We start from the raw sequence: 576,716 nt of genomic DNA, 5'->3' as shown, positions 1-576,716 counted from the left end.
TGTCGACGTTCCCTCTTGCCATCTCCTGTTTGACCACTTCCAGTTTGCCTTGATTCATGGACCTAACATTCCAGGTTCCTATGCAATGTTGCTCTTTACAGCATCGGACTTTGCGTCTATCACCAGTCACATCCACAGCTAGGTATCGTTTTTGCTTTGGCTCCATCCCATCATTCTTTCTGGAGTTATTTCTCCACTGATCTCCATTAGCATATTGGGCACTTAGTGACCTGGGGAGTTCATCTTTCAGTGTCCTATCCTTTTGCCTTTTCATTCTGTTCATGGGGTTCTCAAAGCAAGAATACTGAAGTGGTTTGCCATGCCCTTCTCCAGTGGACCACAATCTGTCAGACCTCTCCACCATGACCCATCCGTCTTGGGTGGCCCCACACGGCATGGCTTAGTTTCGTTGAGATAGACAAGGCTGTGGTCCCTGTGATCAGATTAGCTAGTTTTCTGTAATTTTAGTTTCAGTGTGTCTGCCCTCTGATGCCCTCTCGCAACACTTACCGTCTTACTTGGGTTTCTCTTACCTTGGGCCTTGGGTAATTCTCTCGCCGCCGCCGCCGCCGCCAGCCCCCGGCCCGGCCTAGCCCCTGTTGGCCGCCGCCCCCGGCCCCCGGCCCGGCCTAGCCCAGCCCCTCTCGTCCGCCGCCCCCGGCTCCCGGCGCGGCCTAGCCCAGCCCCTCTCGTCCGCCGCCCCCGGCCTCCAGCCCCCGGCCCCCAGCCCCCGGCCCCCGGCCCGGCCTAGCTCCTCTCGGCCGCCGCCCCGGCCCCCGGCCCCCGGCCCGGCCTAGCCCCTGTCAGCCACCGCCCCCGGCCCCCGGCCCGGCCTAGCCCCTCTCGGCCGCCGCCCCCGGCCCCCGGCCCGGCCTAGCCCCTCTCGGCCGCCGCCCCGGCCCCCGGCCCCCGGCCCGGCCTAGCCCCTCTCGTCCGCAACCCCCGGCCCCCGGCCCCCGGCCCGGCCTAGCCCCTCTCGGCCGCCGCCCCCGGCCCCCGGCCCGGCCTAGCCCCTCTCGGCCGCCGCCCCGGCCCCCGGCCCCCGGCCCGGCCTAGCCCCTCTCGTCCGCAACCCCCGGCCCCCGGCCCCCGGCCCGGCCTAGCCCCTCTCGGCCGCCGCCCCCGGCCCCCGGCCCGGCCTAGCCCCTCTCGTCCGCAACCCCCGGCCCCCGGCCCCCGACCCCGCCTAGCCCCTCTCGGCCACCGCCCCCGGCCCGGCCTAGCTCCTCTCGGCCTCGCTTCTGCGCGGAGCTGTCGCTGCCGCCTCGCTTCTGTGTAATCATTCCACAGGGTGCCTGAGAAAATGGCTGTCTGAGGAGCCCTTGCAGATAGCTGGGAAGAGAAGAGAAGCGAAGCGAAAAGCAAAGGAGAAAAGGAAAGATATTCCCATCTGAATGCAGAGTTCCAAAGAATAGCAAGGAGAGATAAGAAAGCCTTCCTCAGTGATCAGTGCAAAGAAATAGAGGAAAACAACAGACTGGGAAAGACTAGAGATCTCTTCAAGAAAATTAGAGATACCAAAGGAACATTTCATGCAAAGATGGGCTCGATAAAGGACAGAAATGGTATGGACCTAACAGAAGCAGAAGATATTAAGAAGAGGTGGCAAGAATACACAGAAGAACTGTACAAAAAAGATCTTCACGACCCAGATAATCACGATGGTGTGATCACTCACCTAGAGCCAGACATCCTGGAATGTGAAGTCAAGTGGGCCTTAGAAAGCATCACTACGAACAAAGCTAGTGGAGGTGATGGAATTCCAGTTGAGCTATTTCAAATCCTCAAAGGTGATGCTGTGAAAGTGCTGCACTCGATATGCCAGCAAATTTGGAAAACTCAGCAGTGGCCACAGGACTGGAAAAGGTCAGTTTTCGTTCCAGTCCCAAAGAAAGGCAATGCCAAAGAATGCTCAAACTACCGCACAATTGCACTCATCTCACATGCTAGTAAAGTAATGCTCAAAATTCTCCAAGCCAGGCTTCAGCAATACGTGAACCGTGAACTTCCAGATGTTCAAGCTGGTTTTAGAAAAGGCAGAGGAACCAGAGATCAAATTGCCAATATCCGCTGGATCATCGAAAAAGCAAGAGAGTTCCAGAAAAACATCTATTTCTGCTTTATTGACTATGCCAAAGCCTTTGACTGTGTGGATCACAATAAACTGTGGAAAATTCTGAAAGAGATGGGAATACCAGACCATCTGACCTGTCTCTTGAGAAACCTGTATGCAGGTCAGGAAGCAACAGTTAGAACTGGACATGGAACAACAGACTGGTTCCAAATAGGAAAAGGAGTACGTCAAGGCTGTATATTGTCACCCTGCTTATTTAACTTATATGCAGAGTACATCATGAGAAACGCTGGGCTGGAAGAAACACAAGCTGGAATCAAGATTGCCGGGAGAAATATCAATAACCTCAGATATGCGGATGACACCACCCTTATGGCAGAGAGTGAAGAAGAACTAAAGAGCCTCTTGGTGAAGGTGAAGGTAAGATCATGGTATCTGGTCCCATCACTTCATGGGAAATAGATGGGGAAACAGTGGAAACAGTGTCAGACTTTATTTTTTTGGGCTCCAGAATCACTGCTGATGGTGACTGCAGCCATGAAATTAAAAGACGCTTACTCCTTGGAAGGAAGGTTATGGCCAACCTAGATAGCATATTTAAAAGCGGAGACATTACTTTGCCAACAAAAGTCCGTCTAGTCAAGGCTATGGTTTTTCCAGTGGTCATGTATGGATGTGAGAGTTGGACGGTGAAGAAAGCTGAGCGCCGCAGAATTGATGCTTTTGAACTGTGGTGTTGGAAAAGACTCTTGAGAGTCCCTTGGACTGCAAGGAGATCCAATCAATCCATCCTAAAAGAGATCAATCCTGGGTGTTCATTGGAAGGTCTGATGTTGAAGCTGAAACTCCAATACTTTGGCCACCTCATGCGAAGGGTTGACTCATTGGAAAAGACCCTAATGCTGGGTAGGATTGGGGGCGGGAGGAGAAGGGGACGACAGAGGATGAGATGGTTGGATGGCATCACCGCCTTGATGGACATGGGTTTGGGTAGACTCCGGGAGTTGTTGATGGACAGAGAGGCCTGGCGTGCTGCAATTCATGGGGTCGCAGAGAGTCAGACACGACTGAGCGACTGAACTGAACAGATTAGGCCAGGCCCACCCAGCCTCATCTCCCTTTTGATGGACACCACGGATTAGGCCATGCCCACCCAGGCTAGCCTGCCTTTTGATGGAGACCATGTCAACTGTGTGCTAGTGGTACATCACTTCAGTTTGTCTAGCTCTCTGCCACCCCATGAACTGTAGCCCGCCAGGCTCCTCTGTCTGTGGGATTCTCGAGGCAAGAATACTGGAGTGGGTTACCATGCCCTCCTCCAGGGGAATCTTCCTGACTCAGGGATCGAACCCACGTTTCATGCATCTCCTGCATTAGGAGGTGGACTCTTTACTGCTGCGTCACCGTGGCTTTCCAGAAGGAGAGGGACAGGTGGGTTAAGCACGGCGACTCATGAGCCCTCAGTCAGTTTCGGGGCGTAGCTCTTGGGTTCCCAGTGAGTCCTGCGGGCTCTGAACTTCCGCCCTGCAGGGCTGGCTCCCAGTGTATGCCGACTAGCTGGTTCTGACATCTCCGTGTATCCCTCTTCCTGATGTCCCACATCCCCTTCCACGGCCCCTGCTCAGACGTCCCCTGAGGGATCTGTATTGGGTGGTCTGTGTCCTTGTCCCTCAAGGGAAAGCTTGGCTCTGGTCTCTGGGACTGGAACGCAGCCCAGGAACGGGTCCTGCTTCCTGCCGATGAAAGTCTCTCTACCCTACTTGGACTTCTGGCCAGAGCGACTTGCCGTTGCTAGGCTATATATAGTCTAGGGATACCCTCCCACTGTGCCACGATGAATTCTGCCCGACCTGACCCAGCACGGCAAACCTCCTGGAATTAGCATCTTGTATTCACCTGCAGACCTGCCCTGGTTCCCCAGTCGCAGTGACTACAGCTCAGTTTTTCTCCTCCTTTAGGGCTTCCCTGATAGCTCAGTTGGTAAAGAACCCACCTGCAATGCAGGAGACCACAGCTCGATTCCTGGGTCGGAAAGATCCCCTGGAGAAGGGAGAGGCTACCCACTCCAGTGTTCTTGGGCTTCCCTGGTGGCTCAGCTGGTAAAAAATCCGCCTGCAATGTGGGAGACCTGGATTCGATCCCTGGGTTGGGAAGATCCCCTGGAGAAGGGAACAGCTATCCACTCCAGTATTCTGGCCTGGAGAATTCCAAGGATTGTATACTCCATGGGGTCACAAAGAGTCGGACACGACTGAGCGACTTTCGCTTCACTTAGTGGTCCTCAAAGTGTGCTCCCGGGATCAGCAACATCAGCATCCAAGGATCCTCCGTTGTTCAGTCGTGCCCGACTCTTTGCGACCCTATGGACTGTATAGACCGCCAGGCTCCTCTGTCCATGGGATTTCCCAAGCAAGAATACTGGAGTGGGTAGCTATTTCCTTTTCCAGGAGATCCCCCTTATCCAGGGATCGAACCCTCATCTCCTGCATCTCCTGCATCGGCAGGCAGGTTCTTTACCGCTGAGCTATGCGGAAGCCCCAGCAATATCAGCATCATCTGGCAGATTATGAGACGTACAAATGACCCAACCCCATTCACACCTCCTGACTTGAGAATTCCAGGGATGGGGCCAAGAAATCTGTGTTTGGGGCACTTCCTTAGTGGCCCAGTGGTTAAGACTCCATGCTGCCAGCAAGGCAGCGTGGGTTTGATCCCTGGTCGGGGAACTAAGATCCCACATACTGTGTGGTTCAGCCAAAAGAGTTAAAAAAAAAAAAAGAAAGAAAGAAATCAGTGTTTTAACAAATCTCTGGTGCATGCTGAAGTTGGGGAATCACTGCTTTAAATCAGCAAGTCTCAATCTGGGCTGCAAATTGAAAATACTAGAAAAGCTTTTAAAAGTCCCATAACCCAGGTCACGCCACACGACAGTGAATTAAATTGACTTCACTGGGGGCAGGATCCAGGCCATACTCATTTTCACAGCTACAATGTGCCACTAGCTCAGGATAATTTTTGGATAGTTCTCAGATTCTAAGCACAGCGCTTACTTTCCCCATTGCCTGTTGGTGCAATGTAGGTATCGCGTGACAATGTGGCCTCATGGGTCCTCTCTCCCCTGGGGCAGGGGACCTTTTTCCACCTCCTCTCAGGAACTGTTCACACCCATTTCCCCCTCCTTAGAATGCCCTCTGTCCACTCTACTTGGCTCACCCAGTAGATCTCACCCCTAGTCTTGCTTCCTTAGCAAAGCCTCTGCTACCTTGACTGCTGACCTAGGTCCTCCTGTTTAAGACCCTGTACCTCTCATATGGAGAAGTCTCTTTTTAAAAAGATTTTTATTTTAAAAATTAAAAAATAAGTAAAAAAAATTGTCACTGCACCATACAGCATGCAGGATCTTAGTTCCCAAATCAGGAAGTGAACGCTTGGCCCCTGCAGTGGGAGTCTTACCCACTAGACCGCCAAGAAATTGCCCTGTGTATGGTTCTAATTTACAATATTAGAAAGTCTAATTCCTCAGCAAGATTCTATCTTACAGAGTGAGTAAAGATTGAGGTCAGACTGCCATCAAGAAAAATGAGAAAATCCATTGTTTTTTTTTTGTTTCGATCCAGCATAAACTTTGTAGAGAATCCAGCAAGGTGACAGGTACCTGATCTTGACAGGTAAAGGCCTGGATTATCCCTGCCTCTGTATTTCCTGTCTTCCTTACATCTCTTGGTGATGGGAGTGGGGCACACACCAGCTGGACACCAGTGCACGTACTTAGCACAGTGCCCCTTACGGGAATCTCCAGAGTGTTGTGAGGCTGGATTCCTGACATTAAGGAACGTACAGGGGGTTGAGAAAAGTCAGCCTCGTAAAGGATAAGCTTCCTGGGGTCACCCCAGGGCCCTTCAGGGCACCAGGGTCCTATTCTTTCCCTCGGGCTTTGCCCTCAGGGTACTGCAAACCCTCACAAGTCAAAGCAGGGGCGTCCGTGTATGTCCGAGTCTCTGCTGAAAAGGGACCACATGTCAGCGCAGTGCTGTCCTGGGCAGAGTCCTCTCCACACTCCATTCCCCTCCTCGTTCAGCCTGCATTGCTGCGTTGAAGTCCCTGGTCCATAGCTCCTCGTGAAAATAAATTGTCTAGGTTCCTTGCACCACACTCGGGCTTGGTGGTGCTTCCTCACTGGCCCTGACATCCATTCCCAGACCTTCCCTGTATTGCAGTGTGCAGTGGAGGCTGGTCCTTGCAGACTGCACCCCGTGATGTACCCTACGAGCTTGATCTGCTACGGCAGTCGTTTCTTTTTAGCTCACGAAGCACGCGGGCTGTGTTTTGACTCTGCCCCGGCTCAGCTCTGCTGACCAGGCTTGGCTCAGCTCCACGCGTCTTCCCACACCTGGAGCCAGATCCTGTCTGGAGGCAACACTGTATCTCTTTCAGCATTCTTTCAGACTCAGACCTTCTCTGGCTGGAATTGTTCTGCCTCCCTCTTCTGCGTTTAAGCACCCTCATCATTACACTGGGCGCACCCAGATAATCCGGCATTTCTAGAGCCTTGCAGGAGACCAGTCTTATTTCACACACACTTACGGATGGGGGAATGATTGCACATCTGACCCAAGGAGCCTCTCAGAAGTCGTGCTAAGTATAGATGTGAACATTAAGAGCCACCTGGATGAACAAAGAATCGCTGGCGGCAGAGCTGACGTTCCTCCCACTTGGCATCGAATCACCCGCTCTTTGCATTTCCCCTGTTGGCCCGAGGTTGTTCCCTCCTGTCCGGCAGTAAGAGCTCTCAGATCCCATCTTCCCCTTCAACTTCCTGTCTCCCACTGCAAAATCCCAAGGCAACTTCAGAGAGTGGACTCGACTGAGCGACAAGCGCTCTTCTGGAATTTGCTTCCCAAAGAGGAGACGGTGGAGACGGACAAGTTCTATATCACATCCAACCCCAAGAGGTGAAAGCTACAAGCGGGCAGGTTTCCAGGGCTGGCCTGAGGAAGCAGTGAGCCCCCTGCCTCCTGGGACTCCATGCCCACCCGAGTGCCCTGGCTCAGTCCAGTGGCCCCCGGGGGAGAGAGGTGGTGCGTAGAAGGCCGGAATCACCTCCGCTCCTCATTCGGCATTCTTTCCTTCCCACGTTGTCCGTCACTGGTTCTTAATCCTCCCTGCATTGGTTGCCCGTGGCTGCTATAATTATCATAAGCTGAAAGAGCTTTAAATAAACCGACACACACTGAAGCTCTCACTGGGCTAGAGGTCAGTACTCTGAAACAGGTTGTTGGCAGGGCCGGGTCCTTCTCCATGCTCTGGAGGAGCAGTGGGGGTAGATCTCTTGTTTTTCTGTCTGTTCCAGGTTCTAGAGGGCGCCTGCTTTCCTTGGCTCCGGGCCTCTCTCTCCATCTTCAAAGCCAGCAGCGAACCAGCTTCACCATCCTGACTTGGACCTCTGCTTCCAGGCTCACATCTGCTTTTTTGCTCCTGACTTCCCTGCCTTCCTCTTACAAGGATCCTTGGGACTCCGGGGGCCCGCTCAGACCACCCAAGACAAGGGCTCCATCTCCAGATTTGTAATTTATGACATCTAAAGCGGAGAGTTAAAAAGTTGGCTTACAGCTCAACATTCAGAAAACTAAGATCATGGCATCGGGTCCCATCACTTCATGGCAAATAGATGGGGAAACAGTGGAAACAGTGAGAGACTTTATTTTGGGGGACTCCAAAATCATTGCAGATGGTGATTGCAGCCATGAAATTAAAAGACACTTGCTCCTTGGAAGAAAAGCTATGACCAATCTAGACAGCATACTAAAAAGCAGAGACATTACTTTGCCAACAAAGGTCTCTCTAGTCAAACTTTGGTTTTTCCAGTAGTCATTTATGGATGTGAGAGTTGGGCTATAAAGAAAGCTGAGCAGTGAAGAATGGATGCTTTTGAACTGTGGTGTTGGAGAAGACTCTTGAGAGTCCCTTGGACTGCAAGGAGATCAGTCCTGAGTATTCATTAGAAGGACTGATGTTGAAACTGAAGCTCCAATCCTTTGTCCACCTGATGTGAAGAACTGACTCATTGGAAAAGACTCTGATGCTGGGAAGGATTGAAGGCGGGAGGAGAAGGGGACGACAGAGGATGAGATGGTTGGATGGCACCACCTACTCAATGGACATGAGTTTGAGCAAGCTCCGGGAGTTGGTGATGGACAGGGAGGCCTGGCGTGCTGCAGTCCATGGGGTTGCAAAGAGTCGGACACGACTGAGCGACGGAGCTGAGCTAAGCTGAGCAGAGTCCCTCCTGCTATGTGAGGTCACAGAATCACAGGCCCTGAGGACTAGTTTTTTAATTCTTAAAAAAAATTTTTTTTAAATATATTTTTTGGGTTGCCTGGGACTCTGTTGCTATGCTTTGGCTTTTTCTAGTTGCAGCAAGTGGGTGCTACTCTCTGGTTGCAGTGCATGGGCTTTATATATTTATTTTTTCTATTACACATATAAGTGGCATCAAACAGTCTTTGTCTGACTTATTTCACTTGGCGTAATATCATCCAAGTCCATCCATCTCGTTGCAAATGGCAAAGTTTCATTCTTTTTAATGGCTGAGTGGTATTTTACTGTGTGTGTATGCACATGCATGTACCACCAGTGATCTATTTCTGAAAACCTATCAAACAGGAGGAACCTTCATTTTCACATTGCTGGGACCAAGGGAAGGGTGGGAGAGGCAGCCGTGTGGATCCTCCAGGGAAGGCAGTGGAGACAGATGGACCCTACCCTAAGGGGCTTATGCTCTGCATTTTGGGGGGGGTCATCCAGCCAAGGAGACGCTCCCTACCTTTGTCCACGCCTTGTCGTTTGTTGCGTGTCAAGGTGGGCTACGTCTCAGCCATCTGGGGACGGGGAGCGGTGGGTAACCAAAAAGGACAGCTGTCATCTCCTGCTGGGAGGTGTTCATTTCACGAGCGTGGAGGTTACAGACGGGACTGTCTGTGCTCATTCGGAAAGGATGGGTCAGGACAAAGGGTAAAATGACCGGGAGTCAGCTAATGTACAAGGTTGCTGTAAATTCATAGGAACGTTCTGCATGTAAAATATTTTGAAAGCCTTTATGATTTTAAGAACATAGAAGAACCTGTTTCAGGTTAATAAACTGTCGTCTCAACGAAGCCCTTCGAGGGCTTGCTTTAATGAACAAGTGAGGATAATTCATAATTAGTGTGCACTTTTGGGGGAGCCTGGGGAAAATAATCCTAGTGAAATTAAGGACTAATTACCAGGCTAGAACCCAGGAAATATATCTGCAAGAGCCAATGTCACATTTTTTTGGATGCGTGCTAAAAATACCAGCCCCACAATAAGGGAAAACCCAATTTCAAGTTATCTAATATTTATGACACGCATGAAAAATATTTTTATTCGTTTTGTTAAAGAGAGAAGCACGAGGAAACGGTGCCAATTAATCTACCAGAGCTATAGTTTAATAGACTTTGGAAGACACTTGTCCCGAATTAGTTAATCATTCCTACAGAGTTAGTATTGAAAAATCGTATTAAAAGTCAAAAGCCACACTCTTGTATTCTTTCATCTTCCTGACGATTAACTCAAAGGTAATTTACGTTGCCACCAGCACGCGGACTCCTCACAGCTTACATACAAATCTGCGATTTCCACTTCTCTTTCTCAGACTAGAATATGTGTCCCTGACCATTCACCGTCCCCCCAAACTGGAGGCTTTATCTCACGTGTGTCTGTTTCCAAATGTGGAATATTTGTTTATCCTGTCAGTGTTATCTTTAGGGAATTTACAGCCCAGTTTTGCTTGTTGATTCAGAAAAGCTTTTTTCTCTTTTAGGAAGCTCTCCACCTAGGGTTGGCTTGTTTTGTAAGAGCTCCAACATCTCAGAACTGTTGAAGTGCAAGACGCGTAGGATTTTGAAGAGATGCGATCATAATTATACATTCCCAGGTCTGGGTGGCTGCAACAGGCTCAGGGGAAACCATGGCTGGGCAAACAGAGATCCAACAACAAAGCCAAAAAAAAAAAAGGCAAGACACTTGTACTACCTAAGGACATCATAGCTGAACTAACACTCCTGAAAAAAAAATCAGCAATTATTGCTACATGTATGAAATAGCATGGGCTTCCCTGGTGGTGCTAGGGGTAAAGAACCCTCCTTCCAATGCACAAGATGTAAGAGACATGGGTTCAATCCCTGGGTGGGGAAGATCCCCTGGAGGAGGGCATGGCAACCCACTCTAGTATTCTTGCCTGGAGGATCCCATGGGCAGAGAAGCCTGGTAGGCTACAGTGTACGGGCTGGCAGAATCAGACATGACTGAAACGACTTAGCAGGCATGCACTCACACGTGAAACAGCATGTGCTGTCACATATGTGTAGACCATCATCACGTCTCCATGATGTGAAAACCAGATTAATCCAGTCCCTGCAATGTTTGCTCCATTAAAGTGATTAGCCAGCCTTTTCTTCAAGGAGTGAAGGTTCACTCAGGTCCAGTTCCTGTCAAAAGCATCACGGAATGCAAATGAGTGGGGCCCAAATTTTTTAGATCTTTTTAATTGTGAGCCTGCTGGTTCCTAGGAAGACACATCCAAGGGATTTGAGAGGCACAAACACGCTGGAAACTCCAGCAGCAGAAACGTTGAATAACGCAGAAAGGAGAGAAGAGACTAAACATTCACAGTTGGCAACAGAGTGGAGCCTAATTTGGTTGGAATGTGCGTAAGCAGGAGTTTCTTGTTCTAAGCTGCTACAGGCTGGGCTGGTGAGCCATGCCCTCTGTCTCTAGCTGTGAGGGTGGGTGAGGGAACCAGAATCAGGGGGAAATGGGGAAGGGTCAGCGAGGAAGCCCCAGGGAGTATTTAAAGGTCAGAAGTTGCTGTGACCGCAGCCTCAGCTCTGGATTTAAACCCACTTTGCAACAATTTAGTTCGAAGCCCGCGGGCTCCGATTTCACAGCAGATCACTTTATGGTGAAACACCCAAACACGTCCACTGCTCCGTCTGACCATGCAGGACCCCCCCCCCCCCGGCGGGGGAAGGGGAGACAGGAGACCACCAGGAGCGGCCAAGAGCTCAGAGTGTGGAACCACGGCCCGGGGACACGCGTGGGGCTGTCCGCTGACCCTCTCAGGGTTCTCATCTGTGGAATGGGGACATGGCTGTTAAGAGAATGAACGGGCTTCCCTGCGGGCTCAGACGGTGAAGAGTCCACTTGTCAAGGCCGGAGACCCGGGTTCGACCCCCGTGTGGGGAAGATTCCCCCAGGGAAGCGAATGGCCATGCACTCTGGTATTCTTTCGTGGGAAATCCCAGGGACAGAGGAGACTGGTGGGCTACTATAGTCCACGGGGTCGCAAAGAGTCGGGCGCGACTGAGCGACTAACACTTTTACTTACAGCGGTGGCAAGCGCCACGTACATGATGTTTTTGCCACCCGAGACCCACCCTGCCTGGGACCCGCACTGGGCAGGGGTGGCCCTCCGCCCACCACACACCCAGTTTGTTTTGCGCCCATCACCCAGTAAAGACCGATGGAGAAATAAACGGCAACCCACTCCGGTATTCTCGCCTGCAGAAGTCCATGGACGGAAGAGAGCCTTGGCTAGGCTGCGGTCCACGGGGTCAAAAAGAGTCAGACACGACTGAGCAACGTTCCCAGGAAGGACCAAAGAGTCACTTGTTCCAGAAGCTTCTGCATCTTTCGCAGAAAATGTTGCAAACCTGAAGAATACTGCAGGATTCCAAGAATGAATCTTGAACGGTGGGCCATGTGGCAGAGGCTGGGGGAAACCCCCGTGGCAGGTATGTGACTTGCTGTGTGATGGCCACCCATCAGGAAAGCGGGCCAGCTCTTCATCCGCAAAAGACCCTCTTCTTCTCCCAAACACGTGAGCGCTGGGGCTCGTGACATATCAGGTCCGAACCCAGTGGGCTGAGAGTGTGATACACACGCCCGACCTCAAAGACTTCCCCAAGGTGAACCCTCTCATTGATCATTTTTATATGGATCACAGGTTAAAACCGTGACAGTTTTTGGGGGGTTGCATGCCATGTGGGATCTTAATTCCCCAGGCAGGGATCAAACCTGCAGTCAATGTATTTGGAGCACAGAGTCTTAACCACTGGACCACCAGGGAAGTCGCAGAAACCATTGCACATTTCATATACTGGATAAATAAAATATATTCTTAAAATTAATTTCACATCTTTCTTTTTACCTTTTAAATCACAGCTTCACACACTGACTTTGGGGCACATATCAATAACCTCAGATACGAAGATGACACCACCCTTATGGCAGAAAGTGAAGAAGAACTAAAGAGCCTCTTGATGAAAGTGAAAGAGGAGAGTGAAAAAGTTGGCTTAAAACTCAACATTCAGAAAACTAAGATCATGGCATCCGGTTCCATCACTTCATGGCAAATAGGTGGGGAAACAGTGGCTGACTTTATTTTTTTGCGCTCCAAAATCACTGCAGATGGTGACTGCAGCCATGAAATTAAAAGACGCTTTCTCCTTGGAAGAAAAGCTATGACCAAACTAGACAGCATATTAAAACGCAGAGACATTACTTTGCCAACAAAGGTCCATCTAGTCAAAGCTATGCTTTTTCCAATAGTCACATATGGATGTGAGAGTTGGACCATAAAGAAAGCTGAGTGCAGAAGAATTGATGGTTTTGAACTGTGGTGTTGGAGAAGACTCTTGAGAGTCCCTTGGACTGCAAGGCGATCCAACCAGTCCGTCCTAAAGGAAATCAGTCCTGAATATTTATTGGAAGGACTGATGCTGAAGCTGAAACTCCAATCCTTTGGCCACTTGATTCGAAGAACTGACTCATTTGAAAAGACCCTGATATTGGGAAAGCTCGAAGGCAGGAGGGGAAGGGGAAAACAGAGGGTGAGACAGTTGGATGACATCACCAACTCGATGGACATGAGTTTGAGAAAGCTTCGGGAGTCAGTGAAGGACGGGAGGCCTGGAGTGCTGCAGTCCATGGGGTCGCTAAGAGTTGGACACGACCGAGCGACTGAACTGAAGTTAGTTTCATAGTGTTTTTTCAAGTACACAGAGATTCCTCACCAGCTGAGCTTCCCTGTAGGAAATGAAATGTCACCAGGATTTGAGGCTTTATGGTATGATTTTCTTCATGCGGCAGAAAAGAAGCAGGTTTCAAAAACATGCTCTCCTTGCACGTGAGTTTCCCAAGCCGGTGGGTTTAAGGGCATCGTCTGAGAGTCCCACCCCACCACCCCACCTCCTCTGCTTGGTCCGGTCATCTCCTCTCAAAGGCTGCTGGAGGAGTCTGGCCTCCGGGGCCAGCAAGCCAGTTTCCCCTCTGCCTCCTGGGGGAAGCTCCCAGCTCAGCTCCTCCTGTCTCCGCATCCTTCTCAAAATCTTTCTTCCTCCCGTCATCGCCCAGTGATTCAGGACACCGTCCACGATTTCAGAGACGGAGGAGACCACGCGAATGCATCCTCGGGCCGGCATCCGTTAAAAATGACAGCATATTTTAACGGCGTGCATATTTTAACAGGAATCAGTTTGGATCCCAAAATAGACGGAGCGATGGGAAGGACACACAAAGGGGCCTCCTTTCTCTCCTGCTTTCAGCTCCAGAGAACGTGTTCAAGGCATCTCTTGTTCTCTAAGTGCATCACCATCCCGCCGCCACCGCCAGCTACATCTGCATAGAAAGTGTTTGCATCTATCTCAGATTGCGGGCCGTGCATACAGCATCCTTGCACTCTGCATCCTTGAAAAGGAAGGAGATTTTGCCTGTTGGGCTCTGGAAACAGGGATCTCTCTGTGCATCTGTGAGTTCGTCTGGGCGAGTGGAGAATAAATACGGTGTGCGGCTCGTGCCTCGCGTTGCCCAGGCTGCCCCTTTGGTAGACCTGGGCGGGAGACGCTGGTCTCTTTCCTCCTCTTCCAGGGTCATGGGGCACGCTGTCTCCTCCTGGAGAGTCATTGAAACTCGACTTCTTACTCAGCATTGTGTTTCCCCTGGAGCACGAAAATCACTGCTCAAGTTTCTACTGCAGGCAACGGAAACCAACAAGGCAAACAAAACGGGGTGAAAAATTAACCTTGTGGGGAGTGCTTGCTTTTTTCTTTACCAGTCATGGACGGATGTGACAGCTGGACCGTAAAGAAAGCTGAGTGCTGAAGAATTTGATGCTTTTGAACTGTGGTGCTGGAGAAGGCTCTTGAGAGTCCCTTGGACTGCAAGGAGATCCAACCAGTCCATCCTAAAGGAGATCAGTCCTGAGTATTCATCGGAAGGACTGATGATGAAGCTGAAACTCCAATACTCCGGCCACCTGATGCCAAGAGTGGACTCATTGGAAAAGACCCTGACACTGGGAAAGATTGAGGGCAGGAGGAGAAGGGGACGACAGAGGATGAGATGTTGGATGGCATCATCGACTTACTGGACCTGAGTTTGAGCAAACTCCGGGAGATGGTGATGGACAGGGAGGCCTGGCGTGCTGCAGTCCATGGGGTCGCAAGAGTCAGACACGACTGAGCGACTGAACAGCAACAGCTCTTCATAAATGAGGGGCTCATTTCAAAATAACCCAAGCCAATATGACATCGTTAGAGGGGGGTTGGGGCCCAGCCGTTTGGCCAACCTTGACAGACGTCCCGTCACCAAGCCTCAGATTCAAGACCAAGGTGGAGAGACTGCAAAGGCAATGCCGCTTGCCGTACGAATGTGGCTTCTCTTGAGCAGCGCTAAGTTCTAGCAGGTGCTGCCGACGACCCCACGGGACCGGGCCCTACACGATCCACGTCTCCAAGGAGATCGTGTTCCACGTGAGCCTGCCAGATGAAAGCCCACATTGTTTCCTAGACTTCTTGGGCCTCTGACAGACATTTCTTAGAAACTCTTTTTTTTTTTTTGCTTTCTCAAAGCACCAGCTCTTACTGAACCAAATCTAAGTCCTCTCGCCTTCGGGCAGTGAAGGCGGTCTACTGACCTGGGGCTGTAGTGGAGGAATGTGTAGCATTTACTGCGGAGCGCCGCGTAAGGAGGCCAGCGGGTGCTCAAAAATCCGAACCCCCTGATGGGTTTCAGGAAAGCATTCTTCTTCGATTATTGATTGATTTTACTTTGTATTGGGGTGTAGGCGCTCTGATAGTCTCAGATGAACTGCAGAGGGACTCAGCCACGTATATACACATACGTGTATCCATTCTCCCCCAAACTCCCCTCCCATCCAGGCCGCCACATGACATTGAGCAGAGTTCCCTGTGCTGGACAGCAGGGCCTTGCTGGTTCTCCATGTTAAACGCAGCAGTGTGTCCATGTCCATCCCAGACTCCCTGACTGTCCCTTCCCCCAGCCTTCCCCCTGGAAACCATAAGGTTATTATAGAGTATTGAGCAGAGTTCCCTGTGCTGTCCAGCAGGTCCTTGTTGGTTCTCCATGTTAAATATAGCAGTGTGTCTGTGTCCATCCCAAACTCCCTAACTATCCCTTCCCCCATCCTTCCCCCTGGGAACCATCAGGTTATTACAGAGTATTGAGCAGAGTTCCCTGTGCTGTCCAGCAGGTCCTTGTTGGTTCTCCATGTTGAACACAGCAGTGTGTCCATGTCCATCCCAAACTCCCTGACTATCCCTTCCCCCATCCTTCCCCCTGGGAACCATCAGGTTATTACAGAGTATTGAGCAGAGTTCCCTGTGCTGTCCAGCAGGTCCTTGCTGGGTCTCCGTGTTAAATACAGCAGTGTGTCGTGTCCATCCCAAACTCCCTAACTATCCCTTCCCCCATCCTTCCCTCTGGGAACCATAAGGTTATTACAGAGTATTGAGCAGAGTTCCCTGCTGTACAGCAGGTCCTTGTTGGTTATTCCTTTTAATTATAGCAGGGTGTACACACCCATCCCAAACTTCCTAACTATCTTTTCCCCCTCATCCTACCCCCTGGCAACCATAAGTTTGTTCTCTAAGTCTGTGAGTCTCAGAAAAGCACCTTTAAAGGCCAGGTGAGGGAGGCAGGTTGTCTGGTGTGTGGTCAGCTCATGCACCGTGCTCTGACTGGCTGATGGTGAGGTAACAGGTCGGGGTCACAGGACCGACCTTATCAATCCTTACGCTGCAGTAGTCCTAGGGGCTATGGGCTCAGGGTCAGCAATTAGCTAGCTCTTTCATCTGGTGGGGGTGGGGGGGCTTAGCATCTGTAGAATAGCTCAGGAATGTGTGTCAGGTACTTCAGAAAGAAGCTATATCGGAGGACATGGGAGGGTGTGTCTGTCCACAAAAGGCCCATATGGTCTTACTGGGTTACACGACCACTTGTTTGCAGACAAATTCTGTTTTCCTAGCTCCTCATCCCTGGTAGTTGTTGCTGTTTAGTTGCTAAGGTATGTCTGACTCTTTGCGGCCCCATGGACTGTAGCCTGTAAGGCTCCTCCGTCCATGGGATTCTCCAGGCAAGAATACTGGAGTGGGTTGCCATTCCCTCCTCCAGGGGATCTTCCCGACCCAGGGATCAAACCGAAATCTCCTGCACTGGCAGGTGGGTTCTTTACTGCTGAGCCACCAGGGAAGTACCCTTTGCCCCATAGGAAGAGCTTATTTCTAACCCATGTTTCTTGCATCAACTAAAGAGAATGAATCAACTAACCCTAGCTACTGACGGCAGGGCGTTCCCTGACTCTGGGGCCTTAATGGTACCTCTTGTCAGGAGACTGAACAGGTGGTGCGTACCAGTGGTCTGCTTTGGAACTGGAACAGGGGGGACAAATGTAAGATCATTCAACGTTTGCTGGACCCCGCTCTGGAGACCAGCCGTCTCTCCTGGGCATTTATCACAGAGAATGTCTGTGGCCCATGGCAGCCAGATTTGTAAGTTCCCCAAACCGGTATTGAACCCTCAGGGGGATCTGTTAGGTTAGTTCATTCACACACTTGGTGACAAGTTCACCAGGAGTGGAAGGCGTGTCCTTCCAGCTTCTTATCAGGCAAGCACACAGCTGGCGATATTAATAGAAGCAAATGTCTAAAGTACGTTTGTCTAAAAAAAAAAATCCCATTTTTTTCCTGTAAGAATCCACTGCTACAGAGTAAAACACAAGCCAGACACAGGTGAAGGTGCACTTATTTAGTCTTGGTTGGCTAGCCGGTAGGGACATCCTCCTGAAGAGTGTGTCCAAGTGTGAGGTCTACACCCTTCCTCTTTTCAAGTGTGTGGTCCACTGTGGGGCCCACGGGTGCCTGATCACTCTCAGGCCTGTGGCAGCCTCTGTGGCTCCCTCCATCTGAGACCCAGTTCAGAGGCTGGTTCTATTGCATCTGTATTCTGAACTGGCAACGTGGTGGGCCTTTCTTTTCTCCGACTGCGAGGCCAGCGAGGCATCCTGGGAAACCTCATTGAATAATTAATCTTTCCTTTTAAATAATTCACAAGTCCTGGTCTGCATAATTGCCGGGGACCCAAGAATGAATGAGTTGCATGGCTTTCCTTTCTCCCCTTTTGCCTGGAGGAAGGGCTAGGCATGGCTGAGTGGAACAGGACCCTGAGCGGCCTCTAACTAGATCATTATCTCAATGACATCTGAGCACGTAATGGTGAAATGATAGTCACCATCACATTCCTGCTGGGGCGGGGGGCAGAAAGCAGAGATTTTTACTTTCAACCCAAGCCCACAGTTCCTTTCCTGGCAGCCCACTCATCCATCAGGCCAACTATCAGTTCAGTTCAGTTGCTCAGTCGTGTCTGACTCTTTGCGACCCCATGGACTGCAGCACGCCAGGCCTCCTTATCCATCACCAACTCCCGGAGTTGACCCAAACTCATGTCCATTGAGTCGGTAATGCCAGGCCAACTATAGGCAAGTAAAATCAAAACATGACCGAAAACCCTCGGTTTACCACAAGGGCTGCCAAACTACAGCCCCCGGGTCAATCCGGCCCACCGTCCATTTTTGCAAATAAAGTTTTGTTGGCACACACCCACTCCCATCCGTGAACATGGAGTCTCTGGCTTCTTTCGGCTTCAGTGGCAGAGTGGAGTGGTCATGACAGAGATCGAAGGGAGAGCAAATTCTACAGAACTTGATTCTCTGGCGCCTTGCAGAAAAAGGCTGCTGATCTCTGGTTTACAACGCCACTGAAGCCATCTGTCTCTCCTGATTTGAACACAACTTTGCTAGGGCTGTCGACACTATGGAACTTCAGGGTTGAATAGGATTTCTTTTCACCTTATCAAAGGGAGGCCGGGAGGAGAAATAGAGACAAGAAGCAAGAGCCCTGAAAATCCCTCACTGGGCTCTGGGCCTTGAATATTTGAGATGAGGACCTGGGCTCTTGGGCAGGAAGGTGGTGATGGGGGGTGGGAGACAGGGGGTGTGGGGAGGGGTGGGCTTCACACACTCGTAGATTTAAAGCATGAATCATGGTGCCTGGCACGTAGTAAATAGCAGGGCTCTTTGGTTGATTTGATCATTATAATGACTGTTTCCCCAAGATCGACTTTATCTTTCAGGGATGAGTTGATCACAGAAACTACGATTTTCCCTGTACTTGTTGTTTGAAACCAGAAATTACGATCTTCCCCACTTGTGGAGCTGGGAAAGCTCCACCTCTGTCCGCATGGCCCTAGAAACGGTCAAAATGCCGGAGGAGCAGGCTAGCTTTGTGAGCTGGTCACTGCTTGTCTCTCCATAGACACTTGGTTCCTTTCTCCATCGGCAGAAAGCCAGCGTGCTTTGGAGCCAACAGAGCTATGTATATAAAAAGGAAATATTTCCAGTGCAGAATCCATACTATCCAGTAGGATCCCATAGTAAGCCCCCCCAAAGAGGGCGACGGAGGATGAGATGGTTGGATGGCCTCACCGACTCGATGGACACGAGTTTGAGCAAACTCTGGGAGATCGTGACGGACAGGGAAGCCTGGCGTGCTGCAGTCCATGGGGTCCCAAAGAGTCGGACACAACTTAGCGACTGAACAGCAAGCACAGCAACAACAAAAGCGGAGATGAGCAATAGGAAAGGAGAAAAATCACTTGAGATGTTTTTGCCCCAGTGACCTCATGCTTCGTCCTCGTCCTCCCCACCTTCCTCACCCCCAGACCCTGACTCTTTCCCAATATAATTTCCATCCGCTGTCTTCCTCCCGTCACTCACTAACCGCTCCCCCCCCGCCAAATCCTCCTCCGGAATTAATGGTCTTTACCTGGTGTCCCTGACTGCAGTCCTGTCCCCTCCAACTCACAGTCATACCGATCTTCCAAAACCAAACCCCATGGTACCACCTACCCTCCGAGAAAAGTCGTGATAACACGTGCGTTACATATAAATTGGCCCCTGGCGACACTCACTTACGAGGTTGTGCACCTTTCAGAACGTTTCCATGACCCTCGAAGGCAGCGCTGAGCCCACTCAGCAGTGCCTCTTACCTGCTTTCTGTCTCCATGGATTTGCCAAACCTGGATCATTCAGGTAAGCAAATCATACAATATGGTTTCGTGGCTGGCTTCTTTGGCTTAGCATCCTATTTTCAAGGTCTCATCCATGCTGCAGCATGCATCAGTACTTCATTCCTTTTTTTAAAATTAATTTTTTTAATATTTTGGCTGCAGCGTGTGGCATGTGTTAGTTCCTTGATGAGGGATCACCCCGGGGCCCCGTGCATGGAGTCTTAGCCACTAGACTACCAGCAAAGTCCCTTCACTTCTTTTTACCCTGGAATAATATTTCATTGGGCTTCCCTGGTAGCTCAGATGGTAAAGGATCTGCCTGCAATGGAGGAGACCAAGGTTCGATCCCTGGGTCGGGAAGATCCCCTGGAGGAGGGCATGGCAACCCACTCCAGTATTCTTGCCTGGAGAATCCCATGGACAGAGGAGCCTGGCGGGCTATAGTCTACGAGGTCTCAAAAGAGTTGAACGTGACTGAAGCGACTTAGCACTCACGATATTTCATTATAACACCACATTCTATTTATCCACTCACCTGTTGGGACTGTTGGGTCGTTTCCAATTTGAGACTATTGTACAAAGTGCACGTATCCGTGTTTCGTATTTTTCCAGTGGTCATGTATGGATGTGAGAGTTGGACTATAAAGAAAGCTGAGTGCTGAAGAATGGATGCTTTTGAACTGTGGTGTTGGAGAAGACTCTTGAGAGTCCCTTGGACTGCAAGGAGATCCAACCAGTCCGTCCTAAAGGAGATCAGTCCTGAATATGCATTGGAAGGACTGATGTTGAAGCTGAAACTCCAATACTTTGGCCACCTGATGCGAAGAGCTGACTCATTGGAAAAGACCCTGATGCTGGGAAAGATTGAGGGAAGGAGGAGAAGGGGACGACAGAGGATGAGAAAATTGGATGGCATCACCGACTCAATGGACATGGGTTTGGGTAAACTCCAGGAGTTGGTGATGAATAGGGAGACCTGGCGTGCTGCGGTTCATGGGGTTGCAAAGAGTCAGACAGGACTGAGCGACTGAACTGAACTGAACTGCATGTATTCGAGCACCTATGTTCAGTTTTTTGGGTACATACCCAGGAGGAGAATTGCTGGGTCACATGAGAAATTTAAAAACATGTATTTTTTGGCCAAGCACCCCCCCCCCCCGGGAACCGAACCCACATACCCTGCATCAGAAACGCAGAGTGTTAACCACTGGGAAGTCTGGAGAATCTTATATTTAAGTTATTGAATCGTATATTTAAGTGACTGAGGCACCGTGAATGAACATGTTTCCCACCGTGGCTTACCATTTTACATCCCCACTCGTGTTCCTTCATCAACCGCAAAAAACATCTTCCCACCGCCCCCTCTTCTGTTTCACACGTGCTGTCTTCTGCTCACCGTCGTCTTCCCCACCACATGCCCTCACTTTGCTATGTGCTCACGTCTCTGACTAGCACCCTCCTGTCTTCTCACTTGTTTAACCAGTTCACCCTCCCAGACTTTCCCTACAAAGCCCTCAAGTCCCAGATGGATGCCTCTGATGGACTTTGCAATCACAGCCCTCCCTGCACTGTCCTGAAAGTCACGTCGCTCACTCGTGTCCGACTCTTTGCGACCCCGTGGACTGTACAGTCCGTGGAATTCTCCAGGCCAGAATACTGGAGTGGGTAGCTCTTCCCTTCTCCAGGGGACCTTCCCAACCCAGGGATCAAACCCAGGTCTCCCGCATTGCAGGCGGATTCTTTACCAGCTGAGCCACCAGGGAAGCCCAAGAATACTGGAGTGGGGTAGCCTCTCCCTTCTCCAAGGGGATCTTCCTGACCCAGGAATCCAACTGGGGTCTCTTGCGTTGCAGGCAGATTCTTAACCAACTGAGCTATCAGGGAAGCTCCTTTCTATTTGGCGAGTGTCACCCACTAAATAGTAACAGTATCCTCCAGGCAGGCAGGGGGAACATCTGTCCTGCTCGTGACCTTACACTCAGTTCTCAGCACAAAGTTAGGTATTTGAACACATTAAATTCCAAGCATCACCCATGACAGGCTCAAGACTGACAATGGTGATTACGGGACCTGACACATGCTTCATCCTGGTTAGCAATGAGCTGGTTTCTAGCCTTCACTCCCCTCTCCTGCATCCTTATTTCTGTGTACCCATTATCTTCACGTGTCTCAGTGGCTCTGTCTTACGATGGGGTCCTTAGAAGCCATTTGTACTGAGGTAAGGGGCCCTGGTTCGACACATAACCATTTAAAACGGCTGGTAAAGAATCCGCCTGCAATGGGGGGTACCTGGTTCGATCCCTGGCTTGGGAAGATCCCCTGGAGAAGGGAACGGCTACCCACTCCAGTATTCTGCCCTGGAGAATTCCATGGACTGTATAGTCTATGGGGTCGCAAAGAGTCGGACACGCCTGAGCAACTTTCACTTTCACTTTTCACTTAAAACTGCAACGTTGTTAGATGGGTGCTTGTTAAGAATTAGATTCCTATTGCTTCTGATTTACTCTTTTTCCACAGTGTTGAACAAGCTGCCTCTATGATGCCGGTTAGTTATGCAAAACCAGTTATTGTTCAGTGAAACAAGGGTTGTTCAACCTTTGCATGCAAAAGTGAAGTCCCTCACTCGTGTCCGACTCTTTGCGACCCCATGGACTATAGTCTGCTAGGATCCTCTGTCCATGGGATTCTCCAGGCAAGAATAATGGAGTGGGTTGCCATTTCCTTCTCCAGGAGATCTTCCCAACCCAGGGATTGAACCCAGGTCTCTCACATTGTAGGCAGATGCTTTACCATCTGAGCTACCAGGGAAGTCTTTGCATGCAAAGGAAACTTTTAAAAAGAAGTCATTTGGCCTGCAATGAAACACCACATCCTAGGGGCTTCTCCAATGGTCCGGGGAGTTAAGACTCTGGGCTTCCAAAGCAAGGGGTGTAGATTTGATCCCTGGTGGCTCAGATGGCAAAGAATCTGCCTACAATGCAGGGGACCGGGGTTCGATTCCTGGGTCAGGAAGATCCCCTCAGGCAGGGAATGGCAACCCACTCCATTCTATGCTCAGCACTTTCACACACAGGTAGTTACACATGAGAAATCAGACTATGTCTACGTCAGCCTTGTGCAAGAATGTTCAAAGCTGATTTATTTACAGTCACCAAAAACTGGAAACAGTCCAGGCATCTTTCAATAGGAGAACGGCTAAATGGGCAATGACCTCGCTTTAGAATGCCTCCCGAGTGGTGCAATGGTAAAGAAGCTGCCTGCCAGTGCAGGAGATGCTGGAGACACAGGTTCAATCCCTGGGCCGGGAAAATCCCCTGGGGGAGGAACTGGCAACCCACTCCAGGATTCTTGCCTGGGAAATCCCATGGACAGAGGAGCCTGGCAGGCTACAGTTCATGGGGTTGCAAAAGAGTCGGACACAACTGAGCAGGCATACACATCCATAGAATGGAATACTACTCAGCCCTAAAAAGGAAAGAACGATCGATATATGCAACAACATATAAGGATAAACTTCCAAAACATTTTGCTGAGTAAAAGAAGCCAATCACAGAAGAGTATGTACTAAATGATTTGGGACATTCTATGAAGGACAAGTCTAATTTCTAGTGACAGAAAGTAGATCAGTGCTTGTTTCTGGGTAGAGAGAGGATTAACCAGGAAAAGTGACAGGGAATTACCTGATGATGGAAATTTTTGTATTTTGATAGTAGCTTGAGTTACACAGGCATATGTTATCACCAAAACTGATCAAACAGAACATTTAGACTTATGCATATCAGTCTGTGAAAACTAGATTTCAACCTTAAAAATGTAAAATAAAAGTCACCTTGCTGCTTGTAAATAAAAAGATGCTGTATGTGGTGGGGCTTCTCTGGTGGCCTAGTGGTTAAGAATTCGCCTTTCAATGCAAGGGATGCCGGGTCGATTCCAGGTCCCAGGAGCCCACGTGCTGGAACTACTGAAGCTTGTGAGCCCTAGAGCCCATGCTCTGCAACAAGAGAAGTCATTGCTATGAGAAGTCCACACACTGCAAAGAAGAGTATCCCCCATTCAACACAACTAGAGAAAGCCTCATACAGCAAGGAAGACCCACTATAGCAAAAAAAAAAAAAATCTTAAGAAAAGATGATGTATGTAAATACCTCTTGTTTTTTCGTTTGTTTGTTTAATGGTTGGGTCTATGGAACAAGTCTGGGGCTTCCCTGGTGGCTCAGATGGTAAAGAAATCTGCCTGCACTGTGGGAGACTCGGGTTTGATCCCTGGGTCGGGAAGATCCCCTGGAGAAGGGCATGGCATTCCACTCTAGTATTTTTGCCCGGAGAATTTCATGGACAGAGGAGCCTGGCGGGCTACAGTCCATGGAGTCACAGAGTCAGGCAGGACTGAGTGACCGACATGTTCACTATGGAACAATTTAATTGCACAGGATCTGTGACCATATTTTAGGTGGTGATATTTGGTGGCATTCTTTGCTTTCTACTCTACAGTCATTTAATTTAAAAAAATGATGCTTAAAGATGAGATTTTTTTCACCATTGAAAATATTGCTGTATTTGAATAATTTTCAGACCCTTACTCTTGAATGCTCTTTAGAGTTAAAAAAAAAAAAACCTTTGTAGTATTTGTATGTTAGCTTTTGCTGTTTTGATCAATGGCTGTGAAATTTAATGGGCTTAAAAAAGACACTATTAATCTTGCTCACGATTCTTGGGCCAGCAATCTGGATTGGGCTCAGGCAGGTGCTTCTTCTGGCCTTGCTGGGCTCAGTGGTGCGGAGCAGTTACCTTCCTGCTTGTCAAGACTGAGTTAGCCACGCGTGCCATCAGCAGCTGTAATGTCTGAAGAAGGGCTAAGATTGTAGGGATCCAAAACAAGCATGATCAATAGGCAGAAATGAGTTCATTCCACTGTCTTCCGCAACCCCACACTTCCCATCTTAAAAAGGGCTCCCTTCTCAGGCTGCGTCTTCTGTGGAGTAGGCCTGGAGATCCTCCTGACAGTAAAAGCTAGCTGGTTTGTCCTCCCTGGCACTAAAGTAGCAGAAAAGCAAGCTTGATGTATTTTTGAAAATATGCAGGATTTTCAAAGAAGATGCAAGCCAAAAGCTAACAGGGAGGCTGTTTGGTTGCCGAGTCGTCTCCGACTCTTTGCGACCCCATGGACGGCAGCACGCCAGGCTTCCCTGTCCTTCACCATCGCCCAGAGTTTGCCCAGGTTCATATCCATTGAGTTGCTGATGCCATCCAACCATCTCATCCTCTGTCGTCCCCTTCTCCTCCTGCCTTCAATCTTTCCCAGCGTCAGGGTCTTTTCCAAACAGGGCTGCAGGAAACTTAAGACGATGCTACAACAGAAAAAGAGCAATCCACTGTGCATTTTTCTTGTGGATTCTGGTTTGATCATCACAGAACCAAGAACAGACAGATTAACATGGTTGAGATGAACCATCGTTGCCGATTTCAGGTTTTAAGAAGTCACAGTAAGAAGGAAACTGTGATGCTTCCTTGTTAAAAACAGAAATTATCTACCTGAATGCTTAGAAGAAAAGGACAATTAGAAGCAGATGTAAGCATCTTTTAACATCTAGTTGGTTTCTTTTTATCATTTACCTATGATATGTAATACTGACTTTCCCATCTATTAAGTTGAAGCAAATTACGTTAAAATAGAAATCTACCCAAGACTAGGAGAGATAGTAAAAGAGTCATTTCAACCTTGCACATGTGCATTAAGTTTTAATGTCAACAGCTAAGAATCTTGTTCTTTGGAAGAAAAGCTACGACCAAACTAGACAGCATATTAAAAAGCAGAGACATTACTTTGCCAACAAAGGTCCATCTAGTCAAAGCTATGGTTTTTCCAGTAGTCGTGTATGGATATGAGAGTTGGACCATAAAGAAAGCTGAGTGCGGAAGAATTGATGCTTTTGAGCTGTAGTGTTGGAAAAGACTCTTGAGAGTCCCTTGGACTGCAAGGCGATCCAACCAGTCCATCCTAAAGGAAATCAGTCCTGAATATTCATTGGAAGGACTAATGTTGAAGCTGAAACTCCAATCCTTTGGCCACTTGATGCAAAGAGCTGATTCGTTGGGAAAGACCCTGATGCTGGGAAAGATTGAAGGTGGGAGGAGAAGGGGACGACAGAGGATGAGATGGTTGGATGGCATCATCGACTCAGTGGACATGGGTTTGAGCAAGCTCTGGGAGATGGTGAAGGACGGAGAAGCCTGGAGTGCTGTAGTCCATGGGGTCGCAAAGAGTCGGACACGACTGAGTGACTGAACAACAGTAATCTGACATTCAAATTTCACTTTTACTTACAGAAAGATATTTCCTCTTCGCGGGCAGGGCAACGTTTTTTTTCTCCAGTGACGATTAACAGGTAATAATCTCAGTAAAATGGTTCTTCCGAAAGTCATTTATCCTAATAAAGCTGTAACGGACACTCATGCAGCAGGGTGTGAATATTCCTTCTCCACAGGGGCAGTGATGCAGATCCAGGAACAGAGAAGGAGAAATAAAGATGGTGCCGTCCCTGCCCCCACTGCGAATAAATATTTAATCTTTTCTGCTTGAGAAGTCTGATCCAGTTCGTCAGGTAATTGAGACTGTGATGTGGTGTCCTACGAGTTCCCCATTTTCGTTGCTCTTTTTTTCCACAAAGATATTATTTTCTGAAGGGTCGGATTTCTGAGTTGTAGAGCAATTGATTTAGCTTTCACATGTTACATTTATGAGTCAAATAGAAAAAAAAAAACCCAAAACCTTAGTTACATCTTTTTTTTGCTTTTTCACAGGGGGCGACAGAGGATGAGGTGGTTGGATGGCATCACTGACTCGATGCACATGAGTTTGAGCAAGCTCCTGGAGTTGGTGATGGACAGGGAAACCTGGTGTCCTGCAGTGCATGGGGTCGCAAAGAGTCGGACACGACTGAGCGACTGAACTGAACTGAATTATATCTACTTTGGGGCCTGAATTTCACCATCGAGAGTCCCTGGGTGCTTGTCAGACCTGTGCCCTCTCTTTAGACCATGCCCAACAACAGTCTGTGAACTCCCGTGACCACCAGCTAAAAAGTCCAGGCTCTATCTGGCTGTCTTGTTGTTATTTAAAAATTTTAGTCGATCCAAGTCTTCGTCTATAGGTTTTCCAGTAGTTACATACAGATGTAACTGATGCCAACTCCAACAGAATTGGACCAGAAAGAAGGTCGAGTGCTGAAGAACTGATGCTTTCAAACTGTGGTGCTGGAGAAGACTCTTGAGAGTCTCTTGGACTGCAAGATCAAACCAGTCAATCCTAAAGGAAATCAACATTGACTCTTCATTGGAAAGACGGATGCTAAAGATGAAGTTCCAATACTTTGGCCACCTGATGCAAAGAGCCTACTCATTGTAAAAGACCCTGATGCTGGGAAAGATTGAGGGCAGGAGGAGATGGGGATGACAGAGGATGAGATGATTGGATGTTATCAGTGAAACAATGGACATGAGTTTGAGCAAGCTGCAGGAGATGGTGAAGGACAGGGAAGCCTGGCGTGCTGCAGTCCATGAGGTCTCAAAGACTGGAACAAAACTTTGCAACTGAACAACAACAAAAAGTCCTCCTCATGCCTACACTTGGGCTCCAAGTCGAATAACTATCTAGATCTGGGTTTCTGCAAAGCAGACCCCGAGACAGCGTCTGAGTGCAGGCAACAGGCTGACGTGTGAGCAAACCTGGGAGGCAGCTTGGCAGACTGAGGAAATGAGAAAGGGAAGTGAAGGCAGACAATGAAGGAAGCTTCGCCAAGCCCATGAGTGTGAGCACCACGGGCAGAGGAAGCTCCATTTCCCTGGGGCCCCCAGGGAGCTGGTATAGCTCTGTACCTCAGAAGCTCTCCTTGTTCAGGAGGAGGGAGCTGGGGTATTTATACTCTGGCTCTCAGAGCTGTGTGCCGAGCACTGCTTTCGGGAGCCAGGTACCAATGACATCTGCCTCCCCCTTTCATGACATCTAAGAACGTCTCCAGACAGGGCCCGATGTCCCTGGTAGGTAAAATCACCCAGGCTGAGAACTCCACTGCAGAAGGAAGTGAGGATGGACTTTGACACGCAGCTCAAAGGCACCATCCCTTGCCTGAAAAATAGGTTCCTTCCCTGTCTCCAGGCAAACTCTCCTTTTAAATAATTATTTATTATATTTTTGGCTGAGATGGGTCTTCGTTGCTGTGCGTGACAAAGTTGCTGGGAGAGGGGGCTGCTCCCTAGCTGTGGTGCTCAAGCTTGTCATCGAGGTGGCTTCTCTTGTTCTGGAGTATGTGCTCCAGGGCATGTAGGCTCAATAGTTGTGGTTCACAGGCTTAGTTGGCCTGCAGCATGTGGGATCTTCCCAGACCAGGGATCAAACCCATGTCCGCTGCACTGGTAGGCGGGTTCTGCAACACTGTGGACCTCCAGGGAGGTCCAGTTCTTCCTTTCTTATTCATGGTCCAGCCGTGGTGCTATTTCCAGGTCTGACACCACTCTAGTCTTGATGCGCGGAGAAGGCAATGGCACCCCACTCCAGTACTCTTGCCTGGAAAATCCCATGGACGGAGGAGCCTGGTAGGCTGCAGTCCAAGGGGTCACTAAGAGTCGGACACGACTAAACGACTTCACTTTCACTTTTCACTTTCAGGCATTAGAGAAGGAAACGGCAACCCACTCCAGTGTTCTTGCCTGGAGAATCTCACGGACGGTGGAGCCTGGTGGGCTGCCGTCTATGGGGTCGCACAGAGTCGGACACGACTGAAGCGACGTAGCAGCAACAGCAGCAGCAGTCTTGACGGGAGCCGTTGTGCGATGTTTTGCCGCTACTTCTGACCTTGTCAGCTCCACGTCTGGGGCACCCTCTTGGAGAGTCTGTGAACTACTTACTCTTCCCTGATAAATTCATTTTCTGTTTAAACTAGCCAGAGCGAAGGCCTATTGTGCAAAACTAAGAACCCAGACTGATACAATTGGCCTCATTAAGATTCACCCACGATCCCCTTCTAAAACCTAGGTCTTTTGTTCTTCAGGTTCAGAAGTCAGGCGGATATTCCAGGAAGAACTCACCAAGGCCAGTTCCCATGCCTGAGACCCATGGGAACATGTCAATTTCCAAGTGAATGTTTAGGTTCAATTCTGTCTCCATTATCTTTTTTTTTCCTCCCCCTTTCAGGACTCGTTGAGAAAGTTTGTAGGAGTCAAAATTCCATCTGATCTCGACACATTTATGCTTTTTGTCCTCTGGATTCCAAACACAGTCCACCCTAACCCTCTCCACTTCCCTTGTGGTCCTTTCTCCCCACTGGAGTGATTCCTTTATTTTTAACTCTCCCGAGCATCTTCTGTCTCCTTTTGCTTCTGACCCAATCTCTTTTCCACCTAATCATTTTTTTTTTAATGAACTTATATAATTATTTGGCTGTTCCAGGTCTTAGTTGTGGCATTCCAGATTTTCATTGCAGCATGCAGGCTCTTTTAGCTGCGGCAGGTGGGATTTAGTTCCCTGACCAGGGGTCCAACTCAAGCCCCCTGCTTTGGGATTGCGGCGTCTTAGCCATGGGACCACCAGGGAAGTCCCTCTTCTGCACTGAAGTCTTATCCTCTTTTCCTCTTGCCGTATCTTTCTGTCTTCCCTCTCTGTCCAAGTCTCCCCTAAAGCGTCCCATCTCTGCTGCCCATCCTGAAGGTGAGATCAGAGGCTCCCCGTGTTTCCAGGCTTTGCACCTTGGCCCCCCTGGGCTGTTCTGATGGGGTCTGCAGCATCACTGGTGACCACCCGCACGCTGAGGTGGAAATGTCTGACCCTGTACCTAGGTGGAGAGCCTGGCAGTCATATGAATGGGACCTCTGTGTTGGTAGAGCCCAGATTGCCTCAGGGCTCCGCCAGCTTCAAAGAAACTGTCCTGCATTTTCAGCAGCCCTCCCCCGCCTCCCAGCCTGTGACAACCTGCCGCCTCCCCTCGTCCCTCTTTGGAACTGTTCCCCGTGACTCATTCCTCCTGTGGGAGACAAAAGGGAGCCCTTGACTCCAGTAAAGGTTCAAAACAAACAAACAGAAATAACACATCACAGATTCCCAGGCAGGTGGGAGGAGGTGAAACGGAGGCGGCATTTTCCCACTATTGTGTGTGCGTGCGTGCCCAGTCGTGTCCGACTCTCTGTGACCCCCTGGACTGTAGCCCGCCAGGCTGCTCTCTGTCCATGGGATTCTCCAGGCAGAAATACTGGAGCGGGTGGCCATTTCCTTCTCCAGGGGGGATCTTCCTGATTCAGGGATTGAACTCACGTCTCCTGTGACTCGTGCCTTGGCAGGTGGATTCTTTACCATCTGAGCCACCAGGGAAGCCCCCCCCAAAATGAAACTGTTATTTGCTCAGTCACGTCCGACCCTTTGCAAGCCCATGGACTGTAGCTGCCAAGCCCCTCTGTGCTTGGGAATCACAAAGGGATTAAGAAATTTGCTTTAGACCAGAGAGTAAGTGGAAGGCTGGGACATGAACCCCAGCAGTGTGGCCCAAGAGCCTATGTCACAGCACTATCCTGGGCCCACCACACCCTGCAGTGCACCCCACCGTCTGCATGCAGTCTTGTGCTGCCTGCGGTAGCAAGACTCAAGATAGTCACTGATGATCCCCGCCTCCTGGGGTTCACACCCTTGCCTCACCTCCTCCCTCGTTGATACAGCTGCCCTCCGTGGCCAGCAGAATACTGAGAAAGCAACGGTGTGTGGCTTTGGAGGGCTGGGTCACGACAAACATCCCTGGGTCCCCTTTGGAGTCTTGGGTCGCTCACTCTAGGGGAGCCAGCCGCCAGTGTTGGAAGGAAGCTCAAGCTGGTCCTGTGCAGAGGGACTGTGAGGATGTCAAGTGCAGAGGAACTGAGACATCGTGTGGAGGGGCCCCTCCAGCCTCCAGTCTTTAGACGCTGTGGTCTCCAGCCTCTAAGTTTTCCCACAGAAGGCCAAACACCGTGAATTCAGGACCAGCTGTCCCTTCTGGGTGCCCTGTCTGGATTCCTGACCCGAAGGAACTCTGACGTGGAATAGATGTTTATGACCGTTTTACACCACTAGATTAGGGAAGGACTTATTATGCAGCAATACACGATTAATGTACAGCCGTTCCTGAGGACTGGAGACATCACCCTGCACTCAACTTGCTGTTCAGTTCAGTCACTCTGTCATGTCCGACTCTTTGTGACCCCATGGACTGCAGCATGCCAGGCTTCCCTGTCCTTCCCTATCTCCCAGAGTTTGCTCACACGCATGTCCATTGAGTCAGTGATGCCATCCAACCATCTGTCGCCCCCTTCTCCTCCTGCCTTCAATCTTTCCCAGCATCAGGGTCTTTTCCAATGAATCGACTCTTCTTATCAGGCAGCCAAGGTATTGGAGTTTCAGCTTCAGCATCAGCCCTTCCAATAAATATTCAGGGTTGAGTTCCTTCAGGGTGGACTGGTTTGTCCTCCTGCTGAAGCGTGAACTCGGATAATCCTGACCTCTTGACCAAGTCTGACAGCACACTGCTGCAGGAGAACAGATGAGGGCTCGGGAGCCGATGAAAGGACGCGCATGCTGGGTGCCAAGTGGCTGGCGGCTAATGTGAAATAGACAGGGAGCCTCGAAAGGTTATCTATGGCTGAAGACACACAAGGTTTCAAAGCCCAGTTAGTCACAGAGTTGCAACACTTTGGAGAGTGTCTCCAGCGGAACACGTGATGATTTCCTCCTAGAATACCTTCCTTTTCAGATTGTCTCCCAATCTATGGGATGAACGGCCAACAGCTACCTTCCTACATATGTTAGTACATCTGCGGGACATAGTTCCCACACTCAGAAACAGTTCTGATTCACTCGTTTGTGTTGCCTGCAAATAAGCTTTTCAGGTTCCCTATTCCATTTTCATCTGTCTTTCACTTCACTGAAGTAAACCTGTTCCCGAGTGGCTTCTGGACATATTCATAACTTGAAAGACAGTTCTTGTCATGGCAATAAACTAAAGGCAACAAGGAAGTGAGAAGACACTCACTCTCCCCCAGGTTCCCTCCCCAACAGTCAAAAGGAAGATAGGAAAATCCCACTGGCTTTTTATAATATCTTAGATAATAAACCAGTGCAAGCATGCGAGCTCAGTCCTGTCTGACTCTTTGAGACCCCACGGATTGCAGCCTGTGCCAGGCTCCTCTGTCCATGAGATTCTCCAGGCAAGAGTACTGGGGTGGGTTGCCATGCCCTCCTCCAGGGGATCTTCCTGACCCAGGGATCGAACCCATGTCTCTCGAGTCACCTGCATTGGCAGGCAGGTCCTTTACCAGCTGAAACACCAGGGAAGCCAAGTAAACCAATGCCAGCCCAGAAATGTGGAAGCCTGACTGCCTTGGCAAGGATTCTGGCAGCTGGGGAGGCAGACGATTCTAAATATAATGGCTAAAAGAATTCAGCACTCGAATCACTCTCTCCACTTACCTCTGTCTCCTAGAGATCATTCCAATACATCGTGTCAGGAACAATTTGAGACAAGTGCTAGGTACACTCAGCAAGAAAGGTCCCCTCGGAAGCATCATTTGGAAGCTGGGATTGCTAAGTGGCCCAGGGATATGCTGAAAGGTGATTTCCTTGATTCAAGTGATTGGGGTGGGGAAAGGTCAATCATGGCCACATCAACAGCGAGACGAGTCAGGGGCTGGACAGCTTCTGGAAGAAACATTTTAAAGCAAAATACCCTTCCGTCTGTGACTTCCTTGGCCTCGAAGACTCAGAAAGTGTGTGCTGTTGTGCAGTCGCTAATACAGGTCCGACTCTTTGCGACCCCATGGACTGCAGCACGCCAGGCTTCCCTGGTCCATCACCATCTCCTGGACCTTGCTCAAACTCACGTGCATTGAGTCGGTGATGCCATCCAACCATCTCACCCTCTGTCGCCCCCTTCTCCTCCTGCCCTCAATCTTTCCCAGCATCAGGGGCTTTTCCAATGAGTTGGCTCTTTGCATTCAGGTGGCCAAAGGATTGGAATTTCAGCTTCAGCATCAGTCCTTCCAATGAATATTCAGGACTGATTTCCTTTAGGATGGACTGGTTGGATCGCCTTGCAGTCCAAGGGACTCTCAGGAGTCTTCTCTGACATCACAGCAAGGGTGTGGGACTGCTCTAGAACATGCGGCGTCATTCTCCACCTTGCACACCATCACTGAGGACACGGAACCTCCACGTGTGTTCTTTAAACTGCAGAGGAAAAGCCAATCGTAACACACATGACAAACACACACTCTGCACACATCTGGTTAGAATGCTCGCTGTTTCAGATACACATCACTGGTGACAAATGTTCGACACATTTGGATATAACAGAAGACACGGCAGAGAGTCCTAAATTACATTCAGGAGGTCCCCAGGGTTTGCAGGTGGGAAAACCAAACTGAAAACATTCAGATCGGAGTTGAAATATTTGAAAAGAAGTACACAGCTGTACGGCTTCCCTCATAGCTCAGTCGGTGAAGAATCTGCCTACAATGCAGGAGACCCAGGTTCAATTCCTGGGTTGGGAAGATCCCCTGGAGTAGGAAATGGCAATCCACTCCAGTATTCTTGCCTGGACAGAGGAGCCTGGCAGGCTACAGTCCACGAGATCGCAAGAGTCAGACACAACTTAGGGACTAAATCACCACCACACAGCCAGGGGGTATCTTTGCGCATGTTATTTTAGCAACCGCTTGAATACTGAGCCCTTGCTCCGTAATCACATCATGAGTTAATGCTCAGGGACACTCACTGTGGACTAAGCTTTTCACATTCCCTGCCTCACCTAATTCTCACTGCTACCGGATGGCAGAGAAAGGCACAGATGTGCTCCCAGGAAAATGACAGAACCTGTCCAGTGCTACACGGGCACTAAAAGGTGGAGATGGGGTCACCATGAGGACAGTCCACCTCCAGACCCAACTTCTTCCCCTGTCTGATGCTGCCTCTTGTACAGACAAAGACTTCTGCATATTTGCATAACGCCTTCAAATGCATCACGGTAAATGCATCTGAACGTGATCACGCAATGTGTCACCCGTAAACTAGAATTTCTACCTTTTTCTGACAGTTTTATTCCCAATACAGTTTATTCCGAGTATTCTTCAAGAGGGTCAGTCACTCAGTCGTGTCCGACTCTTGGCGACCCCATGGACTGCAGCCCGCCAGGCTCCTCTGTCCATGGGATTCTCCAGGCAAGATTACTGGAGTGGGTTGCCACGCCCTCCTCCAGGGGGTCTTACCTGACCCAAGGACCGAACCCGGGTCTCCTGCATTGCAGGCGGGTTCTTTAACCGTCTGAGCCACCAAGAAAGAGTTTCCCGTGATTAATTCTTCATCTTGGCCTTGCTGCCCTAGAGCTGTTTTAGGAGTGGTTTCCCAGGCTTACACCCAAGTGGGAAACCACTTGGGTATGACAGTGGGCAGTCCACTTTGGTAGCTGCATAGTATGAGCTGATAAGTATTGGGATCTCAAAGGTAATGTTTCCAATAGGGGAAAAAAAAATATAAAAGCGCTGCAGGTAATCAATCTCTTTTAAGTCATGCTTTTACCCTTGGTCTCTTTGGCAGTTACCCAAATTATAAGACTTGCCACTCATTTCTGCTTAGTAATCTTGCTTTGAAACTCAGGAAGTACCCCTCACGCAGCCTTGTCAACGGGGAATCATTAACGCTGAGCAGACAAAATGTATATGCTTAATGTTTGTAATGAAATAAATGCCCGGGGTGCCCCCTGCGATTTAATGAGCGCACACAAGTTTCACAAGGAGGCGAGTCACAACTGCCATCTTCCATTATTCACTTTTGCACCTACAAGTAGAGACGAGGCCTGTTTTTACGAGACACGGAATGTCACCTTTTTGATTTTAAGCTCCAGCCCACCCCAGCCTAGTTCCCAAAGTAAAATGAGGTGGATTAACAGAGGAGGAAGGAGGACACCTAAGACCTTCTTTGCTGACAACTATTTACTCCCCATTGGAGAACTGGTGCTTCAAGGAAAACTAAGATGCTGACAAAGCTTTTTAGAGTTCTACTAGAATGTTAGTCGGGCTGTGCTACACTCCTGTTTTACAGGAAAAACTGGAAGCCAGGTCTTTACAGGACTCAGAAATGTGTACCCCAGCACCTGCCCTTTAGCTGTGAGAAAACGGCAACGTCAGCCTAATCGTCAATGAAATCACTGCAGATGGTGACTGCAGCCATGAAATTAAAAGACACTTACTCCTTGGGAGAAAAGTTAAGACCAGTGTATTAAAAAGCAGAGACATTACTTTGCCAACAAAGGTCCATCTAGCCAGGGCTATGGTTTTTCCAGTGGTCATGTATGGATGTGAGTGTTGGACTATAAACAAAGCTGCTACTGCTACTGCTAAGTCACCTCAGTCGTGTCCGACTCTGTGCGACCCCAGAGCTGAGCACCGAAGAACTGATGCTTTTGAACTGTGGTGTTGGAGAAGACTCTTGAGAGTCCCTTGGACTGCAAGGAGATCCAATCAGTCCATCCTAAGGAAATCAGTCCTGAGTGTTCATTGGAAGGACTGATGCTGAAGCTGAAACTCCAATCCTTTGGCCACCTGATTCGAAGAGCTGACTCATTTGAAAAGACCCTGATGCTGGGAAAGATTGAAGGCGAAGGAGAAGAGGTCGACAGAGGAGCAGATGGTTGGATGGCATCAGAGACTCAATGGACGTGAGTTTGGGTCAACTCTGGGAGTTGATGATGGACAGGGAGGCCTGGCGTGCTGCAGTCCACGGGGTCGCAAAGAGTCGGACACGACTGAGCGACTGAACTGAACTGAACTGAACCCTACACGTCACTACCTAAGGCCAGGCTTCCCCCGTTTCCTACCCTTCCTTCATCCCTTTCTCCTTCCCTTCTTTCCTTCCTCACTCCCTCCCCCTCCCTTTTCATGTGCTTCACTTAAGAATCCAAAGAACTCTAGCCCTGCTTCAAGGTTCTTTATGCTGGGACTTCCCTGGTGGTCCAGCGGTTAAGAATCCGCCTGCCAATGCAAGGGACCCAGGTCAGGGAAGATCCCACAGGCGGCGGAGCAGCTAAGCCTGTGAGCTTCAAATACTGAAGCACAAGCACCCGAAAGCCCGCGCTTGGTGACAAAGAGGAGCGACTGGAATGAGAAGCCCACGTTCTGCAACTAGAGAGTAGCCTCCACTTGCTGCAAATAGAGAATGCCTGTGTGCAGCAACAAAGACTGAGTGCAGGGAAAAAAAAACAACTTTTTAAAAAAATCAATGAAATAACTAAAACCTCAGTTCAGTCCAGTCTCTCAGTCGTGTCCGACTCTTTGCAACCCCGGGGACTGCAGCACGCCAGGCCTCGCTATCCATCACCAACTCCTGGAGTTTACTCAAACTCATGTCCATCAAGTAGGTGATGCCATCCAACCATCTCATCCTCTGTCGTCCCCTTCTCCTCTCGCCTTCAATCTTTCCCAGCTGGGAAAGATTGCTGGAAAATAAAACCCAGATTTATATATATAAAAAAAGAGTCTTGACTCTGGGATGGAAAGTTTCAGATGGTGCCCTTTGGTACCATGGGGATATCGGTTTCCCATCAAAATCACCCCTTCTTTGGAAGTGTCTCAGACTTCCCAGACACCAAACTGAATTGCATCTTCCCCACCCAGTTCTGCTCCTTTTTCATCTCGTTTACTAAAATGGATCCATCCTCCAACTTGCCATCCCGCCTGACATCTTTAAATCACTTTTCAGCTCCATCTCAGCCAATATTCATACAGAAAAGAGCACACACGATATTTTAAGCTCCCTGAAGTTTTCACAATGTAAATGCTCTCATGAAGCTGGCACCAGATGAGGAAGTGAGACATTGCTGGCGCCCTATAAATAATGTTTTCCTCTTTTGAGCTGTTTTTTTCCCCCCCAGATCTCATGAACTCTGAACTCTCTCTGTTTCCTCCTAGAACCCTCTCTCCCCTCGGGTTCATCTTCTCCTTGGTCTCTCAGTCCCCATCCACGTCCCTTCCCATCTTTTATCCTGCTCACTGGCAGCCTCAGGCTACAGAACAACCTGAATGTCATCTGTTCCCGGTTCAGAAACCCACTCTTGTTCCCTCGGTGCTAAGGGGTGAAAAGTCTACTTCCTCATCAAGAATGCAAGGTTCTCGGGGACCTGAGTGCAATCTGCATTTCCAGCTCTGCTCCCCACAGCTTTGCCTCATACAACTCATGACTGAGCCGAGTGAAAAATCCGCTGACCTCATGACACCACTCCCACGGACAGAGGAGCTACGGTCCATAGGGTCCCAGAGAGTCAGACACAACCGAAGCAACTCAGCATGATCGCGTGATAGAAATAGTAACAGCAAAGACAGCTAACTAGTCATAGATATTCAACACATGCGGGGCCCCTGATGAAGGTGTCACAGATATTCACCCTCGCAGCAATCTTAGGAGAGACATGCCACCGTCAACCCCCTTTAACGGAGACTGAGTAACTTAGCCAAGGTCACAGAACTGCATGTAGCCTCAGAGGGTCTGACCCTGGGACTTGTGCTTGTAAGCAGGACGTATACCAGGGTTTTCCAGGTCTATGATTTTACCTCCACTCTTTCACCCTGTGGGGCTTGCATCAGCAACTTTTTTTTTCAACCCACAACTGACTCAGTCTGCAAAGCTCAGCGAGTATAATTCCTCCTCCAGTCAACTCTGCTGGTTTCCTTCAACTAGAAGTGGGCTCTGACCATACCAGCCATTATAGCTTCCCTGTGTGACACACATCCTTCGTTTAACTCATTCATTTAACGGACATGGTTGATTCTTATTATTCACAGTAGCAATGGAAGCTCTAAAGTCGCCAGGAACCCTGATGAGTGAACACAGAACCACTGCTCCTAGGGGACAGACAAGGTTGGGTTCCTGTGAGCCTCTGCTACAATATTTCATTAATGGATCAGCACCTGTGCTTCTTTTATGCATGGGCCCTGTTCACAGACACCGTATCTAATAAATGCTACTGATTTCATTCGCACAGAGCTCATGGCCAGCACCATAACTCAGGCCTGGAGGAAGATCATCCAACACACATATTTTCTCCATAAGGCACTCAACAGCCTTCTTAGGCTTAGGAAACTAGACAGCACTTCTGCATTTGTGGCTCATTTTAAACAGTGATACCATCAGTAAAAAGCACCAACAGGCAAAAACAAAAAAAACATTGGCACTAAACGGCCTGTGAAAAACCTCAGCTGGCAACACGCTTGTCAAGCAACCAAACATTTTTCACCCTTGAGTATGTGTCTTTGAACGACTGTGAAAGCACCAGGGCTATTGATTTCAATAAATAACTCTTACTGAGAATCCACGAGTAATGAGGATGGACTCTATTCATTTCAACCTTGGGTTACCGTTATTGAGTAAGTGCCCCTCTTTCCTGCTAAGTTACAATCTCCTCAAGAAGAAGAGCCATGTTTGATTCATCTCTACGCTTCCCCCACCACAAGCCGAATGCCCTTCTCAGTTTACGGGCTCAGTAAATGATTTATTAAATTAATTAAAAGGAAAAGGAGGAGCTAGGTGGTGGTTCAGAGGTTCTTCACTGTATCTGGCCTTCCTTCAGATATTTTTGGTCGACCAGATGGCCCAGCTTCCCTGGTGGCTCAGATGATAAGGAGTTCTGCCTGCAGTGTAGGAGACCCGGGTTCGATTCCTGGGTGGGGAAGATCCCCTGGAGAAGGAAATGGCAACCTACTCCAGTATTCTTGCCTGAAAAATCCCATGGATGGAGGAGTCTGGCAGTCTACAGCCCATGGGATTCCCAGAGGGTCGGACACGACTGAGTGACTTCACTTTCAGATGGCCTATGCCATCAAGATGCGTTCTGCAGTCTGTAACTGCCCACCCCCACCCCCCAAAGCATTTCTTCTTATTTTAGCACCAAAGGTATCGGGGAGTGAGAGGGAATGGGTATTTTTATCCTTGGAAATGTGCCATCAATGTAAACAAATGCAGCGAAATACTTTGGTGATACTCCCCAGCCCCGCGGTGATGTTTCAGGAAATCATACCACCACGCGCCGACAGTGGACCCATGACCCTGTGAAGTGGTGGGTTGGGGCGGTGGGGTGGAATGGAGGGAAAATGGAAACAGGCTCTGGGCCACTGGTCAGCTTTAGTCGTGACAGCAGCAGGGTTTTCACCAGGCACAATCCTGTCCATCCCCTCCTTCATTTTTCTTGGTTAATGCCTCCAACTCGTGGAAAAGACGTTAATGATTTCCTCCTACTGCTCCCCCCCCCCCACTTATTAAAGTTAGCTTGCCTCTCCTCCCCCACCACCCTTTACATTTTGAATGGAATGCAAAAATAATGAAGTTGTTGTGTTCAACATCCATGATCTTTAGCTATGTACACTTTATATATCAAATCAACGTGTTTTTTTTTTCCCCATTGCCATAACAGCTCTATCTCTACAATGATCATATGTGATTTTCCACTGCTACAGGAGACATGTGATTATTTTACCAAGCAAGAAAACAGGCAGCTTTGGGAGCAATTTAAGAATATGATGATGTTCAAGATAATATTTTGAGGACAGATATGTAACCAGACTTCTCAAAGTTTAAAAACAATGTCCATTCAAGATACTCTATTCAGGGCTTGTGTCAAAGGAGAATCTGATGGAGATGTCTGATTTTCAACTCTTTGCCGTATTCTTTCAGAATTTTCAAAAAATTCCACGTAAGAGAATGTGATTCGGAAAACAGAAACAAATACTACTGCAGATTGTTAGAATGGCCACGATCCTTCACTGGTTACCTGCATGCACTCCCGTTTGCAATATGACTCTGTGATGACCCCCATCAATAGGTCACATCTGTTTTCCCTTCCTTTGAATCTGGCCTGCCTGGTAACTTGTTTTGGTCAACAGAATGTGATAGCAGGGACAATGTGTGAGTTCTGGGCATAGACATCAAAAGCCTTATACCCCCCTTCCCTCTGTGAAGTCTGTGTAGTCTGTTGAGGGGGGCGGTGGTGGCAGACCAGGTATGGCAGAGAAAAGTCATCTCCTGAGCAGTCAGTCTCCAGTGCCCCTGGAAGCCAACTACAGATTCATGAATGAGCTCAGATAAGACTGAGTCCAGCCGCTGAGTTCCCTCCAGCTTACGGAATCATGAGCCAAGTAAATGGTGGCTATTTTCAGTCATTAAGTTTTTGGGAATGCTTGTTACGCAGAAAAAGCTGACTGATATAAACATTCAAACTGAAATTTAATCTAAAATTTTGAAATTTTAATCTAGTCTAAAATTTTAAAATTTTAATCTAGTCTAAAATGTTACTCTAGTGAGCAGACAAGAGTAGTCACCTGAAAATTATTTTCTAGCTACTCCAAAGCAGCAGTTTTTAGAGGAATTTTAAAAATTCTTCTTTAAAAAAATTTTGCCTTTAGCAATTACAGTAGTCTTTTGGGGGGAGTAATCAGGATTGTTAACCTTTGCCCTGTGAATATGAGTCTATGGATTTCTCCTTAGTAGGGAGCAACTGAATTGGGAATAGTGAGGAGAAAGAGAAGTGGCCTCTGACAAGGACTTTGATTACTAGGAGATAAGACAAAAAAAGCAACAAGATATCACAACCCCAAACAATGCTACTGTCTCCTAGGATTTGCATTCTGTAAGCCAACAGAGAAGAAAGAGTGTGGAGAAGGTCTAGTGGAGGATTTCAGTATGGATTTCTTATTCTTTCTCTCCACTAAGAACCTTTCTACATTTATCAAGCCTTCCTATATCTATCTTTCTAAGTAGGTAAGAGATATTTCTATACCTTATCTATTTACAAACATTAAGTGAAACATGCATAGCAATGCTAATCAGAATGGCTGTGAGAGCAAAACCTTTCATGCTGGAACACAGAAAGCTCATCTGCGATTGTTTCTATTTCATGAATTACATTAAAATCGCTCTGAGCTGTTTCAACAGTGTGTCTTCACAGAGACACATTTTGTGACCAGTTACGCTGAGCCTGATCAAGAACTGTTTCCTACGGAAGTGACAGGAGACTGAAAGAGGCAGATACAATCGATTTCGAGAAAGCTCGTTCACATCTACTGGATCTGCAGCGTTCCTTCTGCCTTTAATCCCCTCAGAAGACAGCAGTCTGGTCTTCGAGAACACAAGCAATCTTACATTCGTCTGTGAAAGCATTTACGTCCATTCTTGGGGGGTTGGGTGCGCTGAGGTCTCATGATTTTCCCAGTGAGGACTGGAAAATGTGTTCTGCTTTAATCGACATGCACGGGAAATTCAAAATGTCTAAGGACAATACATGTGCTCATCAAAGCCCACTACTGTTTCTGTTTTCTTCAGGGTGTGAAGGGAGATGGCATTCCTGTGTCTCCCTTGCAGTTGGACGATGCCAGCTGGCAGTCCTGGGGGATACCAGGGAATGGGTGAGCTCTAAAGCTGCTAGGGCTTCCCTGGCGTCTCAGATGGTAAAGAATCTGCCTGCCATGCGGGAGACCTGGGGTTCTTTCCCTGAGTCGGGAAGATCCCCTGGAGAAGGAAATAGCAACCCACTCCAGCATTCCTGCCTGGGGAGTCCCATGGACAGAGAGGAGCCTGGTGGGCTCTGGTCCACGGGGTCGCAAAGAGTCGGACACGACTCAACGACTAATACCATGGTTGTTGTACTCCCGGCTCTGGGAACCCCCATCTGACAGCCCCACGCACGCTCTCCCCTCCTGTTAGGCTATAAAATGCAGATGCTGGCAGACGGCCCAGCCCTGAGATGCGAGAGGGTGGCATTTGGAAACGATGACCCTGCATGCAAAAGAGGCACAGGTGTAAAGAACAGACTTTTGGACTCTGGGAGAAGGCGAGGGTGGGGTGATCTGAGAGAATAACATTGAAACGTGTATATTACCCTATGTGAACCAGATGACCAGAGCAAGTTTGATGCATGAAGCAGGGCACCCAAAGCCGGTGCACTGGGAGGACCCAGGGGGATGAGGTAGGGAAGGAGGTGGGAGGGGGGTTCAGGATAGGGGGAGACATGTCCACCCGTGGCTGATTCATGTCGATGTACGGCAAAAACCACCACAATATTGTAAAGTAATTAGCCTCCAGTGAAAATAAATGAAAGTGCAAGTCGTTCAGTCGCGTCCAATTCTTTGCGACCCTACAGACTATACAGTCCATGGAATTCTCCAGGCCAGAATACTGGAGTGGGCAGCCTTTCTCTTCTCCAGGGGATCTTCCCAACTCAGGTATTGAACCCGGGTCTCCTGCATTGCAGGGAGATTCTTTACCAGCTGAGCCACAGGGGAAGCCCAAAAATACTGGAGTGGGTAACCTATCCCTTCCCCAGCGGATCTTCCTGGCCCAGGAATCGAACAAGGGTCTCCTGCATTGCCGGCGGATTCTCTACCAACTGAACTATCAGCAAAGCCCAAAATTAATTATTAAAAAAAAAAAGAGAGAGAGAAACACCAGCATCCTTACATGCCTGTGTGAAGCACAACCTCCCCTTCCGGACTCCAGAGACTCAGTAACTGGCCTGTCTGGTGATGCCCACTGGGCTGGATTAGTGGTCTTGCCCTGGTGGTTCTCTATTGGTGATGCACATTGCTGAGTTTCTGCGATGCACCTGCCTTGGAGCTAGCTGAACTGCAGCTCCTTTCACGGTCCAGTTGATTAACTCGTCCCTTAGAAATCTTACCGCTGGTTGTTTTTTCACCTAGCCTCCTGCTTGGCATCCATGGGTTAATGGGAGTGACTCGGGTCCTTTTACGCAGGTCTTGCAATTTCTCTGCAGCCCTGGAAGTCAGCTATTTTTGGCAGCTGTCCTTGGTTGACACTCTCCCTGCACCTTCAGATCCTTATGAAAAGTGACTCTACGTGCAGAGACACCCAGCTGGTGCACCCCTGGGCGTAGTGGGGAGCCTGGGGCGAAACCAAGCCAAACAAAACCCCATTTGCCTGACCTTGAATTGGTTGACTCTGCGTGTCTTTCTTATCCCAAGGATCTCCAAAGAGTCCTTTGCTCTCAGCAGCACACCCTTAAATCAAACAAAGATTTCTGAGTAGAAAGAATAGCAGAGATGTTGCTGTTTTTGCTCATGTACCCTGAGGTGAGGTGAGGTGTTAGTTGCTCGGTCGTGTCTGACTCTTTGCGACCCTACGGACTGTAGCCCACCAGGCTCCTCTGTCCATGGGACTCTCCAGGCAAGAATACTGGAGTGGGTTGCCATTCCCTTCTCCAGGGGATCTGCCCAACCCAGGGGTCGAACCTGGGTCTCTTGCATGACAGGCCGATTCTTTACCACTGAGCCACCAGGGAAGCTATGTAGCTTATCCAATGAATATTCAGGGTTGATGCTGAAGCTCCATTACTTTGGCCACCTCATGCAAAGAGCTGACTCCCTGGAAAAGACTCTGATGCTGGGAGAGATTGAGGGCAGGAGGAGAAGGGGACGTCAGAGGACGAGATGGTCGGATGGCATCACGGACTCAATGGACACGAGTTTGAGCAAGCTCCAGGAGATGGTGAAGGGCAGGGAAGCCTGGCGTGCTGCAGTCCACGGGGTCACAAAGAGTCAGATATGACTTGGCAACTGAACAACAGCCTATTGGGAGTGTTCCTGCAGAATCCCCTGACATTTTCCTCTTTGGTGACTCAAAGTAACGCTGGGGAAACAAGAAACTGGCAGGGATAAGAAAGAAGAAAGCCCAGCCACTCTGCAACTCTGGGAAAGAGTCAAGTTTGTTCCCGTCCATCTTTGTTTGCTTGGTTCAAAGCTTTGCCCCATTAGACCCTCCAGGCCAAGAGATCTTCAGCAGGTGGGAGAGAGAGGTAAGGGGGATCACCTCCAGGAAGTGTGTGGGTTGCAAAATGTCTCTGAGGACCCCGACGGCTGGAGGGACTTCACACGCTGAAACGCTGGCTCCCGTGATGCATGTAGTGGGTTTCGCTTCCTGCAGGCTTCCCCGAAGCACTTGCCAACTTGTCGACCGTTATCACCATCCTGAACGATTTATGAAAGCTTCTCAGAAGCTATCTGAGTAATCTTTTTATTTGCTTCCTATTTTACCCTAATTTTTTTTTTTCCTTTTGCATCTAGGACTCCTGGGGTATTTTTTCAATGTTTCTGTAGTTTAAATGGAACAACTCATCTACCAAGGCAAAAAAAAAAAAAAGAAAAAAAAATTCAGGGAAAGAAGACAAAATTTTGCCAGATGGGATCCTTCCAGAAACAAATGGGCTGCTACAAGGAAGACCAACTCCTCCTTCTAAGTGTCGTGGAGGTAACGGATGGAAGTCTGGGGGAACAGGTATGACAGGAAGACCTTGTTCTAGACGCTCAGAGATGGAGGCAGATGTCCACTCTGTCCAGCGCAAACTAATCAACCCTATGCCCCTAAATCAGGCCATCCTAAAGGAGATCAGTCCCGAGTGCTCATTGGAAGGACTGAGGCTGAAGCTGAAGCTCCAATACTTTAGCCACCTGATGCGAAGAGCTGACTCATTGGAAAAGACCCTGATGCTGGGAAAGATTGAAGGCAGGAGGAGAAGGGGACGGCAGAGGATGAGATGGCTGGATGGCATCACCGACTTGATGGACATGGGTTTGGGTAGACTCCGGGAGTTGGTGATGGACAAGGAGGCCTGGCGTGCTGCGGTTCATGGGGTTGCAAAGAGTTGGACACAACTGAGTGCCTGAACTGAACTGAATTGATCCCCCCAAAAGGAAGATGTTTACAACTACAGAGAGCGCATCGTGTTTAAGAAAGACTCCACCGGGCTTCCTTGGTGGTCCAGTGGTTCAGAATCCACCCGGTCATGCCAGGGGACATCGGTTTGATCCCTGCTTCAGGAAGCTTCCAAGGACAAACTACTGAGCCCATGTGCTGCAAGCAGAGAGTAGCTCGAGCAATGAAGACCCAGCACAGTCAATAAGAAATACAAATAATTCACCAATCTGGTGGATTTCTGTCTCAAGAATATAACAAAAGCATCTTACAGGTGGAGGATTTTTTCAAGTTAAGAAAAGGGTTAAGTCACTCAGTCGTGTCCGACGCTTTGCGACCCCATGGACTGCAGCCCACCGGGCTCCTCTGTCCGTGGGATTCTCCAGGCAAGGGTACTGGAGTGGGTTGCCATGCCCTTCTCCAGGGGAATCTTCCCGACCCAGGGATCGGACCCAGGTCTGGCCCATTGCAGGCAGACTCTTTACCAACTGAGCCACCAGGGAAGCTCAAGTTAAGAAAGTCACCTGCTGAGAAGACAGGGGTGTGTTTCCTGAGCATCAGATGCCTGCCCTTCGAGTCTTCCCTCCTATCGGACGTCGGGATTGTCACCAGGGGACACACAGAGAGTGTCTGTAGGTTTCAGCGCTTGGCTCGGGAGACTGAGAAGCGAGACAAAGCAGCACGAGGAGCTCTTAAATGTGTAGCTTGAATCCAGCGTGGCCGCAGGAGACACTCTCGGGCTAGGAGCCCGGCACCCACGTCCTCAGAATTTTGCTGCTTGACTCGTTGCTTCTGTGGCCTCTCGAGATGCCGTTAGACGCCACGCGTCGGTGGCCTGGCATTTCCACCAAGGATGTCTAAGAACCAAGCACGGCAGAGAGAACGTGAGAGGGCTCACGCCGCTTCTGGGGGGAGCTAGACTCTTGAGAGTCCCTTGGACTGCAAGGAGATCCAACCAGTCCATCCTGAAGGCGATCAGTCCTGGGTGTTCATTGGAAGGGCTGATGCTGAAGCTGAAGCTCTAATCCTTTGGCCACCTGATGCGAAGAGTTGACTCATTTGAAGAAACCCTGATGCTGGGAGAGATTGAAGGCAGGAGGAGAAGGGGGCGACAGAGGATGAGATGGTTGGACGGCATCACTGACTCGATGGACATGAGTTTGAATAAACTCCGGGAGTTGGCGATGGACAGGGAGGCCTGGCATGCTGCCGTCCACGGGGTCGCAAAGAGTCAGACACGACTGAGCGACTGAACTGAACTGAACTGAGTGTGGTTCAGGATTGCCTGGGGCCTGACACAGACATGTTGTTTCACTGGGCCAAGAGTGGGTGTGTCAGGCCACCTGGGGTGTTTGTCACAAAGGCAGCCACCCGGGATGTCAGCCTTGGAGCTCTGGTCCTCGGGGCTGGGCAGATTTCCGTGCAAGGTCTCTCTGCCAAGGAACCCTGGCTGACAAGTGACAGACTCCGGTGACAATCCTCTACGACCGCGCTTTCCAAGTTAACCCACACCGTGGAGGCCAGTGCCGGGCAAATGACTTCATGATCTTTTGAGCAAGGGACGACCTGAGTTTCGTGAAACGTACACATTTTGCCCACAACAGATCCTGACTTCTCTTTTTGGATGTTTTGCAAATTAGTCGAGAAATATACAACAGACTACAAAAATAAGGAAACTGATTTTTTTTTTTTAAATGTACACTGCATGTTTTCCCCGTACAGACACTAACGTTCTGAAAAAGGAATTCAGCAACTGAGAAAAGTGAAAGGGCTTGAAATGCTAATTCTGGTAGAATTATTTGGGCACCCGGTTATTGCATTATCTTGTGATTGGGAAAATGTCTTCATTATTCCTTTCCTTAGCTAGGTAAAATACTGACTGATGTTGGGCTTCCTCGGTAGCTCAGATGGTAAATAATCTGCGTGCAATGCAGGAGACCTGGGTTCGATCCCTGGGGAGGGAAGATGCCCTAGAGGAGGGCATGGCAACTCACTCCAGTATTCTTGCCTGGAGAGTCCCACGGACAGAGGATCCTGGCGGGCTACAGTCCATGATGGGGTCACAAAGAGTCGGACACAACTGAGCGACTATCACTTTCACTTCCACTTAGGGGTGAGCGGGCCCAGACTCATGGTCGTGTGACACTTCAGTGGCACAAGGTCCCCATGGTCTGATTTGGCCCTGGCTTGGGGTATAACATTCGGGACTGTCATGTCGAAAGCTGTAACAGTTGTATCTCTTGAGCGTGCATCTTGAAGGTCAAGTCTGAGGATAACGCTGCACACAGCTGGGGCTGGGAGTCTCGCCAGAACCACCTCTCTGTAGGACCCTTCTCTGCCCCTGGTCCAGGACTGCTGCCCAGCTCTGCCCTGGGACACAGGGCAGTGCTTGAGGCCAGCAGACACGTGTCCTACTTGGCACCCCAGCACCCGTGACGGTCTGCCTGTGGCTGTGTCCAAGGAAGTGTGACCCTGAAAAAGACCAAGGCAGGTCAAGAGAGACTGCAGAACTGAGCAAACGTCCTCTCTTGGGCGTTGGAACACAGGCCCCTGCGTTCCCATTCCACACAAAGCCCCACTCCATCATGCCGCAGGTCTCTGTGTGAGTCACACGTGGATCTCCTGTGCTGCATCAGTGCCAACACTGCCACAGTTGATATAAATGAAAAAACACTTATCAAGGAGTGCTCCTGAATGCCACCCCCCCTCCCCCGCCCCCCCCCCCAGCAATAATCGAGCATTATTGCTTCCCTGGGAGAAGGCTCCATGGCTCAGCATTCAGAATATTAACTGACAGGAAAATGCCTCCCCAAAGAACAACTCTGGAGTACTCCAAGTGCTTCCAAGGGGAGCAAAGTGAAGAAACGCAGGGGTGCATTGGGAAGCAACAAAGGTGAGAAAAGAGGGGTGGGTGGGATTGGAGCTCCAACCTGCGCTGCCCACGGCGATCTCTAGGCATTTAAAAATATTTTTTTGACTGCACTGCATGGCTTCCCAGATTTCTGTTCCCCAGTGAGGAACTGAACCTGGCCCCTTGAGTGTGACAGCCAGAAATTCAAACCACTAGGGCACCTGGGAACTTTCCTTTTAAAAACAGTTCCCCCCACCCCCTTCCTGTGGATCTCCAAAGAAGGTAAAAGTCGCTCAGTCGTATCCGACTCTTTGCAACTCCATGGACTACACAGCCCAGGGAACTTTATCCAGGGCCAGAATACTGGAGTGGGTAGCCTTTCCCTTCTCCGGGGGATCTTCCCAAGCCAAGGATCGAACCCAGGTCTCCTGCATTGCAGGCGCCTTCTTCACCCGCTGAGCCACCGGGGAAGCCCTCCAAGTAACTTTAAAAAAATTCTGACGGGTGGACCACATCCCAAACCTAGGGAACCCAAATCCCTGGTGGTGGCTTTCTGGCCGTAGTGTTTCTGAAGCTCGGGAAATGTGTGATTTTGGAGCGGGGGTGAGTGGAGGCCCACGAGGTGCCACACGAATGGTTCTTGGGTTGTCAAGTGAGAAGAAAGGAGAGCTAGGGCAGGGCTGGTGAGGAGGAGCTTTGCAAAGGAGTAGAAGGCTGGGGCTTCCCTAATAGCTCAGACGCTAAAGCATCTGTCTGCAATGCAGGAGACCGGGGTTCGATCCCTGGGTCGGGAAGATCCCCTGGAGGAGGACATGGCAACCCACTCCAGTATTCTTGCCTGGAGAATCCCACGGACAGAGGAGCCCGGTGGGCTGCAGTCTGTGGGGTCGCAAAGAGTCGGACACGACTGAGCGACTAACACGCACATAGAAAGCTGGGGCAGGAAGGGGGAGCCCCCTGGGGGGGACGCCCGAGGTGGATGCGAGCCAAGAAGCCACCCGGTGGGAGGAGGAACCAGGGTGGGATGCTCATTCATGCCCGCCAAGGTGCACGGAGGTGGGGTAGTCAGGCCCGGGTCCCTCCTCTGGCTGAGACCCAGTGTGGGCAGAGTGGGCCTCCCTTTCTAGAACACTGCGACCCTCAGCTAACAGAAGTGACTTTTTTTTCAAGCCCACATAACAAAGACCCACACTCCCCTGGGGGCCAGCCACTGGGGGAGGAAGCTGGTTCAGCCGAGTGGGTTGAATGGGGTTCCCCGGGCTACAAGGCTCTTTTTACACAAGTGAAGATGAGCCAAAGCGAAAGTGTCAGTCACTCAAGTCAAGTCCGACTGGTTGAGACCCCCGTGGACTGTAGACCTTCCCAGGCTCCTCTGTCCATGGGATTTCTCCAGGCAAGAACAGCGGAATGGGCTGCCTTTTCCTCCTCCAGGGGGTCTGCCCAAGTCAGAGATCAAATCCATGTCTTTTACGTTTCCTGGACCGGCCAGCGACTTCTTTACCAGTAGGACCACCGGGGAAGCCCCAGGTCTGTGTTAGGGCTACCTTTTCATTTACAGTGTCTGAGAAAATTGCAGTATACTAGTGCATTAAAAAAAAAACAAACAGTTTTATTGAGATACAATTTACATGCCATGGGGCTTTCCAGATAGCTCACCTGGTAAAGAATCTGCCTGCAACGCAGGAGACCCTGGGTCGGGAAGACCCCTGGAGAAGAGATAGGCTACCCACTCCAGGATTCCTGTGCTTCCCGGGTGGCTCAACTGGTAAAGAATCTGCCTGCAATGCGGGAGACCTGGGTTCGATTCCTGGGTCGGGAAGATCCCCTGGAGAAGGGAAAGGCTACCCACACCAGTACTCTGGCCTGGAGAATTCCACGGACTGTATAGTCCACAGGGTAGCAAAGAATCAGACATGACTGAGTGTCTTTCACTTCACTTCACTTTACATACCATAAAATTCACCCGCTGTAAAGTGTACAATTCAGTGCTAATTCTCAGTACATTTTGCTATCTCTTTAATTTTAAATTTCTTTCTTTGTTTTTATTTTTGGCTGTTCTGGGGTCTTCGTTGCTATGGACAGGCTTTCTCTAGCTGCAGCGATTTCTCCAGTTGGGCTATTCTGTAGTTGTAGTGCTCAGGATTCTCTTGGGACTGGCTTCTCTTGCGGCAGAACAGAGGCTCCAAAGCGCACGGGCTTCAGTAGTTGTGGTATATGGGCTTTGCTGCCCCTTGGCACATGAGAGCTTCCCGGACCAGGGATCAAACCTGTGTCCCCTGCACTGGCGTTTGCATTCTTCACCACTCGGGCACCAGGGAAGTGTTTCAGTGTATTTCTTTTCTTTAAATATTTATTTTACGTATTTATTTGGCTCTGCGCTGAGCCTTAATCGCAGCACACGGAATCAATCTTTGCTCCAATGTACCATCTTTTAGTTGCAGCATATGGAAACTAGTTCGACAGTGAGGGATGAAACCCAGTCCCCTGTGTTGACAGCAAGGAGGCACTTAGCCACTGGACCACCCGGGAAGTCCCAATTTCAGCACATTTTGAGTTGCGCAACCATCACTCCACATCTAGTTTCAGACATTTTTCATCACCCCCAACAGAGCTGACAGCCACCTAGAGCTGTCCCCTCCTGGAGCTGACAACCACCATTTGGCTACCTCCTGTCTCTGTAGGTTAATCCATCCTGGACATTTCACAGAAACGGCATCAAATGACAGTCAGCCTTTGGTGTCCCAGCACGACATGGTTGGATGGCATCACCGACTCAATAGACATGAATTTGAGCAAACTCCAGGAGTTGGTGATGGACAGAGAGGCCTGGTGTGCTGCAGTCCATGGGGTCGCACAGAGTCGGTCACGACTGACCGACTGAACCGAACTGAACTGAACTGAACTGATAACGTATCTGAGTTGCTACCGCTTTGCAGACCCACCGGTACCTCTTTTTCCCGCTGACTCAGATTCTGCTGTGCAGACAGATCACATTCTGTTTATCCTACATCTGTTGATGGACATCCGGGGTGTTTCCACTTTTTGACTTCTGTGAACAATGCTGCTGTGAAAACTCATGGAGGAGTTTGTGCGTCTTTTTTGCTCCGGGTATTCAGATACGATCGGTCCCACTGTAACATTGATGCTGTTGATACAAAGAACAGAAAACTCACTACGCGAGGGTTCTGAGGAGATACAAGGACGGCTCTGGCATGAGTGCTCTACTGCAGAGCAGAAGCTGAGGGCTGCTGCTTTGTGAGATGAAAAGCTCCGTTTCTTTCTCTCATCTCTACTTTTTACAGTCCACGTCGAAGTGTGCCAAAACACAACTCAGGGAAACGATTTGCTCACGAAGTCTGTGTGATAGGCACCAAAGAGGGACTCATTCCAGTTCATCACCCTGGTGTTAGGAGAAGGAAATGGCAACTTACTGCAGTATTCTTGCCATGGAGAATCCCATGGAGAGAGGGGCCTGGTGGGCTACAGTCCATGGGGTCACAAAGGGTTGGACTCGACTGAGCAACTAAGCACACTCTGATATTTGTCATTAACCGGGGACACACACACACACACAGATGTCTTTTTGCTGTGGTGCCTCCCTCTCCTACCACAAAATTTGGGGCAAAGCCATTCAGTTTACAGGGAAGCAGTCATTTGCACCATGCCCCTAAAATGTGCACCTGTCTATGAATGCCAAAAGGGTGTATCTAACAGAATACAACAGAGGGAAAATTTTCACTCTTCGCCGTGAAGATTTCAGGTTTGCCGGATGTCCCAGGGAATACAGCAGGCAGTGCTTTGGGACTTTGGCATCCTGGATCCTGCCAAGATCTGGGTATTCGGGTATCTCTGGTTTTCTCCACTCCTCTGGACTCTCCTTTCTACCCCCTTTCAGGCCAGCCTCTTCTCTCATCGGAGGTCTCCAAGGACAGGAAGTTGCTCTAGGCTTGGAACGATGGGCTGACTATTCTTCTACCTTTAACACTGACTGGGTTGGGCGGTTAAGTTGCTGAGTCGTGTCCGACTCTTGAGACCCGGTGACTGTAGCCCGCCAAGCTCCTCTGTCCGTGGGAGTTCCCAGAGGAGAATGCTGGAGTGGGTTGCCAGGTCCCCCTTCAGGGGATCTTCCTTGTTTGTTAGGGGAAGCCCACTGACTGAAACTGCCCACCCTCGCCAGGCAACATAGTAACCATTTGTGCCAGCTTTGACAACACAAGAGGGCTTCCCTCGTGGCTCAGCTGGTAAAGAAGTCACCTGCAATGCGGGAGACCTGGGTTAGACCCCTGGGTTTGGAAGATCCCCTGGAGAAGGGAATGGCTACGCACTCCAGTATTCTGGCCTGGAGAAATCCATGGACTGTATAGTCCATGGAGTTGCAAAGAGTCAGACACAACTGAGAGACTTTCACTTTCTTACGACAGAAGGGCTTCCCTGGTGGCTCAGACGATAAAGAATCTTCCTGCAGTGTGGAAGACCTGGGTTCGATCCCTGGGGCTGGGAAGAGCCCCTGGAGAAGGGAACGGCTCCCCACTCCAGTATTCTGGCCTGGAGAATTCCATGGACTAAATAGTCCATGGGGTTGCAAACAGTCAGACGTGACTGAGCGACTTTCACTTTACGACAGGAGGTCCCAGTAAGGAACGCAGTGCTAATAAGCCACCACCAAGCAGAAGAGTTCGGGAGAGTTCAGAAGGAGACACCACGTCAGACCACCTCCCCGGATCGTTCTTGCTGGCGTCCACCTTGGCTGAACACCTCGTGGACCACCAGGAAGGACCCTGAGTTACAGCGATTGCCCAGAGACAATCCGGACACAAATCCCATCACCATAAAACCTAAGACTGTGAGCCACATGGCAAAGCAGTCCTCCTGGGTTCCCCTCCCTGGGTGCTCTCTGCCCGGGTGCCCCTTTAAAATCTCTTGTCAGCTCATGTGTCTCCTCGGACAATTCATTTCCGAGGGTTAGAGCCCATTTTTGGGCCCTGGAAGGGGTCCCCCTTTCTGCAACAGATCCAGGGACTGAACCCAGGTCTCCTGCACTGCAAGTTGATTCTTTACACTGGAGAGCTTCAAACAGGAAACCCACAAACCCACTGTAAGCAATAACACACTTGTCCACAGCAGGGGGAAGCTGTATCCATTTTTTTGCAAGTAAAAAAGTTACTTGTGTAACTACACAAGGGGGTAATTTAGGATACTATATTTCTTTAGGGTTAAACGAAAAGAATGTTCTGCCCTGAGGGAATGGTTAGTACACTTCTGGCATGTGAAACTTGGGGAGGTGGAATGTTAAGAAGTATGCCTTTGAAAACTATTTAGTGGCCTAGAAAAAATATTTTTAAGGCTAGGTAACAGAATCAGGATGCCAAGCTCTTTAGACAGCGCGTGAGCCCCATTTTATTATTCATCTCCCCTTTACCTTCAAGTCCCATGTTTGGATGGAAATATTTTTTTCCCTGCAGAGAAAAATGACAGGCATGTCATGCATGCAAACGTTAATGCCAGCTTCCTCCGGGAATCTATTTTCTTGGATGGAAAGTTGGCTTTGCTTCGACTTATATTAGGAAGAGTAAAGATTATTTAACAGCTACACTGTAAGGTCACAGTAAAGGGACACAGTCTTCAACAGGGGGCTTGAGAATGCACCCAAGCGTCTGTGATAACTTTGGGAAATCTGGGGGTTTAATGGCAGGGCAGGGTGACAACATACAGCCTTGACGTACTCCTTTTCCTATTTGGAACCAGTCTGTTGTTCCATGTCCAGTTCTAACTGTTGCTTCCTGACTTGCATACAGGTTTCTCAAGAGACAGGTCAGATGGTCTGGTATTCCCATCTCTTTCAGAATTTTCCACAATTTATTGTGATCCACGCAGTCAAAGGCTTTGGCGTAGTCAATAAAGCAGACATAGATGTTTTTCTGGAGCTCTCTAACTCGATGGACATGGGTTTGGGTGGACTCCGGGAGTTGGTGATGGACAGGGAGGCCTGGTGTGCTGCGATTCATGGGGTCGCAAAGAGTCGGACACGACTGAGCGGCTGAAGTGAACTGAACGGCAGGGCTGGGTAGCGGGGAGCGGTTCTCAAACTGTGCAGCCGGGAACCCCCACCACTTTGACGTTCAGCGGAAATTCACAGACACTCTCCTATGTCCACAACAGGACGGGCAGCCCTAGACGCTGAGCCTCACCTTTCCTTCACTAGATCCTCCACCTCCGTCTCCCAGGGCTCGCCCTTTACCTCTGGCCCCCAAATCCATCTATCTCCCCATCCCCCCGACGGCTCAACCCCCACCCCCTGCGGTCCCTTTTCTGTTTCTCTGCAGCCCCCACAGGCCCGCCCCGCCCCGAGAGAGCCCTAGGATTCCCCCAAAAGGAAACTGAGAGCCGGAGCAGTGTGTTGGGAGCCCAGGATTTAGAGAGAACAGGGCCAGGCGGAGATGCAACCAGTCCATCCTAAAGGAAATCAGTCCTGAGTGTTCATTGGAAGGACTGATGCTGAAACTCCAATACTTTGGCTACCTGATGCGAAGAGCTGACTCATTGGAAAAGACCCTGATGCTGGGAGAGATTGAAGGCGGGAGGAGAAGGGGACGACAGAGGATGAGATGGTTGGATGACATCACCGACTCAATGGACATGAGTTTGAGTAAACTCCGGGAGTTGGTGATGGACAGGGAGGTCTGGCGTGCTGCAGTCCATGGGGTCGCAAAGAGTCGGACACGACTGCGAGAGTGAACTGAACCGAGCTGGACTGACCCGGGCCCGCAGGCGTGGGGGCAGGGGCCGTGAGTGCGCGGCTCTTCGAAGGTCGGCGGTAACTCCTTCCCGGCGGCGCGGGGCGCCGACCTCCCGACAAAGAACAGGTCGGGCCGCCGCCCCTCCCCCGCACCCCGGAGGCCGCGGAGGCCGCGCCACCGGTCCAGACTCGGGCCTCCCCCGCCCCGCTGCGAGGGGCTGGGGCTGCGGACCGGGGGAGGGGAAGGGATCGGAGATGGGAGGGGAGGAGGGAGGAGCGGGAGGGGGAGGGGATGGGAGGTGGGAGGTGAGAAGGGAGGAGGGGAAGGGGGAGGGGATCGGAGGTGGGAGGGGAGGAGGGAGGAGGGGAAGGGGGAGGGGAGGGGAGGTGGGAGGGGAGGAGGGGAAGGGGGAGGGGATCAGAGGTGGGAGGGGAAGAGGGAGGAGGGGGAGGGGATCAGAGGTGGGAGGGGAAGAGGGAGGAGGGGGAGGGGAAGAGGGAGGAGGGGGAGGGGATCAGAGGTGGGAGGGGAAGAGGGAGGAGGGGGAGGGGATCAGAGGTGGAAGGGAAGGAGGGAGGAGGGGGAGGAGAGGGAGGAGGGGGAGGAGAGGGAGGAAGGGGAAGAGGATCGGAGGTGGGAGGGGAAGAGGGAGGAGTGGGAGGGGATCAGAGGTGGAAAGGAAAGAGGGAGGAGGAGGAGGAGGGGGAAGGGGATCGGAGGTGGGAGGGGAGGGAGGAGGAGGGAAGAGCGGAAGGTGGAGGGGATGGGAGGTGGGAGGGGAAGAGGAGGAGGGGAAAGGGATCGGAGGTGAGGGGGGGAGGGAGGAGCGGGAGGGGGAGGGGATGGGAGGTGGGGGAGGGGATCAGAGGTGGGAGGGTAGGAGGGAGGAAGGGGAGGAGGGAGGAGGGGGAGGGAATCAGAGGTGGGAAGGGAGGAGGGAGGGGGAGGGGATCAGAGGTGGGAGGGGAGGAGGAAGTGAGGGGAAAAGGGAGGGAGGGGAGGAGGGGAGGAAGGGAGGGGAGGGGAGGGGAGGGGGAGGGGAGGAGGAGGGTGGGGAGGAAGTTCAGGAGAGACGGTGTATGGAAGGCTAAGGACCAGAGCATAAGAAACCCAGTTGCAAGACTCATTAGGATGCAATTGACAATTAAAAAAAAACCCCAAAACCAAAACCCAGACCGTATAAATTTACAGTTTCCTTTTCAGCTGAAGCAGACAATGTTAAAACACATTAGCTTTTCTGTTTCGGAATGCAAATTAAAACATAGCTGAGCTCTTGGAAGGCTTAATTAAGGGCTTAAGAAAATAAGGGATTTTAAAACATGGCAGATTTTAGTCTGGGAGAAATGTGGCTTCCTTTTTTTTTTTTTAACTTAAAAAGAAAATTGCTTAATAATAAAACTGCCCAAGCCTTCCTTGAACATAACAGGAAGTCTGCTTTTTTTTTTTCAAACAACCACTTGTTCACAGACTGAGAGGGGGTGGGTTTGTGGTGGAGGCTGGGCACTCTGAGCCCCGGGAGCCGAACCACCTGCAGTGTCAGTACATAGGGACCCTCCAAGCTTGCTCAACCCTCAGCCAAAGCACTCCTGAGCCTTTCTCCCTCTGGTTCAGAAAGGACTTTCCTAAATAGCTGCCTGGATCAGCCTTCCCTTCTCTTCCCTACTTCCTTCCTTCAGCGGCAAAGCAAAAGGGACAAAACCAACCAAAGCAGAAAAGCAGCCCCCCCCACCCCAAACCCAACTCAACCCACCCCCAACTTTGCATCAGCTGTTGCTCACATTATGTGAATTTCGTGAGCTATTTTCTGCATTCTCCTTTCCCTTGAGAGATATTTAAGGCCTTTAAATGCCATTCTGTGCACACATAACTTCAAAAGGTTTGGCACAGGAGCAACACTGGTAGATGTATAGTTCACAATCTGTTACCATCACAGTGAAGCCAGATTCAGTTAAAACAAAACAAAACAAAAAGCCTGGCTGCCTCCTCCAAGCCAGGTTATGCAACTGTCTTAAAATCCTTAACACAGTCTAGGGACTTGTCTGGGAGACGAAGGTGCCCGAGCCAACGGGGAGAAGACAGGATTTGGTTGCCTTGTGTAACTTTTTTCTTTTGGGGGGGTGGGCGGGGGAGAGGGCTTGCACATGTTTGGGTTTAGTAAGCTATACTATTTCAGTCGAACGACTGAGAAATCTCTGGCGTTGTAACTGCCTGGGCTTTGCAAATTGGGAACAAGAAGAAGAAGAAGAAGAAGAAGAAGAAGAAGAAGAAGAAGAAAAAAAAAAAGGCATCCTTAGGAACCTGACAGTTTCTGTAGGGTCTCTCTGCCTTCTGGCAGCAGAGTGGTGGTCTTAGCTTCTTCCCAGGTGGCGCTAGTGGTAAAGAATCTGCCTGCCAGCACAGGAGATGCAAGAGACGTGGGTTCGATCCCTGGGTGGGGAAGATCCCCCAGAGAAGGGAACGGCAACCCGCTCCAGAATTCTTGCCTGGAGAATCCCATGGACAGAGGAGCCCGGGGGGCTACAGTCCACGGGGTCGCCAAGAGTTGGACAGTACTGAAGCAACTTAGCATGCACTCAGCTGTTGGGTTAGGGCTCACCCCAGTGACCTCTGATGGTAGTGACCCTGATGCTGGGAAAGATTGAAGGTGGGAGGAGAAGGGGACGACAGGGGGTGAGATGGTTGGATGGCATCACTGACGTGATGGACGTGCGTTTGACCAAGCTCCGGGAGTTGGTGATGGACAGGGAGGCCTGGCATGCTGCAGTCCATGGGATCGCAAAGAGTCAGACCTGACTGAGCGAATGAACTGAACTGATTGACTAGTGACCTCGTTTTAACTTAAAGTGAAGTGACTCACTCATGTCAGACTCTTTGCAACCCCATGGACTGTAGCCCGCCAGGCCTCCTCTGTCCGTGGAATTCTCCAGGCAAGGATACTGGAGTGGGGTTGCCATTTCCTTCTCCAGGGGATTTTCCTGACTCAGGGATGGAACCCGGGTCTCCCGCATTGCAGACAGATGCTTTACCTTCTGAGCCACCAACTGGTGACCTCATTTTAACTTCACCTCTTTAAAGACCCCCCCCCTTTCCACGTGTAGTCACGCTCCAGGCTACCGGGCGTGAGGATTTCAAGGTATGAATTTTGAAGGGGACACGACTGAGCAACTGAACTGACTGCCTACAATCCTGGAGACCCAGGTTCGATCCCTGGGTCGGGAAGAGCCCCTGGAGGAGGAAATGGCAACCCCACTCCAGTATTCTTGCCTGGAGAATCCCATGGATGGAGGAGGCCTGGTGGGCTACGGTCCATGGGGTTGCAAAAAGAGCCGGACACGACTGAACGACTTCACTTTCTGGGCAGCCTCGGAGGGAGCCTAAGGTTTATCCATGGAATAGTCATGTGGGTTTCCAAGATGCGATTTTAATTGTCATTGATTGTGTGTGGCAGAAACCGCAGAGCCTTTTGCTGTGCAATGATCAGTGGTAATTATTGAAAGGAGACAGCGTTTTCTCATTCTTGGCCGCTTTCACTGGAAAGCAGTATCCCGGCTGTGAACGCTGTGATGTTGCCTGCTTCCTCGAGCCGTTCTCGGGAAGATGTCCTGAGGCCGCAGTGTGTTGGAGCGTCTGTTTCAGTTGCTGCTGCTGTTGTTCAGTCGCTCAGTCGTGTCCGACTCTTGGCACCCCCATGGACTGCAGCACGCCAGGCTTCCCTGTCCTTCCCATCTCCCAGAGTTTACTCAAACTCATGTCCGTTGAGTTGGTGATGCCATCCAACCATCTCATCCTCGGTCGTCCCCTTCTCCTCCCGCCTTCAATCTTTCCCAGCATCAGGGTCTTCAACGGTGAGTCAGCTTTTCACATCAGGCGGTCAAAGTACTGGAGCTTCAGATTCCGCATCAGTCCTTTCAGTGAATATTCAGGGTTGATTTCCTTTAGCATTGACTGGTTTGGTCTCTTTGCTGTCCGAGGGACTCTCAAGGGTCCTCTCCAGCACCACAGTTCGAAAGCATCCGTTTCAGAGGACCTTATTAACGGTTGATTCCAGCTCAAGTTGATTCCAGCGCAGGGGTGGCTGGAAGGAGTTGGTGACCTCACGGTGGTGGTGGTCATCGAGTCACTCAGTCGTGTCCAACTCTTTGGGACCCCATGGACTGTAGCCCACCAGGCTCCTCTGTCCATGGGATTCTCCAGGCAAGAACACTGGAGTGGGTTGCCATGCCCTCCTCCAGGGGAATCTTCCTGCCTAGGCACTGTCGAACCAGCATCTCCTGCATTGCAGGCAGATTCTCTACCGACTGAGCCACCAGGGAAGCCCTTGTGAAGCTCAAGATGCTTTCAAATACATGCATCAGCCTTGCAGTTCGGCCTTGGCAGGGCAGCCAGAAGGAGAGAGGATTCAGTGAAGCACGGCCATCCTTCTGGGGGGACATTCTCGCTGGCAATTATCTTGGAATGGTCAGCCACCGGCTTGGTCGCTGGTAGACAGCTTGTCTTCTGCTTTGGGGGCTGCGGGTGGTGGATGCGTGTTGTCCTGGACACCCTCAAGGCAAGTGGTGACCCCCCCCCGCCTTTGTGCACTTTTGGGGAGTGTGGGGAGTTCTGTTGTCCCCCGAGGCTCTGGGGCAGAAGTTGCTGGTCACTGGGCGAGGTTGTTGGGGGGTGCTGGGACCATCCGGTGGCCTTCACAGTCCTGCCAAGCAGAACACTTCTAATCACCTGTACCATGTGAACAGTCATCGGCTGTCGGCAAGTGGCCAGCGATTACGTATCTGAGCTGACGCCAAGCTGTGACCCAAAGTTCCATTAGGTAATTAACGGCAGGCCAAAGGTTGGGGGGAAATGACCTTGCTCACTCCTCACTCTTTCAGTCCCACCAGCCTCCTCTGTCCATGGAATCTCCCAGACAAGAATACAGGAGTGGGTTCCCATCTACTGTTCAAGGAGATCTTCCGCACCCAGGGATCAAACCCGCGTCTCCGGCATCTCCTGCGTTAGCGGGCAGATACTTTACCAGGAGCACTGCCTGGGATGCCCCTTTAGGCCCTTTGATTGATGTTTAGTTGCTCTTTAGTGACCGTGGCCCGCCAGTCCGTGGGATTTTCCAGGCAGGAATCCTGGACTGGGTAGCCATTTCCTTTTTCGCTTCCTGCTAAATCCTTGGGTCTTTTCTGGTGTATTTTGTTTTTATTTTGTTTGCCTTTGCTCTTGGCAGGAAAGGAAGTGAGGTGTCTGAAGCACAGGAGTAGGAAATGGGAGGAAAAGCCTGCGTGGCGATAGCAACGGAGAAAGGTGGAAATATTTGCAGAGGACACAGGTGGGTTTTGTCTGCTCCTGTGTCCACTCTGCGTCTCAGGGTTAAAAGGAGTCAAGTTTTCTTTAAGGAACATATATATAGACCTGGTATATAAAAACCAGGTCTAGCCAGACAAGATTTCAAATTCCTCGGCTACAGCGACTGGTCAGGTAAGAGTCTGTGACTCTTGATCTAGAGACAGCCGGAGGTGGTCTTTTGCTCGAATTTCTAACCAAAAAAAAAAAAAAGTGTTTGTTTATAAATCCATCTTTATCACTACTTGAGACTGAAGGCGGCATGGAGGCACTGAAAATCATGGAGTCAAGGAGTGAAGAGAGAAATACATAGTATTTCTGCACCTGGACCTTGCCACGCCTGAAGGCCACACATGAACTATCCACTTCCTTTTTTTATTAAGCACAATTTGATGTGTGTTGCTAAGGCTTGCCACTGGAAAAAAAAATCCTGGATTATTAGAATACTAACTTCTGTTTTTTGTAGAGAATTACAATGATACTGGGCTTCCCTGGTGGCTCAGCTGGTAAAGAATCTGCCTACAATGCAGGAGACCTGGATTCGATCCCTGGGTTGGGAAGATCCCCTGGAGAAGGGAAAGGCTACCCAGTCCAGGATTCTGGCCTGGAGAATCCCACGGACCGTATAGTCCATGGGGTCGCAAGAGTCGGACACGACTGAGCGACTTTTACTTTTCACTTTAAAATGATGCTGAATGCTATTCAGAGTCACAGAGATTCCCTCCTTTTTTCTTTCATTAGAATGTATTATCTACAGACAAAAATGCCTTCGAGGTATGTATATTTTACTGAATAACAAAAGTAGGTACAATTAAGGAATTCCCTGGCTGTCTAGTGGTTAGGACTCTGCGGTTTTGCTGATGAGGACTCAGGTTCAATCCCTGGTCAGGGAATCTGAGATCCCACAAGCCATGTGACCCACTCCCCCCGTCAAAAAAAAAAAAAAACAGCAAAAGTTCATGAAGGAGAATCCTGCCATCACCACCCCTCTTTCCCCACCAGACGTCACCACTGTTTTGACTGGGGGGACCATCATCGCTGCAGTTTTATTCCGCCTGCAACCCTTACACAGGATGCGTTTTGCATTCATGTATCATATTGCCTGTACCTTGTAGATCCTGCATGTATCACTCAAGGTTCAGCTGGAAGTTCCTCTCTGCCTAGCTATATATAGTTCATCCACTCAACTGCTATCAGAGTGTTCAGCAGACGACAGTGCCACAATCTATCCGTTAGGGAGGGTTTTTTTTTTTTGGTACCTGAAGTTTATGGTAGAGAATTTATTGAAGTCGATCAGTCCAACAGAGCCCCTGCTGGAAACACAGTGAAACAGGATGTACCGCTCTTGGCGGAAGCCGTCTGGGGTCCTTGGTCCCCATCCAAGCTGGTGATGGCTGCTGTCAGACGAGCTGCACAATCCGGTGAATTCAGGTTACCCCGGATCACGGTCTTCCACCCCGAGCTGGGCCCTCCCGAGAGCAGGTGATGCTGTGAGCCCCTGTGTGGCTTTCCGGTCCGACCCCAGACCCACCTGCTGGTCCCCAGCCCCTGCTGAACTCACCCTCAAGCCGATGACAGTGGTCAGCAGGCAGAAAGCCACTCATTTCTTACCTCGGCCGTGATGATGCTCACCTGCATCCACACACATCGTCCCCACCATCTCTGGGTCCAGCTGCCCTTGCTTCTCCCAAAACACCTCCCCACTGTGCCCTCTCTCCTACTGGGTCGCTCTATCCTTGGCTCCCACTCCCCACCCTGAGGTTGACGATGTCTGTGAAAGGACCTTTGCCTTGATAACCTCACCTTCAGCATCCGTGCCTCACTCGTGGGTCTTTTCAGTTCTCATCTGGATGATTGTTAAAAAGTGAGAGACGTCACTTTGCCGACAAAGGTCCATACAGTCAAAGCTATGCTTTATCCAGTCGTCACGTATGGATGTGAGAGCTGGACCATAAAGAAGGCTGAGCGCCAAAGAATTGATGCTTTGAAACTGTGGTGTTGGAGAAGACTCGGGAGAGTCCCTTGGACTGCAAAGAGATCCAACCAGTCCATCCTAAAAGAGATCAGTCCTGAATATTCATTGGAAGGACTGATGCTGAAGCTGAAACTCCAATCCTTTGGCCACCTGATGTGAAGAACTGACTCATTTGAAAAGACCCCGATGCTGGGAAAGATTGAAGGTGGGAGGAGAAGGGGACGACAGAGGATGAGATGCTTGGATGGCGTCACTGACTTGATGGACGTGAATTTGAGCAAGCTCTGGGAGTTGGTGATGGACAGGGAGGCCTGGCGTGTTGCAGTCCATGGGGTCGCAAAGAGTCAGACATGACTTAGCGACTGAGCAATAACCAATCTCCATTTTAGTTCAAGCCCTTTTCCTCTCTCGAAGCCAGAATACTGTTTCTGAAATGCACAGCTGATTCTGTGAATCTGTGTGCGTTTCCTAGGGCTGCTGTAACAAACGAGCATTAATGGGGCTGCAAGAACACCCGAAATGTACTCGCTCACAGTTCCGGAGGCCACGAGTATGACATCAAGGTGTTGATGAGCAGCACTGGCTCATCTTTAGCTTGGGGAGGGTCCCCCCCGAGGGGAGAGTCCCCCCCAGGGGAGGGTCCCCCCCATGTCCCTCTCTCAGCCCTGGGGGCTGCCAGCCACCTTGGCCTGTGGACCACCACTCCTATCTCTGCTTCCTTCCTTACAAGAACTTTTGGTCTCTGAGACTTGAACCTTTATCTCCTTTCTCTTGTAGGCACACCAGTCAGCGGATTCAGGGCCCACCATGAACCTGGATGGGCTTCCCATGTGGCACTACTGGTAAAGAACCTGCCCACCAATGCAGGAGACACAAGAGTTGTGGGTTTGATCCCTGGGCTGGGAAGATCCCCTGGAGAAGGGCACAACAACCCACTTCAGTATTCTTGCCTGGAGAATCCCCTGGATGGAGGAGCCTGGTGGGCTATGGTTTATGGGGTCACAAAGAGTTGGAAGGTGGTCTACAAGGTAGTCTAGAACTTCCCTTAATTTCCAAGCACCAAAGTCTTCTTCCCAAGACAGAAACTGGGTAGACGTATGGCCTTTGTCTAAGAACCAAGGTCTGTCTAGTCAAGGCTATGGTTTTTCCAGTGGTCATGTATGAATGTGAGAGTTGGACTATAACGAAAGCCAAGCGCTGAAAAATTGATGCTTTTGAACTGTGGTGTTAGAGAAGACTCTTGAGAGTCCCTTGGACTGCAAGGAGATCCAACCTGTCCATCCTAAAGGAGATCAGTCCTGGGTGTTCATTGGAAGGATTGATGCTGAAGCTGAAACTCCAGTCGTTTGGCCAACCTGATTCGAAGAACTGACTCATTTGAAAAGACCCTGATGCTGGGAAAGATTGAAGGTGGGAGGAGAAGGGGACGACAGAGGATGAGATGGTTGGATGGCATCACCGACTCAATGGACACGAGTTTGGGTAAACTCTGGGAGTTGGTGATGGACAGGGAAGCCTGGGGTGCTGCAGTCCATGAGGTCGCAAAGAGTCGGACATGACTGAGCAACTGAACTGAACTGAAAGAGTTGGATGCGACTGAGCAACTAATGCTTTCACTTTCACGTACCCTGCTACATGCCTCCTTGCTGAAAATCATTCGGTGGTACCCCACGTCCGTTCTGGGGATGACCTACACCCCTTGGCCTGGACCACCTTCCCCAGGCTCTGCAGTCTTACCTGCTCTACTGACGACCCACGTTCCTGCCCCTTTCTGAGTCCTTCCACCCCCTACCCTGGCCCCCACGTCTTACTGAGTCTCTGTTCTGCAACGTCTTACTAAATCTCCTTCCCTGTGGACTCCCTCACATCTCTCTAGGTCCACAGAGTGCCACGTGCAGACCCACAACTAACGGAGCACACAGCTGAAAACCAGCCCCAAAGCCAGCCGTCAGTACAGCTGACGGGAAACATGTGAGATTTTATGTGGAATGTTTAAAGTCAAAATACACCTACACGTAGGCTACTTGTTAGTGACTAAACAACTGCAGTAGGAAAAAACAGACAAAAAAAATCTTCATTAAAGAATTTGATTGCTGCTAAAATGACAACTGCAATTTCCCATTGCACACAGAAACGATTGATGCCTATCAACAGAGAAGGGGAAATTTGAGGGTGGCCGTGGAATTCGAAGATGTAAGTGGTTATTATGGTAATATTGACATGAAATTCTGGTTGCCTGAACTGGACCGTGATGTGAATGGTCTGGCTAATTCTGGATTTTCCCAGCATATTTAAATTACAGCTCCGTTCACATGTAGGACGGAATGGCCAGTTGGACCCCAAAAAAATGTACTTAGTACAGGGAACAATTTCAGGTCATGGAGGAAAAGCACATTTCACATCTGGTAGGTGCCAGGAATGTAGGAACAAGACCTGCCGTCAAGACTGTGATGACATTTTATGGCCACTTGGTTTTATTCCATTTTTGTATCTCTATTTTGAAATTTTTTTGTCGTAGTAAAATGTACAGAACCCCAAATTTACCATTTTCACCATCTTTAACAGTCCAGTTCAGAGGCACTAAGTACTTTAGCAGTGATTTTATTTCACCTTCATGAGGAATTCAAGAATGCATATAGCATAACATAAAACTGCCTTGAAACTGCAGACACTTGGTCGTCTATTTTTGTTTTTAAACCTATGAGAGAAAGAAGTCTTTATGTCCAATAACACATTTGAGAATTTGATGGACTATTTTCTTGATGTCCTCCTGGTACAGAGAGAAGAGAGAGAGAGAGAAAAAAAACTAGTTTGTAAATCTATGGACAATATGCAGGCTTCATTTTTTTCAGGGCATTTTTGTTCTTCCTATTTTGGAGTGAACTTTCTGGCTGGTTGGATAAAATAATCTCAAGATAAAGTGGGCAAGATGTCAGGAAAATAAGACTGAATCATGGTACGCATCCAGACGGAGAGCCTGTGAGGACTTAATGAGTGTCTGGAATTCTGGACACCTTTCAAGTTCTACTGGTGCCTTCCTTCACTTGTAACTACGGCTGAGAAGGCGAAATGGCAAGTGAAACCCTGAGCACCCCAGATGGGGTGGAGTTATTTCAGTCTTCTCCTGGATTCTGATGTTCATTTGGACCCAGTAACGTGCACGCAATAAAAAAAAAAAAAAAAAAAAAGAGTTTGTTCCAACAGAAAAATAGCCCTCGGTCTGCACAGAAACATCTTTTTTGAGCGATCATTAAATAGCAGAGCGCTGAAGTGCTTTGAATCTTGAGCTCTGCAAGTAAATTAATTTGAAAAAGAATAACACAAAGGTTCTCTGTTCCTTCTGTGAGAAAGTTTCTCTCCGACGATTTTTCATGATGAGCAAAAAGAAGAAAAGATTGCAGTAATTGCGGCCGTCCCTAGATCATTTTCTCCTTCATTTTGGGGCTTTTCTCTTCCTCCTGGTTTGAAGTGTTGTAGACAGCTTTGATCATGCTGCCGTTGCCAAGCGATTCATATTTCTGCCGAGTCCCCCTACCACTGAACCGAAAGGTCCTCTTGCTCAGCGCCACACAGTTTGAAGTTCATCCCGGGCTTTGAACTGCCTCACGATGAGAGAACACTTGGGCATTTTCTGACTATAGGAAACAGAACACCGGGCTGGGTTCCCGCAGCTTGGATTTTTATGTGAATTTCCGGACAGCTCTCAAGTTCTAAAAACGACTCGGGTCATCTCACGACGCATTCCCTAACCGTGCTTCCAGAAGGGCTGTCCTCCTTTGCCCGGAAGCCGCAAGGAGACCGTCGCTACGTCTTTCTCCCCGAACAGGAGTAAGCAAAGTTACTTGTAGTCCACCTTTATCATGGCTCTTCATTTGTGCGGACTCTTTCTTCTTTAAAAAGAAAAAATCTTTCTTTATTTGACTGAACCAGGGCTCCGTTGCAGCACCAGATGGGATCTTTAATTGTGGCAGGAGAAGTCTTAGCTGTAGCACGTGCTGTCTGGTTCCGTGACCAGGGATCGAACTCTGGTCCCCTGCATTGAGAGTAGGAAGTCTTAGTCGTTGGGCCACTAGGGCAGTCCCTGTTTCTAGCGCCTTGGTGGGAAAACACACATCTTTTTTTTTTTTTTTAAAAAAAAAAAGCAAAACCTTCTTGAAAGGAAGATTACTTCTGCGTTTCAACGTGACCACTCCCTGGTTGGTGATGTCACGGCTGACCCTTGCTGAAGGGCTGCAGCCTGACCTCTGGTGTGACCCCTGGGAGCTCTTGGGCCTCATGAATGTGGCTTTAACTGATTTCCCAGGCCAGCGAGTGTGCGCATACCAGCGATTTGCAGAATCAATGAAGAATAATGAGTTAAGGCAACCAAGTGGAGTGGAAAGCGTCCTACAGAGCACCCGCCTTTTTGCTGCCTCCCACTTGCATTTTTACTAAATAGAATTCAAGGGCGGATAAAGTCCAGGCCACCCAGTTACTTCTGGATTTTGGACGCACAGTGAATGATGTTTTAATATTACGTCCATCCCAAAGAGGGCTTCCCCTGGCGGCTCAGACGGTAGAGAATCCGCCTGCAATGTAGGAGACCTGGGTTGGATCCCTGGGTTGGGAAGATCCCAGGCCGTGACAATCCACTCCGGTATTCTTGCCTGGAAAATCCCAGCTGAAAACTCACTCTTTATCTCCTTTCTGCCTCTCACTTATGACACCTTTTAGACCTACGGGGCCCAGTGTGGTAGCTGCTCGGCACAAGAGACTAGCAAGCTACTCAGCTGTGGCTCATCCCTGTTGTTAACGTGAGTTTGACTTCTGAGGCTTCATATGAAGAAAAATAAAAAGACACCAGGTTTCTGACTTTAACATGAAGAAGAAAAAAAGTTTCCCATTAATAACTTTGTGCTGTGCTGTGCTTAGTTGTGCAGTCGTGTCCGACTCTTTGCAACCCTATGCAACGTAGCCCGCCAGGCTCCTCCATCCATGGGACTCTCCAGGCAAGAATCCTGCAGTGGGTTGTCATTTCCTTCTGCGGGGGATCTTCCCCACCCAGGGATCGAACCTGGGTCTCCTGCACTGGCAGGCAGATTCTTTACCAGCTGAGCCACCGACCGGGGAAGCCCAAGGAGAACCTGGGATAAGAATTTTGTCCCGGATGCCGCAAAAGTGTCAGGGCATATGCTTCACTCACGGTCCACGTGAGATACAGCAAATCTATCTGGTAGATGGTAAAAGCACAAAACGCCAGAAATGGGGGCTGTCACACTGATAAAGCCAAAGGAATTTTTTTTACAAAGAGCTGCACAAGTAGTCAATCCCATTTTCTCAGCCAATTAAAATGTTTTCTCTGGTGAGAGCATGGCATGAAGTAACTTTCTAAGAACTGACTTCCACGTGATTGGGAAATGCCCTGAAACGTACAAGCTTTCGGGATCACATTAAAAAAAAAAATACCACTGATGGGTGCAGGTACACTCTGGGGAGGTGAGACAGGGAATGATCAGTTGAGATCGGTCCATAAACGAGGTGCTTTATATATTTCTTTTACTGCCAAGGTGGGGGCGCTTAGGAGGAGTTCTGGAATTAAATATTCATCCCTGAAAGTGTAAGCCCAAGACATTTATAAATCAGAGTTTGATTGATTACCTGTTTCATGCTCTCCTTTTCAGCGCCGGGGGAAACCTGGAAATAATTTCTGTCCCTTTGGTTTCGTAGGCCGCAAATGGGGCCAAAGTGTCCGTTCTTAAGTTGAATTTCCATTTCCATGGTTATCATCTCTTTCAGCACTGCCGCACAAATGTGATTTCGCTGCAATGGAAACACTGGCTTAAGTAGCCCAGGGATTGCTGTGGGACGAAGTTAGGGCTGGCGATGGGCTGCACTTCTCAGATTGTAAGAGTTGACAACCTTGGGGGAATCTCAGCAAATGGCTCGCACACGACTGCCTATTTAGGGGCAGCTCTTGGTTATTTGGAGAAGGCAATAGCACCCCACTCCAGTACTCTTGCCTGGAGAATCCCAGGGACGGCGGAGCCTGGTGGGCTGCTGTCTATGGGGTCGCACAGAGTCGGACACGACTGAAGCAACTTAGCAGCAGTAGCAGCAGCAGCTTGGTTATTTATGTACAGTTGGGAAGGTCCCTTGGAGGAGGAAGTGGCAACCCACTCCAGTATGTTTGCCTAGCGAATCCCATGGACAGAGGAGCCTGGCGGGCTACATACAGTCCATGGTGTCGCAAAAAGTCGGACACGACCGAGTGACTAATACTTGGCTTTCATTACTTTGTCAAAAATCTAGTTTTTCTCCTGGAAGAAAAGTAAGTAAAATTCAGTGGATGCTACTGTGTCTTGGGAACTTAATTTAGGACTTTTACATATTTTATTTCGCTGTTGAAACTATACATTGACTAGTAATAAAATGCAAAACCGACAGTAATATAAAGCACAAAATACTTGGTAATGTAAATTAATATAACTTTTAAAATGTTTCATTTTGTGCTCTCACTAAATCATGTATCAGTGAAACTGCTTTCTGGACTTCCATGGTAGCCCAGGGGATAAGATTCCACCTGCCAAGGCAGGGGACGCAAGTTTCGACCCCTGGTCCTTGAAGATCCCCCATGCCTCAGAGAAACTAAGCCCGTGTGCCACAGCTACTGAAGCCCATGAGCTCTAGAGCCCGTGTGTTGCAACTACTGAGCCTGAAAGCCTAGAGCCCATGCTCTGAAACAAGTGAAGCGTCCCCAATGAGAAGCCCTTGTGTTGCAACAAAGAGTTAGCACAGCCAAAAATAAATAAGCTGAAAAAACCCCAAAAAACAAAAACCCCAAACACCCTGCTTTCCAAGTAATATAGATTGAGGCACAAATCATCCATCTGATGATTTCCAAATGATCCGTCTAGTAAGTTCTAAAGTCTTCCCTGATAGCTCAGTTGGTAAAGAACCTGCCTGCAATGCAGGAGACCCTGGTTCGTTCCTGGGTCGGGAAGACCCCCCAGAGAAGGGAGAGGCTACCCATTCCGGTGTTCTTGGGCTTCTAAGTTCTAAATCATCAGTTGCCTTTTAGAAATTGTCGATGGGATCTTTGAGACAGCTGCTACTAACAAAACAGTTCCAGGATTTGATAGAGGGAATTGTGTTAAGCTACCCCAGAAATGCGTGCGTGCTAAGTCGCTTCAGTCATGTCCAACTCTTTGCGACCCCATGGACCGTAGCCCGCCAGGCACCTCTGTCCAGGGGATTCTCCAGGCAAGAATACCGGAGTGGGTTGCCATTTCCTTCTCCAGGGGAATCTTCCTGACTCAGGCCTCGAACCCAAGTCTCCTATGACTCCTGCTTTGGCAGGCAGCTTCTTCAGTGGCTCAGTTGGTAAAAAATCCACCTGCTGATGCGGGAGACCCGGGATCAATCCCTGACTGAGCAACTCAGCACATACAGCATTGGTATTCTTGCCTAGAGAATCTCATGGACAGAGGAGTCTGGCGATCTACAGTCCATGGGGTCCCAAAGAGTTGGATGTGACTGAGAGATAGTACACTTTCTTTCTTTACTGCTGAGCCACCTGGGAAGTCCCACGGCAGGAATGCTACATACTGAATGCAGGTGTTTGGAAGTGGGGCCTTTGACTGCTAATTACACCCTGAGGGTGAGGCCCTCGTGAATGGGATTAGCGCCCCTATAAGAGAGACACCCTGCAGGGAAACCCACTCCAGTATTCCTGCCTGGAGAATCCCATGGAGAGAGGAGCCTGGTGGGCTACAGTCCACAGTGTTGCAAAGAGTTGGACACGACTGAAGCGACTTAGCAAGAGAGACCCTACATGGTTCCCTCTCCTCTCTTGTCGACGTGAGGATACAGGGAGATGGTGCCTTCCATGAATTGGGGAAAAGGTCCTCACCAGACAGACAGGTCTTGGATGTCTCAGCCTCCAGAACACTGAGAAATACATGTCTGTTGTTCACAAGCTGCCCCGTCTATGGTACTTTGCTAGAGGAGCCCAAAGGGACTTAGCCCAAGGGGACTTCCCCTTCAAATGACAGACCCTAATGGGTCCCAGGGTCACGGTGTGTGTTTCAGCTGCACTGGGTGTGTTGCCTGCACGTCAATACCAGTGGACTCACCTGGACAGGTTGCCTCAGCCTTGCCCAAATGCCACCACCACCAAGGCAGCCTGCCCCTAGACCTGCCCCTTGCCCCTCCAATGCAGGGAGTCTCCACGGCAGTGGGAGGCCACCAAACCCGCTAGGCCACTGACCCCTCTGTCCACTCAGTAGCTGCCAGGAGCTTCCAGCGTCAGCCCAGAATGTACTTCTGGAGCCTTTAAAAAGTCTGAGATCCAGCTAAGAATCGTGCCCTGCATTTGGCTACGACTTCGTTCATTTCAGTTCAGTCACTCAGTTGTGTCCGACTCTTTGTGACCCCATGGACAGCATCACACCAGGCCTCCCTGTCCATCACCAACTCCTGGAGTTTACTCAAACTCACGTGCATCAAGTCAGTGATGCCATCCAGCCATCTCATCCTCTGTCATCCCCTTCTCCTCCCACCTTCCATCTTTCCCAGCATCAGGGTCCTTCCCATCGAGTCAGCTCTTCGCATCAGGTGGCCAAAGTATTGGAGTTTCAGCTTCAGCATCAGTCCTTCTGATGAATATTCAGGACCGATTTCCTTTAGGATGGACTGGTTGGATCTCCTTGCAGTCCAAGGGACTCTCAAGAGTCTTGTCCAACACCACAGTTCCAAAGCATGACTTCGTAATCTCTTTTAATCTAGAACAGTCTGTCTGCCTTTAGTTTGACGTTGTCGAACAGTGCTGGCTTGTAATCTTCTGTAAGTGTCTCAGTGGCTGTATCTGTTTCCCCATTTCTGCGTGACTCCACGAAGATTGGACATTTTTTTTGGCAAGAATGCTGCAGAGGTGTTACTGTATCCCTTTCACAGTTATAACAGGAGGATCCGATGCTCAAGATGACCTTGCATTGCTCTGGCTGACCTTGGTTAGTTGGTTAGGGCTATGCCCACTCAGTACCCTTGACAAGCGGGCACTTCCTTTCCTGTGTAAGCAATGAGTTAATGGGGGGGGCAGACGGGCCAGATCTGGGGACTCTGAAGATCTGGTCACACCCACCCCCTAACTACTCCTGTTGGAGGTACTGCCTTGATGGTGACAGAATGGTGAATTACTAATTTAATCTTTTCTAAATTACTTTTCCATTCGCCCCCACCAGTTTTATTAAGATATGAGTGACCATTAACATTGCATGTGCAGTCTTCTACAAATTCTGAGCTGAAATTATTCTAGGAAGAAGAGCTTGACTTCTGTACCCCAACTTTTCTGAATCATTACAGACTCATGGGGTATTTTGTAATTGCTGTTAGTTTTTTTTGGTTGTATGTGTTATAACAATTAGCATTATTGTTATTATTATTCTTTTTGCCATACCTTGAGGGTGGCAGGATCTTAGTTCCCCGACAAGGAATTGAACCCCGGCCCTGAGCACTGAAAGTGTGGAGTCCTAACCACTGGACCGTCAGGGGCTTTTTATTATTCTTTTGGATGCTCAAATTGTCCCCAAATGGGCCAGTGGGAGTCCTTTTGGCATGCGTGCGTGTGCACATGCTAAGTCACTTCAGTGCTATCCGACCCTTAGTCCTATATGGTCCATAGGTGACCCTATGGACTGTATAGCCCACCAGGCTCCTCTGTCCATGAGATTCTCCAGGGAAGAATACTGGAGTGGGTTGCCGTGTCCTCCTCCAGGGATTCTTTCCCACCCAAGGGATCGAACCCACATCTCCTGGGGCTACTGCATTGCAGATGGATTCTTTACCCCTGAGCCACCAGGGAAGCCTCCTTTTGGTGCCCACCCCAAAACCTCCTACATGTGACGTGATTAAAAGAACCACAAAACAGACTTGATGGTTTTTGATGTTACTGTGCTTTGCCTAGTCTCATGCTTCAGCCAGAATACACAGCATTTAACTTGTTGAACACGAATATCTTGGGCAATGATGGCACTGCATGGCATTACTGTGATGCAATTATACAAATATTATTCCAAAGCTCACCTGACCACAGAGAAATTCTGGGTTGATAAAACATGGTGGTTTACCTATTTAAGTCGAGGCTCAGGTCTGCTGAACATTTTATGACAGCAGAAAGTCGCTGAAAGTGAAGCGAAAGTTGCTCAGTTGTGTCCGACTTTCTGCGACCCCATGGACTAACTATACAGTCCATGGGATTCTCCAGGCCTGAATACTGGAGTGGGTGGCCTTTCCCTTCTCCAGGGGGATCTCCCCAACCCCAGGGATGGAACCCAGTTCTCCCCCATTGAGGGCGGATTCTTTACCAGCTGAGCCCCTAGGGAAGCTCAGAAATTCACTGAGCAACCCCTAAATGTTTACCTCAACGTGTAAGACAAAGCACCTGATCTGACTGGTTTGGGCAGAAAGGCATTTTAAAAATTTATTTATTTATGTGTTTTTGGCCGTGCTGGGTCAAAAACACTGCCTTGAGAGCTTTTCGCTGGTTGTGGCGTACAGGCTTCTCCTTGTAGTGGCTTCTCTTCTTTTGGAACCCAGGCTCTAGGGCTGACGGGCTTCAGAAAGGCATTTTTTTCTGGAGAAGTCATAGCAATACACAAATTTCATTTCAATTCGGTGCAGATCCTTCTTGTGGCATTTCTTCTGTGTGTGCATCACTCCACTGTAGGTGGTGTGTGTACAGGTGTGTGTGTGTGCGTGCGCACTGCTCCCGTGAAGATAGTATGCGTACTTGTGTGTGTCCATGTCTCCACAAACGTCCCTCTGTGTCTGTGGCTGAACACATGTACAATGTCCACTTTAGGTAACATGTGTCCAGCGTGTGTGTCTTCGTGTGTGTGGAGGGGAGGGTGGTATGTGCTTCATGGTAAGCCCGCTGTTGTTGTTCCATCGCTCAGTCGTGTCCGACTCTTTGTGACCCCACAGGTTGCAGCACGCCAGGCTTCCCCATCCTTCACCATCTCCAGGAGCTTGCTCAAACTCACATCCATCGAGTCGGTGATGCCATCCAACCCTCTCATCCTCTGCCACCACCTTCTCTGTACTTCAGCTCACGAGAAGCTCCTTGGCTCCAAATGATAATGATCTCAGTTCAGTTTGTAGAAGTAATCTCACTCTTTTTCCTGCATTCCTTTCATGCACAAGGTCACTGAAGATGACTTCCATCCAGTTTTATGAAAAAATGTTCTTACGGTAATTTGAGGGGCTATTTCTTTCTACTTGTAAATCCCTCATGTAACACAGGGGCACTTCTGCCCCCCCATACACACACTTCATGAGCTGAGTGTGAATCTAACAACACAAAGTTAGCTTCCACGAGGCAGCAATCCTTGGTCTACACTCATCTTTTAAGTTCAGTTGCTCAGTCGTGTCCGACTCTTTGCGACCCCATGGGCTGCAGCACGCCAGGCCTCCCTGTCCATCACCAGCTCCCACAGTGTACCCAAAGTCATGTCCATTGGGTCGGTGATGCCATCCAATCATCTCATCCTCTGTCGTCCCCTTCTCCTCCCGCCTTCAATCTTTCCCAGAATCAGGGTCTTTTCCAATGAGTCAGTTCTTTGCATCAGGTGGCCAAAGGATTGGAGCTTCTTACACTGATCTTGGAGCTGGCATAGAGTGAATCTGGGAAAAATTACTTGGAGCTTCTTCTCGCTGCCTTCTCTTCTACTTCTGAGCCTGCGGGTAGGGGCGGGTCGTGGAGGGACGGACGAGCTGGGTAATGTATTACAGAAATGTGGCCTTCTTTGTGCTTGATGATGATGATAGCAGTGTCATTTAGTGCAGAGTGTGAGCTGTGCTAGAAATAGTAAACCTTCTGAGGCAGCCAAGACGTTCCCCTCACTTGCGTGTTAATCAGGCTCAGAAAAGCCTGAGGACCTCTCGCTAAGTTAGTGAAATATCATGAAGAATAATTACAGTGTGTAAAAATAGCCGGAGAACAGAACAGCAGGTCAAAAGAGTTAAAATGTGTTGTGCAATCCAGGAAGTCTGTGCAAATTCCTTCTCTTTCCAAAGATCCTCCGTTGGCGTCTTTCCCTGGGTTTCCGCCGTATCCTTGAGGGGATCTTGCGAGACGGTGCAGTAACCGCCGACCCCAGGGACTCATAACGCAGCATTTGTCTTGCTCTTGCAACATGTCACTGCAAGTTGGCCCGAGGCTCCTGCTGCTGTAGCCACATGGGGACCAAGGTAGGTGGAGATGAGGAGGGTGCGGGCGAAAAGGACATCCTTGCCGTCAAGTCTCCCCTGACCTCTTACGTTTCTCACCTTCGTGGGGGAGACAGGTCACGTGGCCAGACCCGAGTTCAGCTGGGTGGGGATGTTTAATCCTTCCCCATGGCGAAGAGGTGGGGGGACAATGGCAACAGTGACAGACTTTATTTTCCTGGGCTCCAAAATCACTGCAGATGGTGACGGCAGCCATGAAATGAAAAGATGCTTGCTCCTTGGAAGAAAAGCTATGACTAACCTAGGCAGCATGTTAAAAAGCAGAGACATGACTTTGCCGACAAAGGTCTGTCTAGTCAAAGCTATGGTTTTTCCAGTAGTCATGTGTGGATGTGACAGTTGGACTATAAAGAAGGCTGAGTGCCAAAGAATTGATGCTTTTGGACCGTGGTGTTGGAGGAGACTCTTGAGAGTGCCTTGGACTGCAAGGAGATCCAACCAGTCCATCTTAAAGGAAATCAGTCCTGAATATTCATTAGAAGGATGGATGCTGAAGCTGAAACTCCAATCCTTTGGCCACCTGATGCAAAGAGCTGACTCATTGGAAAAGACTCTGATGCTGGGAAAGATTGAAGGCAGGAGGAGAAGGGGATGACAGAGGATGAGATGGTTGGATGGCACCGACTCGATGGACATGAGTTTGAGTAAGCTCCAGGAGATGGTGAAGGACAGGGAAGCCTGGCGTGCTGCCGTCCATGGGGTCCCAAAGAGTCAAGACACGACCGAGCGACAACAGCAAGGAAGGTCCTGGAGTAATGGTGAGCACAACTGCACATACCACACTATTTATCAGGATCTGAGACACTCAAGTGGTCAAAATATATGACGTCATCATGCTAATGGCAGGCCTGTTCAGCCCAGACTCGTGATAAATACCCCGTATTTAAGGCCTGCTAAGAGATCAAACATAATGTGCTCTAAATCATGACGTTGCCCTTGCCATGGGGTCGCAGAGAGTTGGACATGCCTGAGCACGCACGCAGCACAAGGCGCCCACCACTGGTTGGTCCTGAAGATGCCCTTAAGGACCAAGTCAGGTCCCCTGGGTCAGATGCAATCCTCCCTGTCGGCATAGCTAACAAGCTAAGCCTGGGACACGCTGGCCTCCGTGTCCATTGCTGGGCAGGGCCGGGGCCCCGGTGGGAGGGCAGACAGCTGCCTCAGAAGGGAAGCAGAGGTGATGGATGAGCCATGTCCGTGACCACCAGTGGCTTCAAATCCTCGATTCCAGCTGCTGCAGAGACCAGCTGCCCGCCTCTGTCCTGACTTACTTACCTGAACTGATGCTGTGTCCCCAGTGCAATGGGATTTCTGTTGCATTCACACAGGTGAACATCCTGGGTTCACTTCTACACAGCCCCACACGGAAAAGCACAGGAAAACGTAGGAGAATAAATGCATACAATTCTAAACGTCGGATGGAAAAGTGTTCCGTCTTTGTCATAATTGGAGGAGTACTAATTCCTTTAAAAGGGGCTGTTTCGTTTCTTTCAATTCAGCAGCATCTGTGTGTGTGTGTGTCTTTGTGTGTGGTTATGTCTCCCCTACACTGCAATTCTCAACCTCAGGATGGCGGAAGGATAACACAGTTTATTTTCTTTCAGTGTTTAGGTCCTAAACTTTTAGCAGTGAAAAATCTATTACTTCTCTCTTTACAGAGTATTCCCCTTCATTAAAAAAAAAATAATTAAAACTTACAAGAAATTGAGTGTGATATATTTACGACCCAGACACGAAGATGTGTGCATGTCATGCCCGCCAGGCTCCACTGTTCAAAGGATTCTCCAGGCGAGAGAGAGTGGGTTGCCATTCCCTCCTCCGGGGGATCTTCCTGATCCAGGGATTGAACCCGGGTCTTCTGCATGGCAGGCAGATTCTTTAGTCTAAGCCAGCAGGGGTCAAAGAGCCTTGCGTTTACTTTTAACAGATGTTGCCAAGTGCCCTTCAGAACCGATCCCACCCCATTCCCCCTAATTGATCAGGGCTCAACGGCACTGCATTCACGTATCCTCATTAAGTGGATATAACTCACTGTTTCACTCAATTTTTTTTCCCCAAACTGAAACCAGGATTTCATTATATTTTTAATTTTGCTAATCACTAGTTAGGTTGAACATCTCTCTGTCTCAGCTCTGTCTCCCTCTCTGTAAAGTGTCAATTTGTATCGGCTCCTTTTTGAGTCTGTTCTGTTGAACTGTCAGCTGGCTTTCCCACAGATTTGGGACAGTTCTTTAGATATGAAGCACATTAATCCCTTTGCGGTTTTTTTTTTTTTTTTTGGTAATGTTTTCCATTATTGTTCTTGTAATTTTAAAGATATTTTAAACTGTGGAAGGATTGATGGTTTTTCCAGTTGCCATGGATGGAGGTGAGCTGGACCATAAAGAAGGCTGAGCACCAAAGAATTAATGCTTTCAAACGGTGGTGCTGCAGAAGACTCCTGAGAGTCCCTTGGACAGTGAGGAGATCCAACCAGTCCATCCTAAAGGAAATCAACCCTGAATATTCATTGGAAAGACTGATGCTGAAACTCCAATACTTTGGCCACCAGATGTGAAGGGCTGACCCTGATGCTGGGAAAGATTGAGGGCCAGAGGAGAAGGGGATGACAGAGGATGAGATGGTTGGATGGCATCACTGACTCAATGGACATGAGTTGGAGCAAACTCTGGGAGACAGTGAAGGACAGGGAAGCCTGATGTGCTGCAGTTCATGGGGTCACAAAGAGTCAGACACGACTTAGCGACTGAACAACAGCAACAAAATATGCTAAAATCTACAGATCTTTCCCGTGTGATTTCTTCTGTTGCTTTTACACAGAGCAGTTCTTCGCACAGACTTGTATGGCTTCATTATCAGCATCTAGCGTTTTCATCCATCAGGCTGAGTTATAACTCTGGTGGTCTCTGGTGTCAAGATCAGAGTTTGGCAAGCTTTCTCCAAAAAGGGCCTGACTGTAAATATTTTAAGTTTTGGGGGCCATATGGCTCTGTGGCAAAGATTTAAGTCTGCTGTGTTGTAGTCAGGATGCAACCACAGACAACACCTAAATGAATGGGCATGTCTGGGCTCCAATTAAACATTATTATTATTTTACAGAAAGAGGCACCAGAGTGTGTTGGACTAGATGGAGACAATAGGCAAATCTCCTAGTCGTGAACACAGAGTGGAGCTGTCATTAGAAAAGTTAAACAGACCATGCTCCATTAACTGCTTGCTTCAGAATAGCGTTTCGCATAACGGACTCGACAAATAACATGGTCACGTGACTGTATGTGGGCTTCCCGGGGGGTGCTAATGCTGAAGAACCCGCCTGCTACTGCAGGAGACGTAGAGACGTGGGTTCGATCCCCGGGTCTGGAAGATCCCCTGGAGAAGGGAATGGCAACCCATTCCAGTATGCTTGCCTGGAGAATCCCATGGACAGAGGACTCTGGTGGGCTGCAGTCCACAGACCGGGCTGCAAAGAGTCGGACATGACCAAAACAACTTAGCACTCATGCAAGTGACTGTGGATGAGCCCTATTTCCTTCTAGGCATTTGGGTCTGAGATTGTTCCATTTGTCAAAACACAAATCAATGACTGCAGTTGCAAGGGGCCTGCTATATTTCTCAGGCCGGCTGGCTGAGAGTCTATTTTTGGCCAAGAAAGAGAAACACAGATATGGTTTATTCTGCTGACCTGGGAAAACTGGTGACTTCAGATGAAGGGGGGATTAGCGGTCGTTTTAGGAAATGAATATCTCCGTGACAATTAACGGAAAGGCATTCACGGGATTCATGAAATGTAATTGTAAATGCAACCTCTCTGAAAAATTCTGACTGGCTCACTGGGAATGGTTACAAGTAGACTAGACAGCAGGCTGTACGTCTCCTGCCAGCATCATGTCAGACGCAGGTCCCTTCTAAAGTCTTCTTGGTTGGTCAAGGGAGTCCTGAAGAGTCAGTGGTGGTGAGGTTTGGGAACCTCTGGGTGAAGTGTCACCTGGAACATTGCGAACACATACAGCCACAGCTCCTGGTCCCTGTCGTTTATGTGAGGGGTGTATGTGTTCAGTCGCTCAGTCGTGTCTGACTCTTTGCAACCCCATGGACTGTAGCCCGCCAGGTTCCTCAGTCTATGGGATCCTCCAGAATACTAGAGTGGATTGCTATTTTCTCCTCCAGGGGATCTTCCTGACCCAAGGATCAAACCCAGGTCTCCTGCATTGCAGGCGGATTCTTTACCAGCTGAGCCACAAGGGAAGCCCATGAATCCTGGAGTGGGTTGCCATTTCCTCCTCCAGCGGATCTTCCTGACCCAGGGATCGAACTCACATCTTCTGCATCGGCAGGCAGACTCTCTACCTTCTGAGCCACCAGGGAAGCCCCACAGGAGGGTACATGAATGAGTATATTCCTGGTCCCACGTCTGTCCTCTGAATCAAACTGTCCGGGCATGGTTGCTGGCAACCTACAGACACAAGAACCCTTTGTGATCCTTCTGAGGTATCCTTGCCATCTGAGATGCCCTCATACAGGGTCTCATGTCCCACAGCGAGTCTAATCAACTGTAGGAGCTATTCCTTAGACTTACCCATTTTATGTCCAGGGCAAAGATTGTTGGGGATATTTATGCCTCATTCTACAAAATGACTCAATGGAAAAAGTGACCGTATGTTTTCAACTTAACTTCACCTTCCTTGCTTGGTTGCTACAACCATATTGAAATTCTGTGTCTAAAATGTTCTGGTGGTTACTAAGGCCAGGATTGTGACTAAAATTAACTCTGATGATCCATGTTCTCTTCATGTTACTCCTCATCTCTCTTGGTCATATTAACCTCGTTACTTTCGAGGAAAAAAAAAAAAAAAACAACAAAAGAAACACAAACCAATCAAGCAACAATAAACATTTTGTTTTTAATTGGCCTTTTTTTTTTTTAAGAATGAAAATTCTGCGCCACTATCCGGGATAGTACCAGGCTTAGGAGAGGGGGAAAATGAATTAGGCGTGACAATTTTTTTTTTCTCTTGCATGACTCTTTTGATCATATTTTCTTAGTAGTATTTGTTCAAAGGGAAATCATAGTGCTTGCATGTTGAATGGCGCCTCGGGTAAATTAAATTGGCCTGGAGTTGTTAAAAGTATTTAGAGACTCTGTTGTAACACAACACGCTTTCTTAAATATTTGTGTTTTCATCTGTCTTCCTAATGGGGCTCTCAGCTGCTGGAAGGCTGCTTACATCTTATTTGTCCCCCACCTGGGATGCCATCTGCCCCTTCACGTAGCATCCTCTGAAGGCCTGATGCTTGTGGGGAGGAATGAACATCTTCATGGAAAATTCCAGCTCATCTGCACATCAGCTACCTTTGATTTAAAAGCACGTCTCTCCCACTCAGAGAGGAACGCTGTTGTCTATTCTACATCTTAAAAAAAAAAATCCAGAGGCTGAAATCTGACTGTATGACTTTCAGACAACCTGCATTTCCACAGTGCAATAACACCCCCACGTCACCCTGCCTACATCACACTTGGGTGTTTGAATGCCAGCTGATGAGAGCTCATTTTAAACTCTCCTGCTTTAAAAACACTTTTTTTTTTCCTTTTTTCTCGAAAGAGTTCCCTTTCTGGATCCCAACAGTTTGATTTCTGTTTCAATTCCAGTGGGCTGACAGCCTCAGAGATGTTTTGTTTTTGCCTTTACTTAGGGAAGGGGATGAAATGATCGGATCTTATTTACAGTCTCTGTCTGATAAAGATGGCTTTGCCATAAAAGAAGCAAATGATAAAAAACTAGAAGTGCAAGACACTGGGTCTTAAAGTCATCCCACTACATAAAATGAAAAGAGGTCAGTTCTGGACTGCCGACGTGGGGCACGGACAGCTGCAGGTGACTTTGTTGACGACAGAGGTAAGGAGCAGACTTCCTGGTGAATTTTTCAAGTGAGTGTGTAAGATAATCTTCAAAAGTCAAGTTTAAAATTTCCTGCTTAACTTTTTGTAACCCTTCTGGCCGTTGTATAACCCAACTATTCTGTTGTACAAATACCATTAGCAAGTCCTTCTTCCAACAATACAAATACCTCTCTTCTCCTGATAAAAATCTCATTTTAAGTAAGTTGAAAGGGCTACAGGCTTCCCCACCTCCCACCCGCCCAGAGTACATTTTTTTTTTTCTGCTTTACCCTTTTCTTGTTTGCTTATCAAGGCACAATTTGCATGCAGTAAAATTCATTCTTTCTTAAGTGTGCACTTCAGAAATCTTTAAAATAAATACAGGCTGTGGGTCCAAACTGGCCCGCACATTGTTTTGTGAATAAAGCTTTATTGAAACACAGCCACTCCTACTCATTTACGTATTGTCAATGGCTGCTTTCGTGCAGCAGTGGCAGACCTGAGTAGTTGCTACAGTCTTGGTCTGCAAAGGCAAATACATTTGTTCTCTAGACCTTTACATAAAGTCTACAATCTTGGCTGAAAAAGCAAGTGAGTAGCCCACTTGTATGTGACTCTTTGCAATTCCATGGACAATCTTGGCTATAGTTCTACAAATTTTGACCAATTAACAGTCATGTAACTACCACCACGATTAAGATTTTAAAGATTTTCATCGCTCTTAACAATTAAGGAAACCAAGCAATTTCAAGATGATGCTGTGAAAATGCTGCACTCAATATGCCAGCAAATTTGGAAAACTCAGCAGTAGACACAGGACTAGAAAAGGTCAGTTTTCATTCCAATCCCAAAGAAGAGCAATGCCAAAGAATGTTCAAACTATCACACAATTGCACTCATCTCACACGCTAGCAAAGTAATGCTCAAAATTCTCCAAGCCAGGCTTCAATAGTACATGAACTGAGAACTTCCAGATGGTCAAGCTGGATTTAGAAAAGGCGGAGGAACCAGAGATCAAACTACCAACATCCGCTGGATCTTTGGAAAAGCAAGAGAGTTCCAGAAAAATATCTACTTCTGCTTTAGTGACTACACCAAAGCCTTTGACTGTGTGGATCACAACAAACTGGAACATTCTTCAAGAGATGGGAATACCAGACCACCTGACCTGCCTCCTGAAAAATCTGTATGCAGGTCAAGAAGCAACAGTTAGAACAAGACATGGAACAACGGACTGGTTCCAAATCTGGAAAGGAGTACATCAAGGCTGTATATTGTTACCCTGTTTATTTCACTTATATGCAGAGTACAACATGCGAAATGCCAGGCTGGAGGAAGCACAAGACGGAATCAAGATTGCTGGGAGAAATACCAATAACCTCAGATACACAGATGACTCTACCCTTACGGCAGAAAGCGAAGAAGAAAGTGAAAGAGGAGAGTGAAAAAGTTGGCTTAAAACTCAACATTCAGAAAACAAAGATCATGGCATCCGGTCCCATCACTTCATGGGAAATTGATGGGGAAACAACGGAAACAGTGAGAGACTATTTTTTGGGCTCCAAAATCACTGCAGATGGTGACTGCAGCCATGAAATTAAAAGATGCTTGCTCCTTGGAAGGAAAGTTATGACCAACCTAGACAGCATATTAAAAAGCAGAGACATTACTTTGCCAACAAAGGTCCGTCTAGTCAAAGCTATGGTTTTTCCAGTAGTCATGTGTGGATGTGACAGTTGGACTATGAAGAAAGCTGAGTGCCGAAGAATTGATGCTTTTGAACTGTGGTGTTGGAGAAGACTCTTGAGAGTCCCTTGGACTGCAAGGAGACCCAACCAGTCCATCCTAAAGGAAATCAGTCCTGAATATTCATTGGAAGGACTGATGCTGAAGCTGAAACTCCAATTCTTTGGCCACCTGATGTGAAGTGCTGACTCATTGGAAAAGACCCTGATGCTGGGAAAGATGGAGGGCGGAAGAAGAAGGGACGACAGAGGATGAGATGGTAGGATGGCATCACCGACTCAACGGACATGAGTTTGGGTAGAGTCTGGGAGCTGCTAACGGACAGGGAGGCCTGGCGTGCTGCAGTCCATGGGGTCACAAAGAGTCGGACACGGCTGAGCGACTGAACTGAGCTGAACTGAGTGCTGTGGAGAAAGATGGAAGAGGGGAAGGCAAGATTTCACAGAGATGGCAGAGGAGAAAAGGTAAGATGTCATAGAGGTGGCAGAGAAGGTCTTGTTGAGAAGGCAACCCTGGAGTGGAGGTCTGACCGGCAGGGTCCCAGGGCCTGTCTCACTGTAAATGTGGCAAAGCGCGCTGACGATCATGTCTCCAGCTTTGCTAGGCAGAAGTCACTGCACTCAGGCTTTCTCTAGTTTTGGTGAGTTGGGGCTACTCATTGTTGGGTTGTCCAGGCTTCTCATTGTGGTGGCTCCTTTGATTGCAGGCCACGGGCTCTAGAGCACACTGGCTTCAGTAGCTGTAGCTCAAGGACCCAGTTGCTTCACGGCATGTGGGATCGTCCCGGACCAGGGCTCGAACCTGTGTCCCCCGTGTCGGCAGGCGGGTTCCCAACCACTAGGCCACCAGGCAAGTCCACTACCTGATTACGTTTTTACAGCTGAATAATGTTGCATTGGATGGATATGACACATTTTGTTCAGCTGATGGACATTTGGACATTTTAGCCAACGGGAACAGTCACTTGTGAGTTTTTGTGTGGACGTACACATTCAGGTTTTTCGGTTAAATACAAAAAGTGGAACTGCTGAGCTGAAAAGAGGTCTGAAACTGAGTGAGACTGTGCCATTGTGCCTTTGTTTAAAAGGAAGTACCTGGTCCAAATACATTCTCTCTTCATAGCAAGGAAAGTGAAAAGGAAAGTGAAGTCGCTCAGTCGTGTCCGACTCTTTGAGACCCCATGGACTGTAGCCTACCAGGCTCCTCCATCCATGGGATTTTCCAGGCAAGGATACTGGAGTGGGTTGCCATTTCCTTCTCCAGGAGATCTTCCTGACCCAGGGATTGAGTCTGGGTCTCCCGCATTGTAGGCAGACACTTTACCATCTGAGCCACCAGGGAAGTCATAGCTTCACATTATATTGAAGGCTGCAGCTTGCATCATTTTGTAAAGGACAGAGACATAAATGATAAACAATGGTACATAAAATATTACAATCTGCCACCTCAAAAAAATATTGCTTATGGAGCTTGGAGATCCAAGTATTGATGGCAGTTTTGTTTTGAAAAGAATGCTATGACTGATGTGGTTTTTCTTCATCATGTTTATATTAAAAGTGAAAAAACTCTATTTTAATTAAAAAAAAAAAGGTCCAGAGAGAGAGAGATGGAAGAAGGGAGTGTCTGTGTGACTAAGTTTTTGCTTGTGGTTCACTCCTTCGAAGAGAGATGATGAATATGACTCTTTCTGGGAAGTTCTTTCATCCAAGAGTAAAGAATTTTGTAGCCGCTACCAAGGGAAGCGTCACAGGTCAGCCTGACATACAGAGACTTCCACAGAGAGCGGGAGCTGGGCTGGTTCTTGTTTCCCTTGGACTGGACTTTCCTTACAGAGTCCTAACGGCTCTGAGGAGGTCTGAGAAGAGCCGTTTTGGGGAATACACACGCTTCACATCCTGCCCTGTTTTCCCTCTGGACGTGTGTAAAAAATGTCAGACTGCGCCCGGTCCAACGGCACCCAGCTTCCCCACGGAGCTGTCGGCGGCATGCGGAGATTAATCATCGGCAACTGTTTATTGAGACGCAGAGGTCAAGTGCTAAGGAAATCCTCAATCTCCTGACTTTTTTTTCCCCTCGATTCTGCAAGAGACAGATTCTTTGCCCCTCTTTTCTGCAGGACGGATGAAACCAAACCAACAGAAAGAACAGGGTGTGGGCCCAACCCTGGTCTGTGGCAGCTATCTGGCAAGAAGGAAAAGCAGAAGTGAGGAACAGGCCTTGAAGGAAAGAGGTCTTCACGGATGCAACTTAACCGTCAGACTCTGTCAGTGAAAATCCTCTCTACTCTGTTCTCAGGCCACAGTGCTGTGGTTGTTCAGTTGCTGAGCTGTGTCTGACTCTCGGCGACCCCGTGGACTGCAGCACACCAGGCTTCTCTGTCCTCCACTATCTCCTGGAGCTTGCTCAAACGCACGTCCATCGAGTCAGAGATGCCATCGAACCGTCTCATCCTCTGTCGCCACCTTCTTCCTTTTGTCTTCCATCTTTACCAGCATCAAGGTGTTTTCCAAAGAGCTGGCTTTTTGGATTAAGTGGCCAAAGCATTGGAGCTTCAGCTTTACCATCAGTCCTTCCAATGAATATTCAGGGTTGATTTTCTTCAGGATGGACTGGTTTGATCTCCGTGCTGTCCAAGGGACTCTCAGGAGTCTTCTCCAAGCATCAATTTTTTTGGCGCTCACCGTGAGGTCTCACAAACGACTGCTCTAACTTAGGAATCATCCACGAATTCACGTTTTTCTCGTCCTCTGTCCTGGTAACTTATGAAAGAATAAGCACACAGATTAGTCAACTATCATCTGGAAATGGGCAAACAGGCGTTAACCACAGATCTCCAAAATTCTGAGTTTAGCACCTTGTAAGTGTTTTCATGCTTATCACATTGGGGGGGGGTCTTTTTCTCTTCCCTCAATTATTGCTCATGCCTTTGCCCAGGACAGTCATGGGACTGCTGCAGAATGAAGTCATCTCTCTGGTGTGGGGCTGTGGGAGTGACTGCCGTGAAGAGAATGTTACAGCGCAGCCGCTGTGTAGCAACAGCTGCATGGATGGAAAATTCCGGAGTCTTTTCTGTTGCCATGTTTTCCATTTTTATACGTGCAAGGAAATGTGCGCTTAACTGAACTCAGCTGTTTGAAAATTCACAGAAAATATGAGATAATACCTGGTCTTTGCCATTTAAGCGATTTTAAGTAAGATCAGGAGAGATGTGCTCAGTCCAAAGAGTTTATGAAATACGTACGTATTTTGTGACTCTTGTCCTCTCGTGAAAGTCGCTCAGTCATGTCTGACTCTGCGATGCCAGAATCCTGGAGTGGGTAGCCTATCCCTTCTCCAGGGGATCTTCCCAACCTAGGAATCGAACCAGGGTCTCCTGCATTGCAGGCAGATCCTTTACCAACTGAGCTATCAGGGAAGCCCCATTTTGTGGCTAGTACTGTGCCAAAACCGAGGGAGAGTTAAGCAGTGGAATGCTTACATTCTGATTGATACAATGAGACGTGTGTGTCTGAAAAAAATATAGTTTGTTTTAAATGATGAGAAAATGAGAGATCAGTGTAGGACAATTTCATGGTTTATGAAAGTAGTAAGTTTCAAGCTACACTTTGAGGATGGATAAGAGATTTAAAAAAAAAACACTGGAGAATACATACAGAAAAGTGTATATATGTATATATCTTCAGGGTGTATAGCTTGCTGACTTTTTACAACTGAGTATGCCCATCTGCTCAGCACACAGATCAAGAAAAGAACATTCCTGGTGCTCTGGAACTCCCCCCACCTCCTGTCCCCTTCTGTGATTACCCACCTCCACTTTTTTGAACAGCATGGATTAACTGTGCTCACTTCCGTACTTTCTATACATTGAACGATGTAAAAGGCACCTATCAGATAGGAAAGAGAGATGTTGTTTTGTGTCTGAAGGACTCAAGATGTGAGACACAAATGTCGCTGCTGCGTGTGTCGGCAGACCGTTTGTTTTCAGCGCTGCATAGTACTCTGTGGTATAATATAACCCCATTTTCCCACTTCACTGTCAACGAGACTTCTGGTGTTTCCAGTTGTAGGGAACTTTGAAACAGTGTTGCTTAACCTATTAAAGCGCCTGTCTTTTTGGTGAAAATATGTACATGTTTTTGTTGGGTATATGTTTACCCAGAAGTAGGAAAGTAAAAGAAAGAAAGTGAAGTCGCTCAGTCGTGTCCGACTCTTTGCGACCCCATGGACTGTAGCCTACCAGGCTCCTCCATCCAGGACCCAGGAGTAGGAGTGGTCCATTTTAGTAGATATGGAAGGGAAAGTGTTAAGTCGCTCAGTCGTGTTTGACTCTTGGGACCCCATGACGGAGTGCAACCTGCCAGGCTCCTCTGACCATCAATTTCTCAGGCAAGAATACTGGAGTGAGTTGCCATGCCCTCCTCCAGGGGATCTTCCTGACCCAGGGATTGAACCTGGACCTCCTGTATTGCAGGCAAATTCTTGACCAACTGAGCTAGTCGGTAATATTAATTTAATTTTATATTAAATTTAATATAATCTTAAATAAAATACTAATAAAATTAATTAAATTAAAATTAATGTTAAATAATTAAAGAATATTTAATATTAAATCAGTGAATAAAACAAAAGCTGAACTGAAACTTCAATTCTATTACCCTGGCCAGTTTTCCACACTGGGGAGCAGCTGTTATGTTAGCACAGAATGTCTGTGTCCCCGCTGAGAGTCTTAGCGGGCACCAGACAAGAGGGTAAAGTGCTGAAGAGAGGAGTGAGGACTGGATTAAACACATAGATGTGCTGTCTGTCACATCCCGTCTTGGCGGCTGCTATAAAAATGTTTGGTCTTTGATCAAAGCTGCAGCCCTGCTGTAGGGAACATTATTTGTTCCTGGTTTTTAAGCATTTCAGTCATGTCTCATAGATGTTTCCTACATTTTGTTTCTTTCACACATTATTATGATTGCTATTTTTTTCCTGGCTGTGAAATAGAATCTGGGTGGTTAGGCCATTTCCCACAAAGTCGAAAGCCATCGATCATGACTTCGTACTACACGTTGATTTATGGTTCGTGTGTGAACAAATAACTTGCCCAGAAAAATGCTGTCTGTAACCGAGGCCTCCTGGCCCCCTCTGCAGGGTAGGGTGAGGTCAGTGGCTGGCCTGGCCACTCCTGTCTGAGGGCTTGCTGCCCAAAACCTCCAGTCAGTCTGGGACGGGAAGCGAAAGAACTCATGGAGGAACAAACAAGAAAGATCCCTTTTTTTTTTTTCCCATTCATCCTTTAAGGAAAGATCTTTTTGATTAGGAAAATATTCTTAGATTCTTGCATGTTGTTGAAACACAGTAATATATTCTGCTCTTCAGGGCATTTTCTTTATCAGAATAAAATAAGCTTCTTCTGGTGAGCTCAAATAAATACAACCATAACTCCAACAGAATCCTCTCTTCCTTCTTAGAACTTATTCCCTTTTGGTTCAGCATAAAATGAAAACAAAGCCCCTAATGACAGGCTAGCTGTATCACGTGTGTTTTGGTCATTGATTCATCCAAGAATTTTTGAAGTGAAGTGAAAGCTGACTTTGCTACCCCACGGACTATACAGTCCGTGGAATTCTCCAGGTCAGAATACTGGAGTGGGAAGCCTTTCCCTTCTCCAGCGGATCTTCCTGACCCAGGGATCAAACCCAGGTCTCCTGCATTGCAGGCACATTCTTTGCTGAGTGCTTATTACTGACCAAGCACTGAATTTGGTGACTTGATCTACATTTGGGAATGTGATGGCACTGAAACAGGTCTATCCCTCACTCTCGTGGCCCCTATAACACAGAAGGGGAAACCAGTATTTTAAGAACGCAAAAACTAAACGGCCGCAGAAAAATGTGTCACAGTTGGCAAAGACCCAACTGCCAGGGACACGGAGGTCAGGTGGGCAAAAACATTCTGACGTTGCATAAAAAGTGGTAGAAAAAGTAGTGTTGTGAAATAAAGGGGCACCCGCTTTGGGGGTCAAGGAATCCAAATTTCCTTCCTGGTGTATCAGTTCCCTGATACTGCTGCGGAACAAATGACTCCCTAGCAGCTTAAAACGGCAAATGTTTACTGTCTCATCATTTCCAGGGGCCGGAATTTGGGGGCAACTAACCCTGGAGATGGGAAAGGCTACCCACTCCGGTATTGTGGCCTGGAGGATTCCGTGGACTGTCTAGTCCATGGGGTCGCAAAGAGTCGGGCACGACTTTCACTTCAGCTGTGGTTGGGACACAGGCTCGTTTCTGAGACTGCAGTTGGGATGTCAGCCACAGCTGGAGGCATCCACTGCTTTATTGAGGCTGGAGGATCTGCTCTGAGCATGGCTCCTTCACACGGCTTTTGGTAGGAGGCCTCTGTGCTCCGACGTCTGGCTGAAAGCCTGAACCTCACTAAGTGGTCCTGCCTGGTGGACCACTCCGGCATCTTCACAACATGGCAGTTGACTTCCCTGGAGGGAGGTGTCCAAGACTGAAGCCTCACAGGACTGAGGCTTGAAAAGCCACAAACCTTGGCTTCACCCTTAATCTACTGGTTATGTCACACACTCAGGGGAGGGAACTGGGCTCCCCTTCTGAAGGGAGAGATACCACAGAATTTGTGGACACGTTTTAAATCCATGGTGCCTACCCTGCCTTCATTTTTCTCTAGCTGTGGGATTGAGAGTTTTCTCTGGGTGAGAGTTATGTTGAATGAAACCCACGCCCTCAAGGCTGCTGGGAGGATTCAGTGAGATATCCTAAGTGAAGAAAGTTTGGCAAATTCTCACAAGTTATACAAACGTTGGTCATTTAGGAAAAGAGCAGAGATACATGGGGCTTATCCAGCAGCTCAAGTGGCAGAGAATCCGCCTGCCATGCAGGAGACGCAATGTTCGATCCCTGGGTCGGGAAGATGCCCTGGAGAAGGGCATGGTAACCTACCCCAGTATTCTTGCCTGGAGAATCCCATGGACAGAGGAGCGTGGTGGGTTACAGTCCATGGGGTTGAAGAATCGGACACGCCTGAAGCAACTGAGTATGCACGCACAGAGACACGTGGAGCCTCAAGCTTACAAAATTCCCATTTATTTAGTTGAGGTCATTTGCTGAACAATGAAGAGAATCCTTGATGATGCAGCAGTGATCTGGGCGGTGGAATGTTTTCTTCGCTGTTTTCAACCTCATTCTCTTTTATCAGAAGTCCAGTTTGATACAGGTTGGAGCCCTTTGACCTTCCTTTGCTTGAACTAATTTTACACTCTTTGCATCTGTGTTCTGAGTAGATTCCCTGATGCGACTTTTCTAATCATAATGTCCTTTGTTGGCTGTTTTCAGCGTCGAGAAGCTTCTGTCTTCTCCCCTCCCCGTCCCCATGATGCTTAATTTGTTTTTCCCACCCACCTGCTATTTTTCTTCACTCCCGACATTTGCTTCCATTCATAGATGCTGCTGATCTCTGCACATCAGGGGTTTACACACTGAAAGCGTTACACCAACACAGACACGGGATGGTAAAGAAAGGACTGTCGACAATAAAAGGGTGAGTTCTATTGAAGAAGGGCAACTATTAACGCTTCAGCGTTACACAGAGTCAGTGCGACCCTAAACCATCATGAGGGTTATCTATGAGGACTTCATGTCTGCTGATTTCTTCCTGATCGCCTGCAGTACTGATGGGTAGCAATGCTCTGAATCCCGCTTGGAATATGCAGCGTGAACACACTAGTTGTTATCTTTTACTCTCCGCTTTCTGCGTGTCTGTGTGGCTCCAGTTTTTCTATTCCCTAAGCCGCTAATGTGCAGAGATGAGCAACATCATCTGATCAGGCTTTGGTGCGGGTTTTCCCTCCTGTGAGTGCTGGACATCACATCTGTTGACATCCTGACTTCCGCCCATTTTCCCTATGTTTTTAGCAAGAGTGCTTACGTGCCTGTTTTTGGGTAGCTGTATATCTTTCCAAATACTGTCCGTTTTTGACCTTTCCCCTACGACCCTCACTTCCCCCTTTCTTCCCGAAGGGCAGTGTCAAAAAGGATGAGAGAAGTGCCTGAGGAATGACACAGAGCTGCAACAGAAACCTCCTAACGCGACGCCCTCGGCTCATTCAGTCTTTACGGAGATCACACCCTGGTCTTCGCTAGTGGCTCAGCGGTCAAGAATCTGCCTGCCAATGTAGGAGACGTGGGTTCGATCCCTGCCTCGGGGAGATCCCTTGGAGAAGCAAACGGCAACCCACTCCAGTATTCTGGCCTGGGAAATTACCTGGACAGGGAAGCCTGGCGTGCTGCAGTCCGTGGGGTCACAAAGAGTCGGACAGGACTGAGCGGCTAAACCGCAGAAACAACCCTGTTCTTAAGAATTGACTCGTCTACGCCAAGTGCTATCCGTTAGAAGGAAATGAAGCACAGGTTTTATTTTTTTCCAGAACTTGCTGTTAGCATTTCTGATTACTGGACTTCCCCATGCCTGCCAGATTCCTTTAGGCTTCTGTAACGACAGCTGTGGAAGTACGGCTGTGGGTGTACACGTTGCTATCAAGAAGTAAGTAAGACAGGCTCTCTGTTGACAGACTGTTCACCCACTCTTGTGGACCTAAGTATCTTGATGCTTCTTCTGTGCCATCTGCTAGAAGACTGAAGATCTGGACATCTAATATTATTAGGTTTGCCATCAACTAACAGGGATTCGGTGGGGGAGTCCAGGGTCAGCATCACCACTGCAAAGCACGACTGCTTTGCCGGATGACAAAAGGAAAAAAAATTAAAGGTAGGATTGTGGGTAATTTAGTCCATTTGTTTAACCTTCAGATTCATTGTTTGAAAAATGAGATAACGGCATCAATGCTCTTTAGAGACTCTGCAATCACTTTTTAAAAATTTGTTAGTATTATTTTTTTACTTTACAATATTGTATTGGTTTTGCCATACATTGACATGAATCCGCCATGGGTGTACATGTGTTCCCCTTCCAGGACCCCCTCCCACCTCCCTCCCCATCCCATCCCTCTGGGTCATCCTGGTGCACCAGCCCCGAGCACCCTGTATCATGCATTGAACATGGACTGGTGATTCGTTTCACGTATGATAATTTACATGTTTCAATCCTATTCTCCCAAATCATCCCACCCTTGCTCTCTCCCGTAGAGTCCAAAAGACTGTTCTATACATCTGTGTCTCTTTTGCTGTCTCACATACAGAGTTAGCGTTACCATCTTTCTAAATTCCATATATAGGCATTAGTATACCGTATTGGTGTTTTTCTTTCTGGCTTACTTCACTCTGTATAATAGGTTTCAGTTTCATCCACCTCGTTAGAAAGGATTCAAATGTATTCTTTTTAATGGCTGAGTAATATTCCATTGTGTGTATGTACCACAGCTTCCTTATCCATTCGTCTGCTGATGGGCATCTAGGCTGCTTCCATGTCCTGGCTATTGTAAACAGTGCTGCGATGAACATTGGGGTACACGTGTCTCTTTCAATTCTGGTTCCCTTGGTGTATATGCCCAGCAGTGGGATTGCTGGGTCATATGGCAGTTCTATTTCCAGATTTTTTTTTTTTTTTAAACTTTAAATTAAATTTTTGGATGCTGGATGGATATCTCAGAAAAAAAAGAAAGAAACTAACCGAGAGATGTCAATCAACAACTGCAGCGCTACACTGTGGTTAAGTGTTATCCAGGGATGTTTTCTCAGAAAGTAATGTTTTTCAGGAATGTACATAAACCAAAGATGATATTTTTTAAATTAACATTATCACCATTCTTTTTCTCCTCCTAAGGTGCTTTACTGTGGAAAGAAGCTACAGAATTCACCTGTGTTGTGCTTAGGTGTTTTATCCCACTCAGGTACCTATCTTCATGTATGCAACATTTTAATAATTTGACAGTTCCTCTGCAACCATTTCCCTCTTGGTCGTGGTGGTATTTAGTCGCTAAGTCATGTCCGATTCTGTGATCATGTCCGACTCTGTGACCCCATGGACTGTAGCCCGCCAGGCTCCTCTGTCCATGGGATTTCCCAGGCAAGAGTACTGGAGCGGGTTGCCATTCCCTTCTTTGTGTGATCTCTGGGTGGGGAAGTGGTATCATTCCCACCCGGGGATTGAACCCCTGTCTCCTGCATTGGCAAGAGGATTCTTTACCACTGAGCCACCAGGGAAGCCCTAACTCCTTCAGTGCAGTTCAGTTCAGTCGCTCAGTTGTGTCCGACTCTTCGCGACCCTATGGACTACAGCACTCCAGGCTTCCCTGACCATCACCACCTCCCAGAGCTTGCTCAAACTCATGCCCATCGAGTCAGTGATGCCATCCAACCATCTCATCCTCTGTTGTCCCCTTCTCCTCCCACCCTCAATCTTTCCCAGCGTCAGAGTCTTTTCCAATGAGTCAATTCTTTGCATCAGGAGGCCAAAGTATTGGAGTTTCAGCTTCAGCATTGGTCCTTCCAATGAATATTTAAGACTGATCTCCTTTAGGATAGACTGGTTGGATTGGGACTCTCAAGAGTCTTCTCCAGCACCACAGTTCAAAAGCATAAATTCTTCGGTGCTCAGCTTTCTTTATAGTCCAACTCTCACATCCATACATGACCACTGAAAAAACCACAGCCTCGACCAGACAGATCTTTGTTGGCAAAGTAATGTCTCTGCTTTTTAATATGCTGTCTAGGTTGGTCATAACTTTCCTTCCAAGGAGCAAGCGTCTTTTAATTTCATGGCTGCAGTCACCATCTGCAGTGATTTTGGAGCCACCTTTTTGAGGTTTTGTTATACTTTGAAACGAGTGTTAAGAGTATAAGGTATAAACCACCCACACAGGACAGTCCCCAGTATCCTGGGAATTCTATTATGTCATGACCCATGGATAGATGATAAAATGGTTTGTTTTAAAGCCCCTGAGAACAGGCGCCCATGTTGGCTGTATCTAGTGATTCAAGTGACCAGTGATTCGTGATTCAGGCTATGGCTATGGGTGTATGAGGCTGTGGTGTTATATTACACTTCACAGGTTCAAATCCTTGTCCCCTGTTGGACTGACTACTCTTATGAGCTGGGCAGCATTCTTTAGTCTCCCTGAGCCTCGAGGTTCTTTCTGTGAAATGGGAATAACCCACACGGGTTGCTGCTGCTGTTGCTACTTAGTCGCTTCAGACACAGTTGTGTCCGACTGTGACCCCATGGACTGCGGCCCACCGGGCTCCTCTGTCCATGGGATTCTCCAGGCAAGAATACTGGGGTGGATTGCCATGTCCTCCTCCACCCAGGGATCCAAACTGAATCTCCTGCGTTACAGGCAAGATTCTTTACCTCTGAGCCACTGGGGAAACCCAACTCACCCTGGTTACCGGAGATCAAGTGACTAACAGCACCGTAATGCTTAGATCAGCTCTCTGCTCAGAGAAAGCGCTCACTAAACATCAGACAAACAAAGAAAAAAGCCAATTTGTGCCACTTATTTATCCCCTGATATAAAGGATAAAAACAAAAACCCAAACCACAAGATAGCAGGAGAGTCACTGAACTGAGATGTCCTTCCTTAATTTTTACAGGCTATTTCCTTGCGAAATTAGAGAGTGGACTTTGGGATGAGAAGGTGGTATTTGTGGGTAGAAAAAAATGTCTGGATGAATAAAGGACTCTTAAAGTATTCTGCATGCAGGGTCATTACCCAGAGTATAGCAAGTGTTTTTCTGCCACTGGGAAACCCCCTGCTACCGTGGGAGAATCTTCTTAATTTCTGTTTTAAATTTTGTTGTGCATAACAGGCTGTGTTCTCTTTAGAGGCCTTCTAATATTGGATGGGCTCATACAATTTTAAGAACTGAGTTACTACACCTATCTGTGAGCTTTCATATATTTTGTTGCATGAATGTCATTTGATACATTTGGCTACAAGAGAGATTGGTACCCTGATAAGAATTTTGTGGCAAGATTGGAAATATGTCACAAAATGCAGCAAGTGTGGTTCAGAGGACTCTCTTTACATACAGATAATTTGTTTCTTAAAAACCCATCAGGCTTGGCATATCCAGAAGTTTTATTTGTAATATAGCTTTAAAAATATTCAGTCCTTTACATGCACAGAGTAAAGGAAAAACATGACTTTAATCCTTCTTCAGTGCAAATATTTGATAGAGCATTTTAAATTTTATCTCAATATTTTCCCTCAACTTAATTAAGCTCTCTTTCATGGAAAAATTTAAATCACACTCTACATGGATTCAACTTGATTAATATTTTTTTGTCAATTAAATTACATATCACATAATTTCAAAACTCACAAGGATTGCTGGCAACCGTATCTAGCCAGTTATGGGAAATTTCAGAGAGGAATACAGACCAACTCTGCTCCTTTTATCAGAATACAATTAGAAAAAGGAACTGTCGGAAAAGGTACAGTGGTTCTAAGAAGAAAAAAGTTAGCTAATGTGCAAAGTATCTACGTTTCATTTTTGACACTATAAAGACCATCAGTAAAAAAAAAAATTTTTATCTGGTTCACTGAATACTCTGCTGGAAGGGCTAACACTTTGTTAAAAAAAAAAAAACCTTTATCTGTTGGAGTTGAATCCTTTTCTCGGTAATCTGTGTTTGATATGCATATATGTGTGTTTTCCAACTACTATGGCTGTGTAACAGAGCACCCCCAGAATGCAGTGGCTTAAAACAATAGTAATAATTTCTCATCTTCCAGGTGGCTCAGCTGGTAAAGAATGTGCCTGCAATGCAGGAGATGCACGTTTGATCCCTGAGTTGGGAAGATCCCCTGGAAAAGGGCATGGCAACCCACTCCAGTATTCTTGCCTGGAGAATCCCATGGACAGAGGAGCCTGGCGGGCTACAGTCCTTGGGGTCGCAGAGTCGGTCACCACTGGGCAATTAGCACTGTTTATCTATCTCTCATAATTTCTTACCTCCCAAAGTTTCTATGCATCAGGAATTTGAGAGTTATATATTAATAGCTAGGTGATTCTGGCTCTGTTTTCTTCAAGAGGCTGCAGTCAGGTTTTGACCAGGGCTGCAATGATCTGAAAGCTGGGGGTGTGGTTCCCAGGGAGCAGCCTGACTTGATTGGCAATTTAGCTCCTCTGTTGCCTTGCCAGATGCTGCTTGAGTGTCCTCACCGAGTGTGGACTACACAAGGGCATGAATGCAGCTGGTGAACATCCCTGGGGCCATCTTGGGTCTGGCTCCATGGAACACGTGTTTCCATCACATGCATGTATCGGTGTTTTAGAGTGTGCTTGGTAAAATACCAATTTTCCCACAAACGAATGGATGTGATCTACTTGGGGGAAAATAATTTAAAGATTTAAAAAGAACAAACACAGCAAGTTTTGAGAACCATGAACATGATGGGCTTTTGCACACAAGAGTGGCTTTAAAGGCACTTCCTTCTTAAAGGGCTTCCCTTGTGGCTCAGCTGGTAAAGAATCTGCTTGCAATGTGGCAGACCTGGCTTCGATCCCTGGGTTGGGAAAACCCCCTGGAGAGGGGAAAGGCTACCCACTCCAGTATTGTGGCCTGGAGAATTCCATGGACTGTATAGTCCGTGGGGTCGCAAAGAGTTGGACACGACTGAGCGGCTTTCACTTTCCTTCTTAAAGGAATAACAGATTTAAAAGCTGTTATGTATGCAATCGTTCGTGAGCTTGGAATTACGCTTTTCTCCTTTGCTTGGCTAGAAGTTATATACACTTGAGGACTTTAACACCTATTCAAGGAACTGGTCATTAGATACAGAAAACCTCTGTTTGTGTGCTATGATTCGATCATGGCCTCACTGATATGGAAGAGAATCTGGGAAATTTGGGATCTGCAAGCTAAAAAAGTCTGGCGTATGACCGATTCCATAAAACCTCTCCACCCCTGGAGGCTGTGGAAGGAGCATGCTGGCGTCTGTAAATGTGGTAGAAAAACCCCAAATATCTGCGTCAGAGTATCTGAAGCACTTTGAACCCACTTTGTATTTGAACCCACCTCGGGGGTTTGTGGCTCAGATGGTGAAAAATCTGCTTGCAATGCAGGAGACCCAGGTTCGATCCCTGGGTCAGGAAGATCCCCTGGAGGAGGGCAAGGCAACCCACTCCAGTGTTCTGGCCTGGAGAATCCCATGGACAGAGGAGCCTGGTGGGCTACAGTCCACGGGGTCACAAAGAGTCAGACAAGACTGAAGCAACTTAGAACGCATGCAGACACCACGACATGAAGCAAGCCCTAATGCCTCATTAAAGTCAGCCTTGGAACAGAAACTCTATGTCCCCTGTGTAGAAGGACTCTGGCGCAGGCTGGAGAATGAGCTAACTGCAGAAAGGATTAATACGGAGAACGCCATGCCCAGCTTCTCGAGTCCCTAGTCTCTCTGACTGGGGTTTCGTACGACCAGATTTCAACAGTGGGGCGACTCTCCAGCTCATCCAAACCGAACCCAGCGGGACCTTCTATTTCGTTGCTTGATTTTTTCTTCTGTAGTGAAACTGGCTTTCCTGACCAACCAAATTTGGAAAATGGAATGATGGGTTTGCTCTCCACCTCGAAGAATTTGTCAGGAAAAACAACCTTACCAGGAAAACAAAACAAACTCCCAGCCCTGACCCCCAGTTTTACCTCTTCAATAAGAAACCACAAAGAGACAGGGAGCTATGACAAACACTGGACAGTTCTCTGAAAAGATTTAATGGTAATTTGTCTTCAAGGTACCAAAAATAACACGTGCAAGTGAGATAATACATATTTTTAATTAGTTATTTTGGGGGGAGGGGATGGAGTCTTGTCCAGGCTCCATTTGCTAGAAGCTTATTTTCATCTGGGCTCTACCTTTTCTAAAACTGTTGCAGAAAATTATTTTCTCAAGACATCAAATTCTTGGCTCCAGTTATAACCAGACAGGCTGCAGCGTGTTTTTTTTTTTTAAAGTATCTTTTCCCTTCTTGTTTCTCATCTTTTATTTCTCAAAATACATGTGCTTTTTATAGATATGGGAGCCATTTTCAGATCAGGCGCTCTGAAAATAGTCTGAATCAGAATACATTAGGGGAAAAAAATCATCATTTACCCACAGAGGCACATCATGTTTCATTTTATTAAAAGCAGTACACAGAGGGTGCAGACAGGAAAAAAATGAGGTGGAGATTTTTTTTCCCTCCGCTATTCTTTAAGCCAGAGTTTTGTTTATAGGAAATGTTTTTTAATGTTATATGGCTACTTTGATTAAAAATAAATGTAAGCACAACAAGTTTCCTTTCTGCTTTTTTTTTTTAACTTCTCCTCAAATATCCTCTGGGGGGGGGGGTTAAAGTCCACAGGTCATATTTTTAAAACAGTCTCCTTTTCCAATGTGGAATTAACCTTGGATCGGTTTCTCTTCTCCACTCCCATTGACTCTCTTCAGCTTCCTGCCCTTCATACTTCTACTTAACGATTATAGCGGTGGCTCAGACCCGTATCCAATTTAAGTCTCCACGCTGCGTGAGATGATTATTTTTCATAGAACAATACTGTGATCACATCCTATCTGACCAAAAGCATGGAACACTTTCTGTTACTGTTAGGTAAAGTCCAAACACCTCCAGGTCAGCCCTGATGATCCATTAAAAACCTGGCACTGTGATGCATGCAAATACTCTTAAAACCCACCAACTGCTCCCTTGGGCTCTGGTCTCAGAGAAAAGAAAATTATGTTCACACAAAGATCCACGTATGAATGTTCACAGCTGCTTTATCAGTGATTGCCCCAAACTGGAACCAGCTCCCTGTGCCCTTCAGAAGATGGATGGTTAAACCAACTGTGGTATGACTATACTGTGGAATATTACCAGGCAATGAAAAGGGACAGGCTGTGGAACCACACAACAAATTGGATGTATCTCCATGGAAGTATGCTGACTGAAGAAGGCCAATCAGCCATTAGCTGAAGGCTGTTCCGATGGCAGGATTATTCCTTGGCATTTCTGATTTGCTGCTCACAAGAGCAAGAGTGCAGTTGTTGCCACAGAAAGGTCCCAGCCAAGAGTCGTGGGTGTCAGCAACTGAAGGATGGCATGTCAGACGTGAAAATGTCTGCGCCAAGGGGATACAAGTAAGACTGAAGGTGAGAATGAGGAACTCCACCAGAAATGGAATAAAAGGACAAGGAGATGGATAACAGGACAGAAAGGAAGGGACATCAGAGGACCACTCGAGTAGGTCCAATATCTAAATAACAGGAGCTCCAGAAAGAGAGAAGAAAAAAAAAAACCCACAAGGAATAAGTCATAAATAATTTTTTAAGAAAATTCCGAGAAAGTAATTTCCGCTTCTGATAGGCACACTGTGGCAGCTTAGTTCTGAAAGGTCTCCTCCTCACAGAAAACATGCAAAGCTACAAGGAAAACGACGGCAACCTGCCAAAGTCGCGTTTTTAGTGAATCCAGGAGTCAGAGAACATTGGCAGACTTCAAATCACAAGCACAGCTCGCAACGTCATAACCGGCAGGAAGCCCGCGCAGTTTTACATTATCCCAGTGCAAACAGTGTTATAAAGTATCAGGGAAGAGCCATCTGGGAGTCATCTACGTAGAGCTGGTATCTGAAGGCACTGGAATAAGCACTTTACCAAAGAGAGGAAGTGAAGTGAAGCGAAAGTTGCTCAGTTGTGTCTGACTCTTTGCGACCCCATGGACTAGACAGTCCATGGGATTCTCCAGGCCAGAATACTGGAGTGGGTGGGTAGCCTTTCCGTTCTCCAGGGGATCTTCCCAACCCAGGGATCAAACCCAGGTCTCCCGCATGGCAGGTGGATTCTCAACCAGCTGAGCCACAACCAAAGAGAGGAGAAGGGGCTTATCAGTCAGTGGCAACTAAAGGTGTTCACAGATTCACGTAGTAAGTTCTGATATGGGATGGGACCCGTGGATCTGCATTTCCAACAAGCCCCTGTGTGACGCTGACACTCTGAGTAACCACATCCACGGAGCAGACTTTGAGGAACAAGGTTTAGAGCAGCACTTTCAGCCTCGGTTGCACGTTCCAAGCACCCAGGGAGCTGTAAAAAAGTCTTCAGAATTCAGCCCAGAGCAGTCCATGGACTCTCGGGGGGACCCAGGCATCCCTGGTCAACTGCAGCTGGGAAGGCAGAATCTGGTGCTAGCTACTAGAGAAATGCAAATCAAAACCGCAGTGAGGTTATCACCTCACCCTTGCCAAATGGCTATCATCAAAAAGTCTACAAATAATAAATGTCGGAGAGGATGTGGAGAAAAGGGAACCCATGGACACTGCAGGTGGGAACGTCAATTGGCCTGGCGGTCACTATGGAGAACAGCATGCAGGTACCTCAAAAAACCAGAGCTACCGTATGATTCAGCAATCCTACTCCTGACCGTACGTCCAGAAAAGATGAAAAGTCGAAGTCGAAAAGACACATTCTGCCCGGTGTTCACAGCAGCGTTATTTACAGTAGCCAACAGACGGAAGCAATGCAAGTGCTTATCAGCAGATGATTGCATCAAGAAGATACGATTTATACATAGTTGGAATATTAGCTATTAAAAGAACAAAATACTGCCATTTGCAGCAATGTGGATGGACTTAGAGAATATTATGCTTAATGAAATGTCAGATTGAGAAAGACAAACAGTACCGTATGCTATCACTTACATGTGGAGTCTAAAAAATAACACAAATGAATGCATATGCAAAATAGAGACAGACACACGGGTGTGGAAAACAAACTTGCAGTATCCAGTAGGGAGAAGGGAGGAGAGAGGAACAAATAAGGTGTATGGGATTAACAGATGCAAACTAGTATACATACAATGAAAGTCAGTGTTAGTGTCTGATCTTAGCGACCATACGGACTATACCCACCAGGCTCCTCTGTCCATGGGATTTTCCAGGCGAGAATACTGGAGTGGGTTGTCATTTCCTTCTCCAGGGGATCTTCCTGACCCAGGGGTTGAACCCAGGTCTCCCGCGTTGCAGGCAGATTCTGTACCACTGAACCACAGGGGAAGCCCAAAGTCAAGTGATTTCTCCTGGGCCACTGGCAAGAATACTGGGGTGGGTTGCCATGCCCTCCTCCAGGGGGTATTCCCAACCCAGGGACTGAACCCAGGTCTCCCGTGTTGCAGGCAGATTCTTTATCACTGAACCTCCGGGAAGCCCCTTTTGTAAACGAACTATACTCCAATAAGAATAAAATAATACTTTCCAGGAAAGAGGGGGGGAAATAAAGGCAGAATCTCAGAACTAGGCTGTAAACGAGATGCCTTTGGGGTCACATATGTACCTGGAAGAGGGAAGCAAGCTGGCTGTAGTGGAAGATGGCTGGCAGCCCCAGGAGGGGGCCGTGCGGAAATATGGACCCAGCTGCTTTCAGATACGCAGTCTGTCAAGAAGGCCAGGCACTCAGATGTGCGCGTGTTCAGTCCTGTCCGACTCTTTGCGACCCCACGGACTGTAGCCCACCAGGCTCCTCTGTCCATGTCCATGGGGTTCTCCAGGCAAGAACTGTGGAGTGGGTAGCCGTCTCCTTCTCCAGGGCATCTTCCTAACCCAAGGATGGAACCTGGGTCTCTTGCATTGCAGGTGGATTCTTTAACATGTGAGCTACCAGGAAGACCCCAATATATATATATACATACACACACACACACACACACACACACACACACACACCTGGGTCTCTTGCATTGCAGGCGGATTCTTTAACATGTGAGCTACCAGGAAGACCCCAATATATATATACATATACACACACACACACACACACACACACACACAAAGGTGGCACTCAAGAGTACACACACACACACACACACACACACACACACACACACAGGTGGCACTCAAGAGTGTCCAGGGAGGGGTTTTCTCATCCCCAAGACAGAGGTTTGGTAGATCCATTGGATGGAGTCCAGGAATGCCAAACACCTGAAGTGCTGCAGAGCTCTGCACAATGAAGACTTATCCTGAAAAAATGCAATGGTCCCACCAGGGGCACTTCTGAACTTGAGGAGGACAGCTTGAAAAACTGACTTGGAAAAACTCTCCATTTTATTTCCTAGACACAATGATCTATAGCCAGCTACCTATGTACCTTTCCATTCATCTGCTATTTGTCAATGTACACACATAAAACTTTTTTTTTTTTTTCTGGTGAAGACGTATTCGAGGCAATGGCAAAATGTATACTGTCAATGGCCTTGTTTATTTTTTTTAAGTTTGACACCGTATTACACATTTAAATTTATGTATTCAGATCAACCCATGAAAAGCTCCATGAGCACCTCCAACTAGGCAGCTTGTTTCTCTGCCTTCACGACAATATTCTTTTATTCATTCATTAATCTACACGACACACTCCTGAGTACACTCTCACGGATGGTGCCTGCCGAGTGGCCCATAAATCATCCCATCTTTCCACTTTTTTATTCAGATGATTCTCTAATGCTCTGTTAACAATTTTAAAAACGCCCAGTGATATACAATGAAAAGAATTACTTTTTACAAGCTGCCTAGGTAACTTGGCTATATGTTACGTGAGGATTTACAGACTTGTCATGTAAAGATATAAATTTATATTACACAGAAGGAATATAAGAGAAATAATGCTGATTAGGCAGTATCATACTGAACAGTGACAACGCACATTAAGAAAGAAAAACGGAAGATAGAATTTTAAGTCTTTGGACTTACATTGGAAAAGACCCTGATGCTGGAAAAGACTGAAGGCAGGAGGAGAAGGGGACGACAGAGGATGAGATGGTTGGATGGCATCACTGACTCGATGGACATGAGTTTGAGCAAACTCCGGGAGTTGGTGACGGACAGGGAGGCCTGGTGTGCTGCAATCCGTGGGGTTGCAAAGAGTCAAACACGACTGAGTGACTAAATAACACACAACCTGAGGTTCTATAACGGGAGATTCTGAATGTCAACAGAATGCACACTACCATCACAGTTATTCAAGTTTAAGTCTTTACAGGCTCTCAGTTCTGTGATCACTAACATAAAGAAGAATCCACAATGTGATGTGTATAAGGGCTGTTTCTGATCACACTGTCTGAAATCATCTTACGGATTTCTATCTCAGCCCAGTTCAGTTCAGTCGCTCAGTCGTGTCCGACTCTTTGCGACCCCATGAACTGTAGCACACCAGGCCTCCCTGTCCATCACCAACTCCCAGAGTTTGCTCAAACTCATGTCCATCGAGTCGGTGATGCCATCCAACCATCTCATTCTCTGTCATCCCCTTCTCCTGCCCTCAATCTTTCCCAGCATCAGGGTCTTTTCAGATGAGTCAGCTCATTGCATCAGGTGGCCCAAGTATTGGAGTTTCAGCTTCAGCATCAGTCCTTCCAATGAACATGCAGGACTGATCTCCTTTAGGATGGACTGGTTAGATCCCCTTGCAGTCCCAGGGAGTCTCAAGAGTTTTCTCTACCACCACGGTTCAAAAGCATCAATTCTTCGGCACTCAGCTTTCTTTACGGTCCAACTCTCACATCCATACATGACCACTGGAAAAACTATAGCCTTGACTAGATGGACTTTTGTTGGCAAAGTAATGTCTCTGCTTTTAAATATGCTATCTAGGTTGGCCATAACCTTCCTTCCAAGGAGTAAGCATCTTTTAATTTCATGGCTGCAATCACCATCAGCAGTGATTCTGGAGCCCAAAAAAATAAAGTCTGACACTGTTTCCCCATCTATTTCCCATGAAGTGATGGGACCAGATGCCATGATCTCAGTTTTCTGAACGTTGAGCTTTAAGCCAACTTTTTCACTCTCCTCTTTCACCTTCATCAAGAGGCTCTTTAGTTCTTCTTCACTTTCTGCCATAAGGGTGGTGTCATCCGCATATCTGAGGTTATTGATATCTCTCCTGGCAATCTTGATTCCAGCTTGTGTTTCTTCCAGCCCAGCGTTTCTCATGATGTACTCTGCATATAAGTTAAATAAGCAGGGTGACAATATACAGCCTTGACGTACTCCTTTTCCTATTTGGAACCAGTCTGTTGTTCCATGTCCAGTTCTAACTGTTGCTTCCTGACCTGCATACAGGTTTCTCAAGAGACAGGTCAGATGGTCTGGTATTCCCATCTCTTTCAGAATTTTCCACAGTTTATTGTGATCCACACAGTCAAAGGCTTTGGCATAGTCAATAAAGCAGAAATAGATGTTTTTCTGGAACTCTCTTGCTTTTTCGATGATCCAGCGGATATTGGCAATTTGATCTCTGGTTCCTCTGCCTTTTCTAAAACCAGCTTGAACATCTGGAAGTTCACGGTTCACGTATTGCTGAAGCCTGGCTTGGAGAATTTTGAGCATTACTTTACTAGCATGTGAGATGAGTGCAATTGTGCGGTAGTTTGAGCATTCTTTGGCATTGCCTTTCTTTGGGATTGGAACGAAAACTGACCTTTTCCAGTCCTGTGGCCACTGCTGAGTTTTCCAGATTTGCTGGCATATCGAGTGCAGCACTTTCACAGCATCACCTTTGAGGATTTGAGATAGGATTTGAAATTCCATCACCTCCACTAGCTGTATTCTTGCCTTGAGAACCCCATGAACAGTATGAAAAGGCAAAAAGAGAGGACACTGAAAGATGAACTCCCCAGGTCAGTAGGTGCCCAATATGCTAATGGAGATCAGTGGAGAAATAACTCCAGAAAGAATGATGGGATGGAGCCAAAGCAAAAACGATACCAAACTGTGGATGTGACTGGTGATAGACGCAAAGTCCGATGCTGTAAAGAGCAATATTGCATAGGAACCTGGAATGTTAGGTCCATGAATCAAGGCAAACTGGAAGTGGTCAAACAGGAGATGGCAAGAGTGAACGTCGACATTCTAGGAATCAGCGAACTAAGATGGACTGGAATGGGTGAATTTAACTCAGATGACCATTATATCTACTACTGTGGGCAAGAACCCTTAGAAGAAATGGAGTAACCATCATGGTCAACAAAAGAGTCCAAAATGCAGTACTTGGATGCAATCTCAGAAACGATAGAATGATCTCTGTTTGTTTCCAAGGCAAACCATTCAATATCACGGTAATCCAAGTCTATGCCCCGACCAGTAACGCCAAAGAAGCTGAAGTTGAACGGTTTTATGAAGACCTACAAGACCTTCTAGAACTAACACGCAAAAAAGATGTCCTTTTCATTATAGGAGACTGGAATGCAAAAGTAGGAAGTCAAGAAACACCTGGTGTAACAGGCAAGTTTGGCTTTGGAGTACAGAATGAAGCAGGGCAAAGGCTAATAGAGTTTTGCCACGAGAACGCACTGGTAATAGCAAACACCCTATTCCAACAACACAAGAGAAGACTCTACACGTGAACATCACCAGATGGTCAACACCGAAATCAGATTGATTATATTCTTTGCAGCCAAAGATGGAGAAGCTCTATACAGTCAGCAAAAACAAGACCGGGAGCAGACTGTGGCTCGGATCATGAACTGCTTATTGCCAAATTCAGACTTAAATTCAAGAAAGTAGGGAAAACCACTAGTCCATTCAGGTATGACCTAGATCAAATCCCTTATGAGTATACAGTGGAAGTGACAAATAGATTTAAGGGACTAGACCTGATAGACAGAGTGCCTGATGAACTATGGACAGAGGTTCGTGACATTGTACAGGAGACAGGGATCAAGAAAATCCCCATGGAAAAGGAATGCAAAAAAGCAAAATGGCTGTCTGAGAAGGTCTTACAGATAGCTGGGAAGAGAAGAGAAGTGAAAAGCAAAGGAGAAAAGGAAAGATATTCCCATCTGAATGCAGAGTTCCAAAGAATAGCAAGGAGAGATAAGAAAGCCTTCCTCAGTTATCAGTGCAAAGAAATAGAGGAAAACAACAGACTGGGAAAGACTAGAGATCTCTTCAAGAAAATCAGAGATACCAAGGGAACATTTCATGCAAAGATGGGCTCAATAAAGGACAGAAATGGTATGGACCTAACAGAAGCAGAAGATATTAAGAAGAGGTGGCAAGAATACACAGAAGACCTGTACAAAAAAGATCTTCACGACCCAGATAATCACGATGGTGTGATCACTCACCTACAGCCAGACATCCTGGAATGTGAAGCGGCTGCGACGGCCCGGCGCAGAAGCGAGGCGGCTGCGACGGCCCGGCGCAGAAGCGAGGCGGCTGCGACGGCCCGGCGCAGAAGCGAGGCGGCTGCGACGGCCCGGCGCAGAAGCGAGGCGGCTGCGACGGCCCGGCGCAGAAGCGAGGCGGCTGCGACGGCCCGGCGCAGAAGCGAGGCGGCTGCGACGGCCCGGCGCAGAAGCGAGGCGGCTGCGACGGCCCGGCGCAGAAGCGAGGCGGCTGCGACGGCCCGGCGCAGAAGCGAGGCGGCTGCGACGGCCCGGCGCAGAAGCGAGGCCGAGAGGTGCTAGGCCGGGCCGGGGGCCGGGGGCCGGGGGCCGGGGGCCGGGGGCCGAGAGGAGCTAGGCGGGGCCGGGGGCCGGGGGCGGCGGCCGACAGGGGCTAGGCCGGACCGGGCCGGGGGCCGGGGGCCGGGGGCTGGGGGCGGCGGCCGAGAGAGGCTAGGCCGGGCCGCGGGCCGGGGGCCGGGGGCGGTGGCTGACAGGGGCTAGGCCGGGCCGGGGGCCGGGGGCGGTGGCTGACAGGGGCTAGGCCGGGCCGGGGGCCGGGGGCGGCGGCCGACAGGGCCTAGACCGAGCCGGCGGCTGGGGGCCGGCGGCGGTGGCCGGCGGCGGTGGCTGACAGGGGCTAGGCCGGGCCGGGGGCGGCGGCCGACAGGGCCTAGACCGAGCCGGGGGCCGGGGGCGGTGGCCGACAGGGGCTAGGCCGGGCCGGGGGCCGGGGGCGGCGGCCGACAGGGGCTAGGCCGGGCCGGGGGCCGGGGGCGGCGGCCGACAGGGGCTAGGCCGGGCCGGGGGCCGGGGGCGGCGGCCGACAGGGCCTAGACCGAGCCGGCGGCTGGGGGCCGGCGGCGGTGGCTGACAGGGGCTAGGCCGGGCCGGGGGCCGGGGGCGGTGGCTGATAGGGGCTAGGCCGGGCCGGGGGCCGGGGGCGGTGGCTGACAGGGGCTAGGCCGGGCCGGGGGCCGGGGGCGGCGGCCGACAGGGCCTAGACCGAGCCGGCGGCTGGGGGCCGGCGGCGGTGGCTGACAGGGGCTAGGCCGGGCCGGGGGCCGGGGGCGGTGGCTGATAGGGGCTAGGCCGGGCCGGGGGCCGGGGGCCGGGGGCGGTGGCCGACAGGGTCTAGACCGAGCCGGGGGCTGGGGGCCGGCGGCGGTGGCTGATAGGGGCTAGGCCGGGCCGGGGGCCGGGGGCCGGGGGCGGCGGCCGACAGGGCCTAGACCGAGCCGGGGGCTGGGGGTCGGCGGCGGTGGCTGACAGGGGCTAGGCCGGGCCGGGGCCGGGGGCGGTGGCTGACAGGGGTAGGCCGGGGGCCGGGGGCGGCGGCCGACAGGGCCTAGACCGAGCCGGGGGCTGGGGGTCGGCGGCGGTGGCTGACAGGGGCTAGGCCGGGCCGGGGTCGGAGGCGGTGGCTGACAGGGGCTAGGCCGGGCCGGGGGCCGGCGGCGGTGGCTGACAGGGGCTAGGCCGGGCCGGGGCCGGGGGCGGTGGCTGATAGGGGCTAGGCCGGGCCAGGGGCCGGGGGCCGGGGGCGGCGGCCGACAGGGGCTAGGCCGGGCCGGGGGCCGGGGGCGGTGGCTGATAGGGGCTAGGCCGGGCCAGGGGCCGGGGGCCGGGGGCGGTGGCTGACAGGGGCTAGGCCGGGCCGGGGGCCGGGGGCGGTGGCTGACAGGGGCTAGGCCGGGCCAGGGGCCGGGGGCCGGGGGCGGCGGCCGACAGGGTCTAGACCGAGCCGGGGGCTGGGGGCCGGCGGCGGTGGCTGATAGGGGCTAGGCCGGGCCGGGGGCCGGGGGCGGCGGCCGACAGGGCCTAGACCGAGCTGGGGGCTGGGGGTCGGCGGCGGTGGCTGACAGGGCCTAGACCGAGCCGGCGGCTGGGGGCGGCGGCGGTGGCTGACAGGGGCTAGGCCGGGCCGGGGCCGGGGGCGGTGGCTGACAGGGGCTAGGCCGGGCCGGGGGCCGGCGGCGGTGGCTGACAGGGGCTAGGCCGGGCCGGGGGCCGGTGGCGGTGGCTGACAGGGGCTAGGCCGGGCCGGGGGCCGGGGGCGGCGGCCGACAGGGCCTAGACCGAACCGAGGGCTGGGGGCCGGCGGCGGCGAGAGGAATTACCCAAGGCCCAAGGAAAGAGAAACCCAAGTAAGACGGTAAGTGTTGCGAGAGGGCATCAGAGGGCAGACACACTGAAACTAAATTTACAGAAAACTAGCTAATCTGATCACACGAACCACAGCCTTGTCTATCTCAATGAAACTAAGCCATGCCGTGTGGGGCCACCCAAGACGGACGGGTCATGGTGGAGAGGTCTGACAGAATGTGATCCACTGGAGAAGGGCATGGCCAACCACTTCAACTGTGGTAACATTCCATTAAAACTCACCCTGGTTTCCCAGGCTTCTCCACGCTTTCCCATCCCAAGGAGCAGCACATAGGTTCCACGTACAATAATTCACATTCTTCCATGTACGATAATTCAGAATAAGCACCAGCTCTTTACTATGGCATGGTAGAGGAGCCGAACCCCACCCCCCAAACTCCTGCCTTATTTAAATCCTTTTTGATGCCACTGGTCAGCCTTTCCTAAAATATGCTCAGCAGAGCAACAATTCTGTGAGCTACGGTGAATAGATTCTACAAAGAAAAAGAGTTTCTGTGTCCGTATAACTTTGGGCTATACCTGGCTAATCGTGTTAATTATGCTGGGGTTTGACTGCCTGTGACAAAGCTGAAGTCACTCCATGTTGTCACCAACACCCCAGGCTGTCTCCCTCCCCCGCCGCCGTCTTCAGCTCACACCCTCAGTGTTCATGCTCACTGCCTCCTTTTGCAAGACGGTTTCCCCAAATGTGTGTGTCCGAGAGTCAAATTAAAAACAGGAGGGAGGAAGAGGAAAAATGCTTCCAGCAGGAAGCTAGAAATCTCCTAGATTCCAGCAGAAAGCTAGAAATACTCCTGAAACCTCCAGGAGTATGCCCCTTAGGTCTCATCACCTCGAACGACACCCCAAAGCTAGCTGCAGCTTCAAGGGAAGCTGGAAGGTGAATATTTTTTACAAAGCACTGTATGGTGGGAAACTAAATCAGCCTTGTCTCCCTGAGAATGAAGGCAGAAGCAACCTGGGGAGGTCAGAATCGGTCACACGGAGCCAAAGCTTTCTCACAGCCATTTACTTAAGATTTTGCTTTGTGCGGTGGCAAAAGGGAGCAACATCGATGTCTTCTTGTCCAGCGTAAAATTCTCATTTTTCACGGAGGAACTCGAAGAACTATTATTGTCCTGGAAAAAATCTGCTTTGGGCAGAGCTGCAGTAATGCGTGATTTCTGGGACAGCCCTGTGTTCTGAAAAGGAGCCACACAGAGAAGGTTTGAGGAAGACTTGGGGTTCGGTGAATCCTGACCTCACTCCTAAGGAGGGAAGGCTTGGAACCCCACTTGAGGCACCCCACCTTTGAAAGCGTGCATCTAAGAGAGGAGCCCCCCAGTAAATAGCCTTCAAGAGCAAGGAGGCTTGCATCTGTGAGACCCACAAGCATTGGCTCTTGACAGGCTCACCTCTCAGATTGGAGCCCCAAGGCTTGGTGAGGAACCGGCGTGTGTGTGTGTGTGTGTGTGTGTGTGTACGGTGCTTATTTGCTCATCATGGAATGTCTCCTGAGATGCGGGCATCTGGTTTGACACACGTCCCTGGAAACTGCTGGGGTTTTCCCAGCTCAGTGAGATGATGCCAAATGCCATCACCTCCTTCTTTTTTGTTTTTTTCTTTTATTAAAAACAAAAAAAAATTCTAGATCCAGAACTTTCCACAACAGGTGAGAAAGTCAGATCCACCCAGGAATGGGCTCTGGATTTGTATTGGTATCCCTCTGCTTATAGCAGTATTTCAGGGAAAGGTCATGGGCACCTGTGAGGTTACAGAACTCTGCTTTAGCCTCTGACCTGGGTCTTTGCTTCGTGATTAGCCATCATTCACTTGACAGCCTGGAGACCTATCCTGATCTGCAGCCAACTCCTATCTCAGGGAGTTGTGTGGATTCTCTTTCCCCAGCTTCTGCCTGGAGTCTTGCCCCAAGCTGAGTGGACCGTTTGGTAGGACAACACTGCCATCTGTTTGACTCCGGGCAATTCTCTAGCTGCCTCGGCCATTCACAGGATCGGATTGCCTTTGATCTTTGGTATTTTCGTTATCTCAGGAGGACCCTGTGATTTGCCGTACACCTTTGGATGCTGAAATTTGCCCTGGGGGTCTTTCCGGTACAAGGTGAGCCAGTCTCCAGCCCTAGACGAGGTCCTGACCCTTCTTTTCCCAGCAAGGGTCCAGCGGGTCTATGGGGTTGGAAAATTCATTGCTTCCTGGGAAACAGTATGGCTTAGTCAGCATCCAAGATGACACCCAAGGAGTCGCCCCTCCTGATAGGCACTGTCTTTGTGCCGTTGCCTGCTCATCAATGAGGGCTCGTCAGTAGGATAACTACTGATAGGATATTGTGGACCTCTTAGACAGTGACTTTAGCAGATGGATCACAAAAGGCATTGCCACTCACCTGGCTCCTGGGAGAAGCCAGTTCTCATGTCATGAAGACAGTTAAGCAGCCCCATGGAAATGTATTTGTGGTAAGAACTGAGGCTTCCTGACAACCAACGAGCACCAACTTGACAGCTCTGTCTACACCTCTTCTTGAAACTGGATCCTCCTTCCTTCCTAGTCAAGCCTTCAGATGACTGCAGCCCTGGCTGAGGTCTTGACTGCAGCCTCCCAGGAGACCCTGAACCAGAAGCGTACAGATAGGCAGCTCCCCAATTCCTGATCCGTGGAAACTAGGAGGTAATGGTCATGCGTGTTTTAGAGGGCCACGTTTCAGTGCCCTTTGATAGAGAGAAACAAGAAGTATATATAATAGTTCAGGGCCCAGCCGTGGCCACCAGAACTTTTTTTGCAAAGTCCACTGCCTTTTTGCTAGACGATTATAATGTTTATGCTACAAAAGCGCCCGTATAGTATTTTCCATCTGGGACATGGATGAAAAGTGAAAGTTAAGGTCGCTCGGTCACGTCTGACTCTTTGCAACCCCATGGACTATACAGTCCATGGAATTCTCCAGGCTAGAGTACTGGAGTGGGTAGCCTATCCCTCCTCCAGGGGATCTTCCCAACCCAGGGATTGAACCCAGGTCTCCCAGATTGCAGGTGTATTCTTAACCAGCTGAGCCACCAGGGAAGCCCAAGAATACTGGAGTGGATAGCCTATCCCTTCTCCAGGGGATCTTCCCCACCCAGGAATTGAACCGGGGTCTCCTGCATTGCAGGTGGATTCTTTACCAACTGAGCTATGAGGGAAGCCCGGGACATGAATAAGTATTTTTCAAGTACTTAATATGTTAAAAGTACCTTAGTACTTAGAAATTCAGTACTTCTTAGTATTTATTAATTTGGAAACATCAGACATGATGTGAGAATGCAAAGACAAAACGTGGAATGGTATGTAAAATGTAATTGATATCAAAAATGTAATTGAACTGAAATGAGCATGTCGGCTCCGGAGCCAGACATTTCCCCACTGAGTTTATCTGAGACCCTGGATGGATACGATAGGCTGCTGGAATTGGTATGATGTCTCTTTCATCCTGCTCTTTATCTTTTGAGGGTGAGATTTCTTTCCTTCTCACTTGCAAAGATATAACATGAGAGCCCTTCCCAGGAGCCAGAATGGAAGCATGTATTGTAGATGAGAAATTGTATGTTTCGTTGTAGGTGAGAAATTGTATGTTTCCTCTGTAAAGAGTGAAGGATTCACAGTAGTATATCCGAGAGAGGCAGGTTGGACGGGTTAGCATCCAACCTGGCCTCTGGACCCTGGACAGGTCGTTACTTTTGTGCATCTCTGTGCTCCTTTGTGATTGGAGAGAGGGCAGAAGCTTCTTGTGAGGGTTTGATAAGATCCTTCACCGGGCCTGCTTCCATTCTATTCTGTTTTTGTTGTGGTTATGATACACAGTTAAACTGCTGTAAGTAACTGCGTTATTAAAGGCAAACACGGTTATAAGGGACAGCTCAAACAGCGTGCATTACAGTGCACAATAGAACCTGAGCCTGATGCATCTCAGCTGATATTTAACCAAATCAAATTGCAATGTGGTGACCGGCACATTCACTTAGCATGATTAAAACAAAAATATGGTCATGTATACACCAGGATTACCCTGAATTTTTACCTGTACAATTAGCACAAAGGATCTTTTCATCCTGGTTATCAGTTGCTAAAAGCATAATAAATTGTTCCTGGGGCGGACAAAGCTAAAGTGAAACATGATCTTCCCTGTCAGCCCTGGAATGAAAAACTAAGAATCCATGTGTCACTCAGAAGGATTTGACACAACATGTAAATAGTTTTTGAAAATCCAGTGCCTTCATTCAGTGGCTTTGTTGTTGTTTTTTTCCTAGTGAAGACAGCATAACAATTTAACGTTAACTCCTCGTGAACATCTCTGACGTTCAGCTTATTTGCTTTGGAAGGCGTAGGACAAAAACAGCGTTGAAATTAATCGGAAACTCTTGATAGAATGGGGGATGTCAGACATCGGAACTCGCTGACGGTAACTCTCACGGTTGTCCCTTCGGGTGAAATTTATACCAAAAAATAGAAGCTCTTTCCATTTGAGAGTTTGCAGTATGAAAATGAGGTTTCGTTTGCAAGTCGATTCGTCCCGGTTACTTGGGATTATCTGATAAAGATCAGGACCAGAGGCCCATCTGAAGCTCCTGCCTACCTGTATCCCGCTTCCTTCCCCCAGGGACCCCTCCTTCCTGCTAAGCTCCTTCTGTTTGTACTCTGCAGATCCAAGCCACGTTTTAATAGGGATGGTGAAGATGTTTGCCAAGCACCCAGACAGCCAGAAGACCGCTGGCAGGTTTGCGGTGTCATTTTACTGAAAATACTGCAGGCGGGTTTTTTTTTGGGGGGGGGAATATATTTACATAAGAGGGAAGGCTTAAAAGGAGAGATAAAGGCGGCTTTCTTCCGAGGGCTTTTATCCCGGCAAGCATCCGGAAAACCTTTAATGATGGATTATTCTTCGCTCACGCCCAGGGGAGGCTGAGTCAGGTCTGCAGAGAGGGAATACAGCGTATGCCACGCACAGTCTGGCCTCTGGTCCTTTCCCCTCTCATCCATACGTGGGCACCTGCCTACCTACCAGGAGGACCTGGACCTAGTTCCTGGTGCAGAGAGCAGGTCCCTGTCTCCTGCTCTCTGAGCTGATCTAATTTTATTTGACTGGTTTTCTGTGTTGTGCTTGCTTCATGATTTTGTCAGTTTGGCTCAAGGGACCTTATTATTATTATTATTATTTATTTTTCCAGGAGCAAACCTGGGAATACAAGAAGTTTGCGTTTATTATGCTAAATTTAAGGATGTCCCTGGTGGCTCAGATGGTAAAGTGTCTGCCTACAATGCGGGAAACCCGGGTTCAATCCCTAAGTGGGGAAGATCCCCTGGAGAAGGAAATGGGAACCCACTCCAGTGCTCTTGTCTGGAAAATCCCATGGATGGAGGAGCCTGGTGGGCTACAGTCCATGGGGTCGCAGAGAGTTGGACGTGGCTGAAGCAACTTGGCACGCGTGCCTACGAGCTTGAGACTGGACCTTGGCTACTTGGGTGAGAGAACACATATCAACCACCTTGAATTGGTGACGGAAGCGTAGTGTCAGCCCGGGGTTCAAAGTCTCCGTCTTGAGAATGTTGTTGCATCAGCTCTCAATGGAAAAAAGTGACCTCTGTCTTGAAGGAGGCCCTTCACACCAATCTGCACTCTTGCAATTTGTTCATTCTTGGAAACAGAGTTTATGAGCGTGTATGGGTATGTCTGTGTGTCTGTATGGCTGTGCATACTTAAAAGGTAAACTGAGGCATGTTAACAATTTTAAGAGTCTAGTTGAGCAAACATTGATTTGAATCAGGCCTTGCCTAACCAGAAGTGGTTGGGAGTGCTCACTGACAGGCAAGAGGTAGACTTTGGTAGAGAAGAAGCAGAAGCAAAGTAAGGAAATTGTTGATTGTTTGTAGCTTCGAGCCCAGTTGGCTGTTTTGGGTCGGTTGTGCTTAGGTTTCAGTTTGGTAACCTTGAGGCCTTCACAGGCTTAGATTTTGGTTTTTGACTAGGCTGCCACCGAATTAGAACCCCCTAAGTCTTCTTTAGAGCCTTGTTATTTGATTAATTTAACAGTATGCCCATGGGTGCCTCTGTCTGCGGGCACACGTCTGTGTGCATGCATACATCCATGCATCATGTGTGTGCACGTGCAGGCATGCAGATGTGTATATGTGTATACGTGTATGCGTGGTGCATCTGTGTATGTGCGTTTATGCACGTTTATATTTGTCTATATTATGCATGTTTATATTTGTTTATATATTGGGCTTCCCTCATAGCTCAGTCAGTAAAGAATCTGCCTGCAGTGCAGGAGACCTGGATTTGATCTCTGGGTTGGGAAGATCCCGTGGAGAAGGAAATGGCAACCCACTCCAGTATTCTTGCCTGGAGAATCCCATGGACGGAGGAGCCTGGCGGGCTACAGTCCATGGGGTCGCAAGAGTCGGACACAACTTAGCTAAGAGACAGGGAGAGATTTGCTCATTGTACACAACCTGTGATAACCTCTCCTTTAGCCTTTGTTTTCCTGCTTCGGCTGCTTGCTTGATGTTTGTAATCAGAAATAATTTCGAGGCCCCCCCGAATGCTAGACGGCAGCCTCGTGGAGTTAATGGGTCAGGAGGGGCAGGCTGATTATGGAAGAGAGAGGTTATTGAGACACGACTCCCGGCAATCAGGGGCAGCGAGAAGGAACGGTCCTGGGAGCAGGTTGCCTCCCCCCGCTCACTCGAAGTGGGAGGGTGCCCGTTGCCTGGAGACCGGGGGTGAAGCTCTCAGGTAACAAAAGATACTCTGGGGCTCCTGTGAAGGGCAACGGGCTGGCAGGGGTAAGGTGTCTGCGGAGCTTTGAGTGGCCCCATGCCAAGCACTGGGCTTCAGCTTGCTGTGTAGACTGTAGGAGCTGTGTAGTTACTGGTACAGCGGACAAACCAGCACCGCAGCGGACCACCATGGGCCGTCTGCTCAGCCACAAAGAGACTGACTGGTCTTGGAGACGCTCCTTTTCCACTGTGTACCTTTCTATTCATTTCCTTTTTCTATTCACTCTCCTTTCTCTTCACCCCTTTCCACCCTTGCCTGTCCCCCTCCCTTCTTTAAAAACAAATTAAATAGTTATAAAATCATTTTTGTAGGCAACACTCATGTTCAGATGACAAATCTGGCACAGTATTTATCATGATACATCACTGTGTTTTTCCTGGAGATGTAACATTCACTCCTCAAGCTTTCCTTATCTTTATTCCCATGTTTTGCTCAATTTCCTACTAAGTCATCTTCTTCTGTTTTTTTGAGATTAGTGTAATCTTTACTCAAAAGCTAGGTAAGCATAATACAAGAACAGAAAATTATGTATCATTTCACTTACAATACAATATAATAGATAATACAATATAATAATTGTATATAATACAATATAATACAAAAAGTATTTTTGTATACTGTTCATGTAGCTAATTTATGTAGCTAATAGTTTATTTTCAAAATAAAGTATAGATATGAAAGTATGGATACAAAAAGTATAGGTTCAAAAAGTATATCTATACTTTTTACATAGATAAATAATATAAATAAATAGAAATAAATTAATCTAATAAATATTAATAGTAATAAATATTATTAATAAATATGATAAATGCAAATAAATTAAATAATATAGATAATATAAATAAATTCTGCCTGATAATCCTGTACATATATATATATAATGCTGAATTCATGTAGCTAATACTTTACTTTCAAAATAAAATATAAAAGTATGGATACAAAAAGTACGTCTATACTTTGTATCTGTCTAGCTATATATTTATGTACAGAATTATCAGGCAGAATTTATTCTAGGAGTGCAATGATATTTAACATGAGAACATTTTATCAGTGATGAATACTACATCATTACACTGAAGAGCAAAATCAAAAATTTTAAGTACATACAGAAAAAAAAAATGAGACAGTTCAACACCTCATCATAAAACCTTTTTGGGATTTCCAGTAGCTGAGACTCCGAGCTCCCAATGCAGGGCCCAGGTTCAATCCCTGGCCAGGGAAGTAGAACCCACGTGCTATAACTGAGAGTTCACATGCTGCAATGAAGACCTGGTACAGCCAAATAAATAAATAAAATATCTTTTTATTTTGTAAAAAAATATTTATGAAATATTTCTACAAATAAAGGAAACGTTTTATTAAACTTGGAACTCAAAGAAACTTCCTCAACCAAATAAAGATTACGTTCACAAACCTTTCAACTTTCAACACGCTCCCTTTTAGGAGGTCTAGGTACCCATTCTCTCTATTGTTTGTAAATCATCTCCTTAAATGTAAAAGCTTGAAATACCCGCTACTGACAGTATCATCCGGGCCGAGGAGGCTCTAAATTGCATGTCCGGTTGGCACAGTTCAGTTCAGTTCAGTCGCTCAGTTGTGTCTGACTCTTTGCGACCCCATGAATTGCAGCACTCCAGGCCTCCCTGTCCATCACCAACTCCCACAGTCTACTCAAACCCATGCCTATAGAGTCGGTGATGCCATCCAACCATCTCATCCTCTGTCGTCCCCTTCTCCTCCTGTCCCCAATCCTTCCCAGCATCAGGGTCTTTTCCAGTGAGTCAACTCTTTGCATCAGGTGGCCAAAGGATTGGAGCTTCAGCTTCAGCTTCAGTCCTTTCAATGAACATTCAGGACTGATCTCCTTTAGGATGGACTAGTTGGATCTCCTTGCAGTCCAAGGGACTCTCAAGAGTCTTCTCCAACACCACAGGTCAAAAGCATCCACAGAAACACAGGCAGCTGACCAGGGTGCTTTAAAGAATGATGCTGATTTCTGGGCGCTGGCTGTGCTCCGTGAGTCATCTGACAGATAGTCAAGGTGAGGCTAAAATCCCCCACGCTTCCTGGGGGCCTTGCAGGCTGTCTCAGCGCTGTGTTTGCCTTGTTACCCATCACCCTTAGTCCTCGGTGACAGCCTTGCTCAGTTTCTCTCCAGTCACCGAAAGATCACGTGAGCTCTCCTGAAGGCGGCACAGTACCCGGCAGCTGCGATTCTAACCCGAGGAAGCCGGCCTCCCGTCCGAGTCCAACCTGTGCCGGAGCCAGACAGGTGTGAAAGGAAAAGTTGCAGCAACACAGCTCGAGTGAGCCTGGGACTCCAGGGACAGCAATGAAGGATGAGCTTGCAATCGGGATCTCAGATCTTCCCCGCGGCTTATTTCGTTCAACTCGAGGTGGTTTTGCAAGAGCGGGTGAGGGGGAGCCGGTTGGAAGGATGCCCTCTCGGGCACTTGCCTGGTGGTCCAGTGGGCTCCCAATGCCTGGGGGCTGAGTTCCATCCTTGGTCAAGGAAACTAAATCCCACATGCCACGACTTAAGAGTTCACACGCTGAGACTAAAGATCCCCCATGCGGCAACGAAAAATCACGGCGCCGTTGGAGCGCGGGTTGGAAAGAATTTCCAGACACAAGAGTATTTCAGAAATGAGTGAGTGTATTAAGAGCAAGCAACACAGATAATGACAGCACAGCAAGTTCAGCAGGCCGACGCCCTGATGGATCAGGGAGAGCCAACACCCTTGGTGGGGTAGAAGCCAGTTTTTATAGCCTCAGGACAAAGAAAATTCCTGCTGGAGGGTGACATTGGGTGATTGCTTAGGCTGCTATAGAGGGTGAATGAAAGTGTCAGTCATGTCTGACTCTGATCCCATGGACAGAGGAGCCTGGCGGGGGCTACAGGATAGAATACTGGAATACTGGAGTGGGTTGCCATGCCCTTCTCCAGGGGATCTTCCCACCCCGGGGATCAAACCCAGGTGTCCTGCTTTGCAGGCAGATTCTTTTACCCACTGAGCTACCTGGGAGTCCCATAGTGTGGGTATTTCCACCTACAATGAGGTCAGGGAGCTGCCTGGTTACAATCGGGTAGGGGGCGAGGGGACTCATAGCAACGTTTGCTATTGGGGCTCAGTCAGTTCCAAGACGACCTTGATGCAGGACTCCACCTCTGTGGCCTTGGTACAAGACTCTACATCTGTGACCTTGATGTCGGCCTCCACGGATCAAAGGTCCTGTGTGCTGCAACCGAGACCTGGCATAGCCAGATCAATAAAAATTAAAAAAAAAAGAAAGAAGCATGCACCCGTGGGACCTGTTTGGGACACTCTGGAAGCAGGTGGGGGCCACCCTTGGTGTCCAAACCGGCCCTCCTCCAGGGACTTGCGGATTGTCGTGGGCGCTGAAGTTTGGGACTCGTGGCTCTGCAGTGTTTGCAGATTCTGAGGTCGCTTTCTTTCCTCCCACAGTATGATCCCTACGTAGCTGGGCCCAAGAGGGTTGAACAGGAGGAAGAACTCAGATACCCACGGCAGAGGGGAGGGCACGTGACAGACAGCTCACGTGGTCGCTACCCACGTGGTCATCAGTTCTCCACCTCTCTGCCACCTGGGTAAAGGCCGATAGTTGGGTTATAATTATTCCCGAGCAGCACCTTTCTCCTCAAAGGGTCACAGCTTGGGGAATTGCACAGGTAAGAAGCTGGTTTTTAAATTCTGCTACAAACTCCAGATTCTTCCTACCCACTCCAGACCCGGCAGGCTCCTCACCCCTAGGAGGCCGATTTTAATGAGAATTGGTTGCTGAACCAGGAGGCAGGGCTCTGGGGTTCGGTCACTCCAGGGTCTCTCTCTCTGGCTTTCATTTCAGTGACGGCCTCAGGCAGGTTACTGCAGGGCCCTGTGAGTTCACTTCAGAATGACCCAGAGCTTTGCTGGCACGACGAGACTGCTTTTATTAGGCCGTTCCACAGTCTGGTGGATTTCGTGATTAGAAAGTAATTTCATTCCCTCAAGTATGCGAAAGACCAGGCTACACTGGCAGAACATTGTTTCAGTGGCCGCCGCCTCCCAGCTGAGACTTAAGAAAACAAAAGAGACAATTTTGCATGATAATATTAGCAAATACGTCTTCCATAAGCTCCGTCTTCACGCCTTTTGAACTGCATTATCTCCTCCCCGTATTGTTGACTTACTTGCATAAAGGATTTTGCTGTACCAAGTAGGGGAAAATTATTTCACACTTGCTTTGATCGGAAATCTGTGGAGGTAGTTAAACCATTCAGTGTATTCAGATGTGGTTAGCTTTGCTAAGGGAGGGGAAAGACATCACATTATTAGCATAAATCAGGAGGCTTAAGTGCTGTCTTGCATATTTTCAGATGGATTTAGAAAGCAGTTTAAATGTAAGAAGGTCAAAGATGCTGGGAACCTAAAGCATATGAGTTGTTCATTATTTTAGCAATATTCTAATGTGTCATCTGACATCTAGATTATGTAAAGCCAAAATTAGGTCACCATGACAACCATCTGTGCCATTAATTCATTATTATGAGTTAATTTGGATCAGGATCTTGGCTACATTATGAAATGTTTGGTCTTTGTTCTGCCTGAAGGCCATTTGGTGGTGATTCGCATTACTTCCAGTTTTTGGATTTGGGCAGCAGCTAATGTTGCCTTTTCTCCCCCCTCCCATTAAAAGGAATAATCACTTGATTATAGAATTTGTAACTTCACATAATAGGTTTTGGCTTACAATTTTGGGGGGCGGGGGAAGGTTGGTGCCAATAGTATGTCCACGACTTAATGATAATAATAAAATAACTTGTTTTTAAAAACACCTTGAAGCTTTGACAGAGGATGAGATGGTTGGATGGCATCACTGACTCGATGGACATGGGTTTGGGTAAACTCCGGGAGTTGGTGATGGACAGGGAGGCCTGGCGTGCTGCAATTCATGGGGTCGCAAAGAGTCAGACACGACTGAGCGACTGAACTGAACTGAACTGAACTGAAGTTTTGAGGATTTTATTTACTGATTACATCAAGTCGTTGCCCAGGGAAGTATATGGTGTCAGGGAAAGTGAAAGAGTAGTTGGTAGGCCGAAAGTAAATTATGGCTGGAAGAGCAAAAAAAAAAAAAAAGACCTAAAATTAATAAAAAATGTGTGGCTTCATCCAGTGGCAGTCACTTACAAATGACAGCAATAGTTGCCCAAAGTGTAGTCATGAAATTAGTTTGATGTGGGAAGCTAATATATACTGTATCTTGGGACATACTAGCTGGCCTGCAGGGAGCTATGGTGGGCCCCCAGGAATAAGCCTGCAGGAGTCTGCTGGGCAGGTTGTATGTGAAAGCCAGTAAAAAAAGAAAACAAAAAAACTCAAGATAAGAAAAAAAACTCATGACAAATTATAAACCTTTAATGCAGGTGTAAAAAGTTCTTGAAATGTTCTTGAAAAGTTCTTGAAAGTAGTTTTCATCCGTTGTATCATTGCTCTGTCAAATTATGTTAAGTATGTGTGTGCATGCTAAGTCTGACTTCAGCTGTGTCCAACTCTTTGCGACCCCATGGACTGTAGCCCGCCAAGCTCCTCCATCCGTAGGATTCTCCAGGCAAGAACGCTGGAGTGGGTTGCCATGCCCTCCTCCAGGGGATCTTCCCGACCCAGGGATCGAACCTGTCTCTCTTACGTCTCCTGCGGTGGCAGGTGGGTTCTTTACCACTAGCGCCAACTTGGGAAATCCAGTGTTAAGTATACCTAAGAGTATGTGAAGGACAAGGTTGAGTTTAGGAATTCAAGTATGGAGTTGATGAAAACCTTGAAGCACATATTTTGTTTTCAGGCAGAGAAAAAGGATCCATTAATCAGAAAGTGTCAGATGAAACCAGTTGATCTATATATGGTGGGGGATAGATAGGGAGTAGATTCATGACTTTTTATCCTAGTGTGGAGAGAGCGCCAGAAAAGATGGACTAGTGGGAATTGTTTTCGGCTTTGGGCTCAGACAGACTTAGTAAAATGCTGGCTCTGACTTTGTTATGGCAGCCCTGGGAAGCTGGTGTGTAAAACAGTGAAATGATAAATCACCAGCCAAGGAAGTGGTTTTGAATCCCAGCTGCTACAGCTGGGAAGCAGCGGTGTTTATACATGAGATGGAGAAAAGCATAATGGAGGCAAGTGTTTGGCAGAAATGGTGGAAACCTTCCAGATCACACAGAAGCCAGAGGATTCCTTCTTCTGCTTAGTACTTTTGTGGTTGAGCAAAACCTTCCGAGTTCATGAAGAGAAGAACAAGGAGGTCTTCCCACTGCAGTCCACGGGGTTGCAAAGAGTCCAACAGGACCCAAGGACTGAATAACAACAACAGCCTGTGTTCTCAAATCACTGTGCTGCTGCTGCTGCTGAGTCACTTCAGTCGGGTCCGACTCTGTGCGACCCCATAGACGGCAGCCCACGAGGCTCCGCCGTCCCTGAGCTTCTCCAGGCAAGAACACTGGAGTGGGTTGCCATTTCCTTCTCCAATGCATGAAAGTGAAAAGTGAAAGTGAAGTCGCTCAGTCGTGTCCGACTCTTAGCGACCCCATGGACTGCGACCTACCAGGCTCCTCCTTCCATGGGATTTTCCAGGCAAGAGTACTGGAGTGGGGTGCCTTTGCCTTCTCTGTCTCAAATCACTGTAGCTGCTGTATTTACTGAGATCCCTGTGTTGTATGAACTGATGAACAGGAACTGCAGAAGCAAAGAAAGTAGATGAAGAATTGCCAACTTGTTACTTGGTTTAGCCAGAAACACGGAAAAGCCTGACCACTGAACGTATTGCACCTGGAGAAGCAAAATGTGGTGTTTTGACAACAGAAAGGAACCCGTCTGGCTTAGACCAAAGGTTGGTTAACTTGTACCAGGAAGGGCCAGATGGCTAATATTTTCAGCTCTTTGAGGCGCACAGTCTGTTGTAAGGATTCCACTTGGCTGGTGTAGTGTGGAAAGCAGCCACAGAAACATCTAAGCCGGTGAACACGACTGCGTTCCTGTAAAGCGTGGTGCATGGACACTCAGATTTGAATTACATGTGACTTTCACGGGTCACGATGGTGGCTCAGTGCTAAAGAACCCTGCTGCCAATGCAGGAGATATAAGAGACACAGGTTCGATCCCGGGATCGGGAAGATCCCCTGGAGGAGGGCGTGGCAACCCACTCCAGTATTCTTGCTGGAGAATCCTATGGACAGAGGAGCTTGGCAGACTACGGTCCCTAGGGTCACAAAGAGTTGGACACGACTGAGCGGCTTAGCACATCCAGCCTCCCCTGCTCTGAGCCACCATCATCTTTCTTCTGCAGCCCTCTGAACTCTGAATATTACTTTTATACATATCAACTGTAGTTAGAGGTGATTTTTTTGGCGGGAGGCAGTAAAGGAGACATAAAGGGATCTGCAGATGAATAAGAACTGTGAGCAACAGAGGACCTGAAGTAGAACCAGGTGAAGTGAAGTTTGCTCAGTCGTGTCCGACTCTCTGCAACCCCATGGACTGCACGGTCCATGGAATTCTCCAGGCCAGAACCCTGGAGTGGGTAGCCTTTCCCTTCTCCAGGGGAATCTTCCCAACCCAGGGATCGAACCCAGGTGTCCCTCATTGCAGGCGGATTCTTTACCAGCTGAGCCACAAGGGAAATCCTGAAGAAGGACCAGCTGGTCTGTTTATCAGTGACAGAAGACAGGAGGAGGAGATAACTGTTTCTGAGCGAAGAGATCAAGCCTGGCTTGCTCGATAACAATTCGGTGAGAAAATTCTCCCTGGGCTTCCAGGCTGTGTGGCATCGCTTGACAGAGTCTTGCCTCTTGCAGGGGTCCGCTGGGTGAGGATGATGGAGAGGGAGGCAGCACAGAATGTTCTTAAGTGACTTGGAGGGAGGGGGAGAAACCAGGTTTGTGCAGATGCCTTTCGAAGGCCTTGGGGAGACATTTCGCTGAAAAGCAAAATAGCACTCTGCGGTGAGGGCCAGTCAGCCTACCCTGGAGCGATAATGCGAATGCCTGGGGAGGCTTTTAAGGTGCAGGTTCTGATCCTGTAGTTCTGAGTGGGACTGAGATCCTCCACTTCTTTTTTTTTTGGTTTTCTTTCTTTTATTTTAGGCTTCCCTGGTGGCTTCGATGGTAAAGAATCTTGCCTGCAATATGGGAGACCTGGGTTTGATCCCTGGGTTGGGGAGATCCCCTGGAGGAGGGCGTGGGAACCCACTCCAGTATTCTGGCCTTTTTTTCCCTCTTCTTTCTTTGTCTTTTTAAATTGAAGTGTCGTTGACTTACAATAGTGTGCTGCTTCCGGGCATATAACACCGTGATTCAGTTATTTTCGCAGTCTATAATCCATTATAGGTTATTACAAGAAATTCAGTATAATTCCTTGTGCTATACTATGCTTTTTTTTAATTAAAAAGAGTAAAATAAAAAATTGAAGGATAGTGGATTTACAAATGTTGTAGCAGGGACCCAGGGGCTTCCAAAGCGGTGCCTGTGGGTAAGAACCCACCTGAAAATGCAGGAGACGTAAGAGACACGGGTTCCATCCCTGGGTCAGGAAGATCCCCTGGAGTTGGGTTGGCAACCCACTCCAGTATTCTTGCCTGGAGAGTCCCATAGACAGAGGAGCCTGGTGGGCTGCTGTCCAGGGGGTCACATAGAGTCGGCTGTTGGAATCACGTGGAAGGTCGGCCACGCTGAATAAACACGCACCTTGTCACCTTGGGACCAAGAGGGGCGTCGGTGCTTTTCTGGAAGTTCCGTGTGTGCGTCTGTCTTGCAGTCATACTGGCTTTTTCAAGCAACAGGGCTAATCTGCTCTGAGATATCATCAGGCCTCATCAGCTAAAGTCTGACAGGGGAGCTGTGCTGGGTGGTGCTCACTCCAGACTGAAGCCTGTGATTAAGATTTATCCCTGAGCGTCTGCAGAGCCTCAGTTCCCATCTGGCCCGGAATTGGGCCCTTATGGCAGAGCTTGTCGGCGGGGAGCTTGTCGGTGGGGCTGATGGGAGTGTGTGCGCTCCTCCGCTGTGGTTAGGAGCAGCGTTGGGAGCGGGGGTGGTGTGCAGATACTGAAAGCCCGTCCAGGGTGTGAGAGACGGGTCCTAAATGGCTCGTCCAGCAAATGGTACAGAGAGGAATCTTCAAGGGACTTCCCTGGTGGCCCAGTGGTTAAGACTCTGCGCTTTCAATGCTGGGGACGAGGAGCGCATTCAATCTCTGGTTGGGGAACAGATCCCGCATGCCTTGTGGTGCTGCCAGAAAGGAAAATAAAGGGGGGTGGGAGGGTGGGATCTTGGAGATGGAACGTGGAGTGCGGTACAGTCACAACCAGGGAGCTTGAGACTGGCGGGTAACGGAGGCTGAGCTTGGACATGGAGCTCTTGCATCAGGACTGATTGATTCTTGTGTGTTGTCCTCGCAGCTTCCTGGCTGGAAGGCCCTTGGATAGCAAGGCTGGAGTGTGGAAAACCCTGTCTCCTCACAGTATGGACGCCGTCCGGTGAGTAGAGACGGTCGACTGTGCACATGGAGATATTTTGACGCCGTATTTAGCATTTCATGGAAGCAGTCCATGTCTCCCGTGTAGAGAGACCCAGGGAAGTCATTTCAAGCCGGATGGATTTGGGCGTATGCATTCTTGATTTTGGGCTTCCCTGGTGGCTCAGTGATAAAGAATCCGCCTGCAATGGGGGAGACTCGGGTTCGATCCCTGGGTTGGGAAGATCCCCCGGAGAAGAAACTGGGAGCCCACTCCAGTGTTCTTGCCTGGGAAAGCCCATGGACAGAGGAGCCTGGCGGGCTACAGTCTATGGGGTCCCGAAAGAGTCGGACACGACTTAGCTACTAAACCACCACCACCACTGCATTCTTGATTGTACAACTTGGGTTCACCATGCTTCCTTACGGGAGAGCATTTAAGTCAGGAGTAATGAGAACTGTTACAAATAAAATGTGGTCTGAGTTCTCTTTGATGCTGGTAAAGTGGAGGTTTATGTTTGGAAAGTGTATATGGTTGCCTGTCTTAACTGTAGCCCATCAGGCTCCTCTGTCCATGGGATTCTCCCAGCAAGAATATTGGAGTGGGTTGCCATTTCCTTCTCCGGAGAATCTTCCCAACCCAGGGATCGAACTCAGGTCTCCCGCATTGCAGGCGGATTCTTTTCCATCTGAACCACCAGGGAAGGCCAGATCTGGTTGTCTCTCTTAATTGTAAGGTTTCCTGCCTAAAGATAATGTCCTTGTGGTCAGACACAGCTACTCCCCTTCAGAAGACTTCATCTCTTGGACTCTTAGCACATGCATAGCTATCTTCCACATTGCTTCGGGGTGTTCCCTGGTCTTTCTTAACTTTACCTTTTCACACCAGGTAGACACCGTGGGCTTATCGATATGGATCCGAAACTGTCACCATCAGCATGTTTCATTTATCTGGTGGCTCCGACATGAAACATGGGGACGTCCCTTCCGGAGAGCCCTAAGCCCATGCAGCCAGGTTGCATTAACCCTGACTGGTTCCTTGCTCTCTGTAAGGGGGCATTGCATCTAAAGGAGCAAGGCGTTAGAGACAACTCCCAATATTAACAAAACAAGAAGAGAAAACACGTAATAAAACTGCAGTGTGAGAGGTTCAACTCTAGAAAGTCCAACTGCAATTTCTAGCAGGACCACTGGTTCTGAATGTATCGTTTAACTGGGAAGTCAGGCCAGTGCTCAAACGCTAATAAGCCAAACCATAGAACTGATCCAAAATAAACAAGCAGAGGGACTTCCCTGGTGGTCCAGTGGGTAAGACTCTGAGCTTCCGCTGTAGGGGATGTGGGTTTGATCCCTTCTCGAGGAACTAAGATCCTGCATACTGTGTGGTGGGACTGAAAAACAGACAAAACAAAAACAACACATTACATATAAAATAAACAAGCTGAGCAAAAAAGTATATGTGCTTGTAATACACTTTGTTCAGTTCAGTTCAGTTCAGTGGCTCAGTCGTGTCCGACTCTGCGACCCCATGGACTGCAGCACGCCAGGCCTCCCTGTCCATCACCATCTCCTGGACCTTGCTCAAACTCACGTGCATTGAGTCGGTGATGCCATGCAACCATCTCATCCTCTGTCGTCCCCTTCTCCTCCTGCCCTCTATCTCTCCCAGCATCAGGGTCTTTTCCAATGAGTCAGCTCTTCGCATCAGGTGGCCTAAGTATTGGAGTTTCAGCTTCAACATCAGTCCTTCCAATGAACACCCAGGACTGATCTTCCTTAGGATGGACTGGCTGGATCTCCTTTGTACATAATACGTTTATATATGTACTTATGTAATACGTAATCTTCACAGTTGATTGTAATAGATATTACGACTGATTTTTCAATACACTATATTAGAGTAGAATGCTTATTGCACCCACACCATTCTTCCAAATATTTTAATGAAAATATTATGCTTGCAGTTAATTTTTCTTGACTATATTTCAAGAAACATATAAATTCACTCAACCTGGTTTATAAAGTACTAATTACACGTCAGAAGTGAAAACAGTATTTCAAAGTCAGTTTGTCCTTGGAAAGCTTTGCTTTGCTTTAGTGGCAGGTTTCAGCCGGCACCTTTCGTGGTGTTTATCATGTTTTTTAAGTTATGTCTGGACTAGCTCGGTCTGCCAGGCAGTGGAGAAATAGCCCTGCTGTCTCAGATTCAAACTTTAATTTGCCCGCAGGTGTTTAAGCATATGAGGGGGAAATTTTCTTTACCTATTTTGAAAATCTGAGGCTTCTGCTTTTTACTTTCATCTGACATTGTAAACACTTCCAAGTGAGGAAAGATACAAAGCTGCCTGACAAGGAAGACCCATGATACAGTCTCTGTCTCTAAGGAGCTTGCAATCAAGTCAAGGCAAGTAAAAGAGAAATACAGGAAAAAGATACCTAAGAATTACAAGCAGAGAATTAGAGTAGTCAGTTCTTAAGCACTGGAAAATAATTTGGGGCAGGGCTTACGAAAGGTGCTTAGAAAAGGAGCTGCAATTGGAGTAATGTATTTATTTAGTTTTGAGTTGAAATATAGTTGATTTGCATCACTGCAGATGGTGAGTGCAGCCATGAAATTAAAAGATGCTTACTCCTTGGAAGAAAAGGTATGACCAATATGACAGCATATTAAAAAGCAGAGGCATTACTTTGCCAGCAAAGGTCCGTCTAGTCAAGGCTATGTTTTTTCCAGTAGTTATGTATGGATGTGAGTGTTGGACTATAAAGAAGGCTGAGCACAGAACTGATGCTTTTGAACTGTGGTGTTGGAGAAGACCCTTGAGAGTCCCTTGGACTGCAAGGAGATCCAACCAGTCCATCCTAAAGGAGATCAGTCCTAAATATTCATTGGAAGGACTGATGTTGAAGCTGAAACTCCAGTCCTTTGGTCACCTGATGGGAAGAGCTGACTCACTGGAAAAGATCCTGATGCTGGCAAAGATTGAAGGCAGGAGAAGGGGACGACAGAGGATGAGATGGTTGGATGGCATCACCGACTCGATGGACAAGAGTTTGGGTAAACTCCGGGAGTTGGTGATGGACAGGAAAGCCTGGCATGCTGCAGTCCATGGGGTCGCAAAGAGTCGGACACGACTGAGTGACTGAACTGAACTGAACTTGTAGTCGATTGTGGTAATTTCTGCTGTACAGAAAAGAGACTCACCTCTCTGTCTCTCTCTCCACACACACACACACACACACACACACACACACACACACACACAGACACATTATTTTTCTTTCAACATTTTATACTCTTTGACAATCTTTTAAAAGTCATTTTGTTTATTTTTGGCTTTGCTGGGTCTTTGTTACTGCGTGGGCTTCTCTCTAGCTGCAGTGAGCAGGGAGCTACTCTCTATTTGTGATACACAGTGCTTCTTATTGTGGTGGCTTCTCTTGTTGTGGAGCAAACAAGCTTCAGTAGTTGCAGCAGTTTTGTGGCTGCCAGGCCCTAGAGCACAAGCTCAATAGTTGTGGTTTACGGTGTTGGTTGCTTTGTGGCAGGTGGGATCTTCTTGGACCAGGGATCGAACTCACGTCTCCTGCATTGGCAGACAGATTATTCACCACTGAGCCTCCAGGGAAGCACACACATTCTTTTTTTTTTAAATAATCTTTTACATTATGGTTTAACCCAGGACATTAAATATAGTTCCCTGTGCTATCAAGTGGCACCTTATTATTTGTTCCATATATGATGGTTGAGTGAGTGAGTGAGTGAAAGTTGCTCAGTTGTTTCCGATCTTTGCGACCCCACGGACTATACAGTCCATGGATTTCTCCAGGCCAGAATGCTGGAGTGTGTTGCCACTTCCTTCTTCAGAGGATCTTCCTGACCCAGGGATCGAACCCAGGTCCCCCGCATCACAGGCAGACGCTTTGCCGTCTGTATGAGTTCCCTGAGTCACACAGCAAATTCCCTTGGGCTCCCTATTTGACCGATGGTGATGTAAGTTTCCATGTTAGTCCCTCCATACATCCCACCTTCTCCGATCTAGCCAGGACCTCCTGCAGTGCAGGGTTACGGGTCTCCTCTTGGACGGCACAGCTGCACGGTCGTTTTCCTCTAGTCTTCACTGGCTCCCAGTTCACACGTCTCAGGACAGTGCCCTGCGATGTGGTGGGGATGCCTCCACCGCCCCCGGCCCCTATAGCAACCGCCCCAGCTCCTGATGGGGCCTGGGGGTGGGGTGGCGCTGGTGAGGATGAGCTTGGCTCTCTTCCGCCCCAGCTTAGCAGACAGCCCTTTCACTCGCCTCCAGCCTGAACTCATGCAGGGCATCCATCTCTGGCTTGTTTCCCCAGTTACAGGTAATTAGTTCTGGGCTTCTCCACGCTAGCGCTGGAAATTGCATCCCTGCATCTGCCCTGTTATGAAACCGCGCGGCTGCCTCTAGACAAAACATCTTCTAAGTGGGATTTGCTCTCAACTTATCAGGGTGTGTGGGAGGCAGTAAACCCAACCAGTGGGGGTGGGAGGTCTATCTATCGTGGAGAAATATACCGCATGGCTGAAAAATGGCACCCGGCAAAGCCACGAATTCAGCACATCTTGATACAATAACCAGGGTTAGGGAGTAAGCGTTTCTCTTTTGAACTCTCCTTTCAGAGGTGGGGTGAGCCATGTAAATTTTCATAGCAGAGATTTGTATATTTTATGATTTCCCGTCCTGACCCTTCTCGCTTTCCAGCTCTCCAGGAGACAGGCTATTTGCGTTATATTACTGGCTTATTTGAACTTGTGCAATTCAAATATGATTCTTTTTAAAAAAAAAAAAAAAACTGTCACACATCCAGGGTCTCATTCTGGCAAGGGCCTTTGGTGTATGGAACTCTACTAAGATTCCAAACACTAAGATCTGGAAAGGACTAGCTGTCTGAAGGCCATAAAGATTTTGTCTCGCATGTTTCCAGACCTGGAATCCAGACTTTATACGAAGCTGATTTGTACATTGGTGCCAAGATCTGATGCAGGTTCTGATCCCGGCAGAGGTGGAGGGTCAGGGGGAGCCATCCTAGTGTGCTCAGGTCTGTCCCCATCTTCACTTTCCCTTCCAGGAGGGGCTTCCCTGTCCCCTCTCAAGTCCACACCTGTCTCCCAACCACCTCTCCACCTGCCAGATTTAAAAAAAAAATTTATACATTGATAAATGATGGACTAGACCTTTATATACATACATATACCTACATGTGCTTTTAAAAAGACGTTTTATTTCATATTGGAGTATAGCTGATGGACAAGCTTCCCTGGTGGGGCTAGTGGTAAAGAACCTGCCTGCTGTTGTGGTTCGATCCCTGGGTTGGAAAGATCCCCTGGAGGAGGGCACAGCAACTCACACTCTCAATTCTTGCCTGGAGAATCCCCACGGACAGAGGAGCCTGTTGGGCTATGGTCCATAGGGTCACAAAGAGTCAGACAGGGCTGAAGTGACTTAGCACACACACGTGTATGGCTGATTAACAGTGTTGTAACAGTTTCAGGCAGACAGTGAAGGGACTCAGCCATACATACACATGTATCCCTTCTCCCCCAAGCCCCCCTCCCATCCAGGCTGCCACATGACATTGAGCAGAGTTCCCTGTGCTGTCCAGCAGGTCCTTGTTGGTTCTCCACGTTAAACACAGCAGTGTGTCCATGTCCATCCCAAACTCCCTGACTATCCCTTCCCCCATCCTTCCCCCTGGGAACCATAAGGTTATTACAGAGTATTGAGCAGAGTTCCCTGTGCTGGACAGCAGGTCCTTGTGGGTTCTCCATGTTAAGTACAGCAATGTGTCCATGTCCATCCCAAACTCCCTATCTGCACTCCCCCTATTCTTCCTGTATACTTTAGTTTTTAGAACAGTTTTAGGTTCACGGCAGCATTAAACAGAAGGTATAGAGATTTCCCATAGAATCCTTGCTCCCCCCATAGCCTGCCCCTTTGTCAACATCCCCCATCAGAGAGGTACATTTGTTCCAGTTGATGAGCCTACATTAACACGTCATTATCACCTGAAGTCTATACTACCTTAGGGTTCGCTCTTGGCATGATACCTTCTTCATGTTTGCACAAATGTATAATGACAGGCATCCATCATTATTGTATCATACAGACTGTTTTCACTGCCCTAAAAATCCTCTGTGCTCAGCCAATTCTTTCCTCTCCACATGCAACCACTGTTGCTGTTTCCCCTTTTGCAGAATGGCGTACAGTTGGAATGATACCGTATGTAGTGTTCTTAGATTGGCTTCTTTCATGTAGTGATATGCATTTAAGTTTCCTCCAGGTCTTTTCATGGCTTGATAACTCATTTGTTTGGGACTCCGAGTAATATTCCATTGCCTATATGTACCGTGGCTTATTTGTCCATTCACCTACTCAAGAGGGCTTCCTAGGTGGCTCAGTGGTAAAGAATCCACCTGCCAGTGCAGGTGTCCCAGGAAATGAGGGTTCGATCCCTGAGTTGGGAAGGTCCCCGGGAGGAGGACATGGCAATCCACTGCAGTGTTCTTGCCTAGAGAATCCCACGGACAGAGGAGCCTGGTGGGCTACAGTCCATGGGGTCGCAAAGAGTCAGATGCGACTGAAGCAGCGTGCACACACATACCTGTTAACGGACATCCTGGTTGCTTCACAGTCTCGGCAGTTAAGAATAAAGCTACTCCAAGGGGTAAAGGGGGGAGGATGTGATGGACCTGGAGACTGGGACTGACACATAGACACTGCTGATACTGTGAATGAAATAGGTAAGTGATGAGAAACGATTGTGTAGCTCAGGGAACTCGACTCAGTGTTCCTTGGTTACCTGAACGGGAGGGAAGTTCAAAAACAGATGGGATCTATGTATCCGTCAGTTCAGTTCAGTCGCTCAGTCGTGTCCGACTCTGCAACCCCAGGGACCACAGCACGCCAGGCCTCCCTGTCCATCACCAGCTCCCAGAATTTACTCAAACTCATGTCCTTCGAGTCGGTGATGCCATCCAACCATCTCATCCTCTGTCGTCCCCTTCTCCTCCCACCTTCAATCTTTCTTAGCATCAGGGTCTTTTCCAGTGAGTTGGCTCTTTGCACCAGGTGGCCAAAGGATTGGAGTTTCAGCTTCAGCATCAGTCCTTCCAATGAATATTCAGGATCGATTTCCTTTAGGATGGATATATGTATACATATAGCTTATTCACTTTGCTGTTCAGCACAAACTAACATAACACTGTAAAACAACTGTACTCCAATAAAACTTATTTTTAAAAAGCTCCAAAATTTATGCTTAGTAATGGAATAGACTTTTCTATTCTTGAGGAAGATTTAAAGAAATCTCTTTCTCACTATTCTCAGTCACTACTGTTTTCCAAGATTACCTGTCCTTTTTGGATTAGTCATTCAGAAATGATGATTTAATAGATTCTCATTGGCACATCTGAAGTGACCATGATTCCTAATTTTATTGAAAAGGGAAATATAGTGCATAAACTTATGAGAGTTTTAAAAAAAAGAATATAGCTTTTAATATATACTATAAACATCCACGTGCAAGGTTTTGTATAGACATAAATTTTCCACTCATTTGAGCCAACGCAAGGGAGCACAACTGCTGGATCCTTTCCCTTCATATATTTTTGTATCTTACAGAAGACTGAGGGTTTAGGGGTGGACCTACTGCAGTGTAAAGAAAGGACAGTCTAATGTGAAAACTTGTGAACTGGCTTGTGGTGTTGGATGTGCCAGGGATAAGAGACGTCTCGGGTCCCTTTGATGCCATTCCTGGGTCCTGGTAAGACACTGTACGTGTGGATAAACCTGGCTCATGGACAACAATTGGCTTCAGAGGCCGAGCTACTGCATGAGTTAAATGTGATTTCATCACAAGCTTGCTCAAAAAGACAGTATTTTTCTCGTCTCCACCTCTGCAGCCTTGGCCTGCCATTCTTGGGCTTTCTCCACTGCATTTCAGTACTATTGCACCCCAGGCTGTATGTTTACGGAATGGAAATTGCACACTCGGATGTCTTATTCTCTGAGCACAAATGAGCGACTAAGCACAAGGTGCTTGGCCCTGCACTGGACATAAAGTTAATTTTTCCTGCTCTTGGTTGGGTCAGAGGGGAGAGTTTGTCTGGGTGGTGAGGCGTGATACTCCATGGACAACCGCTGAGCCCCTTTTCTCCTCATCCAACTAGTATTGTCAGCTTTTTTTTTTCTCTGTTACTCTAAATGCTTTTAATGAAAACAAATGTTTTTTTAGTACTTGTGATTTTTTTTTTTTATAGCAATGTTTACTTGAGCATAACCGAAACCATACAGTAGGGTGATCACCCACAGTTTGCATAAAGCTAACCTAACCTCAGACCAGTTAGCACGTGAAGAAGCACAAACGGCCAGCCTGGTAGCTAGCAGCAGGCTACCCCCCTGCTCGGGGCCGTGTGGGTACTGAGGCACCCAGAAGCTACCACACACGTGGCTGTGGGAGTCTCAACCCCAGTGTGTGCCCAGGGTCTTCTCTTTGGGACCCTTTTCTCTTCCTAGCTGCTTTTCTCTTTCTCCATACAGGGTCTAGCCTGTATGTTTCCTGTTGGCCAGGGTTCTTCTCAGAGAGGGACGTGGTGGAGATGGGACTCATACTGAAGTTCTTCTCATTTTGCCCTCATCTTCTCACTTTGCCAGCAAAGCTCCATAAGGTCAAAACTATCGTTTGTCCAGTAGTCACGTACAGATGTGAGAGTTGGACCACAAAGAAGGCTGAGTGCTGAAGAATGGATGCTTTTCAACTGTGGTGTTGGAGAAGACTCTTGAGAGTCCCTTGGACTGCAAGGAGATCCAACCAGTCCATCCTAAAGGAGATGAGTCCTGGGTGTTCATTGGAAGGACTGATGTTGAAGCTGAAATTCCAATACTTTGGCCACCTGATGTGAAGAACCGACTCATTGGAAAAGACCCTGATGCTGGGAAAGATGAAGGCAGGAGGAGAAGGGGACGACAGAGGATGGGATGGTTGGATGGCATCACTGACTCCATGGACACGAGTTTGAGTAAACTCCGGGAGTTGGTGATGGACTGGCGTGCTGCAGTCCATGGGGTCGCAAAGAGGCGGACACAACTTAGTGACTGAACAACAGCAATGTTTTTGCCAGAACTGTTACAGAGTCCAAACTAGCTCTGTTCCCTGCACAACAGGGCAATAAAATGGGAGACGAGGTGTGGAATCAACGAATAATGACTTTATCTGGGAAGCGAGGACTCTGAGGAGGTGGCAGACTAACGTCCTAGAACACCATCTTGCCAAGTCAGGATTCAGGCTTCTTTTATACTAAAAGGGGAGGGGTTTTGGCTGCTACCCGCTTCTCGGTGTCAAAATCTTTGATTCCTGCAGCCGTCCGTGTAAGTCGGGTCACGATGGTCCCTTAAGCCTTCAATAAGACAAATGTTGGACTTCCCTGGTGGTACGGTGGTGAAGAATCTGCCTGCCAACGAAGGGAACGTGGGAATATCGGTGGTCTGGGAAGTTTGCACGTGCTGAGGACCAAGTAAGCCTGAAAGTAGTGAAAGTGTTAGTCACTCAGTTGTGTCAGACTCGATGCGACTCTATGGACTATATCCTGCCGGGCTCTTCTGTCCCTGGGAGTCTCCAGAAAAGAATATTGGAGCAGAGTGTCACTTCCTACTCCAGGGGATCTTTCCGACCCAGGGATCGAACCCCCTTCTCTTGCGTCTCCTGCATTGGCAGGCAGGTTCTTTACCAGCTGAGCCACCAGGGAAGCCAAGCTAAGACCTGTGCAAAGTTAAAAAAAAAAAACAAAACAAACTGCTGAACCTGGGCTGTAGAGCCTGAGAGTCACAACTACTGAGCTCACATACTGCGACTAGCGAAGTCCATGGGCCCTGGAACCCATACTCCACAACAAGAGAGGCCGCCTCAACAAGGAGCACATTGCAACTAGGGTACCTCTGCTTGTTGCAACTAGAGGAAAGCTGGCTCACGGCAGTGGAGACCCAGCACAACTGAAAATAAATAAGAAAAAAAAAAAAAAGATGGTCTACTTTGTCATTGGGCTTCCCTAGTGGCTTGCTAGTAAAGAAGCTTCCTGGAGGAGACACAGGTTCAATCCCTGGGTCGGGAAGATGACCTGAAGGAGGCCATGGCAGCCCACTCCAGTCTTCTTGCCTGGAGAATCCATCCAATGGAGAGAGGAGCCTGGCGGGCTACAGTCCACAGGATCACAAAGAGTCGGATATGACTGAACAACTAAACAAGGACCACTTTGTCATGATGGCAATTTCCTGCCACGGTTTTAGCAGGTTTGAGTGTCTAACGCTCCCTTTGCCGCCACAGGGAAAGGCTGAGGTCAGGAGTCAGGCAACACTTTTCTGTAAAGGGCCACAGAGAACATATCTGCCGCTTCTCAGATCTACCTTGTGAGTGCGAAAGCCAGCACGAACCAGTTAATGGCTATGGCTGTGTTTCAATAAAACTTTATTGACAAGGACGGCCCTGGGTTTGTCCTGCACCCCATTGTCTCGCTTCCCCTGGTTTGAAGTGAAAGTGAAAGTTGCTCCATCGTGGCCGACTTTTTGTGACCCCACGGACCATACAGTCCATGGAATTCTCTAAGCCTGAATACTGGAGTGGGTAGCCTTTCCCTTCTCCAGGGAATCTTCCCAACCCAGGTCCTCCCGCATTGCAGGTGGATTCTTTACCAGGTGAGCCACCAGGGAAGCCCAAGAATACTGGAGTGGGTAGCCTTTCCCTTCTCCAGGGTAATCTTTCTGACCCAGCGATCGAATTGGGGTCTCCTGCATTGCAGGCGGATTCTTTACCAGCTGAGCCACCAGGGAAGCCCTCCTCCGGTTCAGTCTGCATATAGATCAGCTAGGGAGCTCGTTAAAATGAAGCTTACATTTCAGTAGACCAGAGGTGGGGGAGAGGTTCTGTGCTCCTAACAAGCTCCCAGGAGATGCTGATGCCGCTGTATCTTAAAACACGGGTCGAAGACCGAGGCTTTCGATAACATCCGCTTTTTGTAAATAAAATTGGCAGTTGCAAGGAACCAGGAGAGGCTGGTGATGCTTCCAGTGAGCCGTACAGTTTCACGGAATTTCAGTGACAGGGCCGGAAAGACTGTATCTAAACTCAGAAGAAGACTGTGGGAATGGTGCTTTATTTAGAAGCGTCTTCTAACCAAACCAGACCCGCAGATATGGGGTATGTCCTATCAGCTTTCCTGGAACCCATTTACTTCTGAAACCATCCTGGAAGAATTGCAGTCATTAAAAGGGAGCCTGGTTTTCCGTGGATCTCTCTGTGACCTTCCAACACCTAGGGACAATGCAGGTGTACTTATCAAATTGTGTTCAAGACAGGGTCTTACTGGGAAACAGATGTCGGGTCAGAATTTTCCCACGTGTGGGAGGGCTGACATCCTGCAGGTAGTTCAGAGTCAACCTATTCATAACAACGACTTTTCCAAATACCGGAGCTCAAAGATGAGGGACTAATTGCTTTCAGATTTGGGAAAGGTTAAAAAAAAAAAATGCTTTCCAGAGCAAGAAAGAGACATCTGAAACTATCTCGAAGAGGATAAGCTTTCTCCAGGGTCTTCCTCTAAGCCCCTCACTGTGTGACTTGCGTTCTGACCGCTCCGCACACTTGAAGGCTCAGTGTGGATCATCTCATTGGAATCACCACTAGCTTTCCCCAGCCCCCTTTCTCTGCCCCCTACTCTGACTTTCATCTCTACCTAGTTCCACTAATTCTTTCCATACGGAAATTAGACGTTGCCAAATTCGAGAGAACCAACCCCCCCCAACCTCCTTTTCTCTGGTGGATTGTTGGAATCAATTCCATGTGTATAACTTATCTGGCATTTTTTTTTTTTTTGACATGTGGTTGAGGAGGTCTGGGATTATTTTAAGTTTCAGGTTTTAAACATCACAGGCAGCTTTGACCCTCTTGGAGGATTTGCTACTATGGGGCGTTCTCCGGGGACATTCACGTAGGGATCAGGTTTCTGCCTGTCATTTCAGAGACCTCTGTCAAGGAAAAAAAAAAAAAGACTTTATGTTGGTGACTGTGCAAGGCGGCTGTTTCGGCTAACCTTTCTTCTGCTGTGTTTTTATGACGTGAAACTGACTTGACATGAAAGGTCCTGACTGTGGCTACTTCTAGCTCTGGGTCCCCTCGGAGGAAGCGTGGCCCCAGGGTTAGACCCAAGAAGTGTCTCAACGGGGTCTCCCTCTCGTTCTGATGTCTCCGTGTAGACGTTTTGTCATTTTGTAGAACACGTGTAAAGGGCTCAACCTTACAAAAGGTTGTTGGAGATAAAAGCGTGGTTGGTGATTGCAACGTGATGACCTCGGCAATGCCTGGAGATTGACACGTTGCCTTCACCTTGTACTTCTGAGAGCGAAGAGCCTTAAAGTGGGCCAGCAGAACTCCCACCAAAGAGAGAGGAGTGCTTTGAGACCTCCCTTCCCCACCCCCTGAAAGAGCAGAGAGGGCTGTTTTGCTGTGACTTTCCGTGCAGAGTTCATTCCATAGACTGGAGTCAAAGTCATTTTCTTCTGGGTACCGCAGAAGGTCAAAGGATCTCTCGTGCTTTGGGCTTTGCCTCAGTATTGTGACTCTGGACACTGACCCGTGTCAGGCTAGGGGTTTGTTGTTGTTTAGTTGCTCAGTCCTGTCTGACTCTTTGCGACCCCCATGGACCTCAGCACGCCAGGCCTCCCTGTCCATCACCAACTCCCTGAGTCCACCCAAACCCATGTCCATCGAGTCAGTGATGCCATCCAGCCATCTCATCCTCCGTCGCCCCCTTCTCCTCCTGCCTTCAATCTTTCCCAGCATCAGGGTTTTTCCAGTGAGTTGGCTCTTTGCATCAGGTGGCCAAAGGAGTGGAGCTTCAGCTTCAGCTTCAGTCCTTCCAGGGAATATTCAGGATTGATTTCCTTTAGAATTGACTGGTTTGATCGTCTTGCTGTCCAAGGGGCTCTTGAGAATCTTCTCCACAGTTCAAAAGCATCAGGTCTTTGAAGCTCAGCCTTTTTTATGGTCCAACTCTCACATCTGTACATGACTACATGTTAGGGGGAATGTTCATAAAAGAGCTTGTGTATGAAAATTTTATGCTCTTGAAATAATCCCCCATTATTGATTTAATCTTGGCTCCACCACCAACATCTGAGTCTTGGTTTCACATTTAAAACTATCTACCTTGAGGGGTTCTTTTGAGAAAGAACATACAGATACAAACATCTGTCATGCAGCTAAGTTCGCTTAAATAGTAACCATTGGTTATAAGCTATTTTGAACTCATCATAGAAGCGACTCAGAAGATTTCTCCTGGTGAAGAGGAGAAAAATTAGCATGAGGGTATCTGCTTCCTTTCAACTTTTGCTGGTCATGGCGATGCCATTTCTAGAATGGATCGTTTCTGTGGTAGACTGTGTGGACACAGGCTAACTCATTGTCCCGGGTACATGTGGGAAATGCATGCAGATGAGCAAATACATTTAATAATGAGTTTTGACACCTTCTGAGAAACCAGGGGAGCTGTACTAGGCGACTGTACACCTGGCTGTCGTCAACACAGGTGAAGGACCAGCTACTAGGAGATCCTGGGATGTCCTATGTGTGTATATATATCCCACAATCAGAAGAGTGGACGATACACAGAATCTCACTGTCTGCCGGCACACAGGCTTCTCCCAGATGGCCCCAGAGGACAGGACCGGCCGCATTCTGTCAATTCCAAAATGTACATTTTGGTAGGATTTCACATTCTGAAATCAGAGTGCTTCCTACAATCGGCCGCATCTCATAATTGCTGGTATCTTTTTCTTTTTGCTTAAATGTTTGTCTTGTGCTTGAAGCCCTGTAATGTTTGGTGAAATATGGCAGATTTGGGCTCCTGAAGTTAGAACGCTGGATCGCTCAGTCGTGTCTGACTCTTTGCGACCCCGTGGACTGTAGCCCACCAGGCTCGCCCGTCCATGGGATTCTCCAGGCAAGAATACTGAAGTGGGTTGCCATTTCCTTCTCCAAAGTTGGAATGAGAATGCAGTAAACTGCGGCTTCTCTGGTGGCCCAGTGATTTAAGACTTTGCCTTCCAGTGTAGGAGTTGCCAGTTCTGGTCTTGATCACAGAGCTGAGATCACACTTGCCTTGCAGCTGAAAAAAAAACCAAAAACAAAAAACCAAGTATAAAATAGAAGCAGTATTGTAACAAATTCAATGAAGAATTGAAAAATGTTCCACAAAGGAAAAAAATCTTAAAAAGATAAGAAGGATGCAATAAACTGAATTACTTCTGTCTTCTGCAATTAGAAGGCCAGAGAGGGAAAAAGAGATGAAACATTTGTGCTTTTGCCAACTGTCATGTCTGTTCATAGGAGAGAGGAAAGGTCAGGTTCCTTTCTCTAGAGCTGTGCTTGTGAAGAGGAGTTCCCAGGCAGTATCAGCATCTCAACATTCAGAAAACTAAGATCGTGGTATCCGGTCCCATCACTTCATGGCAAATAGATGAGGAAATGGTGGAAACAGTGGCAGACTTTATTTTGGGGGGTTCCAAAATCACTGCAGATGGTGACTGCAGCCACGAAGTTAAAAGATGCTTACTCCTTGGAAGGAAAGTTATGACCAACCTAGACAGCTTATTAAAAAGCGGAGACATTATTTTGCCAACAAAGGTCCGTCTAGTCAAGGCTATGGTTTTTCTAGTGGTCATGTATGGATGTGAGAGGTGAACTATAAAGAAAGCTGAGCGCCGAAGAATTGATGCTTTTGCACTGTGGTGTTGAAGAAGACTCTCGAGAGTCCCTTGGACTGCAAGGAGATCCAACCAGTCCATCTTAAAGGAGATCAGTCCTGAATGTTCATTGGAAGGACTGATGTTGAAGCTGAAACTCCAATACTTTAGCCACCTGATGCGGAGAGCTGACTCATTGGAAAAGACCCTGATGCTGGGAAAGATTGAGGGCGGGAGGAGAAGGGGACGACAGAGGATGAGATGGTTGGATGGCATCACTGACTCGATAGACATGAGTTTGAGTAAACTCCGGGAGTTTGTGATGGACAGGGAGGCCTGGCGTGCTGCAGCCCATGGGGTCACAAAGAATCGGACACACACGACTGAGCGACTGAACTGAACTGATCTGATCAGCATCTCTCGCGACCTCGAGGGTCAGAAACTCTGGGGGCAGCCCCCACAGGCTCCAGCTGATCCTGACGCACGCTCAGTATGAGCGCCACGGAACCGGGGCTCCCACAGCTGTCTTCCTGGAGTGTCATCAGAAGCATCTGGTGTGGGATTGCCGACATCCTTCCCTGACTTCACCTTCTGCCAGATCGCAGCTGGTCTCTCCTTTGTCTTTATCTGTCCTTGCTAAGTTACAGGGCAGCACTCTGTCCTTCCGAATCCCACCTCTTCCGTGACTTGTGTTTCGGGCTCCTCCTTCCATAAATGGTGTTCTTCTGCTGGTCTGGTCTGGGTCACCTTCTCTCACTCTGCATGCTTTCTCTGGCCAGTCCTCTTGACGCCAGAGGTGTCAATCCAGTTCTCTGCCAACGGCTTCTGGATTTCTGTCTACAGTCTGGGTCTTTAGTGTCCTCCCCCCAACATAAACCCGTGAAAATTCACACATCCTTCACATGCAACACTCTAACGCGGGACTCCTTGGGACTTCCCTCGTGGCCCACTGGTTAAGAATCCGCCTGCCAACCCAAGGGACACAGGTTCGATCCCTGGTCCGGGAAGATTTCGCATGCCTTAGAGCAACTAAGCCCTTGGTCTGCAACAACACAAACCACCGAGGTGAGAAGTCCACACCCCACAATTAGAGGGTGGGCCCCACTCACCGTAACTACAGAAGACCCTTGTGCAGCAACCAGGAGCCAGCACAGCCAAAAAGAAAGAAATGAATTTAACAATAAAATAAAAATGGTACTTCTTGTCTTCTTCCTCAAACCATTTTTTCTTTCTTTCCTGATTTCTTTATCTTAGTAAGTTCCAGCATCAAACCGATTGCTTCAAGTGAAAGTTTGGGTGTTTTCTTTCTCTATCTCAACCTCACGTTCATTACCTGCCATCACATCATTCTTACCTCTTAACAGTCTTTCCAAGGCTTTCTCTCCTGTTCACGCCCACTGCCTGTGGCCCTAACTGGGTGTGTTATCATCCCTTTTTGAAATATTGTATGAGTCCCCCCCCCGCCCCCAGCCTCTCTGGCTTACTCCGATCCCATTTAATCTGTCCATGTTGGTCAGATTAGAGTAACATTTCTCATGTGCAAAACTGGCAATGAAATTCCTTTTTTTTTTTATTTTAAAAAAGCAGTCTTCACTGTCTCCTCATTTGCTCAGTGATATTTCCATGTCCAGGTCCCTTTTGGAACTCTAGTCTTACCAGATTATCCCCCAAGTTGGGAACCGCTGCTTACAGATTTTCATTTCGGAAACTCACAGCCCCCTTTGGCATTTTTTAGATGTTTCGGAAAGCCCTGCAGTCAAAGAAAGTCATTTAGATTTGACCTGGCATTTCTCACGGTCTTGGGTGACCCCGCACCTCCCACACTTCGGCCTTGTAACACCCCATGGCTTTTGTGTTTTCAGTGCATTGTGGGAAGGGGCTGTACTTTCCGAGCAAGGCGAGTCACAGGCTGACCCCGGCTTCCTCTTCAGTCTCATTTTCCACTACTCCCCCGAACACATGTTGACTGACATTGATTTTAAAGTTTCATTTCTTAAACATGTCACGTTTACCTCACGCCCTTGGGCTTTTAGCCTTTGTTTTTTCATCTCTGAACGAAGTGCCCTCTAACCTTCTTGTCATTCGGGTGTCAGCTCAACTGCCATCTCCTTCAGGAAGTCCTCCCTGACTTCTCTAGATACAGTTCAGTTTAGTTCAGTCGCTCAGTCGACCCCATGGACTGCAGTACGCCAGGCCTTCCTGTCCATCACCAACTCCCAGAGCCTGATGCTCATGTCTATCAAGTCGATGATGCCATCCAATCATCTCATCCTCTGTCGTCCCCTTCTCCTCCCGCCTTCAATCTTTCCCACCATCAGGGTCTTTTCCAGTGAGTCAGCTCTTTGCATCAGGTGGCCAAAGTACTGGTGTTTTAGCTTCAACATCAGTCCTTCCGATGAACACCCAGGACTGATCTCCTTTAGGATGGACTGGTTGACTCTCCTTGCAGTCCAAGGGACTCTCAAGAGTCTTCTCCAACACCACAATTCCAAAGCATCAGTTCTTCGGCACTCAGCTTTCTTTATGGTCCAACTGTCACGTGCATACGTGACTACTGGAAAAACCATGGCTTTGACTAGACAGACCTTTGTCTCAAAGTAACGTCTCTGCTTTTTAATACGCTGTCTACATTTGCCATAGCTTTTCTTGCGAGGAGCGAGCGTCTTTTAATTTCATGGCTGCAGTCACCATCTGCAGTGATTTTGGAGCCCGAGAAAATAAAGCCTGTCACTGTTTCCACTGTTTCTCCATCTATTTGTCACAAAGTGATGGGACCGGATGCAGGTGCCCGCATCTGCAGGCTTTGTATCTTGTTTACGCATTCATCACCATCATCTCCTTACAGGCTGTAACCTTCTTGAGCACAGTGACTTTGCTCCAGCAGAGTGGCTCCTTAGCACAGAGGCTCAGTAAAGACTGGTTGATGGGGGGGAACCCCCTGGGGGTCCAGTTGTTAGCCGTCTGCGCTTCCACCGCAGAGGATGTGGTTTCCACCCCTGGTTGGGAAACTAAGATCCCATGTGCCGCTTGATGTGGACAAGAAATAAATAAAAATTTAAAAGAGACTAGTTGATATGAAATGAGAATTTAAGTGATTGAGTAATGGTGGTTTCTGTCTATAATCAGGGGCTTCCCAGGTGTCACAGGTGGTAGATAACCCGCCTGCCAATGCAGGAGTCGTGGGTTCCATTCCTGGGTCGGGAAGATCCCCTGGAGGAGGGTATGGCAACCCACTCCGGTATTCTGGCCTGCAGATCCCATGGACAGAGGAGCCTGGTGGGCTATAGCGCGTAGGGTCTCAAAGCGTCGGACACGACTGAGTCGACTTAGCACACAGACATGGGTCTATAATCATGTTTGGAGCTACTCCTTATAAAGCAGTGAGAAAGTGCTTTGCTCACTGCAAAGGAGTGCTTTCAGCTGGTGTGTGTTAACTCATGTAAGCCTCCTGCTGCTCCTGTGAGCAGGCGCTAGCCGCGTTATCCCCGTTGTTCAGATGTGCTGAGCGTGAGGCGTGGTGGGTACGGCCGGCCTGTTCTTTGCAGCCAGAGGTGAGGGGAAGCTCTCATCTCTGTGGGGCTGTCGTGGGAGAAAGAACAGATATCCTTAGGTGGCACTTCTCTAGAGAAACAGGATAAATACCTGGAATGATTTTGTTTTTTTTTTTCCTCATTGAAAAGGAAGACTTTCTCAGTTGTCCCCTAAGAAATTGAGTACTTCTGTTTTGCCAGGAAACTGGCTGCTGGATATTGCTTGCAGCTTGCTGGCAAATTTAATAGAATCATTGTTCTCATCGGTTATAGCATCCTGAACTGTTGGTGCTGAGGGTGTTCTTTTTTTTTTCTTCTTCTTTTTTTTACTCTTTTTATTTATTGATTTGGTTGCACTGGGTCTTAGTTACAGCATGACGGGTCCTTAGCTGGAGAGAGTGGGATCCAGTTTCCTGACCAGGGATTGAACCCAGGGCCGCCTGCATTAGGAGCCCAGAGTCCCAGCCACTGAACTGCCAGGCAAGTCCCCGAAGGTCTTCTTTTAAATGAAATGGGTCATTTGATAGCAGTGGTTCTCAACTGGGGATAGTCATGCCCCCAAGGAGACTTCGGGTAATGTCTGGAGACATTTTTTTTCCACATCATTTTCAAAAATAAATTTATTTCATTGGTGAATAATTGCTTCCCAATTTTTTAAATAAATTTATTTCATTGGGGGATAATTGCTTCACAATACTATTTTAAATCATTTTTAGAATAAATTTATTTCATTGGAGGATAGTTACTTCAAAATGTTTTTTTTATCATTTTTTACAAATTATTTCACTGGAGGATAATTCCATCAAAATATTTTTGTCATTTTTTAAAATAAATTTATTTCATTGGAGGATAATTGCTTCACAATTTTTTTTATTATTTTTTTAAAAAAATTTATTTCACTGGGGAATAATTGTTTCACAGTATCTTTTTAATCATTTTTAAAAATAAACTTATTTCATTGGCAAATGATTGCTTCACAGTTTTTTTGTCATTTTTTTAAAATAAATTTATTTCATTGGAGGATAATTGCTTCACAATGTTTTTTTTTATCATTTTTTACAAATTGTTTCATTGGGGAATAATTGCTTCACAACATCTTTTTAATCATTTTTTAAAATAAACTTATTTCATTGGCAAATAATTGCTTCACAATTTTTGTGTCATTTTTTAAAATAAATATATTTCATTGGAGGATAGCTGCTTCACAATGTTTTTTTTAAATCATTTTTTGCAGATTATTTCATTGGAGAATAATTGCTTCACGATTTTTTTATCATTTTTTAAAAATAAATTTATTTCATTGGAGGATAACTGCTTCACAATATTTTATCATTTTTTAAAATAAATTGATTTCACTGGAGGATAACTGCTTCGCAATATTGTGTTGGCCTTTGCCACACATCCAGATGAGTCAGCCATAGGTTTATGTGTGTCCCCATCCTCCTGAACCTCCCTGATCTCCCAGCCCTTTCCTCAGCCTCGACCCCCAGGTTTAATTACAGAACCCCACTTTGATTTCCGGGAGTCATACAGCAAGTTCCCATTGGCTATCTGTTCTACATTTGGGAGCGGCTGTGCTTCCTGGAGACATTTTTGTTGTCACAACCGAGCAGAGGTCTTCCTGGCATCTGGTGGGTTGGGGGTATTGAGGGGTGGCCCGGGATGCGGTTCCAGCACCCTCCTACAATGCACAGGGTACACTCACCCCCCCGATTTCCTCCCCACCCCCACCCATGACCAAAGGAAAGAGTGATTTGCTCCAAATGTCCACAGTGATGAGCTGAGAAAAACCTGTTTCATGGTTTGATGTTGGAGCTTACAGGGAAAGAGAAATATCAAACAGAAAGCCTGAAGGTCTGCACATAGCAGTGGAAAGTGGCAACTGAAGGAGTGTGGTCAAAAGTGGGAAAAGCAGGCTGAGTTCCCCCCCAACCCCCTGTTTTCTGTCAAACCGTATAACTTATGTGTTAATTCTGGCATGGAAACTGGCTTTTATTAGATTTTGTGTTTTTGGTTCTCTTTCCATCTTGACTTTAGGCAGATGGCTCATCTGACCTCAGTTGTACCACCAGTAGTGTCATGGTTCCAATCAGTGTCATGTCTGTAGTAAACAAATGCTAGGGGGAAAAAAAAAGGTAGAAAAAGGAATGTCCAAATGCTTTGCATGTGTGCGTGCGTGCTAAGTCGCTTCCGTCATGTCCGGCTCTTTGTGACCCTATGGATGGTAGCCCGCCAGGCTCCTGTGTCCATGGATTCTCCAGGCAAGGATACTGAAGTGGGTTGCCATTTCCTCCTCCAGGGGATCTTCCCGACCCAGGGATCGAACCTTCATCTCTTATGTCTCCTGCATTGGAAGCCCCTTTCAAGAGCTTTAGCTTTTGTTACAGATGACTACAGGTATGAGAGTAGTACCAACAGAGTCAACCCTGGGTACATCTGCACATGATCTAGAAACTTCTTTATGCCTAGTGTTTTATGCATCCGATCTACGATGTTAAGAGTTTTGGTCTTAACAAAGAGTTTTGATCCGTCTGGTGAAAATGCCCTATTTGTCGTGACCGGTCAGCAGAGCAGGGATAGGAAGGTCAGGGTCTCAGTCTGGTGTGAGTCTGCAGGTGATGGAGCCATAATTTGTGAATACATACTTGTCATGTAAGGTAGTATGGTTTCCTACGTTTGATCAGAGATTGTATTTTAGGCAACAGGCTATAAGTGGCCTTACTTTTTTTGGGTTTTGAATTTGAGATTTTTTAAAAAATTACTTGCCTCAACTTCAACTCTGAATATTTGAAATAAAATTTTAACCCAGCCTTCTTGGGTGAATGGAAAAAAAAAAATTACTAGACTGAAGGAGACCCTAGGTTTTAATGAGCACAACACAATAGAAACTCATCAAACAGGGGCTTCCCTGGTAGTCCGGTGGTTAAGAATCTGCTTTGCAATGTCAGAGACACTGGTCCAATCCCTGGTCCAGGAGGATCCCGTATGCCAAGGAGCGATGAAGCCCGTGCACCACAACTGCTGAGCAAGTGTCTAGAGCCCAAGAAGCACAACTCCTGAAGTCTGTGCACCTTAGAGCCGTGCCCTGCAACAAGAAAGCCACCGCAGTGAGAATCCTGTGCACCTCAACCAGAGAACAGCCTTCACTTGCCGAAACTAGAAGAAACCCACGTGCAGCAAAAAAGACCCACCAGAGCCAATAAATGAATGAATCTTAAAAGTCATCAAACTAAAGGAAAGTGACTACCTTAGCACTCCATTTGGTGTCGGGAAAGGAAAGCAAAGTAATTCCCAACCTTGAAAGGTGGGATTAGGGAAGGAGGGCGGTTCAGTTACCTGCAAGAGACCTTTAGACTATTTATACTTGTTTCTGGAAATCCGCAAGCAAAGTGCGCTGAAGAATTTTCTCTCAATGTCGTTCTTGAGGAAGAGTCCTAGAAATGTCATTCTTGGAGAAATGTCCCAGGATGACACTAGCAAGAAAGAGGATCGTTTTCAGTAAACGGGGAAAGGGGAGTCAGATGCATGCCTAGTGTGTCTCAGGTCTGATGGCTTCAAGATGGATAAGGCTTGGCCAAGAAATCAAATGTGTGAAAAGTCTTTCAGGTATATTAGGGAGAGGGAGCCAGTCAGAGTAGACATCTCCACAGGCAGGCAAACGTCAAAGGAGGTGTTTGTAGGAGTCAGTTGCGTGGGGGAAGAAAACACTAGAACGTTTTGAAAGAATAAATCAATAAAGGTCAATACTGGGAAGTCTCTAGCCCCGTCCCAGGGCTCACACCCAAGCTGCGTGGTAGATGTGCATGTCAGAAGCGGGATGAGGGGCCTCTCCCTGGCTGTTCGGTGGTTAAGAATCCACCTTGCAAGGCAAGGGATGCGCGTTTGATTCCTGGTTGGGGAAGGAAGATCTCATAAGCTGCGGGGCTACTAACCCGGCCCGCCACAACTACTTGAGCCAGCGCTCCGGAGCCTGTGTCCTGGAGCTGAGAGGGTCCGCGTGCCACAACAGAAGATCCACAGACGCAACAGAGATTCCAGGTGCCACTGTGAAGACTCCTGTGTCCACGGGATGCTCCAGGCAAGAACACTGCGGTGGGTTGCCATGCCCTCCCCCAGGGGACCTTGCCGTGTGAGCCATCGGAGAGACCCCTAAGACCCGAAGCACCTATATAAATAAATTTTTTGTTTTTTAAAAAAAAGAAGCAAAATGAGAGAGAATTCAAGGAGAGAGTGCCCAGAGTACCGGCGCGTATCTCGCCTTACCCGAGTGTGGGTAGGCAATCTAGAGATCACGTCGTTGAGTGCATGCAGTGCTAACACCCGGAGCACATTTGACTAACTTAAAAAAGATGTTTGAAAACACACAGCCTGTTGAAGTCAAGAGTAATCCTCCAAGCGCAGGAAACCACGAGAAAATGGCTCATTTGTATTTGATACTGTGATGTCAAAACATTATGCCTGTCGGATCTGGCCAAAAGTTAACATTCTCCCCTGGGAAAAAAGAAATAAAAATTATCAAGAAGGTTATATGGTTTTATTTCCAAGTTTGATAACAATAGATGTTTCCCTATGTACATATTTGTGTGGTGAGATATTCCTGACTGACGTTACTTACTGATAAGTCATTTGTAAATAGGTAAATAAACATATTGCAACTGCAAGCTCCAGCCTGACCATAAAGGAGAACTGTGGTCTATGACACAGTCCTTGTGTTTCTTTCTATTGACTGATCGTTTTTTCTTCTGATCTTCGATAATGCGTAGTTTACATCCGAACACATCCATTTTAACGATTTAGTTTGAGATTTGACAAACGCTTACAACCCTGTAATCAATACAGAATTGTTCTTTCACCCTCGAAATGTCCTCTCTCGTCCCTCTGCGGTCAACGCCTCCCCCATCCTAGCTTGTGGCAACCACCTATCTTATCTCTGTCCACAGTATTGCCTCTTCCAAAATCTCATGTAAAATAAATCATACAGAATGAGGCTTCGGTATCTGGCTTCTTTCCCCTGGCTTAAGATCCCAGAGGGTCGTCCAACTTGTGGAGAGCATCAGCAGTGTTTTCCTTTAATTGCTGAGTAGTCTGCCCTTGTATGGGTATACTTACTGGAATTTGTTTATCCACCCATCAGGAGAGGGACATTGGGCTGTTTCCAGGTTTGAGTGACTGTGAATAAAGTCACTGCACACATTTGCACCCATGTCTTGGTGTGGACACGGGAGTTCATTTCCCTTGTAACCCAGCATTGTGACTGCTGCTTCGTGTATATTCTACAGTTTAAAAAGTCTGCCAAAGTGTTTTTCAAAGTTGCTGTGCTGTTTTATTTTCCGCTATGCATGAGATTCATTGCTCCACATCCTTGAGAGTACTGGGTATGATCAGTTAAAAAATTATTCATTTAATAGTGAATTATTATTTTAATTTGTAGTTTCTTAGTGATTAAAGACCCTGATTCTGGGGAAGATTGAAGGCGGGAGGAGAAGGGGACGACAGAGGATGAGATGGTTGCATGCCATCACCGGCTCAACGGACATGAGTTCGAGCAAACTCAGGGAGATAGTGAAGGACAGTTGGCATGCTGCAGTTCATGGTGTCACAAAGCGTCTGACATGACTTAGTGATTGAACAAAAACAGCAATGAGTAAAGATGGTGAATATTTTCTCTTGTGATTATATGCCATTCTTATCTGTTCTTGGGTGGAGGACACTTATACTTGTTGAGTGACTATATTTATATGTGTAGAATGACATTTGTGTTGATAGGAATTTTTTAGTGTTAAGTGAAATAATCATGTGAATTTTTTTCCTTTTTTTTTTTTAAGCCCCATGCCTGGTAGATAGCTGTTCCTCAACTAGAACTCTGGTTGTTTGTTTTAAAATAAATGGATGATGGGACTTCCCTGGTGGCCCAGTGGCTAAGGCTCCAAACTCCCAGCGCAGGGGGCCCGGGTTTGATCCCTGGTCAGGGAAATAGATCCCACATGCCACAACTAAAGTTTCTGCATGCCGCAGCAAAAAACTCCCCATTCTACAATGAAGGTAGGAGAGCCTGCTTGCCAAAGAAAGAGATAAATGTTAACAAAATAAAATAAATGGATGGTTATTGGACAAAGAGCGAATTAGGGGTTATGAGAATGTGACAGACTGAAGGATGTTTTTGTCTCGGTTTTTCATGAAGGTGGACCTGGAGCCCCAGGTCCAAAGACCTGTGGGAAACGGGAAGGGGGTTGATGAAACCTTGACTATGGAGATGGCTGGCTGGAGAATGTTCCAAAGAGCTGAGAAAATTTGCCACAGTAAGAAATCAGCCCATAGCTCATGGGGAACAAGTAATCCTCAAGGATGTGCAGATGAGAATCTGCACGTTGTAAGATCTGAATTTCAGAAATGTAAATTGGAGAATTCTCTACCATGTCCTTTACCATGGGCTTGCCTGATGGCTCACCAGGTGAAGAATCTGCCTGTAATGCAAGAGTTGCAGGAAACGGGGGTTCAATCCCTGGGTCAGGAAGATTCCCCTGGAGGAGGGCATGGCAACCCACTCCAGTATTCTTTTTTTTTTTTTAATAAATTTATTTATTTCAGTTGGGGGCTAATTACCTTACAATATTGTAGTAGTTTTTGCCATACATTGACACGAATCAGCCGTGGGTTTACATGTGTTCCCCTTCCTGAACCCCCCTTCCATCTCCCTCCCCATCCCTTCCCTCTGGGCCATCCCATTGCCCCGGCCCTGAGCATTTGTCTCATGTATCGAACATGGAATGGTGTTCTGTTTCACACATGATAATATACATGTTTCAATGCTATTCTCTCAGAACGTCCCACCCTCACCTTCTCCCTCAGAGTCCATAAGACTGTTCTATGCATCTGTGTCTCTTATTCTGTCTTGCATATAGGGTTATTGTTGCCATTTTTCAAATTCCATATATATGCATTAGTATACTGTATTGGTGTTTTTCTTTCTGGCTTACTTCACTCTGTATAATGGGCTCCAGTTTCATCCATCTCAATAGAACCGATTCAAATGTATTTTTTTTAAAGGCTGAGTAATATTCCATTGTGTGTATGTACCACAGCTTTCTTATCCATTCGTCTGCTGATGGGCATCTAGGTTGCTTCCATGTCCTGGCTATTGTAAACAGTGCTGCGATGAACATTGGGGTACACGCGTCTCTTTCAATTCTGGTTTCCTCAGTGTGTATGCCCAGCAGTGGGATTGCTGGGTCATATGGCAGTTCTATTCCCAGTTTTTTAAGGAATCTCCACACTGTTCTCCATGGTGGCTGTACTAGTTTGCATTCCCACCAACAGTGTAAGAGGGTTCCCTTTTCTCCACACCCTCTCCAGCATTTATTGCTTGTAGACTTTTGGATAGCAGCCGTTCTGATGGGCATGAAATGGTACCTCATTGTGGTTTTGATTTGCATTTCTCTAATAATGCCACTCCAGTATTCTTGCCTGGAGAATCCCCATGGACAGAGGAGCCTGAGGGGGCCTATGGTCCATGGGGCAGCAAAGAGTTGGACACGATTGAAGCGACTTAGCATGCACTTCCATTTAACTTGTTTTCCCTGAATTCTTTGAGAAGTGTCCATATAAGCAGCCTCCTGTCAAGTCAAGACTGCTGTCATCTCAAAACCTAAAGAGAATGGAGGAGTCCACTCTGTAGACTGCTATAAAAACAATCATCACACTGGGCACAGTCACCTCCATGGGGCTGATGAAACCCCATGGACCCACATATCTTTTGCATGAATGCATCACAGGACCTGGGATCCTCACCATTTGTCCTTGACACCTGACCTTGATCATCTTTGCTCTGTTGCCCATCATTCTGTTAGATGGATGTTACTTGGTCAGTCGTGTCCGACTCTTTGCAACCCCATGGACTGTAGCCCACCAGGCTCCTCTGTCCATGGGATCAATTCTGTTTCTGGGCTCTTTATTTCTCCTATTTCCTTTTTTTTTTTTTTTTTTTTTGCAACTGTAACTCTCATAATTCCCCACGGGGGCATAAATATAGTCTGACAACAAGCCAATACTGCTAAAAAAAAAAATAGGTGCACTAAAAATGGGAAGTTTCAACACATTTAACACATATTGTGGAATTACTCTTTATTCAACACATTGATGGAGCACCTATTGCCAGGAATTCCTAGGCACTGCACTTACATTTGGGATAATGAATGTATCAGTGTATGGAAACACACAGATACCCAAGGATCACAGGTCTGCAGGCCAGTGGAGGGAGGAGGACCGTACACAATCATGACAGATGACAGAATGATATGCTGTGTGAGAAGACTCTAAGCGCTCTGCAGAAGAGCTCTTTAAAACGCTTCTGTGTAGGCTGGGAGGGGTTGTTGTTGTTCAGTCGCCAAGTCGTGTCCAACTCTTTGCGACCCTGTGGCCTGCAGCATGCCAGCCTCCTCTGTCCTCCGCTATTTCCCAGAGTTTGCTCAGACTCATGCCCACTGATGCAATGATTCCATGCAACCATCTCATCCTCTGCCATCCCCTTCTCCTCCTGCCCTCAATCTCTCCCAGCATTGGGGTCTTTTCCGATGAGTTGACTCTTTGCATCAGGTGGCCAAAGTATTGGAGCTTCAGCATCAGTCCTTCCAATGAACACTCAGGACTAATTTCCATTAGGTTTGACTGGTTGGATCTCCTTGCAGTCCAAGGGACTGTCAAGAGTCTTCTCCAACACCACAGTTCAAAAGCATCAATTCTTCGGTGCTCAGCCTACTTTATGGTCCAGCTCTCATGTCCATACATGACTACTGGAAATACCATAGGTTTGACTAGATGGACCTTTGTGAGCAAAGTGATGGAGTTGTTACCCTTGTTAAACCTCTGGCATGCTCTTCCATGGCCAGGCCCATTGATACCACAACTGGGTTTTTGTCCTTATGGGACAGAGTAGAGAGCTGTGAAGCTGTAGTGTTGAGAAAGCATCAAAGGCATGAAGCCAGGGATAGGCATGAAGATAGGGAGCTTGGGAACCGTCTGCTACAGAGACAGACAGCGCCACTGACAATGGGAGAAGGAGCCTTCTGCCTTCCGCTGGGAAAGCTACTTGCGTTCTCCTGATTTCAGGTTAATGTCACACCACAGTTTCTGGGGGGTGGGGGCAGAGCATAGGGAAGACGAAACAGAACTCTCAGACATAAATACTGTCCGTAATGAAGTCTGATTGCTGTGGCTGTAAGCACCGATCAATACCTTCCATGACAGAAGACCTGAAACGGCCCCAGATGAACCTCAGGCATGCGTCGGTCTTTTTGTTGCGTTGTTTTTAATTCCACCTACAGATGAGAGTTTCTTGATGTGTTGCTTTTGGATCTTTCACTGCTCGGTTTGATTATGCAGAATATTGTTCTGCTTTTCCTCTCTTTTTTGGTGATAAAACATGCCTGGCTGTTTTCTCAGGGACAGCAGTACCTCTGCCCTGCTGCTATATAACTTGTGCTCTGAATATTATTGAACAGAGAGGGCTCACTTGGCAGGCATTCATCATGACCTGGGTGGAAAAAGGACTCCTCCCCCACAGGCAGGCTCTGCCGGGTGATTCAGTTTTCATCCGACACATAAAACAGACCAACAAAATTTTTTTTTTCTCTTACAAGCAGGATAGAATCTTGTAATGCCATAAGCCATCAGCAGACACTTGTGCTTGCAAAGTTTGAAATACAATGCCTTTTTCTCTTAAAGCTAACGATTTCATTAGGATGAAGGTTTTCTGCATGAAATGGATTTCTTTGCTTCTCTGCAGAGTTTGAGTGGTGTGTAATTGAGCCTTTAGGTAATTCAGTTCAGTTCAGTCGCTCAGTCATGTCCGACTCTTTGCGACCCCATGGACTGCAATACAGCCAGGCCTCCCTGTCCACCACCAACTCCGGGAGTTTACTCAAACTCATGTCCATCGAGTCGGTGATGCCATCCAACCATCTCATCCTCTGTCGTCCCCTTCTCCTCCTGCCTTCAAGCTTTCCCAGCATCAGGGTCTTTTCTAATGAGTCAGTCCTTTGCATCAGGTGGCCAAAGTACTGGAGTTTCAGCTTCAGCATCAGTCCTTCCAATGAATATTCAGGACTGATGTCCTTTAGGACGGACTGGCTGGATGTCCTTGCAGTCCAAGGGACTCTCAAGAGTCTTCTCCAACACCACAGTTCAAAAGCATCAATTTAGCCGTGACTGATAGGCTAGGTGCTTTGAGGATCAGATGCAGTCCTGCCCCCTCTCATTAATATTGTGTGCACTGGCCCACGGGCAGGCGTTTGCCAGCCTCTGGGGAAGGTGATGAGAAAAGATATCAAATGTCAGTTAGAAGCTGGAACTGCAGTATCAGATACACCTGGGTTTGTGCCCCCAATTTTTCCCCCATGATTTCTTGTGTGATCTTGGGCAGGGAGTTAGCCTTTCTTTCTCTGTTTTCTTTGTGTCTGGTCTTAGTTGTGGTACATGGGCTTCTTGCTGTAGCTGTTGGCACATTGGGCTCAGTACTTTCGACTTGTGAGCTTAGTTGTCCCACGGCATGTGGGATCTTAGTCCCCGGACAAGGGATTGAACCTGCATCCCCTGCATTGAAAGGCAGATACTTAACCAGTGGGCCGCCAGGGAAGTCCTGACATTTCTGCCTGTCGCTTTTTGGGTTCACTCATCTTTTAAGACAGGAAGGGCATGATTTCACCAGGTTCTGTAAAGATTAATCATAATATACGTAAAGCGTTTATCCTGGCATAGTATAAATGACCTTGTTGGTAGAAAATAATTATGTTAAGTTATTTAGAGCTTTACCTTTTAAATGGGCTTGCCGGGTGGCTCAGCGGTAAGGAATCTGACTGCAGTGCAGGAACCACAGGAGACGCAGGTTCGATCCTTGGGTTGGGAAGATCCCCTGGAGGAGGGCATGGCAACTCACTCCAGTACTCTTGCCTGGAGACTCCCGTGGACAGAGGGGTGTGGTGGGCTATAGTCCATAGGTTCACAAAGAGCCAGACATGACCGAAGCAGCTTAGCACACATGCGTGCACACAGACAGTTATTAAAATCCACAGCTGAGTCTATGTCTTGGGCATAAGATCTTTGCTTTCAGAAGCATCACAGGACAGAGCTTTGCGAAGTTTTGTCCTGTCCACTGGAATAATGTATCTCGGCGTTATTCACAGATAGAAATATTTTCTCCCAGATCCTATGTTAGTCCTAATTTTTTCAGAAAAGACGTAGAAACTTGAGTGTTTTCCTCGGACTGTAGTTCTTTCATCGGTATGCATCTGTTCCACTCGTGTTTAAGAAAAGCAGTTCATTTCAAAGATGTAGCTGGCAAAAACAGAGTGTAAACCCTTCTGTCCAATACACCATTGATGTCTCAAAATAAAAAATAGAAAAAAGGCCTCAAGAGCAGCAGAGCAAATAGTTAACTATTTTTATTTGTTTAACTATTTACTTAACTATTTTAACTAATTTTTTATTTAATAATTAAATTAAAATAATAAATATTTTAACTAATATTTATTTAACTTAATATTTATAATATTTATAAATTTTATGTATTTATATAATATATACAAATTTATATATATTATGTGTATATAAATTATATTATATATTGTATAATATATATTATATTATACTATACATCTAAATTTATATTATATAAATTTATATAAAATGTATTTATAATAAGTTTATAAAATTTATTAATATTTATTTAACTATTATTAACTATTAATTAATATTAGCTGTTATTAACTATTATAGTTAACTAATATTAAATATTATTAATAGCACCACATTTCAGATGCTGAGCCCTCATCATGGCCAGAAATTGCTTTCTCTCTCATAGAATATGTCTTTGAAACTTCCGTCAGAACTGTCATTGTATCTGGTGGCAAACCACACGAAAGGGTTCCTTTATCATGATGTAGTAATCTGTGAAATGGCTCATTTAATATTCTAAGGGCTCATGAAGAATTTTGCTTTAAAGGGACTTAAAAGGCTAAACAATTGACCACATGTCAGATGAGGCCCTGGGTAGGCACTATTTTCCCTGAGAACGGCTGTGCTCCAGGGCCTGGGTGGGAATGACAGGCGTGCGTGCTAAGTCACCTGAGTTGTGTCCAACTCTTTGCCAGCCACCCCCATGGACTGTATTCCACCAGGCTCCTCTGTCCTTGGGATTCTTCAGGCAAGAATACTGGAGTAGGTTGCCATGCCCTCCTCCAGGGGATCTTCCTGACCTAGGGACCGAACTCACATCTCCCACATTGCAGGCAGATTCTTTATCAGCTGAGCCACCAGGGAAGCCCAAGAAGACTGGAGTGGGTAGCCTTTCCCTTTTCCAGGGGATCTTCCTGACCCAGGAATCGAACCGGGCCCTCCTGCACTGCAGGTGACTTCTTTACCAGCTGAGCCACAAGCTGAGCCATGGGGGAAATCCCAAATGATGGGCATCTCTCCCCATCTCTATATTGCCCAGGGAGTTCACCTCCCTGCTGTAAGCTTCCTTGTCAGTCATTGCCTCTCTTTTAGGACAGTCCCAACCCAGGAGCTTTTCAGATGAAGAATCTGAGCCCCTGGAAGGTTTGCAGTGGCGGGGATAGGGGTATCTTAGTGGTGGGCATCTCTCGGCGGTCTTGCAGGTCATAGTGGAAGAGTCCTCTTAGCAGCTCCTTGCTGGCCAGCGGACTGTGTCAAGGTCACTTTCCCCATTTGGCTAAGATCAAGTCTATCACGAGCTTTCCAGGTGGCTCAGTGGTAAAGAACCTAGCTGACAGTGCACGAGACACAAGAGATGCGCGGGTTCGATTCCCTGGGTCGGAAAGATCGCCCGGAGGAGGAGGTGGCAACCCACTCCAGTATTCTGGCCTGGAGAATCCCACGGACAGAGGAGCCTGGCGGGTTATAGTCCCTTGGGTTGCAAAGAGTTGGATACGGCTTAGCGACTAAACCGCCATCAGCAATGGGCAGTTAGTTTTCACGTTATGAAGACTGTGTACATACACACGCGCATGTCTCAAAACAACACTGGAAGAAAATGCATCCAATTTTTTTCATATAACTTTAGTTAAAGCAGTCATCAGGAAGAAACTGTTTATGGCGTCAGATGCAGACAACTTATTTTTAGAACAAACACCTTGCACTTTCAATAGGAAAAAATAAATGATTATATGCGTTGGAGGTATGAGATAAAATTAACATGAGGCGGAGAGGAACAATGCAGATTGTGTGGGTAGGAATTTATTTCCCTTTTGGCTTCCAAGAATCAGCGCTATCAGAGTAAAAATTGGCCCTCTTCAAGAGAAGACGAGGTTTCGTGCCAGCTTTGTTTTATCATTATTCTTCATGCTATTATTTTTGGCTTGCACACAAGCTGCCTTTCTGCAACAAGGATTTGAAAACGGTTCTCCATGTTTGACGTAAATGTAGAGTCTGTCCATTCCTGAGCCTGCATGTTTTGCAGAAATATCATGCACCAGCATCTTTGTTCTAGTTTGGAATGGATTCAGGAAAAATGTCTTTGGCTCCAAAATGGCTTTAAATACAGTCTGGACGCTCTGGGAGGCTGGGCTGGGTTTCAGCACGCTTCCCTTCGCCCCTTGCAGTAAGGTTGGAGACCTGGCGGTGTCACTGAGACCTGGGCCTAGAAATAGACACAGCTCCGTTTCTCCATGCTACCTGGCCTCTGGCACCTTTTGCACAGAGACGCGTCATCTGAAAGCAACGTAAGACAGTCACACGTGAAAGGCCGGAAAAATAGAGCGAGGAAGGAAAGTCTATCTCACCGAGAACTCCTCGCTCACCTCGCCAAGATTTACAGCCTGTGTGCGCCTGATTCAGGCTACCCTGGGTTTCAGGAACTGGTGGACGCCAGAGATAAAAACAGGAGGTTGGCTTCCCATGGGGTTTTGCAAGTTCCTCTGCAATCCTGAAGGCTTTTAGTTGAGTCTTCCAGTGGTGATGGGCGTGTGGACGCCAAGGGTGACTTCTCTGGCGTCCGATGGCCTATTTGACCCAGAGCCCCAGGGGTGCTGATTGCCTCTCTTCAACTATTGTCTCCTTGTCTTTTTTTTTTTTTTTAATTTATTTATTTTAGTTGGGGGCTGATTACTTTACAATATTGTGGTGGTTTTTGCCACACATTGACATGAATCAGCCATGGGTCTACATGTATCCTTGTGTTTTGATGTGCGAGTAGCAGCCCGTTCTCTGGGTTCCTCCTGCCTGCCTTGCTTAGTCCCATGCTGGGGCATTTGCACATGCAGCATTCTTGATTTGCAGCCCTTTTCCCCGGAGGGGCGGGGTGCTAGTGGTAAAGAACCCACCTGGCTACGCAGGAGACAAGAGAGGCGGGTTCGATCCCTGAGTCAGGAAGATCCCCTGGAGGAGGGCACTGTATCCTACTCCATTATTCTTGCCTGGACAATCTCCACGGACATGAAGTGAATGAGCGCGTGTGCACACACACACACACACACACACACATACACACACACAGACACACACACACAGACACACACACACAGACACACACACACAGACACACAGACACACACACACACAGACACACACACACAGACACACACACACACACACAGACACACACAGACACACACACACACACACACACACACACCCCTCTTCATTTCCCCAAGAGGACTTTTCTGACCGTTCATGCTCAGGTACCCTCCCGATCCCCACCCTGAAATCTTTCTCCGCTTACTATGCTGTAGTATATAAATGATGATATGTTGAGTAAATAAATTCATCCATGAATGTGTTCCTAACATAGGAGATTTGATTTGGGTGATGTATCATACATTACCTGAGTTCAACCCCTGGGTGGGGAAGATTCCCCTGGAGAAGGGCACGGCAACCCACTCCAGTATTCTTGCCTGGAGAATCCCGTGGACAAAGGAGACTGGCAGGCTGCAGTCCGTAGGGTCACGAGAGTCAGAGACGACTTAGCGACTAAACCTCCACCACCATCACATGTTAGCTGCGTATCAGTCTACTCAAGAATTTTATCTGACTCTTGTAGCAATGACATACACGCATAAATCCTAAAGGTGATCTGTCTGTCATGTATTCATCCATCCATCCAATCATCTACCTATTCACCGATCTATTATCTATCTCTCCGTCTAGTCTCTTATGCATATATGTCTATCTGTGTATCTATCTGAAGAAGGTTCTGAATAGTAAGCACCACCCTGGGAAGGGTGACCCTGGTTTCCATGGATAGTATTAGCTAAGAGGTTAGACTTGAGATGAGCTTAGTTGCCCTGCAGCACGTGGCATCTTCCCGGACCAGGGATTGAACCCATGTCTGCTGCGTTTGCAGGATTCTTAACCAGTGGACCACAGTGGGCATCCCACAGGTTCTTTTATTTGTTCAACATTATGTTTAATTCACATTGGTATGACCTGATATAGGCACAGTAAGGATCTGAAAACTTCATCGTCTTCTGTTATCCCACAGCAAGACTGACGTAGGAGGACAGCTTGCAGGTGTTACAGCTTTGTGCTCCTGGCTTTGCAAGAGATTACATCTTGCAAAAAAGAAATACACTGAAAGAGATTTTTTTTTTAAAAAAACTGGATCAAACTCCAGTCTCAGGGTTTTTACATGGAAACCAACTTGAAAGAGAATTCTGCCAAACAACTTGAAAACAAGTCACGGCCAATTGGTTTAAAATCATATTCGCTCACTTGATCTGTTTCTATACATAACTTGGAGTGGAATCTATGAAGTTCTACTGAAATGTGTGTTCCATGAAACATGGATGCTGGTCACTTTATCACCATATAATCACCTAGAACAAGGGCTTTCCTGGTGGCGCAGACAGTAAAGAATCTGCCTGAAATGTGGGAGACCTGGGTTTGATCCGTTGGTCGGGAAGATCCCTCAGGAAGGGAAAGGCTACCCACTCCAGTATTCTTGCCTGGAGAATCTCCACGGACAGAGGAGCCTGGTAGGTTACAGTCTGTGGTGTCGCAGCGTCGGACACGACTGAGCGACTAAGTACACGTAGAATATAGTTGATGATGTCGTCATAGGTGGTTTTATATTTTTTATTCTCCACCCTGCTGAACAGAAACAAGCCAAAGGTCAAGACTCTGTATTTTATTATTTTTAAAAATTCATTTATTTTAATTGGAGAATAATGACTTTACAATATTGTGAGTTTTTTTTTCTATATATCAACGTGAATAAGCCACAGGTATACATATTTTTAAAAGTCTAGACAGGATTTTATTAAAAAAAATTTAAAAATTTTAAGAAACTTTTTATTTTGTATAGAAATGTAGCCAATTAGCAACGTTGTGATAGTTTCAAATGAACAGCAAAGGGACTCAGCCATATATACACATGTATCCAGTCTCCTCCAAACTCCCCTCCCATATATATACATAAATATATAATATATATTATATATAATAAGGGCTTCCCTGGTGGCTCAGCTGGTAAAGAATCCACCTGCAATGAGGGAGACCTGGGTTCGAGCCCTGGGTTGGGAAGATCCCCTGGAAAAGGGAAAGGCTACCCACTCCAGTATACTGGCCTGGAGAATTCCATGGACTATATAGTAATTAAAAAAAAAAATTATTCACTATATATGTAATAAATATATTAATTTATGTTATATGGCATACACATGGTATTCCTCCTTCTCTGTCTGACGTACTTCACTCAGCACGACAATCTCTAGGTCCAAGACCGTGAGAAAGAAAGCAAGCCAAGATTCTTCTGCATATTTTAAACTCTTCTCTTCGGTAGCCAGCATCACCTGCTGAAGGAAATTCCATAGCTCAGTGGTGATCATCTCCTACAGGCAATTTAAACTAATTAGGGGAGAAATGTCCTAATTTACAAGGGAAAAGACAGTTGTCTTGAGCGTAATTAACTTCTGCCACGAAAAATGCATACATTAGGATGTTACCTTCAAGAATTAATTAGTTTGCCTTTGACTATTTGTCTTTTCCGGAATGCTGCTTACTTCAGAATGTAATTAAAATATTTAACACATAACAAATCAAAAATCATCGCCGTTGCTGTTTCAAAGCCAGCATGCAAGAGCAGAAATGCTGGTTTGTAAACGAACTGTGCGTCTCCTCTTAATTCTTTGGACAAAGACATCGGGCCTATATTTTGCGATAACGTCTGCTTTCACGCTAAATTTTCTGGTGGGTTCGAGATCGAACCGCCTTGTACCTTTGCTGTGGGTAGATAAAGAAGCAGTAAGTGACTTTTCCTTCTCCTCTGGCTGATCTGTGGGTAGTGAGCACTGGATGGCGTGTTTTGACGGCCCCACAATCATCTCCAAGCGCTTGTGTTTCCAAGACACGCAGCAGAATGTCAGGGACGGCCACTCTGTTCAGTTGACAGAGTGGAGACGGCGGATCCTGGCAAACTCTCTGATCCCATATGCTCTAGAAACTTGCTGTCCTTTTTTTTTTTTTTTTAATTAATTATTTGGATTGCACTGGATCTTCTTTGCCGACTTGCTCTAGTCGCAGAGCGCGGGGCTGTTCTTCGTTGCGGAGGCTGCTCGTGTTGCAGAGCACAGGTTCTATGGTGAGTGTCCTTCGATACTTGCAGGTACGCAGGCTCAGTTAGCTACGGCTCTCGTGCCCTAGCGCGCAGGCTCGGCAGTTGTGGGACCCCGGAATTGGTGGCTCCGAAGCGTGTGGATCTTCCCGACTGGGGATCCGATCCACGTCTCCTCCATCGGCAGGTGGATTCTTATCCACTGTGCCACCCGCGAAGTCCAAGTCGCTGTTCTTTATTAGAAAAAAAGTGAAAGCGCTCAGTTGTGTCCGACTCTTTGTGACCCCGTGGAATTCTCCAGACCAGGATACTGGAGTGGGTAGCCGCCTTTTCCCTTCTCCAAGGGGATCTTCCCAACCCAGGGATTGAACCCAGGTCTCCCGCATCTCAGGCGGATTCTTCACCAGCTGAGCCACCAGGGAAGCCCTCTTTATCAGGAGGTAGAATCGATTTCCTTTCTCCTTAAACCTGAATGGGGCTCTATGACCAGCAGAAAAGACAGAACGTGGTGGAAGTATGGTTTCCTAGGCTAGGTCATAGAATTCAGCATGTTCCCACGTCTTTTCCCGAATATTCACACTCTCGGAATCACACCATGGTGTGAGGAATCCCAGGGAGCTTGAAGAGGCCTTGTGTAGGCTGCTCAGCCAGTAGCTCCTGCTGCGATCGGAGCAGACAGCCAGCATCAGCTTCCAAACACATGAGCGTGTAATGCTGGGGCTTTCCTGGCGGCTCAGATGGTAAAGTGTCTGCCTGCAATGTGGGAGACCCAGGTTCGATCCCTGGGTTGGAAAGATCCCCTGGAGAAAGGAATGGCAACCCACTCCAGTATCCTTGCCTGGAAAATTCCATGGATGGAGGATCCTGGTGGGCTACAGTCCACGGAATTGCAAAGAGTCAGACACAATTCAGTAACTTCATTTTCTTTTCTTTCTTCTAAAATCATCTCTTCAGATGATTCCAGCCGCCGCCTTTGAGCTGCCGCTGTGAAGACCACCAGGGGCAGAAACAAGCTGCCTCCGCCAATTCCCTACCCCCAGCAGACTGTGAACAAAATCTGAGATAATATGCTGCACTACAATACTATCTAGAGTGCAAGATAAGACTTAATGAACAGTGCACTTTTTGAGGAAAATTTGTTTATAGCATTCAATTGATGTCTCTGGGTGACAAAAAAAATCTTCTGAAATAAGGATAAATTAGTGTACAGCAGAATAAGTTTAAATGGCTTCCCCCACTCACCACATCACACATGTGCATACATGTGACATGTCCGGCTCTCTGCGACCCCATGGACTGTGGCCCACCAGGCTGCTCTGTACGTGGTATTCTCCAGGCAAGAATACAGGAGTGGGTTGCCATGCCCTCTTCCAAGGCATCTTCCTGACCCAGGGACTGAACTCGTGTTTCCTGCATTGCAGGCAAATTTTCTATCATCTGAGCCATCAGGGAAGCCCCTCATCTGAGTTTACATCAACCTTACAATCTGCCTCCGGCTATAACGCAGTGTCCTTTAACCTTCTTAGATTACTGATGGCTCTGCTCTAGACCCAACGAACACAGGGAAATCTTTATTTTTGCCTTCTTTCTCACAAGCGTTTTTCTTCAAAGGCATAAAGAATGTTTATGATTTCCCCCCCTTGCCTTGCTTTCGAGGTCTGCTGGGGCCAGGTCTTCAGAAGCTGCCAGCCTGCTCGCTCACCCTCCTCCTGGAGACTAGAGAACGCTATCTGTGTGACTTGAATTCTCACGAATCCAAAGAACCGGGAGAGGAGCGTTGAATGGAAATGTTTTCAGTTCTAGCTCCCCTCCTTCCATCACTGGAGAACAGCACTATGGCAACTCTGTGACTTCAAAAATAGAACACACGTCAACCTTTTACACCCTCACAGGCTTTAGAGACCCGTAAAACTGGGAAAATAACAACTTTCCTCCCACCTACCTCACAGTCATGTGGGGTGGAATTATGAGCTCGTGCTTGTAAAGTGCTTTGCCATGTGAAGGGCAAGGCTGTGTAGGGCATCCTGATGACAGCATCAGATAATTTGGAAATGCAACCAGAGTTTCCCACCCAAATTGCTGCTTCAACCTTTGCGTCAATTTGGAAAAGTTCCCATGATGGAAAAGAACTCCTCTCCCTCAAGCAGGAGGAATTGCCTTCGGAATTGTGTGGAAGCAGTGGGCAGTGCAGGGTTCCTTCCTGACAGCTTCCATTGTCAGCGCTACTGGAAACTCATTTGTACCATAGTCAGTGGGTCTCCTCACTGACGGGAACGTAGTTAACTCTGGGGATGGCCCTGCAGCTTTCAGTTCAGTTCAGTCGCTCAGTCGTGTCCGATTCTTTGCGACCCCATGGACTGCAGCACGCCAGGGCTCCCTGTCCATCACCAACTCCTGGAGTTTACTCAAACTCACGGCCATCAGGTTGGTGATGCCATCCAACCATCTCATCCTCTGTCGTCCCCTTCGCCTCCCACCTTCAATCTTTCCCAGCATCAGGGGCTTTTCAAATAAGTCAGCTCTTTGCATCAGGTGGCCAAAGGATTGGAGTTTCAACATCAGTCCTTCCAATGAATACTCAGGACTGATCTCCTTTAGGATGGACTGGTTGGATCTCCTTGCAGTCCAAGGGACTCTCAAGAGTCTTCTCCAACACCACAGTTCAAAAGCATCAATTCTTTGGCGCTCAGCTTTCTTTTTGGTCCAACTCTCACATCCATACATGACCACTGGAAAAACCATAGCCTTGACTAATGGCAACCCACTCCAGTACTCTTGCCTGGAAAATCCTATGGACAGAGGAGCCTGGTAGGCTGTAGTCCATGGGTTCGCTAAGGGTCGGACATGACTGAGCGACTTCACTTTCACTTTTCACTTTCATGCATTGGAGAAGGAAATGGCAACCCACTCCAGTGTTCTTGCCTGGAGAATCCCAGGGACGGGGGAGCCTGGTGGGCTGCCGTCTGTGGGGTCACACAGAGTCAGACACGACTGAAGTGACTTAGCAGGACTAGACAGACCTTTGTTGGCAAAGTAATATCTCTGCTTTTTATTATGCTGTCTAGGTTGGTCATAACTTTCCTTCCTGTGGCTTTAGTAGGAAGACAACTCTGCCAATTTGAATGCAAAGCCACCCACTTTGGCCAGGAGTAGCCAAGGCCCTATTCATGGCCTGGAGAATCACTTGTCATCCCCAGGTGCCTATTGCTCTTTGGAGTTGGCGATGCAGTTTCTTTCTTTTTTTTTAACTCTGTGAGCCCACACCATTTGTCATTGGAGAGGCTGGTGGTTCATCTTGGGTACAAGACTACTTTCAGAAAAGGGAGCCAGAAGCTCAATGGGGTGTGAGGAAGTCATTTGGGCCGCAGGGCATACTTTTAGAAACCAGCGGCATGGATGAAGATTTTCTGGTATAGAAGACGACATTTCCTTCTCGGCATAGCACATCAGGCCTTCCTGGGTAAGGGTCCGCACAGAAGACAAAAAAATTTGGTTGGTCCTCAGAACATTTGGACTCATGCAGGCAAATGATGGGCCAAACTGTTCACATGTCCCAGGAGCTTTGGTGCCCGAGGCTGTGGTTCAGCCCGTTGACTAGAACAAAGAATGAAAGGGAGTGGGCGTAAATTTGGTATCAGCTTCTTCCTTACGTAGGGCTTCCCTGGTAAAGAAGCTCAGCGGTAAAGAACCCAAAGCTGCCAAGGCAGGAAATGCAGGTTCAATCGCTGGGTCAGGAAGATCCCCTGGAGAAGGAAATGGCAACCGACTCCAGGACCCTTGCCTGGGAAATCCCACGGACAGAGGAGCCTGGCAAGTTATAAAGCATGGGTCGCAAAAGAGTTGGACACGACTTCGAGACTAAACAGCAACAATAAAGCAAGTCTTCCTTGTGAACACCCGTGCCTCTGTAGTTTGTTTTTTAGTGATTTCTGAGAGCAGGAGACCAACATGCTTTTGCGAGTTTTCAAAACCTCAGAAAGTTGTCTTCTGGGGTCAGGCTGTCGTGGTCATGTTTGAAGTAACTCTGGGTGTAAAAAAAATGGGAATGCTGAGAATGCATCGGGGGTGAACTCTCCACATTTGCGCTTGTTTTTAAAAACACTCCATTGGCCGAAGTGAGTAGGAGCAGCGACAAAACTTGTGGGGTTCAGTGAACCGGGAACTTGTGGGGCTCTGCTTTGGCAAATAATTAAGTATTTAAAGACAGCAGAGCATGAAACCCAGAGTGGCGTTCTGGCCAAAACCTTTTCTTTTTATTATAATTTATTTCTTTTTGGTGATTCCGGGTTTCTCTTGCTGCCCTGAGGCTTTCTCTAGTTGCAGTGAGCTGGGGGCGGGGGGGTGGGGACTACTCTTTAGATGGCACACAACGGTTCCTCATTGCAGCGGCTTCTCTTGTTGCAAAGCACAGGCTCTAGCTGTCTGGGTTTCAGTAGTTAGGGCTCCCGAGCTCTAGAGCTCAGATTCAGTAGTTGTGGTGCACGGGCTTAGTCACTTATCGGCACATGGGATCTCGACGGACCGAGAATGGAACCCGTATCTTCTGCATCGGCAGGCAGCTTCTTTACCACTGAGCCACCAGGGAAGCCCATTTGGCCATTCCTAAAGTGCCACCCGATGCGAAGAACCGACTCATTGGAAAAGACCCTGATGCTGGGAAAGCTTGAAGGCGGGAGGAGAAGGGGATGAGAGAGGGTGAGATGGTTGGATGGCATCACCGACTCGATGGACATGAGTTCGAGCAAACTCCGGGAGTGGGTGATGGACAGGGAGGCCTGGCGTGCTGCAGTCCATGGGGTCGCAAAGAATCGGACACAACTGCATGACTGAACTGAACTGAACGTGCCATATAAACAAAAGGATATAGAAGAAGTCTCTCGTATCTGCCTTCTTTCACTTTGCATAATGCTTTTGAGGTTCCCCCACACTGTTGCATGCCTCGAGGATCCTTCCCTTTTAATCCCTGAAGAACTTTCAGCTTTCCGGGTGGGTCACCATGTGTTTACCTGCCTGTTGGCTGATGTTTGGCTTGTTTCCAGTGGTTCGCGATTGTGAATAAAGCGACGGGAATGATTCCCATTCGGCTCTTTGTGGGAACGTATGTTTTCACTTCCCTTAAGGAGATGCCGAAGAGGGGAACGGTTGGGTCACACGGTAAGTGAGTGTTTACCTTTGTGGGAACCTCTGTGCAGGTCCACCAGTAATGTACGAGGTCCCCCCAGCTCTGTATTTTTATCAGTACTTGCTATCGTAGGTCTCTTTAACTTTAACAACGCCAGTAGGTGTGCAGGAATTTTTAATTTGGCTTTCCCTGATGACTAATGATTTTGAGCATCTTTTTCATGTGCATAATGACTCTTTACGTCATCTCTTTTGAGGTGTCCATTCCAGACTTTTGCCAATTAAAAAAATCGAGTTATCTCCTCATTATTGACTATTGTTGGTGTGACTTTGTGCTCAGTCTGTCCGGGACTCTTTGCAACCCCATGGACTGTAGCCCTCCAGGCTCCTCGGTCCATGGGATTTCGCAGGCAAGAATACTGGAGTGGGTAGCCATTTCCTTCTTCAGGGGATTTTCCTGACCAAGAGATTGAACTCGGGTCTCCTGCCTTGGCAGGCAGATTCTTTACCTCTGAGCCACCGAGGAAGCCCTTTGACTATAAGAGTTACCTGTATATTTTGGATATGAGCCCTCTGTCAGATGTGTTTTGCAAAAATTTCCCAGATTGTGGATTTCCTTTGGGCTTCCTTTACTGTCTTTTGTAGAGGAAATATTTTGAATCCTGATGATGTTGATTTTTACAAAATTAGAAAAAAATGATTGTGTACCCCAATCCTTGGTGATGGACAGGGAAGCCTGGCGTGCTGCAGTCCACGCGGTCACAAAGAGGTGGACACAACTGATCGACTGGACTGAACTGAACTTCCAGAACCCTAAGATAAGGAACCGGTGTTGCTTTAGGTCACACTATTGGTTGTAATTTGTTACAGAAGCAAGAGGACACTCATACAGTATCATCTGGAATCTGTGTTATTTCAGAGTATTTTACAATTGTTACTTTTCCCCATGGCCTCTATCTGCAGCTGCTGAAACAAGGGAAAGAAACAATAACTCTTAATGTCCAAGGATCAGCCAGCATGGACACCAAGAATGTCCTACAGGTGAACGAAGAAATTGTAGGTCAAGTTATAACCACAGTTTCAAAATCCTCCACCAGTGGGCCGTATAAGGTGTTTACAAGGAATGTTGCTGCAGAATCTTGGCCTTTAATGGAAAATTCCATCTCCTTCTGTGTCCACTAGAAAAAAAAAAGCCCAACCTAAAACTTGAGTGTTGTGTTTTATTTGGCAGATATTCTTAGGACTTCAAGCCTGGGAGACAGCATCTCAGATAACACTGAGAAAACTTTTCTGAAGAGGCACGTCAGAGAGCCAGGATATATAGGAGTTTTTTTTTTTCCCTAGCAAAAGACCAGGTAGTCTAAACATCAAAAGATTGCAGTTAATAAAAGAAAGCAGATATCTTGAGTTAAGGAATTTAGTGCTTTTCTGTGGATTGGAAGAAAGCAGGAGTCTGGGTTCACTGAAGTCATTCCTTGGGTACGCACCTCAGCTATCTGGAGCCAGGATCCTGTGTTTCCTCACATCCAGTTTTCTCTGAGTGCACAGTCAGGGTGGTTTTCGTGGCTGACTGCTAGATGGACTTGGGAGTTCCCTTTGTCTGCATCTTGAGTTCTTTCAGGGCTCACTGGCTGGAGGCTGTAACTTGATGGCTTGATGGCTGTAGTATCCTTTACTTACACGGCAGGTGGTATGGTGGTTCTCATCTCACTGGAAATGGACAGTACGTCATAATAGGAAAACTGTAGTTTTGTTGTGGTTTTGCTGTTGCTGTTGCCATGTTCCTTGAGGTAGTGAAACTCAGTGAGGTATAAAAAATACATTTTAAATTTATTTAATTTTTATTTTATATTGGCGTGTAGTTGATTGACAGTGTTGTGTTAGTTTCAGGGGTAACAGCCAAGTGATTCAGTTAAACATATACATATACCCATTCTTTTTCAGATTCTTTCCCCATATAGTTTACTACAGAATACAGAGCAGAGGTCCCTGTGCTATCCAGTAGTAGGTCCTTGATGATTATCTGTTCTATATATAGTAGTGTATATATGCTAATCTCAGTCTCCCACGTTATCCCTCTCCCCTACCCTTCCCCTTTGGCAACTGTAAGTTTGTTTTCAAAGTCTTTGTTTTATAGATAACTTTATTTGTATCATTTTTTTTTACATTCCACATTTAAGTGATAACAGGATATTTGTCTTTCCCTGTGTGACTTACTTCATGTAATATGATAATCTCTAGGTCCAACCTTGTTGCTGCAAATGGCATTATTTCATTCTTTTTCATGGCTCAGTAATATTCCGTTGTGTACATGTACCATAACTTTTTTATCCATTCCTCTATCAATGGACATTTAGGTTGTTACATGTCTTGGATATTCTAAATAGTGCTGCAATGAACACTGGGGTGCATGCACCTTTTGAATTATGGTTTTATCCAGGTATATATGCCCAAGAGTGGGATTGCAGGATCATATGTAGCTCTAGTTTTCGTTTTTTTTAACGAACTTCCATATTATTTTCCACAGTGGTTGTACCAATTTACATTCCCATCAGCAGTGCAAAGGGTTATCTTTTCTCCACACCCTCTCTAGCATTTATTCTTTGTAACTTTTTGATGATGGCCAGTCTGACTGGTGTCAGGTGATACCTCGTTGTAGTTTTGATTTGCTTTTCTCTAATAATTAGTGATATTGAGCATGTTTTCGTGTGTATTTTGACCATCTGTATGTCTTCTTTGGAGAAATGTCTGTTTAGATTTTCTGCCCCTTTTCTGACTGGGTTGTTTGTTTTTGTGATTTAGCTGCATGAGCTGTTTGAATATTTTGGAGATTAATCCCTTGTTGGTTGCTTTGTTTGCAGATATTTTCTCCTATTCTGTGGGTTATCTTTTCATTTTGTTTACTGCTTCCTTTGCTGTGCAAAAGCTTTTAAGTTTGATTAGTTCCTATTTGTTTATTTTTGTTTTTATTTTCATTACTCTAGGAGGTTGTTCTAAAAAGATATTGCTGTAATTTATGTCAAAGAGTGTTCAGCCTGTGTTTTCTTCTAAGAGTTTTGTAGTGTCCAGTCTTACATTTAGGTCTTTAATCCATTTTGAATTTACTTTTGTGTATGGTGTTAGAGAATGTTCTAATTTCATTCTTTTACATTTCGCTGTCCAGTTTTCCCAGTACTAGTCATTGAAGAGACTTCAATGTCCTCTCTACATTGTATATTATTGCCTCCTTTATTGTAGGTAAATTGACCATAGTTATGTGGGTTTATTTTGGGGCATTCTATCCTGTTCCACTGAACTATATTTCTATTTTTGGCCAGTACCATACTGTTTTGATTACTATAGCTTTGTAGTACAGTCTGAAGTCAGGTAACCTGATTCTTCCAGCTTCATTTTCCTTTCTCAGAATCCTGAAATATTTCTGAGTCTTTTCTATTTGGGAAGAAAACAATTCAGTCACGCAACTGAAACATGTTACATGGGTTCTGGTACAAATTCCCGTGTGTGTGTATGGGGTGACCCATACAAACACCAAGCAATTCTGGGATACCAGCTGGGTATCCAACTTGACTCAATTCTGACACTGTTTGTGGAGATAGCATCAGATTGCACGGGTTATCCGTCTTACTTGACTGAGGTCAGCCCCTGCCCTTTCAGATACTGAATTGCAAGTCCAGGTACCTCTGACCAGCTGGCTATAAATTGAAGGTCCCAATGACCTCCTTGTTGGGTCCAATTCATTTGCTAGAGTGGCTCACAGAAGTCAGAGAAACGTGTCACTTACCAGACTACTGCTTTGGTGTAAAAGGATGTGATTCAGGAAGGAGTCGAATGAAAGAGATGGGCCAGGATGTGGGCAAAGGATGCAGAGTGTCCGTGTCCACCCAAGCCAGTGCCACTATCCCCAGTCATGACGTGCTCACCAAACCGGACATGCTCCCAACCCCATCTTCTTGGTTTTAATGGGACTTCATTACACAAGTGCGATCGATTAAATCATTGACCATGGTGGTGGTTTAGTTGCTAAGTCATGTTCCATTCTTGCAACCTTACGAACTGCAGCCCACCAGGCTCCTCTGTCCATGGGATTTCTAAGGCAAGAATACTGGGAGTGGGTTGCCATTTCCCTTTTCCGGGGGGGTGGGTGGGGGGAGGTCTTCCCAACCCAGAGGATTAAAACCGCTTCTCCTGTGTCTCCTGCATTGGCAGACAGGGTCTTTACTACTGAGCCACCAGAGAGGTCAAATCATTGACCATAGGTAATTTTTTTTCATCTTTGTAAAAAATTGAGATATAGTTGCTTACAACATTGTGTTAGCTTCTGCTGTACAAGAGAGTGAATTTGCTGTATGTTTACATACATCTCCTCCCTCTTGGACCTACCTCTCACCCCCTCCCTTGTCCCACCTCTCTGGGTCATCACAGAGCACTGAGGTGAGCTGCTTGTGCTATACAGCGGCTTCCTACTCAGCTCAGTTCAGTCGCTTAGTCATGTCCCACTCTTTGTGACCCCCTGGACTGCAGCACGCCAGGTCTCCCTGTCCATCGGCAACTCCTGGAGTTTACTCAAACTCATGTCCATCAAGTCGGTGATGCCATCCAACCATCTCATCCTCTGTCGTCCCCTTCTCCTCCTGCCCTCAATCTTTCCCAGCATCAGGGTGTTTTCCAGTGAGTTGGTTCTTCGTATCAGGTGGCCAAAGGATTGGAGTTTCAGCTTCAACATCAGTCCTTCAAATGAACACCCAGGACTGATCTCATTTAGAATGGACTGTTTGGATCTCCTTGCAGCCCAAGGGACCCTCAAGAGTCTTCTCCAACACCACAGTTCAAAAGCATCAATTCTTCGGCGCTCAGCTTTCTTCAACCGTCCAACTCTCACATCCATACATGACCACTGGAAAAACCATAGCCTTGACTAGATGGACCTTTGTTGGCAATGTTGGCAAAGTAATGTCTCTGCTTTTTAATATGCTGAGCTTCCTACTAGCTCTTTGTTTCACACATGGTCGTGTATATACATATACACACATGATAGTGTATATAAGTCTACACACATGGTAATGTATACGTATGAGTAAGTAACTGAAGTTGCTCAGTCGTGTCTGACTCTTTGCGACCCTGTGGACTGTAGCCTACCAGGCTCTTCTATCCATGGGATTCTCCAGGCAAGAATACTGGAGTGGGTTGCCATTTCCTACACGCATGGTAACGTGAAGTGAAGTTGCTGAGTCGTGTCCGACTCTTTGCAACCCCATGGACTATAGCCCACCAGGCTCCTCCATCCATGGAATTTTCCAGGCAAGAGTACTGGAGTGGGTTGCCATTTCCTTCTCCAGGGGATCTTCCTGACTCAGGGATCAAGCAGGCAGACGCTTTACCGTCTGAGCCATGTAAATATGTATATACACATTATAGTCTATACATGTCTGTACATACGGTAGTGTATATATGCATATACATCAACCCCAATCTCCCTTGGCGTCTCCCTTCCCCACCCACCCTGTGTCCAGAAGACCATCCTCTACAGCTGCATCTAAACCTATTCCTGCCCCGCAAGTAGGTTCAACAATGGAATATTACTCAGCCATAAGAAGCAGTGAAATCGGGTCACTTGTAGAGACATGAATGGACCTCGAGTTTGTCATACATAGTGAAGTAAGTCAGAAAGAGACAAACAAATATCATACTAGCGCATATATGTCGAATGTAGAAAAATGACTCTCCTTGCTCCTGTGTTTCCTTACTTTTCTCAGCAGGAAAATGCTTTGGGCACTGTGTTCCCATCAAATGAATATCAGTCACATTTCAGCAAGTGATAAATCCTTTCCAATGAATGTAATCACCCGTTGAGGCTTTTTTTCCCCACACCATTTCACATTTTTTTTGTTGTTGTTGGATTTTGTACTTCACTATAGATAGAAATGGAAGAACAAAATCTTCCACAATTTTTTTCCTGACACCAAAGGTGCAGGTAAGCAGAGTCCTGTGCCCACAGCATCAGCGTCTGTTAACTGAGCAGGGCTGTTTCTAATGGGGAGAATCCAGCTATGCAAGACTTTAGTTCTGCAGAGAAGGATAGACTCCCCCAGGGCTTTCCCTCCACTGGTCCGTAGGTGATGTGTGTACTTGAACTCTCGGAGAAATTCAGTTCAATTCCCTGGATTCGAGGGATTATAATACACCTCCAAGTGAGCCACATAAAACTGCCTGGAAATAAATAACATCAAGGATCATCATGAAACATTTACTGAGTCCCCGTGGGCTGCGCACAAAATCCTGCTGACTTTATGATGTCTCATCTTCTCCAGGGCAGAATATCCATTTATTTCACCTCCTGGAAGACAGTATTATAGGTGCCTTCATAACAGTCAGCACGGAATTCTTGGTGTAGGAGGCCCAGGGCCTCGGGCCTGTGAAAATGGTTTATTTTCTTTTGAAATCAAGAGAAAAAACATGATGTCAATCCAGCATAGATTAGATGCATCTTTACACAAAGAGTCGTGAAAACACGAAAATCTTTACATTTAAATTAAGGTAAACATGCGACTTCCCTGGTGGCTCAGATGGTAAAAGTGTCTGCCCACAGTGCGGGAGATGGGTTCAAACCCTGGGTCGGGAAGACGCCCTGGAGAAGGAAATGGCTACCCACTCCAGGATTCTTGCCTGGAGAGTCCCGTGGATGGTGCAGCCTGGTGGGCTGCAATCCAGGGGGTGGCAAAGAGTCGGACACGAGTGAGCACCTTCACTTTCTTCCTAAACATATAAACTTTTATAGAATTACACATAAATTCCCTCAAGTAATTTATGCAGTGAGTCCCCGACCTATGAGCCTTCAAGTTGCAGACTTTCCACGGTGCAAACGTGGGTTCCGTCCACATCGGGTGTGAGTGAGATTGCAGCTCGCCCCCTGGGCCCTGTTGCTGATGCTTTGGCGCTACCATCGCCCATGTTCTGTGCCTCCTGTAGTCAGTAGTGCCGTCTTTTTGCCCGTTCGGGCGATGCCAGCCCCTGGATGCCGGCTGTATAGTGCTCCTGTAGTTTCTTCCAAGCCCTCTCCGGTAAGATGGAAAACGCTTTCTTTATTTCTTGTGTTTGCTTTTCACGCACTGCATTTGTGTGAGAGGCATTACGAAAGTGTTACAGTGCTGTACTGTACAGCCGTTTGTGTCAGTCGAGTAGCTAGGCCGACTTTGTTGGGGTGCGTGCCAAGGCACTTCGCTCAGGTCCGACTCTCTGTGACCCTATGGACCGTAGCCCGACAGGCTGCACTGTCCACGGGACTTATGAACAAAGTGGACTTGCAAACGCACTCTCAGAATGCAGCTTGTTTGTAGGTGTGGGACTTACTGTATAATAAAATATAAATAAGCACAAATTTTAGATATAAATTTATATATTTGTGATTTGCATGTTTATAATCATTATATGCTGTATCACTTATGAAAGTGAAGTGAAAGTGAAGTCATGTCCGACTCTGTGACCCCATGGACTGTAGCCCGCCAGGCTCCTCCGTCCATGGGATTGTCCAGGCAAGAATACTGGAGTGGGTTGCCATGTCCTCCTCCAGAGGATCTTCCTCACCCAGGGATCGAACCTGGGTCTCCTGCATCGTAGGCAGATACTTTACCGTCTGAGCCACCAGGGAAGTCTCACTTATATTAAAGCATAAATATTATGTATTTATAATTATATACAATATATACTGTATCTTTATTTATATATACATAATATTTGTGATATATGGTATATATAATGTGACTTATATATATTATAATATATTATATTCATTATAATTAATATAATTATCAATCACATTATAATATAATAATATAATTATTATATAATATATGATATATTGATAAATTAAATCACATATTATATTAATGTATTAATTAATATAAGTTGGTATAATTATAATATATATTATATTATTATATACATATACATACATATACATATCATACATATCATACATACATATATATTATACATATTATATATTTTATAATAATATATGTATACATGTAATATATGTATAATGTATGTATAATATGTATGTGTAATATATGTATATACATATAATAATATATATTATAATAACATACATATTATACACATCATTATGCATACATACATATTATACATATTATATATAATATAAAAATATACTATATTATATAATAATATGTAATTATATTTATAATTACAATTATTAATAATGTATATTTATATTTATATGTAATGTTATATTTATTATACAATTAATTTTATAAGTAATCACCTAAAATAAAAAATTATGTAAAGAGTGATCTAAAATAAACATTATTAGTTATTAATCATGTCCGACTCTTTGTGACCCCATGGACCATAGCCCGCCAGGCTCCTCTGTCCATGGGAGTCTCCAGGCAAGAATACTGGAGTGGGTCGCCATGCCCTCCTCCAGGGGATCTTCCCCAGCTAGGGATCGAACCCGGGTCTCTTCCGTCTCCTACATTAGCAGGGTGGGTTCTTTACCACGCACGCCACCTGGGAAGCCCAGAAGAATGTGGTTGACCTGAAAAGCCCTGTAACACCGATTCAACATAATCAGGACCAAAGGCACCTTCTAGTGGATGGTAATCCCCTCCAGAGGCCTCTAGCTGGCAGGAAGCTGGGAGGCCCTGCGTGTTCCAAGCGGGATTTCAGCATCACGGCTTCCTCCCTCCCACACAGAAGCCACGGGCTGGATTCACGGCATGGCCCTCGGCACTGCTGTTTAAGACTGTGTCCCACACTGTTCCCCTGATGTTTCTCTCACTGAAAAATACCCACCAAGTTACCAGATCAGCCTGCCAGAATTGCCCATCACAAGCCCGAGAAGACAGGGCATTCAGCAAGGTTTTCCCCCGACCACAGGACGGGCTGTGAAGATGGCAAAAGGACAGGGTCCTTGTCTCAGTCTTCGATGGAGCACCTCTCCCCTTCTCGCTTTAGAGACCCCTTTTCTCCCCTTCATTCTCCCCCTACACAGCCATCAGCAAGTCTAAAAGGGCCTGCTGCATATCTCAAACACAAGACACACTCATGGCAGACGCTAGTATGGATGCTCTAAAGAGTAATAAATCTACCACAGCAGGCTTTTCTCTCAAGCCCCATGGGCAGCTTCCACGTGCTGCGGAACCCTAGGAGTTGGGGGGGGGTCTCTGCTCCAGAAACATAAAACCTCTACTTTGCTCCCTTTTTAGTGCGAGAATCCCCCAGGGGGGATTTGTTACAGGTGGCTCAGTGGTAAAGAATCTGCCTGCTCGATGCAGGAGCCTCAGGTTCGATCCCCAGGTTGGGAAGATTGTCTTGGAGGAGGAAATGGCAACCCCACTCCAGTATTCTTGCCTGGAAAATCCCAAGGACAGAGGATCCTGGTGGGCTACAGTTCATGGGGTTGCAAAGAGTCGGCCATGACTGAGCAACTGAACTGAACTGAGTACACACACACACACACACACACACACACACACACACACACACAACACCTGCATTCAGCAGACCTAGGATAACACCCAGAAGCCCACCAGTACAACCAGCTCCCCGGGTGATCTTGTGACGGGTGGTCCTCCCACCCTGGGCCACTGAGACACAGAGTCCTAAACAGTCTGGCTGTTCGGCCGGCTTATCCAGGCAACCTGGGGTTGCCATCTTTATCTAATTTAAACTTGTTCTTTTCTATGGCGGCATCGTCAATTAACAATGTTGTGATAACTTCAGGTGGACAGTGAAGGGACTCAGCCACACATGGACATGTATCCATTCTCCCCCAAACTCCCCTCCCATCCAGGCAGCCACATGACATTGAGCAGAGTTCCCTGTGCTGTCCAGCAGGTCTTTGCTGGTTCTCCATGTTAAACACAGCAGTGTGTCCATGTCCATCCCAGACTCCCTGACTATCCCTTCCCCCATCCTTCCCCCTGGTGACCATAAGGTTATTACAGAGTATTGAGCAGAGTCCCTGTGCTGTCCAGCAGGTCCTTGCTGGTTCTCCATGTGAAGTACAGCAGTGTGTCCATGTCCATGGGATTGCCCTCTTCACGTGGAAAGAAGGCAGTCCATTTCCAACCGTAAAAATGAAGAAAACTGATTTGTTAGGCAAAGAGGAGGAAGAGCATGATGTTACAAAGGTCTGTGTCCCACGTTTATTTTGTGCCCAGGTAGACAAAGCCACCTGAGCTGGTGCCATCCCAGATAAGTTAGAGAAGAAGCAGGAATCGAAGAGGAGGAAGTATTCTAAATGTGTTATTTCCTGAGTGTGGCATAGTTTCTCCCTGGGCCATGCAAACCCTGTTTTTTTTCTTAAACACCGAAACTTGGCAGCCACCTCTCTGAGGTCTGCCCAGCACGTCCCGCGCGGTCTTCCTCCAAATAATTAAAGAGACAGACGGCACTCCAGGGGCCGTATCCCATAATGAGGCACTTGTTTATGGCCCTCACGGATTGCTTCGGGGACGTGCCTTTCAGGCTCGGCAACGTGATGAGAGGCAGAGGTAATTTCTTCCCTTGTTTGTTCTCTGAGGTACTGGTGTAGGGTCAGCGGGACGGTCTCCCTGCCAGAGCCGGGACTAGTTTACCGTTTCACTGCCGCTGCTTAAAAAAATTACTTCCCGGGCTTGCTAATGAAAGCACATAGTGTTTCAGAACCGAGTTGCAACATCGTGCTGATAGGTGAGCGTCTGAAGGGATGGATTCACAGAGGACAAAAAGTACCTGGTGGCAGGGAGCGCAAAGGAAATGGAAGGGAAGCATAGAAGGATGCCATTGGGAAAGGCAGGTGGTACGTGGTGAGGAAAGTGCTCGCTTAAGTGGTGGAGATCAGCGATGCTGGAGCAGGGAGGCAGTGGTCCTGCTTTAAGCTGGGTGGGCAGACAGAGCCCCCCTCCCCTCCCCTTTGAGAGTCAGGATGGGCAGCAAATGAACCAGCTAAGGAAGCAGAGCCAGAGGACAGACTAGAGCATCCTGATCCAATTGTCTTAATCCGCCTGCACCTCGCTTCTCCTCTCAGAAGTGAAGTGAAAGTCGCTCAGTCCTGTCTGACTCTTTGCAACCCCATGGACTCGTCCATGGAATTCTCCAGGCCAGAATACTGGAGTGGGTAGCCGTTCCCTTCTCCAGGGGATCTTCCCAAACCCAGGGATCGAATCCAGGTCTCCCACATTGCAGGCGGATTCTTTACCAGCTGAGCCACCAGGGAAGCCCAAGAACACTGGAGTGGGTAGCCTATTCCTCCTCCAGGGGATCTTCCCGACCCAGGAATCAAACCGGGGTCTCCCGCATTGCAGGCAGAATTATTCACCAACTCAGCCATCAGGGAAGAAAACAGAAATCCTCTCCAGGCTTCTTGCCTGCGAAATCCCATGCACAGAGGAGCCTGGAGGGTGACAGTCCATGAAGTCACAAAGACTCAGCCAGGACTGAGCAGATAAACAACAGTGACAACATATACATGTTTGGAAACAAAAGCTCCAGTTGATGGCACCTCCTTATCAAGAAGTGAATTTCAGATTCTCATGGGTCTACCGCAGACACGGCTCCCTCCAGAGACCCGGTTCCTCCAGGTGTGGTCTGAGGGCAGCCTCATCGTCAGGGCAGACACGTTGGCCCTGCCCAGGTCTGCAGAGTCAGAGCCTGCATGATAGCAGTGCGCTGGGTTGGGGAGGGTGGGGGAGGGGGTTGGGGTTGGTTTGCCTGTTAAAATGCATCCCAGTTGCAATGAGCTCTCAGGATGGTAGAACATCTGTATGTGGACTCGGTGTGTACGTTTAGGAAATGCTTGCTGGTCAGGGGTCCGGAACGCATTGGGTTTTGTGTCTTATCAAGAATAGTCCCTCACCTTCCATCTTTTGTATTTTGTTGTTTGCTTTCCATGACATTGACCTTTTGGAAGGTCATCCCAGTTTTCTTGTTTTAGTGGCTCTTAAGCAGGTGGAAGGCATGTGTAAGGGATGCAGATATGTCCCCAGCTTCCTCCTCCCCCTTCTTTCCCACCCCAGGAGACACTTGGAAGTGTCTGGGGACATTTTTGGTTGTCACACCTGAGGGTGCTATTCACCTCTGTTTGGCATAGCTCAGTTGCTAAAGAATCTGCCTGCAATGCGGGAGACCCTGGTTCGATTCCTGGGTTGGGAAGATCCCCTGGAGAAGGGAAAGGCTACCCACTCCAGTCTTCTTGGGCTTCCCCTGTAGCTCAGCTGGTAAAGAATCCGCCTGCAATGTGGGAGACCTAGGTTCGATCCCTGGGTTTGGGAAGATCCCCTGGAGAAGGGAAGGGCTACCCACTCCAGTATTCTGACCGGGAGAATCCCATGGAGTGTATAGTCCACGGGGTTGCCAAGAGTCGGACACGACTGAGCGACTTTGACTTTATCACTTTGGCAGAGGCCAGGGATGGTCAAATCCTACAAGGCACAGACCCGCCCCCTCCCTGCTCCAACAGCAATAATAGGATCGTTTGGCTTTTACAGATATTTGCAATAAATGCCCCCATATAATCTTTTTTATTCTGTTTCTCTGCGCTGTCTCCAGTCAAAAAGTAGATGTTGGCTCCACCACTATCACGATGATCAGATTCATTCAATCGCTCGCTAACCACTCTAAGCCAAGTGCTCTGTCTGCATTTCCCCTCCTAACTTAGTACACTGCCTCCTGTACAATGTCATGAACCTCCATCCATAGTTCTTTAGACATTCTGTCTACCAGATCTAATCCCTTGAATCTGTTTGTCACTTCCACTGTATAATCATATGACCAATCAGGTCATGTCTGAATGGCCTAGTGGTTCCCTACTTTCTTCAACTTAAGTCTGAATTTTGCAATAAGGAGCAGTAGTCATGTACGAATGTGAGAGCTGGACCATAAAGATGACTGAGCACTGAGGAATTGATGCTTTTGAATTGTGGTGCTGGAGAAGACTCTTGAGGGTCCCTTGGACTGCAAGGAGAGCCAACCAGTCCATCCTAAAGGAAATCAACCCTGAATATTCACTGGAAGGAGTGATGCTGAAGCTGAAGCTCCAATACTTTGGCCACCTGATGAGAAGAGCTAACTCATTGGAAAAGACCCTCATGCTAGGAAAGATGGAAGGCGGGAGGAGAAGGGGACGACAGAGGATGAGATGGCTGGATGGCATCACCGACGCGATGGACGTGAGTTTGAGTAAGCTCCAGGAGTTGGTGATGGACAGGGAGGCCTGGCGTGCTGCAGTCCATGGGGTCTCAAACAGTGGGACACGATTTATAGACTGAACAACAATGAAGAACTTAGAACAGAGAGGTGCAGAGCCCTTACACTGCATTCTGTTAGGGCCCATGAGGTGCTCAGGAGTGGACCGCTAGTGAGTGGCTGGTGATGTTGATCTCTGTCGCTTGTTGAGGGCAGTGCTGGCTGGCCAGGCGGTCTCTGCTGTAGTTACTCTCTGCTTTCAGTTTCCATACTCTGTTCTTTGGACTCAAGCCACTCCGTCCAGGGTGACCATTAATTTTATAGGCCTCTTTCGCCTGCAAAGACAGCCTTGAGTGAGCACCTGTAAATTAGAATTCTGGTTCAGTATGCTTGCAGCTCATAGCTACCACTTTAATGATGAAATTGAGTTTATAGAAGAAAAGAGGCACTTAAAATACTGAAAGAAATCTTAAAAATATACAAGCAGTTCGTGCAGCTCAATATAAAAAAAAAACCCAATCAGAAAGTGAGCGGAAGACCTACTAAACAGACGTTTCTCCAGAGATGACATGCAGATGGGCAACAAACACATGAAAAGAAGCTCAACTTCGCTCATTATTGGAGAAATGCAAATGAAAACTACAGTGAGGTATCACCTGCCACCGGTCGGAATGGCAGTCATCAAAAATCCAGAAACAATGAATGCTGGAGAGGGTGTGGAGAAAAGGGAATCCTCCTCCAGTGTTGCTAGGAATGTAAATTATACAACCGTTATGGAAAACAATATGGAATAATGAAAGTGAAAGTCGTTCAGTCGGTCTGACTCTTTGAGACCCCATCGACTATACATTCCACGGAATTCTCCAGGCCAGAATACTGGAGTGGGTGGCCTTTCCCTTCTCCAGGGGATCTTCCCAACCCAGGGATCGAACCCAGGTCTCCCGCATTGCAGGCAGATTCTTTACCAGCTGAGTCACCAGGGAAGCCCAAGAATACTGGAGTGGGTAGCCTATCCCTTCTCCAGGGGATCTTCCCAACCCAGGAATTGAACCCAGGGCTCCCACATTACAGGCGGATTCCTTACCAGCTGAGCCATCAGGGAAACTCAAGAATGCTGGAGTGGGTAGCCTATCCCTTCTCCAGGGGATCTTCCAGACCCAAGAATTGAACTGGCGTCTCCTGCATTGCAGGCGGATTCTTTACCAACTGAGCTCTCAGGGAAGCCCATTTCCTTAAAAAAATACTAAAAATACACTACTATATGACCCAGCAATGCCACTACTGGGCACGTACCCTGAGAAAATCATAAAAGGGCACACTGTTCATTGCAGCACTATATGCGATAGTCAGGACACAGAAGCAGCCTAAATGTCCATTGACAGAAGAATGAAGAAAGGAGATGTGGTCCATACATACAGTGGACAACAGTCACGTGAATATGGTCCATGTAAACAACATACTACAGCATATGGTCCACATATACAACATGGACCAGCAGTATGTGGTGCATGTATACAATATACAGGTCAGAAAAGGAACTAAACTGGGTCATTTGTAGTAACGTGGGATGAACTTAGAGTCCGTCAAACAGTGAAGTAAGTCAGAAAGAGGAAAACAAATACGATGTATTCATGCATATTTATGGAACCTCAAAAAATGGCGCAGATGAAGCCACACAGGGCAAGAACAGAGATGCAGACAGATGTAGAGAACAGACGTGCAGACACAGGGGAAGGAGAGGGTAGGACGGGTTGAGAGAGTGCTGACACGTGTCCACCGCCCTGTGTAAAATAGCTAGCTGGCGGGAGAGCTGCTGTGGAGCACAGGGAGCTCCGCTTGGTGCTCTGTGATGACCTCGAGGAGTAGGATGGATGGTTGGGGGGGAGGCTCAAGAAGGAGGGCGTGTGTGTATAGTTACGGCCGATTCACACTGTTGTACAGCGGAGACTAACACAGCACTGTAAACCAGTTACACTCTAATTAAAAAACAACAACAAAAGAGCATCTTCCTTAGTAGTTACAGATATTGTTGAGGTTTGCTTTGAGCTGGAATTAAGTCCTTACATGTGTTCAGTAAGATGTGACTCAGTAGGGGAAAAAGTGGATCAGATTTTTGTCTTTGTATAGAATGAAGGCAGCTCTCTATAATATACTGTCCAATCCATACTACAAGGCATTGTTCCCATTTTACAGGTAAGAAAACTGAGGCTTGCAGAAGTTAGGTTGTTTGTATCACATAGATGGTGAGCAATAGAAGTGAGTTTTATAAATAGGCCGCTCAGCTCCATACCCTCATTCCGTCCACTATATCTTGCACTCTTCATGAAAGAAGGAAGGGTAAATAGCATAGGATGCTTTGAAATAACCCTTCATTGCTCTCAAACCCATTTACAATCGAGCTAATAGTGGACATTCCAGGAAACCAACTTCCATGCATGCATGCTGAGTCGCTTCAGTCGTGTCTGACTCTGTGCAACCCCGTGAACAGCAACCCACCAGGCTCCTCTGCCCACGGAATTCTCTAGGCAAGAATACTGGAGTGGGTTGCCGTTTCCTTCTCCACCAACTTCCATGCAACTTCTGCGTTCCTGACCTTTCAGCCTTTCCACATGCTGGGTCCCCTGTGTTTGGAATGTACTTTCATTTCTTTGCGAAAGCAGATTCTTGCTCACTATACTGTACACCCATAGCTTATATAATACTGTATACCATCTGTACTTCAGTAATTCTTTTTAAAAAAAGCAACATGAGTTCTTTGTCTCCTGCAAAATAGCGCTCAAGACTCCTCCTCCGTCCAATTTTAGATAAGCCCCACCTTACCTTATTTAAAGGTGGGGCTTTGGTACTAGGTGATCCCAAACCTATTATAATCCATCCCACAGATGCCAAAGCTTGATTGGGCCTATGAGGCTAGGTGCCCGTCTTACACACAAGCACATGCCCACACCTGCAGGTTGTGCGTGAATGTGTTCACGCAACAAGCAGTTACTCTTAGGGGCTTATTTTGTGCAATGCAGTCTGGTAAGCTATGTGGAAATTTGGAGTTGAACGAGACCCAGGCTTCACCCTCAAAGAAGAAAACAGGAAAATAAACAGTAGATCCCAGATACTGAAACAGAGGCAAGAGAACACAAAGTCAGGGAGCTTTGGGGCTGACTTCTTGAAAAAAAAAGAAAAAGTGGAGTCTGAAGTCACCTAAGAAAGCTGAGAGTGCTTTGCCAGTTTGGAGAGGGCCAGAGGTCCAGGAGGTGCTCGCAGTAAAGAACCTGGCTGCCCACGCAGGAGACATAAGAGACACCGGTTCAAGGCCTCGGTTGGGAAGATCCCTTGGAGGAGGAAATGGGAACCCACTCCATTGTCCTTGCCTGGAGAATCCCAGGGACAGAGGAGCCTGGAGGGCTATGGTCCGTAGGGTCACAAAGAGTCATAAACAACTGAAGCGACTCAGCTGGCATGCACTCACACAAAGGCAGTGTCCAGAAGCAACACGGTGGCAAGCAGAGGTGAAACGGATGGTCTGGTAGTTGGGAAACAAATGATGATCAGAGGTCTTGGAGACGAAGGCTCCAGAACAAGTATGGTGGACATGTAGTTGGGGCAGGTGAAAGAAGGCTGAGAATTCCATGTGGACAAATGCAATTTTATTCTGTAGGCAGTAGGGGGTCCATTGCTTATTCCTGAGAAGTATGGCTTCCATTTCAGAAGATCTCCTTGGGTCTTCGCTGGTGGTCCGGGGGTTAAGGCTCTGTCTTCCAGCGCAGGGGGCGCAAATTCAATCCCTGGTCTGGGAGCTAAGGTTTCACATGCCTGTGGCCAAAGAGCCGAAACGTGAAACACAAGCAGTGTTGTAGCAAACTCAACAAAGAATTTAAAAGCGATCCGCATTGAGAAAGACACGTTAAAAAATGAAATTCAATTAGAAGATCTCCTTGGCAAGTGTTATGATGGACGCTGTGGATGGAGAGGAGGTCTGTGTGGTGCGTATTCTTCTGTCATTTATTTGCACTTTTCCTCCATTCACAACGAAGCTGCTGAAAGCCGGCCTGGCGATTCCTGTGTCTTTGCTTGTGGCACCTATGCCCCTGCTGTTCACAGGGCATTCATTACCCATTGCCCTGCAGAGAAAGGATGCTCTGTACCTGTTCTAAGTCTGACAGTTGCCCTAGACTAGAACCACAAGACTTCCCTGCACCATGCGGGTGACTTAAAAGCATCCCAGGAGAGGGATGAACCACTCCAAGTGTTACAGATCAGGTTTGCCAGGTAGCTTCTTGGCTTCTATGCTGAGAACTATTACATCATGGGCTTCCCTGGTGGCTCAGATGGTAAAGAATCCACCTGCCGTGCGGGGGACCTGGGTTTGATCCCTGGGTGGGGAAGATCTCCTGGAGGAGGGCATGGCCACCCACTCCAGTATTCTTGTCTGGGGAACCCCATGGACAGAGCAGCCTGGCGGGCTACAGTCTATGGGGTCGCAGAGAGTCAGACACGACTGAGCTGCTAAGCACATTACATCATGATGATGACCTCGCCCCCTCCCCAAAGTGCTTATCTTCCAGCAAGGGGTCTGGAGGAGGATGCCTTCATGTACTCCCTGCTTCACTCCATCCCCAGTGCACCTGCTTTTGAAACTCCCAGTGACTGTATCCGTGAAAAGGCTTCATCTCAGCCTGACCTTCTAGCACCTATTTGAGTGAGAGTGAGAGAGAAGCCACCCCCCTCTACAGACCTGGCTCATTGCATCTCTGCATCACAGCAACCCATGATATTGAAGAGGCAGAAAGCTCACTCACTCAGAAACAGAGCGAGCGCATTTTTTTGTGTGTAGGGGTTGCCGCAGCAACGTCCTCCCCCTCACTTACCAGCCTCTCCTAAAATCTGCTCCAGCACACTGTCCTAGGAAAAGACGGAGCTGAGAAAATGGTATCTTTCGCTTTGCCAAGAATGTCATGATCTTCGATCAGTGTGAGCGCAGCCCCGAGATGAGATGCAAAGAGGGTTCGCTGCTCTTAAGAAATATTACTGAAGAGAGGAATGAAAAAGTTCAGAATGGAGTTCTCACCCAGCCAAACCCAAGGTAACCCACCCCTGCCCATTCCCACCCCCCCACCTTGGTTCTGTGGAAAGAAATGAAAGTGAGTCCTGGCTGGCCCTGGGAATGCATTTCCCGGAGGCCCTGGTACCGCCGTCAGGTATGGTTGAGTGCCATGCTTGTTTCTTAACTGCCTTCGGCCCTGGTGTGGAAAAATAAGGGGTGAAGACTGATGGTTTGTTGCTGATCTCTTTGTACCAGAGTCTCTGCTACATCTCATTGAGCCCAGACTGTTTGCAGAGAAGGCAAAACAGGTCGTGCCACAGGCTTGGCCAAGCACAAGGCCACACACCCAAGGCATAGTCGCTGAGTCACCCTGTTACACTGGATGCAGTGACGGATGGAAAGTGTCAGAATTCTCGCGTGGAGAAGCTATGGAGGAACCCGAAGATCTGTCTCTCTGTTCCAAGAGAGATGCACTAAACACAGCCGCGGTGAATGCAGTTGAACTTGGGTCCCATTTTAACCTCACCAGTTCCCTGTGGCAGAGATGTCGTCTGTACAGTCGAGAATTTGTGGATTCCTGGGAGCTCAGAACTTGAGAGGGGGCCTTGGCATTTTTCTTGCCCAAAGCTTTCAGGCATGAGGAAAACATGCCCGAGAGAAGCTGAGCGTTAGACAAGGTCAAGGAGTATATTCCCTCAAAAGCCTCCTGATACTATGCTTCGGAAGAATTGATGCTTTCGAACCATGGTGCTGGAGAAGACTCTTGAGAGTCCCTTGGAGTGCAAGGAGATCCAATCAGTCCATCCTAAAGGAGATCAGTCTTGGATGTTCATTGGAAGGACTGATGCTGACGCCGAAGCTCCAGTGTTTGGATACCTGATGCAAAGAACTGACTCATTGGAAAAGATCTTGATGCTGGGAAAGATTGAGGGCAGAAGGAGAAGAGGGTGATGAAGGATGAGACGGTTGGATGGCATCACCAATTCAGTGGACATGAACTCGAGCAAACTCCAGGAGATGGTGCGGGGCAGGAAACCTCTTGTACTGCAGTCCATCGGGTCACAAAGAGTCCAGCATGACTTGGTGTCTGAACAACAACAACATGCTTCGGAGGGAAATTCTGCCTGGAATGTTTCTGGGTTTCAGTTCAGTTTAGTCGCTCAGTTGTGTCCGACTCTTTGCGACCCTATGGACTGCAGGACGCCAGGCCTCCCTGTCCATCACCAACTCCCAGAGCTTGCTCAAACTCATGTCCATTGAATCGTTGATGCCATCCAACCATCTCATCCTCTGTCATCCCCTTCTCCTCCTGCCCTCAATCTTTCCCAGCATCAGGGTCTTTTCCAATAAGTGAGGTCTTCTCACCAGGTGGCCAGAGTATTGGAGTTTCAGCATCTGTCCTTCCAATAAATGTTTCTGGGTTTAGCTGCCTTTATTTTCAGGAAATTCTTGCTCTGAAAATTCTCCAGGTGGTGTCTCAAGCTCACCTGCTTTTGCATCCACTTTGGAGACAAGTGGCACAAGGTATCACAAGCCATCCTTTGGAACCTCCCGAGGAACTGTGGAAGGATCTCAAAGAAACAGTTAGCCATCAGTGTAACCTCTCGTCTCCAAGGAGTCACAGCGCAGCTCAGGGTGTTGCCCCTGGCAGTGACGTTCATGCCTGGCTGCCATTCTAGTCATCCTGAGTCATTTTCTGTTTTCTTGGTTGAGACGTATGGGTGCATCTCCAGGGGAAGCAAAGAAGGCAGGGTGGGATGGCAAAGAAGAGACTACTCACCTTTCTGCTCTGCCCTTGACTCCACGGCCCTGAGTGCATTTGTGCATCTGATTTAGTTTTCACTGCCGCCTGCTGGAGCCCCAGACATGTACCTCCCCCACCTCTGCACTTCCCCCACCTCTGCCTTTGCTCCGTGGATTTCTTTCCTCCTCTGTCATTCTGTCTTTTCGCCCAGCCATCAGAAGGTGTGGAGATGGGAGGCAGCGTACACACCACCCTTCTTCATGAACCACAGCATTGTCCTAGAAAAGGAACTTGCATAATTTCCGTAAAGCCATGAGCCATTGCCATGGGGGACCACCCAAGACAGACGGGTCATAGTGAAGAGTTCTGACAAAATGTGGTGCCCTGGAGGAGGAGACGGCAACCCATGCCAGTCTTCTTGCCTGTGGTGGTGGTGGTTTAGTCACTCAGTCGTGTTCGGCTCTTACAACCCCATGGACTGTAGCCCCACCAGCCTCCTCAGTCCATGGGATTCTCCAGGCAAGAATCCTGGAGTGAGTCGCCATGTCCTTCTCCAATTCTTGCCTGTAGAACCCCATAAAGAGTATGGGAACAGGGAAGCCTGGTGTGCTGCAGTCCACGGGGTCGCAAAGAGTCGGACGTGGCTTAGAGACCAAACAACAACACCAAAAATACATACTACCAGCCCCGGCATCCTCACCAAACCTCCCATTTCTATTGTCTGCAGTGCCACCTATCTGAGTCACATACCCCACTATATTTTGAAAATGCTTGTCATGTCTTAGACCCCTTTTCACTCCTGAGTTCACTTGGGAGTGGAGACTTGTGTCCTTTGTGGCTTTTGATTGAGAAATTAATGTTCTTGGAGATACACAAACCGATACCAGTGTTTACCACCCCATGCCAAAAGAGCATAAGGACCGCTGGAAAGAGATGGCCGTTCTTCCAGTGAAGACGTGTTGTCTTGTTTGAGTTCTTCCATTGGTGCTGTGGGAAGAAGGAGATAGTTTAGATGTGAAAATAGTCTTGATAATTGACCGTATTTTGCAGCCACTTCCTTTGAGCAAAGCTATAATTTGATAGTTTAATATCAAGATGGTTTTTATAGAAAGTCAGTTCGGTTCAGTCGCTAAGTCGTGTCTGACTCTTTGCGACCCCATGGACTGAAGCATGCTAGGTCTCCCTGCCCATCACCAACTCCCAGAGCTTACTCAAATTCATGTCCATTGAGTCGGTGATGCCATCCAACCATCTCATCCTCTGTTGTCTTCTTCTCCTCCTGCCTGCAGTCTTTCCCAGCATCAGGGTCTTTTCCAGTGAGTCAGCTCTTCAAATCAGGTGGCCAAATACTGTAATTTCAGCTTGAGCATCAGTCCTTCCAATGAATATTCAAGACTGATTTCCATTAGGATTGACTGGTTGGATCTCCTTGCATTCCAAGGGACTCTCAAGAGTCTTCTCCAACACCACAGTTTTTTCTTTTTAATTTTAGCTTTTTATTTTGGACAAATATATATGTATAATATAGGGCTTCCCAGGTGGTGCTAGTGGTAAAGAACCCATTGTAGGAGACGTGGGTTCTATTCCTGGGTCAGGAAGATCCCCTGGAGGAGGGCATGGCAACCCACTGCAGTATTCTTGCCTGGAGAATCCCATGGACAGAGAAGCCTGGCAGGCTGCAGTCCATGGGGTCACAAAAAGTTAGACACGACTGAAGTGACTTAGCATGCACGTGCACGCGCACGCACACACACACACACGTGTCATTTAAATTATAAAAGAGTTAACTGTAAAATGAAGAATATTTAGAAATTAAGGACAAGAGCAGGAGAATGAAAACCAACAAAATCTTATCACCCTGAGATATCATATTTCTGATAAAAGTGTATTCACATATTTTGGACATGATATGTGCCTATATATTGCTAGAACTGTTAACACAACTTTGTGAAGCAATCACTGTGTCCTTAGCATTTTCCCATGTCATTATATATTCTTCAAAACTATGGTGATTAATGGCACTCTACCTTTCCAATTCCAGGATGTGCTGTTTTGTTTAACTAGTGCTCCACTGGTTGCCATTTAGGTGACTTCTAAATTTAGTCAAGGCATCTTAAGAACATTAAAAGAACACTTAATTTGCTCAGTGACTATTTCGGCAAAACTTGAGGGTGGTGGTTCTTTTCTTAACTTCTGACTTGACTCCACCTTTCAGAAATCACAGACTGACAGCCTGATGTGTGACTGACATGGGCGTCGGGGCTTGCTGACAAGAGTTCTAACTCCTGCGGTCTGAGGCTGGAGAGACGGGTTGGGTAGTGTAGGCCCAGGCCCCACAAGATGGCTGCTCTTTTGTTCTCTGTATGCCCCCTGCTGGACCAGGGCCTGCTTCACCTGTGCCTACTCACGTGACTGACTTGGCATACTTGCCCCTGCTCCAGCTGCTGAGTGTTCTTTTTCTTTTCTTTTTTTGCAACTCTTAATTCTGTATTGGAGTATAATGGCTACTCCAGCATTCTTGCCTGGGAAATCCCACAGATAGAGGAGCCCGGCTGTAGTCCGTGGGGAGTCGTAAAGAGTTGGACACGACTGAGTGACTAAATCACCACCACCGTGAATTTTGAGGGGACACAGACGTTGAGTCTGTATCAGGAGGGGTCACCTCATGTCTCTGTGCCCCAGGTTGCTCATGTGAACAATGAGAGTGAGAAGAAATGATGGTGGGACCTTCTCAGCTGTCTGTGGCACTCTTGTATTCTGGAAGACGGGATGGGGTCCTGAGAATCCTTCAGGGAATCATGTCATCAGGGTCTTCCTCTAGCTTAGTAGTTCTCAGAGTGTGTTCTCTGCCCAGCAGCATAAGCAGCACCTGGGGACTTGTTAGAAGGCAAGTTCTTAGGCCCCATCCCGGACCTACCGACTGAGAAACTCCCTCTGAAGTTTGTATTGTGATGAGCCCTCCCGATGCTTCTGTTGTTGTTGTTTAGCTGCCAAGTCGTGTCCGACTCTTTGCAACCCCATGGACTGCAGCACCCCAGACTGCCCTGTCCATCACCATCTCCCGGAGTTTACTCAAACTCATGTCCATCAAGTCAGTGATGCCATCCAACCATCTCATCCTCTGTCATTCCCTTCTCCTCCAGCCTTCAATCTTTCCCAGCATCAGCGTCTTTTCCAATAAGTCGGCTCTTCGCATGAGCTGGCCAAAGTATTGGAGCTTCAACTTCAGCATCAGTCCTTCCAATAAATACTCAGGATTGATTTTCTCTAGGATGGACTGGTTGGATCTCTTTGCAGTCCAAGGGACTCTCAAGAGTCTTCTCTGACACCACAGTTCAAAAGCATCAATCCTTTAGTGCTCAGTCCTCTTTACGGTCCAACTCTCATATCCATACGTGACCACTGAAAAGATGTAATACCTTTGACTCTACGGACCTTCGTAGGCAGACTGATGTCTCTGCTCTTTAATACACTGTCATTGGATTCAGGGGTGACCCCCAAATCCAGAATGATATCAAGATACTTAATAACATCTGTAAAGACTATTTTTTTTTCCAAATAAAGTCATACTCACAGGTTCTGGGTGGACATATCTTTTGGCATCCACGATGCCTGTGAGGGAGAAATATAGGGTGAAGGAGAAAGACGCAGGATGGAGCAGAAGGCAGGGAGAGCCTGCAGAGAGTGATGCAGACCTGTGCCTTAGGTAAAGAGAGAAAGAAGGGCTGTGGGGGAAGGGCTTCATCCTACACTGCAGATCTAAAGTCTCCAAAAGCTGTAGCCAGACTGTTGGGGTGCCTCTCAAAATTCCTGTGTCCACACTAATCCACAGTGTGAGGGTAGGAGGAGGTGGGGTCTTTGGGGAGGTGATTAGTTTATGAGGGTGGAACCCTCATCAATCAGATTAGCGCCCACCTAAAAGAGGCCCCAGAGAGCGCCTTTGTTCTTTCCACTTGACCCGGACACAGAGAGAACCAGGAAGGCCCTCATCAGAAACCAGCTCTGCAAATACCTTGATCTTGGACTTCTCAGCCTGAGAACTGTGAGAAATAAACATTTCCTCTGGCACTGTGGTAAAGAATCCACCTGTAATGCAGGAGACACAGGAGACATGGGTTCGATCCCAGGGGTTGGGAAGATCCCCCGGAGAAGGAAATGGCAAGCCACTCCAGTGTTCTTGCCTGGAGAATCCCACGGATGGAGGAGCCTGGAGGGTGTATGGTCCATGGGGTCGTAAAGAGTTAGACACGACGGAGCGACTGAGCAAGCATGCAAGCATGCGGTCTATGGTATTTTCTAGAATAGGTGTAATATCTGGATGGTTGACGCGTCAACTGTGTTCCCCGCAGCAGGTCTGCCGGAGAGGGGGAGAGCAGACCTTATGCATTGCTGCAGCAGCCCCCAGGATGATTATTTTGTTCAGTGAAAACCTACATGTTAGAACCACTGCTTAAGATCTGTGTTTCAAGATTTAGAGCTAAGAGACATTACTTTTGAGAACCCTGAAGAAATACATTCTGCTCTTGAAGCTCCTGAGACACACCCAGGCCTGGTTAACTCTCAGAAAGTCCACCGTAGACAGGGCCACTTCATTTTGTTTGTGTCTGCCCAAATATTTGACCAAGGATCCCTTTATCCTGTGGGTTAACACCCTGCCGAACACACGTGTTTTGGGAATCCCTGCTGTGGATTGAAGGATGAACGGATTGAAACTTGGGCTAATGAACTGTCAGACCAGCATCCCCAGGAGGAAGGTGGCTGCCTCTGCAGCATTTTGGGGACCCGCAGAGGGCCTTGCTGATGCAGGCATGCCTGGATGAAGAAGATGTCTGTCCATTACATTTTCCTTGCCTGGGCCTGAGCCTTTCATCTTTGCTGAAATGCGAGGACTCGCGTGTGGAGAGGAAATTTTGTTCTAATTTCACGAACATTCTCTGAGCAGCTTCCTCATTGCAAAAACCTCTTCTGAGTACTTAACAAATCCCGTTGCTTTAATACAGAAGGTGCATATGCAACACGTTCCTGCAAATACTTAACTGACTGTTTAGAGCCCCCCACGAATGCATTTTTCAAATCCTTTCCTGTGGAGAGATGAGGTTGCAGTTGGGAAAGAAGGAAGCCCATGGGGAGTCCTGAGGGTCCTGGGAGGTAGGTCCCAGGGAAGAGGGAAAAGACGGGAAAAGGGGGCAGAAAGATAAACTCTGCTTACTTCTCCAATGTGCCCAAGGGCAGATCCAGCACACACATTTCCATGCAAAGAAAGCTACTGTGGTCACAAATTGGTACAGGAGAGTTGCCTTGTGATTCTAGATTACATGGGGTCTTCCACCTCCCCGCAAACACCCTGAGTGCGCATGCGGTCCCCATGGACTGTAGCCAGCCGGTCCGTGGGATTCTCCAGGCAAGAATAGTGGAGTGGGTTGCCACGTCCTGCTCCAGGCCAAATACACTGAAGTATGACGTAACGCGGTTGTGGAGGGTTTAGGTGGTGAGGTGCGTGAATTGCCCTATACTGAGGTTCTTTTTAACCTTTCACGTGAAAGTGAAAGTGAAGTCGCTCAGTCGTGTCCGACTCTTTGGGACTCCGTGGACTGTAGCCTGCCAGGCTCCTCCATCCGTGGATTTTCCAGGCAAGAATACTGGAGTGGGTTGCCATTTCCTTCTCCAGGGGATGTTCCCGACCCAGGGATCGAACCCAGGTCTACCGCACTGCACGTAGACTCTTTACCGTCTGAGCCACCAGGGAAGTCCTACTTTTCATAGTCAGCACTTTTTGCAGGATTCCTGAAGGATTTGCAAATAATTTGAATTTCTGCTCAACAATAATATTTTAGGAAGTGTTACACAAAAGGGGACCTTAGAGACAACACAAATATATACCATGCACACACACACATATGCCATTAATGCAGCTTGTGATGTATTACATAGATATATAGTGTATATTCATAATATGAATTGCACTAATGATACGTATTTGGAGAAGGAAATGGCACCCCACTCCAGTATTCTTGCCTAGAGGATCCTGTGGACGGAGGAGCCTGGTGGGCTGCTGTCCATAGGGTCGCACAGAGTCGGACACGACTGAAGCAACTTAGCATGCATGCATGCAATGATACATATTATGCTGTTTTTTTCAGTCACTCAGTTGGACACGGACATGACTGAGAGATTGAACAACAACACAGTGTGTATTGTATAGAGGATTCCCGGGAACACACACACACCATTAGTGCAGCTTGTGATGTAGTACATGTGTATAATGTATCTTCATCATATGAATTGCTCTAATGATACATAGTATGTGTGTGGTTCAGCTGCTCAGGACTGAGCAACTGAACCACACACATACTATGTATCATATAAAGGATTCCTAGGGACACACACACACACACACCATTAGTGCAACTTGTGATTTGTGTTAGTCGCTCAGTCGTGTCTGACTCTTGGCGACCCAATGGACTGTAGCCCTCCAGGCTCCTCTGTCCAAGGGATTCTCTAGGCAAGAATACCGGAGTGGGTTGCCATGCCCTTCTCCAGGGGATCTCCCTGATCCAGGGATCGAACCCGGGTCTCCTGCATCGTAGGCAGATTCGTTACTGTCTGAGCCACCAGGGTAGTAAATGTATATAATGTACATTCATAATACGTGTCATATGGAAGATTCCTGGGGACACACACACACACACACACACACACACACACACACACACACAGCACCGCGTGTTACCATGAGTGTGCCCCAGGCTATGAGAGGAAGTGCAGACAGAGCACCGTGCTGTGCGTTCCTGAAGCTCCTGCACTTTACAGAGAGGAGGTTAGTTGTGCAGTGAAGCCCAGCTGCAGCTTGGATGGGACCCCACAACCCTGCACCCTACACTTCTGGGGATAGGGAGTGGGAGGAAGTGACTCTCATTATTGGGAACAAACAGCTGAGACCACATGCAGCTAGAAAGCATAGCAGCTTCCACAGCCCTTCTGCAAAGGCTCCTGCGAAGTCACTCCAATCCTTTGGCCACCTGATGCGAAGAACTGCCTCACTGGAAAAGACCCTGATGCTGGGGAGGATTGAAGGCGGGAGGAGACAAGGATGACAGAGGATGAGATGGTTGGATGGCATCACCGACTCGATGGACATGAGTCTGAGCAAGCTCTGGGAGTTGGTGATGGACAGGGAAGCCTGGTGTGCTGCAGTCCATGGGGTTGCAGAATCGGACACAACTGAGCGACTGAACTGAAGTCACTAAAAGCAGGGAGGAAATGAGCTTCTTGAGTCCTGTGAGTTTCTTTCTCTTCTCTGCAAGCTTCTGAGAAGATTCCGAGTCTCCTGAAGTTCGAAGACTTCCGTTAGTACCTCTGGGGGGTTTATGTAGGTCAGTGTCCTTTCAGACTCATGCTGGCTTGCCACCCAAGCGATGCATGTCGGTTTGAATCCGTCAGGCACACACATCCATCCTTGCTGATTTCCGTGGAGGTCAGCATTTCTAGCTTGTTCCAGAATAGCTTACCTGACAGAATCAGAGCCTATGACTCAGCAGCATGTGGCAAGTATTCCTTTCTGCCACGTTGAAGGAAAATTTCAGTTTTGCTGATCATAGATATAAATCAGAATTGAATTTTATTAACTGAAGCTCTAGCACCTTGCAGAAATTTCCTTTTGTTGTTGTTCAGTGAAAATTAACCAAGAACTTACCAGAAAAAGGCTTACTTATTTGCTCTGAGTTTCAGAGAGAATAGAATCTTTGTATAGAGGCCAAAAAAAAAAAAAAGCCACCCAGGAAAATGGATTCATCTAGGATTTCAGAATTTAACTCTATTGGGGTGCAGTTCATACATCCTGTAGGGCTTCACTGGAGGCTCCAATGGTAAAGAATCTGCCTGCTATGTGGGAGACCTAGGTTCGATCCTTGGGTTGGGAAGATCCCCTGGAGGAGGAAATGGGTACCCACTCCAGTGGGAGAATTCCATAGACAGAGGAGTCTGGAGGGCTACAGTCCGTGGGGTTGCAAAGAGTTGGACACAACTGAGCGACTTTCACTTCACTCACAGAAGTGAGTGCGATAATAAAGATTCTGCAATAGGCGTTTAAATACTGAGAACAAAATCCAGACTCCAACCAAGCACTGAGGACTTTTCTTTAGGGCTCTAGTACAATGCTGCGGCTTTCCGTGACCATGTTTGTTGCATATAGGAGGCAAGGGGCTGGACTTTGAGTTTTCATTGATGACAGCATGGATATATATCAAAACTCACTTTTTAAATTTTTTTTTCCAGTTTACACCACTTGAGCAGTACTTGGAATAAAAATAGAAAAGGCTGAATGGGAGACCAAGTCATGATGACTTTGTTCCTTGCAGTAAGAGAAAACACAGGGGCTGCCCTGGGGGCTGAGTGGTAAAGAATCAGCCTGCCAATGCAGGACACAAGTTCCTCATATGGGAAGAGAGTAGACCCCCCACTCACCACAACTAGAGAATGCCCGTACAGCCACGAAGACCCAGCACAGCCAAAAATCAAATAAATAAATGCAATTGTTTCTTTTTTTTTAAAAAAAAAAAAAAGAGAATATAGGAATTGTTACCCCACTCCAGTCCTCTTGCCTGGAAAATCTCATGGACGGAGGAGACTGGTAGGCTACAGTCCATGGGGTCGCTAAGAGTCAGACACGACTGAGCGACTTCACTTTCACTTTTCCCTTTCATGCACTGGAGAAGGAAATGGCAACCCACTCCAGTATTCTTGCCTGGAGAATCCTAGGGACGGCGGAGCCTGGTGAGCTGTCGTCTATGGGGTCGCACAGAGTCGGACACGACTGAAGCGACTTAGCAGCAGCAGCAGCATACAGAGGAAACAATGCAGAAACTGACAAAGGACAAAATAAAGTCCTACCCTGAATCCCCACCAACTAGAACCATGCATCATCCACCTTCCCCATCATCGCAAGTAAACATCAGTTAGAAGCAGCCATCACACTGAACATCTTGGAGAGTCCATCTCCAGAAGGAAGAACGGAAGGTGGACATATAATGACACCAAAATGCATCTGCATGTTGGTGTGTCGTATTTATCCAATTTTGCGTAAGTATTATGATTGACTTCATAGCATTTCACAGGAAGAAATGAAACTGATTTGGAACTGAGAGAAAGGCTGAACTTCAAATAGATGATGTTTCTTTTTTTCCTTCAAGAGATACTAGCTCTTAAAGGACTGATCCAAGGTCCAGAAAGTAGATTATGGATAACACTAAGAAGTTGAGGAGGATGTGTATCTTTGAATTACAGCTTTCAATTTTAGATGATACTGACTGATTTCCCTGCTGTGAAATTTGAGGGCGTTAGTAATTTCATATTTCTTTCCATTTTCACTTCTAACTTCCTTCATTATTATATATTATGTTCTTGCTGTGATAATTTATATAATGGTCACATTGCGCTTTGTAACGATACCTCTCACAATTGGTTAATATTAATTCTGTTTAAGGGCCTCCCTCATAGCTCAGTTGGTAAAGAATCCGCCTGCAGTGCAGGAGACCCTGGTTCAATTCCTGGGTTGGGAAGATCCGCTGGAGAAGGGATAGGCTACCCACTCCAGGATTCTTGGGCTTCCCTGGTGGCTCAGCTGGTAAGAACCCGCCTGCAATGCGGGAGGACCTGGGTTCCATCCCTGGGTTGGGAAGATCTCCTGGAGAAGGGAAAGGCTCCCCACTCCAGTATTCTGGCCTGGAGAATTCCATGGACAGTCCATGGGGTTGCCAAGAATCGGACACAATTGAGTGACTTTCACTTCACTTAGTTCTGTTTAAATGGATTCTCTGCCCATTGCCCTCTGTATGGCCCAAAAGTTTCCATTTATGAGGCTTCAGTTTTGTTTTCCCTGGTGGCTCAGATGGTAAAGAATTTTCTTGCAATGCAGGAGACGCAGGTTCTATCCCTGGGTCAGGAAAATCCCCCGGAGAAAAGAATGGCAACCCACTCCAGTATTCTTGCCTGGAGAATCTCCATGAACAAAGGACCCTGGTGGGCTGCAGTCCATGGGGTCGCAAAGAATTGGACACAACTGAGCGACGAATGCTTCACTTTTCATTTGTCTGGATTTCATCTTCAAGCAGCTTTATCAAGAGGGCTCATGGGGCCTGTGTTTTTTGAGCTCTTTCGTGCTGGAGAATATCTGTATGTTGCCTCTTTGCTTGAGCGACATCTTGACTGGGTTCCGTGTGGGTCTCAAGTTCTTTCTTCAAGATGCGAGTCATTGCTCCCTTATTGACTGCTTTCAGTGTTGCTGCAGACAAGTATAATTTTCCCCCCTATTTTATCGGTGGTTTGCCTTTGCCTCCTCAGTGTCAAGTCTTGAGGCACTCTTAATGAAAAATCCAGTGTTATCACTACTGATCCCAGGGAGAGAGATGGAGACATAGAGAGTGATAATCAGTGTATATGAGTTGAGAACTCACTGTTTGTTTCTCCTTGTGAAACTCACAGAATAACCACAGCAGCTCCCATTAATGCCAAACTCAGTATCATCCTAGATATTTTAGGAATATGATCTCAGTTCTCCCATAAACTTTTGGAGCAGGAGTTATCATCCCCATTTTGTTGATGAGAAAACTGAGCTTTTGATAATAAGTAACTTGCCAAGGGTTACATAGCTACTAAGTAAAGTTTAGGTGAAAAGACATAACTTCCTTTTTGCTTTATCTATGTCCTGTTTTTGATATTGTGTTAGTTGTTCAGTTGTGTGACTCTTTGTGACCCCATGGTCTGTAATTCGCCAGACTCCTCTGTCTGTGGAATTCTCCAGGCAAGAATACTGGAGTGGGTTGCCATTCCATTCTCCAGGGTGTCTTCCCGACCCAGGGATTGAACCCAGGTCTTCTGCATTGGCAGGCAGATTCTTTACTGTCTGAGCCACCAGGGAAGCCCTTTGATATTTTACTATAGTTATATATAAGATGTCTCCATCAGGTAGCTGAAATGTACACAAGACTCTATGAACTATTTTGCAACTTCCTGTGATTATATAATTGAGTCAAAATAAAAAAGTTAAAAAGAAAAAGAGAACAGGACCTGAGCTAGCTAGTCGTTGATGCTGGGCGAGTAGGATAGTGAGAGTCACCGCAGAAGCAGAGAGAGAGCGGAGTGGGTGTCTCTTGGGGTTGCTGTCGTCTGAAGGCTTGACTGGGGCTCAGAAATCCACTTCCAGGATGGCTGACTCACTACTTGATGCTGACGAGTTGGCTCCTCTCTCTGTAGGCTGTCCTATGGATGCTTGAGTGTCCTCATGACATGGTGATAGGCTACACCCAGAAAAACGTGATTTAAGAGGTCAAAGGGAAAGCTGACCTGGTCGTGGAGCACTTCTGTAGTACTGAACTGAAAATCAACAAAGGTCCGTCTAGTCAAGGCTGTCGTTTTTCCAGTAGTCATGTACAGATGTGAGAGTTGGGCTATGAAGAAAGCTGAGTACTGAAGAGTGGATGCTTTTGAACTGCGGTGTTGGAGAAGACTCTTGAGAGTCCCTTGGACTGCAGGGAGATCCAACCAGTCCAACCTAAAGGAGATCAGTCCTGAATATTCATTGGGAGGACTGATGCTGAAGCTGAAACTCCAATACTTTGGCTACCTGATGCAAAGAGCTGACTCATTGGAAAAGACCCTGATGCTGGGAAAGATTGAAGGTGGGTGTAGAAGGGGACGACAGAGGATGAGATGGTTGGATGGCATTATCGACTCAATTGAGTTTACTCAATGAGTTTGAGTAAACTCTGGGAGATGGTGATGGACAGGGAGGCCTAGTGTGTTGCAGTCCATGGCATTGCAGAGTCGGACACGACTGAGCAACTGAACTGAACTGATATTTTGTAAGAAAAAAAAATTGTTTATTTTTGGCTGCACTGGGTGTTTGATGCTGCACACAGGCTTTCTCTAGTTGTGGAGCACAGGCTCTAGGGTGCTCAGGCTTCAGTAATTGTGGCCCATGGGCAGGGGCTTAGTGGCATGTGGTATCCTTCGGGAGCAGAGATCAAACCCATGTCCCCTGCCTTGGCAGGTGAATTTCTAACCAGTGGACCTCCTGGGAGGTCTAGTGTTAGTCACTCAGTTGTGTCCAACTCTTTACGAGCCCATGGACCATAACCCACCAGGCTCCTCTGCCCATGGAATTCTCCAGGCAAGAATCCTGGAGCGGGTTGCCATTTCCTCCCCCAGGGGAGGTCTAAGTAGGCCCTAATTTAATGTGGGAAAGGGTTACACTGTGGTATGAATAAAGAAAAGAAAGAAAGTGAAGTTGCTCAGTTGTGTCCAACTCTTTGCGACCCCAAGGACTGTAACCTACCAGGATCCTGTCCATGGGATTTTCCAGGTAAGAGTACTGGAGTAGGTTGCCATTTCCTTCTCCAGGGGATCTTCCCAACTCAGAGATCGAACCAGGGTCTCCCGCATTGCAGGCAGACGCTTTACCATCTGAGCCGCCAGGGAAACCAATATGAATTGAACACTGGGAGGCAAGACCATTGGGGGCCATCTTGGAGGCTTCCATAATCCTGGAAACCTTTCATGGAAAAAGGTCCACAGGACTCTGACTCTTTGTCGATATGGCAAATGAAGAGGAGTGTTTGCTGTTGTTCAGTCGTGTCCAACTCTTCGCGACCCCATGGACTGCAGCACGCCAGACTTACCTGTCCCTCACCATCTCCTGGAGTTTGCCCAAGTTCATGTCATGAATCGGTGATGCCATCCAACCATCTCATCCATAGTCTCCTTCTGCCCTCAATCTTTTCCAGCATCAGGGTCTTTTTCTATGAGTCACCTGTTCACATCAGGTGGCCAAAGTGTCGGAGCTTCAGCTTCAGCATCAGTCCTTCCAAGGAGGAGTGAGTGTACTACGCATAATTGTAGCTTTTGCAGCCTGGTGATCACAAGGATAGAGGTGCAGCATACCGGGAGGCAGCTGGTTTTGAGAAAGTGGGTTTTTTCAAAAACATATTTTTTAATGGCTGCACTGGGTCTTCATTGCTTTGCAAGCTTTTCTCCAGTTGTGTTGAGCGGGGGCTACTCCGTAGTTGCGGTGTGCAGGGAGGTTTCTCATTGCAGTGGCTTCTGTTGTTGCGGTGTGTATGCTCAGTAGTTGGGGCACACGGGCTTGGTTGCTGCATAGTATGTGGGATATCTCCAGACCAGGGGTGGAACCCCCTACATTGGCAGGCGAATTCTTAACCACAGGACCCCCAAGGAAGTCCGGGGTTGTTGTTTTCAACATACTGACTTTGAGATGACAAGTGGGCCAGTCTTTCTAGAGTGATCTCTGACTCATCCAGGGTGTTCAGCCCCATAGCTGCTACCTGATCTCTGGCACCTGTACCTGAGTTTTTCTGGGGTTATGCTATAGGAACAGACTTGACTGCTTCTGTCCTCTGCTCTTCTGGGTCTTGGGCATTCAGTGAACATACTCTGCCTTGCTAATTGTTCACATCTGCTTTCGAGTTTCAACACCTTTTGTTGGCAACTCTTGTCTGCTATTGTCTCCTCTATTTAAAAAAAACCAAAACTTTATGTATTTATTTGGCTGCGTTGGGTCTTAGTTTTGGCACTCGGGATTAGTGTTGTGTCAAGTAGGATCTTCCCTGGTGGGACACAGACTCTCATTGTGGCATACGGGCTCCAGATTGCAGATTCAGTAGTTGTGGTGTGGTTGTTTAGTAGCTCTGAGGCTTGTGGGATCTTAGTCAACCAGCCAGGGATCTGACCCATGTTCCCCTGAGTTGCAAGACAGCTTCTAACCACTGGACCACCAGGGAATTGCCTCCTCTGTTTTTTAAATTCTTTTTTTTATTGCTTTGTTCTCATTTTACTAAGCTCTGGGGCGTATTAGAGATTAATGCATGGGTTACATTTGCAAGATTTAACCGTAAGTCAAGTCATTTTAAAAAGTGGACTGAATTTATATGGTGCAGAAATTTCGTTTAATCAGTCAGATAAACGGTTGAAATGTTGTCTTTCAGTTGCGAAGTAGGGAAAACAATTTCAAAACTCATTTTTCATTGTGTACGTGTTGTCTCCTTAGAGACACATTGAATATTTATTGGTCTTTTCACTCGTTTTGTGGAGCTCATAGAGCAAACACCACAACTTGTATGAGAAATTGTACAATAAACAGCAGGTGTGTATTGTAAGACATTTTTTTTCCCTCTACAAATTTCTCTTGGGGGTATAAGATGAGGTATTAAATCAAACCAAAGAGGTATTGTGTGTCTCATGAAATAAAGCTAAGCATACCAAGCAGAACTCTTATGTAATTATAGTGTCTTTCGGGAATTTAGGAGTTTCCTGAATACTTTTAAGAGATTATGATCATTATTTTGTTCTGCATGTATAGCATTTTCTGAAATTCTTTGATGGAGACTGAAAACCATTAACAGGGCCAACCAGATAAACATTTCTGTGAAGAAAATTCACTATTCATTCCCGGCAAGAAGTGACTACACAAAGACCTAGCATCCTGATAATGTGTAGTTATCTTTCCAAAGACTCCATTAACCCCCAGTTGGATCGCTCTTTCTAGCCTTTCAAAGTGTGGCCTGTGGGATAAGGGTGGCACCTTGTCCGCTGAAAGGCAGCCCCTCTGCGGTGATCGCCTCTGGGTTTAGCCTGATTCGTTCGGCTCCAGAGATACCTGAGACGTCTCTTGGGGGAACGCACAGCTAAGATGGCGGCCGCAGAAAAGCTGGAGTGCGAGTGTTTCAGAGCTCCGGTGTCAGGTGATCTGCTCTCCAGAAAGCAGAGACCATGTAGGAGTCCTGCGGAGCCTCCCTCAGTGGTTTCTCTCTCCTCACCCCCGCCCCTCCCCACCTCATGCCGCCCCTCCCCCACCACATGCCGCCCATCCCCCTCACCCTGCCCCTCCGCCACCCACGCTGCCCCTCCCCCACCACACGCCGCCCCGCCCCCATCTCACCCCCGCCCCGCCCCCACCTCACCCTGCCCCGCCCCCACCTCGCCCCGCACCCCCGCCCCGCCCCCACCTCGCCCCGCCCCGCCCCCACCTCGCCCCTGCCCCGCCCCCCCACCTCACCACAAACCTGGAGGCCCTCTGTGGTTCTCCTGGGAATGCATTTCGGTCCTTGACCCACGGCAGTGATGGGATATGTAACTTCTCATTATTTAAAGAAAAGACAGACATAATGATCATTCTATTAGAGCTTGATTATTGAGTAATTATTGAGTAATTTATTGAAAGACATAGCCTCCATCATGTACGTCATCACTTTACCTCTATTTGTACTTTCATTTTTTAAAAAAAATTGTATTTTTTTTCATTCATTTTTTCATGGGGTATAGTTGATTTACAGTGTCGTGTCAGTTTCAGGTGTACAGCAAGGTGAATCGGTGGTAATACCGCAAAGTGAATTAGTAATACATACAGATACATCCACTTCTTAAAATATTTTTTTCCCATATAGGCCATTACAGAGCATTAAGTAGAGCTCCCTGTGCTGTAGTTCAGTTCAGTTCAGTCGCTCAGTCGTGTCCGACTCTTTGCGACCCCCATGAATCGCAGCAGTAGAGTAGGACCTTATTGAAAGTGAAAGTGAAAGTCACTCAGGCGTGCCCGACTCTTTGCGGCCCCATGGCCTATACAGTCCATGGAATTCTCCAGGCAAGAATACTGGAGTGGGTAGCCGATGCCTTCTCCAGGGGATCTTCCCAACCCAGGGATCGAACCCAGGTCTCCCTCATTGCAGGCGGATTCTTCACCGGCTAAGCCATAAGGGAGGATAGGTCCTTATTACTTATGTATTATATATATGGGCTTCCCAGGTGGCACTAGTGGTAAAGAACCCACCTGCCTATGCAAGAGACCTAAGAGATGCGGGTTTGATCCCTGGGTCGGGAAGATCCCCTGGAGGAGGGCATGGCAACCCACTCCAGTAGTCTTGCCTGGAGAATCTCATGGACAGAGGAGCCTACAGTCCATAGGGTGGCAAAGAGTCTGACATGACTGAAATGACTTAGCACCGATATTTTATATACAGTAGTGTGTACGTGTCAATTCCAATCTCCCAATTTATCCCTCCCTTCTCCTAACCATCCCCGATAATCATAAGTTTATTTCCTACATCTTAACTTTTTAAAAACTGTGATAAAATACACATAGTTTTATAGTTTTGCAGTATGCAAATTTCTCAAAAAGTTGAAAATGTAACTACCGTATGACACATCTATTCTGCTCCTGGGTTCTTATCAGAAAGAAACAAAAACACTAATTTGAAAAGAAACATGCTCCTCAGTATTCATAACACATAGAATTTAAGGAATCTGTCCCTCAACTAAAAAAAAAGTTTACATTTTTGGGCTTTTTTAAAGTTTAAAAATGCTATTTTAATTTTGAGCCATTTTTAAGTGCACAGTTCAGTGGCATTTAAGTGCAGTCACATTGGTGTGGAAATGTCATCTCTTTCCATGTCCAGAATATTTTCATCCTCCCAAGCAGAAACTCTATATTTTTAGGCTCCAGAATCACCGCAGCCATGAAATTAAAAGACGCTTGCTCCTTGGGAGAAAAGTTATGGCCAACCCAGACAGCATATTGAAAAGCAGAAACATTACTTTGCCAACAAAGGTCCGTCTAGTTAAAGCTGTAGTTTTTCCAGTAGTCATGTATGGATGTGAGAGTTGGACTAGAAAGAAAGCTGAGCGCCAAAGAATTGATGCTTTGGAATTGTGGTGTTGGAGAAGACCCTTGAGAGTCCCTTGGACTGCAAGGAGATCCAACCAGTCCATCCTAAAGGAGATCAGTCCTGGGTGTTCACTAGAAGCACTGATGCTGAAGCTGAAGCTCCAATACTTTGGCCATCTGATGAGAAGAACTGAGTCATTGGAAAAGACCCTGATGCTGGGAAAGACTGAGGGCAGGAGGAGAAGGGGACGACAGAGGATGAGACGGTTGGATGGGATCACTGAGTCAATAAACATGAATTTGAGCAAGCTCCGGAAGATGGTGAAGGATAGGGAGGCCTGGTGTGCTGCAATCCATGGGGTCACAAAGAGTCGGACATGACTGAGCAACTGAACTGAACTGAAGTAGAAACTCTGTCCCTTTTAAACGATAACTTCCCATTCCCCCTCCCCCAGCCCCCTGGCACCTGCTATTTTAACTTTCTGTCTCTATGAGTTTGACTATGGAATCATATGCTTATTTGTTTTTGTGTGTCTGCTGATTTCACTTGATATAACGTCCTCAAAGTTCATTCAGGTTGTAGTGTCAGAATATCTTTCCTTTTCAAGGCTGAACCATACTCCATTGTGTGTGTGTATCACATTTTGTTCATCTGTTCATCTATCAAATGACACCTGAGTTGCTTCCACCTTTTAGCTGTTGTGAGTAATGCTGCTGTGAATGTGATTTTACAGATACATAGTTGAGGACACTGAGTTCAGTTCCTTTGGGTATATGCTGTTTTGCCAAAGCTTTTCACTTTCGTCTCAGATTCAAGGATTTGTTAACAAAAAAGGCCGCTCGTTATATACAAATAAATAATACAGCTATTTATCAGAGAGTTATCTAGCTTACTCTCGATATACTAACATTAAAAGAAAAGACATTGCCAACAAAGGTCTGTCTAGTCAAGGCTATGGTTTTTCCAGTGGTCATGAATGGATGTGGGATTTGGACCATGAAGAAAGCTGAGCATAGAATTGATGCTTTTGAACTGTGGTGTTGGACAAGACTCTTGAGAGTCCCTTAGACAGCAAGGAGATCCAATCAGTCCATCCTAAAGGAAATCAGTCCTGAATATTCATTGGAAGGACTGATGTTGAAGCTGGAACTCCAATACTTTGGCCACCTGATGAGAAGAACTGACTCATTGGAAAAGACCCTGATGCTGGGAAAGATTGAAGGCAAGAGGAGAAGGGGACAACAGAGGATGAGATGGTTGGACGGCATCACTGACTCGATGGACACAAGTTTGAGTAAACCCCGGGAGTTGGTGATGGACAGGGAGGCCTGGCGTGCTGCAGTCTGTGGGGCCGCAAAGAGTCGTACACGACTGAGTGACTGAACTGAACTGAAAAGAAAAGAGAAAAGGAAGAGCAGAGACTGTATCACCAAATTGGGTTTAGACCAACATCCAGACTTAATCAGCTCTGGGAAGTCCCGTGTCACGGCGCATCTGGAGACCCAGGCAGCTAGGAAAAGGGTCCCAGGCACCGCATCCACTCTGTGGGTGAGACTTCAAAGATTGCAGTTTGGGTTCCCACTTCTAATCCCAGGATGGTCACCAACTGGTGTCATCATCAATCCATGAGCAGATTGCAGCTCGGGTTTCATGTTAATGCTGTTTGTTTTGTCCTGTAAACCTTGGAATGTGACTAAGCCTGGGGCTTGGTTGGCCCGGCCCTCCTCCAGGGGCTCAACAGTCTCAAGATTTCTCCCGCATCTTATCTCTGGTGCTGCAAGTCTTACACTCACAGCAGGTAGTCACTCCCAGTCGCTCCCAGTCAGGACAGTGTCCAGGCAGGTTAGAAGCAGGGTCAGAAGCCTGGTCTGCTTTGTCTCTGAAGCCTAAATAGTACTATTCATTTAATTTCCCCGACATATGCCCGGAAGTGAAATGGCTGGATCACGTGACAATACAATATTTAATTTTTCTGAAGAGCTACCATACTGTTTTTCATAGCGACTGCCTCATTACTTCACACCGCCGCCCGTCTCATTATTGTGTTGATAGCTTTTATTCATTGTCTGTGTGCTGGGGGACCCTGATAAGGTCTTCTGTGAATTTTTCTAGTTTTTAAAATTGAGGTTCAGTTTACATACCAGAAGCTTTGCTTCTCTTAAGTGTATAATTCAATGGCTTTTTAATATATTCACAAGGTCTTGCAAGAATTCTGCTATCTGCTGCTAAGTCACTTCAGTCGTGTCCGACTCTGTGCAACCCCATAGACGGCAGCCCACCAGGCTTCCTCATCCCTGGGATTCTCCAGGCAAGAACACTGGAGTGGGTTGCCATTTCTTTCTCTAATGCGTGAAAGTGAAGTCGCTCAGTCGTGTCTGACTCTTAGCGACCCCATGGACTGCAGCCTACCAGGCTCCTCCATCCATGGGATTTCCCAGGCAAGAGTCCTGGAGTGGGGTGCCACTGCCTTCTCCATTCTGCTATCTAGTTCCAGAATATTTCCATGAGATTTTATTGATTTTTCTATTCCTCTCTTCTCCTGGCTTCTGGTAATCACTGATCTACTTCCTGTGTATTGGAGAAGGGAATGGCAGCCCACTCCAGTATTCTTGCCTGGAAAACTCCACGGACAGAGGAGCCTGGTGGGCTACACAGTCCATGGGGTCACCAAGAGTCGGACTTGACTGAGTGACTAAGCACACTTTCTGTCTCTATGGGTTTTGCCTGTTCTGGATGTTTCACTGAAAGAGAATCATATAATTTGTGTTCTGCGACTGACTTCGGAGAAGGCAATGGCACCCCACTCCAGTACTCTTGCCTGAAAAATCCCATGGATGGAGGAGCCTGGTAGGCTACAGTCCACGGGGTCGCTAAGAGTCGGACGACTGAGCGGCTTCACTTTCACTTTTCCCATTCATGCACTGGAGAAGGAAACGGCAACCCACTCCAGTATTCTTGCCTGGAGAATCCTAGGGACGGCAGAGCCTGGTGGGCTGCCGTCTATGGGGTCGCACAGAGTCGGACACGACTGAAGTGACTTAGCAGCAGCAGTGACTGACTTTCCTTAGTTTGTTTTCAGGGGTTGCTTATGTTTTAGTAAGGATTAGCACTATATTATTTTTTTTATAGCTGAATTATATTCCACTGTATGAAGGGACCTCATTTTGTTTATCCGCTCATCAGCTAAGAGCCATTTGGGTCGTTTCCATGTTTTGGCTGTTATGAATCATGCTTCTATGAATGTCTCTATATACATTTTTGTGTTGATTTATATTTTCCATTCTCCTGCATTGATATGGGGGTCATGTGGTAATTCTGTTTAATCTTGAGGAGAACTGCCAAACTGCTTGTACACTGTGCACACCCAACCCCTGTGTATGCTGACTCCAGCTTTGGCACATCCTTCCCGACACTTGTTATCACCTGTAGTTTAGTTTAGCCATCCCGCTTGAGTTTAGCCATCCCACTAGACACGAAGCACTGTCTCATTGTGGTTTTGCGTTCTGTTTTCCTGATGGCTAATGATGTTGAGCATCTCTTCACGCACTTGTGGAGCATTTGTATATCTTCTTTGGAGAAATGGCGTGTTTGACTCCTTTGTTCCTTTCCGGTTGGGCTGTCTTCTTCTTATTGCTGAATGGTGTCTGCATTATTCAGTCCTCACTAGAGAAAGATGACCCTAGCACTGGCTCCGTCGTGTAGATGAGACGATCTGGGACACGGAAGGTCGACCAGTGGGAGAGCTGGAGTTCCCCTGCAGGCTTGTGAGACCCCACGCCTCAACTCCTAACCCGCAGCTGCCGTGTTTCTGTCCTGAGCTTCGCCCTGTGATGTATTCACATGCCTGGCATGAGTCACGGGAGTCCTAGCAGCAAGGGTTTCTGCGGTGAACAGAGAGCTTATATGTCTTCAGGCCACACTTCCACACAAGTCATCAGGGGCCTTGCTGAACTTCCCTTTTTAAAGTCATCAAGCTGACCCAAAGTTTCCACCCCCCATTGTCTTTGCTGATGCCAAGACAGCAGAGCTTAAATACGGCTTCCTTGAGAGTGTCTTTTTTTTAATAATGATTTAAAAAATTCTAAATTAATTAATTGGGCTGTGTCTTTCGTGTTGTGTCTGAGTTACGGCACGTGGGATCTTTGTTGCATCACGCGGGATCTTTCAGTGAAGGACACGGACTCTCTAGTTGAGGTGCAGGGTCCAGAGGTGCAGGGTCCAGAGTGCGCGGGCTTGAGCTTCAGGAGTATTTGCAGCACTCCCGCTCAGTAGTTATGGTGCCTGGCGTTAGCTGCTCTGTGGCATGTGGGACCTCGGGTCCCTGACCCAGGGGTCGAATCCACATGCCCTGCGTTGCAAGGTGGATTCTTTACCACTGGACTGCCAAGGAAGTCCTGACTTGACAGCTTCTCGATGATGGTATACCAGATACCCTGTTGATGTGTCTGAGAAGGCTCAGCTGCTGAGAAGGCTAAAGAATAGCCATCTCTGGGGTCTGATCGTATTTCTGGAGACATTCTAGGCCAGTAGGGCTAGGTTGAAGGTCTGAGAATGTATGTCTCTCACAAGCTCCCAGGTGATGTAGGTCTGCTCCCAGGGTCTGTATGTCAGCCTATAGACCCCACTTTGAATAGCACAGAGCTGAGGCTCACTGGATTCATCCAATATCCTGCCTGGCTTCAAGTTTATCCACTCCTTTTATCCAGCCTCTGTCCTCCTTATTCACAATTTCCTCTTAACTGAGAATACGCATTGAACTGTTCTCTGAACAGAAATGGACTCATGCATGTCACTGCTGTTTGCCCTTGCCCGCCATGTGTGGGAGGCAGGATTCTAAGATGTCTCACAGGGTTCTGCACCATGGCGGGCACTCCTGTGTGATTCCCCTCCCTTTGGGTGTGAATCGACCCTGTGACTAGAAGGCAGCATCATTGCTATAACTTAGTTAGTGACCCACTGGTACTGACTTAGTCTAGAGGAAGAGCTATGACCAACCTAGACAGCATATTAAAAAGCAGAGACATGACTTTGTCAACAAAGGTCCATCTGGTCAAAGCTATGGTTTTTCCAATAGTCATGTATGGATGTGAGAGTTGGACCATAAAGAAGGCTGAGTGCCAAAGAATTGATGCTTTTTAACCGTGGTGTTGGAGGAGACTCTTGAGAGTCTCTTGGACTGCAAGGAGATCCAACCAGTCCATCCTAGAGAAAATCAGTCCTGAATATTCATTGGAAGGACTGATGCTAAAGCTGAAACTCCAATACTTTGGCCACCTGATGCAAAGAGCTGACTCTTTGGAAAAGACTCTGATGCTGGGAAAGATTGAGGGCAGAAAGAAAAGGGGGGTGACAGAAGATGAGATGGTTGGATGACGTCACCAACTCAATGGACATGAGTTTGAGTGAACTCTGGGAGACAGAGAAGGACAGGGAAGCCTGACGTGCTGCAGTCCACAGGGTCACCAAGAGTCGGACACAACTTAGCGACTGAATGACAACAACGATTTAAAAATATTTTTGAAATTCAGTGATTTTTGACCCTGGGAAATATCTGCAGTGTGATAACCAGCGGCCAAGAGACTTCAAAGGAAGACAAACAACTCCCAAAGGTGATTTTCTCCTTATGTTCGAGTTGATGAGGACTTGCTTATTCTGCACAGGAAAGGCTTACACCACTTGAAACAGCAGGGTTGATAACACAAGAGAAAGATTTCCATTTAAAACAGGGCTCACTGGGGACTGAAATTTCACCCATTCAGAGCTGAATAGAATGGAGCAGTTCTTCAAAGCTTTTAAACATGGTGTTGGTCCCACTTAGAGGTCTATTTCATTAGATCTTCTCAAAGCAGAAGAAGAAAGTTGCTTACAGTATCCAGACAATTAGCATCTAATGCTAGAGTGCATCTCTTTTGATTAACATCTGCACTGTTTTTGTCCATTGAAATTATTGGTGATTCTGCAGGAGCAAACAGATAACTGAAGGCAATTACTGCCCCACCCCTTGATTAGCTGTTTTATTTAAGATAAATTGCAGTGGCTTGCAGGCAGCACTGTGTGGAAGGTAGAAAATCTGGATTCCACTTACGTCCTGGTTCTTGGGGGACCTTACACCCTGAGCTGGTCCAATACCTCCCGTGGCCTCAGCCTACTTTCTTGGGAAGTTGAGGGTTTCAGTTATTCAAGCGTATCCTCTCTTGAACGTTCTGGGAAACTCCACGTAGACTACATGGAGACCAGTTAGGTCACCCACCCCGATACAGCATCATCTTGGTTATCATTTATTTATTGCAGGACTGCCCAAAGCATTCTTATAAAGGGCGCTACTGAATATTTTCAGCTCTGTCTTGGCTATTCAACTGTGCTATGGTAGCAAAGAAGCAATAAATGAACGGGCAACTTCCAATACAGCTTTATTACCGCTCCCCGCCCCGCCCTTTTTCTTAAGCAAAAGTTGGCAATGGTAGGATTTAGCCTACAGGCTGCAGTGTAATGACCCCTGTTCCATGGGTTTCTTTCTGAGGACCTAAGTTTGGACAAAATTAAAGAACAGTGACCTAGACTGATAGTCTGCGGCTCTTTTAGATCAGACGCTCTAAGGTTGAGCTGTATTTTGATGCTAGACCTCCTACTTAAATATGCGACGAGACCTCTCTGCGGGGCCAGTGGCTGAGAATCCACACGGCAATGCAGGGAACACAGGTTCCATCTCTGGTCAGAGAAGTAAGATCCCACACGTCCAGAGCAGCGAAGCCCCACCGTGCGTTGCAACTGCTGAGCCTGACTAACACAACTGGAGAGTCTGTGTGCTGTGCTAAGCCGCTTCAGTCGTGTCTGACTCTTTGCAGCCCCATGGACTGTAGCCCGAAAGTCTTCTCTGTCCATGGGATTCTCCAGGCAAGAGTACTGGAGTGGGTTGCCATGCCCTCCTCCAGGGGGTCTTTCCGACCCAGGGATCGAACCCAGGTCTCTTGTGTCTCCTGCATTGGCAGGTGGGTCCTTTACCTCTAGCACCACCTGGGAGTCTGTGCACTTCAGGGAAAGATCCCGCATGATGCAGCAAAGATCCCGCGTGTTGCCACTGGGACCAAACGCAGCCAAAAGAAATCAACATTTAAAAAATAAGTGTGAGCTTGGGCCATTCAGTCCTCTCACTTTCAGCATCTTATTCTCCCCCAAACAAGGATAACTAAAGCGCCTTTTCCTGGGCCCTCCACCACTGGAAGTCCTCAGCATCTCACTGCTACGTCACTGTCACTGCAACTCCGCCAGGCAGCCGGTCTCTCCAGCTTTGCTGCCAATCTGCAAGTCAGAATTCTCTGGGAGGGCTTGTGGCTATTCCCATGTCCAGGTCCCACCCCTCACCATTACATCAGAATCCCTGAGAGAGGATGGGTATCTTACTGGTACCCCAGCTGAGTACGAGTGCTGTGGGCAGCTGCGTTTGAGAGCCAGTGTCATCAGGTAACGATTCCTGTTACCTCTGTTGGGCAGACTTCCCAGGGGTAGGCTTACCAAAGGATACACATCAAGAAAAACTATGACAAATGTAGACAGCATATTAAAAAGCTGAGACATTACTTTACCAACAAAGGTCCATCTGGTCAAAGCTATGCTTTTTCCAGTAGTCATATATGGATGTGAGAGTTGGACCATAAAGAAAGGTGAGTGCTGAAGAATTGGTGCTTTTGAACTGTGGTGTTGGAGAAGACTCCTGAGAGTCCCTTGGACAGCAAGGAGACCCAGCCAGTCACTCCTAGAGGAAATCAGTCCTGAATATTCATAGAAGGACTGATGCTGAAGCTGAAACTCCAATACTTTGGCCACCTGATGCAAAGAACTGACTTATTTGAAAAGACCCTGAGGCTGGGAAAGATTGAAGGCGAGAGGAGAAGGGGACGACAGAGGATGAGATGGTTGGATGGCATCACCGACTCAATGGACATGGGTTTGGGTGGACTCTGGGAGTTGGTGATGGACAGGGAGGCCTGGCGTGCTGTGGTCCATGGGGTCGCTAAGAGTTGGACACGACTGAGCGACTGAACTGAACTGAGCCACAGGGCACGTGGGAATATTAGATCCGCGACCAGGGATCGAACCCCCACCCCGTCTTCTGCAGTGGAAGTGCAGAGTCCAAATCTCTGAGCTGCCAGGGAAGTCCCTTCTGTTAGTGTTTTTATGTAGTGATCGTGAATAGCTATTGACTCTGCAGCACCTAAGAGGAGAAATCCGTGGACATGTGACACCCACATCCTGTGGTCCGAGCCCAGCATCCTGTGTCATGGGCTCCTGCAGTGGCTTCCATCCCTGGGCTTGAAGAGAACTTTCCTGTGGTCATATGCACGTCAGGGATGGAGGCTGAGTGAAGGATCTGGAAAGCTCCTTTCCAAGGTTAAGAACCACTGCAAGAACTCCTTTTATCTTAGGCTAGAGGTTGGCAAATGATATCCCTGTCTGGCCCACGGGGGAGTGAATTCGGTATTTTTTAATTTTTTTTTTTAAATCAAAAGATAGAATTGCCTGAAATGTGTACACTTGATAAAAGTCAGACTTTAGCACCTCCAAATACAATTTTATGGAGCTCAGCCACAACCACTTGTTTCCATATTGTGCACGGCTCACCATTGTGCATGGTGTGTCGGAGCCCCAGAACCTCACACAGTGACCGTCTGCCCCTCTTCAGAAGAAGTTTGCCAGGCCCTGCTTGAGGTCACAGGGTAAAAGTAAGTGTAACAAAAATGTACGCAACTTGTAAGTGAGAACAGCGCCTTCTGCCAGTCTGTAAAATCAATGGAACCAAAACATAACACTGTGAGCCTGGCTTTCGAAGGCTGGTCAGTAACTGCTTATAAAAGGACTGGCAGAAGGCTGGGAAATACGAGTCCATCTAAAATAAGATCCATTTCAACGTGTACGTCTACTGATGCCAGTTCAAATATGGAGAAGAAAATGAACAAAACGGTAGTGTTCTTCGTTCTGGCAAGAATTCAGGGTATTTGAGGGCGTCAGCCATGTTCTCTCCTTGCATCCAAGCCGGCTTCTTCTGAAAAGTTCTCATGGCGATGACTAACGAATGGTCCTCACGTTTGGAAGGAATGAGGAGTCTCCCTCTCACCCTGAAAACAAATTGACCTGCGTGCTAAGCCATTGGAACATTGTCAAGAACTCTTTCTCTCCCCCTTTCCTTTTATTGTTCTCCTTGTTCAGTTGCTCAGTCGTGTCTGACTCTTTGTGACCCCATGGACTACATGCCAGGCCTCCCTGTTCTTCACTATCTCTCGGAGTTTGCTCAAGCTCACGTCCATCTCACATCCATTGAGATGCCATCCAACCGTCTCATCCTCTGTCATCCCCTTCTCCTCTTGCCCTCAGTCTTTCCCAGCATCAGCATCTTTTCCAATAAGTCTGCTCTTTGCATCAGGCGGCCAAAGTATCGGAGTTTCAGTTTCAGCATCAGTCCTTCCAGTGAATATTCGGAGTTGATCTCCTTTAGGACAGACTGGTTGGATCTCCTTGCAGTCCAAGGGACTCTCAAGAGTCTTCTCCAGCACCACAGTTCAAAAGCAAAAATTCTTTGGCACTCAGCCTTCTTTAAGGTCCAACACTCACGTCTGTCCAGGAACCTGCCAAATGAGATTGAGATGGATTTAAATAAGCAGGTTCAGTAAATAACTCCAAAACTCTGCAAAACTAAGTTTTCTGAGATACTTTTTGTTAATTTGTTTTGTACTGAGTAGAACACACCATCATCATCTTAAAGTGATAGATCAAATTAAGATTCAATTAGGTTTGTCTGACTCAGATCAACTTTCTGAGTTTACAAGGCTGAAATTCATGCCTAGAATCATTTTGATTATATGAAATGTACGTCAATGTGCACAAGCATCCAAATAAATAAAACGAAATATAAAAAAATACGAAATATAACCTTAATGGGAAAAGAACTTTAAAAAGAACAGATGCATATAGATTTATAAATGAATCGCTTCACTGGACACCTGACACAGTAATACAACACTGTTAATTAACTATAGCCCAATATAAAATAAAAATTTTAAAAATAGACGGGAAGAAAAAATAAAAATTAAAACATACAAAATATAAAAAACAACTTATTATATGTATATTTGAAAAAGCAGTGTAAGTGCTGGTCGCTGAGTCATGTGTGACTCTCTGTGACCCTGTGGACTGTAGCCCTCCAGGCTCCTCTGTCCATGGGATTCTCCAGGCAAGAATACTGACATGGGCTGCCATGCCCTCCTGCAGGGGATCTTCATGACTCAGGGATTGAACCTGGGTCTCCTGCACTGCAGGCGGATTCTTCACTGTCTGTGCCACCAGGGAAGCCCCACACGAATATCTGAACATAATCTCATCTGCGATTACATGTCCATGTTACCCAGTTACGTTCATATAACCGGATAACTTATTTTTGATATGTCTATAATCAACTTCATACATAGAAATAGTGTATATACAATGAATAGGTGTGTCAGCACATATCCTTATTAGATAAAGGGCAGTGGAGGAGATACATAATGAGGATACATTTATTTGCAATATCTCCCTCATTGGTTTTGGAAGGGTTTTGTTTTTAAAAGCTGAGTGGGGAACTGGAGTTTAATTTACTTCTGGAAAACAGTTGATGTAATTTGAATAAAAAATAAACAGACTTTCCCATTGGGTTCCCAACGTAATTAGTAATGTAAATTTTGGGGAAACATGATTATTTGTCTTTTCTGGGAACCTAAACAACATTTAGAGGGATGCTCTGCACTCTTTGGAGAATTAACAGAGATAACATACTCATTTAAGGAGCTTCCCTGATAGTTCAGTTGGTAAAGAATCCACCTGCAATGTAGGAGACCCTGGTTCGATTCCTGTGTCGGGAAGGTCCCCTGGAGAAGGGATAGGCTACCCACTCCAGTATTCTTGGGCTTCCCTGGTGGCTCAGGTGGTAAAGCATCCGCCTGCGATGCATGAGACCTGGGTTTGATCCCTGGGTCGGGAAGAACCCCTGGAGAAGGGAACAGCTACCCACTCCGGTATTCTGGCCTGGAGAATCCCATGGACTTTGCATGGGGTCACAAAGAGTTGGACATGACTGAGTGACTTTCACTTACTGACTCACTCATTTAGGGGAAAATAAAGTTCAGGACAAGTGAGTTCTGCAGATAAAACCACCACTCCCCACACTCCCAAGAGGTGGCAGGTGGGGGCCCCTTTCAACTGAGTGTCCTTTTGGATGCTCCTGGGTGCCTTTGTACAGGTACCAAAGGGCAGAAAGCCCTGGCGGACCCGCCCAGAATCAAAACTTAAAAGAGAGATGAAAGCATCCTAACTGGATGAAACCTCTCCCTTTTCCCCCTTAGTAAGTACTGTTTGTGCATAACACTTTGTCCAAAAATTTAAACGTTTCAGTGCGAGAAGACATAGGGATAATTGATTTTGTTCCCCTGACTTCACTGTAAATGAAAACCATCTGAATACCTGCCAGCTCCTTTCCAGTTAGTTCTGTGTTTGTTTCATTCTCTCCAAGTTTCTGGGTTGCTGACAGCTCAGAGGGGTCCCAGGGAGCCTGGTCCCTGTCCCCAGCCAGAGATGATAGTGTTACAGTTGGGGATGTGATGTAGGCATCGGGGCTTTTTAAAAGCCCTTCCCCTCAAACTCCCTTCCCTTCTCACATAATTACAGGAGACTTTTGTAATCACCCAAGACGTCTCAGTGCCTCAGCAAACTGCATTTAATTTTAGTGATTCTCACCCCTTTGATTAAAAGAAGTGACGCCCTTCCTTCGAACAACAAAGCCATGAGGGCATGAGGGCATTGTTTCTTTTGTGTGCAGAGTCCCGTCTGTGCTAAAGGCCTGGGATGCTCATTTGTGATGCAAAGGCCGAGAGAAATAATCAATTGCACCAGCACCAGCCCCGGGCAGTGAGGTGAGAATTGCATTCACTGTTTCCTTCCCTTTCAATTGCAGGTTTGGGTTCCTAGGGCGGATTAAGGGACCTAAATAGCCAGGCAATCAGGGTGGTTCTGGGGGGGCTTTGGTGTGGCCCAGAATATCACCAGGGAGTTGGGTGGAGTGAGGACCTTCCAGCTCACCTTCTCCTCTTCCAAGATGATGTGGGGCAGAGAAGAAAATGCTCAGGCAGCAGATAACTCAGCCCAGCTGGGCCGTCTTCACAGAGAACTAAGTTCTCATCCTGTAAGCCATCTCAAGGCTTCTCAGTCTGAGCGCTGAAGAATTGATGCTTTCAAACTGTGGTGCTGGAGAAGACTCTTGAGAGTCCCTTGGACTGCAAGGAGATCCAACCAGTCACTCCTAAAGGAAATCAGTCCTGAATATTCATTGGAAGGACTGATGCTGAAGCTGAAACTCCAATACTTTGGCCAATTGATGCGAAGAGCTGACTCATTTGAAAAGACCCTGCTGCTGGGAAAGACTGAGGGCAGGAGAAGGGGACGACAGAGGATGAGATGGTTGGCTGGCATCTTTGACTCAATGGACACGAGTTTGAGCAAACTCCGGGAGACAGTGATGGACAGGGAGGCCTGGCATGCTGCAGTCCATGGGGTTGCAAAGAGTCGGACAGGACTGAGTGAAGAACAAGCCTTCTTCATCTGATACATAGGGAAATGCTGAGAGTCCTAGCTCAGTGTAGCAAGACTTAAATGAGCTCATAAGTAAAAGCACTTAAAGAGTGAGGGGCACCTAGTAACTGCTCAATAAATGCGGAAAGTATTGCTACTTGGCGCCATCTCAATTTTTTTTTTTTTCTCAAGCAGTGACAGCATCTTTCAGCATGTGAAGATTCTTTCCTTTTTTCCCCCTCTTTCAAAGGACGGTGAAAACGTGGAAATAGGCATCTTTAAAAATACATGTAAAGTGATGTGTAGGTGTTAATTGGAGCAAGAAATCTTCAAAGGAGAGAATTACTTCAGATGCAGCTCGGTAGACAGGTGGAAGTCTCCTTCCACCGTGGCAGGAGTTTTCCAGCCTTCAGCCCGGTGACTCTCCAGCCGTGACCTTGGCGCTTAGTGTGTCTGAACTTCACAGACTCCCACCTGTCAGCCTTTCTCTCTGTTGACCTTTCTCTCCGCGGTTTAGACGTTAGTCACAACTCACAACATTTTCCCTTTCTTTTAACATTTTATTTTGTACTGCAGTGTAGCCAGTTAACAAAGTGTTGTCATGGTTCCGGGTGAACAACCAAGGAACTTAGTCATACATATACATATAACAATTTCCCCCCAAGCTCTGCTCCTCCCATCCAGGCTGCCACATGACATTGAGCAGAGTTCCCTGTGCTGTCCAGCAGGTCCTGGTTGGTTCTCCATGTTAAATACAGCAGTGTGTCCATGTCCATCCCAAACTCCCTAACTATCCCTTCCCCCATCCTTCCCCCTGGGAACCATAAGGTTATTACAGAGTATTGAGCAGAGTTCCCTGTGCTGTCCAGCAGGTCGTTGTTTTTTCTCAATTTTAGGTATAGACATACTCACAACTCTTTGTTTTGCTTTAGCTGCTTTTACGTCTATAAATTTGTTACCCTTTATCTCCCCACTCTCTGCACTCTTAACTACTCTTCAACAATTTGAGTCTCCTCTCCGGATTCCACTTCTTTCTGAGTCTAGCCACATCCTTGAGAGGAAATGTTGTGTCCATCTTAAACGGCATTAAAAAAAAATTGGCATGGAATAAAAGACGGCACGGAATCGGAGATGATAATTGTCATGAGTCCACCACGGCTTTCGCTTTGTTTTTCCATTCACGAGATAATACATGGAACATTCGCTGAACAGAAGAATTAGAAAGTTGCTAATCACTTACCCCATTAGTACTCACTTTATTTTTCCTGCCTCCTGGCCCCAGAGGTAACTAGGAGCCTGACGTTTGGGTTTTCCATTCCCTTGTTTTGATTTTCTTGCTCTTTGTATCCCATGCATGTATATACATTAATCATATGTGATTTGCTTTTGCTTGCTTTTTCAATTTCATATGAAGAATATCCTATAGGGACTAGCTTTTTTTTTTTTTTTAACTCAACCTATATTTCAATGATGTAGTTCATTCAATCTGAGGTCTATTAAGTATTTCGCCAGGGAGCTATGCCTTGATGACTTTATCCATTCAGCTGTGTCAGGGCATCTGGTCGTGTTGAGCCTTTTGCTCTTACAAACAGTGCTTGCTGGGAGTGGACTGTCAGTCAGATCTCCTGGAGCACGTGTGCTGAGCTTCTCTTGGGTCTTAGGAGTGGAGTAGGTCTACGGAGGTCGGGCATCCTTTCCCTGGAAGATAACCAGTCTCTCCACTCAACAGCAAGGTATTTTTCTCTTTCGGTCCTTTAGAACGGAGGGACAGACTCCTCTCCTCAGTCAGAATAGGACTCACTACTACGGTTTCCAACCATCCACACCCTAGCGTACCCAGTGCCGTCTGCATCACCGTGTTGCAATAAGCAAGAAGGGCGCAGTGTGTTCTTTGCACCTCTGACGCTCTCAGCGACCTTGTGAAGCAGGCACCATTATGCTCATTTTGCAGAGGAGGAAACTATAGCTGATGCGTGCAGCATAATCCAGAATTGACCGGGAGTCAGTAGACCCCAGACTCCAGCACCTGCTCCGTCCGAGTCTAAAGCCAACACTGTGTTCACTGGCGACTGCTTCTTGCCTCTCGTTCATCATTCGTGATCAAAGTCACTGATGTTATGGGAAAGCAGTTGTCATTTCATGTAGAAAAGCCTTCTAAGGGAGTCTCCTTCAAATCAGCCGAAAGGACACTTTAAATCCACCTTCTCTAGGATTTGGGGGCATCACTTATCCTATGCTTCTGAATGTCTGTGACATCCGCTTGGCTGAGATCAGGAAATATTTGAAGGGTGGAAACAGTTGGGATGGTTTTAAGCTTAAGTGCATCAGTAGCTAGGGAACTAGTCAAGAAGTGACTTGATTTCAGAGTTGGGAGCCTAGGTTTCCCAAATGTCTGTCATTCTCAGGCCATTGAGGAGGCCTGGGGCAGGAGACAGGAAAGGTGAATTAGGTATGGATGTCTTGGGCTTCCCAGGTAGCACTAGTGGTAAAGAACCTGCCTGCTAGTGCAGGAGACAGAGACGCAGGCTTGATCCCTGGGTGGGGACGATCCCCTAGAGAAGGGCATGGCAACCCACTCCAGTATTCTTGCCTGGAGAATCCCATGGACAGAGGAGCCTGGTGGGCTACAGTCCTTGGGGTCGCAGAGAGTCGGACTCAACTGAAGCCACTTAGCATGCACATCTTAACTTGAATGGGTTGTCTCTTTTAGAGAGAAATCCGTGTTGGACACCTGTGTGATTTCCAAGCTACCCCTTGAGCTGTGTATATGTATATATATATATATATACTGCTAAGTTGTTTTTGTCATGTCCAACTCTTTGCAACTCTACAGACTGTAGCCTGACAGGCTGCTCTGTCCATGGGCTTTTCCAGGCAAGAATACTGGAGTGGGTTGCAATGTCCTCCTCCAGGGGATCTTCCCGACCCAGGGATCGAACCCACATCTCCTGCAGCTCTTGCACTGCAGGCAGATTCTTTACTGCTGACTCAATGGGGAAGATGTATGTTTATATAGCTATATATGCAGAGAAGGCAGTGGCAACCCACTCCAGTACTCTTGCCTGGAGAATCCCAGGGACGGGGGAGCCTGGTGGGCTGCTGTCTATGGGGTCGCACAGAGTCGAACACGACTGAAGCGACTTAGCAGCAGCAGCAGCAGCAGCTATATATGTGTATGTGTTAGTTGCTCTGTCAACTAACTCTTTGCAACCCTATAGACTGTAGCCCACCAGGCTCCTCAGTCCATGGAATTTTCCAGGCAAGAAGACTGGAGTGGGTTGCCATTTCCTTCTCCAGGGGATCTTTCCGACCCAGGGATCGAACCCGGGTCTCCTGCATTGCAGGCAGATGCTTCACCATCTGAGCTACTAGGGAAGCCCAGCTATATATAAATATATAAGTATCCTCCCCACGGCCCCCAGCTACTTCCAGGCTGTTAGATCATCTCCTCACGTGTGTGAGGTGCTCCACAGCGTCGTCTGATAACGTAGCATCACTGTATCTGTCTCTTAGCACCAGCCCCAGGAGAGACTCAGTTCTGCCTCACAGTTCTGGCCTGTGTGAGCTGGAGTAGATAACTTGCTGTGAAAAACAGTGCAAGTATGTGTTAAAGGTAAATGCTTGCTTTATCAATGCGTTAGCAGGTTGTAACCCGGTCCTGCCTTAATATGTATTTTCTTGTGTGTTTTCTATTAAAAGAACAATCAGAAACCCTGAGAAACAGACAACAGTAAAAAGAGGTGGGGGGCAGAATGGTTTGTCATCTCTACTACCCGAAGACATTAACTGGTGACGTTCCAGTGAATCTCCTTCCAGTCTTAAAAGAAGTCTAGACTGTAAGATTGGGACTACAAGAAATATATAATTTTGTATTTTTTGTGGGCTTCCCTGGTGGCTCAGAGCTGGTAAAGAGTCCACCTGCAATGTGGGAGACCTGGATTCGATCTCTGGGTTTGGAATATCCCCTGGAGAAGGGAATGGCTACCCACTCCAGTATTCTTGGGCTTTCCTGGTGGCTCAGCTGGTAAAGAATCAGCCTGCAATGCAGGAGACCTGGGTTCGATCCCTGGGTTGGAAAGATCCCCTGGAGAAGGGAAAGGCTACCCAACTCCAGTATTCTGGCCTGGAGAATTCCACGGACTGTATAGTCCATGGGGTTGTAAAGAGTCGGACACAACTGAACGACTTTCATTCTTCAAGTTGAATATTATAATGTATTTCTCCAGATTTTTACATATTACTTGCAAGCATCATATTTAATGGCCACGTAATTTCTTTCTTTTTTAAAAGACTTTTGCTTTTTATGTATTTTTTTTTTTGATGTTGACAGTTTTAAAAAATTTATTTATTTGTTTATGTTTGGCTGCCCTGGGTCTTGGTGGCTGTGTTCATGCTCTCTCTGGACTTCCCTGGTGGCTCAGACGGTAAAGCGTCTGCCCACAACGTGGGAGACCTGGGTTCGATCCCTGTGTTGGGAAGATCCCCTGAGAAGGAAATGGCAACCCACTGCAGTACTCTTGCCTGGAAAATCCCATGGATGGAGGATACTGGTAAGCTACAGTCCATGGGGTCGTGAAGAGTCGGACATGACTGAGCGACTTCACTTCACTCTTCATGCTTTCTCTAGTTGCAGCAGGCGGGGACTACTCTTCGCCTTGGTGCTCAGGCCTCTCATCGTGGCGGCTTCCCTTTTTGTGGAACATGGGTTCCAGGTGCAGAGACTTGGGGAGTTGTGGATTGAAGGCTCAGTAGTGATGGCACTTGGGTTTACTTGCCTTGCAGCATGGGAGATCTTCCTGGACCAGGGATCAAACTCATGTCACCTGCCTTGAGAGGTGTACTCTTAACCTCTGGGCCACCAGGGAAGTCCCAGGCAGCATAATTTCTTAAATAATTTCTTTTCCTTTCCCCCTTTCTATTTCCTGACTTTTTTCATCTCTTCAAGGATTCAGTAAACTATGGTCTATGAAGTGAAGTGAAAGTCACTCAGTTGTGTCTGACTCTGCGATCCCATGAACTATACAGTCCATGGGATTCTCCAGGCCAGAATACTGGCGTGGGTAGCCTTTCCCTTCTCCAGGGGGTCTTCCCAACCCAGGGCTAGAACCTAGGTCTCCTGCACTGCAGGCAGATTCTTTACCAGCTGAGCCACAAGGGAAGCCCATGATCTGTGAAGTTAACGCCTGTTGAATAGGATCTTGGCTAATATGGTCTGTATTTCTGTGACCTGGATTCATTATGCATGATACTAACAGTGATACATATCTCATCTCTGTAATAAGCAAAGAGAGTTTATCAGTGATGGAAAAGAGGCCGTTGGGGGTTTTGGAATATAGCGGTTCTCACACAGGAGAGTCTATCAGGGTCACCTGGAGGACTTGCTAAAACGCAAGTGGGGGAACCCCAACACTTGATTCTGACCTGCTAAGGTCTGGGGTGGGGCCCGAGAGTGTGTAGTTGTTGTTCGCTTGCTCAGTTGCGTCTGACTGTGACCCCATGGACTGCAGCACGCCAGGCCTCCCTGTCCATCACCAACTCCCCGGAGCTTGCTCAAACTCATGTCCATTGAGTCAGTGATGCCATCCAACCATTTCATCCTCCGTCGGCCCATTCATCTCCCACCTTCAATCTTTCCCAGCATCAGGGTCTTTTCCAGTGAGCCAGCTCTTTGCATCAGGTGGCCAAAGCATTGGAGTTTCAGCTTCAGCATCAGCCCTTCCGATGAATATTCACAGTTGATTTCTCTTAGGATGGACTGGTTGGATCTGAGAGTATGAATTTCTAACAAACTCCTAGCTGATGCAGCCGCTGAGCCCAAGACCGCACACTGAGTTACTCTGACATAGAAAAACCAGGTCTCGGTAATAATTTTTACAGGCCCAGCTGAGCCTGCTATTGGCAAGGCAAATGAGTTAGTAAGCCCCATGCCTGGGTCTTGTATTGGTCTCATATATACTGGCCATCGATGGCATTGATCATGGGTCCCATCAAGCCATTCTTGTGCAGTTGAATTAACGTGAAAAATTGCAGTTAAGCTTTCAGGCTCCTTTTGCACTGATTTCCCTGCTTGTTATAAATGGGGGATCGGTAATCCAAGTAGAGTTTTTTTCACAACCATTTGTAAATTGATTCAGATTCAATGGTGACCTAGTTTTGCCATCAGCAGCTGGGATGCTTGAGCATTTCTCTCTTTGATTGGTTTTCTTGGATATCACACTAAAGTGTAAGGCAGAAAGTCTTTTGAGGTTTGTCCTTGTTTAGCAGCTGGGCCCGCTGGCTTAACTGCCATGCACAAGGTCTCTGCTCTGGGGATTATATGTGTGTGAGTGTATTAGTTGCTCAGTCGTGTACGACTCTGTGACCCCATGGACTGTAGCCCACCAGGCTCCTCTGGCCATGGGATTCTTCAGGCAAGAATACTGGAGTGGGTTGCCATTTCCTTCTCCAGGAGATCTTCCCGACCCAGGGTTTGAACCCACATCTCTTGCGTCTCCTGGATTGGCAGACAGATTCTTTACCACTAGCACCAGCTGCTCTGGGGGATAAGGGGGAGAAAATTTGAAGCTGGCTCTTCCCACCCCCAACCCCAACTGCAGTTCTGGCCTCAGGGAATGAAACCCAGCGTCCCATAACCGAATTCTGCACGTCTGACTTGAACTGGGGGTAGGAAGGCATTGTGTCCCAGAGCGGAAGGCAAGGCACTTGGTTGTCCACAGCCCTGGCCCCCTTGTGCACACAGCTGCCTTCCTAAAACATGCTGCTGGGGAATCACACTGTGCAGAAACGAGCCAGCTCACAAATCTACAAATGCCGTATTTCAAGCGTTCTTCTCAGTGCGTTCTCTCCTCTGGTAGGATGTGGGCTGTGTACTTGGAGTAGCCATATTTTTTCCAGAGACCCCCCCCCCCCGAGGACATGAAAAATCTGTGGGCAGTTTCCCCCTCTGCTTGCAGGGTCTCTTTTATGTTTTCAGGCAGAGAGCCTCATGGAACCAAACATAATTATTATTATTATTTTTTTATTTCATCCTCATCACACAAGGGGTTCTTTCAGTAAAACGGCTTCCAGTTTGATGGGGGCAAAATGGATCTTTGCATTTCACCCGGGGTCACAGGGGCACAGATGACAAAATAACCCCTTATACAACATTTCAGGCGGAAACGGTCCTTTCCGTTTTTTGAGGTGAACTGGGTGGACTCCTCCATCCGGCCGAGGCTGACGGTGAAAATGTAAAGTGAAAAATCAGCCCCGCGTGTGTGTTTTCAACCAGCTGGGAAACACACATCATGTCCTTTGGTACCACGTGGCCAGTGTAACTTCGGAGAGAGCTCTGTGGAGGAGACCGTAGGTTTCATTTCAAGAAGGAGCTGAAGGAAGCCTGTGTCCTGGTTCTTTCGAGACGGCGAGGATTATCCCTACCCGGAAAAACAGGTTCCCTAGCAACAAGAGATAAGAGAACATGCTCATAAATTTTCCCCACCTACTCATTTTTTAAAAAATGCCGTGAAGCAGATGGTTTGGATCATGCAGGTATTCCAGGGTCTTAATTTACTCAGTGTTTCTACATGGAGCATAAATATTGAAGTGTTTGCACGCTGCTGTTTGCAAAACTGCAGCCTGACAACTCCTTCAAAGAGGAGAGCTTTCTAAAGACCTAGCTCCCCCCATCAGTAATCCAGACAGGATGCTGGCAGGGAGAAAGCCACGGGGGACCCAGATCCCTGGGCATGTGTGAAGGAGATAGGCGGGGCAGAGAATTCAGCGTGCTCGGCAGCACCGGATGAAAAAGCAAGCAACACTGGCGGAAGGCTAACTGGGAAGAAACAGGTCTTGCCTTCAAAACTGGAAACTGTTGCATATTGGCGAGAAATCTTTACCAAATCTACTTATTTTGTGTAGCCACGAAATGTAGCATTGGACAGTGCCAGCTCCAAATGAGGTTCTGTCTTTGCATTTACCTGACTCCATCGCTATTATTATTTATTTTTTTTGATTGCCTCATCTGGCTACATCTTGGTGGAGGTGGTCACTCGGCTTTATGACTGAAGGTACCTCACGTGTGTATAGAAGTGCGTGAGGAGGCAGGCTTGCCCTGGGTCTCGGGTGGGAAAGATCTAAGAGAGGAGAATTTTCACTCACAGCTCAGAAATCGAAAAGCTCTTTGTCCCTTCCACTGTAAATTATTAAAAATGATTTCCATCTTGTATCTGTGCACAATGAAAACTTCAGTCCCTTGGCTGTTTCTCTGGTGTCCGTAACCTAGATGCTGACTCTACTAAGACCGAAATGTGATGCATGGACAAGCTATTTTTGTAAATTCTGTCTTTATTACAGTTTTTGTGAGGTACAGCTGATGTACAATATTACATGTTTCAGGGGTACAGTATAGTGACTCACAATTTTTTGTGTGTGTGATTCACAATGTTTAAGGGTTATACTCCATTTACGGTTATAAAATATTGGGTATATTCCCTATGCTGTACAATATAAATTTTGAAAATGAAATTTGAAACATTCATATATATAAATATAAATAAATGTATATATATATATATATATATACAGTCCATGGAATTCTCCAGGCCAGAGTACTGGAGTGGGTAGCCTTTCCTTTCTCCTCCAGGGGATCTTCCCAACTCAGGGATTGAACCCAGATCTCTCACATTATAGGCAGATTCTTTACCAGCTGAGCCACAAAGGAAGCCCAAGAAGACTGGAGTGGGTAGCCTTTCCCTTCTCTAGCGGATCTTCCCGACCCAGAAATCAAACCAGGTTCTCCTGCATTGCAGGTAGATTCTTTACCAACTGAGCTATCAGTTCAGTTCAGTCGCTCAGTCGTGTCCGACTCTTTGCGACCCCATGAATTGCAGCACGCCAGGCCTCTCTGTCAGGGAAGTCCAATATATATATGTATATAAATGTAGATACATATAAACGTCTCTCTCTTTCTTTCTCTCCCTCTCACTGGTATATCCACCTGAGTCTTCTGTCTCTGTTTAAGACATGCAGATGTATTTTCCCTTCATATACATTGAAGATAATATACTTCTATCCGCTCTTTAGTTTTTTCCAGGAGAATGGCACGGGAAAGCAGCAGATAAGCCTGCCTCTGTAATGAGAAAAATAAGATAGCTTGGCAGGCAGCGTGGCTGTGTTTCAGCTCTTGTCAGCCCCAAATAACGGTTTGAATTGTTCCTGGCTGAAGTTTCCATTATATTCGGTGAGTATGAGGAAGCTTCTGCTGAGATTGGCTGCATCCCAGACAACTTCAGGCGGTTGTCAAGTGTGACTGATCCACAGAGTTTAATTCCCTCTCTTTAAGGAGCAGCTGGAATGCATTGCTGATACTTAGGTGGAAAGCAGGTCCGTCTTCCAATTTCTCAGGGCTGTGAAGCCTGTGACTGTTTGGCCCCCAGGGAATTCACGCCTTCCAGCTCATCTCAGGCATATCCTGCCCTTCCAATCCCCTATCAGGACGCGCTCTGTCCTTGAGCTCTGATCAGAGTCCTCTTTGTTTAGTAGGCGTGATGATCAAAGCGATGGAGAGCTGGGAAGAAAAATTCTCCAGATGGTGAGCTTTGCAGTCTGCATTCAGGACAGCTTTGGGGAAGACTCCAACTTTTATTTTATTTCAAGGGATCAACTTGTATCATTTCATGAACGAAACGAGACAAACTCTTCTAGGACAACTCGAGGCAGCCGTAATATACAGCTTGAAGACATCTAGATTGCCCTAAATTCTCTCCTGACTACTGACCGATGGACGGGTTGCTTCTGCGGCTGTGAACAAATCAGTGTGCCAAAGATTGGTTTATGTTTCCTGCTGGGATTTTGGGGGACAGTCGTATAATAGTCCTGATGTTAGATAGATGCTCGAGCTGTCATTTCAATTTTAAGGTATGGCGTATACCTTCCTGGGAGAGTGTTGCTTCAGGATGAGAGTGTCAGTGCAAAATGAGTGTGTGACACGGGTTCGGATGTAGAGGACAAAGGTGTGTATTTATATGGAGCCCTATGAAACTCATTTTCCAATATCCGTGTCTTTGTTTCCATTCAGAGATGTGTGCCTTGCTGGGGTTTTAAGAGTGTCTTTCGGCAATTAATTTTTCTTTTTTTTGACTGTGTTGGGTCTTTGTTGCGGCACGGACTTCTTTCTCTACCTGCAGAGAGTGCAGGCGATTCTTTTGTTGCAGTGTACAGGCTTCTCTTATCGTGGAGCATGGGCTGCAGGGTCCCTGGGCTTCAGGAATTGAGGCTCGTGGTTTCTAGAGCACAGGTTTGCTGGTTTTGGCTCGTTGGCTTAGTGTGGCCTGTGGGATCTTCCCGGACCAGGGATCGAACCTGTGTCTCCTGCACTAGCAGGTGGATTCTGAACCACGGAACCACCAGGGAAGCCCCGGCAATGACTTTTGATGTACTTCTGAAACAAGACGATCAAAAAAATTCACCTAAAAGACATGAAAAACTCGTGTCATTCCATGGGGCCAAGTAATAATTAGAGAAATTTGAGTCAGTGGTATTTTTAGTTTGTATCTTTTTTTTTTTATTAGTAATCAACAGTCTGTATTCTCTTTGGTTTCCAAAGAATCACCTTTGCCTACCCTGATGCCCTGATTCTGTTTATTTTTTCCTTCCAGCTGTATTGTAATATTGCTGACATGTAACATTGTATAAATTTAGGGATAAAGCATAATAACACGACATACAACATGAAATGATTATCACATAACTTTAGTAAACAGCTATCTTCTCAGATACAAAATTAAAGAAATAGAAGGCAAATATTTTCCTTGAGATGAAAAGTCTTAGGATTTCTTCTCTTAAGTTTCATACATTATATTTTATATCTAAAAATAATATTTTATAATTAAAATATGTTAATTATGTTTATCATGCTGTGCATTACGTCCCTAGTTGTTGTTCAGTCGCTCAGTCGTGTCTGACTCTTTGCCACCCCATGGAGTGCCACACGCCAGGCCTCGCTGTCCATCACCAACTCCCGGATCTTACTCAAACCCATGTCCATCGAGTCGGTGATGCCATCCAACCATCTCATCCTCTGTCGTCCCCTTCTCCTCCTGCCTTCAGTCTTTCCCAGCACCAGGGTCTTTTCTAATGAGTTGGTTCTTCTCATCAAGTGGTCTAAGTATTAGAGCTTCAGCTTCAGCATCAGTCCTCTCAATGAATATTCAGGACTGATGCCCTTTAGGATGGACTGGTTGGATCTTGTTGCTGCCCAAGGGACTCTCAAGGGTCTTCTCCAACACCACCATTCAAAAGCATCAACTCTTTGGGGCTCAGCCTTCTTTATGGTCCAACTCTCACATCCATACATGACTACTGGAAAAACCATAGCTTTGACAGTATGGACCTTTGTCCCCTTTGTCCCTAGGACTTATCTTAACGCTTGAAGCTTGTTACTTTTGAGTGAGTGTTATTACTTGAAAAGGTCCTTCAGAAACTATTGGGAGGGAATCAAGGTTGTGGTAAGTTGCTCAAGTCGATTTGCCTGTCTCTCTGTTTTGCTTTTATTACATCCTATTCTATTTATTTACTTTCTGGCCACGCTGCCCAACATGTAAGATCTTAGTTCCCAAACTTGGGAGCCCTGCATTGGAAGTGCAGAGTCTTAGCCGCTGGACCACCGGGGAAGCTTTTTTAACATCCTGTTTTAAGTTAGATGACAAGAAGTAGTGATTGCGATGCAGCAGCTGTGGAGTGTTTGATGTCTTCGTATGAATTAAGGTCTGGCGTGGGCTTTTCCTCCTCCCTCGCCTTTTGAGCGCCTGCATCACTTTTCCATTTACTTTTTCATGTGTGTGTTCCTGTTCTTGACATTGTACATCCCCTTCCTGACTGTTCCCTTTATCTCTCCTTTCCCACATTTAATCAGTGAGGTTGCCTCGCTGCACAAAGCAGAAAACGACAGGACCCTTTTCTGCTCGGCTTCGCTTTCCAGGAGCCGCAGTTCCTAGGAAAAACACAGCGCTCTTTCTTAGCTAGGAAATCGGAGGAGTTTTCTGGGTTGAGGAGAGATGACTTTCCCAAGAAACTGGAAAATGTTTGTTGGGGCCTCAGGACGGCAGAAGAGGAGGTGTGGGTGGAAGGACTGTTCAGGAGGAGCCGTGTCTGAACTGCCCACTGGGCAGAGCCCTGGGCAGGGAGGCTGCTGGAAGGAGCCTTCTAAGACTCTGTAGAGATTTGGGGACCTCCCGTCTTCAAGAGCAGCAGCAGCATCAGGGGAAACACCTACTTCGGGTGTGGCCATTGTGAGGCCTCTGGCCAAGGGCCGCTCATCTCTTCTGACAGCAAGGAGTGCTTCCGCTTCTGCAAGAAAATTTGACGGTTGGAGATGCTCAGGCCGGTCCAGGTTACTATGCCTCTCTGTCCCAGTCCCTGAGAAGGGAATGACAACCCACTCCAGTATTCTTGCCTGGAGAATCCCACGGACAGAGGAGCCTGGCGGGCTACAGTCCATGGGATCGCAAAGAGTCGGACACGACTGAGCAACTCTCACTTACTTGCTGTCTCAGAGTCTCACACTTTTCTCATTAAAGCTTTGATTTTAATGACTTTTGATGTTTTAAAAAAATGACTTTTTTTCTGAATGACTTTTGACTTGGATTTCTTAACGACTTTGGCGTTTTTGACTGGCTTTGACTTAGGAGTCGGGCTGTACGTTCAATCCCTCTGGCAACTCTGCTGCTCAGAAAGTAAGAACCTGGGCCTTATTTTCAGGACGGTGTGCCCTGTGGTTGCTGGAGCTGAGCGTCCTAAATTGGTGCCTAGCTTCCATGAGCCTGTAAATGTCTTGCCAAGCTTCTAATACCATCAAGAGAACTCCTCCTGCACTCAGTTCTTGTAAATACATTGACCCCTTTGCAAACCTCCCCTTCCACCTGTGTCTCCTTTCCATTAACCACAATGAAGCCTTACTAGCTATGATGCCACTCCACACCAGGAATGCTCACCATCCTGTTTATGATCAGTGATCAGGTCCCTATTGCTGGAAGACAGCTTTACCCACTTTCAAAATCCTATCCTCAGGGTGGACTTTCTGAGGCACTGTTGGCCCCAACTATCTTGGAAGTCAGATTTTTCTCAAAAGTGTAGCTTGAGCCCATAGCTTATGTAGAAATGTTTTATTGAGGAACGAAATCCCAGGGAAGCAGAGACGAGGGAGAGGGGATTGTGGCTTGCCCAAATATGCCCTGAAGCAGTGGATGTGTTTGATCTTCTGGCAAGGAGATCACACCAGTCCACCCTAAAGGAAATCAGTTTTGAATGTTCATTGGAAGGACTGATGCTGTAGTTGAAGCTCCGATACTTTGGCCAGCTGATGTGAAAGAGCGGACTCATTTGAAAAGACCCTGAGGCTGGGAAAGATTGAAGGCAGGAGGAGAAGGGGACGACAGAGGATGAGATGGCTGGATGGCATCATTGACTCAGTGGACATACGTTGGAGCAAACTCTGGGAGACAGTGATGGACAGGGAAGCCCGGTGTGCTATAGTCATGGGATTACAAAGAGTTGGATACAGCTTGGCAACTGACAACAATGGTGCACCCGTTATCTTTCAAGTCAAAGGTGCCTGATGAGGCAGGAGCCAAGGTATTGTCAACGGGTGCCCTGAGCGGGGGTCAGCGTGAGCCCCTCCTGCTGGTCACTGCGGTGGCGGCCAGCTCGATATGTGGCAGACAGTCTCAGGGACAGACCGGGCCAGGAGGACGTGATGACCAAACCACGCCGTCTGAATCAGGAAGAGGAAAGGGAGGCTGTTCTACCACAGGGGCCTACAGGACATTCATCTTGGGTCCCTCCAGGAAAGTTCTCACACACTTCTTCTTGTTCTTCTTGTTCAAAAAAATGATCACAGTTCTCTTTAAAAACACCTCACCTTCCAGAATGTCTTTTCCTTTCAAAGTGCTTTTGTATTTACAGCCTGTTTGTATCCCGTAAAATACTGGATGTGCCTGGGATGAGGGGTAGCCCTATATTTAAGGCTTTCTGCAATGCTGTCTTTCTCCGCCTTGCCCTCCTTCCGCTAGTGATGTACATGTCTGTCCCTGGGAACCTGAGCCTATGTTTCCCTAACGCTTTCCCTAACGAGGTGCTGACGCTTTGTACTCCTGCCCAGTCCACACAGCTGCCCCCCCCGGGGGGGGGATTCAGGATTCCTGAATTTCTCAGCCAGTCCCCCTGGCTCACCACCACCAGACTCTAGTGCTGGCTTCACCCCGGATTTTCAGATCTTCTGCTAGTACTTCTGACCTCTGTTCCTTTTCCTTAAGAATTTGAGGCAACATTATTATGATGATTATTTTACCTTTGAAACTCAAGTTTTCATTGTAAACTGAGACATAATTACAGAAAAGCACTCCCCTCCCCCCCCAAAAAAGTGCGTAAAGATTACATGGCAAGCACCCTTGTAGAGATGTTGGTAGAACATCAACCAACTATGCCCCTTCCAAGTCACAGCCCATTCGCGTACCTCCACGTACACACTATGCAAAGTTTTCTCTTTAAGACAGCAAAATGCATGGCTTATTGTACACGGGATACACTGAACCGCAGCCGAGAAGCGACCTAGTCCACAGGATCACAGGTCCAGGGTACAGGGCCGAAAGGGACCGCTCTGAGACGGGCAGGGTGGGTCTCTCAAAGGTGGTGGGGGCGATCAGAACCATCACGGGTTCCAGACCCACCGAGACAACGTCTAGAGAGCAGGCATGCAGGCCCTTGTTTCTGCTTCCGCGGCTTCCACGGGTGCACATGTTGACTTGAACATGTCTTGAACTTGTCTTTCTTCTGTTGTGCGTCAGCCCGCATGTTCGCTTCCTCTTCCACTTTGCCCTCAGGGCGTTCGGTTCAGTTCAGCCGCTCAGTCGTGTCCGACTCTTTGCGACCCCATGGACTGCGGCACGCCAGGCCTCCCTGTCCATCACCAACTCCCGGAGTTTACCCAAACTCATGTCCATCGAGTCGGTGATGCCATCCAACCATCTCATCCTCTGTCGTCCCCTTCTCCTCCCACCTTCCATCTTTCCCAGTGTGGAGCTTTCTTAAAAGATGCTGCTAAGGCTGAGAGCACTGTGCTAATTTGTAAAAATGATTTTACTCACTTGTCTTAGGCTGTGCTATGCTGAGTATTCCTTGCATTACTGAAACTCGGCCTCGGTTCACTGCTGCTGAATGGAAACAGAGAGACAAATTTTGGGGCAAAGCAGAGCCCAGTAGCTTTTATTGCTTTGCTAAGCAAAGGGGGACACAGAGGTTTCATGCTCTGAAGACCCTGTGACCCACCCTGGAGGGGGTAGTGAAGAGCTTAACGGTGTTCAAGAGGCAGACCATGATGAAACTCGTGGACAGCTCTTGGATTGGTTGGCATTCAGGTGAAGCTTCAAGCATCATCAGCCTTCCGGTTTCAACTAGTTTAGGGTCTGTGTTCTTGTGGTCAGCAGTTTTCATCTGGAGAGGGGACCGCTTCCTATAAAAACTACTTGGGAATGTGTATCAGACCTTTATCTGTATCTTTCAGGAAGCTGGGAGTTTGGGTGATTCTGTTATGTGGCGGAATGATAGTCTGAATTGTTACCAGCAGCCCAGCAGCTTTATCTTTTGGTTTCTACATCTTCACATTTCCCAGTCATCCCAAATCATTCCTGTTTTGTAGTCCAAATGTTCTTGAGTCAACACGTTACTTCAAAAGACAAGGACACACGGGCTTGTACATGCTTTCAGTTGCTGCGTGAGATTTTCTCTAGCTGCAGCGAACAGGGGCTACTCTATAGCTGCAGGGCTTGGGTTTCTTGTAGTGGTTTCTCTTGCTGTTCACGAGGGCTTCAGTAGCTCTGGCTCCCGGGTTCCAGAGCACAGGCTCAGTAGTTGTGGAGCATGGGCTTAGTTGCTCTGCGGCATGTGGGATGTTCCCGGACCAGGGATCGAACCCTTGTCTCCTGCATTGGCAGGCGGATTCTTTCCCACTGAGCCACCTGGAAAGCCCCTGTGCTAATTTTTATAGTAATTGCTTCCTTGAATTTCTGTGCAGTCCCGTTCCTTGGATACGCATCGCTAGGCGTGATGGGCTTTGTCTGCCATTGTAATCTGAGGCCTTTTAAATCACTTTTAATCTGTGGTTTTCCCCGTTCCTTTTGCGGTTGTTATTGTTGTTAGAGTTTATCTCTTGAGGAACCCGGGTTATTGGACCTGTTGAGCTTCCCAAAGTCTGGACTTTCCTGATGGTGAAGATCAGTGTTTTCCTCTGTCTCTTGCATTTTCTTCAGCTGAATGTACAGGCTTGATCAGACTCATGTTCAGTCTGTTTGGCAAGACTATATATAAGTGGTGTTGAGTTCTTTCCTTAGGAACCATGGTTTCAATCTTTTGTGTGTGTGTGATGTTAGCAGCAAACAACATGCTGCGTCTCCAGTACATTAGAGGTTGGAAAAAAATGGTGATATTCAACTCCATCATTTTGTAACTAAGATCACGGCATCTGGTCCCATCACTTCCAGGCAAATGGATGGGGGAACAGTGGAAACAGTGACAGACTTTATTTTTTGAGGCTCCAAAATCCCTGCAGATGGTGACTGTAACCATGAAATTAAAAGACGCTTGCTCCTTGGAAGAAAAGTTATGACCAACCTAGACAGCATATTAAAAAGCAGAGACATTACTTTGCCAACAAAGGTCCGTCTAGTCAAGGCTATGATTTTTCCAGTAGTCATGTGTGGATGTGAGAGTTGGACTGTGAAGAAAGCTGAGTGCCGAAGAATTGATGCTTTTGAACTGTGGTGTTGGAGAAGACTCTTGAGAGTCCCTTGGACTGCAAGGAGATCCAACCAGTCCATCCTAAAGGAGATCAGTCCTGGATATTCATTGGAAGGACTGATGTTGAAGCTGAAACTCCAATACTTTGGCCACCTGATGCGAAGAGCTGACTCATTGGAAAAGACCCTGATGCTGGGAAAGATTGAGGGCAGGAGGAGAAGGGGACGACAGAGGATGAGATGGTTGGATGGCATCACCTACTCGATGGATATGAGTTTGAGTAAACTCGGGAGTTGGCGATGGACAGGGAGGCCTGGAGTGCTGCAGTCTGAGGGGTCCCAAAGAGTCAGACGTGACTGAGGGACTGAACTGAACTGAATGACATTTTAAGGAGTCACTTCTCATTTGCTCTTGGGTGGCCTTGTGGTATCGTTCAGATAGTAAAGGCACAATAAATGGCTGATTCTTTTTTAAAAATATATATATTTATTTATTTATATTTGGCTGCACCAGGTCTTGGTTGCAGCAGGAGACATCTGGATCTTTATTGCAGCATGCAGACTCTTAGTTACGGCATGTGGGATCTAGTTCCCTGATCAGGGATTGAACTTGGGGCCCCCTTGCATTGGGAGCAAGGAGCCTTGGCCACTGGACCACCAGGGAAATCCCAAATGGCTGATTCTTTACCAGCTTCCAAGATCATGGGTTCGTTTATTCTAAATCTCATAAAATGCCCTGTTAGCTTTAAAAATTTTAATTGTGAACTCCCGGTTTTAAATTGCAATTTTCATCTCCACCTGAAGTTCAAGTTGTCCCATCTGTGGTGGGTGGACACCCTTTTCATGTTGACTCCTGACTCGTTTTGACTCGTCCTTCATGGTCGTGGTTGGGTTTCTTTTTATTGATTATTTTTTAATTGAAATATAGTTCATTTGTAATGTGATCAGTTTCTGGTGAATAGCAAAATGATTCAATTATACATATATGTATCTTCTTTTCCATTATTATTATTTTTTTCCTCCCAGGGTTCCTGTTTTGTAGTCCATGGAATTCTCCAGGCCAGAATACTGAAGTAGTTTGCCATGCCCTCCTCCAGGGGATTTCCCCAACCCAGGGATCGAACTCAGGTCTCCTGCTTTGCAGGCAGATTCTTTACCATCTGAGCCACCAGGGCAGCCCAAGAAGACTGGAGTGGGTAGCCTACCCCTTCTCCAGCAGATCTTCCCAAACTAGGAATTGAACCAGGGTCTTCTGCATTGCAGGTGGATTCTTTACCAGGTGAGCTACCAGGGAAGCCATTCCATTATGGCTTATTATGAGATATTGAATATAGCTCCCTGTGCTATACTGTAGGCCCTTCCTGTTTGTACATTCCATATATAATAGTTTGCATGTGCTAGTCCCATTTCTTTAAATCATCTTCAGTTTACTTTATCAGTGTTTTATAGTTCTCAGGGTATAACTCTTTTTACCTACTTGGGCAGGTTTATTCCTAACTATTTCTTTATTTTTTTGATGTGACTTTCAAAGGGATTTTTTTTTTTTTTTTTTACTTTCCCATCCTGATATTTAATTGTTAGTATAAAGAAACCCCACAGATTCCTGTACATTAATCCTGCCACCTTGCTGAATTTGTTTCTCAGTTCTGGTAGTTTTTGAGTGGAGTCTTTAGGTGTATGAGTTTCTTAATATTGGCAATATATTAGAGGTCATCTTGTGTCCTAGGACACAATTTGTCCTAGGACATTTTGTGTCCTAGGCTAGGGATTGGCTATTTCTGCAAAATTCCATGGGATCATTTCACTGGGAAATGATATTATAAGAACACATTCTTGTGACTTAACTTGGTGGTCCAGTGGTTAAGACTTCCTCTGCAGGGAGTGTAAATTCAATCCCTGGCCAAGATCTCACATGCCTCACAGCCAAAAAACGCAAAACATAAAGCAGAAGCAATGTTGTCACAAGTTCAATAAAGCCTTTTAAAGTGATCGGTTAAAAAAAAAATCTTTAAAAAAAATCCCACAATCTCGGTGCTAGGAACATGCATTGCTATTGGATTAGTTGTAGCTTCCAGGACATTACAGTGGACAGAGCTGGAATTTTTGTTTGTAAAGATAAATTACCGAATGAGTTTATAGTGAGACTTTAACATTTTTCTATGAAACATTTTCCTCCTTTTTTCACACCAGTGATCCACAGTCTCAAGAATAGTGGGAAGGATAGAATTAGAATATACAGATGGTTGTTGTTCAGGCACTCAGTCGTGTCTGACTCTCTGTAACCCCATGGACCGCAGCACGCCAGGCCTCCCTGTCCATCACCAACTCCCGGAGTTACTCACACCCATGTCCATTGAGTCGGTGGTTCCATCCAACCATCTCATCCTCTGTCGTCCCCTTCTCCTCCCACCTTCAATCTTTCCCAGCATCAGGGTCTTTCCCAAGGAGTCAGCTCTTCCCATCAGGTGGGCAATGGATTGGAGTTTCAGCTTCAACATCAGTCCTTCCAATGAACACCCAGGACTCATCTCCTTTAGGATGGACTGGTTGGATCTCCTTGCAGTCCAAGGGACTCTCAAGAGTCTTCTCCAACACCACAGATACAATCTACTATATATAAAATAAATAGCAAAAATATCCTACTGTATAGCATAAGGAACTGTATTTATTATCTTGTAATAATCTATAATGAAAAAGAATATGAAAAGAATATATGTATGTATGGATGACTGAATCACTTTGTTATATACCAGAAACTAACCCACTTTATTTAAAATCAACTATATTTTAATTAAAGAAAATATATACATATAATTACCCATTTGCTTTATCTTACATCACACGCATACAACAGTATCAATATAATACTTTTGCTTACCACCATCACCAATATGTTTACTAAAAAAGTTAAATTTTTCTGCGTGACTGCAAAGCATGTGGGATCTTATGTCCTCAACCAGGTATTGAACTTACGTCCTCTGCATCGATTTTTAACCACTGAACTCACTAGGGAAGTTCCTGCTGACCTCACTCTTCGTTCATTTTTAAAATAGTTGTAGTGTGTTTACATTGTCTGAGGGTATGACCATTACTTGCTATACTCTCTGCCTTTTAACTCTCAGTTGGTTTTTGAGTACCGTTCACGATGTAGCAATATTTAATGCTCACCAGTAGCTTTATGTTCGTTTCAGTTTGCTGCGTATAAAGACCTTGGGTCGTGTTTACCCTCTCCGAGTATTTTAGACGTATTACTCCATTTATATTGAAATAAAGCCTTGATGTCAAAGTCGGATCATGATCTAATTTTATTTCCATTATTTGTCCCTCTCTAGTTTTGCCTGTAAACGCTCCTGATTCTTTTTCTGTAATAATTCAGAAGCTTTACTGGGATATATCTTCATGTTGCTGTTGTTCAGTTGCTGAGTTGTGTTCGACTCTTTGCGACCCCATGGACCGTGGCCCACCTCGTTTCTCTGTCCTTGGGATTCTCCAGGCAAGAATAGTGGAGTGGGTTGCCATTTCCTATGTCACTTCAAACCTTTATTTTGAAATTTTTTCCTTTAATTATCATTTTTAGTAGTTTTGTTTTGTTCTTGTTTTAGTTTCCTTCTCCAGGGATTTCTGTTGTCAGCATGCTGGGTCTTCTCTGCTAATGTAACTACTTGTCACTTTGTCTCAAATCCTTGTATCTCTTCAAATTTTTTTAAATTTGCAAATTTCCTTTTAAATCTCCTAAGCCATTATTTCTTTCTTATTCTCATACTTTTTCTTAGTTTTTTTTTTATTTTTAAAATTTTATTTGTTTTTTCATGGGTTGAAAATTGCTTTTCAATTTTGTGTTGGTTTCTGCCATACCACAACGTGAATCAGTCATAATTATATATATTCCCTCCCCTGGTTTTTTCCTTCCTTCTGAACTTGTTTTTTTTCTTATTTATAGTTGTCTTGTGTTCTGTCGTCTGATTTATGAGACTTTCTGTTTCTGATTTATGTTGTACTTTTAAGTGTCATTTTGATTAGTGCTTTTAGCTCTTTTTGAAATATCAAATTGTCGTTTGCAAGTGATTTATAAGGATGCATTTTCTGGCATGCTTTTTTTTTTGTCTGTCGGGATGTTACTCTGCTTCACAGTCTTTCTTTTCTTACAGTTAATTTGAATCAGATTCAGCTGTGATCCCTGTTCTGTTGTCCAGTTTCACACGAAGTCAGTTTCCCTTAACTTTCAGAAGTAGCTGTTTCACAGCTGCTTTGTAGCTTCCCTCTCTCCCTGTTCCGTTGCTTTCACGTTAAAAACAGCGATGAATTGGTGGGCCGTTCTCTTTGCCTCTCTTTTCGGCGTCCTGCTCAGTTTGGGTTGAACTCCACCATGGGGACCCTCTCCCTGAAGGGAAGCTGGTGGGCTGGTTCCAAGAGTCTGGGGGCCAGACTGCCCAAGCCCCTTTAGACATGCAAGGATGTCTTCAGACTTGCAGGGATGTCTTGTGCCCGTTTGCTGCTGAGCTGAACCAGATCTATCTCAGTTCCAGCTGCTGACCTCAAGTTGGCCCACTAGGCTCACCGGTGCAAACCTGCTGGCTCTGTGAGGGGGTTCTCCTCCTCCCGGGTCTGTGGGGACCCCAGGCTTCCCCCAGCCTCCTCTCCTACAGCCTCTGGTTTGTACATCTTGTGGTTTAGGGAGCATGGCTACTTGGTGTCACCGGAGTTGTCGTCAGTATGGTGTCACCGGAGTTTGTCGTCATATGGTGCACGCACTTTTGGTTTTGCTGGTTGTTGTTTGTTTGTCTGGTTGTTCAGCCCATTTTGTTTTTTTTAATGTGGATATTTATTGAGAGTGCGTTTAGTCATCACACCACTGCTGTAGCCGTTTCTTCCCCAAATATGACTGGAACATTGCTACATGGTGACAATCCCCGTGAATGTCGTGGATGCAACCGGTCATTGGGACTTGACAAAAGGAGTTCAGACCTCATCCCTGGTCTGGCATTGCAATGCATGGTTGTAACCTAGCAAAATGAAGCCCTGAACATAGACGACTGTGTAGCCTAAGTAACAGCATCTAGAATAGGCCAGGCTCTCAATGCTTGTGTAAATGAGTGTGCAAGAGGAGCACAGTGAGGCATGTGGGAGCCCTCAAGGCATCAGCACACAGCAGCTAAAGACAGAAGCGATGGATCTCTGGTGGCCTCCACCTGCAGCATCTTAGAGCCGGCCTTGAGTTCCCAGCCAGAGAGGGAGGACGGGTCGCGGTGGTGAGAGCCCCAGATCCTAGCCACGAGACCAGTGGTCAGTGGCAAAGGCCCTTTGGCTTTGCAGAAAAGAATTCCCACAAAGACAGGCAGTAGTGAAGGACGTATTTATTAAGAGGGAAAAGAGTACAGTACACGTGGCTAGACACACGGGCAGACTCAGAGGGAGCGTCCTTGAGTCGCACCGTGGTGCAATTTAAATCACTTTTATGGGGTGTTTCTTCCAGGTTTCTTTCGTCCAGTCATTATGATTTGCTGGTTCACAGTTCATATTTACTTGGCATATCTCATGCTCCTCCCATGTGTGGGCACGCATCTCTTAGCCAAGATGGATTTTACTGCAAAGGCCTGTGGGTAGAGCATCTCTTGACATTGACCCCACCTCGGAGCTTCAAGGAGCCTTTCTGCTCATGCGTGGTCCGGGAGGTCTCCTGACTTCTTCCAGAATGGGAAATATGTGGTCCAGGATCCTCCCTTAATTGTGCTGCTATTCTCTCGTCTTGGAGTCTCAGTCCATAGGGAATAAATTGCTTTACCCTGGGGGCCCTGTCTACCTCCTGCCCCAGAGTCATGGAGCATTGCCTGTGCTCAGCACTGTCCTAGGAGCCAGGGACACACGGATGAAGAACTCGCCCTTTGTACCTTTCGTGCTGTCTCAGTTTGAAGAAAGACTAGAATTTGAAGCCAAGAAGATTCATCGGTGTTAAACAATGGAACGAGCAAAGTATTTATTCCCGTTCTTCCAAATTGAAACAGAGAAAAAGAACAGGAAAAAAAACCAAAACAACAACTCAGGTTTCTGTGCTAGGAATTTAATGAAGTTATTACTGGAACTATGTTTTTCAGTATTTCTCTTTGTGTGATGGAAAGGTACGGGACTTAAAGGGCTTGTGGGCCAGAAATTGACCCATTTTTAAATTTGCATACAAAGATGTGAAAGAGTGCACTGCGGTGCACAGAAGGACTGCCGATAAGTGATATCTCCTCCTCATCGTTGATTTAGACCCTGTTGTTTCAGAAAACTAACATGCTTGTGTGTGTGTGTGCGTGTGTACATGTATGTGTGTTTTGGGGGATGTGTTTGGTGCCACAGCTCAATAATTATTCACAGGAACGTCTGGGACAATTGGTAGCCCTGGATATACCCCCACATTGATGCAGAGATTGAGGAACTCAGGGACCCTTTGGGATGTTTTTATAAATATTTATTTATTCTGCTGCAACTACATCTTAGTTGCGGCACATGGGATCTTTTGTTGTTCAGTCGCTCAGTCGTGTCCGACTCTTTGCGACCCCATGGAGTGTAGCACGCCAGCCTTCCCTGTCCTCCACTATCTCCTGGAGTTTGCTCAAATTCACGTGCATTGAGTCGGTGATGCCATCCAACCATCTCATCCTCTGTCACCCCCTTCTCCTCCTGCCTTCAGTCTTTCCCAGCATCGAGGTCTTTTCCAATGGGATATTTAGTTGCAGCATGTGGGATCCCCCAACCAGGGATTGAACCCATCCCCCCTGCATTGGGAGCACAGAGTCTTAGCCACTGGACCGCCAGAGAAGTCCCCTGGGGGTGTTTTGCATGCAGAGATGGAGTGAACTAAAGAGTTTTTTTAGGGGGTCTACCTGCTGCCATTTCAGAGCAGACGTGGTGAGAGCTGACTAATACCACTCCAGGTACATATTGCGGATGACTAGGGACTGGAGAGACTGAATCCAAGTGTACAGACAGCCCATAATTTGATGTCGTGGCTCTGTCACTGAGAGCCCGTCCTCTTAGCGATGGAAGTGAAGTGAAAGTCGCTCAGTTGTGTCTGACTCTCTGCAACCCGACAGACTGTAGCCCACCGGGCTCCTCTGTCCATGGGATTCTCCAGGCAAGCATACTGGAGTGGGTAGCCTTTCCCTTCTCCAGGGGATCTTCCCAACCCAGGGACTGAACCCAGGTGTCCCACACTGCAGGTGGATTCTTTACCATCTGAGTCACCAGGGAAGCCCAGCTATGGAAGATTGCAATATTTAAGACAAATAGGCGTTTCCCTGGTGGTCCAGTGGCTAAGACCGTACGCTTCCACTGCGAGAGGTATGGGTTCAGTCCCTGATCGGGGAACTAAGATCCTGAATGCCATGTGGCATGGCCAGTAAATAAATAGATAAAACAAATAGATGCCTGTGGACTTGCTTGGCAGTTAAAAGTGTTCATTGGGAAGAGTTTTTCTAATGTTCAGGTCTTCTTATGGTTAAGAGTTACTGCCATACTTCTGTTATTTTTCTATATATATTTTTTTTGGTCATAAGGTTGGTAAATACAGCGAGAAATGACAAAAGGGCAGAAGGGATGAGGCAGAGAAAGGGAAGCAACATGATTGATGCTATCAGGGGGAGAGAAAACCTTGGCAGACTCATCTTTATGCCTGGTTAACTGATCTGTAGAAGGTGTAATCAAAGGATAGCTTTATTTTCGGAATGAGATTTTCTTTCCGTGTTGCCTAATTAGCCGGGTCATACACCATCTGCTTTTGTAAAGCTGGTCACATTAAAAATCAGCAAGTTTTATTTTTAAACTCTTTAACCTGTTTCAGGGGAACAAACACCAGACGAGAATTATTTGCAGAGAACACAGCTTTTCTGAAAAGTTAACGCTTCCTGTGTGTGTGTGAGTCGCTCACTTGTGTCCGACTCTTTGCGACCCCATGGACTGCAGCCTACCAGGCTCCTCTGTCCATGGAATTCTCCAGGCAAGAATACTGGAGTGGGTTGCCATTCCCTTCTCCAAGGGATCATCCCAACCCAGGGATCAAACCCAGGTCTCCTTCATTGCAGGCAAGTGCTTTACCGTCTGAGCTACTAGGGAAGCCCAATGCTTTAGGGCTTGGCAAACTTGAGTGTGCTTTATAGAAGTAGCCTTCATGTAGCAGCACAAAATAATAAATACAGTATAAAAAAACACTGAGGTATATACAGGTTTACTTGCTTATTTACAAATTTGCAAATTGTCTCTGCAATCTATTCCAACAGGGCGAAAGATATACTTTGGTGGTATTTAGGTGTGGATAACGTACAAGCCTCGATATGATTCAGGGTGATGCAATACATTGATGACAAGCATAGACACTTTATTGGAGAAGGAAATGGCAACCCACTCCAGTATTCTTGCCTGGCAAATCCCATGGACAGAGGAGCCTGGTGGGCTGCAATCTATGGGGTCGCAAAGACTTGGACACGACTGAGTGACCCACACACCCACACACATAGACACTTTGTAAGACTGTTTTGAATCTTCATGTTTATTACATCGGGTGTATGTGTATGTTTGCATGTGTATGTGTATGTCTGTATGTGTCTATTGCTCTAGCATTGTACATTCTACAGGAATGAAGGCATAGGAAAAGTATTTGGGAACTCATTCTTAATAGACCTCATACTTTGGACCTGGGTTTTAATAATCAAGTTTTCTATTTAGATAGAAACTGCCATTCAAGTTGTTGTTCAGCCTCTAAGCCGTATCCGACTCTCTGTGACCCCATGGACTGCAGCACACCAGGCTCCTCTGCCCTTCACCATCTCACGGAGTTTGCTCACATTCGAGTCCATTTGTCAGTGATGCTCTCTAACCATCTCATCCTCTGTCACTCCCTTTAAGTATCCAGGACTATTTTTTAGGAACACATGGTTGTGCAGGGCCTGGGGCAGCAGGAAACGTCTATTTTACACACAAGAAGGATGGAGAGAGGGAGTGGGTGAGATTCAAAGTGTGTGGGTCTTCTCTCCCAAAGAGGTGTCAGTGAGCGTTCTGGGGAACTAGTTTTCAGGCAGCATTTTATTGGACAGCTATTATGGCAGGGATTATGATATATCCTTGACTTCCTTCGCTGTGTTGCCTTACAAGCACTCTGCTTGAGGACCACTAGGGAAAGGATGCTGGGGCAGATGCTGTGTTGGACTTAGATGAAGTCCTAGTCCCTGGAGTGGTGCTCCAGGCTTCATTTGGAAACGATGTTTCGAGAGCAAAAAAGAGAAATGGAGATTGTACTGTAAGAAGTGCTTTGCACAGTCGTTGGATCAGCGCACCATTGTCCTGGAAATTTTTCTTTGTACGAGGACCTGTGAGTTTCATCCATAACCAGGCATAATCGCTCACCTATGTCCAACTAACCATGTGAATCCACTCCACTCAAATACTATAGAATTGCTTCTGTGTAATTGCATAGCATGAGTATTCTGAAAGACATGAGTCGAAGGGAGAAATATTTTATAATGGCAGCAGAATGCGGCAGGGACAGCTTCTGACCAACTATACAGAAATCAGCTATGAGATTCTAAGAATGTAAGAGTCATTTGCCTACCATTCTTTCTTCTTTCCAGCATTTGGGGAGGTTGCTGAAAGTCACATTTTGCAATGCCACCTAGGTGAATTGAGTTCAAAACCCTATATTGAGTTCAAAACCCTTCTACTCTGACTTAAATGGGAAGGCAATCCAAAACAGAGGGGACATATGTGTATGTATAGCTGATTCACTTTGCTATACAGTAGAAGCTAACACAACATTGTAAAGCAAGTTTAATAAAATTAAAAAAAAAAAAAAAAAAAACCTTTCTGCTGTGATCTAACTGAAAATATGTGAAGTCCAGCAGGATAGTCTTTCTAGGCGGGGAGCAAGACAAGATAATGTCCTGAAAGCTGTCTGCCAGTAGAGTTTGATTGCACTATTTTTGCTAAAATGCCTCGTTTTTTGTTTGTGCTGAAGGGTTTTGCCTCCAGCTCCCTAGGAGAAGCCTCAAAGCTGATTTTACAAGCAGCAGTGAACTGACTGGAGTTACTGGTTATTACGGCTTCACGTTTGGCTGCAAGGACCCTCCCCCTGCCGGCTCTTACTTCTCTTTTCTCTCCGCCTTTGATCTTCTTGGAAGCTTTGAAGCTGCCGCCATCTTTGACTTTGATGTGCGCTTCTCCAGTCCTTCGATTCCTTGGACGAAGCAAAAAAAAAAAGAAGCCTTATGTTCTTCTGTGCCTGTTTTCTTTTCTTGGGGAAAGTTTACCTGCAGTTGTCTTAACGCTGATCCCTTCACACAGCGTGGGCCGGGCTCACTGTGAAGGTCGTGGAGCCCTGTGCGTGATGCGGATTAACCGGCGCCTGAAATACTTTGGCCCCAGTGTGATTCTTTCTCCATAGGTTTGATCTCTTTGTCTCCCCTTGTCTTGCTGCTTTCTCTGTCTTGGTTTCTCTCTCTATCCCCTCTCTCCCCTGTCTTCCATCTTTTCATCCCTCTCCCTTGATTTTTAGATTTTTGGGGTTTTTCTGGCATTAAATCAAAAACTTCAAAAAAGTGCAGGCATCCATGACCATGTTATGTTAGTAGGTTGAAGAATTTTGTCCCGTAATAGAACGTACCTGATACATTAAAACCAGCTTAGGTAAGGGCTTGTGACACCACCCAGTAAGTTGGCCTTTGGGGGTGCAGGCAGCCCTGTGGGACATTGGTTTCATTTTTGGAGCAGTAGAAGTTATAACGGAGGAGACCTGGGTTCGACTCCTGGGTGGAGCAGATCCCCTGGAGAAGGAAGTAACAACCCACTCCAGTGTTCTTGCCTGCAGAATCCCATGGACAGAGGAGGAGCCTGGTGTACTACAGTCCACGGGGGTCACAAAGAGTTGGACCCGTCTGGGTGACTATCACTTTAGAAGTTATAATGTTTGCCTGAGAACAGTATTGGGACTTCCCTGATAGCTCAGTTGGTAAAGAATCCGCCTGCAATGCAGGAGACACTGCTTTGATCCCTGGGTCGGGAAGATCCGCTGGAGAACGGATAGGCTACCCACTCCAGTATTCTTGGGCTTTCCTGGTGGCTCAGCTGGTAAAGAATCCACCTGCAATGCAGGAGACCTAGGTACAATCCTTGGGTTGGGAAGATCCCCTGGAGACAGGGATGGCTACCCACTCCAGTATTCTGTCCTGGAGAATTCCATGGACTGTATAATCCATGGGGTCGCAAAGAGTCGGACATGATTGAGTGAGTTTCACTTCACCAAGAACAGTGTTCTGGGGCAAATCACAGTCACTGATTTTGTTAAAAAAAAAAAAAAAAAAAAACTAACAGTCCACATGAGTTAGGGGGATGAACCCTGTTAACAGTGTCCGCGGTCAAGGAGTAGCCTGTGTGTCCAACAGCGGCTCATCATGGCGTTGATTAGTGATGGACCCAGTGTCCTGAAGTCCTGGAGGATCTGGGGTCCCTGAGTGGGAGCCACTGGACTCCTCTCCGCACCGTGTGTACAGCTTCTTGGCAGGGCTGTGAGGCGATGCAGGAGCTGGGCTTCGTGCTCAGCAATGTGTCCATGGAGGCTGTTTAGACTCTTGCTGGTTAAAACGTACCTCTTTGCTCTTCCCCCTTTCAGAAGTCTTGTTCCCATGTGTAAGGCCATTCCCAGTGGCAAACATCTGGGGGAGAAGGCGCTCCTCCGGGAAGTTAAGAAGGGGCCGAGGTCAACTCCAGCATTGGAAACCTTCCTACTCCAGTATGAGGATGCGAGTGACAGGGTGGCCCGGAGCTGGGGTCTTTCTAGAGAGATGGTGAAGACCCCGAGAGGAGGGACCTCTTTAGAAGGAGTCACGTGGTCATGATACCTTTGGGTCCTAGAGGGCATGTACTTGAAAGTGGTGTTTGGAGAAGGGCAGGGAGGAAGGAGAAGAGGAGAAAGGGATGACAGAGGATGAGATGGTTGGATGGCATCACCGACTCGCATCACCGACTCAATGGACATGAGTTTGAGTGAGCTCCGGGAGTTGGTGATGGGCAGGGAAGCCTGGTGTGCTGCAGTCCACGGGGTCACCAAGGGTCGGACATGACTGAGCGACTGACCTGAACCGAACTGGGCTGCCTGAGGACCGCTGGGGGCTGTCAGCACCACTGTGGGCAGGAGGGAGTGGTCAGAAAGCTTCCACCTCGGGCAGGAAGCTGTGGCTGGCTTTGCTTGAGTCTACAGCTCTCTCCATCCATCACCCCTCTGCACTCTCACCTACTGGTGGGAGGACCAGAGCAGGGAAATCTAGAGGTGTAAGGCTGGGTGTGAGGTCTGCCAACTGTCAGATGGAAACTCTCCACCTCTGGGGCACATGCTGGTGGCAAAGGACATTTCCTTTCCTGTTGGAGGCATGGAAATGCCCCCCTGAGATTGAGGGAGATTTTGTTTTTCCCCTTAATTGAGCTCAGGTATGACACTCATGCTGTGATTTAATTACCCTTTGCCTTTCAAATTCCTTAAAATAGTAATGATTTGCAAGGTACACCCACATTCTCTTAAATGCACTAGTGATTTTGTCCCACAAGCCTGATAGCCCAGCACTGTCTGTTTCTAGGTGGCTTTCACATGTCCTGCTCCTTCCCACCCTTTGCTGTCTCTGGGCCTCTTGCAATGCTCTGGAGCAATCTGGGTCTGGCCCAGTACCCACCGTGTGAAGGATTTTGGTTTTGTACAGTGTGGACTCGGATCCGTGGGTCACACTTAAACCGACCTCTTCTTCAACTTCAAATCCTTCTCTTTACCAGTCATAGTGTGCCTGGTGCTCTGGTTTATTTCCCCGCTGCTTTTTATGTCTTTCTGGGCTACCTGATACTACGTACATGGTTTTTATAGGTGAACTTGAAAGATGTCAGTACTTATAGGAAAGAAAACCTTTAGAGCTGTCAATACTCAGATAAAGCACGTGTGTGTGCCTCTGTGTGTGTAGTGTTCTGTTTGTGCCTGCAAGTGGTGTGTGTCATGTGTGGGGTGTATGTGTGGTGTGTGTGGTGTGTGTGGGATGTGTGTGTCATCTGTGTGTGGAGTGTGTGTGGTGTGTGGGTTGTGCGTGGTGTACGTGGGGTGTTCATGGTGTGTGTGTTGTGTATGTGGGGTGTGTATGTCATGTGTGAGTTGTGTGTGTCATATGTGGGGTGTGTGTGTGGTCTGTGTGGGTTGTGTGTGGTGTATGTGGGGTGTGTGTGTGGGGTGTGTGTCTTGTGTGGGGTGTGTGTGTCATGTGTGGGATGTGTGTGGTGTGTGTGTGTCATGTGTGGGGTGTGTTTCATGTGTAGAGTGTGGGGTGTGTGTGTTGTGTGTGGGGTGTGTTTGTCGTGTGTGGGGTGTGTGTGTGGGGTGTGTGTCGTGTGTGGGATGTGTGTGTCGTGTGTGGGGTGTGTGTGTCGTGTGGGGTGTATGTCTCGTGTGGGGTGTATGTGTGGTGTGTGTGTCATGTGTGAGTTGTGTGTGTCATATGTGGGGTGTGTGTGGGTGGTGTGTGTTGTATGTGGGGTGCGTGTGTCGTGTGTGTCGTGTGTGTCATGTGTGGAGTGTGTGTGTGGTGTGTGTGGGTTGTGTGTGGTGTATGTGGGGTGTGTGTGTGGGGTGTGTGTCGTGTGTGGGGTGTGTGTGTCGTGTGTGGGATGTCTGTGGTGTGTGTGGGGTGTGTGTGTCGTAAGTGGGGTGTGTGTCATGTGTAGAGTGTGTGTGGTGTATGTGGGGTGTGTGTCATATGTGGTGTGTGTGTGTCATGTGTGGGGTGTGTTTCATGTGTAGAGTGTGTGTGGGGTGTGTGTGTCGTGTGTGGGGGATGTGTGTCGTGTGGGGTGTGTGTCTCATGTGGGGGGTGTGTGTGTGGGGGGGGTGTGTGTGGGGGTGTGTGTCTCGTGGGGTGTGTGTGTCTTGTGTGGGATGTGTGTGGTGTGTGTGTTTCATGTGTGGGGTGTGTGTCATGTGTAGAGTGTGTGTGGGGTGTGTGTGTCGTGTGTGGGGGATGTGTGTCGTGTGGGGTGTGTGTGTGGGGGGTGTGTGTGTGGGGGGTGTGTGGGGGGGGGTGTGTCGTGTGTGGGATGTGTGTGTCGTGTGTGGGGGGTGTGTGTCGTGTGGGGGGTGTGTCTCATGTGGGGTGTGTGTGTCTTGTGTGGGATGTGTGTGGTGTGTGTGTTTCATGTGTGGGGTGTGTGTCATGTGTAGAGTGTGTGTGGGGTGTGTGTGTCATGTGTGCAGTGTGTGTGCATGTATTTTGCGGAAGCACCTGACTAAGAGAACAAGACATGAAGAAGACCAAGTCCTGGGCGACAGGTCACGACCACTTGTGTTGGGAGGAGCAGAGATGGCCGATCGGTTCTGCAACCAGGGCTTCCCTGGTGGCTCAGATGGTAAAGAATCTGCCTGTGATGCCGCAGACCCAGGTTCAACCCCCTGGAGAAGGGCCTGGCCACCCACTCCAGTATCCCTGTCTGGAGAATCCCAGGGACAGAGGAGGCTGGCGGGCTACAGTCCATGGGGTGGCAGAGAGTCGGACATGACTGCAGTGACCGGGCACACACGGACGTACACTCTTGGAGCCAAAAGCGTCGAACACTTGATAAAGCTTGACAGCTGCGCATTGAAGCAGAAAACTTTCTCAAAGGATGAGGAACAGCGTGGCAAAGACCCACACTTCAAGTCTAGTGTTAAGTCATTATTTTCCATATTTTATAAACACAAATGAAAAGAGAAGTTTAATCACATTCAGCAATAATGCTTCCAGAGGTCTGATTTGTGTTAAATTAAAACACATAAATAAACGTAATTTTCTATTTAAAAATCAACATAGTTGAGGGATTTTTCTGAAGTCAAATGTGTATTGCTGGTATAAATGTAGATACAGATGGGAAATGTGTTTAAGGGCCATTTACAGAAGTTAATGGGATGTCATTGACGTTTTTAGGCCATTTGTTCACATTTATACTTACTGATAATCATTATGTCTTAAGCATGTCTTGTGTGATAAGGCATTTAATGACTTTTATTCAAACATGTCTTGATTAATTGCTGCCCAGTGACCCAAAGTCACAGATTTTCGTCAGCCAGTTTGTCTTCTTTACCAAAAAAAAAAAAAAAAAGAACAATCTTCCAAATTCTTTGGAAAGCTATTTAAAATTTGATTCAAGTCTAAAAGCCAGCCAAGTAATACATGGAGTTTCTCAAGTGGTTCAAGCAGTATTATTAATTTGCATCTTTAGAATTTTCAATTAAATTCTTAAAAATTGGGAATTTAAAGCTGACACATTAACAGATTTAACTTTTTATCAGTAGTTGCATATTTATTACAAACAATATCAAATGACAACTGAAAATAGTGGTTTCCCAAAAGATTGCATCAATTAATCCTTTGTGCGTGTGCTAAGTCGTTTCAGTCGTGTCCGACCCTTTGCGACCCCACGGACTGTAGCCCGCCAGGCTCCTCTGTCCATGGGATTCTCCAGGCAAGAATACTGGAGTGGGTTGCCATGCCCTCCTCCAGGGGATCTTCCCCACCCAGGGAGTCTCGTGTTCTCTTGTGTCTCCTGCATTGGCAGGCAGGTTCTTTACCACTAGTGCCACCCGGGAAGCCCTATTAATCCTTTTCCTATTTTATATAGATTCTCTTCAATTTTTTTGTTCTCAGAATCTTGGCTCTTATTGTCAAGTACATAATAGTTGATTTTATTACGTTAACAGATTTAATTTTAATCCACACAAGCAACTAACAAATTTTGTCATACCTCTACCCCCCTACTGGAGAAGGAAATAGCAACCCACTCCAGTACTCTTGCCTGGAAAATCCCATGGATGGAGGAGCCTGGTAGGCTGCAGTCCATGGGGTCGCTAAGAGTCGGACACGACTGAGCAACTTCACTTTCACTTTTCCCTTTCATGCACTGGAGAAGGAAATGGCAGCCCACTCCAGTGTTCTTGCCTGGAGAATCCCAGGGACGGTGGAGCCTGGTGGGCTGCCGTCTATGGGGTCGTACAGAGTCGGACACGACTGAAGCGACTTAGCAGTAGCAGCAGTAGCAATCATTTTTGGTTAACTGTTGGCATACATGAACTGATTTAAAAATTGCGTGGCACAAACTCATTTTTGAGGATTAAATGATAATTGAAATACAAATAATACACTCATACTTTTGTTTACCCTTGTAATTCTTTCATAAGAATCAAGACTTTGGCTTTGCAATTGTTTGGGAAACGGGAAGTTTTTAATTACTTTAATTTTTTATAAGGGAGTTTAGTTGATTTACAGTGTTTTGTTACTTTCAGGTGTACAGGAAGTGATTCAGTTATACATATAGCCATTTGTTTGCAGAGTCTTTTCCCATATAGAGTGTTGAGTAGAGTTCCCTGTGCTGTATGGTGGGTCCTTGTTGATTATCTATTTTATACACGTTAGTCACACCAATCGGGCTTCCCAGGTGGAGCCAGTGCTAAAGAACCCGCCTGCCAATGCAGGAGACGTGAGAGACTTAAGGTCCTATTCCTGGGTGGGGAAGATCCCCTGGAGGGGGGCATGGCGACCCACTCCAGTATTCTTGCCTGGAGAATCCCATGGACAGAGGAACCCGGCTGGGGCTACAGTCCATGGGGTCACAGAGAGTCGGACATGACAGACTCAGGCAGCAGCAGGCAAACAGTCATGGTAATTGTGTTATTTTTGGACACGACTGAGCAGCTGAGCGCGCACCCTTGGTTGAGGGCCTCAGAGCACGCTTTCTCTGATCAGCTGCTATGCCTGTCTGCGTGCTGTTGATTTGGTTCCTCTCCAGGGTCTAGGGGAGCAGGGCATCCTGGAAGAACAGACCGAGGGGTCACGCTGGCTGTCTCAGAGCTCCGGATGCTTTAAACCTTCCCTGGGATGAATGTGTGGGGAGCCTCTTGTTCCGTGTCTCTGATGGTGGGTAGGTGTAGCAGACAGAACATGGGTTCTGCCTCTAGTTTGAATCTGGGTCAGCGACTCTAGAGTGGACCCGACCCTGGGCCACTTACCAAAGTTCTGAGCTCTGGTGCTGTGAAGACCAAGGCACGCCATGGGAACTGCTCTTGTGGCAGGGGAGGAAGCCAATTCTGACTCCATGTTGGAAATGTTCCTTTGACTTGCTTTTAATATTATCATCATACTCAATGGTTTGCTTGGAAGACCCTTCCATGGTTTTTCCAGTGGTCATGTATGGATGTGAGAGGTGGACTATAAAGAAAGCTGAGAGCCAAAGATTGGATGCTTTTGAACTGTGGTGTTGGAGAAGACTCTTGAGAGTCCCTTGGACTGCAAGGAGATCCAGCCAGTCCATCCTAAAGGGGATCAGTCCTGGATATTCATTGGAAGGACTGATGCTGAAGCTGAAACTCCAATCTTTGGCCTCCTCATGTGAAGAACCGACTCACTGGAAAAGACCCCGATGCTGGGAAAGATTGAAGGTGGGAGGAAAAGCGGACGACAGAGGATGAGATGGTTGGATGGCATCACCGACTCGATGGGCCTGAGTTTGAGTAAACTCCGGGAGTTGGTGATGGACAGGGAGGCCTGGCGTGCTGCAGCCTATGGGGTCGCAAAGAGTCGGACACAACTGAGCGACTGAACTGAACTGAGCTGGAAGACCCTGCCCGTCTGCTTGACTGTGAACTAAAGTGTCTTTGTTTAGCTGAAGGAGAGATAGTCTGTCCCTGCCCACCTGGGCGTAGGAGAGAGGAACACAGCCCTTACGAAGGCGGGACATTCCCTTGGAGATGTTTTGCAAGACTGAAGGCCCTTTCCCTTTACTTCCCCAGTGCCTCTCCTTCTCTATTCTACCTTTTAATTTTAGCTCCTCATTGCTCCTTTCTCTCTGACCGATAAATGAAGCTGGCATCCAGACCCCAACCAGATGGTTATTTTGAGGCACTAGCCTGCCGTCTTCTCAGTCTGCCGGCTCCCCGGTTTAAAGTCTCTTCCTTGCCTCGACACCTCATCTCTCGGATTCATTGGCCTGTCTTGTGGCAAGCAGAGCAAGCTGGGACTCGGTAGTGCCGTGACCAGCTCGGTAGTGCCGTGACCAGCTCGGGAGAGCAAGAGGGCGGCAGAATCCAGGCAGAAAGCCGGCAGTGGTTCCAGGCAATGAGGAGGCTCTTCAGAGCTGCCTAATACAACTCCCAAAGTCCCATGACCACTGCCAGGAGGGACAGTGATTAGATCAGGTGTTCAGTTCAGTTCAGTCACTCAGTCGTGTCTGACTCTTTGCAACCTCATGGATTGCAGCACCCCAGGCTTCCCTGTCCATTACCAGCTCCTGGAGTTTACTCAAACTCATGTCCATCGAGTCGGTGATGCCATCCAACCATCTCATCTTCTGTCGTCCCCTTCTCCTGCCTTCAATCTTCCCCAGCATCAGGGTCTTTTCTAATGAATTAGTTCGTTGCATCAGGTGGCCAAAGTATTGGAGTTTCGGCTTCAGCATCAGTCCTTCCAATGAATATTCAGGGCTGATTTCCTTTAGGATGGGCTGATTTCCTTTAGGTTGGATCTCCTTGCAGCCCAAGGGACTCTCAAGAGTCTTCTCCATCACCACAGCTCAAAAGCATCAATTCTTCTGCGCTCAGCTTTCTTTATAGTCCACCTCTCACATCCATACATGACCACTGGAAAAACCATAGCTTTGACTAGACGGACTTTTGCTGGCAAAGTGGTCTCTACTTTTTAATATGTTGTCTAGGTTAGTCATAATTTTTCTTCCAAGGAGTAAGCGTCTTTTAATTTCATGGCTGCAATCACCATCTGCAGTGATTTTGGAGCCCAGAAAAATAAAGTCAGCCACTGTTTCCACTGTTTCAGATCAAGTGTGCGCTCTGCATTTAAAGCTCAAGCAGTCATGGTGGCTAAGAAAGAAGAAGAGTTAAAGTTTACCTATGTGTTTATGCACGTGAATAAGTGTATAAGTGTATGTGTCTGCGTGTGTACGCCATGTAAGGCAGTTTCAATTTTTTTTTTCCCATTTTACAGGTGGGCGTACTGAGTCTAAGGTCAGAAACTTACATCTCAAGTCACAGTGTGTAGCCGGAGCACGTTTTCTCTGTAGCAGAGACGGTGTTTGACGCAGTCTCGATTCTCAGGACTGAAGTGTGGGTCACGGGACACGTAGAAGCTGCTCATCTGACTGTGAGTATTTTCAAGTTTGATCAGAGGACACTTTAGACAAATAACCCCTTCAGGGGAGTCCTGAGAGATTACAGAGGTTGAATCGTGATCGGGAGAAAGAACTCCTGTGTATTCTCTCTCTCTGCCTTTCTCCCTCTTAATGTTTTCATTTCATTGCCTCATCAGGCCAAAAGAATCAAATCACCTTCCAGAAATTAGCTGACTAAATTGCTTGGAAAATAGCTTTAACGACAGCTGCTGGTTAGGAAGTAGGTGATTCTCCTTCTTTGCAGACTAACCCTCTTCCTCCTACCTCTGTCCCAGGGTGGAGGGAGGTGCATTGATGGCTGTGGGTTCCCTGCACGTTCCCAGGACGCCTGAGTCCTCCGGGGGTCCCCTCTCCAATGAGGTGGGAGGTTGGTAAGTGGATGGACTGGAGATGGTTGCAGTCTTCTTCAGACAGATGGCAAACACACGTTTTATAACCGGTAGATAAAAATGGTAATAGCCGGACAGAAAAGAGGCAAGTGGCCTATTCAGGGGAAGTCATTTTTTAAAAGCTTGCAATAATATAAATAAATGCCTTTCCATGCTTCCCTTAACATTATTTTTTTTAATATCTCCGCAATAAAAAGGTTTGGCTTATTGCCGGGGACATGGTGTAATGGCGTGGAAATGATACCTTCCATTTGTACAGTGGGCCAAGGTTTCCAGGGCCTGCTGAGTGATGGAGAGATTTCTGACAGGCGGGGGAACCAGGGTCTACTCCGGGTGCTTCCGCCCCCCTTCCCGGCCACGCACCCTGTTGGCCTCCGGGGAACTTGCCTTCATCAGTTGTACAATCAGCTGTGTAGTCTTTGCTCTGCCTCCTGTTTGCTGAGAGGATGTCAGGACCTTTCCCCAGCTCCTCCTGGCTCATATCCATGGAGGCTTTCCAGGGGCCAGGCGCAGTGGAATCCTGGAGGCACTGTTGGCTTTCAGATGACAGACGAGCAGACCGAGGCAGAGCGGGGATAAATGTGTCTATGCCATGTAAGGCAATTTCAATTTTTCTTTCCCATTTTACAGATGAGGAGACTGAGTCTGGGGTCAGAAAGTTACGTATCAAGTCACAGTGTGTAGTCCAAGCACATTTGCAAGGAGCAAGTGTCAGGATCTGAACCTAGGGCTCCTCTTGGGAGCCTGTTGTCCACTTCACACCTGGAATCCTGGAGCCCCTGCACCCGCGGGACTCGGGGGGCCCTTCAGACTCTGTCTTTGTAACCGGAATTGTGTCTGTGGGGTTATTGATGGAGTTCATTTATTTATTTGTATTGTTGGCTGGGCTGGGTCTTTGTTGCAGCAGCCAGCATTCTGTAGTTGTAGCTCACGGTTTTAGTTGTCCCTCCACATGCTGGGAAAGATTGAAGGTGGGAGGAGAAGGGGGCGACAGAGGATGAGATGGTTGGGTGGCATCACTGACTCAACAGACATGAGTTTGAGCAAGCTCCAGGAGTTGGTGATGGACAGGGAAACCTGGCGTGCTGCAGTCCATGGGGTCGCAGAGAGTCGGACACGACTGAGTGACAGAACAATAACAACTGCCCCCATGATCTTAGCTCCCTGACCAGGGATTGAACCCACATTCCTTGCGTTGGAAGGCAGATTCTCAACCACTGGACCACCAGAGGAGTCTCTGGACGTGGTTTTTTTTTTAATCCTCATAAATACTGTCATAGCTTACATCAGATTCTCAAAGGGATGCATAACCCTTAAAGGGTAAGAAACACCAGGTAAGGTGTATTTTCCCTTAAGTTTATGGTGCCAAAGAAACCAAAACTAAACAAGCAATGGTTTGAAGGATGGTGTCCCTCTGGACGGTCCAAATGGCGCAAAAGCACGCTTTGAGGGAAACAGAATACCTAGGGGGAGATCCACACTTTATGCAACAAATGACCCCACCTTTAAACAGAAAGGAATTTGAAAACATGATGTGTGTGTGTGTGTGTGTGTGTGTGTGTGTGTTTGTGTGTGTTAGTCACTCAGTCGTGTCCGACTCTGTGACCCCATGGACTGCAGCCCACCAGGCTCCTCTCTCCATGGGATTCTCCAGGCAAGAATACTGTAATGGGTCACCATGCCCTCCTCCAGGGGATCTTCCTGACCCAGGGATCGAACTCAGGTCTCCTGCATTGCAGATGGATTCTTTACCATCTGAACCACCAAGGAAGCCCTTAAAAACACGATAGCCAACTTTAAACAGTAGAATCCGAGACCAGCTCCATCTTGCTGTTTGTTAAGCATTTCCAACTGAGATGAAATTCTGAGCCACTCTTTTCACACCCTTTTCTGGGCCTCCTATTTTTCCATATTGTCATTTCATAATGAATTCCATAGTTCTTCAGGCCTTTTCTTCTCAAAAGAAAAAAAGAAAAGTCTTCTGGCCAATCGCCAGCAGCACAGTGTTCCAGCGCTTCCTGGAGCTTGGCAGGATGGCCTCTGTCTCCTTTGGCCTCATGCTGGGAAGCTGGTCAAGACTGTAGATGGTATTGATCAGAACAGGGCTTTGATGGATGAAAGCCTTGCACTCAAGTGAGAAGACAGGCTGTGCCTTTCCAACGCTTGTTGCTCACTGACTTCAACCTCAAGTTCCCACACGGTGCCTGCCAGAAGTATGTCTGCGAAGCCCGAGAGAAGGCAGTGTGAAAGTGTTAGTCGCTCAGCCGTGTCCGACTCTTTGCGACCCCATGGACTGCAGCCCGCCAGGCTCCTCTGTCTGTGGGATTCTCCAGGCAAGAACACTGGAGTGGGTTGCCATGCCCTTCTCCAGGGGAACTTTCTGACCCAGGGGTTGAACCGACATCTCTCTCATCTCCTGCATTGGCAGACGGGTTCTTTACCACTAGCGCTACCTGCAAAGTCCCCCCCCCCAGAGCTTAGAAGGGTCAGAAAGCTCCAACCCAGAAAATACCTGCTCCACAGGCATCTGGCAAGAAAGCATGAGGGCATCAGAGGCTAGTATAAACAGAGTGGATTTATTTTAGACACGCCGAGCAAAAGATGACGATAAAACTTCCCACATGGAATGCAAATCCCTGCTAGTCTGGTGCAGTGAAATCGTCAGCGTTTTGAAAAGTGAGAAAGCTTTGTCGAGATGGAAAGCATCACAGACATCATTTGATTCCAGACTCCATATGAGAAATCATTTTTTTCCATTCACACACGGTTCACAAAGCTACCCCTTGTGGGGTACAATTCTGTGGTTTTTGACAAACACACAGCACTGTGCCTCCTTGACCACAGTCGTGAGATAGAGGTGTCCTCTTGTGTCCCCCATATTTCTTCACGCCTCCCCTTTTGGTCAGCCTCTTCCGCTCTATGCATTCCTGACGATGTTGGTCTACGCTACCATGCCTCCAGTTTTGCGGCTGCCAGGGGTCATATAAATGGAACTGTTGACTTAAAAAAATTCACAATGTGAGAGTTGCCAATTAAGTTGCACGTGAGACAGAATGAGAACTGTAGTCCAGGAGACAGCACCTCAGATAGCTCTGAGAAACTGCTCCGAAGAGATGTGGAGTGGGTCAGGGGTGGGAGGGAGGTCATTATATAAGTCATTTTGGTGAAGGGGGACTGCCTGTTGTCAAACATATTTTTGCAGGAGGTTTCACTCGTCTCAAGGAATAGTCATCTTCATGGAGGAAGTTAGCGCTTTTGTAGACATGAGGAGCTGCAAAGAATTGAGCTCATAAAATCAGCTCCTGAAAATATCTTAGTCTGAAGACCTGTCCTGCCAGTTTTTCCCAGGGCATAGGTGCCTCATTCTGCTCTCTACCTTGAACTCCTTTCAGGGTGGATCGAAGGTCAGCGGCTGCAGCAGCGCAGAATCGAATCCTTGTAGAGGTAGAGGACCCCTGGAGAAGGAAACGGCACCCCACTCCAGTATTCTTGCCTGCAGAATTCCATGGACAGAGGAGGCTGGCGGGCTACAGTTGGTGGTATCACAAAGAGCTGGGATCAACTGAGCGACTAACACACAGAGATAGATGACAAGAGCCCGTGGCAAGTGGCAAGGAGTAGTTGAAAGAATCATGAAGTCTGTAGCCTGTTCAGATTGGCTGATTTCAACCAACACTATGCCTTTGTGATCCACCCAGGTTGCTGCATGCGTCAATAGTTGGTTACTTTTTGTCGTTGTGTAGTCCTGGTGTGCTACAGACCACGGGGTTGCAAAGAGTCAGACACAAGTCACCAGCTGAACAGCAACAGCAGCCTTCCGTTGTACGGATGTGCAAGAGTTGAAGGACATTTTGCTTGTTTCTGTAGATTCTGGGGGGATGTCACAGATAAAACTGCTATAAACATTTGCGTGCAGGTTTTTGAGACATACAGTAAGCACATTTTCTAAAGTGTTTTTGCACCCTTCTGCATTTTGTATACAAACAGAGTGTGAGAATTCTAGTTGCTTCATGGTCTTCCCATCCTTTGGTAGTGTCACTTAAAAGTCTTAGCCATTCTAAGGCGGCTATTGGTACGTTGGATGCCTGTTGCTATCTTACTGTGGTTTTAATTTGCCTTTTCCTGACAGCTAAGGATGGTGGGCATCTTTTCAGGTGCTGATTTGTTTTCTTTCTTCCCGTTGAGTTGTGAGAGTTCTTTTTACATTCTGGATCCGAGTTCTTTGTGATTTCTGCGGTTTACAGATATTTTCTCCGAGTCTCTGTGTCTTGTCTTTTTAATCTCTTAATGACACTACTCCCATCTTACATCAGAGGGAACTGGCAATCGACAGCTTTTGTTGGCTCTGCTGTAAACTGACTGCCTGTGATGGGGGCTAAGCCATGTAATTTATTCTGTGTTTTGTTTTCTGTTCTATGGAACCAGAGTGAGGGACGAGAATATTCCTGAGATCCTTTGTAGCCAGAGCGGTCAGTGATTCTGAGGCTGGCCCAAGGTCACATAGTTAATTAGTTAACAGAGTTGGGCTAGGACTGGAGCTGCCTCCCAATCTCTGCTGCCTTTGTTTGCAATAGAATTCTTTTCACACTGTTACATCTAATTTTTTTTTCTGTGCTTCTGCTCAGTCATGTCTGACTCTCTGTGACCCCATGGACTGTAGCCTTCCAGGTTCCTCTGTCCATGAGATTGTCCGGGCAAGAATACTGGAGTGGGTTGCCATTTCCATCTCCAGCGGATCTTCCCGGCCCAGGCATTGAACCCGAGTCTCCTGCATTGCAGGCAGATTCTTTTCCGCTGATCCACAAGGGAAGCCCAATTTTTTATTAGCTACTACATTTATAGGATTAAAAACTCAAAAAGTATAGAAGGTTATACTGTGAAAGAAATCTCCATCACTGTGAACAAACAACGTGTGTTATTTTTTCTTTTGTTCCTCTCTGGTGCTTTAAAAAATATGTACAAACACATTTTTATGTGTATTATATATATATGTGTGTGTTTTCTTTCTCTTCTTTTTAAAGTGAATTATTGGCACTACAGCTTTCTCTTTTTTCACGTCTGATGGAAATGCAAATTAAAACCTCGCAGATATGTATATTTTTTTCAATTACATATTTGAGGCTGAGGATATTTTCAAAGGACTTAAAACCGTTTGTCTTTTCTGTGAATTTTCTGTTGATATAGTTCCCGTTTTTTTTCCTATTGAGTTGCTGACGTTATATCTATGAGTTACTTATGCATTAGAGAAGCTAACTTTGTGATATATTACAATTTTGCCCCTGTTTGTCATCTGTCTTTGAGTTTGCTTATTGTAGTTTTGCCCTGAGAAGTTCTGACTTCTACGTGGTTGAATTCATCACTGTTTTTGTTACTTGTGGCGTCTGGTTATAGTGTGAAAAGACTTCTCCCCTCTAGTGCTGAAAGAAGGTTTATCCTGTGGTTTCTTTGGTTTATTAGTTCACTCTACACTTTATGTGATGTTTAAGTATTTGATCTGTCTGGGAGTTATCCTGGCATAAAGTGTGAGGCATAGATCCAATTACATGACTCTAGAAGGCTGTCCATTTGTCTCAACACTATTCGTTAAGTAATCCATCTTTTCCCTTCTGATTGTAGCTGCAACCTGTAATGTACTCACTTCAGTTCAGCTGCTCAGTCGTGTCTGACTCTTTGCGACCCCATGGACTGCAGCACGCCAGGCTTCTCGGTCCATCACCAACTCCCGGAGCTTGCTCAAACTCATATCTATTGAGTCAGTGATGCCATCCAACCATCTCATCCTCTGTCATCCCCTTCTCCTCCTGCCTTCATCCTTTCCCAGCATCACGGTCTTTTCCAATGAGTCAGTACTTAGAATCAGGTGGCCAAAGGATTGGAGCTTCAGCATCTGTTCTTGCAATGAATATTCTGGACTGATTTCCTTTAGGATGGACTCGTTGGATCTCCTTGCTGTCCAAGGGACTCTCAAGAGTCTTCTGCAACGCCACAGTTCAAAAGCGTCAATTCTTCAGTGGTCATCTTTATAGCCCAACTCTCACATCCATACGTGACTACTGGAAAAGCCATAGCTTTGACTAGATGGAGCTTTGTCAGCAAAGTAATGTCTCTTGCTTTTATGGTCATAGCTTTTCTTCCAAGAAGCAAGTGTCTTTTAATTTCATGGCTGCAGTCACCATCTGCATGGATTTTGGAGGCCCAAAAATAAAGTCTGTCACTGGTCCCATTGGTTCCCCATCTATTTGCCATGATATGATGGGATTGGATGCCATGATCTTCGTTTTCAGAATGTTGGGTTTTAAGCCAGCTTTTTCACTCTCTTCTTTCACTTTCATCAAGAGGCTCTTTAGTTCCTCTTCACTTTCTGCCATATGGGTGGTATCAGCTGCATATCTGAGGTTATTGATATTTCTCCTGGCAGTCTTGATTCCAGCTTGTGCTTCTTCCAGCCCAGCGTTTCTCATGATGTACTCTGCATTTAAGTTAAATAAGCAGGGTGACAATATACAGCCTTGACATACTCCGTTTCCTATTTGAAACCAGTCCATTGTTCCATGTCCGGTTCTAACTATTGCTTCTTGACCTGCAAACAGATTTCTCAGGAGGCAGGTCAGGTGGTCTGGTATTCCCATCTCTTTCAGAATTTTCCACAGTTTGTTGTGATCTACACAGTTAAAGGCTTTGGCGTAATCAATAAAGCAGAAGTAGATGTGTTTCTGGAATTCTCTTGCTTTTTCTATGATCCAGCAGATGTTGGCAATTTGATCTCTGGTTCCTCTGCCTTTCCTAATTCCAGCTTGAACATCTGGAAGTTCACAGTTCATGTACTGTTGAAGCCTGGCTTGGAGAATTTTGAGCTAGCGTGTGAGATGAGTACAATTATATGGTAGTTTGAACATTCTTTGGCATTGTCCTTCCTTGGGATTGGAATGAAAACTGACCTTTTCCAGTTCTGTGGCCACTGCTGAATTTTCCAAATTTGCTGGCATATTGAGTGCAGCACTTTAACAGCATCATCTTTTAGGATTTGAAATAGCTCAACTGAAATTCCATCACCTCCACTAGCTTTGTTTGTAGTCATGCTTCCTAAGGCCCACTTGACTTCGTGTTCCATGAGAACCCCATGAACAGTAACATGTACTATATTTCCATAATTTTTTTTATTGTGGTAAGAATGCTTAACATGAGATCCCCCCTCAAAATTTTAAGTGCATACTACAGTATTCACTGTATAATAAATCTCTAGAACTTGTCTCATATAGCTGAAAATTTGTATTCATCGACAGCACTCTATTTCCGTATTTTGGGAGTTCTATTTCTGAAGTTTATACTCTTCCATTGATCTTTTTTTCTATTTGTGTTTAATTTGTTACGTAAGTAAGTTTTAGCATGCTGTAAGACTAGTCTTCATTACTATTTTACTTTCTTCAGGCTTTTTTCAGCATTTTATTTAAAAAAATTTCAAGCATATCAAAATGTTGAAAGAATTTTACAGTGATCACTTGTTTGCCCACCACATAGATTTTACCATTAACATTCTACTAACATTGCTTTACACACATCTATTCTCTATACACTGGATCCGTCTTACTTTTTTTTTTTCCAACTCATATCCAAGTAAATTGAATCGGTGATGCGATCCAACCATCTCATCTTCTGTCGTGCTCTTCTCCTTATGCCTTCAATCTTTCCTGGCATCAGGGTCAGCATCATTGATTCAATGGACATGAACTTGGGTAGACTCTGAGAGATGGTGAGGGACAGGGGGCCTGATTTGCCGCAGTCCATGTGGTCGCACAGAGTCGGACACGACTTGGTGGCTGAAAAACAACCACCACCAACTAAGTTGGAGATAGCGGTACACTTCCGCCTAAATAGCTTAGCATGCATGATCATTACCTAGAGTTTAGTATCTGTTTATGATATTTTCGTGTTTTGAGCTAAAACTTACACACAACATTCTCAAATCATAAATGCATAGTCAGTGGGTTGTGATGAGTGCACGTGCTTGCATGGGCTTCCCTGATAGCTAAGTTGGTAAAGAACCCGCTTGCAATGAAGGAGACGCCGGTTCGATTCCTGGGTCATGAAGATCTGCTGGAGAAGGGACGGGCTATCCACTCCAGTCTTCTTGGGCTTCCCCTATGGCTCAGCTGGTAAACAATCCGCCTGCAATGTGGGAGACACCTGGGCTCGATCCCTGGGTTGGGAAGATCTCCTGGAGAAGGGAAAGGCTACCGACTCCAGTATTCTTGGGCTTCCCTGGTGGTTCAGATGGTAAAGAGTCTGCCTGCAATGTGGGAGACCTGGGTTTGATTCCTGGGTGGGGAAGATCCCCTGGAGAAGGGAAAGGCGATCCACTCCAGTATTCTTGCCTGGGAAATACCATGGACAGAGGAGCCTGGCAGGCTGCAGTTCATGGGGTCTCAAAGAGTCAGACACGACTGAGCAACTTTCACTTTTCACATAAAAGAAAACTATTGAATTTGAGACATACTGAAAAATTATTTGATGTTGACCTGAAATTCAAAACAAGAAAGCTGTTGATTTCTGCACATAGAAATGTTTTATTTCTGGATTTTTTTTTTTTGTGAAAAAGAAGGAGTTCCATGTACCAGGAGAGTTGACCTTTCCTCTTGACCCAGTGTTTGACATATGAATTTATTTCTCCTTTATTTCTTAGCCAATGAGGCTTTCCAGGTGGCTCAATGGTAAAGAATCCACCTGGCAAGGCAGGAGATGTGAGTTTGATTCCTGTGTTGGGAAGATCCCTTGCAGGAGGGCATGGCAACCCACTTCAGGATTCTTGCCTGGAGAATCCCCATGGACAGAGGAGCCTGGTGGGTGATAGTCCATGGAGTCGCAAAGAGTCGGACATGACTGAGCGATTAACACTCAGTTCAGTTCAGTTCAGTTGCTCAGTCGTGTCCAACTCTTTGCAACCCCATGAACCGCAGCACGCTCCCTCCTAGTTAAATTGGCTTCGTTGTTGGCCTCAGAGTCTTTGAAGATTAGATGATAGGATGTTTTAAAACATAATATTTAAAAGCCGTTCTCAGTTACCATCTTGGTGCTTAATAATTGTCAGGCATCATGGTATTTTCATGGCCAACACACTTAACTTTAAAATGCAGAGTTTAAAAAAATAAATAAATAAAATGCAGAGTTTAGCTTTGCTTGGCGTTTTGTTGATGATAAATACCGGATGATTAGTGCCATCCCTTTACATTCCTTGTTATGTCTGTGCAGACTCCCTCTCCCAGATGCTCAGGCTGAAAAATCAGGGTTGTTTTTTCTCTCCATTCATGACACCTTCTACCCCAGACAGGCGGCCATCACCCTGGCTTCCTCTCTGCACGTTCTGGGCTGATGACTCGTCTCCCGCCATTTCTTCCCTCTCTCCTTCATCTCACGTGTGTGTTGCCAACACTGTCCTCCTTACAACCCCCTCTCTGTTTCCGTAGCTTTCTCTGGCTCCTCACTGCCTGTGGAATAAACTTCCAGATTCTCAGCCTGGCCGTTAAGATGAAGAACTCTGTTCTATCATGCAGCTTTTCCCGGGTTGAATGCAGTTGCCTCCTTCAGTCGACTCTTACCATCTCTGTCGCAAACCTCAGACCGACCTCATCTCTGAGCGTCAGCTCACTCGGCTTCCTCTTTCTAGAGTCCTGTCCTGAGTACATCTCTTCGTCGGTCTAAATTCTACCTCGATTTCCAGGCCTGAATCCCACGCCTCGGCGGTTTAGATTTTAACGCTGAACTCTCATTTGGAACATCACCAGTCATTGTTATCACTTGTTAGTAAGTCTTTCTGCTTGTCCCGTCTTGTCAAGTGAATCCTTGAAAAAGGGGTCATGGCCTTTATGTTCCATCACTGGCCCCCTGGTACTGTGAATAGTGGGGGTTTTGAGTCATGAGTAACCAAACAATGTTGTTATTTTTGTTCAGTTTTTCTCAGTCATGTACGTACGACTCTTTGCGATCCCCATGGGCTGCAGCACAACCAGGCTTCCTTGTCCTTCACCATGTTCCAGAGTTCGCTCAAACTCACATCCGTCGAGTCAGTGGTGCCAGCCAACCATCTCATCCTCTGTCGTCCCCTTCTCCTCCTGCCTTCAATCTTTCCCAGCATCAGGGTCTTTTCTAATGGGTCAGCTCTTCACATCAGGTGGCCAAAGGATTGGAGCTTCAGCTTCAGAGTCAGTCCTTCCAATGAATATTCATGCTTAATTTCCTTGAAGACGGACTGATTTATCTCCTTACTGTCTCAAGAGTCTTTACCAGCACAATTAGATAGCATCAATTCTTTGGTGCTCCGCCTTCTTTGTGGTCCAGCTCTCACATCTGTACATGACGACTGGGAAAATCATAGCTTTAACTATACAGACCTTTGCTGGCAAAGTGATGTCTCTGCTTTTTAATATGCTAGGTTTGTCATAACTTTTCTTTCAAGGAGCAAGTGTCTTTTAATTTCATGGCTGCAGTCACTGTCTGCAGTGATTTTGGAGCCCAAGAAAATAAAGGCTGTCACTGTTTCTATTGTTACCCCATCTATTTGCCATGAAGTGATGGGACCAGATGCCATGATCTTTGTTTTTTGAATGTTGAGTTTTAAGCCAGTTTTTTCACTCTCCTCTTTCACTTTCATCAGCAGGCTCTTTCACGGATTTGTCTAATTTCTCTGCTGTTCTCAGGGTCATTCTTCCTAATGACCTAGATACTGTGCTTGCCTCTTGGAAGTATTTGCCTGTTGTTGAAACCCCCCATTTGTTTGTCTTCTAGCTTTTTAATCTGTTTACCTGTGTGACATTTTGCTAATGAATTAATTCCTAACCATTTGAGCATAAAGAAAAACACAATTCCATGCCTCTGCTTTCTTAACCTCAGTCCAGTTTTGTAAATGACTATAAATAGGGAAGCTTCATCTTGCAGCTCAAGTATCTTTCATCTGATTAAATAGCTTGGCACTTATATTCACCTTATATGGACACAGACTGGGGCTTTATGAACTTAAATTTACTTTGAGAGAGTCTCTTATTAAAATGCAGGTTTCATGGGTAGAGACAGGTTGTCATCAAAGGAACAAAAAGAACATTAGCTGAGTGCTGTCCATAAAGATGTACAATCTGAAACATATCATTTTATACTTTCTAGTAGATATATTTTTTAAAAGTATAAACAGATGAAATTAATTTAAATAATATATTTTCCTTAGTGCAATAGCCAAAACATTATCATTTCTATATCTAACCATAAAAGTATTAAGATATTTTACATTCTACTTTCATGCTAAGTCTTTGATATCTAGAGTGTATTTTTCACTTACAGGGCCGCTCAATTTGGACTTGCCACATTTGAGAAGCTCATTAGCTACATGTGCTTACCAGTGACCAGTGAAGTCGCTCAGTCATGTCCGACTCTCTGCGATCCCATGGACTGTAGCCTACCAGGCTCTTCCATCCATGGGATTTTTCCAGGCAAGAGTACTGCAGTGGGTTGCCATTTCCTTCTCCAGGGGATCTTCCTGATTAGTGGCTGCCATATTGGGCAGTGCTAGGAATTAAACATCTGTGAACTTTCTCTAGGGCAGGGCTTCTCATTCTTGGCACTACTGACATTGTGGGCTGGGTAATCCTGTTATTGTGCAGTGAGGAGGAGGACTATCTTCTGCACCGTAGGATGTTTGTGGCAAACCCACTCCAGTATTCTTGCCTGGAAAACCCCATGGACAGTGATCCATGGGGGTCGCAGAGAGTCAGACAAGCCTGAGCGACTAAGCACACACATACTGGCCTTTGCCTACTAGATGTCCATATCACTGCCCTTCTAGGATGCCACCGCCGAAAACATCTTGCAGGCATCATCCAATGATACCAGGACTGCAAGAAATAGTCACAGACACCCCAATGTATTATTTTAGTCATCGACGACTTCTGCCAGCCTCTTGCAGTTTCCTAAAGAGAATGTGTGGAGATGCTGTAATAGACATTCCATTTCGTCGATTCTCTCGTGTGTCTGCGCTCTGAAGAAGCCATTTAGCAGCGATGAATTAGTTATTGATTGGAGGGCTCAGTGGATTGTTGAAATCCTCTTACCAGCCGCTTTCAATGCGTTCTGGATCATCATGTTGTTAGCCTAAGTAAATACTTTAGAGAGTATGCTGCTGAATGCTCGTTCTGAGAATCTCTGTCACCGTGGATTTAGTGTTTGTGGAGCTCATTGCAGGGCATTGGGAAAAGGGCATCATTCTGTTGGAGAGGAGCGGGTTCAGTGGTTTAGTTCTGATGAATGCATGTATGATGAAGTGCTTATGTGATGATGCTTTCAGTGATGATGCTAAATAGACAAGTCCTTCAGATGTCATCAAGAAGCCTGTAAATCCTCCTGAGAAGCCCGTATTTTTTTAAAGGACCCGTGAAAGACAAATGTCAACTGCATTTAGATGAGCAGGCAGCCGTGGATCTTCTCTTGCTGCTAAGTCGCTTCAGTCGTGTCCGACTCTGTGCGACCCCATAGACGGCAGCCCACCAGGCTCCTCTGTCCCTGGGATTCTCCAGGCAAGAATACTGGAGTGAGTAGCCTTTCCCTTCTCCAGGGCATCTTCCCAGCTCAGAGATCAGACCCAGGTCTCCTGCATTGCAGGAAGATTCTTTGCCATGGGAGCCACCAGGGAAGCCGATATGTAGGGTGAACTTCAATTCTATTGGTATGAATTAGTTGGTAAAACTGAAGTTACACATTATTTCTTAACCTAATAAATGACCATTTAACTGTAGCTAATTGTTCAAATGTATCCACACTTAAGTATTTTGTGTAGGGACTTCCCTCCTGGTCCAGTGGTTAAGACTTTAGCCTCCAATGCAGCGAGGAGGTGTGGGGCAAGATCAATCCCTGGTCAGGGGGCTAAGATTCCCACATCCTGTGGGGCCAAAATGCCAAAACATAAAAACAACAGAAACAATATTATAACAAATTCAATAAAGACTTCTAAAAAAAGAGAAATATTTTGGTTCTATTTATCCAATGATAGTACTGATTTTAAATTCAAAAATCAAACAGTTAAATTATTATAGCCTCATACTGATTTTTAAAAAGTCAATTGCATGTTCAAACAAAAGGAAGAAGCTTAGTGGTATGTTGGTTAATGTTTGACTAAAGTAATTGTTTGACTAAAGGTCGTTGTTTGACTGAAGTAATTAACTATTAGCCAATTTAGTAACCTCTAAGCACTAGTGGTAAGGAACCCGCTTGCTAATGAAGGAAATGTAAGAGATGTGGGTTCAGTCCCTGGATCAGGAAGATCCCCTGGAGGAGGGCATGGCAACCCACTCCAGTACTCTGGTCTGGAGAATCCCATGGACAGAGGAGCCTTGGGGGCTACAGTCCATGGCGTCGCAGAGAGTCAGACATGACTGAGCATTGGTGTTCTCTGGCTGTTGAGAAACAATTTTACAGAATTACCAGTGTCGGGCAAGGCCAGTCTAAAACCACAATGGTCAAGGAAAAAAAACAACCAAGACCATTCCATCGTCAAGTCAGAACATGAACAAAAACACAAACATTCTCCAAACCACCAAATGTCCAAACATGCCCCTTTTCCTGGTTAATATGAATGACTGTTGCTTCTTTACTGATTGCAGCTTCAGTCTCCCTTCCTGCCTTCTAGAAGACTTTATGAAAATGCTCAGTAATACAGTTACCTCTGCCTTCTTATAGCATCCAGTTCAAAGCCAAGCCCCACATTCTCTAGTCCTTCCCTCAAATCACCTAAACACAAGCCTGTATCCTGCAGTAACTTCTCAGGGAGACGCCCGCGAGTTCCCAAGATGGGTGGTCCCCCTGGCTGCAGTGAATCAGTAAAGCCAGCCGCAGTTATCTGCAGTGGCTTCCTTGTCTGGTCTTTGACTGGAAGATGTTTATATTATCACGATTCTCTAATGCTCTGCAATACTTTCTTAGAAGACTTGCAGTTCAGTTCAGTCACTCAGTCGTGTCCAACTCTTTGTGGCCCCATGGACCGCAGCACACCGGGCTTCCCTGTCCATCACCAACTCCCGGAGTCCACCCAAACCCATGTCCATTGAGTCGGTGATGCCATCCAACCATCTCATCCTCTGTCTTTCCCTTCTCTTGCCTTCAATCTTTCCCAGCATCAGGGTCTCTGGGGAAAATAAAAAGGTCCTTTTTCAATCACTGCATGCCAGGGTGATTCTTAAGTCAATGCCCTCTGACCACTGAGAATCCGAAAAACAAAGGTCACTGGCCATTGGCCTGTCATTGTGACTTGTGTGGCATAGACAATTTGGGCGTTTCTGACGTATCTATATTTATATTTCAGGTGGTTGTAGGAAAGTAAGAGATTTGTGGATTCTTTATTATTATTTCCATTATTTTACTTTTTTATTATTTTCATTATTTTGGCCAATAAGTCATGGTACAAATTAGATATCTAAGAAACAAGTTTTTTTTCTTTTTAAAAAAATGTGTTTATATTAATTGGAGAATAATTACTTTACAGTATTTTGATGGCCTCTGCCATACATCAGCATGAATTGGTCATAGGCAAACACATGTCTCCTCCCTCCTGAACCTCCCTCCCCACCCCACCCCTCCACGTTTTCACAGAGCACCGGCTCTGCGTCATACATCAGACTCCCACTGGCTATCTATTTTACATATGGTAATGCATAGTTTTGTTCAGTCACTCAGTCATGTCCAACTCTTTGCGACCCCATGGACTGCAGCACGCCAGGCCTCCCTCTCCATCACCATCTCCCGGAGCTTGCTCAAACTCATGTCCATCGAGTCGGTGATGCCAGCCAACCATCTTCATCCTCTGTCATCCCCTTCTCCTTCTGCCTTCAGTCTTTTAGCATCAGTCTTTTCTAATGATATATATATTTCAATGCTATTCTCTCAAATCATCCGACCCTCTCCTTCTCTCACTGTGCTCAAAAGTCATTTCTTTATGTCTATGTCTCCTTTGCTGCCCTGCACGGAGGATCGTCAGTACCATCTTTCTAGATTCCATATATATGGGTTAATATACAGTATTTGTCTTTCTCTTTCTGACTTACTTCACTCTGTATAATAGCCTCTAGATTCATCCACATCATTAGAACTAACTCATATGTGTCCCTGATTATAGCTGAGTAAAATTCCATTGGCTATATGTTCCATAACTTCCTTATCCATTCGTCTGCTGATGGACTTCTAGTTTGCTTCCATATTCTAGCTATTGTAAATAGCACTGCAGTGAACATTTGGGTACATGTGTGTTTTCAATTATGGAGAAACAAGTTTTAATTTGAGTGTTATTCTGAGTGTTATAAAAATAAATGTCAGAGATAATTAAAAAGTCATAATTACTTGCTGACATTCTGCTAGGTGCTCAGTTTGCAAATAAATAAATCACCTTTGTGCTGTTTACGAAAGCAGAGACATACTAGGAGAACGCAGAGCAGAAATAACACTCGAAGTTTATCTGTTAAGGAGAATTAATCAGGCGGTGGTTGACATGAAAACATCGCGATAAAAATGCAAACAAGGAAATGTGAGGAAGTAGGAGAAGGCTTTGAAATGATAATTGTGTAATGCTCTGAACTAATCGTTTATGCTCCGCATCTTAGAGCAACTGCTTATGTTAAAAAATACTCTGCTAGGGACTTGCTGGCAGTCCAGTGGTTTAGACCCTGTGCTTCCATCGCAGGCAGCATGGGTTCGCTCCGTCTTCATGGAACTAAGATTCCCACTTGCCTCAAGGCCAAAAAAAAGATGAATACCCTGCTTATTCTATGTAGCTGAAAAAATAATATAGCTGCAACTGATGACAGTTTATTGCTTTTAAATTTTATTGAAATATTGTTGATTTATAATGTATCAGTTTCTGCAGTACAGTAGAGTGATTCAATTATACACATATACATTCTTTTTCACATTCTTTTCCGTGATGGTTTATCACAGGATATTGAATATATCTGGATAAGGAAATGGCAACCCACTCTGAAGTATTCCTGCCTGGAGAATCCCATGGACAGAGGAGCCTGGTGGGTCTACAGTCCATGGGATCTCAAAGAGCACGACTGAGCAACTAACGCTTTTGCTTTGATTGAATATATCTGTATGTTGAATATATACTGTATAGCTCCCTGAGCTATTCAGTAGGACCTTGTTGCTTATCCGTTCTATATGTAATAGTTTGCATGTGCTAACCCCAAACTCCCAGCCCTTTCCTTCCTCGCCACGTTCCCTTTGGGCAACCACAAGTCCCTTCTCTATAGTTGATGATGTTTTAGAATGGAAAGCAAGCTGCCTAAGCACACTGTCTCATTGCCTGGAGAGTGTAAACCCAGGCGTGGAGAAATCTGCTAGAGATACCTGATTCTGATTTATTGATTGTTCCAACTGCCAGCTTGCAGAAATTTAAGTGAAAGCTATCTGGCACCAATTCACATGGACCTTTTTCCCCTCACGTTGTCCGATATATCATGGCACCCCACTCCAGTACTCTTGCCTGGAAAATCCCATGGACAGAGGAGCCTGGTAGGCTGCAGTCCATGGGGTCGCTAAGAGTCGGACATGACTGAACGACTTCACTTTCACTTTTCACTTTCATGCATTGGAGAAGGAAATGGCAACCCACTCCAGTGTTGTTGCCTGGAGAGTCCCAGGGACGGCGGAGCCTGGTGGGCTGCCGTCTGTGGGGTCGCACCGAGTCGGACACGACTGAAGCGACTTAGCAGCAGCAGCAGCAGGATTTATTATTGCCTTTGACTCCGTGAGTGGACTGTCTAGAGCAGAGTTTCTCAGCCTTGGCCCTGCTGACGTTTTGGGAGGGCCCATCCTTTGCTGGGGAGGGCGTTGTCCCTCATGCTGTGGGATGTCTTGTAGCATGCCTGTTATCTACCCTCAGGATGACAGTAGCACTCCTCCCACACCCCACCCCAGGGTGACAAGCTGCACTGTCTTCAGAAGAACCCTCCCCAAGCTGGTAGAACGTCTGCACCCCAAACAACTCAGTGCAGTGATGCTTCCCAGCATCACTTTCGGGGTCCCCGAAGGCTTGCAGAAGGAGGGGCAATTCTCCCTGCCGGGGTGTCGGGTGGGTCTTCACAGCTTTGCCTTAGATTTGTTCTTGTAAAGGGGTCTTCCCTGGTCTCATCCCTCTCAACATTTCTTTCCACCTTGGAGGCTGGCGTGGAAGAACCTGCTTGTCAGATGGTGATGGACAGGGAGGCCTGGCGTGCTGGGGTCCGTGGGGTCACAGGGAGTCAGACACGACTTGGCGATGGGAAACCAGCAACAACAAAGTTGGGAAAGGATGGCACCTACACGATTCTACATGGCAGAATCAGGACTCAGGACCTGAGCGCCGTCATCAAGACAATATGGTCTTCTCCAAGTAGTATGTATGGGATGGGTGAACGGCAAGATCCCGCCGTTCAGCACAGGGAACTACATTCAGCATCCAGTGATAAGCCATCATGGAAAAGAATAGGAAAACGTGTCTACGTGTAACTGAATCACTTTGCCATACAGCAGAAATTAATACAATGGTGTAAATGAACAGCAAGAAGATTTAAAAAAGAGAGAGAATAGAACGGCCTACAGCAGGCCTGCTGAGGTGGGAATTCAGTCCTGGACGCTAAAGAGATCTCGGCGCGTTCCCCAACTCGTTTGTCAGTCTCTGCATCTGACCACATAATGGTATTAACACCTCCCTCTTGGGATCGTGGGGAAGATCAAGGGATTTAATATTTGTGAAAGGCTCACAGTCTGGCACCTTAGAAATTGCTCTGTGTGACTACTTGTGAAGTTCTGCAAAATCCTCACGTAATTGGCAGAAACCGGACCGAATGTGAGCGGGGGATGCCAAGTCTGCCGTGGTGTTTAAAAGCTAAGAACGTGTTTAGGGAGCGTTCGTTTGATAGGGAAGTTGGTTGGGAGAAGGCCGTGAGGATTTAGCTGAAATTTGGCTGAAACCTGACTAATGCAGGCGGTCAAGTGGGCAGATCCAAGTCGCAGTCCACATTCTCTGTTCATGTCAGGTCAATGCTGCAGGACTGTGGAGTCAGCTTTAAAGTGAGACAGCACCAGTCTAAGAAATGTTGGCATTGGTGGGGGGGGCGCTGGTGGTGGATGTTTCTGGAAGGAAACCAGGCATCATGTCCTCTGGAGAAGAGCTGAATGTACTGGGGCGTTTCGCCCGAAGGATGTCTAGTGGGACCGTGATCTCAAGACACTGCCCGTGATCTCAAGGCTGGCGTTTGGCTGTGAGAAGAGACGCAGGTTCGATCCCCGGGTCGGGAAGATCGCCCGGAGGAGGGCATGGCAACCCTTCTCCTTTTATTGTGGTATATAAGTCACATAATATGAAACATAGTGTTTTAACCGTGTTTAACCGAACAGTTCAGTGAAATTTGGGAAGATCCCCTGGAGAAGGAAATGGCAACCCACCCCAGTATTCTTGCCTGGAGAATCCCATGGACAGGGGAGCCTGGTGGGCTACAGTCCACGGGGTGGCAAAGAGTCGGACACGACTGAGCGACTTTCACGCACTCACTCAGTGGCATGTAACCGTTCAGTACATTCACATTGTTATGCAATTCTCACCGTGATTCATCTCCCGAACTTTTCACCTTCCTAAACTGAAGCTCCCTCCCCTTTAAACGCTAACTACCCATTCCCCCTCCCTACCCCTTCACCCCTTCATCCCTGGCATCTATCAGTGTACTTTCAGACTATGACTGTGACTAATCTAGGTGCCTCGTCTAAGTGGAATCAAACAGTATTTGTCTGCACCTGCTGTATACTGCTTCAACTGATGCTGAAGCTGAAGCTCCAATCCTTTGGCCACCTGATGCGAAGAGCTGGCTCATTGGAAAAGACCCTGATGCTGGGCAAGATTGAAGGCGGGAGGAGAAGGGGACAACAGAGGATGAGATGGTTGGATGGCATCACTGATTCAATGGACATGGGTTTGGGTAGACTCCGGGAGTTGGTGATGGACAGGGAGGCCTGGCGTGCTGTAGTCCATGGGGTCGCAAAGAATCAGACACCACTGAGTGACTGAAATGAATGAATGACTGTATACTGCAGTGCATTTTTAAGGTTAATGATGTATCCTACGAACAGATTGTATCTTCTTTTTTCTCTGTGCTATACGAGGGGTTCTTGTTAGTTCAATATTTTATACATAGTAGTGTATATATGTCAGTCCCAATCCCCCGGTTTATCCCACCTCCCTGACCTTTCTTTTGGTCCGTACGTTTGTTCTCTGTACGTCCGTGTCTACACTTCTGCTTTGCAAAATAGATTAAGCCACATAAAAGTGTGACTATACAGGACTTGTTTTTTCTCTCTCTGACTTGCTTCGTTCTGTATGACAGTCTCTATAGATGCCAGTTTTTTAATTTAAATTTATCTTCAATTGGAGGATAATTGCTTTATAATATCGTGTTGGTTCCTGCCATACATCATCATGAATCAGCCATAGGTGTACACTGTCCCCTCCCTCTTGAACCCCCCTCCCACCTCCCGCCCCATCCCAGCCCTCTAGGTTGTCACAGAGCCTTGATTTGAGTTCCCTGAGTCATACAGCAAATTCCCACCGGCTGTCTGATTTCACACATGGTGGTGTATATGTTTCCATACTACTCTCTCAACTCATCCCATCCTCTCCTTCCCACCGCGTGCCCACACTCTGTTCTCTACGTCTGCCTCTCCATTGCTGCCCTGCAGATGGGTTCAACAGTACCATCTTTCTAGATTCCACACACATGCATTAATATACGATATGTGCTTTTCCCTTTCTGACTTACTTCATAGATTCCTGTTTTGATTGGGATGTTGGACTGAAACCTTTACGATATCTCCCAATACTATGATTCAACTGATCTGTAAATGCTAAATTAACAAGTAGAATTTTTAGGATATGGTCAAAATCTCAAAGAGTAATGAAATGTTTATAATGAAACAGCATAGTCTATAGGGTCCCCCCATCCCTTCTTGTTCATAGACCCACTTTAAAGAAAAACGTTTTATTTTTTATCAGGCTATAGCTGATGAACAATGCTCTGATAGTTTCGTGTGAACAGCAGAGGGACTCAGCCATACACATACATGTATCCCTTCTCCCCCAAACTCCCCTCCCATCCAGGCTGCCACATGACGTTGAGCAGAGTTCCCTGTGCTGTCCAGCAGGTCCTTGTTGGTTCTGCATGTTAAACACAGCAGTGTGTCCATGTCCATCCCAGACTCCCTGACTATCCCTTCCCCCATCCTTCCCCCTGGAACCATCAGGTTATTACAGAGTATTGAGCAGAGTTCCCTGTGCTGTCCAGCAGGTCCTTGCTGGTTCTCCATGTTAAATACAGCAGTGTGTCCATGTCCATCCCAAACTCCCTAACTATCCCATCCCCCCACCCTTCCCCACAACAACCATAAGTTAGTTCTCTAAGTCTGTGAGTCTGTTTCTGTTTGCTAAGTTTACTTGTATCATTTCTTTATAGATTCCACAGTAAGGGCTGTCATACGATATTTCTCCTTCTCCGTCTGACTTACTTCACTCAGCATGACACTCTCCAGGTCCATCCGTGTTGCTGCAAATCATAGATCCACTCTTAACTCTTCCTTTACTACTTAGTGATGACGCCGTCTCTGTAGCAGTAGTTTTAGAATCCTCACTCTGGATGCAGAGACTACAGACACTCTCCGCTGGGTACTTGCTGTGTGACTCAATCACATCCTTTCCTTACAGTCATACTCACTGCTCCGCAGCCCTCTTTCCAACGGATTCACCAGCTCATTGTGTTAGTTCTGTCGTAACTGAAACTGCATAAAGTATCGCCAAAGACCCAACATCTTAGAGAGCTCGAATTTATTGAGGATTCCTTCTGGCAGACAGTATTCCAATTGTCGTATGAGGTCGGAAGATCCCCTGGAGAAGGGTATCTCCAGTATCCTTGCCTGGAGAATCCCATGGATAGAGGAGCCTGGCGGGCTACAGTCCATGGAGCCTCAGAAGAGTCAGACACAACTTAGTCAGCAACTAAACCACCACCACCGACCACCACATGAATATAAATTAAAGACACAGGGTGTGTCTGTGAGAGAGAGGGAGAGATGCTGTATCTCTGTTGTTTATACGTTTCTGAAACATATAATTCCATTATTTTGCACACTCAGATGTCAATACTCAGGAGCTGCCGGCTACTCCTCACTTTGTCCTTTATCATAATTATGTCAAAGAGAAGAATTCACTTTGGAATTTCAATTACCTGGAACCAACCTCAGAGTTTCTTGCCTCTCATCCTCGGAGGAGTCAGTCTGACTTCCATTTGCCTGCACTTGAGTGACCATCCTCTTTCAAGGCACCTAGGCCAATGTGCCGGGTCTTCCCTGGTGGCTCAGTGGTAAACAATTCATCTGCTGGTACAGGGGACGCAGGTTCAATCCCTGGGGTTGGGAAGATTCCCCTGGAGAAGGGAATGGCAACCCACTCCAGTATTCTTGCCTAGAGATTTCTACGGACAGAGGAGCCTGGTGGGCTACTGTCCATGGGGTCCCAAAGAGTCGGACACGACTGAGCCACTGACACTTAACACTTTTTTCAATTTCTTACGTAGTCATTCTGGGCTGGGGTCAGGAAATCTGCATTTATCACAAGTTCCCTGAAGATGCTGGGATTTGAAGAGCAGGGCTTTGTAGTAAAGAGAAGGGCCTGGAAGGGTGTGCAAAGGTGAATGAGGAGAACAGATTTCAGGGTTTTTAAGCGTAGTCACCTTGGTGCATGAGTCGGTCTCAGCAAGGGGGCCGTTAGATTCCAACCTTATTTCCCTGTGTTCCCTGCTTTGAATTTTCCAGCCCCTCTTGGTGACCGCGTATCTCTGATACTGAGCAGGCATCAATTCAGGGGGTGTAATCTAGTAGCAAAAGTGCCATCTCTCACCCAAGTGAAGGCCTTCTTCCCACCCCAGCTTGGCATGGACCAGGCTCAGCCCCTGCCAGGGAGCCGTGGGTCAGGGTCCCCTTCTTACTGTCCTGCTGTCTTTACCCCCCTTGCCCTCCCATGCTGGTCTGTCACTTGCCTTCTCTGGCCACGTCCTATCCCGTGCTGACCACGTCCTATCCTATCCTTGACTGTTCTCTCAAGCGTTCAGGACCCCCCCCCCTTTTGAGCTTCACGTCAGTCAGTCAGTCTCTTGCCTTGCTCTTTGCGACCCCATGGGGCTACAGCCTGCCGGGCTCCTCTGTCCAGGGGAGTCTCCACGCAAGAATCCTGGAGTGGGTTGCCATGCTCTCCTCCAGGGGGATCTTTCCGACCCAGGGATTGGACCTGTATCTCTTTAAGTTTCCTACATTTTCAAGCAGGTTATTTTTTATTTTTTATTTTTTTACCACTAGCATCTCCTGTTTGGCTCTATGCCTGCTTGCCTAGAGTGTATATGTATGTGTGTGTGTGTGCGCGCCTAAGTGTGTGTGGGCATGCATTTGTGAGGGTGTGTGTGAGGGACCGTGTGTGTGCCTATGCACCTGTGTGTGTGTGTTTATTCTACTGCCGTGCCTGCAGACCTTCACTCCGTACCAGGGCTTGCTGCTTTTCCCTCCTTGGAGCTTCTCTGTAGCATCTTTGTCAGGACTCTCTTTGGCGCTGTGACGTCGAGCTGCCCTGTCTCCTGCATTCTCATCACCTCTATAAATCTGTGGGCGTCGCTCTCCTCTGCCCAGCTGTGTCACTAGATACTCCTCCATGCACTGTCTTTAGACCAGTGGTTCTTAATCAGGGCAGCGCCCTGGGGACACTTGGCAATGTCTGCCGAGATACCTGGATTGTTTTAATTGGGGAAGACGCTCCTGGCATCTAGTGGGTGGAGGTCAGGGATGCCCCTAAACCTCCCACGATGGCACAGGGCAGCCCTCACCCCATAGACATCCAGCCCCAGATGTCGACAGTGCCATGGCTGAGAAACGCTGATCTAGAATCTTGCAGAAATTGCGCATCTGTTAGTGACTTCATACTGCAAAATGTTTGTTGTCGTGGATGTATTATTTTAATCACGTATGTACCATCAGTTTAAACAGTTGTGGGCTTCCCTGGTAGCTCAGTGGTAAAGCATCTGCCTGCCAATGCAGGAGACACGGGTTTGATCCCTGGTCTGGGAAGATTCCCACATGCATGCTGGGCTACTAAGCCCAGCTTTTGAGCCTGTGCTCTGGAGCCTGGGAAGCGAAAGTACCAAGCCCATGTGCCCGAGGTCCAGTGCTCACAGCAAGAGAAGCCACCAGAGTGAGAAGCCCGCACACTGCAACTAGACAGCAGCTGTCACTCTCTGCACCTAGAGGAGAGCCCGTGCGGCAGCAAAGACCCAGCCCAGCCAAAAATAAATTAGTAAATACAATGATTTATATTTTTTTAAAAAATTTTTAATTGAAAGATAATTGCTTTACAGAATTTTGTGGGTTTCTGTCAGACATCAACAAGAATCAGCCATAGGTACACCCATGTCCCTTCCCTTCCGAACCTCCCTCCCATCTCCCGCCCCACCCCACCCTTCAGCCTGTCCCAGAGCCCCTGTTTGATTCCCTGAGTCATACAGCAAATTCCCACTGGCTCTCTATTTTACATGTGGTATTGTAAATGTCCACGTTACTCTCTCCATACATCTCCCCCCTCCCTCCTCTCCTCCCCCACGTCCATAGGTCTATTCTCTATGTCTGTTTCTCCATTGCTGCCCTGAAAAATTCACCAGTGCCATCTCTTTAGATTCCACATATATGTATCAGTACATGATATTTGCATTTCTCTTTCTGACTTACTTCACTCTGTATAATAGGCTCTAGGTTCGTCCACCTCATTGGAACGGATTCAAATGCGTTCCTTTTTGATGACTGAGTAATATTCCACTATATATATGTACCACAGCTTCTTTATCCATTTGTCTGTCAGTGGACATCTAGGTTGCTGCCATGTTCTGGCTATTGTAAATAGCACTACAATGAATACTAGGGTACACATATCTTTTTCAGTCTTGGTTTCTTCAGGATATATGCCTAGGAGTGGGATTGCTGGGTCATATGGTGGTTTTATTCCTAGCTTTTTAAGGAATCTCCATACCATCTTCCATAGTGGCTATATCAATTTATATTCCCACCAGCAATGCAAGGATAAAGAAAATTATTTGTAAAAAATTTGAAAGAGAGAGATCATATAAAATATGTGTCAAGTGTCCTTTCTTGAACTGGAAGCCGGAGACCTACATTGTTAATTATTCCTGCTTATATTTCCAATAACAGACACAGAGTTCCCTGAGACTACAGATAACCTGATAGCTGTCTTTAAATATATTTAAATGAACCAACCAGGACTTTAAAAAGTCCTAGCTTCCTGCTCCTCATTTTTCTTCTCATTCTTTTCTCACAAGTTACAAAGTGAGGCTTTTTGTGTACATTGGTATAGAAAATGCATAGTTCAATCTGTTAAATTGAAGACACCACTGAAATACAGCCATGCCATCCAAGAAAAAAAATGTATTTGCAAAAAATGTATCCTTAATTCCAAATAACATTTTTGCAAATCTTTCCCCCCTATTTTTGCAAATCTTTTCCCCCCATTTTTGCAAAGACATCTGGATACTGTTTCAAATCATTTGTCATTAGAGACGTTTGTACCTCTGGTTTCCTGTTTTTATTGAACTGCCAAGGCATTTTTTTTTTTTCTGCATTACTCTACAGAGGCAAACAGAGCCATCCATTTCATTCTCGAGCCTGTCACTGTCCTGTAGGGCTCCAAGCCTTACAAGTGATGGGCAGAGTGGAGCTTCCTTGTTGTTGTGGCTGGAAGGGAAATTCCCTTTCTGGTGTCTCCTCTTTGGAACATCTGTTTCACGTTTCTCCGGCATTTGGCCCGATCACGTAATAAGATGGCAGGAGGTGGGAAAAATATGCCGCAATAAAAACGTCCTAAAAAAAAAAAAAGACACTTGGTTCTATTTATCACTTCGCAGAGCGCGGCCGAAGGCAGGAAGTGACGTTACAATCGGAACCGACTCGGAAGGTCAGAGGGGACAACAAGCGTGGCTTCGTTACCTCTGTTTGAATCTGGTGTCGTTCAGGAGACGTTAAAGACACCAAGGGGAAGCATTCAGGCCAGAGAGTGTGTTCTTCCTACAGGTGTGTTACGTTATTTGTGCTTCAGGGTCACAGGAGCGAAGCTGAAGCCCTGGTCTGTTGGCTCTTGTGACAGTTGTCCGGTAAATCCGGATGCGTCCACACAAGCTCATCTCCAGGAGCAGGGACTCACTCTGATAAAAAAAAAAAAAAAAGCCCCAACTCTAACAGGCATACATTATTATTTGTTTTTCCAGCTGTACTGAGATGACACAGAACATCGTGTAAGTTTAAAGTGTACAAACTTACATGGATTTGACATGTGTATATATGATCGTCGCTATGGGGTTAGCTGACTGCCTCCATCACGTCACATACTTACCATTTCTTTTTGGTGGCTTCTTTTTTAAGATTTACTCTCTTAGCAACTTTCAGGTATATAGTAGAATACCGTGAGAGTGATGGTGAAGGACAGGGAAGCCAGGCATGCTGCAGTCCCTGGGGTCACAAAGAGTTGGACAAGACCGAGCGACTGAATGACAGTTGTTAAGTATAAGAGCTTCCCTCGTGGCTCAAGGGGTGAAGAATCGTCCTGCAGTGCAGGAGACATAGGAGAGGTCGGTTCGACCCCTGGGTTGGAAAGATCCCCTGGAGCAGGGCGTGACAACCCACTCTTGCCGGGGAAAATCCCATGGACAGAGAAGCCTGGTGGGCTACAGGCCACAAAAGAGTCAGACAGGATTTAGCGACCAAATAGCAAATCAACCACATGGAGAATTTTCTCCCATTCCAGTTCTCTCATTGGCACAGTCATAGTCTGTTGCTTTTTTTTCTGTTACAGCGAGTCTCTAATGAACCCTTTTTTGTATGTTTCCTGCATGAGTTTCTCTGCAATGCATCCCCAGGAATGAAAGTTCTGACCTCCGGGTATGCACGCCTTCCCTGTCACTAGACGTGGCCGGCTTTCCTCCAAACCGGGAAGGATGTTGTCTTCCTGCCAGTGGTGTATAAAAAAGTCCATTTACTCACAATTGCCAAAGATTCATGGTGGCCAAGTTAACTCTTCCGGTGGTGGATGGATCAATAAACCGTGGTTCATCCACACAGTGCGGTAATTGTTCAACAATGTAAGCATGTGAGCTGTGAAGCCGGAAAGACGTGGAGGAAGCTGACATGCGTACTTCTGGGTAAAAAAACAGCCTATCTGAAAAGACTGTATGGTTCCAACTTCTATGACATTCTGGAGAAGGCAAGACCATAGAGATGGTGAAAATGTCAGCCAGCGGTGGTGTGCACGCCTGCGCACGTGCACACACTCACACACAACCAGGGGATGGGGGGAGGTATGAATAAGGAGAGCACAGAGGATTTGCAAGGCAGTGAAACTGTTGTGTCTGATACTGGAATCGTGGATACATCACAGTATACATCTGTCAAAACGTTAAGTGTGTGCCACGAAGCGTGAACTCTGATGCAGATTACAGAATTCGCTTCAAAGCAACGTATTAATTTGGATTTGTCAATTGCAACAAAAGTACCTTAGTGACACAAAATGTTATTTGTGGAGGCATACTTGGGACCTCTCTGTGCTTTCTGAAATGTCTCTGTTCACATAAAGCTGCTCTCAAAAAATCTATTAGGAAAGCCCATTTCTCCCATCCTTGCTGGCACTTTGTATGCCAAGCGTATGCTTTTGCATATTTTATGGGCATGTAATGGAATTTTGATTATATAGTGGAAGTGAGAAATAGATTTAAGGGACTAGATCTGATAGACAGAGTGCCTGATGAACTATGGATGGAGGTTCGGGACATTGTACAGGAGACAGGGATCAAGACCATCCCCATGGAAAAGAAATGCAAAAAAGCAAAATGGCTGTCTGAGGAGGCCTTACAAATAGCTGTGAAAAGAAGAGAAGTGAAAAGCAAAGGAGAAAAGGAAAGATATTCCCATCTGAATGCAGATTTCCAAAGAATAGCAAGTGGAGATAAAAAAGCCTTCCTCAGCGATCAATGCAAAGAAATAGAGGAAAACAACAGAATGGGGCAGACTAGAGACCTCTTCAAGAAAATTAGAGATACCAAGGGAACACTTCATGCAAAGATGGGCTCAATAAAGAACAGAAATGGTATGGACCTAACAGAAGCAGAAGATATTAAGAAGAGGTGGCAAGAATACACAGAAGAACTGTACAAAAAAGATCTTCATGACCCAGATAATTACGATGGTGTGATCACTCACCTAGAGCCAGACATCCTGGAATGTGAAGTCAAGTGGGCCTTAGAAAGCATCACTACGAACAAAGCTAGTGGAGGTGATGGAATTCCACTTGAGCTATTTCAAATCCTGAAAGATGATGCTGTGAAAGTGCTGCACTCGATATGCCAGCAAATTTGAAAAACTCAGCAGTGGCCACAGGACTGGAAAAGGTCAGTTTTCATTCCAATCCCAAAGAAAGGCAATGCCAAAGAATGCTCAAACTACTGCACAATTGCACTCATCTCACATGCTAGTAAAGTAATGCTCAAAATTCTCCAAGCCCGGCTTCAGCAATACGTGAACCATGAACTTCCAGATATTCAAACTGGTTTTAGAAAAGGCAGAGGAACCAGAGATCAAATTGCCAACATCCGGTGGATCATCGGAAAAGCAAGAGAGTTCCAGAAAAACATCTATTTCTGTTTTATTGACTATGCCAAAGCCTTTGACTGTGTGGATCACAATAAACTGTGGAATATTCTTCAAGAGATGGGAATACCAGACCACGTGACCTGCTTCTTGAGAAACCTGTATGCAGGTCAGGAAGCAACAGTTAGAACTGAACATGGAACAACAGACTGGTTCCAAATAGGAAAAGGAGTCTGTCAAGGCTGTATATTGTCACCCTGCTTATTTAACTTATATGCAGAGTACATCATGAGAAACGCTGGGCTGGAAGAAGCACAAGCTGGAATCAAGATTGCTGGGAGAAATATCAATAACCTCAGATAAGCAGATGACACCACCCTTATGGCAGAAAGTGAAGAGGAACTAAAAAGCCTCTTGATGAAAGTGAGAGGGGAGAGTGAAAAGTTGGCTTAAAAGTCAACATTCAGAAAACTAAGATCATGGCATCTGGTCCCATCACTTCATGGCAAATAGATGGGGAAACAGTGGAAATAGTGTCAGACTTTATTTTTTTGGGCTCCCAAATCACTGCAGGTGGTGACTGCAGCCATGAAATTAAAAGATGCTTACTCCTTGAAAGGAAAGTTATGACCGACCTAGACAGCATATTAAAAAGCAGAGACATTACTTTGCCAACAAAGGTCTGTCTAGTCAAGGCTAGGGTTTTCCCAGTAGTCATGTATGGATGTGAGATTTGGACTGTGAAGAAAGCTGAGCGCTGAAGAATTGATGCTTTTGAACTGTGGTGTTGGAGAAGACTCTTGAGAGTCCCTTGGACTGCAAGGAGATCCAACCAGTCCATCCTAAAGGAGATCAGTCCTGGGTGTTCATTGGAAGGACTGATGTTGAAGCTGAAGCTGCAATACTTTGGCCATCTGATGAGAAGAACTGACTCATTGGAAAAGACCCTGATGCTGGGAAAGATTGAGGGCAGAAGGAGAAGGGGACGACAGAGGATGAGATGGCTGGATCACTGATGCAAGATGCAACGGACATGAACTTGGGCAGACTTCGGGAGGTGGTAAGGGACAGGGAGGCCTGGTGTGCTACTGTCCACGGGGTATCAGAGAGTCAGACATGACTGAGTGACTAACAACAATAAAATACTTATGGCACCCCTTCAGGATCTGTTTATCCCCGTACCACCTTCTCATTGTTTTAATTCTTAGATATTTATAAGACTTCTTAATATGCAGTAAGGCATGTCCTTCTTCCCTCCTTTCCATTGGTCTCCAAATGGCTCCACCCAGGTCTTTATTCTTCCAAAGGCATTTTAGTATCGGTTTGTCAAATTTCATTAAAACTCTCTTGGCTGTTTGGGAAATCCACTGGATGTATAGATTAATTTGGGGGAGAATGTCATCTTTACTGTATTGAATTATCTTCTCATCTCATCGTATACAGATTTTCTTAGGTCTTCATCTTAAAAAATATTCTTGTAACTATACATTATTTTCTCAATTGTGTGTGTTAGTCACTCAGTTTTGTCCGACTCCTGAGACCCCATGGACTATAGCCTGCCAGGCTCCTCTGTCCGTGGAATTCTCCAGGCACGGCTGCTGGAGTGGGTTTCCATTTCCTTCTCCAGGAGATCTTCCCAACCCAGGGATGGAACCCAGGTCTCCTACATTGCAGGCAGATGCTTTACCATCTGAGCTACTAGGGAAGCCCATTTTCTCAATTAGCACCCAGTAAAATTGACTTTTTAATATACACAGTGCTGGTAATTCTAACACATACATCGATCCCTGCAACCACCACCCAAGGCGGCATATGGAACAGTTTCATCACGCCCCAAAGACCCTCATACTGTCCCTCTGCAGTGATAACCTCCCCTACACCTCACAACGGCAACCCCTGGTCTGTTTTCCACCACGATGGTTTTCTCTTGGCGAATGTCCTGTAAATGAAGTCATACAGCAGGTAACCTTTCATGACAACCTTCTTTTGCTCATAAAGCCTGTGGGATTCATCCACGTTGTGTGTCTCAGTAGTTCATTTCACTGTACTGCCGAGGAGTATTCCATTGTGCCAGTGTGCCGTATTTTGCCTCTTTAGTCACCAGACAGACATTTCTGTTATTTCCAGGTGTTGGTAATTATGCATAGAGCTACCACACGCATATACATACGCTTTTATCACTTGAGGGCTAAATACTTACAAGTGAGATTGCTAGGTCTTCTTATATGTCCGTATCATTTTCTCCTTACAGATTTTAGATTTCTTTTATTTAAGACTACATGGCATATTTTGGGGGGCAGGGGGTGAGGGGCGATTCTTCCTAGGTGGTGGTCGTGGTAAAGAACCCACCTGCCAATGCAGGACACCTAAGAGACGCAGGTTCGATCCCTAGGTTGGGAAGATCCCCTGTAGGAAAGCATAGCAACTCACTGCAGTATTCTTGCTTGGAAAATTCTGTGGACAGAGGAGCCTGGAAGGCTATGGTCCATAGGGTTGCAAACAGTCAGACACAAACACACACACACAACATATTTTTGCTGCTGGCGTGAATGGGATTATTAACATTTTTTTCCAGCTGATTTTTGTTGGCATGTGGGAACCTTTCCACGTCTGTAGTTTGATATTGTGTCCCAAAACTTTGCCAGACTGTTTTCTTCGTTCCAAGAGTTGAATTGTAGATTCAGTTAGTATTTTCATGATTAGACAGGCATATGTCTTCAATTTATGAAAATGTTATCTTCTGCTAAAATATGTTTCTGTCTTTATGTGAGCATATTTCTCTCTATTATATCTATCTAAACATAGATATTTATACGTTATATATGTGTACACACAGATACACACACATATATATATATCTTGGAAAGTGAAGATATATCTTTATGTAATTTTTTTTCTTTAAAGTCTTTATTGAATGTGTTCCAATATTGCTTCTGTTTTCTGTTTTGGTTTTTTGACTTGTGAGGCAGATGGGATGTTAGATTCCTGAGCAGGGCCGGGATCAAATTATCAGCCTCTGCCCTGGAAGGTGAAGTCTCAACCACTGGGCTACCAGAGAAGTCCCTGTATGTTATTTTTTAAAAAACCCTTAGTTCACGCTAAGGTTTCCAGAACAATGAGCGGAAAAGGCGATAGTGGCTATCCTTACCTTCCTCCTTCTTGACTTAGTCAGGGTGAGCAATTGTCCACAGCGTCCAGCTATGCGCTTCCCACTTGCTTCCTTCCCTTCTCTTTGGTCTGCTTGGATCGAGGTCCCCTGGGCAGAGGGAGGTTGTACCCACCCTCTCTGCTCTCTGCCCTCATCTCTCTAGCCCTTCGGAGGACCAGGTTTCCAGGGCAAGGTGTCCCCCAAGCCCCACTGGGGCCCTGTCATCTTGGTGCTGCTTTTCACAACCTGGGATCTAGAGGTTGCTGTGACATCCTGTCTCCCAGAGACTCGAGGGCACAGATGGCTTTGATGTCCGATAACTGCTTTCTTCTCCAGTCCCAGACGGTCCACCTAAAACTCAGCCTGGGGGACTTCTCTGGTTGTCCAGGGGTGGAGAATCTGCCTGCCAACTCAGGGGACGCAGGGTCCATCCTGGGTCTGGGAAGATTCCACATACTGCGGAGCAGCTAAACCTGTGCCCTGCAACTAGAGAATAGTCCCCAGTTGCTGCAGCTGGAGAAAGCCCATGTGTAGCAATGAAGACCCAGCACAACACTCTAACACCACCGCCCCCACTGCCCAAAAAAACCTGGGAGGCCCCCCCTGGCTTCTGGTGTGTATATTCTGAAATTCTGCCTAGTGTTTCTCTATATTGTATAGTCGTTAAGTTGTGATCGACTCTTTGTGACCCCGTGGACTGAAGCACTCCAGGCCCCCCTGTCCATCGCCAACTCCCGGAGCTTACTCAAACCCATGTCCATTGAGTCGGTGATGCCATCCAGCCATCTCATCCTCTGTCGTCCCCTTCTCCTCCTGCCCTCAATCTTTCCCAGCATCAGGGTCTTTTCAAATGAGTCAACTCTTTGCATCAGGTGGCCAAAGTATTGGAGCTTTTGCTTCAGCATCAGTCCTTTCAATGAATATTTGGACTGATTTCCTTTACGATGGACTGGTTGGATCTCCTTGCAGTCCAAGGGACTCTCAAGAGTCTTCTCCAACACCACACTTCAAAAGCATCAATTCTTTGGCACTCAGCCTTCTTTATGGTCCAACTCTCACATCTATACATGGCTACTGGAAAAATCATAACTTTGACTAGATGGAGCTTTGTAAACAAAGTAATGTCACTGATTTTTAATATGCAGTCTAGGTTGGTCATAACTTTTCTTCCAAGGAGCAAGTGTCTTTTAATTTCATGGCTGCAGTCACCATCTGCCATGATTTTGGAGCCATTGTTTTCTTTTTCCATTGTTTCCCCATCTGTTTTGTAATGCTCAAAATTCTCCAAGCCAGGCTTCAGCAATATGTGAACGTGAACTTCCAGATGTTCAAGCTGGTTTTAGGAAAGGCAGAGGAACCAGAGATCAAATTGCCAACATCCGCTGGATCATAGAACAAGCAAGAGAGTTCCAGAAAAACATCTATTTCTGCATTATTGACTATGCCAAAGCTTTTGACTATGTGGATCACAATAAACTGTGGAAAATTCTTAAAGAGATGGGAATACCAGACCACCTGACCTGCCTCTTGAGAAACCTGTAGTGTAGGCCTGGAGTGCTGCAGTCCATGGGGTCGCAAAGAATCAAACACAACTGAGCAACCGAATAAAACAAACAAGCAAAAATAGAGAAACACTTCCATGGTGCTTCCCAGGTGGCTCAGTGGTCAAGTATCTGCCAGCCAATGCAAGACACATGAGTTTGATCCCTGGGTTGGGCAGATCCCCTGGAGGAGGGCATGGCAACCCACTCCAGGTCAGGAAGCAACAGTTAGAACTGGACATGAAACAACAGACTGGCTCCAAATAGGAAAATGAGTCCGTCAAGGCTGTATATTGTCACCCTGCTTATTTAACTTATATGCAGAGTACATCATGAGAAACGCTGGGCTAGAGGAAGCACAAACTGGAATCAAGATTGCCAGGAGAAATATCAATAACCTCGGAGAAATATCAATAACCTCAGATATGCAGATGATACCATCCTTATGGCAGAAAGTGAAGAAGAACTAAAGAGCCTCTTGATGAGAGGGAAAGAGGAGAGTGAAACAGTTGGCTTAAAGCTCAACGTTCAGAAAACTAAGATCATGGCATCCGGTCCCATCACTTCATGGCAAATAGATGGAGAAACAGTGTCAGACTTTATTTTGGAGGGGCTCTAAAATCACTGCAGATGGTGATTGAGGGCAGGAGGAGAAGGGGATGACAGAGGATGAGATGGCTGGATGGCATCACCGACTCGATGGACATGAGTTTGGGTAGACTCTAGGAGTTGGCAATGGACAGGGAGGCCTGGCATGCTGCGGTTCATGGGGTCACAAAGAGTTGGACACGACTGAGCGACCGACCTGAACTGAACCCCATCTATTTGCCATGAGGTGATGGGACTGGAGGCCATGATCTTAGTTTTCTTTGCATGTTGACTGTTAAACCAACATTGAATATTTTGTTTGAATGTTAAGTTTCTCTATTTGTTCCTTTAAAAAACAGTGTCTTACTGCACTGCTGTTCTGCCCTTTTCTTTCATGCTGTTTATGAGCTTCCTGTCTCTTTGGGATGGCGTGGTCATTTTGCGTCCTCGGGATGCTGGCTGTCCTGCTGGAAGCCTTTGTCTCCCCTCTTAGCTCCTCTCTGGTTTTCTTGTTTCGTCTTAGCTCATCTGCAACACATTTTCGAAAAGTGTTTACCGGCAGGCCTGTGTGCCCTCTCTGGGTGCTGAGAAATGTGCTCCAGAGCAATATTATCTTTGCTTCTGTGAGTCCCCCTTTGAGTTCTTCTGTGAGTTTCTTGGTTTCAGGTTCCGTACCAAGAAATGAGAAAAGCAGAAGTCTGAGCACTGAGGACGGCCAAAGCCCAGGCTTCCCACGGCTTCAGATGACGTGTTTCTCCTGCCTGACACAGGCTGAGGGCATGGCAGGCCTGCCTGGTCCCTCGCCACTGGGTATTTGTTTTCCCTTTCCCTTTTGGGGCGGGCAGATTTCTAGGGTGCTGGCTTTCCTTCAAGGGGCCCGTGCAAGCTTCGTCCCCTTTGTGTAGCCTCACGGCCCCGCCTCTGTGATCTGGGGACCATCAGCATTCAGGCCACAGAGCCCACAAAACCAGCGGACCTGGCCCAGTCATCCTGCTCCTGTCTCCTTTTACCCCTGGATGCTTGATTGCTTCTTCATGCCTAACGCGCTTGCATATTCCCACTCTGCCCCCCCCCAAGCTTTTTTCTTTCTAAAGCTTATTTTCTTTTGCCTATTTATTCTTGTTATTTTATTTTTGGCTGCAGTGGGTCTTCATTGCTGGTGAATTCCAGGCTGGTTTTTCCTTAAACTAGTGATTAATCAAGCCTCGATTATAGAGCCATATGTCAAGAGTATACTATATGTATTAATTATCTACCTATCTATGATCTATCTATTCATCATCTCCCTATCTGTATATCTATGTATCTGTCATCTCTCTCTCTGTCTTATCTATCCACCCACCTATGGGTCGTCTTATCTCCTTTCTAGAGCTTTACTCAGTTATGCAATTAACAGATGAGTATTTTTCGATTTGGGTCAGAGGATACAAAATACTTCCCGGGATTTGAGAGCTTTCGATGCTTTAAACGCAGATGATGTCCATGGTTTAAATGCAGACAATGTCCGTGCTTTAAACGCCTGGTGTCTGTGTCTACATACTGACTTACCTTTACAGCTATCTGTGTGTTTCCATGTATCTTTACATGTATATGCTTGCCAAAGTTCAGATCATGTCTCTACAGCTTATCTGTACTGCGTGCAAACTGACTTACAGTAGGGTTTTTTTCATTAGTCCTAAGAGGATCTGAGGACTAAGAGGTTCCTAAAGGATCTGAATCAGAGTTAGGAACAGGCTTGCCTCACTCTCCACTTTTTAAAAAGCCTGCCCAGGCTGGGAGAACCAGGTCACTGCTCAAGCCCTTTATAGCAAGGGGACATCCATGGGTCACGTGGGGGTGGTGGACAGGGAGGCCCTCAGCCCTGGGACTGGTACAGGGTGCAGATTCAGAAACGCCCCTTCTGATTATTATGTTATTATCCATCATTCTTCCCTCCTCCCCCTCCTCCTTCCTGTGTGCTGTTTTCAAGATGAATCCTAGAGTCCTGCCCAGCACGTACTACTAGGGACAGATGAAAGAAGGCCGTCTGAAATCTGTCCCCCTTTTTATAGAGAGCAGACAGGAAGAACAAGCTTCTCAGAGAGTCTTCCCTCCCCCACTTGGTTTTCACAGCTCGCTCCCCTAATGCCTGCGTTAGTGGTACCCACCGGCAGCACGCCAGGCTTCCCTGTCCATCACCAACTCCCTGAACTTACTCAAACTCATGTCCGTAGAGTCGGTGATGCCATCTGACCCACCCCATTATTCACCTAACCCATCTCAGCCCTAGCGAGGGGGTGTGTGACACAGACAGTAAAGGCTACAAGAAGGAACTTCCACCCCCCAACTCTCAGTGTGGTTTGCTCTACTTGACATCACTGTGCCTTTAAAGGGGAGGAGAGGAATAAAACTTGTTCCCCACGGTTGAGAAGGGCTATTTATGAAGGTAGGAGGGGGTCTGGGAGGTGTGGTCTTGGAGTACAGCATGAAAGCCATCGAGAAGGTGGTACTTGGCAGCCTCTGATCAAAATGTGATACAGGTGAGAGACCTGTACCATCCAAACAGACCAACTCCATCCTTCCATTGTAGCCTTCCTGGTGTCAGGCCATGTCAGGGTGGTTCACATGTGTTCTTTTTTTTTTTAATGTATTTATTTTATTTGGAGGCTAATTGCAATATTGTGGTGGTTTTTGCCATACACTGACATGAATCAGCCATGGGTGTACCTGTGTCCCCATCCTGAACCCCCCTCCCACCTCCCTCCCCATCCCATCCCTCAGGGTCATCCCAGTGCACCAGCCCCGAGCACCCTGTCTCATGCATCAAACCTGGACTGGCGATCTGTTTCATATATGATAATATGCATATTTCAATGCTATTCTCTCAAATCATCCCACCCTCACCTTCTCCCACAGAGTCCAAAAGACTGTTCTATACATCTGTGTCTCTTGCTGTCTTGCATATAGGGTTATCGTTACCATCTTTCTAAATTCCATATATATGCATTAGTATACTATATTGGTGTTTTTCTTTCTGACTTACTTCACTCTGTATAATAGGCTCCAGTTTCATCCACCTCATTAGAACTGATTCGAATGTATTCTTTTGAATGGCTGAGTAATATTCCATTGTGTATATGTACCACAGCTTCCTTATCCACTCGTCTGCTGATGGGCATCTAGGCTGCTTCCATGTCCTGGCTATTATAAACAGTGCTGTGATGAACATTGGGGTACACGCGTCTCTTTCAATGCTGGTTTCCTTGGTGTGTATGCCCAGCAGTGGGATCGCTGGGTCGTATGGCAGTTCTATTTCCAGTTTTTTAAGGAATCTCCACAGTGTTCTTCATAGTGGCTGTACTAGTTTGCATTCCCACCAACAGTGTAAGAGGGTTCCCTTTTCTCCACACCCTCTCCAGCATTTATTGCTTGTAGACTTTTGGATAGCAGCCATTCTGACTGGCGTGAGATGGTACCTCACTGTGGTTTTGATTTGCATTTCTCTGATAATGAGTGATGTTAAGCATCTTTTCATGTGTTTGTTAGCCATCTGTATGTCTTCTCTGGAGAAATGTCTGTTTAGTTCTTTGGCCCATTTTTTGATTGGGCCATTTATTTTTCTGGAATTCAGCTGCAGGAGTTGCTTGTATATTTTTGAGATTAATTGTTTGTCAGTTGCTTTGTTTGCTATTATTTTCTCCCCGTCTGAAGGCTGTCTTTTCACCTTGCATATAGTTTCCTTCGTTGTTCACACATGTTCTTAAATTCTCATGGAAAAGGTGACATCCCTGGGACTTCCCTGGTGGGCCAGTGGTTAGGACTCCACCCTCCCAGTTCAGGGGGGTCTGGGTTTGATCCCTGGTCAGGGAAGTAGATCCCACATGCTGCACCTAAGACCCAGCGCAAGGAGATCCAACCAGTCCATCCTAAAGGAGATCAGTCCTGAATATTCATTGGAAGGACTGATGTTGAAGCTGAAGCTCCAATACTTTGGCCACCTGATGAGAAGAACTGACTCGTTGGAAAAGACCCAGATGCTGGGGAAGATTGAGGGCAGGAGGATGAGATGGTTGGGTGGCATCACCGAGTCAATGGACATGAGTTTGAGTAAACTCCAGGAGTTGGTGATGGACAGGGAGGCCTGGCGTGCTGCATTCCATGGGATCGCAAAGAGTCGGACACGACTGAGCGACTGAACTGAAGACCCAGGGCAGCCAAATAAGTAAATGATTTGTTTTTTTAAAGTGACATCCCTATGCCCATATAATGGAGTCGAGGAACAAAGAGGCTGTGTAGCTTGCCCAAGATCACACAGCCGTACGTTGTAGAGCAGAGATTTTTAAGCTGCTTTTCACTATTACATTGCATTGTTGCTCAAATCAGGCAACACAGAGATTCTCAGAAGATGCTATCGTTGTTCACTGAGTGTACTTTTTTTAAATCGGAAGAGATGCTAGGGAACAGTGGGGGCAGAATAGAAGTTTAAGGATGAGAACCAAAAAGGAAGAGTTTGTATGAAAAATAAGTCTTCCAGCTCTGGTGAGTTCCTGAGTCTGTGTTATTAGGCAATGTCTTTACAAGTAGGACGGGGACTTGAACATGTAAAAATAAAAGCTTGCAGAGTTTAACCAAGACAAGGCTTTTCTATTGACCTTCTGGGAGTTTGCTTGGGGTTGGTGGGGGTAGGGGTGCGGGGGTGGTATAGTCCTTCTACTCTGGTTCTCAGAATCTGGGTTTCATGGAGACCTTGTTTGCCCAAGTACCATTTGGCTGGACTTGAGTAGGTGGTGTCTGCATACTAAAACCTAAATATATACATCAGTAGAACTCGAGGTTTAACAAATCCCATATTCTCTTCTGTTCCCGATGGGGGGCCTTCTTGGGGAACGGCTCTGGTGGAAGCTGTGAATGTTACATGAGACTTGCAGGAGCTGAGGTTTTAGATGAACAAGGTGACAAGAAGGTCACAGAGGTGACAAGGCTGGCCTTGTGAATTTCAGCAGGAGCTGTAAAGGGTTCCTAGAGTGCCCATGTTACCAACAGTGACTTTGATTGCTTTGCCCTCGTGAGAGGGAGATGGTCACTGTAAGGAAAACCCTGAATTTGTTTCCATTGCTTTTCAGATGTGAATTGACATGAGCATGAAGGGAAGCAGTGAAGTCGCTCAGTCGTGTCCGACTCTTTGCAACTCCATACGGACTGTAGCCTACCAGGCTCCTCTGTCTGTGAAATTTTCCAGGCAAGAGTACTGGTGTGGGTTGCCATTTTCTTCTCCAGGGGATCTTCCTGGTCCAGGGATCGAACCCGGGTCTCCTACATTGCAGGCAGATGCTTTACCATCTGAGCCACCAGGGAAGCCCCAATAAGCATTAAGGGCAGAAACATATAAAAGAAAATAGCACACAGTTCCTCATGATTTCCTACCATAGTGAAGCACAGGGTGGACTCTCAGAGCCCAGAAGAGTCTGATCTTTGTGAAAGGCTGTTCCTCACCAATATACACTTGGTTTAGGGTCACTGAGAATGGGACACACAAGTTGCTGAGTCAGGAGATGCTTGTTCTCAACCCTGAGAAGATTTTCTGAGAGGAAAGACTGGTGCTTGAGTGTGTGTGTGTCTGTGTGTGTGTACGTGTGCATGTGTGTGTGTCAAAAGAGCCAATTTGTCCTTCTGATTTTCTGTTTTCTAAGCAAACACTAGATATGAACAAGAACAGATATGAGGCAGAGGGAGAAATCCAGATATAATCTGGATTTAAATGGGCGGTGTTGCAGGAATGATTTAATAAGCCTAGGAGCCCTTGAACCCATCAGCTAGGAAAAATAAATGAATGCAACTATCTTTCAAATTATGCTTTCTTAGCTTTGATTAACTGCTTTCCAAAAATGTATTCTATATTACGGCCACATCAGACGAGCTCTATTACGATGTACATGAGCTTATGGAGCATCAGTCAGGTTGTGGACCACTTGAGCAGGTGGGTATATGGGAGTGGAATGCAAACCATGTACCTTGAAGAGCAGACGGAGACATCCAAAACCAGTTTAAACCATGACCTTGGTCAGCCTTCAAATACGTGAGTCTAGGAAAGACCTCTTGATGTTTTTCTCATAATTATCTTCTTAGGGTATTCGGTCACTGTTCATTTTCTATTATATCAGCCTTTATCTATAGATGAGATAGATTCACATAGATTTTATTTCCTCCAAGGGTGATAAAGAAGAACCTTGGATGAAATGAAGTTCAGGAGCGTTAGAGCCTCCAAAACATAGAACCAATTTTCCTTTGCTACCAAAAAAATCTCTGGTAATAAGTTCAGGACTTTAAAAACTGTAATAAGTCTCTCACGTCAAGAAAGGTAGTAAATCTAGTGAAAATGAGATTAAAGGTGCCAGGAACAGGCATATTTCAAGATCCAAATGGTGGATTATGAAGTAGGTACAGCGACTGAGCTTACCTGGTGTTTGGGGAATTAAAAATATGCACATCAGTGGTGAATACCTAAAAGCTGACACAATATTACAGCATAGCGGGCAACTGAAAATGTAAATTAGTATCAACTGGGTAAGGTTCGGTTTGAATATGTGAGAAAATGCAATGTGATGCAATAAAACTTCCAAAATCACAAAAGTGAGAATTCCTCACCTACATAAGAACAGGTGTACTGAAGAAGGGCAAATAAACATTGGGATGTAACAGAAGATGAAGAAAATAAATGCAAATCTGTAAAAATTTATACAGAAATCCGAGTATGAGGAGAGTAAACATTTTTTTTTTCCTGAAAAGTGATTTAAAAGAAATCTCTCTAAAGGTCATGTGTGCATGTGTGCTAAATCACAAAGACTGACTCTTTTCGACCCCATGGGCTGTAGCCTGCCAGGCTCCTCTGTCCATGGAATTCTCCAGGCAAGAATACCGGAGTGGGTTGCCATGCCCTCCTCCAGGGGATCTTCTTGACCCTGGGATCAAACCCACGTCTCTTACATCTCCTGCATCGGCTGGCAAACTCTTGACCACTAGCACCACCTGGGAAGCCCACCTCTACAGGTCACCTACAGATAAATGTTATCATAAGATTCTGAGGCTCGGTGAGTCTGTGTCCAAGAAATTTCCAGCCAGGAAAAATCACTTTGCAGCTGAGACAGGGTGTGGTTGGAAGCGGAGGTTTTGCATTTTACAGAAATGGTAGTCGGGTGGATCAACCTAGAGCCTGTTATATAGGGTGAAGGAAGACAGAAAGAGAAAAATATAATTATTAACGCATATATGTGGAATCTAGAAAAATGGCACCGATGAGCCTCCCTGCAGGGAAGGAATAGAGATGCAGATGTAGATAGCAGACTTGTGAACACAGCAGGGGAGGGAGAGGGTGGGATGAGTTGAGAAACTAGCTTTGATATATATACACTATCCTGTGTGAAATAGATGGCAAGTGGGAAACTGCTGTACACCACAGGGGCTCAGCTTGGTGCTCCGTGATGACCTGGAGGGGTGGGTTGGGGGTGGGAGGGAAGCTCAAGAGGTATATATATATATCTTATATATACATAAAATTACGGCTGCTTCATGCTGTTGTATGGCAGAAACCAACACAACATTGTAAAGCAATCTTCCTCCAATTAAAAAAGTAAATTAGCAGCAGGTAGAGCATCCGCTTGCAATGCAGGGCATGTGGGTTCGATCCCTGGGTCAGGAAGATTTGTCGAAGACGTGAATGGCGACCCTCTCCAGGATTCTGAGAACCGCGTGGACAGAGGAGCCTGGCGGGCTATGTCGTCCATGGGGTTGCAAAGAGCTGGACATGACTAGCACGTCCAAGAGGAATTCCAAGACCTGTAGGGTCTTCACCTGTGAGGTCTAAACGACTGGGATCCCACACGCATACAACCACCTACTGCTGAAGAACATCAGAATTCTGTTCTTAAAAACTCAGAGATCTGTGTGAAAAAAAAGCTAAGACGTGGGGAGCCTAAAATACAACAGAGGTGTAGCCTCCGTAAATGTGAACTTTCTCTGAGCATCAGGTACTGACAGTTGACGTGCCTTCCATAAGAAAATGTCAAGCAGAAAGATGCCTGCTACATGTTCCTGCATTATGTCCACTTCATCATGGCGATGGCTACAAAATTGGATTGCTGGATGTGCGGCGGGCCTCCTTGCTAGAGGAGAGGGAAAGCGGTTCTGGTTTGTAAATAAGAATGCGGTTTCCCTACCCAGGGAGGATACCCGCTTTAAGAGGGAAGAACAGAAAAGAAAAGAAGATGTGGACCAGTCCATGGGTTGTGCGGAGACGGTGATGAGCAGAAGGCCATGGCACGGAAGTGAACCTCAGCGAGAAACTCCCAGTGGGGGAGTAGAGGGGCATCCGTTCAGTTCGGTTCAGTCGCTCAAGTCATGTCCAATGCTTTGCGACCCCATGGATTGCAGCACGCCAGGCTTCCCTGTCCATCACCAACTCCCGGAGCTTGCATAGAGATACGGAAAGCTCCCTCCCACACAGGGACACGTTGATGTATGATGAAAAGTCACCCATCTGTGGCCGGGCCTGTGCCTAGAAACTTGCAGACCTGTGACCAGCTGCTGAAGGCCAAGATGGCTTGTGAGTCAGGGGCTGCCCTTGCAGGGCTAGGGGTTGGCTATCTTCATCTAGGTTTGACATAAAGTGGAGCAGCTTCCCTGATAGCTCGGTTGGTACAGAATCCGTCTGCAATGCAGGAGACCCCGGTTCGACTCCTGGGTTGGGAAGATCTCCTGGAGAAGGGATAGGCTACCCACTCCAGTATTCTTGGGCTTCCTTGGTGGCTCTGCTGGTAAAGAATCCACCTGCAATGCGGGACACCTGGGTTTGATCTCTGGGTTGGGAAGATCCCCTGGAGAAGGGAAAGGCTACCCACTCCAGTATTCTGGCCTGGAGAATTCCGTGCAGTGTACAGTGCATGGGGTCGCAAAGAGTTGGACACAAGTGAGTGACTTTCACTTTCACTTTCAGAGCAGTTTAGTGGGCTTCCCAGGTGGCACTAGTGATAAAGAACCCACCTGCCAATGCAGGAGATGTAAGAGATCTGGGTTTGGTCCCTGGGTTGGGAAGATTCCTTGGAGAAGGTCGTGGCAACCCATCCAGGATTCTTGCCTGGGAAATCCCATGGACGGAGGAGCCTGGCAGGTTACAGTCCATGGGGTCGCAAAGAGTTAGACACGACTGAAGCTATTGAGCATGCCTACAGGCAGAGCAGTTTCTTAAGCCTCATTCTGTAAAACATAAATCCTACAGATAGGACTAAGAGATGATGCCTGTTAACTGAAGTACAGTTGCCTGTCAAAGGAAAATATTAACTTGATTTCTTCTGAAGTTGGGAGATTCTGAACATCATTTCTCTTGTAGAGCAGAACTTGTAACCCTTTTATTTATTGAGTTACTTTTCTCGGAGGCAAGCAGGTTTCTTACCATAATGCAGTCTCTACCAGGGCATGTTGTGGGTCTCACTTGTCCAGCACGGCATCCCGAGCACCTAAACCAGTTCTTGATCCAAGAGCTTTTTCTTAAATATGTGTTTAACATGGAGAGAGAAGACTTGATTGTTTTCTCAACTCCATGGACTGTAGCCTGCCAGGCTCCTCTCTGTCGATGGGATTTTCCCGGCAAGAACACTGGAGTGGGTAGCCATTCCCTTCTCCGGGAGATCTTCCCGACACAGGGATCAAACCTGGGTCTCCCACATTGCAGGCAGGTTGTTCTTTACCATCTGAGCCACCAGGTATTAATATTAATTAATCAATATTTGTCAGCAGTCCTGTGGAGGCTCTATTGAGCCTGCGGAGAATTCTGGGGATCTTGGTATCCCTACCTTTCCGTCTCATGAATGAACTGTGCCCTTTCTCTGCTGTGGGACCCCACCGATCTGTTTTAGGGGCCTTAAACTCACTAAGGAGGGCTCTTAAGACCAGCAAGGAACAAGCCCTTGTGAACAGCCCACTGTTTGCCTATCAGCGTGCCTTCACCTGCGTTCTTTCCAGTGCTGCTCCTGGACTAGAAATGTGATGGGTTCCAGCCCAGCGTGTATTTGTTGTGATGGAGATGGTGTTGACCGTTGGGCAGATTTGCTGGTCTTAAAGCCGGAAGACTTGGATTTGAGTCCCAGCTTTCACCTGACATCCTTAGGAGAATCAAACAACAGTGTACCTTTAGGTGCACCGAGCATGCTCCCCAAAGCGGCCCTGCAGAGCGTTTGTTTTTCTGAGCCTTCTCTTGAGGCTATTTTTTTTTTTTTATGCTTTCCATTGTGCTTTGGTAATTTAGGAAGAGTGGAGACCAAATACTTAATTTCTGTATTTTAAAATAAGAAGTGTTTAGTTTTATCTTTTTTTCATAAAATAACTGAGAGCTCTGATTTGCTGAAGTGTAGCATGCTAAAAAATTTACATTCACAGGACTCTTCTCCTTGGGAGTGTTTATGGAAAACTGATCACCACCGTGAAAACGTTTTTTATGGAAAACTGATTGCCGAAGAATTGATGCTTTTGAACTATGGTGCTGGAGAAGACTCTTGAGAGTCCCTTGGGCTGCAAGGAGATCAACCCAGTCCATCCTAAAGGAAATCAGTCCTGAATGTTCATTGGAAGGACTGATGTGGAAGCTGAAACTCCAATATTTTGGCCACCTGATGTGGAGAGCTGACTCATTGGAAAAGACCCTGATGTTGGGAAAGATTGAGGGCAGGAGGAGAAGGGGACGACAGAGGATGAGATGGTTGGATGGCATCACTGACTCAACGGACAAGAGTTTGAGTAAACTCCGGGAGTTGGTGATGGACGGGGAGGCCTGGCGTGCTGCAGTCCATGGGGTCGCAAAGAGTCGGACGTGACCGAGCGACTTTCACTTTCAGGTAATCTGATGGTAGAAGCTGGTCTGGGCAGCTGAAGACGGTAGTCTCCAAGCTTTGATTCAGTGCCCTCTTAGGAAATGAGATATAAAGATGGATCGGTGTTGTGAAGGGCATTTGTATATGTCTACCTTCCAACATAATTTAACATTCAACTAGGCTGATTGAATGAATGCGTAGTATATATCAAGAACTCTTTTTTTGAGAGCAGCACATGAATTTGTTCTTATTTATGAATCTTTAATCCTTGCACTGTTGTTGTCGTTACAGCTGCAGGATCTTTCCCAGAGATTTATATCCTCTTTCAACATTTATTGATCCAGAATTAGACAGTGCAGATTTAGAGCTTGAAAAGTATATGAGAGAGTCAGAGAAGCTTGGAGTTATGATCGTCCCTTTCAAGGATACTCTTAGGGGAAACAGGTCCGAAAGGGTCAGCTCTGATGACCAGGCAAGGTGATGGCAGGGAGGCCGAGATTAGGTGGGAGCAGCGATCTTTCTGGAAATTTCTCCTCCTACTTAACTGTGCCCATGCATGACTTTGTGGCTCAGGGGAGGCGTGGTGGGCGGGTCACCGGTGACAGTATCGATAGCTCTTGCAGATATTAGCTGTTGTTTCTGTCATTTACTCAAAGCTGACGGGCTGGGACACCTGTGCACATGGACATCTTTGTTAGACCTGGATGAATTCCGCTCAGACTCCAGTAGCTCCCAGACTTACCACAGCTGTGGGGCCTGGCCAGTACCTGCCAGGCCCAGGAAAGCAAGAAGAGGCAGGCCACGGGGCCTGGCGCCGCTGATGGGCTCCTGGAGCTAGTTGCCATAGGTAAGAGACATGGGACTTCATGCCTGGGGATTTTTGAGGCAAGGAGGAAAGTATGGCAGAAATGGGGGTTTAGTTCAGTTCAGTCGCTCAGTCGTGTCCGACTCTTTGCAACCCTATGGACTGCAGCACGCCAGGCCTCTCTGTCCATCACCACCTCCCAGAGTTTACCCAAACTCATGTCCATCCAGTCGGTGATGCCATCCAATCGTCTCATCATCTGTCGTCCCCTTCTCCTCCTGCCTTCAATCTTTCCCAGCATCAGGGTCTTTTCCAATGAGTCAGCTCTTCACATCAGGTGGCCAAAGGATTGGAGTTTCAGCGTCAGCATCAGTCCTTCCAATGAGTATTCAGAACTGGTTTACTCTAGGATGGACTGGCTGGATCTCCTTGCAGTCCACGGGACTCGCAAGAGTCTTCTCCAGCACCACAGTTCAAAAGCCTTAGGGAAGCCCTAGGCAGCCCATTTTGGTCATGACACTTCGTAAGTCAGAATGGGGATGTTAATGAATATATTTGAATCATGCAATGTTTGTCCTATGACTGGTTTGCTCCACTTAGCAACACATCCTTAAAATTCATCCATATTGACACATATGACAGAATTTCCTTGTTTAAGGTGGAATAATATTTCATTGTATGTATATACCGCCTTTTTTTCTAATCCATTCATCTGTCGATGGGCTTTAAGTTATTTATGTTGATGTGTGGCTGTGTGTTAGGTGCTCAGTCATATCTGACTCTGTCCCCCATGGACTGTAGCCCACCGGACTCCTCTGTCCATGGGGTTTTCCAGGCAAGAATACTGGAGTGGGTTGCTGTTTCCTTCTCCAAGGACTCTTCCTGACCCAGGGATCAAACCCGGGTCTCCTACATCGCAGGCAGACTCTTTATCATCTGAGCCACTAGGGAAGCCCATTTACATGGACACATCTTGGCTACTGTGGATAGTACCTCGGTGCACATGAATGTGCTGTTATCTCTTTGAGATGTGACTTCAATGCATTTGCATCAAAACCCGGTAGTGGTTTGGCTGGATTTAATCAACAGACGTAAATCTTCAGTAAGGCAAGACAAAATGACTTCTAGAGGTCTATTCTCCAATGTGGTACCTAGTGTAGTTATACTGTATTGAATACTTTAATAGGGTAGCTCTTTTGTTGGGCTTTCCTGGTGGCTCAGTTTGTAAAGAATCTGCCTGCAATGCGGGCAACCTGGATTCGATCCCTGGGTGGGGGAGATCCCCTGGAGGAGGGCGTGGTGACCCAGTCCAGTATTCTTGCCCGGAAGATTCCCATAGACAGAGGAAGCTGGCGGGGCGACCGTTCACGGGGTCACAAGGTGTCGGCCACGACTGAGTGACTAAGCATAGCACAGCGTAGCTCCCAAGTGTTCTCACTACAGTAAAGAAAAAATGTAAAAGGCTGTATTTGAACCATAGTGTGTGCTGTGCATTTGAATCCTTGGTTTAGTCTGGACCCCTGGGACACAGGGTTTGTGATCTCCATCTAATAGATAGGAGAAGTGGAGTTCCCAGAGGATGGTGATTTGCTGCAAGTCACACAGCTGATCAGTGGCACAGATGCGAGGCAAACCCAGGATTTTTGACTCCCGAGTCCACGTTTGTGGCCAGCTCTGAATAAATGGAGAGGGAGCCCAGAAATACACTGTCGGGGCAAATAAACTCAGATGCTCTGGGGAGAGGCAGTGGGTTAAAGTGTTGGTGTAGGAATGTATTGCCTGCTGAATCTCCAGGAAATTTCTCATTTTCACCCTCATGCTTTGCAAATGGATGCCCTGAGACTTTGCTGAAAAACATTTTCTTGGCCTCCTTTGAATTTGCTCAATGTTTAAAAAATCTTCTGTCGGTATTGGCTGACTTTAGAATGTAGCTGCAGGACTGTGTCATGCAGACAGGGTTTGTGGTAAACAACTTCCTTGTATCCTTACCGTCTCTGTTATATGCTTTTATTGCCTTTCTGGCTTGCTCGTCTATATCTTTGCCAGCCAGCTCAGGGTGGGGCCTGTTTGGCCTCCCAGATGTCACCAGAGAGGCTGCCTTCTGAGACTCCTCTGTGGCATCGAATCCCTGTTTCATCTCCAACTTGGGACTAAGAAGAGGTTCGCGTTTCTACCCCTAAAACTATCCAGAACAAAACAGTGGTGATACTGGTATTCCTAGATCTAGATCTTCAGCATATATATGTGTAAGAAATTAAGTTGAAAAAGTTTAGAATGCCAGAACCAAAAGGATAGACATAAAGATGAATCTTAAAAAAAAAAAAGAAAAAGACAAATCTAGTTGTCTGGGTCATCTGCTTTTAAGACAGACACCAGACTCTAGTGTAATTTCCCCATCTAATTACCCAGAAATAGTGTGCTCACCCCTGCCGAGAGCAACATAACAAGCGCTAGAAGTTACAGAAGTTACATGCGTCCATCCGATGGTGGTAACCGTCAGCTTTATCCAGGTCCTTTGAACGAAGGTGGGTGGTATTTTAGCTGGTCTCAGTGAATTCTCAGAAAGATAGACATATCTGGTTCTGACCCACCAGCCCGAACCCAAGCCATCCTGGCCTGCTACTGGGATGAACAGTACCAGCTCCACTTGGGAGACTGCTGGACCTTCAGACTCATTGAGTGAGTGAGTGGGTGAAGTTGCTCGATTGTGTCTGACTCTTTGCGACCCTATGGACTGTAGCCTACCAGGCTCCTCCGTCCAAAGCATTTTCCAGGCGAGAATGAGTTAAGCCGGATCCCAAAGACACTGAATCTGAAGCTCGGAGACAGAGCCCAGGGATCTGGTGTGGAAAAGCCTGTTGGTTGGTGCTGACCCCCGCCAGAGCCTGAGAACCAGCCCCCTGATGAGACTGATCAGACCCCAGGTTGTTCTGTGGTGTCCATAGTGGCCTCTCATCTAAGAAGATGCCAGTATCTGCGGCCGCCCCGGGGTCCACCTTCACTCACAACACTTAGTGGAGACTCAGGTGTGATTTGTCACTGAGGACCCTCAGGGACATGTGGGCCCTAGTCAGGATCAGAGAACAGGAAAACATATGAATTTCTGGGATACTGTGCCCAGTGTGAGAACTGGAATTAACTCAGTGTTTCCAAACATATCTCGATATTCAGTCATGACTTAGGATGAAAGTTATGACCAGCCTAGACAGCATATTAAAAAGCAGAGACATTCCTTTGCCAACAAAGGTCCGTCTAGTCAAGACTATGGTTTTTCCAGTGGTCATGTATGGATGTGAGAGTTGGACTCTAAAGAAAGCTAAGCACCGAAGAATGGATGCTTTGGAACTGTGGTGTTGGAGAAGACTCTTGAGGGTCCCTTGGACTGCAAGGAGATCCAACCAGTCCATCGTAAAGGAAATCAGTCCTGAATATTCATTGGAAGGACTGATGTTGAAGCTGGAACTCCAATACTTTGGCCACCTGATGTGAAGAGTTGACTCATTTGAAGAGACCCTGATGCTGGGAAAGATTGAAGATGGGAGGAGAAGGGGATGAGATGGTTGGATGGCATCACTTACTTGGTGCACATGAGTTTGGGTAAACTCCGGGAGTTGGTGATGGACAGGGAGGCCTGGCGTGTTGTGATTCATGGGGTCGCAAAGAGTCCCACACGACTGGACTGAGCTGAACTGAGTTGGGGGTGTGAGGTGCTGAAAAATTTCCACATGTGGACGAGGAAGAGGCTTCTGAGGGGAAGGGAGTGTGGCCAGGTTAGGAGGCAACCCTCAGGGGTGGGATGGACAGGGAGGCGGGAGTGGAGGGAGACCCTCCTGTCGGCTTAGCACCCACACAGTTGTTCCCCTTAGAGGCATCTTTGAGCCATTCCTGGACCTGGCCCCCTTTCTGCAAGAACAGCATCAGCAAAGCTCCAAGCAAGGCCAGTCTTGCCTTGGAAACTGGCTCCATTCCAGTGCTTTCTGCAGGTTAGCTCCTGCTCTCTGATTCCGGGACTTGGAGCTGTGGGTCCAGCCTACTCGAACCTGCAGCATCTAGTTATGCTTTCTGACCCCACAAAATCACTGCAGATTGGGATTGCAGCCATGAAATTAAAAGACGCTTATTCTTTGGAAGGAAAGTTATGACCAACCTAGACAGCATATTAAAGAGTGGAGACATTACTTTGTCCACAAAGGTCCGTCTAGTCAAGGCTATGGTTTTTCCAGTGGTCATGTATGGATGTCAGAGTTGGACTATAAAGAAATCTGAGCACAGAAGAATGGATGCTTTTGAACTGTGGTGTTGGAGAAAACCCCTGAGAGTCCCTTGGACTGCGAGGAGATCCAACCAGTCCATCCTAAAGGAGATCAGTCCTGGGTGTTCATTGGAAGGACTGCTGTTGAAGCTGAAACTCCAGTCCTTTGGCCATCTGATGTGAAGAGCTGACTCATTGGAAAAGACCCTGATGCTAGGAAAGATTGAAGGTGGGAGGAGAAGGGGACGACAGAGGATGAGATGGCTGGATGGTATCACCAACTCGATGCACATGAGTTTGGCTGAACTCAGGGAGTTGGTGATGGACAGGGAAGCCTAGTGTGCTGCAGTTTATGGGGTGGCAGAGTCGGACACGACTGAGCCAGTGAACGGAGCTGAAGATGACTGATAAGTTCTACTGTTGAATTCTTCACAATGGCAAGGTAGGTGACTACCAACACCTCAGTGTCACACATGAAGGGATACGGGGCAGGTATTTCCATGGAAGCTTACAAGTCAAAGGTCAGAGAGATCCCCTGTTTCAGCATCATGCAGAAGAGCTTCTGTTGGAAACATAACTGTTTTGAATCTTAGGGCAAAGGCCTTGCCCCTTGCCAAGGGTAAGGACTGTGTAGAGTGGATACACAGTGCCTTTTTAGCTAGGGTCAGAAAGGAAGATGTTTCCTAGAAGCAGCCTGCCTCCTCTGTTATTTCCAGCATGTTAACATTGTTTGCAAGCGACTAGAATTTTTTTTCCCAAACTTAAGTGATAACTTAGGACTGGCAAAGAGCATGCTGTGTACTAATCTGAAATGCACAGCGTGATGTGTGCAACCCTGCGTTCACCTGTTGTCACCAGTTCCAAGGTCAAGTCCAGCCCCTGTCCAGCACCCACGATGTCACTCCTGCTCGCCTCTCTGTCCACACCAGCCTCTGTGTTCCTGATTGCTCTCCCCACCTACTAGTATTGCGTGGCCTTGAACCTTCACGCCAGCAAACCCAGCGAGTTTGTGAGCTAGACTCTGCCTGGAGTCTCCCCCCCGCATCACGTGAGGTCAGTGACAGCCACCCACATGAATGCGTGGATTGCTAGCTCCTTGTTTATTAGTGGGAAGCACCTTACATGGTTTCTCTTGGAGAGGGAAATAGTGAGAAGACAAATTAGTTCTACTGGACTTAGATGGGAAGGCAAGAGTTAACTAAATGAGTCAACCCTAGGTTTTTGGTTATGCAAATAAATACCCCAAGCGGGAAAATATCCTTGGCTCCCAGACTTCCATAATAGTCTGTTTCTGCTGCTTTTAGGTTCATAGGGTCTCTTGACTGAAGGGTGGCTGCTTGATTCCAATGGTTGAATGGGTGGTTGAAGCTGAGGCTCCAATCCTTTGGCCACCTGATGCAAAGAACTGACTCATTGGAAAAGACCCTGATGCTGGGAAAGATTGAGGGCAGGAGGAGAAGGGGATGACAGAGGATGAGATGGTTGGATGGCATCATGGACTGGATGGACATGAGTCTGAGCAAACTCCGAGAGATGGTGATGGACAGGGAGGCCTGGTGTGCTGCAGTCCATGAGGTCACAAAGAGTTGGACATGACTGAGCGACTAAACTGAACTGAATTGAAGCTCCCAGCTTGGGGGTCCTGTTTCATGCTTTGATATCCTGCACCTGAGTTATCCCAGTCTTCCTGAATCTCCTCCCCCAAGCTGCCTGGCACCTAAATGCCATCACCTGCTTTCAACCCCTGGTTTCTTCTCATGTATTGTCGTCTGCAGATGTCCCACCCTTTCTGCTCAAAGGGATGCCTGGCTGACTGTGGCTTTGAAGGAAGAGGGTCAGTGCTCTCCGGGCGTTACTTATACTCTGCTCACGTCCTCATGGCGACCCCAGGCTGGTGTCTGAGGAAGCGCTTTCTTCAACAGCGTGGATGACTGTTCCCCACAAAGTACACTGGAGGGACCCAAGGAACCCTTTCCCCATTGTTATGTGGCAGGGGATTTCAGCGGGGGGGGGGGGGTATGTGTGTGTGTGTGTGATTTCTGTCCCTTCTTCATTTCAGCGTGGTGTGTGTGTGTGTGTGTGTGTGTGTGTGTGTGTGTGTGTGTGTGTGATTTCTGTCCCTTCTCCCCAAGGGAGAGAATATCAGGAGAAACAGCTGGGCTGGTGGCAGGGAATACTCCATCTAGTAGGTTTAGGCCAGGGATGGTTTCCAGCGTTGAATGCACAGGATAGACTCTGACAGCAAAGGATTATCTAGCTGCAATGAAAAAGAATGAAATAATGCCATTTGCAGCAACTTAGATGGACCTAGAAAGTGTCCCACTAGGTGAATTAAGTCAGAGAAGGAGAAATATCTTATGACATCCCTTATACGTAGACTCTGAAAAGAAATGATGCAAATGAATTTACAAAGCAGGGAGACTCACAGACTGAGAGAATGAACTTAAAGTTGCCTGTACACACTGCTGTATTTAACATGGAGAACCAGCAAGGACCTGCTGGACAGCACAGGGAACTCTTCTCAATACTCTATAATAACCTTATGGTTCCCAGGGGGAAGGATGCGGGAAGGGATAGTTAGGGAGTCTGGGATGAACATGGACACACTGCTGTATTTAACATGGAGAACCAACAAGGACCTGCTGTCCAGCACAGGGAACTCTGCTCAATGTCATGTGGCAGCCTGGATGGGAGGGGAGTTTGGGGGAGAATGGATACACGTACGGCTGGGTCCCTACAAGCTGTTCACCTGAAACTGTCACAGTGTTGTTAATTGGCTATACTCCAATATAAAATTAAAAGTTAAAAGAAGAAAAAGAATTACCTAGCTTCAGAAGCCCAGACTGACAGGTTTGAGGGACCCTGTTGTAAACTACTTGGGATATAAGCCTCTTTTGAAAATGAAGGCATAGGTGAGATAGACGGAGAGACAGATCAAGGTGAATTGTCACATCCAGAAGTTACAAGCTTAATCGGCAGGGTAAGGAGCGGTTTCACATACACACTGAAGACAGGCTAAATTGGTAAATGTAGAGCAGGGTGAACATAGACAATTAAAAATTACCTAAGTATCATGGAGGTCTGGAAATCTTAGGAGGACACTCTTAGGACTTTGAATAAATTTGAAAGCTGCCAGTGTAACATTTCTGCAGTAAACCAATCTCTATTAAAAAAAAAAAAAAAAAAAGCAAACAGTGAAGGACAGCCCGGAACTTGGGGAACTTCTATTGATCTGTAGGTACATTACCATATGTATTCATACTTTGTATCAGCCGACAGTGTCCGAGTATGGGAGACACCTTATTTGTGATCCTAAGTCAGCTGTATCACAGCAAAGGCAAAATCAGCAAACACCTACTTGTGCCGGATTTTAACAAGGGACTAGAGTCTTGGAAAAAAGAACCTTTCCCATCATCAGCCATGCATTATTGAAGGAAGCTAACAGAGCACCAGGAGTTAAGCAAGCTGTTTCTCCCCGCCCGCTCACTTTGTCACCTAGCTCTGAGGCTTCCCGTGGGAGATACAATTTGTGACTGTGTTTCAGCCACAGATGACTCCTGCTGAAGAAGCCTAAAGGTCCCTCTCTGCCTTCCATAACTGAGATGGAGTGTAAGGGAGGCTGTCCTTGAAAGGAAAAGTTAAGCCTGAATGCTAGGATTCTGCAGCAAGAGAACAGCTTGACATTAGAAGTCAAATTGTGGAACATTTTTGGACCATGCACATCACTGTTTGCTTTTGTTGGCAAGGTCAGCTTAAAGCAAGCTAAGCACTTTGAAGCATTTTGTTTAGAGAGGAGGAATGAGAAATTCATAGACTTTGAGTCAGAGAGGACTTCAGAGGTGTTAAACTGGTTTATTTAGGAAGGGTCCTGGGCCGGGCTGAGGATTCTCAGTTCGGTTCAGTTCAGTCGCTCAGTCGTGTCCGACTCTTTGCGACCGCATGGACTGCAGCACGCCAGGCCTCCCAGAGCTGACTCAAACTCATGTCCATTGAGTTGGTGATGCCACCCAACGATCTCGTCCTCTGTCCCATCACCTTCTCCTTCCGCTTTCAATCTTTCCCAGCATCAGGGTCTTTTCAAATGAGTCATAAGTAGGAAAGTACTTTTGTTTCCTTTTATTTATTTAAGAGCCATCATGGGGATCTCTGCCCCTCGTTCTTATTCGATGTGAAATCTCTTGGGGATGTCTTTTATGACATCTTACTTCTTTTACCCTCATCAAGAGGCTTTTTAGTTCCTTTTCACTTTCTGCTGTTGGAGTGGTATCATCTGCATATCTGAGGTTGGGCCTCCCTGGTGGCTCAGAGGTAGGGAATCTGCCCCCGAGGAAATGGCAACCCACTCCTGTATCCTGCCTGGAGAATCCCACGGACAGAGGCGTCTGGCAGGCTACAGTCCATGGGGTCACAGAGAGTCGGACACGACTTAGTGACTAAACATTGAGTTTTTATTACTGAAAGACTCTTATTTGGTTGTTAAGCCTTGGTGCTGTCCATCTTGAACTTAAATTTCTTCCTGATGTAAAAACTCTTTCCTCCTGCCAAACCCTGGAGCTGGCTGGACTTGGGGTCCTGGGGGCCTGGAGGGTGTGGTGATGAGGGTAGGAACTGTACCCTGGCCCTGTCTCTTTCTTCCTTGGCATAGGTGTCAAGATAAGGGGGGAAGAGGGGAGCTTGTCTCCCTGGCTGCCCCAGGCTGAATGTTTGCAACCCTCTCTATTGTCTTTGGCACCACTGGCCTGCAGATATTTCAGTACAAATTTTCACCCACTCTTTCCTTCCATTCCTTTATAACAGGACCTCACATACTTCAAATTTCAGTTTCCCTGATGTTGAAGAGTCTGTCTACCAGTAGGAGTGATAATAATAAAATATGAACTATTTATACCTAGAATCAGCTCTGCCCAATGCATATTCCACCTCACAGACACAGAACAAGCTGTAATTGCACACATGGCTGCTCTGGTGAAGTTCTAGGAAAATGCTTCCTTTTTGTATTTTGCTCTTCTATTTCCACTGAGGATTTCCACTGAATATTAGCATATGAGAATCCCCGGTATGCTTGTTTGATGTTGACCCCAACTTGTCGTAAACTCAGTTGACATGGAACTCTCTTTAGCACACAAAATGCTTTACACCCATATTGCATAAGCCCTCGAATACGTATTCATGTACATCTATCAACAGAAATCATGTAACTGGACAACTTGTACAACTTATACTGTTACTAATTTTGACTATTGTAAGTTATAGACAAAATTACAAATTTTGCTCCAAGTCCTGTCTGGCAGACTCATCACCTGTGCGATCAGGGTTCCCACAAAGTTTCCAGGGTTGAGATTCTACCTCTCTGAGTTCTAGACCACTTGTGGGTTTAACCACCGATCTGAGCCATTCCCGGCGCATCATCTCATCTTACTAGTGGAAGGGGACCATTTTTTTCTTTTTTACAAATACCTCCCCTTGTGTGTCATTTTCCTGTTTAGTTTCTCTCCATCATCCAACCTCAAACACACACAAGAACTAGGTAGCGTGTTGCCCCAGGGTGGGAGAAAACCTGATAAGAGGTTTAAAGCTTGATCTTGTGGAAGAGAATTTACTAACTTCTTTCATCTTCCTTTTCATCATGATTTCAGGGGCTCCGCCTGGAATACCTGCCTCCCGGAGGGCAGGGAAGACTGAGGCCTGCCTGCAAGCAGTGGCCAGGAGGTAGGACAGATAAAAGTAAAACTCTTAGCCTCAGAGCCTACCTGTGTTTACTGAAAGGTCCTCACCGTTCCGACCAACCAAGTTGGCTTAGGTCAGTTTGCAGTATTGGGTGCTCCCACCAGACTGATGCAGAGAGCAAGAACCGATCACACATAGGCTGTTAGAAGGTTCAGATGTCTCCAGAGGAAATCAACATGTTAGTAATCTTCTGGGCAACCCAGAAACGCTGAAGGGGACTGAAAAAGTTAGATAGCAGGGATGTTGATAATGTAGCTTATGTGCATGAGTGTATGTTCAGTCCTGTCTGACTCTTTGCGACCCCATGAACTGCAGCCCGCCAGGCTCCTCTGTCCATGGGATTTCCCAGGCAAGAATACTGGAGTGGGTTGCCGTTTCCTTCTCCAGAGGATCTTCCCAAACTAGGGATGGAATCCAGGTCTCCTGCATTGCAGGTATATTCTTTACCATCTGAGCCACCAGGGAAGCCCAGTTTGCAGAATCTTATACTTCCTTGTTCACAAACACATATATCAAACAGCACTCGTGTCTTTAATTAATATGCCTTCTGGTGTGTATTTCAATAACAACGTTAGAAGTGCCTGAAAATTACCTCTGATGTGTCAGTTCCTGGTTATGCCGAGTAAATCACCTCTGGTATATGAGTTTAACTGAGGCCCTGGTGCATATTCACTGCACTGTGATCTACTCAGCAGTTTTAAAAGTAGATTACCTCATGGGCAAGACAGCTCACCACCCTCAGAATAAATACTTCAGTATGCTCCTCAGGTGTTGAGGCTGTGACTGCCACACAGAGTCATCGTGGTTGGAAAGGCATTCAAGTAAGTTACGTGAGGTTCCTTATTATTGGACTGCTTCCCAGGTGGCACTAGTGGTAAAGAATCTGCCTGCAATGCAGGACACTTCAAAGGGATGTGGGTTTGATCCCTGGGTTGGGAAGATCCTCTGAAGGAGGGCGTGACAACCCAGTCCAGTCTTCCTGCCTGGAGAATTCCATGGGCAGAAGAGCCTGGTGGGCTATAATCCATAGAGTTGCAAAGAGTAGGACACCACTGAAGCAACTTAGCATCAGTAAGTCAGTCAGTTCAGTCGCTCAGTCGTGTCCAAGTCTTTGTGACCCCATGGACTGCAGCATGCCATGCTTCGCTGTCCATCACCAACTCCCGGAGCTCACCCAAACTCATGTCCATTGAGCCGGTGATGCCATCCAACCATCTCATCCTCTGTCGTCCCCTTCTCCTCACACCTTCAATCTTTCCCAGCATCGGGGTCTTTTCAAATGAGTCAGGTCTTTGCATCCGGTGGCCAAAGTACTGGAGTTTCAGCTTCAACATCAGTCCTTCCAATGAACACCCAGGACTGGATCTCCTTTAGGATGGACTTTTTGGATTTCCTTGCAGTCCGAGGGACTCTCAAGAATCTTCTCCAACACCACAGTTCAAAAGCATCAATTCTTCAGTGCTCAGCTTTCTTCACAGTCCAACTCTCACATCCATACATGACTACTGGAAAAACCATAGCCTTGACTAGATGGACCTTTGTTGGAAAAAGTTAACATTTCACTTTTTTTTTTATCTTAGTTGAGGAAACTGTTGAGTCTGTTTTCAGCAGATGAGAAGTCACTGGATTGAAATGGTTGGCTTCTCTCAGGCCTCAGGAGCTTGCTGTAAGAATTTTCAATTAACAGAAACCAGCTATCTTGGGTTGGAAGATAGGAAAATGAAAACAGAAATAAGGTGGAGTGAGGCAGTTGTTCTGGAAAGATAACGTATTATCAACTTTTGGAAAAGGTGGTAGAAAGATAAACAAGTCTTGGACAACTATATTCTAGTATGGGATTTATTAGGAAAACTGATTGCTTAGGCAACTCTGGGGAAAGTGTATCCTGTGGTGTTGGTGATATGGGGACGACAGGAGATTTATAGCCAAGGCTTATAACTCTTGGTTATGTAAATGTTACTGACAGTCTCTACTATTTATGCAGGCATGTGGTAAGCAGATAGCCCAGCTTTGAAAAAATAATCCTGCTGCTGCTGCTGCTAAGTCACATCAGTAGTGTCTGACTCTGTGCGACCCCATAGATGGCAGCCCACCAGGCTCCGCTGTCCCTGGGATTTTCCAGGCAAGAGTACTGGAGTGGGGTGCCATTGCCTTCTCCGAAAATAATGCTGAGTACGTCCCAAAGCAGATAACTGAAATGAGGAGGTGGTTTCTTTTATCTTAACAGAAAATGCCTCATTAGAGTGAGATATGTTTCGACACTTTTTTTGTGTCCTTTTCTCACCAAAAATTTTGACCACAAATTCTGTAAGAAATAAAACAAAAATCAAAAACCAAAAAACCCCAACACTTTGGGGCACTTTACTCTCTGAACAAATCTATAGTATTTGGGATTTGTGTGTGTGTGTGTGTGTGTATCTATTTTACCTTCTGGAAATAGACTGTCAACTCCTTGGGTTGTTGTCTTTGTCTCTTATTTTTTTAGAATCACACATGTGCATTTTTATGACCAAAAAATATTTTCAGAGATGATCTGGTAAATGAACAATTTAGAGATGGAAGAAACAAGAGGAAGAATGTCTTGCTGCTTGTCCAGGTCACTAAGACCTTCAGTTGAACCTTATGAAGTTGCTCTTTTGCAAGTCAAAGCAAGTCCAATTGGCAGTTTCACATAGCTCAGTTGGTAAAGAATCCGCCTGAAATGCAAGAGGCCCCGGTTCGATTCCTGGGTCGGGAAGATCCGCTGGAGAAGGGGATAGGCTACCTACTCCAGTCTTCTTGGGCTTCCCTGGTGGCTCAGATGGTAAAGAATCTGCCTGTGATGTGGGAGACTTGGGTTCGATCCCTGGGTTGGGAAGAACCCCTGGAGAAGGCAAAGGCTACCCACTCCAGTACTCTGACCTGGAGAATTCCACGGACTGTATAGTCCATGAGGTCGCAAAGAGTCAGACACAACTGAGGGACTTTCACTTCACTTCACTTCACTTCATATTGATGTATATAAATGGCTAGGGATAGAACCAGGAGGGGAATGCCATGTGGGGTGCATGAAACATTTTGTCACCTCAGATATTTGCATGAACACCATCATAACATAAGTATCTGCTGATGGATTAAGAGAAAACTCAGAAGTCTCCAAATTAAATGCTGTTTTCATGACCTGCTGAGTTTCAGAAATGACTTGTTTGGGGAAAAAAATTAAGTAGGAAATGAACATTTGAGGTTGACCTTTTATGCAGCTGTGTTCTAAATCAGTACGTTGAAACATATTTTGGAAACTTAATGGTTCTCTTGTTCTTCCGCTGAGTATATTGTGACCTGTTAACTTTGTTGCTTCAATTTTTCATGACTAGAAATGGAAATAGTTTAGTTTAGAACTGTATTTAATTTAGATTTTATTTATTTAGCTTTTAGAACCAGCATTACAGAGATCTATAAATATCTCTGGAGCCCAAAGGTGAATATGTTACATAATGACCGATTACTGGAGGGATGGAGAGGTGGGCAAAGATGGTAACAGTATGTTCTTTTTAGGAGAGGTGGAATTCTGAACAAGTCTTACTCTGTAAACCTACAATTATGTTGTAGTGACTTTAAATTTGTTTCCATAGTGGGGATTGAGCTACTGCGGGTCCTTCTAGGGAGTTTTAAGACTGGCTTTTCTCTCGTGGGGGATGTTCATGTAATGCTGATGAAACTGGCTGACCATTTAGTTTTGTACTGATGCATTTGACTCACGTTCAGAGACCAAAATCAAATGAAATGAAATGGCTTTTACTGAGCTTTTGCTAGAGAAGCTTTCCCTTTGTATATCAGTAATGAAAGGTCAAAGAGAATAGAGGATTAGAAAATACAGGTCAAGAATGAGTGATTCAGTGTGAAAGTGAATTTGAATCAATAGCTTAAGTTGCTCTATGGCTAATGTGACCTTCTTGATTAGATAACGTATTCATGAGAAAGGAGTACCTACTGTTGGAGCTTATTTTTTCAGATCTTCAGTCATGTCTGTAATTAATGTCCGTTCTCATAGTTTAACTTCATTTTTAAATGATGAATGGTTATTCTTTGCATTTGATTGACGACTGTTGCTGGAGATCCTTAGAACCTAGACTGGGTCCTTAATTTCCATGCCTGTTTCTATATATTTAAATGTGTAGATTGTAAAGCACTTACAAAGGTTCAGTGTTTTAAATTTATGATATATCAGTTATTTTGCTAGTCTTGATAAATTATTTTTACGATTCAATTTTATCTCTACTATTGCCTTATTATGGAAGTGTTATTATTGTTGATGAATGTTAGTCATTCCATCGTGTCCAACTCTTTGCAACCCCATGTACTGTAGCCGCCAAGCTCCTCTGTCCATGGGATTCTCCAGGGAAGAATACTGGGGTGGGTTGCCATTCCCTTCTCCAGGGGATCGTCCCAACCCAGGCATCAAGCCCAGGTCTCCTACATTTCAGGCGGATTCTTTAGCATTTGAGACATCAAGAAAGCCCCTTACTACAGATACCTCTTAAAAATTTTATTGGTTGTCCTATGGTTTAAAATGTGCTCCTTTTATTAGTTAAAATCTACCTACAGACAATAGTGTAACACTTCAAGTGGCATAAAGACTTTATCGCAATATCCCCACTTCCCCCCTCTCAGCATTTATGCTATTTTTTGGAATATATTTCACTTTTACATATGCTATAGACACACACTATGTTGCTTCTATTTTTTTCCTGAGAAAATGAGTGGTCATTCAGAGTTCTATTTTAAAACGTATCTTCTACACTTCTTTTTTCTCTCTTTTATTGGAGTATAGTTGATTTACAATGTTGTGTTAGTTTCAGGGGTACGGCAAAGTCAATCAGTTATTCATATACATATATCCATTCTCTTTTAGATTCTTTTCTCTTATAGGTCATCACAGAGTGTTGAGCAGAGTTCCCCGTGCTATACTGTAGGTCCTTGTTAGTTATCTATTTTATATATAGTGGTGTGTATACGTCCATCCCAACCTCCCGATTTATCGTCTGTCATTCCCCCCTTATAATCATAAGCTTGTTTTCTACATCTGTGACTCTGCTTCTGTTTTATAAACAAGTTCATTTCTACCATTTTTTATTTAGATTCCACACGTAAGTGATAATCGTGTGATATTTGCCTTTGTCTGACATACTTACCTCAGTATGGCAATCTCTAGATCCATCCATCTTGCTGTACAAGGCATTATTTTGTTCTTTTTTTTATGGCTGAGTAATATTTCATTGTGTATATGTACCACATCTTTTTTCACTTCTCCATTGATGAACATTTAAGTTGCTTGCATGCCTTGGCTGTTGTGTATAGTGCTGCAGCCAACACTGGGGTGCGTGTTATCTTTTCAAATTATAGTTTTCTTTGGATATATGCCCAGGAATGGAATTGCTGGATCACATGGTAGTTCTGTATTTAGTTTTTAAAGAAACCTCCATACACTTCTCCATAACGGTTGTACCAATTTACATTCTCACCAACAGTGTTAGGAGAGGTCCGTTTTCTCCACACCCTCTCCAACATTTATTATTTATAGATTTTTTGGTGATGGGCCTTCTGAATGGTATCAGGTGAGGGCTCATTTTAGTTTTGATGTGTGTTTCTCAATTTAGTGATGTCGAAGATCTTTTCATGTGCTTTCTGGCTATCTGTATGTCTTCTTTGAAGACATGTCTATTTAGGTTTTCTGCCCAGTTTTTGATTGGACTGCTTTTTTTTTTTTTTTTTTTTGATAGTCAACTGCATGAGCTGTCTCTGTATTTTAGATTAACTCCTTGTTGGTTGCTTCATTTGCAAATATTTTCTCCCATTCTGTGGGTTGTCTTTTTGTTTCTTTTGCTGTGCAAAAGACTTTAATTAGATCCCGTTTGTTTAGTTTTGTTTTTACTTTGAATTACTGTAGGAGGTTGGTCAAACAAGGTGTTGCTGTGATTTACATCAGACAGTATTCTGCCTATGTTTTCCTCTAAGAGTTTTATAGTATCTGGTCTTTTAGGGTATTTTTAATTTTTTTCCAATTCTGGAAATCCTCATTTCTTTGTTTAGAATCCGTTATCATACCGTTTTTATCTAAAGCTCTTGTTTTAATATTTCTTGTACCTTACATCTTCTGGTAATGAAGATTTTCTCCGGCTGAAAGTTTTTATTTCTGTCATTTTGGAAGCTGTTTTCTCTGGATATAGAGTTTGGACTGACAGTTTTTCTTTTTCTTTCTTTTAGCATTTTAAAGATGTCACACCATCATCTTTCAGTTTTCATAGTTTTCTCATGAGAAGTCTGCTGTAATGCTTATCTTTATTCCTCTGTGTAATTGTATAACACAAACCAACCCCACCCCAGCCTGCTACCTTTAAGATCATCTCTTTATCTTTAGCTTTTACAGTTTGATTATATTGAGTTTAGTCAGGTTGTCTGTGTGTTTATTTTTATTTTAGTTAAAGTATAGTTGACTTATGTTTTACTTTATTAGTTTGGGGTATATAGCATAGTGATTCAGTATTTTTACATGTTGACCCCATACCCATAATTTGTCACTTCCCCTTCACTCTCCCCTTTGCTAACCACTTGTTTGTTTTCTACATAAGCATGTCTGTTTCTCTTTTGCATATTCATTCATTTGCATTATTTTTGAGACTCCACATGTAAGGGATATCATACAGTATTTGCTTTTCTCTGACTCATTTCACTAAGGACAGTATTCTCTCGGTCCATCCGCATTGCTCTGAAAGGCATTATTTCATTTATTTTTATGGCTAAATAATATTCCATTGTATGTATGTTCAGTTCAGTTCAGTCGCTCAGTCATGTCCGACTCTTTGTGACCCCATAGAATGCAGCACGCCAGGCCTCTCTGTCCATCACCAGCTCCTGGAGTTTACACACACTCACGTCCATTGAGTCGGTGATGCCATCCAACCATCTCATCCTCTGTTGTCCCCTTCTCCTCCTGCCTTCAATCTTTCCCAGCATCAGACTCTTTTCAAATGAGTCAGCTCTTTGCATCTGGTGGCCAAAGGATTGGAGTTTCAGCTTTAGCATCAGTCCTTCTAATGAACAGTCAGGACTGATCTCCTTTAGGGTGGACTGGTTGGATCTCCTTGCGTATCTTATTTACCCATTTGTCTGTTGACAGGTACTTGAATTGCTTCCATGGCTTGGCTATTATAAACAGTGCTCTTGTGAACATTGATGTACATATAACTTTTCAAATTACTGTTTTCATTTTTTCCAAATATACTCAGGAGCTAGGTTGCTGAATTACATCGGATTAAATAGTTTGGTTTTTAGTTTTTTGAGGAACTGCCATACTGTGCTTGATAGTGGCTATGCCAACTGACATTCCCACCAAGGGTCTAAGAGGGTTCCCTTTTCTGCACGCCTTCTCCAGCATTTCCTATTTCCACACTTTTCAACGATGGCCATTATGAGCAGTGTGGGTTGGTACCTCCTTGCGGTTTTGATTTGCATTTCTCTGATAATTAGCGACGATGAGCATCTTTTTGTTGGCCATCTGCATGTCTTCTTTGGAGAAACGTCTATTCAGATGTTGTGCCATGTTTTGTTTGCGTGGTTTGTATTTTTGTTATTGAAAGTCCTCCATTTCTTCATGCATGTTTTCCACATAGTCTGCTATACTTTGAGCATATTATTCATAGTTATTCTCAGATATTCATATGAATATAAATACATATATTCATATAAGTATTCACTGTGTGATAGTTTCTAGCCTATGACTGTCTCTTCATTTGCTTATGGTGATTACTGTTTCTCTTGAGCACATGTGTGTGTATTTCTCCTTTGCTTTGCTGTGTGCCTCACTTTCCTTTTAACTGGGTGCTAGACATATGTAATGTGTAGATAAGTATGGACTGAGATAAATAATATTTATGCCTGGAACGGACACGTGTCTTCTAACACTAAGACATTGGCTTGTGGGTTGAGTCCGTCTGGAGAGCTGGATATTTTTTATTTTTCCTGGATATTGCTGGATTTTGTTGTTGTTATGGTGTAACTTTAGTGCACCAGGAGCTTCAGGTTGCTCTCGCATCAGCTTTTGCTCAGGATCGATACTGTCTTCCTGGAGGATTTTTCTCAGTGTCCACTCTCAGTTTCAGACATTCCTTGTATTCCTGCACCACAGAGAGGGTTTCTGGCTTTTTTTTTTTTTTTTTGCTTTGAACCTCCTACATTCTATTAATACCATATTTCTCAAGTGTTAAAAAATTTATAATTTATTTTTATTTATTTTGGGCTGCTCTCGATCTTTGTTGCTGTGCGTGGGGTTTCTCTAGTTGCAGTGGGTGGTGACGACCCTCGAGTTGCGGGCTTCTTACTGCGGTGGCTTCTCTGGTTGCTGAGCGCCGGCTCTAGGGTGCGTGGGCTTCGGTAGTTGCAGCTCACGGGCTCAGGAGTAGTGGCGCACAGGCTCAGTTGCCGCGTGGCATGTGGGATCCACCTGGACCAGGAATCGAACCCATGTCCCCTGCACTGGCGGGCAGACTCTTAACCGTTGGACCACCAGGGAAGTCCCAGTCACGTATTCTTGATGACTGGTTTTGCAAAAGGTTGTAGGGCATTCAGAAAATTCCAAGGCACAGTCCCTGCCTCTCATGAGCTGACGCATCACAGGTGAAGGATGAAACATAGCTCCGTAGAGCTGTGGCGATACAGACAAGCTGTGATGTCAGCCCAGGGTTTGTGAAGCGCATAACAATCATAGCAGGAAAGTAAGTCTCTGGTTGAGCTTGATCATGCACTCTCTCTCTCTCTCTACCATTTTTAGCAAAAATGGTTGGACTTTGCAAAGTTCTCTACCTGGATAAGTTGTCAAAGGTAAGTTTCAGGGCTGTGAGTTTTCACGGTGGTCCAACAGACTTTAAGACCCGTTAACCTCATGTCCAAAACCTGATGTGTGGGTTATCCTCAGGGGTTTTAGGAATGTGCCAGGGATCTGAAAAGTTATACAATAAACAGCTTATCTATCCATAGACCTCAGGCTATGGTTTAAATGACAGCATGTAACATCCTGACGATATTAAAACTTAAAATTTTCCGTATTAAAACTCGCCTATATGTATGACTTGGAGAAGTTGTCAAAGGCAAAATTTGCATTAATTTCTTGAGATAAATCACATGTTTAAAAAAATACAGTTACTTTGAAAGAAATCCCACACTGGTGGTGTTGCTGTGGCCTTCCGGAGGTATGTCCCTCTATCTCTGGTGCTGCTGGGAACACTTGGAGGAAAGATTTAAGAAGCTCCTAAGTTAGTTAGGGCTTCCCTTGTGGCTCAGCTGGCAAAGAATCCGCCTGCAATGCGGGAGACCTGGGTTCGATCCCTGGGTTGGGAAGATCCCCAGGATGAGGGCATGGCAACCCACTCCAGTATTCTTGCCTGGAGAATTCCATGGACTGTATGGTCCGTGGGGTCACAAAGAGTCGGACATGACTGAGCGAGTTTCACTTTTACTTTCTTTCACTTCAGGTTAGTTAAGGGCTTCCCTGATGGCTCAGGTGGTAAAGAATCTGCCTATGATGCAGGAGACGCAAGTTAAAGTCTGGGGTCAGGAAGATTCCCTGGCGAAGCAAAGGGCAACCCACTCCAGTATTCTTGCCTGGAAAATTCCGCTGGCAGAGGAGCCTGGCGGGCTACAGTCCACGGGGTCGCAGAGAGTTGGACGTGACTGAGCGACTAACACTTTCACTTTTCACTTATACTAAGTTAGTTAAACCTCTCATTGATGTTCTGTGTTCTGTCTCTGACCAGGGATGGGGGTGGGAAGAGACACGGAGAGGAATATTTCCCTAGTGTGAATACTTGTGTCCTTTTAATAAAAAAGCAGGTAGGTAGGTAGAAGGGTGGGACGTTTCTTTTGTCTGCATACCTGGATCATGAGCCCTTTTCCTAAAACGTATACCCGCTAGATATGAAGTGAAAGGTGAGAGGATTTGTGTTTGCTCTCGATCCAGCAGTTTCAGGATGGCAAACTGATCTGAAAGGAACCCTTTAATTTTATTGTTACTTAGCACGTATCATCCACAGTTCATATTAGCTTTACGAGTTTTATGTTTAACTCACAGGTGGGTTAGTTTCTGTGTTTGGAACACAGTGACTTCCCCCCCCACTACTTCTAAACAGAAAAATAAGCGCGGTCACCTCTGCAGGTTTGGTCCGAAGCATCTTCTGCATGAAGGACATTTTCGTTACAAGTGACAGCAGAGTCCTTAGGGGCCTTCACTGCTATTCTTGTCCTGCTTTTGACAGGAAGCACTTGTGGTGAGAACTGGATGATCGATCCCATCAGGAGGTACCTTCTAGCACATATTTACATCCATCCATGTACACAGAGCAGCAGTACCGTCTTCTGAATCACAGGTCATACTCACTGGGACTCCCTAAGCTGACTTGAGATTAAACAGGGGAAGATATAATAGGGGAAACAGACCACTTCTCAACTCCCAGTATCTAGGGTATATTTTCAGAAGGACGAGTTCCATTTCAGCCTTCCATTTCAGAAAGTTGTGTTCCCCACTTTGATCTAGGAGAAAATCATAGCCTAACATTTGGAAGTATTATTTTTAGAATGTAGAAGGTTTAGTTTATCTAGTTAATACTCTTGCTTAGGTAAAATGCTACTCAGTTATTGGTGGCTCACCAAAATACTTATTGCTAGTTAAGTTTGAAATCTCAAGGTATATGTCCTAGTGCTCAAGAAGTATTTTTTAATTTTATTATTGTACCTGCAGCTGTTCAGCTTTACTTTGGTGAGTCATCCAAGCTATATTATTTCTCAGTTTACAAATATCCTTTCTTGTATGGAAGGCACATGCAACAGAAAATTGTACCATTGTGCAATCGTAATTGTAATTTCTGTATTGTAAGAGAAATACAAGTTCTATTTAGAGCAGATAGGAAATTTCTTCACTGCATTTTACCCAACAAGCCTTTATGTATATGTTATCTTAGAACAGAGAGAGTCAGGACTGCTGTCTGTACAAATACCTGGATCCCTGAAAACTTCAGGAGCTCTAGGACTTAGATATTTTCATCTCCTCTCTGATTCTGAAAGACATTTGAAGGAGATGAGCGTGATGTTTCTGTAACTTTGGATACAGTATCCTGTAACATAGAATACAAAGAGGACCTGGAAAGAATTTAGAGAAACTGTGCTTTGGTGACAGCTGACAGAAGAGTCACCTCTGCTTTTTGATTTCCCAGTTATTCAGGTTGATCACCTTGGTACTTGGATGGTGTCACCGACTCAATGGACGTGAGTTTGAGAAAACTCTGGGAGATGGTGAAGGACAGGGAAGACTGCCATGCTGCAGTTCATGGGGTTGCAGAGAGTTGGGCACGACTGAGTGCCTGAACAGCAACGAGTCTTGGTACAGGGGCTCTGCAGAGGGTGAAGTAAGGTATTCCTTTAGGTATATAATCTAACATAATGAAGACGGTCACTAGTACCAAACACAATGTCATTTTTACCTATTTCAGAGAGGTTGTCTGACAACTTTCTTTCCATTAATAGGTTGACTATATTTTCTCCTTTCTAGAAATTGTCTTGTTTGATTTTCATATAACTGTATTCTTTTCACACAGTGTCTTATTTTTGTTGCGGCGGTTTCTATGGCTTTGGAAAGCAGTTTATTGCTTCTTGCTGAAATATCAAGTGTCCCATTAGACTTTATATGTCCAACTCCGAGGAAGGGTTTTGGCCTTTTTACTTCTAGAACTACATAATAACACATTTATGTTGTTTTAAATCACTGTTTGTTGTAATTTGTAACAGTAATCATAGGAAACCAATAACTAACATCTAAAATATATTTCCTTTATTCTGTCTATTATCCCTCTTCCCTTGCTAGACTGTGGATGCTAGGAGGGCATACAAGTTTAACTATTTTATTTCTTACTATGGCCCCAGTGGGCTTCCCTGGTTACTCAATGGTAACGAATCTTCCTGCTAATGCAGGAGACACAGGTTCGATCCTTGGGTCAGGAAGATCCTCTAGAGAAGGAAATGGCAACCTACTCCAGTATTCTTGTCTGTAGAATCCCACGGACAGAGGAGCCTGGCGGGCTATAATCCACAGGGTCGAAAAGAATTGGACACGACTGAGTGACTAAACGTCAATGGCCCCGATAGTTTGAACATGGCTTTGCACAAAGAAGGTCCTCCATAAACATTTGTTCCGTTGGTGTTAAGGTGACAGGCTGGCTCATGTGCCCATACAGAAGGTTTCAGGTGTCTGTAAACAGGTCCATCCCAGACAGGTTCACTTATCAGTCCTTTCACTTGCATTAGGATCACAGTAAACTTGAAGAACTTTTGCTTCCAAGGGCGAGTTATACATCTTTAACTTCTTTGTAAGAATCATCTGCTAATCATGTAGGCTAAGTTAATTTCTGTTGTTTCTCCTGTTTATATTACAGATATGTATCAGTTTGGTTCAGTCGCTCAGTCGTGTCCGACTCTTTGCAACCCCATGAACCACAGCACGCCAGGCCTCCCTGTCCATCACCAACTCCCAGGGTTTACTCAAACTCATGTCCATTGGGTCGGTGATGCCATCCAACCGTCTCATCCTCTGTCGTCCCCTTCTCCTCCTGCCTTCAACTTTTCCCAGCATCAGGGTTTTTCCAATGAATCAGTCCTTTGCATCAGGTGGCCCAAGTATTGGAATTTCAACTTCAGCATCAGTCCTTTCAATGAATATTCAGGACTGATTTCCTTTGGTATTGACAGATACGTATGGGTATTTAAACAAAACAAACAAACTGATTCTCCACCCCAACAAGGGGAGCGTTTTTGAAATTTGTGAACAATGATACAGATTCTAAGGACAGAAGGAAAATTTGCAGTCATCTTATTTAAATATCTTTTTCAGTCACAGCTGTGTCCGTCTTGCTTAGAGAAGTTTCGTGGTGTGCAGTCTTGCTGATGACTTCATGGAGAGGACCCCTCTTTCTTTGAAACCCTGGTGAATCTGAGCATTTACTTTGATGGGGCACAGTTCATAGGCATATTAATTTCTTTTCCAGGAGCCCATACTGGATGTTGTGAAAAACCAGCTCTCTTTGAAAGCCATCATGAGAACTAAGAAAGCACAGCCCCCAGTTAAACAGAACAAAACTCCAGGCGGATCCTTTGAGGAGCAGTGTTCTTTGCCAGCCAAGGCGCCCCTGTCTCTTTCAGGACTCTTTGTGTCATCTTTTATTTCACTGGCCCTACCCTGGAGTTTGGCAGGCATTGGCTAAGAACCTTTGCTTGCAATATCGATTTGATTATTGGGACATATATCCCCCTTTGAACATTCATTGATTTAGTATGTTACCTTGCCTGAAATAACATTATTCTTCTATTGTTTTTTTTGTCCCAGAATATGGATCTTTTCATAGCCTTCAGACAATGTGGCAACTTTTTTTTTTTGGCTATACATCATGACCTGTGGGATCCTAGCACCCCAACCAGGGATTTGAACCACCACCCTCCCCCTACTGGCCTCATGTTGGAAGAGCAGAATCTTAACCACTGGACCACCAGGGATCCCCCAGTGTTGCAATTTGAAGTATCACTCAGTGTACTTAGTGAACTTGGCCGTTTCACAAGTTCAGTTCAGTAGCTCAGTTGTGTCCGACTCTTTGTGACCCCATGAACTGCAGCACGCCAGGCCTCCTGGTCCATCACCAGCTCCCGGAGTTTACCCAAACTCATGTCCATTGAGTCGGTGATGCCATCCAGCCATCCCATGGCTGTCATCCCCTTCTCCTCCTGCCTTCAATCTTTCCCAGCATCAGGGTCTTTTCCAATGAGTCAGCTCTTTGCATCAGGTGGCCAAAGGATTGGAGTTTCAGCTTCAACATGAGTCCTTCCAATGAACACCCAGGACTGATCTCCTTTAGGATGGACTGGTTGGATCTCCTTGCAGTCCAAGGGACTCTCAAGAGTCTTCTCCAACACCACAGTTCAAAAGCATCAATTCTTCGGCACTCAGCTTTCTTCACAGTCCAACTCTCACATCCATACATGACTACTGGAAAAACCATAGCCTTGACTAGATGGACCTTTGTTGGAAAAGTAATGTCTCTGTTTTTTAATATGCTGTCTATCTTGGTCATAACTTTCCTTCCAAGGAGTAAGCATCTTTTAATTTCATGGCTGCGGTCACCATCTGCAGTGATTTGGGAGCCCCCAAAAATAAAGTCTGACACTATTTCCTCATCCATTTCCCATGAAGTGATGGGACCAGATGCCATGATCTTAGTTTTCTGAATGTTGAGCTTTAAGTCAACTTTTTCACTCTTCTCTTTCACTTTCATCAAGAGGCTCTTTAGTTCTTCTTCACTTTCTGCCATAAGGGTGTTGTCATCTGCATATCTGAGGTTACTGATATTTCTCCTGGCAATCTTGATTCCAGCTTGTGTTTTTTCCAGCCCAGCGTTTCTCATGATGTACTCTGCATATAAGTTAAATAAGCAGGGTGACAATATACAGCCTTGACGTACTCCTTTTCCTATTTGGAACCAGTCTGTTGTTCCATGTCCAGTTCTAACTGTTGCTTCCTGACCTGCATACAGGTTTCTCAAGAGGCAGGTCAGGTGGTCTGGTATTCCCATCTCTTTCAGATTTCCACAGTTTATTGTGATCCACACAGTCAAAGGCTTTGGCATAGTCAATAAAGCAGAAATAGATGTTTTTCTGAAACTCTGTTGCTTTTTTGATGATCCAGTGGATGTTGGCAATTTGATCTCTGGTTCCTCTGTCTTTTCTAAAACCAGCTTGAACATCTGGAAGTTCATGGTTCATGTATTGCTGAAGGTCCAGAAAGTCCAGTGTAGCAGAAATTGGACTGCCTTGATGTAATCCTTGCTCTCAGCAGCAAAGACATCCACAGTACTGCCCAGCTCATTCCTGGTTTCCCACATGTCCTCCAGGGCAGCCTTAACCCAAAGTCTTTGGTTTAAAGGCTTTGTTCTTATTAAGGGAACCAGGGCTGCATGAAGAAAAGTTATGACCAACGTAGACAGCATATTAAAAAGCAGAGACATTATTTTGCCAACAAAGGTCTGTCTAGTCAAGGCTATGGTTTTTCCAGTAGTCAGGTATGGATGTGAGAGTTGGACCACAAAGAAAGCTGAGTGCTGAAGAACAGATGCTTTTGAACTGTGGTGTTAGAGAAGACTCTTGAGAGTCCCATGGACTGCAAGGAGATCCAACCAGTCCATCCTAAAAGAAATCAGTCCTGAATACTCATTGGAAGCACTGATGCTGAAGCTGAAACTCCAATACTTTGGCCACCTGATGTAAAGAACTGACTCGTTGGAAAAGACCCTGATGCTGGGAAAGATTGAGGGCAGGAGGAGAAGGGGACGACACAGGATGAGATGGTTGGATGGCATCACCGACTTGATGGACATGAATTTGGGTAAACTCCAGGAGTTGTTGATGGACAGGGAGGCCTGGTGTGCTGCAGCCCATGGGGTTGCAAAGAGTCGGACACGACTGAGAGACTGAGCTGAACTGAACTGAGGGCTCCCTAGAATGAGGTACACCCAGACTCACACCTGAGCAGTCTCAGAGCAAATGTAGTTCCTGTGTTTAAAGAAAATGGAGCTGTTCCTGAAACATGAGCTTGGTTCCTGCATCTGTGGCAATTAGCTGCTCCCCTCCATCCAGGGAGATGAAGCTTTAATTCACAGGGCTGGCTGCTCTCAGGTAGAACATCTTACACAGCCCCTGGCTTCATTGGCTTCATTTCTGCTATCATGTCAGGTGTGGTGGGCGTGCAGGGGATGATTGATAAGTTGTGCAAGTATAGATACGCTGTAGGCTTCCCTGGTGGCTCAGCGGTCAAGAATCCCTTGCCATGCAGGAGACGTGGATTTGATCCCTGGGTTGGGAAGATCCCCTGGAGGAGAAACTGGCAACCCACTCCAGTCTTCTTGCCTGGGAGAATCCCATGGACCGAGGAGGCTGGTGGGCTACAGTCCTCGGGGTCGCAGAGAGTCAGACAACATTGAGTGACCAAGCATGCACGTCGTAGGCTGTGACCCCTAGACTAATTTTGTTATCTTCCTATTTCATTGTGGATAGATTCAGCGGGCAACTGGGCTATAGGACAACTAACATACACTTCCATTTGAGATTTTCATTAGTTTAGATGTGATTTATGTGGATGAGCTGAAAAGTTCATCCGTAAACAATGCCGTGATTGAACTGGGCGGAGTGCCAGGTTATCCTGGCTACATCGCATACCAAGTAGACACGTTTGCAGTGTGTCGGCTTTTATTACAGTTCTTAACTCTGATGACAAAAGAACAAAACCATAAAAAAAAAGCCCCTCCAAACCATATCACACCCCACAGTTGCATAAATGACAAGCAGGATAAATGAATGTTACAGGGCTAACCTCCATCTGAATCAAGTGAAACAATGTGCCGGAAGTATTTGGGGCTAGAATAAACTTGTGATTCCAAACACAGAGTCTCTGACTAATATGCGGTCTGTTTCTAAATGTCCCTCCCTGTGTGTTATGGGGTTACTTGCGCCCCCTCTCAAATTCGTACATTGAAGTCCTAAACCTCACGTCGCTCAGATTGTGACCCTTTAGAGAGATTGGGTCTTTACGAGGGAATCAAGTTCAGGTGAAGTCATTTGATGGGTCCCAAAGGACTGACGTTGAAGCCGAAACTTCAGTACTTTGGCCACCTGATGCGAATAACTGACTCATTTGAAAAGACCCTGATGCTGGGGAAGATTGAGGGCAGAAGGAGAAGGGGACGACAGAGGATGAGATGGTTGGATGGCATCACCGACTCAGTGGATATGGGTTTGGATAGACTCCGGAAGCTGGTGATGGACAAGAAGGCCTGGCTTTCTGTGGTTCATGGGGTCGCAAACAGTCGGACCCGGCTGAGCGACTGAACTGAACTGAACTGAATCCAATATTACTGGTATCCTTGTTCAAAGGAAAAATTTGCGCAAAGAGAGAGACACACGTAGAGGGAAGACCACGTGAAGAGAGATGGAAGACGGTCATCTGCAAGCCACAGAGAGAATAGCTTGGGGCAGTCCTTCCCTCTCAGCTCCTGGGAGGGACCCACTCCAGCCCCCGGAACTGTGAGACAATAGATTCTTGTTGCTTATGCTCCCAGACTCGGGGGCTTCCCTATGGCAGCCTTGGTAAGCTGTTAATAATATTTCACAGCGCATTCGCCGTTCTCCAGGGACATTCGACTACAATGTGGGTTATCCATCCCCCAGCCTGCACTGTATCTTCATTTTTAAATTGCTGAGTGGTGGAAATTGCCGGCAGGTAGGAATTATGATGTGTGTGTGTCTGTGTGTGTGTGCGTGCGTGCGTGCGTGCGTGCGTGCGTGCGTGCGTGCTTAGTCACTCAGTCATGTCCGACTCTTTCTGACCCCATGGACTGTAGCCCAACCAGGCTTTCCTGTCCGTGGGATTTCTCCAGGCAAGAGTACTGGAGTGGGTGACCATTTCCTCCTCCAGGGGGTCTTCCCAATTCACAGCTCTCCTGCATTGCAAGCAAATTCTTTACCACTGAGCCACCTGGGAAGCCCTAGAAATTATGGATGCTAATGGTATTGGTGGGGCTTCCCAGGTGATGCTAATGGTAAAGAACCTGCCTGCCAACACAGGAGACAAAAGAGATGCAGGTTCCATTCCGAGTCAGGAAGATCCCCTGGAGAAGGAAATGGCAACCCACTCCAGTCATCTTGCTGGAGAATCTCATGGACAGAGGAGCCTGGTGGGCTACAGCCCACAGGGTTGCAAAGAGTCGGATGTGACTGAAGCAACTTAGCGCGGCATAACAGTGTGAGTGGTCTATCGCTACAGAACAAATTACCCTCAAGCTTAGCCACTCAAAGCAACACTGTAATCATGTATAATCTCACTCTTATGCATTTATCTCGTCACTGTTTCTGTAGAAATGTAGGTGCATGTCAGCTGGGTCCTCTGGCTCAGAGTCTCTCAGAGGCTATATACAGTCAGAGTGTCGGCCTGCAGAGGGTCCAGGCTCGCCTGGAAGAGGCCTTGCTTCCCGGCTCCTTAGTGTGGCTGAGAGCAGGATTCTGCCCCTTCTCCCCCAGCTTCTGTCTTTCTTGTCGAAAATCAGCTGTCGGTCTGGCACTCCTTGGAGGACAGTCTTTCTTCTTCTCTTTTTATGATTTTCTTTGGTGCGCTTAGGTGTTGCAATGGCTTATGCAGGTGTGTATTTTTATGAATTTTCCTTAGGATTTCTGGGAAATCTTGAGTTTGTAGCTAGACATCTTTCACGCATTCTGGAACAATGTTCCTTGTGTTATTTCCCTTGCTTTCTTCGCTTCTGGGACTCTGAGAAAGCATTGTACATCATCTCCACCCTGTGTGTTTCCAAATTTCTCTTCATCTTTTGTACTGCTTCTTGTTTTGCTGTACTGCGTTCTGGTTTGTTGTTGTCATTCACTCTGTTAGTCATATCCGTCCGACTCTTCGCCAAAGAAAAGAAGAACTTAAGCGCAGCAGAAAGAAAGAAGAACAAAAGAGCCTTTTGATGAAAGTGAAAGAGAAGAGTGAAAAAGCTGGCTTAAAACTCAACGTTTAAAAAACGAAGATTATAGCATCTGGTCCCATCACTTCATGGCAAATAGATGGGGAAACAATGGAAACAGTGACAGACTTTATTTTGGGGGGGCTCCAAAATCACTGTAAGATGGTGATTGCAGCCATGAAATTAAAAGATGCTTATTCCTTGGAAGAAAAGTTATGACTAACCTAGACAGCATATTAAAAAGCAGAGACATTACTTTGCCAACAAAGGTCTGTCTAGTCAGGGCTATGGTTTTTCCTGTAGTCATGTATGGATGTGAGGATTGGCTATAAAGAAAGCTGAGTGTGGAAGAATTGGTGTTTTTGAACTGTGGTGTTGGAGAAGACTCTTGAGAGTCCCTTGGACAACAAGGAGATCCAACCAGTCCATCCTAAAGGAGATCAGTCCTGAATATTCATTGGAGGGACTGATGCTGAAGCTGAAAGTCCTGGCATGCTGCAGTCCATGGAGTCGCAAAGAGCCGGACACGACTGAGCGACTGAACTGAACTGACTCTTTGCAACCCCGTGGACGCCTGCATGCCAGGCTTCCCTGTCCATCACCAACTCCCGGAGTTTGCTCAAACTCATGTCCATTGAGTTGGTGATGCCATCCAACCATCTCATCCTCTGTTGTCCCCTTCTCCTCCTGCCCTCAATCTTTCCCAGTATCAGGGTCTTTTCCAGTGAGTCAGGTCTTCTCACCAGGTGGCCAGTGTACTGGAGCTTCAGCTTCAGCATCAGTCCCTCCAGTGAATATTCAGGGTTGATTTCCTGTGCGATGGACTGGTTGGATCTTGCAATCCAAGGGGCCCTCTGCCCTATCTTTCTGTTACCTAATTTTTGTTACCTGATTGTTTAATCTACTGCTACACTCTCTTATAGAATTTTCTTTTTTTTAGTTAATTTTTTTGGAGTATAATTGATTTACAATCTTGTGTTAGTTTCTGCTGTACAGCGCAGTGAGTTTGTTATGCATGTACATATATCCATTCCTTTTCAAATTCTTTTTCCATTTAGGTTATTACAGAGTCCTGAATAGAGTTCCCTGTGATACCCAGTAGGTCCTTATTAGTTATTAATATACAGTAGTGTGTGTATGTCAGTCTCTGTCTCCTGAATGATCCCTGTCCTTCCCCCAACAGTAAGTTTGTTTTCTACATCCTGTGACTCTATTTCTGTTTTGTAAACAGGTTCACTTGTATATATATATATTTTTAAGATTCCACAAGGAAACAATGTCATGTGATATCTGTCTTTCTGTGTATTGCTTTACTTGCCATTTCTATTTGGTTCTTTTCACGTCTACTAGGTCACTTTTAGGGCTTCCCAGGTGGTGCAGTGGTAAAGAATCTGCCTGCCAATGCGAGAGATGGCAAGAGATATGGGCTCAGTCCTTGGATTGGAAAGATCCTCTGAAGGAGGAAATGACCATCCTCTCCCGTACTCTTGCTGCAAAATTCCAGGGACAGAGGAGCCTGGTGGGCTACAGTCCATGGGGTCTCAAGGAGTCGGACACAACTGAGCGACAGGGCACAGCTCACTGTGATGGCAGTCTCTTATATTCCATTCTTTTTCATATAATCGGCAAGTTTGTTTTAGATTCAGGTTCGGATGCTGTCAGAATCTGAAGGGTTTGAAAGTCTGGTTTTCTGTCTCTCTAATTTAATTTCTCCTCATGGTGCCTAGTGTGTTTGGTGATGTTTCTCTTACCTGTGAAATGTGATTTTTTTCCTTGGAAAATTATTGTGAGAATTCCCTAAGGCTAGGAGGCAAGTGTGTTCTGCAGAGGGGAATTGTGTTTCTTCTGGTCTATTCTTGGGACCAGGTCTTGTTCCACAAAATCTTGTAACTTTTTGCACAGTAAGTAAATGGAAAATGCGAGTGACATTTGGAAATTTTTATAGCAACTTGACGTTGCTATAGATAGCTTCTGTGTTCTGTGTTCATCCTTTTGTTTCCATATCATTTTTTTTTGTATGATTCATTTTTATTGCATTTTACAAAACTTCTCATTGGTTGGAAATGAAGCAAACAGCCCAGTACTTCACCATGGGTAGTTTTAGAGGTTCTGTTTTGAAAAAAATTGATAACACTTTTTGGACTTCCCACGTAATATATATTGATAAGTTAGGTTGCAGATTCACGTGAGTGCTAGTTTTTGTTACAGCTTCTTGATATTTACTCCTTTGCTGCTTTCCTCAGCATTTAAGGGAGTGTCCCTGTAAGCTTTTAAAGTGCAGTTTGTTAAGAGTCCGTTTTGCTTCAAACTTACACTGTGGGTGTAGCGTTTTAGAGATCCAAAATTTGAGGAGAGTCCTCTATTAGATTTCCCACCCTTGGTGAGCCCTGGCCTTTGTCTTCCATCTCCTGTACTCTATGAGAAATTGAAAATGAAAACTAAAAATCACTAGGTTGACCACATGCCCTTAGAGAAAAAAATGGCTTTAATGTTCTGCTATCATTTCTTTCTTTTTTTTTTTTTTCTGTGAATTGATTTTCCTTTAGTTTATTGCATGTTTCACTCATGGCTGACTCTTTGTGACCCACGGACCATAGCCCATCCAGCTCCTCTGTCCATGGAATTCTCCAGGCAAGGATACTGGAGTGGATCGCCATTCCCTTCTCCAGGGGATCTCTCTGACCCAGGCATCAAACACATCTCTTGAGTCACCTGCATTGGCAGGCAGGTTCTTTACCACTAGTGCTACCTGAGATGCCCTCTGCTCTCCTTTCGTGATTCTTGGCTTCAGTTTGATCTCGGCCTGATCAATGCACATAATCTTGTCATCTCTTTAATGTTAAAATGCGTATGTATATGTGTATTCGTGTCCTTTTAACAAATGAAGAAAGAGGCTCAGTAAGGATTAAGGTCTCAGGGTACAGAGTGAAATCAACATTAGATCTGCTGAGCTTCCTCTAGCGTGGTTCTTCCTGCTCTCTCATAGAGTAGGACTTCCTGGTGTCCTGAAAAGGGGTCAGCCTGTGGGTACATATTGCTTGTTGCCCTCACTCTGCCGTGTCCAACTCTTTGCAAGCCCATGGACTGTCCCCTGCCAGGCTCCTCTGTCCATGGGATTCTCCAGGCAAGAATACTGGACTGGGTTGCCATTCCCTTCTCCAGGGGATCTTCCCAATCGAGGGATGGAACCCGGGTCTCCCACCTTGCAGGCAGATTCTTTACCACTGAGCCACCGGTAAAGTTCAAAAGTGTGTCTATGTATAAAAAGATTTTCAAGTCAAATAAATTGAAAGGAAAGGCTTTTGTTAAGGTAGGAAAAAGAAAATGCTGCAGAGTTTGGCCCAGGGCTGGGGTGAGAAAGATGAGGTGGCTCCCTGCTGTCTCATCGCCTTCCAGGTGATGGGTGTGGACGTAGCTGTGTGAGATTCCTCTGAATCTTGGTCCACCTGCCTTTTGCCTCTTCATCCACACCTGGTGATGACAGAGGGTGCCGTGGTTACTGCCCCTCCTCCCACTGGCACTGTGTAAGTCTTGCTTGCCGTGCGTAGTCAGTATGTTTGAGGGCCCGTGGCGAGGACTGACGTGCGGTCTCTTGAACCTGAGAAGCGCCCATTGAGTGCCAGCTGGGTGCTGGGTGCCCTGGCCAACACTGGGCTCACAGAACTGAATACGGAACCCTGGCTTGCAGCTGGCTCACTGGTTTGTTCAACCTCAAACTGGAACGTTAAAAGCAAACAAAAGAGTTTCCTTAAGTGACTGAGCTGTCAGGTACATTTTGCTGATCTTCTGGAAAAAAGAAAGGAAACGTGGACTCTTCTGTGTCATTCTCTAAAGCCCTGCAGTTGACCTTAGTTTAAGGTACTGTTCAGTTTGTCACCTGTGTATTCTTCGGTGCTTAAAGACCTGATTGTTGCTCAGTTAACTTTAAATAGTGTGGAGGCAGGCGCTGGGATTATAGGCTTATTTCTCTACCATCTGACTGCAGTAAACATGCCTGTTCCAGTCAAGTGAATAATGCACAAGCTACTGCTTTATTTTTGCCTCTATTTGTGGATTATAAAAAGAACCAAACCCTAAAAACCATAAAATACAAAGACCGCGAATCAGGAAGCATCCCTACAAGCCCCCACATATAGCAACCAAGTGTTGAGTTGGAGTGAGCTTATTGTTGTTCAGTGGCTAAGTCATGTCCAACTCTTTGCGACCCCATGGACTGCAGCTCGCCAGGCTTCCCTGTCCTTCACTGTCTCCTGGAATTTGCTCCAACTCATGTTTATTGAGTCGGTGATGCCATCCAACCTTCTCATCCTCTGTTGCCCCCTTCTCCTCTTGACTTCAATCTTTCCCAGCATCAGGGTCTTTCCCGATGAGTCGGCTCTTCCCATCAGGTGGCCAAAGTATTGGAGCTTCAGTTTCATCATCAAACGTTGCAGGGAATATTCAGGGTTTGATTTCTTTTAGAATGGACTGGTTTGATCTCTTTAGCAATCTTTTTTTTTTCTTTTCTTTCTTTTAATCTTTTGGCCATGCTGCATGGCCTGTGGGTATCTTAGTTCACTGGCCAGGGATCAAACCTGTGACCTCTGCATTGGAAGCCCAGAGTCTCCGTCACTGGACCACCAGGGTAGTCCTCCCTTAGCAATCTTAAAAGTGTCACGCTTCTCGCTCTTTCAGAATGCAGGAGGCTGCTTTAAGATTGGAACGTGCAGGCTGATAGCTGCGGGAATGTCCCTGTTTGTTCACCCCTGCCCCTGCCCCGCCCTGTGAAGGGCTCGGGCTTTTGACTGCAGCAACGTGTCTGCAGGCTCTGTGCCTTACCACGTGGGGGTCACGGATCTTGTCGAGCTGATTCAGTGTCGGATGAGGCAGGTCGGTACTTGAAAGGTAAACTCACCTGACCAAGTTCACAGGGTGAGTGAGGAAGTAGGTGCGGGTCAAGGAGTCAAAGCAAAATAGTTGGACACGACTTAGTGGCTGAACAACAACAGCCACAAAAGGAATCGACTACACACCCTTGAGGGCTTCCCTGGGGGCTTAGAGGGTAAAGCGTCTGCCTACAATGCGGGAGACCCAGGTTCAATCCCTGGGTCAAGAAGACCCCCCCTGGAGAAGGAAATGGCAACCCCACTCCAGTATTCTTGCCTGGAGAATCCCACGGACAGAGGAGCCTGGTGAGCTACAGTCCACGGGATCACAAAGAGTCCGACATGACTGAGCGACTTCACTTTTCTTTCTTTCTTTACACACCCTTTAAGAGCTTCCCTGGTGGCTCAGTGGTAAAGAATCCGTCTGCCAATGCAAGAGATGTGGGTTCGATCCCTGGGTCGGCAGCATCACCCCCACCTCCCTGGGAGGCTGGTGGAGATGCAGAATCTTCAGGCTCTCTGAAGACCCCAGTCCTCCTGAGAATCTTCATTTTAACAAGATATTTCTTCGGTTGCACACTGGATCTTGAGCAATATCTCCTAGAGCACAGGTGTATGCTTTAGTTATAACACATGTTGGCTTCTCTGGCGGCACGGTGGTTAAAAAAAAACCCGCCTGCCAATGCAGGAGACCTGGTTTCGGCTTCTGGGTTGGGAAGATCCCCTGGAGGAAGGCATGGCAGCCCATTCCAGTATTCTTGCCTGGAGAATCCCGTGGACAGAAGAGACGGGCGGGCTACAGTCTATGGGATTGCAGAGTTGGACACCACTGAAGCAACTGAACAACAACAATAAGACATTTGTTGTGAGTTTTTCCAAACGTATTAGCATTGTCCACTGGGTTTCAGTCCCCGCCCATCTGGTTCATCGAGGCGCTCAGGATACCTCAAAGAAAGGAGTGAAAGTGAAAGTCGCTCAGTCGTGTCCGACTCTTTGCGACCCTATGGACTATACGGTCCATGGAATTCTCCAGGCCAGAATACTGGAGTGGGTAGCCTTTCTCTTTCTCCAGGGGATCTTCCCAACCCCAAGGATTGAACCCAGGTCTCCTGCATCGCAGACAGATTTGTTACCTGCTGAGCCACCAGGGAAGCCCTTGTGGATACCTAGGAAGTTAAGAATTTATTAAGTGTCTCTGAAGAGACAGAAGCACATCGGTTTCCAGTGGAAAGGGTTTGACGTTGGGTCCAGATTATGAAGCCAGTGGTGTGTGTGCACGAAGTAGACTCTCTCAAGGGCTGGGATTGTCCAGGGAGGTCACAGTTAGCAAGTAGACTCTCTCAAGGGCTGGGATTGTCCAGGGAGGTCACAGTTAGCAGGAAGAGAAGATGGTTCTAAGTCTAAACAGTGTCAGCATTTCGGAAGGAGCTGATGGGGTAAGAAAGCATGGAGATGCTGTTGAAGGAAGTGGACAGGGATCAGAACTCCTGGAGGCAAGCCGTCATGACAGTGAGGAGAAAAGCTGGAGAGGGAAGGGGTGTTCAATTACATAAAGAGCCTCAGGTCAATGACATTCAGTGATGCTTACACAGTTCCGGGTTTGCCGTGATTTAGGAGGTCTCCCACGGTTTCACAGGGGTTTCATTCAAGTTCATGTGAAGAAGCGTGCTTGGCACGGGCTGGAGACCCAACAGCAGGGGACGTGTGACATTTGGCAAGGCAAGGCATGAGTAATTGGGACCTCAGCTTGAAGGGCAGAGGACGGTCCCCGTGAGGGTTTTCTGAGAAAGAAGAAATCGTCATCCTGTTGAAATCTCCCCTCTCGGAGCGTAAGCCCTTGACAGCAGTAGCCATGTCTTCCAGGGGCATTGTGATCGCCAGACAGTCACAATCTTAGGAACCCTCTATCTGTGTCAGAGCTGTCATGGACTGAATGAAAGGTCCAAAGGGCAAAAGGAATAAAAGCATAGGAGAGAAGTCCAAAAAACAAGGGAGCGATTGAATGACTCATTCAAGATTAGGTAAGAGGCAAATTCAGGGAGTATGGATCAGGAGTCCAACAGGGGCCAGGACTAGGGAAAGGCAACTGGGACACCCCTTGAAATCTGGCACCCTAAGCACTTGGGTCACCCTAGCCATGGCCCTAATCTGAATGTTTTTTCCTTTGAGATGACTGGGTTGAATACCATTTGGGAGAGTTTGCCATTCTGTAAGATTTTTAGAAATAAGAGTCCTCTCCTCTTTAGTATTCTCCATTCCTTTAGCTCCAAATCGAATATTTATTTCATGCTATCTCATTTCTTATCACAAGAAGATAAATTTTATGACTGAGAGTTTTTCTTTCTTTCCTTTTTTTTTTTCCAGAAGAGATTAGCTGCATAAATAACCAGCAATTTTAATATATCTGCATCAGGGAACAAGGCCATATTATCTCCAATTAAGTAACGACGAGCTTCTTTTGTTAAGCCATATAATGAGTAATTTAGAGCTTTCAGCCTATCTTTGGAGGATAAAATGTTCCATGATGTGCAGAGGAGGCTTGCTCCTGAGAGACAGATTTAGAAAAAATGTTTGTTCAATTTCATGATAAAGGCTATATTTATACCAGGGGGAAAAGTTGAGCATTTGGAAAATCTGTGTAGCATTGCAATGGAATTCCTTCAGTTGCATTGAATGCTTCATTTTTCTCTAAGCCCCAGTTTAGCTTCAATTACTTTGAAAACAAAGCAGCAGGTTACAGAGGTTTTCAAGGGGTTTCAGAACCTGAGGGAAAATATTGTACTTTTTTTCTGGCAAATGTAGACATTGCCATGCTTGTTCTGATCGTAAGGAGAGGAATAAGTATTGGAAAAGTGTTTTTTAGCAATTTCCACCCACCCCCGCCCCCCACCAAATATCAACAGCAAAATGCTTGGTGAAGAAAGTACATCATAACAACTCTTTCTTTCTGCTTCAACAAATCTTGTGTAATGGCCACCAAGGTCAAGTGGCTTGAAAGCATTTCAAGAAACTAAGATGTCACGTCTCATTTGTTAAAGTATTTAAAGATGCTCCTTTACAGCCTAGTCATATTTTAAAATGCGTCTTGTCATGATGCTGTCCTTGATCACTTTCATATGATCGCAGCATATAAACGGAAGACTCCTCTGTGAGTTTTGCAGTTTAGTTTATTTACATGACAGCAAAGAAGAGACTGTCCAGATGTGGAGGTCGGGGGGTAAGGGGGTCCCTGGAAGGGCTTTCGAAAGGCAGACCAGATAGAGAAAGCATTGGTTCATAGAGAAAACTGATGTTAATGGGGAGAATTATTAGCCAGTGGGCTCAGCTTTCTGGGAGATCAGGTGGCAAGTAATAGCGAATGGGAGGCGTGAAGTCAAGTATCAGGGGATGAGGAAAGAGTAGCAAGGTAGAGACTGGGCTCTGTAAAGAACTGGGAAGGCCCGCAGCAACTCAGCAGTTTGAGCAAGTGTACCTGAATACTTAGATAGTGTTCACGGTCACCAGTGTTCAGCTTCAGCTGTTCTTTTTTTTTTTTAATTGAAAGATAATTGCTTTACACTATTGTGCTGGTTTCTGCTATACATCAACATGAACCAGCCACAGGTACACACACGTCCCCTCCAGCTCTTCAGCTATTCTTAGCATGTGCATTGAAAATCAGAGAAAAACCTTGCAGTTGAATTTTGTTGTGGTAACTCTGTGTCCCCCCGCTCTGAATCGGATGCAAGAGTCACTTAGCGAGATGCTGAATAATTTAAGGGGGCTTCCCAGGTGCCTCAGCCTGGGAATCCTTTAGATTCTTTAGGATTCTCAATTCTAAAGGATTCTCAATTCTTTAGAAGGATTCTACAGAATCCTTCTGCAGTGCAGGAGATGTGGGTTCGATCCCTGGGTGGGGAAGATCCCCTGGAGAAGGCAGTGGCCACCCACTCCAGGATTCTTGCCTGGAGAATCCCATGGACAGAGGAGCCTGGTGGGCTACAGTCCGTGGGGTCGCAGAGAGTTGGACACGACTGAGCGACTAAACAGCAACAACAATTAATAGTGTAGTAGTGATTCTGTTGGCAAAAGAGAAGGAGCGGGCCATGATTAATGCAAGAACCTGTTCTCAGCAGTACAGAGGTAGGGGGAGAGAAGAATGGGAGAAAAGGTCTGTGAAGGAGTGATGGCGAGATGACGGCTGGGGGAAAAAGCCCGTGGCCTCAGGACAAGTGTGACACAGGATGCTGGAAAGTGAACACCACTGTGCTTGTCTGCCAGACAGGAAAGGTGTGGTCTCGTGGGAACCACGTGGGCGGGAGCAGAGTCGACGCTGGTTCAGCCCTCCCACCCAGGGGTCGCTGCTGTGTATCTATCTCGTAAATTGTCACATCTGTTTCTGTTGCTGTTTCGCCGCTCAGTCACGTCTGACTCTTTGCGACCCCCATGGACTGTAGCCGGATCATCGGAAAGGACCCCGAAGCTGGGAAAGATTGAAGGCAGGAGGAGAAGGGGACGACAGAGGATGAGATGGTTCACTGTCATCATGGACTCAGTGGACGTGAATTTGAGCAAACGCCGGGAGACGGCGGAAGACAGACGAGCCTGGCGGGCTGCAGCCCGTGGGGACTGCAGAGAGTCAGACATGACTTAACGACTGAACAAAAACAACAAATAATCATGCCTGACATGCAGCATTTGTTGAATGTATTTGCTTAAAAAGTGAAAGTTGAAGGTGTTAGTTGCTCAGTCGTGTCTGACTCTTTGCAACCCCATGGATTGTAGCCTATGTCCCTTTGTACCTAAGGAAACGCTTGCACCACAGGCGTCAGTCAGGAATTTGGTTGGTATTTCCACTCCTCATGGCTCTGTTCCACATGATTATGGCATCAGTTTCCAGAGAGTAGCTTGCCAGTGTCAATGCAATTACTGGACGTAAACCCTTTCCCATGAAAGGCAGGGCCTTCCCAGTACAGACTTGTCCTTCTTGGGATTTTAAATGCTTTCCCATGAGATAGCTCTCTACCACATTTTCCATTTCATTCAGTGTATTCTCCAGCTGTAGAATTTCTGTTTGATTCTTTCTTATGTTTTCTTGCTTGCTTGCTAAGTCCTTTCAGTAGAGTCTGACTTTTTGCAACCCCATGGACTGTAGCTCACCAGGCTCCTCTGTCCATGGGGTTCTCCAGGCAAGGATACTGGAGTGGGTTGCCATTCTCTTCTCAAGGCTTATGATTTCTATCTGTGTGTTAGATTTCGTGTTTTCCTGATTTTATTGACTTCTCTTTCTGTGTTTCCTTGTAGCTCCCTAAACTTTCTCAAGACAACTATTTTGAGTTATTTATTGGGCCAATCTCCTGGCAAATAGATGGGTAAACAGCAGAAACAGTGACACACTTTATTTTTGGAGGGCTCCAAAATCACTGCTGATGGTGATTGCAGCCATGAAATTAAAAGACTCCTTGAAAGGAAAGTTATGATCAACCTATATAGCATATTAAAAAGCAGAGACATTACTTTGCCAACAAAGGTCTGTCTAGTCAAGGCTATGGTTTTACCATTAGTCATGTATGGATGTGAGAGTTGGACTATAAAGAAAGCTGAGCATCGAAGACTTGATGCTTTTGAACTGTGGTGTTGGAGAAGACTCTTGAGAGTCCCTTGGACTGCAAGGAGATCCAACCAGTCCATCCTAAACGAGATCAGTCCTGATTGTTCATTGGAAGAACTGATGTTGAAGCTGAAACTCCAATACTTTGGCCACCTGATGCAAAGAGCTGACTCATTGGAAAAGACCCTGATGCTGGGAAAGATTGAAGGCGGGAGGAGAAGGGGATGACAGAGGATGAGATGGTTGGATGGCATCACTAACTCGATGGACATGAGTTTGTGCAAACTCCAGGAGTTGGTGATGGACAAGGAGGCCTGGCATGCTGCCGTCCATGGGGTCGCAAAGAGTCAGACACGACTGAGTGACTGAACTGAACTGATTGGGCAAACAAATCACAGATCTCCAAATCACAGATGGAGCCCGTGAAGCAATTAGGAGGGTCTGTGCGCCTTTGTCATCCTCCAAGTGAAGTGAAGTTACTCAGTCGTGTCTGACTCTTTGCAACCCCATGGACTGCAGCCTACCACGCTCCTCTGTCCATGGGATTCTCCAGGCAAGAGTACTGGAGTGGGTTGCTATTTCCTTCTCCAGGGGATCTTCCCGTCCCAGGGATCGAGCCCGGGTCTCCCACATTATAGACAGACGCATCCTCCGAGAGCCTGTGGCTATTCTGCTATGCGCCCCTCCGCTACCCTCAGGCACGCAGCCCCTCTCAGCTCTCTGGATGGGGCAGGAAATAGCTGGTCTGTGCTGCCTGGGGGAAGGGAGGACAGGGAAGAATCCAGCTGTTCCTTTTACCCTCTTTTTTGTGTCTAACCTCAGATTTAAAAAAAAAATTTTTTTTTCTCCTCCAGGGATATCTTGGAACCTCTCCACCAGACTCCTGGACCTCCACAAAGGTACTGTCCTCTGGGAGTTAAAATTCGTGTTTAAAATCCCGGTTAAAAATCCACATTTCTTCCGGAGAGGGTGGTAGAAAACTCCTGCCATTTTGCCTGCATGGCTCTCTCCTGGTTTTTCCCCTCTGTATGGATGAGTTTAGATTTCTTTTGATGAGTCACACTTGACTTTCTCTGAACCTCAGTCTTTTCTTTCCATGTCCTAACAAGGAATTGGCACTTTTTTTTTTTTTTTCTGTAAAAGGACAGATAGCACATATTTTCCACTTGTAAGCTGTATGATCTCTGTCATAATGACTCAACTGGGCCATAGTAACATGAAGGCAACCACATCTGCAGTATGTGAATGAATGATTATGGCTGTGTTCCAATAAAACTTTATTTACAAAACCAGGTGGTGGGCCAGATTTGGCCCCTGGGATAGTTGAATGGCTGAGCTCTGCTAAATCTTTGGCATCTTCCCAGCCCAGCCCCACTCAGGGAGAAGGATGTGGACGAAAGAGTGTTACAGCTATTTGTTTTGGGCCATGATGGTTTAAAACACAGACGATGGGAACGTGTCAAATATAGACACATCACACTTCACGTTGTGCCCTGTGAATTCATAGCGCCCTGACCCTGCGTGAGTTCATTAATCTGTCATTGTGCACATGTTCATAACATTGCTCATCAGTGATAGTATTTTTTGATATGCTTTCTGCCAAAGGAATGAGGCAGAACCCAAAGGGGACAGGTTTGAAGCTGATCGTGCAGTCTTTCCAGGAATAAAAAAAATCAGTATTGAACAGAAGATGAACTAAAGAGAACATCTGGTGTGTGAAGGGAGGGACCCTGTTGAATTCATGTCAAAATCTTGCAGCGTCGCTCCAGCTATCTCTTTTGAAAAGTCATTGATCCAGCTGGCTGAGAGAAAGGTCTCAGGGTTTGTCCTGCCTTTGTGTTCTGTTAATTTCATAGTCCTGGGTCTCTCCCTGGAATATACTTAATATTTGCCTCCTGACTGAGGCTTTCGTTTCTTATTCCTCTGTGTGGGCTGATTTGAAATGACTCCAGACCTTCTGTGAAGATTAGTCACCAGTTTTCCTTTTCAGCTGGATAACCTGGAACTATATTCAAACTGTACAGGAGGTCCGCTTCCACTTCTGGCTACCTTAGAAAGCCTTAATTATTCACTGATGTCTGTAGAATTTGCACTTTGATCTTTAGTATCTTTCCTTTCTGATGATATGGGGGATCTTTTAAAAGCAAGGGGATAGTTCATTTTCTGTGATTGTGGGAGAGCTGACAAGTGACGGAAGCTGTGATACATGGCTGACAGTCCTGCTTTGGAGCTTGAGGGCTGTGGGTTTCACTGTGCCTTCACACTGTAATATTAGGTCAACTGCTTAATCCCTCTGAAGACAGCCGTGTGTCCAGAAAACAGGGACCATAATTCTTACCTTTTTGAACACCTGCAAGAAACAACGTAAATAAAGCTACTCACATGATGCATTGCCTAGGGCACTTTCTCGGTAAATGGAAAAATGGTATTATAAGAGGACCATATGAGTGGAATGCAATATGTATTGTCCAATTGATGAAAATTCTTGATTTGGTTCCACCGAAGGGCTGCAGTAAAGCCATTAAGTGAAACATTCTATTGGAAGCAAGTTTTTAGCTCATGCTAATGAGATAGTGTGAACATAAAATAGAAGATCGTAAGTAACTGTTGTTCAGTTGCTCAGTTGTGTCTGACTCTCGGCAACTTCATGGACTGTAGCGCTCCAGGCTTCCCCGTCCTTCACCATCTCCCAGAGCTTGCTCAAACTCATGTCCATTGAGTCAGTGATGCCGTCCAACCATCTCATCTTCTGCTATCCTCTTCTCCTTGTAGTTACTGTAAATCATATTATTTCTGACTCATAGGGACCAGTAGTCTTTTCCATAAGATTTTGCTTACTAATGGGCTTCCCTGATGGCTCAGCTGGTAAAGAATCCTCCTGCAAAGAGTCCACATACAAAGAATCCACCTGCAAAGAGTCAGACACGACTGAGTGACCTGCAGTTTCACTTTCACTTTCACTTACTAATAACAGTAAGAAACTTTGTTACTTATGTTCCCCCTTTGGTCTTCAGCTTCTGCTGAATCCTGAGGACCAAAGCTATTGCCCAAAGCATGGCAGAGGCAGGTTCTTGGTGGAATATTCATCCGTCATGAGTAGACAGTGAGCTTCTGAGCACGTGACAAGCAGGTCTTCCTCCTGCCGTATGAAGGCAGCTGGCGTTGCCGTCTAGGCAACAGCAGTTAGAGAGATAGTTAGTCGCATTTCCTGACTTTGAGTTTTGACATCTCTGCAGCAGTACTGTTTGGTGCTTTTGGCCTCTGAGATCTCCTTTCAGTTCTAATAGTCTGAGATTCCAAGGCATTTCCACTGCTGAAATCAGGGAAGTTGGAAAGTGAAAGTGCAAGTCGCTCAGCTGTGTCTGACTCTTTGAGACCGCATGAACGCTACAGTCCTTGGAATTCTCCAGGCCAGAATACTGGAGTGGGTAGCCTTTCCCTTCTCCAGGGGACCTTCCCAACACAGGGATCGAACCCAGGTCTCCTGCATTGCGGGCAGACTCTTTACCAGCTGAGCCACAAGGGAAGTTAGACTTTCTCCCCACACGCCCATTTGAGCAACCCAAACCCCATTTGATTCTTGGTTTGAGAAAAGGACACTGACTTCCTTTTTTATTCTGTCTTTCCTAATGTCTGCTTTAGTAACTAGAAATTTATGGGTACTTAATAATGACAAACTGTTAAGAGACCAGAGTATGTAACTGAGCTTTAACTAGAGAAGAAGATGCTGGAGTGGGTCCGTATGATTGGGACATCAATGCTTTGCGTGTATAGATGCCTTGTCTAACTTACGGCAGATGAACCATAGGGGCTGTGCTGTCCTGTCCCTTTTTACCCACTAACATGACCCTGGAACAGTGTGTTTCCTGGGAATGACTGAATGCCTTGGCCATTAGCCAGCTAATAACTCAACTCTGACCTCACACTTGGAAGGACATTTGTTTGGCTTTGATTTCTCCAGCTGAAGTGGAAAAAAAAAAAAAAAAGTCTAATGCATATGACAACACGTCTCTCCACCAGTTCATAACTTCTCCAGGCAAAAACAAAAGAAAACCCCAAGATAACCAACAGCAAAGCGAAGGTTTCTGGTACACACCCTGTGCTGTCAGTTCTTAGATGTGCACTGCTAAATACTAACTAGGGAGTGATTTAATAAATCATCTTGTAGTTGATTTTTTAAAAGAAATCTCTCTTACTGTGTGTAGAAAGTCTACCATTGTCATAAGCTCTATTAGAGTCCACTTCTACTCCTGCACCGGTTCTCTGGAATGTTACATAATCGTAAAGAAAAATGTCTGAAAGGTAATTACCTCATCGTGCAGTGAAAAGTAATTGGTCATGGGAAATTATCACTGGCCAGCCCTTGAACTGCAGACGTATAACCCCTGCACACAGGTTTGAAGACAGTTAGAAAAAGGGGACTGCCTGCTTTTTACAAAGGTTGTGCACAAGACATCAGAGGGTACGTCTCCTAGAATAGCTGACCTATTTTTCTCATCTTCCTGCTGTGATTTCAGCTGATAGCTGCAATTACTCAGATTGTGTGAATTCATCCCATAAATGTTCTGTGACTAAAGTCATGCTGGAATTAATTTCCTAACCATTTGAGATGGTTTAAAATAGTGTGGGCAGTGGTAGATTCGTTAAGTACGGTAATAGCATTTAGATCAACCCCTTGCCCATTGCTTGTTTTTCTTTCCCCTTGCTTTCAGCAGGAAGCAGAGTTCTCTGTCTCCAATCTGTCCTCCTCTCTGTACGATCACTGGTCTGCCTGGTTGGGAGGAGGGTTTAGGGGATGAAGGATTCATGCGTATGTGTGGCTGAGTCCCTTTTCTGCTCACCTCAAACCACTGCAACATTGTTAATCAGCTCTACAACAATATGGAACACAAAGTTTAAACATTGGGGGAAAAAAGAAAACAACTTCTGGTCTGGCAGCTGCAGAATCCATGCAGAATCCATCCCTTCTCGCTGGCTCCAGTCAGCAAGGCTCTGACTCCTGTGGCTGCCTCACGTGGGCTCCCGCAAGCTCTGTGGACTTCATCCAAGAGCTTTGCCGTCTCCATGGCAACCGGGACAGCCACAGGTCCTGGAGTCTCCTTTCGAAAAATGAGAACTGTGGGTATGTGCTTGGCATCATAGACACGCATGTTCCTAAAAACATTCACTCTGAAAGTGAAAGTCACTCTGTCGTGTCCGACTCTTTTGCGACCCCATGGACTATACAGTCCATGAGAATTCTCCAGGCCAGAGTGGGTCGCCTTTCCCTTCTCCAGGGGATCTTCCCAACCCAGGGATCGAACCTAGGTCTCCTGCACTGCAGGCGGATTCTTTACCAGCTGAGCCACCAGGGAAGCCCAAGAAGACTGGAGTGGGAAGCCTATCCCTTCTCCAGCGGATCTTCCTGACCCAGAAATCGAACCGGGGTCTCCTCCATTGCAGGCAGGTTCTTTACCAACTGAGCCATCAGGGAAGCCCCCGAAACCCCTGAAAATCCAGTAAAATTTCAGCATGCCAGGAGTCCTTGGATTGGGGAGGCACTCGATGAAGAATCATCTAATGATTTGGCTATTTCTATTCTCCCGAGAGAATTTCTTTGCAGTATAAGCCACATTGAATGTGAGCAAGGTGCATCTCTGAAAATTTTATCCGGTTCTATTTTCCTAACTCCTCAGTGTTTAAGGAAGCAGCTTGCAGTTGTAGAGTTAGAGTTCTCCGTGTCATTTTCCTGTTTGTCGTGAGTGACTCATGCTCCAGAAGCCTTCACGTCTATCAGAGTTTATGCTTCCTCCTGCCTCTCTGACTGTGGCTTGAACTTTCTATACATTCCTACCTTTGGGTTAAAAATGCAGAGTCGGTTACTGAGGTTTTCACACCCGTGTTTCAGATACTTAGGTGTCAGTCTTGAATATTTAGTGTTGTTTCAGTTCAGTGGCTCAGTCGTGTCCGACTCTTTGCAACTCCCATGGGCTGCAGCATGCCAGGCCTCCCTGTCCATCACCAACTCCCGGAGCTTACTCAAACTCATGTCCATCTAGTCGGTAATGCCATCCGACCATCTCATCCTCTGTCATCCCCTTCTCCTCCTGCCCTCAATCTTTCCCAGCATCAGGGTCTTTTCTGATAAGTTGGCTCTTCGCATCAGGTGGCCAAAGGATTGGAGCTTCAGCATCAGTCCTTCCAACGAATATTCAGGGTTGATTTCCTTTAGGATGGACTGGTGTGATCTCCTTGCTGTCCGTACTTAATATTTACAGGAAGCACCCTGTAACTGTGTATACAGTTGCATTGAAGACCTACCGTGGCAGGAGACCTGCTTTGGAGAATGCTGACATTTTCCAAGTAGATCCTACATGTCAGACTCTGCTAAGGACTCTTATTTTCTAATACCCCCACCGGTGATCGAGGCCAGGCTGAGTGATGCCCCTTGGAATGGCTCACGGTGGTCCATGGCCAGTGTGAGTTGTCACTGCCCCTTCTCGCTGGCTGGAGCCCAGATCAATTAGTACTAAAACATTTTTAATATCACATGTCGAAAGAGTTGTTATTATCCCTCTTCTCATAGAATCTAAAGAAATCCCCAAATGTATTGATAAAGACTCAGCTGGAACATTATCTTTTCACAAATGGCTAAGCTATATACATTCACCTTTTAGATTCAGTTAAGAATGGTGATTAACTTAGACATTTTTGAGAGCTGTATTGCCTAAAGAATTTATGTAACTTTAATCTTTCTCCAACCTTTAATGACAAAGGTGTTTTTGTATTTTTACATGACTGCACCTCGCAGACTATTTACTGGGAAATATATATATATTTCTCTTGGCCCTTCTGTTGCATGTGGTTACATTTAGAAACTATTTAACAAGATTTGAGAGGAGACAAGTGAGCAAGACTGTGCTATTGATCAGATGTCCGGGGGAGGAACTGCTATAATAACGATGGGCAAGTAATCCATATATTCAGACTGGTGGAATGTATTCCCTTCTGTAAAGAAATTGGTCAAAGATGCTTGCCACAGCCCCATTTGCTGAAAAGCTGAAATGCAAGCCCATGAGTAACCCTAGAGACTATAAAGTGATCTTCTGGTTTATAGGAAGAGAGTGTACCATGTCTCACTGAGGACATAGGCGCTGTCATTCACATGATAAATTTAGATTTGGGGCTGATCATTTAATTTTAAAAAGCACGGTAGGACTTGAGAGTTCTTGCTCACCACTTTCTCCATGCCTGACAAGTGGATAAAAATACATAATAGATCCAGTTGCTTTGAGATGGAAAGAAAGTGCAAATCATGGGTATTTTTAGAAAATCATTATCCTTTAAACTCCTCACGTGCTCTCCTCAAGTGAGCACAATTCACAGACAGCATTAAGGCAATTTAAATACAGCAAGTTTTGAAGGAACTATGTTTGAGATGGAATGTGTTTTTAAAAAATCAAAATGAGTATTTGCTTGTTCTCAGATTACAGAACTAGGGAACTGAGATTTACCTACTAACCATAAAAGCACCTGGAAACCTGTAATATTCACTTTAAATCCTCAGCGTGGTCTGATAATGGGTGTTAGTTGGTTTCATAGCCAGTCTTTTTCCTATCTGCCATTTCTCACGGCTGGAGGCTGGAAAACACAGCCTAGAGCTGACTCTGGAAATTCACTGTTTAGAAAACTCAGGGGGGAGACTTAACTTAGAAATAAAACGTTCATTTATGGTTTTATTGCTTATTACCTTCAACTATTCCTGTGATGCAAATGTTAACTTTATGATCAGTAATTCTAGTTAGTCTCTTCTGTAAAACAGCAAGAAAAATAGGAAATTGGTGATGGAGTTTAGCAGCGGAGAAACACCTGTTCTTCACCCTTCCACCTTTACTGGAGGAACTGAGGAATCAGAGGATGCGCTTTGGGGAAAAAGGCAATTGCCAGAATGTGTTTGCATAGACTCATTTGCATATGTATTTTATTTTGGAATGGGGCTGTCGGCAATTATGTGCCGCCCTAAGTGACCTACAGGGAGTGTTTCTTTTGCATAGCACTCAGCAGACCTAAAGGGAGTGTGTGCTCATCCTCAGTGCGAGACAAGGAAGCTGTGTTGAAGAATAGAAGTGGATCACAGATGGCCAGCACTGCCATCTGTGGGGAAAACTGTTGGGGAACCTTGGAGGCCCCTCCCGTAGCAATCAGTAGGAAGTTAACTGACAGTCGTAAGGGGCCCAAGGAGACATGGAAGCTGATGCTGAACGTGGTGGTCTCGGTGGAGCCTGCGTGCCGGGAAGAGAGAGTCATGTAGGGGTCTGCTGATACGTGAAGCCCCACACGGACTTCGACCCCCATCAGCTCAGGCCTCGGTAAGACCTGAATCATTTGGGCTGTCCAAGTGTACACAGTTCAAGACCTTGCAACCCTGAAATAGTCCTTCTCAGTGGATTCTCTTTTTAAATTTTATTTTTTATTACATTAATTAATTTTAATTGGAGGCTAATGACTTTACAATATTGGAGTGGCTTTCGCCATACATTGACGCGAATCAGTCACGGGTGTACATGTGTTCCCCATCCTGAACCCCCCTCCCACCTCCCTCCCCATCCCATCCCTCAGGGTCATCCCAGTGCACCAGCCCTGAGCACCCTGTCTCATGCATTGAACCTGGACTGGCGATCTGTTTCACATATGGTCATATACATGTTTCAATGCTATTCTCTCAAATCATCCCACCCTCGCCTTCTCCCACCGAGTCCAAAAGGCTGTTCTTTACTTCTGTGTCTCTTTTTCTGTCTCACATATAGGGTCATCATTACCATCTTTCTAAATTCCATATATATGCGTTAATAACTGTATTGGTGTTTTTCTTTCTGACTTAACTTCACTCTGTGTAATAGGCTCCAGTTTCTGTTTAGGTTTTACAAATACATATTTCATTTCGATTATTGACAGTAGAAAATTCTCTACTTATTATGTCTTAAATTTGTAAGACGTGATATCATAAAACTCCTAGAAGAAAACATCGGCAAAACGTTCTCTGACATAAATCGTAGCGTCCTTTTCGCAGGTCAGTCTCCCAAAGCAATAGAAATAAAAGCAAAAATATAATAATAAAGAATAGAATCTAATTAAACTTACACAGGCTTCCCTCATGGCTCAGTTGGTAAAGAATCTGCCTGCAATGCAGGAGACCTGGGTTCTATTCCTTGGTCGGGAAGATCTCCTGGAGAAGGAAATGGCAACCGGCTCCAGTATTCTTGCCTGGAGAATCCCATGGACAGAGGAGCCTGGTGGGCTACAGTCCATGGGGCTGCAAAGAATCGGACACGACTGAGTGACTAAACCACCACCACCACCACACATTTTTGTACCACAAAGGAAAACATAAACAAAATGAGAAGACAATCGATGGACTGTGACTTAGAGCACCATATAATTTCTCGATAGTTCCATTCCAAAGTAAACTCTGACTCTACCTCTCTGTTTGCTGACTCTAGGTTCCTCATTTTCACGGAATCGTGAAATATTTGGAATTTTGTGACTGGCTCATTCCATTTAGCATAATGTCTTTTAGATTCATCCGTGCTGTTGCAAATGACAGGATTTGTTGCTCTTGAGGCTGAATGTTTCATTGTATGTTTGTGTGTCACATTTTGTTTTTCTATTCATTACTCAGTGGACACTTAAGTTGTTTCCATATCTTAGCTATTGTGAATAATGTGATGAACATGGGAGTGTAACTGTTTGAGATCCTGATTGCAGTTCTTTGGGATATATACCCAGGCATGGGATTGCTGGATCATATGCTAATTCTATTTTTAATTTCTTGAGTAACTTCCACCCCGTTTTCCCTTGTGGCTGTGCCAATTTAATGCTCACCAACAATGTACAGATTCCCTTTCCTCTACATCCTTGCCAATACTTACTTCCTGTGTTTTTGATGATGGCAATTCTAACAGATGTGAGTTGATGTGTCGTTGTGGTTTTGATTTGCATTTCCCTGATGAATGGTGACATTGAGTATATTTTCATGTGTCTTCTTGGCCATTTATATGTCTTTGTGGTAAAATGTCTATTCAGGCATTTTAAAATCAGATTGTTTGCTTTTTGCTATCGCGTTGTAGTGATCTCTTTTCTATTTTAGGTATTAGCCCCTTATCAGATACATGGTTTACAAATATTTTTTCCCATTCATTAAGTTGCCTTTTTACTTGTGGAATTTTTTCCTTTGCTGTGGAGAAACCTTTTAGTTTTATGTAGTTCTGTGTGTTTTTCTTGCGTTGCTTATGTTTTTTTTTTTTTTTTTGCGTCCTATCCAAGAAATCATTACCTGGACCAATGTTATGAAAATTATCCCCCATGTTCTCTTCCAGGAGTTTAACAGTGTCAGGCCTTAATCCATTTAAAGTTAATATTCTTGAATGGTGTAAAATTGGGGTCTGATTTCATTCATTTACATGTGGATATCTGGTTTTCCCAGTACTATTAGTTGAAGAAATTCAAGTTTTTGAAGTGGATATGTAGAGGTAGTTATAACACCACACGCTCAGCTCATCTCTGCCCTGACTGTATTATGCTGTTGCTATCTGAGTGCTTTGTTGAGCAACCCAGGTCACATGTGTGCATGCGCAAACACACAAAGATACATCACATACACACAACACAATACACACTCTCAAGGCAGTCTATCATGTGTGCTTGTAGCTGCGGTGCAGCAAGCCACTGCAGATGGTGACTGCAGCCGTGAAATTAAAAGACGCTTGCTCCTTGGAAGGAAAGTTATGATCAACCTAGACAGCATATTGAAAAGCAGAGACGGTACTTTGCCAACAAAGGTCCGTCTAGTCAAGGCTATGGTTTTTCCAGTAATCATGTATGGATGTGAGAGTTGGACTATAAAGAAGGCTGAGCGCTGAAGAATTGATGTTTTTGAACTGTGGTGTTGGAGAAGACTCTTGAGAGTCCCTTGGAATGCAAGGAGATCCAACCAGTCCATCCTACAGGAAATCAGTCGTGAGTATTCATTGGAAGGACTGATGCTGAAGCTGAAACTCCAATCCTTTGGCCACCTGATGCAAAGAGCTGACTCATTGGAAAAGACCCTGATGCTGGGAAAGATTGAAGGTGGGAGGAGAAGGGGACGACAGAGGATGAGATGGTTGGATGGCATCACCGACTCGATGGACATGAGTTTGAGTAAACTCCGGGAGTTGGTGATGGACAGGGAGGCCTGGCATGCTGCAGTCCATGGGGTTGCAAAGAGTCGGACAAGACTGAGCGACTGAACTGAACTGAGACTTTCTTTCTTCCTTGCAGAAGATCACATGTTCCCTTTCTTCTTATTATTCTTTTTTTTTTTCTTTTTAAAGATTAAAAAAAGGTATGTCAGTGTTTTGATCGCCAGTTCACATCTGTAGACCCCAGGCTAGGCTGTTTCTCTGTTATCAGGTCATGGATATCCTGCTGCTCCTTTTTTTCTGGACACTGGGTAGATTTTAGGCCATGTGACCTCAGAATTGATTGGGCGAAACGTGACATGCTTCTGGGTCTGTTTAAGGCAGTCCGTGATTCCTGATGTTTCTGTCCTTCAACCTAAGTTGTCATGAAAATACCTGCTGCTTGTGACCTTTTGTAAACAAACCTGGGTCCTCAAGTGACACGGATGAGTAGGGCTCACTGTATGTTGGTCAAGGAGCTTGAGTCGGCAGCAACTCGTTTTATGAAGTGGTTAGAATTTCAGGGTTATTTGTTGTACAGCCTGCCAGCCATCTGACATACAGGCTGTGGAAACTGTCCTTGCAGAGGACCCTGTAATGTGCTCCCAGGTCTCCCTTCAGGACAGAGGTGCTCATTTCCATGCCCACTGGGATGTTAACAGCTGCACCCCTCTGTGGGAAATGGCGACCCACTCCAGTACTCTTGCCTGGAGAGTCCCATGGATGGAGGAGCCTGGTGGGCTACAGTCCATGGGGTCACATGCAGCCTCAGTGCAGAGACACGCCACAGATGGAGAAGTCTCCTTTCCGCGTGACAGTAAAACAGGAACAGATCAGAAAATGCAGAGCCCGTGGGAAAAGCTGCAGGCTTCACAGCAATATTGCCCTGAACACTCAGGAGAGTGCATTTCTGCTATAATATTAAGCAAGGCAGGAAGGAGAAAGGCGTCCAAGAAAACTGTCTGGGATTCAAAGTATGATACAAGGCAACAAGGTAGAGAGTGAAGTCGTAAGGGGAAGAGAGCTGGAGATAAAAACGGAAGGATGACGTGAGGAAGCAAGACAGATGAGATGGGAGAGGAATGCAGGGGAATAAAACGTGTGCTGGTAGAATTAAAACGGGCATGAGAGGTGCTTGAGGTGGCTTGGAGGCGAAAAACAGAAAAGACGTAATTGAAAATTGCTTTGGTTTAATAAGAAGTGCTCCTAGGAAAATGCGTTGACAATGTACACCCTAGAAGGAGGAAAAAGGTTTGTCTACAAAGCATGAAAAATTCAGTGGAATTTCCCCTGGGAAATTCCAGAATTTCTTCTTCCTTTTTTGGATGGCATAGCTCTTTCTTTTTTTGGAAGCTCTCTCTATATGGCCTTGGTGCATGGTAAAGAATCCGCCTGCCAATGCAGGAGACTCGGGTTCGATCCCTGAGTCAGGAAGATTCCCTGGAAATGGAGATGGCAACCCATTCCAGTCTTCTTGCCTGGAAAATCCCATGAACAGAGGAGCCTGTTGGACTACAGTGCATGGGGTACCAAGAGTTGCACATACCTCAGCAGGAACGCGCACAGCTCTTCATTTATTTTTAGGTGGCATAGCTCATTTATTTGGAAGCTCTGTGTTACTCAGTGTAAAATTGAGTTTGGGACTCAGGCTCATTGACTAGAATACCCAGCCTCTGAACAGAGCTGAGCTCATGATGCAAGCCAGACCACTGATATTATCCCTTGGACTTCTGTGTCCACAGTCCCCGCTGAGAAGGTCAGAAGTGGTCATCCTGGTTATAACGTGACTGTGGGACCCAGGTCAAAGTTGTTTGGACCAAGGATGGAGGCTTTCCACAAGTGGAATGTTCTGTGCTTGGTTCAATAGAACATCTGCCCACAGTCTGCCCTCTCCGCTGGGTCACGATGGACTTCTCCGTGAGATTTCGTTGAAAAGATTGACTAGGATGCATTCAGGAGGAGTCAGCAGACAGAGAGACATACAGGAAAAATCTGCACTGACTTGGATCATTTTTTCAAGTTTTTTAAAATGAAATTTCTAATAAATATTCTTTATGAAATTGTGCCTGCTGATTTATAAGGTTTATGTCACCTAGTATATTCCATGTCATCATCCTACATAAAAATATCCATAGCAAAGATCAAGTACATGCAAAAACAGTGTCAATGTTTATGACGTCTGTTTTTCTGCTTTTTGAAAATTTTCCGATTTCGATGAACTTGCGCTACTTTAAAAAATAAATATGAGTTGGTTAAAGATGATAAAAGGCCACCGAGGAAATATCAGAGGATAAGTCCCTTGAGGAACAGGCCTGGATTTCTGGCCACATGACCTGTGAGAGGGGCCTGACATTGTCCTTCTGTCTTGCGAGGAGGAAGCTAATACGGCGTCCTTGGCACTGAGCTGTGCTTTGGGGCTTTGCCACGCGTGCGGCCTTCCTTGCCCTGTCTCTGCTGATTAATGAGCCGAAGCTGCGGTCCGCTTCTAATCACTTTGTCACGACAGCACTGGCTGCAGATGGCGTGTAAATTACCTGTCTGTATGAGTCACTAAGCATCTTTTCCTAAACCATCATCTTTCTCTAAACGACGCTTAGGTTCAGTTATCGTTCACGGAAATCCAACAGTTTGGGGAGAGTCGGCAATATTTCTAAATGTAAAAAGAACCACAGTGAACACCTTTTCAGCGTCTTCCCTTCTCTCTTTGCCCCATACTATCTTTTTGTGATCCAGATGGGAGGCCAGAGTCTTATACCTCGAGTCAAGGGACTTAATCTAATTGGGAGGACAGACTAATTTAGATGACGCAGCACAGCATCAATCGCACTCGTGAATCTCATCGCTTATTTCACACCCTGGGTACAATGCAAGTCCAGACGGAAGGAATGCGATCACGTCCAAAGCGAAATTTGAACAGAATGTACATGGAAGAAAGAGCTGTACGTGGGATGTGGGCACTGCTGTGATTCGGGAGACTCCGCATATGGAACCATACAAACTCAGGGCAGGCAAAAGTCCACTCTCATGTGTATACTCTTATTTTATAATAATTTACAGTTTACTGCCTGGAGATCCGCCCTGCCTTTCCTGGGGCTCAGACAAGGGAGGTGCTGTACCGGAGCAGATCCGAATGAATGGGCAAGCCAGCCTCCCAGCCCGGGTTTTCCGGCCTCTTCCATTCTATACAGTGAACACCCAATATCAGGTGTAATGAACCACGAAGTTGAGCAAAAGTCAGTTGTGTGGCTTGTGGGCTTTTCAAATGCTGTAAATTTTTCACGTCAGACTTGGTGATCCTTGCGCAATTACTAACTGCTCAGGTCTGAAGGTTGTTTGGAAGCTGAAATTCTTTCTATTTTCAAGTCGATTTAAAAAAAGTACACAACACCGATCTAAGGCATACGTTTCGAAGCCTTGCATTGTGAGTACAAAGATGCTTGTAAGTTACCAGAAAGACTGCATATGTGAAATGTTTTCAAATGGTAGGTGGTTAGTCATACAAAGAAAGGAAGAAAGTGAAGTCGCTCAGTTGTGTCTGATTCTTTGTGACCCCATAGACTGTAGCCCACCAGGCTCCTCCATCCATGGGATTTTCCAGGCAAGAATACAGGAGTGGGTTACCATTTCCTTCTCCAGGGGATCTTCCCGGCCCAGGGATCGTACCTGGGTCTCCCACACTGCAGGCAGGCTCTTTACTGTCTGAGCCATTAGGGAAGCCCCTAGTCATACAAACCAGATCTCTTCTCGGTTGGTAAGAAACTAGTACATTGCATTTCTATGAAGGGAAAATACGGTTTGATTTTCAGACTACCCTTCAGTATTGCTTTTTCCTAAGCAATATAGACATTCTCTAAGGAACCACACTTTCTTTCTTAGCTTGTTTTCCTCACTTTACCCTTTTAATTTAATGGACTTGGCCACAGTTAAGGTTTCAGATATCCTTGTTGACGTCTCCATTTTTGCCCATGATTTATTAGTTTGACATGTATCTGTAAACATGTCTATAGCATGCCGATATATTTTGTTGAAATGGAGGAAACAGCACTGAACAGTACAGGCGGGAATCTCTGCCATCATGGTAAAGGTCAGAACAGAAATTGTTTCGAGGGAATTGATAAGGGCTGGAGTATGAAGGGGCTTCCGAGGTGCCGGCAATATGCTGTTTCATGGCTCCACGTTAGTTACATGGGAATGTTCACTTAGTAAAAACTCATTAAGCTGTATACACTTAAAAACCTTTTGTTGCAGCTTGATATATGGAAAACGCATACAACCCGTGTGTGCAGTTTGAATTTTCACAAATGGAAGACAACCAGTAATGAGGAACTCATGAATGAAAGAGCCTATTAACACCCTCGAATCATGTCTTTCACTCCTTTCCGGTCACTGAGTGCCATCCTGCTTTCAAAAAGTAGAGATTGACTGTGCTCCTTTCTGTACTTGGCGTGTCATGCAATATGTCCCCTTTTGTACCGACTTCTTTCACTCAGCGCTCGGTTTGAGAGTCATCCACACTTTTACATGTGGTGTGTAGCTCATTCTCGTGGTCAGATAGTATTCCATGGTGTGAATGTAATCCAGCTTACTCATCCATTCACGGACTGATGGACCATTTGGATCATTTCTACTCGTTGTCACATGAATACAGCTGCTCTGAAGATACTGTGCGTGTTCCTCAGCATATCTGTTGGGTGTATTCTTAGAAATGGAATTACTGGGTTCTAGGGTGAAACTAAGATCGTGGCAGCCGATCCCATCACTTCATGGCAAATGGATGGGGAAACAATGGAAACAGTGACAGACTTTATTTTGGGGGGCTCCAAAATCACTGCAGATGGTGACTGCAGCCATGAAATTAAAACACACCTACTTCTTGGAAAAAAAGCTATGACCAACCTAGACAGCATATTAAAAAGCAGAGACATTACCAACAAAGTTCTGTCTAGTCAAGGCTATGGTTTTTCCAGTAGTCATGTATGGATGTGAGTGAGAGTTGGACCATAAAGAAAGCTGAGTGCTGAAGAATTGATGCTTTTGAACTGTGGTGTTGGAGAAGACTCTTGAGAGTCCCTTGGACTGCAAGGAGATCCAACCAGTTCATCCTAAAGGAGATCAGTCCTGGGTGTTCATTGGAAGGACTGATGTTAAAGCTGAAACTCCAATACTTTGGCCACCTGATGTGAAGAACTGACTCATTTGAAAAGACCCTGATGCTGGCAAAGTTTGAAGGTGGGAGGAGAAGGGGACAACAGAGGATGAGGTGGTTGGATGGCATCACCGACTTGATGGACATGAGTTTGGGTAAACTCCGGGTGTTGGTGATGGACAGGGACGCCTGGCATGTTGCAGTCCATGGGGTCGCAAAGAGTTGGACATGACTGAGTGACTGAACTGAACTGAGGGTGAGCATGTGTTAACTTTTCTTTGATACTGGCCAGCAATTTCCCCAAATGGTGCAACAGTTTACGCCCCAGGAGCATGAGTATTGTTGCACATCCTTGCCAACAGTTCGTGTTTTCTGTCTCTTCAGGGTTAGCGGTTCTCATCTGTGTAAGCTATACACTTTCCTTTACATATGTTCTACAGCAATCAAAAGTTTGTTTTAAAAACTACATGGATACTTGTGGCTGATTCATGTTGAGGTATGGCAAAAAACATCACAATATTGTAAGGTAACTGTCCTCCAAATAAAACAGATTAATTCAAAAAATAAATAATATGCTTATAGATCTTCACCCTTCTTGTAGAACCTTATCCTCCTTCTTCTCTGATAGTTGCTAACTGTTTTTCTTGGCTTCCAGACTCAGAACCCTGTCATTGTTTGACTCATCTCCTGTTCAAATAATGAAGTCAACTCTTAGTCAATTTCTAATGCATTTCTCAGGGCCCACAGGAGCACAGATTGACTTTTTTGGGGGGGGGTTCATGAAATACTTCCAAGAGAAGGGATTTTTGAGTTACTCTTCAAAGGGCAAATAGGGCTACCACGTCACAAAGATGTCCTAAAAGCTTGTCTAGAAGGGAGAACAGGGTATGTATGTGTGTGGAGCAGAATGATGGTATGATAGAATATGGTTAAGGGTACTGTAAGATTTTTCAGTATGGCTGAGGCCTGGAAAAGGGTGCGAGATGAGATTGGAAAGATAGATAAGAAGGCCGATCTTGGAGGAGGCTATATGTTGGGCTGATCAACATGATTCCAAAATGAGAACAGCTAGTCATCTGTTAAATAGGAGAAGGGACTCATTCATGCATTAGCAAGATCAGCATCATAACATAATAAAATACAGATTAGAATGTTGAGTCTGTTCTTAGGGAGACCAATTAGGAAACACCTGTAATATTCTCCAGGTGATAGGTTTTGAAGATCTTAGGAAAAATAGTCGCAATGTATATGGCATGGAAAAGATGGATGTGCAGTGTCCAATGATAAAATTGACGGGAGCTGGTGACTGGAACGGGCATCCCTAATAGATCAGTTGGTAAAGAATCCACCTGCAATGCAGGAGACCTGGATTCGATCCCTGGGTTGGGAAGATCCCCTGGAGAAGGAATAGGCTACCTACTCCAGTATTCTTGGGCTTCTCTGGTGGCACAGCTGGTAAAGAATCTGCCTGCAATGTGGGAGACCTGGGTTCGATCCCTGGGTTGAGAAGATACCCTGGAGAAATGAAAGGCTACCCACTCCAGGATTCTGGCCTGGAGAATTCCATGGACTGTAAAGTCCATGGGGTCAAAAGAGTCGGACACGACTGAGTGACTTTCACTTTCAGTGACAGGAACGGTGGTGGACAAGAAAGATGGTATGGATGACTGAAACATTTTGCTGTGGATGGTTAGGGTACAGAGGTACTATAAGTGGGAATTGCATCTTGAGGGTGATGAGAGCAGGGAGGAAGGAAAAATAAAGCATCGAGTTTGGCCTTCAGTGGGGTTGACATGTAACTAAAGTATTTGGGTGGACAAAGTCCAATAGACAGTTAAAAATACGATTCTGCAGGCTGAGAGAGAGAGAGATGAACTAGAGACATGTCGTTGGCAGTGGTAGACATTCTAGAGGTGATGGAAAGGACAGATGTGAATGAGGTCCTGCTCATCTCTGAAGGGATAAGAGAAAAGAGAGTTGAGGATGGAACCTAACCTTTTAAATGTCAGCCTGTGAGAGAGACTAAAGGTCAAATGTGCGTTGCCTTGACAACCAAGGGAGTAAACAGTTTCAGAAAGATGGACGTGGCCAACAGCGTCAAGAATTACGGAACAGTCAAGTAAAGTGAAAGTGAAGTGGCTCAGTCATGTCCGAGTCTCTGAGACCCCGTGGACTGTAGCCTGTAGACGGTAACCAGGCTCCTCCTCCGTCTATGAGATTTTCCCGGCAAGAATACTGGAGTGGGTTGCCATTTCCTTCTCCAACAGTCAAGTAAAACAAGGAACAAAAAGCCATCCACGGTCTTGATAAAAGCACTTCTAAGTGTGTGCTTGAGGTTAAAGCAGATGAAGACACATCAAGAAGAGCCGGGAGGTGAAGAGATGAACTTAACGGCGACTGCTCTTTCAAGAAGCTTGTCTCTGAAGAGGGGTGAAATGGGAATGGAAATAAAGGAGTCGAGGGCACTTTCCTGTCTTTGTGTTCTGAAGCATCTGTATCACACAGACAGGAAGGACTCAACCAGAGAGTGTTGGAGTAAAACATGCATTATTTCGGATCCCTTTGCTGGCTTAAGTTTTTTTTACCGAGTAATGACCATGAGATCGCCTTTTATTTAAAGATGTATTTATTGAATTTTATATTTTGACTCTGGTGGGTCTTTGTTGTTGTGTGTGCGCTTTTCTCTAATGGCAGTTGAGTGGGGGCTACTGTCTAGTTGTAGTATGTGAGCTTGTCTTGTTGGATTCCCTAGTGGCTCAGATGGGAAAGAATCTGCCTGCCATGCAGGAGACCTGGGTTCGATCCCTGGGTCAGGAAGATCCCCTGGAGAAGGCAATGGCAATTGACCCACTCTGGTATTCTTGCCTGGAGAATCCCCATGGACAGAGGAGCCTGGCGGGCTACAGTCCATGGGGTTGCGAAGAGGGGGAGACAGCTGGGCGACTAGCACTTTGAGTTTCACTCTTGCTGTGAAGCATCTTGTTGTGGAGCATCTTGTTGTGCGGCTCTAGGACCGGGGGCTTCCGTGGTTGCAGTAGGTGGGCTCAGTCGCTATGGCTCTTAGGCTCTAGACCACAGTCTCAGTAGTTGAGACGCTTGGGCTTAGTTTTTCTGAGGCATGTTGGATCTTCCCGGACCAGGGTTCAAACCCGTGTCACCTGCATTGGTAGACAGGTTCTTAACCGCTGGACCACCAGGGAAGCCAGAGATCACTGTTTAGACATATTCTTGCCTCAATCACGTAAGTTAGACTTGTGAATTTATATCCTCAAGATTCACATATGCACGAATCCCTAGCTGGTTTTTCCCAGAAATATTGTTAAAGCTTGTATTTCAATATTTTGTGGGACACCTAATTCTCATCTGGAGAAGGGCATGGCAGCCCACTCCGGTAATCTTGCCTGGAGAATCCCATGGACAGAGGAGCCTGGTGGCCTACAGTTCATGGGTTGCAAAGAGTCAGACATGACCAAAGTGACTTAGCATGCATAGTTCTCATCACCTAAAGGGGTGCATTTTATACTATTATCATTGTCTATTGGTGCTATTACAACTGAGAAATGGTTTCAATTAAGTGGAATTTTGAAACGGCAAATGTAGAGAGAATGAAACATTGATTGATTGATTGATTTTTTTTCTGTTGTTTTATTTTATTTAAATTAGTTTATTTTTCTATTTTTTAACTTTACAATATTGTATTTGTTTTGCCATACATTGACGTGAATCAGCCATGGGTGTACATGTGTTCCCTTTCCAGAACCTCCCTCCCCATCCCATCCCTCTGGGTCATCCCAGTGCACCAGCCCCGATCACCCTGTATCATGCATTGAACCTGGACTGGCGATTTGTTTCACATATGATAATTTACAAGCTTTAGTGGCATTCTCCCATGTCATCCCACCCTCACCCTCTCCCACAGAGTCCATAATACTGTTCTGTACATCTGTCTCTCTTTTGCTGTCTCGCATACAGGGTTATCTTTACTGATTTACCAAATTCCATATATATGTGTTAGTATACTGTATTGGTGTTTTTCTTTCTGGCTTACTTCACTGTATAATAGGCTCCAGTTTCATCCACCTCATTAGAACTGATTTGAATGTATTCTTTTGAATGGCTGAGTAATATTCCATTGTGTATATGTACCACAGCTTCCTTATCCATTCGTCTGCTGATGGACGTCGAGGTTGCTTCCATGTCCTGGCTATTGTAAACAGTGCTGCGATGAATATTGGGGTACATGTGTCTCTTTCAATTCTGGTTTCCTCAGTGTGTATGCCCAGCAGTGGGATTGCTGGGTCATATGGCAGTTCTATTCCCAGTTTTTTAAGGAATCTCCACACTGTTCTCCATAGTGGCTGTACTAGTTTGCATCCCCACCAACAGTGTAAGAGGGTTCCCTTTTCTCAGCACCCTCTCCAGCATTTATTGCTTGTAGACTTTTGGATAGCAGCCATTCTGACTGGCATGAAATGGTACCTCATTGTGGTTTTGATTTGCATTTCTTTGATAATGAGTGATGTTGAGCATCTTTTCATGTGTTTGTTAGCCATCTGTATGTCTTCTTTGGAGAAATGTCTATTTAGTTCTTTGGCCCACTTTTTGATTGGGTTGTTTATTTTTCTAGAATTGAGCTACAGGAGTTGCTTGTATATTTTTGAGATTAATTGTTTGTCTGTTGCTTTGTTTGCTATTATTTTCTCCCATTCTGAAGGCTGTCTTTTCACCTTGCTTATAGTGAAACATTGATTTAAAAATTTGACTAGACGCATTCCTGCCCTGTGGAGAGGAAGCAGAATGCATATCAAGATGAATGCCGCTCATTTGCTTAGCAAAGTGCTATGAGTGTTCCTTGAGTTCTAAAAAGTAAGCCCCTGGCCTAGGTTGAAAGGGGGAGATCAAACCAATGGGAGACAGAAAGGCTCAGTATATGAGGGCTACATGAATTTTCCATTGTTTCTTTTTGGTCCCTGGGCTTCAGGAATCCAGGGCTAAGAAAAGAAGGGATGGATTGATTCAGAGAATGCAATTTCACAATGGCGGAGTTTGTTTTCATCATTGCCGAATCTCTGGTGCATAGACGCAGGCCTGGTAAATAAGGAAGCTTCTAACAAGTACTTGCTGGATGAATGAAAGATCTTTTTCTAGAGTAAGAAAGGGCAGGCTCCAGAATATGGGAATTTTTAATAAGGACTCCTCTATAATATGGCTGATGGACTTTTAATGTGGTACCTGACACTCAGTTACTAGTAATTTTTTTATTCTCTGCCACCATTCCCCTCCTTTACCCAAGTCTTTGGCAAAGTGTGTTGATTGGATTAGTGGTGCCTTAGGAAGGGAGGAGAAGGGCTTGAGGGTGGCATAGGGGGAAAGGTTCAAGTGATGAGAGCAGGTCAAGGAAGGACCCCAGACACTGTAAAAGCAGGTTGGTAAGAGCTCAGAGTCAGAGGTGACACGGCCCAGGTTCTCAGCCCCAACCTCAGTTCAGTTCAGTCGTTCAGTCGTGTCCGAGTCTTTGTGACCCCATGGACCACAGCACACCAGGCTTCCCTGTCTATCACCAACTCCCAGAGCTTGCTCAAACTCATGTCCATTGAGTCAGTGATGCCACCCAACCATCTCATCCTCTGTCGTCCCCTTCTCCTCCCGCCTGCAATCTTTCCCAGCATCAGGGTTTTTTCCAATGAGTCAGCTCTTCGCATCAGGTGGCCAGAGTATTGGAGCTTCTGCTTCAGCATCAGTCCTTCCAATGAATATTCAGGACTGATTCCCTTTAGGATGGACTGGTTTGATCTCCTTGGAGTCCAAGGGACTCTCAAGAGTCTTCTCCAGCAGCACAGTTGGAAAGTATCAGTTCTTCAGTGTTCAGCTACGTTTATGGTCCAACTCGCACATCCGTACATGACTACTGGAAAAACCATAGCTTTGACTAGACCGACCTTTGTTGGCAAAGTAATGTCTCTGCTTTTTAATACGCTGTCTAGTTTGGTCATAGCTTTTCTTCCAAGGAGCAAGCATCTTTTAATTTCATGGCTGCAGTCACCATCTGCAGTGATTTTGGAGCCCAGGAAAATGAAGTCTCTCACTGTTTCCGTTGTTCCCCCATCTATTTGCCCTGAAGTGATGGGACCAGATGCCATCCATGATTTTAGTTTTCTGAATATTGAGTGTTAAGCCAGCTTTTTCACTCTTCTGTTTCACTTTTCAACAACAGACTCTTTAGTGCCTCTTTGCTTTCTGCCACGAGGGTGGTGTCACCTGCAGAGTCTGAGGGAGTATTTGATAGCCATGTGACATTCCTGCAGAAACGGGCTGTACCTTTATTTCTCTGGTTATACGAGGAAACAGTGGGAGTGGGGAGTAATGTAGCCCCTGGACTCTTCTGTTCTCTTTTTTGCCACCATGGTGTGATGTGAGAGAAACCTGTCAGAAAGGACATAACAGGTTCCCTGCTTCACAAGGTCTCAGGGCTCTGCCTGGTATTGGGCGACTTGAAGGAGAATTCCCATGGGTGCCTGAGATAAGGGAAGCGTGCCTTTCTGCAAAGCCCTTCCTCATGGGCATCAAGGGCCAGGTTTGCAAACCCCTGAGCTCAGAACCCATTGCTGGTAATACAGCTGCATGTTTTTTAAGTTGATTTATTTATTTTAATTGGAGGCTAATAATGACTTTACAATATTGTAGTGGTTTTGCCATACATTGACATGGATCAGCCACGGGTGTACATGTGTCCCCATCCTGAGCCCTCCTCCCACCTCCCTCCCCATCCCATTATCCCAGTGCACCAGCCCTGAGCACCCTGTCTCATGCATTGAACCTGGACTGGTGATCTATTTCACATATGATAATATACATGTTTCAATGCTGTTCTCTCAAATCATCCCACACTCACCTTCTCCGAAAGAGTCCAAAAGTCTGTTCTTTACATCTGTGTCTCTTTTGCTGTCTTGCATACAGGGTCATCATTACTATCTTTCTAAATTCCATATATATGCGTTAGTATACTGTATTGGTGTTTTTCTTTCTGACTTACTTCACTCTGTGTAACAGGCTCCAGTTTCATCCACCTCGTTAGAACTGATTCAAATACATTCTTTCTAATAGCTGAGTAATATTCCATTGTGTATATGTACCACAGCTTTCTTATCCATTCATCTGCCAACAGACATTGGGTTGCTTCCATGTCCTGGCTATTGTAAACAGTGTACAGCTGCATTTTGACAAGTGCTTTCTCAAGACTGTATTTTAACCCTCCCCACCCCTGCAAATTTCAACCGTTTGTGGGGAAATGAGGGTTGATGGTGAGAGGGTTTCTGGAGAAGGGAGCCTGCAAGTGCTTCTTAAATCCTGTGTTGGTAGAAAAAGCCACCCTGCTGTATTGGACAATGTGGATACTTGGATTGGCCTTCAATCAGCTGGATGGCCTTGGGCCACGTCCGTGAGCTCTCCTTGTCGTGGTATCCGGCAGAGCGTCGAGTACCTACTCAGAAGCTCCGTGCAGAACCCAGGACCAGCTTTACATGAAGCTGCACGATTGGGTACAGCTGGTGGTGGTGGTATTCATTCGCTCATACCCCAGTCTCCTGCGGGACCCCCCGAGAAAGTCCTTGGAAATCCTGGGGCCTTTCAGATCTCGGGGTGAAGCTCAGCGAACTGAGGGACATCCAGGGGGTCCCACCCAGTAGCAACAGTCTTGCTCCGGATGTAGACTTGTTGACCGGCCTGTACAGAAGCCCTCAGTTAGGTGAGGGCTCCCTGGGCCGGGACCTAGTCCGTTTTCTTCATTTAAACTTTTACATCGGAGTACGGCCGATTAACAGCGTTGTGATCGTTTCAGGAAGACAGCAAAGGGACTCAGCCGCACGTATACACGTGCCCATTCTCCCTCGGACTCCTCTGCCATCTAGGATGTTTTCCTCACGTTGAGCAGAGTTCCCCATGCTATACGGCAGGTCCGTGTTGGTTATCCAGTTTTTTAAAAAATAATTTTATTTCTTTACTTTTGGCTGTCCTGAGTCTTCATCGCCGCACAGAAGCCTTTCTCTAGGTGTGGAGAGCAGGGACTACTCTCTAGGTGCCATGAGCAGGCTTCTCATTGTGGTGGCTCCTCTTGTTCCCGAGCACAGGCTCGAAGGTGCAAAGGCTTCAGTCGTTGGGTCACACGGGCTCAGCAGCTGGGACACGTGGCCTTGGTAATTCCCCAGTATGTGGCATCTTCCCGGATCAGGGATTGAACCCAAGTCTCCTGCATTGACAGGTGGATTCTTTACCACTAAGCCACCAGGGAAGCCCTCATTATCCGCCTTAGATATAGCAGGGTGTACCTGTCAATCCCAGCCCCCTCACTGTCCACCTCTGTACTTACCGGGTAGGTGGAAGTTGAGAATGTCAGCTCACCTGAAACATCAGGCAAGTCCTTTAACCAAAAATGTGAGGAATGGGGTGGGCCAACCAAGGCTTTTATTGTCCTGTTTACAATTCTTCAGGACCAGGATCGCACACATTCCATTCATTATCTGAGGCTCTGCTGGGGCAGGAAGTCAACAGTAACCTTTGTGACAGGGGTGCATTTCGTAGGCATGACTCAGACTAAGGTTAGGTCACACTGTAAAGAAGACACTTTTAGTTCCATCTGTCCATCCTTATGCACATATACCTACTGTCCCATCCTTACAGAAAGAGTTCAGTTGAAACTTGTGATGTGTGATGCCCATTTTTTATCTTTGAGCTACACAAAATTGTGCTGGGGTCACGAGAAACCCTGTCGCCTGAAGAAAACAATATATTTTTAGTCCCAAAGGACGAGCAGCAACTTTGAACTCTTGCCTTTGCCATCAGTTGGAATTGACTTTGGTTTCTGAGGAGGATGGCGCTCCCGGGCATTGTCCACCTCTTTGTTTATCTCATGCCAGTGGCATTTCTCAAAGTCAGAAGCTCCTTCAGTCTGGACGGCTTTCTAATTGACTGTGACATGCCGAGCATGTTTATCAGAGCCCAGCGTGTTTAACACTTTGGAAATAAGTAACCACCATGCCCCTGCTCTTTAACCTTTATACATGATCGGGTCATTGAAGAGTTTGTTCCAGCCAGGAGAGGTTTTTACACCGAGTCTTGGTGTTAGTCGCTCAGTCGCGTCCGACTCTTTGCAACCCCATGGACTGTAGCCTACCAGGCTCCTCTTTCCATGGGATTCTCCAGTCAAGAATACTGCAGTGGGTTGCCATGGCCTACTCCAAGGGATCTTCCTGACCCAGGGATCACCCTCCTCCCCAAACCATCTCCTGCATTGCAGTCAGATTCTTTGTGTGTGAGTCCCAGGGAAGCTGCTTTTACACCAAACTGAAATATTTAACACATTACATGGCAGAGAAGTGAACTGTCATTGCGCTTGGGGGTTTGCCCCAGGATACTTCTGGATTTTTATAGAGGAGTCTTTTATAGGCTTATTGATTGGAGAGTTTTACTGCATCTGATGGGGAAGGGAAAAGTGAAAGTTGCTCAGTTGTGTCTGACTCTTGATGACCCCATGGACTAGACAGTCCATGGAATTCTCCAGGGCAGAATACTGAAGTGGGTAGCCTTTCCCTTCTCCAGGGGATCTTCCTGACCCAGGGATCGAACACAGGTCTCCAGCATTGAAGGCGGATTATTTCCTAGCTGAGCCACAAGGGAAGCCCAAGAATACTGGAGTGGGTACCCTATCCCTTCTCCAGGGGATCTTCCCAACCCAGGAATCAAACTAAGGTCTCCTGCATTGCAGGCAGATTCTTTACCAGCTAAGCCCATGTGGGGAAGGGGGGAGCCTGACAAATAGCTTGAACAGTGCAGTCTGTATGGATGTGAGAGTCGGACTACAAAGAAAGCTGAGTGCAGAAGAATGGATGCTTTTGAACTGCGGTGTTGGAGAAGACTCTTGAGAGTCCCTTGGACTGAAAGGAGATCAAACTAGTCAATCCTAAAGGAAATCAACCATGAATCTTCATTGGAAGGACTGATGCCGAACTCCACTACTTTGGCCACCTGATGCGAAGAGCTGACTCATTGGAAAAGACCCTGATGCTGGGAAAGATTGAGGGCGGGAGGAGAAGGGGACGACAGAGGATGAGATGGTTGGATGGTATCACCGACTCGATGGACATGAGTTTGGGTGAACTCCAGGAGCTGGTGATGGACAGGGAGGCCTGGTGTGCTGCAGTCCATGGGGCTGCAAAGAGTCGGACACGACTGAGCAACTGAACTGAACTGAACAGAAGGGATCTATTAGTCTGGGCCATTATTTTCAGAGACCCCCTTCACTCCTCACTAATAGGACTGGTCACCAAATCCCTGTGCCTCTGTTTTTCTGTATCTGGATATAATTACTTTTTAGTTACATTTTAATTTCTCCTTTAATTCCTTAATACATTTCTGATTAGATTGGCTTAAGCAAGCAAGTGCTAGTATGCACACAAAATTAAGTAAATGATAAGGCATTATGCAGCTATTCTTTTTAGGAAAATACTCATTTCAGAATTTACTAGTGAATTAGATAAAACATAGAGATTATAAGCAACATCTTTGTAAATTTTGAACTAGGTTACTGAGATTGCTTCCAACTCCGTATCCAATTTAAGTTTTGGTATATACATTATACTGGGTTGGCCAAAAAGTCCGTTCCAGTTTTCCTGTAACATCTTGTGAAAAAACCTGAACAGACATTTTGGCCAACCCAATATATTTTGTATATAAAATGATTTTGAAACACTCCTGAAGCTTTCAGTCGTTTAAAAGTTGAAGTTTTTTCCTGGTTAAATTAGAATTTTGAAATTTTTTTGTTTTTTGAATGTTTATAATATTGCGTTGGTTTCTGCCATACCATAGCGGGAATCAGCCGTGATTATACACACATTTCCCTCCCTCCCTAGCTTCCCTCCACTTCCCTCCTCACATCCTTTCACGTCTTGGGAATGACAATGAGGTATCACCTCACCAGTTGGAATAGCCATCACCAAAAACTCTGCAGACAGTAAATGCTGCTGAGGATGTGGAGATAACGGAACCCTCTTACACCGCTGGTGGAAATGGAATGTAAACTGATATAACCGTTATGGAAAACAGTATGTAGATTCCTTAAAAAAAACTAGGAATAAGATGATCATATGACCGGCAGTCCCACTACTGGGCATATTCCCTAATAGAAAGCCGCAGCTCAAAAATACTCACGTATGCCAGTGTTCATTGCAGCCCTATTTACAATACCCAGGACATGAAAGCAACCTAGATATCCATCGACAGATGAATGGATTTAAAAAAAAAAAGTCAAATTTTAAGGGCTTCAGTGAAGCAAGAGAGACGTATGATTTTGTAGTCTGCGGGAAAGGTGGCTGGGGGTGCCGTACAGTATCACATCCGGTAAAGATCATTTACTGCTGATTTCCTTGTTGAAACAAAACACGGCCAGCAAATGTGACACCCACGCATTCACGTATGGGCACGTATGTGAACTTATCCCCAACTCTTTAGTTCTTTGGGAAACTGCAGCTGCTGTAGAATACAGTGATGTACACAGAGGATGCTGAGAGGTTGTCGGTCGACACCGAAAGAAAACGCTCACTGTGTTTCTCTTGATGACCCCATGGACTATACAGTCAGATGAGCAACGGAGGATAACCACTGCTGTCCACACGGATCGAAAGAAAAGACACCAGACATGGATTAAAGTCTCATCACTGCTGATTTTCATTGGACATTTTTCTGGTATTTCCTGATGGTTTTAATGTAGGCACGTTGATGCTGTGTGAAGCACGCAGTGCATCATGCCAGATTATTGCTGTGATCATGTTGCTGGCCAAAATCTTGGCTTTCTCTGCCTGGTTCAGTCGTGTCTGACTCTTTGTCACTCCATGGACTGTAGCCTGCCAGGCTCCTCTGTCCATGGGATTCTCCAGGCACGAATACTGGAGTGGGTTGCCATTTCCTCCTCTAGGGAACTTCCCCAACCCAGGGATCGAACCCAGGTCTCCCACATGACAGGCAGCTTCCTTCCCATCTGAGCCACCAGGGAAGCCCTTTTCTCTGCCCGCCGAAGCCAAATGAAAACATACGGAGTTTGGAGGAAATGGAAAGATGGCTTTACTCCTCATACAGGAGAGGGAAGAACACAGCAGACTAGCATCTTAAGAACTGGTCCCGCCTCCAAAACCCGGGGGAACCAAGAGACTTTTTATAGCCTGGGTCTTGTTGTCTTAGGGTAAAGGATAAGGCTCAGAGTAACCAAGGTTGTGCATTCTCCTTCTTCTTGCGTTGTTCCAAAGCAGTCACAGCTGGTGTCAGGTCGCCTGGTAATTCGGTCCCTTGGTCTCTGGTTGATTGTCCTGTGGCCTCGTTTCTGAAATGCAGAAAGCTGGGAGGGGTGGTCTGCAAGGGGAAGGCAGGTAAAGGAAGCAAGCACGAGCTCCAGGATGTAGTCACCATGAAGGGTAATGAGCACAGAAGGTCGCTCCTGCAGAGTCAGGGGGCCCTGGGGGCAGGACGTCATTCACCTAGTGTCAGGTTCGTTTTGAGAAAAGCAAACTAAGTTATGGACTACAGGTTAGGAAGTTAAAGTCAAAGCTGGGAGTGATTCGCTCTCTTACGTCCGTTTATGTTTCTTTCCCAGGCCTGTTGACTCGTCACTTTATTTGCTTTGTTCTCAGGAAAGGGAAAGAAAAAAAAGAAGAAGGAAAAACTAATCTCTCCTCTTTCCTGCTCACTGCACCGTTATGATTTGTTTTTCTATGATTTTTCTTTACGTTCTGTCTTTTGACATACGCTCTGTTTGCTTTGTGTGTGCTCTTTGTGTAGAAATGTAAGGCTGTATATTAGCTGTGAGCTTCCCGGATGTCTCAGCAGGGAAAGGAATCCGCCTGCCAGGGCAGGAGACGTGGGTTCGATCCCTGGGTTGGGAGGATCCCCTGGAGTAGGGCATGGCAACCCGCTCCAGTATTCTTGCCTGCAGAATCCCATGGACAGAGGAGCCTGGTGGGCTACAGTCCATGGGGGTCTCAAAGAGACGGACACGGTGAGCACAAATTATAGTTAAAATAATATAATAAACCTCTGTATCATAATTTATCAACTTCAAACAATATTTATATATTGTCAAGTCTAGGATGACTTTCCACCCTATTAAGGGAGACTGGAGGTGGAAAGAAATTGTGTCAATGGTATATATTAATGGACTTCCCTTGTGGCTCAGTTGGTAAAGAATCTGCCTGCAATGCAGCAGACCTGGGTTTGATCCCTGGGTTGGGAAGATCCCCTGCAGAAGGGAAAGGCTACCCACTCCAGTATTCTGGCCTGGAGAATCCCATGGACTATACAGTCACAAAGAGTTGGATACGACTGAGCCACTTTCACTTTCCACCGGCTGATCTGGTCCCTTTTCCCAGCATGTCCACTTTAGGTCTCATCTGCAGCTACTCCACAGTTACTTCTGCCAAAGCCACATTTTTTCTTGAGTCAGTGGCTTTTGCCTGCTGTGTCTCACCTCCCCCAGGGACCCTCTCCTTCCCTCTGCTAATTAACTGTTCAGTGAACCTCAGTGAACCTTTGTACTCACAGTCGCATGACATTGAGCACTTCATTGTGCTCTGATTATTTCATGAGTCTGTGTTTTATCTCCTCTGCTCCAGCAGAAGTGCCTGAAGGTCAGGCCCTGTGTCTGTACATGGAAAAGGGTGGGTAGAGGCTGGTCGTGAGACACCTGCTGTGTGAGGATGACTTGTTTGCCTTGAGAAATTGTTCACGGTGTCACTAGAAGGAGTAGTGTGTGGTTAGTAGTGTCTGATTACTCTTTGTGACCTCACGGACTGCAGCCCGCCAGGCTCCTCTGTCCCTGGGATTCTCCAGGCAAGAATACTGGAGTGGGTTGCCATTCTCTTCTCCAGGGGATCTTCCCGACTCGAGGCTGAAACTGGAGTCTCCTGCATTGGCAGACAGATTCTTTACTGCTTAAGGGATCCTTAATTAGACACAGGGCATTTTTTTTTTTAACACCTAAGGATCTGATGGTATCTTATTGAACTCCTCTTAAGACTTCTAAAGCGGGTGGTAGTTTAGTCACTAAATCGTGTGCGACTCTTTGCGACCCCGTGGACTGTAGCCCGCCAGGTTCCTCTGTCCATGGGCTTCTGCAAGCAAGAATACTGAAGTGGGTTGCCATTTCCTTCTCCATCTAAAATGGGTAGGTTTTGCCTTTAGGTGCAATGACCCTCAGCAAGGGATCTTAAATAGCTTCTGCAGCAAGTGTGAATGTAAAATTTGTAAAGAAACTGCCACAGGAATTGGAGTTATTCAAGCAAATCAAAGTGATTTGTCTTCATCATAATTTCTTGACAAGTGGTTATAAAAATTAATTTTGATGAAGCTTTTTGGAATAAATATTACAAATAAAATCTAATTTTTCTTTAGCAAAAGGAAAACAATTACAAAATTATAAGAAAACTGTTGTTAGGTTTTTCAATTCCATTCAGTCGCTCAGTTGTGTCCGACTCTGCAACCCCATGGACTGCAGCACATCAGGCTTCCCTGTCTATCAACAACTCTTGGAGCTTGCTGAAACTCATGTCCATTGAGTTGGTGATGCCATCCAACCATCTCATCCTCTGTCATCCCCTTCTCCTCCCACCTTCAATCTGTCCCAGATCAGGGTCTTTTCCAGTGAGTCAGGTCTTCACATCAGGTGGCCAAAGGATTGGAGTTTCAGCTTCAGCCTCAGTCCTTACTGTGAATATTCAGGACTGATTTCCTTTAAGATTGACTGGTTTGATCTCCTTTCAGTCCAAGGGACTCTCAAGAGTCTTGTCCAACACCATAGTTCAAAAACATCAATTCTTCCACACTCAGCTTTCCTTATGGTCCAACTCTCACATCCATACATGACTACTGGGAAAACCATAGCTTTGACTAGATAGACCTTTGTTGGCAAAGTAATGTCTCTGCTTTTTAATATGCTGTCTGGGTTTTTATTGTGTGACAATTAATGTGTTTGTATAATTTTATGAAATTTTGTAACGTTATGTTCCCCAGAAAATTCTTCTTTTTGTTTTTAGACTCTGGTTATATAATAGTGGTCCTAATAACCACTTTCCTTTTTGGAACTTCCAAGTTATTTTACAAATTCCTTTAACTTTTACTACTGTCAGGGGGATAGTTGAGGTCATTAAGCATTTGCAAATGAGAAGGCCTAGAGATGCTCATACAGAGCTATAGAAATTCTATTTCTGCAAAGCTTCAAAGTATTTTGTTGTTTGCTGTTTGGTCTCTAAGTCCTGTCTGACTTTTTTGCCATGCCATGAACTGTAGCCCGCCAGGCTCGTCTGTCCATGGGATTTCCCAGGCAAGAATACTGGAGTGGGTTGCCATTCCCTTCTCCAGGGGATCTTCTTGACCCAGGGATCAAACCCATGTCTCCTGAATTGACAGGTGGAGTCTTTAGCACTGAGCCAACTGGGAAGCCCCTTCAGTGTGTTTAGACCAAGGTATTTAGGGCTAATCTAGCATGGCACCCTTATTTTGTGGATAAGGAGTTGAGGGCTTGGAGGCCTTGGTCCACATAGTGAATTTAGTGTGTGGCCAATTAGGAAATAAAATCAGTTATTCTAAGTACTAGTCAAGAACCATTAAAAAACATTCTTGAAGTTTTTTTTGTGTTCATGTATTACCTGATGGCTAAGGTCAGATTCCTTTTTAAAGGCAGGCTGAACATCTGTCTCATTTTCTAGAACAACTATAAGGAGAAGACAGGAAGTGCTGGCTTCTCTACATGTACGTACGTAGTCTGTGATTCGACAGTTCTAAGGAGTGTGATATTTTTACATCTCTGCATATTCCAGGTAGTGATAATACAGTTCTGGCTAGACTAGATAGGGTGGTGTATGGGTAGGTAGGTGGGTAGGTGGGAACGACAGTTCTGGCTAGAATAGATAGGGTGGTGTATGGGTAGGTAGGTGGGTGGGTGGGAACGACAGTTCTGGCTAGAATAGATAGGGTGGTGTATGGGTAGGTAGGTGGGTGGGTGGATATATGAATATCACATGACTCACTGGAAAAATGAATGAGGGGCTGGAGTTACTAGGGGCCTGGGTTGCATCTCCTCATAGTAGTCCAGACTGGGTTTGTATGCCCTGGAGTAAATCTTTAAGCTCACAGACTCTCGTTACAGGGCTCATGGGAGGTAAAGGCTTTGAGAAATTTGCGTGTGTGTGTGTGTATGTGTGTATGTGAGCACTCAGTCGTCCATTTGTTAATCAAGGGGGAATCTCCTTGTTTGCATATTTCATAAGCATCTTCACTTATTACCATTTGTTTTGCTCTCATTCCATGCAGTGTCCAGGGCTAGATGATATTTCCTGTCACCCCAAGTGAACGTGCTTTCTCTGATCCATACTCTTTGATTTTTTTGTCTTGACCTGGCAAAAGTCAAGGCACGGAATTAGCCTTCTAAGGAGAAGAGAAATGTGAGGAACTTGGCACACTGTTTCCCGCTTGGTGAGGGAGAGTGGGTGGATGAAAGAATGGATTATCCTGCTCCTCCTGAGCTGTCTTCATACTTGCTACCTCCGCCAGCACCCCCATGCGGAGTCCACGGCGCTGTCAACTCCACCACTTTGGCAACAGAGGTCCTCCTAGTCAAAGCTGTGGTTTTTCCTGTGGTCACGTACGGATGTGAGATTTGGACCATAAAGGAAGCTGAGTGCTGAAAAATTGATGCTTTTGAACTGTGGTGTTGGAGAAGACTCTTGAGAGTCCCTTGGACTGCAAGGAGATCCAACCAGTCCATCCTAAAGGAAATCAGACCTGAATATTCATTGGAAGGACTGATGCTGAGGCTGAAGCTCCAATACTATGGCCACCTGATGGGAAGAACTGACTCATTTGAAAAGACCCTGATGCTGGGAGAGATTGAGGGCGGGAGGAGAAGGGGACGACAGAGATGGTTGGATGGCATCACCGGCTCGATGGACATGAGTTTGAGCGAGCTCCGGGAGTTGGAGATGGACAGGGAAGCCTGGCGTGCTGCAGTCCACGGGGTTGCAAAGAGTTGGACATAACAGATCAACTGAACAGACAACCAGCAGCCCGTGGAGAGTGCACACGGCTGAGCAGATCAGCGGTTTGTGGTCCTCAGATGGCGCTTCCGTGCATTCGTTCCCCTGAGGTCTGCAGCCTCTCAAGTTACCAGAGAGGATGCAATCGGGAGTTACACATCCAGGTTTGAGGAACACTCCTCTCCCAAACCAGGGACAAAGTGCCTTTGTCAGCTCCCTTAGAAGCTGGCAGCTCAAGTAATCATTCAGTACATAAAAGGAGTCGGCTGTTTTAGCTTCCTTAAAGAAACCACGGGCCATCACGTCTCTCATTTAGGATGCACAGTGGAAACATAGTAGATTTTTCAATAATAAGCTCATTGAAGTAGGGATAGCTAAAATATTAACTCCTTAAATCCTGTCGTGTGTCACTGTGAACCTCTGTGACTGGGCTGGCCAGATGAGGGCTGTGGCAGCCCATTCCAGAACAGTCTATGCTGAAGTTTTACCTTCTCTTTGCTCTGCAGATATTAAGTCACCCAATTTTCCTATTCTGTCTGTGAGAATGGACTAGTCAACAAGGAGCTGAGAAGCGTGGCATGTTCTCTTACCCAGTAAAAGCCCCAGTCACGCAGTTGTTCTCCTAGGAGGATATGCCCCTTGACAACATAAGTGAGTAGGAATAACAAATCCTGCAAGTTTGGAGCTCAGATGGACCTTGAATGTTCCGCTGAGCTACCACATACAAGCCTGGTCCAAGTGTCATTTTGCTCTGAGCTCGTCTGTCGTGGTGAGCACTCATCTGTTGTGGTGAGCACTCACCTGTTGTGGTGAGCACTCACCTGTCCATCGCTGCTTTAGTCTCCGGCTTAAAAGCAGTATTGCACGTAAAACGGGCCTATGCGGGGCTTCCCTGGTGGCTCAGAAGGTAAAGACTCTGCCTACAATGCGGGAGATCCGGGTTTGATCCCTGGGTCAGGAAGATTCCCCTGGAGGAGGAAATGGCAACCCACTGCAGTATTCTTGCCTGGAGAATCCCAGGGACAGAGGAGCCTGGCGGGCTACAGTCCGTGGGGTTGCAAAGAGTCGTACACGATTGAGCGACTCACATACACACATGTGCTGCTTGCAGGGAAGTCATTACCCCTGCAGTTTCCCCCAGGACACACTGGTGGCTTCCGTCTCCTGCTCTAAATGCGATAGGCACATGGGCTGTTTACTTGGAGGTTGGCAGATATTTTTTGTGCAAATGCAGACTAATGTCAAGTCTCTTCAGCGTAGTGCTTCGGAGACACATAGACAACACCAGGGGCCCAGTTTCGTGAACATGGAGGGCTCAGCACACCTGGAATCAAGTCACCTATGCCTGAGGAGATGCCTCATGGAAGGGGTGAACCAACAGCCATCACGCCCTAGAACTGTGTCTCCACAGACAAGCATGTTCCCCAGGCTCCTTTCTTTGCCTGTCCTGCCCTTGACTTCACCCATCCGCTGAATTTCCCTTTCACTCCAGGTGGCGCACAACAGCAAAAAGACTAGAATCAGGAGGAAGCGATTCAGAGCCTGGAGTGTCTACTTAAAAGTGGGGGAGTTTCCTGGAGGTCCGGTGGTTAAGAATCCTCCTTGCAATGCAGGAGAATAACAAGTTTGACCCCTGGTTGGAGAGCTAAGATCTCGCATGCTGTGGGGCAGCTAAGCTCACAAAAAGTCCCAAATGATGCAGTGAAGACCCACACAGACAAATGAATAAATATTTAAAAAAAAAAAATGAAGGAGGCTGGTTGAGACAACGAGAAGCTTCTGTGGACAACGTGTCCTGACTTAATAAGTGTCTTCAGTTGATGCTTCCCTTGGGACGACTGGGAAAGAATCCACCTGCAGTGCGGGAGATCTGGGTTCGATCCCTGGGTCGGCAAAGTCCCCTGGAGAAGGGAAAGGCCACCCACTCCAGGATTCTGGCCTGAAGAATTCCATGGACTATGCAGTCCATGGGGTCGCAAAGAGTCAGACACGACTGAGCGACTTTCACTTTCACCCAGTTGATGCTGGGTTAGTAGAGATGCTTGGTCTTCTTTGCACATGCACTGCTGGGGCATCTCGGGGTGACCCAGGGATCTGCCTGGTAACAGAGTCCCCAGGTGACCCCGGTGTGCACCACGGTTGACAAGTACTGCTCTGTGAGTCGACTGGATGCTGCCTCCTGGACCCGCGTCCTCCAAGGACTCCGCCTGTGCGTGGAGAGCGAGCTCCTTGCCTAGTTACAAATTTCGCTTCCAATTCTGTTTCATTCAGATGATATCATGGGGACATATGTTCTCCTGATATTGAAGAATGATCCAAATAAAAGTAAAACCCCACTGAGATATTTTATTGCATACATCTAATTCATCTCTAAAGAAAAAAATTTTTTTGACAAACTGCATTGCTGGAACTCTGCCTGGCTAAGCCATCAATTTTCCTGTGGAAAAGAATCCTCCTGGCAACCTCTTGGAGAAAAAAAAAGGGAAGAAATGCTTAGAGAGGCTCTATGGCAACTGGTGGCTCAGTGGTAAAGAACCCATCTGCTCTTGCAGGCTATACAGGTTTGATGCCTGGGTCGGGAAGATCCCTTGGAGGAGGAAATGGCAACCCGTTCTAGTATTGTTGCCCGGAGAATCCAATGGACAGAGGGCTACAGTCTATGGGGTCGCAAAGAGTCAGACATGACTTAGCATCCAAACAACAACAACAGATCTTTGTTAAAACTATAAGCCTAGCCAAGTGTGTCTTGGGTGAAAGACGACAAAAGATGTGCTGTCATTTCAGCTTCCTTTTTAGGGCCTTGCTTTGCTGTTCTTTGTAAGGCAGGGGTTGTGGAATCAACCCTGTGAGCTGAGTAGAGACCAGGGCTCACCAGGCGTTGCCTGATCGGAAGATACGGCCTGGGTAGTGTTCCTGCTATGTTGGTGGCCCTTCAGTAATACTTGACTGTCTTCCTTGTCCTACAAGACATAGCTTGTCTTTGCTCTCTGTAAATGAAGGGCAGTGTCTGACTTGTTGGTCCTTGCCTCAGGTTTTAGATACAGTCTGCAAAATGAACGGGCTTTGTGTGGACTTGCAGAAGGAATAGGCACATTGCCAAGTAGGATGGAACCACCCAGGCTGGGATGGCAGGCCGCTTACCTTCATCACAGAGCCTATTGTTTGCCGGAGGCATTTGCCTGTTTTGCCTCTGAGCAGACCTGGAATGTAGCCCTCTCCACCTGGCAGGAAATGACCCTCCCACAAGCTGGCCTGACTGTCACTGAGTACAATTGGGCTTCGGACCCAATTTGCTGATTGTTACCCTCTGAGATCTCACCGCCTTTTGCTCCCAGAAATGGGAAAAGAGTGGTCTGATTTCCTGACATCAAGACAGCTGTTTTTCTTTCTTGAGCTTTTTAAAAAAATGCGGTAGGATACCAAACACTAAAAATTTTGCCATTTTCATCATCATAAAATGAAGAGATCAGTGGCATTTAGTACATTCATGGGACTGTGCAACCATCACCTGTGATTCCGGAGTGTTTTCATCACTTAAAAATGAAACACTGTCTCCGTTAAGCCTTCACTCCCCATTACCTCCCACCCCAGCCCAGATAAGCACTAATCTGCTTTGTGTCTAGATAAATTACTACCTATTTGTGGATAACACTTCATATGAATGGGATCACACAGTTAGTTATGTGAATTTTTTAGTGACTGGATTCTTTTACTTACTATAATACTGTTATGTGAATTTTTTTGTGACCGTAATGCTTTTGAGGTTCACTCATGCCACAGTGCATATCAGTTCTTCATTCCTCTTCATGACCAACGAATTTTCTTTTGTGTGGCTGGACCACGGTTTGTTTATCTGTTCATCTCTTGGTAAATCTTTCGCTCATTTCCAACCTTGTTTCCAAGTGAATAACACTGCAGCAAGCATTCATGTACACGTATCTGATTTTTTTTCTTTTTAATTTTATTTTAATTGAAGGCTAATTACTTTACAATATTGTGGTGGTTTGGGCCATACGTTGACATGAATCAGCCATGGGTGTACATGTGTTCCTCATCCTGAACCCCCCTCCCACCTCCCTCCCCATCCCATGCCTCAGGGTCATCCCAGTGCACCAGCCCTGAGCACCCTGTCTCATGCATCGAACCTGGACTGGCGATCTGTTTCACATATGGTCATATACATGTTTCAATGCTATTCTCTCAAATCATCCCACCCTCACCTTCTCCCACAGAGTCCAAAAGGCTGTTCTTTACATCTGTGTCTCTGTTGCTGTCTCGCATCTTGGGTCATCATTACCATCTTTCTAAATTCCATATATATGTGTTAATATACTGTATTGCTGTTTTTCTTTATGACTTACTTCACTCTGCATAATAGGCTCCAGTTTCATCCACCTCATTAGAACTGATTCAAATGCATTCTTTTTAATCAGTTCAGTTCAGTTCAGTCGCTCAGTTGTGTCCCACTCTTTGCGACCCCATGAATGGCAGCACTTAATAACTGAGTAATATTCCAAGGTGTATATGTATTTAAAAAAAATTTACTGGGGTATAATTGAGTGACAATGTTGTGTTTGTTTCAGAGATGTAGCCGAGTGAATCAGGCCCCATCCTCCAGCCTCAGAGCCAGCGATGGCCGGCTCAGTGTCTGTGTTTCATTCTGTGACTTTGCATCACTGTGATACTCCTTTCCTGGAATCAGAGCCCCCTTTTTGCCGCCCTCCTGGAAGGATACTTGTGTTGACGTTGGGAATCTTTAGTTGTAGCATCTTCTTCTCCTTCAGTTGCTCAGTTGTATCTGACTGCTTTCAACCCCCTGGACTGTAGCCTGCCAGGCTCCTCTGTCCAGGGGATTCTCCAGGCAAGAATACTGGAGTGGGTTGCCATATCCTTCTCCAAGTTGTAGCATGTGAACCAGGGATTGAACCCGGGCCCCCTACATTGGGAGCGCGGAGTCTTAGCCACTGGACCATGAGCCAAGTCCCATCACCACGTTCTTAACCACACCTGCAAAGTTCCTTTTGTTGTGTCAGGTAACATATCTGGACTTTCCTGGCGGTACAGCAGTAAAGAATCCACCTGCCAGGGCAGGAGATGCAGGTTCGACCCCTGAGTCAGGAAGATCCCCTGGAAAAGGGAACGGTAACCCACTCTTGTCTGGAGAATTCCAAGAAGAGAGGAGCCTGGCATGGGGTCGCAAAAAGGTGGACATGACTGAGCACACACACAAAACGTATTTACGGGGTCTGGAGATCAGGGCGTTTGGGATCCCTTTTTCTGCCAACCACTGGAACCTCTTCTGAGCCCTGAATCGAGTACAGATCCCCACCTTGGAATAACAACGGAAAGCACGCCTCCTGATGTTATTGTCTCGGCCGACTCTAGGTCTGCGTGCTGGGTGACCTGGTGTTCTCTGAGAGTTTTCTTCATCTCCTAAAGGAGCCACTGCTCTCGCTTCCCGCCCTCTGTAACCCCAGAAAGATGCTGTCTCTCCCGCCGAGGTCCATGAAGCTGCTGCTGGTCGTTTGTATGCAAGGAGTTTGGCGAGAATGAATCACAGCCCGCTACTCTTTAGGCAGAATCACGTTACATGTTTTCCGTATCAAGTATGAATTGAAAAGAGCTATTTTATGTTACACAGTATAGGAAAATAGATTCTGTGTCTCGGAGCGCAGAACAATGGCTCTTGATCACAGGTCTTGAGGCGCCTTGCTAAGTATTGCATCTCATATTTTGTGGTACTCAATTTGATAAATGCATTTCTGGGGGGATTTAGTTTAAATATGAATTCATCAAAGCCTAAAGTGGTCAGGGAAAGACTCCAGGGTATACCCAGGAATTCCAGATTTGCATTTACCTTGTAACAGCCCTCCTTACAAAAAGCTATTTAAAAAGTGAAATTGGAGATTTTTTTTTTTTTAAAGGTACGGCGACACAAAGAAAAGAAATGGATGACAAGCAATGGGGGAAAGGCAAGCTTTTGTGTCTGTGGTTAGTTGAAATAAGTGGAGTGTTCAAAATAAAAAGCCAAAACAAAGCAGGCAACAAGGGAGGTGCCAGCTCTTTGCTTTGATTCTCTCAGAAAAGCTTCCCACGGATGAACAGGAAATGTCTCTCACGTGTGTAAAATGCAAGTCCCCCAAGACAGTCCTTGGAAAGAATCTACTTACCAGCCACGTCCGGAAAGCAGCCACTAGCATGTTAATGAATCAGTAGAAGGGAGAGCCAGACTTTGCCGATGCAGAAGAGGGGAGTGTGGATGAGAAAGAACGCCCGGTCTGTGTCAGACCAGTAGAAATGAATCCCGAGGATGTCTGGTTTACCAGTCCCTCCCTTTTTTCTACAGTTACCGGAAAACGGAGAGCATCCTTAGTCACGGACGGGTAGACGGGGCTCTGCGTTCTGAGCGGAATTGCAGTCTGTGGGCTTGGCCGTGACATCCTCTGAGCTGCTTGCTTGGGCACCCCCTTGGAAGAAAGCTAGACTGGGCTGATGAACAGCTGACATTTGCATTTCAGTTGGGGGGGGAAAGCCCGCCTTGCCGCACCCTGCTTGACTTTTGCGTGACTTGAACATTCTCTGTCAATGTCTGACTGCAGGAAGGCTCACTAAAACCTTTTGTCCATCTCAGGTCCAGTGAGGTCTCTCCTGTTTTCAGACCTGTCGGTCTCTCTGTGGTTTTGCGCCCCTGTCCTGGGCCCAGCTGGACCTGTGTGATTTTTCTGTCTGCTTTCTTTACCACATTCATGTTGCATGTCTCCTCACTCCTCTAAGCCTTCCTGCACCCTCCCACATCCACCATTTTCTTTTTCTTTTTTCCCCACTCACAAGCTTGCAGTGTCCTGATCTCACTTTGCTCTGAGCCGGGTTCCCATCCACCCACCCGCCCCCAGCACTCAGCAGAGATATCTCAGTGGGTTTAGGAAAGAGGGGGGGGTCTCTAAAACCCTGTTGCTCAGACAGGCGTGCCACAGGGCCTCTCAGCATGTGTGGGTACCAGTCCTAACAGACCAGTCAGGGACGCCTCCTCAATGCAGGTAACAGAGCTCCTGTTGTCACAGCAATTCCAGCTTTGGGGGTGGAGACGGGCAAACAGCCCGATTTGTGGAGTAACGTACACTGCGTGTTGCTGGAAGGCCACGAGGGCGGTGGGGAAGACAGACTCGGGCAAATGCACGTTTTATCCTGTGATGAGGTCAGGCCCCCTCTGACAAGGCAACTGTTGAGCAAAGAGTTGGAAAAAAAAATCAATTTCACACGGGGCCTCCCGGGCATTACAAGGCCACTTGAAAAAAAAAAAAATTCTTATCATGGGTGTCACCCGACGACACAGGACACCATCATTTGATTTCTCACCCTGTCCAAGGAGAGACCTTCATTTTTCCATACTGGTCCCAGTCCTTCACCCACCAGAGCCTGGCAGGAGCCACAGGCTGTGTTTGCCCACCGGTCCTTCCACGTGGGCCCCAGCTTTCCATGGGGCCTGCATTCTATCTGCCGTCTCGCTGGACGCCAGCATCCGTCTGGACGTGCTCACAGACTCTTGCCCAGGACTTGCTCTTCAGTGATATTGCCGTTTTCTGAGTCCCTGGGAGGATGTCCTCATGGTTTCTGTTTCCCAAGTAAAACTAAACCATCTAACAGAACTGGATCGTAGTTTTGTGCAGCATTTGTACACGATCCCTTGAGACAGCATCTCAAGATTAGCTTCCGTGTTGTCAGACCAGGAAGTTAAGACGTAACCCGGCTCGTTGGAAAAAATCATGGACTGCATCGTAGAAATTTCTAGTCGGTCCTGACACAAACTTGTGAGCCAGGAGCCTAGACTGTCTCCCCTGGGAAATTCAGTCTCCTGAAATGATGCCCATCTATGAGGAGATGGGCTTCCCAGGTGGCCCTAGCAGTAAAGAACCCGCCTGCCAATGCCGGAGACACAAGAGACGCGGGTTCGATCCCTGGGTCGGGAAGATCCCCCGGAGGAGGGCGTGGCCACCCACTTCAGTATTCTTGCCTGGAGAATCTAGTGGACAGAGGAGCCTGGGGGGCTACAGTCCATGGGGCTGCAAAGAGTTGGACAGAACTGAAGCGACCAAGCACATGGGCACATATATGAGCAGATACTCTTAATAATCTCACCTCCTGTGGCCGATTGTCCCTAAATGAACGGGTGAAATTAGTTTATGCTCAAAACTTGCCTTAGAAAATTGTGTATTTTTGGATGAGGCATTTTCCATGCATTTTCTTGCTCAGCTAAGCCAAGCCATCTAAAAGCAGCAGAGTCCAATGATGATACGGTTGAGGTTGCAATCACACTAAGAAAAATAACAGGCTTTTTCATTTTGGTCAGATATTTGTTGAAAAGTTATTCAGTTTTTGCAGATCTCTGCCGAAGGAAAAAATAGCACTTCAGCCCTAAAACCCCAATCATCTACTCACAATATAAAGCTTTTAAAGAATGCTCTGCTCTTTGGAACAGACCGCTAGGATTAAAATTATGTTAAAGCATAAACTCATTTTAGCAAGAGTGTGCCTTTTATCGTTCCACTGAGCTGTGGGTGGAGGTCCGTGGCAGCTGCTCCAGGCTCCCAAATTAACTTGACCTCTACATTTCATGACAGTATGAAAGCATGACCCTCTTTACATTCTGTCTTTAACTTTCTGATACCTTCTTCAGCCTCTGGCTGCTGCTAAGTCGCTTCAGTCGTGGCCGACTCTGTGCGACCCCATAGACGGCAGCCCACCAGGCTCCCCCTGTCCCTGGGATTCTCCAGGCAAGAATACTGGAGTGGGTTGCCATTTCCTTCTCCAATGCATGAAAGTGAAAAATGAAGGTGAAGTCACTCAGTCATGTCCGACTCCTAGCGACCCCATGGACTGCAGCCCACCAGGCCCCTCGGTCCATGGAATTTTCCAGGCAGGAGTACTGGAGTGGGTTGCCATTGCCTTCTCCATCAGCCTCTGGCAAAACCCCCCAAAAAGCAGACTGGTTTTGTTGTTCTTTTCCAAGTAGCATTTATCATATTTCATTGTAATTGGTTGCTTATGTATTTTTCTTTCCATTAGACTGTGAGTACTCAGACAGCAGGGCTGCTGTTTTATTCTCTTATCTGCAGCAGTTAGTGTGGTGGTACCTCATGATGGTCAATAATTGCGTCGAATTGTAGATAATGTGCTTGAGGTTAATGGGGAGTTAACTTGATAAGACATTATTCATCTAAGGAGACTTCATGCCCTGTATTTATAAGGCACGTTGAAATCTAACACTTTCCTTTAAAAACCTTGAAAAAAACCTTTAGATAAAAGCAGTCTGATAGTGTTTTTTCTCTATGATAATACTTCTAACTCTCCCAGCCTCTGTGGGTTTTGCCACGGCAAGTATCACTAATGTAAATAAATGTTGAGTGGCCCCAGCTCTTAAGATCTGCCGCTGGTAGAACCGAGCTGTGAGAATCATGTCACGAATTCTCAAGGAGTCATCTCTTCAGACCACCTCGCCAAGCATCTCCCCTGAATCTTTTTTTGCAAGTGTGCATGAAACCGGCGCAAATGGCATTTGACTTGCTGGATATGGTTTGTGTCTATTTAAAATTTTTGGTTCCTTGTGAACACCTGTTCACCATCTTTTTCCTCTAGGAGCCTTTTATCATTTCTTTTCCAAAAGTAAACTGCCTTTGCCTACCCTCTCTGCCCACTTCACCCCCACAGGACTGTCAAGAGTAGTGGTCGGAACGTGTGTTTGCCACCTCAACTCTGCTAATAGACACAAGGAGATTCTGTGTGTTCACTGAAAAGTTTATGTAAGCTCTCTACTGGCGTTATAACTTAAGTGGGTGGAAATGAACCTTAAACCCCTTGCTTACGGCATTCATTGAATTCGATTCTTGGACACAGAGGCTCAGGCTCCAGAATGCTACTGGCCTTGACTAAGGATTGCTAATCCAAGTGAGGATTGTCAGAAAGCCTTGGGGCATGTCTTCTTTTTCTAGGTGGTTAGAGAGTCCACAGCCCATAACCTCTGGTGTAGTTCAGCTTCCTTTAGAAACTGGATGCTAGGTTTCTCCTTGATTCATATTTAGTAGAGTCATTGCTCGGATGTATAAAGACCTTTCAATAGCAAAGATAATGGGATTGATTTCTCTGTGGTAGATTTAACGTGCAACTAAGTAAGATTAAACATAATCCAAACAGGCAGAATGAATAGCAACGTTATATTGAAAACTGCAATCCTGCTTTTGTATTTTGGTGTGGTGATTTTATGTCTACACTGGCAATGAGCAGCATAAACTATGAATTGTGCTGTTTCCTCCACTCGAGGCATTACTTTTTAATCAATACAAGCCATCCAAATCGTTACTGCTACAGTGACTCACTAACATCCGAATAATTGAAACGGCAGTGTTATTTTTTGTTTGTGAATTTTCTTGCCTAGAAAACATGTGACTGAGTCTTTTCGTAATGGTAGCCTTTTTGTGAAATCAACCCCTGTAATGTGGAAAGAACACATTTAAAGAAACACGGTACCGGACTTGGAGTCCACTGAGATGGGAAACTGTATGGGCCCCCAGCGGAGAAGGAAATGGCAACCCACTCCAGTATTCTTGCCTAGAGAATCCTGTGGACAGAGGAGTCTGGTGGGCTGCCGTCCATATGGCTGAAGAGTCAGACACGACTGAAACAACTTAGCATGCATGCACGCATGCGTCCCAAGAGGGCAGGTTCTGCTGTGTCCAGCAGCCCGTATGGTGATGAAGAACACAGATCCATCCCCAGGCGGGTGTGGAAGGGAAGGCAGGTGAGCTTTGGGAAGAGGGTGGTCCTTACATGAGATGCATCGAGATAAAACCCCTCTGTCCACTCTTCATTAAAGTGAACAAAGGAAATCAAAACAGGGGCTTCTTCTCAGTTTGAGGTCCTTCCCAGAAGCACTGACTTTTAAAATTTGTATTTCGCTCTATTTATTAGAATGGATAATTGCTTTACTATGTTATGTTAGTTTCTGCTGTATGACAATGTAACGCAGCCATGTGTATTCATAAATCCTCTCCTTCTAGGGCCTCCGTCCCAACCCATCACTCTTAACCCACCACTCTTAAGTCATCACAGAGCCCCGAGCTGAACTCCCTGTGCTACACAGCAGCTTCCCACTAGCTGTCTGTTTTACACATGCTAGTGTGTATATATATCAGTACTACTCTCTCAATTCGTCCCACCCTCTCCTTCCCCTTCTGTCCGCAAGTCAGTTTTCTATGTCTGTGTTTCTATTCCCACCCTGCAAATAGATTCATCAGTACCATTTTTCCAGATTCCATGTATCTGTGTTAGTACGTGATATCTGTTTTTCTCTTTCTGACTTATTTCACTCTGTATGACAGGCTCTGGGTTCACTCACATCACTACAAATGGCTCAATTTTCATTCCTTTTTTATGGCTGCGTAATATTCCGCTGTACACACGTACCACATCTTCTTTGTCCATTCATGTGTCGATGAAATGTTTAGGTTTCTTTCACGTCCATTTCCAACATTTCTATCGTCAATAGAAGCACGGACCTTTTAAAGGGGAACTATAAAATATTTTTTTTAATGAAGGGTAAAAGAAACTGACTCTGCAGTGGTGAAAAGGCCAATGGGGAGTTTTCACTGCTTCAGTCCTTCCCTCAAATCTGGTCTTGAGATGATCACAACGCTTATATGGCTCAAATATTTGATATTATTGTACATTTTAGTCTCCAGGAAGCTCTAAATGGCAGGGGAGCTTGGCGTTTTCGTAGTCACCTAGTCAGTGACATTTCCAGTTCATAGGATTTCTCATTTTCTCCTGACATAAGAGAACAGTAGTTATTTGATTTCAAGAAATTGCAAGATGGATTTGTCTTAGTGTGTTTTTCTGGGGGTGACATAAAGAAAGCTTTCCTGGTTGCCCTAGATTCTCAATTTCTCACCTTTAAGTGTCCCACCTTGTCCTTTGATTATATACTTTAGAATTTTCTTTCATTCATACTGACAATGTCATGCTTTAATGAAGCCTTGAGCATGAAAAATTGTGATGGTTAATAAATCTAAATCTGTGTTTAGATTTAGATTTATCTAATTTATTAATTTATTTATTTAATAAAATAAATCTGTGTTCTGGAAGACCACTGACTTCAAGGAATCAACCCCTGTATTGTTCCTATTCAGTCGCTCAGTCGTGTCTGACTCTTTGTGACCCCATGGACTGCAGCACGCCAGGCCTCCCTGTCCATCACCAACTCCCGGAGCTTACTCAAACTCACGTCCATCAAGTCGTGATGCCATCCAACCATCTCATCCTCTGTCATCCCCTTCTTCTCCTGCCCCCAATCTTTCCCAGCATCAACGGTCTTTTCAAATGTGTCAGCTCTTCGCACCAGGTGGCCAAAGGATTGGAGTTTCGGCTTCAGCATGAGTCCTTCCAATGAATATTAAGGACTGATCTCCTTTAGGATGGACTGGTTGGAACTCCTTGAAGTCCAAGGGACTGTCAAGAGTCTCCAACACCACAGTTCAAAAGCATCCATTCTTCAGTACTCAGCCTTCTTTACAGTCCAACTCTCACGTCCACACACGACTGCTGGAAAAACCATAGCTTTGACTATACGGACCTTTGTTGGCAAAGTGGTGTCTCTGCCTAATGTTACATAGGATTTACAGGTGACCCCCTTGTTCATCTCGGACTTGTGGATGTCCTTTCCACCCTCTGTGTCCCGTGTTTGCCTGGGACAAGGCCAGACACAGATCCGTCCAGATTCCCATTCATTGTCCCTAAAATGATGAGCCACATTTTTGTCCTCACTGATCAATTGGGACGGGATACTCATCGATATCATTTGAATGTTGATGTCTCCTAATTCATGTATTGAAATCGAAACCCCCAAAGGCAACGTTAATGCAAGGTAGGGGTCTTTGGGACATGACTAGGTCATGGAGCTGTCATGAATGAGGTTAGTGGCCTTACAAAAGAGACCCCAGAGAGCTTCCTCACCCTTTCAACCACATGAGGATCCTGCAGGAAGTTGCCAGCTGTGAACCAGGAAGAGGGCCCTCCCCTGACCACAGTAACACCTTGATCTCAGACTTCCAATGTCCAGAATTGAGAGAAATTTCTGTTGTTAATAAGGCACTAAGTCTATGGTATTAATACTTTTTTCACCAGCTTTGCTGAGATGTAATTGGCATGTAACATTGTCTAAATTTAAGGTGATGATTTTGATACATGTATATATTGCAAAATGATTAAGGTACCATTTTCTTTTTGACAGTGGCCAGAACAGACTAGAACACTTGATAAGCAGACTTTGGTTCAGTTTCTTGGCTTCCTCCAGGACCCTGAACTTGGACCCACCCTCAGCCCGAGCCAGTAGGCAGCCCCTCCTGAAGACAGGCTGGCCTCAGGGTGCACCATTCTCTGATCTACTGTCTGATCAGGCCACCTTTTCACCCCACTTCCCCATGCCTGGTTCTTTCCAGGCTTGCTTAGTGGTTCTTATAACAGAAACCCAGTTTTTGTCTAACTTTGGAGACGCCGCAGTCTTTACGGTCAGCGTTTTCCTTCTCGAGGTAGTCATTCTCCCTGAATGCAACAGTCTCTTTCCTCTCTCCCTTATCATAATCCTTTCGAAGAAATCTACTTCCTGAGTTCGTATTTGTTTATCTGACAGTGTCCTTTAAAAAACGACAACACCCGAATCACCATTTGCAACTCCTCCTTGAATTCACGCCTCTCTGTCTCAGGGGAAAACGGTTCCCAGCAGGAACGAGAGATGATGTGTCTTCGTGAGGCGGTTCTGATACTCTCACTGGCAGAAAGTTCCCATGAAAAGTAGTTCTGAAAGCCCAGAGAAATAGCTTTGAGATCAGCTGAAGGAAAATAAGCAGATGAAGCAACGGAAGGTATAAGTGGAATACTGCACCCCGTTTCTGTGTGACTTAACGGTTTGAAAAGCACCCGCTTAAAAGAGTAACGTGGATCATGTAGCATCAGATTTCATTGCAGTCAAATCTCCCAGTAAGAAACCCCAAGGGGTCTGGGACTCAGCGCTCTCCAGTCTCCTAAAGGATTACACAGAACTCTCTCTACAGGACTCCGTGAATGCCGTGTGAAGGATAGGGTGCGAGGGGAAAATGTTCTCGTCTGTACTAAATGCTGTGACCTTTGCCTTTCTGGGTAGATTGGTGGACTTGGTTTATCGAGCTTATTCTTTTCTTAAGCCGAAAGAGTTTTTCCTGACTGTCCGAGTCAGGAGAGTCATTACCCCTGTCGGTGGTAATTAGGTCCAGATTAAGCCCTTCAGCACAGAATATTTTCCCTCTGTTACCTGGGTTTTGCTGTGCAAATGGATTGTAAGTGAATGGATGCAGGTGATGATGCAACATATCAGAAATCCTAGAGGATCTTGGAAAGGGACCTATTTTTTCACTGAAGTATAGTCGATACATAGTATTATAAATTACAGGTGTATAATATTCAGTCAGTTTAGTTTAGTCGCTCAGTTGTGTCCAACTCTTTGCCACCCCATGGACTGAGGCACGCCAGGCCTCCCTGTCCATCACCAACTCCCAGAGTTTACTCAAACTCATGTCCATTGTGTCGGTGATGCCATCCAACCATCTCATCCTCTGTCATCCCCTTCTCCTCCCACCTTCAATCTTTCCCAGCATCAGGGTCTTTTCCAATGAGTCAGCTGTTTGCATCAGGTGGCCAAAGGATTGGAACTTCAGCTTCAACATCAGACCTTCCAGTGAATATTTAGGACTGATATTCTTTAGGATGGACTGGTTGGATCTCCTTGCAGTCCAAGGGACTCTCAAGAGTCTTCTCCAGCACCACAGTTCAAAAGCATCAATTCTTCGGCGCTCAGATTTCTTTATAGTCCAGCTGTCACATCCATACATGACCACTGGAAAAACCATAGCCTTGACTAGATGGACCTTTGTTGGCAAAGTAGTGTCTCTGCTTTTTAAGATGCTGCCTAAGTTTGTTATAACTTTCCTTCCAAGGAGTAAGCGTCTTTTAATTTCACGGCTGCATTCACCATCTGCAGTGATTTTGGAGCCCAAAAAAATAAAGTCAGCCACTGTTTCCACTGTTTCCCCATCTATTTACCATGAAGTGATGGGACTGGATACCATGATCTTAGTTTTCTGAATGTTGAGCTTTAAGCCAACTTTTTCACTCTCCACTTTCACCAAAAGCCTCTTTAGTGATTCACAATTTTTAAAGGTGTACAATATTAGTGATTTTTAAAGGTTATAGTTCATTTGTAGTTATTGTAACATACTGGCTATATTCCCTCTGCTGTGCAGTATATCCTTGTAACTTAGTTTATACATAATAGTTTATATCTCTTAATTCATTGCCGCTATATTACCCCTCCCCCTTGCCTCTGCCTGCATTCTGCTTCTTTTTTGTCATGTTCACTAGTTTGTTGTGCTTTATAGATTCTAAATATTAGCGATAGCGTGCAGTACTTATTTTTTTCTGTCTGACTTACTTCACTTTGCATAATATCCTCCAAGTCTATTCATGTTGCTGCACATGCTATCCATGCTTTTTTATGGCTAAGTAGTATTCCACTGTACATATGTACCATGCCTGCTTCATCCATTCATCTGTTGATAGACACTTACTTTGCTTCTGTGTCTTGCCTATTGTAAATAATGGTGCTGTGAATATTGGAGTGCATGTATCTTTTTGAATTCATGTTTTTGTTTTTGTCTGGATATATACCTGGGTGTGGAATTGCTGAGTCATACAGTAGTTATATTTTTAGTTTTTTGAGGAACCTCCATACTCTTTTTCACAGTGGCTGTACCAATTTACATTCCCACCAACAGTGTTGCTGCTGCTGCTGCTGCTGCTGCTAAGTCGCTTCAGTCGTGTCTGACTCTTAGCGACCCCATGGATTACAGCCTACCAGGCTCCTCTGTCCATGGGATTTTCCAGGCAAGAGGACTGGAGTGGGGTGCCATTGCCTTCTCCCACCAACAGTGTAGAAGAGTTAAAAAGGGACCTATATTTAAGGAAAGACAATGTGCAAAGTGAAATATGTACATATGTGTATGTGTATGTGTATTATATAGTGCATATACACACATGCTACAGTAGGAAATGGCAACCCACTCCAGTATTCTTGCCTGGAGAATCCCATGGACAGAGGAGCCTGTTGGGCTACAGTCCACAGGGTTGCAAACAGTCGGACACAACTGAGTGACTGAGCACACACACACGCAAGCTCACACAATTCCGTGACATACTCCCAGCCCAGCTGTCCTGGCTATTCAGCGTTCTGACTGAAAAGCCTCCATCAAAAATCCTTTTTGAGTTGTGAAAGCTGTGAAACTAACCTAACCTTAGTTAGGTTACAGGATTTTTTAAATTAATTACTTTATTTTAGTTGGAGGCTAATTACTTTACAATATTGTAGTGGTTTTTGCCATACATTGACGTGAATAAGCCATGGGTGTACATGTGTTCCCCTTTCTGAACCCCCCTCCCACCTCCCTCCCCATCCCATCCCTCAGGGTCATCCCAGTGCACCAGCCCTGAGCACCCTGTCTCATGCATCGAACCTGGACAGGCGATCTGTTTCACATATGATAATATACATGTTTCAATGCTATTCTCTCAGATCATCCCACCCTCGCCTTCTCCCACAGAGTCCAGAAGTCTGTTCCTTACATCTGTGTCTCTGTTGCTGTCTCACATATAGGGTCATCGTTACCATCTTTCTAAATTCCATGTATATGTGTTAATATACTGTATTGGTGTTTTTTTCTTTCTGACTTACTTCATTCTGTATGATAGGCTCCAGTTTCATCCAACTCATTAGAACTGATTCAAATGTGTTCTTTTTAATGGGTGAGTAATATTCCATTGTGTATATGTACCACAGCTTTCTTTTCCATTTGTCTGCCGATGGACATCTAGGTTGCTTCCATGTCCTGGCTATTTTAAACAGTGCTTCGATGAACATTGGGGTACACGTGTCTCTTTCAGCTCTAGTTTTCTCGGCATGTATGCCCAACAGTGGGATAGGTTGCAGGATTTTTATCTGGAGGTGGACAGGACTCGCTAACTGACCTCCGTCCCTCCCTGCCTGCCCTGCGCGCTTGTTCCCTCTCTCCTTCCCTCTCTCCCTCACCTCCCTCCGGAATGCCCACCCCTCCAGCTCCTGCAGACCGTATCTCACTGCCACGGGGGATCCACATACCTATTGTCGACGATGACCCATCCGTACCTCAAACTCTGATCTCTTCTGAGCTGTAGACTCATTTATTCTGAGGTATTGACCTTGTCTCTCTGCTCAGACTGGTCATAGGCATTTCAGACCTCCCACATCCAGAGGGAACCGTTGATTTCTCTTCGAGTCCTGTTGCCTGCCCCGTCCCACCCAGCTCACTTGCTGACTCATCCATGCTTCCTGTTGCCCAGCCGCCCAAACTGGGAATCATCCCGGAGCCTCTCTCCCTCTCATTACTGACACCTAACTCGCCAGCAAATTCCCTGGGTTCTTCTGCCAAAATGTGTCCCAAACATCCCACTGGCCCTCTGTCCTCACCTCTCCTTCTCCCATTCTCATCTAAATCACTGCTCACATCTAATGAGTCCTCTTAACATCATACTTGTCTCTGTGAAATGGCCAGACTGTTTTTTTTTTGTACAAACCCTTCTTATTTTAGAATGGTTTTCAAGTTTAGAAAAATTGCACATAGCGTGGACAGTTCCCATATATCCTTTGCCCAACTTCCCCCGATGTGGACACCTTTCACAGTAGTACGTCTGTCAAAACAAAGCTGTGAACGTGGTCACAGTGGGATTAGCGATGTTAGAGACTGTATTTGGATGTCCCAAGATTTCCCACGAATGACCTCTCTCTGTCCCAGAGTCCTCTCCAGAATCCCACACTGCATGTAGTCATCACGTCTCCTACTCTTTTGGCTATGACCGTTTCGTGTTCTTTCCTTGTCATTCATGGCCGTTTTGGGGAGGACTGATCAGGTATTTTTCTGTGGAAAGACCCTCCGTTTGGTTTGTCTGTTGATTTCTCACGATCAGGTTGGGTTTTGGGGATTTAGGCAAGCACATGACTAGAGGTGAAGGGCACTCCACATCTTAGCCAGGATATGTGTTGACTGCTCTCTGTGATGTTTTGACCTTGATTGCATGGCAGAGATGCTGTCTTTGGATTTCTTCCCTGTCCACTTCCCTTTTTCCTCTTTCTATGTGGAGCCATTCTTTCAGAGCAGAAGTTAGTCCAAGTCCACCCTTTCATCTTCGTGTTCTAAGAGCACGCATGCTGTTCCTACGCTGACCTGTGAGGCTTTCCATGGGGGCTCCAGCTTCCTATTCCCCTCGAGTGATTCTTCCAGCATCTCTTCCTGCCGCTCACCCGCCCTAGCTTCATGCAGCCGGGTCTCAGGGTCTCCGTCTGGCTCTTCCTACTGCCGCCGTATCTCCAGGATCCGCCGTCTGATCTCCAGGATCCCCTTGTTTCTCCTCACCTGTCCACACTGCCTCCTCCATCCGTATCCAACTGCTCCCCCACACGGCACTGTATGTCTCCCTTTCCTGGAGCCCTAGCACTTTCTCCACCAGCGTCCGTGCCTTGCCATAACAGCATCTCAGATTCTGTTGCCTGCACGGTTTCCAGCCTTTGCTGCTGGCCGGGCCCCCTACGAGGCACTCAGACATTTGCCGTCAGGTGAACGGATAAGTGAAGCAGAGTGGTGCTGCAAGCGACCTCTGTAGTTAGGTCTCCACGAGTGGTGTTGGGGACATGTGGCATTTTCTGCTCTGGTGGCGTTCCTAAAGCACGTGTTCCAGTTGCAAAACTAGGAAACCACCATGGGGCTCCCGTTTAACCAAACTTTCAGTTCTTGGTGCCAAAGTTTAGAATTCTAGTAAGCTCCATGTGGTACGTACCTGGCTTTAAATAGCATCATGGTGAATCAATTAGTTGAAAAGTTGAGAATGTCCCAAGATGCTAAATAAGGCAGTGCTTTAATCAGATGTGTCTGTGCGCAGACACGTCAGAGAGTGAACGTGTTCCGAGGTTCAGGCATTTGGGGCACATTTACAAGTGGCATTTGTGTCCCTCAGGTAAACCCTCTGCATCCCAAGGGGCACTGTGCTTGTTCAGGGGTTAAGCAGTCATGAATCTCTTCCAGTATTCATTCATTCTCTTTCATCCATTCATTACCCGGTAGGATGATGGGGGATTCTCCCTGGGGAGCATCTATCTAAACAAAAGAAAATGGGTGAGGGTACTTTTACGCTGAAGCTCCAGTACTTTGTCTGCCTGATGCCAAGAGCCAACTCACTGGAAAACACCCTGATGCTGGGAAGGACTGAGGGCAGGAGGAGAAGGGGGCGACAGAGGATGAGATGGTTGGATGGCATCACCGACTCAATGGACATGAGTTTGAGAAAGCTCCGGGAGATGGTGAAGGACAGAGGAGCCTGGTGTGCCGCAGTCCAGGGGGTCACAAAGAGTCAGACACAACTTAGTGACTGAACAACTTTTAAGTAAGATATTTTCATATGCTCTTCTAAATTCCTGGATCTTTTCTCTCCAGTTCTGTGGATCTCTGGTCAGCGAGGTTCATGGCCTCCTCTCATTAAGATGAATCTGGCCGATCTGGAGGTTCTTGCTTTATTTTTGCTTTGAAGAACCAGTTTGTTGTCCTCCTTTATTTTCATTTAGGAACAAATACTTGGAGGAGGAGGATGGTAAACCAAGCATGTTCTATAATCGTGCGAGACTGATGGACTGAAGGAATATTCCTGAAGACAGGAAGCAAGAGAAAGGCAGACGCTATCTATAAAATGCTTCTTGACTGACTTTTCCCCATTATTTGTGCTGAGTTAGTTCATGTGATTACAGACCACCCCCCAAATGAGTTCAGTACAGGCACTGCAACATTTCAAATGAAGAATTACAGAAAATAGCAGTGAATGTTTTTATTTATCATGACAGTAGATGTAAATAGAAAGCTTGTTGTTAGAAACGTCACTGCTGCTAATGATATGTTTGGAAAGCATAAGTAATAACTATAGATTCTCATTATTTCCCCTCATTACTGCACACTTCAATTTGATTTTAACAACTTTGAAACTCGGTGTTTGCCTGTTTACAATTTCAGGGTCATTTGGAGAAACGGAAGTGAGAGATTTTCTTACCATCTGGTAAGAGCTTACTCAGGTTCAGCAATGCTATTACATAATATTCTGTAAACAACAGTGGACACATTCCATACTGACTAATCCAGGTCTGTTTTTGCGTTTATTTTTTTTTTCCTAGCATTTTTCTCTCTCTTTTTTTTTTTTTTTGGAAGCTTCAACCCACATTTCTGTTCTGGAGATTTCTGTTTCTTGTCATGAGTAATACAGAGCCAGTGTTGTTAATAATTCTACAGATAAAGCGGAAGGAAATGCATTCTCAGATTACTAGACAATTCATTATTTTTTTTAAAAAAAGACGAACATGAGATTACTTGGGTAGAGCTTGAGGTCACAATTCTTTAGGACAAAAAAAGAAAGCTTTGATACTATGTGAACGCTGCTAATTATGAAGGGTTGTGTTGTCCCTTCGGCAATCCACCTGATGTCGCATTTATTTTTTTAGCAACCCGAGTCCCCTACTAGTAAGGAACAATAACCACTCTAGTTTTCCCCCAAATCCTTCTGCCACTGAGCTGAGTTATTATTGCCGACAGGCCTCTGAATGGTCCAGAATCTCATTTATGAAATGGTATCTTAAGGGTGCCCTCTTAGCAAAAAGATTTAATGCAGTCTTTACATTCTGTCATTTTGCTTCAGAGAGTTTTAAAGGAAACTCAGTGTCACAGATACGGTTCTGTAGCCATCATTCCTCTCCTCTCTTCCTCCCAGAGCCAGTCAGTGCAATTTAAATGGTCTTTCTTAGATTTTTCCAGCAAGTGGATTGTTGGCAATTTTAAAAAATTCATATAAGTTTTGTCAAAGACTTCTCAAAATTCTTTTCTCCCCATTCAACATAGTGTTTCCAGGTATACCCATGTTTACACAACCAGCTCTGGTTTCTTTGTTTTAATTGTCAGGTTGTGTTGTTCAGTCACCGAGGCTCGTCTGACTGTTTTGTAACTCCACGGACTGTAGACCATCAGGCTCCTCCGTCCATGGGCTTTCCCAGGAAATGATGTTGGAGTGAGTTGCCATTTCCTTCTCCAGGGGATCTTTCCAACCTAGGGATCGAGCCCAAATTGTCTCCTGCATGGGCAGGCGGATTCTTTTCCACGGAGCCATCTGGGTAATTGTCACGATAGACTTCATTCTACGAAAGCAGCATGATGCGTTCATTTCCCTATTGCTAGACCTTAGGATTTTTTTTTGTTTTCGGCATTTGTTGTTTGCCGTAACAAACAATGATGCGGCTAAACATCTATGTCCCTCCCTCTTTGTGGGCGCTGGTAAAATTGTTCTGGGGCATATGACTAGAAGCAGAGCTGCTGGATTCTGTCTCCAAAGGCCAGCCCTGTTAGTTCAGCACTTGCTTATAGGAAAGTGAATACCTCTTCTCTGTCAGCATGGAGCCCAGAGGGCAACAGGATTCTCAGTATTGGGTTTGTAAGGAACTTGAGGTTCCTGAAATAAAGAACCTGGCAAATCAGCATGCTTGCTTTTCATTGATGAAATTAATTTGTTTTGTTTTTTAATTGAAGTAGATTTCATTCACAGTATTTGTGTTGTTGTTCAATCGCTCAGTCGTGTCCGACTGTTTGTGACCCCATGGGCTGCAGCCCGCCAGGCTCCTCTGTGCGTGGGATTCTCCAGGCAAGAATCCTGGAGTGGGATGGTTAAACCCTGAGAGGGTGGGGTGCTCTAGGTTGCTCTGCGACTTGTGGAAAAAGTGGAGATGTGGCTGGAAGCATCTCCCCAGGCTCTTTCCGAGGGCCTGGGTAACTGGTGATGGAACCTCCCCAGGGCACATTTGACCTGCTGGGCACCTTGATGGTGCCTTGGGTCTGTTTGCAGATGAAGAGACCACAGGTCCAGGAGGCCCAGAGTCACGCCCCTAAGTCAGGCAGTGTGCTGGTCCAGCTCACTGGAGTTACACAGTGTTGAATTTCCACTTGTTCACATCTACCGAGATAATAAGGATGGGGCAAAGAACCTCAGGGGATCACACATCTGTTGAAGTCACACTCCGTGACAGGACCATTTTTGTCCTTTCCTTTTGTTAGCCCAGCTTCATCTTGGGTTAAATCTGTAGCCATCCTCATACTTGTAAAGAATGTCTGTCTGAACTGAACTGATTTGAATGGGTGATTAGCAACATTTACTGTGTATTTTCTCCAATACTCTGGCCACCTGATGCGAAGAGCTGACTCATTGGAAAAGACCCTGATGCTGGGAAAGATTGAGGGCAGGAGGAGAAGGGGACGACGGAGGATGAGATGGCTGGATGGCATCACTGACTTGATGGACATGGGTTTGGGTGGACTCTGGGAGTTGGTGATGGACAGGGAGGCCTGGCGTGCTGCGGTTCATGGGGTGGCAAAGAGATGGGCACAACTGAGCGACTGAACTGAACTGAACTGAACTGTGTATTTTAAAATTCAAAAGATAGCTTTTTTTGTGGTGAAAAATGTGGAAATATTTTTTAAATTATTTTTAGCATGGATGATAATCATACGAGGATTCTAGACATATGCAGGATTTTAAGGGGAGCTTCATAAAATCTTTGGACTTTAACATTTTCTAAAGAAATCTTAAGTAAAAAAATCAGTGATGATTTATTTTGATTGCATATTCACTTTCTTGATTTTAAGATAATATAGAATTGCTCCTTTTTACTTTAAAGTCGGTATTCTTTTTGAGGAGTTTATTTGCCTAGAATTTTTGAGTGACTTGGGTAATATGCTGAGTTTGAATAAATGTCCTCATTGATGGTGATGATGGATGATGGTAATGATGATGACATAGGTATTTATTGAGTGTTTTCCTGTGTGTAGACCAGGGTTTCTCAACTTTGGAGTCAGTTCTCAAGTTTGGGCCTGGGCCAGCCTTTGCTGAAGAAGCTGTCCTGTGCATTGCAGAGTGTTGAGCGGCACCCGTGGTCTCTACCCATCAGCTGCCTGAGAGGGTCTCCCTCGGTCCATGACAACTGAATATACCTCTAGTTGTTGCCAAGATCCTTCACGATGCAGTTGCCCTAGTCTCGAGCCATCAGTGTGCTCTCTGGCCCAAGTGCTTCAGCACCATCATCTCATGAACTTTCATGACCCGTGTGAAATAAGAGCCAAGGTTATCCTCGTTTTTAAAAGTCGGTGACAGCGTTAGAGGCTGAAGAGCTTGCTCAAGAGGGTGGCTCAGCCAATACCTGTGGGATCTTCATTGGCTGGATGTTACTTCCCAGTATGCAAAAATACTAAGTGCAATGATTAGAAAACCTCTATAGTAGAAAAAGGATTGGAAGTTTTGTAAAATATACCCTTCTTACAGTGTATTAAAAAGCAGGGGTATCACTTGGCTGACAAAGGTCCACAGAGTCAAAGCTGTGGTTTCTCCAATAGTCATGTATGTATGTGAGAGTTGGAACATAAAGAAGGTGAGCGCCGAAGAATTGGGGCTTTTGAACTGTGGTATCGGAGAAGACTCTTGAGAGTCCCTTGGACTGCAAGGAGATCAAACTAGTCGATCCTAAAGGCAATCAGTCATGGATATTCATTGTAAGGACTGATACTGAAGCTGAAACTGCAATACTTTGGCCACCTGATGCAAAGAGATGACTCATTGGAAAAGATCCTGATGCTGGGAAAGATTGAGGGCAGGAGGAGAAGGGGATGACAGAGGATGAGATGGTTGGATGGCATCACTGACTCAATGGACATGAGTTTGAGCAAGCTCCAGGCATTGCTGATGGACAGGGAAGCCTGGCACGCTGCAGTCCACGGGGTTGCAAAGAGTTGGACACGACTTAGCGACTGAACAAGTAGAAAATATACCCTTACTATAAAACACAGCAATACTGGTCCTTGATATCTACCCTAGAGAAACAAAATCTTACATACCGTAAAGGTCTCAAGCTGAATGTTCATAGCAGCTTTATTTGTGATAATCAAAGCCTAGAAACAATCCAGATATCCTTAAATAGGAAAATGGATTACAAAAATAAAAAAGAAAGCTTACTGCTCACCAATAAAATGATGACTGCAACAGTTTGCATGAATTTTAAAGGCATAATCCTGCATGAGGTAGAAAGCTAGTTTCAAAGGATTGCATGCTGTATGATTCTCATTTATTTGAGATTCTCAAAAAGACACACAGTAGTGATGATCAGTGGTTGCCAGGAGTTAGAGGTGGGGGTGACTGTGAAGGGACGGTAGGACAGAGTTATCTGTCTTTGGTAGTGACTAAAACACACAATGAAACTGACACTTATTTTTTGTTTTCCAGTGGCTTATTCTCACCTTCCTCAGGCTATGCACATACATTTTAGTTTACTTTTTTCACTTTAGAGCTGCCTCTATTTTGGGAAGTGTAGATTTACGATGTTCTGTTGCAAGGGGTCAGCAAATAAGCACAAATGGGCCACCTTTGGCCCACTATCTTTTTTTTTTTAATAAAATTGTATTAGAATATAACCACACTCGTTCATTTATGTATCATCTATGGTTCCTTTTATGCCGTAACAGCACAGGAAAATATTTATTATTTAGCCCTTGAGAGAAAAAGTGTGCTGACCCCTTGATCACCTAAACTGACAGTCAGGCATGACTTAGTGACTGAACAATGGCAGTAAACTGAAGAATAGGTCTTCGCATGGTTTCAATATAGTAAAAAAAAAAAAAAAAAAAAAAACACACTGTACACTTAAAGAGATATTTTGAAATAACACTGTTTTTGCCAAACCTATACCTTGTATGGTCTGCTCTTGCAAATCAATGGAGTGTCCCTTCTCTCCTTTTCTTCATATATATAGTTTTTCTTTAAATGGGCTGTACTTTTTTACTGAAAGTGTTAGTCGCTCAGTCATGTCCGACTCTCTGCCACTCCATGGACTGTAGCCCTCCAGGCTCCTCTGTCCACGTGATTCTTTAGGCAAGAATCCTGGAGCAGGTTGCCATGCCCTTCTCCGATATACCCACATTTTATTTGAAGCAGCATAATTTTCAACTATCACTACAAAGAGCTGAGAGAAAGCATAGCTCAATGTAATCTAAATATTACCTCGGAACATATTTCAGCTCTTCTAGCTATCCGCAAATTGGCAAGAGAACCTTATGTGTAAAAAAGGAGCTATTTTTATTTTATAATTCTCTTGTCATCTGGCTCACCTTTGGAATGACTTTTCATTATTTGGTGACTGGATCAAAAGCTTGGTGGTTGGAGGAAATAAAATAGAATATGCTAGTGACACATGTGATTTATAAATCAGGTCATCTCTCTTTAGTATATGAAACTAGAGTTCACTGATATTTGTTTGTGCATTTGAAATCTCTTTTTAAATATTCTTCTGAAAGGACAGTGAGACCAGCATTATTTGCTCGCTTTAGGGCTTGGTATCTTTTCCATTTGTCTCCATGGTGTCTAGTGTTATTATAAGTGTTTATGACTTATTAGCTTCCTTATAAGTACCCCTTCTTTCTCTTTAAACTTTTCTACTCAGTGTAGTTCAGAAAATTAGCGGAGGTCAGACCTGCTTTGTTCTGACGGCCTCGAGGTACTGATGGAGTGTCTCCCAGGGCCAATTGTGACTCCCTTTGAAGCCAGTACGAAACACGTAAATGGAAGCCTTTTCCGCTCACGTGATTTCACGTGGAGTTGGAGCACTGTGTTCCTTATGGTCCTTTCCCAGGTCCTTTCCTTTACCCTTTATTTGAAAATAAAAGACGAAAGTTATCAATTCACTTAGATGCAAAGCATGTCAAATACATTAAGGGTAGACTTTAAGGATTAGGGATATTGCCACTTTATAGCCACAGGCCTTAGAGACTAGGAAGATGTCATGGCTTGAATGAACATCCACCTCATACCGGACTTGGCAGCAAGCTCTTTATATGTATTGGGTTGGCCAGAAAGTTTCTAACAAAGTTTGTTTTCCAAGCATCTTATGGGAAAGCCCAAACAAACTTTTTTTTTTTTTTGGCCAACCAATATGATCTCAGTTAATACAGCTCTCTGGTTTCAGGAACTACATCTTAGAGAAGGGATGCTTGTCTTCCAGGAGAGGAGTGACTTGGGCAGGTCTGATGGCCCGTTTGTCTTTTCACTATCTCCCCATCCACCTGGGTTTAGGGAGGTCAGCTCCTGTGGTAGGAAACTTGCTGGCAAGCGACCCTTCATTATGAAGCAATGAACAAGCAAAAGGCGTGTGAGTTCTAGTACCTTTGGTCTTCTACAATGGCCTTTCCTATGGCATATGGTTTTCACCAAAAAATACTCTTAAGAATGGACCCCCAGTGACCTTCCGAGTGAGGACCAAGGTTGTTATTATGCAACAAAGGTTTACTGATGCTCTGTGAGTCCTATATTGTCTTTGGCACTCAGACAGGTTCAGAAAAGCATGGTGTTTGTCGTATAGTAAGGCGTGTGTGTGTGTGTGTGCTCAGTCCTATCCGACCCTTTGTGACCCCGTGGACTGTAGCCCGCCAGGCTCCTCTTTCCATGGAATTCTCTCCCAGGCAAGAATACTGGAGTCGGTTGTCATTTCCTCCTCCAGGAGATCTTCCCGACACAGGGATCAAACCTCGTCTCTTGCATCTCCTGCACTGGCAGGCAGTTTCTTTACCACTGGTCCCACCCAGGAAAGCCATAGAAAGGGATGAAAAAAGCTCAGTCGTGTCTGACTCTTTGTCACCCCATAGACTGTAGCCAGGCAGGCTCCTCTGTCCATGGAGTCGAAAGGCAAAGTCTTTGTCTGACTTGGGAGGCACAATTATTCCCTAGGGGGTTTTCTAACGTGTACACTTAAAAACTGGCATCTATTCCGCTCCACATCCTGTGTTGGAATCTCGGAAGACACTTGGCGAGCTTGTCTCCATGCGGCTTATATTCTCGCAGAAGGAGAGTCAGCACGCAATTAGACACACAGACGAGAAATCGCAGATTGATAAATACGTTGAAGGCAGTAGACACTGTGACCGAGTCCCTAGTGGGGAGGGGGTACTTTTGGATGGGACGTCTCAGAAAGGAGCTTTTTCTGAGCAAGCGGCATTTCAGATGGAATCTGGAGGTTGGTTGGTGGAACCGAGCCGCGAGCCCCGTGCTCCAATGCCCTGCTTTGCGTGGAGGGTCGTTGCCAATGACTGCCACCTGTTCATCACCGAGACACACCCGTGCCCGGAGTTGCCTGCACTCGTTTCACCCCATCGGAGCTGGAGGCGCCCTTTAAAGATAGCAGAAGGCTTTCAATCTGCACTTAGGTTTGACTTCTCTGCGACATTTGATTGCTCTATGGTGAGCTTGTTAGGCACCGCTGCAGATGGGTTAGCTTCTGCCATGCCTGCAGGCAAGTATATTTTACAGAAATTTGTTCTCTTTTCTCTAACTGTCCCACAGTGAAATCAATCACTGAACTTTGTGAAGCCTCTGCCTCTTGTTCCCAGCTATGAAATCGAAGCCTCCTGTGAATGGACAAACACTCTGTGGAAAAATCTTAAAATGTGCTGCTTGCTTCTGCTCAGCTGGAAAAAGCCACAGTGACTTGGACAACCTGCTTCTTGTTTGTGCAGACGCACTGAATAATTGTGCATCCCACTGGCCCTTTGCACATACCACTGCCCAATTTGTGTCTGCTTCTGCCTTTTCACTGGTTCATCAGCATGTCTGCCTATGATGCAGTGTGTTATAAACAAGCCCCCTGGGCTCTTGCAAATATTTAGCCCAAGGTAGAGTTGGGGTCGTTTTTCCGTTTCCCAATGCCCCAGCCCCACCACCACCACTCCCAGCCCCATCCCTAAAACTTCCGGCCATTTCACATCCTAATTATCTTCATGACCATACGGAGAGTGAACGTGGAATGCCTTCTCAGTCTAGTTATAGTGGTTCTGGAAATGCAATTCGGATGTGAAGAAGAATGAATTTATTAATAGTAACTGAAGTCAAATATACCCCGGGAGGTCTCCCTTTCAAGCCAAAGGGCTGAAGAGTATCTGAATTTTGCAGCGATGACCAACCCTAGTGCAGTGACCACAGCCTGTAGACAGGCGGTATCCTAGTCAGCACCTGACCTTAGCTCACTGTCAGAGACTGGTCAGAAGGAGACATGGACCAGCCTCACGACAGTACCTTCTGAGAATACGCCTGTCCTCTGCAGGGCTAGGCCTGGGAGGGGAGAAAAGATGGAACAGCAGTTACATAACTAGGTGGGTGCTAGTTGAAGGAAGTTGAATGAACTCAATGAAGATGGGTGGTTCCACCTTCATTTCTGACCTGTTTCTTTTCCATTTTTCTCTTTTAAAGATTTATGTATTTAATGTTGGCCGCACTGGATCGTCATTGCTGAGCCAGGGCTTTCCCTAGTTGCAGGGAGGAGGAGCTACTTTCTAGTTAGTTTACTTGGACTTGTGGCGGCTTCTCTTGTTGCAGGGCCCAGGCTCACGGGACACACGGGCTTCAGTCACTATGGTGCACGGTCTTAGCTGCTCCACAGCATATGGGAATCTTCCCGGAGCAGGGATCAAACTCATGTCTCCTGCATCAGCAGTTGGATTCTTTACCCCTGGGCCACCAGGGAAGCCCCCTGAGCTATTTCTTTTTTGATCTCTCTTCCCTTGTAAGAGTCAGTCCTTGCATGGTCTGCTCCATCTCTGTTGGTCCCAAGAAAAGCATCAGAAAAAAACAGAATGGGCAGATAACAGGATGTGATCTCTCCCCTGACAACTGGCCTTTTGTTGAGTCTGGTGCTCAATGGAAAACACCTGCTTTCTCTCTCTGGAATTTCTGGTTTGTAGTGCCGAAGGAAGAGAGTCACCTTCCATGTAGGGGAGACCTCAGATTCTTGAAAGCGGATAGATTGTCCTGCCCAGAGGTGCTCGTGCTTTGGCATGGCAAGTTGGAAATCAGCATGCGATGCTTTGTGGTTGAATGCCTATTACAGCTGAGGCAAGAAAAATGAGCTTAGATTGCAAAAAAGTCTCATTCCCTGCTCTTAAAGAGAACTGGAAGAATAAGATTTGAATACAGGTAGATACATGTCAAGGAGAAGATGATAAATGTCATTCAGAGGACATGTAAAGAGTGCTGGGATTTGGCATATCAGAGAGGCCTACCTGGAGGAGGTGGCATCAGAGATGGGTGAAAGTGAAAAAGTGAAAGTATTAGTTGCTCAGTCATGTCCAACACTTTGAGACCCCATGGACTGTAGCCTGCCAGGCTCCTGTGTCCATGGGATTCTCCAGGCAAGAATACTGGAGTGGGTTGCCGTACCCTCCTCCAGGGGATCCTGCTGACCTGGGGATCACACCCAGGTCTCCTACATTGCAGGCAGATTCTTTTCTATCTGAGCTATCAGGGATGGGTGAGGGTGGGTGGGTAAACTTACCATGTAGAAATTGTGTCCCCCCCACACAGAGAGAAGCACAGACCCCTCTGCACATGGACCCAGAGTGGAAATTAAGGAGTAAAGACAACAATAAACGTTTAAGGGCACCTTAGGGAGGTGGGGGGCGGGTGGGGAAACCAGGGTGCAGGGTAGGGAGACCACAAGTTTACAAGCTTCCATGCAGAGAGAATGTGCATTCGCACATCGACGGGTGTGCACTTTAACAGCCTATAACCACGGCCAGAAACTCAGCGGCCAGTGGCTGAATCCTCGGCCAGAGGTGTGACATGACTATGTTAAAGGATTTTAAAAGGTCGGCACTGTTGACATGGGCATGGAGAATAGCGCAAGGATGATGAATTAATAATGGTGGTGGCCTTGGAAGTGGAAAACACTTAAAAATGTTCAATACTCGTTGCTGTGAAACCCACTCATTTGGGATGTTTCATGCCATCCCCGACTGGCCTGGAATTTACCTTTCCCCTGCTGATGAAGATGTATGTAATGAGCAAATGAATGGGGTTAGCATAGCTTAGCCTTCTCAAGGCTCTTAAAGCAGGGTTCAGTTCAGCTCAGTCTCTCAGTCGTGTCTGACTCTTTGTGACCCCATGGACTGCAGCACACCAGGCCTCCCTGTCCATCACCAACTCCTGGAGCTTGCTCAAACTCATGTCCATCGAGTCGGTGATGCCATCCAACCATCTCATCCTCTGTCGTCCCCTTCTCCTCCCGCCTTCAATCTTGCCCTGCCTCAGGGTCTATTCCAATGAGTCAGCTCTTTGCATCAGATGGCCAAAGGATTGAAGCTTCAGCTTCAACATCAGTCCTTCCAATGAATACTCAGGACTGATCTCCTTTAGGATGGACTGGTTGGATCTCCTTGCAGTCCAAGGGACTCTCAAGAGTCTTGTCCAACAACACAGTTCAAAAGCATCAGTTCTTCAGCACTCAGCTTTCTTTATGGTCCGCCTCTCACATCCATATGTGACTACTGGAAAAACCACAGCTTTGACTAGACGGACCTTTGTTAGCAAAGTAATGCAAAGCAGGGTGTCACACGTAATATGTGCAGACAATCTGGAGGTATCGGTAGGCGCTGAGCAGTTGTGTCTCTTTGTGAGCGTTAGTGCTGTTTGGCAATGGTGTTTCATTGTGTTTGCTGTTTGTTTAAGTATAAATATATGTAATTTTGTTTATTTTTGGCCCCGCTGGGTCTTCATTGCTGCTCGCAGGCTATCTCTGGCTGTGGTGAGCGAGGTCTTCTCTCTGGTTGTGGTGCCCGGTGGTCTCACCGTGGTGTCTTCTCTTGTTGTGGAGCATGGTCTTTAGGGCACGTGGGCTTCAGTAGTTGTGGCACGTACACTCAGTAGTTGCAGCTCCCGGGCACTAGAGCACAGGCTCAGTACTTGTGGCTCACAAGCTTAGTTGCTCTGAGCTATATGGGATCTTCCCAGACTAGGAATTGAACCTATGTCTCCTGCATTGGCAGATGGATTCTGGACCACTGAGCCGCTAGGGAAGCCTCGTTTGCTGTTATCTTTGTTGACAGTGACTAAATAACCAGGATAGAAGAGTAAATAGACGGAGATCTAAATTGCCTGGGCTGCATGGTGTCCAGATGAGCTCAGGGAAGGCCGATCACATATCCTTTGGTCAGGAAGTTCACAGGTGAAGCAGGCTCCAGGGAAAAGCCATGCAAGTCAGTCCTGTTTCCAGATTCCTCCCAGGGATCAGGCTACAGCAGCCTGCTGCTTTGAGGCTGCTGCTGTTTGACCGTGGGGTTGCGTCTGACACCCAGGACCCCTTCTGCGCTCTGGGAGGAGATTCCCAAGCAAGTCACAGCCTTTTGCCTCATGCCCGCTGTCCACTCCTTGTTGCCAAGGTTAGGGGACCTCCTGGGCTTGGCCAGCGGCTTTGTCAGGACCACCTCTTCCCTGTCACCATTTGGGTCTTGTCATGAGCACGGGACAGGGCTTCCTAGGGGGCTTAGTGGGTCAAGAGTCCACCTGCAGTGCAGGAGACACAGGAGATGTGGGTTCGATCCCTGGGTTGGAAAGACCCCCTGGAGAAGGGCATGGCAACCCACTCCAGTATTCCTGCCTGGAGAATCCCATGGGCAGAGGAGCCTGGTGGGCTACAGTCCATATGGTCGCAAGGAGTCGGACACAACTAAAGCAGTGGAGCACACACATGGGCATGGAACACCAGCCTGGATGTTCACATGCCCTCTTCCTGCGGGCAGAACCCCGCTCCCCTCCCTTTGCCTGGAGATTCCAAAGAAAAGGACTTTTTGATGTCATCTCTGTGATGCTCTGGACTCTTTGATGTTTGTGTAAATTAGCCCAAGGCTCTGATCCCAGCAATCATTGGAAGGATTGGGGTTTCTTAAGGCGAATGAGGGAAGACGGAAGTTCTGTATATCCTCGTCCTAGGGCTCTGGGCCCCACTGCCTTAGCTTTGCTTGGTTAATTTTCTTGTTCAGTCATGTCTGACTCTTTGTGACCCCATGGACTGCAGCACACCAGGCTTCCCTGTCTTTCACCAACTCATGGAGCTTACTCAAACTCATGTACATAGAGTCGATGATGCCATCCAACCATCTCATCCTCTGTCGTCCCCTTCTCCTCCCACCTTCGATCTTTCCCAGCATCAGGGTCTTTTCTAATGAGTCAGCTCTTTGCAACAGGTGGCCAAAGGATCAGAGCTTCAGCTTCAGCATCAGTCCTTCCAGTGAATATTCAGGGTTGATTTCCTTTAGGATGGAGTGGTCTATTTATTTGGGAGAATAAAGACCTGCGATCTCCACTTAGAGGAAGTTGATAAGAAGTGCAGTGAGAGCATCCAGTCAGTGTTCGCCTTGAAGTTTTTCCTCGGGGGCTTCTCCAGTGACTCGATGGGAAAGAATCCAGGTGTTAATGCAGGAGACACGGGTTTGATCCCTAGTCCAGGAAGAGCCCACAGGCTCTGGAGCAACTAAGCCCGTGCACCACATGGACTGAGTCTGTGCAGTGGAGCCTTGAGGCCATGACGACTGAGCCTGTGCGCCCTACAACCACTGCACCACAACAGGAGTAGCTACTGCAGCAAGAAGCCCTTTCACCACAACTAGAGTAGCCCTCGTTTTGCATGACTAGAGAAAAGCCCAGGCAGCAACCAAGACTTAGCACAGCCAAAAGTAAATCAATGAAACTGCAAAAGGAAAAAGCTTTTACGGTATTTTTATCCTATCAGCCAACCCCTCATCTCCCTTCTCTGCTGATACCATCACTGTTTCAACTCGTCTTTGCCCCCTTTAGATGGAAACCTCATATTAAAATATTTGCATATTAAAATATTCTATGTCTGAGGGCTCAGAGTGCCTATATGAATGTGGACACAAATCTGTGCTCCTGTGAGTCCTTTGAGAAAGTCATGGCAAATTTAGTGGCGAAAACACTAAAATTTATTATTATTATTATTTTTTGAGAATCTGTTGTTTTCCTTGGGACGTTTGGATGTGTGTGGGGTGATGCGTTTATTTCCCTCTGCCCTACCCTTTTGAAACATTACATGACATCCACATGTTTGAGTCTAAGGGAGAAAGGAGATCTTTGCCTGGAACTGAGTCTCCGTCTCTTCCTTGATGCCACGCGTCTTTTTCAGGTGCTGGTTATGTAAGGCTTCTTTTGTATCGCATTGCCTTCCCGAGTGTGTTTTTTTAGATGACAGTCTGCGTTTTGAAGAGTTCTCCAAAGGTTGGTTGGTGGAGACCTGAGGGGGTGGGGCGGCTTTCCCCCAGAGCTCACTGCAGTTGCAGTGTTCACAGCCTCGTAATGCATTTGAGGCGGGTGCGATGACTCTCTCCACCATGAGGTTCTTTTTTCCTACAAGAGGCATTCCCAGCCCTTCCCGCTGATGAGGGAGGTGGATGCCATCATCAGTGCAAACCTTTCTGCATTCACATCAGACCGCCGCCACCCTCTCCTCTGAGCCTTGTGCTGACTTCCGATTGGAAGACATGAGGAAAACTTCTCAGAGTGCTTCTGTTTTAAATTTGCCTTCCTGTAATCATGGGTTTACACCAGCGTTCCACGAGACGAGACGGCCTTCTTCTTAAGTGCTGGTATAATTTCTGATTTGTTCCAGAGCCACATAAGATTCGAAAAGGCTGAGGCCGTTTTGTAAGCTGGAAGTCTTCTTGGATTTGCGTCACCCTCTGTGGGAAATGGCAACCCATGCCAGTATTCTTGCCTGGAGAATCCCGTGGACAGAGGAGCCTGGCAGGCTACGATTCACAGGGTCGCAAAGAGTCGGACACGACCTAAGCGACTCAGCACAGGACTTTAGGAAAGTATAGGGAAAATTCATAAACAGTCAACCTCCGTAGGCTGGCGTGGAATGGCATGGGAGGCTGAGGGGGCTACTCCCACCTCAGAAAATGCTCAGGGGTCTGCAGACGAACACAGCAGGGTCTACATGCATCGCAAAAAAAGACAGTGCCTCAGTGAATCACATGCTTATTGTAAAATATACAGTCTCATGAGAATCCCTTTGTGTTTAGACCCTAAATGCCCAGGAATAGCCAGAGAAGCCAGTTGACCATCCAAGATGTGTTCTTTGGGGGTTAATCTCATGCCAAACTCAGATCCGGGTACGGCCAACTCAAATGTCCATAAGGTAGAAGAGGTCTCAGCCCTTAAGAGATTCACATTTTATCATGAGTGACACTGATGGTGAGCACGTTCTAACAACACCTGTGGAATATGCCAGTGGGGTGAGCCCTGGGTGCCCTCGGAGCAAGCAGGAGGGAAATTAAATCAGTAATTGATGGTTGTGATGAAGAGGAGGAATAGGGTCTGAGCAAGGCTTCCCTGGTGGCTTAGATGGCAAAGAATCTGCCTGCAATGAGGGAGACCTGGGTTTGATCCCTGGAGAAGGAAATGGTAACCCACTCCAGTATCTTTGCTTGGAGAATCCCATAGACAGAGGAGTCTGGCGGGCTACAGTCCATGGGGTCGCAAAGAATTGGACATGATTAGGCGACTAATGCTCATTTGACACTCAGGGCAAAAGCAAAGAAATGTTTAGTGTGTGACCCGAAAAGGGGACAAGGTAGGAACAGGTAGAGGGGTTTATTATAAGAACACCACGTCCCTGTATCTCATGACATCATCTTCTAACCTCAACCTGTATGACAAGTTGTTTTTGGAGAAACCATGACTTCAGACAATAAAGAGTCCTCCTGCAATGCGGGAGACCTGGATTCGATCCCTGGGTGGGGAAGATCCCCTGGAGGGGAGGGCATGGCAACCCACTCCAGTATTCTTGCCAGGAGAATTCCCACGGACAGAGGAGCCTGGCGGGCTGCAGTCCAGGGAGTTGCAAAGAGTTGGACGCAGCTGAGTGACTAAGCGCATATATACGGTGCCCACGGTTGCTGTCAATCAATCATAAAAGCTTCTTTCTTAGCAAAAGACCTTCTGGCTCTTGCAGGTGAAGTCCTTTTTCTCCAAAACGTGTTTTTTCAAAACATATGCCCGTAGAAGTCATCACTCTTTTCTGTTCCTTGATTCTCATGGAAAGAAGGCAGAGATATGCCTACTTGGTATTTGTCCGTAGGTGTGGTTTGTGAGTTTGCTGCCACAGTGTTCCTGGATCCAGGTTCACTTTGACTTGTTAAGAGCTTAGGTGTGATTCTCCTCCCTACCCCAGTGAAGAGGCTGGGGGGAAAAGCTGCTGGCTACTCACTGCCTAAGGCTCGGTCTTAAAGCCAACTGTGGGCTTAGAGAGGGTAAGGACCACAGAGCCTCAGGACCAACGATTAGACTAAATCATCCAGTCGCTTAGGAAGAAGGTCTGATCTAGCTGAATTTCTCTTTCAGAAACCAGAAGCCTGACACGCCATTATTACATCTCATCTGGACAGAGTTGGAGGTGTATATTAGCTATTACACGCCAGAGAAACTTCACCAGCAGTTAAGGGTCTGTGTGTTTGTGTGTACATGTGGAGCGAGAGAGACAGAGAGATACAGAGAGAGGGGGGGGGAGGGAGAAAGATTTACTATAAGGAGTTGGCTCCCATGATGATGGAGGCTGGCAAGTCCCAAGTCTGCAGGTAATCTTGCAGACTGGAACGTCAGAAAAGAGCTGATGTTGGCTTTAAGTCTGGAGGTCACCTTCTGGCAGAATTCCTCTTTGCTCAAGGGGAAGCCAGGCTTTTTGTTCTATTCATGCCTTCAACTGATTGAATGAGTTCACCTACCTTCTGGAGGGCAGTGTGCTCCATTCCAAGGCCAGCAATGAAAACGTTAATCTCGTCCAAAAACACCCTCACGAAACATACAGAGAATCTTGACTCAATGTCTGGGCCACCGTGGCCGAGTCAAGCTGACACATAAAGTTAACCATCATAGTCATAGCTTACGGTGAACAATGTCAGATTTGTGATCTCTGAAGAAGAAGATTGAGCTTCGGGACCAGGGACCGGGCGTGATCACTCAACAGCTTTTCTGTAGCAGAGTTTTATTCAAGTATAAACTGGGACAGAGAAAGCTTCTGACATAGACATCAGGAGGGGGACAAAGAATGCCCCCTTCACTAGTCTTAGCAAGGCCTTAACTCCTTTTACCAGACCAACTCCCACAACATACATCTTAAAAATGAACAAGATTAGAACTAACCATAGGAAGGTCTTACACTCCCACAAAATACATCTTAAGATAACAAGATCAGTCAGAAGGTTCTTGTTCAATAGGAGAAACATGTCCTGCAGCAAGATTCATTGTTGTTATATAATCATGAGTACAGAGTTTAAGAGGAGTTGTTTTGTTGTGTACTCATTAGCTCTGGGCTTGAAGAAAATAACGTCTTATGTGACTAAGACAAAGCAATGTAGAAAAAAACATTTGTCCTTTGCTCCTCCTTGAGAGCTCCAGACCCCTTTCTTCTTGAGGGCCCCGGACTCCTTATCAACCTACCTAAGAATTAACTTGCTCAGTAGGAGGATTCAAAGTTCAAGCAGCCAAAAATTGGTAGATCAAGATGACAGAGTACTGGAAAGTAGACAGAAGGTTTAAGTAATGACATTCCGAAGTGTGGTATATTATACAGACACAAACTGACACTCCAAATATGAAGAGTGAGCACAAGGCCATGCATGAGAAGTCAATAAAAAAAAAAAAGATCGTAAAACCCCATGTATTTGGGAACTGAAAAATGCAGTCCTAAATAACTCCTGGGTCACAGGAGAAATAACAATGGTAATTAAAAAAATTCTTAGAGCCATTACAACACTAATGACACCATAAATCAATTGTATGCTACCAGTATCTTGGAAAAAAAAAGAAAAGCAAACCCACAAAAAATCAATACCTTCCACTCTGCAGCCACCTCACTCCCTAATAAATCAAGACCGTATCTATTTATAAAACTCTGCAACGAAAGCTTGGTTGGAAGCATTTTTAATGAATGGCAGCTATTTGACATTATTGATTCTAATCAAGATGCTCATCTCACCGACAAAGGTATAAATCACTGCTTCTCCAAGCTTAGTACAAAGGGGATGTTTGTGCAAATACTTTTAGAGCAAGTCAAGAGTGAAAGTGTGAGATGGCTTCGATTCTCTCGGAAGGAGCTAGAGTGGCAGAGAAAAGTGTTCCTGCCAGTCCACAGCCAAAGGGAGTACTCGAGGATAAGATTCATTGCATTGGAGATGCAGGGAGGGACCCAGGTCAGCCCTACTGCGATGGGGAGACCATTCCAACCACCACTACAGGAGGAGCCATGGCAAGTATGGCAGCCGCTTCCACAGGTGTGTGTGTGTGTGTCTGGGGGGGGGGTGTGCATGTGTGTGTGTGAGTTGCCGGTGGCAGCATTCAGCAAGCAAACTCTCTCCATAAGGGTTTTTGGGGGTCAGAGGACCTCAGCCCTGATGCCGGCAATGTGAAAGCAGCTACAGTCTGTTCACCAGCAAGTGGTTGTATGTGTATCCCGGGGAAACTTTACTTACAGAAACAATGGCGGGCCAGATTGGACCGTAGAGTAGCAGTTGGCCAGCCTCCAACACAGAGGGCCAGATGGAAAAACCTGAATTGGAAGACGGTTGTTTTATCTTGGTTCAGTCAGACAGTCAGTTCAGTCACTCAGTCGTGTCTGACTCTTTGCAACCCTGTGGACCGCAGCACGCCAGGCCTCCCTGTCCATCACCAACTCCCGGAGTTTACTCAAACTCACGTCCATTGAGTCGGTGATACCATCCAACCATCCCATCCTCTGTCGTCCCCTTCTCCTCCCGCCCCCAATCCTTCCCAGCATCAGGGTCTTTTCCAGTGAGTCAGCTCTTCGCATGAGGTGGCCAAAGTATTGGAGTTTCAGCTTCAACAGCAGTCCTTCCAATGAACACCCAGGACTGATCTCCTTTAGGATGGACTGGTTGGATCTCCTTGCAGTCCAAGGGACTCTCAAGAGTCTTCTCCAACACCACAGTTCAAAAGCATCAGTTCTTCAGCGCTCAGCTTTCTTTACCTTGGTTAGTGTGTGTGTTACCTGGAGTATGTGCAAGTTTTGTATTCATTTACTTGAATAAAATCGTATCAGCTATCCAGCTTATACTCTTGCATTTATCTGAGACTGTGTGTCCCACTTTCATCAACTTGGGTTTCTCTTCTGTTCAGCAGTGCTTATGACATAGTAGAATCTGAAAAAAAAAAATACTTGCATCTGTACTTATTGCTTCCAGAGTTTGAAAAATATGGGCTGTACTTTGCTAGTTGTTCTTGTGCTTCGTTGCTCAGTCATGTCTGACTCTTTGCGACCCCTTGGACCGTAGCCCACCAGGCTCCTCCGTCCATGGGATTTTCCAGGCAAGAATACTGGAGTGGGTCGCCATTTCCTTCTCCAGGAGATCTTCCCGACCCAGGGATCGAACCAGGGTCTCCTGCGTTGTAGGCAGACGCTTTACCATCTGAGCCACCAGGGAACAGATGTAAAAAAAAAATTTATTTGGCTGTACCACGTCTTAATTGCAGCAAGCAGGACCATTGATCTTTGCTGTGACATGCATGTTCTTTTTAGTTGTAGCATGAGAACTCTGAGCTGTGGCATGTGGAATCTATTTTCCCAACCAGGGATCGAACCTGGGCCTCCTGTATTGGGAGATTGGAGTCTTACCCCTATGTCCCAATAAACAGATCTTTAGCTGGAAAACAAATAAGTTTTCCCTTAGACATTTGAATATATATATACAAACTTAATTTCTAGGAAGACTATTTAAGCTTCTTTTTAATTTTTTTTGAAAAACATACTTTGCATGTGTATCACGCATATATGTGAAAAACTGCTTGCTCATGAAAAAGTATTATTCATATGAAGTCTGAGTTTCAAGCATGATTGTAAGCCACAGAAGTAATTTCTAACAGTAAAGCAGAGAGAGTAAGCCACGAAGGCCATCCTTGCGTTTACCCTGAGCTCTGTCTTCGTTTACGTTAGTGAAAGTGAAATTGAAAGTGAAGTCGCTCAGTCGTGTCCGACTCTTTGCAACCCCGTGGACTGTAGTCTACCGGGCTCCTCCGTCCATGGGATTCTCCAGGCAAGAGTACTGGAGTGGGCTGCCATTTTCTTCGCCATCGCTTATGTTGACATCCTGCTATTTTCGTATTCTAAGCAGTTTGCTTTCCCTGAATCAGTGGCCAAATAATAGCAGTGTGATAACAGGAATATATCCCTGTGATAAACACCTTGTTTTTACAGATCATCTGTATCATCCTTGTGTGTGCAAATGGAAAATTCATTTATTTAAATGTCGTGAAAGACTGCTTTGATTAATGTTATCAGTGACATAGAATGAGATTCTGTTTCCTGAGATAAAAGAAGGACTTGTGATGTTAAACCGCATTCAGCACAAACTGAAAAGGGGGAGAAACACTTAGGTCTTCTTTTATTATTTAGAGATTTGCGTATGTGGTAGCTGTCAGAGTCAAGGGAGAAATAATTTTGTGTCTGAGGCGAAGGAAAATTAACAGCTCGTCAATATACCCCATGTCATTAAAACATAGTTAAAGATATATTGTTTTATCAATATACCCCGTGTCATTAAAACATATTTAAAGATTCTGTTTTATCATTTGATAAAAGTTGAATTTTATCAAACTCTACTATATCATAAGCCCTGCTGAACAGAAGAGAAACCCAAGCAATGAAGACTGTGATTTATAGATGATAAAACAGGTGAAGAATGCAATTTAGAGTGTAATTATAGAAATATTCATTTCAGTATCTTAGTTTTTACAAGACACCAACAATTAATTTTTTTTTTTTGGCCATGCTGGGTCTTTGTAGCTGTGCGTGGGCTTTCGTGGTGAGTAGAGGTTACTGTCTAGTTGAGGTGCTTGTCTTATTATGGGGGCTCCCAGGCTCTCAAGACGTGCAGGCTCAGTAGGTGTGGCTCATGGACTTCGCTGCCCCTTGGTGTGTGGAATCCTCCCAGACCAGGGATCGAACCCATGTCCCCTTGCATAGCCAGGTGGTTTCTTAACCAGTGGACCACTAGGGAAGTCCAGTGATTTTTTTTAAGTAGAAAGTTTCTTATGAAACATCAAGAGCAACCGTAGACAGCTATGTAAGCAGAAGGAGGGCTGGAAGTGAGGGGCTTGCACCCCATATAAAACCCCCAGAACTCCCTGAGGTGACCGAAGGATGCTGGAAAGGGAATCGCATCTCACTCAGAAAGTTGCTTCATTAAGCTGGAACCTTGTGGCCCAGTGGTTAGGACTCTGTGCTATCCCCAATGACACTCGGGGGTTCCCTGGTGGGGGAAGTAAGGTTCCCTAACTTCAAGGGGCAGAGGAGGCAAAAATCTTTGGGACTTCCCTGGTGGCTCAGACAGTAAAGAATCTGCCTGCAGTGCAGGAGACGCAGGTTCGATCCCTGGGTCGGGAAGATCCCCTGGAGAAGGAAGTGGCAACCCACTCCAGTATTCTTGCCTGGAGAATCCTCAAGGACAGAGGAGCCTGGCGGGCTCCAGTCCACGGGGTTGCAAAGAGTCAGACACGACTGAGTGATTGACACTTCACTTCACTTCAGGCTGATGAAAGAGCAGTGGTAGGATTGGTGGGAAGAAGGAATTTCTCCTCTTACTACTGCCTGGTAGTGTGTGTGTGTTTGTGGGGGTCTTTCTTTGCCCCTCTCTGCTGCAAGGAAGCTATTGCAATAGCCAGGTGTGTGTATGTGTGTGTGTGTGTGTGTGTGTGGTCTTTCTCTGCCCACCTTTGCTGCAAGGAAGCCATTTCGGTAGCCAGGCCACTGATATCCTTGGGGTGGGTGGTCACACCAGGGCAGTGCAGCGTCCGCACTGTGGTGACGAATTGATGAAAAGGGTCTCCTTGGGTCTCACCTCCCCCGCCCCGACATCTTTTTTTTCTTCAACTTTTGGATCTTGGTAATGTACTCATCTTTGTGTTATTTATTTATCGACCTTATTATAGTTTATCATTTTCTAGATTGTTTCATAAATAGACTACACACGCCTTGATATGAGTTATGGTACTGGGAAGGATTGGGGGCAGGAGGGGAAGGGGACGACAGAGGACGAGATGGGTGGATGGCATCACCGACTCGATGGACATAAGTGTGAGCAAGCTCTGGGAGTTGGGATGGACAGGGAGGCCTGGTGTGCTGCGGTCCATGGGGTCACAAAGAGTCAGACACGACTTAGCGACTGAACAACAGGGAACAACTGAATATGGACCTTAATAAAGAGTGTCCACGCACAGAATAAAAATAAAATGTGTTACATTTTACATCAGCCAAGGGAAGAAAAAAAAATCATCTATCGTTAGGAAGCACAAAAAGAGTGTAGAAACAAAGAAACATTATAGCAAGGAGAAATGTGTCATAGGTGGTAGAACAAACGAATATATAAAAATTGAGAAATCCTATACTTACCAATTAAAAGTTGGAGGCTACAAAATAACATTCAGTCATTTGTTGCCAAGCAGAGTCATGCTTGTAGGCTAGAGAAAATGTGAAAGTAAGTGGATGTCCATCATGAAACAGTGAACGACGGGGTAACAAACTTAAAATAGGGCAACGCAGATTTTAAGGCTTATCATGAGGCAAGAGGTACATGAGATTGTGTAAGGAACAATGCTATCAGAATTTCACTTCACTCTGACCGTGTATTACGGAGAAATAGACCTACCAACAGCTGTAGTTTGTGATTCTTTTTAGAAATTGTTTGATAAAGCTGCCCCCCCAATACCATTATAAAGATCTGAATGATATGACTAATAAGCTTGAGATATTATAGTTAGTTAAAACCTATGACAGCAAACAGTATGCATTATTTTTGCAAACTCACAGGGCATATACCTAAATAGCCTCATCCTTAAACTTCCCATTTATTTTATTCTCCTTTTGCTATGGAACAAGGCTTCACATACTACAACATTTACAGATGAAACAATTATGTACACACCAAAAACAACAGAATAAATAGACGGTTGTAATTAGACTTCAGCAAGGTTGCTGGAAGCGAGATAAACTTAGAAAAATTGAAAGAAGTTGTCTATCCCAGCAGCTTGAATGTATAATCAAACATGAGATACCATTCACAGTGGCAATAAAAGCAATCCAGTATCTTCTTTATGCACAGCGGCTATAAACAAAAATGTAAAATTCTTCTTAAGAATGTAGAAGGTAATTTGAATATGTGAAGAGACATTGCTTTCTTGAGATGATCACATTTTGGCATGATAGAGATGTCAGTTCTCCTAATTATTCTGTAAATTCAGCGTTTCAGTTGGATTTGTCCAGAAACGTGAAGAACGCAATCTCAAATTTGTATTGAAGAATCTTATCTTGTGGGGTCATTTCCATGAAAATGACAAAAGCATCACAAAAATACTGGAGGGAAGACTTGCCCTAATAGATGCCGCTGTGTCGTTCAGTCTCTCAGTTGTGTCCGACTCTTTGCAACCCCATGGACTGCAGTCTGCCAGGCTCCTCCGTCCACGGAATTTTCCAGGTAGTAATACCGAGTGGGTTGCCATTTCCTACTCCAGTTACAGGCATTAAAGCATACACAAAAGCTATTATAGTCAAAATAGCACAGTTTGATATAAGGACAAACATCTAAGACAACTGGGGTGCCTTAGAAAGACCCATATGGAAACAGTACAAAAATATATCTTATTTAATCACTTTCAGTATCAAAAGACCCAAATTTGTGCTCTGAGTATTAACTCCAGTAACATTTTACAGCAGGTCTGCTGGGAGTCACATATGGTAGTGTTCTTCCTGGTGTTGTGTGTTTGGCCAGCAATCATACACGTCCCTGGAGAGTGGGGAGAGACTGTGCATGGGAATGCAGAGGGTGCTCGCATGGGCCCCTTGTCCTGCGGTCAGAAGCCGTGTACTGTGTGTGTAGACCACCTCACACAGAGATCCAGACGGCAGTGCTGAGTGAGAACAAGTTAGAAGCAGAACGTAATCTATCACACAAAACAGCTGTGCCCAGCATACGGCAACACATGGGAAAAAAAAAAAAAAAAGAAAGAAGATACATCCTGTAGACATACCTTCATGGCAAATAGATGGTGAAACAATGGAAACAGTGACAGACTTTACTTTTTTGGGCTCCAAAATCACTGCAGATGGTGACTGCAGCCATGAAATTAAAAGACGCTTGCTCCTTGGAAGAAAAGCTGTGACCAACCTAGATAGCATATTAAAAAGCAGAGACATTACTCTGCAAACAAAGGTCCGTCTAGTCAAAGCTATGGTTTTTCCAGTGGTCATGTATGGATGTGAGAGTTGGACTATAAAGAAAGCTGAGCGCCAAAGAATTGATGCTTTTGAACTATGGTGTTGGAGAAGACTCTTGAGAGTCCCTGGGACTGTCCAACCAGTCCATCCTAAAGGAGATCAGTCCTGAATATTCATTGGAAGGACTGATGCTGAAGCTGAAACTCCAATCATTTGGCCGCCTGATGTGAAGAGCTGACTCATTGGAAAAGACCCTGATGCTGGGAAAGTTTGAAGGTGGGAGGAGAAGGGGACGACGGAGGATGAGATGGTTGGATGGCATCACTGACTTGATGGACATGAGTTTGAGCAAGCTCCGGGAGTTGGTGATGGACAAGGAGGCCTGGCATGCTGCAGTGCATGGGGTCACAAAGAGTCAGACACGACTGAGCGACTGAACTGAACTCATAGACATACGTCTGCAGCTGAGAACAGCAGTGCGCATTTTAACATGCACATGTATGGCAAATGTTCATTAGGAATACTTGTTTCTGTGGGGACAGGAGAAGGACTGTGGATCAAGGAGAATAAGACGTACATTAGGGGTAAACACGCTTGTGCATTTATACCTAACCCACGTCACCGTGAGGAAGTTCCCTTGTGCAGGCAAATGATGATCATGTACCATGGTGTCCGATTTCCAGAATGAAAGAACACAAAGTTAGGTGATGACCTTGGTCATCTAGCGTCCAGTTCATTTAAAAATCTTGTGACAAGAACTGGGTTCAGATTGCAAAGTGGAGAAACACTTCCCAGGTGGTGGAATTCGACATGGCTGGAGGCCCTGGAAGATTTGACCTGCGTCCTTGGGGGTGGGGGTGGGTTTCCATAGAGGGGCATCCTTAGTGTCACATGATGTTGTTGTTCATTTGCTCAGTCGTGTCTGACTCTTTGCGACCCCATGGACTGCAGCACACCAGGCTTCCCTGTCCATCACCAATTCCCTTCACTATAAACGCATAATGTGTAACCCTAGATTGTGGGAAATCTTACAGGAACATGGACTCAAGTTCTTCACGATACAAATGACACAGGAGAAAAAATGCTGGGGAAGTGAAAGAAGTTTTAGCTGACATATCAGTCATAGGAGTCCTGACTCACATTAGCTACCGACACTTTATCTTTCTGCAGGAAGTAAAACAAACAAAAAAAAATGAACATGGCTGGTATGAAATGATACTTAGGAATATTTGTTAATTTTGTCTGTGGTATTGTGGTAGAGTTTTTAAAAGCTTGAATTAGAGATAGCTGGTGGAGAAATTTTAGGTTAAGGACGATATTTAGGTAAAGCACGATATTACTTGAGGTGGTCAACCATTCTGGTTTGTCTGGGACTGAGTGGATTCCTAAGATACAGGATTTTCGGTGCTAAGATTAGGATGTTGTTATTGTTGTTCAGTCGCTTAGTCATCTCTGACTCTTTGCAACCCCATGGAGTGCAGCACGCCAGGCCTCCCTGTCCATCAGCAACTCCCAGAGCTTTCTCAAACTCATGTCTATCTATAACTCATGTCGGTGATGCCATCCAACCATCTCTTCCTCTGTTGTCTCCTTCTCCGCCTGCCCTCACTCTTTCCCAGCATCAGGGTCTTTTCCAATGAGTCAGTTCTTGGCATCAGGTGGTCAAAGTATTGGAGCTTCAGCTTCACTTCAGTATCAACATCATTTTAGCTTCACGTAATCAGAGGGAAAGGGCCAGGAAGAGTTTTATCTCCTTAAAGAATTCCAATTGCAGAGGCACAGAAAATATTGCCCCCTTCATTTCTTTTCACTCTCTGTGTCCCTCCTCGGCAGACAGAATGACTTGCAAAGATCTGTTTGGGCTCAAAAACGCATTCTGCCTGTTGACTGAGAGCGTCACCTGCCTCTTTCCTGGAAAATGCATTTACAGTTGGAATAGCAGGCTCAGCTGTGCAAAGGAAGCACCTGCTCGCTTAGCTGAGACAGGAGACGGCCGGAGCAGAGAGCTGCAGAAACCGGGAGGTGGACAGAAAAGGCCATTCTCTCCAGGCTATACGAACTGAGGCGGGAGAGATGAAGACAGACCAAGGTTTGGAGCAAGTCCAAGCTGTCTCCAGCTTCTGAGAACTCCTTTCCAACCCTAGGGGAAAACCAAGGATTAATAACATGAGATCTTGCCAGCGTCCTAATGTTAAACTCATATTTTCAAGGGACAGGCATTACAGGATCACACACACATGAGCATTAAACATGGACACGAGAGTTATTTTTCCCTTCCAGCTGCATAGAAAGGTCGAGTCTGACCATAGAAATCAAAGGCGCTGAAATGTGAGCACACTTTATAATTAATCTTGGGGATGCCTTCAAGGGAGTAATCAGCTGAGAGAATCAAGACGGACTCTCTTGGGAAATAGAATTATCTCCCAGCACAGGACTCAACTGACTGAACATTATAAAGCCAGCATTGGGTGTGCTTGCCTGCCGTAGTCAGCCTCTGTGTGGTCGCTGTCTCTCCTGAGCCCCTGCTGGGACTTACTGATGGCCCAGCACCCTAGTGTGTGGTCTCTCAGCATACCTTGGGTGGTCTCTGAGTCTCCCGTCCCCCAGGACCAACCGAGACCCTGTTCTCCAGTCTTCAGGGGGTCCTCGGGGCCACAAAGCAGAAGGGACGTCGGGTTTCATCTGCAAGAACGCTGGATTCTGAATATCATTTTGTGGAAAAGATACATCCTGCTGTTAAAACATTAGCAGCCAGGGACTTTCCTGGTGGTCCAGTAGCTAGGACCTCACCTTCCACTGCGGAGAAGGGGGGTGTGGGGTTCCATCCCTCATCAGGGAGCTTGGATCCTACACACATGCCTTGAGGCCAGAAACACCAAAACAGAAAACGGAAACAAGATTGTAACGAATTCTATAAAGACTGAAAAAAAGGGATGAAAGTCAAAGTCACTCAGTCGTGTCCAACTCTTTGTGACCCCATGCATTACACAGTCCATGAGAATTCTCCAAGCCAGAATACTGGATTCCCTTCTCCAGGGGATCTTCCCAGCCCAGGGATCAAACCCAGGTCTCCTGCACCGCAGGCAGATTCTTTACCAGCTGAGCCACCAGGGAAGCCCAAGAATACTGGAGTGGGTAGCCTATCCTTTCTCCAGCGGATCTTCCCAACTCAGGAATCGAAGCAGAGTGTCCTACATGGCAGGCGGATTCTTTACTAACTGACCTATCAGGGAAGCCAATTTTAAAAATGGGCCATATTTAAAAAAAAAAATCTTTAAAGACATTGGCAATCATAGATTGTCAGATTACTTGTTCAGAATATGGACTATGTCGACTGGTTAACCACGGATGTGGGTTTAAAATGCATGCTCTCCATTCAGTGTGATTTCATTAGCTAGTTAGTTCCTTAAGTCATTTAGCAGCTCTGAGGCTTAGTATCCTCACCTTAAAATACCAGCAGTGACATGCACTGCATCTCGGAGATGTAGTATCCTTGGAGGCGGTGTCTCCAGCACTCAACACCAAAGCAATGTCTGTCTAAGGGAAGGTTATGAGCAGCCTGAAATGCCATGGACAGGAGTTCCAGAGAAGTAAATGCAATGATAAGACAGGCTAAATGTCTGCTTTCTGTCTATTATCACCATGCACTGGCAATTCTGTGCAAGGTCAGTGATAAGTATTCCACATCTCAGGGTGTGGGTTCCACCTACTCCATGCCCTAACCCTTACAATCCTGCTGGAAAGCTTAATGCTTTCTACATGCATAAGAGGATTTTTTCTTGTTATTAAGCACTTAAGCACTTGGAGAAAGGATTTAACCCAATTTAATGACAAAAAAGGAGATCTTGTAGGCGTTTTCTGATCATTCGACATTCTTGCTACCCACTCGTATTTCATTTGAGGCCAGCTCACTCCAGTTCTGTGGTGAGAAATTCCCAGTCATTCTTTGTTACCGTTCAGTCGCTAAGTCGTGCCTGACTCTTTGCAACCCCGTGGACTGCAGCACACCAGGCTTCCCTGTCCTTCACCATCTCCCAGAGTTTGCTCAGTCTCATGTCCGTTGAGTCGGTGATCCCATCCAGCCATCTCATCCTCTGTTGACCCTTCTCCTCCTGCCTTCAATCTTTCCCAGCATCAGGGTCTTATCAAATGAGTTAGCTCTTGGCATCAGGTGGCCAAAGTATTAGAGCTTCAGCCTCAGTCCTTCCAATGAATATTCAGGGTTAATTTCATTTAGGATTGACCGACTCAATCTCTTTGCTTATTCTTTGCCTGCAAAAGTTATTCTCTCCTCAACAGTATGATACGATTACTTACATAACTATTAACATTAAAGCTAAATCATTGCCTTTAAACATGGATTTGCGTGGTTCTTTTTCCTCATAGGAGCTAGTCATCCATCTTTATTTTAGCTCTTAGCTATTTTGTTTGTGTCCTTGAAAATGAAATAAAATATTTCTGGTTGAGAAAGGGACAATACCCCTTAAATTTCTATGTAACTTGAATAATGATTTTCATCAATATAGGGATAAGTTAGCCAGTGAAATAGCTATCTTATTAACTCAAAGATGTGTTTATTTGTAACAGGAAGTAGACTACTGTCCAATTTTAGGCACTTTGTTTTGTGGATTTGGGGATTAGGAAGTTGTGATTTATGCCATACGGCCCAGCAACCCCACTAATGGGCATACACACTGAGAAAACCATAATTGAGAGAGACACGTGTACCCCAATGTTCATTGCAGCACTGTTTATAATAGCCAGGACATGGAAGCAACCTAGATATCCATCAGCAGATGGATGGATAAGAAGGCTGTGGTACATATACACAAGGGAATATTACTCAGCTATTACAAAGAATGCATTTGAATCGGGTCTAATGAGGTGGATGAAACTGGAGCCTATTATACAGAGTGAAGTGAGTCAGAAAGAAAAACACCAATACAGTATAGTAACGCATATATATGGAATTTAGAAAGATGGTAACGATGACCCTATATGCAACACAGCGAAAGAGACACAGATATAAAGAACAGACTTTTGGACTCTGTGGGAGAGGGCGAGGGTGGGATGATTAGAGGGCAGAGCTTTGAAACGTGTATATTATCATAAGTGAAACAGATCACCAGCTCAAGTTCGATGCATGAGGCAGGGCACTCAAAGCCGGTGCTCTGGGACAACCCAGAGGGATGGGATGGGGAGGGAGGTGGGAGGGGGGTTCAGGATGGGGGACACATGTACACCCATGGCTGGTTCATGTCAACGGATGGCAAAAGCCACCACAATATTGTAACTAGCCTCGAATTAAAATAAATAATTGAAAAAACACCTTATATATAAGCGCCGGTGTCCATACTGTTGTTGTTCTCGCTCAGTCGTGTCTGACTCTTTTCAACCCTACGGATTGCAGCACACCAGCTTCCTGTGTCCTCCGTGTTCCTTGGTGCTCCACTGTCTCCTGGAGTTTGCTCAGATTCATGTCCGTTGAGTCGGTGATGCTGTCTAACCATCTCATCCTCTGCTGCCCTCTTTTCTCCTTTTGCCTTCAGTCTTTCCCAGCATCAGGGTGGGATGTCCACAGTGAAAGTGAAAGTCGCTCGGTCGTGTCCGACTCTTTTCGACCCCCTGGACTATACAGTCTATGAAGTTCTCCAGGCCAGAATACTGGAGTGGCTTGCCATTCCCTTCTCCAGGGGATCTTTCCAACCCAGGGATCGAACCCAGGTTTCCCACATTGCAGGCGGATTCTTTACCAGCTGAGCCATAAGGGATGTCCGTAGCCAAAGATATTTTTGGAGGTCAGATTTTTACATTGAACACTCCCACCTGTTGAAACTCAGTGAGTTTTCAGTCGGCATATTCTGTGTTAAACTTACATCAAGAACCTTCAAAATCATTTGAGTGTGTCGTCCCTCATTTCTACCCTTGATTTTATCTACACGTGAGCCGAATAAAACAGTGGAGAAATCCTCACAGACTCTCTCTTTGTTCCATTTCCAATGAGAACAGTTATCCTGTACACTCACACTTAGAACTGCGCTGGCATTATCAGCTGCTCAGCTGGGAGAGCTCACCCTGAAAGAGCAACTTGCTCTGATAACAGGAAGACTTAGAAAGGGAAACAGACGTGCACCCTCCCTCCTCACTGGGGGAATAATTCATACGAGAACGATGCTCCACTTGCTAAGTGCTGTCGTGTGTTGGAGGGCACCTTGGAAGCAAAGATTAAGTAGTTATGTCTCATTAGCTTTCAGTCAAGTAGTAAGAGGTAGAATTTGGAGGCTTCTAAATTGTATTGTAATTCATGCTGAATTAGTGCAGAATCCAAGAATGGTGGTTAGCAGTGAGAATGGTCCCTCCAGGGTGCAAGACTAAAGTGATGCTTGTAGAAGGGAAGGAAAAACAGTGGCCTGGATTTCCACCGCCCACCCCACCACGGCCCACCATGGGCTATTGAATGGGGCTTCAGTTCCACAGCTACCTTTCCTCCTGGTGATGTTTACATTGTTTGGGAGGGAGGAAGTGATTTAGGAGGGAGGAAGTGATTTAAAACACTGCCTTTTGAGTAACCCAGGCATGCAAGCTGCTATTTGGACAGGATTGCTCACAGGGGGCTGTGAGCAGAGAACCTTTAACCATTTCCATTTTCAAGGTTTGAAGGAAAAACTAGGAAATATGTAGACAGCATACTAAAAAGCAGAGATATCACTTTGCCAACAAAGATCCGTCTAGTCAAGGCTACAGTTTTTCCAGTGGTCATGTATGGATGTGCGAGTTGGACTATAAAGAAAGCTGAGCACTGAAGAATTGATGCTTTTGAACTGTGGTGTTGGAGAAGACTCTTGAGAGTCCGTTGGACTGCAAGGAGGTCCAACCAGCCCATCCTAAAGGAAATCAGTCCTGGGTGTTCATTGGAAGGACTGATGCTGAAGCTGAAACTCCAATACTTTGGCTACATGATGCACAGAGCTGACTCACTGGAAAAGACCCTGATGCTGGGAAAGACGGAAGGCAGAAAGAGAAGGGGACGACAGAGGATGAGACGGTTGGATGGCATCACTGACTCAATGGACATGAATTTGAGCAAACTCTGGGTGATAGTGAAGGACCGGGAAGCCTGGTGTGCTACAGTCCATGGCATCGCAAAGAGTTGAATAATAACAACAAATTTTCAAAGTCATGATACTCATGCCTTTCACAGTGAGCAGGTAAGGAAGATGCAGGCATTCCTACACAGTGTTCATGATTTCCTGGAAGATTTGCCTGAGCTTTCTACTTAGGATTTGGACTGTTTTGGCCAAGAGTATCTGTCAAGTGGAGTGAAATCGAATTAGTTGTAAGTGATGGGTGCCTTTCTCACTGAGAACAGCTCTTGAGATCTGTGGATGTCCTGTGTAACTAGAGGCTCACCTCATGAAGTGTTGATGGCTCCTTTACAGGGATAATCAGATGGCAGAAAAAGGCCTTTTTTTGAGCAGGGTATTGCCCTGGGGCATGGGCCGGGTGGGAGTGGTGGATGTCTGTGCCAATCCTGGCAATTTAACATGGTGTGGGTGAGGTCCACCAAGGGGCAGGTGGTGTTTTTCAGCAGTGGGCATTGCTCAGGAATCTTCTGGTGTTGCTGAATGTCTGGGGAAGGGAAGCTGGCATCGACCCAGGATTGCGAAGATGCATGGGCTTCCCAGGTGGCCCAGCAGTAAAGAATCTGCCTTCCACGCAGGAGGTGCGAACTCCATCCCTGGGTCGGGAAGATCCCCTGAAGGAGGGAATGACAACCCACTCCAGTCTTCTTGCCTGGAGAATCCCACAGACAGAGGAGCCTGGTGGGTCATGATCTGTAGGGTTGCAAAGAGTCGGACTCAACTGAGGACTGAGCACTCACGCTTGAGGTCTTTAGAAGCGCTTGTTAATCCAGTGGAAACCTACCCAGCTAAGAGTTCAAGGACAGCATGGGCGTGTTTTCACAGCCACTTGTGATTCTGTTTCCAAGTAAATCTCCCCACTGGAGCACGTCTGTGACTGTGTTGCTTGGCACACTTTCTACCCAGCAGCTGGCTCTCATAGAAAATGCCTCCTTGCCCAGCCTCGAGGAGAGGGCTGAGACGTCAGTAAACCTCAGGAGAGCATTCCCGCCTTCTCCCTGGGATGAGCGAAGCTAAACGGACCAGCAGAGCTGCAGAATCCACACCAGAAACAAAACAAAAACGATCCTAATGCTATCTCCTAGCTCCCTTCCTTCCTCCGACGTCAACATTTTTATGTCCTGGTTTTCCACCTTTATTCCTATTAACCATGTCTTTTTGAACACACACACGTGTACAGGCTTAAAAGAAATAGAATAGCAAAGCAAACCATTCCAAAGTAATCGTGGGTCACCCTCCACAGACATTCTTAGCAGCCTTATGCGCGCTTTCTGAAATTTTAAATGTACGAACAGGCAGAAATGTACATACATGTATGCCGCTCACACACGTGGGGTGTGTTATATACCTGAACAGCCTCTGTTTGTGACTATTCTGTTTGTGATCAGGGTGATCGTGTTCCCTTCATCATAACCTGAGATGGATCACAATGATATTCGCTTCCCTCTCCTCCTCACCGTCTGAGAAAGCTAGCCAGCTGTGTCTTAAACCATGCATGTTAATATTTGCCAATCTGGACTTGTGAAATTTCAAGTTCTCTTTTTAAGGGACATTTCCTGAACCAGCATGAACTATCATTTTATGATTATAAGTCATTGCTATTTCTTTTATGCGATCTGCCTGTTGTTATCTTCTGCTCATTTCTTTTTGAGTTGAGGTTTTTAAATTTGATTTGAAATCTTTATGTATTAAGGGAATTAGTCTCCTTTTTTGTGTGTGAGTTACATATATTTTCCGTTTTCTCATTAAGCAGGACAGTGACTTTTGAGATACACAGACACTTTTGACAGCTTACAGACAGGCAGGTATACTTCTTTAAAGAATTTACATGTGAATGGATATTGAATTTCATCTGATGCCTTTCCAGATCCCCACTAAACATAGCCTTTTGTAAAAGATGGTAAATAATTCAGTAACTCTCCTTCAGCGACTTCTTTCTTGGAGATAATGCTTAACTTAATAAAATAGCTTCTAATTTCTGCTAATATTTTGCTTGTGTTAATAAATACGATTGCTTTTTTCTTTATTATACATGTGGCAAACTGGTTAGAATTTTGTATAAATATTAACTCAGGTGTTACAAAATGAAGAAAATTTTTATCTATATTGCGTCCCAATTTAGTTAGTTTGATTATAATATTTAAGGGACTTACCTGGTGGCTCAGTTGGTAAAGAATCTGCCCTCAAGGTGGGAGATCCGGGTTCAATCCCTGGGTCGGGAAGATCCCCTTGAGGAGGGCATGGCAACTCACTCCAGTATTCTTGCCTGGAGAATCCCATGGACAGAGGAGCCTGGTGGGCTACAGTCCATGGGGTCACAGAGAGTCAGACACGACTGAACGACTATCACTACTACTGTCATATGTAAACAGTGGAGTTTCATGGAATAAACACACAACTTCCCTTTAAATTTATTCCTCCTTGACTAGATTTCTTCTCTCCATTTCCCTGGATGAAATATCTGGCAAGACGAAAAGCTTTTCTGTTTATCCTTGGGTAGTACTGGTTAGCGATGTTCATACTAATTATTACTGTGTGGGTCATGCTGGTAGGTAGTAGTAATGATTAACTGGTAAGTTAAAATTGGGTTGCCCCCAAAAGTTTGAGTTTATTCGTAAGATATTTTATTAATAGGGAAACCTAAGTGAGCTTTTTGGCCAAACCAATACTTAGTTTTAACTAAATAGTATGAATGTTAATCTTAAAGTCGCTGTTGTACTCAGATCTCTGTGTACGTAAATTGCAATATTTCTGTGGCTTCTTTACACCAGATCACGAGAAGGGACCTTTCTGTGTTCCTGTGCTCTGTGACACAGTTACAACCCTTCTACCTCGCATTCTTCCATTAGTGTCAAGGCATACATAGCTATTCTGTCTTCCTGCTACAGAAACAAGAGAACATCTCTTCTGTTTTTTATTTCTCCCTCACCACCAGTCACTTCATATGCTCCATCATCATCTGTAATTTTATAGTATGCTTTCTCTATGTTAAAGAGTGATAACAGGCCTTGTACTTCTCAGTGGTATTATTATCACTCATTTAATTTTAAATTTCCCGATTTAAGTGCTCACTGGTATTTCTTCTCCCTCGGTTATCACATCCATAGTTTTTTTCAGTGCAGGGTTTTGCTTATTTTTCTTCAGAGAAGATATATGGTTGGATTGAGTGTTTGGATAATCATAGGACTTATTTATTTCTTTTCTTCTTTTTCATCCTCACCAAAAAAAGATAGATGACCCAAGTGGAGAACGATTTTAGAGTTGAGATGAGACCTTAAAAATAAACCAAAAGCGTAACTGTCAAAACTGACCCCTACAGATGAAATAAACTTCTCTTAGCGGTACAAAGCTCCTACCATCAGTATACACCTCGCTAGCTTGAGGAGCACTTAGCAGCACAAACAAGCCCTGCTCACAAGACCACACATTTCCAGACAGTCAGCATGGTTTCAACCTCATGGTTATGTTTTAGATTTCATTAAGTCTTACATGTTAGGGATGATGTAGCTAAACCTTCAGTTGGTTCCTTGGTCAAATATAAGCATGTAACCTTATGGCACAATCTTTTCTTTGGATTGCAGTAATTAAATATTGAGTGGCTTGCCAACTTTTAAAAAGAAGAGTATTTCACATTAAAAAAAAAAAAATCCACATTTTCCCGCTTTCCTTGAACAACTAGAAAAGCCGGTAATGCTGGTCTTGCACATGTACTGTGTATCATCTTGCTGAGGCTGACAAAACTACCCAGGGTGCGGACCTTTGAGTTTCTGCCCAGACGTTTCTCTGCACTTTGCACTGCCCCTGAACACTGGCACCCACAATGCCTGATTCTGCCTGATAAAGACGGGAGCCCCTTATATAGCAGAGTGGAGTTCAAGCATCACTCCTTCATGACTTCTGCTTTGAAAGACCCTACCGCCCCTCTATTTTCCTTTTTCTTGTTCTTCTTTGTATGGTAAACATATAGCTGTTTTCACAGGTCTCCACATGCATGATGATTTGATTTTTTAATTTCATTTTACTACGGACACCGCTGTCAATGAACATTTCCTTCCCCCAGTTGTTCAGACAAAAAGCATGGAGTGGGTCCATCTTGAGTGGCTTCGTGGATGTTGAAGCCGACTTGAGGGAGCCTGCCTGGGGTACCTGCAGGATGCTGGAAAGGGGATAGATGGGTTGGGCCCCTGGAAGGGCTTGTGTTTGATGAGTGACAAGGCCTCCAGCGGAGCCGGTCTGCAGTGACAGGCAACCTCTGTGCCTAGGAGGTTTCTTGACTGAGTCACATTGCAGCGCTATCTCCCTCTAATCTTATCTGTTGCCCTTCTGTCCATTTTTATTTCTCTAATACCCCTCTATTCTGTTGTTTAGTTGCTGAGTCATGTCTGACTCTCTTGCAACCCTGTGGACTGTAGCCTGCCAGGCTCCTCTGTCCGTGTGATTCTCCAGGCAGGAATACTGGAGTGGGTTGCCTTTCCTTCTCCAGGGGAGTCTTCCTGACCCAGGGATCAAACCTGCATCTCCTGCGTTGACAGGCAGATTCTTTACCACTAATACCCCTGAAGGGCTACTTTTCGTTGCTTGCTAGGACTTCTCTGGAGGAAAAGTCTTCTTTTATGGTGGGAAAGAAAAAAGAATGTCCTGTTCTAAAGGCATTCATCTTAACATGGTTTTTATTTCTCTTCCCACTATGGAACTTTTAAAAACTATGTGTGTGTGTGTGAAAGTCGCTCAGTTGTGTCCGACTCTTTGCAACCCCATGGACTATAAAGTCCATGGAATTCTCCAGGCCAGAATACTGGAGTAGGTAGCCTAACCTTTCTCCAGGGGATCTTCCCAACCCAGGGATTAAACCCAGGTCTCCCGCCTTGCAGGCGGATTCTTTACCGGCTGAGCCACCAGAGAAGCCCAAGAACACTGGAGTGGGTAGCCTATCCCTTCTCCAGGGGATCTTCCTGACCCAGGAATCGAACCTGGGTCTCCTGCATTGCAGGCAGATTCTTTACCAACGGAGCTATTTATTGGGTCTTAGTTGTGTCGTGTGGGATCTGGTTCCCTGACGGAGGAGTGAACCCAGGCCCCCTGCGTTGGGAGCAGAGTCTTAGTCACTGTGCCACTAGGGAAGTCCCCGCTGTATAAAGTTTCTGATGTTGAATCAGGTCTGGGTGGTCCATTCATGTTAAGGATGTCTCTCTTGTCTTTCCCAGTGTGAGTTATTCTGATGATGGCATCTAAACAGAACCGTTCCCTACAGTATTTTGAAGAGACATTCCGCCCTTTATCTGCATCTGAAGAAACAGGAGCTCTCCTCCCTGGGAGGTGTGTGATCTGGGCGGGGGAGGGGAAGGCGGGTGATGGCATGGCACTGCTAATATTTCCATTCCTCAGTTTCCCTCGTTTGCACTGCAGACAGTGGTAGTTGCAGCTCGTAACGCTGTTGGGGGGCTACATGAGCTCTAACATATGGAAAAGGCTTAGAACAATAGCTGGTACAGAGCAACCTGTGTGTGTTTGTTGCTATGATACTAATAATAGTTTAATAATAATAAAAGAGTAATTCAGTTCAGTCGCTCAGTCATGTCCGACTCTTTGAGACCCCGTGGGCTGCACGCCAGGCCTCCCTGTCCATCACCAACTCTCACACCCATACATGACTACTTGGAAAACAATAGCTGAAAGGCTACCCCCTCCAGGATTCTGGCCTGGAGAGTTCCACGGACTGTATAGTCCATGGGGTCACAAAGAGTCGGACACGACTGAGCGACTTTCACTTCCCTTCCCTTCACCAGTTAGTGTTGGTTTCTTGGTGCAAATCTTTGCGGTTAGCCTCTTGCAAAACCAAGGAAAACCATAACGAGACAAATAAACTCTGCTTGAAGATACATTTCACATAAAATAAATACTGTTGCCAGGGGAACACATGTAAACCCATGGCTGATTCATGTCAATGTATGGCAAAAACTATTACAATATTGTAAAGTAATTAGCCCCCAACTAAAATAAATAAATTTATTAAAAAAAAAAAAAAAAAAACTATTTTGATGGGGCTGTTTCTTGGAAGGAAAGGGAATTATTTTCTAAATAAGGAAGGGAAAACAGCCCCCGTTGTCAGCTCGTTGCTTGATGGGTTTTTGCTTCTCTTGTCATCTGTTTGGTCAGTGTCTGCATGTCTGTAATGAAAGGAAGAACCACCAGCGTTAAAAGGGAACACGGAAATGTGTTTCATTTAAATTTAGGTGCTGTATCAAATTATCTTCCTTGTGTTCATGTTCACTCGTAGGACCAAAACCCTTAAGAACAATTTCTGAAAGACAGCCACGATAGGCACTTAGAGTTGGAATCAGAGACTTAGAGGTAATAGGGAAGATTTTTATATACTAATGTGAGTAATGGTATTTCAAGCCTGTTTATCAGAAGATTCCCGTGGACAGAGGAGCCTCGCAGGCTACAGTGGGGACTGCAAAGAGTCAGACACGACCGAAGCGACTAAGCAGGCATACACATCACTAGCTTGCAGGTCCTCCACTGGGTGGAGCTGCCTTCAGAGTCACTGAGTGTCTGATCCCTTCCCGCTAAAACATTTTAGATGTCTGTGCCATTGCTTAAAGCCTTCCAGAATCTTTTTTTATTTTTATTTTTTTACTTTAAAGAGTGGAGGGCATGGCAAGCCACTCCACTATTCTTGCCCGGAGAATCCCCTGGACAGAGCAGCCTGACGGGCTACAGTCCACGGGGTCACAAAGAGTCAGACACGACTGAAGCGACCTAGTAGCAGCAGCATAAGGCTTGAATGAACACAGGACAGAATCAACAGAACACCAGCCCTCAGTCCTGAGAGAGAGATTTCCTGCCTTCGAGAGTGAGGAACTGAAGCTGGAGTTGCTTTCAGGGGTTCTTTGCAAGAAACGATGTTTAACCATTTTTAAGCAGGGGAGGACAGAGGATGAGATGGTTGGATGGCATCACCGACTCAATGGAGATGAGTTTGGGTAAACTCTGGGAGTTGGTGATGGACAGGGAGGCCTGGCGTGCTGCAGTCCATGGGGTCGCAAAGAGTCTGACACAACTGAACGACTGAACTGAACTGAACCATTTAAGCAAAAGCAGAGAGAGGAGGTTCAGCTTGTCATGACGGCTGTGTTTAGTTCTTCCGTAGAAGAAGGGACTTGGGAGGCAGATAGCTCCCTAAGGAGGACAGCAGGAAGTTGGTCTGGCTTCCAGAGGACCTCAGAGGCTGCAGGAGCCTCTGACCTGTTCGATACAGCTCCAGTGGCCAGAACTTTCTGGACGTGACGACAGAAGAAGGTGTGCCGAGAAGCACTGCTTGAAAAAGGAACTCCTTGCAGAATATTACGTTTGATCTGTCAGTGAAGTCTTTAGAAGACTTTCTTCTCCTCTGCTGTCTTGTTTGGACCCAACTGTTATTGGGTTATTTTTAGGACTGCTCCGTGATTCTCCGTTTTCTGGCACCCTAAAATGAGTGTTTTCTTTTCTTTTACAATCTTCGATCTTTACCCAGGCTCCTAAGTCATTTTTTTTTTCCCTTATCTGTGTACCTCAGAGTAAGACATGGATATTTCACAAGGAGATGAAAAACACATTCCCCAAACAGTAGTGTCTCCACCCAGACACCCCTATTCTGTGCTTAAGTCTCAGAAAAGAAAGGAAATGGTACTCCAGTGTTATTAGGCGTGCTAGAGAAGACAGCGGAGAAGGCAATGGCAACCCACTCCAGTGTTCTTGCCTGGAGAATCCCAGGGACGGAGGAGCCTGGTGGGCTGCCGTCTACGGGGTTGCACAGAGTCGGACACGACTGAAGTGACTTAACAGCAGCAGGAGCAAAGAAGACAGCAGAGCCTTTTTTCTGATATGACTCAGCATCTCCAGCATCTTTTATCTCAGTGAGCCCGCCTGCCTTTCTTTTCTGGGTTGCATTGAGACGCTGGGTCTTTGCCCTGGTGAGCCTCCCGTCTGGCGGTTTAGCAGAAGTGGGCTTGTTTGTGAGAGCACAGAACCATCAGTGAACATTGCTTGCTCACCTCTGAGGAGGCTGATGGTATGCATTCCCTCCGGTGTAAACATCCCCTTTCTTGTAAAAACACGCCGAGTCGGTAGGAGAGGGTCTCTGCAGACTGTTGAGGCAAGTAGGAAGAAAACGTGTGTCATGTGACAGCGGACGGTGCGTCCTCGCTGTTTGGCAGGAGTACAGATGAGCTGGCATCTCTTTTTGCAGGCAAAAAGTTAGAGCACCGATTGGCAACTTTTTTCTCTCAAGGGCTACGTACTAAATATTCTAGACTTTGTGGGTCATGTGGTTTTTGTCGCATCCACTCAGTCCTGCCATGTTTATTAAGATAATGACTTTTTAAAAAAAGATGTATTTTTATTATGAAAGCAATAAAGCAGTTCAGAAAAGTATAAATTAAAAAATAAACACCTTGATGCCTACCACCCAGAAATCATTCTGATCAGTACTTGCTGACTAATAACAGATACCTCTCTTCAGAAACATTCAGACAGAAAGAGCCATAAATTGTTAGTAAATGATAGGTAGCTAGGGGAAATATGACATCGAAAATGCATCATATTTACACATTACTTTTAATAACAAGGAGTATATTGAGTTTTACTTAAATTTAACCCAGAACAGTAAGGGGAAATAGAAGTCAAAAAATTGTTAAATGTTAAAGGAATGTTTCTGTTTCAAAAGGTACTTGATTTCCTAGAAGAGTTATACCCAACTCATAAACTATGATGGAGCATGAAAACATAAAAAGTTTTTTTTTTAAAGATGCCATTTTAAAACTACATATTTTAACTTTAGCCATGTTTTTTTTGTGTGTTGGACTCAGAGATAAAGTGGATTTGTGGTTTATTGTATATAAAACTTGTATCAGTTTACATCCCACACAAGGATGCTGTATGATCTCCTGTGTTCTGAAGGTTTAAAATATAATGTAAATATTGCATGGGGGTTATGTTATTTGTTCTTGTTTTATTGAGAGAGAAGCTTTAAGTGTTGGCAGACTTCTTCTGTGAAGGATCAGATAGTAAATATTTTCAGCCTGGCAGTTCACACAGATTCCGTTGTAACTGCTCAGCATTGCCTGAGGTAGATCAGAGCAGCCTTCTGTAAATATACTTTGGATGTGTTACAATAAAACTTTATTTATAATCACAGGTGCTGTCTGGTCCTGAGCGACTTAACCTATTGCCTTTAACTGATTCACACTATGGTGTGAAGGACTACCGAGGCAATCCTGAAGACAGGCTTTGACAAAGGAGGAGGGAAAACCACCACTAAAAAAGCATGTTAGAGGCTTCCTGAAGTTGTAAAATAAATGCAGGAAGCAAGAGTAAATGTGTGGGCTCCCTGAGAGAGGGACCTCAGTGACTTGAAATTACTTACATCATCATTGAAAATCTGACCATATTGTAGCTGTCTGAGCAATATTCTGGTAATGTTGAAAGGATCCACTTGCTTGGTTTAGCTTCTGTATTCAATATTGACAAATTACATACTTTTAGTAGCCAGAAGGAATAGAAATAACTTGCAATACTGATAACTTTTGTGTACTTGGATGCTTGAAACGTTTGGAGCCTATTTCACATTTCGTGATGAATTCTTATTTTTAAAACAAGGAGACTGTTTTCTTCAGTAGGTTTGAATGGGTCGAGGCTTCAGCCCATACCTTGAATGGGTATTTGTCGGTAACAAACAAGCGTTGAAGAACAGGATAATGAATATTTTTGTGGATAATTCTTAGAACCATTTTCATCTAAATACTATAATTGATGTTTTCTAATGAGTAATATAGGGGCTTCCCTGGTGGCTCAGATGCAAGAGAATCTGCCTGCAGTGCAGGAGGCCTGGGTCGGGAAGATCCCCTGGAGAAGGGAATGGCAACCCACTCCAGAATTCTTGCCTGGAGAATCCCATGGACAGAAGAGCCTGGTGGGCTCCAGTCCATGGGGTCACAAAGAGTCAGACACGACTGAGCAACTGAGCCTTTCACTTTTCAATCAGGAATATACCAAAGGAACCAAAGCACATTTAACATCTGTATTAGTCTCCTAGGCTGCTTTAACGGTATAGCGCAAGCTGTGTGGCTAAGCAATAGGCATTTGCTGTCTCATGGTTTGGGGGGCCGGAAGTTCAAGATCAAGGTGTCGGAAGGGTAGTTTCTTCTGAGGACTGTTGGCTTAGCTGCTAAGTCATTTCCGACCCTTGCAACCGCATGGACTGTAGCCCGCCAGGCTCCTCTGTCCATGGGATTTTCCAGGCAAGAATACTGCAGTGGGTTGCCATTTCCTTCTCCAGAGGACTGTTGAGGACAGTCTTTTTCATGCCCCTCTCCTGGTTTCTGGTGGCCTCAGCTATGCTGGTGGCTTTCTCCCTGTGGCTTCACTGCGTCTGCCTTCTCTGCTCGTTTGTGTGAGTGTTCAGACTTGCCTTTTTGTAAGGGTTCCAGTCACCTTGGATTAAGGTCCTAACGGACCTTAGGTTCATTAATGAACCCTAATGGCTTCATCTTAACTCAGTCAAATGGAAGCCTCCATTCTCAAATACAACGGCACATTCACAGGAACTAGGGGAGTCTGGACTTCAGCATCTTTTAAGGAGACACAGTTCAGCCCACAACGAATTCTTACACGGAAGCCTCACTTTGGCTTTGAAACTAATCATTCTTGCCGAAATGGTTGTAAAAAACAATTGAGAATGTATGGTCATTTATAATTCTGGTGCTAAATCAGCTTCAACATTCATCTCAGTGAGTAAGTTTGCAGTTCTGTAAAGCTGAGATCTTAATGTCGAATCCTTTCCGCTTATGTTTTGAGCGTCCTTTTGAAAGTAACAATCATATCTAACTTTCAGAGGAATGTGCATGTTTTAGAGTTAGTCCTTTTCTTGGCTTAATGGTCTCTGCGTGGAAAACACCTTAAACATCTTACAGGGGTTAAAAAAAAATCAGCTCACTTGTTTGTTTCTTGGGGGTGGAGAATAAGTGGTCAAAAATCTGTAAAAAGCCATCAAAGCACCGTGATGTAATACCCAAATCATGTCGCAACTGGCTGTGAAATGACCTGAAATGCTGACCAGGATATTTGAAACCGGCCTTGTCCCTGAACGTGAAAAATGAGTGACATGTGACCTCAGGTCCCTGACGTCCGTCTTTCAAACCCAAGATCGGTGCCCCAGTGAAGTCCCCTCACCAGTGATGGGAGAAACTGCAAAGTCACAGGACAAGGGTTGCAGCTGCTGAGAGGCACTGGAAACTCACGAACAGGATTTAACCAACACCATGGTTGTTGCATCGTGTTTCTCAGCACGTCATGGAATGATAAGGAAGAGGGACAGAGCCTTAGGAGAAATGTAGAGAGGCCAGCTGTCCTGCTCTCTGGGGAAAGACAGGCAGGTGGAAAGGCATTCCAACACGGTGTCACACCGCAGACCGCTCTGTTGGTCTAGAAATGCAGTCATACCTAGAGACTGAGCTGTACCACGGACATCACCCTTGGCTTCTTGAGTATCCATTCCTCGTTTCCATCCCGGTGAACCTCCCGAGTGACGAGACAGGATGATATCCCAGAACATTCCACCCCCAACTGGCCTTGCAAATAACTCTCATCAACACGAACCCTGCAACTCATTGATTTGGGTCATCTCTGCAGACAGACTAACAACAGGGTTCTCGGGCAAGTGTGGGGAATCGCTGTGGAGGGTTGCAAGAAAAATGTAAAGGTTCAGGGCCAAAATATGTCTTTAGGAAAGCTGACCTAAGAAAGCAGAATATATGGAGTTTTGGTTTATTTTAGTAAAGCTTTACGGATCACCAACAGTCTATCCATATACTCTTAGTGGATGGTTATTAAGCTTCTTTCATGTTGGAAAAAGCTGTCTTTCCCTTCAGACTGTAAGCCCACTGGAGAGACAAAGTGTCTCCCGTTTGTTGTACCTCCAGTAATAGAATTTGTGAAATACAAAGTTTCCTTGGTACCAGAACATGTGAGAGTCTCTGAGTGTTGGAGCCACACATTTAAAAATTTTTTAACAAGCCCCACCATGTGAGTTTCCTGTTGCTGCTGTTACAAACTTCTTTTTTTTTAATAAAACTTTTTATTTTGTATTGGGGTATCACCAACTAACAATGTTAGGGATGGCTTTTCTCATTTTTTTTAACCTTTTATTTTGTATTGGAGTATAACCGGTTAACAGTGTTGTGGTAGTTTCAGGTGGACACCAAAGGGACTCAGCCATATATATAGATCTATTCTACCCCAAACTCCCCTCCCATCCAGGCTGCCACATGACATTGAGCAGAGGTCCCTGTGCTGTCCAGCAGGGCCTTGCTTGTTCTCCATGTTAAGTACAGCAGTGTGTCCATGTCCATCCCAAACTCCCGAACTATCCCTTCCCCCATCCTTCCCCCTGGGGACCATAAGGTCATTACAGAGTATTGAGCAGAGTTCCCTGTGCTGGACAGCAGGTCCTTGCTGGTTCTCCATGAGGAATACAGCAGTGTGTCCATGTCTGTCCCAAACTCCCTATCTCCCTGCCCCACCTCAGCAATCTCTAAGTCTGTGAGTCTGTTTTGTAAGTTAGCTCATTCGTGTTATTCCTTTCGAGGTTCCACATATAAGGATTGTCATATAGTATTTCTCCTCCTCTGTCTGGCTTACTTGTTGTGGCAAACCGATAGAAACTTCATGACTTAAAATGACCCAAGGGTCTTCTCTTGCAGTTTCTACAGGTCAGAACCCAGAATGGGTCACACTGGGCTAAAATCAGGGTTGTGAGAGGTGGCGTTCCTCCTGGGCGCTCTGGGAGAGAATCAGTTTCCTTGACTCTTCCAGGTTTTAGAGGCCTCCTGCATTCCATGGCTTATGGCCCCTTCCTCCATCTGCAAAGCAAGTAGTGTAACATCATCAAAATTCTCTCTCTCTCTCCAGCCTCTCCTTCATCCTCACATGTCCTTCCCTGACACCGCCCTCCTTGCCTCCCTCTTATTAGGACTCTAGTGATCATATAGGGTCCACTTGTATAATCCAGGATAATCTCTCAGCTGCAGATGCTTAACTTCAGGGTCCCCAGCCTCTGGGATCTGATGCCTGATCATCTGAAGTGGAGCTGATGTAATAATCATAGAAATAAAGTGAAAATTGCTCAGTCATGTCCAACTCTTTGCGACCCCGTGCACTATACAGTCCATGGGATTGTCCAGGCCAGAATACTGGAGTGGGTAGCCTTTCCCTTCTCCAGGGGTTCTTCCCAACCCAGGGATCAAACCAGGTCTCCCGCCTTGCAGGCGGATTCTTTACCAGCTGAGCCACCAGGGAAGCCCAAGAATACTGGAGTGGGTAGCCTATCCCTTCTCCAGAGGATCTTCCCAACCCAAGAATCGAGCCGGGGTCTGCTGCGTGGGAGATGGATTCTTTACCAGCTGAGCTACCAGGGATGCCCGGTTACACAATAAACGTAATGTGCTTGAATCTTCAGCAAAGCATCCCAGCCTCCCCACTCCCTGCTCTGGATCTATAGAAAAAGCGTCTTCCAAGAAACTGGTCTCTGGTGCCCAAAACTTTGGGTACTACTGCTTTAGTGATTCATATCTTTAGTGTCTATTTGCCATCGCAAAAGGACAGATTCCCAGCTTCTGAGAATTAGGATGTAGAGCTCTTCGGGGGGCCTTTCTCCCTATCATCCCCTCCCTGACCTCAAGTGCTTCTAATGGTTTAGTCTGAATAGCCTCTTCTGTCCCTTGTAAGCACCAGAGTTTCAGCATCATGAAACTGACACAGCAAACCACGGATAGGTTTGCATCTTAGGGATTTGGGGGAGGGCTGTAGACATTCTGAGGAAGTTAAATTAATTGTGAGGAAAACCTGAGAAACTGTCTCGGTAGGCCTGGAGTGGCATGGACACTTGCTAACATTGGAAGAATCCTTGGGTCATCTTCTGCACGTTTCACTTGCCATAGCTTCTCTGACACCCACAGGCTAGAGAATTGGGTTCAAATCTGCCCAGCCTGGTAAACAAAGCTGTGACTGTTCTGGGGTCTCCCCAGGTGGTGCTAGTGGTAAAGAACCCACCTACCAATACAGGAGATGTCAGAGACATGGGTTTGATCCCTGGGTCAGGAAGGTCCGCTGGAGGAGGAAATGGCAGCCCACTCCACTATCCTTGCCTGGAGAATCCCGTGGACAGAGGAGCCTGGTGGGCCACAGTCCATGGGGTTGCAGAGTTGGACACAACGGAAGGGACTTAGCACGCATGCCCTAGAACTCCTGAGACCTGAAAAGATGCAGAGTTAGCAACAGCTCTAGTCTGTGGTTCAACTTCCATCAGGTTCCTTAGTGTTCCTGGGTCTTGTGTGTCTTACACATAAGAATACGGTAGCGTTAGTCACTCAGTCGTGTCCGACTCTTTGCAATCCCATGGACTGTAGCCCACCAGGCTCCTCTGTACATGAGATTCTCCAGGCAAGAATAGCGGAGTGGGTTGCCATTCTCCTCTCCGGGGATCTTCCCAATCTGGGGATGGAATCCAGGTCGTCTGCACTGCAGGTAGATTCTTTACTGTCTGTGCTACAGGCCTTATTTGCCTTACATGTAAGAATATGATGGTGCTGTGATAAGTAACTCTGAATTTTCTTACCGTGGCCACAGTTTTGCATTAATCAGGGTCTTCCAGAGGAACAGAATCAACACGAAACGTGTTCTTTGGTTGATGGTTAAGGAGTTGGCTCATGTGATGGTGGAACCTGGCAGGGCAAACAAGATTTTGCAGCGTGTGTCAGAGAGCTGTGGGCTCAGGAAGGCCGAAGGTTTTAGTTCTTGTCTGAACCCCAGAGCCTGAGACCCAGGGGGGAGGCAATGTGTCAGTTCAAGTTTGAACGCGGGAGAGAAGCTGGTATCCCGATGTGAAGGTGTCAGGCAGTTAAGAATACTCACTTGGTGGATGGCCAGCCCTTGAGTTCTACTCATGTCTTCAGCTGAGTGGATGTAGACCGTCTGTCTTACGGAGGACAGTCTGCTGCCCTCAGCCTGCTAATATGCTACCCTCCTCCCAGAGCACCCTCACAGACACAGCCGGAGCAATGTTTGACCCAAATATCCGGGTGCTCCGTGACCCAGTCAAGCGGACATGAAATTCGCTATCGCCATGTTGAAACTCTTTGGAATGGCCTTTGAACTCAGCCCAGTTCAGTCTCCTAGTGGTGACCCATCTGTAAACGTGCCTGCTTGGCCTCCGTAGGGATGGAATTGGATCAGCTTTTTTATCTGTGCAAGACTTTCCTAGGAAAACACCGATATCATGTTCAGTGTTGACCAGTGGTGGGTATGGAAGTTCACACCGTGGATGGAGAGCATGTAGGACTTACAATTAGAGGTTCCAATTCGGTTTGAATATCTTACAATTTATTGCTTGAATGCTGAATGCCTAAAGTTAGCGCATGGCAGGCATTGGCAGGGAGATATATATATATATATATATTTTTTTTTTTTTTTTTTCTGTGCATTTCAGTTCCAGCCTCTGCCCAATTTGCCCTAACCATCTATCTGTTCATGCAGCTGCTCAATTTCTCTTTAGAAAAATAAGCAGAGCCTCCCTCTGCGTTTGTCACAAAGGGTGCTGTCCCTCCTGATTTCGCCGCTGGCCCTGGAATCCCAGATCCCTTCTGGCTGCTCGTGGTTGTTCTATGGACGTCACACGAGTATTTCAATAACTGTGATAGGTGCAAGTCAACACGTCAGCTACAGAACAGAAAAAGAGGGCTCAGAAGAAGAGAATGAATCAGGAGAAGTGAGAGACACAGCGCAGGAAGGCAGATAAAAACGGAAAAGTACCGAAGAGAAGTTTCTAAACAAAGAAAAGAGAGACACGGCATGAAACGGGTAAGCATAGAATGGACATTTCTTTTCACAAGATGGTCTCGGGAGTCTAGAAAAACAACCCTCCTTTTGTCTCCGTGGACCCTGATAATCTTCTGTATAATATTTCCCCTGGCCTGACTCCTGTCAACATTCAAACACGATTAAGAGACCTTTTGTCATTCATGCCAGAGGCAACAGAAGACTCTGGAACAAGTGACCCGATCCCGTAGTAGCTCTGAAGTTAATCCTTCTACAGTTATTTCAAAATAAGGAGCAAAACAGCCCCCCGGGAAGAAATATCGATCTGGGATTCCACCCTTACCACCTGCATTACCGTGTTTGATGAAAGTGATGAGCTCACCAAATCAAAAGTTTGTGTGTGTGTGTGCGCACCCATATCTCTCCAATGATGGACTTCCCTGGTGGCTCAGACTGTAAAGCATCTGGCTACAATGCAGGAGACCCGGGTTCTATCCCTGGGTCGGGAAGATCCTCTTGGAGGAGGGAATAGCAACCCACTCCAGTATTCTTGCTTGGAGAATCCCATGGACACAGGAGCCGGGCGGGCTACAGTCCATGGGGTCTCAAAGAGTCGGACACAACTAAGTGACTTCACTTTCACTCCTTCAGTGATAGATTCTGTTGTTTGTTAAGCATCTACTAAGTGCCTGGGTGTGTAGTGTGTGGGAGATTGTGAACCGAAAGCTCAGCTTTTGCCCTCAGGTAACATACAGCTTGGAGGAGGATGGTACTTTCTGATGAAGGGCTTCCTGGGTGGCACAGCAGTAAAGCATCTGTCTGCCAAGCAGAAGATGCAGGTTCCATTCCTGGGTCAGGGAGATCCCCTGGAGAAGGAAATGGCAACCCATTCCAGTCTTCTTGCCTGGAAAATCCCATGGACAGACGGGCCTGGCGGGCTACTATAGCCCATGGGGTGGCAAAGAGTTGGACACGACTTAGCAACTGAGCTCCCGTGCACACATCCATGTTCAGTTCACTTCATTTCAAACACTCGGTCGTGTCCAACTCTTTGCGACCCCATGGACCGCAGCACACCAGGCCTCCCTGTCCATCACCAGCTCCTGGAGTTTACCCAAACTCATGTCCATCGAGTTGGTGATGCCATCCAACCATCTCGTCCTCTGTCATCCCCTTTTCTTCCTGCCTTCAATCTTTCCCAGCATCCAGGTATTTATATACAAAATGAAAGGACTGGAAGAGTTTGTTGACATCACTGGTTCGCATTACGTGTATTAATGCTGGAATTAAGGGGGTGGTGCCCAAGTGCCCCTGGCCAGTCCCATACGGGACAGCTGGATCACTGACCCTTGAACGTGGAGTGGCTTTCTACCCAGCTCTTTGGATGAGGTTGCTTGTTTTGCTGCCAAAAGCAAGGGGCTGTGGCCTTTTAGGGACCACGCATTCCTAGCCCCCATTTCCCCAAGAATAATGACAAGAGGAACTTGAGTTGATCTGGTACCTTTGAGCCACTGTTTCCTGATTGACGTCCCACACCATGGGGAACGCCTGATTGGAATTCAAAGGCTATCTCAGGACTCATTAGATGGATCTTTTTGCATGTTCCTTTTTTATCCCAAAGGGATTGTCTTTTTTCGTCTTGTGTTTTCATACTGCTCATGCTGCTCTGAAGTAAGAACGTTTTGCAGACAATCAGAAAAAGACAACAACTCTATTTTACTTTAAATAGCCGTTTTTAAAAGCACTGTCCTCTGCAAAGCATACTGAAAGTTGTGTTTTTTTTTTAAACTGTATTTGGTCTATTCTCCGACAGCTTTTATCACGGCTGGATCTCCCTTGATTACTTTAATTACGCAGTGAATAAGTAAAGGCCATTTCATTTCAATCACATTTATTAATCACTCACTTTCTCCTCATTAACATTTTTTTTTTTTTCTGTTTACATGAAGCTGGGCTCCTAAGTGATTCTGTCAGAGCTATTAAGATGTTAATGTCAAGTCTGGCTGTAGTATAGTAAGTTCCCAATGAAGGCAGTGGAGGTTTGTTTTTTTCTCCTAAATTGTGTTTGTTTTCATTTGATGAGTATTCATGATGAGGGCCAGGGGTGGCCCTCGGTCTAATGGGGCACAGATTACTGGTTACTGGTGAGAAATTAATCTTTTTCCCCTTTGGAGGGGGTACTGCTGAGATGTGATAATTCTGGTTGTACCAAGTGGGTTTTTTTTTGATGATTCTGTAGGTTCTCAGTACCAGGTTGTCTAAAGAGCATTGATCCTATAAAGGATATTAAAGCTTTTGTTTGTATCCATTAGAATCTGCCAGCTCAACTTCACAACACCAAATGTGTCTCTTTAATATGTAGAAACACCAAAGAAAAAACAAGTATCAGTTAAAAGGGGCTGAAATGACATTTTTGATTACATGCATGCAGGCTAGTAACACACAGCGGTTGACAGCTTCTAAAAGGGTCTCTAGAATCCCTGTCTCTTGCTATTATAAAAGAAAAATGGCACTGGATGTTTCTTTAAAGTGGCAAGAAAGATTTTATTCAAGACTATTGCAGTAAGGGAGAGAAATTGAGCTCAATTTTGCTGAAACAAAAAATTGGTAGAGATTTTAAGTTCTGTGGAAAACTAGTTGAAAACTGTTGGAGGATGTTGGGGGAGGTTGCTCAGGGTGGTGGGGTCATCTATGTTTGCTGATCGGTAAGAGTTAGACCCCTGCCCTCCTGCAGAGACTGGGAGGTGGGGGTCCTCTCTTCCTGGATGATTTAGTTTCCAAAGGAGGGCTCTGGGATGCCTGAAAAAGACTTTCCTGGATGTTGAGACTGGCAGGATCCTGGTAGAAGGTGCTGATCTCAAATGAAAGTCACTCAGTCATGTCCGACTCTTGGCAGCTGTATAGTCCATGGAATTCTCCAGGCCAGAATACTGGAGTGGGTAGCCTTTCCCTTCTCCAGGGGATATTCCCAACCCGGGGATCAAACCCAGGTCTTTTGCATTGCAGACAGATTCTTTACCAGCTGAGCCACCAGGGAAGCCGGCTGATCTCAAAGGGCCACAGAAAGAATTTGCAATTCCAATTTTCTGAAGTGAATGCCTTAAGAAAAAGTAGTAAGAAGCAATCTGTCTTAAGTTTGCACAAGTTGAGGGAAACAGTACGGTCTTTTGGGCTTCCTGGGTGGCACAGCAGTAAAGCATCTGTCTGCCAAGCAGAAGATGCAGGTTCCATTCCTGGGTCAGGAAGATCCCCTGGGGGAGGAAATGGCAACCCACTCCAGTATTCTTGCCTGGAGAATCCCATGGGCAGAGGAGCCTGGCGGGCTGCAGTCCCTGGGGTCACAAAGAGTCGGACACAGTTAAGTAACTGAGCATGCACGCAGACGCACACCATGTATCTGTATCAGACCAAGAGATTACTGTTTGGATATAAAAATCCAGCAAGTCAATTGGAAAAAAAAAAAAAACAGCCAAAGGAAAAATGATTAAAAGCCTTGCATGGAAAATTCATCATAGTATGTAAATTAGCAATAACAACAGTCAAATGGAATAGCAGTAAAACTTGAATAGATGCTCAAGCTCAGTGGTACTGTGGAAAATGCAATTAAAAAGAAAAGAGAGAAGCATTTTTACTTCCATCAGAGTGGGAAAATCTCTGAGCCTGGGAACACTGTATTAGCAAGGCCAGTGTGTGTGAGAAGTTTGCAGGTGTCCAGGGACGTGGCAACTGTGTCTTACATGTGTCCCAGCAATTCCACTCCTAGGATGCACCTTAGAGAAGTTGACAGGTGCCCAAAGACACAGTCAGGGGAGGGGGTGTCTGACAAGGTGATGGCATTTCCAAGCAGACCCGAGCCACCATCTCTGCCCTCGTGGCGGCTGGATTATGCAACCACTATAGGATTAAGCATCTTCCGTAGTTAATGGTGATGCTCATGACAAGAGGGTCAGCTTGGAGGTTGGGTCAGAGCTCTCAGAGGACACACGTCACACATAGAAGTGAGGAGGTGGTCTAGAGATCTACTCGAAGATTTTGACGTTTTTCTTCACCATCAAGGGTATTTAGAAAAGAGTCAGGCGTCAGAAAAGTTTTTAAAGGCTCAGAGTCTTTTGTCTTACAGTACAGCACAGCTTCATGGAAAATAGATGGGAAAACAGTGGAAACAGCGACAGACTTTATTTTGGGGGGGCTCCAAAATCACTGCAGATGGTGACTGCCGCCATGAAATTAAAAGACGCTTACTCCTTGGAAGAAAAGTTATGACCAACCTAGACAGCATATTAAATAGCAGAGACATTACTTTGCCAACAAAGGTCTGAATAGTCAAAGTTATGGTTTTTCCGGTAGTCATGCATGGATGTGAGAGTTGGACTATAAAGAGAGCTGAGTGCCGAAGAGTTGGTGCTTTTGAACTGTGGTGTTGGAGAAGACTCTTGAGAGGCCCTTGGACTGCAAGGAGATCCAACCAGTCCATCCTAAAGGAAGTCAGTCTTGAATATTCATTGGAAGGACTGATGCTGAAGCTGAAACTGAAATCCTTTGGCCACCTGATGCGAAGAACGGACTCATTTGAAAAGACCCTGATGCTGGGAAAGATTGAAGGTGGGAGGAGAAGGGGACGACAGAGGATGAGATGGCTGGATGGCATCACTGACTCAATGGACATGAGTTTGAGTAAACTCTCGGAGTTGGTGATGGACCGGGAAGCCTGGCGTGCTGCAGTCCGTGGGGTTAAAAGAGTCAGACACAACTGAGCGACTGAACTGACAACACAGGAAACTCTGCTCAATGTCAAGTGGCAGCCTGGATGGGAGGGGAGTTTGGGGGAGAAGGGATACATGTATGTGTATGGTTGAGTCCATTTGCTTCCACCTGAAACTAATGCAACATTGTTAGTCAACTATACTCCAGTGTAAAATAAAAAGTTTAAAAAAAGTAAAGGGGAACCTGAAAGGTAACAGGGTTTCCTCACTCGCAGCATGGTTTTCTCAATACTCCAGCCTTTCCCTTTCCACAGCTAGCCTGTTGTGCAAACTCATGCCATAAAGATACATTGCAGTGGTTGGCGGTGGGCCAGATAATAGCCTTGCAGTGTTTGTCTACGTGGAGAGAAGGCATTTATGCAGAAAGGGTTATGAAAAGTTAATTGCCCGGCCGTCTGTTTTGCTCAACCACTGAACCTTCACTGAAGAACCTGATACTGGAATGGAGCTTTAGGGTACTTATGAAATGACGTTCTCAGGGGTCCTCTCTCCAAAGTTGTTCTTCTAGCTTCAACCACACCCACGCATGTTGTTGATTGTTGCTGTTGTTTAGTCACTATGTTGCATCCAACTCTTTGCCACCTCATGGACTGTAGCCCACCAGGCTCCTCTGTCCGTGGGATTTCCCAGCCAAGAATACTGGAGTGGGTTGCCATTTCCTCCTCCAGGGAATCTTCTCGACCCAGGAATTGAACCCACATCTCCTACACTGGCAGGCAGATTCTTTACCCTGAGCCACCAGGGAAGCATGTACATACCGTTGATGTTAATGCAAGAGTATAAGTCACGCATCAACCTTCTGACGATGAAGCACAGCTGATTTTCGCTGAGATGATGGTGTGAACTCCTTACACCTACATCGTGTTGGTTGTGTGCATGGACACGTGCCTCCTGCCTTTCCTGAAACAGTGGAGGTTCAACCCTGCCGTTGTGGCATAATTAACAGTGAGTTTCACTTCTTACTGATACAAGACTCCAGGTCTGGAGGATAAAATTACATAGTCATCCTTTCAGTTCAGTTCCGTTCAGTTCAGTTCCTCCGTCATGTCCGACTCTTTGTGACCCCATGAACTGCAGCACGCCAGGCCTCCCTGTCCATCACCAACTCCCAGAGTTTACCTAAACTCACGTCCATTGACTTGATGATGCCATCCAACCATCTCATCCTCTGTCGTCCCCTTCTCCTCCCACCTTCAATCTTTCCCAGCATCAGGGTCTTTTCAAATGAGTCCGTTCTTCACTTCAGGTGGCCAAAGGATTTCAGTTTCAGCTTCAGCATCAGTCCTTCCAATGAACACTCAGGACTGATCTCCTTTAGATGGACTGGTTGGATCTCCTTGCAGTCCAAGGGCCTCTCAAGAGTCTTCTCCAACACCACAGCTCAAAAGCATCCATTGTTGGGTGCTCAGCTTTCCTTATAGCAACCCCGTAATTAATGAAGTGCCGTTAGCTGGGGCAGGACGACGTGCCATGTGTGTCTACTCGGGCCGACACACAGCACTCCTTCGGCCTCGTGTGTGTGTGTGAAGGGGACCCAGAGACCCTCCTTGAGTCGGTCCCATCGTCCACATACAGACCCCTGGCCCACCCTCACTCTGCACGTGGGTTTGGAGGTCCTGAAGCGCCTTACCCGTGCTGACAGCTCTGCTGGGCACTCTGCCTACACTGACCCTTCTGTTCTTCTAAAGAAGTAACCCTGGCTTCCTGTAGTCAGATCTGTTTGCACGAAGACTTTCCTTCAACTGAAGTCGTCTTTCATCAGCACAATTCTCGTGCTATAAGATGACGCCCGGTACAAGATGTGGTCCATGTGCAACACACGTCCCCAGGACCTGAACCATGTCATTGTGCTGGTAACTTTCAGGATCTTGAAGGCTGACGTGCCTGTGTGTGCCATGAGCCCCGGAGCCCTGGGAAGTAACACTCCCTGGGAAGCATCTTCCGCAGATGACACATGCAAGTTTTAAAACTTTTTTTTTTAAGTTTCTTATTTTGCACTGGAGTATAGCCGGTTAGCAATCTTGTGATCGTTTCAGGCGGACAGCAAAGGGACTCAGCCATATGTGCACATATATCCATTCTCCCCCAAACTCCCCTCCCATCCAGGCTGCCACATGGCATTGTGCTGAACAGTAGGTCCTTGCTGCGTTACTCAGTTTAAATATACCAGCGTGTCCACATCCATCCCAAACTCCCTAATTATCCCTTCCCCCATCCTTCCCCCTGGGAACCATAAGGTTATTACAGAGTATTGAGCAGAGTTCCCTGTGCTGTCCAGCAGGTCCTGGTTGGTTCTCCATGTTAAATACAGCAGTGTGTCCATGTCCATCCCAAACTCCCTGACTATCCCTTCCCCCCATCCTTCCCCCTGGGAACCATAAGGTTATTACAGAGTATTGAGCAGAGTTCCCTGTGCTGTCCAGCAGGTCCTTGTTGGTTCTCCATGTTAAATACAGCAGTGTGTCCACATCCACCCCCAACTCCCTAACTGTCCCTTCTCCCAGACAGATGCAGGTTGTTGTATAATATCCCAGCTTCCTTGCCCCTTGGGTAAGATAATTCCAGCACTGGCATTTCACCCCAGCCTCCACAGTTTGCTCACCGGTTTAAGTTCCAGTTGTGATTCATGATAGCTCACTTACTTGCATCCGTTTCATGGGCTGCCTTCCCTTCCATAGCTTCCCTCTCCTCTCCCCAATGAGTCCCTCCAAACAGACCACTCGCGGTTAAATCTCAGCCTCAGGGTCTGTTTCTTTGTGAACCCCGTTTAAAGAGGTCTAGCCTGCAGTCCTCTCCAAGCACTCTGTTTCTCCATTAGCCCTTATCTAAACTGTGATTGTGTGGTTATCTCTGGATTCCATGCCTGTCTCCCTGCCTGCATGGCGGGCGTCTGTGTGTGCGTGTCTGGTTAACATGATGCTTCACAGAAGCAGGTGCACAATAGGTACCTGTTTGAAAAACAGAGGAATGAATTTAGTGAAATCTGAGTCTGTGACTCCCAGCAGGCTGTAACTTAAAGACCAAACAGGTCTTGAGAAAGCTAGTCAGAAAAGAGAAGATGGTAGACCAAGGTCGATCGCATTCTCAGCAGTGGGTGGGAACAGGATGAAATAAAGTGTTTATAGTGGATGCTTGCGGATGAAAACAGATGAAACCCATTTCAGATCCCTGCTTCAGAGCAGCATCATTCCACCCTCTTTTGCTTCTTTTTCATCTGAATACTTGCCTTTGAGTCTAAGGATAATGTGTTGAAACTCAAAGGAAGCCCATGCTTAGAAATAGTACTACAGGGCTCACTCCTGTAGCCAGGTAAAAAATCCTGGTGTCCTTGGTTGTAAGAGTGATAGAAATCTCCTGGAAAGTTTTAGGAAAAATCCAGATTCCTGTGCTGGTATCCTTTCTTATTAAAAATATTTGGACTCTGCAAACAAAAGGATAGACTCAGGTCTGAAAAATTGCCATAACAGAACTTTCATTTAGTTTCAGATATTTTAGCTAGCTTCCCTGAACCATGACTGTTTTCTTGGCTTTTATTATTGTTGCTATTATTATTAAAAGCCCAATTTTCTGTATGCTTTCCTGTCAAATGGAGGAACCATAATTTACTTAGTAATACCTTAACTTTCTGTGTTTCCATTGATTCTAGTCTTTCCTATTATAAACCATATTCTTGGAAGAATCTCTATGTACAAGAGTTTTCTGTATTTTTGTCTTATTTCCTTAAAGAAAAATCCTCACAAAAAATCTTCTCTCTCTTAGCATTTCTTTAACTCCAGTTCTGATCTTGCAAAGCTTTGATCTTCTAGAGAACTCCCATGACGCTTGGATAATACTTGTGTGAGTTTTTCTTCACCAAGCAAGTGTCTGTTCTATTGGTCCTGCTTTGTTGCCAGGTTAAGCCCTTGGTCATCTTCATCTGGAGTTTATCCACAGTTTATCCATGCCCTTGTTCCATTTTGCATTTGATAAATCGACCCCAGATTCCAGCTCTTGTCTGCCTTTGGCATTGATTTCACCTCATGTACAGGGTTACAATTTTACATGGAGCCTTCAGCATTACCTACTCTGGTTTTCTGCATCATTCCTGCGGTTTCATTTCCATAACTGACAGCTCTCAGCTCTACACCTTGACCTGGGCTCAGATCCAGCAGTCATACCACTTCCTTCCCTGGAGGACCCAAATCTCAGGTTGTACACGGGCCTTCAGATGAAGGAAGCTTTCTTTGCAAATTTCAATTTCTAAACAGAATACCTACTTTTTTAAAACACAAATTGTGTCCCATTTAATTTTGTTGGAATGAACTGGGGAAACAGGACAATAAAGTGGGATATATGATATTTAAGGGCCTAATTTTTAAGCATATAATCATTGAAAAGGAATTTTATATACTAGAAATTTAAATTATCTTTATCATCTGTGAGGGCTTCCCAGGTGGCGCTAGTGGTAAAGAACCTGCCTGCCAGTGCAGGAGAATAAGAGACGTGGGTTCGATCCCTGCGTTGGGAAGATCCCCTGGAGGAGGGCATGGCAACCCACTCCAGTATTCTTGCCTGGAGAATCCCAGGGATGGTGGAGCCTGGTGGGCTGCCATCTATGGAGTCGCACAGAGTCGGACACGACTGAAGCGACTTAGCAGCAGCAGCAGCATGTAGACAAGACCGTGTTCGCCAATGAAGCACAGAGGTGCTCGGCAAACCGCATCATCTTGTCCTTCCTTGCCGCTGACTCTGTATGAGTCAGGCGGCATGTACGACATCACCTGCAGAGTCCCGAGAGCTGGGTCTGTTCCATGACAGCCCTGAACCCGTGCAAACGTCTGAAGGTTTGACCTCAGTTAACATTTGTCACTGCGAGTGGGAAGAACACAGCCGTCCCAGCCCACGTGCTCTGTGTCTCTAGGTCTCCTCCCAGGAGTGCCGTTGTTCAGTCGCTCAGTCGCGCCCGAATCTCTGCCACCCCACGGACTGCCACAGGCCAGGCTTCCCTGTCCATCACCAGCTCCCGGAGTTTGCTCAAACTCATGTCTGTCCAGTCGGTGATGCCATCTACACCAAAACCTACTTCTGTATCCACAGCTATTTCTGATGCTATCTTTTTCATTATCTGTGTCTATGGGTATAACTTTTCAACTAGGGACTGCCATTCCCTTCTCCAGGGGATCTTCCCAATCCAGGTCTTCTGAATTGGAGGAAGGTTCTTTAACAGTCTGAGCCACCAGAAAGTCCATATCTATTCCACATCTGTTCGTACACCTAAAGATACACTTAGGGCTTCCCTGGTGGCTCAGTGGTAAAAATCTGCCTGCAATGTAAGAGATCCAGGTTCGATCCCTGGGTCGGGAAAGAGCCCCTGGAGAAGGAAATGGCAACCCACTCCAGTATTCTTGCCTGGAGAATCCCATGGCAGAGGAACCTGGTGGGCTACAGTTCAAGGGGTCACAAAGAGTCGGACACGACTGAGTGATTAACACATACACAAAGATATACTTATATCTGTGACTGCATGTGTATCTACATCTACGTACCTCTCTCTGTGGCTATACTTTCAGCCACATCTGTTTGTCTATGCTGAAAATTTTCAAGAGGGATTCCCATAACCTAAGGCAGATTGGGAATTTTCATCAAAGGAGTCAGCAAATTATCAGCTCTTATTATAGAAAGAAGAAAAGAAGGAAGGAAAAAGGAAAGGAAAAGAGGGAAGGGGAGAGAGAGAAAAAGAAAAAGAAGGGGAGAGAGAGGAAGAAAGAAAGGAAGAAAGAAAGAGAAAGGATGTTAGCAGGAAAGGAGGGAGGGGAGAGAGGGGATCTTCCCAACCCAGGGATGGAACCCAGGTCTCCCACATTGCAGGTGGGTTCTTTACCAGCTGAGCCACCAGGGAAGACCAAGAATCCTAGAGTGGGTGGGTAGCCTATCCCTTCTCCAGTGGATCTTCCCGACCCAGGAATCGAACCGGGGTCTGTCGGGTCGCAGGCTGATTGTTTACCAGCTGAGCTCCCAGGGAAGCCCCAAGAGAAGGAAGGCCACCCTTAAGAGGGCCGTGTACCTCCACGTACGCGTGTACATCTCCATCTCCATGTCCATGTACGTCCACGCCCATGCCCACACCAGCACCCCTATCCAGATCTTGGATGATCTTACACTGCGGCGGTGAGCCCGGTCTCGGGACCTGCAGCGCCCAAAAGTCAGTGCCTTTGCTGTGTTGCGTGCATGCAGGCTTCCCACAACCATCCGCCTCTTCTTTCTCTCTCCCCACTTCCTTGCCTACTGCCACTTTCAGGGCCCTGTTTCCCGCCACCCCCGGGAAGTCAGGATCTCTTTCTGTTCTTCCCCCAGAGACAGCAGGAAACCCTTGCGTTCCCACGGTCGGTCTCATGCTGTGAATGGTCCCCAGTTACACTGTGAGAAAGCCATACGTAGTCAGTAGAATCCATACTTTAAAAAATTATTTATCAAAAAAATGTTATTGATTTATTTTTGTCTGTACTGCCTTTCTGAATTTGGCAATAAGCAGTTCATGATCTGAGCCACAGTCTGCTCCCGGTCTTGTTTTTGCTGACTGTATAGAGCTTCTCCATCTTTGGCTGCAAAGAATATAATCAGTCTGATTTCGGTGTTGACCATCTGGTGATGTCCACGTGTAGAGTCTTCTCTTGTGTTGTTGGAAGAGGGTGTTTGCTCTGACCAGTGCGTTCTCTTGGCAAAACTCTATTAGCCTTTGCCCTGCTTCATTCTGTATTCCAAGGCCAAATTTGCCTGTTACTCCAGGTGTTTCTTGACTTCCTACTTTTGCATTCCAGTCCCCTATAATGAAAAGGACATCTTTTTTGGGTGTTAGTTCCAGAAAGTCTTGTAGGTCTTCATAGAAGCGTTCAACTTCAGCTTCTTCAGCATTACTGGCGGGGCATAGACTTGGATTACTGTGATATTGAATGGTTTGCCTTGGAAACGAACAGAGATCATTCTGTCGTTTTTGAGATTGCATCCAAGTACTGCATTTCGGACTCTTTTGTTGACCATGATGGCTACTCCATTTCTTCTAAGGGATTCTTGCCCACAGTAGTAGATATAATTCATCCTAAAAGAGATCAATCCTGGGTGTTCATTGGAAGGACTGATGTTGAAGCTGAAACTCCAGTACTTTGGCCACCTCGTGTGAAGAGTTGACTCATTGGAAAAGACCCTAATGCTGGGTAGGATTGAGGGCAGGAGGAGAAGGGGATGACAGAGGATGAGATGGTTGGATGGCATCACGAACTCGATGGACATGGGTTTGGGTAGACTCCGGGAGTTGGTGATGGACAGGGAGGCCTGGCGTGCTGCGATTCATGGGGTCGCAAAGAGTCGGACACGACTGAGCGACTGAACTGAATTGATCTGACTGCCTTTCTGTTGCTGCCCCCGGGGGCTTTCTCTAGTTGCAGAGAGCAGGGGCTGCTCTCCAGTTGGGGTAGAGAGCGTCTCACTGCGGTGGTCTTCACTCATCGGGGAGCATGGCTCCAGGGTGTGCGGGCTTCGGTAGTTGCAGCTCCCAGGCTCTAGAGTACAGGCTCAGTAGCTGTGGCACTCAGGCTTCCTTGCTCCACAGCACGTAGGATCTTCCCGGACCAGGGACTGAACCCACGTCTCCTGCAGTAGCACGTGGATTCTTAGCCATCGGATCACCAAGGAGGTCCCCAGATCTGTACATTGACTTTTGGATGTTGAAGCTTTCCCGGGCTAGCGAGGCTGGGTGTGGTCCTCTCTCGTGATGCTGAGAAGAGCTGGCGAGCTATGGCTCCCCAGCAACCGCGCGATCACAAGGGTCGACAACCCGGACGCTTACTACCGTCCTGTACCCAGATAGCCATTCTGTTTTCCACCCTCAGTATCAGTGCAGTTCAGTTCAGTCGCTCAGTCGTGTCTGACTCTTTGCGACCCCATGGACTGCAGCACGCCAGGCCTCCCTGTCCATCACCAGCTCCCAGAGTCCACCCAAACTCATGTCCATCGAGTCGGTGATGCCATCCAACCATCTCATCCTCTGTCATTCCCTTCTCCTCCCACCTTCAATCCTTCCCAGCATCAGAGTCTTTTCAAATGAGTCAGCTCTTTGCACCAGGTGGCCAAAGTATTGGAGATTCAGCTTCAACATCAGTCCTTCCAATGAACACCCAGGATTGGCTCCTTTAGGATGGACTGGTTGGATCTCCTTGCAGTCCAAGGGACTCTCAAGAGTCTTCTCCAACACCACAGTTCAAAAGCATCCATTCTTCAGCACTCAGCTTTCTTTATAATCCAACTCTCACATCCATACATGACCACTGGAAAAACCATAGCCTTGACTAGACTGACGTTTGTTGGCAAAGTAATGTCTCTGCTTTTTTGCTCTATAGTGTTTAATAAATTACCTGAGATTATTATAATGTAATATTATATTGTTATATATAATATATTATATATATTATCATAATGAATTATTTTATTGTGATTTTTTATTTTGTTTTTATTATAATGTAGACTCTGTACTAGATGCCTCTGCCCGACTGAGGGCTGAAGGCAGGATTCTGAGCTCATATAAGGTAGACTGGGCTAAGTTGGAGGGGGTGGTAGACATACCCTATCGTAAGTGGAAGAAGTTGTGCTGTCTTTCTGGGACCTTGTCTCTGCCCATGGTGGCGGAAGCAGCCTGTGTTAACGTGCAAAATCGTTTAACTCCTTCTTAGTCTCAACGTGGTCTTTTGAGACTATGATGAGGCTTCCTCTTTACGTATTTAAACAGCCTGTTGTGATATTTCTATGCCCAAGTGAAAGCTCAGTCTTCCTCCAGAAATGAGATCTGACTCTCCTGCTAGATTAAAGAAAGACTGCCTAGAGCTATTTATATATGTACATATATATGTATAATAGCTCTATAATAGCTATGTATGTATAATAGCTCTAGTATGTAAATAGCTCTCTCTATATATACATATACACATGTGTGTGTGTTGGTTGCACAGTCGTGTCTGACTTTGTGACCCCATGGACTGTAGCCCGCTAGGCTACTCTGTCCAAGGGGTTCTCCAGGTAAGAGTACTGGAGTGTGTCGCCATTTTCTTCTCCAACATATACACATACACATATGTGTGTGTATATATATGTATATATTTCTACTTACCAAGCCTACAGGAATATTGGCGTCCAGCTTCAGAAATAAGTATATATTTCTTTTTCTCATTGCCCCCAGTAAAGCATATAATCAACGTGCTATTTGATTTCAGGGCACTCTCAGGATGCATCCTGGGTGCAGCCATCCAGGCAGAAATGAACTGCAGAGCCAGGGTCAGTTGGGAAAGACAAAGCGCCAGCCGCCGCCTTTGCCCACGGCTTCCTCCAGCCACATCCGTGCAGGGGATGAGCTGACTCACCAGCTGTGCCTCGGACCCGCTGTGCGTCTCCCATTCTGCTCCTCACTAGTTCCTCTGCCCATGCTGACCCTCTCTCTGACCTCCAGTGAGCCGTTGGATGCAAATCCCTTGTTTCCCTCCTTGTGTCTACTTTACGTTCATCTGTCATCCCCACACACGGGACCCCCGCCTGGGTTCTGACTGCTGCTGCTTGAAACCTCTCCATCTTCTTTCTCCCCTTCGTGAATTTCTGCCAAGAGTCCTCTCTTCTAAAACTAGCCTCAAACTCCCAACAGGGCCAGCCCTTAGGCAGCGTCCTCTTAGCACCTGGCACGTCATCTGTTAGGAGGAAAAATTACAAGAGACCTCACCTGGTGCTCAAGTCAGCTAGCCTAGACCCATCTCACTTCTAATTTCCCGTCCAGGTATTGTCCACATCGTAGTCTCTCCGTGTCCTTCCTTGGGCCTTGAATGGTGTCTTTTCTCAGCATCTGATGAAGTCCGGCCCCAATGCCACAGACACCATGACGCTGTGTCTGCCTCTCCTGCAGATACCCCACCATCTGCCCTGGTTTTCACTCTTCTCTGGGGCTCATTTTTTTTGTTTTTGGTTCTTTTTTGTTGTTGTTAATTGAAAGATAATTGCTTTACGGTGTCGTGTTAGTTTCTGCTGTACAACAGTGTGAATCAGCCATATGTATACATATATCCCCTCCCTCTTGATATATATACATACCCTACCTCCCATGCCCCATCCACCCCTCTAGGTCATCACGGAGCACCAAGCTGAGCTCCATGGGGTATACACCAGCTTCCCACTAGCTGTCTGTTTCACACATGGTGCTGTGTATATGCGCTTCCCCAGTGGCTCAGTGGTAAAGAACCCACCTGCCATGTGGAAGACCTGGGTTCCATCCCTGGGTCAGGAAGATCCCCCGGAGAAGGCAACAGCAGTCCGCTCCAGTATTCTTGCCTGGAGAATCCCATGGACAGAGTAGGCTAGTTGGCTACAGTCCATGGGGTCGCAAAGAGTTGGACACAACCGAGCGACTAACGCTTTCACTTTAGGAGCATTTGTAAGAAGAACAAGCAGATAGATCTTTGAAGGGATATCACAGGGACAGAAGTCATTTAGAGCAGCGTGCAGTGTAGGGAAGTCAGAGAACCCAACCAGGACTGACACAGGTGGCTTCAAGAGCTTGTGGGGAGTATATTTTGTCTGCCCTGTGAGCTACACCTCCGGCCTTCTCTATTCCCTCTGTCATCTAAGAGGAAGACCCACTGGACTGTATCTGTTGGCATCTGCCAGCTGACATCATGCTGGCTTCTGGGAGACAGACAGGAAGCAGGATGCCAGCTCTGAGATGTAGCTGCTGCAGGATTCTGGTAACCATGAGTATCCATTGCCACGGAAAGTCTGGAGGAAGTAGCTGCTCACCAGTACTCCCTCACCTGGGCGAAAGCATTTTTTCTCCAACATCTCTGAAAATAATCAGTTCATTAAACCCTCCTCAATTTCATTTTTTTTTTTCTTGCTGAAAAAAATGCAGTACGTTACTTTTATTTTCTTAGGTTATATGCTCTATAAAATCTGTAGGAAATACTCTGTACTGTGTACTTTATTCATTTGAACCAATTTTTTTGGTAAACTCCCCAGATGAAAGAACTTTCAGATGAGAAATGAAAGCAGTGTGACCTAAGCTGGTGTTCCTTCAGATGCTGGCAGTCAAGACTCAGGTAACTGGCTGCCACGGATGAGGGGTGATGGAAGACCCAGTTCCTGGTAGACGAAGCCCTGGCGGGTACCTTCAACATGGGAAAGAATTGGGGAGAAATGTGCTGTTTCCCACATCAGAGATGGCTAGTTTCATAAGCTGCCTCCCTCACCCTCCATGTGCACAGTTGAGCAGGTTGGTGCCCAGAACCCACTCCAGTGTTCTTGCCTGGAGAATCCCATGGACGGAGGAGCCTGGTAGGCTACAGTCCATGGGATGGCAAAGAGTGGGACATGACTGAGCGACTTCACTTTCACTTTCTTTCACTTTCAAAGTGGAGATAAGGATACATTCCTGGCAGGGTAGTTGTGAAGAGTTAGGAACGAAGTTAAAGGTACACATCATCATGGTCATCATCTCCTAACACAGTAATAGAACATCTTGATCTCCACTTCACTGGACAAAGATGATCTGATATTAGATTGGGAAGATCCCCTGGAGGAGGAAATGACAACCCACTCCATTGTTCTTGCCTGGGGAATCCCATGGACAGAGGAGCCTGGCAGGCTACAGTCGTGGGGTCACAAAGAGTCAGACACGGAAGAGCTAAACAACTTAGCATGCACACATGCACTGCATTGAAACTGTGGCTTTTGTATCGGTGTTACTACCTAAATTGCATGCTGTAGATTATCACATTGGAGAATGCCTGAGACCCATGCATCTCATCAGTTCTTTACATTTTTCTTTTTTTTAAGAAAAAGTTAGCCTTCTTATCTAGTATAGGAACATCCTTTTTGCCAGACCGTATTTACCGTAGCCTGGACATTTCTTACAATGCACTCTTTAGAGACTGTTCAAACCATTCCATTTCTGGAGTCTCTCTTGTTAGAGCTTTGGGCATGGCCAAATAGTTCTTCTGGAAAGCGTCCTGGAAAATAATATTTTTCCTTCTGAGTGCCAACTAGCAGCTCAAGCCCGTCGTTCTAGTGGTGGAATTCAAAAAGCCTTGTAGGCTGAGTAACACTGCTTGTCTTGTTTCGGTTCCTAAGTGTAAGAACTTGGGGTTCTATGTGTGTGTGCAGAGGAATTCTCCTGTGGGGCAGGGAGTTCTAATGATGTGAACAAATGAATCTTCATGTGTCCATCAACTCAAAAGTGAAAAAGTGAAAGTGAAGTCACTGTCGTGTCCAACTCTTTGTGACCCCATGGACTGTAGCCTATCAGGTTCCACCATCCATGGGATTCTCCAGGCAAGAATACTGGAGTGGGTTACCATTGCTTTCTCCAGGAGATCTTCCCAATCCAGGGATTGAACCTGGGTCTCCTGCATTGTAGGCAGACGCTTTACTGTCTGAGCCACCAGGGAGTTCTTGGTTTTAAATCTCCCCAAGACCTGGGCAAACCAGGACAGTTGGTCACCCTACCTATCAAAAACATTCAACACTTTTCTGACTTTAAGGTCAGTGATACAACAGAAACAGTAAGTCAGAAAAGCAAAGGTCATTGAGTTAGGTTCTTTCTCTGTTTCAGCTCCACAGTGTTGGGAGGGATCATTTTGCTAAGTATCAAGGAAATTCATATTTTTGCAGCGTTCCAGAACAGAGCATGTGTGCAATCATTAAATTTCATAAGTAGGCAATTTGCATTTCCCAAATTCTCACTCTGTATCAGGTTGACAGGCATGCAAATGGGGGAAAGACAGGAAGCAGTGATAGTTGTTGATGAGTCTCCTTAGCAGTTCCCTCCTGGTGAGTCGTGTAGAGGTATGCACTGTCTCCTTAGCATTTCCATAGTGGTGAGTCATGTACAGGGTACATGCTTTCCCCTTAGTCTCCCTAGCATTTCCCTCATGGTGGGTTGTGTACGGGGTACACGCTGTCTCCTTAGCATTTCCATAGTGGTGAGTCGTGTATGGCGTATGCAGTCTCCTTAGCAGTTCCCTCCTGGGGAGTCCTGTACAGGGTACACACTGTCTCCCTGGCGTTTCCCTCATGGTGAATCCTACACAGGGTATGCACTGTCTCGTCACCTTTTCCCTCATGGTGAATCGTGTACAGGGTATGTGCTTTCTCCCTAGCATTTCCCTTATGCTGAGTCATGTACAGGGTACATGCTGTCTCCCTAGCCTTTCCCTCATGCTGAGTCGTCTAAGGGGTATGCATTGTCTTCCTAGCATTTCCCTCACGCTGAGTCATGTACAGGGTACATGCTGTCTCCTTGCCAAGTGTCATCCGGGTGAGGAGAAGGCTGCCATGTTAGGCTTCCTTCATCAGAATTTATAGTCTCCTCTTCTCTATGGAGAGTTTTCTTAGGCGAGTTAATAATGAGCTGCACAGTGACATCTAGTGTAGGAAGCATGGAGAAATTACAGAGAACACACGGAGGATGATCACCGTGTAATGCAAAGTCTAAAAGAATACGATAGATGCTACGGAGAACAGGGATCCCTTTCCTGAATCTCAGTTCTCTGCCTTTTCTTAACTAGCATCGATGAACATCCCCATGGCTGTATGGCCACCTAGGATGTCTGAGTCATACCAGGGGAAGGTTAACTTGTGTCTGTGGATGCTGTCACAACAAAACCTGCTATGGTGGTCCCGCAGTATCTGTGGCAGGATTTTGTTTCAGGACCCCCAGTGATAACCGAAATCCCAGGATGCTCAAGCCAACAGTGTAAAGTGGTTTAGTACTTGCAGGATGCCAGCTCTGAGATGTAGCTGCTGCAGGATTCTGGTAACCATGAGTATCCATTGCCACGGATAACCTATACAATCAGATAACCTATACAATCAGATAACCTATACAATCCTCCCATATACTTTTTAAAATATTGATTTGTTTTTTGGAGGGCTGCTCTAGGTCTTAGTTTTGGCTGGTGGGGTCTTTGATCTTTTTGTGGTCTGTGGAGTCTATAGTTGCAGCACTCCCAATCCTTTGTCATCTTTGTGAAAGTGTTAGTCGCTCAGTCGTGTCTGACTCTTTATGACCCCATGGACTGTAGCCCGCCAGGCTCCTCTGTCCATGGAATTCTCCAGGCAAGAATCGTGGAGTGGGTTGCCATTTCCTTCTCCAGGGGATCTTCCCGATCCAGGGATCGAGCCCCAGTCTCCAGTCTCCTACATTGCAGGCAGATTCTTCTGAGCCACCAGGGTTAAATCATCTCTAGGTTACTTACAATACCAGTATCATGTAAACACTGTGCGAATAGTTGTAAATATGAGGGAAATGCTATGTAAATAGTTAGCAGGGCGTGGCACTCAAGTTTTGCCTTTTGGAACTTTCTGGAATTTTTTAAAAAGTATTTCTGATCCATAGTTGTTGAATCCTAGGTTGCAGAACTTGCGGACACAGAGAGCTGACGTAATATAGCTGAGGCATTTTCTACCCTGTAGTTCTCTTCTAAAGAACAACTGTCTAGGGAGGCTGTCATATTCAGCCACACATCTGGTGCGTCTCTGATCACCATGGAAAGCAGTGATTCACTGCTGAGCTCTGTGTGCATAGGAACGGCTAAGTCTACAAACTTAAGACTGCTTCCCTGGTGGCTCAGTGGTAAAGAACCCACCTGCCAAAGCGGGAGACATATGAGACGCGGGTTCCATCCCTGAGTCAGGAAATCCCCTGGAGAAGGAAATGGCAACCCACTCCAGTATTCTTGCCTGGAGAATTCCATGGACTGAGGAGCCTGGTGGGCTGCAGTCCCTGGGGGGTGTCACAAAGAGTTGGACACGACTGAGCACACACACCACACGGTCTACAGATGGTGCTGTTCTTTAGGTGGGACTGACCCAAGTGAGCGCAGTGTGAAAAGAACGGAGCACTTGTCCGCTCTGATGCAAAGGGAAGTAGGGAACATGAAATAGAGTAGTCATCATGAGAAACTGCTAACCTCATGGCTGTGACCTCATGCCAGCAAGACCCAAGGTCATCTAGCACCAGTCATTCCAGGCATTAGGGGTTATTTTCATCAACATAATAAATGGAAACCATTTAATAAGTACCTACTTGCATGTGGCCTTGCCAATGCAACATAGTTTTCCAGAACTGACCGAGTTAATAGGCAAGAGTTGATTTTTACAGCTCTCCTGCCTGACCTCTGTGCTCAGCCCACCAGCCTTGCTTTCACTGCTCAGACACACCGGGTGTGCTCCCCACTCAGAGGCTGCGTGCGTGTTGTTCCCTTTGTGTGAAGCTTTGGTCCCTCTGTTTTCTGCAGAGGGACCTGCAGAAAGGTCAAACGTGCCTGCAATCAGGTCACGGTTCTGGTCTTGGCTCAGGTTATCCTCCAGAAAAGCCTATGTAAGCAGCCGGTTGTCACTTCCATGCTGCATTGTACTAGCAGTCCTTGTTCACTGGCTTAGTTGTGTCCGACTCGTTGTGACCCCATGGACTGCAGCACGCCAGGCCTCCCTGTCCATCACCAACTCCTGGAGCTTACTCAAACTCATGTCCATTGAGCGGGTGATGCCATTGAACCATCCTCTGTTGTCCCCTTCTCCTCCTGCCCTCAATCTCTCCCAGCATCAGGGTCTTTTCCCATGAGTTGGCTTTTTGCATCAGGTGGTCAAAGCATTTCAGCTTCAGCGTCAGTCCTTGCAATGAATTGTCAGGACTAATCTCCTTTACGATGGACTGGTTGGATCTCCTTGCAGTCCAAGGGACTGTCAAGAGTCTTCTCCAGCACCACAGTTCAAAAGCATCAACTCTTGGACGCTCAGCCTTCTTTATGGTCCAACTCACATCCATACATGACTACTGGAAAAACCATAGCTTTGACTATACGGACTTTTGTTGGCAAAGTGATTTCTCTGTTTTTAATACACTGTCTAGGTTTGTCATAGCTTTTCTTCCAAGGAGCAAGTGTCTTTTAATTTCATGGCTGTAGTCACCATCTGCATTGATTCTGGAGCCGAGGAAAATGAATCTGACACTGTTTCAATGTTTTCCCCAATCTACTTGCCACGGAGTGATGGGACTGGATGCCATGATCTTTTTTTTTTTGAATGTTGAGTTTTAAGCCAGCTTTTTCACTCTCCTGTTTCACTTTCCTCAAGAGGCCCTTTAGTTCTTCTTTGCTTTCTGCCATAAGGGTGGTGTCATCTGTGTATCTGAGGTTGTTGATATTTCTCCCAGCAATCTTGATGCCAGCTTGTGATTCATCTAGCCTGGCATTTCACATGATGTACCCTGCATAGAAATTAAATAAGCAGGGAGACAATATACAGCCTTGATGTACTCTACTGAGCCCCAAATAAAAGGAAAACAAAACCTAAAAATTGGAGAGAATTATTGCCAATATTTACAAATGATATGATTAATCACTGAAAGAACTCGGAAGAATCTAAGGAAGCGGCAGAATGAGTAAGACACTTTAGCAGGTTGCCAAAAATAAGATCAAGATACATAAACTCCGTTTCTGTACATCAACAACAGAGGTGGTCATTTGCCACACAACACAGGAATCATCAGAAAGCAGTATGCAAAGATTTCTGTGTACTTCAGGAACACAGGTAGAGAGAAACACTGGGTACTTTTGATGAAAATTTTGGCTTGCAGTCTTTCAGGCATCACTAGTACCGTCCTGGGAAATCTGGAAGCATGTAAGTGAGAATTCAGGGTTTAAGCATTTTTGGAAGCCATGTTACACTTGTCTGCAGTCCATCTAAAGCCCTGTCAGACAAATGTATTTATCGCTCACCTTGGAGCATTTTTCTCCTCAGGGTTCCTGTCCTTTGAGCCGGGTCTGGCCTGCCTACTGTCAGTGCCACAGTTAGCCCAAAGTTGCTGGTAAACTGTTTATCTAGAAAGTATAGTTGTGGTATGCCACGAGCGCTTTCCAGAAATGAAAGTCTCTTTTTTCGTGCACGTTGTACATACTCGCTTTCTTTATTTCGCTGATACATGCTGAATAAATATTTGATGAGCAAACAGTGAGAGAACATGTCTTCAGTCCAAGGTAAGCTAGTCGCTGATGGATGATGGTGTGTAGACATTTACACCTTTGCCGGCCTATCCTTGTAACACTGGATCCTTCAAAGCCTCTGCCCTTTGAGTTTCCTTGAGAAATCCAGCCTTGGTTGGCAAGTGTAGTGAGCAGTGAGGTGATAGCTGTTGTTGTTAGCCACCAAGTTGGTGGGCCTCTTGTTAGGCAGCAGTGGGAAACTTAATGCAGTGAGGGGATTGGTCGTGGAGGTTGTTCAAACAGAACCCTTTATTGCAGCCGAGGGCATTTTTCAGATGAGATATTTGGGTGCTGGGTATTAAGCTGCAGTATTTGCGGGGGAGGTGACGCCCAGTGCTGTTCTAAAGGAAGCTGAATTCCTTCCTTCAACGTCATTCAATTCCTGACCATGCCTGGCAAACTCCCATCAGAGCCTTCTTTATTAGCAGTCTGCAGAATCACGGTCCTCAGGAGACGCCCCCCACCCCAGAGGTCATCTGTCTGATCTCAGATTAATCCCCAAACCATTCCTCTTTATCACTCCCTTCATGGCTTATCAGGACTGTGTGATGATGAGTTTCAGTCCTTGCAAGGCTAGAGAGGAATTAATGGAAGCCATCAGGACAGGTTACGGGAAAAGACAGGTTAATCTAGTTAAAACTGAAGCTGAACATGAAACAGAAGATCGCTGCTCTCCGCTTCTCTTCCCTTCTCTCCTCTCCCCTTTCTCTCACTTCAACATCTATCGAGGCCCCTCTACGTGACACGCATTGAGCACCAGCTTAGAATGAGACCCGTGTCTAATATGTCTTCTTTAGTGAATGACACGCAAGTCCTATTTAATAACCTATGTCTCGAAAGATCTCACTTCCAAGCCAGGCGGGGGGAACAGATACATGGGCAAATAATTGTTTCAGTCAGATAGACGCTAATAAAATTGTGTGCAAATACGAGAGACAGCCAGGATGTGGTTGAATGTTTGCCTCTGTTTTTCTTCCTTTCATACCTGGCCTTACAGGGGCAGGGGATGGTAGAGAAGAAATATTCACAAATGCTTCAGTGCTTGGTGTTGTGGATTGAATGGTGTCTCCCCAGATTTGTTGAAATGCTGACCCTGGTACTTACGCACATGACCTTGTTTAGAAACAGGGATCTTTGCAGATAAAATCGTGTGAGGATGAGACCATCAGGGTGGACTAATCAAATGACTGGTGTTCTATGAAGAGGGAAAGCTGGACACAGAGACAGATGGGGAGGACGTACAAGGTAGGGACTGGAGGAAATCAGGGAAAGCCAAGGACTGCAGGATGACTCCAGAAACTAGGAAAAGGCCGGGAGGTGCTTCCCGAGAACCCGCAGGTGGACATGGCCCTCCCGACAGCCACATTCCCTACTTCTCACCTCCAGAACTGGCCTGCAGTCAGTTTGCCTTGTCTCATGCGGCCCAGCTTGTGGCATTTTGTGATCGCAGCCCCACAAGGCTAATGCACGTCGTGAAAGCACATGGATCTGGCCCAGGACGAAGGAAGGATAGGAAAGAGCCTGTGTGAATCAGCAAAAACTTGAAGCCTGTAGATGGCAGTTGTTTGCCCTTTTTCACTCCAAGTCAATAGAGATTCTGAGGCCCACCGTACATTCCTTGTGTTCAGTTGGCAGCATTTCGGAAGCACTGGCTGCCTGCTCTGAGGCATGGTTGGAAGGAAGTTGAGCTATTTAGAATCCTAAAAGATGATGCTGTGAAAGTGTTGCACCTAATAGGCCAGCAAATTTGTAAAACTCAGCAGTGGCCACAGGACTGGAAAAGGTCAGTTTTCATTCCAATCCCAAAGAAAGGCAATGCCAAAGAATGTTCAAACTACCGCACAATTGCACTCATCTCACACGCTAGCAAAGTAAAGCTCAAAATTCACCAAGCCAGCCTTCAACAGTATGTGAACTGTGAACTTCCAGATGTTCAAGCTGGATTTAGAAAAGGTAAAGGAAGCATAAATCAAATTGCCAACATCCATTGCATCATCAAAAAAGCAAGAGAGTTCCAGAAAAACATCTACTTCTGCTTTTTGACTATGCTGAAGCTTTTGACTGTGTGGATCACAACAAACTATGGAAAATTCTGAAAGAGATGGGAATACCAGACCACCTGACCTGCCTCCTGAGAAATCTGTATTCAGATCAAGAAGCAACAGTTAGAACCAGACATGGAACAACAGACTGGGTCCAATTTGGGAAAGGAGTACTTCAAGGCTGTATAGTGTCACCCTGCTTATTTAAATTATATGCAGAGTACATCATGCGAAATGCCAGGCTGGATGAAACACAAGCTGGAATCAAGATTGCCAGAGAAATAGCAGCAACCTCAGATACACAGATGACACCATCCTGATGGCAGAAAGCAAAGAAGAACTAAGAAACCTCTTGACAAAAGTGAAAGAGTGAAAAAGTTCGCTTAAAACTCAACATTCAAAAAACTAAGATCGTTGCATCCAGTCCCATCACTTCATGGCAAATAGATGGGAAAACAATGGAAACAGTGAGAGACTTTATTTTTTTGGCTCCAAAATCACTGCAGATGGTGACTGGAGTCACAAAATTAAAAGATGCTTGCTCCTTGGAAGAAAAGCTATGACCAACCTAGACAGCATATTAAAAAGCAGAGGCATTAGTTTGCCAACAAAGGTGCATCTAGTCAAAGCTATGGTTTTACCAGTGGTCATGTATGGGTGTGAGAGTTGGACCATAAAGAGAACTGAGCACCAAAGAATTGATGCTTTTGAACTGTGGTGTTGGAGAAGACTCTTGAGAGTCCCTTGGAGACTCTCAAGTCAATCCTAAAGGAAATCAGTCCTGAATATTCACTGGAAGGACTGATGCTGAAGCTGAAGCTCCAATCCTTTGACCACCTGATGCGAAGAGCTGACTCATTGGAAAAGACCCTGATGCTGGGAAAAATTGAGGGCAGGAGGAGAAGGGGACGACGGAAGATGAGACGGTTGGATGGCATCACCGACTCAATAGACATGAGTTTAGGAGTAAACTCTGGGAGTTGGTGATGGACAGGGAGGCCTGGCGTGTTGCAGTCCATGGGGTCGAAAGAGTCGGACATGACTGAGCTACTGAACTGAACTGAACTGGAAGGAAGTATTCATGCAGCCTTTATGTTGAACTTGGTAATATTTGTAAGCCAGAGACATGTAGCTTCTTGGAGAGAGAGAGGCCCAGGTAAGGATACATGCAGTCAGCAAATGAAACAGACTCCCAAAGGGTAAACATGAAGAATTGGAATTTGCTTTGCATCCTCATCGGTGTTTGAAGCTCACAGACACCCCTACGTGCACACACACACACACGCACCCCTACCCACCTTAAAGTAAAAAGCAGCTCTTCTATTTACAGGTCTTTATTGTTCTATAAGCAAAGCTACGACAAACCTAGACAGAATATTAATAAGCAAAGACATTACTTTGCCAACAAACGTTTATATAGTCAAAACCATGGCCTTTCCAATAGCATGTATGGATGTGAGAGTTGGACTATAACAAAGGCTGAGCACTGGAGAATTGATGCTTTTGAACTGTGGTGCTGGAGAAGACTCTTGAGAGTCCCTTGGACTGCAAGGAGATCCAATCAATCCATCCTAAAGGAGATCAGTCCTGGGTGTTCATTGGAAGGACTGATGCTGAAGCTCCAATCCTTTGGCCATCTGATCGAAAGAGCTGACTCATTTGAGAAGACCCCGATGCTGGGAAAGATTGAAGGCAGGAGGAGAAGGGGACAACAGAGGATGAGATGGTTGGATGGCATCACCGACGCAATGAACATGAGTTTGAGCAAACTCTGGGAGATGGTGATGGACAGGGAGGCCTGGTGTGCTGCCGTCCATGGGGTCACAAAGAGTCGGACACAATTGGGCGACTGAACAACAACGCTTGTCTTGGGATGGTGACCAGAACCCATGTGTCCACTCTCAGGCCCAGCCCTGGGCACACGGCCCTCCCTGTCTCCTCACTTGTCACCTGCGTGTTCCCTCTCACTCGCATGCATGTGCTCCTGCTCTGGTCTTGGATGTCACCCCAAATGTCACCTCTCCCTGCTCAGTGCCATGCCCCTTGGTCGCCGGCCCCTAGTGTGCTGTGCAGATTTCCAGTGCATCACTTGGAAGTGGTTCTTAGTTTCTGAGGTCCCTTGATCATGTCTGTCATCTGCTTGGGATTTCAGTTCCCTGACACAGAATCTGCACTCGTTTCAGTTTACTCTTGAATTTTGCAAGGGTGAGAGAAGTGTTTGTGGCATAAATAAGTCCAGGGGTGTAGTAAAGGCAAGGCACTTTGAATAATAGTTGTGACCTCAGTGCGTAAACTTTACAGCAGGATGCAGTTCTTCATTTTTTGTTGTTGTTGTTGTCTACTGTTCTGGTTCGTCTCTTTCTTTCTTCGAAATTAGGATAAAGCGATCTTTTCCCCTCTCTCTAGAGTTTGAATGAAATTGAGCAGTGAAGAATGCATGCGCAAATCCGAGTCTTCAAGGTACAAAAGAAAGAAAAAAAAAAAAAAAAACGCTTGAAAATTCACACTACAGTAAAACAGATCCATGTTCATGGCAGGGGCATATGAAATAGGAAGAGCTTGGATTACCTTCAGATAAATATCTAAAGTGTGAAATCCATTAAAGTAGCTTAAATTGTGAAACCCTCCACCACTGTGTGATCATGGCTTCCAGTTCCATGGTAAATCTTTGTCAATAAAAGCAAGATGCATTCCAATTTTGTCTTATATTTTGTCATGCTGTTTCATTATCTGTAATGATTCAATTTACTGATCACCATTAATATTTATGGGACGTCTCTGACGCTCCGAGCTGTATATTTGCTTAGATGCTAGTAAGATGCCTTCTGTGTAAACGTAACAATGATTGTGTTCAGTGCATTAGTGAGCAGAGTGGTGTGGAAGAGCCATCTGCACAGAAAACAGTGTTGTCCAATGAGGTCACCACTCAAGGGCTTTTCAAATTTAAATATAAGTCAATGAGGATTAAACGTTCAGAAACAACACAACATTGTAAAACAATTTTCCTCCAATTAAGGAATAAATTAAAAACGTATTCGGTGAGCTGATGAATTCTTGGCATAGGGAGTGTAAGTTCATGATACATGTGCCAACAAAGTGGGAATAATTATTTGATGCCAATTTCGCAAGGATAGGAAGATATGTGTATCCTAAGCATGTAAGAGACTATGTTTATGTACATTATGTTTGACTCATAAATGTCCCATTTCTCATGGAACTGCCTGCAGTTTCTTGAGTTCTCTTCTGTCTTTAAAATTCAGTCATTTGTCCCAGGGGCTCCCCTGCCTAGATTGCCCTTCCCCTCTGTTGGCATGGAGAATGTCTTATCTTTTAAGGTCTAGCTCAATTGTTACTACCTCTGAGAAATAGTTCCCTTTGTTCAGTTGTTCAGTAGCTCATTGTGTCCGACTCTTTGCAACCCCATGAACTGCAGCATGCCAGGTTTCCCTGTTCTTCACCATCTCCCAGAGTTTGCTCAAACTCATCTCTACTGAGTCGATGATGCCATCCAATCATCTCATCCTCTGTCAACCCCTTCTCCTCCTGCCCTTAATCGTTCCCAGCATCAGGGTCTTTTCTAGTGAGTCAACTCTTTGCATTAGGTGGCCAAAGAATTGGAGCTGCAGCATCAGTTCTTCCAATGAATATTCAAGGTTGATTTCCTTTAGGATTGGCTGGTTTGATCTCCTTGCACCACGATTTGAAAGCATCAGTTCTTCAGTGCTCAGTCATCTTTATGGTCCAACTCTCAACACCTGTACATGACTACTGGAAAAACCATAGCTTTGGCTATGCAGACCTTTGTCAGCAAAGTGACAGTGTTAGTTGCTCAGTTGTGTCTGACTCTTTGCAACCCCGTGGACTGTAGACCAACATGCTCTTCTGTCCATGGGATTCTCCAGGCAAGAATACCAGAGCGGGTAGCTGTTCCCTTCTCCAGGGGATCTTCCCAACCCAGAGATCGAACCTAGGTCTCCCGCATTGCAAGTGGATTCTTTACCATCTGAGCCACCAGGGAAGCCTGTTAGCAACGTGGTGTCTCTGCTTTTCACTATGTACACTGTCTAGGTGTGTCCTTCAGGCTAAATGGAACTCTCCTTTCTTTGTGACTCTGTGTGTCCCTGTACATACCCCCAAGGAAAGCTCGTCACTCTCTACTTGCAATTGTTTGCTCATATGTCCACCTCTCCTGTTGAGGACAGATGTCATGATGTGCCCATCTTAACGTCCCTCAGTCCAGCATGATTCCACAAACATAGTAGAGCTCCATAAACATTTGTTATGTAAAATAAATAAGCCTCCAGCCCATAACGTGCATCAGGCCTGTTTCGAGTACTCAGTATCCACCTGTGGCTACTATCCTCTGGCTACAGCACAGAGAATTTCCCATGATCACAGAATGTTCCTTTAGACAGGGACAGTCTAGACAGCTTTGTTAGCTGTATCCTCGGTAAAAATGGGTAGTATGCTTCGTGTGTGTTTTTTTTTTTTTTAACATTAATCTAGATGAACAGAAGTTTAGCATCAGAGAAGAGCAGTCACAGTTCCCCAGAGCTCTTTCCTGCTTCAGACTCACCTAGATGAGCCGTCAGCAGATGGCACATCCATTCCAGCCTGATTTCTGTTTTTCTAAAAATAAGGTTTTATTACAACACAGTCGTCCTTCTTCATTCACCTATTATGTGTGTCCGCTTTTGCAAAGAGTGGCAGAGTGGAGTGGTTGTGATAGAGCTCTGTGGCTTGCAAAGCTGAAAATACCATCTGACCGTTTTCAGAAAATGTTTGCCCACCTCTGGTCTCAGTACGTGTGTCCCACTCTACACAGAGTCTTAATGGGTTGGCGGTGACCCACCACAGAATAAACAGCAGTGAGGCAGTATTAACAGAGATTCTTGTTTCTCTATTCACAATAGAGACACGTGTTCTAGGGGAGAAACACTCTGACATGCTAGTTGTATTCAAATACTTTAGAAGCATCAGCTTTCTCCTGGAAGAGAGAAGAAGACTGCAGGGTAGAATTTATGAAGAGGAAGAATTCATGGATAGTTTCAGTTCAGTTTAGTCGCTCAGTTGTGTCCGACTCTTTGCAACCGCATGGACTGCAGCACGCCAGGCCTCCCTGTCCAGCACCAACTCCCAGAGTTTGCTCAAACTCATGTCCATCGAGTCGATGATGCCATCCAACCATCTCATCCTCTGTCATCCCCTTTTCCTCCTGCCTTCAATCTTTCCCAGCATCAGAATCTTTTCCAAAGAGTCAGTTCTTCGCATCAGGTGACCATGTTTAAGGTAAATGGAAAGTCCTGAAAAATGGAATATAGTGACATAATAACCACATTTGTACAAATGTTCTTACATCTTGCATTATAGTCATTAATTTCTGTTTCTAGTCTAGTGTTAGTCATTCAGTTGTGTCCAACTCTTTGCGACCCCATGGACCGTAGCCCGCCAGGCTCCTCTGTCCATGGAATTCTCCAGGCAAGAATACTGGAGTGGGTTGCCATTCCCTTCTCCAAGGCATCTTCCTGATCCAGGGATCGAACCTGGGTATCCTGCATTGCAGGTGGATTCTTTGCCATCTGAGCCACCAGGGGTCATTCTAATGACTGACTGTATACACTCAACTTCAAATCACTTATCTCTTTCTACCTACCTTCTCACCAAGATATTATGTTGGATAATATTCAGGTTTCCTTTCATTAAAAAAAAAAAAAAAGCTTGATTTTCTATGTGACTGATATAGAAACCTAGAAATTTTAAGAAAGCCAAATCAAAAGTTGTAGGAAAATTCGCAAATGAAAAATGTCTTTATTGTCATGGGTATTTATTATATATCCAAATCATGTGATATCATTAGAAATCATAATAACACCATTATACTCTGCAATTTCGTGCTTCAGTGGCAACTTATCACGTATTTACTGTAATTGCACCATTTGACTAATTATAGCAATTATACCACTTAGTGGCTGCATTCTTAAGCTCTGAATTCCATTGACTGGCTGGACTTTCTCCATCCTTGGGGGAGATACTGTGCCTGAGATTTGGTGAATGTAGACACTCATTTTGTGCTGCCAGTGTTCTCTCAACTTCCTGTGATGATTGTAAGGTTTGGGGATGAATCCAGTGTCATGATTTTTTTATTCTCGTACCAAATGTCCAAAGGAGAACAGATTCTTCCCTTCCGGCCCCAGGCACTGAAGCTGTGCTGGGCTGTTGGATCAAGTCCTTATCTTCCAAGCAGGGAGCCCCATCTGTGTGTCATTGCCTGGGACCAAATGGTCCGGCTGGACTGACAGGCTGTTTAACTGAGTGGAGAGGTCAGTTTGGTAACTCGATAAAAACAGTCAATTAGTTTGAGTCTTTCTCATCGCACTGATCACTTATTAATAAGCTAAATGGATTAAATAGATTTTTTTCTTCTTGAGCCTTGTAAACCCAGAATCTAAAGGAGAGCAGTCAACAATCAGTCACACAAGGTTGACTCAGCTACAAATTCCATCCGCAGATATTATCACATGTCTGCTTCACACAGGGCCCTGGGCCAGCTTCTGATGAAAAAACAAAAGCGTTTAAGATGCATTCCCCATATTCACTGTCTGCGTTATCTATCACATAGCTCTCCCCAAGACCCCTACGAGGATTGCAACTTCCAATGAAAGTCACGTTAAAAACATCTAAAATCCCCAGATCAACTTGAGTGTCTCGTCCCTGTTGACCTTGGAGAAGAAGGGACGTCATCATTGAGATTCCATCTACTTCTCAGTCCCCTTCTTCAGGCAGAGAGGCAGCCGGGCAGGTGGAGTGAATCTGGCCAGTATTTTGAACAGCTGGCTGTGTACGTTCAAAGCTCTTAGACTCTGGGGAAACTCAGGGTCCACACCTCAGTTTTCTCGTATGCAATTCGAAAATTAGAAATAGCTCCTTCGTAGGACTTTGGTGAGGTTTAAGTGAGAATAGCAACGCTTTTTGTTAACTATGTGATGTTACCAATGTCTGGAAGTTCAGCCTCAGATGTTTCAAGGGGGAAAATTCACTTTATGGAAGAATTCATGCTCATTTCCCTGAGTCAGAGTTCGGAGATACAATGCAATTGGTTGTACTGACATGAATATTTGCACCTCTTTGGAGCCCTTATCATAGTCAGATGTAGAAATAAGGAAAAACTTTGAAATTCAAGGCTGTGTAGAGTTGAGTCTTTTTTTGCAAAATTAGAATAACAAGAATTAGATAATCACATAAGACTACTTGGAACTTTGAAGTAGATCTTAGAAAAAGTATCGTATATTTACCAGTAATCAGAGTTTTATAAACAACCAGAGAACGTAAGAGAATGTCTCCCCATATCAACTTTAGCATCTGATATTTAGACTGCAATTTCTGTTTCTAAGTTTGCCAGATGATTCATTACTTATTGGGCTTCCCTGGTGGCTCAGCTGGCAAAGAATCTGCCTGCAATGTGGGAGACCTGGGTTCCGTCCCTGGGGTTGGGAAGATCCCCTGGAGAAGGGAAAGGCTACCCACTCCAGTGTTCTGGCCTGGAGAATCCCACGGACTGTGTAGTCCCTGAGGTCGCAAAGAGTCGGACACAATTGAGCGACTTTCACTTTAATTACTTATGAAGGAACTGAGTGTTATGATGAGAGAGAGAAACGAGAGTGAAATAGAGCACGGACGTGTATGTCTGCTTTTTAATCTGACGGTGGAGTATCAGTAATAAATAATAACTGACAGTGAGGGGTATTCACAAAATAGTCACTGTTGCAGCATGTTCTGAGCAAAACTTTGAATGTATTCCATTTGATTATTCTGTATTACTAATGCACGAGCGAAACAAATTATTAGTCCTGCATATTTATTTGTTTCTTTTGGCTACTCTTTCCCTCTTAAGAGCTTGGGTTGAACTTTTACTCAGCTGTTGTTAGCATCCACAGACACCTCCAGGGTTTCTGGGGGCAGCTCAGAGTGGCGTTATCTTCAGACCGTGATGGTTCTTTTTTGCCTCATTTGTAAATGATAATTCCCAAATGGCAATGATAATGACTGAAATAGGCCAGGTAATTTCATAAATAACAGAATGGTGAACAAATTATTAGCAGAATTAGCAAAAAAAAACCCACAAACAGTGAAATGTTATTTTCCTGTGATATTTCAAGCAAGACTTACCCGTCCTGCTCAGGAACTCATTTGAACAGTGTTTATGTGACAGGAGGATTGTATTCTGGTTTGTAAATGCACCACCCAGGTCACGCCTCAGCATAAGCAGTATTGACAGCATGTCTACACTGGAAGACAGGCTAGCATTCACCTATTCACCTCTTCCACCACTGTTTGGTCTTCCCCTCTTGAGCCGAGTCAGCACCTACCTACACGCGTCCTCCGAACACCTCAGCCAGTTGTGCTCCGTGGGTAGCCTGCAAGGAAAGGGCTCATTTCATCAGACCCTAAAAATGACTCCTAGAACTGGACTCTGGTTTGGAAGTCGCTTGTCAAGCCTGGCGTGCTGCAGTCTGTCAGGGTCGCGAAGAGTCGGACACGACTGAGCGACTGAACTGAACTGAACTGGTCAGGTGTAGAATATTACTACCTTTTTCCCCACCAAACAATGACATCCTCATTGGGACAGCCTGAAATTGCGTCTGCTGCTTTTGCACAGCACATTATTGCTTTCTAGGGTGATTGAAATCGTCCCCCAGATGTATATACACTTGTTCCCTGTTTTCCATAAAATTGGCAAAATATTTGGACATGTGAATTGCTCTTCATTACTTTGGAACACAACAAGGGTAAACTGCTTTGGTCACGAGGTATGGTCATTTTTTGTTTTTTCTTTCTGTGAAATTTTCATTATTTCTTTGATTAGGGATATAGAACACCGGGAGTTAAATTTAGTCAGATTAGGATTTGATTCTTGGTTTATCCATTTACTTGGAGAAGGAAATGGCAACCCACTCCAGTACTCTTGCCTGGAAAATCCCATGGACAGAGGAGCCTGGTAGGCCACAAAGAGTTGGACACGACTGAGCGACTTCTCTTTCTTTCACTTTTATCCATTTACTAGCTAAATATGGCTAATTTAAAAAGAGGCTTCCCTGGTGGTACAAACAGTAAAGAATCTGCCTGCAATTACAGGGGACCTGGGTTCAATCCCTGGGTCAGAAGGATCCCCTGGAGAAGGAAACGGCAACCCGCTCCAGTATTCTTGTCTGGAAAATCCCATGGACAGAGGAGCCTGGTAGGTTACAGTCCATGGGGTCACGAAAGAGTCAGACACGACTGAGCGACTTTCGTCTTTATGGCTAATTTACACATTTCCCATTAACACATTTTTCATTTGCAAAGCAGAGATATTTTATTAGTTTGTGTCTCAAAGGGTTGTTGTAAGGATGAAAGTGATAACAGATGCAAAGTGCTTACCGCAGAGCAGAGAACATAATAATTACTTAATGCAAGTTGTAATCACTTCCTTTTTTAATGATTTTCGTGGCTTCCTTGAGAATATCAGTTCCTTTACACCGAGTCTCTCTTTCTATCTCCTGTGTTGTTTTTTTTTTAATCTACTTCTTATTTCTGTTCCTTTTCTCTGAGTTCTGAGAGTATCCTGTTTGTTTCATATATCCTTGACTTGGGTTTTTCTCCGTGTTGGTTTTGATCTTCTGCTCCGGCTCCTTTGAGAGCCACACGGCCTGTGTCCCTGAATTTGCTTTCTACGCCTGTTCATATTTGCACGTCTTTCTCATTGACTTTTCATTTTCACTTGTTCTCTCCTTGTGGACTTCACTCCTCTTTTTCACAGAAGCCATGTCTTCTCGATTGCAACATCAGAGGCAGAGTCTTCTTTTTTCCCCAGTTCCTACAGCAAATACTTTTTCTGCCAGAAGTTCCCATATTTGAAGGCTTCCTGTTCATTTTCTCTTATTCTTAGAGAAGCGGTTCATATCCAGCTTTGGTTAACTGCTCACCATACCAAAGACTGGAGTCCCAAAGGATTTACTGCCTTGTTATGCAAAGGTCTATGCCATGGGTGAGCACGTTTTTTAAAATAAGGGACCAGGAAACAAATATTTAGACTTTGTGGGCCACATGCTCATCTGTGTCCTCATTGTGCAGAAGCAGCTATAGACAGTATGTCAACATACGAGCATGGTGTGTTCCAATAAAACTTTATTTACAAAAGCAGGAGGTAGACCAGACAGGGCTTTAGTGTGCTGACCCCTGGTCTTGACTGTCAGTCCCAGGAGGGCAAGGACCATTTCTGTTTGGCTCCTGTCTGTGTCCATAGCCCTCAGCATGGTGCATAGCTCCGTGAACATTTGTTCAGGAGCTGCTGAAAGAACAGTGCCTGTTGGGATTCCCTGGTGGCTCAGAGGGTAAAGGTTCCCCCTACAATATGGGAGACCTGGGTTTGATCCCTGGGTTGGAAAGATCCCCTGGAGAAGGAAATGGCAACCCACTCCAGTATCCCTGCCTGGAGAATCCCATGGAGAGAGGAGCCTGGTGGGCTACAGTCCATGGGGTTGCAAAGAGTCGGACATGACTGAATGACTTTCACTTTTTCTTTTTCTTCCCTAACCAGTTTTCATCCTCTAACATGCCTTCCCCAGGTGAGCATCTGCTGAAATGTTTCAGGGTGTGGTTTGCCTTTCTCTTTGTGGTTCACTCTGACTGGACTGTGCTGGTTAATTTGATGTGTCAGCTTGATTAGGAATTGGTGGCCAGTTCTTTGGCCAAACACTAGTCTGGATGCTGCCGTGGAGGTATTTTTGAGATGTGATGAACATTAGCAATCATTTGACTCTCAGTAAAGCAGATTGCCATCCCTGCTGTTACGTGGGTGTCATTTAGTCAGATGGAGGCCTTAATAGCAAAGGCTGAGATTTCTCAAAGGAGAAGAAACTTTGCCTCCAGACTACAGTATAGACATTCTGCCTGAGTTTCCAGCCTTGAGACCCAAGGCTTCAAGACTGCAGCATGGTTACTTACCTGAATCTCCAGGCTGCCAGCCCCTACACAACACCTGAGCTTCCCTCGTAGCTCAATTGGTAAAGAATCTGCCTACAATGCAGGTGACCCGGGTCCAATTCCTGGGTCAGGAAGATCCCCTGGAGAAGGAAATGGCAACCCACTCCAGTATTCTTGCCTGGGAAATCCCATGGACAGAGGAGCCTGGCGGGCTACAGTCCATGATGTCACAAAAGAGTCAGACACGACTGAATGATTGAACACATAAACACACACTTGAAGGGAAAGATCTTCTAACATTCACGGAAGCCGTCTACACTGTTTTCACCTGCGATCATGTATGTGCTTGTGTACTTTTCTGTAATAGTCCTTATCACAGTCAATGCAGCACCTTCTAACCAGAACACTCCTTTACAGGGAGAGGTTGCCTAGGAGTCCTTTTACGTCCCGTGCGTCTGTCATAGTAACTGGCTTGCATGGTAGCAGTGTAAGTAGTTGCTGAATGAATGGATGGACGGTTGCATATGTGGATACTTCCACAAGAACTTTTTTCTCTCCCAGAGTAAACTCTAGGAGCTGGTGATGGACAGGGAGGCCTGCCGTGCTGCAGTCCATGGGGTCGAAAGGAGTTAGACACGACTGAGCAACTGAACTGAACTGAATGGATGGATGGATGGATGGTTGGGTAGGTGGATACTTCTACAAGGATTTTTTTCTCTAACATAGTAAGCGAGGAAATTTGCATTATTTCTTTTAAAATATCTAATCAGGAATGAGTGTGATGCTAAAAAAGCCAGTGGTTGAATATACCCATAATTCCTTTTTTGAAAACTGCAGTGTTTGCCTCAAGTCTGAAATTTGACCTGTTCTCTGACATCCTCAGACTGTGATGCTGGTATTTCCATGCTCTGATCTTCACATCTTCTGAGTAGCTGGGATATAGTTTGTGCAGGTGTGGACATAACTGATTCTAAGCCATCAAGCATTCTCTTAATCATAGTAACCCTTGGTTTCCTGTGAATCATGTTTTCCTACATAGCCACTCTGAAAACTTTTCAGCTGCACACTCAAGACACGGTGATAAAGAACTCTAAAGCTCTCCTTCTGCTTGATTCACTGCTGTTTCATACCTGCAAGCACTAGGTCTGTGCTTCCTTTGCCCCACTTGTGTGCTTTGCTAAGTCGCTTCAGTTGTGTCTGACTCTTTGCGACCCCGTGGACTACAGCCCACCAGTCTCCTCTGTCCATGGGATTCTCCAGGCCAGAATACTGGAGTGGGGTGCCATGCCTTCCTCCAGGGGATCTTCCCAACCCAGGGATTGAACTTGGGTCTTCAGCATTGAAGACGGATTCTTTACCGCTGAGACATTGGGGAAGTCCCCACTTTGTGTCACATTTTCCTTCAAATCTAACTTTCAAAACAGTTACGGCCCGAGGACTTTTACCACATCTGTCAGATGATTCCTAGGATTTACCATCTGGTACATTATTTGGAGATAGAAGCAAAGAAATGAGCATTGTGACAATGTGTGATTCGATGATGCTTTGGGAGACAAGGCAAAAACACTCTTCATGTCTCCTCCATTCCTAGTGATGTAGAGTCCCCTTTGCAGCTCTCTCTGCAGGAGGAAAAAGTGAAAGAAAATGAAAGTCGCTCAGTTGTGTCCGACTCTTTGCAACCCCACAGACTATACAGTCCATGGAATTCTCTAGGCCAGAATACTGGAGTGGGTAGCCTTTCTCTTCTCCAGGGGATCTTTCCAGCCTAGGGATCGAACCCGGGTCTCCTGCATTGCAGACAGGTCCTTTACCAACTGAGCTATCTGCTGGAGAGAATTGCTGCATAAGTTATGGAAACAGAGGAGAGAGACACATCCGCCACCGCCCCCCCCCAAACAACCAGTCTTATCAGAGTTCTTCCAAAGGCAACTTGAACATACAGCATTACCCTTCTGACAGCAAGCTTCTGACTGGTGTCATTTGTTGGAAAATGTATACGAAGGCAGGTTTACCCAGAAGCCGCTTCCTCTTTAAATCACATGTAAGAACTTAATTTGGGGGTGGGGGTGGGGGTGGGGCAGAATCTGGAAATTTCCATGTGAAATGGGCTTGACTTCATTAGCCTTTCCTAGACTTGCCTCTCCTCAGGCGAGTGAAGACAGAGAGAACTTATCAGCTGAAGTGGAAATCGCGCTCTCTATTTGCAGTCTGAGAATGAGCAGCCTTCTCTACTCCCTCCACATGACTCTCTTTCTGTTGCAGGAAGGGGGACCCCTTCCAGGGCCCAAAACTGGGCTCTTGTCTAACACTTGGAAATGAATTGTCTGAGGAGATGCGTGTGCTGACAAAGCGAGGGATTTTAGTGGGAAAGGGCGCCCGGGTGGGAGAGCCCTAGGGTAAGGGAACCCAGGAGAACAGCTCTGCCCTGTGGCTCGCAGTCTCCGGTTTTATGGTGATGGGATTAGTTTCCGGGTTGTCTTTAGCCAATCCTTCTGACTCAGAGTCCTTCGTGGTGGTGCACGCCTTGTTCAGCCAAGATGGATGCCAGAGAGACGGATTCTGGGAGGTGGTCGGACATGCGGTGTCTCCTTTTGACCTTTCTTGAACTCTTCTGGTTGGTGGTGGCTTATTAGTTCCATGTTCCTTACCAGGATCTCCTGTTGTGAAACAACTCGTGCCAATGGTTACTATGGTGCCTGGCCAGGGTGGGCGGTTTCAGTCAGCGTGCTTCCCCTATCACTTCTTTGGCGCCCACTCTCAGAAAGTCGTGCTCAGTGGGGTTTGCTAATGAGGTGAAAAAGAAGTGCTGTTGATATGAGGGAAATCTCTGCTTTTCTCTCCAGGCGAATTGTGGAGGAGAGCTTTTGGTAGGGTTCAATACCGTGTGCGGGGTGTGGGATGTCTAATCTACTAACACCCCAGGCACATTTGGGGGTGTGCCTCCTGGAGGCATGACTTGTTCAAGCTCTTCTTGGCTGACAAATAACCAAAATGCTGCAAATGGCAATTTCAGGGGACAGAGAAATTGAATCATATCATAAATTAACCACATTTGGTGCCATGTTTCCAGAACAAGGGAATGAACTTTTTTCTGAACACTTAGTGATTGCAAGGTCACATGCAAGATACTTCCACATAAGCTGACCTATACGATCTTTACAAATCTCCTCATGTGGTAGGGAAGGGAAGGGGAAGTCGCTCAGTCGTGTCCGACTCTTTGTGACCCCGTGGACTGTAGCCTACCAGGCTCCTCCGTCCATGGGATTCTCCAGGCAAGAATACTGGAGTGGTTTGCCATTTCCTTCTCCAGGGGATCTTCCCGACCCAGGGATCGAACCCAGGTCTCCCGCATTGGAGGCAGACGCTTTAACCTCTGAGCCACCAGGGAAGTCCCCTCATGTGATATGGCTACCACTATATCTGGTACAGAGACAGTAAAAAAGCTTTCCATGCAAGGTTTAGACATCAAATGGTATATTAGGATGTAAACCAGCTGTTAAGATTCCAAGTCCTGCCTCCTTGACCAGGCCTTTAGAGATTCTCAGATCTGTTTTGAGAGATGGCTTCCCAGATGGCACAGTGGTAAAGAATCCTCCTGGCAATGCAGGAGATGCAAGAGATGTGGGTTCGATCCCTGGGTTGGAAAGATTCCCCTGGAGTAAGGCATGGCAACCCTAAGTGTTCTTGCCTGGGACACCCCACACACAGAGGAGCCTGGTGAGGTCCATGGGGTCATGAAGAGTCGACACGACTGGACACTTGAGCACTCACTGGGGAGATGGAACCCTCCTTTCCCAAAAGATAGGTAATTCCATGAGTCCATCATTGTGCACAAGGTCCAGAGAGTGGCAGAGACCACAGGGCCGTGGGAGATGACAGGACGTGGAGACCATTGGTCCATAATGTGTTCAGTGCCTCTCCTTGCTGCCTGGGCTGGTCTAGCATCTAAGTGAACATGTAGGCATCCCCTTATGTGGGGAGACTGGAGGCGACATTTATTCTGCTGAAATGGAACTCTTCCAACCTCTCATTCTGCTGAGACCGCACCTTCTTTTCATTTAGAAAGCATCCCTTATGCTCTGTAGCACACTTAAGATTATGAAATATTAATAACATAGTTTATTTTTACCTATTCAGCAATAGCTGGCTGAGGAATGCTTTTCTGCGAGGTGGTGGATTTATTTTCTCTTGCTGCATAACCAACGACCACCAACTTAGTGGCTTCCAACCACACAAGTGACTATTTCCCAGTGTCCATGAGTCAGGAACCCAGGCATAGTTGAGGCTGTCTCTCCTCTGCTCAGGTCTTAACCAGGTAGAGATCACGGTGTTGGCCGGGCTCCATTCTGTTCTTACGCACAGGCTCCTCTTCTAAGCTCAGAGGGTTGTTGAGAGAGTGGATTTCCTTTCAGCTGTGTGCTTGAGGTCCACGTTTCCCTGCTGGCCATCATCTAGGGCTGCTGTCAGCTTTAGGAGTGTTAGTCGCTCAGTCGTGTCCGACTCTTTATGATCCCATGGAATGGAACCCCCCAGGCTCCTCCATCCGTGGGGTTCTCCAGGCAAGAAGGCTGGAGCGGGTGGCTGTTTCCTTCTCCAAGGTGAAGCTTTAGGAAGCTGCCTGCAGTTCTTTCCTGCATGCATGTCATAACATGGCTTTTGCTTCCCTCTTTGACCAGGACCATATCAGCTGCTGCATCTTGTCACTTTTTTTCAAGGCCAGCACACATGGCCTCCCTTTAGATTGAGTGAGTGTGTGAAGCTGCTCGGTCATGTCCGACTCTTTGCAACCCCACGGACTGTAGCCTACCAGGCTCCTCTGTCCATGGGATTTTCCAGGCAAGGGTACTGGAGTAGGTTGCCATTTCCTTCTCTCAGAATTATTTCGATTAGGGACCTGCTCAGGGGACTGATGTCCCTCACAGTCACTGGTTCTGCCCATAGTCTTGCGGAGTGGGTGACATAGGATGTACGCATGTCCTTTGTGGGAATAGGGGTGGGAATCTTGGGGTCCCTACTATACTTCTGCGTATCATGGATGGAAAAGAATAACCAAAAAAGGTACAGGTCACTGATGGGGCTGGCCAGAGCTTTTCCACCTTGCGTGTTTAGATGGGGCTGCCTGGAGAAGGATTGTGAGACCGTGTCCAGGCATCATGGGAAATATTGCAGCCAGGACCGAAGGGAGTTGTTTTCATGTCAACTCTTGACTTTTGTGGTTGGTCACAGCAGATATCATAGACTATGGCTCTGTGGGTACCACAGAGTTACTGCAAGGACGTGAAGCGATATAAGCATTGAACAGTCCATCCTAAAGGAAATCAGTGCTGAATAGTCATTGGAAGAACTGGTGCTGAAGCTGAAACTCCAATCCTTTGGCCACCTGATGAGAAGAACTGACTCATTGGGAAAGACCCTGATGCTGGGAAAGATTGAGGGCAGGAGGAGAAGGGGACGACAGAGGATGAGATGGTTGGAGAGCATCACCAACGTGATGGAAGTTTGAGTAAGCTCCGGGAGTTGGTGATGGACAGGGAAGCCCCGCATGCTGCAGTCCATGGGATCACAAAGAGTCGGACATGACTGAAGGACTGAACTGAACTGAGCTGAAGGATTGAACATGTGTAGATTGCATAATCACACTAAATTTACATACGAACCTTTCAAATGTATTAGGTATTAGTCTTCTCATATACAGACCACCACGTGTAAAACAGATAGTGGGAAGCTGCTCTATATCACAGGGAGCTCAGCTCGGTCCTTTATGATGACCTCGAGATGCAGGATGGGGGTAGGGAGGAAGGCCAAAGAGGGAGGGATTGTAGGTATACTTACGGCTGATTCACATTGCTGTACAGCAGAAACCAACACGGCCTTGTAAAGCTTTTATCCTCCAATTAAAAAAAATTCATGGACATTGGAATCTCAACATATAATTTTCATGAGTCATGAAATACTATTCTTTTTTTTTTAATTTTTAAAAAAATTTTAAAGACATTAAAAAAAAAAAAAAAGTATATTAGTCTCCTGTAGCTGCTATAACTATAACAAATTACCACAAACTTAGTGGCATGAAACAACATCACTGTATTACCTTCCAGTCCTTGGGAGCAGAAGTCCACAGTGGTCCTCACTGGGCTGACACCAAGGTGTGGGCAGGGCTGGTTCCTTGGTCCTTGCTTTTCTAGCTTTTAGAAAGTGAAAGTCGCTCAGTCGTGTCCGACTCTTTGGGACCCCATGGACTGTACAGTCCATGGGATTCTGTGGGTCAGAACACTGGAGTGGGTAGCCTATCCCTTCTCTAACGGATCTTCCTGACCCAGGAATCGAACTGGGGTCTCATGCACTGCAGGCGGATTCTTTACCAACAGAGCTACCAGGGAAGCCCTAGCTTTTAGAGGCCACCCGCATTCCTGGGCTCTTGGCCCCTTCCTCCATTTTTCTCAGGGCAACGGTTCAAACCCTGCCTCTGTCTTCATCTTCTCTCTTCTGACTTTGGTTCTCTCGCCTCCAGCTTGTAAAGGCGCTTGTGGTTACACCGGCTTGACGCAGACAACCGGGGAAAAATCTCCGTCACTTAACGTCAACTGGTTATGGACTTTAATCATGTCTTCAGAACACTGTCCCCGAAACATGTGGATTAGCGTTTGACTGGATAGCTGGGGATTGTAGCCCAGTGAAGTTGACACGTAACCTCACATAAGTGACCTCTACAGAAGGGACAAACAAAATACAGATGTATTTAAAAGTGTTCCTGAATTATTAAAAGGGTAATGTACTTCATCAGTCATGACTCACGCGTATTGTCTCAGGGAGGAGGGTCTTTTGAAGCTATACTGCTTGTGCTGCGAAGATTCGGACACTGATTGGTAAGGAAGGGCATCTCTTAGGCAGGGGATGCTCCTGGGATCTTCAGGGCACTGGGTACTCTGCCCCCACCCCCACCCCAGAAACAAGTAGAAGAGAGAAGGGAAAACAGACAACAGAGGGTGCTTGGACAAACTTCACCCCAGTCATACTTCCCAAGCAGTTACTCTCTGTTCTTATAGCCTTAACCTCCTTTGCACGGATTCTTTTTGTTTGCTTTGGTCTTGGCTCAAAATCAAACAGGAGGCTGTCATCAGAAATTTAGTGTATCAGCACTCTGTGTCTTCAGAAATCTACCACCCGAAAATCACCGGGAGGACTGTAAGAACATTGATTTTTTTTCCCCCGTTTATCTAGCAATTAAATGTGATGAATATGTTATACACTATGGTGAATGTTGGAATTAATAAGCCGAAATGTCAATGCATGAGTATTTGTATACTTGACAGCTAATAATTGCATCATTTATCATTTAAAAAAATCTGGCATTCTTAAGCAAGGAACATTTATAATTAATTTTCTTACCCCGGAAAGCCCAATTCATTCCACAGTCTAAAGGAATCAGTGTTAATTTCTTTTTCTATCAGCCATGGGCCACAAGTTAATGTATTAAAATCAAGAACATTTACAATAACAGACTAATTAAATTATTTCCTCTGCTGTAGTAGAAAAATGCATGGCTCTTGTGCGGATAATCAGTCACCACAAGAAACTGCATTTAATTCTCCTGGAAAGTCAGTTCCTCCCAGTGGCAATTTTAAACAATCAAGTGGCTTGAGCAACTCACTTTGCTAGAGTCATGAAGACTATTGACTTTTGCTTATCATTATTGTTAATGTACTTTAAATGAGACTGATAGGGAACTAACTCATTAAAACAGTATTTTTTAGTCGATGAGCTAGAGTCATCAGCAGATGAATGAAGCAGAGAAAAAGCATCTTAACCTCATGGAACGGGCACATATTTTGAAATGTTTGTTCTGATGTACTTTCTATAATAATTCAGCAAATGAGATACATATTTTTAAAAGAAAAATACAAGGCATCTCATCATAGCTTTCCACTTGAGGTCAGGATCCAGACGACTAAGGACAACAGAAGAAATGTGAGGTTATCCGTTTTATTTTTCCTTTTTATTTGGCTCCATCAAGTCTTGCTGCAGCTCTCAGGCTCTCTGGCTGTAGCATGCGGGCTCTAGAGTGCGTGGACTCTGTAATCATGCACGGGCTTAGCTGTTCCTCCACTTGTGGGTTCTTAGATCCCCGACCAGAGATCGAACCGTGTCCCCTGCATTGGAAGGCGGGTTGTTAACCACTGGACCACCAGGGAAGTCCCAGGATATCAGTTAGTTTTGAATATTCAGAAATAGGACCGAAGAAAATAAGTTGCCCAGGGTAGTTGTTCAGAAGCCACAAGCAAGAAATGGCACAGGTGGCGTCTATGCACTCTAAAATCTATGTGTTCTACAAGTGTACGAGAATTTCTGTGTTCTCAGAGTGTTAGAAAGGAGAGAGTCTGCAAACAGGCCGATGTCATGCATGGCATGACAATGATGACACAAATCTATTTCAGGGTCCCCCAAACAAAAGAGGAAATAATGATCTTCTTTGGTATCTCTAGGTTAAGATTTCAAAGACTATATCGTCTCACCTACTGCCTGGTAGAAAAGGAGTTTTCCAGAGAACTTTGTGACCGCAAGGGGTGGGATGGGGAGGGAGATGGGAGGGAGGTTCAAAAGGGAGGGGATATATGTGTACCTATGGCTGATTCATGTTGACATTTGACAGAAAACGGCATAATTCTGTAAAGCAGTTATCCTTCAATTAAAAAATAAATAAATTAAAAACTAAAAAAAATAAAATACCAAGCCTAAAAAAAAAATAAAAAGACAAAACACTTCCTCAGTAAGAATCACAGGCTCATCCAGGAATGACGACCTTCTTGATATGCACAGCGCTTCCCAAACTGCCTGGCATATGACTGGTGCTTGATATATGTCAGTGGTATAATTCTAATTTTTTCCTCGATTCATTGTTTATCAGTGTCATGGGGTGGGCCAGCTACATTTTCATATGACACCCTTCTGTGCAACAGCTCTGCAAAGTTGGCATTGTCATGAGAATGTTACAGACAGAGTGGGTGAGATTGGGGGACCTTCAGGAGGGTCAAGTAAGCTGGCACTTGGCAAGGCAGGGGTGTGAGTCCATTCGCTTGTCTCCAGTACCAGACTTGACAGCACCCAGTTGTCAGCTGTGTGTGAAGGATACAGTGCTGGGGAAGGCATTCACACAGTCAACGGAGGTTTAGCAAAGACTGAGAGGTCGCTTACTTTGCTTATAGTTGATAAGGAATCTGTATATATCCGTAAGGAATATGGAGGAGGGAGGAAAAAGAGGGGAAAGAGAAGGGAACATTGCAGAAGGCTGCAGAAAGAGAGTTAGAAGCAAACTTAGAATTAGTAGAAGGAAGAGTGTGAGGGCATTAATTCATGGCAAGAGAGACCCAATTAAAACTCAGAAACAATAGTTTACTTTCAGTGATGACAAAGGGCTTGGAAAAGCTCATAAAGGAAGGTGTGCAAACATAATGCATAATCTGAAACCTGACTCGAAGCTTTGCTTGCAATAGAAGATAAAGCTCTTCCTTCATTTTCCACCATGCAACTATGCAACGTATGTGGAGTCTTGCAAGGCATACACACTAAACAATTATGCACACCTGGTAAGTCAGAATTCATGCAATGACTAGCTCAAGAATCTTGATTGATTTTGTGTCATCAGACGTGACTTTGGAGTCTGAAATTTAATAACAAAGCTAGTATTGCAGAAAAAGCAATTATTTATCTTCAGAAGTCTTTTCTTGCTTCAGAATTCGCAATAATTGTTCCCCTTTTGCTTATTTTGACCTAATGAATGTTTGGCGTATGTGTGTAGAGGGTTATAGAATACAACTAAGTTTCTATATTTTTTAGAAACTCAAACTAAAATGAAACTTTATCAGCTGACATTTCAAAATCCAGTTGTGGAAGATCTGACTTTGAAGAATAAATGTTTCCTGGCAACTCTTGCTAAAATGAAGAGATAAGTTACATGCTACATTTTATGCCAGAACCGTAATCAGTACATTTTTACAAAAAAAAAAAAAAAAAAAAAAACTATTGTGTCAGTCTCAGATCATTTTAAATCTTAATTTGGAGAACTACTTCTTGTCATGAAGGATCATTCCTTTCAATAGATTTGAAGTTTTTGTTTGTTTGTTTGTTTTTAATTGGATTGGCCAAAAAGTTCATTTGTGTAAGATGTTGTGGAAAAGCCTGATAAACTATCTGGCCAACCTAGTAGAATGTGTTAAGTCTTTCTAAGGTCGCACACATTCTTTGACCTCTATTTCCAGACAGATGAACACTGTTTTATTACCTTTTCATTAAAGGATTGGCCTAAAATATGTAGCTCCTCTTTGGGTCAGCAGAGTGTGGTAAAGTTCTAAACTCTAATACTCTCTGCCATTGTTTTGGAAACGGTACTGTTATTTCCATTTTATAGAGAATACTGCTGTTTTAATGAGCTGTCTCCTGAGTTCCTTCAGTACTGGTGCTATGAATGGCCCTCCATGGGATGGAATAGTGACCTTAAAGGCCATCCATGACTCCGTAAGAAACACAGAACGTAGAAGATAAAACACGTATTCCATCAGGGCAGGAACTGGCCTCTTTGGGGAGAATTCCCAAGTTGTAGATTTCTACACATCACTAACTACATGACTGTGTACTAGTGACCTGAAAGCACCTTTATAAGCCAGATTGCAAACAGTATGCGTTGTTTTACACAAGGTCGATTAGTAAGATGAGTGAGTCAGATAATACCTCAAGCGGAAGATTTCATACAAGTGGTTACAGTCGCTTAGAGGAAACCTGTGCGTGTTGGAACGTAAACCCACTCTTTTCACCATTTAACCCTAGGAATATTGAATGCCAAGTCTTCAGTTCTGCAAATGAGTATTTCAAAAGACAAGCTGTGACTTTCAGCGGAAATGATATTGGCTAAGGGGCCGAAAGTAAGAAAATTGTGCCTTTCAACGCTTTCCCAATCTTGAAAGTCAGTAAAAGGATTTTTACGGGACCAAAAAGGATATTATTTACACCATGCAGCTTAAAAAGTGCAACAGTAGACCTTTTCTTTTGCCACGTAAAGAAATGTTAAGCGGAGACAGCTCTATTTCCATCGATAACGTGACTTTTGATCCAGTAACGGCATCGCATACTAAACAGGAGTGCAGTGATAAAAATGCCTGGCGTCTGCTTTGGGGAAATACGACTCCCGAGTTCTTCAGATGAAAGATAATCAATCCTGGCACCCACTTGATTGCCTCTGAATATGTGATGTGTATCTCTCTGAATTTAAACTAGGTCTCAGTTCCCTCTGCCCACAGTTAGAAAGGCACTTTCCTTTCGACACTTTTCAAGCCCTAACTTCTCAGGATGATGGCTCCCTCTGATGTACCCCTATCCCCGGCTTCCCCAGGCAGGACCATCCTTCACCCTTGCAGCAAACTGGGTTCAAGCCTGGATCCCCACGCCCTTTGCTCTTCCTTGTTTGTGGTTGGTATTGAATGATGGCCTGCGGGTAACGGATAACGAGACTTCTTTCGAAGTCTCCGCTGCGTCTCTGCCATGTGCCCCTTGCCCAGTAAACTGAAAGTGAAGTCACTCAGTCGTGTCCAACTCTTGGTGACCCCTTGGACTGTAGCCCTCAAGGGTCCTCAGTCCATGGAATTTTCCAGGCAAGACTACTGGAGTGGGTTGCCATTTCCTTCTCCAGGGGATCCTCCCAACCCAGGCATTGAACCCAGGTCTCCCTCACTGCAGGTGGATTCTTTACCAACTGAGCCACGAGGGAAGTCTATAATATTGTGGATGGAGGAGCAAGTCAGGAAGAAGATGGGAAATGCAGCTGGATACATTGGGCTTCAGAGGTGAGTGTCATCATATTCATGTGTGGGTTTCCAAAACATTGTTGGCTTTCTGAGTCTGAAGTGTGGCAGACAGGTCACGTGTAAAGGCTCTGAATGTCGGGAGGGCAGCTGGGAGACTGTAAACTAGCGGTAGGGTGGTTGGCATACTTTTTCTATGAAAGGCCAGAGAGTGAATGTTTTAAGCTTTGTGCACCATAGAGTCTCCATTGCAACTCTTCAGCTCAGCTGCAGCAGCTCAGAAGCAGCTGTAGACAGTATGCCAACCAGTGGGCTCTGTTCCAATAAAACTTTATTTACAAAAACGAGTGGTGGGCCTGAGTTGGTCCTTGGGCTGTCGTTTACCAACTTCTGCTATAAATGGTGAACTGAAGACATGGAACAGGCCTCTGAGGAATATATGTACTTATCACAGTGCTTCTGAAAGCGAAGCGTAACGGAATCTCCTGGGAGCTATTCGAAAGGCAGAGATTTCCAAGCCGCAAAGGAGTTTCACTTGCAATAGAGATCCAAGCTTGGCTTTAAGTGATGGACACTGATAATGAGAATAAAGAAAAGAGGGTGAGGGCCGTTTCCTGCAGGCTGGTGGAAGGGGCTGTAGTCAACATCCCTAAGAAATTGAGACTAATTAGGACCACTGCTCACCCATTGACCGTAGCACAAAAGGTTTCATTTTATGGTGGGGGCAGAAGCCTGCCCAAGGTAGGTGAAGAGGCACAGGGAAATAAAAACAAAGCCACGATGGCTCTACATAGCTTTTATGTGTGTGTGTATATGTATATGTACATGTACACACAGATAGCTTTTATGTATGTATATATGTACATATACATAGATTTTATGTGTATATGTGTGTGTACTGAACTCGGGTCTCCTGTGCTGAAGGCAGACTCCTTACTGTCTGAGCCATCAGGGAAGCCATATATATATGATATGATATATATATATGATATGAGATATATATATATGTATGTGTGCGTGCGTGTGTGTGTGTGTGTATATGTATGTATGTATATGTATATGTGTGTTTGGCGGCACAGGGTCTTATTGCAGCATACAGGATCTTTTGCTGGGGCATGTGGGATTCTCCAGTTGTGCCGTGTGGGCTCCGGAGTGTGGTTTCTAGAGCGAGCTGTTCAGTTGCCCGACCAGGAATCGAACCCACGTCCTCTGCATTGCAAGGTAGATTCTTAACTGTGAGACCCCCCAGACCTATACAGCTTGTTCATGAAGGGGAAAGCAAAGGCGGTTTTTAATTGGAACAAGAGGTTCCAGGGAAACACTTCTTTGTTTTAAGGGAGGAGAGACATCACCATATTTGAGTACTGATGACAAGAAGCCAGTGGAGAAGGGGTGAGAGGAACTCAGGAGAGAGAAGGCAGCTAATGTTCACAGCCCAGATGTCGGAGAAACAGCTGTTTGGAAACTAGAATTTCACCAGAACTGTTGTTGTTGAGTCGCTAAGTCGTATCCGACTCTTTGCAGCCCGGTGGACTGCAGCACACCAGGCTTCCTTGTCCTTCACTATCTCCTGGAGTTCACTCAAACTCATGTCCATTGAGTCAGTGAGGCCATCCAACCATCTCATCCTGTCATCCCCTTCTCCTCCTGCCTTCAATCTTTCCCAGCATCAGGGTCTCTTCAATGAGTCAGTTCTTCACAAGTAGCCAAAGAATTGGAGTTTCAGACTCAGCATCAGTCCTTCCAATGAGTATTCAGGACTGATTTCCTTTAGGATTGACTGGCTTGATCTCCTTGCAGTCCAAGGGACTCTCAAGAGTCTTCTCCAACACCACAGTTTGAAAGCGTCTGTTTAGCCCTCAACCTTCATTATGGTTCAGCTCTCACATATATACGTGATCACTGGAAAAACCATAGCTTTAACTATATGTACCTTTGTTGGCAAAGGGATGTCTCAGCTTTTTAATACGCTCTCTAGGTTGGTCATAGCTTTTCTTTCAAGGAGCAAGCATCTTTTAATTTCATGGCTACAGTCACCATCCACAGTGATTTTGGAGCCCAAGAAAATAAAGTCTGTCACTGTTTCCATTTTTTCCCCCATCTATCTGCCATGAAGTGATGGGACCAGATGCCATGATCTTAGTTTTTTGTATGTTGAGTTTTAAGCCACTTTTTCACTCTCTCTCTCACCTTCCTCAAGATGCTCCTTAGTTACTCTTTGCTTTCTGCCATTAGAGTGGTATCATCTGCATAAACGGAGTTGTTATTTTTCCCATCAGTCTTGATTCCAGCTTGAGATTCATCCAGCCCAGTGTTTCGCATGATGTACTCTGCATAGAAGTTAAATAAGCAGAGTGACAATGTACAGCCTTGACACATACTCCTTTCCCAATGTTGAACAGGTCTGTTTTTCCATGTCTGTGGTTCACGGAAATAGGCGTGTTTATAAACAGAGAATAAGAGCACAGTGTCAGCTACAGCTCAGTTGAGAGGCAAGAAGATAAAGCGATTCCCACTGATGGCCTCTTTGGTTTTGCTAAGCTGGGCCTTAGGCCATCTGCTCAAGGTGAGGTGGGAGGACCTGTGGCTGGTTGGCTGGAACGGGTGCAGAAGATGAGACGGAGAAGCAGGTAGGAGAGTAGAAAGGCTGTGCGTGGACTCTGTGTCAGAACCCAAGTCCAGTTCCTCCCACAAGCCATCTATGTCCCTCCTGGGTGGCATTCGCCATTGTCAACTAAAAAAAAATAAGCGACAACCGGAAAGCAGAGAGTTGTTTTATTTGGTGCAAATTCTTAGGACTTTAAGCCTGGCAGGCAACATCAAGCGCCCCTGGGAGAACCGTTGTGGGCGGGGTGGGGGGAGCCAGTTATATAGAAGTTTTCAACAGAGGCGACAGGTCATCCAAACATCAAAGATTATTGTTAATTAAGGAAAGCCAGATATCTCAAGTTAAGGAATTTAGCGTTCTACTGTATATGAGAAGGGGGCTTCCCTGGTAGCTCAGCTGGTAAAGAATCCGCCTGCAATGCAGGAGACCCCGGTTCGATCCCTGGGTCGGGAAGATGCCCTGGAAGAGGGCATGGTGACCCACTGCAGTATGCTTGCCTGGAGAAGCCCCACGGACAGAGGAGCCTGGCGGGGTGCAGTCCCTGGGGTCGCAAAGAGTCGGACAAGATTGAAGTTACTAAGCACATGTATGGGAAGATGCGAGCCTCTGGGGGTCCCTGAAATCGTTGTTTTCACATGCATCTCAGCTATCGGGGGCCAGCATCCTGTGTTTTCACATCCACGGGGAGTGGCTGCAGTCTGATGGCTGTTGGATAGCAGGGATTCTTCCCCTTCCCGAATTCCCTTAGGGCTCACTGCTTGCTTGGTGAGGGCTGTGTAGCAGATGATGCGAGGTCAGTGAAATGTCATCCTTGTTCTCAGGGAGGGACGTTGCGGTGTCTATAGGAAGAGGTGACCAAGAGCTCCCCACAGAGGCAGTCCTTCATTCTCTCTTTCTCTTTCCAACACACACACACACACACACACACACACACACAGGAGGTCAGACGCTCTGTGACTCTTGCACACTAGCCCTGTACGCCCAGCCAGTAGCCTTGCCGTCATTCCCCAAGCCTGCCAGCTCTCTCCCTCTCTAGGAGCCTAACCCTAACCCTAACCCTGACATGTCTTCTTCACCCCTTAAACACTTGTGACGTTGTACCTCAATAAAGCACCCGTTTCACAAGGGAGATGAGGCAAGAAGTGCTGGAGGCGAGCCTGATTTCCAAGGCGAGCAAAACCCAACAAAGGAAGTCGTCTAAGCAAATTGCTCCATTACTGTGGTTCAGTCGTTCAGTCGTGTCGACTCTTTGCAACCCCATGGGCTGCAGCACGCCAGGCTTCCCTGTCCTTTACTGTCTCCTGGAGTTTGCTCAAATTTTGCTTAGAAGTCACCATGCCTACACGAGCAATTTCTTATCAGAAAGGAATGATCCAGAATTTGTCATGATGACAAACGCAGGGAGAAGTATCAGCAAACTCGATGCTGACTCTCTCCTGAAAACAGTCACCTCATTCTCATATCCTCCTGTCAAAGAACTTTCAGCGTTTCTACTCAAAAAAAACAAGGCTGTCGAATCAATTGAGTGAATTGATCTCCCCTTTCAGGTACTCTGTCTCATGAATAATGGAACCGTGTCTTAAGTCAAAAGATCATTTTCTATTCCGGACTTGCAAGGTAAAAAAAAAACCAAAAAAGCGTTATACATAATAGATCAAATTAATTGAGTTATAACCTGTAAAGTTACCAGTAATGGCCTGCACAGAGTTAGATATAATCATCGTACATGGGATTAATTGTACTGAATCTAAGAAAGCTATAAAGCGTCGCATCTTGGGCTGTTCGGCAAATCCAATAAGGAATCAAAACCATCTATTTGCCAGGTCACTTCAAACTCTCTCCTAAGCAATGATTCAAAAATTCACATACAACAATTAAAGTTTTTGCCCTTTATAGGTTGAAAAGGAGTGTCCAAAGTCATATTCTTATAAATCTTATATATACACTGGCCTCATCTTAAGGTTTTATTACTTGTTGTGATTCAGTTTCTGGGAGGTGCAGGAGGAAACTTTCTGAGGAATCAAACTGTTCTTTTAGATTTGGGTGATGGTTTATGGTTGTTTACAAATGTAAAAAGTCATGGAGCTGTGAATAGTTAGGTTTGAGGGCTTCCTAGATGGTGATTTTAGTTAGTGTTAGTCGCTCAGTCGTGTCCAAGTCTTTGCGACCCCATGGACTGTAGCCCACCAGGCTCCTCTCTCCATGGGATTTCCCAGGCAAGAACACTGAGGTGGGTTGCCATTTCTGTTTCCAGGGGATCTTCCCAACCCAGGGATCGAACCTGAGTCTCTTGCATTGCAGGCAACATTCTTTACCATCTGAGCCACTAAGGAAGCTTGCTAATGGTAATCAATCCACCCACCAATGCAGAAGAGGCAAGAGACACAGGTTCACTATCTGGGTTGGGAAGATCTCCTGGAGAAGGAAATGGTAACTCTCTCCAGTATTCTGGCCTGGGGAAATACCATGGATTGTGGAGCCTGCCAAGCTGTAGTCCATGGGTGTGTACTACAGGTTTACGTGGTAGAATGAATCATCTCTGATTTAGAGATCTTCCGTCAGATGTTTCCATAGATATTAGTAGAAGAACTGTTTCTTTGCCAAATTCTAATGTAATTATTTTATACTGTTCATGGAGTTCTCAAGGCAAGAATACTGAAGTGGTTTGCCAGTCCCTTCTCCAGTGGACCACATTCTGTCACACCTCTCCACCATGACCTGTCCGTCTTGGGTGGCCCCACACGGCATGGCTTAGTTTCATTGAGTTAGACAAGGCTGTGGTCCGTGTGATCAGATTGGCTAGTTGTCTGTGATTGTAGATCATGGCATCCGGTCCCATCACTTCATGGCAAATAGATGGGGAAACAGTGGCTGACTTTATTTTTTGGGGCTCCCAAATCACTGCAGATGGGGACTGCAGCCATAAAATTAAAAGACGCTTACTCCTTGGAAGGAAAGTTATGGCCAACCTAGACAGCATATTAAAAAGCAGAGACATTACTTTGCCAACAAAGGTCTGTCTAGTCAAGGCTATGGTTTTTCCAGTGGTCATGTATGGATGTCAGAGTTGGACTATAAAGAAAGCTGAGCGCCGAAGAATTGATGCTTTTGAACTATGGTGTTGGAGAAGACTCTTGAGAGTCCCTTAGACTGCAAGGAGATCCAACCAGTCCATCCTAAAGGAGATCAGTCCTGGGTGTTCATTGGAAGGACTGATGTTGAAGCTGAACCTCCAATACTTTGGCCACCTGATGCAAAGAGCTGACTCATTGGAAAAGGCCCTGATGCTGGGAAGGATTGGGGGCGGGAGGAGAAGGGGATGGCAGAGGATGAGATGGTTGGATGGCATCACCGACTCGATAGACATGGGTTTGGGTGGACTCCGGGAGTTGGTGGTGGACAGGGAGGCCTGGCATGCTGCGATTCATGGGGTCACAAAGAGTCAGATGTGACTGAACGACTGAACTGAACTGAACTGAACTGAATGTAATTATTGACAGACACCCACCAAGTCCTGGCTGGTAAGCTGTAAATAAGCCATGTCCTGCATCCTGAAGCCAGAAGACCTTATCTCCCACAAGAGAGTGAGCACCCTCTATTATCTTGAGTGACCCCTGTCTGCACAAGTGGTGTGACATCTTACAAAGATAAGATTGTTTTTTGTAATGCTCACTTCTCCAAAGTCTATAATCCATTCTCAGTATTTAAAAATGAAACCATTTGACCATTGGTTTTTTTTTTTTTTTACCCGAGACACAGTTCCGTTGTCAGATTCAAGGCTAGGAGTAGTCATCTCATGACAAAGGATAGAGCCTCATGGCAACAAATCTCTATGTTCAAGATCTCATTCTTTAGACAATTTGTGTTGCATGTGAATGATGCCATTTTGTATTTTGTGTTCCCCTTGTATCTGATCAGGCGCTTTTATTGAAAATTTACAGAGTTAAGATCCGTCTGTGCTGACTTGGCCCAGGGGACAAGGAGACTGTAACAAGACGGCAATGTAGGGTTGATTTCTCTGTGATCTCAGAAATACTCTGTGATTTCTCTTTCTCATTGTGATCACTGTCAGTCTCATCTTTTTATCGGCAGACTCTTATCACAACCGTTCTTTTGTGCAAAGCAGAAAACTGTCAACATTTTCTTATCTGCTCGTTTGAATGGGAAAATGTCTTTTAATATTCTGAAACTGTTTTAACCCTCTTGTACCCTTGGCTGATTTAAAACTTGGATATTATGGAGACGGAATGTGAGGAGGTTTTGCGTCACATCCCAGTGATGACTTGAAGGGTCACTCCTTCCCCCAGCCTTGCTCCTTCTTTCTTATGGAGCCTCAAGGGGTTTCCTCAAATTGGGAACTTAATTTGCCGAGTTTAGTATTTAATCAAAGCAGTTGAATGTGAATTAAATTCAGGACTCTAGAGACAAGAGTTTGTTCACCCTTTGCCAAAGAATTTGGACTTCCCTGGTGGCTCAGACAGTAAAGCGTCTGCCTACAATACGGGAGACCTGGGTTCAATTCCTGGGTCAGGAAGACCCCCTGGAGAAGGAAATGCCAACCCACTCCAGTATTCTTGCCTGGAAAATCCCATGGATGGAGGATCCTGGTGGGCTACAGTCCCTGGGGTCACAAAGAGTTGGACATGACCTAGTGACTTCACTCCACTCACTTAGCCAAAGAATAGCCTTTTCTGTCAACAGAAAGGGATCCTGAGTATTTGTTCACCTGTGATAGTGTATGCAGGGTTTCTCCTATATAATCCCCAAAGGGGAAACTTTACAGAAGTGAGTTATGATGGACAATATATATGCATTTTACAGGTCTTCAGAACAATTATCTTGTAAAGTCTGTAAGCCTTATGTTTTCAGAGTAGGGTTTGGTTTTTAAAAATTCCTTGAAATTTTCACAAAGGCGACTGTACCCTAAAGGGGGAGGTGTTGAGGGGAGACCAGAGAATTCATTTCTGTGGGCATCTGATGTTTCCTGGAACTGTTGTCCCCAAAAGAAACATTGTTTGGAAGACCGTAAGTGAGGGAAGACTGTCTCTTATTAGCCTTACCAGTCAAAATCAACCTGGCTTGGGAAGAATGGCATCATGTATAATGAAAATCATATTTGTTCATCCAGAAAGGAAGGCTAAAATTGAATCATTAGATTATTGTCCATTCCAGTAGTCATGTCCATCCTAAAGGAAATCAGTCCTGAATACTCATTGGAAGGACTGATGTTGAAGCTGAAACTCCAACAGTTTGGCCACCTGATGTGAAGAACTGACTCATTTCAAAAGTCCCTGATGCTGGGAAAGATTGAAGGTGGGAGGAGAAGGGGATGACAGAGGGTGAGATGGTTGGATGGCATCACTGACTCGATGGACATGAGTTTGAGTAAACTCCGGAAGTTGGTGATGGACAGAGAGGACTGGTGTGCTGCAGTCCATGGGGTCACAAAGAGTCGGACACGACTGAGCTGAACTGAACTAATGTCCTGGCTAGCTATTGTAAATAGTGCCTCTGTGAAGCATTAGGAGATGCATCTATCTTTTGGAATTATGATTTTCACTTTTGAAGCCTAGCGTGGCTAGGCAATTGCTAGGCTAGATGCCGTGAACGTAGACTTTAGTCATCCGAGAAATCAATGTGCACAGATGAGGAGCTGTGAGAACAGTGCCCAGACAGAAATATGCAGGCACGTTTTCCTGATGTGTTGATTTGCTTGCCATAGTCGTCCTAATGCTTGCCCCTGAAATGGGTGAAGGTTTCCCGGTAAAGACAACGGAAGGAAGGTACTGCGCCATATATTTATGGATTTTTTGCAAATTTGCCTCTGCACACCTGCTCAGGAAAGTATGATATAGAGCAGCAAATCTGCATGTATACAGCAGCTCACTGAGTTATGAAAATGCATCAAATAGCAGGCACCAGAGAATTCAAAATGCTGCTTCTTTCCCTCCTGTATTCCCCCACCCCCTCCTCCCAAAGCTTTATTGATTGTCTTTCGGACTCCTACTGTTTATCCTGAAATGTAATAAATAAAAGGAAAATATCACACATTTATTCTGGACTTTTCCAAATGGATTCTACTTCGAGATAACCAGATCGTCCGTGACGGAAAGCTGTTCCTTGTAGAGAATAAAATGAAGAAAGGAAGGAGGGATAATAGAATTAGCATATCACGCTTGCTACCCCGTAATGATGTCATACATCAAAGCTGTGATCATCCATGACTGCCAGAATCTTTATGTGAAAGGTTGATGGGGGCTTTCAGACGGTTTCATCAGGGTGACCCCTCCAGAACCACAGGTCAGTCTTACCAGTATGATCAGTGCCCACCCACCCCCCGAAATCAACTCTGAAGCTAATCAAGTTTCTAGAGCTAAACAGCACTTTGTATATATATGTATATACCTATGGCTGATTCATGTTGAGGTTTGACAGCAAAATTCTGTAAAGCAATTATCCTTCAGTGAAAAATAAATTAATTTAAAATAATGCATCCAATAAAGATGTATGTAAAAAAAGAAAGCCACCACAAGAACATAACATGTAATACCTAGATTGTGGGAAATCTTACAGGAACATGGACTCAAGTTCTTAAAGATATAAATGGCACAGGAGAAAAATGCTAGGGAAGTGAAAGAAGTTTTAGCTGACATATCAGTCATAGGAGTCCTGACTCAGATTAGCTACTGACACTTTATCTTTCTTCAGGAAGTAAAAAATACAGAAATAAACAAATCAACATGGCTGGTAATGAAATGATACTTAGGAATACTTGTTAAATTTGTTTGTGGTATTGTGGTTGAGTTTTTAAAAGCCCAAATTAGAGATAGCTGGTGAAGAAAGTTTTAGGCAAAGGATGATATTTTGACGCAGGATAGCCAACCATGCTGGCTTGCCTGGGACTGAGTGGATTCCTCAGACATGGGACTTTCAGTGCGAAGACTGGGATGCTGTTATTGTTATTTGGTCACTCAGCTGTGTCCGACTCTTTGTGACCCCCACGGACCGCAGCACGCCAGGCTCCTCTGTCCTCCATCGTCTCCTGGAGTTGGCTCGAATTCACGTCCGTTGAGTCGGTGATGCCATCCAACCGTCTCATCCTCTGCTACCCTCCTTCTCCTTTGGGAAAAGGAAATGGCAACCCACTCCAGTATTCTTGCCTGGGGAACCCCATGGACGGGATGAAAAGGCAAAAAGATTGGGATAGTCCAGGGCAGATGTGGACAGTGGGCCTTTCCGTCTGAGGTTCGCTTTGACATGGATGGCCCTTTGGAAAATATTGATGGTGAAATTGAGCAGCAGGTACCTAAAGGTTTATGACTCTATTCTATTTGGGGCTAGGTTTAAGAATTTCTGTTATAATTAAAAAATTAATAAGGAAAGATAAAACGATCTCTGCTTTTAATAGTGTTTCTGAATGATAAGGGTGTCTTCTCAGTTATGTCATCTCTGGAGAATCAAGGGGTCAAAATAAGGGATCTTAGGGAACCTGTGGGCATAGTGAAGGCTACTCAAAGTTTGTGTTACAGGGAGAACTTTTGGCAAAGATGCGAAGATGGAGACAGATTTCCTTCTAGCTGGACCATGTGTATTTCCACTGAACACGTCACACGTGGGTTCAGTTACCAGCTAGACCACGGTGAACTCAGGAAACGATTTATTTGCAGAGAACATTATTTATATCCGAGACTTGATGTGAGGTCTTGTTGGAAATACAGGGCCAGCACACTCACAGAGCATCTTTCTTCAGGGAGTGGTTATCAGCAACAAGTTAGTTCTGCGGTGCTGAACCTGAGGTCCACAGGAAACAGATATTTCGGAGAACTGGATATTTGAAGCTCACATGGCAGTTTAATGCCAAGAGGGAAAAGGCATGAAGGAAGCAGAGACCCTCTGTCACGTAATCTAATATTTGACAAGTTTTAGACAAACGTTTTGACAGCTTTCAGAGCAATGTTTGACAGTGTTTAGATTATCCGTTCTGCAAGAGGCAGCCAAATGCCAGGTAACCTGAGTAATGTTTAAGAGGTAAAGTAAAATGGTGTCAGGAGATTATGGTCAGCCCCAAATATTTGCACTTTCTCCTTGGATACAAGTTGAGCTTATTCCGAAAAACCCTTTATGGCGTAAGTCAATAAGAGAACGTGAGAAAAGCAAGGACTTCCCTGGTGGTTCAGATGGTAAAGAATCTGCCTGCAGTGCAGGAGACCCAGGTTCCATCCCTGGTTCGGAAAGATCCCTTGGAGAAGGAAATGGCAACCCACTCCAGTATTCTTGCCTGGGAAAGCCCATGGACAGAGGAGCCTGGTGGACTACAGTCCTCGGGGTTGCAAAGAGTTGGACGCAACTGAGCGAAGGTGCCTAAGAACAGCAGAATCTGGTAGAACAAGCCTGGTGGAGACCCACCGCCCACCTGACCTCAGAGCTTCCGTGGGGCCACGTGAGTGCTGTCCACATGCAAGAGTGGAGGCAACTGGCCGCACGCTGCTCTCTGCAGACCGAACCTCTAGGACCTGGGTCTCTACCTCGCTGGATGGCTGTGTGTGGTCATGTGCACGTGATACATGTGTATATACTTGTATGCTGAGTCGTGTCCAACTCTTTTGCAACCCTGGGGACTGTAGCCCGCCAGGCTCCTCTGTCCCTGGGATTTCCCAGGCAAGAGTATGGGAGTGGGTTGCCATTTCTTACTCTAAAATGTGTGTGTGTTCATCCCGAAGCCTAGACATGAGCTAGGATGAAGTGAAGTGAAAGTTGCTCACTCATGTCCGACTCTTTGTGATTCCCATGGACTATAAAGTCCATGAGAATTCTCCAGGCCAGAATACTGCAGTGGGTAGCCTTTCCCTTCTCCAAGGGATCTTCCCAAACCAGGAATTGAACTCAGGTCTCCCACCCTGCGGGCAGATTCTTTACCAGCTGAGCCACCAGGGAAGCCCAAGAATACTGGAGTAGGTAGCCTTTCCCTCCTCCAGCAGATCTTCCTGACCCAGGGATTGAACCAGGGTCCCCTGCATTGCAGGCGGATTCTTTACCCACTGAGCCATCACGGAAGCTGAACTAGGGTACCACATCCATATCCAGGTCAGGAAAACACAAAACCTGACATCAGAACCAGCGGCCTAGCAGAGGAGGGCCCAGAGTTTTTCATTTGAAGTTGCCGACAGCGCCCTGGGGGAGGAAGACCTGGGATTCCAGGTTCTTTATTGGAAACAGCCAGCTCTGCTTTATTTTACTGACTGTGGACTCCTTGAAAGTTCAATGAATGGGATAAAATACGACCTTTTTTCTATGATGCTGTTCGGGTCAGAGCAGCTGGGTTTTGTGGCTCCTGGGAGCTCTGCTGGCAAGACTCTGCATTTAATAGAAAATATCATTCCTTTCGAAGTCTCAGGAAGCAGCCTGTGCCTTCTGGAAAGATCTGTTTGGGGGTTTACATGTGCACAGCGCCATCATCAGGGCAACCTGGAATGTGCGTGATTTCCACAACTAGTCAGCAGCTGGGAGGAAGCCTGCAGGGAGGAATGTGTGGTCAGTTGCTCACGACTGAGCGACTGAACTGACCTGGGAAAACTCTTACGAGTTCTTGTAAGAGCTAAGACCATGCTCTGAGCAGAGGCAGCGGATGTAGGTTTGGAGTCACAATAGATGCAGAAGCCCAGAAAAGGAGACTAGTCCAAGAGGATGATGGCTGGGACACTTCCTTAGTGACGCCTGGGCTAGACTTTGCTCTTGAGGTCAGGAGCAAGCCTTCCTTGCAAATGATAAGCCCCAACTCCCAGAAGCCTTCTCTGAAACATCTCTGCTCAGCTGAGCTTTATGTTTTCTTTAAGAAAGATGAAAAAATACCCAAGAGTAGCGTGGCGGATTAGATAGTGCAATGTGAAGAACTGGGAAAAGGCAGACGTTTGCTGAAATCTCAGGGAGTCCCCCTTGCCTTGCATTGCGACCCGAGTCACAGCTGTTGCTCTGGCTTTGCCGAAACCAGTTCAGTTCAGTCACTCAGTTGCATATTAGTCATCTATGTGATCATATTAGACTTAAGTACAGTTACCTGAGCTGTTACCCAAAGGAAAAAAAAAATGTTTGAATTAAGCCATAATTTGCTGATACCGTATGCTGGCTTGGCAATTCACTTTCTGGTTTTTCTTCGTTTTTCCTTTTTACTCTTTGTCAGTGTTAATATAGGTAATCTATCTGTATGCTGCTGCCTTAAGAGATAAGAAAAAGATCAATGATTGCGAAATGCTTTTTAAGTGAAGTCTATGAGAAAATTCGTCACATCTAAAGTGTAGAGAGAATTCACTGACTTAAATGTCTGTACTTAATGGCAATGCTGATTTTAAAGTACACCCCACCCACTTTCATCACCATAGAAACACCGTCTCTTTCTTTTTGAGTATGTAACTGGATTAAAGGATGCAATGAGTGCCATCTTGTGTTGCATTTGTTAAGTGTTATTCAACTGCCTTAGAGAAAAATAGAAATAAAATCTTTATATTTCTAGCTCCTGGGTTTCACTAAGTAGGGAAAGCTCTTCATCTCTTATAAATAGCTTTTTTTCTTCATCAGAGACTGAGTATGATATATATATTTTAAATACCTGTAATGAATATTTAAATTTAAAATCCAGCAAAGCATCTGAGTCATCCTTTCTCTTCATACAGAAGAATGACTCTTGACATCTAGCAATGAAGAATTTTTTTTTTTTGGTCTTGATCTCATTGCATCAAAATATTATTTAGTTATCCCTATAACTTTATTTAAGTGATAAGGTTGACTGTATTGTTTAAAACCTGGTAGGATTATGATTGACTAGTATAGGCATACCTCATTTTATTGTACTTTGTATCACTTGGCTGCACTGCAGTACACTTCAGATTTTACAAATTGAAAATTTAGTTATCTCTATAACTTTAAGCCATAAGGTTACCTGTATCATTTAAAAGCTGGTGGGGTTATGATCCATTAGTATAGACATACCTCGTTTTGCACTTTGTATCACTTTGCTGCATTGCTGGATATTTCAGATTTTGCAAACTGAAAATTTGTGTCAAGCCTAGGTTGTCAGGTGATGGTTAGCCCTTTTCAGCAATGAAGCACTTTAAGATCTAGACATTGTTTTTCAAGTGTAATGTCATTGTGCACTTGACAGGCTACAATATAAGCGTAAACATTCCTTTCATAACGCACTAGGAAACCAAAAAATTAGTACCGCTTGCTTTATTGCAATATTAGCTTTCTTGCAGTGGCCTGGAGCCTACCTGCAATAGCTCCAAGACATGCCTGTATTTTGTTACAGAAACCTGGACAGACTAAGACACCTGAAACAAAACGATAAATTATTTTAAATGTTACTTTTATTTATTTATTTTTTAAAGTCTTCATTGAATTTGTCACATTATCCTTTTCTATTTTGGTTTTCTGGCTGGGAGGCGTGTGGGATCTTAACTTCCCAACCAGGGGGTCAAACTCACACCCCCTGCATTGAAAGGTAAAGTTTTAAACAGCTAAACCACCAGGGAACTCCCTAAATGTTACTTTTTAAGTGTCTTGTAATCATAAGACCGAAGAATTAAAAAAAAATTTTTTTTCTAGCTTGTGTTATCATTTCATTTATTATCATCATATAGTTAAAGCAACATAAACAGACCTTGTTTAAGTAAAGCATGTACATTCATGATTATTAAATAAAATTTCTCATTGACATAAGTAGGAGTTTCCCCACCTCATTTTCAATTTATTTCTCTATTTCCTTCTACTTATTTATCTTCTATTTATTTCTCTATCTCTATCTATCTATATAAGAGGGTCTCAGCTTGGACACTGTTGACATCGGGATGGGATCATTCCTTTGAGGGGATGGACCTGTCCTATGCACTGTGGGATTTTTAGTGGCGTCTCTGGTGTCATCCACTAGATGTCAGTTGAGTCATCCAAAAATGCCTGCAGATTCTGCCAGGTCTCCCCTGGGGAGCATATTTCCCCTTCCCTCCAAAATGACCCTGCCAGCTATTCCATTGGGTCGTCCTTCAGGTTTCTGAGAACAAACACTTGGAAACAATGACCTTCAAAAGGATTTACGACCCATCACTAAGTTCATTTCTTCCTCAAGTTCTCATAATTAAACCAAAGAGAGTTATAACAGGACTTGTAAAACGATGACTGATTTTATAATTTTTCTTTGAAAGTGAAAGTGTTACTTGCTCGGTCGTGTCTGACTCTCTGCGACCCCGTTGACTGTAGCCCAGCAGCCTCCTCTGTCTATGGAATTCTCCAGGCAAGGACACTGGAGTGAGTAACTATTCCCTTCTCCAAGGGATCTTCCTGACCCAGGGATCAAACCCAGGTCTCTTGCGTTGCAGACAGGTTCCTTACTGTCTGAGTCAACAGGGAAGCCCCCATAAACAAAGTTGGCAGCAATCGAAATATCGTTGAATTACAATAAACCTTTCCCAACACGTTTTTTTTTTTTTAATAAAAATGTGCCCTACACATCCTTTTGTCAAAACCTTGCATCTGTGTATACTCTTTTCTCAGTAAATGAGAAATTTGTACTGTGAAACTAATTAGCAAATGAGCCTTTTTTCCCCAAAGTAATCAACCAAATCAGATTTCCTTTCCTTCAAAACATTAAGATGAAATAGTACAAGTGAGTTGAATGAGTTAATTTGTGCTTCAAAGAATACTATAAGCCCTGCTGGGAAATAAATTATAGTAGACATTTTTTAAGACTGATTATGAAAAGGAGTAAAGAGCTAATATAATGAATTTATCCATTTTTATTGTAGGTTGTATAAACAAGAATAAATCTACAATTCTGTTACTCGTTATTTAATTTGCAGTAATGCAATGTGATCTGTTGTCTAAAATGGCAAGGGATTTTTACTGAGCAAGGGATGTGATAAGTGACATAATATTCTTTTGGGAAATACATGTGCAGGTGTTAGGCTTTGGACAATCAGTAATTAAGAATCATCTATAAAAATTCAGACATAACTATATTAATTCTGTGAGACATCATGATCTTGTTTTTCCTCTTTATTTAATGAAAAAGAAAAGATAACAAACTAAAAATCATCCCAGGAGCCTGTGTGTTTTTTGTCTTATTAATGAGAAATACTGTTCATGGAATTCTCAAGGCAGGAATACTGAAGTGGTTTGCCAGTCCATTCTCCAGTGGATCACATTTTGTCAGAACTCTCAACCATGCCCCGTCCGTTTTGGGCGGCCCTGCACGGCGTGGCTCATAGTTTCATTGAGTTAGACAAGGCTGTGGTCCATGTGATCAGATTGGTTGGTTTTCTGTGACTGTGATTTTCAGTCAGTTCGCCCTCTGATGGAGAAGGATAAGAGGCTTATGGAAGCTTTCTGGTGGGAGAGACTGACTGAGGGGGAAACTGGGTCTTATTCTGCCACGCTCAGTAAACCTTTAATCCAATTTTCCGTTGATGGGCGGGGCTGTGTTCCCTCCCTGCTCTTTACCTGGGGCCAAAAAGGAGAAAAGGAAAGATATTCCTATTTGAATGCAGAGTTCCAAAGAATAGCAAGGAGGTATAAGAAAGCCTTCCTCAGCGATCAGTGCAAAGAAATAGAGGAAAACAACAGAATGGGGCAGACTAGAGATCTCTTCAAGAAAATTAGAGATACCAAGGGAACATTTCATGCAAAGATGGGCACAATAAAGGACAGAAATGGCAGGGACCTAACAGAAGCAGAAGATATTAGTAAGAGGTGGCAAGAATACACAGAAGAACAGTACAAAAAAGATCTTCATGACCCATATAATCACGATGGTGTGATCACTCACCTAGAGCCAGATATCCTGGAATGTGAAGTCAAGTGGGCCTTAGAAATCACCACTACGAACAAAGCTAGTGGAGGTGATGGAATTCCAGTTGAGCTATTTCAAATCCTCAAAGGTGATGCTGTGAAAGTGCTGCACTCGATATGCCAGCAAATCTGGAAAACTCAGCAGTGGCCACAGGACTGGAAAAGGTCAGTTTTCGTTCCCATCCCAAAGAAAGGCAATGCCAAAGAATGCTCAAACTACCGCACAATTGCACTCATCTCACACGCTAGTAAAGTAATGCTTAAAATTCTCCAAGCCAGGGTTCAGCAATACATGAACTATGAACTTCCAGATGTTGAAGCTGGATTTAGAAAAGGCAGAGGAACCAGAGATCAAATTGCCAACATTTGCTGGATCAGGGAAAAAGCAAGAGAGTTCCAGAAGAACATCTATTTCTGCTTTATTGACTATGCCAAAGCCTTTGACTGTGTGGATCACAATAAACTGTGGAAAATTCTGAAACAGATGGGAATACCAGACCACCTGACCTGCCTCTTGAGAAACCTGTATGCAGGTCAGGAAGCAACAGTTAGAACTGGACATGGAACAACAGACTGGTTCCAAATAGGAAAAGGAGTCCGTCAAGGCTGTATATTGTCACCCTGCTTATTTAGCTTATATGCAATGTACATCATGAGAAACACTGGGCTGGAAGAAACAAAAGCTGGACTCAAGATTGTCGGGAGAAATATCAGTAACCTCAGATATGCGGATGACACCACCCTTATGGCAGAAAGTGAAGAAGAACTAAAGAGCCTCTTGATGAAAGTGAAAGAGGAGAGTGAAAAAGTTGGCTTAAAGCTCAACATTCAGAAAACTAAGATCATGGCATCTGGTCCCATCACTTCATGAGAAATAGATGGGGAAACAGTGGAAACAGTGTCAGACTTTATTTTTGGGGGCTCCCAAATCACTGCATATGGTGACTGCAGCTATGAAATTAAAAGACGCTTACTCCTTGGAAGGAAAGTTATGACCAACCTAGACAGCATATTAAAAAGCAGAGACATTACTTTGCCAACAAAGGTCCGAATAGTCAAGGCTATGGTTTTTCCAGTGGTCATGTATGGATGTGAGAGTTGGACGGTGAAGAAAGCTGAGCGCCGAAGAATTGATGCTTTTGAACTGTGGTGTTGGAGAAGACTCTTGAGAGTCCCTCGGACTGCAAGGAGATCCAACCAGTCCACCCTAAAGGAGATCAGTCCTGGGTGTTCATTGGAAGGACTGATGCTGAGGCTGAAGCTCCAATACTTTGGCCACCTCATGGGAAGAGTTGACTCACTGGAAAAGACCCTGATGCTGGGAAGGATTGGGGGCAGGAGGAGAAGGGGACGACAGAGGATGAGATGGGTTTGGGTAAACTCCGGGAGTTGGTGATGGACAGGGAGGCCTGGTATGCTGCGATTCACTGGGTTGCAAGGATCGGACATGACTGAGCGACTGAACTGAACTGAATGAGAAATAAAATATTAAACATTTTATATGATGAAATAAGGTAGGATTGACTCTAATTTAAGTAAATACAGTACTGCTTATTTTGGTAAAATCTATTTCCATTGTTATTGGAAAACGTGAAAGTGTTACTTTTTCAGTCCTGTCAAGCTCTTTGCAGCTTGGACTGTAATCTACCAGGATCCTCTGTCCATAGGATTCTCCAGGCAAGAATCCTGGAGTGGGTTGCCAATTCCTTCTCCAGGGGAACTTCCTGACCCAGGGATCAAACCCGGGTCTCCCACATTGCAGGCAGATTCTTTTCCGTCTGAGTTAACACACCAAAATCCAAAGAAATTCCATCAGATTTTTTTCTTCTAAAGGTTTACATTGACAGTCATGTAAAGATTGGTAGATTCTGATGGCTGTCAGTTGCATTTAATAAAATCAAGGTTAGTAACCTTGTAAGTAAGCTATTGATTTAGCTGTTGGAAGATGTTTTTCTTTCAAACTCATGACACGCCATTGGACAATGTGTTGAGATTGTGAGAAGAATTGTTTGCGTTGAGCTATGTGGGAAAAATAACTTTTCTTATTCGACATTTTAATATCATGCTCTTTTTACTTTATTACCAGCAAAGGATGTCTCTTAAAAGACAGCCTTATCTTAGGAGAAAGCTGAGACTGAGGTTTTGGTTAAGAAAAACGGATGTCGATATCACATTGCCCACCTCCACAGCATGTCTCAGGTCAGAACATGTCAGGAAGAGCCCCAAGTCCTCATTTCAGACTCCACCCCTCTCCTGAAATGGGACCAGTGTGTGAGCAGAGCTCATATCTGTAATTTTACTTGCTTTTCTAATCAATTCCTGATTAGACTTCCATGGTGGCTCAGATGGTAAAAGCATCTGCCTACAATGCAGGAGACCCAGGTTTGATTCCTGGGTCAGGAAGATCCCCCTGGAGAAGGAAATGGCAAGCCACTCCAGTACTCTTGCCTGGAAAATCCCATGGACCAACGGAGGAGCCTGGTGGGCTACAGTCCATGGGGTCGCAAAGCGTCAGACATGACTGAGGGACTTCACTTCACTTCTAATCAATGAATATCTTGCATTCACTTCCCAATTTCCAAAATGTGTTGAAATCTCTTTGCCTGCAGTCTCCTTTTCCCCATTCTGTCTGTCCTGATGAGTCAGTGAAAGGGAAATTCGCTCAGTCGTGTCCGACTCTCTGTGACCCCATGGACTATACAGTCCATGGGATTCTCCAGGCCAGAATACTGGAGTGGGTAGCATTTCCCTTCTCCAGGGGATCTTTCCAACCCAGGGATCGAACCCAGGGATTGAACCCAGGTCTCCCGAGTTGCGGGCGGTTTCTTTACCAGCTGAGCCACCAGGGAAGCCCAATGTATGAGATAGTATATTGATTTAAATGTCATTATTGTGAGCTTTCTTTATTTATTTTTGGCCATGCTGGGTCTTCCTTGCTGTACCGGCTTTTCTCTAGTTGAGGCAATCGGGGGCTACTCTCCAGGTGGGGCTTTTGGGGCTTCTCATTGCAGTGGCTTCTCTTGTTGTAAAGCATGGGCTCTAGGCTAGTGGGCTCAGTAGTTGTGGTTCATGGGTTTAGTTGCTCGTAGCATGTGGGATCTTCCTGGACCAGGGATCGAACTCTGTGTCCCCTGCATTGGTAGGTGGATTCTTAACCGTTGAACCACCAGGGGATCCCCGACATGAGCTTTGAAAAGGAGAGAGAGAATGTGTGTTCTTAATCTACCAGTGGCTCAGATGGTAAAGCATCTGCCTGCAATGCGGGAGACCTGAGTTCGATCCCTAGCTTGGGAGGATTCCCTGGAGAAGGAAATGGCAACCCACTCCAGGACTCTTGCCTGGACAATCCCGTGGATGGAGAATCCTGGTGCAGGCTACAGTCCAGGGTCTCCAACAGTCGGACACAACTGAGCGACTTCACTTTCTTTCTTTCTAATCTACCATGGGTATGCAGACCTCTTCATCTTCCCACAACTCAAATTCAGACCTTATTTAACAAGTGAGTTGACTTCGTTAACAAGATAAACTAACTCCTCTTAGCCATCATGGAGACTTTTTTATAATATCACCAAACCAAAAGCCTTTTTGAAATTCCTGGATATTGTATTAGAATAGATTGACAGCATTCAATAATTCTTGCGGCTGATTTTCCTTCCTCTGATAGGTAAAAAGCTTATCACGGATACAAGGAGCTCCTACCAGACTCTCTGTTTGCCTTAGGTTGGGGGGATGGCAGACTGGAGCTGGGGGTCAAATCCACCCAGCCCCGTTTCTGTAAATAAAGTTTTATTGGGACACAGTCACACCCATTCTTGTCTGTGCTGTCTGTGGCTGCACTGGAGTTATAGTGATGGAGGTGGGTACTTGGAACAGATGATAGATTCCTACATAGGGCATGTTATCCCATGTCCCCTGACGCTGGCTTGCTCCATGCCAAGCTATATTAATTATTTGTGGGTGATTCCAGATACTTCAGTTACAGATGTTTCTGACTAATATATTTACCATGTTTTATTCTTGCCATGCACATTAACACATGTCTGGCACATGTGAGCGGGTCTTTCATTTCACAATTGATCAAAGGTTTGCTTTGATCGAGGGATTTTCCACCCCCAGTCTTCCTTGAGTTACAACCAATAGGATTATTGACTTGTACCCTCCTTGTGTTTTGTTATTTATTCATTCTCCTCTAATGCTGGCTCTTTTTTGAACATGTCCAATTTGCATTTATGGCTAGATTCAGCAAATAAAAATAGAAGATGTCTGGTTAAAGTTGAACTTCCTATAAACATCAGATCAATGTTTAGGAGAAGTATGTCCCAAGAAAATATAAGTCAAATTTAATAGGGCATCTTGGCTTTTTATCTAGCGACTCTGTTTATGATTTAAATTTATAGCATGTACATTTTCCACAGCGGTACAGCTCTAGGGACGTACCCGAACAATGACAAATAGACTTGAAATAAGGAACCAAAACCTCCACTTCTAGAAATGCATGCCATTGTCTTGATTGATGACAGCCATTGAAGAAACAAATTTATGCAGACAGTAGTTGATGCCTTGTTGCAAAGCACTTATGCCATAACCTAGACTGGTTAAATGTTCTACACACTTGGGAAAAACAAGGAAAATAAAAACAACCCATGTTCCACAGGTAGGAAATTAGCATAGAGTCTAGCACTTCATAAATATTTATTGCATCTTCTCTGGCTGGTCGGTACAGATGGCAGCAAAAATGAGAGATTTCGGAAGGCGCCAGAATTGCCATGGAGTGCAAACAACTGCAGGGTCACAGCTCCAGTAATTTCACGCACACTCGTGTTGGCCTAATTCTGCTCCGTATCTCCCCAAGTTTTGTCTTCATCTTCCTAAATCTGAGTGTTCTACACCACTTCCTATCAGGTCACTCTCTAAGAACTACAAAGGGAAACCACTCCCCTCAGATTTCATCATGAAAATATTTTAGGAAATAGAGACAGTAAGGGAATGAATGAGTAAATGAATGAGCCATCCGTGTATGTTGATGAAGGCTGAGTGATGGGCTTCAAGGAGGAATCCTGGTCTGAGAGGGGCATCCGGATGTTGTCCTCACCTGTCCCCGGAACCCGATATACTGGGACTGCGGGTTTCAAATTGATGTTGGCAAACAATGGTTTTGGCTATATTTTATCTCACCCATTAATGGCAGCAGCTTTAAAGTCCCGCTCATAAAAATACTCCTGTGGTTGTTCAGTCACTCAGTCGTGTCTGACTCTTTGTGACCCTATGGATTGCAGCACGTCAGGCTTCCCTGCCCTTCACTGTCTCTTAGAATTTGCTCAAAAACTCATGTTCGTTAAAGTTGGTGATACCATCCAACTGTCTTCATTCTATGTCACCCCTTTCTTCTTCTGCCCTCAGTTTTTCCCAGCATCAGGGTCTTTTCAAATGAATCAGTTCTTTGCATCCACTCCTGGGTTAGGGAAATCCCCTGGAGACGGGAAAGGCTCAGTTCAGTTCAGTTCAGTTGCTCAGCCGTGTCCAACTCTTTGTGACCCCATGGACCACAGCAAGCTAGGCCTCCCTGTCCATCACCAACTCCCAGAGTTTACTCAAACTCATGTCCATTGAGTTGGTGATGCCATCCAACCATCTCATCCTCTGTCGTTCCCTTCTCCTCCTGCCTTCAGTCTTTCCCAGCATCAGGGTCTTTTCAAATCAGTCAGTTCTTCCATCAGGTGTCGGCAAAATCTCTGCGTTTTTCATAAGCCGTCTGGGTTTATCCCAGCTTTTCTTCCAAGGAGATACTCTTACATTCTGTATATCCGATTCTGAAATATTTACCATCAGGCTCTGCTTAACCACTTGACATGAAGTTTACATCTAAATCTATTCATTAGATAAACATCTGGTTGAACTTGCAAGTACAGAGGAAATAAGAGTGTCCTTGACTTCCCACTCCTTTAGATGGTCCCTGGTTTGAAGTTGCATTCCTCGGGAGCAAACTTTGGTTTTTAAACAGTGGACGTGGGGTTGTGACTGAGGACCTGATGCTGTATAGGTGTCTCGGGGGAACGTGAGCTGACCACTAGTCATACTCCTCTTCCGATGCCTCAGTCTCCCAGCTACCTGCTCTTTCGGCTTGTGGGCTATAGTTATCTTTCCTGACTGAGACCCTCGTTTTTATACTGATCCTATTGCTATCGCAAATTATAGCTTCTGGCTTTATTAAATTATCCTTCAAGTCAAAAGTGAACACTTCTGGATGTTTATAATTAGCGGTTCCTCATGGAGTCAGCTCAGTAATGGAGGATTGTGTGTGTTTCATAGATGTTCTGCTTTATTTATATCGGGATAATTTTATAAGCACAGAAATGCATAGGATGCTCCAGAGGGTGATTTTAGGGAACTTTGGCCAAAAGCTCTCCCAGGGGTTTGCATACAGTTTTAATAATATTCAACCAAACACATAATCACATGTTTCTCATATATTTTCAAAAGCCCCATATGGCAAGAAGCGCCTGCCAGATTTTTCTGTTTCGATAAACAGAATGACTTTTATTTAAACAGTTCTGGAAAAAAAAAATGTCTTCTTTCTCTGCTTTATACTCAGCAGAGTTAATTCTGCATTGCCTGGACCTCCCTCCTGATGACTCTTGTTTTTCCCTCAAGTGTCATTCCAGAGAGACCCCCAAGGACACTAGGCCTCAAAGATTTAAGGGTTTTAAACTAAGGACAGATGATGGCAAACGTCTGACCTCAGTGAACTGCTTGGCATTGAGTCTTAAAAAAAAAAAAATGATTTGTTGTCTGTGGCCCGTGAAAACTTGATCTTTTCTCTAAAAGAGGTTGTTGCTTTCCTACGGCATTCAATATATTTATCATCAATTCCAGTAATAGAAATTCAAGCGGAATAGCTGAAGCGAAGCAGAGAGGAAAAGGAGTAAATTCTTTGGACACTGTTGTGTTGATGTATTTTCTCCTCTGGCTTGATGGGTCACTGCAGCCCATTATTTAGATAGCGAGGAAATCTAATTGAACTGAAAGTCCCCGTCCTTGAAAAAAACGGGGCTGTTTTGTTTGGCTTTTTCCCCTGTCAGCCTTCCCCCGTCTCCGAGGTCTGCTTTGACAGCGCTGAAGTCTGCGTTGTATACAGTAACATACACGAAGGAAGGAAATCATTAGGTCGTGTGGTATGTTTTTCCTCCTGAGAAACCGACTGCTTTCAAGTCTTCCTGTTGTCTTTGCCTGTCCTTTGCCCCCCGCTGATAGTTAACACGGCCTCGTGGGGGAGAAGGATGCGAACTTGTGTTCACAGGCACAGCTCGGCTTCTCCTGCAGTCCCGAGGAGGGACTCCGTGTCTGCGCTGGACCAGGTACAGTTCTGCAGAAGTTCTGTCCCCAGGGCCATCAGTGAACCAGAAAGAGGGGCTTTGATTCCAAACAGAGCACCGGATAATTACGAGACTTGTGTGCTGTTGCTGATGGTTGAAGGAAGTCCCCGCGTCACTTACTGTCTAAGAAGTGTGGGCAAGAAATGGGCTCAGAATATGCAGGATTTGCAAAAAGTGGATTCATCCTGCAGAAACCAAGGGAACTCAGAGATTGCACGCTGGTTGGCGTCCCACAGAATGTATTTCAATGTTGGCTTAACGTACCGGGAGTTTCTGAGGTGTTCAGAGGGTATTCTGCATTCTTTTAGGCTTCCCTTTGGTGGGACTGGGTTCTCACAGCTTAGTTGCAGGATTTGACTTCTCTAGTTTCTTTATTTTCATCTGTATCATTTCTGTGTCTTTGGATGATTGTATTGAAGCAGTGCTACTAAGTCCTTACGAGAAGCTTTATGATAATGGTGACGCTGAAGTCCTGTACTTTGGCCAACTGATGTGAAGAGCTGACTTGTTGGAAAAGACCCTGATGCTGGGAAAGATTGAGGGCAAAAGGAGAAGGGGGCAGCAGAGGATGAGATGGTCAGATAGCATCACTGACTCAGTGGACATGAATTTGAGCAAACTCCAGAAGTTAATGGAGGACAGAGGAGCCTGGTGTGCTGCAGTCCGTGGGGTCTCAAAGAGTTGGACAGCCTTATAGACTGAACAACAGTGATAATACTTTATCTTATACCAATATTTATGCTGGGAAAGATCGAAGGCAGGATGAGAAGGGGACGACAGAGGACGAGATGGTTGGATGGCATCACCGACTCAATGGACATGAGTTTGAGCAAGCTCTGGGAGATGGTGATGGACAGGGAGGCCTGGTGTGCTGCAGTCCATGGGGTTGCAAAGACTGAGCTACTGAACTGAACTGACTGATGCAGGCTTATACCAATCCATCCTTTGTCACCTTTTTATAACTCCCAGAGATTATGTTGGAGCTTTATTCTTCAATACTCGAATATCTTTTTAGAAACATCAATGTGTGTTTTGATGAGTCTGTATTAGGTAGCTTTTGGTAATTACTAAAATTAACACTTGTCTCACTGAGATGGTTTCCACATTCATACAATGAAGCAAATTGGAAAATAGAGCAATAGATATTTTCATATAAATTCAGGCAAGTCCATCTGCTACTGGAGATTCAAAATGTCTATTTTAAAACTGCAGAATAAAATGCTATTTTTATTTGAGATGAGGGAGAGAAAAGACATGCTGATATTGCTTGCACTGGAGGAACTTTAAAGGCTAGAAGTTTTTAGTGGAAAGCCTTGGTCTCTAACCCAACAATGTCACTGCTGAAAAATCAGAAAGATCTGGGAGTGGGTGGGATAAGTGTACTGCTTTTTCAGTCCCTGGGTTGGGAAGATCCCCTGGAGAAGGGAATGGCTTCCCACTCCAGTATTCTGGCCTGGAGAATTCCAAGGACTGTACAGTCCATGGGGTTACCAAGAGTCAGACACGACTGAGGGACTTTCACGGCTTTTTCTGAAATGAATTGACAGAAAGGGCTTTGGGGTGATGTCTGCTGGTCAACCTTGTACCTCTCTGACAGGTGTATCACCATTGCTTGCAATCGCACCATTTGTTTCAGTTTCCCAGCTGCTGGGATGCTGTCGTGCTGTTGGGGAGAAATGAATAATTCACCCTAAATTAAAAAAAAAAAAACATTGATTGTCCACATTTTGGAGAATTAGAAAAGTAGGGTGGAGTAATTTCATAAGAAGACCAAACCTGTAGAAAAGGGAGCCTTTATTATAAAAACACAACTCTCAGACGCAAATGAAAAAATAACAATGTGAAATAAGAAATTAAAGAAAAAGGCAGGAAATAATTCAGGTAATCTCTGTGTATGAACACGTATTTTTAAGTGATAGAGCATCTGATTACTGAATTCAAAATATCTTAATAGTTGCACAGTAAGGTGTTTTGCAAGCCATATGAAGAAGAGCAGCCAGATAGAACTTTCTGCTCACAGTCATGTCTGACTTATCTTTGTAATAATTTTTTGTTTTGTACCATAAATTTTGTTTTGTTGCAAACCCATTGTTCATGTTGTCAAAGGCAGTCAACTTGTTAAAAGTCTTCCCAATACTGATGCGACATTGGTGGGGGTTTTACTACTGTCTCTACCAGAGACTGGTTCTATCTACTTTGTGTGCCTAAAATGCTGCAATAGAGGTCCCACAGATACAAATATGAAAGACGTACAATGAGGTAACACGCCTTGTATATTCCAATAAATTTTGGTGACAAAATATTTACGAGCAGAACTGCATTTTATTTATTTATTTTTTTTATACAAAAGGATTTATTAAAAAACCAGTAAGACACTACTACATCATGACACTGTCACACTGGGCTTTTGACACAAGACTTGCTCTACAATACTGGGGGGGAGGGGCATAAAACACAAATTGATTCTGAAGCATAGCAATTAAGAAATAAAACAATGAAAGCAAATTTCTTTTAATGAGAACTCAGAATTAAACTTCAGAACTGCATTTTAAAACAAGCCAAGGAAAAGGAGAGAGAAATAAAAATACACGAATTGTTACTACCTCTTCAGATAGCCTTGCATGGAAAGACCATCAATCCATGGCACGTGGACCATGTTGATCCTGAAAAAAACCTTGACTTGGGTGCATCCCAAGTTGCAGGAAGGGGCACCCCATCTAGGGACCAAAAGGGGACTCTTACCCAACACCGGGGATGGGAAATGAGTTTCCGAGGAGACATACATGCTGACAACGCAAGAGATTTCATCGGGTGGGGGGTGCCCAGGTGGAGACAGCAAGGTAACGGGACCCAGGAGGACCACTCTGCCACGTGGCTCGCGGTCCTGCATTTTATGGTGATGGGGTCAGTTTCCGGGTTTCCTTTGGCCAATCATTCTGGCTCAGGGTCCTTTCTGGTGGCTCACACATTTCTCCACCAAGATGGAGGCCAGCGAGAAGGCTTCTGGGAGGTGGTAGGGCTCACGGCATCTCCTTTCGGCCTTTCCCGAATTCTTCCAGTTGGTGGTAGTAGCTTGTTAGTTCCCTATGCCTCACCAGGACCTCCTGTCGTAAAATAACTCGCAAATGGTAACCTTGCTGCCTTGTAGGGTGGGCAGTTTCAGCCCATGTTTCCTCTAACACCTGGACCATCAGCACGTCAGCTATAAGGCATGGAGAAGGAAGACCCAGGTCACTCTGGCTTCCTGTGGCCAACTTTCAACGGGAAGGATGAGCAGGGAACTAACTAGCTGAAGTTTACTGAAGAAGAAATGGCAGAGGTTCTTCCATGTGGTACCTTTTAGTCGTTGATGCTTGGAAATAACAATCGATCGTGCACTTGTATGTAGGAAAATAAATCCAACGTGTGCTTTGTAAGAGAGTCAGGCAGTTGACAACTGGCAATGCTAGTCCCTAGAATGTGTACAGTCTTTGTACTGGTCAGCTTTTTGACAGAAGCCCAGTACGTAACCCACATCAGACAGAGGCAGGCAGGTGACCAGCCACCGCTACTCTATGCAAACCCATGCCTCCTCAGTGGAACTCCCTAAAAACACCTCCTCACTGCCTGCTGCGTTGTCAGAGTCTTTGCATCCTTGTAATACATCGCCCTCCTCTTACTAGTGATGGATGTTGCTCATAGTGAGGTCTGAAGATGACTTTGACTTTCTTAGTTAAAAATAGTAGGCATGTTATGTAAATTAACTGCCTCTTTTGCATGTGAACTTCTCCGGTAATAGTCCTTGAAGAGGAAGAGCTTGAGAAGAATGATAATTTAGTCTCTTTGCAGCCAAAAGGATTTTCATCTATTCCTTGACATTTTGTTGGCTTGTAAGTGGACTCTGTCCCAGAATGCAATGCCCACAAAGACATTTATTTCTCATAACGTCTCTGACAAGTGAAATTCCCCCGTTAGACTATAAATAAAAACAGCTGTGCAGCCTCCAACACATTACATAAACTGAAGATGTGTCAAATTTTAAAAATAAAACAGCTATTGTGGAATTAAACTCCTCCAGCTTTTAAATAGCATTACCGACAACTTAATAATGCATTTCAGACCAACCGTGGCTTTTCAAAAATAAAACCAGAGGCTTTCAACTTTAATCTAAGAGAACTGATTTTGTTGGAGATCCTTCCCTATTATAATCATAAAACAAAAAAGCAAAACCAAAAATATACATTAAAATGTATCCATGGATAAGATTATTAAATTACATATTTCATTAGAGCTATTTTAAAGTAAGAGCACACGTCAAGTGAGATTGAGAATATTTTACATCTACTGAGAAAGCCAAGTTGAAAATGTTAAATAGCCTATCATCACTTAAACAGATGACATTTATTATTCACAGCATTCTACGAGATGCTGTAAATATTTTATAAATGATGCCTGCCAGCCTAATCTCCTGAGAGTTTTAGCAATGCTCTCTTAAAAATCTGGGTGAATGGAGTGTCATTCAAATACAAAACAGAAATAGAGATAAGTCATGAGAACAGTTTAAAATATATATGCGGTCGAGGAAAGAGAAATCCTTTAACCTGGTAAAGGAATCCTGCAAATTAATATATAGTTTCCTAATAAAGACCATAAGGCTATAGTCCATGACCTCATCATTTCATGGGACTTTCAAGGTTAAATTAGTCATTCCAGGCCACTTCACAGAAGCTTTTGAACTTTATTATCTTATCTAAAGTCACACAGCTAGTTAGCAGCAGGCGCAAAAGTAGTCTAGTTGGTCTGCATTTAATCGATTTCACTGTAAGAACATTTACATTTTTCTTTTTTGTTTAAATTTTTACTTTATATTGGAGTATAGTTGATTAACAGTGTCCAGGTATAGAGCAAAATGATTCAGTTATACCTGTATCTATCCTTTTTCAAATGCTTTTCCCATTTAGGTTATTATAGCATATTGAGCAGAGACCCTTGAGCTATATAGTAGGTCCTTGTTGGTTATTCATTTTAAATATAGCAATGTGTACATGTAAATTCAAAAACCGTCAGTCTGTCCCTACCCTCCAGCCTCCCCCTGCTGGTAACCATGGCTTTGCTCTCTATGTCTGTGAATCTGTTTCTGTTTCGTAAACAAGTTCATTTATATCGCTTTTGTTCGATTCTGCATGTCAGTGACATCATGAGACTTGTCTTTCTCTGTCTGACTTACTTTGCTTAGGATGGTCAGCTCCCGGTCGATCCATGGTGCTGCAAATGTGGCGGGAAGGGACGGGGGGACCCCTTCCAGCCAGCGAGTGGGTTCTTTCTAACACTCGGAAATGACTTGTCCAAGGAGACACACATGCTTACAAAGCAAGGGACTTTATTGGGAAAGGGGCACCTGAGGGGTGGGGGGGAAAGCAGGAGGGTGAGGGAACCCAGGAGAACTTCCCTGCCACGTGGCTTGCAGTCTCAGTTGCGATTAGTTTCTGGGCTGTCTGTGACCAGTCCTTCCGACTCAGGGTCCTTCCTGGTGGCGCAGCACTCATTCTGGGAGGCTGGTAGGATGTATGGACTGGCCTCTGTCCTTTTGACGATTCTTCTAGTTGGTGGTGGCTTATCAGTCCTGCGTTCCACACCAGGACCTCTTGTCACAAGCCAGCTCATGCACATGGTTGCTCTTGTGCCTGGGCAGGGCACATCGTTTCTGTCAGTGGTTTCCCTAACACAAATGACATCGTTTCATTCTTTTTAATGGCCGAGTAATATTCCACTGTGGGCTTCCATGATAGCTCAGTTGGTAAAGAATCCACCTGCAAAGCGGGAGACCTGGGTTTGATCCCTGAGTTGGGAACATCTCCTGGAGAAGGGAAAGACCACCCACTCCAGTATTTTGGCCTGGAGAATTCCATAGACTGTGTAGTCCATGGGGTTGCAAAGAGTCGGACACAACTGAGCAACTTTCACTTTCAGTATTCCACTGTATATATGTACTACATATTTCCACACATAAGTGATATCATATGATATTTGTCTTTCTCTGCCTGACTTACCTTGCTAAGTATGATAACCTCACATTAATCTGAAAAAGAGCAAGGAAAAAAACCTGTTAATTTTTTTCAGTAGGCGTTTCTGTCTTTAAGAAATTTTTTATTGAGGAATCATTGATTTGTAGCATTAATATGTTTCATGTGTACAATGTTATTATATTTCTCCTTCTTTGTACCCTCCAGTGAGCTTACCACACAAATTTAATTTGTATCTATCACCATACAGTTGACCTCCTTTACCCACTTTGCTCTTGGCCCACTCCTCCCCTTTTGATAACCAGTCCTCTGGTTTTGTTTTTTTATTTCTGGGGTGGAGAGGGGAGTGGTGGTGGGCTTCTCTGGTGGCTCAGATGGTAAAGAATGCACCTGTCATTCAGGGGACCTGGGTTCAATTCCTGGGTTGGAAAGATACTCTGGAGGAGGACATGGCAACACACTCCAGTATTCTTGCCTGGAGAGTCCCATGGACAGAGGACCTTGATGGGCTACAGTACGTGGGGTCACAAAAGAGTCAGACACGACCGAGAGTCTGTCTAAGCACAGCACTCTGTTCTTTGCATCTATGTACTTATTTCTGTTTGACTCGGTTTGTTCATATATTCTGTATGCTTATTAGTATTTTATGTCCCACATATCAACAAAATTATATGCTTATCTGTCTTTCTCTCTCTCTGACTTAATTCACTTAGCATAGTATCCTCTAGGTCTGTTCACATCGTTGCAAACGGCAATATTTCATCTTTTTTATAGCTGAGTAGTATTCCATTTTATGTATTGGCGCGTGTGTGTATATCACATCTTATCAATCCATTCATCCAATGATGGGCACTTTGTTTCCATATCTCAACTGTTGTAAATGCTGTCATATGAGCATAGGGATGGATTTCTCTTTTTAGTGTTTTCATATTCTTTGAATAAATACCCAGAAGTGGGATGGCTGGGTCATACGATAGTTCTATTCCTAATTATTTGTCACTCAGCACTTCTTAAAGTAATATGCCCACTGAAACCTAATTTTGAATGATCTTCACTAATATCTAGATGCAATGGCATTAAAGTGGCCAGAACCTCTTGGGCTGAAGAGGGAGACTTTCAGAATGTTTGCATGATGAGCTTAGCAAACCGTCTCCCCCAAAAGCCTTGACAAAACCAGAAAAGATCATCAAAAAGAGCACGTCAGTTCTGGAAACTCCGACCAAAGGATATACAAGATCCAGCAAAGCGTTTGCTCAATCGTTCTCCTGCCAGAAATTCGAGGCCTCATATTGTCTTCCTGTTCTGGCCATTTTGCCAAGCCCAACCCTAGACTGAGACAACCATCTGCTCTTTCTGATCCAGCATCAGACAACGGTGCCCTGCCGTGAAAATAAAAACAAGAAGCCAAGCAGGGCACCCCAGTGGGTGCCGATGGGCACTGCTGTGAATTCCAGTTTCACTGGGGCTCTGGGTACCACTTGGAGATGCTTCTCCTTTTTTCTTCACAGCTTCCTCCGACGGTACGCAAGGTGGTTAAGCACCATTTTTACTGCTCACTTCGGCATCCTTTCCAATTCTTGCTTCCCTGGATTCTCGGGTAACTAGTTTCCTTTTCATTCTGGACGGAGAAACGATCAAGTCAGAGCTACATGACAGTGCCTGCTTATTTCGGAGAAGGCAATGGCACCCCACTCCGGTACTCTTGCCTGGAAAATCCCATGGACGGAGGAGCCTGGTAGGCTGCAGTCCATGGGGTCGCTAAGAGTCGGACACGACTGAGCGACTTCACTTTCACTTTTCCCTTTCATGCATTGGAGAAGGACATGGCAACCCACTCCAGTATTCTTGCCTGGAGAATCCCATGGACGGAGGAGCCTGGTGGGCTACAGTCCATGGGGTCACTAAGAGTTGGACACGACTGAGCGACTTCACTTACACTTTTCCCTTTCATGCACTGGAGAAGGAAATGGCAACCCACTCCAGTGTTCTTGCCTGGAGAATCCCAGGGACGGGGGAGCCTGGTGGGCTGCCGTCTATGGGGTCGCCCAGAGTCGGACACGACTGAAGCGACTTAGCAGCAGCAGGAGCCTGCTTGTTTAGCCTCTTCAGTTTCTTGCCTGTCAAGGTCATCTCCCTGCCTGAGCCCAGAGTCCTGTTCTCAGCACCCACTCTCAGTTCTTTCTCATGCTTGTCCTCCAGCTTCAGTGCCTCTATTGCTTCAAGCTGTGGAAACCTATGAAAGTGAAAGTGCTTAGTCGCTCAGTTGTGTCCAGCTCTTTGCAACCCCACGGACTGAAGCCCACCAGGCTCCTCTGTCCCTGGGATTCTCCAGGCAAGAATCCTGGAGTGGGTTGCCATTCCTTCCTCCAGGGGATCTTCCCGACTCAGGGATAGAACCTGGGTCTCCTGCAGTGCAGGCAGATTCTTTACCATCTGAGCCACCAGGGAAGCCCTGTAAAATGAAAACCTATAAAAATGAACAATTATCTCCTTCCTCGGCTGGGGGAGTGGGGGGGGGGGAATGTGTTCCCATCACCTCACATCTGTCTCTCCTTTCATAATCGTATTTTTAGTGTGTGGTGAAACACATACAACATAAAATAACCATGTTAACCATTCACAAATGACATTCGACCTTTTTTTTTTCAAGTGGAAGACTCTTCTTTTAATTATTCTTTTAGGCATGATTTATTACTGCTTTTTAAATGTCATTTAAATATTACCTTTATCAGGTTATTTTAGACATTTCCGTATTAAAATCTAAAGCTCTTTTAAAGAAAAGTTTTTCCTTGGAGTATAATTGATTTACAATGTTGTGTCCATTTCTACTGTACAGCGATTCAGTTAGACACATACACGTATCCACTCTCTTTTAGATTCTTTTCCCATATAGGTCATTACAGTCTATTGAGTAGTGTTCCCTGTGCTGTAGAGTAGGTCCTTATTACTTACCTAATTTATATAGTGTGTGCATATCCCAGTCTTCAACCATGTCGAAGTGTACGGTTCTGTGGCATTTATTTAGTACACGCATGGTGTTTAGCAACCAGAATATTCTGTCAAGTTCCAGAATATTTTCATCACTCCAGAAGGAAGCCCTGCAGCCAGGAGTGGTCACTGTGTCCCCTGGCCAACCCCTGGCAAGCCCCAGTTTGCTTTCTCCCTCTGTTTCCTGATTCTGGGTGTGTTGTGTAAATCCACAGCCAGAGGTCTTGCCAAGATGACCAAAGCTGCTTGCATCCACGAGCTCACCTCTCATGTTCTTCTCACGCCGCTGTAACCTAAACTAGCTCTCGTCCTGGGGTTTGCTCTCCAGACCTGCTCAGTCTCAGACCTGAGGTGACAGTCTTACTAGCCCTGCAGCGCACCGTCTAGTCTCTTTCCTTCTTCACACCTCTGAACCCCTGGAAAGGGGTCCGCAGCTTCACTGGGGCTTTCGTTGCGGTCCATGTTTCTTTATTTGTCAAGCAGTAAAAGATATCCACAGCGTGGCAGAAGCTACTCGTGACATCTTGTCCAATATTGAAAACTATTGCAGCGCTGATCACGTACCCCCTGGGACGTTAGAAAATGCCATCTGGCCTTCATTTGCATTTTAGGATTTTCATATACGTTTTGGTTTCATGGGTTACACCAGAGCGGCCTTTTCACATTGTCCCATCATCTCCGAAGCTTGTAGCTTTTGCGTATGTGAGTGGTTTTTGACGGTTTAGCGCACACACACATGTTGACTTGGCTTTGGTGTTGTTCGGCCACTCACTTGTGTCTGACTCTTTGTGGCTCTGTGGACTACAGCCCACCAGGCTTCCCCGTCCTTCACCCTCTCCCAGAGTTTGTTCAGACTCATGTCCATTGAGTCCGTGATGCTTAGACTTTCAGTATTTGGCAAGAATCGTGAGGTCTTGTGAAGCCTGGATAGAAGGACTAACTCTGAGAACATAGATCCTGTTTTATCATATATCTTTTAAAAAATACAATTTAAAATGTATCTGTCCTCATATGGAAAGCATTTTGGGGCCACTACGTACAGAGAAGGGAAAATGTTTAAAACTAATTTTAAAAGAAAAGATACAATGTAACAGTGATATGGTAAATGGAGATGGGGTGGGAAATGGATTTATTTTTGTACTTAAACAATTTTTGTTTCCTAAAATAAGAGGGATTCTCACTGCTTGTCTGAAGGCGAATGCCAGAAGTCATTAGGAGGCTTCCAGGGACTTTGCTCTTGCAAGAAGTTGACATTTACAAATTCAGTGAAGGTCATCTTTTCCCCTCGGCCTGAAGACAGCAGAACATTAATTTTCCTGTATCATAAAATCAACCAAAGGGACTCGTGATCCAGGACGGTTGCCTAAAAATGATCCCCCAGTTTGGAAGAGTAATGGAGTGAACAAGGGAAGGTCGCTTTGTAATGTCAGTGAATACCAAGGCTGGGGTTCTGTTCTCACAAGTCATTATCCAACAACACACCAGGCTGTGATTTTTCTAGCATCGAGGTAATCAGATTATGCCAAAGTCAACAGACCCGGTTAAAAACACTCCTTCGTTTTAACATGCTGGCTGTTATCTTTATGATCAGGGTTTTTTGAAATACTCCTTATATGTGGAATGAAATTCACATTTTAAAAAAACGTCTCTGCTGTATGACAGAAGTATTTTGATTGTTCAAGGGTTTTGGACCGTACTGTAGTTTTCCAAGTTCTTTCCCATTATTAAGGAGACTGTCTTTTTTTTTTTTTCTCACCTCTTTAAACCATATTTGAAATTCCTTATTAATTCAGAGTTAAGTGGTGATTGTCCATTACTTCTAAACTTGCAACTGCCTCTGTCCTTTATAAACGAAAGGGGTCAGGTTTTTGTTTGCTTGTTTCATGTGTGTGCTTGTGTGTGTGAGAGAGAATTATTTATTTGACACAGCATTTGTGAAATGTCATCTACCAAGGCATTTCATTAAAGAATCATGGGCTGGTCACATAGGTACCCTCTGCCCCATGTTCAGTTGTTTAGTCATGTCCGACTCTTTTTCAACCCCATGGACTGTAACCTGCCAGAAGTTTCCTCTGTCCTCGAGATTCTCCAGGCAAGAATCCTGGAGTGGGTTGCCATGCCCTCCTCCAGGGGATCTTCCCGACCCAGGGATCTAACCTGGGTCTCCAGAGTCTCCGGCATTAGCAGGCGGGTTCTTTACCATTGCACCACCTGGGAAGCCCAAGCCCTCTGCATACGCAGCTCCTGCCAAAATTCCAGACTCTCAGGGGAGCAGATAGTCATCATACACCACTTGTGGCTCAGTGAGCCCTTCTTATCCGGAATGACAGCAACCTTTCTGAGCTCCACGTTCCCAGCCGCCAACCAAGGGCTGACCTAGCAGGTGAGGTTTTCTCGGAGAGGTGTATGAGGTCACCTATGTAATATTCTTTTATTTACTTTCTTCAGTGCAGTTCAGTTGCTCAGTCGTGTCCGACTCTCTGCGACCCCACGGACTGCAGCACTCCAGGCCTCCCTGTCCATCACCAACTCCCGGAGTTTACTCAAACTCTTGTCCATGGAGTCGGTGATGCATCCAACCATCTCATCCTCGGTCGTCCTCTTCTCCTCGGGCCTTCAGTCTTTCCCAACATCAGGGTCTTTTCCAATAAGTCATCTCTTCTCTTCAGGTGGCCAAAGTATTGGAGCTTCAGCTTTAGCATCAGTCCTTCCAATGAATATTCAGGACTGATTTCCTTTAGGGTGGACTGGTTGGATCTCCTTGCTGTCCAAGGGACGCTCAAGAGTCTTCTTGCTCAAGGGTATGTTTTTCCTTAAATTGTGTACCAGTGATTATATAACAACAATGTACTCTGCTTGAGGACCTGTTTCACCTTCCTAAGAACCTTGTGACTAATTCTAATATAAATTGTGGGAGTGGGTCTGGCAAGACCTTTCTATTGTTAGTTCTAATCCTGTTATCTTAACACGTAAATTGTGAGAGTGGGTCTGGTAAGACCTTTACAACCTTGAGACATTCTTTTGATTTAACTGTAATAACCAGTTGAAAAAGTATCTAGCTCCCTTGCTAAGACTCTTGAGGGGGGCACCCTGCGTCCCCCTTCCAATGTCTATGTCGAAGCTTTCTCTGTCCCTTTGTATACTTTAATAAAACTCTGCTGCACAAAAGCTCTTGAGTGATCTGGCCTGGTTCCTGGCCCTTAAGCGAAATCTTCTTCTCCGGAGATCACAAATGTGACATCATTCACCTATCATTGTAAGCTATCACTATGACACGAATGACCCTCAAAACCATGCTGCTCAGTGTAGGAAGCAGGCATGAAACGCCACCTGTTGGATCACTCCAGTTAGTATGGCATTTCCAGAACTGGCAAATCCGTAGAGACAGAAAGTAGATTTGTGGTGGCTGGGGGCTGGGCAGAGAGGAGAGTAGAGAGTGACTGCTAATTGGTATGGGCATCTTTTTGGAGTCATGCTGATATTCCAGAGTTCAGTGGAAGTGTTGACTGCACTGCCTTGTGAAGAGAGTCAAATCCCTGACCTGTACACTTTAGTAACTGGCGTCCAACTAAAATAATTAAATTAATTTGAAAAAAATCCCTGACCTGTACACTTTAGAATGGTGGATTTTGTGTATGTGCATTATATCTCAATAAAATGAAAAAAAAAACTCATTAATTTCCATTTGAAGATAAGAGAAAAAAATATTTTGAGTTTCTCTGTGAAGCACTTACAAGAATTTTACGGCAGAAGACATAATGGAGACTTTTAAGAGAAATGAGACCCGAGAACCAATACTGATCCTACTTAATTTCATAGCTATGTGATTTTTTTTTTTTCCTTCACTGGGTCTTTGATACTAATTTAGCAATTAGCAGAGTTTTATTAAAGTATAAAAAGGAACAGAGAAAGCTTCTGACATAGACATCAGAAGGGGGATGGAAAGTGGCCCCCTTGCTATGAAACTGCTTACCACGGATTGGGACTTGAACCCACGTGGCTGGGCCTCAAATGCAGCCAAAACCTGTGGTACCTGGTTTCAGGACCTAATGAAGCTCAAGTTCTTGACGTCTCATTGCAGAATGAATTCAGTGAGAGACAAAGTGATAGGTAAGAAGTGGATTTTTTCAGTTTCAAAGAGAAGCAGACTCCACACACAGAGTGTGGGCCATTGCAGAGGGTGAGTGTGGCCACAGAATGTGGCCTGGTTAGTTTTTATATATAGGCTGGGTAATTTCATATGCTAACGTGTGGGAGGATTATTCCAACTATTTTTGTGAAGGGGCAGAGATTTCTGGGATCTGGACCACTGCTCACTTCCTGGTCTTTTAACAGTGCCTTGGAACGGTCATTACTTTGCCAACAAAAGTCCGTCTAGTCAAGGCTATGGTTTTTCCAGTAGTCATGTATGGATGTGAGAGTTGGACTATAAAGAAAGCTAAGCACCAAAGAATTGATGCTTTTGAACTGTGGTCTTGGAGAAGACGCTTGAGAGTCCCTTGGACAGCAAGGAGATCCAACCAGTCCATCCTAAAGGAAATCAATCTTGAATATTCATTGGAAGGACTGATGTTGAAATGAAACTCCAATACTTTGGCCACCTGATGCAAAGAACTGACTCATTGGAAAAGACCCTGATGGTGGGAAAGATTGAAGGCAGGAGGAGAAGGGGACGACAGAGGGTGAGATGGCTGGACGGCATCACCAACTCAATGGACGTGAGTTTGGGTAAACTCCGGGAATTGGTGATGGACAGGGAGGCCTGGCGTGCTGCAGTCCATGGGGTCGCAAAGAATCGGACATGACTGAGCAACTGAACTAAACTGAAACTGTCAGGGCACCTCTGAGTGTGTCCTTTCACTTGCTGATTGAGGATCAAGGTCTAGTCTTGTCTGCCATCTTGGTCCCATTGGATTCGAATCGGTTTATGTTGTGTCCTTGGGCTATGTCATTCTTTCAAAAGTTGTGCCCTGCCCCTTTCCCTTCTGTTACAGCCAGTCTTAGCAGGAGAGCTATATACTTTTTCGGGGACTTCCCTGGTGGCTCAGACAGTAAAGCGTCTGCCTACAATGTGGGAGACCCGGGTTCGATCTCTGGGTTGGGAAGACCCTCTGGAGAAGGGAATGGCAACCCACTCCAGTATTCTTGCCTGGAAAATCCCATGGATGGAGGATCCCGGTAGGCTAGAGTCAGACATGACTGGGCAACTTCACTTCACGTATATGCTTTTTCAACTGGGTTTTCTCTAGTTACAGCATGGGGACTTCTCTCTAGTTGTAGTTCATGGGCTTCTCTTATTAAGGAGCACAGGCTCTACAACCCCACAGCAAGTGGGATCTTAGTTCCCCGAGTGGGGATTAGACCCGAGTCCCCTGCATTGCAAAGCGGACTCTTAACCACTGGACCACCAGGGAAGTCCCAGCTGTGTGATATTTTTTTGAAGAATCATCTAATTCAGCAGTTTTTGTTTCATTTGTCAGGGTCCCCAGTTACACCTAATAATGCATAATGATGTACAGTTAGGGATCCCACTTAAGTAAACAGCTTTCTTCATGTAAGTCTTCACTCTGGTTGCAATGTTTTGAGATATTGCAGATTTTTTTTCACACATGCATGAATAACATGAGGCAAAGACATATTGAGGACATTTGGAAAACCTCAATTTCTCCTATCACTCCATCACCAGTAAAAGTAAAAAAAAAAAAAAAAATGTATCTGATGATATACGCACAAAGCTCATGCCTTTCCTTTCAACTCCCCTGAAATGCTGCTACATTTTTCACTCTGGCTGCCTTTGGTAGCTTGTGTTTGGGCCAAAAATCCTTGGGCAAGAAGAGGAATTACTTTAAGCAATGCCATGGTTAACATTTCATTTCTTGCTTCTGGCTTTTCAAGCCTAATGATGTTGTTAGACCATGAAATAGTTTCTCAGTGCATTTGGCTACTTGAAGAAATATAATCATGCTTTCATATTTTTTTCCGTGTTTGTGCTTTTGTTTTTTTAACTTGGAACTCATGCTTATGACAATTTTGTCTTTGTGCTGCGGTAAGTACTTCACCCATAACAGGGAGCAGCTGGAATTCCTTCACTCTGTCAACAGAGGACTGGGTTGTTGTTTAGTCACACAGTTGTGTCTGACTCTTTTCGACCCCATGGACTGAAGCACCCCAGGCTTCCCTGTCCTTCACCATCTCCTGGAGCTTGCTTACACTCATGTCCATCCAGTCAGTGATGCCACAGAACCATCTCATCCTCTGTCGTCCCCTCCTCCTCCTGCCCTCAAACCCGCCCGAGGACTGCTGGAATACATTAAACGTCCAAAATGATGAAAGCTCTCAAAAGGTCCTTTTATTTTGGTTTCCATTTCTATTGAGATGTTATACAATTAGGCATTGCTCCTTGCAGGAAATTCAGAATAAATACTCATTTATTTATGGAATATTACTGCGTAGGTGCCATCGGTCAGACTCAGGGACTAGGAGGATGATTAAACACATAGCCCCTCTTCCATCTGCCAGTGAACCAGGAGGGGCATCCGGTGGGCAATCGGTGCGTCCCACTTCCCCAAAGCAGACGGTCACGGGCTTGCCCTCACTTCTGTTTCATTTATGTGGTGGCTTCAGGTCGGAGTTGCGCCGTGTGGATTCTTTACTGTGTCCAGCGAATCTTTTATTGCGGGGTATGGCCTTTCTGCTTGCAGCACGAGGGCTCAGTAGTCATGGCTTGTAGGCTTAGTCACTCTGCGGCATGTGAGAGTTTGGGCTTCCCTGGTGGCTCAGCTGGTAAAGAATCATCCCTGCAATGCAGGAGACCCAGGTTCGATCCCTGGGTCGGAAGATCCCCCTGGAGGAGGAAGTGGCAACCCACTCCGGTATCTTTGCCTGGAGAATCCCATGGACAGAGGAGCCTGGGGGGCTACAGTCTATGGGGTCACAGAGAGACGGACATGACTGAGCGACTAAACATATGTGGGATCTCTGTTCCCCAACCAGGGATCAAACTCCAGTCCACTGCACTACGAGGCGGATTCCTAACCCCTGGATGGCCTGGGACGTCCCCGTTTCACTTTCTTTCTACATCTCAAAGGGCCAACAGCATCCCTTGAACCAAGAATGAACCCAGAGGGAAGCCGCACACGAGTGTCAGGAGTGCAAGTAAGTAAGGAAGTGTTAGTCGCTCAGTTGTGCCCGACTCTTTGCGACCCCATGAACTGCAGCTCACCAGGCTCCTCTGTCCATGAGATTTTCCAGGCAAGGCTACTGGAGTGGGTCGCCATTTCCTTCTCCAGGGGATCTTCCCAACCCAGGGATCAAACCCGGGTCTCCTGCACTGCAGGAAGATTCTTTACTGACTGAGCTACAAGGGAAGCCCCTTGTAGGAAGCAGTAGAAACTGCAAAAAACCCAGCGATTGTATATGGTTCACCTTCGTTCTTTTTAATCCCATAAAATTATAAATCAGTGACCAAGCTACCAGAAAATATGAACTATTTGGGAACTGGAACTACTTCAAGAGAAATCTGAGTCCAAGCGTACAGCAACAAAAATGTGGATCCCCAAAGAGGGATGGGATTTGACCACAGTTTGGCCTCACGTGAAATCTTTTGCCAATAAAAGATGATGTAGAAAAATCAATGCTAAAATGACAAGAACTTCTGGGATAGAAAAATTGGAGATATGAGGGACAGTAAAATCCAGGGAGCCACTGAAATAAGATAGCTTTGAATTGCTTTGCCTAAATAACAAGAACAGAACTTTAATTTCCTGCTCTGTGTTGCCTTCAAAGTTACCTGTATCCTTCCGGGAGAGAAGAGAGGAGAACCTTCAGGGAACGGTGGTAACCTAACTAATTGGAATGCACAATAAGATCAGCCTTTCGTGGCCACAGGCTACGCTGTTCAAGGCTTATTATCTCAATTGATCCTTTGCTGCTGCTACTGCTAAGTCGCGTCAGTCGTGCCCGACTCTGTGCGACCCCATAGACAGCAGCCCACCAGGCTCCCCCGTCGCTGGGATTCTCCTTTAATAGCCTGTAAATTAGGTATTATTCGTATCTCTATTTTACGGGCATGAAGACAGAGGATGGAATGCTAAGTATTTTGCCTTGTAATAAATAGTGAGTAATTGGTAAAGATGGATGTAATTGACGTTTAATCATCGTAACTGGCTATACAGACATCACAGTCTCTGTCTACAGAGACTTTCTTTCACTTCCTGTTTCGTTCGAGGCTTGGGTCAAAAATCACTTAATCCTTCACCTTTTCTAGCACCATTGTCTGTTGGTTCTCAAACAAAATGGTGTTCGTTCTGCTCTCTGTCGTGGTTCTATAGCTCTCAGACCACGTATTATGGCTGTTATTTACTTAACAGGAGAAATTTTAATGGCATTCATAGCTGTATTCTTGGAACCCAGGCGTAGAGAGGAGCTCAATGAACATTCGAAGGAGTAAACTGGATAATGTTGAACAAACATGCATTCTCCATTCTCTGTGTGTTCAGCTCAAGCTAGAATTACCTGCCCCTAGTGAAAACGTTGTCTTGAAATATGTTCAAACTTCCCGTTTTCTGTGAATAACTAGAAATGCTCTGTTTTGAGATTTTCACTAGTTAACAAGTTACGCCTCTTTTGACGTACATCATCTTAAAATATCAAGTGGGACACAAGCAGAGAGTTCAAATAGTTCACATCTCTTAAAGGAGCAGGGGTCACCCGGCCGTCTGCCTCCCTGTCTGAGTGTTCAGACAACACTCACCTTGGTGAATGTTAATGCACATTAAATCACATCTCCTGACCTGAACTCCGAGGGTGCCTTGTTCAACAGGTCACCCGGTTATTATCATCTTCCACCCAAGATCAAGACAAAATATGTGCCAGAGAGAGATGTCTTATAGGGTGTCTCGAAATGGGCTATTTATACACAAACAAACAAATTACCAGGCCCAGTGATCCTACCTTTTCAGAGGACAAGATTTGTTCCAGGGGTAGAGAGTGGAAGAAAATCGATCCTTGTTGAACTGATAAATGTCCCTTCTAGATACTTCACGTTGCCTTTAAAGCATAAAGTTGCCATTTTCCTTTATCTGTCAGCTACTTATTTCCTGCATGAGCTATTCAGGCTTTCTAAATCATATCTGTTGGTCTCTTGCCAAATGCTTGCTGCCGGGTGCATATGGAATAAATTATCCAGTGAAAAACATCTCAATCTTCTAGCTGTTTGGTCAAATGCCTTTGTAAGTGTTGAAATGCTGTTCATGTCTAAGGAGCACCTTGGACACAAGGTGAAAAAATCTCACAGAGGACAGATAACTGAATTATGGAATGTTCACTTGACTTAGGAAATTTTAATAGTTAAGAAAAAATCCCCACATCAAGTCTTGAAATTCTAGTAGAAGGTAACCACCACTTGACACACACTTTGGTTGCCCTTGGTATTCAGGAAAATGATGGAGAAATGGATGGTGGTATTTCCTTTTCAGGGTAGGAGGGGGAATTCCCCAATAGTGGACATGGAGAAACACCCAGGACAAAAGGAGCACTCTTTCAGCGAACCTCTTTTCCCAACCGTGAATTAGGGTCTCAGCTCTGAGCTGAGGGGATACATTCTTATTGCATAAATGTAGACCATTGCTTCAGCTTCAGCATCAGTCCTTCCAATAAATATTCAGGGTTGATTTCCTTTAAGACTGACTGGTTGGATTTCCTTGCAGTCCAAGGGACTGTCAAGAGGCTTCTCCAACAGCACAGTCTGAAAGTATCAATTCTTTGGTGCTCAGCCTTCTTTTTCGTTCAACTCTCAAATCCATGCATGATTACTGGAAAAACCAGAGCACTTTTTTTTGCAAAGTGATGTCTCTGCTTTTTAATACACTGTCTAGGTTGGTCATAGCTTTACTTCCAAGGAGCGAGCGTCTTAATTTAATGGCTTCAGTCCCTGTCTGCAGTGATTTCAGAGCCCAAGGAAATACAGTCTGTCACTGCTTCCAATTTTTCCCCATCTATTTTCCATGAAGTGATGGGGCCAGATGCTATGATCTTCATTTTTTGAATGTTGAATTTTAAGCCAGCTTTTTCAGTCTCCTCTTTCACCCTTATCAAGAGACTTTTTAGTTGCTCTTCACTCTCTGCCATTAGAGTGGTACCATTTGCCTATCTGAGGTTGTTGATACTTCTCCTGGCAATCTGCATGCCACCTTGTGAGTCATTCATCCCAGCATTTTGAATGATGCACTCTACATATAAGTAAGCAGGGTGACAATATACAGCCTTGATGCACTCCTTTCCCAATTGTGAATCAGTCCATTGTTCCATGTCCGGTTCTAACTGTTGCTTCATGACCTGCATACAGGTTTCTCAAGAGGCAGGTAAGGTGGTCTGGTATTCCTATCGCTTTAAGAATTTTCCACAGTTTGTTGTGATCCACACAGTCAAAGGCTTTAGCTTAATCAACGAAGCAGATGTTTTTCTTGAATCCTCTTGCTTTTTCTGTGATCCAACAGAGTTGGCAATTTGATCTCTGTTTCCTCTGCCTTTTCTGAATCCAGCTTGAACATCTGGAAGTTCTCAGTTCACATACTGTTGAAGCCTAGCTTGAAGAGATTTGAGCATTACCTTGTTACCATGTGAAATGAATGCAATTGTGTGGTAGTTTGAACATTCTTTGGCATTACCTTTCTTTGGAATTGAAATAAAAACTGACCTTTTCCCGTCCTGTGGCCACTGCTGAGTTTTCCAAATTTGCTGGCATGTTGTGTGCAGCACTTTAACAGCATCATCTCTTAAGATTTGAAATAGCTCATCACCTCCACTAGCTTTGTTTGTAGTGATGCTTCCTAAGGCACACTTGACTTGGCACTCCAAGATGTCTGGCTCTAGGTGAGTGATCACACCATTGTGGTTATCCAGGTCATTAGTCAAGTCACAAGTCACAAGTGTTAGTCGCTCAGTTGTGCCCAACTCTTTGCGACCCCATGGACTGCAGCCCACCAGGCTCCTCTGTCCATGGGATTTTCCAGGTAAGGATACTGGAGTGGGTTGCCATTTCCTTCTCCAGGGGATCTTCCCGACCCAGGGATCAAACCCGTGTGTCCTGCACTGCAGGCAGATTCTTTACCATCTGAGCTACGAGGGAAGCCATCCAGGTCATTAAGACATTTTTAATATAGTTCTTCTGTGTATTCCTGCCACCTTTTCTTAATATCTTATGCTTCTGTTAGGTCCATACCATTTCTGTCCTTTATCGAGCCCATCTTTGCATGAAATGTTCCCTTGGTATCTCTAATTTTCTTGACGAGATCTCTAGTCTTTCCCATTCTATTGTTTTCCTCTATTTCTTTGCATTGATCATTGAGGGAGGCTTTCTTATCTCTCCTTGCTATTCTTTGGAACTCTGCATTCAGATGGGAATATCTTTCCTTTTCTCCTTTGCCTTTCATTTCTCTTTTTTTCTCAACTATTTTGCAAGGCCTCCTCAGGCAGTCATTTTGCCTTTTTGCATTTCTTTTTCTTGGGGATGATTTTGATAACCACCTCCTGTACAATGTCAGGAAACTCCATCCATAGTTCTTCAGGCACTCTGTTTATCAGATTTAATTCCTTGAATCTATTTGTCATGTACACTGTATAATCCTAAGGGATTTGAGTTAGGTCATACCTGAATGGTCTAGTGGTTTTCCCTACTTTGTTCAATTTAAATCTGAATTTGGCAATAAGGAGTTCATTATCTGAGCCACAGTCTGCTCCCGGTCTTGTTTTTGCTGACTGTATAGAGCTTCTCCATCTTTGGCTGCAAAGAATATAATCAATTTGATTTCGGTGTTGACCATCTGGTTATGTCCATGTGTAGAGTCTTCTCTTGTGTTGTTGGAAGAGGGTGTTTGCTATGACCAGTGCGTTCTCTTGGTAAAACTCTGTTAGCTTTGCCCTGCTTCATTTTGTAGTCCAAGGCCAAATTTGCCTGTTACTCCAGGTGTTTCTTGACTTCCTACTTTTGCATTCCAGTTCCCTATGATGAAAGTGAAAGTGAAAGTTGCTCAGTCGTGTCTGACTCTTTGTGACCCCATGGATTACAAAGTCCATGGGATTCTCCAGGCAAGAATACTGGAGTAGGTGGCCTTTCCCTTCTCCAGGGGATCTTCCCCACCCAGGGATTGAACCCAGGTCTCCTGCCCTGCAGGCAGATTCTTTACCAGCTGAGCCACCAGGGAAGCCCAAGAATACTGGAGTGGGTAGCCTGTCCCTTCGTCAGCAGATCTTCCTGACCCAGGAATCAAACCGGGGTCTCCTGCATTGCAGGCAGATTCTTTACCAACTGAACTATGATGAAAAGGACATCCTTTTTTCTGGGTGTTTGTTCTAGAAGGTCTTGTAGGTCTTCATAGAACCGTTCAACTTCTCTGGGGGAGAATGGATGTGTGTGTGTGTGTGTGGCTGAGTCCCATTGCTGTGCACCTGAAAGTGTCACAACATTGTTAATCGTACTCCAATGCAAAACAAAATGTTTAAACAAAAGCAAAGCAAAAATTAAAACACTGAAAGGTGCTTGTGGCCACATCGCTGAGAGGGCATCCTCCACAACTGTGGCAGACACCAACAGCCTGGGCTGCGGAACGTCGCGAGTGATGGGGGCAACAGAGTTCGTTAACAGAGGGTGCGGAGGAGATGAAACCACGCCTCGCAGTTCTCCATTGCTAGGCAGTGGCCTGCAGTGTCTGCTGGTCGGTCAGTGCTGGCCACTGCTCCGTGGATTTGGCCGCTGAGGACACCAGGCACCCAGATAGATGCAGAGAGCTGTGACCTACACAGGCAGCAAGCACACGAGATCAGCTTGGCATCAGTGCCCCGGGACTCAGGTCCCACCCGGTAGCAGAGAACTCAGGCACGCAGATGGCAGAGGTCTGGAGCTGCCCATGGAATTGCAGGACACCTCACCAAGATGTGGGTCAGAGTGTGGTCAGGCTCTGCATGCGTGGCCCGTAGCGGGGACATGCAGGATGCCTCGGTACCAGCATGTAGCATTTCCTACTGAGAATTGCTTGGCATCAGAGGGAAGGAATCTGTGCACTCCGCCACTCCACAGCCGAGGTCGCCTCGAATCTCTCAGCAGCTCTTATGGTGGTAAGAGGAGTCGTAACTTTTTTTTTTTAATTGGAGGCTAATTACTTTACAATATCGAGGTGGTTTTTGCCATACATTGGCATGAATCAGCCATCCCAGCCATCAGGTGGGGGTACATGTGTTCCCCATCCTGAACCCCCCTCCCACCTCCCTCCCCATCCCATCCCTCAGGGTCATCCCAGGGCACCAGCCCCGAGCACCCTGCCTCATGCATAGGAGTCGTAACTCTTAACAGGAGTAACTCTCCAAGGAGTCTCTGCGCCAGCCTTGGCTCAGGAGTGTTGAAGAGTACTCAGGAGTGTGTGCTCCTGAAACCAAGACCAGAACTCAGTGAATCCACGTTCTCCCTCTTGACTCCTCATTCAGAAAAGGTGATAACGCCCAAGACAACTGAATAAACTAGCTTCCCCTGTGCTGTGTTCCCCCACCCCCTGGTCTGTGTCCTGCATCAGTTTCAGTGTCTGCCCATGACACCCCGGTGCCCTGAAACGTGTCTGGAACCCCCCCACCCCATGGGAGTGACCTTCCCCCTACAGGTCTGATTTCTGAGCACTTCTGTGTCCATGCTGAATGTCAGTCAGTCTCCGTGGCCGGTTCCAAGATGCGCAGAGATTGAGGAGAAGGCAGTGGCCAGCGGTGTGGTTATTGGAGACCTTCGCAGCTGTCTGTCAGTCACTCCGTCGTGTCCGACTGTTTGTGATCTCATGGACTGTAGCCCGCCAGGCTCCTCTGTCCATGGAGTTCTCCAGGCAAGAATTCTGGAGTGGGTTGCTCTTTCCTTCTCCAGGGGATCTTCCCGACCCAGGGATTGAACTTGCATCTCCTGCATTGCAGGCAGATTCTTTCGTGTCTGAGCCACCAGGGAAGCCCCTTTGCCAGCTGGATGCCCCCAGAGATCCTTCCTCTCCACGCGTCAGCACAAGCATTCACCCTCAGCAGTTTCCTGCTCAGACTCTAGAAAGATTTTTCCTCATTCTCATACTTGTGGCTTATTAGAATTCTTGTGCTGTCTTATACCGTAATGTGAAAAGCGCAGCGTGCGTAATTTGGAGTATTTTCAGTTCATCCATTTCACCATTAAATGAGCATTTATCAGATATCTGTTAACATTTCAGGCACTGAAGTGGATTTTGAGGACGCAGAGATGAATCCAGTGTGTCTCTTCATATAATTAAAATCACATGATGAATGACTTTGCCGTATATGACTGCGATTCTAAGGTACATGGGGTTATAGCTCTGGTCTACAACGGTGATTTATAGAGCATCTCCCTTGTGATAATGGAGGAAACGTATTAAACCAGAGCTTATCTGCTAAACCCATTGAGCGGCTAAGTCGATTGGTTTCGGTCTGCAGTGAGTCATGAGCGTGTCAGCAACCACTGCCTGGCTTCACTTTCTGTGACCTGACTTCTGGGAAGGTGTTAAAAGCCAGAAGACATGTGAGTGTGTATTTCAACAGTCTTCCAGGAAAACAAAAACTACTCTGAGTTTTTAAAACAGAGGAAACACAATTAGGGAACGTGAGGGGCAACATGGGGTGGGAAGACAAAGCAGAGATCAGTCTCCAGGAAGACTTGTTGAAGCTTGCCTTTTAGGGAGACTTGCTAAACCATCAGCATTTTATATTGCTCGTAACTATATTGTACAGAATTATTATAGTCTGTGTAACGATAACTATTTTGTTGTTCTTCAGTCGCTAAGTCATATCCGACTCTTTGTGACCCCATGGACTGCAGCACGCCAGGCTTCCCTGCCCTTCACCATCTCCCGGAGTTTGCTCAAACTCATGTCCATCGAGTCGGTGATGCCATCCAACCATCTCATCCTCTGCCACCCTCTTTTCCTTTTGCCTTCATTCTTCCCCAGCAGCAGGGTCTTTTTCAATGAGTCTTCTTTTCCTAGCAGGCAGCCAAAGTATTATAGTTTTAGGTTCATCATCATCCTTTCAATGAATATTCAGGACTGATCTCCTTTAGGATGGACTGGTTGGATCTCCTTGCAGTCCAAGGGACCCTCAAGAGTCCTCTCCAGCACCACCGTTCGAAAGCATCACTTCTTCGGCGCTCAGCCTTATTTATGGTCCGGCTCTCACATGACTATTGGAGAAACCATAGCTTTGACTATACGGACCTCCTTTGTCAGCAAAGTGATGTCTCTGACAAATACTTATTTTATTTATTTATCTGGCTGCGCTGGGTCTTCGTGATGGCACAGGGGATCGTCAGTGTTTGTCACGGCATGCGGGATTTTTAGTGGCGAGTCCCGTGAGCCCTCACTTGTGGCCCGTGGGATCCCGTCCCCTGAGAGGGGCTTAGGTAAGGAAGGCAGGAGGGAAGCAGTGATTTCCAGACCCAGGGGCTGCACCACCTGCTGGGAACTGGAGCCACGGAGATGCTGGGATCTCATGAAAGACACAGCCTCCTGGGGGTCGCCTGCTGTGGGCTCCTGAGAGAGCCTAGGGGCCACTCCCTGTTGTCAGGAGAGGAGGACAGGGGAACACAGGGACTGTTTGTGCCCCCTCCCCGGGCCAGAGTCATCTGCTGAAATGCTTTCCCCCCAGCGTGGTGCTCTTAGGACGTGGAGCCCTTGGGGGTGATTCGGTCATGAGGATACAGCCTTCATGAGTGGATTAGTGCCCTGATCTGAATCCGCCCGCACGTGGTGTTGACTTCCAGTCTCCCAGCTGTGTGTTTATAAAGTACTATTTTATCTGACATCACAGACAGGTCACCTAATATTTTATTTTTATTTTTTTTTTAATATTTATTTTTGAGTATACTGGGTCATCATTGCTACAAGTTGCTGACCCTTCTCTGGCTGCTCCAACTAGTAGCGGAGGCTCCTCTTTAGCTGTGGTACAGGGCTTCTCGTCTTAATGGCTTCTCTTGTTGTGGAGCAAAAGCTCTGCAGTGCACAGGCTTTAGTAGTTGTGGCACGTGGCCTCAGAGGTTGTGGCCCACAGGCTTAGCTGCCCCGAGGCATGTGGGATCTTCCCAGACCAGGGATTGAACCAGCATCCCCTGCATTGGTGGATGGATTCGTAGCCACTGGACTACCAGGGAAGTCCCACCCAACATTTTATAAATATTGAGCTCTGATTTCATGTCAAGAATGGTAAGTTTGATACACATAAAACCCTGCTTCCGTGAAAGTTACATTTTGATTATAGACAAAGAGCAAGCAAGTAAATTAAATAAATAGTTGTACTAATAAAAAGAAAAATGGGCTTCCCTAGTGTCTCAGATGGTAAAGATCCACCTGCAATGCAGGAGACCCCGGTTCAATCCCTGGATCTGGAAGATCCCTTGGAGAAGGGAATGACAACCCACTCCAGTATTCTTGCCTGGAGAATCCCACAGACAGAGGAACCCGGCGGGCTACAGTCCACGGGGTCACACAGAGTGGGACACGACTGAGAGATTAACACTTGCACTTTCACAAATAAATAGAATTTCAGGCAGAGATACATGTCAGGAAGAAAAGTAAAACAGGGTCTAGTGAGTGATGGGATTGACAGTATCTACATGAGTAGAGACAGACAAATGAGAACTTGACAAAAACGTATTTTTCTTGGCTTATTACAAGCCAGTTTACAACTTTTCTTTTTGTATAGTGATGATAGGGAAATAAAAATCAGCCAATATACTGTGCTCTTTTTCTTTTTGTATGCCAAGGTTTATGTATCGAGAATTTTGAGGATATTTGCCATTTCTTGTTCGACGACATTCAAAATGCAATACTCGTAAAGACTAGAGTTATTTCTGCTGGGATTTTTTTCCGGAACTCTCTTCCTGGCAGCCGGTGATGAGACATGAGAAGGTACTGGAGGATGAAGGGCTGATTGGGTGTAAAAATGTCTTTGGCTCTGGAAGTATTTGCTCATCTTTGGAGGAAGGGACAAGCCGGAAGTCCAGCAGGGTATGGAGGAGGGCATGGCCAGCCACTCCAGTATTCTTGCCTAGAGAATCCAATGGACAGAGGAGCCTGGCAGGCTACAGTCCACGGGGTCGCCAAGAGTCTGACCCAACTGAGCGGCTAAGCACGGGTTATATCTGATTCAGATATCATCAGGAACATATCTTTTCCTAATATTATGTAACTGGAAACTTGCTCTGGATTACTGGTCTGGGTTTTCCAGACACCACCAATCAAGGAGTCTTGGGAAGGCTTTGTTGTCGTAGGAACTGTGTTTCTGGATTGCGGTGGTCTTTGATCCTTGGCCACGTACTCAGTTGCTCAGGCGTGTCCGACTCTTTGCGACCCCATAGACTGTAGCCTGCCAGGCTCCTCTGTCCGTGGGATTTCCCAGGCAAGAATACTGGAGCAGGTTGCCATTTCCTCTTCCAGGGGATCTTCCCGACCCAGGAGTCTCTTGAGTCTCCTGCATTGGCAGGCAGATTCTTTATCTCTGAGCCACCTGGGAAGCTCGTAATTAATTCCTGCAGCTCTTCCCTTTTACATGTGTCCATCCTTGCTCCTTATGTGACCTCATTCAGCCCATGGCTTTAAATATCCTCTGTTTCATGAGTAGCCTCAAAATTTCCTCTATTACGAGAATGAAGAGCTTAGACGCAAGGTGTCCCCATCGGTAGGCAGGCGGGAAGTGCAGAGGAGACTGTGTCATGGCAGTTGGCCTGTTGTTGAAACCTCAGCTGTTGTTGAGTCTTTTCCAGTGAGCCGGTTCACAGTCTTGTACTATTTACCTTTAAGTTTTTCTCACAGTGACATATCACCTTCCACAGGACTGGAAACAGTTCTCCAAAGTCTGGAGGGAGCTGTTGCCTTTTCAGGGTCAACCTTCTTCAGTCATTTGAACGCTACCTTTTTGTTCCTCACTTTTCCCAAGAATAACATTTGATGACTAAGCCTTATTCTTCTCTGGCTTGGCACTCAGAAGAAAGAATTGACTCTTTCTTTCAACAAAGAATACATTTAATATTGCTCTAGAAAGCCTGGGGCTCTGAATTGCTGGTTAAATAAACATCTAGTATCTGGCGCTGTTAATTTTGCTTCATTATACTTTTAAAATTAAATTTCAGGAACATGGAGTTGGATGAATTATACTTTCTGGTCTATGACATTGTCATCATTTTGCAGAGATAGCCCCTTTTATGTCTTCAGCTAGCTATTTAATTAATTATTCTTAAGAGTGCATTAGACACAAGAAAAGCCTATTACCAACAACAAAAGCTAGGTCTTTTTCAAATAACCAGCCCTCTTGCTTTCTTCACCGTAACTCTGCAATCTATGTCAACTAGTCCCTTTTCTTTCTTTTTAATGTAGGTTTATGGCATATGCATGCTTACTAATTAAGTAATGTGTATTCTAGTTACCTTTACCTTTATTAAAACGATAGCCTGCCATATTAATCTCCTGGTGGTTTTTTTCACTCTGCTGCTATATTTTTAAGGTTGATCTTTAGCATACACATCTCAGTAATTAATTTATTGTGACAGCTCTTTGCTACTTCGTCACGTGAATACGTGAGAGTTTGTTCCATGGATGGACATTTTATTGGGTTTCAAGGTGTTGCTCCTTTTAAGCTGTGCTGTTAAAAGCCGGCTTGTCTGTAGTTTTTAATACACGGCACTAGCTTCTGTTGGGTTGCCGAGGGCTGTGACTGATTGTTGCAGAGAAGAAGCCAATTCTGACTCCATGTTGGAACTGTTTCTTTGACTTGCTTTTCCGTTGCTTTTGTTATTGTAATGGTACATAATGGCCCGCTTAAAAGGACCCTGCCCCTCTGCCTGGCTGTTAAACTAAATTGCCTTTGTTGAGAACCCTGTCTACCTAGATAGCAGGAAGGAAGAAATTAACACATCCTCTGCCTGAGGCTTGCCATTCTAGGAGATGTTTGCAAGGTGAATGGCCTTTTTACTTTGCTTCCTCACCTCCCCCCATCTCATCTAAAAGAACCTGACATCCAGACCTCATGAGATGCTTATTTTGAGGCGCTAGCCTGCCGTCTTCTCGGTCAGCCGGCTCCCGGATTAAAATCTCTTCCTTGCCTCAACACCTCTCTCTCGGATTCATTGGCCTGTCGTGCGGCAAGCAGAGCGAGCTTGGACTCGCTAACAAGATCATTAGCTGTGTGAGTGGTCGGTTGTCTAAGGGGATGCCTGACCCTTCTCCCTGATCACTACATCACTTTATAGCCCCACCAGCCGTGGATAAAAGCTTCTCTGGAGCACCTACTCTTTAAGAGGTTGCCTGGGCAGGCTTTCAGTTGTAGGCGAGAGAAAAGGTGTGAGGTCACATCTCCTCTGCGCTTTTTATTTTTATATTTATTTTTATTTATTTATTTGACAGTACCAGGTCTTAGTTGTGGCATGTGGGATCGAGTTGCCCAGCTAGGAATCAAACTCAGTTCTCCTGTATTGGCAGAGGGGTGGAGTCTTAGCCCCTGGACCACCAAGGAAGTCCGTTCACTTTGGTCTTATTTTCGATACTTTTTTTTCCTGGTCATCAGCGATGCTGAACATCTTTTCATTTAACTTTTAAAAAAACACGTGTTTCTTCATCTGTGTGTGCTTGTTCATAACGTTCGCTTGGTTTCCTTTTGGTCTGTTTATGCTCTTTTTATTGATTTGTAGGAATCCGTTCCCTAGTTTTCATTCTAGTATTTTGTCAGTTGTATTGTGAAAATATTTTCTTCTACTTTGTATTGAGTCTCTTTTCTCTAGGACGTTTTTGATGAACACTGTGTTGTAAATTTTTAATGCAACTGAATATATCTTTCAATTAAGTGAATGCATTGTGTGTTTTATTGAAGGAGTATTTTGTCTGGTCTCTAGTTTAAGGGTTTATCTTTGATCTAACCCTGGGTTTGTTCTCTCCTGTCAGATACTGGTTTGAGTACTTCCTCACTTCCCTGAGCCTAATTCAGGTTTTGCTGGAGGGTGAATCCGAGTTGCCTTCTGAAGCTTTGAGCTGGAATCAGTTTCCCCAGGGAAAGAGCTTCCCTCTGGGGGTTCCAGCCCTCTGACTCTGGGTGCAAAGGTTGGTGTTGCCTCCCAGCCCTTTGCTGCCCCCAAGCAGGCAGCTGTGACCAGGGCTGCTGCTTTTAAATCAGCCCAATAGCATGGGAAGCAGACAGAATCACGTGGCCTGGTGCATTTCCATTTGTTTCAGGTCTCAAGAATTTCAGGTAATTCTTATGCTGTTAGTAAACAGAGCCCTGCCCCAACCCCCCATCATATTTTCAAAAACTTTGCATAGGGGCTTCCCTCGTGGCTCAGTGGTATAGAATCCGCCTGCCAATGCAGGAGACACGGGTTCGATCCCTGGTCTGGGAAGATCCCACGTGCTGCAGGACAACTAAACCCTGGCCCCAACAACTCCTGAGCCTGTGCTCTAGAGCCTCCCCCACCCCCCAAGCCACAGCTACTGAGCCCACCCACTCTAGAGCCCCTGCTCTGCAACAAGGGAAGCCACCCCAATGAGTAGCCCACACCTCAACATTCTGCAGCTACAGAAAAGCCTGCACAGCAATGAAGACCCAGCACTGCTATAAAGAAAAAAATAAAAATTGAAAAAATAAACCTTGCATGAATAAAGGAATAAACGGTTCCTGCTCCGAATATGTTGAATTCAGAAGCATTGTGCTCAGTGAGGGGTGGGAGTGGGAAGCCAGACACAGCAATGCCTACCGTCATTTATATGACGTTCTGGCAAACACAGAAATGGAAGGACACAAATCAGATCCCAGGTTGCCAGAGGCAGGGAGTGAGGGCGGGAAATTGATACAGGAAAGCCTAAGAGAAGTGTGTGTGGTGCTGGAAATATTCTAGATGACTGTCGAATTGGTAGTCACACGGCTGCATGCTTTAAGGCAAATTATGTCTTCACAGTCAAATTGCTCATTTAAAATTTACAAATTGTTATTTTCTGTAAGTTAATTCTATGTTAGTGAATATACCTCAATAAAACTGACTGAGAAGTAAAGAGTTAAATAAAGGGGGAAAAAAATGTATGATCTAATTCCACAACGATGAAATTTTATACTGCAAGCACTTAAAAGAGGGGGTGTTTAAAGTCAAGTAGAGTGTTTGACCAGGTGTTGAAAAGTGACTCCGGTGTTCACGTCTTCTGTGCGCGTTCTTTCTGGATAATATCTGCGGCCAGACTGCTGATCTTGAGCACTCTGGACGGGCACCTGTGAGCTGTACCTGGGTATTTGCTCTTCTCTCTAGCCTGTCGTCATTTAGGAAGCCTGCCGTGCTGCAGTCCATGGGATCGCTAACAGTCAGACACGGCTTAGCGACTGAACCACAACACATTGTCAAATAAGCCGTTTGGTGTTTTACATTTTGTAAAATTTTTTGATTGCAAGATATTTGTTTGGCAATATTGTGCTGATTTCTCCCATACATCAACACGAATCTCAAATGAGTTGTTCTGAGAAGTCATTTTGGAAAGTGAACTTCATTTTTATGTTCAGAAGCTAATGTTCATTTCAGTGCTCGTTTAAAAATCATCTTTACCTTTCCATTACTAGGAACTGACTCTTCCAAACTAAAGAGGCATTGCTGTAACTCAGCGGTTCTCGGCTGGAAGTCATTTTGCCCCCAGGGGACGTGTGGTACTATCTGGAGACAGTTTTGTTAGCTGTCCCTGTTGTGGGGGTGGGGTGGCTGCTACTGACATCTAGTGGGTGGAAGCCAGATTGGCTCCCTATGGGAAATTACCCCTGAGTGTCAATAGTGCTGAGGTTGGAGAACTGATTATTCTGGATAATCAGTCCTAGATAGTCATTGGAAGGACTGATGCTGAAGCTGAAACTCCAATCCTTTGGCCACCTGATGCGAAGAACTGACTCATTGGAAAAGACCCTGATGCTGGGAAAGATTGAGGGCAGGAGGAGAAGGGGACGACAGAGGATGAGATGGCTGGATGGCATCACCGACTCCATGGACATGAGTTTGGGTGAACTCTGGGAGTTGGTGATGGACAGGGAGGCCTGGCGTGTGGCAGTCCATGGGGTCAGACAAGACTGAGCCACTGAACTGAACTGATGCTCAGTCATGTCTGATTCTTTGCGATCCCATGGCCTATAGCATGGGGGAAACCTAGGTATGAAATTTATACAAAAAGAGCGAAGAAGTGAAAGTCGATCGGCCCTGTATGACTCTTTGCCCCTCCATGGACTGTAGCCTGCCAGGCTCCTCTGTCCGTGGGTTTCTCTAGGCACTGAAAGAATAGTTAAAACCAAAATGTATGTTATAAATCCATCGGTTAATACCGTGACTGCTATATTTACCTTGCCTAGTTTGGGCACTTATTATTAATTGAAGGTCTGTACGTAATCTTTTTGAAGTATTTAAGTAGAAGTGTGAAAGTGTTAGTCGACTCTTTGTGAGCCCATGGACTGTAGCCCACCAGGCTCCTGTGTCCATGGGGATTCTGCAGGCAAGAATCCTGGAGCGGGTTGCCACTTCCTTCTCCAGGGGATCTTCCCAACTCAGGGGTCAAACCCTGGTCTCCTTCACTGCAGGTGGATTCTTTACCATTACCTGAGAGTAACTCTGGGAGGTGGTTTCCTTTATGATCTCTGTTTTACAAGGCAGGGACACAGAAATGAAAGGAAGTGAAGGAATTTGTGTGGGTGGCACGTCCCTCATTGCTCCTGCTGAGATTTCAACCCCAGGTTGATTTCACACTGATACTTTTCACTCCTTTGAGTCTTCACACGTCATTTCTCATAACCCCTTGGTATCGGAAAAGGCGATTATGAAGTCATGACTTTAAAATTTTTGTAGATACGGGTATAATTTTAGTTAATTACTTTGGCAGAGAGCAAAAAACGTCTGTGTAGATCTGGCATTAAACTGACATTGAACGTGTGCACCTAATTCTCTAAAAACAGAAAGGGGCTTTGATCACTTTCATTTCTTTCATTGTCCATAGTAATGCCAGGAAACTGTAATTCACTTAGTAAGATCCCGCTAATATGACAGAGGCAGCTGCCTCTTAACCTCCCCGTCTCATCTTCATCTCCCCGTGTCATCTTAACCAGCTTATTCTGTATCAGTGACCCAGGAACACACCCACCTGTAACATTGCTCTGAACCGAACATTCCCTAGCCTCACATATAAAGAGCAGGACGAATACCAAGATGCTGAAAATAAATATCTCTAGGATGACTGGTGTCTGTAGAATCATCCAGAATGGTAGCTACTAAGTATTTGCAGGAGAAGAGAAAGGGATGGATTGAGTTCCTGTCTGTGCCTTCCCGTAAGTCCTTCTTGAGCTGAGAAGTTGCTGCAGTGGCAACAAGGACTTGCCCCACGTGATTCGATACCCAGAAGGACCGCAGGGAACACGGCCCCACTAGGAATCCCACTTACACGCGAGGGGAACCCCGTTTACGAGCTTTGAGAGCCCACTCTTGACAGCCTGTGTCCCAGAGACGCACAGATTGCTGAGAAAACGGAGCACAGCAAGCAAACAGGGCTTAGCATTCCTTGTCTGGGATTCAAAGTCAGCCTTTTGTGTGAGAAGCCGGGACGCATGGTCCAGAGGCTACTGAATGGACGGAGGATGGGAGGGAATGACCTCTGGTTTCTGACTCCTGGAAGCACCCAGAGTGGATTGGAGTATTCTCCAGCTGGTTCATTAGCCATGATAGAAAATTCTGGCTGTAAACCAAGACGTTTTTGTTTTGTTTTGGTCCCAGGGTGTGCTTTTTTTTTTTTTTTTTAAAGCCCCTGTGGATTCAGAGGGCTTCCCGGGAGCTCAGATGATAAAGAATATGCCTGCAATGCAGCTGACCTGGGTTCGATGCCTGTGTTGACATGATCCCCTGGAGGAGGCAATAACAACCCGCTCCTTTAGTATTCTTGCCTGGAGAATCCCATGGACACAGGGGCCTGGTGGGCTACAGTCCATCGGTTCAATTCAGTTCAGTCGCTCAGTCCTGTCCGACTCTTTGCGACCCCATGAACAGCAGCACACCAGGCCTCCCTGTCCATCACCAACTCCCGGAGTTCACCCAAACTCATGTCCATCGAGTCGGTGATGCCATCCAGCCATCTCATCCTCTGTCGTCCCCTTCTCCTCCTGCCCCCAATCCTCCCCAGCATCAGGGTCTTTTCCAATGAGTCAGCTCTTCACATCAGGTGGCCAAAGGATTGGAGTTTCAGCTTCAACATGAGTCCTTCCAATGAACACCCAGGACTGATCTCCTTTAGGATGGACTGGTTGGATCTCCTTGTGGTCCACGGGGTTGCAAAGTCAGACACAACTGAGCATTAGCACTTGTGGATTCAGAAGAGAAAAATATTAATTCAGGCCTTAGTCACATTGATCGGTTTTTCCCCTTGGCTCCAGGGTATCAGGGTGCTTCCCTGAGTTCCTCAAATGTGTTTATTCTGACTTCCTGACTGTTGCGAATCTTTGCGTGCAGCGGCCACGGAGTGATGAAAGGCAGTGTCTGGGTCTTCTTTCCGTTTGCTGACACCGAAGATAAAGCCTGTCAGCTTTCCTTCGTTTTCCCTGGCCTTGAATTTTATCCACATAACCTCCTATTTTAGGAAATCTGAACAAGCATGTGATGTCTGAGCTGCAGAGGTATTCCGAACCAGGAGCTACTTCAGATATAATTCACACACAGTCTGCCTTTGTCGTTTAGTTTTGCAGTGAGCAGAGAAGTGCTTAAAATTAATCTGAAGACAGCTTTGCACATTTCCTCGGTTTAGTTCAGCGTGGCTGCAGTTACGCGGGAAACCTCTCCCTTGCTTAAGTCCGCATGGCATGAGTCTAGTTGGTATCAGTTGAGAAGGCTGCATGATGACGCCAGTCGGGTTGATGCTTTACAGCTGACAACGCAGTCTGCAAACTAGGTTATCAGACAGGATTGTTGACTGCCGTCGCCAGGGCGGGGAAGCCTGGCGTGCAGTCCATGGGGGTCTGCAAAAAGAGTCAGACACGACTGAGCGACTGAACCAAACTGTCGCGTTTTATTTAGACAGCCGCCATGTGGCGCTGTTTCCTGTTAAAAGTTGCCTCATTCGTTTCTTTTTCAGATGAAGTCTATCCAAATCTCTGGTATTTACATGGCTCAATGTAAATTTCCATGGGCTTAACAGCATCAAAGAACAGCCCCACTTAAGTCTGTCAACAGGACAGAGCTTCAGTATTTCTAAAGAGCACCTGTGTTGATTTCTTTCATGTCTCGGGATGAAAATCAGAATAAAAAGTATGATTATTTATCTGAGCTTCATTTCAAAAAGCTAAAGGAGTCTCATTTTACCAAGTGTTAAATAGGAATTTTACTGAGAAATTCATTATTCCTTTCCCATGAAAAGTAGGCCCTTCAGAAGTGAGAAATGAAAAAGTTATATCTTTAAAAAAAAGAAAAAAGTCGCTCAGTCATGTCTGACTCTTTGTGACCCCATGGACTATACAGTCCATGGGATTCTCCAGGCCTGAATACTGGAGTGGGTAGCCTTTCCCTTCTCCAGGGGATCTTCCCAACCCAGGGATCGAACCCAGGTCTTCCTGCATTGCAGGCAGATTCTTTATCAGCTGAGCTGCAAAGAAAGCCCAAATAATGTAATTTTGGTTAAAATTACTTAATTTCCATTTCTACTAATTTGCTTATGCTTCTCAGAATGCATGTTTGGGAGCAAACCAGTAATATTTTGGTCAAGAACCTGAAGTACGAAAGTTACCTTTTATATTTTAGTCTCCTGCATTTGGCTGTTACATAGTATTTGTTTTATGGCTCTGTGTATATTTTTCAATATCTATGGTTCAGATGTAAAATCAGGTATGAGGACCCTGGCTCATTCTGGTTGTTCCCTGTAGTGTTGCCAGCATTAAAATTTGGGAAAAATCAGTTCATTTGCCTAGTCACTGAGACAAGGGTTCAACTTGACTGACATTGAACATTCCTTGAAACCACTGGGTTTTAAAACACTCTGTGTTCCAGAAGCTGTTATGCTCAATGAGACATTTAAAATCAACAAAAGTCCTCAAATAAGCTAAAGTTAAAATCTCCTGGGGCAGAGGTGTTGGGAGGGAAAAAAAGCATTCACAGTTGAACATCTTCATTGGCGTACAACTGATCCTTGAAATGTAAAAATGCACACTCCAACACACTTTATTTTTTAGTAATTAAATTTTAGTAACTATGGCAGGGACAGAACAAAACTGTAGCAATCACTTAATCTAGAACAGGCTCTTAGCGCGACTACAAAGGGGGTAACAAATTTAACACAAATCGATGGATTGATGGTGACTTTGGGGGAAGGGAGGGAAGCAATCAGACAAATTCTTGATATTTGACAATTCTTTGTATATTTTGCAAAAATTTTCCTTAAAATATGCCTTCGCCCACAAAAATTAATAGCAAACACATTTCTGATGCTTTTCAGTAACATCTCAGTAAACATCGAGGTGATTAAAAATAATACCTTTAAACCTGTGTCTAGTGCAGCTGAATTTTTATAATCCTGCCAAAGAGGAAAAAGGAAGCTAAAATTATTTCCAAGTAGGCTGTTTCCACTGCAAGATGATAAAAGAAAGCAGATCATTGCAGATGGACACGGTTGTCCTGCTCCAAAGAGCAGTGTCTATTCAGTGACCCAGGGCAGAAAGCTGTAATTTTCATTTGTCAGTGGTTGAATCTGCCATGAGGGAGTGGATGGGTACAGCACCAGAGAAGCGGGTCACCCCATCCTTGCCTGAAATCATGTTACAAAGGATGCAGATTTGATTCTTTATCCACTCAGTTCTTAACTGCATCTGAGCGCCTCATTTCACTCTTGTTTTGAAGTGCAAAGCTGAGCAGAAGAGAGTGAAATCTGGACGGGAGGAAGGCACACCTGAAGAAGAGTCATCTTCAGAAGAGATCTGGCCGCCGAATTCTGACGACTCTGCACGCAGACGTAGAGGTGAGTGTGGGCCTAGCTCACTTCCTGGTTCTTCTCGTGAGGTTAATTTCTAATTTTTAAAACACAACCATAATTTCTCTGGTTGTTGACTGCTGTTTCTGAGAGAAGAGGCCTGTTATTGCATCATCAAATGAAAGCACTTGGAAGGAAAAACGAAAGTGATCTCAGTCTCTGAGACCCCCGTGGACTGTAGCCCGCCAGGCTCCTCTGTCCATGGGGTTCTCCAGGCAAGAAGACTGGAGTGGGTGGCCATTTCCTCCTCCAGGGAATCATCCTGACCCAGGGATCGAACCCATGTTTCCTGAAGTTCAGGTGGATTCTTTACCATCTGTGCCACCAGGAAAGCCCCAATTAAGAAGGAAACTGGGCACCATGGGCCAGCTTCCTGCCTGCCCTTGACTGTCCCCTATAACCCATAACCAGTGACCGTGGACCACACTCACATTACAGCTCATGAATGCCATCAAATTAAAGCATTGGTCTTCTCCAGTTTTAGAGCGCATTCTCGGTTTGCTTTTCCAACAACAGGGGAACGTCAGAAAAAGAGTGTGACTATTTCTTACAGTTTATCCTTACCGAATGCCACTGAAAAGCCTTTAAAAAGACAAGCTGCTGGACCCCAGAAATGAGCCTAAGAGTGTCTTGGGTAAACGTTTCTGGGGAAAATGTATCAGTGTGATTATTAAGAAGTCGACAGGCATGTCAGCACACCTACCTAAAGAGGGTCCTTAAAATGAAGAAACGCATGCTCTTGAAATCAAAGCTTCTGCTCCATTTTAAATGGAGCACGTGTTTTCCGACTCAATTCCCTCCCAAACCTGTCCTTGGCTCACTTGCTGTAGCTTCAGGAGGTGGTGTGTCAAAGCTGAGAGTCCACGGCGGCTTTATCTCCCATAGGCTGACCCAGAATCTCTGAATGGGAGTCCTGGAGGACACCTTTAGCAAGCCTCTCTGATTAAGGATTAAAAAAAAAACAGTAAAAAGGAGGAGAAGAAACTGCTAACCTAAATCAGTTGCAAGGAAAAGCATCGCAAACTTTTTGGAAACCAGGAATGGGGGCCTTGTTTTGTGTTTCATCGGTAGCCCGAGACCGGCCATGTATCCTGCTTTGTCTTTTTTCATGTAATCAAGGAGTTAATCAAGGGTTTTTTTCTATATTCTCTTTAATAGATTGGGTGTTTTGTCCAAGTCCCACTGAAGTCATTACAAGGTTCATTTCTTCTGCAGACAAATTCTGATGATCAGGTCCACCTTGGCTTTGAGGAAAGACATACTAAGCGCTTTCTTACTAATGCACCTGGACAATTCCCACCCAGCCATTTATCAGTCATCATCCCTTCCAGATAAACTTCAGGTTCCCCTCTCACATACTTGGTCTTTACTAATGCAGGGTGTGGCTTAACCAGTCGTGTCAACAATTAGAGAGTTTCTGGCTTCACAGGTGGCGCTAGTGGTAAAGAACCTGCCTGCTAATGCAGGAGACGTAGGAAACGTGGGTTCAATACCTGGGTCGGGAATATCCCCTGGAGGAGGGCATGGCAACCCACTCTAGCATTCTTGCCTAGAGAATCCCATGGACAGAGGAGCCTGGCCGGCTACAGTCCATAGAGTCACAAAGAGTGGGAGAACGACTGATGTGACTTGGTGTGCACACAGATGCCAACTCAAAAGGTTAGCTGCATAATAAATTGGACATATGTGAACAGAGTACAATACTAGATTTTGAGCATTACTCTGACTTTACCAAAATGCTTTCTTTTCAAAGTTACTTTAAACTGCAATTAAAATAAAGAACATGAAAAAGACTAGCATAATCATAGAGGGTGTCTGTGATACTTCTAAAAGAAGAAAGCTATATAACCACAAGTACTATTGTAACATATGCATAAGGAAGCAGACCCTATATGTGTAAACCTAAGCTTCCTGTGCAGCTCACTAGATGTTCTTTCGTAGTTTATCATAAAATGCATTTATTCATGGAAATGAATGTGCTATGTCATACATATAAGCAGCAAACATATTGCTTTGTAAAAAATACAGTGATCTCTTTGAACACTTGAAAGTTCAGCATGCTTGTCCTTGTGACTTCACTTTCTAGAATATAAATTTAATGATATAACATGCAGAGTTTTAAATCAAACATACCATAAGAAAATACAGGCATGCATGATATCCTTGCCTTCATTGAGACCAGGTCTTTGCTTAACTTTCAAATGCAAACTCCATAGAAGAATCCGCTACAGCTTTTGGAAATGTTTTTAGTAATTTGCAGATGAAAGTGATGACATTCAGAAGACAGTTCCTATGTCCAGATGTTTGTCCTCCATTCATTGACTTAAGGCTCAACACACCTTCCTGCTTGGGGTCTCCAAGAAGATGCTCTTCTTTGCTCTTAGTCAGTACTTAAGTGTGTTTGTTGTTGTTTAGTCCCAGTCTTTGCAACCCCATGGACTGTGGCATGCCAGGCTTCCCTGTCCTTCATCATCTCCTGTTGTTTGCTCAAACTCATGTCCATTGAGTCAGTGATGCCATCCAACCATCTCATCCTCTGTCGTCCCCTTCTCCTCCTGCCTTCAGTCTTTCCCAGCATCGGGGTCTTTTCCAATGAGTCAGCTCTTTGCATCAGGTGGCCAAAGTATTGGAGCTGCAGCTTCAACATCAGTCCTTCCAATGAATATTCAGGGTTGATGACCTTTAGGAAGTATGTTTAACATACTTTAAAAAGATTTCCATCCACTGTTCTTAACATCTTTTCAACAAACTTATGAGTTCACGTGAGCTCACGTCTAAACTTTTTATGGTTCCGGCTCATATTTAGAACTGTCATGCTAAAAGCTACCGGTGAGGTTGGCTGTATAGTTTGTGGGGCCTCAGGCAAAATGAAAATTCAGAGAAACATGTTGAAAATTAAAATCAAGATTGTGACAGATGAACATTAAATGAAGTGTGGATCCTTCTGAGGTCACACAAGCCATGAGACCAGCTCTACCTACAGAGCCTCTTGCACAAAGCAACACTGATTTTTTAAAACCCACTGGGGGAAACATGCTAAACAGTTAATTTTCTTGGCCTTGCTGATTTGAACTATATGAAGAAATATATACACAAGATGATGCAAAAAAAATGGGTATGAAAGGATCATGGCAGATGGTTGTCATTGTCATTAGCATTTCACAGAAAGATCTCAGAGTGTCAGGGTGGAAACCATGGGGAATTTTAGGAGGAGCGAACTGGAAATTGGAGCAAGCCGTGGGCTCCTTGGGAAGGGGACTCCGGCTTCGCGCTGTGTCTTTGAGCAGGTTGCATGCATCTAGACCGAACTGCCGCTGCGACTGGTGGTGTGCTAACCGAGGCCCCTACTTTAGAATGTGTGCGTGCAGTCCTGCACGAGGACGGGCTCGTGTCAGTGCACAGGAGTGTCAGTCCTGTTGTCCCGCCTCCCAGCGAGTGCCCTTGAGTCTTCCGGATTCGACTGTGTTACATAAATGTCCCAGGTGTGGAGCGCAGCCATCCTCGGACCCCAGCTGTCTGTGGGGTCTCCTACCTGCAGAGGGCTGGAGCAAAGTCCCTTCCCCATGGAGCTCCGGGGAGTACAGAGCTTTGTCAGAGGGAGGGAGTGTAGTCGAGATGATGCAGTGTGTCCACCGCTGGGCAGAGAGCGTGGGTGGTGCAAGAACGTGGGAAAAGATCACAAGAGGCGTGGTGTGCTGTGCCCGGTCGCTCAGTCGTGTCCGACTCTTTGTGACCTCACGGACTGTAGACCACCGGCTCCTCTGTCCCTGGGGATTCTCCAGGCCAGAATACAGGAGGTGACGGGGTGGTGGTCTTGCTACTCAAAGGGCCAAATCAAAAGACTTGGGGGCAAAGAGGAGCAGGGTGCAGGAAAGATTGCTGTCTTGAATAGGTCCCTCATGCTGGCCAGGTAAGGCCTTACTGCAACAGACACCTGCTGAAACGAGGTGTGTGTGACCATGTCATCAGTTCAGTCGCTCAGCCATGTCCCACTCTTGGCGGCCCCGTGGATGGCAGCCCGCCAGGCCTCCCTGTCCATCACCAACTCCCGGAGCTGGCTGAAACTCATGTCCACCGAGTCGGTGATGCCATCCAACCATCTCCTCCTCTGTCGTTCCCTTCTCCTCCATAAATGTTCCCAGCGACCTGCCAGGATAGATTTCCAGGTGATGGGTGCTCCTTAAGAGGGAAGGAAAGGACTAGTGAAAGGTCTGAATGGATGGAGTTGAAGAAGAGAGGGAAGAAGAAAGGAAAGGAAGCAAGCAGGAAGGAAGAGGGCAAAGGATGAGCAAAGAAAGAACGGGGGAGGGGTGAAGGATGGGGGAGTCTGGGGGGAGGGTCGGTCAAACGTCCCTGCCTGGCCTGTCTCCTCTTATTGCGCCCAGCGCAGTTCTGTCCGTTCGCTCTTTTCTGCTCCTCGGAAAAGGGAAAATCCAAATACGCCAAAGCATGTGTAGGACCTGGGACCACTGGAGTCAGAAGCGAGGAGAAAGCCCACAAGTTCGGGGGCGCCTCCGTCCATCCTTAACCTGTTCTCACGTCCAGGTTTACGGGTCCCAGGCACCGACGCCCAGGCCAGCCCTTGACACCCAGGGCCGGGGCCTGCTGTTGACGCCCGATGGCGAGGGGGTGCTGGGGGGCAGGAGGGAGCGAAGGCGGAGCGCTGGGGAGCGGACCCGCCCGGAGAGGGGCGCACGGCCGGCGCTCTGCAGGCGGGCACGCTTCGGGCTCCCTTGGACCCGCCCATGGCCCTCCGCCCGCCCCGCCCACCTCTGTCACTCACTTTCCTCGCAGCCAATGGCGGACCGTCTGTCACCCTCGCCCCGCCCCCGGAGGCGGGGCCGGGGGGAGGGCGCGGGGCAGGAGTGGCCTGATTGAACTTTGCCAGCGGAGTTGCGGCGGCCGCGCGGTCTCCGGCGGCGGTGCGGAGCTGGGAGCCTCGGCCAGCGCCCGGCGCCCGCGCGCCCTCCGACCCGCAGCCATGGCGGCCGGGGCGCCCGGCGCGGCCCTGACCCTCTGCCTCTGGCTGGCGGCCTCCGGGGGCTGCCTGGCGGCCGGCTCCGGCGCGGCCGCTGCCCGGCGCTCGGATGAGTCGCTGGCGGCCGGGAGCGTCCAGCGCGCCCGCTGCGCCTCCAGGTGCCTCAGCCTGCAGATCACGCGCATCTCCGCCTTCTTCCGGCACTTCCAGGTACGCACCGCCGCGCGCCCGTTCCTCCCCTGGCGCTGCGGGGCACGCGCCTTCTAGCCTCGCCGCTCAAACTTCTCGCTCAGCGGCAGCCGGCCGGGGTCCGGCTTTACTCGCGGGGTGGGTTGTACCTTCGAGGGGAGGGGGTGGACGAGCCCTCCTTTGCAGCCCCTCGCCGGCTCCCGACCTAACTCCCTTCTTCCCCGGGAAAAACCAAAAGGCGGGTTCCTTTGGGAAGGGAGCGCGGTTTTGTGGCTTCCAAGGATGGGGTGGGGTGGGGTGCGGGCTTGTGAGTTGCCCCGGGACCTCCGCGAGGGACTGCGGGCGGGTGGCCAGTCCCCCCTCAAAGTCCCCGGGCACTCCGGGCCCTCCGCGCCGCGGGCAGAGCGAACGAGGCCCGCGCTCCGCTCCTGACTCCACGCGACCAGCCCCGGCGCCGCAGGTGCCCGCCGGCCGACACTTTTTTGTCTCTGTTGAGCTTTGCTTCCGCGCTCGGCGGGCCGAGAGCTCGCGGTCCACCCTTGGAGCCTCAGCCAGGGGGCACTTGGGTCAGGTCGTGTCTTCCAGCGAGTTTGTGTTGGAGAGGGGGGCGGTTACTGCCGGTGGCTGTGACCGCCCCAATTCGGAGCCCCAGAGCTTCTAGGTGTCGCCAGCGAATGGCGTGGAGACTAAGGGAAGAGATGGCAACGGATAAAGGACTTGGAGGCGCCGAGTTCGGATGTTCCGAGAGGACTCCCGGGGCCAGGATCTCTTCCAACCCTCGTAGGTTCTACCGGCTTGGGGGTAGAGGGGCGCGTATGGGTGTGTAGAAGGTTCAGGGGACAGGACTCTTGATGCCAGTAGATGGCTGGGATACTGGGGCGAGCCACAGCGGGGAGTGCCTCAGGGACCCTGGGTGCTGATGGGCACGCGGGAACCGCTCCCGAGCCGGCCTCAGGCGCGTCTCGCAGCCGTGGACCCAGCTGATCCGAGCGCGCGCACTCTGCAGTCATTCACGCGTATAACCTAATTCCTCTCGTGTGCTCGCTTCTCGCCCTCGCCGTCTCCTCTCTAGCCTTTTAGTCGTTCACCTGTTACAAGATCCCAACTTCTGGCCGCAGGGAAAACTGCAGCTCCCAGAAAGCGGCCGCGCGGCTCCTTGGTGGGTTTCTAAGCCGAGCCCCTCTGAAATAAACGAGGCGCCTCCCGCGCTTGCGCGGGGTCAAAGGGGCCTTCCAAGGGTCCCTGGGCACTACGCTGCGATGGAGGCCATCGTAATGACTGGAGTTTGGGACGAATCTCCGAAGCCTTTAAGCCCCGTTCATTCTGGCGTGAGAGCTAATGAAACCGCGCCGGGAATGGCATACGGAAAACTGAAAGTTGGGATGTTCACCGAGTGAACCCGCTGGCCAAGTCTACGCGCCTGAGTACGCGCGGTTCTGTGCGTTCTCAGAGAAGGGGCATCCGTGGGTTTCAGGGAACTTCGCGGTCTCCCTTGGTTTTTAGGAAGGGGGCCGGGGGAGTGGTCTCCTGCGCTGAAATCCCTCGGACACCCTGGAGAGGGTCCCTCCTAGCCACCTGGTTTCTTGCCCCCCTGCCCTGCCCTGCGTCACTCTTCCGAGGCGATGCCACCCTGTTGTTCAAATAACAACATAAAACAGCAGCCTGTTCCCAGGGAGAAAGACTATCTTTTCTTTTTCTTCTTCCCTTCCTTCCTTCTTTAAATTGAACTGTCAGTCGCTGTAATTTATTTGTTTTACAGTTTCAACGCCTAAAGAAACAGTGCAGATCAAGCCAATTCCCGTGAAAGGCTTTTCTTGTGGTCTCTTGGCATGATTTCTCTTCGGAAGAAAAAAACTGCTGACAGAATACACATTGCCAGACAATCCTGATTACATTTTAATTAGCTGGGGGTGGGGGGTGAACTAAGCTGCAAATTACTCAGTTAGGACTTAATAACTGCTGTTTCTGCAATCAATTGCAAAGCCATTCTTGGAGGTTTAACCCTAACTTGGTAATGCCTATCTGATTTATCTAAATTGCAGGGATTAAGCTTTCTTAAGATTTGAAAAGACAGACTCGCACTCCTTATAAAACCTCAAGCTTTCCTATCCCTCCCCCCTTTAAATAATTGGAAGGATGCCTCTCAGGCAGGGGGCAACTGCAGGTGGGATTTGTGAACTGGCGAGAAAGGCTGGGCTGGAGAAAGGCCTCAGAACAGTGCCCTCTATCAGGGACACCCCAGCCACCCACCCACTTGTGCAAATAAACCGGAGCAGAAGCCTGTCTCTGATGCAGATAGTGGTTCCCAGTTTCTCCTGCGTGGTTCCTGCCCTGCTTGTAAGACTGGAGGAAGGTTCGCCCGCAGCCTTGAGGCCAGACAAGTGTGTGGACTCTCAGTTCAGTTCAGTTAAGTCACTCAGTCGTGTCCGATTCTTTGTGACCCCATGGACCGCAGCACGCCAGGCCTCCCTGTCCATCACCAACTCCCGGAGCTTGCTCAAACTCATGTCCATTGAGTCGGTGATGCCATCCAACCATCTCATCCTCTGTCGTCCCCTTCTCTTCCCGCCTGCAATCTTTCCCAACATCAGGGTCTTTTCCAATGAGTCAGCTCTTTGCATCAGGTGGCCAAAGTATCGGAGCTTCAGCTTCAGTATCAGTCCTTCCAGTGAATATTCAGGACGGATTTCCTTTAGGATGGACTGGTTGGATCTCCTTGCAGTCCAAGAAACTCTCAAGAGTCTTCTCCAACACCACAGTTCAAAAGCATCAATTCTTTGGCACTCAGCTTTCTCTATAGTCCAACTCTCACATCCATACATGACTACTGGAAAAACCATAGCTTTGACTAGAAAGACCTTTGTCAGCAAAGCAATGTCTACTTTTTAATATGCTGTCTAGGTTGGTCATAGCTTTTCTTCCAAGGTTAGTAGGTTGATTTACTTCAGAACTGGCTGCCTGTTTTTCTGGCCCTGGGGCCACATAGAAATGTGCCGTCTGTTATTAAAGAGTAAGAAGTGTTGTGGAAGGAACTAAACTATCAAATTTTTTCTTTCTCCTGTGACCCTTTTCTCTTGGCTTCTCTGTGGTGTTTTAAATTTGCTCTCCAGCGCTGTTCTCGGTAAAGAATAATTTAAAGATGAAGTCATTCACGTGGATTTCACTGTTCATCTTTCTCTTGTGCAGTGCCTGTGTTACACCCAAACATCAGAGGTTTCACTTGGAATTACCAGCAGTACACAGCTTGCATTTCCTGGCTCACCCCTCGAGGGCCAAGCTGGGGCCAGACTCAGAAAGGTAGGAAGGAGGCAGGGGTAGTGTTAGTTGCTCAGTTGTCCGACTTTTTGCAACCCTATGGACTGTAGCCCGCCAGCCTCCTCCATCCATGGGATTCTCCAGGCAAGCATACTGGAGTGGGTTGCCATTCCCTTCTCCAGGGGATCTTCCCGGCCCAGGGATCAAATCCGGTCTCCCACATTGCAGGCGGATTCTTTACCATTTGCGTCACCAGGGCAGCCCACCTCCCAAAGTGCCCTGTGTAGGGGTGTACCCAATGGGTGCCCCACAAGGGAATCTCGCAGGATGTGGGTAGACCATCATAGATACCCAGGGCCTGACTAGTACGCACACTAGCTCAGGCGTGGCACTCACCTGGCACTCACCTGCCAGCTGCTGGGCCAACGCGTTGCACCTTGTTTTAGCTAGATCATAGCTCAATTGGTAAAGAATCTGCCTGCAGTGCTGGAGACCCCGGTTCTATTCCTGGGTCGGGAAGACCTGCTGGAGAAGGGATGGGCTACCCACTCCAGGATTCTTGGGCTTCCCTGGTGGCTCAGCTTGGTAAAGAATCCACCTGCTGTGCGGAAGACCCGGGTTCGATCCCTGGGTTGGGAAGAGGCCCTGGAGAATGGAAAGGCTACCCACTCCAATGTTCAGGCCTGGAGAAATTTCATGGACTGTATAGTCCATGGGGTGGCAAAGAGTCAGACACGACTGAGCAACTTTCGCTTTCACTTTCAGAAAGTTAGGCTTCCCTGGTGGCTCAGTGGGTAAACTGTCTGCCTGCCATGTGGGAGACCCAGGTTCGATCCCTGGGCTGGGAAGTTCCCCTGGAGAAGGAAATGGCAACCCACTCCAGTACTCTTGCCTGGAAAACTCCATGGACGGAGGAGCCTATGGAAAGCAAAGAGAAGCACATGACTGAGCAACTTCAGGAAGTCGAGCCAGGGGTCTCCCCTTCCTCCTGCTCAACCTATAGCGGATGGGCAGCCCCCCAAGGGTGCTCAGACCTCCTCACCAGAGGCAGTTAGGTGCCTGCACCAGGAATGGGCGACCGGCTTAGTTCTGTGGCTTCGTGGCCTCTGGCTGGTTGTCCACAAACACAGCGTGCGGCTCCCAGCATGGGACGGGCATGGCCGCCACTGAATTGTGGGCACTTCCAAGCATGCACTTGCCCCCCAGCGTTCCTTGTGCCCGCTCTCCGGTTGCTGCAGGGGGCAGAGTGCGACAGTACTTTGAGGGGGGGGGCGGGCAGGGAGAGGTTGAGGAGGACCGGGGCTCCAGGGGGCTCCCAGGAGTTAGGCAGCCCAGAACCTTCGCTGGAGAGGAGAGGGAGGTGAGTGGCCTCATTCCTGTGGAGGTCTCCAGGACGTGCTTCAGCATCCGAGCAGATTCCACATGGCAGAATGCAAGCTCAGAGATGAGATCACTGAGAATTCCAATAGGGTGGTCTTGGGGCGATAACCCGCAAGCTGCAGGGCTCTTTCTGAGCTTGAACCAGGTGCACAAATCTGTGTCCCTGGGGCCAGCCCTGGTTTGGATTGTTCAACCCTTGGAAGCGGTTTCGCCCGCTTGTCCTGGGGATTATTCATAGGCTGTCCTTTGTGTTCAGAGATCTGATATCTGACGTGTTGACTTGGGAGTAACCTAGCCCTGCACTTATTTTCTCTGTGCTGTTCAGTCGCTCAGTTGTGTCTGATTCTTTGTGACCCCGTGGACTGCAGCACGCCAGGCCTCCCTGTCCATCACCAACTCCCGGAGTCTACCCAAACTCATGTCCATTGAGTCGGTGATGCCATCCAACCATCTCATCCTCTGTCGTCCCCTTCTCCTCCCGCCTTCAATCTTTCCCAGCCTCAGGGTCTTTTCCAGTGAGTCAACTCTTCCCATCAGGTAGCCTAAGTATTGGAGCTTCCTTCACTAGAAGAGTCAAGAAGAGGTACACTAGGCCTGAAAGAAGCTCTGTGGTTTTTTTGGTGAATCTCATGTACCCTGCGAGTGACTTCCTCGCTTGTGCTGGGATGTTCCTGGTGGCCACCCCGCCTGTCTCCCCAGGTTCTGTGCATCATGGCAGTGATGAAGCTGAGTGTCAGAGCCTCGCAGAGAAGAGTCCTGTCACTGAATATTAGCAGACCTGCAACCTACCCTTTCTATGCCTGGGTATTCTCAAAGGAGGTGCAGCAGACTAGGGCTTGAGGAAAAATAGCCCGAGTGGAATAAAAGAGTCTGAGCGAGTCTATTTCTTGGCCGGATTTTAGGACCTGATGGGGGGAGGTGGATGGAGTCTTGGAAGATAAGTAGCGTAATGCTGGTGGCCTTGGTCCTGGGGCTGTAGGATTTTATTAGTGCGAAGAGATTCTTGCTTAATGGGACATTATTCACTCTTCCAAGGACCGCTGAGAGCCTGGTTTAGGTAACTGATTAGAGATCAGAGGCTTTCTTCTAGCAGTAATTGGAAGCTGTTTGTTTTGGCCAAAGAGAGAATAGTGCTGGTGATTAGCTCATTCCGTGTAGAGGACCAGCCTCTGCTCTCAGAAAAAGTAAGCAAACAATTAGCGCATCGCAAGCCTACGGCAGCCACAAATCATCCCCAGGCTGGCGGAGTTTTGAAGCAACGGTCTTGTGGTGAATATACTCAAGTCTTGGTGTGCCTGCTGGGCCTGCAGTGAGATCGAAGTGACATGCTAGAAAGTCTCTGGGAAGAAAGGCCATCCTCAAGTTTCACCTTCATATTTCCTGGTCTGGGTCGCCGGAGCTCTGGCGGTGTCTCCAAGAATTTCTAACTTTGACCCAAACTAAACATTAGGTTGCTTGCATGCTCAGTCATTCAGTTTTGCAGCTCCACGGACTGCAGCCCGTTGGACTTCTCTGCCCGTGGGATTTCCCAGGCAAGAATACTGGAGTGGGTTGCAGTCTCCTCCCCGCTCCGGATCCAGGGATTGCACCTGCGTCTCTTGGGTCTCCTGCATTAGTAGGCAGATTGTTTACCACTGGGGAAGCCCAGACATTAGGTTATGCATGGCAAATTTTCTTGCTTCTAATAAAGTGTTTCTCACTGAACCTGATTTAAAAGTCTTATCTTATTGTGACTATTATAGAACGTTATAAAACTACATTGGAAAATATTTGTGGACTTACTGATTTCGTTATGCACTGTATCATTAGAGGAGAAATACATTTATATATTTTATATATTGTGTGTAGTATATATCTGTATATATTTCAGTATATTATCTGTGGTGGTTCAGCTGGTAAAGAATCTGCCTGCAATGTGGGAGACCTGGGTTTGATTCCTGGGTTGGGAAGATCCCCTGGAGAAGCGAATGGCCATCCACTCCAGTATTCTGGCCTGGGGAATTCCATGGACTGTATAGTCCATGGGGTCGCCAAGAGTTGGACACGACTGAGCGACTTTCACTCACTCACTCATATTAATAAAAAACATACATGTATGTATGTTTAGAGACTTCCATTTAAAAGTTAAACTTAAGTTCTTTGTGCAGTCATTCCCGCTCTAAAAAAATTAGGTTATTATATTTTTTAAAAATAGATTCATCAGATTTCATTGTATAACCCCTCTTGGTGTGTTTCGGTGAATGGGCATACAACTTTCAGGCTAGGTAAAGAAACTCAGCAACACTGTCAGCGGGCACTGCTCGTATTAACTCAGAAATGGAGAAGTCTCTACGTGTGACTTGTTTTTGCCTCCCAGAAATCTGACTCTTAAACGATTTTGAGGATTGGGCTTGGGAAGATGATCAGTGAAGCATATCCGTATTATCGACAGATGTTTTGTATCTGAACGGTAGTACTGGGGGAGATAGCTTATGCCGCTCCGTCTAGTCAAGGCTGTGGGTTTTCCAGTAGTCATGTATGGATGTGAGAGTTGGACTATAAAGAAAGCTGAGTGCCGAAGAATTGATGCTTTTGAACTGTGGTGTTGGAGAAGACTCTTGAGAGTCCCTTGGACTGCAAGGAGATCCAACCAGTCCATCCTAAAGGAGATCAGTCCTGGGTGTTCATTGGAAGGACTGACATTGAAGCTGAAACTCCAATCCTTTGGCCACCTGATGCGAAGAGCTGATTCATTGGAAAAGACCCTGATGCTGGGAAAGATTGAGGGCAGGAGGAGAAGGGAACGACAGAGGATGAGAGGGTTGGATGGCATCACCGACTCAAAGGACATGAGTTTGGGTGAACTCCGGGAGTTGGTGATGGACAGGGAGGCCTGGCGTGCTGCGGTTCATGGGGTTGCAAAGAGTCGGACATGACTGAACGGCTGAAGTGAACTGAACTGTTGGGATACTTTGTCAAATTATTCCGTAACTCCGAGCCCTGTTGATGCACTGTCTGAGCGCCAAGCCCCGATTCAGAGTTCTGAAGTCAGCCGCCTTTCCACATTTCTTTGCACTCACCCTGGACTCCATATTCTGAAAGTCTGGTTGTCTGTCAACATATGGCATTTATTAAGTGTGACCTGGTTTTTGCTCTTCCCATTAATCAAAGAAATCCATAAGTCCTTCAAACTTCAGATCAGCATGAGGTCACTGGTATTACTGAAGTAGACTGATAAAACGGATATTGTCGACCTTGTAGTTATTTTTTGCACCGTCCGTCCAAGGAGAATGTGTAATTTCCTTTGGCTTCCCTGAAGCAATGAATGTGGATAGTAGCCGTCTATCGCATCTCAGGAGATGCTGTTTGTGACCTCCTGGCCCCCAGTCCACCGCCCCATGCTCCCCCAGCCCCTGACCCCTGGATCAGCTGCTAATAGCTTACAGCTGTTCCCCCTTGGAGACTGACCTTTAGCCCCGGGGCACCGTCTTGCCAGCAGGGTAGCGCATCCTCCTTCCTTGATGAGGGCAAATCATGGTCATTGGCTCACCGCAGGGGGGATCTGGGAGGCCAGCCCTCTTGCTGGGATCAGCTCTGGTTCAGTTTATGCTCCGCAGCCTTGCCGTGAGGCCAGGCTTCTCAGGGCTCTTCCCGAGAGGGCATGCCTGCTCACCTCTGTCCTTCCCTCGCCTTCCACTGAGAGCTTCGCCCATCCTTCACGTTCACAGAGAGCCCCCTTTCAGCCTCCACCTCCAGGAAACCCAGCCTCAGACACCTCCCTTCAGGTACCTCTTCTAATTCAGCCCCTTCCTCTTGCAAGTTACACAGAGAGCTTGATTCTTATCGGAATGATTCATTCAATCACGCACAGATAGTAGACAGTAGAAGTAAAAATATGACCCAGTTTTCACAACTCTCAGTTCAGACTTTTCCCCACTAGCCCCTTTATTGTTTAATGTTTATTTTAGATTGAAGTATACCTGACTCAGCTCAGTATACTTGAAGTCTGCTTGGCTCAGCTGGTAAAGAATCCGCCTGCAATGCGGGAGACCTGGGTTCGATCCCTGGGTCGGGAAGATTCCCTGGAGAAGAGCAAGGCTACCCACTCCAGGATTCTGGCCTGGAGAATTCCATGGACTGTGTAGTCCATGGGGTCGCAAAGAGTCGGACACGGCTGAGCGACTTTCACATACTTGACTTACAATGGTGTGTTAGTGTCTGCTGCATAGCAAAGCGAGTGGAGTATGCATATACATATATCCACTCTTTTTCCGATTCTTTCCCCATGTAGGTCATTACGGAGTATTGAGTAGAATTCCCTGTGGTGTACAGTACATGCTTGTTAGTTACCCTATTTTATAAATAGTGTGAGTGTGTTAGTCCCAAACTCCTATTTATCTCCTCTCTCCCTTTTCCTCTTTGGTAACCATAAGTCTGGTTTCTAAGTCTGTGAGTCTGTTTCTGTTTTGTAGCCCACTCTCCCCTTTCAAAAAAAAACAAAAACAGTTAATGCAAGTTAAAAATAATAATCGTTCTACATCAGGAAGCACTCAGAGAGTCAGGACATTTTCTGTTATTTGTTTTAGTTTCTCTCTCCTGATGATTTCAGTGAAAAGTTTAAAATCTTGATCCTAATACATAAGCATATCATACTTCTTCACTGCCTGTGTGAAATACACACACACACATCACGCCTCTTCACAGCCTGTGTGAGATACACACACACACACACACACACATATCATACTTCTTCACTCCCTGTGTGAAATACACACACACACACACACACATCATGCTTCTTCACTGCCTGTGTGAAATACACACACACACATCATGCCTCTTCACAACCTGTGTGAGATACACACACACACACACACATATCATACTTCTTCACTCCCTGTGTGAAATACACACACATACACACACACACACATCATGCTTCTTCACTGCCTGTATGAAATACGCACACACACACGTAAATCATATTTCTTCACTGCCTGTGTGAAATACACACACACACACACACATATATCATACTTCTTCACTCCCTGTGTGAAATACACACACACACACACACGTAAATCATACTTCTTCACTGCCTGTGTGAAATACACACGCACACACACATATCATGCTTCTTCACTGCGTGTGTGAAATACACACACATGCACACACACACACACATCTCATGCTCTTCACTGCCTGTGTGAAACACACACACGCACACACATACACATATCATGCTTCTTCACTGCTTGTGTGAAATACACAGACACACACACACACTAACATACCGTGTTTCTTCACTCTCTGTGTGAAATACACACACACATATCATGCTTCTTCACTGCCTGTGTGAGACACACACACACACACACACATATATCATACTTCTTCACTGCCTGTGTGAAATACACAGACACAGACACACACACACACACACACACCGTGTTTCTTCACTCTCTGTGTGAAATACACACACACACACCCACACATCATGCCTCTTCACACCCTGTGTGAGATACACACACACAGACATATCATACTTCTTCACTGCCTATGTGAAATACACACACACAGACACACACACACTGTGCTTCTTCACTCCCTGTGTGAAATACACACACATGCACACACACATGTAAATCATACTTCTTCACTGCCTGTGTGAAATACACACGCACACACACACATATCATGCTTCTTCACTGCACGTGTGAAACACACACACATGCACACACACACATATCTCATGCTCTTCACTGCCTGTGTGAGATACGCACACACACACACACTCACACACATACTGTGTTTCTTCACTCTCTGTGTGAAATACACACACACAGACACACATCGTGCTTCTTCACTGCCTGTGTGAAATACACACACACACAGACACACATATATCATAGATCATACTTCTCCACTGCCTGGGTGAAATACACACACACAGAAACACACATGTATGTATATATATATGTGTCTCTGTGTGTGTGTTGTTTCTGCCATCTGCAGTTGGTTGAATCTGGAAACGAGGACCCCATGAATATACACATGTGTGAGCACACACACACACACACACACACACATAAATACATATGTATCATGCGTCTTCACTGCCTGTGTGAAATACACACAAACACACACACACATCTATGTATATAAACGTAGCTGGCACTGTGTGTGTGCTATTTCTGCCATCTGCAGTTGGGTGAATCTGGGAATGAGGACCCTGCAGAGAGAGAGGGCCAGCTGTACTCTGCCACTGTGTATGAGACTTGAGCGTCCGCAGATTTTGATACCCACGGGGGTCCCAGAACCCCGCAGTTCTCAAGGGACAACTGTACTCTGAAGCCAGCTTGAGACAGTGTATGCGAGATGGACAGCAGATAGCATCAGGGGACATCATTAACCTCAGTACCCCTGGCAGCTCTAAGAAGATGGCAAGGAAGACCAGTTAGTTCAGATATTAGGCAGCTCTGGATTTACTCAGCAAGCGACCGGGGTGCCATGTCCCCCCAAGACCTACTTGTGGTTGTTTAGTCACTCAGTCGTATCCGACTCTTTGCAACCCCACGGACTGTAGCCCGCCAGGCTTCTCTGTCCATGGGGTTCTCCAGGCAAGAATATTGGAAGGAATTGCCATTTCCTCCTTCAGGGGATCTTCCTGACCCAGGGTTCGAACCTGCGTCTCCTGCATTGGCAGGCGGATTCTTTACCGCTGAGCCACCAGGGACTCAGGGTCCCCTTCATATCTTGAAAAGACTTTATTTACATGCTTGTGGTTTCAGAGTGGTGAGCTGAGGCGTTCCCCCAATGGTGGGACAGACAATTGGATAAAAGTGGTCATCCCTGAGAGCCAACAAGTAAAGAGAAATTGATGCAAGCCTTGTCTATGGCTCATTTTCATGTACATTTCAGACCGCAGATGCTGGATCTCTTTCTCCCTTAAAAAAAAAAGTGTGTCACTTTAATCACTTGCATTTATTTCAGCTGATATCGATGGATTGCTGCAATTTCAGAGATGAGGCTGTAAAATCCTGAGGGATTTAGAGTCTGGTATAAGAAGTAAGACTTGTAAACAGATCATGGCAGTCCACGAGGGAGGGGCTGGGGAGAGTTATTTGTGTGAGATCTCAGAGGAGGGGTCCTGTTGCTTGAGTGGACGTTACCCAAGGGAGATGATACGAGCTGTGCACAGCCACCGTGGGCTCCTCCAACACAGAATAGCCAGCGTGAGTCAATGCAGAGGCCTACAGGAATGCGGTCTGTCTGCTGGGGGCCTCTTGGTGGCTTGTGATGGACAGGATACAGCGTTAGCCCACCCAGCCAGCAACCAGGCGCTGGGGACTTTTGGTGAGAGCTGTTACAAAGCGCAAGTCCTTTGTTCTGCAGGACAGGTTGAGAGCAAGTCACCACACTTAGCGATGTCTTCCTGGTTCTTGCTCAGCTGATCGGGTTGAACCTCGGGCTCCACAACCAGTTGCCCTTAGGCTATTGAGTTGATTTCCTCTGGAGATCCTTGCCAGCGACCCCTGAGAAAAATCTCCAGCTGAGCATCACAAGGAAAGAAAGGACTACCTTTCCCCTCTCCCTGAGGTCATGCTTTGGCTTACAGTAGGATCCCAGTTCTGAACTGGTGGGGCTGGACCCAAAGCAGAATCTCTGCTGAACGACCGAGCCACAGGTTAGAAGGTTATTTGGCGTTCGTTGTTTTTTATGCAGTCTTGGTGTTGACAGAGTTCAGTTCAGTTCAGTCACTCAGTCATGTCCAACTCTTTGCGACCCCATGGACTGCAGCACGCCAGGCCTCCCTGTCCATCACCAACTCCAGGAGTTTACTCAAACCCATGTCCATCGAGTCGGTGATGCCATCCAACCATCTCATCCTCTGTCGTCCCCTTGTCCTCCCGCCTTCAATCTTTCCCAGCATCAGGGTCTTTTCCAGTGAGTCAGTTCTTTGCATCAGGTGGCCAAAGGATTGGAGTTTCAGCTTCAACACAAGTCCTTTCAACGAACACTCAGGACTGATCTCCTTTAGGATGGACTGGTTGGATCTCCTTGCAGTCCAAGGGACTCTCAAGAATCTTCTCCAACACCACAGTTCAAAAGCATCAGTTCTTCAGCTCTCAGCTTTCTTTATAGTCCAACTCTCATATCCATACATGACTACTGGAAAAACCATAGCCTAGATGGACCTTTGTTGGCAAAGTAATGTCTCTGCTTTTTAATATACTGTCTAGGTTGGTCATAACTTTTCTTCCAAAGAGTAAGTGTCTTTTGATTTCATGGCTGCAGTCACCATCTTCTGTTGACAGAGTAGTTTCACATAAAATCTCTCTTTGACCTTCACAGCAACTCTTTTGAGGTCAGGAGCGTCATTTTGATAGGTAAGACAACCGAAGCCGTAGGAAGGTGAGATAACCAAGGCTTCATGGCAGAAACTCAAGCCCTAATTGTCACATTGCCAGACGTTTATACTAAATGACCCACTTCTCCACATGTTAACAGTGAGAGAAGACAGAGTTAACATGTCAGCTGTAATATCATCAGGGGTCACTGAGTTTGGGGGGACATGGATTCATTGCCTCCTGGAACCACCATTGCATCACAAAGTATCGAAGTGAAAGGTTGTTGGTGTGATAGAAGAAAAAGATATGTTAAAAATATCACTCCATCAACAACATCCCCTGTGGTGCCCTAGTCTACCCCAGTCCTTCCAACCAACACAAATCTGTCACACGCAGTTTTTATCTTTCAAGTAGCTTAGATTCTGGGAACCCCGCAGAAGTGTCTTGTGATTCCTGCCTGCAGAAGAATTATTTTCTACTAGAGAGAGAGACCGATAGACATTTATGCGAATAGTTGTGGAAGTGAAGAAAGTATTATAATCATTAATCATCTTTTAAATCTTTATGCAGCCATTTGACAGACAATTGTAATTTCTTAGATGAAGACTTTTCCCTGATAAATTGAGTTTGTGTGTGTGCATGTTAAGTCGCTTCAGTTGTGTCCAACTCTTTGCGACCCCATGGACTGTAGCTTTCCAGGTTCCTCTGTCCATGGGGTTTTCCAGGCAAGGGTACTGGAGTGGGTTGCCATTTGCTTCTCCAGGGGATCGTCCCGACCCAGGGGTCGAACCCGTGGCTCTTATGTCTCCTGCATTGGCAGGTGGGTTCTTTACCACTGGCGCCACTTGGGAAGCCCTGAGTTTGTGTAGGTCCACCCAGAATTCCCCTCGTCTAGCCAAATGGCAGAGAAGTATTATGATCCTTGCAGAAATGTTTCACGAACAGCTGGACTTCTTGATGTCATAGAGGATGAGTTTGTGTTCAGGGAATCCCAAAGGTCTCAGGACTTTATTCTTGACCTTCATTCTTGGCTGCTATTGCTGTTCTTAACAGGACATATTCGGAGTATTTCCAGTGGTGATGGTAGCTTGTAGGTATGTGACTAGCAACTTCCAAGACCTGTCATATGCTTGCTTACTTGCTTTTTGTTTTGAATGGTGTGTGTGTGTGTGTGTGTGTGTTTATACTTGATCATTCTTTTCAGCTTCCCTGTAATATGTAAAAGTTAGACAATAAGGAATTCTGAGAAAGAATGTAGAAAATTCTCAAGGCTGCACGTGAAAAGAAAATGGTGATGACCTGGGATTCTGTAACCCCCCCCAAAATCCAACAACCTATCCTCAGGGGAACCTGAGGAACAATGACTCATCAAGGGGGGGGGGGACGCTAATATAAAACTCTTCATTCGCATGCTATTTATCCTTTCATTTTAAATTGTAGCTTCCATCATTTAGTAAGATTTTTGGTCTCCAAGTGATTAATACCGTGCCAACTGGAGAAAATGACACTCTGTTAGAGTGACCTCAAAATAAGTAGTTTCATATTCCCTGGCACCTTTTTTCTTTGAAAGATAAAGGAGATATGCTGTCTCTGCTGGAAAGAGTCATATCATGTCTGCTGATCAGCATCTTCACTTTAGGGGAGTGCATGGTCTTACTGGCATGTGCAGGATCTCAAAGAACCTTCAGAGAGCAAAAATGCATGTTTCCCCCACCCCTCACCCAGTCCTGAATCGAATCATCACTGATGACTTAAAATTTCATAGCTGATTTCTGATGATAGCCAAAGAAGTGACAATTTTACAAGTCCATAAACGCAAACGTAAAACAGAAGCCTTTTAGTGAAGCGAGAAACATTAATTTTGCAAAGTAATCCATCACCTTCCAAAAATGTCATTAATCATGCCACTGCTGGGGACCGCAGAAGTGTTGGGAATTCATGTGTGTAACCAATTTACAGCTCTTTTCTCCATCTTGTGTCCTCAGCCTTCACCTTTTTCCATCCCACTGTACTGTTCCAATGCGTTAATAATTCATACGTTTGAAACGCAGCACAACATTTTGTTCTTCCTCTCTCCCTCCAAGGCAAGTGATGTTCTTCTCATCTAAGAACAAGCCAGATGGGGCACATTCTTGGGAGCTGACTGAGAGCCTCTCTCAAAGAAAGACCAAAGCAGTCAAGAAATTCTAAATGCAAACAAAAAGTAAAGGTTTCAGGTTAAACGTGATTTTTACCTATTACTTATGGTGTCCTTATTGGATTCATACAAACGGTCCCTCTGATGTCAGTTTATCAGCTCTTGTTTCATTCTCTGATAAGACATAATTGAGAGAGATGGCAGTTTGTAGTCTTACAGATGTCTCAGCCCCTGTCTTTAAATGCCTGCACTAGTGAAACAAATGTATACTGTTTGTTACACTTTGTGGACTGGAAGCAAAATTGACAAAAGACTTGAAAGCCTAGAAAAGTGAGAGAGAGATTTTGCAGAGGACTCACATCTTACAAGTGCTATGTCACCCTAGCCCCTGGACAGGTTTCTCAGTGCCATTATAACAAAGCAAACATGCCAAGGAAACCAGCATCTCTGGATCATTAGCTTGCTTTGGAACAGTTGAACAGACCCCTGAAGGATGCGAAGACCAAGACCATTTCCAATTGTGAGGGAATCACCACCACCATCATCATAATAATCTCCATCATCATAATAATCTCCATCATCATCATAACCACCACCATCACAATCATGACCATGATCACTACCACCACCACCATCATCATCATAACCATCACCAGTATCATCGTAACCATCATCACTGCCACCACAACCATCATCACCATCATCACCATCATGATAATCATCACCATCAGTACCACCACCACCATCATCATGACCATCATCATGACCACCGCCATCATTATCATCACCACCACAACCACCATCACCATCATCATAAGAACCATCACCATCACGACCATCATCACTACCACCACCATCACCATCACCACCACAGCCACTATCATCATCACCATCATTATCATCATAACCACCACCATCACATCTTCATCATCATGCCCATCATCACTACCACCACCATAATCATCATTATCACCACCACAGCCACTATCATCATGTCCATGATTATCATCATAACCATCACCATCATCACTATCACCACGACCATCATCACTATCACTGTCACAATAATCATTACCATCATCAACACCACCATCACCACCATCATAATCATCACCATCATCTTGATAATCATCACCATCATCATGATAATCATCACCATCACTACCACCACCGCCATTGTCATCATGACCATTATCACTACCACCACCACCATCATCATAACCATTATCACTGCCAACATGACCATCATCACCATCACCATCATCATGATAATCATCACCATTGTCATCACCACCACAACCACTATCATCATCACCATCATTATCATCATAGCCACCACCATCACCATCATCATAACTACCATCATTATCATCACCATCATTACTACCATCATCATTATCACCATCATTATTATCACCACCACAACCACTATCATCATCACCATCATCATAAGAACCATCACCATCACGACCATCATCACTACCACCACCATCACCATCACCACCACAGCCACTATCATCATCACCATCATTATCATCATAACCACCATGATCACATCTTCATCATCACGACCATCATCACGACCATCATTATCATCACAACCACCCTCACCGCCATCACCAGCGTTACCATCATGACCGTAATACCACCACCATCATCAGTATCATTATTATCATAACCACCATCACCAGCATCATAACCAGCATCACATCATCATCCCCATCTTCCCATAGTCCTCATCAACATCCCCACATTTGGAAGTGTGACACTGTTCCCTGAGAAATCTCTGTACAAATAATTCTGTTGAGACACTCAGATTTCCACACTTTACACATCATGATGGGGCTACTTAATTTGCCCCTGCTTACTGAAGTCAGTCGTTCCCTTGATGGCCATTCCCCCAGTGAATAGAGTTTTGCTCACCACACAGGAGAAACCTAGTGTGAAACAAGGATCAGAAGACACCCACCCCCCACCAACCCAGGCATCTGGGGTGGTCCATTCTTGCTCAGCAGTCCTCCCATATGGGTGAGTCAAATAGGGGTAAAGTTACAGGCTACAGCATATCCCAACTTGGACCTCACTTTCTGGAGTGGAAGTTTATTAATGATAAGAATGCCAAGTATGTGTAGGAGTTACTGATGACTTTCAGAAACAGTGAGCTGCCAGTTGCCATTGAGATGTATTGGTAACTGCAATTGTCTTAAATTTCTTCTGTGGCAAGAGACTGCAGAGTGTCACCTGAGATGCTCGCCACAATTAAAGATAGCCATTGGTTGAAGGCGGGCACTTACTTGGCTTCGAATGATTTTCTCTTCCATGTTTTGGGCTATCATAGCCGTTTAGAACTGAAACTTTGCCTTTAAAAACTAGCACAGGTATCCCAGTTCCTTTCTTCCTCTTTTAGACATAGATAGGCCCGTGGTAGGGGTTTGGCGAATATCCCCGAGGCATCTTTGACTAGAAATGAATCTTCTCTCCCTCTCTGTCACCCCTCTCCTCTCTTCCTCTCCTTCCTTTATTTTGACACTTGGCTGTCCCGTTTTGAAGGCCGCACAGCCAAACCCATTCGCTGATCGTTCCAGAAATGGCCAACATCTGGGGAGTGATTTTTCCCACTGGGCCAGAATCTAAAAGAAAGTAGGGAACATGTTCCGTTGTAGTTTCCACGTTTTTGTATCCGGAGCTATGAGATAATGTCCTCACAGCTGCAAAGAAATAAAAAAAAAAAAAAACTTCTGTGCAGGATATATTTACTTGTTAACCCTCACCAGAAAAATACATGTAGAGGTGAGGTTCCGTGAGAACAGATCTCCATTTGTATTTTGATCTTTCTGTTATTCTGAGGCCATGGACTTGTATAATATTTAAACCTGTTTTTACTGGGCAAGATTTGTGTCCTCTAATCTCATTTGTTACTCCACAATTTTGAAAAAAAAAGGAGGACGTTTTTCTTCTTCCTTTTCGAACAACTGTGTGAAATTAAGGCCCCAATTTTTTTTTTTTTTATATCTATGTCTGTATGTGTATTACCCAGAGTGTCTAGTTCATGGTTTCTCAGCCTTGACAGTGTTGATCTTTGGGGCCAGATTATTCTGTGTTGTGGGGTCTGTCCTTTGCATTGTTGGGTGCTCACCCACCTTAGTCGTGTCTGACCATTTGGGACCCCATGGACTGTGTAGCCCACCAGGCTCCTCTCTCCATGGGATTTCCCAGGCAAACATACCGGGGTGAGTTGCCATTTCCTCCTTCAGGGGATCTTTCCGACCCAGGAATCAAACCTGTGTCTCGTGCATGTCCTGTATTGGCAGGTGGATTCTTTAGCACTGAGCAACCCGCTGGTCTTTACTCAATAGATACCAGCGGCATTCCTCCCACCCCAAGCATGACACTCACATACACACACACACATGAATATCTCTGGATATCACAGTCTGTGGCAGAGAGTAAAGTCACCCCTGTTGGAAACCACTGATATAGTTCTCTCTCTTGTTACTTAACATTTCTCTTGATCAATGTGTGTCTAGTTCAGTAGCTGTATTCAGACATGTGTATCCATATCTAAATGTATACTATATGAGTCTTCTGTGACGTATACAGTCATCCTCTTCGACAAGGTAAACTTAGATACATGAGCCAGTGGTCAATTGCAGTAACAAGGTTCTTCTTCACTTAGGCTTCCCTGGTGGCTCAGTTAGTGAAGAATCCGCCTACAATGTAGGAGACCCCAGTTCGATTCCTGGGTCGGGAGGTTCCCCTGGAGAAGGGATAGGCTACCCACTCCACTGTTCCTGGGCTTCCCTGGTGGCTCAGCTGGTAAAGAATCCACCTGCAATGCGTGAGACCTGGGTTCGATCCCTGGGTTGGGAAGATCCCCTGGAGAAGGGAAGGGCTACCCAGTCCAGTATCCTGGCCTGGAGAATTCCATGGACTGTATAGTCCATGGGGTCACAAAGAGTCGGACACGACTGAGCGACTACTGCATATTATTGGGCGACAGAGGCCCATCTGAAAAGGCTACGCACTGCAGGATTCCAACTGTATGTCCTTCTGGAAAAAGCACAACTATGCAGAAAGTGAAAAGATCAGTGGTTGCAGGGGCTGGGGTGGGTAGCAATGAACAGGTAGAGCACAGAGGATTTTTTTTTCAGGCAGTGAAACTACTCTGTATACTATCATTACGGATTTATGTAGTCATACATTTGTCCAAACCCTTAGAATGCACGATGAGGAGTGAACCTTGGAGTTATCTATAGACTCTGGGAGACAATGATGTTTCACCGTAGGTTCATCACTTGTAACAAATGAGCCACTGGTGGGGGTGTTGATGATGGAGAAGGCTGTGTGTGTCGGGGAGCAGGGGGCTATATGAGAATCTCTGTGCCTTTCTTTTAATTTTTCTATGAACCTAAAATTGCTCTAAAAATGAAAACTAAATAATTTTTAATTTATTTCTTAATTTGAAAACCGTACCCTTTGAAGTTTCTCGGAAAGCGCCTAGTTCTTCATAGAGAATGAAGTTCGTATCTCTTAGCCACTTTTGCCACTTAAAGATTTTCCTGTAGATTTTTAAATTGTAGTTTGAAGTCCTACATAGCTATTGTATAAGGGGGAAAGACCACTGAATTCTAGGTCATCTATTCTGTTAGAAAAACATAACCTGCCTTCCCAGATGCTGGGTGCTTATAATTCTGCAGATACGACTTTTTTTTTTCTTGTAATTAATTTTTTTTTTTTCCTGCAAATCGAGGTCTTGTCTTGGGGTTATTGCTCCTTCTCTTACAGCCGATTTAATTCATCATGTTTTCTCAAGTGATCTCTCATTAAAACAGGCTATCTTTTGAACTGAATATTAAAATAACTCAGAATCATGATGAATGGGCTAGAATACCATATGAGCCAGGGTATAATGGACTATGAGATGCTCTGTTTTAATTTGATTAATTATTCTGTACTCTCTAATGAATAACGCATAAATTAGCACAGTGAAGAAGCATATATCACAAGAAAGCCACGCGACAGAAATCTGACTTAGTAAAGGCAAGTAGAATGGGGAACCATGTACTACCTCTACTCATTTTATTTTCCTGCTTAGATTTTCCCAATGCAAATGAGACTCAGCTAAACCAGTCCTGAATCTTCCATCCCTTGTGTATATCAAGGTGGTAGATTTTGCTTTAGTAGTAAAATAAGTACTTCTAGGATTTGTTGTATCTCCAAATGGGATAGTAAACTATCTTGAAGGAAGGCAAACGGTTTTCATTTATGGGGTATTGTATTTTTTTTCAAGTAACATTTTTTAAATGGTTGTGGTGATAACAGATAGCATCATCAACTCCACGGACATGAGTGTGAGCAAACTCCAGGAGGAGCGTGGAGTGCTACACTCCACGGGGTCAGAAAGAATCAGACACGACTGAGCAACTGAACAACCACAACCGGCTGATAACAGCAATAGAAGAAAATCCAGTTCATATCGTCTGACGATATATTGTCTCTGGTTGCTGTTTATGCTTATGAGTCATCAGCTTGACAGTTTACAATTAATGCTTAACCTCTGCTGGTCAGCGTGCTAGAATCCAGGCCATCATGTGCCTCTCAGGAAGTTTTTATTATGAACCATGGATCACCCTGTCGAGCTTCACAGCTGCCAAGCATCTATTTTGAAGAATAACAGGGAACTTGGGAGTGCCTTTAGAGTCGGCTTTGCTTTCTCCGTCACTGTCATCCCCGTCAATACACAGCATCTTCCTAGACTTGTTGACTGTGGAGACCGAGGTGAGGCTGAGGCAGAGCGGAGGGCGGAGGGGCCTGGACCGCACTTGGGGTCATTGCCCTGGGCAGTCCGTGCTCCCTGAGGGAGATCAGCCCCAAGGCTGCGAAGCAGAAATGGACTTGAACTGGTGGAAAATGATGCATGCACACACGTGCATCCAACGATCAATTTATTAGTTGATAAACAGGGTTGTCTTTCTCAGTACCTGGATCGCTGGGAGATACCTGAAGAGCTCCATGAAGCGCTCAGAAGACTCTATGGTAAGGTGGAGAGGGGGACGGAGCCCACATTCGGACCATTGGTTCCGTGTGGTTCCTTGAGGTCCCGTGTAGCCCAGTACGATGGGCTGTCCTTCTCCCCTTACAGCAAGGTCATCGAGCTTCAGCGAGGATCGCAATCATTGGGAGCCTTGTTAAAACACATTTCACGGCACCCACCCTCCGAGCACCTGATTCCGTGGATCTGGGGTGAGACTCAAGATTGACATGTCTAACAGGCTTCCAAGTGAGGCCGATGCTGCTGGTCCCAAGGTCCCACTTTGAAAACCACTACTGTGGTGCTGTGTATGCTCTAGGGCTTCCTTCTGGTGTGTTTCTCTGCCTGATGACTTATGCCAACTTCAAAGGATTGAAACATTACATTCTCTGCCTCCCTGCCCCTACCTTCTTGTTCTGACCAACCTTCATTCTAGGTTGTTGTTGTTGTTGAATCACTAGTTTGTGTCTGACTCTTTCCAACCATGGATTTAGCCTGCCGAGCTCCTCTGTCTGTGGGATTTCCCAAGCAAGAATACTAGAGTGGGTTGCCATTTCCTTCTCCAGGGGATCTTCCCGACCCTGGGATTGAACCCACGTCTCCTGCATTGGGAGGTGGGTTCTTCACCGCTGAACCACTTGGGAAGCTCTGGCCCTGAGTTCTATCCCGGTAATCTAGGAAGTGAAATGTTTGTCTGAACTCTGGGGGCTGCTCCAACAAGTAAATCAAAAGTTAATCCAATCCGATCAAATCAAACCCAATAGAGGTCATGGGAACGTCTGGTGTAGACAGTTGGCCAGAAGTACAGGTAACAACTTGGACTTGGAGCTGGTGTTTAAAGCCAAGGACGGATTGTTGGGGGCCTCCCAGGTAGCGCTAGTGATAAAGAACCTGGCTGCCAATGCAGGAGACCTAAGAGACAAAGGTTTGATCCCTGGGTCGGGAAGATCCCCTGGAGGAGGACATGGCAATGCACTCCAGTATTGTTGTCTGGAGAATCCCATGGACAGAGGAGCCTGGAGGGCTGTGGTTCATAAGGTCAGAAAGAGTGGGACACAGCTGAATTGACCTGGCACACCGCAGGGATCGTTGGAACCTCCGATCTGTAGTGGGTCGGTCAGAAGCTCCGATGGCAGCCTGGGCTTGCTGTTGGCATCTGAAGGTGGGGTGGGGGCAGTCCAGTGGGATGGAGCCCTTAGCCCGTGGGTTCTGAGCTGTCTCAGGGTAAGACAGTGTCGGAGTCAAGTCACCCTGTTGGTGCAAGAGAATTGCTTGGTGGTGTGGGAAAACCACCATCCCTCCCACCCGCTGGCAACACGCATGTTGGACTTGGGTCCAGGAACCCCAAACAAATAGTGTTTGCTGACACGAGACTTTTATATACCCCCAAATGGGGCTATGAGTTATGTATTTCATTTTAGTGCAGCTCGCACTGAAGCAGTTTTCTAATTCTAAGCTTTTTGCAGACCACGTGCCTTTAGAAGGACTCCAAAGAGCCAAATGACGTAGCAGTTCATAACGCTGACCTTATTCCCAAGCAGTGGAAAATCATTTTCTTTATCGCTGTACCAGAACTTATTGAGGGCTCTCAGAATTCTGACTTCTCCACAGTCCCATCAATCACGTGAGGCAGGCAGGACTCCAGAACTTTCTGTGAACGTCTTCTACGTTATTAAGAGTCAGTCCTTGTGCTGAGAGCTCTCCTATACGTGGATTTGCATCAGTTTTTATTTTTATTTTTTGGCCGTACTGCTAACAAAGGTTTACTGGACCAATGTTTGTTCCTTGATGCACGTGGGCTTTCCCTAGTTGCGGCCAGCAGAGCTTCTCATCGCAGTGGCCTCTCGTGTTGCTGACCACAGGCTCCAGGGCACACGTGGGCTTCAGTAGCTGCAATTCCAGACTCTAGAGTACAGACTCAATAGTTGTGGCACACAGGCTTAGGTGCCCCGAGACATGTGGAATCTTCTCAGATCAGGGATGCAACCCATGTCTCCTGCATTGGGAGTGGATTCTTTACCACTGAGCCACCAGGGAAGCCTGAGAGATTTGCATGTTGACACCTAGACACGACCATTTGCACATTTCCCCTGAAGTAGGAAATGGCAACCCGCTGCAGTATTCTTGCCTGCAGAATTCCGTACTCTGCACTGAGATTCACACTCACTGGAGAAGGAAATGGCAAATCCACTCCAGTATCCTTGCCTGGAGAATCCTATGGACAGAGGAGCCTGGCGGACTACAGTCCACCGGGTTGCAAAAAGTCGGATGTGACTGAGTACGCAGGACCTAGACAGCAGCCTCAACTTTAGATGATCCCAGGGTGTCTTCATAAGCATCTCTGTGGTGATCTTTATAAAAACACTCTTCCTTGCATTTTAGGAAAAGAACAAACTCATTTTTTGGAGAGCTCACAATTTATGATGGAGAGGTAACCTGGGTTGTGAAGTAGGGTCTTTTGAGTCCACGTGAGGTGTGCTTTGTATGAAAATATTTTGATTGGAACCCACAATGTGTTCTGTATTTTTTTGACTTCCCGGGCTCTACTCGCTGCATCTCTAAAGAGAGGACATTGGCTACAAACAATAAATGCTGGAGAGGGTGTGGAGAAAAGGGAACCCTCTTACACTGTTGGTGGGAATGCAAACTAGTACAGCCACAGTGGAGAACACTGTGGAGAATCCTTAAAAAACTGGGAATAGAACTGCCACATGACCCAGCAATCCCACTGCTGGGCATACACACTGAGGAAACCAGAATTGAAAGAGACATGTGTACCCCAATGTTCATTGGAGCACTGCTTACAATAGCTAGGACATGGAAGCAACCTAGATGTCCATCGGCAGGCGAATGGATAAGGGAGTTGTGGTACATATGCACAATGGAATATTACTCAGCCATTAAAAACAATGCATTTGAATCAGTTCTAATGAGGTGGATGAAACTGGAGCCTATTATACAGAGTGAAGTAAGTCTGAGAGGAAAACACCAATACAGTATACTAGCGCATATATATGGGATTTAGAAAGATGGTAACGATAACCCTGTATGTGAGACAGCAAAGAACAGTAAAGAACAGACAAAGACAGTAAAGAACAGACTTTTGGACTCTGTGGGAGAAGACGAGGGTGGGATGATCTGAGAGAATAGCATTGAAACATGCATATTATCATATGTGAAACAGATCGCCAGTCCAGGTTCGATGCATGAAGCAAGGTGCTTGGGGCTGGTGCACTGGGATGACCCTGAGGCATGGGATGGGGAGGGAGATGGGAGGGGTGTTCAGGATGGGGAACACACGTACGCCCATGGCTGACTCATGTCAATGTATGGCAAAAACCACTACGATATTGTAAAGTAATTAGCCTCCAATTAAAATAAATAAATTAATTAAAAAAAAAGAGAGAGAACATTGGTCCTCAATCTCTCTTACCTGTCAGAATTCTCCTGGATCTAGAATTTCCTTCAGCACCCACTGTTGCCAGCATTGGTCATGGCTTGCACGGGTTCCTCAGATCCATGGTAATGAGTCAACCTGTGTGGCCAGACAGTCCCAGGCATAGTCCTTCTGGGCTTCATGCCATCGCTGGACTTAACATCCTCCGTCCCTAGCCGTTCTGCAAATGCCCTTCTCCTCAGACACTGCTGGGCATTTCTCAGAAGGTTCCCCATTTCATGTTGGCGCCCAAAATGCAGCTCATCTGCATCATTATTTTGGTCTGGCCCTTGAGTTACCAATAGTGTGGCTGAGGACCATCTGTCTCTGTGGTCTTCCCACCCTTGAGTACCGTGGGGTCTCTGGGGTCTTCCCTCCTAGGACTCACACTGGATGGACCCTATGTCGTGTCTTTCTCATCTGCTTTTGACCTTTCTCCGTGGACACTGTAAATGTTCTGGGGAGAGGTATTAGAGGTGTTGGGATTCCCTGGTGGCTCAGTGGTAAAGCATCTGCCTGCAATGCAGGAGATGAGGGTTCGATCCCTAGGTCGAGAAGATCCCATGGAGACGGCAGTGGCCAGCCACTCCAGTATTCTTGCCTGGAGAACCCATGGACAGAGGAGCCTGGAGGTCTACAGTTCAGGGGGTCGCAAAGAGTGGGACATGAGCTAACAACAACAGTTAGAGGCGTTAGTTAATTAGAGGATAAAATGTGAGCAGGCAGAAGGTCTGAAAGTTAATAACCTCTCACCCCTCTGCTCTTGAATGGATTTGAGAGTTTGGGGTTGGATTCCAGGGTTGGAAAAGTCGATGAGGCAGGCTTACATGTTCACTGGGGCCCTGTAACCTCTTTCCTTTGGGAAGTTTCCTGTATTATAAGACAGTGACATGTCATTCACAGCTTACACGTGTCTTGCATTCAGCAAGAAGAGGGATTGCATGACCCTCAAAGCTCTTCTCTGACTTGTAATTCCACTGGGAGCATCTGACTCAGCATCCTGCAGTTTCTAAACATTTCGAGTGGGTGTTTGGAGTCATGGTTGGGGTTCCTTTCCTTGTCCTGTTTGTACTTAGAGCACAGGCTTGGTGCTAGTATCGGATACATCTTCACACTTTGAAGAGAGGGATGGACAGAGGTGCTCACTGACACAGATGCTTTGCACAGAAGGTGATCGTTAGTGATTTTTGAAAATAATTCTATTTATTTATTTAGTGGCCATCCCGGGTCTGCGTTGCTGCCTGGGCTTTTCTCTAGTTGCGGAGAGCTGGGGCTCCTCCCTAGTCGTGGTGCATGAGCTTCTCATTGTGGTGGCTCCTCATTGCAGTGCTGCACAGGGCTCTAAAGTGTTTGGACCTCGGCAGTTGCAGCAGAAAAGCTCAGTGGTTTCCACCCCCAGTCTCTAGAGCACACCCTCAATAGTTGTGGTGTGTGGACTTAGCTGTTCAAGGGCATGTGGGGTCTTCCCGACCCAGGGAATGAACCCAACTCTCCTGCACTGACAACCAGATTCTTAAGCATGGGACCACCAGGGAAGCCATCAGACACAAAACTTCAGACCCACAAGCTCATCGAACAAGTGGAAGAAATGCCCCAAACCTACACCTCTGCATATTATTTTCAAGAGACAGAAAATGAAAGATTAGAAAAAAAAAAAGAAAGCCTGAAAAAAAGTCAAAAGTGAAAAAAGTGTTAGTCGCTCAGTCGTGTCTGACTTTTTGTGACCCCATGAACTGTAGCCCGCCAGGCTCTTCTGTCCATGGAATTGTCCAGGCAAGAATACTGGTGTGCGTAGCCATGCCCTTCTCCAGGGGATCTTCCTGACCCAGGGATTGAACCTGGGTCTCCTGCATTGCAGGCAGATTCTTCACCATCTGAGCCACCAGGGAAGCCCGTGTGGTAGTAATCTAGAAGGAGGTCTCAGAGAGCCCTGGAATCCCACTTGACTCACCTGACGAACTGTGCAGTCAGCATTCTAAGAGCCCTCAGTTAGCTTTGATAGAGTAACAAAAAAAAAAAATTGGTTTTCAGTTGCTTACAGATAAGAGCAGCTTTTTCTACAGTACCCTTCCCAGGCAGGACAAGATTAAATCCCACTGTACTCAGAAGTCTAGTGAAGTCATTGCTTTAGTATCTGACTACGTCTGTTTAGTTTGTGCTAGAAGTCTCCTAATCTTTTGTTTTGTTCACCTACCAAACAGCCTGCAATAAAAACATATGAGCAACAATAATTAAGGAAAGAAAAGATCTAAGAGGACTTCTAGACGTTACTAGTCATCTAATGCTACCTAAAGTGTATTTTTGTTATCGTTGTTCAATCTCTCAGTGATGTCGGACTCCTTGTGACCCCATGGACTGCAGCACGCCAGGCTTCCCTGTCCTTTGCCATCTCCCAGAGCTTGCTCTAACTCATGTCCATCGAGTCAATGATGCCATCCAACTATCTCATCCTCTGTCGCCCCTTTTACCTCCTGGCCTCGATTTTTAGTGAGTTGCGAATATCCACATCACTGTCTTTTCAGGGAAAGGTAGTAAAATATGTAATTAACAGTTTCGTAAAGTTATGTTTCTAAATTGCCGTTCCACGTTGCTTTTGCATTTTTTTCTCCTTTGATCATGGCTTGAATTCTTCACAGGAACTTTGATGTATTTTCTTAAGCAATATTTCCACTGTTCCTTTCAGTTGCTTGGAATGCAGGCTCACACGAAAGTACAGATGAACACAGCTGCCAATAACGAGTCAAAACACATTGGAACAACAATGTGTTCTTTGGTGAATATGCTCAAGACACCACGATTCTCTTAGTTTCAGGAAACATATCTTAACCTCCAGTGAAATTTCAGTGTCCCATAAACTAGCTTGGTTCATTGAGGAAGAGCTTGTTGGGGCTTGAAATGGGAAGTTGTGTCTTTGGGCGGAAGTGGGGACCTGCTCACCTCCTATTTCGTGTGAACTCACATTGCTCTTCCACACTGAAGGGGCTACCCCTCCATACTGCTCTTAGGTCTTCCCACCACAGAGTTAATTCCTTCAGCACCCTCATCTCCAAGAAATACACCTCATATCTACTTACTTTTGTTGAAACCGTGACGTTGCAGAAGACTCTTGAGAGTCCCTTGGACTGCAAGGAGATCCAACCAGTCCATCCTAAAGGAGATCAGTCCTGGGTGTTCACTGGAAGGACTGATGTTGAAGCTGAAACTCCAATCCTTTGGCCACCTAATGTGAAGAGCTGACTCATTTGAAAAGATCCTGATGCTGGGAAAGATTGAAGGCAGGAAGAGAAGGGGATGACAGAGGATGAGACGGTTGGATGGCATCACCGACTCAATGGACATGAGTTTTGGTAAACTCTGGGAGTTGGTGATGGACAGAGAGGCCTGGTGTGCTGCAGTCCATGGGGTCGCAAAGAGTCGGACACGACTGAGCGACTGAACTGAACTGAACTGTAGTCCCCTTCTCCTCCCACCTTCAGTCTTTCCCAGCATCAGGGTCTTTTCCAGTGAATCAGGTCTTTGCATCAAATGGCCAAAGGATTGGGGCTTCAGTTTCAGCATCAGTCCTTCCAATGAATATTCAAGACTAATTTCCTTTAGGATTGACTTGTTTGATCTCCTTGCATCGAAGGGAATCACAAGAGTCTTCTCCAACACCACAGTTCAAAAGCATCACTTCTTTGGCGCTCAGCTTTCTTTATGGTCCAACTCTCATATCCATACGTGACTACTGGAAGAACCATAGTTTAGACTAGATGGACCTTTGTCGGCAAAGTAATGTCTCTGCTTTTTAATATTGTTGTTTAGGTTGATCATAGCTTTTCTTCCAAGGAGCAAAGCGTCTTTTAATTTCATGGCTGCCCTCACCATCTACAGTGACTTTGGAGCCCAAGAAAATAAAGTCTGCCTTTAATATTAAATTTCAAAGGGATTTTAGCATCTCACATTTATGTCCTGGGACCTAATATGCCGTTTACACCAGGCTTTTGGGACCTTTTCTATCTCTCTTCCCTGTTTCTTCTGCTTCCTCCCTTATGGCTCCTTCTCATCTCTTCCCAGTCTCGTCTCTCCCCCCAACACTGAGACCCACACAGATGATTCAGACTGAAGTTAGGGCCACTTTGAAGTAAGGGTTAGAAAGCCCAGTGTGTTTCCCACCTTGGAAAGAAGCCTTCCAGCACCTTGAAGTCGCTGGTCATTCCTACCTGATGCATGCCGTATCTCTGCCCTTCCAGCCTGGACACTTTATTCCACAGGTGTTTACTTTCCTGACAAGCAAGTATGGTGATGGGGGAGAAATTCCTGGAATTGGGAGGATCCACACAATTTACAAGCCAAGCAAGAGCTTGAGAGCCATGTCTGAGCACGCCTGCCTTTATAGTCTGTGTGCATCACTGTTCCTTGTCTCCGCTGTGAAGGAGGAGTTGGGAAGAGAACGAGGTTTATACAGACGTTTCTTTATGTTTTTTAGGTTTCCCAGGAACAATGCTGTCGCTGTTTAATTTATGTAGGTGCTCTGTGGCTCACGCTTCCCTTACTTTGTAATACGAATCATTAACTCAATTTTAGTTATTACCTTTAATGCTCCCTCTCAACCTACCTAAGGTTGGATTTCTTTTAGCACAAGTCACTTACTCTATCTTGAAATCTTCCAGGGCTTAGTGTGATTTTCATGGAGAGGGCACAATTTACGAGAATTTTCTTCTGAGAATGTACATTTTAATACCAAATGTAGTTTACATATCCGCAGTCACAGCTGTGGCAAGGATGAATTCAGAATTAACACATCTTCTTGTAGGAGATTAAAGTCGGAAGACTGTTGCTTGGGAAGTGCTAACAGAAGCCGGTACCTCCAATTCCGTAATGCCATGGTGGGTCCCCTCATTCCATTGGGGAGAGTGAGTAATAAAAGTGACATGCAGTGCTTTCCCCAAGATGGAATTTGTACGCATATTCCTTGTTAAAATTCATAGTAAAGTGCTAATAAAAGGCATGCTTTCCCATTTGGCATTGTCTAACGCTTGCCATTCTATAAATTTTCTTTAGATGACTTTATTTACATCTATAAAAAGATTGTTAGCACGATTATTTCTTAAATAATTTACACTTGATTTTGTATACAAGCCTTCATTCACTTTTTCATATTCTCAGGCTGAATCTCTTGGACGCTGAATCTCTTCTCTATAGGAAGCAAACTAGTGAAGCCTTTTCCTGAAATCTCTACCGAGTGAAGATGGACAGTTTGTTCAGCTCTATCTCTTTATTTCCTTCTTTTCAGTTCCTCATGACCTAATGATTAAAGTGTAATTTCATTTATGATTCCCTATTCCATTCATTTATTTATTCAGCCAGCATTCTTTAAGATCACGAGGGACCCAGTGGTGAGGGCAAAATATAGACACGTTCTGTATTTGAGGAAGTCATAGGCAGGGGGGTGAGGTGGTGATGATCATTAAGCAAAAGCAATACAAATACATTTATACTTGACCAGCATCTAGAGTGCTTTGGAACACAAGTGCAGGGAGGCCCAGGGCATCTGCCGCTGTGGGGAGCTGTCGTAGTCAGGGAGTCGGGCATCAGGGAGGGCTTCCTGGAAGAAGCAGCGTGGAAGTCGCCTTGGGGAGCGGACAAGTCCCGGATGGGAGAACAGCACTTACCGAGGTTCCCATTCCTGGATAGGCTGCCAGACGTCAGGAAATGAAGCAGAGAACATGGCCAGACCCTGGGTTCCAGTGGTCGGGGCCTCAGGGAAGTTCTGGGCGTCTGAGGGGGTAGGTTTGTGTGGTCAGATGGTGTTTTCCTGTAGAGTTCAGTTCCCTGTGAGACAGTTGTCAAATGTAGAGGGAAATTTATGGGGAGGGGTTACTGAAAAGGTTGCTTGTTTACTGAGGATAATCCATAACAAAACAACTTGTACGATAAACAACAAATATAAACACTGAGCTTTTTTATTTTTTCCTCTTTGAGTCAACTTTGTTTTAGAGCTTCTGAGCTTCACAAAGGGAGTAGGAAATGGCAACTCACTCCAGTATTCTTGCCTAGAGAATCCCGTGGACAGAGGAGCCTGGAGGGCTGCTGTCCATGGGGTCGCACAGAGTCGGACACGACTGAAGCGACTTAGCACGCATGCATGCATTGGAGAAGGAAATGGCAACCCACTCCAGTAGTCTTGCCTGGAGAATCCCAGGGACAGGGGAGCCTGGTGGGCTGCCGTCTATGGGATCGCACAGAGTCGGACACGACTGAAGCGACTTAGCGGCAGCAGCCCAGCTTCACAAAAAAATCGAGCAGAAGATACCAAGAGTTCCCATACACCCCATGACCCCATATATGCACAGCCTCCCTCGTTACCAACATCCCACCCTAGTGGTACATCTGCTATGCTAAGGAACCTTTACTGACACACCGTCATCACTCCAGGTCCACAGTTTACATCAGGGTTCATCTTGTTGTGCATTCTGAGTTTTGGACAAATGTTTAATGACATGTGTCCACCGTGACAGTGTCACACAGAGTTGGTTCATCGCCCTAAAAATCCCCTGTATTCTACCTGTTTCTCCCTCCCTCCCTCCCCGCAACCCCTAAGCCACCACTGACCGGTTTACTGTGTCCATAATTTTGCCTTTCCTAGCACGTCACAAAGCTGGAATCACACAATATGTAGCCTTTTCAGATTGGCTTCTTTCACTTAGCAATATGCATCTAAGTTTCCTGAGATATTTAGAATGAATGTACAGTTGTGATGGTCAGTAGCAAAGAATCATTAAAAAAAAAAAAAAAGAAGTACTTCGAGGGACTTTCCTGGTGCTCCAAGGGCCAAGACTCTGCGCTCCCAATGCGAGTGGCCTGAGATCGATCCTTGGTCAGGGAAGTAGCTTGCGCATGGGCCACAGTTAAAAGTTTGCATGTTGCGATTAAAGATCTGCTTGCTGTAACTAAGAACGAGTGCAACCAAATAAATAAAAATAGATGTTAAAAAATTTTTTTTAACACTTTGAGCCATGAAAAATGTCTAGTCTCAATCGAAGTCTCCTGAACGCCCCTCTTAGCTGCTGTTGAATATACGAGAAACTTGTGAGTGTATCGACAATACAAAGAAATATCCTTGCAACGATGAATAAAATCAAGTATTTTATTTCTTAATTCCAAGGTAATAGCAAAATATTCTGGATTAAAAGGAAATTCCTAAATTTCAATCCATGGCTTCTCTTTAAAAACCCTCCATTTACCATGAAAAGAGCATCTATTGAGTCACAGCTAATGATATTGTGGTTTCAAAGGGCTGATTTATTAAGTTTTGGTCTGTCGTGGGTTCTCTGGAATGGTTTCAGGTCAGATGTTCCGTCTTGCTGTGGGCACTCATTCAGTGTCGTGTTCCTGAAACTGCACCCTGGTTAGCCCTTATGGGATATGCCACACCGTCACCTCCAAAACAAGAGGGGTCTGTTCTAATTCTCTTTTTTCTTGGCAAATGACTGTACTGAGATAGCTAGTTTTCACGTGTCTTTATCCTTCCCTTGTGGGTCGTCTTTGAGTGAAGTGTTTTCTTTACTTGAAGCTTTTGAAGAATTATTATTTTTTTTTTTCTTGAAGGGAAAAATCAAAAGGCTAGAAACGAAGAGACTTTGAAAATATCATTGAAATAGTGTCTGGGTGCAGCTGATTGAACTTACATAAACTCTTTGAAAGTTGGACTGACTGGCATTCATGTTTGATCTCGTTAAACCAATAAAATACAGGATGTAATCTTTCTATAATTACCAAAGTCCCACTGTCTGATGCTACCTGGAGGTTAAAGTGATGATTCTAGAGGCAAATATCTTTCATGGCTAATGTACTTTGGCTCTTTATTTTCGCTGGCTTTCAGCCAGAGCGAGACTTTATTGCAGATACTGTATTTTATTTTTTGTTGTCAAGTGGCTTAACTGGTGAAGGCTATTGTAATCCGACTAAAAACTTACCCCCTGGGCGGGATGTTGAAATGCTCTGGGTTTTTATAT

General features: G+C 46.1%; 2 protein-coding genes and 1 non-coding gene across 4 annotated transcripts in view; 2 read left to right on the top strand and 1 right to left on the bottom strand.

Moving 5' to 3' along the window:
• Positions 1-104,092: 104,092 nt before the first annotated feature.
• LOC145537669 (uncharacterized) lies at positions 104,093-337,780 on the top strand. Its single transcript, XM_081568521.1, has 7 exons — positions 104,093-104,097; positions 104,138-104,444; positions 108,347-108,414; positions 122,579-122,656; positions 248,627-248,782; positions 303,740-303,812; positions 333,715-337,780. Exons 1-5 carry the CDS (start codon positions 104,093-104,095, stop codon positions 248,637-248,639), a joined length of 471 nt encoding a protein of 156 aa, XP_081424647.1. The 3' UTR covers positions 248,640-248,782; positions 303,740-303,812; positions 333,715-337,780.
• TRNAR-ACG (transfer RNA arginine (anticodon ACG)) lies at positions 171,181-171,252 on the bottom strand. Its single transcript has one exon. It is a non-coding gene; the product is annotated as a tRNA-Arg (tRNA).
• Positions 337,781-543,865: 206,085 nt separating the features above from the next.
• Positions 543,866-576,716, top strand: part of LOC145537827 (anosmin-1) — a 201,015-nt gene continuing 168,164 nt past the window's right edge. For both annotated transcript variants that reach the window (XM_081568726.1, XM_081568727.1), the window contains exon 1: positions 543,866-544,171. In XM_081568726.1, the coding sequence (XP_081424852.1) occupies positions 543,965-544,171 (207 nt within the window). In that variant the 5' untranslated portion in view covers positions 543,866-543,964. The remainder of the gene's footprint in view (positions 544,172-576,716) is intronic.

This window comes from Giraffa tippelskirchi, chromosome Y (assembly GCF_054371585.1).
Source record: "Giraffa tippelskirchi isolate mGirTip1 chromosome Y, T2T-mGirTip1v1.2.pri, whole genome shotgun sequence".
Lineage (NCBI taxonomy): Eukaryota > Metazoa > Chordata > Mammalia > Artiodactyla > Giraffidae > Giraffa > Giraffa tippelskirchi.
Note: the sequence above shows the minus strand (reverse complement) of the source record. Positions and strands in the feature narration are given on the sequence as shown.

Excerpts from the sequence above, each read along its gene's own strand:
- LOC145537669 (XM_081568521.1), top strand. Across the intron at positions 104,445-108,346 it reads CGCAGAAGCGAGGCCGAGAG|GAGGACCCTGTGATTTGCCG; the intron begins GTGCTAGGCCGG and ends TCGTTATCTCAG. Across the intron at positions 108,415-122,578 it reads GGGGGTCTTTCCGGTACAAG|CTTCCTGGCTGGAAGGCCCT; the intron begins GTGAGCCAGTCT and ends TTGTCCTCGCAG.